The following is a 491,110-nucleotide window of genomic DNA, read 5'->3' as shown; positions in this document are numbered from 1 at the left end:
AAATCAGACCTCAAAGAAGTGCTGGACTTTGGGCTTGTCTCAAGGTTCCGCCTCCAGGCCCCCAGGGCATCCTTTCCTTTCCAAGTCAGAACCCCATGTCCTGCCCTCTCCTTCACTCCACTTCCCGTCTGGGGCAAAGAGTAAGGGAGCCAGGGGATAGATTTGAAGCTGGCAGAGAAGAGAATTTTTAGAGAAAGGACCCAAAAAAGGGCCAGTGGTGGTGGTTAAGTCACTAAGTCATGTCCGATCGTTGTGACACCGTGGACTCTAGCCTGCCAGGCTCCTCTGTCCATGGGATTCTCTCTTGCCTAGAGAGAGATGGGCAAGAGAGAATCCTCTCTAGGCAAGTTCCCATGGAGTGGGTTGCCATTTCCTTCTCCAGGGGATCTTCCTGATCCAGGAATCAAACCCAGGCCTTCTACATTGCAGGCAGATTCTTTACTGACTGAGCTACAAGGGAAACAAAACCGGGCAGGAAGAGGAGAATTTGGAAGGACAGGCAGAAGGACACATAAGACAAGTTAAGGACCTGGAGGCATAACTGCCATGCCTTAGGGAGGGGCCTTCAAGACTTTTGGCTTACGGGCTGGCTACCTGCAAGGTGGGTGGAAGACAGGCCTGATGGATGAGCCAACCTGGGTCCTGGTCCCACTTGGAGCTCAGACAGCAGGAAGGCCCAAGGTGTGGAGAGCTGAGTGCAAAGCAGCAGCAGCTGGGAGCCCCCGGCAGGTACCCTGGCCAAGGCTGACTGGCAGCCACATCCTGGGAGCCAAGTTCAGAGGAAACAGGAAAGAGCAGCTGGGACCACGTCTATGCAGGGACAAGGGCATTCCCATCACACGCCCTCCACATTGTGACTGAGGCCAGCTGGCTCAGCTCACTGGGCCCCAACCCATGTCCAACTCAACACTCATGCAACTGAGATGATGAACCCGCCTCCCAAAGGCCCTGGGCCCTAGAATACCCCGCCTGCGGACTTCCGGCCCACCCTGCTGTGCACCAGGCTGGGCTGGGCTCCGGGGCAAGATCAGGTCAGGCTCCACCCTGCTGTTGGGGGACAGGGCTGACCCCCAGAACTACTGAACTTGCTGGTCTTTGCCCTCTCCTTACTTAGCACCGGGCCAGTAGACGTGAGGCACTGAAAGGATTCCAGCCTCCTGCCAGCCAGAGTGGCTTGTGCATGGGGAGCAACTACCATGGAGCAGATGTGGGTGATGAGGGTGGGGTGGGACCCGGGAGGGAAGAAGTGCTGCCGTTTTCAGAGGAGGAAGATGCGAGATTCAGCAAACAGCTTCCTAGTAAATTTTACATCAACACTTGAGGCAAAATTATGTAGAAGAGAGTTTAAAGCTATGCCAAGGGTTTATGTAAAACACATCAAGCCACACTCCATCCTTTTAGGGGAATGACTATTGGGCAAAGAGAGCCGAGCTAAGTGTTTTTCATGGTGATGGACAAAATGGAGAGTGGTGGGCATTTATCCAAACCTGAATGGCCACACCCAAAGGGAACTAAGAAACAGGTATATGTCCTTCTGGAGAAGTGTCAGTGACTTATGGGCCCTTTTCAAAAATATTTGTTTATTTGGGGCTTCCCAGGTAGCTCAGTCTGGAGAAGGCACTGGTGACCCACTCTAGTACTCTTGCCTGGAAAATCCCATGGACGGAGGAACCTGGTAGGCTGCAGTCCATGGGGTCACTAAGAGTCAGACATGACTGAGCAACTTCACTTTCACTTTTCACTTTCATGCGTTGGAGAAGGAAATGGCAACCCACTCCAGTGTTCTTGCCTGGAGAATCCCAGGGACGGCAGAGCCTGCTGGGCTGCCGTCTACGGGGTTGCACAGAGTCAGACACGACTGACGCAGATTAGCAGCAGCAGCAGGTGGCTCAGTGGTGAAGAATCCACCAGCCAAGCAGGAGACTCGATTTTGATCCCTGGGTTAGGAAGATTCTCTGGAAAAGGAAATGGCAACCCACTCCAGTATTCTTGCCTGGGGTATATCCCATGGACAGAGGGGCTTGGCAGGCTACAGTCCATGGGGTCACAAAAGAACTGGACATGACTTAGCAACTAAACAAATTACTTATTTATCTGGCTACCTTGGGTCTTAGCTGCAGCAATGAAGATTGCCTCAGTTCAGTTCAGTTCAGTTCAGTTGTTCAGTCGTGTCCAAGTCTTTGTGACTCCGTGTGTTAGGGGAAGCACATTGATTGAAACTGCCCACCCTGGCCAAGCACCATAGTACCCATTTGCATGAGTTGTTTTATGATAGGAGGTCCTGCTAAGGAACACGGAACGAATAGGCCACCACCAACCGGAAGAGTTAGGGAAAGGTCAAAAGGAGACACCACATGTCCAACCACCTCCCAGAATCCTTCTCTCTGGCATCCATCTTGGCTGAACAAGGCGTGCACCACCAGGAAGGGCTCTGAGTCAGAATGATTGGCTAAAGACAACCCGGAAACTAATCCCATCACCATAAAACCCAAGACTGCAAGCCATGTGGCAGAGCTGTTCTCCTGGGTTCCCTTACCCTACTGCTCTCCATCCAGGTGCCCTTTCCCAATAAAATCTCTTGCTTTGTCAGCATATGTGTCTCTTTGGACAATTCATTTCCGAGTGTTAGACAAAACCCAGTTTTAGGCCCTGCAACACACGGACTGAAGCACTCCAGGTGTCCCTGTCCATCGCCAACTTCCGGGGTTTACTGAAACTCATGTCCATTGAGTCAGTGATGACATCAACCATCTCATCCTCTGTTGTCCCCTTCTCCTCCTGCCCTCAATCTTTCCCAGCATTAGGGTCTTTTCAAGTGAGTCAGTTCTTCGCATCAGGTAGCCAAAGTATAGGAGTTTCAGCTTCAGCATCAGTTCTTCCAATGAATATTCAGGACTGATTGCCTTTAGGATGGACTGGTTGGATCTCCTTGCAGTGCAAGGGACTCTGAAGAGTCTTCTACAATACCATAGTTCAAAAGCATCAATTCTTCAGCACTCAGCTTTCTTTATGGCCTAACTCTCACATCCATACATGACTATTGGAAAAACCATAGCCTTGACTAGATGGACCTTCATTGCCTCATGTGGGGTCTTTCCCTGCAGCACACGGACTCTCTAGTAGTGCTTGGGTCACTAATCACGGCCACCCTGCCGATGTGAGTTAAGTCAGGGAGGAAAGCAGGATGGGGGAGGGGTCCAGACTGAGGCGGGGAGGGAGGAGGGTGGGAGGGGGGCAGGCCATGATGGAGACGGGCGAAGTGTTAAGCCTCCTTCCTGGCTCTGACTGAGAGGCCAGACCGGGGGACTAGACCCCGCCTTAGCTCTGATCTAGGCGTTTCCATTCACAGATCCAGGCCGGCCAAGAGCCAGGGGGATTGCCAGAGTCCCAGTGAATGCCTTCAGGGAGTCTGGGGGGATGTGCAGGCTTGTCGGGCGGATTTTAGGGCTGAGGAAAGCCCCCAGCCCCAGTCCCCCAGCCCACATCTGGGAGACCCTCCAACTCTCACCGCAGTGCCTTGTCAGATCTCCCCATCAGGAAGCAAGTGTGTGTCCACAGGAGCGGGCTTGTTGCTCCTACTCCCAAGGCGGGCGATGCATCTGAGAGACAGGGCCAGAGGCGGGGTGAGAGGGGGTGGGCGGTTGTTGGAGGGTTTGGGGGGATGGGCGTGAGCCCCTCCCCAGCCCAGTTGCAGGCAGTTAGCATTCTCTTCGGGGAGGGGATGGAGAGGCACTCCCCTCCCATGGCCTGGGGTCCAGGGGGGTTTAGAGCTCCCTCCAGCCCCACTCTCAACACATCCCAGCATCCCAAACGGGCCCAAGGAGCAGCTGCGTTCCGCTGCCCAACCCCCGACCTCACCGGCCCACCACTCTGGGCCTCAGGAGGAGCCAGAGTTAAGAGGTTAAGCACCCACCCAAAGTGGACCTGTCTTGGACAGGGGACAGGGTTTCAGTTCCTGGTCAGGGAGGATTCCACATGCTGCAGAGCACGGACTCTGGAGCCCATGGGCCGCAACTACTGGAGCCCATTCGGCAAGGAGAAACCACCGCAAAGGTTAGCCCACACCCCGCAGCCATGCGCAGCGCCCGCGCGTCTCAACTGGAGAAAGTCACCACGCAGCACCGAGGACCCAGCACAGTCCAAAAAAAAAGCCAAGGTGGTCCTGTCTCTGCCCAATCGACTGTGGGGGCACCAGGTTCTTCAAATCTGGCCTCATGGGTCTTGGTTCTCGGGTATTCCTTGTATCCTGCGGGTCCTCTCAGCTTCGTATTAAGCCCATCAGCTGGTCTGTGCTCATTCCTCAGGGACGGGACGAGATATGACAACGAGCAGGAGAAAAAGAAAGAAAGCAAAGTCTCAGCCTGGCTTCTGAGTTTCAAAAGCAGCCGTTGGTCTGGACACGACATGCAGGTAGGAGCAAAGCTTCCCAGTACCACCCCTCGACACCTCCAGAGGAAGAGGAGCAGATAGTTGGTGGGGACCGGAGGGGACTGGGCTGAAGGAGCCCCCCTGTCCGATCCTCACCCAGGAGCTCCTGGAGCCCAGTCTGCCCCTCCGACCTCCGGGCTCCTCCCTGGGGGGACCGAGGGCCTACCCTCCCCCACTCCACCCCCTGCCTGCGGCAACCCCCCATCAGCCGCAGCCACACACCCCCGTGGACAGACAGCCAGGGTGGCTGCCCCCTGTGCCCTGGGCTTTCCTCAAGGTCAGATCTTCTTGCCCCAGGGGACAGCCCTCCTTCCAGCACCCAGGACACCCGCCAGAGGGCGTGCCATTAGAGGGTGGGATCCGGGTGTTGGTGGTGGGAGAGTAGGGTGGTATGCCCCTAACTGTGGTTGAGGGGGCTGGGAGCAAGGACCCCACAGCCCGAGTCAGGTGGGTGCTCAGTAGAACCTGCCTTGGGATGTGGGCGCTGCTCTCAGCATCCCTGAGTTCTCTGAGGGTCTGGGAGCCCCCCCTGCAAGGCAGCGAGAGAGAGGGAGCAGCGCCCATCCCCGGAAGATGGGCAGACTCGGGGTTTGTCCACAGGAGGGTCTCCAGGGGCAGCAGGATGCACGAAGGGACGCAGTTTATGAATGGTCTGGGGCACCACTCTGGGTTTCTCCTTCCCCATGCTCGGTGGGGCTCCTGGGGTCCTCGCCAGCTCTGCTACCCTGAGATGCTGTGTCCCCCCACTGGGGCTTGAGGTCCTCAGACGAAGCTCAGCCTCAGGACTCGGGAGCCCCCTCTCTGGCTGAAGCGCAGTTGACGGATGCTTTCATTTCCACTTGGCGCGGGGGGTCCTGAGCCCCCTCGGCAGGGTCCCCACTTTCCCGTCAGACTATTCCCTACGAGCCTTTGTACAAAGAATTCGGCTGGGATCCAGGGAACTTTGGGAAAGTATGTATGGCCTAAGCCAAGCTGTACTAACCTGTCTTCCTCCCAAGCTGAAAGGGGCCAGGTTGTTCCCAGACAAATGCAGAGGTGGGGGTGGGGGCAGCGGGGTAGGAAGGAGGCTTGTACACACACCACATACTGCAGAGGAGAAGCAAGAGTGGGGTACAGGTGCGGAGGCGTGGCCAGGGGCAGCGGACGTGGGGGGCCTCTCCCAGGTGTCTGGTGTACACACACACACAGGAAACACAAACAGGCACACCCAAAAGAGCCTGGGTACCAACTCAGTTACGCAACAACGTGGGCATGCAAACACGGACAGGTGTGTGTTGTGTATACACAAATTGGCACAGGCACATATACAGAGGCTGCAGAGACGTGCTCAAACGTGTTCACACACACACATGGACCCGCACAAACACGCACGCACATGCATCCACACACAAGGGATTCAGATTCAGTTGTGCCAGGCCAAACCCAGGAGGCAGAGAGAGGGTCTGACCACCCAGAGGACCCAGCTCCCTAAGACTCAGCACATGTGCGTGCGTGAGCGCGTATACACTCACACACTCACACACACGCTCTGGGAGGGAAGCACTTCCTTCATAGGAGCTTTCGGATTCAGGGGACACGCAATCAAGACCTCTTGCTGGGAAAGAAAGCGCCTTTGTGTGCTGGGATGGGGGGGCGGGGATGCGAGAGCAGCTGCAGTTCCTCCAGGATAAGGGCCAGGCCCGTTCTGTTCCTCCCCTGCCCTGGGGGAGGAAGGTCAGGCAGGGCCAGGGATGCAGGCGGGAGTGGGGGCGCCCGCCGGCCCTGCACCAACTCTGGGGCGCTGTCTCTGGCAGGCTGCCCAGAACCCAGAAAGCCACACTGACCCCCGGGCCTGGTCTGGCCCCGGCCCCGGCCCCAGAACGTCCCCATGGCCCTGTCTCCAGGTTTGCTTCAACCCTGACCCAGATGGAAACCTGGCTCTGGACTAGGGCACCATGCCTGGCTTGTGCCTACGGCCTTGCCTTTTTTTTTTAAACAAAGTGATAAAAAGTCAGCCTCTTGAATTAAAAAGATGTGAGCTTGACCCCCAGCTCTGTCGCCTGTCAACAGGGTGACTTCAAGACGAGCCTAATTTTTTTTTTGAGCCCATATTTGAGTTCATTACAGTGCTCAGAAAGTGAAAGTGTTAGTCACTCAGTCGTGTCCGACTCTTTGTGACCCCATGAACTACATGTAGCCCACCAGACTCCTCTGTCCATGGAATTCTCCAGGCAAGAATACTAGAGTGGGTAGCCATATCCTTCTCCAGGGGATCTTCCTGACCCAGGAATCGAACCAGGGTCTCCCACATTGCAGGCAGAGTCTTTACAAACTGAGCCGCCAGGGAAGACCCAGTGCTCAGAGCCAGGAGGCAAATCGTCTTATTGACCCCTCAGAGCTCGGCACCTTCTTGGTGTGTTTTATCACCAGGTTCGTCTGGGAGCATCCTGCTCACTCCCGTTGCCTCTAAGCTCCCTCCTCCCTTCACCCTCCTACCCTCGTGATCATTGCCTGCACCTGCAGTTCCCCTGGGGAGTCCTCTCTGAGCCTTCTCTGCAGGCTCAGCCTCCAGCAAAAAGAGCCCCGTGTTCTAACTCAAGAGGACTCAGCTGAGGGACGCCCACCAGAGATGACCTCAGCAACCCCTCCAGTCGCTCAGTCAACAAGTACTTATCGAAGGTCTTCCCTGCGCCAGATGCTGTTTCAGATGCTGGACATTCAGCAGTGAACAAACAGACAAAAACCTCTGCCCTTGTGGGCTCGCATCCCAGTACTGTTACCATAGTAACAGGCCTTGAGCACCACTCGGTCCCCCCACATCTGTCCCGAGAGTTGGAAACATCCTGATGGCACAGACAGCACTTCCCTCCGGGGTCTCCACGAAGCTGGGGTGTCACTGGCACAGCTCTTTCTCTCCCCTTGACCCGGCTCCCCCGAGGCCACGGGTATCACGGGGCAAGGGTGCGCCTGGCACAGCGCTGGTATGAGGCCGTGATTGTCAGACTCAGCAGTGGCTTTGGCAGTTCAAGCGCCTTCAGCTACCATTGCCGTTTGGTGTGTTTCTGTTTTGCTCTAACTGAAACTTAGTGCTTCTCTTTCAATGTATTTTCAATCTGTTATGTAATTGCATATCATTACATAATAGTAAAAAAAAAAAAAATTTGTGTCCCTATTGTTCATAAAATTGTCCTGTTTTAGGAAATAACTTACCTGGAAGCTTGACTCACCTAGAGTGGGGCACGTCAGGTCAAGCGCTCTGCGGTACCATTCATCTGTTCAGGTAGCATTAGTTGAACATCTGCCCCCACAGCAGATGCCGAGAGTGGGAGTGGGAGCCCAGGGAGACCCCTGTTTAGAGAGGCCTGTTTTCTAGCAGGGGGGACCAGGACAGGTAAGCAGAAAAGTGCAGTTCGGAGAATGGAATGATGGGCTGGTGCTGAGGGAGTCTGGGTGGATCAAAATGACTTTTTTAGAACCCGGGACATTGAGCTGAGCCCTCATGAAATAGTTGGGTGTATTTTTCTGGTAGAGATGAGAGAGGGGTGAGCCAGACAGAGGGACCATTTGCAAAAGTCATATACCGGAAAAGCGTCTGATGTGTGTGAGGCAATGGGGAAATGTTAATGTGCGGGTGGGGCGGGTGTGTATCAGACTGGGCTGGAGAAGAAGCTGGCACCAGACAGGACTGTGGATGCCAGGGAGAGCGGGGAACCCCTGCCACATGGAGGGCGCCCAACCTGGCCCTGGAGTTGCCCCAGAGCGCTCTCCCCGCTCCTATTGGAACTCTGGCTCAGCTTCGCGGTCCCCACCTCCAACCTGCCCTAGGAAACTCTAGTTTCACTGTGGTCAGGCTCCCTCTATACTTGGCTTAGATTTAAAAAAAAAATAAATCATGGGCAGGAATTTTGTAAAAGCTCTTTATATATATTGACATTCTTGATTCTTTGTTACATAGCTATCTTGTCTATTTTTTTTTTTTTTTTCAATTTGACCTTTATTTGATTCTGTTTTGGTGGAAAGAAACCTTACATATTTTTGTTGTCCAGTTCATTAATCTGTTCATTTGAGGTTGTCTTAGAAAATTATTGCCTGTCCTAAAATTGTATACGGATTAGGATTTTTTCATGGTTTACCTTCCAACATTTAAATCTTTAAGCCATCTGAGGTTTATTTTGGTGTAAGGTAGGAATCTAACTTTGTTTTTTTCCAAATGGTGAGCCAGTTGTCCAGTCCCGTTTTGTGAGTAATCCATCATTTCTGCAGTGGTTTGTTTATTTTGTTCAAAATTCATTTCCCCTCTTCTCAATTTTTAAAGTCATACTTATGATCTAAAAGTTGGAAGTTTTGTTTTTGTTTTGTTTTGTTTTTTTTCAGTTTTAAAACAAGAGGAGGAAGAGGAGGCCGAGGAGTCCAAATGTCATAGGAACATATGACGTAGAAGATGAGAGCCTTCCCCTGGGCTCAACAGCTTGCTATATATCATTTTATTATTAGTTTTATAACACTTATTAGATTTCCTTTTAGTACAAAGGATAAAACCCAAGAGGAATCAAAATCTCTAGATAACATATATTGACATAAAATTATGTTGACATTTAAAAAAAAAGAGGGACTTGCCTGGTGGCCCAGTGGTTGTGTCTCTGTGCTTCCACTGCAAGGGGTGTGGGTTCAATCCTTGGTCGGGAAATTAGAATCCTGCATGCTGAGTGGTACAGCCAAAAAAAAAAAATTAAGTTAATAAATTAAATAAGAAAAATACATATTAATGTAGAAGGTTGGAAAAGTCAAGCAATTCTGAAAGATACAAAATGAAAAATTAGGGAATTCCCTGATGATCCAGGGGTTAGGCCTCCGAGCTCTCACTGCCAAGGGCCCGGGTTCTATGTCTGGTCTGGGATCTAAGATCTGCAAGCCTCACAGCACAGCCAAGAAAAGAAAAATCAGTACTTCTCTCACTCACTACCCACCCACATTAAGTCCCTCACCCCAAAGGTAAGCAGCTGCGTTTCCTCTTTGCTTTAGTTTAAAATGTGCTTCTTTTCCACACTCCAGTTCATCTGTGGATGAGTCTACTTCTGGACTTTCAGTTTTCCCTGCTGTTTATCTTTTTGCTCTTCTGGGGCTGGTACCACACCATTTAGGACTTCCCAGGTGGCTCAGTGGGTAAAGAATCTACCCTTAATGCAGGAGACACAAGAGATGTGGGTTCCACCCCTGGATCAGGAAGATCCCCTGGAAGAGAGCATGGTGACCCACTCCAGTATACTTGCCTGGAGAATCCCATGGACAGAGGAGCCTGGTGGGCTACTGTCCATAGGGTAGCAAAGAGTTGGACACAACTGGAGCAGCCTAGCATACAGGCATGCACCGTAATGTTTAAGGTATTAGAGTTTTACCATATGTTTTAACAGCAAGGTGGGTAAGGCCTCCCTTATTGATCTCCACATGCAGGAATGTCATAATTGGCTTGTCCGTTGGGGCTGCTCTAACAAAGTACCACAGATAGGACAGCTTAGACAGCAGACATTTATCTCTCATGCGTCTGGAGGCTGGAAGTCTGAGATCAGGGTGGTAGCAAGACGGGGTTCTAATGAGGACCCTCTTCCCGGGAGGCTGGAAGTCTGAGATCAGGGTGGTAGCAAGACGGGGTTCTAATGAGGACCCTCTTCCCGGCGGCAGTCTGCCAACTCCTCGCTGTGTCCTCACAATGCAGGAAAGGGGAAAGGGGGCTTGTGAGGGCGCTAATCCCATTCACGAGGGCTCTGACCTCCGTTCCAATCACCTCCCAAAGTCCCCGCCACCTCCTACCGTTACACTGGGGGTAGGACTTCAACACATGAATTTTAGGATGAGGGGGACGCAAGCATTAAATCCATAGCTATGCTACACTCATTTTCCATGCCAACTTTGTATTGTAAGCCCCCATTTGATTAAACATTTGTTGGCCTTGCATTATTTTTATGGGTTAATTTGAGGCTGGCTATCTTCTCTGCGGGACTGAATGTTCCCGTCGTGTGTGAGGGCATGACCGTCTCCCTGGACTGCATTGAGGTTCTCTGCTTTTTCTTGTTCAGCTCTTGAACATCCCTCCTCAGGGCACCTTACTCTCCATCCTTGGGTTGCTATAACTGCCGGCCCCGGAGAATAAGAGGATGGGGGTGAGGGTGGGAGCTGGGTCCCTGTCCTCCCTGACCTGAGGGCCCTGAAGTAGAAGAGGGAGTGGACGTGCTCAACGGGGCTCCAGGGACGGTCCTCAGACCTCTGGGGGTCATGCAGAGGCCGCCTGTGGTTCCACAGAGGGAAGAATGTTCTGTCTGTTGGAGCGGCAGGGCCACGGAACAAGGAACAAGCCGCCAGGGGAGGTGGGGAGTGCTCCACGGATGGCGCCTTTCCAGTGTTCCAGGGAGAAGGTCGCCTGCACTGCCCGAGGGCTTCCTGGCTTGGTGGGGCGAGTCGGGGGGCGCTGGTCAGTGCCCAGCCCTTGCACTCTGAGCAAGCGGGAGGGTCAAGGCTTCCCAGCACCCACTCTGCGCCTCTCACCTTGCTTCCCTCTCCACAAGGACACCTCGTAATGGGATGGTGCTAATCCACTTAACTTCTGAGGACAGTGAGGCTCAGCAAGGCTGGGAGACCTACCCAAGGTCACCCAGCAGCCCTGGTGCAACTCGGGTTCCCAAACACGTGATTCCCCCGGCCGCCTTTCTGGGACTGTCCCCTGGGGGTCCCTGCTCCGTGTCAGCACGGACCAGTAGAAAGCCAGTCACCCTCCCCACCCACCCCCGGCCAGGGCACAGCTGCCAGGCAGGTGAGTGGCCCAGTGGGCAGCAGGAGGCGCTGCCAGCTCCTCTCCCGGGCCTGGTCCCGCACGTACGTCTGCCTGTCTCCCCCGGGCAGCCCTCGACTTGGCTCACGGTGTCCTCCGGGGGCCAATGGGCTTCTTGATTCCAGGCTGCACATCTGGAAGTTGATGCTGTTAAAACAAACCCCATTATATAACAAACGGACATCTGGAACCCGTTAACGCCGAGTTTTTAGAAAAAGAAATTGTTTTGGATGTGCTTGCTCCTAAGAATGTGGCAAGGAGCCCTCAGCCTGGCTCTCCAGGAACCTCGAAGCCTGGCAGCCCCTCCCAGGCCCAGTTCTCAGGGTATCTCAGGCCAGGCCAGAGGTGGGCCCCGGGCAGTGGCGGGGACAGACGCCCCCACCAGACAGGCAGCTTTGCCATCTCCTGAGGGTCTCGGGAGGCCCCTTTCCAATTTTATTCAAATATTTATTCAGCATTGTGTGCCTACTATGTGCTGCTAACTCCGTATCATTCACACACCCACTCCAACATGCCCCACCGAGCCTGATTTCTCCTTCATGGCTCACAAAAACAGATCACTGGGTCTCACTGGTGGTCTAGCGGTTAAGAATCTGCCTGCCAATACAGGGGACATGGGTTCGAGCCCTGGTCTGGGAAGATCCCACATGCCTAGGGGCAACTAAGCCTGTGCTCCACAATTACTGAGCCTGAATGATCGAGCCCATGAGCCCTAGAGCCTGTGCTGGGCAACGAGAGAAGCCAGGGCAATGGGAAACCTGTGCACCGCAAGTGAAGAGTAACCTCTGCTCGCTGCAACTAGAGAGACCCGTGTGCAACAATGAAGACCCAGCACAGCTAAAAATAAATAATAAAAATTTTCAAAATAATAATAAGAAGAAAGAAAACAGATCGTGGACTGCCCTGGGTGTTATAGAGCCATACTTACAACTCTGTACCTCAGTTTCCTTGGACAAGGAACCTGAACACCTAAGCTGGTCCCCAGAACTCCCTAGCATCCTCAAGCCGCTCCCTGAATTGTCTTCCTCTCCTTTCTCCCTGGACCAGGCAGAAAAGTGAAAGTGAAAGTTGCTCAGTCGTGTTGTCTGACTCTTTGTGATCCCATGGACTATACAGTCCATGGAACTCTCCAGGCCAGAATACTGGAGTGGATAGCCTTTTCCTTCTCCAGGGGAGCTTCCCAACCCAGGGATGGAACCCAGGTCTCCTGCATTGCAGGCGGATTCCTTACCAGCTGAGCCACAAGGGAAGCCCAAGAATACTGGAATGGGTAGCCTATCCCTTCTCAAGGGGATCTTCCCGACCCAGGAATCAATTCAGGGTCTCCTGCATTGCAGGCAGATTCTTTACCAACTGAGCTATCAGGGAAGCCCCTGGACCAGGCAGACTGGGGCTAAAACCCTGTGGCTCTCACCCACAAATGATTGGCATAGAGTTGTGCTAGTTGCCTCTGTGAGTGGACCTTGACCTACCCAATGAGGACACTTTATGAGCAATGTCTGGCTAACATTTTCAAGTGGAAATTTTAAATCTTCCCGCCCCCTAGCCTTTTGTGATGAAAAATTTCCAATGTACAGAAAAGTTGAAAGAATTGTACAAGGAACACCCACATGAAACCACCACCGAGATTCTGCAGTTGTTAACAACAGACTGGTATATCTTTCCAGCTCTCCACTCAGTCAGTTCACAAGCTATCTGCAGGTACCACCACACTTCCCTAAACACTATGCTTGCGTATCATTAACCAGAGATCAATATCTGTTTTTTTAATTTTCTTTTCTTTTTTATTTTTTTTTAATTTTACTTTTACTTTCATTGACATACAATGAAACGAACAAGTCTTAAGTGTAAGATCCCAGTAGGTTTGACAAACACAAATACCTGTGTAACCCAAACCCCTCTAACCGTGTACAAGTCATCATCAACCCCAGAATATTCACCATGGCCCTTCCCAGTCAACCCCCACCAGCCACCCTTCCCTGAGACAACTGCTATTTAGATTATTTTCACCACAGATTAGATGTTATGGGCTGAACTGTGCTCTCCCCAAATTCACATGTTGAAGTCCTGGCCCCAGGACCTTGGAATGTGACTGTATTTGGAGGTAGGACCTTTAAAGAGGTGACAAAGGGGAAATGAGGTCATATGGGTGGGCCCTGATCCAGTAAAACTGGTGTCCTTATAAGAAGGGGTTAGGACACAGATATGCAGGAGGAAAGGCCATCTGAGGACATAGCCGTCTCCAAGCCAAGGAGAAAAGCCTCAGAAGAAACCAACCTTGCCTACACCTTGATCCTGTACTCCTAGTCTCCAGAACTGCAAGAAAATAAATAGCAATCCTAGCAAGCTATTACACCAGATTTACCTCTTCTAGAGTTTTATAGACTAAGTATGTGTTTGTGATCTTCCTCATTTTACCCAGCATTAGGCCTCTGGGATTTGTCTATGTTGCTACATGAGTCAGTACTGGCTTTCCTTTTTCATAGCTGAATAGTATTCCATCACACATTCTACAGTTTGTCTAGCTAGGGCAATTTATTATTTCATGCAGAGGGATCATTTCATAACATTTCATTCTAATGTATGTTCTGTTTGCCATCTCAGCAACAGAGAAAACATTCCACAGCTATCCTGCCTCAGCAGGGAGCTTTGGAACTGTATGCAGACATCTAATCGTCCTGAAATGTATAAAAGCATTATACGTCCTGAAGTGAAAAGTTCTTCGAGATTAAAGAAGAAGTACATCATTTTTATCTCAGTGAATGTAGACAAATCCGTTCAGAATGCAGTTCACCTGTTTGGTTAATAACACAACTTTTGGTGTCAGGGTCTTTGGGTTTGAGTCCGACTTGCTGTGTGACTTTGGGCAAATCACTGAACCTCTCTGAGCCTTGCTTTATTCACCCAAGAAATGCGGCTAATGATCCGTCCCTAAGTGTTGCTTGAAGACTGAACAAACTAACGAGCTCAGGGTGTTCCCAGTGGCTAGAAGGCTTAAGGACTCAGGAAGTGTTCCTTCTTTGTCCCATCCAGCTGCCATCAGAGCCAGAACTCTCCCATGGTAGCGCAGCAGAAGTAGATTTCTAGGTCACAAAGGGTAGAAAATGAGCTTCCTGCAGTGCCATATATGATAGCTGAGACCCAGGAGCAGGGTGGTGAAGACCATGTCAAATCAGCAAGCTGCCAGGATCGATTCAGCTGATGCAATCACTCCAGGAGTGATGCTTTCGGAGTTTCATAAAACACACTCTCAATTATGGAATCCAAAGTGCTTCCAGTCCACACAAGTCTTACACATGTTTGGCCATTTCTATTTTTTATTTTGTTCCCTCTGAATGGAGCAGTTCAAAAATATGTTTCACTTGGTTACGATTCTTTCTAGGAAAGTGTAAATTTAAATCTGATAATCTAGAAACCCATCGTTTATAACAGATTTTAATTGAATATTTTCCTTCTGACCCAGCAGGAGACATGCATAATCCAAAAGGCCGTCATTTTCCTTCATTTCAGAAGTTCTTTTTCCTCCTGAAAAAAATTATTTTTCAACTTTAAAATCCTCAGGAATTATTTTTTGGCATAATTTATCCACTCTGTCCCAAGTGGTTTTGAAATGTTCATAATTCCTCTCAGATGATGATCTTTTTTTGGCTTTTAAAGACAAAGAAAACATCTATGGTTTCACTTTGAAGCTCTTGAGAAAAAGTTCCTGGGACGCTTACCATGTGGTAAAGAAATTGTAAATAAGAAAGATAAATTCAGATTTGGAAACAGGGCTATCAGTTCAACCCACCAATCACCTGCAGGACGAAAAGGATCATTTACTATAACTTCCCGTGGCTTAACGGTATCTCAGTGTTGTCTATTACCCAGCATCTGCAGGTGTGTTAAAGAAACCCTGATCCTCATGCATGTTTCATTGGTACCCTGCTCCCAAAGATTTGGAAAACTTTTTTGGTAGACGCATGCTTTTGGGCCAAAAACAGGACTGGGAACCTGTTAGCCTTTCCTTTCCTCACAAAACTTCACTATCACCAGACCCCACCCCCCTAAATATACAGAACAACCAAACCTCTTTCCATGTCACTCAATATCTACAGTCAGACGTGCTCTCATAGACCTCATAGTGCATTTTATTCAAGTCAGTTCCACTCAGTTGCCTTTTTTTTTTTTCTGATATATTTTTATAACCCTGCACAAGATGATTGATCCCAGTCATCTCTTCAACAGCCTTGAAACCCGAGAACCTCTCTTTAATTAAACCTCCTGGATTATAACCTTCCTTCCCAACACCAAATGTGCTACTACGGCAGAGCTCAAGGTCAGCCGGCAGCCAGGCCTGGCCTGTTGGGCAGGGCCACTGCCCTAAGAGGGCTGGCTCCCTCCAGGTTGGATGGTAGGACGCACAGCAGAGAGAGCCTGGGGTGAGAGTCAGGTCTGCTGGGTTCCAGGAGAGGGCTTGGCTCAGGGATCCATCAGAGAGCCGGGGCCAGCAGCCTTGGGTGGTCCTGCAGAATCCCTCCCTGTCCCTGGCGGCACAGATCCCCCCCTCCTGGGGCAACCACAAAGCACAGTCCGGCTATCTGTTGGATCCCAGCCCCAGGGGTGATTAGATTGTTGGCAAGGGGATAAACTTCCTTCCTGGTACAGCTTTAGCAACATCCCGTCCGTTTTGGTATGTTGTGTTTTCATTTTTGTTAGTCTCAAGATATTTTTTAAAATTCCCTTTTGATTTCCTATTTGACCCAACAGTTGTTCAAGAATGTGTTGTTTAGTTTCCGCTTATTAGTGAGTTTTTGTTTTCTTACTGTTACTAAATTCTAGTTTCATTTCATTGTGGTCGGAAAAGACACTTAGGATTATTTCAGATGAATGGATAAAGAAAATATGGTCTGCTCATACCATGGAATATCATGCAGTCTTTAAAAAGAGAAGGAAATGTTGCAATTTGAGACTTGGCTGAACCTGGTGACACAAGCCAGACAGAGAAAGACAAATACAGTATGATCTCACTTATATGTGGAAAAGTTGAACTTAGAAAAGCAGAGAATAGGATTGTGGTTGCCATGGGCTTTGGGAAGATCCGCTGGAGAAGGGATAGGCTACCTGCTCCAGTATTCTTGGGCTTCCCTTGTGGCTCAGCTGGTAAAGAATCTGCCTGCCATGTGGGAGACCTGGGTTAGTTCCCCGGGTCCGGAAGATCCCCTGGAGAAGGGAAAGGCTACCGGCTCCAGCACTCTGGCCCAGAGAATTCCATGGACTGTATAGTCCATGGGGTCACAAAGAGTCGGACACAACTGAGCGACTTTCACTTTCACTGCCATGGGCTGGAGGGCAAAGGGAAGATGTTGGCGGAGGGGTGCACAGTTTCAGTTATGCGGAACAACTGAATAAGTTCTGGAGACCAAATGACAGAAATATTAATATAATGAATAATACTTCATTATGTACTTGAAATACACTGAGTTGCTCTTTTTTTAATAGTGTTATTTCTTTCGTTTATTTTTGGCTGTGCTGGGTCTTCGCTGCTGTGCAGGCTTTTCTCTAGTCTCGGTGCGTGGGCTTCTTATTGGGCTAGCTTCTCCTGCAGCAGAGCACAGGCTCAACAGTTGCAGGTGTGGGCTTTGTTGCTCCGAGGCACATGGGATCTTCCCTGATCAGGGATCCTGTATTGGCAGGCGGATTCTTTACCACTGAGCCACCAGGGAAGCCCAGAGAGTCATTCTTAAGTGTTCTCACCACCACCGCCATCAAAAAACTATGTGAGCTGATGAATGTGTTAATTAGCTTGATTGTGATCATTGTTTCACAAGGAATTTATATATCAAAACATCACGCTGTACACCTTAACTATACGTAGTTTTTATCTGTCGATTATATCTCAATAAAGCTGGGGAAGATGTGGAACTTAATAAAATGTATATTGAAGTTCGGGGTTGAGGGGAGACAAATGGAAAACAGTAAGCACGCAAAGGAAACCAACAGCCAGGAGTAAGAGCCTGCAATTCACTCAGAACCACGGGAGGGTCAAGCCACAACTGAACAGCAACAGGAAGAAAAAAAAACAATGCAAGCATTAAAAAAAAAATCAAATGTGAAAGAAAATACTTTCCTGAAGTAAGAAACATGATTTTAAATTTCAAATGAATTGGAGGAGAGGATGGAGACCTGGGAAATCGAATGGAAGAGAGAATGCAAAACGCAAAGCAAAAATAGCATCAGAAAGCATGCAAGGAAAACCCAAGCCCTTGGCGGAGGAAGACCCAGGAGACATCATATGGGAATAATACAAAGCCTAGAAGGAAAAAAGCAACACATGGAGGAGAAGCCATAATTTTAAAACGAGAAAGAAATTTTTCCGTGGTTTGAAGAAAGACTTGGGTTTGAAAGGGCTCATGGAGTTCCAGGCAAGAATGATGGAAAAAATCAGACATCTAGGCATTGCCTGGGAAGATTCCTGAATTCCATGATTAAAGGGAAAACTCTTACAAGCTTCCTAAATGAGAGACCGAGTTAAGCGAGTCGGCCTGAAACCACACATATGTCAAGTTAGAGAAGAGAAAAGCATCCTCTGCCAGTCGAGGTGCCCTTCACATACCCGAAATAGAAGTTCAAAAGCCCAGAGACTCTCTCTGGGCCCTGTGGAAAATGCCCAAGAAAGGAATCTAATCAGGTAATAAAGGACTCAGTTTGGAGACAAGGGAAATGAAGAAAAGAGGCAGCCATCCACGGTAGCCAAGAACCCACAGTTTCTGTACAGTTAGCTCCAATGGGTCATGATAGATAAGACGGTATTTGTAACATAAGCACTAAATAATTAAAAAAATAATAACAGAAGAGAGATGTGATAAGACCTAATGCTAGTGTGCAAGTAAAACTACTAAATTATCTTGGCATAAAGTAGGAGTTGAGGAGAGGGGAAAGGGCCAGCAAAAGCATTTCAAATATTTCCTATTGGGTGGAGGAGAAGGAAAGGAAAAAGAGACCCTGGGTGGGAGGAATTGATTGATAGTTCGTTGACACATCATAGAAAGTGGTTTTGTTTGTTTGTTTTTTATGAAAACCAGAAAAGGAAAAGTCAGCTCCATGGAAGGTAACATATAGTAAAGCTTCCAAAATGAGAAGGCAAAAGAGGAAAGACCAGCATCTCTTGTCAATTGTTCCATCCTTTCCTTTTTTTTTAAATTAAAAAAAATTTTTTTATTATGGAAACTTCTAAACACACACTACAAGAGACAGAATAAGACACGGACTCTCTGTGGACCTACTCCCGGGTTCAATCCTCTTTTTTTTAAGCTGGGGAAATACTGATTGTCACAGACCCTGCAACATTTCATTTCTCAATTTTCCCAGCAATTGACTTAGAATTTGCACACTCTTGTAGAAACTGGTGCTCCTCTTTACTGACCAAAAGATTTTTTTTCTCCTTCAATTCTTATTCTGATCTCCAACGATTCCAAAAATACACCATCTGAACAAGACAAGGCACAGTCTTTTCTGGTAAACATTTTAGCTTCTCCAAGATCGACTTTTTTGTGGCTAACAACTGGCAAATACAAAATGCTTAATCTTTCTGATTACCAAGACTCTTGAAAATCCTGCAGTTTGCACAAAACTTATGGATTTTTTTTTGGACAGGCTCTATCAAGCAGTGTTTACCTTCATGAACTAAATAAGTGTCACTGGGCTTCGAATGGTATTAATACCCTGATTTTGATGCCAGGTGTTAATGATTCTGGAAAATTCCGTATCATCACTCAGCTCCCTGGATAACCTCTAGATCCTTGGTGGAAAATGACAACAGAGTGTTCACGGATGTGTGTGCTTAGTCGATCAGTCGTGTCCAACTCTTGCGACCCCGTGGACTATAGCCCACCAGGCACCTCTGTCCATGGGGATTCTCCAGGCAAGAATACTGGACATAAATAATCACAATTACTAAGAAAGAAGGGGCTTCCCAGGTGGTGCTAGTGGTAAAGAATCTGCTTGCTAATGCAGGAGAGGCAGGAGACCCGGGTTCGATCCCTGGGTTGGGAAGATTCCCTGCAGGAGGCCATGGCAACCCACTCCACTATTCTTGCCTGGAGAATCCCATGGACAGAGGAGACTGGCAGGCCACAGTCCATGGGGTCTCAGAGTCAGACGTGACGGAAGTGACTTAGCACATGCACACGAAGACAGAAACCACAGCCAACTTTGGTCAAGATGTTGAAAACTTAAGAAGAAAAAAACGTTTGCAAGTGAAGAGATAGACGTCAGGCAGGTGGACAGGCTGGGGACACCAGTCAGGTAGGGACCTGAATTCCATGATTCCTGAATTCCATGATTAAATGGACCACTGAAAGGCCTGCACCAGTTGGGTTGTTCCAAAATGTTCATATTTTCCTTGTTTTTTTTCTTTTCTTTTGCATTGAAAACGTGTGATTTTTTTTTCTTTTTACATTGCCACAAAACAAATAGCAGAGCTGTGTTAATAATTTTCACGTCTGGTTTCAGATCGTTTTTGACACTGCCATCATGCTTCTGCTGATCGTACAGTCGCTTTCCCTGGGAGACTGGCTGAGGGAGTGCCCAGTCCTGATGCCCTCGGGTCCCCTCCCCCGCCCTGCCCCCAGATCATCACAAACAGCCTGGGATGACCCCAGTAAGCTACAGTTTGACCCCTGCCCTCCAGCCCTCCTGGTAAAGAATCCACCTGCAATGCAGGAGGCTCGAGTTTGATCTCTGGGTCGGGAAGATCCCCTGGAGAAAGGAATGGCAACCCTCTCCAGTCTTCTTGCCTGGAGAATCCCAGGGACAGAGGAGCCTGGCAGGCTACAGTCCATGGGGTCTCCAGAGGAGGATGTGGCTGCGTGACTAACACTGTTACTGCTGCTTCGACCCTCCATGGAGGGCTTGGTCAGTGGAGAGTCACGGGGGCCTGGCAGCCCCTGCACACCCTCTGCACTTCTCCTTGGCCCTCTCTGAACATCCCTCCGTCCTCACCCCAAATCCCAGCAGACAAATCCCCAATGGCAACCTCCCTTGCCATTTAGCACAAGCCCCTGCTTGGCTCCCCTTCCATTGTACCTGTAGATGCCTTGCTTCTTACGTCTTCCCACCCATGTGGAAGGATGGAACATTTTTCTCTCCCATCCTCCTCCCTTCGACCTGGGTCCTGTGCCTTCAGGGGTCTTGCTTTCCTCTCTCCACACCTCCAAACTCTCCCTCTTCCTGGCTCCTTCCTTTCGCCTGGTAGCATGCCCAGTTCTTCCTGCTCAGAACCCCCAGCCTTCTCAGGACCTTCTCTGGACCGAATTCCTCCGCTTATTTATTTATTTGCCTGCCTCAGGTCTTAGCTGCCTCTTGCGGGATCTTTTGTTGTGGCTCATGGGCTCAGTTGTCCTGAGGCATGTGGGATCTTAGTTCCCCAGGGATCAAACCCATGTCCCTTACATTATAAGGCTGATTATTAACCACTGGACCACCAGGAATGTCCCTGAATTCATTTGCTTTTCTGTGCCCCTCATTCTCCTTCTGCTTCCCAAGTGACTCAGTGGTACAGAATCCGCCTGCCAAGGCAGGGGCCTCAGGAGATGCAGGTTCAACCCCTGGGTCAGGAAGATCCCCTGGAGGAGGAAATGGCAACCCACTCCAGTATTCTTACTGATAATCCCATGGACAGAGGAGCCTGGTGGGCTACAGTCCACGGGGTTGCTAAGAGTCAGACACAACTGAGCGACTGAGCACTTAGGCACACACACCCTCCTTCCACCAAGTCACCCCTTCACCCTGTTTCAGCCCAACTCGGTCCAGGCCAAGGGCCCCACCTGCTCCCTCACTTGGTCAGGAAATCCAGCTCATCACTTGGACTTCTCTGAGTCTCCTTCTGGGAGGTGCCAGGCTTGTGGAACAAGGGGAAGCTGAGGGCCTCAGCCAGCTGCCTGGGTAGAACCCTCTACAACCTCAGACCTGGTGCCCCCTCCCACATGTCTGGGAGGAATGAGGTCCCCAGGACCACAGATTGGCCATTTCTTGGTGGGTCCCACAGGAATCCTAGACACCAGTGGACTGGTGTGGGGGGTGGGCCTCTGACCTTACCCTAGAGGCCCACACCAAGAACTCAACCCCCACCATAGCGGGGAAGGGGCAGTGCACAAATGGGACACCAATCTCCTCCAGGGCAGCTGCAGGCACCCCTGATTCAATGTGAATACCCTCCACACTCGCGTTTCCTCTCTTTCCTTGTCACAGCACAAAGGACCCCGGAGCTGGAAACCTGGGGTCATCCTGGAGCCCCTTAAAAGTCACCGAGGCTCCCCAGTTCCTCTTCTCATCTTCCAAGACGCTTTCCACTCCCATCTGCTGTTCCGGCCGCACCCTTGGCACCAACCCAGCCCGCTGCCCTGGCCCCTCTCATCACCCACGGGCAGGAAGGGGACAGGGAGGACTCCATGGCCGGTAGCTGAGGGGACAGAGGGCGGCAGGGGAGGAGGAGGAGGTGCAAGGGAAGGGGCCTACCATTGCAGAGGCGCTCAGTGATGGTTGGATAACGCAGGCAGTGATGACACGCAGCAGGTGGGGGAAGGGTGCCCTAATCCCAGCACAGCCCCCTGGGGCCGGGGAGGGGACAGAGGGATAAAGTCCCACCGTGGGAGCCTCCTGCCCGGCCTTTCCCAAAGGAACTGGGGCTGCCGGCCAACACCAGTGCAGCCAGGAATGTGGGAACCCCTGTCTGCAGAGGCTTGACCTGGGAAAGGCCCCCCTGGTCCCATGGTGGGTGGCAAGAGCAGGTGGGTGGGCCACGCTGTCTGGGGGTCAGAGAGGTCAGACCCTGGCTGGAAGCCCTTTGAATAGATGCCAGATGCACTGTCTAGCTCTGAGTGTTAAATGGACAGGAAGACAGAGCTTGGGACCCCGCCAGGGTGCAGACCCATGACTCTGACCTTGACCCTGACCCATCTCTCCAGCCAGCTCTTGGAAGCCCGGCAACTCTCCCTTCAAACGCCTGTCCTCTCTCGTCCTCAGCATCTCTTGCCTGGGCCACCAGCTTCCCCAGGGCACCCTCCTCTTGGCTACAGCGGGACCCGTGGTTCATCCATTCAGCACACCCAGGCAGGAGGTGGCCCCTTGCATCAAGGACTGTCTCCCAGGAGGGGAGCTCGATGCAGACAGACAATGACCGTGGAAGTGGCTGGGGGGAGCGGACCCACAGCGTGAAGACTGCGTGACCCCCCGCACCGCCCCAAAGTCCTCAGCCTGGCCCTGGCCCTCCTCATTCCAGAAACATCCCCCTGCCCCGAGGGCTCCACTCTCACTGGAGCACATCCCCTACCAGGCTTCTCTTGCCCTCCTCTCCTTCCCCAAGTCCCTTTCCCGATCCCTTCTGGGGCTTCTCCCAGTTCCCAGCCACCTCTGCCTCCCAGTCTGGGTGCCCTGAGCACAGAGTTTGGGGCCCACCTGTCTGCTTCCAGCAGGAAGTGGATGCGCAGCAGATGGCCCGGAGAATTAAGGAATTAAGGCAGAGCGGGTCTGAGATCAGGGCAGTGTCTGGGTAGAGGTCAGGTTCTGCCTATCCAAGCGTGAGTTTCCCATGGCAACGACCACCCCTCCCATCCCCCTGCCTGGTGAGGGTAGCCCCCTCCTCCCTGGCCTGGCTCTGCACCCGTCCACCCACGCCTGCCTCCTCTGTCACCAGCGGTAATCCTGTGTGGTTTTTACTCTGGTGCCCCTGAAAAGAGGGGAGAGGAAAGGAGGCGAGTCCTTCCCAGGGCCTTGCACCCAGCCCTCCAGTGGGAGCAGCTCCCAGGCTGCCGGCTGGAACTGGGCTAGCTGGCCACCCACTCGCGTCAGCACCCACCTTCTCGGGGGCTCCTGCTCGGGCCGGGCCGGCTGTTGCTGCCCAGTGGCCAGCACGGGGAAGGCAGACCCTTGCCCAGGACAGCTCATTACATTCTCCACTCTCCCCACACTTGACCACACGTGGTCACCCAGCCCCGTCAGGATGCATTGGCTGACATTTTGTCTGCCTGGCACCTTCTAGAATCTTCCCCACACCCATAGTCTGCATAGCAGCTACCAAGACCTGTCAGCTCTCTGTCCTGAAGACCTCTGGGAGTCACCCCTGCCCCGACCCAACGCCCCTCCCTATCCTTGTTAACCTGCTGCTTGAATGTTGCAGGCACTGCCTCCCTGGCCCCCCGCCTACTCTGAGCAGTGGCAGCAAAGGCGTTTTTTTTTGGAGACAGGTCTGTATGTGTCGTTCCCCTGCTGTAAAGTCCAGACTCCTCAGGGACATCCAGGGCCCCTCTGTTCTGGCCCCTGCCAGTCTCTCTTGGGGCCCGCCCCCCCCGCTAGTTGGAGCTCTGCAGGGCTCCCCAAACCCACAGGCTGTCCCCACCCCTTGCACATGCTTCTCCCCACAGGTGAACTCTAGAGGCGCCTGCATGGGGAGACGTCTCTGAGCCTTTCTCCCAACTCCGGTCACCTCTTCCTCTGTGACCCCCCCACTGGCCTCCCCGTGATCCTTGATATAATGAGTGTCCTGTTCATTATCCCTCTCGGGTTGCAGGGCTCTCTCCCCATCTCGGATGAGGTTTCTCAGAAGCAGAGTTGGAAACAGGGATTTAGCAACATGCGATTGATGGAGAGACGGCTCTCAGGAGAAACACATACGAGAGGAGGAAAGCAGGAAGGGACAGAGCAAGAAGTGGTCTCAGAAGAGCCTGATGTGGCCTGCCTGGATAGGGGGTGGGCTCTGGGGTATAATAGCCACACTGCTGGGCTGTCCCCTTGGAGTGAGGAGGCCCGTGGCTGCATCCTCGTATCAGGCAGTCATTGGCTGTGGGATGGGAGGGGTTGACACTCCCCAGGGGACGCCCCTTTCATCAGAGAATAATCCACAAGGAGGGGCAGCTGTGGGCATTAGGCATTGGCAGCAGGGGTTGGGGGGTGGGCACTGGCTGGGTACCGGGGGTCTGGCAGGTACCACCAGCATCCACCACACCCCCTGTCAAGTGGGACCTTTGATAGACTCTGAATAAATGAGGAGTATGTGCATTCTTGATCCATCTGGCTCTGACCTTCTCCAAGCCCACAGCTGCGATGCTGTCCTTGAATGTCCCCACATTTCAGTGAGTGAAAGAAGCCCAGACGTCCACCACCCAGGGAAGGACTCTGAGCTCGGCCCCAGGTGTCTCTTATGCGTCTGGCTGTGCAGACAGAATCTTTGGTCAGTGTTCTCAATGAGTCCTTGCAGTCAACCATTTTACAGATGGGAAGACAGAGGCTCGGAGGGGTGAACTGACACCGTGAAGGTTATGGAACTTGTGCTTGGAGGTCTGATCGACGCTCTGTCTGGTTCCTTCCCCCAGGTGTGCGCAGGGCCATGGAGCTGAGTCCCTCCCGTCCACCACAAGAGACTAGCAAAGTCCTGGGTCACCTCTGAGCTCCACAGCCTGGCTCAGCTAAACTCAGGGTCCCCAAGGGCCACATCTGGCATTTGCAATGGTTGGGAGGCCCACGCATGTATTTTGCGTATGATTTACATAATATTTGCATCTGGTTTGCATGTGTCCCTGCTGAGGACCCATCAGCACTGCACAATTTTTAAGTTGCTTCTAGGTAATTCTCAGAAGTCCGTCACCTGGGCTTTACAGAGTCCGGTTTCCTTAATCTCTGGACTGTCTCTCAGACTCTCACCTTAGGGCTGCACGCCAACCCACCCCAGGTCTTGGAGAGGTCACACTTCTGCCCAGCCAGAAGGAGGCACTCCCAACCCTTGCCACTGAAACATGTATGCACTTGACAGCAACCCCTACTGATGGTGTGGGTGCCATCAAAGTGCCAACTGGGCTTGGAGTGCATTGATGTTTACATTGACAGGAGCTGGACCTAGGCAGAGCCTTGCTACAAAGGTACCCCATGTGCAGGGAAGCTGAGCTGTGTCAGGAGGCTGAAGGTCCGGGGGTGCACTTCTCCCAGGGGCAGGGGCTCATCTGTGATGGGAAGGGCTTGTGTCAGACAGCCAGCAAGTTTCAGTCCTATTTCTGTCTCTTTCAGGGGAGTTATGGGGTTAGCCAAAAACTCATTCGGGTTTTTGTGTAGCATCTTATGGAAAACCCCATACGAACCTTTTAGCCAACCCAACACATTCCAGAAAGCTTTATGAGGCTTTCAAGGAGCTTATTTGGTGGGGTCTCAATAAAAAAAAGTGGGGAGCATGTCCTGGGGCAGGTGGATGGAGCCCAAAAAGGGGAGAGGAACTGCCTCAGATTCTGAGATCTGCGTGGAGGCAGGCAAGGGATGCCAAGCACCCACAGAACTCTGTGTGAAGAGACGCTATCTGTCAGGCTGCAGCTTCAGAACGGCTGGGATCTGTTCTCTCGTTCTCTCGTCTTCTCTGCTCCCAGGAGCCCGTTCTTCCTTCTGCCCCAGGGAGCCCACGGAGGAAGGAGGGGAAACTGCGGGAGTCTGGTAGACGTGCCCACTCGTGATCGCCCCCTGGACCTTCAATGCAAGACTACACACGTTCCTCTCCAGGTTTATCTTGTCATCCTGATGGCATCCTCATTCTTCTGAAGAGATGACCCATCTGTCATCAGGGGCTAATGAAAGTTGGCAAAAATCTGCTTCCGTCCACATGTCTGGAGGTGGACTGGGGTAGACAGGGTGCATCAGGATGTGGCCGAGCACATCCCAGGCAACAGAAAGCCTGATTCTGTGTGGCGCCTCCGCCCGCCTGCACCCAGGTGTGGAAACTCCAGTCGGAGTGGGGGCGGACGAGACCAGACTGTCTGCCTTCCTCCCTGGCCTCTGGCCTCCCTAGGCTTCCTGTCTGGCAGATGTAAAGGGGCCCCCTCACATTCAGGGGAGACCCCAGCCTTGGCTGGGTACAGCCAAGACCCTGAACATCTCCCCACCCATGTCCTCCCGGCCTTTCAGAATGCAGCCCCAGTGCTGGCTCCGAAACCAGTCCAGTTCATTAGAGAGGAAGCGTGGTGTTTGATATCAGCCACCTGGGGAAGGGGGAAGCAGGGTTCCTTCTGTCCTTTCAGCCCTGTGTTATGAAGGCTTTTCTGAGTTCAGACAAGGTCTACCTCATCCCTCTGAGTTGTGGATCCCACATCTGGGCTGGGGGAGGGAGTGAGGAAGAGGGCGGGACCCCTTGGAAAAGGACCACAGCTTTGGAGCCAGGGAGGTAGGGAGTTTTTCCCAGAGCCAGATAGGCAGTGCTGCCAGGTGGTCAGAACCCAGACTAGAGTTCTGCTCATCTCCCACTCAGATGTCTTTCACTTTCTGTGAAGTGGACATTTGGTGGCTACAAGATCAAGATCGTATTATGGATCCCATGTATCTTGCCCAGCAGCATGGACATCTTTGCTAAAGGCTGGAGTACCTTCGTTGGATTTGTGGTGGAAGATGAAAGGCTGTCTCAGACAGGCATCATTTGCTAGGAGTGGGAACCCACTGAAGCGGGTTCAAGTTGAGGTGGGTTATTGGAAGCAGACGGGGAAGCCTGTCACAATAGCAGCTCACCTCATTTCTTCCTGAGTACGCAGCCGCTCCACTCCACCCCATTCTTCTGCAAACTCTCCACCTCAGCTTCCCCGTAACTCCTGCCCAGCTACGGCTACAGGATGCCCTGGGCTCTCACTCCCCCTCAGGGACTCCACAGTGGGATGAATGGCATTCCCCCCGACCCCGAAACTCATGTCCATTTAGAAGCTTAGAATGAGACCTTATTTGGAAATAGGATCTTTGCAGATGTAAGTATTTAAGAGGCCAGACTGGATGCGACTGGGCACTAAACTCAATGACAGGTGTCCTCATAAGAGAATAGCAGCTAGAGACACAGAGAGACAAAGGCCATGTGAAGAAGGCCATGCGGAGACACAGAGAGAAGGCCACAGGAAAGAGCAGATGCTGAGAGATGCAGCCACAAGCCAAAGGTGGCAAGGATGCCAGGAGCCATCAGAAGCTGCAGGAGGTAAGAAAGCACGCTTCCCTGTGGCCCTGCTGACGCCTTGACTTTGGACTTCTAGCCTCTAGGATGGTGGGAGAACAACTTTCTGTTCTTTGAAGACACTTAACCTCTGGTAATTCGTTACAGCAGCCCTGGGATACAAACAGAACCTCCACCTGGAAGCTGGATCGCCCTCAGCCTCTGTGTTTCATTCAATCTCAAAGCCCAGGAGAGAGAACAGTTGGCCTGCCTGGCTTGGGTATGTGCCGCCCCCCCCCCAAACCACCCCACCCCACCCCGGACCCACAAGCTGGTATGGCTGGAAGAGGGCAGAGGCGCACATGTGGGCTTCAGAGCTGCCCTAGTCCAGCATCCTTGATAGCATCGCTTTTCCCAAAGGCTGTGAATTCACATCTCAAAGGTGAATTCACCTCTCCAGGTGTGCCTCAGAGTTCTGCATCTTCTGCACACTCACCTTTACTTGGGAAAAGGCAGAGATGGTGAGGATCACCTGGGTGGATGAAACAAAGCCAAGAATGAGTGGCACTCTGTTGGAAGACAGAATCAGGACTCAAAAGGCTTCTTGCAGCTTAGCAAGCCAACAAGATGATGATGAATGAGGATGACTATCAAGGTCAACTCCTGAGTTCCAAGAGTCAATTTCACTAGGGAAATTTGGAGGAAGCCTAACAACAGCTCCTTGTGAGAAAGACCTAAAGGTTTTCTTTGAGTCCTCACTGGAAATGAGTCAGTGCTGCGGGCTAGAGGGCTAAGAGCACAAAGAGAAGCAGAGCATCTTTGGCTGGGCTGGAGGGGTGATGGGCATTTGGGACTTCCTGCAGCCAGAGACCTGAGAGATAAGAAAAGGAGCAGGACAGCCTGACCACCGGGCTGGGTTGCGGAGGCTTAGGGAGCAGAGAGGGTTTAAGATGCCCGGGGAGGGGTCAGCAGAGATATCAGATGTCCTGGGCACCTCGGGACAATGAGGCTTCAGGGAGGCAGAGCAAGCGAACAGGGCCGGTCTGGGGCCTATTCCAAGGAGGTGGCTACAGAGGTGTTGCTGGCGCGTCCCCAAACACGATCATCTCGTCTTTAGAGCCCTGGACCGAGGGCTTTGAAGGGTGCGCATGGGCTTTGAAGACGAGTGTGTTCCGCGGGTGGACGGCTTTTAGCCCCGTGCCCAGGCCGGTCCCAGGGGTCTGGCTCGACTTCTCACCGCCACCGGGTGCACGCGGACGACGACGGTGGCAGATGGGTGTGTTTGGGGGGGTTCCCCCGGGGCGTCGACTACCTGCGCCCCTGCCACCCCGGGGCTGCTCCCTGCTTAACCTCTCGCTCGCGGGCGTCAGCCGGGAGCTGGGGCGGGGGGCTGGCGGCGGAGAGGGGGCAGGCGGAGGAGAGCGACGCGGCCCCAAGTTTATGCTAATCCGCACAGAGCCCGCCTCCCGCCTCCCCTCGGCGGCCCCAGGCGCGAGCAGCGCCGGCCACTCGGCGGGACGCAGCCGCCTCGAAGCGCCAGGCGCCCGGGCCAGCGAGCTCCGGGGGCCGCGACCGGCGGCGGGACCCGGACGGGCGAGCGGCGGGGCGGCGGGCGGACACCCGGCGGGGGCCCCGCGCGGGGCCAGGTGGAGACCCCGGGGGCCGCGATGGGCCGCCGCCGCCTGCCGGTCTGGCTGTGCGCCGTGGCGGCGCTGCTCTCGGGGGCGCAGGCCAAGGGCACCCCGCTCCTCACGCGGCCCGCGCCTCCGGGTGCTTCCCGCTACAGCCTCTACACGACGGGATGGCGCCCGCGGCTGCGCCCGGGGCCGCACAAGTAAGCGCGGGCCGCGCCGCGGGCGGGAAGCGGGAGGGCTGGGCCCCGGGCGGCGCTCCCACCTGCCCCGGGCCGCGCGCGCGGGGGCGCCGGGCACCCCAGGGCGAGCCCCCGCCCGGCCAGGCGCCCCACGCTCCGGGGGGCTGCGGGGCTGGTGAAGGAAAATAAGCCGAGGGGGCCTGGCGCGGCGGCTGGGGTCCTGGCAGTGCCCGCGGAAACCTTTCCAGCGAAGTAACATTTTCCAGCTGCGCTGTGTGCAGACTCCGGGCGCAGCGGACCAGGTGGAGGGAGCGGAGGGAGGGCGGACGGTCCGAGCGCGCGGAGCACGCGGGGCCACCCCCATCCCGCGCCGGGGCATCTCCTCTCTCCCGCTGCCCCGCCAGGTAGGAGATGGAGCCGTGCGCCCTGCGGCTCGCCCCCTCCCGCGGTCAGCCTGGACCCGCGCAGCCCTTGAGGAGCCCCCATGTGGCTGGGCCGCAGAGCTGGTCAGGGGCCCCCTGGGTCCTGGGCCTGCGTTGTGGCTCCAGAGCCCTATGGGGTCCAGTCCGCAAGTAGTTGGCGCCTGCCAGGCAGCGGCCTCCCCTGCCACAGCGTCTGGTCTTGAGTAGTTTCAGGTGAGTTAGGAGCTAGCTGAATGTGAGCTCCCGCTGAGTTTGAGCGGTATTATAGGAGAAGCACAGCCAGCCAGCCCGTGACTGACACTCGGTAGGCCTGGACGCATCAGTGCTGGCTTCCTGGAGGAGGTGGTACGAAAAGTGATCTGAGAGCAGGGAACCAGGAGCTAAGATAGGAGCGGGAAAACTCCAAGGTGGGATGTATTTCCCCAGGAGTCAGTCAGGGGAGGAAAGGTGCGAAGTGTGGCCTCAAAGGCACCAAGTTGGGACCTCAGAAGCTTCAATGCCATGATAAGGAGCGAAGAGCCAGTGAAGGAATTGGAGAGGGGTGGGGAGTGTGGCATGGAAAACCCAGGGTGGGCCTCTTCCCCAGGCCAGAAGGGTGGCTGCACCAGGCGCCTGGTTCAATATTGTACTTACATAGCCCGTGACCAATCCGACGGGGAGGCTGGGATCCGAGAAATCAGCAGTGGGGCTGGACCCAAGACCAGGGCCCTGGATCCCAGAAATAAGGAGGGGCACAGAAGGGAATTCCCTGGTGGCCCAATGGTTAGCACTCAGTGCTCTCACTGCCCTGGCCCAGGTTTGATCAGTGGTCGGGGAACTACGATCCTCCAAGGTGGGACAAGAAAAAAAAGAGGCAGAGAGATGAGAGTCTGGTCTCTTGCTAAGGCCCGAAGTCGGGGAGGGGAGGAGGAGCAGCCTCAGGGGGCCTGGCACAGGCCAGGTATTCCAAGGATGCCCTTTTCCCCTGCAGGGCCCTCTGTGCGTACGTCGTGCACAGGAATGTGACCTGCGTCTTACAGGAGGGAGCGGAGAGCTACCTAAAGGCTGAATACCGGCAGTGCGGCTGGGGGCCCAAGTGCCCTGGGACAGTCACGTGAGTGCACCCCCAGTCCCACCCACTCAGGATCCCAGGGCACAAGCTCCAGGCCTGCCTTCAGCGGAGGGCAGCAGCCGGCTCCACCAGGGCTGCGACTCCTGGGATTCCAAAGGGCCTTCCCTTGTGCCCACACGGGCAGGGAACAGGGCAGGCTCAGGCTGGAGCCCACAGAGGGTCCCAGGGGAGCAGCAGCACAAGGCAGAGGAGGGTGGGGACAGAGGCGAGCAGAGAGTCACACTGGCAATGGCTGATTGCAGAGGGGGCCCGTGGGCAGACCCAGGGAAGGTGGCGCTGACCGTGGAGAAGGCAGGCCAGGGGTAAGATGCTGGGAGCCCAAGATCTGGGGCTTCAGCCAGATGGGTGGGCCGAGGATGTGCTGCACGCAGGTGTGACGCACAGGTCTGTACTTGGAGATGTTCAAATGTGTGTCTGAAGACAGACCTGTTTGCTCCCGTGTATCAGTGGGTAAACAGGAGGGAGTCCCCATGGGGAGCACTCCCCTGCATCCCTGGGCCTCTCTGCTGTGCTTAGCATCAAAGGTGCCCTTCCGCCAGCCTCCCGGGCCAGAGCTGAATTCTGGGAGCAGGCCAGGGGGGAGGGGAAGGAAGTAAGAGGCCCTCCAGATAGGGAGTGGCCCCTAGGCAGTGTGACGGGCTGTCTGCCTCAGCTTCTCTGCCCTGCCTCTCACCTACCCAGAGGGGAGAGGCTGGGTTTTGTCAGAAGTTTTCATGGTGCCGCCAAAGCCAGAGTTGGAATTTCCGATGGCAGAGTGAGCCAGAGCGGGTCCAAGTGGTCTGGGGAGTCTGGGGGCTAAATTCCCACTAGTCTTTGGCCCCAGCAAAACAGCGGGCGGGGCTTTGACCTGCCCCTTCCCTAAGGCATCTCGGAGCCTCTGGAAGGCCTGCTGCCACCCCTCTGCCTTGCTAGCACAGACAAGGGGGAGATCCTGGCGGGGCAGTGAAGCTGGGAGACGTCCAGCCTTTCTGCCAGAGTCTTGAGAGCGGCCCTGGGTCCCAGCAGGGGGCAGGGTCCCCTGCCCATGGACACAGAGCCCTGCCTTCTCCCGCCCCCGGCCCAGGTACCGCTCGGTGCTCAGACCCAGATACAAGGTGGGCTACAAGACGGTGACGGACCTTGCCTGGCGTTGTTGCCCTGGCCTCGCTGGAGAAGGCTGTCCCGAGCACCTCACGGACCACGGGGCCACACCACCTCAGCCGGAGCCTGAGACCCAGAGTCCCTCTGGGCAGGTGGGCCCGGGCCCCAGGCCCCTTCCTTCCAGCAGAGTGGCCCCAAGCCCCCATGGTGAGTCTGCCCACGGAGACCCCCACCAAGGTGATCAGGCTTCTGGGGACTGACCCAGGCTGGTGGAGCCCGAGCCGGGTGGGGGAGGGTGCATCTCACTCTGGGCATGAGGGCGAGCCCCCCAGAGCCCCCCTGCCACAGCTGTTGGCGGGGAGCCATGCCCAGCAAGGTCGGCTTAGAACAGAAAATCTCTCGGCATCTGGGCCATAGGACAAGCTGAGTGAGCCAGGCCAGTGATACTCCTGGGGTTCTCACCTCCTCTTTCCCAGGAAGGAAAGGCCCGGGGCTGTTTGGTGAACGGCTGGAACGCCTGGAGGGTGACGTCCAGCGCCTGGCACAAGCATATGGTACCCTCAGCGGCCTGGTGGCTAGGCGTGACGACCCCAGTAGGATGACTGGTGGACCCAGGGCTCCTGCCACCCCCGTGGGCTTTGGGGTCATCCCCGAGGGCTTCGTGAGCCCCCGAGACAGAGCTGGAAAACCGCTCAGCCCGCCCCTGGATGAGATCCTGAGCAAGGTGACCGAGGTGAGCAACACACTCCGGACCAAGGTGCAGCTGCTGGACAAAGTGCACGGGCTAGCCCTCGGCCACGAGGCTCACCTGCAGCGGCTGCGGGAGGCGCCCCCGTCCCCCCTCACCTCCCTGGCGCTGCTGGACGAGTACGTGGACCGACGGCTGCACCGGCTCTGGGGCAGCCTGCTGGACGGCTTCGAGCAGAAGCTGCAGGGCGTCCAGAGCGCGTGCGATCTGCATGTGCAGGAGGTGCGGCAGCAGTGTGAGGAGGGCCAAGCGGCCAGCCGGAGGCTGCACCAGAGCCTCGATGGCCGAGAGCTGGCCCTGCGCCGGGAGCTCTCACAGCTGGGTACCCGGCTGCAGGGCCTGAGTGTGGCTGGCGGGGGCAGCTGCTGCGGGCAGCTGGCCTTCATCAGGGCCCGCGTGGACAGCCTCGAGAGGAACCTGCAGGCTGTGATTGAGGCCCACCGGGGCCGCGGCGCCCCCGATGGGGATGACCTCACGCGGCTGTCTGCCGCCATGCTCGAGGGGGGCATGGATGGGCTGCTGGAGGGCGTGGAGACCGCCAACGGGACAGGGGGTGGAGCCGGGGGCTGCTGTCTGGGGATGGAGGAAGGGGGCTGGGGCTCGCGCGGCTTCCACACCACACTGGAAGAGCGTGTGCAGAGGCTGGAGGAACGCCTGGTGACGCTGGCCGGGGAGCTGAGCCACGACCGCGCCCCTCCAGGCAGGCCGGCTCGGCCCCTCGTGCAGACGGAGCTGGCCGTGCTGGAGCAGAGGCTGGTTTCACTGGAGACCTCGTGTACCCCCGGCACCACCTCTGCCGTCCTGGACAAGCTCGGGGCCGAGGTGAAGGCCTGGCAGAGCCGGAGTGAGGCCCTCCTGCGCCAGGTGGCCAGCCACGCGGTCCTGCTCCAGCAGCTCAATGGCACCGTGGCTGAGGTCCAGGGGCAGCTGGCGGAAGCGACGGGCAGCTCTCTCCAAGGCGAGATCACCCTGCTCAAGGTCAACCTGAACTCTGTGAGCAAGTCACTCACGGGCCTCAGCGACTCCGTCAGCCAGTATTCCGATGCCTTCTTGGCCGCCAACACGTCCCTGGATGAGCGGGAACGCAAGGTGGAGGCTGAGGTCCATGCCATCCAGGAGCAGGTCAGCAGCCAAGGCTCACGGCTTCGGGCCGATCACAGGCAGGTCCTGAGCCTGCGGGGGGAGCTGGAGCAGCTCAGGGCCAGCATGGCTGAGGTGGCTGGCGGGCTGAGTCGCTGCCAGGACACGGCCCAGGAGCTCCGGCACGCGGTGGGACACTTCGATCAGAGGGTGGCCCGAGTGGAAGGTGCCTGCAGGAGGCTGGGCCTGCTGGCTGCGGGCCTGGACAGCTTGCCAGCCGAGTCGCCGGGGCCCAGGGAGGGCCTGTGGGACCATGTGGACCAGCTGAATCGCACGCTGGGCCAGCACGCCAAGGACATCGCCCGCCTCCGGGATGATCTGCTGGACTGCCGTGCCCAGCTGGCTGATCGGGCGCGGCCAGGGCAGGCCAATTAGGTGGGCTGGCCAGGACCCAAACCCCCTCAGATCCTGCCAACCCTGGGAGCAGACCCTCCCCGCTGCCTCCGCCCCCACACACACCAGAGCCCAGCCTTGCCCAGCGGTGTCTCCCAGCCTCCCCTGGCCAGCGCGGATGCCATTTTGGTAAGGGTTTGAAGGAACAGTCTTGGTCCAGCTTCACCTGACTGTCCAGGCACCAAAACCCACCCTAGGTGTTGCACCAGCTGGACAATTCGGGATCACGGTCAAAGCTGGTACTTCATGCCTCAAGGCCAGGGTGGCCCTGAGACCTCAGCATCTAGTCTGCAAAGTGTTCTGCAGACGCCCTGGCCGGCACCTGCGCACAGACCTCCAGGTCTCTGCTCAGACCATGGTCTCTGCGGCTCCCTTGGCTCAGTGACGACAGCTCCAGGCCCGCGGAGGCTTCTGGCCACCCTGTCCCTTTGGCTTCTCTTCTCGGCCATCTGGCCTCAGTTTCTTCAGGAAGGCGGTGCCCGTTGGCACGGTCCTCCTACCTGGCAGCTTCATGGATACTGTTTCTGAACCGAGGACTAGAGGTTTCCACCGCCCACCCCCTGGCTCCTTCAGGACAGAATGGAAACACAAGGACTCGGCAAGAGGACTCTTTATTCCTTCTGATCCTCCCCCAAGGTGAGGGCTTAGGCAGCTGTGTTTTCCTGGCGGAAAGGATGTTTGGAGGCCCCTCCCACTGTAATTTATCCTTTTTTGCCTTCCCTTCCCCAAAGACATTTCTAGGGTACTCTGGTCCCCGCTTGGTCCCCTGCTTTCCATTTGGGGGAAAATCCGCCACCCACCCCAGGTTAGAGCCTCCCTCCGGAGGGCAGCCCTCATGTACGTCATGGCCCGAATGAGGCCAGACCCTGGGCAGGAGGCCACGGCTGGAGAGCAAGGGCTCCAGGCCTAGTTTCCGACATCCTTGGAAAACCCCAGCCCTGCGCGGATATTCACAACGGGGTGAGAAATTCAGGTATGACAGCATGAGAACACAAGCGTTTGTCTGGCTCACACACCCCGCTGAGGCTTCCGGCCTCGGTTCCCCCAGGGGGGCCTGGGTGCCCCCGGTTAGCTCGCAGCCCCGCCTTCTACCTTCCTGACATTTGGGGTTCTGCCCTCCACTTTGGTCCTGGGGGGGTGGTGGGGGGGGGTGGGTAGGGCAAGCCTGGATTAAAGCTTTTAGCCCGTCTAAAGGTCCTTTCTTCCCCAAAGGCGGTGGGAGGGATGGCGGCAGTGGGGTGTCGGCCCTGCTTCCCACAGCCCCTCAGACAGAAACTCATGTGGGTGGTGAAATGACCAGCAAGGGCTGGCGGGGGCGGGGGTGTGGGGAGCGGGCCAGGCAGGTCATCCCCTGCCTGCCCTGGCAGAGTCTAGGGCTGTGTCCTCCATGGAGGTGCGGGGAGGGGCCGGGTGTATGGCATCTCCCTCCCCAGAGGCTGGGGAGGGGGGTCCTAGTGCCTCTGGGGTCTGGATGGGCTGAGACGCCAGGGTACCAGCGGGGGACCGCAGTGACGTCTGGCTGGCTCTAGAGCTGTGGGAAGGGGCCGGGGCTACGGAGGATCTCGCTTCAGAGGGCACAGTGCAGGCTCCTCAGGAGGGCTGGAAGACAATTTATTCCCTGGATGGTTGGCCCCTCTCCTGGGCGTACAGGCCTCAAGCCTCAGAGGGGCCTCTCTCATCTCTGTCCTGTCAGGAGTTGAACCCGGGTCCCAGGTGAAGAGGGAAAGAGACATCAAGGGTGTAGAGAACCTCTGCAAGGACCCAATCATTTCCTGGCTACAGGGCAGGGCCACGCCGAGGCCTGGAGCAGCGGCCCCCTTGCCCCCTCACCGTAGCTCAGCTGGCCAAGACCCGGGGACAGGTGAGGCCACGGCCAGCTCGCAGCCCCCCTCCTCCCCTTCAGCAGGTTGGCCAAGTGGGCATCTGGCTTTACGACCCCCACGCCCTGGGACACACAGTCAGTTCTGGGCTGGGCCATGGTCGGCGGGCAGCCGGAGGCAGGCTCAGGCCAAGGCGTCGAGGTCCACGGGGGCCAGCGGCTCCCGCCAGTAGCAGAAGTTGCTGTATTCAGGGTGGGCCAGGTCTGTGCTGGGGCCGCGGGCCACAGGCGGGAAGAGGAGCTCCACCACCTCGCTGAGCCGCTCGTACCTGCGGGCAGAGGAGCAGGTCCCCATCACGGCAGGGGAGACCTTGCGTTCTGCCTGGGAGCCCTGGACCTGGCAGAGGTGCAGGTCTCCATCACCGCATGTGGACACCTTGCGTTCTGCCTGGGAGCCCTGGACCTGGGGCTGGGAGGGAAGGGGGGTGGTCCCCAGGGGCAGGTAGGTAGGTGGCACTGGGCCCTGGGGAGAGGGCTGGGGCATGGGGGCACGTGGCAGGCCCTCACGTGGACTTGTGGTTCTTTATCAGCTCCTGGCTGAGCTCTCCCCGGGGGTTGACTGTGAAGATGCGGCAGGCAGGCAGGCCGACCTGCCGGTAGGCAGTGACATCCTACGGGAGACGAGGAGGGGTCAGGGGGTCAGAAGGCCGGGAAGGGTAGAGCCGGTAGCTCAGCGTCCCCTGCTCCCCAAGGAGGGGACACTCACATTGGGCCTGTTCCCAAAGGCGGCATAGAAGGGCTGTTCCTGGGGCAGAAAGAGCTGCTGGACATCGCTCAGGCAGGCGATCTTGAACACCTCCGGCTTCCTCTCTATCACCTCCCTGCGGCAGCCGGGGCCGTGGGCAGGGAGGGGGTTAGCGCGCGACCGGATGAGCAGGGTCAGGGGACGGCTGCAGGGTCTGACCCAGCAGATGCCCAAGCGAGGCCTGACACTGGCCCAGCCGGGCCCAGGCTGGCGGTGGGCCTGCATACCTCCCCTCCCTGCCCTGCCCCGCCCCAGTGGTGGGCTTGCGTCCCGCGGGGCAGTTACCTGTGCAGGGCAGAGAAGAGGCTGCTGGGGGACAGCAAGATGGGGCCCTTAGGGAGGCCACAGCCCCTCTCGCTCACCCACTGCAGGTACCCCTTGGTGAGGTTGGCCATGCCGATGGCCCGTGCCGAGCAGTACAGGAACTTGTACCCGTTTCTGCGGGTGAGACGCGGAATCAAAAGACCGGCCCAACCCACCTCGTCTTCGTGGCTACGATCGGCTTAAGCGCAACTCTGGCGCCTCTGCCTGGAGGGGCTTAGGACAGCAGCTGAGCCAGGCCCGGGAGGGAGAAGGGACACGCACAGAGTCCCGAGGCCCAGGTGGACCCAGGCCCGAGGCGAGAACTCGGGCCAGTCTGTAGGCTTCATCTACGGCAGGAAGGCCAGCAGGTAGACTCAGGCCCTGGGCCCGGCCCCACGAGATGAGCCTTTCACAGAGCTGAGGGCCAACAGGTCTCCCCACTCCAGGGACCTGCCCCAGGCTCCTCCTTTGCCCTGGGTCCCCAAGCCTGGCTTCCAGAGGTGGAGGCCAGGGTGGCCTCAGACATCTTGTCACTCCCTCCCTGGGGCCCTGCCCAGCCCAGGCACTCACAGGTGGATTTTGTGGTAGAGACTGGTGATGCCCTGATGTGTCCAGTCTTTCCCCAGTTGGGGCAGAATGTGGCCCAGAGCGTCCGACCTAGACCCACAGAGTAAGTACCCAGTTACTCGGAGACAGTCCCACGTGACCCTCCAGCTCAGGGGGTGTGGCCCAGTGGACTCCCACCCCCACCCCCCAATAGCCCACTGGGAGGGTGGGCCCCTCTCTCTCTCACCCCGTCCCCTAGCACAGAGGGAGGCGAGTCCCCAGGCCCTCCCGGCCCACGGCTGACCCCGCCTCACTTGGTGATGGTGCCGTCAATATCGGAGATGACCACCTTGTCGTCCCACTTCCACAGGTAGATGGTGGCCCTGCAGCGGCAGGTGCCCTGGTACTGGGTGGTCACACTGAAGACCACGTCGTTGGCACCTTCTTGCAGGTTCAGGCGCCGCTGGAGTCGGACGGGGGAGGGGGGCCGTGGCTCAGCCGGACACTGTCCTTCCACCACCCACCCCCACATGTGGCCTTGCCCCTCCACAGGCCTCTTTCTCCTGCTCCTCCCAACTCAGGAACCTTCCTGAATGCATCAGAGGCAGCCATGTAGGCAGAAGGTGGCCACAAGGAGGACTCGAGGGGCTGCTGGTGGGGCCCGTACAGCGCCGGGCACGGGAGCTTTGAGATGAAGCTCATGGACCAAGCCTGGCCCGTGACCCCCGTCCAGGTTTCTCACGTCAGCCTCGGGGCCGACACTGCTCTGGGCGGAGACACCCCACTCCGTGGAGTGGGCACTGAGGGGATCTTCACCGGCAGTCCCCTGCCTGAGGCTAGGGTACCTGTGACATCTCCCCCCGAAGAGAGACCTAGCCCTGCCCTTGGTCCAAAGAGAAGAATCGGTCACAGCTTGTGACCTGGCTGATCCCCAAGCTGGGTGTGCGCCCCTGAGAACCACACAGATAGCAGCTACTCTGTACCAGGCTGGCCAGACCCTGCTGGGCACCTCCCTGGCCAGAGTCACACTTGGGAAAAAAACATTCTTGTTACAGGAGCCACAGTGACTCTAGGGTGTGACTTGGGGGCCTAGGGTTACCAGAGTCTTTGAGAGGCTGTCATCAGAGTTTGATTTCCTGTAGCTTCCAAAGGCAGACCCAGAGCCAGCCAACCCACTACAGGGACATTTTTTTTCTTTTTAATTGCTTTTGGCCATGCTGCAGGGTAGGTGGGATGTTAGTTCCGCTACCAGGGATCAAACCTGTGCCTCCTGCATTGAAAGTGCAAAGCCTTAACCCCTGGACCACCACCAGGGAAGTCCCTGCAGGTTATTTTAAGATTCTATACATAAGAGGGGGCTTTTCTAGCCAGAGTGTCCACCAAAGAATGGGCTTGTCTTCTCCCTGCCTTTGTCCAGGGGTGGGAAGCAGTCCTGGCTGAGATGCCCCTGCGAGGTGGCTGCCAGAGAACGGTGTTACTAACCCACCAGTTTCTTGTCCTTTTGGGGAGGTCAAGGTCAGACTTGGCTTGAAAAGGGACATTTCAAGACTTGGCTTGAAAAGGGACATTTTCAGAGTTTTCTGTCACTTGGGGTGTCTTTACCTCTCACATTTCTCTAATACTCAACTTAAAAAAAAAAAAAAAGGGCTGGCATGTGAAGAAGTGGCACAGACAGGCATCCCCAGGGGAGGATGGCAGATGCTGGGGGATGGATTCTGGGCTTCGGTGAACACAAGCTGTTTTACAGTCGTGCCCTAAGGGCCCTGGGAACACAGTTCTCGCAGCCCCGCCTCCCCCACACCTGCACACACTTACGATCTGACTGGAGGAGAGGCGGAGGGACTTCTTGTAGGCACGGGCGTGGGCTGGGGGCGATGGGGGCGGGGAGGGGGCCTCCAGGATGACGGGGCTGTCCAGGGTGTCGTCCTCGCTGCTCAGGGCTTCTGTCTTCTCCCTGCGGGTGGACCAGCTCTCAAGCCACTTCCCCCAGGCAAGGCTTTCCCTCCTGTATGCGCCCACCCCTCACCCAGGTCACAGGAAGCCTGCCACATGTCCCTGCACCTCTAGGGACCCCTCCCTCTAGGGGCCGCCCACTTAACGGGTGGTGGCAGGCACCAGTACGCAGGCCAGGGGGGTCTCCACCCAAAAGGGTGACTCCACAGAGCCGGAGAGGAGACGCAGGGCGCCCAGCCCCCAGGGTGCTCTCCATGGTCAGGATTCTGGTACCTGCTTCGGAGATGGTGAACTGAGAACTCTGTCCTGGCCAATCCCACCTGCCGCAGGAGCAGTCAGCCCATCCTTGATAACCGCCCCCCACCCCCCAACCCAGCCTTGGACACTGGGCCACTTCAGACATGAGAAAAGGAAGCAAGGTCAGCTGGCCCCTGCGGGAGACAGGATGCCCCACTCCTTCATAAGGTAGCCCCTTGTCTGGGGTGGTTTTCTGGGTACCCCTTCCAGCTCTGCCACTTCCTGGCTGTGAGACCTTTGGTGTATGTAGGTTTTCCCACCTGTGAAATGGGGACATGTCCCAGGAAGAGGAAGGGGTGTAGAAGTGATTGTGGAATGACAAAGACCCACGGCAGGGGAGGGGTGCTGGCTCTACCCGCCCCCCACGGCCATCCTCCCCAGCTCCTGCTCCAGCTGCAGAGCCCCAGCCACGAGATCCAACTTACCCCCGCTGCTCCCGCACTGCGGTTTTCTCCCTCTGGGCGCTGCACTGTGGGGGGAATATCCATCTAGTGAACTCCCGCCCACTGCCCACGCGGGCCCACCCTGGGACCATGATCACCCACCTCCTTGGCCGGGAAATCCCTGCGTCGCCAGGAAAACCACCACCGGCCTCCCTTCCGGGGCATCTTCTCCTTCTCCAGCTTGTCCACAGTGCTCTGTGGGCAGAGGAAGCCCACTGGCATTTTCTCCTGCCCCCACAAACCCACCTTACCTTGCCCGGGCGACCCCCATGACCCCAGAATCTGGGGCTGACCCTAGAGCAAGGTGCTATCTACATGTGGAGGCTAAAGAAGCCTACTCACCCCCATCTTGGGCAATGACTCTAGGAGATAAGCGTGGGAGAACAAAGGCCCCTTCTGCCTGCCTCCACCCCACCCCAGCTAGAGCTGATCCCCCAGCTCTAGCCCAGCCTTGGCCTGGCCTCCAGATCTCATGAATCAAGATCTACTACCATCAGCCCTACTCTAGTGGCCAAAGGCAGTGCTTTGGGAGTTTCTCAAGATCTGGTTCTCCCTGCATGATGCCACCAAGTGGCGGCAGGGACAGTCTCTAGTCAATACCACCCTCAACCTCCAAGACCAACGTGGGCAATTCCTAAGGTTAGTGATCTATCCCCTGAGCAGCCTCCTTCTCTGTACACGTGACCCATCATTGTCTGGTGGGGAAAGCACGACCCTGTGAAAATATCTGATTCTGTTTGTGCTAGGTAATCCTAGGGATAGCTCAGCCCAGGCCCACCTAGGAGACTCATCAGCTTCCTGCAAATACAGAATGGAGAACCCAAGTCAGGAGGACAAGTGCCAGGGTGTCCACCTGGGCAGGGAAGAGGCTGGGGCTTCCCAGGTGCCGCTAGTGGTAAAGAACCAGCCTGCCAATACAGGAGACGTAAGAGCTGCGGGTTCGATCTCTCCCTGGGTCGGGGAGATCTCCTGGAGGAGGGCATGACAATCCACTCTAGTATTCTTGCCTGGAGAATCCCATGACAGAGGAGCCTGGCGGGTTATAGTCAATGGGGTTGCGCAGAGTTGGGCACGACTTAAGGGACTTAGTGCCCACCACTTGGGCTGGTGGAGCTTCTCCTAAGTTTGTCCTCAGTTTGTCTGGGTTAAGGTGAGGAGAGCCAAGCGGGGGGGGGGGGGGGGGGGGGGGGGGGGGGGGGAGACCCTCTCCCTTCCCACAGGCTCTGGGGTCCCAGCTTAGACCTACAGCCAACCAGAGGGCAGAGCTGAGGGGCACCAATGGGAGGCACCCGCTGTCAACATCAGGTCATTCGGGCAAGCCTAACCAAGCTAATAAGGATGGGCCAGACAGGGTGGGGCCCTGGATGGCTCCTAAGGGGCAGAAGGGCTGGGTGCAGGTTAGCCCTGTGAGGAGTGGAAGTTCTGGGAGGGACTACAGAGACTGGATCTTCCACTTCTGAGCATCTGCACAGGCTGTTCCCCACCCTCGTTTACTCACCCTTCAGATGTCAGCAAAACCCCTGCTGGAGGCTCTCAAAGGACCCCAGACTGCTTCCCACTTCTCACAGTTGAACTGTATACTCATTTGACTGAGTTTCTGGTTCAGTATCTCCCTATGAGGGCGTGACTCTCCCTGGTGCAGGCCCAGCACATAGTAGGTACTCAACAACTGTGTGCTGATAAAGCAAAACCCCAAGCCCAGCCTGGAGAGGGTCTCCGGGGAAGGTGAGGTGTGGGACCTCCACCTCCCAAGACTGTCTCTCAGATCCAAAAAGCTCCTGCTGAAGACACGTCCCTGTTGCTTCTGGTTTGCCCTGAATTCCTCTGAAGTCGAAATCCATTCCAAATGGACTTAGCCATGGCAGGAAGCCAGGGAAAGGGGGGTGCTTCGGCTACACCGCCTGGGGCAAGGCTTCAGGGAGCCTGAGTCTCTCCTCCCCGAGTGGGTCCTGCCGTCCATCAGCCCCAGGCCCATCTCTGCCCACCCTCCCCTTCCTTGCCAAGGGGCCCCTCCCCCAAGGCTATGGCCACTTCCCCCAGGAGATCTGGGGGGAGCTCCAACCATTACCTTGGGCAGGTTTTTCTGAAAGGCTTGCAGGGACAGGATCATGGGGGCAGCTACAGCCCAGTTATAATGCCTGCAGAGATAGATGGGGTGTCAGGGCTGTGGAGGAAGGGGCGACCCAGCGGCCCAGTCCCAGTACCCACTGCTTGTTGATCTTCACCACCAGGTTCGGGTCGTCTAGGAGGCCGGGGTTTTGGGCGAGGTCCTCGTAGGAGACCAGGTGCTGGCTGAACTTCTCTGGGCGCAGAGGCAGAAAGTGAGAGGTGAGGCTGATGTCCCGTCTGACCCACTGTCCCCGCCCCTCCCGGCTGCCCCATCTCTGCCCCTGGGGCCTCCTGCAGCTTGACCAGAGCAGGGCTCCTGGCTCCCCAGGGCTCCGGCATCTGCTGGTCCCACCCCAGGCCATCCTGGAGTCACAGCTCCGTGTCACTTAACATTGGCCCCATGGGGTCTTGGGGACGCCCAGCACTTGCTGGCCGAGGGTGGGCTCCATGAAGCCTCACGCACACCTCCGCTGCCCACCCTCGAGGGTCTGCCCTCCCTTCTCCTGCCCCCTGGGCTCAGTCTTCGGGAGGGCAGGGGCCACCGCCGAGCATACCCACGGAGACGTCCCTGCTGTCGGCCAGGCCCCCGCAGAGGGACAGCGCCACTGCGTCTGCTGTGTCCGCAATGGGCTCTGGCTCCTGCTCGGGGTTGCAGTCCCCCAGGGGCTTCAGGCTGTCCGGTGCACTCCACTTCCCGGCCCCCAGCCCACTGTTGCTGGGGACGAAAGGACCAACAGGGACGTGAATAGGAGGCGGCAGCTGGGAGGAGGGCCTGGCCCCTGCTAGCCGACCCCTGTCCCCACGGGCCTCGATCCCAAGACACCCTGGAGTCCAGAACCCGGGCACCTCTGGGGGAAGTAAAGGGCTGCGTTCTCAGAGTCCAGGGAGGGCAGGTCATCCAGGTAGATGTCACTGGGGCCCAGGTGCTGGCTTCTTTTCAGGGAACCTGGCGGGAGAGGCGGGGGCATCTGTCGGCCTAACCCAGCGAGGTGGACTCTTGGGAGCACTCTGCGTCCCCTACCCCCGAGCACCACAAGGTGGCGCTGTCTGGCCCAGGGTTAACCCTCTGTAAGGCTGGAAAGGTCCCAGGCCTGCGCTGTGCACTACGGTAGCTCCTGACCACACGACGTTGTGGGGTATAAGTAAACACGGCCTGATGAAGAAATGGAATTTTAAGTCTTATTTAATTTTTTTTTTTTTGGCCGCGCCACAGGGCGTGTGGGATCTTAGTTCCCCAAACAGGGACTGAGTCCTTGCCCCTGCAGTGGAAGTGGGGAGTCTGTACCACTGGATCACCAGGGAAGGCCTCCAAGTGTTACTTCATTTCAATTAATTTTAATTTGGGGATTCCCTGGTGGCTCAGACGGTAAAGAATCGGCCTGCAGTGCAGGAGACCACGGTTCAATCCCTGGGTCAGGAAGATCCCCTGGAGAAGGGAATGGGTTTCCCACTCCAGTATTCTTGCCTGGAGAACTCCATGGACAGAGGAGCCTGGCGGGGTACAGTCTACGGGGTTGCAAAGAGTCGGACACGACTGAGCGACTGACACTTTTACTTTCACTTTCACTTTTAATTTAAATAGGCACTTGTAGCCAGTGACTACCCATGTGGACAGCTTAGGAGCCAATTTCCTCTCTTAACACTCTCCCTGGCCTCGCTTAAGAAACACCATCTGCCTCGGTTCCTAGACACGAAACCTCTCTCCCTCCTCATTGCCATGCTGTTGCCTCTGCCTAGAATTCTCTTCCCCTGGTCCTTACTTGGCTGGATCCTTATGGCCCATGTCTCAGCTCAGGCATCACCTGCTCAGACAGGCCTTCCCCAGTCCCATGATTTAAATAGCTCCCATCCCAACCAATGATTCTGTCTGGTATGTACCACGTTACACTCTCCCTGCTTTACGCCTGTGTCACCTGTCTGCGCCATGGGACTGTGAGTCCCACAAGGAGGGCTGGGCCAGACACAGTGCACACAGTAGGTGCTTAGATGTGCCTGAAGTCCCGGAGTCCACTCAGGGGATGATAACCTGAGGCCAGGGAAGCAGTGGGAGGGGTCCGGCCATCACTCACCTTTTCTCTGGGAGACCCCCTCCGGCTTCCGGGTGTGAGCGGGGTCTTCCAAAGCAGCCCAGCTCCAGGATTTGGATGGAGGACGGGGCCCCGCGTCCCCAGAACTCTGAGTTTTGGTTTCCTCCCTCTCAGGGGCAGAAAGAGGGGGACCCGCCAGAGCGGGCGCCTCCGTGTCAGGCTGAAGAAGGTCAGTGCCAGCCCCTCTCTGCAGGGTTGGGAGTCCCGGAGGGTCCACACCAATCACAGAGGTGGAGGGGGTGCTGGGCGCCCCCTGAGGCGGAGAGGCTGTCCTGGAGCTGGCATCAGCGACCACCGAGGACTCGGGCCACTCAGCTTTGCCCACCTTCAATCAAACAGACGGGGCACGATGGGGACAGGGAAGGGCCTGCTTCTCACACCCTGCAAGGCCTCAGGGAGGCAGGCCAAGTCTCAGTCACTCCAGTCCTGACCCGCAGGGGCCATGGAGCCTCTAAGAGGTAAGGCTGGGGGGCTGACACAGAGGGGACTCACCTTCGGCAGCCTCCCCCAGGCCCACTGCATGTGGGACTCCGCTCTCAGGGGACTGGGTTCGGGGGTCCGCAGTTCCAGCTCCGAGTCACTCTTGGGAGATGTTAGCTCACCTGGTGAGAGGCTGCAGGAAGCAAGAACTCAGGGGCCCCAAAGCCAGCCGGCCGCCCCCTGCCACCCTCTCCAGCCTGGGAACGTTTTTTTGTGTGTGTGTAACATGGATTTGTACCTGTGTTGGATCTAGAATATATAAAGAATATATAAATATATAAAGAACTCCTGTAAATCAACAATAAGAAGGCAATCCAGTTTAAAAAAAGAGAAAACAACAATGGGCAAAGCTGTGATTTCTTTTTCTTGGGCCGTGTGCCATGTGAGATCTTACTTCCCCAAGCAGGGATTCAACCCACACTCCCTGCGTTGGATGTATAGAGTCTTAACCACTGGGGCACCAGGCAAGTCCCAGGTTGTGACTTCTTAATGGGTTTAGGGGTTCCGTTAAGGGTGTGAAAAGGCTTTAGAACTCGAGGTGGGTGATGGTTCTACAATACCGTGAGTATACTAAATGCCACTGAACTGTGTCCCTTAAAATGGCTGACGATGAGTTAGTTGCTCAGTCGTGTCCGACCCCATGTACTTTAGTCTGCCAGGCTCTTCTGTCCATGGGATTCTCCAGGCAAGAATACTAGAGTGGGTAGCCATTCCCTTCTCCAGGGGATCTTCCTGACCCAGGGATAGAATCCAGGTCTCCTGCATTGCAGGCAGATTCTTTACCGCTTGAGCCACCAGGGAATTATTTAAAATGGTTAAAATGATAAATTCTCTATGTTTTTTCTTTTCAACTTTTTGGCTGTACCATGCAGCATGTGGGATCCTAGTTCCCCAATCAGGGATCAAACCCATGCCCCCAGCCTTGGAAGTGTGGAGTCTTAACTACTGCTGCTGCTGCAGCTAAGTCACTTCAGTCGTGTCTGACTCTGTGCGACCCCAGAGACGGCAGCCCATCAGGCTCCCCTGTCCCTGGGATTCTCCAGGCAAGAACACTGGAGTGGGTTGCCATTTCCTTCTCCAATGCATGAAAGTGAAAAGTGAAAGTGAAGCCGCTCAGTCATGTCCGACCCTCAGCGACCCCATGGACTGCAGCCTTCCAGGCTCCTCTGTCCATGGGAGTCTCCAGGCAAGAGCACTGGAGTGGGGTGCCATTGCCTTCTCCAGTTTAACTAGTAGTTAGTCTTAACTACTAGACCACCAGGGAAGTCCCATGTGTATTTTACTGCAATAAAAAAACAAATGGGCAAGACAGTTGAATATCAACACTTTACACAAAAGATATACAGGGTGGTAGATGCAATAAATATGTTCTGTATCATTACTCATCGGCAAAATGTACATGGAGACCCCTCTCAGGGGCCTTGGCTTTGAGTCTCTGCCTGTAGCCCTCCTGGACGCTCACCTGGCCTGGGGGTGCCACTCGCCGTCAGAGTAGGGGTAGATGTCTTTGGGCTCCGGAGGGGACTCCCCTTCTGGCTGGATGCTGCTGAGGGGGCCACGGGGGAATAAACGGTCACTGACAGGACAGGTACCCTGGGCAGGGCATGGAAGCCTGGACATCACCGAGGAAGTAAAGCAACGAAAGCCCAGAGAGGTCAAGGACCTGGCCCAGGGTCACACAGCATTGCCAGAGGAAACTGAGCTTGAAGCCCAGGTGGCGTGCCCACACCCTCAGCCCCGTACATACCCTGGGGGCTCCGGCCTTGGCTTTTCCAGCAGGGATGGCTCACTCTCAGCGCCCGCCTCCAGCTCCTCTGAACTAGAATCGGCTGCCACCGTGCCCTCCTTCCGCTTGGTTTTCCTCCTGCGCCGTTTCTTCTTCCGCCCACTGGAGGCCATGCCCGCGATGCTGGCGTCAGGCTCGCTGGTGGTGCCCAGCTGGGAGTCCGAAGGGAACCCCGCCAGGCCCCCCCAAGGGATGGGTGATGTGCATAGGCGGGGAGGCACGTCTTCCTGTGGAGCAAAGCAGGGGCAGGGCTAAGCGGGTGGGAAAACAGGCCTGGAGGCTGGACGGGGCGGCGGTCGCATGGCCCTGTGACTTGCTGGCTTCCGAGCTCCTCACGGAGGTAAGGCAGCCCCAAACCCCAGGCCCTGCCCACAGGGTCACCAGTGAAGATGCGCTCACTTCATCGCTCTCCAGCTCCTGGACAAAGAAGGCCTCCCCGCTGTCCCCCAGCTTCATGTGCAGGTCCACCGGCTCCCCGTTGATCTCGATGTCCACCTGTAACGGGGCGTGGTGGAGCGGGGGTCCCCGCTGTCGTCCTCCACTCCCACCTCTTGTCCACTGGCCTCCAGGCTGGTCCTGGGACACAGGCTGCCTGCTGTCCCAGCGCACTGCACTTTCTGGACCTCTCTCTTCCCTCCCCACCTTGGGGCCCCCGATCCCCACTCTGAGGGTATCTGCTCACCATCTCAATATTCTTGTTCATGCCTTGGTTTTTGTGTTCCTGTCTCTCCCACAGCCCACCAGCACAAGAACATGATTTTTTGGCCACCCCATGTGGCACGTGGGATCTTTGTTCCCTGACCAGGGATTAAACCCACATCCCTGCACTGGAAGGATGGAGTCTTAACCCCTGGACCACCAGGGAAGTCCCAGAACATGATCCATCTTGTCACTGGTGGGTCCCAACACCCAGGAGCACACCCGAACAGTTGTGCATGACATGAACAGTGTTAATAATGACCCTTTCCTGGGCACTCTCTAGAGTGTGTTATACAGACCATCTCATTTAACCTTCACAACCACCCCTGGCCATAGCTCCCATCATCATCCCCACTTTACAGATGAGGAAAATGAGGCTCAGAGGGGTTAAGTAATTTTCTGGGAAGTAGCCAAGTGAGGCTATGAACTCAGAAAGTCTGAGGCCACAACCCAAGCCCTTAACCAGTCAGCTACACCATCTCCCGAAAGGTTACACTCTCCTATTAGGATTTGGGAAAGTCACCCTATTGTGAAGGGGGTCTGGGCTCACCAGACCAGAACTCGGTGTAAATAAAAATCTGTCATGTTTGTCTGAGCCCCGTAAAGACGGAGCTGGTCTCCTAAGGGGAAGGAACTAACTTGTGAGTAACTCCGCCTACCTGTCCCCAGTGAGCTCCGAGTTCATCATCAGGGAGACGAGAATGTACCCACTCACACAGGTGCAGTGACTTACCAGGAGCACACAGGTAGGTCTCAGGAAGCTGAAGCCAGTCTAATGGCCCCACTACAGAAGCCTGCCCTGATATGCTGCTTGCAGGAGAAAGCAGGGACCCTACCGGACCAGAAGCCCCAATCCAACCCCAAGAAAATACAAAAGAAGGGAAGCCTGCCCAGAGGATGTACTGCCACCCCAGGGAGGTCTGGGTCCTGTCCTGGCTCCCAGAGCCCACCCCCCACCCCGGGGGGCCCCTCTCCTGGCCAACACTCACCACCTTCTCCCGCGAGCGCAGGACGCCCAGCTTGCCAAAGCGCACGTGGAAAGGCGAGCATCGGAAGGAGCCGTCCACCTGCCTCACCACCAGCACGTCGATGCCCCCGCTCAGCGTGGCCGGGTTCAGGCCCCGGTATAGGCCCTTCACCGTACCGAACACGGTCTCCGCCAGCTGCCCCATGTAGTTCATGGCTGTGCCGGGGAAAAAGTGGAGGTGCTGGGCCCACCCCCCTTTTGGGGAAGGCCCCGCAGCCTGACCCCCCGGGACCTACCTCAGGCTTCCGGCGTGTGGTCCTGGTGGTCCTCGGCGTGCCTCCGCAGACGCGCAGCCGTGATGGGCTGGGAGGCGCGCCTGTAGACGTGGGTTCTGATCCCAGCCGGCCGTGGGGCTGCTTCCCTTCTCCAAGTGCAATGCTCACTTCTGTCAAATCGGGGCACCGGGTAAGGCCATTCAGGGCGCCGCGAGCCTCTAAATGCCATGAGTAATCATGACCACAGTGCTCAGTGGCAGGGCTCCTGTCGTCTTTACGACAACCCGCCAGGCAGGCCGAGCAGGTCATTATCCCTGTTTACAGACAAGCCAGGCTCAGAGAGGCGGAGTGACTTGTCCATGATCTCACCACTCGTCAGGAGAGGAGCCAGGATTCGCTCCCAGGCCTGGGTGTTTGCAGAGCCCTTGGTGTGAACCTCTGGGATGGCCTGACTGTGGAGGCAGGGAGAGGGGAGGCACCCCAAGTTAGGGTACAGTGAGGGGCCAGCCTCATGGCAGATCAGGCCCAGGGCCCCCATGGGTCACACGGGACAGTCCCAGGCAGAGGGGGAGAAGGGGACCTCAGTTTTCCCATCTGAGAAATGGGTTGCTTGCTGCCTCCTGGTCCTAGGAGTAAAAGGGACCTTGCAGGGCCATTGTGGCTAATGTGTAGGGGGCCAAGGGTGGAGGTAACCCTGGTACCCAAGGCTTTGCTCAGTTCTCAGATGCTTACAGTAAGGCATCCCTCACAGCTGGGCCCAAACTACGAAATTTACAGCCCAAACTCCCAAATTCTTCCCAGTTTCCCTGGGACATGTGGGAAGCCCATTCATAGCCACAACCTGATCCCAGTGTCTGTAGTCATAGTTCTCAGCCCTGACCCCACTCCTCAGACCCACATTCAGGCCTTGGGCTGGCCCCTGGCCTATCACAGCTGTTCCTTCTTCTTCCAGCTAAACTGGTCCCTCCAGCTCTCACACCAGCCAGAGCTGGGTCAGCCAGAGGCAGGAGCCATAGCAGCTGCGGAGAAGAGCCAGGGCCATAATGAGAACCACCTCCACGCTGGCCCGGTGCCCGCCCCACCAGCTTCAGCTCATCACCCCTTCCCTGATGGCCAATGGCAGTGGGCTATACCCTTCTGGCTGCCGGGACCCAAACCATCCCACCTTCACAGGGCACTTCCTTCTGATCCTGCATCCTCTAGGCAGACCTGCCATGCAAGATCACCTGTCAAACAAGTCGAGTGACTTATCTGAACCCTATGAAGCTAGCAGGCTATAGATGGGGGGAGGGAGTGATGACTCATATCCTGGTTTCCTGATTCCATACCATGGTTCCTTCCCTTCCGTGGTCCCCAAACCACACCACAGTCATCTACAAAGAGGGCCGCCCTCTTTGCACAGCCCTGTAATGCCTCACTAAAATCCCAAATGTGCTGCTCCAGAGCCCAGCATCACCTGGGAGCTAGTTAGAAACAGAGAGCTTCACAAAGATAAAGTCCTATGAGAATTGCTAAAGTGAGAAATTGGGATAAAATGAAACTCTTTGGACTCCTCTAAAATGTCACTCAAATTGAACACATCTTTTACCTGCAAGGCACGCCTGCTGCGTGGTAGGTGAAAACTCCCACTTTGGTTTCTCCATCCTTAACACTACAGTACGAATATGGGAGACCCACTGACAAAGAGAGACATGTGGTGGGCAGGGCTTTAGATCACTGAGCCCAGGAAAACAGAGAAGACTCCAGAAGCTTCTAGGAATATTAAAGCAGCAAGCATTGGCTTCCTCAGCGGCAAAGAGTCCAGCAGTTAAGAATCCTGCATTGTCACCTGGCAATGCAGGGGATATAGGTTCGATCCCTGATCCGGGAAGATCTCACATGCTGTGGAGCAACTAAGCCCATGCATCACAATGACTGAGTCAGCGCTCTAGAGCCCAGGAGCTGCAACCACGTGAACCCGAGAGCCCGGGCACTGCAAAGAGAGAAGTCACCGCTATGAGAAGCCCACGCACCGCAATGAAAAGTAGAGCCCACTCGAAGCTAGAGAAAGCCTTCGCGGCAAGGAAGACCCAGCACAGCCAAAAATAAATAAGTATATACAATTTTTTTTTTTAAGGAGCAAAAGCAGGAGAGGGGCACCCCGGGAGTGGGGGCAACGTTCTGCCCTGCACAGAGCAGAAGAGTCGGTGGTGGGTGGGCGGGGAAGGGGCGGAGGAGATAGGCTCAGCTCCACCTGCTCCTGGGTTTCTCAACTTTACCACCACTGCTGTTTGGGGCTGGATAATTCTTTGTTGTGGGGTTGGCGGGCGGCTTGTAAGATGTTTAGCAGCATTCCTGGTCTACCCACTAGATGCCAAGTGGCACCCTCCCTCCTGACAACCAAACTGTCTCCAAACTTTGTCAAATGTCCCCTGGGGGGCAAAACTGCCCCCAGCTGAGAGCCGCTGGGATAGGAGAAAGCTCAGTGGCAGAGGGGGGAGCCGGGTCTTACTCTGATCCACTCATGGGATGTGGTCTGGCAAGTAACTTGCTGGCCTCAGTTTCCCCTTCTATGAAACTCGGCCTGGATTTCTCAGACCTTCTCAGCTCTAATGTCATGGGAGCCTAGAATTCATTCCTCTCCTTGCTCCCCCGCTCACAAGTGGATGTCCCACCTCTGTCTGCTCAGTATTTTGGAGGGGAGGGGGAGAGCCTTGTGAGTCAAGCCCTGGGCTCCCTTCCCTCTACCTGTACCCATTCCTGAAGACACCTCCTGTCTCCGGGACCAGCTCTGCCTCCTTGGTCTGCTCTGGATGGAGGAGAGCTCTGCTTGGCTCCCCTATACTCCCCTTTACCCTCAAACTCACAGGTCTAAAACCAAATATGTCCCCTTCCCCTGGGAACTTGGTTAGCTTAATTCCTCTAAGGACTCATGGCTACCCCTCCCTCCCAAGGCCTCTGAATCCTATTCCCCAATTTCCTGCTCATCTGGCCCCCTCTTTCCTGCTGTCCTAGATCAAGGCTTTGTGACCAATGCGCAGATCCTGGGGGGCAGCAGGCAGTGTGGTTTAAGGCACCAGACTGTCTCTCTGACCCTTACTAGCTGTGACCCTGGGCAAGTCACTTCATCTCTTTGAGCCTCAGCCGCAGCCTCCTAAATGGGAATAACACAGGGATGCCTGGGTAAGTCATGACATAATTGGTATAAAGCAGCGGCAGGCACTGAACGCCCAGCCACACCACCTGTCAGTTGCAGCACTGTTTTCGGAATCGTGACTGTCCTCACTCACTCAGGCTGGTGCTGAGGGCAGGACAGGTCAGACTCCAATGCATGGCCCCGGCCCTGAGTTGACAGTTCAGACTTAACTTGGCATTCAAGGCCCTGCAAATGGTGGCCTTGCTGACAACCAAACTGTCTCCAAACTTTGTCAAATGTCCCCTGGGGGACAAAACTGCCCCCAGCTGAGAGCTGCTGGGATAGGAGAAAGCTGAGTGGCAGGTTTCTGCAGGCCTCAGAAAGCTGAGGCCAGGGTGCCCAGGCCTCAGAGTCCACAAACATCTACATGCCACCCCACCCCACCAGGCCTGCACACAACCCCACCACAGGGAAGGCAGAACAAGCTGCCATGGGTGTCAGCCCTCAGCCTTTCTGGGCTCCCAGATTCAGGGATGGTGGCGTGTAGTGCTCTGTCTAGGACCAGAGGGTGTCGGAGGGTCAGCCCTGCTCCAGCTGTGCAAGAGAGACAATTCCACCCAGGATCCCTAGCTGCCTTCACAGCTGCTGCCTCTGACCTGCCCAGTCTCAGGGCCGGCGGGGCAAGGGTCAGACCTTGTCTTGCAACTGAGGACACTCAGTACCAGAGAGGGTGGGTGTCTTCCCTAGCGTCACAGTCTGCCTGAGGGGTGAAGCTGGGGGTGGTGGTGGTGGTGAAACTTTCCCCCAGAGAGGTTTTTATATCTCATTCTCTCCCGATCCCCCATTCTGGATGTCCCGGGACCCCGGAGGCGCTCCCTCCCCGGAGGGAGAGGGATGAAGTGAGGCCCGGCTCCACCACCCCGGAGTTCCCTTCGGATATCTGGAGAGGGAGTCGGGCCCGGATCGGGAAGGAATGAGGGTCAGATGGCAGGGCAGATGGGCGGGGCCGGGTGGGGCGGGGGACGGGGACCTCATCTCCGGCCCTGTTTGGGCCCTACCTGGGGAGCTGCCCACTGGACTCCGGGATCCCGGAGCGCCGCTTCTACCTGAGGGCACAGGGTCAGCAGGTAAAGTGTCTCCGGACCCGCACTCCCTAGCCACTTCCGGCTCCTCTAGGACTGGGCGAGATCCCGGTTCCGCCCCTTCCACGAGCTAAGGGCGGCCTCTGCAGGTCCCAATCCGTCTGGACTCCACCCACCAGGGAGGCCCGCCCTGCCCGATCCCCACGCCCAAGGGCGCCCTTTCACCTACAGTGTCCGGGGCGGGGCCGACTCCAGGCCCCGCCCCCGGATCCAGTCCGCCCCGCCCCCAAGCTCCAGCCCGCCCCGCTCCCCGAGCTCCAGGCCTGGCTCCTGGGCCCCAGTCCACCCCGCTCCCCCGGGCTCCAGTCCGCCCCGCCTCCGGGCTCCAGTCCGCCCCGCCCCCCGAGTTCCAGGCCCCGCCCCCGGGCTCCAGCCCGCCCTGCCCCGCCCCGCGCCCTAGTGCTCCCCGAGGGACCATCCCCGTGGCCCGCCACCACCCCAGCCCCGGGAACCGCGGAAAAGCCAGGACTTTGGAATCGAGCCGACTTAAGCCTGCCTGGCTTTGCTCCTAGCTCGCTGTGCGACTTTGGTAAATTCTTTCCCCCATCTGACCCCGCTTTCTGCTTTATGGGGATAGCGCCCCCGCCCTTGCAGGATTTTCGAGATGACCTGAAATGACTTTGTGAAGCATCAGGCGCTCGAAAGTCCCCTCTTAGGGGCAGCTTGGAGTTCCTAATCCCACCTCCAACATCCCCCCGACCCTCCTCCAAGGCTGGATCGGATCCTCGTATTATTCACTCACATGGCCCACAGCTATAATTTCATATTCGCTTGAATTTGATGTTATGGTCTGTATCTTGGAATTCCGTGAGAGCAGGTCGCGTTCATGCTTACACCCCAGCGTCCAGTTCAGTCCTGAAATACAGCAGGAACTCAATAAATGCCCGCTCTTCATTCCATCCCGCCTATGCAACCCTGGTGGAGCGGAAGTGGGGTCAATACCTCCATCGGCCAGCAGAGGGCAGGCGATGACCAGCTTTCTCGCCGAGCTGGAAGTCCAGGTGCGCGAAGATTTGAAGCATCCATGGACCCGCAAGCCGCGGGCCGGGGGCTTGGGCATCTGTGGTTCGTGACTTGTCCTGGACCAAAGACGTCTCCGACAACCTGTGAGGATGGACGGCCCATGAAGATGCTCTGAGAAAGGTCAGCAGGTGAAGGAGTTTGCTGTAAAGGCAGAGGAAACCCAGGAAAAGCTGGGAGGAATGGGACTCAATGGCAAAGAGTCAGGCTAAGAAAGTACTAGCCGGTGGGGATCGAGAGGTGGCCGCTGTTGTTCTGTGACTCGAGATGGCAGGACCTGGCTGGAAGGACCTCAGCTGTTCTAGGTTTAGCAAAAGTCATTTGGTGTCAGTCCTGAAACCGGGCTGTGTCTGCTGGTATCTCAGAAGAGCCCGGGTGGGAGCAGAGCTATTTCGGGTGGCCAGAGGGCAGAGTCATGCCACAAACATGTCTGTGGAAGCACTGTATATAAACTCTATATTCAGCAGGGAAACCCTGGAAACTTCAGAAATCCTTCAAGGGAGTCTGGGAGGGAAGAGAGGAGAGAGAACAGGGGTTGTGGCTACAGATAGCACAGTAATTCTACCTCTGGGAGCCTCAATTTCCTCATCTGCAAGATGGAGATAAAAATCTACCTTGTAGGATTGCATTGGATTAAACAGGATGAACTGAATCAGTGGTTCTCAACCTTGGTCGCACACTGAAATCTCTGTGCCCTTGGCAAATACTGATGCCTGGGGTGCGAGAATTAAAAAACAACAACTCTCCGGGTGATTGTAATGTGCTGCCAAGGCTGGGAACTACAGAGCGAAATAAAACACTGACCACAGAGCAGGGCACATACTAGGGGTTCAACAGTGTTTAGCACATTTTTTAAAAAATGGAGCACACATTGTTTTCATTGTTCTTTGTTAGAGAAATAAGTTGATACAAAGATTGTTGCAGAAATTGAATTTCCGACAAGCTTGTTTCCGGAGAGATGAATCATCTGGGATTTGATGCTTCTGGAGGTGGGGGAAGACAGAGGCAGCCTCGGGTAGTATGACTTGTCCTAACACCCAGCTGAGCTGAACAAGGCAGGGACCACCCTGTTCTAGCTTGCGGTTTGCATCACCCACCGTCTCTGAGGCATCCTTTGAGCACGCAAGCAGCGTGAATGCTTGTGTTTGCCCACTTCTGGGGTTAAGGATAGAGGCAGTTTTCTCCTCTCCCTCAGTGTCCTCAAGCGGTGGTGGTGGGTGGGGGTATGCCACTGTTTGTCTTTTGAGTAACCCGTCAGTGCAGGGGGGCACTTCCTTCTCTGTGGATCTTGGTAGCCGTATGCGCTTTGTCACAGACCCGGTGATTATTCACTGCACCCCACTGCTTTCTTGCTGGGTGAACCCAGCCTGAAGTGCCATGAGGACCCACTCACCCAGGCCTGCAGCTGTGACCCCTTGCCATGGGCAGCAAGACTGGCTGCAGGAGTGGGCTCCTCAACCACTCCTGGTGGTCTGGCCTCGCTGAAGGTGGAAAGGGAGGCAGAGAAACCCGCACTGACTCCCTCCAGATACGGACTTGTGAGTTGGGCGGCAGACGGTGTCTGGCCAGCGTGATCAGGTTTAGCAAATAAAAATACAGGATGACCAATTAAATTTGAGGGGCTTCCCTGATGGCTCAGATGCTAAAGAATCTGCCTGCAAGGTGGGAGAACTGGGTTCAATCCCTGGGTTGCGAAGATCCTCTGGAGAAGGGAATGGCTACCCACTCCAGTATTCTTGCTTGGAGAATTCCATGGACGGAGGAGTCTGGCAGGCTACAGTCGGGGTCCCAAAGAGTCGGACACGACTGAGCAACTGACACATTATACTCAACAGTTATTCATTGGCATCTGAAATTCAAATTTAATGGTATCTCCTTGATTTTTACTTGCTAAATCTGACTGGTCAAACAGCCAAGGAGTGCTCAGCACATGGAGCTTGCACTGGCCTCCTGCTCAGTGCTGCCACATGCAGCTTCCACCTGTCACTGCCCTGCTCCAGAACTGTGTGTGGCTCCCAACTGCTTCCAGAGACAAGCTTGGACTCCAGGGCTACTGTGCTGGGCCTGGCTTTCCTGCCAGGCCAGCTGCCCTGCTTGGGCTCTTTCCCATCTCTGCCCCTGCTCATGTTTTCCCTGCCTGGCATGTCTCCTGTCCATTCCCTGTAGCAGTTGCAAACACTTATTGAGCACCTACTAAATATAGGCAACATGCTGAGTTTTTCATTTGCATTATCTCAATTTGATTGTCACAAAACCTAGTAGAGACAGTAGCTCTCCTGTTTTACCAGTGAAGAAAGTGATGCTCTCAGATGTGATTCTTTTTTTTTTAAACTGAAGTATACCTGATTTACAATATTGTGTTTCAGGTGTACAGCAAAGTGATTTGGTTACATATATATCAGATCAGATCAGTCGCTCAGTCGTGTCCGACTCTTCTGCAATCACAACACGCCAGGCCTCCCTGTCCATCACCAACTCCCGGAGTTCACTCAGACTCACGTCCATCGAGTCAGTGATGCCATCCAGCCATCTCATCCTCTGTCGTCCCCTTCTCCTCCTGCCCCCAATCCCTCCCAGCATCAGAGTCTTTTCCAGTCAACTCTTCGCATGAGGTGGCCAAAGTACTGGAGTTTCAGCTTTAGCATCATTCCTTCCAAAGAAATCCCAGGGCTGATCTCCTTCAGAATGGACTGGTTGGATCTCCTTGCAGTGCAAGGGACTCTCAAGAGTCTTCTCCAACACACAGGTCAAAAGCATCAATTCTTTGGTGCTCAGCCTTCTTCACAGTCCAACTCTCACATCCATACATGACCACAGGAAAAACCATAGCCTTGACTAGACGGACCTTTGTTGGCAAAGTAATGTCTCTGCTTTTCAATATGCTATCTAGGTTGGTCATAACTTTCCTTCCAAGGAGTAAGCGTCTTTTAATTTCATGGCTGCAGTCACCATCTGCAGTGATTTTGGAGCCCAGAAAAATAAAGTCTGACACTTTTTCCACTGTTTCCCCATCTATTTCCCATGAAGTGATGGGACCGGATGCCATCATCTTCGTTTTCTGAATGTTGAGCTTTAAGCCAACTTTTTCACTCTCTACTTTCACCTTCATCAAGAGGCTTTTGAGTTCCTCTTCACTTTCTGCCCTAAGGGTGGTGTCATCTGCATATCTGAGGTTACTGATATTTCTCCTGGCAATCTTGATTCCAGCTCATGTTTCTTCCAGCCCAGTGTTTCTCATGATGTACTCTGCATAGAAGTTAAATAAGCAGGGTGACAATATACAGCCTTTATGTACTCCTTTTCCTATTTGGAACCAGTCTGTTGTTCCATGTCCAGTTCTAACTGTTGATTCCTGACCTGCATACAAATTTCTCAAGAGGCAGATCAGGTGATCTGGTATTCCCATCTCTTTCAGAATTTTCCACAGTTGATTGTGATCCACACAGTCAAAGGCTTTGGCATAGTCAACAAAGCAGATATAGATGTTTTTCTGGAACTCTCTTGCTTTTTCCATGATCCAGCAGATGTTGGCAATTTGACCTCTGGTTCCTCTGCCTTTTCTAAAACCAGCTTGAACATCAGGAAGTTCACGGTTCACATATTGCTGAAGCCTGGCTTGGAGAACTTTAAGCATTACTTTACTAGCGTGTGAGATGAGTGCAACTGTGCAGTAGTTTGAGCATTCTTTGGCATTGCCTTTCTTTGGGATTGGAATGAAAACTGACCTTTTCCAGTCCTGTGGCCACTGCTGAGTTTTCCAAATGTGCTGGCATATTGAGTGCAGCACTTTCACAGCATCATCTTTCAGGATTTGGAATAGCTCAACTGGAATTCCATCACCTCCAGTAGCTTTGTTCGTAGTGATGCTTTCTAAGGCCCACTTGACTTCACATTCCAGGATGTCTGGCTCTAGGTCAGCGATCACACCATCGTGATTATCTGGGTCATGAAGATCTTTTTTGTACAGTTCTTCTGTGTATTCTTGCCATCTCTTCTTAATATCTTCTGCTTCTGTTAGGTCCATACCATTTGTGTCCTTTATAGAGCCCATCTTTGCATGAAATTTTCCTTTGGTATCTCTGATTTACGAACAAAGCTAGTGGAGGTGATAGAATTCCAGTTGAGCTATTCCAAATCCTGAAAGATGATGCTGTGAAAGTGCTACACTCAATATGCCAGCAAATTTGGAAAACTCAGCAGGGGCCACAGGACTGGAAAACGTCAGTTTTCATTCCAATCCCAAAGAAAGGCAATGCCAAAGAATGCTCAAACTACTGCACAGTTGCACTCATCTCACACGCTAGTAAAGTAATGCTTAAAGTTCTCCAAGCCAGGCTTCAGCAATATGTGAACCGTGAACTTCCTGATGTTCAAGCTGGTTTTAGAAAAGGCAGAGGAACCAGAGGTCAAATTGCCAACATCTGCTGGATCATGGAAAAAGCAAGAGAGTTCCAGAAAAACATCTATATCTGCTTTGTTGACTATGCCAAAGCCTTTGACTGTGTGGATCACAATCAACTGTGGAAAATTCTGAAAGAGATGGGAATACCAGATCACCTGATCTGCCTCTTGAGAAATTTGTATGCAGGTCAGGAATCAACAGTTAGAACTGGACATGGAACAACAGACTGGTTCCAAATAGGAAAAGGAGTACATAAAGGCTGTATATTGTCACCCTGCTTATTTAACTTCTATGCAGAGTACATCATGAGAAACGCTGGGCTGGAGGAAACACGAGCTGGAATCAAGATTGCCAGGAGAAATATCAGTAACCTCAGATATGCAGATGACACCACCCTTAGGGCAGAAAGTGAAGAGGAACTCAAAAGCCTCTTGATGAAGGTGAAAGTAGAGAGTGAAAAAGTTGGCTTAAAGCTCAACATTCAGAAAACGAAGATGATGGCATCCGGTCCCATCACTTCATGGGAAATAGATGGGGAAACAGTGGAAAAAGTGTCAGACTTTATTTTTCTGGGCTCCAAAATCACTGCAGATGGTGACTGCAGCCATGAAATTAAAAGACGCTTACTCCTTGGAAGGAAAGTTATGACCAACCTAGATAGCATATTCAAAAGCAGAGACATTACTTTGCCAACAAAGGTTCATCTAGTCAAGGCTGTGGTTTTTCCTGTGGTCATGTATGGATGTGAGAGTTGGACTGTGAAGAAGGCTGAGCGCCAAAGAATTGATGCTTTTGAACTGTGGTGTTGGAGAAGACTCTTGAGAGTCCCTTGGATTGCAAGGAGATCCACCCAGTCCATTCTGAAGGAGATCAGCCCTGGGATTTCTTTGGAAGGAATGATGCTAAAGCTGAAACTCCAGTACTTTGGCCACCTCATGCGAAGAGTTGACTCATTGGAAAAGACTCTGATGCTGGGAGGGATTGGGGGCAGGAGGAGAAGGGGACGACAGAGGATGAGATGGCTGGATGGCATCACTGACTCGATGGACGTGAGTCTCAGTGAACTCTGGGAGTTGGTGATGGACAGGGAGGCCTGGTGTGCTGCGATTCATGGGGTCGCAAAGAGTCGGTCATGACTGAGCAACTGATCTGATCTGATCTGATCTGATAAGCTGTTTGTATATTTTGGAAATTAAACTGTGCATCATTTGCAGATATTTTCTCGCAGTCCGTAGATTGTCAGACATGATTCTTAAACTGTGGTCCCTGGGCCAGCAGCTGCAATACCACGCACATTCTCAGGCGCTACTCCAGAACTACTGAATCAGAAACTCTGAGGCTGGGGCCCAGCTATCTGTATTTTAATCAGCTCCCTTCAGCCACATCAGAGTGTTTCCGATGCTTGTTCTAGTTTGTGACTTGCTGCTCTAAGAGATGAAGTAACTGAAGGAAGCTTTCATTCAGGCAGAGGTTGAGAGGATGATAGAAGACCCCCAGGCAGGGCATTTATGATCATTCTGAGCATCGTGCGTGGACTAGGCTCTGGAGATGCTGTAGCGACCCAGCAGTCCTGGTTGGTGAGGGGGAGAGAAGAAGGGAAAGAAGCAGAACTGACAGGCAGTCAGGCAGTTATGATGGATGGCAGCAGGATGGGAGGGTCAAGGAAAGCTTTCCTCAAGCAGACATCTAAGTCTCAAAAATCAGTTGGAATTAGTTAGATATAAAGGGTGGGAGGGCTTCTCAGGTGGCTCAGTAGTAAAGAATCCGCCTCCCAGTGCAAGAGAGGAGGGTTCCATCCCTGTGTTGGGAAGATCTCCTGGAGAAGGAAATGGCAACCCACTCCATTAATCTTGCAGGGGAAGTCCCATGGACAGAGGAGCCTGGCAGGGCTATAGTCCATGGGGTCGCAAAGAGTGGGAAAGGACTTAGTGACTAAACAACAACAAAAGGGTGGGAATGCTATTCCAAGTGTACTGACTAGTTTGTAGCAAGGCCCTGCAGATGTATCTGGGGAGAGTTCAGTCTTGATGGAAGGTGAAACAGCTGAGTAGGGGGCAGGGGAGGAATCAGATTGGGGGGGGGGGCGGCGCGGGGGAGGGGAGGAAGTGGGAGGCAAGTCTCTGCCTTCAGAGCAAATGAAGGAGCTTTAGGGGCTTCCCTGATGGCTCAGATGGTAAAGCGTCTGCCCGCAATGCAGAAGACCGGGGTTCGATCCCTGGGTCGGCAAGATCCCCTGGAGAAGGAAATGGCAACCCACTCCAGTAGTCTTGCCTGGAAAATTCCATGGACGGAGGAGCGTGGTAGGCTAAAGTCCATGGGGTTGCAAAGAGTCGGACACGACTGAGCAACTTCACTTAATAGCAATTGAGAAAAAGCCCTCTGGCTTTCGTGTGGAGTGGCACTAGAGAAGATAGTTGGGGAGGGGGGGAGCAGAGACCCAGGAGTGTCAGGCCCTAGACCCAGCCCGCTTCTGACCTTCAAGGCAGCTGTAGAGATTCAGACCCCAATCACAGTTTTGGGCTGGTGGCGGTTCCAAGGCCGGTGTTGCCGCCTCCGAGGCCAAGGGGTGGGGCTGGAGAGAGAACTGCCCCCACCATCTTCCGCTACTGGCCCACCCCGATGGCCCCGCCCCTACAGCCGCCCCGCCCCCAGCCCCGCCTCTCCGCAGCTGCTGGCTGGAGAAAGTCAGGCTCTGGGCTGCAATCCTGGGTTGCTCTTCCCTTCCTTGTTGCCTTTCCCTGCCAATGTGGCTGAGGCTGCGGGGCTCCTGGGGCCTCTCCTCCCAGACTTTCAGGGACAGGCTCTGGATGTGGTCAGGGATCCCTAGGCTGGAGGGCAGGAGACTTCCGTTGCTGTCCCTTATTCCTGCCAACCAGGCTGTCGGTGGTAGCCGAGCACTGCCCCAGCCTGACCAGGTTGCCTGGCAGTGTGGGCTCTGGCTGGGCAGTTTCCGGCTCCAGCTGTCCTTACCAGAAAAACGTCAGTTTGACTGAACCCTTTGAAATCTGTTTGGGATTTCTAGTCGCGGGAAGAACACTGAAAGATCATTAACCACCTGTGAAGGGGAGCTTTCTGTGTGTTCTGAAACCTCCGCAGGACTTACCAGCTGTCTTATGCGCTGAACCTTCAGCAAGGGGACCTCTTATTCTTCCTCTTTTTACTTAGATGTACTTTCTGGCCCCGTTCTCCTCCATCTGGTATCCAGACTCATTTCTCACTATGCTTTGCAATGCAAAGAGGGTCTCAAAAGGATGGGCTTCCCCGGTGGCTCAGCAGTGGTTTGATCCCTTGGGTTGGGAAGATCCCTTAGAGGAGGGCATAGCAACCCACTCCAGTATTCTTGCCTGGAGAATCTCAAGGACAGAGGAGCCTGGTGGGCTATCGTTCATAGGGTCGCAAAGAGTTGGACATGACTGAAGTGACTGAGCATGCACACATGCTAGAATGGATGTTCAATATTTTTAAATTTTGTTCAGGAATAGAATAAGAGATGTTTAAAAAAATACCATTTAGGGCTCTCCTGGTGGCTCAATGGTAAAGAATCCATATCTCAATGCAGGGGACACAGGTTTGATCCCTGATCCGGGCAGATCCCACATGCAGAACAACTAAGCCCGTGTACCACAACTATGGAACCTGCACTCTAGTGCCTACAAGCCGCAGCTACTGATCCCACGCACCTCAAGCACTGAAGCCTGCACCCCAGATCCCTGTTCCACAACAAGAGAGGCCACAGCACCGCAGCTAGAGAGCAGCTCCTGCTCGCTGAAACTAGATAAAGTCAGGGCAGCAGTAAAGACCCAGCTCAGCCAAAAATAAGTAAGTAAACAATTTGTAAAAATATTGTTGAGAGATCAATTAATGACAGGCCTTGAATTATATAGGGATGGAGTATATACAAGAGGGTCAGGGACAGCGTAAGTGCGTTGAAGTGGTGAATGAAGCCATGAATAGTGGAGAAAGAGAGTGCTAGGAGGTGGCCCATCTGGCCTTGAATATGGGGTAAAACCATGGGCACTGAGGAGCCACTGATGGTTTTTGAGCAGGAGAGTGACACAATATTGCTAGTCACTGTACCAGTGTAAATGTTGTATGCCCCATAGGGTCCTGCTTGATTATATCAACAAATCATCGCCATTGGGCTTCCTAAAAGAAAAGTGGTATGTATTTCTGAGTTGAAAGCAATCGCTTTTGCCTTGTGCATAATTTTTTCTACCTGTTTATCATCTTTGGTGGGGCTTCCCAGGTAGTACGAGTAAAATCCACCTGCCAATGCAGGAGACACAAGAGATGCAGGTTCAATCCTTGGATTGGGAAGATCCCCTGGAGGAGGGCACAGCAACCCATTCCAGTATTCTTACCTGGAGAACCCATGGACAGAGGAGCCTGGCGGGCTACACTCCATACGGTTGCAAAGAGTGATGTGACTGAGCACACACACGCATGTCTCTGCCAAGCTCCCTGCTGGTGTGAAATACTGAACTCCAGATTTTAAAAATTTATTTAGGGGCAAGAGAATTAAAATGTAGGGCTTCCCTGGTGGCTTGGATGGTAAAGAATCTGCCTGCAGTGCAGGAGACCCAGGTTTGATCTCTGGGTCAGTAAGGTCCCTAGAGAAGGGAATGGCCACTCGCTCTAGTATTCTTGGAGAATTCCATGGACAGAGGAGCCTGGCTGGATGACAGTCCATGGGTTCGCAAAGAGTCAGATACAACTGAGTGACAAACACTTTCTAACACAAAAGAACTAAAGAGGAAGGAGCAAGGAGAAAAGAGATGATACAGGTAGCAATGGGACAGGGTGGAAGAGAGAAGACTATCATGGATTTTCCTGGGGTCACCACCCAGTCAGTTTTCCAAGCAGCTTGAGGAGCAGCCAGGAGTGAATGAGGGCTGCGTGCCACATATTCTGAGCTTGGTGCCACGTATTACGGACTGGGGGCCACATATTGTGGGCTGGGGGGCCACGTGGCAGAAACAGTCCCATTGAGTCATGGGACGCACAGCCTCATTGCTTTGTAAAGCTTGGTGTGAGGAGTATTTTTGTTTTTTACAGCCCAGCTGTCTGTGTAATGACTTCCTTCCCTCGGCCTTGTTCACTGAGGTGTCCCTGGGCGACCAGCTGAGTCACCACATTCCTTGCAGCTTAAAACACTGGCCCAAGCACAGGGGCCTGGCTCCTTCATGTAGGTGGGACCTTTGAAGTCTGCTGGAGGGTGCGGAAAGACAGGCTACAGAGCTCCCATCTCTCACCTGTACCTCTCCCCCAAAACATGGTTTAAAAAGCAAGTGAAAATAGAAAGTCCATCTGTTAAACACTACGCAATGGCCACAGCCTGAAAAAAAATTATTTATCAGCAAACATGAAGTCATATAGGACTTCCCCTATTGCCCAGCAGATAAAGAATCCACCTGCAACTCAGAAGACATAGGAGACATGGGGTCGACCACTGGGTCAGGAAGATCCCTTGAAGGAGTAAATGGCAACCCACTCCAGTACTCTTGCCTGGGAAATCCCATGGACAGAGGAGCCTGGTGGGCTGCAGTCCAAAGGTTTGCAAAGAGTCAGACATGACTGAGTGACTAAGCACACAGCAAATGAAGTAAATGTCAAATAGAATGCAGGGAAGTGGGGAGATGAGGGGTGACCAAGAACTGACACCCCTGCCCTCTGTCCTGTTGCAGCGTGAAGGGTCCGAAATCCAAGTGAAGAGACTGGGAACTCTCATGCCCAGCTGGAATGGGATGGAAACTTGCTCAGCTCTTCTCTAAAATAAACAATAAGCAGGCAGTTTTCAGTAAAAATAAGGATGTATTGGCAGAAAGTTCAGGAATCTTATTCCCTGAAATATGTTTTAAAGAAAGCTTGGTCAGGTATATAAGAAGACAAGGTGGAGATTATTTATGATAGTCTTGTTCATGGCATAGGTGAGCAGGAAGCAAAAATGAGTTAGTAAACTATGATGGAGGCTGACCTTGGAATTCTACACATCACTGAGAAACTATTTGTTAGGTGTACATACAACAGCATGGATGTAGTGTTAAGTGGGGGAAATCAGTAAAAGAGATTTAAGGCATAATATTTTCCCAGTCTTATTGAGATATGACTGATGTACAGTAAACCACATGTATTTAAAGAGTACGATTTGAGTTTTGACATGTGTAGATACCCATGAAACCATTGCCGCAATCAAGCTAATGAATATAGCCATCTCCTGGCAAAGTATGGAGTAGATCTATATGTATTAAAATGAACAGATGTTGAATACCGATTAAGATAGGAAAAAAGTTCAGCAGCGTGTGCAATATAATCCCATAGTTAAAACAAAAAATGTGTAGATACCCTGAAAAATCTGGAGTGATATAAACCAAAATAAACTGTATTTGTTATTGTTGTGTAGACACTTAGCCGTGTTCGACTTTTTGCGACCCCCATGGACTGTAGCCCACTATGTTCCTCTGTCTATGTAATTTTCCAGACAAGAATACTGGAGTGGGTTGCCATTTCCTTCTCCAGGAGATCTTCCAACCTAGGGATCGAACCTGGGTCTTCTGCACTGTCAATCAGTTCGGTTCAGTTCAGTCACTCAGTCGTGTCCGACTCTTTGCGACCCCATGAATCGCAGCACGCCAGGCCTCCCTGTCCATCACCATCTCCCGGAGTTCACTCAAACTCATATCCATTGAGTCGGTGATGCCATCCAACCATCTCATCCTCTGTCGTCCCCTTCTCCTCCTGCCCCCAATCCCTCCCAGCATCAGAGTCTTTTCCAAAGAGTCAGCTCTTCGCGTGAGGTGGCCAAAGTACTGGAGTTTCAGCTTCAGCATCATTCCTTCCAAAGAAATCCCAGGGCTGATTTCCTTTAGAATGGACTGGGTGGATCTCCTTGCAGTCCAGGGGACTCTTAAGAGTCTTCTCCAACATCACAGTTCAAAAGCATCAATTCTTCGGCGCTCAGCCTTCTTCACAGTCCAACTCTCACATCCATACATGACCACAGGAAAAACCATAGCCTTGACTAGACGGACCTTTGTTGGCAAAGTAATGTCTCTGCTTTTGAATATGCTATCTAGGTTGGTCATAACTTTCCTTCTAAGGAGTAAGCGTCTTTTCATTTCATGGCTGCGGTCACCATCTGCAGTGATTTTGGAGCCCCCAAAAAATAAAGTCTGACACTATTTCCACTGTTTCCCCATCTATTTCCCATGAAGTCATGGGACCAGATGCCATGATCTTCGTTTTCTGAATGTTGAGCTTTAAGCCAACTTTTTCACTTAGGCAGAGTCTTTACCGTCTGAGCCACCAGGGCAGCCCCTGGTGGTTAATATAGGTTTTATATAAAGGTCACCACTAAGTGTGTGTCCTTTGGTGTCTGGCTTCTTTCACTCCATGTGATTTATTAGAGTCTTCCATGTTGTGTGAAGCTGTAGTTCATTCACTTTTAGCGCAGCATATAGCAGCATTCCATTGGGTGAATATACCAAAATTTATTTACCCCTTCAACTACTAATTGACATTTGGGTCATTTCCAATTTAGAGCTACTACAAATAATGCTGCTGGGAGCATTTTGGTACATGTCTGCTGCTCTGCCTTAGCATGTATTACAGTACGGTTCCAAGTCATTTACATCTATAATCTTGTTATTTCTCTTCTATTTGGCCTACCTGGATTTTGCTCCTGTTTTCTTTTTTTTCTCCTTTTGGATCAGCCAAGTGTTTTCAATGATTGCATTTTATCTTCTGCATTAGATTTTTTAAAGTGTGTTAAAACATATATAATCCCAAGTTTACCATTATAAGTATGTTTAAATGTGCAGTTCACTGGTTTTAAGTACATTCACATCTTTGTGCAGCCAATCTCCAGAACCATTTTCATCTTGCAAAACTGATATGCTCTGTCCATTATGCAATGGTTGCCCATTCATTCCTTTGCTGCTTCCCTAGCAACCACCATTCTACTTCCTGTCACTGTGTATTTCACCATTCTAGGTATTTCATATAAACAGAGTCATGTAGTATTTGTCTTTTTGTGACTGACTTATTTTCTTTTTTTAAAAAAGTTATTTTTGACTGTGCTGGGTCTTTGTTGCTGCATGAGCTTTTCTCTGGCTCACTGCATCATTGACTCAATGGACATGAGTTTTGAGCAAACTCCGGGAGACAGTGAAGGACAGGGAAGCCTGGCATCCTGCAGTCCATGGTGTTGCAAAGAGTCAGACATGACTAAGCAACTGAACAACAAATCATGGAAGCCAAATAATAATTAAAATTATTTATTGTATCATTATGCACATTGATGGAAAGCATTATAGACAGAAGAGTTTCTTTCCCATCATAAGATTATTTACATCCATTTATTTAGCTAGGAACACTAGCTTGAAGAGGTACTGGTATATTCTATTTGAAATTATTTCTCTAGAGCAAACCATTGTCTTACAGTTGGAGCATGTTGAAGAAATTGTTTTCTCATAAGCTTTTTTTTATTCTTTTGAGTCTCAATCACTGAGTTCAAGGGACTTTGAGAGAATCCTGGTGTCCTGAATGTCCTGATGAATACGCTGAAGTCAAGCATTGTATTTGTATTCTGATAATATTCTTAGATCCATACAAGTGTTGGTTTGTGGAGCTCATATTTCTCCCACCAGTACTATGACATTTGAAGAACATTTGTTGTGAAAGTTTGACACCAATTTTCACACCGCTGTGCTTCCTGTCCCATTTTCTTCCTTGATTGTTCTTTTGCTCTTGTTCACCTCTCTGCTGTTGCCTGAGAACTTGTTTGGTTGACAGACTACATCTTCTTCTTGCCATGCATTGGTAGTTTCCTGCCAGGTATCTAAGTCACCTGATTCAGGAGACTGGTGAATAAAAGGCATATGGTGTGTAGCTGCTAATCTATTAGAGAAACCTGTGCTGCCCACTGGGATGCCAAAGTCTAATGGTTCTGTCTTCTTAATGATTTCCTGAGTTTTCCTTTTAGTCGATGTCATGTCCTTAAAATAGTCAGAGTCCAGTTGTTCTAAAGCTTTTTGCTGTGTTGTCACATTCTCATTTCCTCCTTCAGTCTTTACACACCTGTGGGTGCATCTTCATCCCAGAACCCTTCCACACCTGTCTGCTAAGGAGCTGATGAATAATCAACTCTAGTTGGCAAGTTATTTGATCTCCTCTTAATTTCTGTCCTCTGCCAGATCTGCATACTAATCTCTTTAGGAATGAGAATACTGTTGCTGGGTGGGTTTGTACTTTAAATAATCAAAACTGTGATGATGGCCCTGGTGGGGATCAAAACTGGACCCTTCCTCTCCCCATCTTCCCAGCAGAGGCTCCAGTCAAATTACTCTTTAATTAATATATTAAACCAATTTGATATGTCTTGGTTTTTTATGGTTTCATTGTGATGTGTCTAGATGGAGATTGATTTTTATTTATCCTGATTTGAACTTTTAAAAATTTATTTATTTTAATTTGAGGAGAATTGGCTTACATCTATTTCTGCTTTATTGACTATGCCAAAGCCTTTGACTGTGTGGATCACAATAAACTGTGGAAAATTCTGAAAGAGATGGGAATACCAGGCAACCTGATCTGCCTCTTGAGAAATTTGTATGCAGGTCAGGAAGCAACAGTTAGAACTGGACATGGAACAACAGACTGGTTCCAAATAGGAAAAGGAGTTCGTCAAGGCTGTATATTGTCACCCCGTTTATTTAACTTATATGCAGAATACATCATGAGAAACGCTGGACTGGAAGAAACACAAGCTGGAATCAAGATTGCTGGGAGAAATATCAGTAACCTCAGATATGCAGATGACACCACCCTTACGGCAGAAAGTGAAGAGGAACTCAAAAGCCTCTTGATGAAAGTGAAAGTGGAGAGTGAAAAAGTTGGCTTAAAGCTCAACATTCAGAAAACGAAGATGATGGCATCCGGTCCCATCACTTCATGGGAAATAGATGGGGAAACAGTGGAAAAAGTGTCAGACTTTATTTTTCTGGGCTCCAAAATCACTGCAGATGGTGACTGCAGCCATGAAATTAAAAGACGCTTACTCCTTGGAAGGAAAGTTATGACCAACCTAGATAGCATATTCAAAAGCAGAGACATTACTTTGCCAACAAAGGTTCATCTAGTCAAGGCTGTGGTTTTTCCTGTGGTCATGTATGGATGTGAGAGTTGGACTGTGAAGAAGGCTGAGCGCCAAAGAATTGATGCTTTTGAACTGTGGTGTTGGAGAAGACTCTTGAGAGTCCCTTGGATTGCAAGGAGATCCACCCAGTCCATTCTGAAGGAGATCAGCCCTGGGATTTCTTTGGAAGGAATGATGCTAAAGCTGAAACTCCAGTACTTTGGCCACCTCATGCGAAGAGTTGACTCATTGGAAAAGACTCTGATGCTGGGAGGGATTGGGGGCAGGAGGAGAAGGGGACGACAGAGGATGAGATGGCTGGATGGCATCACTGACTCGATGGACGTGAGTCTCAGTGAACTCTGGGAGTTGGTGATGGACAGGGAGGCCTGGTGTGCTGCGATTCATGGGGTCGCAAAGAGTCGGTCATGACTGAGCAACTGATCTGATCTGATCTGATCTGATAAGCTGTTTGTATATTTTGGAAATTAAACTGTGCATCATTTGCAGATATTTTCTCGCAGTCCGTAGATTGTCAGACATGATTCTTAAACTGTGGTCCCTGGGCCAGCAGCTGCAATACCACGCACATTCTCAGGCGCTACTCCAGAACTACTGAATCAGAAACTCTGAGGCTGGGGCCCAGCTATCTGTATTTTAATCAGCTCCCTTCAGCCACATCAGAGTGTTTCCGATGCTTGTTCTAGTTTGTGACTTGCTGCTCTAAGAGATGAAGTAACTGAAGGAAGCTTTCATTCAGGCAGAGGTTGAGAGGATGATAGAAGACCCCCAGGCAGGGCATTTATGATCATTCTGAGCATCGTGCGTGGACTAGGCTCTGGAGATGCTGTAGCGACCCAGCAGTCCTGGTTGGTGAGGGGGAGAGAAGAAGGGAAAGAAGCAGAACTGACAGGCAGTCAGGCAGTTATGATGGATGGCAGCAGGATGGGAGGGTCAAGGAAAGCTTTCCTCAAGCAGACATCTAAGTCTCAAAAATCAGTTGGAATTAGTTAGATATAAAGGGTGGGAGGGCTTCTCAGGTGGCTCAGTAGTAAAGAATCCGCCTCCCAGTGCAAGAGAGGAGGGTTCCATCCCTGTGTTGGGAAGATCTCCTGGAGAAGGAAATGGCAACCCACTCCATTAATCTTGCAGGGGAAGTCCCATGGACAGAGGAGCCTGGCAGGGCTATAGTCCATGGGGTCGCAAAGAGTGGGAAAGGACTTAGTGACTAAACAACAACAAAAGGGTGGGAATGCTATTCCAAGTGTACTGACTAGTTTGTAGCAAGGCCCTGCAGATGTATCTGGGGAGAGTTCAGTCTTGATGGAAGGTGAAACAGCTGAGTAGGGGGCAGGGGAGGAATCAGATTGGGGGGGGGGGCGGCGCGGGGGAGGGGAGGAAGTGGGAGGCAAGTCTCTGCCTTCAGAGCAAATGAAGGAGCTTTAGGGGCTTCCCTGATGGCTCAGATGGTAAAGCGTCTGCCCGCAATGCAGAAGACCGGGGTTCGATCCCTGGGTCGGCAAGATCCCCTGGAGAAGGAAATGGCAACCCACTCCAGTAGTCTTGCCTGGAAAATTCCATGGACGGAGGAGCGTGGTAGGCTAAAGTCCATGGGGTTGCAAAGAGTCGGACACGACTGAGCAACTTCACTTAATAGCAATTGAGAAAAAGCCCTCTGGCTTTCGTGTGGAGTGGCACTAGAGAAGATAGTTGGGGAGGGGGGGAGCAGAGACCCAGGAGTGTCAGGCCCTAGACCCAGCCCGCTTCTGACCTTCAAGGCAGCTGTAGAGATTCAGACCCCAATCACAGTTTTGGGCTGGTGGCGGTTCCAAGGCCGGTGTTGCCGCCTCCGAGGCCAAGGGGTGGGGCTGGAGAGAGAACTGCCCCCACCATCTTCCGCTACTGGCCCACCCCGATGGCCCCGCCCCTACAGCCGCCCCGCCCCCAGCCCCGCCTCTCCGCAGCTGCTGGCTGGAGAAAGTCAGGCTCTGGGCTGCAATCCTGGGTTGCTCTTCCCTTCCTTGTTGCCTTTCCCTGCCAATGTGGCTGAGGCTGCGGGGCTCCTGGGGCCTCTCCTCCCAGACTTTCAGGGACAGGCTCTGGATGTGGTCAGGGATCCCTAGGCTGGAGGGCAGGAGACTTCCGTTGCTGTCCCTTATTCCTGCCAACCAGGCTGTCGGTGGTAGCCGAGCACTGCCCCAGCCTGACCAGGTTGCCTGGCAGTGTGGGCTCTGGCTGGGCAGTTTCCGGCTCCAGCTGTCCTTACCAGAAAAACGTCAGTTTGACTGAACCCTTTGAAATCTGTTTGGGATTTCTAGTCGCGGGAAGAACACTGAAAGATCATTAACCACCTGTGAAGGGGAGCTTTCTGTGTGTTCTGAAACCTCCGCAGGACTTACCAGCTGTCTTATGCGCTGAACCTTCAGCAAGGGGACCTCTTATTCTTCCTCTTTTTACTTAGATGTACTTTCTGGCCCCGTTCTCCTCCATCTGGTATCCAGACTCATTTCTCACTATGCTTTGCAATGCAAAGAGGGTCTCAAAAGGATGGGCTTCCCCGGTGGCTCAGCAGTGGTTTGATCCCTTGGGTTGGGAAGATCCCTTAGAGGAGGGCATAGCAACCCACTCCAGTATTCTTGCCTGGAGAATCTCAAGGACAGAGGAGCCTGGTGGGCTATCGTTCATAGGGTCGCAAAGAGTTGGACATGACTGAAGTGACTGAGCATGCACACATGCTAGAATGGATGTTCAATATTTTTAAATTTTGTTCAGGAATAGAATAAGAGATGTTTAAAAAAATACCATTTAGGGCTCTCCTGGTGGCTCAATGGTAAAGAATCCATATCTCAATGCAGGGGACACAGGTTTGATCCCTGATCCGGGCAGATCCCACATGCAGAACAACTAAGCCCGTGTACCACAACTATGGAACCTGCACTCTAGTGCCTACAAGCCGCAGCTACTGATCCCACGCACCTCAAGCACTGAAGCCTGCACCCCAGATCCCTGTTCCACAACAAGAGAGGCCACAGCACCGCAGCTAGAGAGCAGCTCCTGCTCGCTGAAACTAGATAAAGTCAGGGCAGCAGTAAAGACCCAGCTCAGCCAAAAATAAGTAAGTAAACAATTTGTAAAAATATTGTTGAGAGATCAATTAATGACAGGCCTTGAATTATATAGGGATGGAGTATATACAAGAGGGTCAGGGACAGCGTAAGTGCGTTGAAGTGGTGAATGAAGCCATGAATAGTGGAGAAAGAGAGTGCTAGGAGGTGGCCCATCTGGCCTTGAATATGGGGTAAAACCATGGGCACTGAGGAGCCACTGATGGTTTTTGAGCAGGAGAGTGACACAATATTGCTAGTCACTGTACCAGTGTAAATGTTGTATGCCCCATAGGGTCCTGCTTGATTATATCAACAAATCATCGCCATTGGGCTTCCTAAAAGAAAAGTGGTATGTATTTCTGAGTTGAAAGCAATCGCTTTTGCCTTGTGCATAATTTTTTCTACCTGTTTATCATCTTTGGTGGGGCTTCCCAGGTAGTACGAGTAAAATCCACCTGCCAATGCAGGAGACACAAGAGATGCAGGTTCAATCCTTGGATTGGGAAGATCCCCTGGAGGAGGGCACAGCAACCCATTCCAGTATTCTTACCTGGAGAACCCATGGACAGAGGAGCCTGGCGGGCTACACTCCATACGGTTGCAAAGAGTGATGTGACTGAGCACACACACGCATGTCTCTGCCAAGCTCCCTGCTGGTGTGAAATACTGAACTCCAGATTTTAAAAATTTATTTAGGGGCAAGAGAATTAAAATGTAGGGCTTCCCTGGTGGCTTGGATGGTAAAGAATCTGCCTGCAGTGCAGGAGACCCAGGTTTGATCTCTGGGTCAGTAAGGTCCCTAGAGAAGGGAATGGCCACTCGCTCTAGTATTCTTGGAGAATTCCATGGACAGAGGAGCCTGGCTGGATGACAGTCCATGGGTTCGCAAAGAGTCAGATACAACTGAGTGACAAACACTTTCTAACACAAAAGAACTAAAGAGGAAGGAGCAAGGAGAAAAGAGATGATACAGGTAGCAATGGGACAGGGTGGAAGAGAGAAGACTATCATGGATTTTCCTGGGGTCACCACCCAGTCAGTTTTCCAAGCAGCTTGAGGAGCAGCCAGGAGTGAATGAGGGCTGCGTGCCACATATTCTGAGCTTGGTGCCACGTATTACGGACTGGGGGCCACATATTGTGGGCTGGGGGGCCACGTGGCAGAAACAGTCCCATTGAGTCATGGGACGCACAGCCTCATTGCTTTGTAAAGCTTGGTGTGAGGAGTATTTTTGTTTTTTACAGCCCAGCTGTCTGTGTAATGACTTCCTTCCCTCGGCCTTGTTCACTGAGGTGTCCCTGGGCGACCAGCTGAGTCACCACATTCCTTGCAGCTTAAAACACTGGCCCAAGCACAGGGGCCTGGCTCCTTCATGTAGGTGGGACCTTTGAAGTCTGCTGGAGGGTGCGGAAAGACAGGCTACAGAGCTCCCATCTCTCACCTGTACCTCTCCCCCAAAACATGGTTTAAAAAGCAAGTGAAAATAGAAAGTCCATCTGTTAAACACTACGCAATGGCCACAGCCTGAAAAAAAATTATTTATCAGCAAACATGAAGTCATATAGGACTTCCCCTATTGCCCAGCAGATAAAGAATCCACCTGCAACTCAGAAGACATAGGAGACATGGGGTCGACCACTGGGTCAGGAAGATCCCTTGAAGGAGTAAATGGCAACCCACTCCAGTACTCTTGCCTGGGAAATCCCATGGACAGAGGAGCCTGGTGGGCTGCAGTCCAAAGGTTTGCAAAGAGTCAGACATGACTGAGTGACTAAGCACACAGCAAATGAAGTAAATGTCAAATAGAATGCAGGGAAGTGGGGAGATGAGGGGTGACCAAGAACTGACACCCCTGCCCTCTGTCCTGTTGCAGCGTGAAGGGTCCGAAATCCAAGTGAAGAGACTGGGAACTCTCATGCCCAGCTGGAATGGGATGGAAACTTGCTCAGCTCTTCTCTAAAATAAACAATAAGCAGGCAGTTTTCAGTAAAAATAAGGATGTATTGGCAGAAAGTTCAGGAATCTTATTCCCTGAAATATGTTTTAAAGAAAGCTTGGTCAGGTATATAAGAAGACAAGGTGGAGATTATTTATGATAGTCTTGTTCATGGCATAGGTGAGCAGGAAGCAAAAATGAGTTAGTAAACTATGATGGAGGCTGACCTTGGAATTCTACACATCACTGAGAAACTATTTGTTAGGTGTACATACAACAGCATGGATGTAGTGTTAAGTGGGGGAAATCAGTAAAAGAGATTTAAGGCATAATATTTTCCCAGTCTTATTGAGATATGACTGATGTACAGTAAACCACATGTATTTAAAGAGTACGATTTGAGTTTTGACATGTGTAGATACCCATGAAACCATTGCCGCAATCAAGCTAATGAATATAGCCATCTCCTGGCAAAGTATGGAGTAGATCTATATGTATTAAAATGAACAGATGTTGAATACCGATTAAGATAGGAAAAAAGTTCAGCAGCGTGTGCAATATAATCCCATAGTTAAAACAAAAAATGTGTAGATACCCTGAAAAATCTGGAGTGATATAAACCAAAATAAACTGTATTTGTTATTGTTGTGTAGACACTTAGCCGTGTTCGACTTTTTGCGACCCCCATGGACTGTAGCCCACTATGTTCCTCTGTCTATGTAATTTTCCAGACAAGAATACTGGAGTGGGTTGCCATTTCCTTCTCCAGGAGATCTTCCAACCTAGGGATCGAACCTGGGTCTTCTGCACTGTCAATCAGTTCGGTTCAGTTCAGTCACTCAGTCGTGTCCGACTCTTTGCGACCCCATGAATCGCAGCACGCCAGGCCTCCCTGTCCATCACCATCTCCCGGAGTTCACTCAAACTCATATCCATTGAGTCGGTGATGCCATCCAACCATCTCATCCTCTGTCGTCCCCTTCTCCTCCTGCCCCCAATCCCTCCCAGCATCAGAGTCTTTTCCAAAGAGTCAGCTCTTCGCGTGAGGTGGCCAAAGTACTGGAGTTTCAGCTTCAGCATCATTCCTTCCAAAGAAATCCCAGGGCTGATTTCCTTTAGAATGGACTGGGTGGATCTCCTTGCAGTCCAGGGGACTCTTAAGAGTCTTCTCCAACATCACAGTTCAAAAGCATCAATTCTTCGGCGCTCAGCCTTCTTCACAGTCCAACTCTCACATCCATACATGACCACAGGAAAAACCATAGCCTTGACTAGACGGACCTTTGTTGGCAAAGTAATGTCTCTGCTTTTGAATATGCTATCTAGGTTGGTCATAACTTTCCTTCTAAGGAGTAAGCGTCTTTTCATTTCATGGCTGCGGTCACCATCTGCAGTGATTTTGGAGCCCCCAAAAAATAAAGTCTGACACTATTTCCACTGTTTCCCCATCTATTTCCCATGAAGTCATGGGACCAGATGCCATGATCTTCGTTTTCTGAATGTTGAGCTTTAAGCCAACTTTTTCACTTAGGCAGAGTCTTTACCGTCTGAGCCACCAGGGCAGCCCCTGGTGGTTAATATAGGTTTTATATAAAGGTCACCACTAAGTGTGTGTCCTTTGGTGTCTGGCTTCTTTCACTCCATGTGATTTATTAGAGTCTTCCATGTTGTGTGAAGCTGTAGTTCATTCACTTTTAGCGCAGCATATAGCAGCATTCCATTGGGTGAATATACCAAAATTTATTTACCCCTTCAACTACTAATTGACATTTGGGTCATTTCCAATTTAGAGCTACTACAAATAATGCTGCTGGGAGCATTTTGGTACATGTCTGCTGCTCTGCCTTAGCATGTATTACAGTACGGTTCCAAGTCATTTACATCTATAATCTTGTTATTTCTCTTCTATTTGGCCTACCTGGATTTTGCTCCTGTTTTCTTTTTTTTCTCCTTTTGGATCAGCCAAGTGTTTTCAATGATTGCATTTTATCTTCTGCATTAGATTTTTTAAAGTGTGTTAAAACATATATAATCCCAAGTTTACCATTATAAGTATGTTTAAATGTGCAGTTCACTGGTTTTAAGTACATTCACATCTTTGTGCAGCCAATCTCCAGAACCATTTTCATCTTGCAAAACTGATATGCTCTGTCCATTATGCAATGGTTGCCCATTCATTCCTTTGCTGCTTCCCTAGCAACCACCATTCTACTTCCTGTCACTGTGTATTTCACCATTCTAGGTATTTCATATAAACAGAGTCATGTAGTATTTGTCTTTTTGTGACTGACTTATTTTCTTTTTTTAAAAAAGTTATTTTTGACTGTGCTGGGTCTTTGTTGCTGCATGAGCTTTTCTCTGGCTCACTGCATCATTGACTCAATGGACATGAGTTTTGAGCAAACTCCGGGAGACAGTGAAGGACAGGGAAGCCTGGCATCCTGCAGTCCATGGTGTTGCAAAGAGTCAGACATGACTAAGCAACTGAACAACAAATCATGGAAGCCAAATAATAATTAAAATTATTTATTGTATCATTATGCACATTGATGGAAAGCATTATAGACAGAAGAGTTTCTTTCCCATCATAAGATTATTTACATCCATTTATTTAGCTAGGAACACTAGCTTGAAGAGGTACTGGTATATTCTATTTGAAATTATTTCTCTAGAGCAAACCATTGTCTTACAGTTGGAGCATGTTGAAGAAATTGTTTTCTCATAAGCTTTTTTTTATTCTTTTGAGTCTCAATCACTGAGTTCAAGGGACTTTGAGAGAATCCTGGTGTCCTGAATGTCCTGATGAATACGCTGAAGTCAAGCATTGTATTTGTATTCTGATAATATTCTTAGATCCATACAAGTGTTGGTTTGTGGAGCTCATATTTCTCCCACCAGTACTATGACATTTGAAGAACATTTGTTGTGAAAGTTTGACACCAATTTTCACACCGCTGTGCTTCCTGTCCCATTTTCTTCCTTGATTGTTCTTTTGCTCTTGTTCACCTCTCTGCTGTTGCCTGAGAACTTGTTTGGTTGACAGACTACATCTTCTTCTTGCCATGCATTGGTAGTTTCCTGCCAGGTATCTAAGTCACCTGATTCAGGAGACTGGTGAATAAAAGGCATATGGTGTGTAGCTGCTAATCTATTAGAGAAACCTGTGCTGCCCACTGGGATGCCAAAGTCTAATGGTTCTGTCTTCTTAATGATTTCCTGAGTTTTCCTTTTAGTCGATGTCATGTCCTTAAAATAGTCAGAGTCCAGTTGTTCTAAAGCTTTTTGCTGTGTTGTCACATTCTCATTTCCTCCTTCAGTCTTTACACACCTGTGGGTGCATCTTCATCCCAGAACCCTTCCACACCTGTCTGCTAAGGAGCTGATGAATAATCAACTCTAGTTGGCAAGTTATTTGATCTCCTCTTAATTTCTGTCCTCTGCCAGATCTGCATACTAATCTCTTTAGGAATGAGAATACTGTTGCTGGGTGGGTTTGTACTTTAAATAATCAAAACTGTGATGATGGCCCTGGTGGGGATCAAAACTGGACCCTTCCTCTCCCCATCTTCCCAGCAGAGGCTCCAGTCAAATTACTCTTTAATTAATATATTAAACCAATTTGATATGTCTTGGTTTTTTATGGTTTCATTGTGATGTGTCTAGATGGAGATTGATTTTTATTTATCCTGATTTGAACTTTTAAAAATTTATTTATTTTAATTTGAGGAGAATTGGCTTACATCTATTTCTGCTTTATTGACTATGCCAAAGCCTTTGACTGTGTGGATCACAATAAACTGTGGAAAATTCTGAAAGAGATGGGAATACCAGGCAACCTGATCTGCCTCTTGAGAAATTTGTATGCAGGTCAGGAAGCAACAGTTAGAACTGGACATGGAACAACAGACTGGTTCCAAATAGGAAAAGGAGTTCGTCAAGGCTGTATATTGTCACCCCGTTTATTTAACTTATATGCAGAATACATCATGAGAAACGCTGGACTGGAAGAAACACAAGCTGGAATCAAGATTGCTGGGAGAAATATCAGTAACCTCAGATATGCAGATGACACCACCCTTACGGCAGAAAGTGAAGAGGAACTCAAAAGCCTCTTGATGAAAGTGAAAGTGGAGAGTGAAAAAGTTGGCTTAAAGCTCAACGTTCAGAAAACGAAGATTATGGCATCCGGTCCCATCACTTCATGGGAAATAGATGGGGAAACAGTGGAAAAAATGTCAGACTTTATTTTTCTGGGCTCCAAAATCACTGCAGATGGTGACTGCAGCCATGAAATTAAAAGACGCTTACTCCTTGGAAGGAAAGTTATGACCAACCTAGATAGCATATTCAAAAGCAGAGACATTACTTTGCCAACAAAGGTTTGTCTAGTCAAGGCTATGGTTTTTCCTGTGGTCATGTATGGATGTGAGAGTTGGACTGTGAAGAAGGCTGAGCGCCAAAGAATTGATGCTTTTGAACTGTGGTGTTGGAGAAGACTCTTGAGAGTCCCTTGGACTGCAAGGAGATCCACCCAGTCCATTCTGAAGGAGATCAGCCCTGGGATTTCTTTGGAAGGAATGATACTGAAGCTGAAACTCCAGTACTTTGGCCACCTCATTGGAAGAGTTGACTTATTGGAAAAGACTCTGATGCTGGGAGGGATTGGGGGCAGGAGGAGAAGGGGACGACAGAGGATGAGATGGCTGGATGGCATCACCGACTCGATGGACGTGAGTCTGGGTGAACTCTGGGAGTTGGTGATGGACAGGGAGGCCTGGCGTGCTGCGATTCATGGGGTTGCAAAGAGTCGGACACGACTGAGTGACTGATCTGATCTGATGATATCAGATATCATATCTTATATCTTTCATAAGTTCTAGAGAATCCTCAGACACTATCTTTTCAAATATTGCTTTTATCTCATCCTTTCTCTTTTTCCTGTAGAAACAATCTTAAGGTTAGAACGATGTAAATTTTTTCCAAAGAGCTTAAAAAAATTTTTGTTTTTACTAACCCTTTGAAGTGCTAACAGTTCAGGATCCCTTTAATCTGTATTCAGAGTTTCACATTATGTAGACAACTCAGATGACTTGAAGCCAGGCTGCATCTGTGTAAGGAATGGATGACTTCCAGTTCACATCTTAAAGTTCTTCAGGATCCTAGGTTAAAGAGTTCTGTTGGCTGGGAACTTGCATATCACACTGAGGAGTCTAAGAAGGGGTGGGCAGTTGTGGATTTGTCAAGTCTGATTGATCAGAGGCAGCATTTTGTTACTATTTTTTAATTGAAGTATAGCTGATTTACAATGTGTTAATTTCTGCTGTAAAGTGATTCAGTTGTACATATACATATGTACATTCCTTTTAAAAAATATTGTCTTCCATTATGGTTTATCATAGGATATTGACTATCCTTTGATATACAGCAGGACCTTGCTGTTTATCCAGTCTATGTTTAAAAGCTTTCATCTGCTAACCCAGCCTCCCACTCCGTCCCTCTCCTAGGTCCTTCTCCTTGGCGACCACCAGTCTGCTCTCTCTGTCTGCTTTTCTATTTCTGTCTCATAGGTTCATTTGTTTCATATTTTAGATTCTACAGATAAGTGATATCATATATAGTATTTGTCTTTCTGACTTAACATCACTTAGTATCATCATCTCTAGTTGCATCCATGTTGCTGCAAATGGCATCATATCATTCTTTTTTATGGCCCAGTAGTATTCCATTGTACATATGCATCACATCTTCTTTATCCATTCCTCTCTTGATGGATATTCAGGTTGTTTCCATGTCAGACTATTGTGAATAGTGCTGCGATGAACATAGGGGTGCATGCATCTTTTCAAATAATAGTTTTGTCTGGAGGTATGCCCAGGAGCGGGATTGCTCGATCATATGGTAATTCTATTTTTAGTTTTCTGAGGAACTTCCATACTGTTCTCCACAGTGGCTGTACCAACTTACACTAATGTGCAGCTTGTTGAATTCTAGTGCTGTGGCCCATTGTGGGAAAAGGAGGAAGGCAGGCTGGGCTAGATTGCTGCTGCTGCTGCTGCTAAGTCGCTTCAGTCCTGTCCGACTCTGTGCAACCCCATAGACGGCAGCCCACCAGGCTTCCCATCCCTGGGATTCTCCAGGCAAGAACACTGGAGTGGGTTGCCATTTCCTTCTCCAATGCATGAAAGTGAAAAGTGAAAGTGAAGTCGCTCAGTCACATCCGACTCTTAGCGACCCCACGGACTGCAGCCTTACCAGGCTCCTCTGTCCATGGGATTTTCTAGGCAAAAGTACTGGAGTGGGGTGCCATTGCCTTCTCCGGGGCTAGACTAGGGCTAGGGAAACACAACCAGCCACAGAGATGGGTGGTCATGGCCAAGGTAGACTAATGCACAGGGTCTATCAGGTGAGGAGGGGAGGCGAGAAGCCAGGACTGTAGAGAAGATGCAGATGTGACTAGGGTGGCTCTGAATGCGAGGCCTCTGTTCACCGGGGCCAGAAGCAGAAGCAAGTTCTCTTCCGTGATTCTGGGCAGCTTGGCTGGCCAGTGTCTCCTCCAGGCCAACCAGCAGCTGGGCACTCTGGACAGCTTCATTATTGTTCTGTCTACATCCATTGTGAGCCTGCCATTCTGAACTGCACCCAGCAGGTTGTCCCTGCACCTGTATTGAAGGGTTCCTAGAATGCAGCTCAAATTATTACCAGCACCTTCAAGGCCCTGCATGATCTGGCTGGCCCCTGTCCACCTCTGCAGCCTGACCTCCCTCTATTCGCCTCACTATCCATGTGCCTTCTTCCTCTTTGTTTAAACCACCATGTACCCTGGATGGCTTCAGGGTCTATGCATGAGTCCTCTACAGGGAGCACCCCTCTCCCATATTTTCCTACTGTGATGGGCTAAATGTGTATGTACCTGCAAAATTCATACGTCTAAGCCCTGACTCCCAGTGTGGCAATACTGGGAGTAAGGAAATAATTAAAGTTGAATGAGATCATGAGAGTGGGATCCTGATCCAGGACAGTTAGTGTCCTTATAAGAAGAGATACCAGAAAGTTCATTCTCCTCTCTCCATGCTCATATATGAGGACACAGCAATAAAGAAGCCACATTCTAGTCAGGAAGAGAGTCCTCACCAGAAACTGCATGTGATGGAAACTTGATCTTGGAATTCCAGCCTCAAGAATTTGAAGAATATTACTTTCTGCTGTTTTAAGTCATCTGGTCAAAGGTATTTTGTTATGGCAGCCCAAGCACACCAATACATCCAGTTTAATTAGATCTCATATTTCCCTAAACATTTTCTTTTTTTTTGCCATATTGGGTCTTAGTTGCTGGGTGCAGGTTGCCCTGGGCATATGGGACCTTAGTTCTCCAAACAGAGATCAAAACCACATACACTGCATTGGCAGGGGGATTCTTAACCACTGGACCACCAGGGAACTCTCCCTCTAAGCATCTTTGATCCAAAGTCTCCTATTTCTGGGATCTTGTGGTACGAGGCACCATGTAAGACTTCTACTTTTGATTATTTGATCAATGTCTGCCTGACATACTAGACTTACTGTAAATTCCATGAAGGTTTCTGGTTTTATTCAAAGCTACACACCCAGAACCCAGTACACAGCCAGGTATGTAGTAGGTACACAATACATATTTACTGGGAAAGAGAATGGTGGGGGGAACAGACAGTGCCTCGGGCTGGGGCATTTTATGGACATTCAAGTTCATCTCTGGTCCTTCAGCACCCCTTTAGCCCTCTCTACCGACAAAGCCTAACATTGTGCCCCTGACAAGAGAGACATGTTAGCAGAATTCAGCTCCAGCATCACAAAGCATGGCAAGGAAGGATGGATTGCAAGGAAGGATGGATTTAGAGCAGAGAGACAACAAATTGGCAGAACTGGATTCAGAACTTTTACTTAAAATGATGGATGGGACTTTCTTTTTAACTTTTGAGTTCTCATCACACATCAGACACCATGTTAATAGCAACATGTGGATTATCTCATCCAATTCTCACAAAAACATTAGGGGGTTAAGTCAGTTACTCGAGCTCATACAGCAAGTTAAGTGGGGAAGACAGGATTCAAACTCAGGAGTTCTGGGTTTAAATCCTACTTACTTACACACTACACTAACTGCCTCTGGGGGATGGGAATGCCTCTGGGATGTTTAAATTCCAGACTTTTTAAAGGCAAGATAAGGATTAACCATGAAATGAGCTATGAGGCTTCCCTGGTGGTCCAGTGGTTAAGAATCCTCCTTGCAATGCAGGGGACACTGGTTCGATTCCTGGTCCAGGAAGATCCCACCTGCCACAGGGCAAATAAGCCCGTGCACCACAACTACTGAGCCTGTGCTCCACAGTAAGAGGAGCCACTGCAAAGAGAAGCTCGTGCACTGCAACGGGAGAGCAGCCCCTGCTCACACAGCTAAAGAAACCCCGCATGCAGCAATGAAGACCCAGGACTACTAAAGATAAAGAAATAGAATTTTTTTTTTTTAAAGAAATGAACCATGTATTGTTGATTAAACTAAAGGGGTCTCTCACTACCCTGGTTCCATAGAATTCTCTTCCTTCTAATCCTCAGTTCATGGCTAGTTACTGCCTTCTCTGTGCTCTGAGGCACTGTGATAACCTCATTCTTGACAAGGAGCCGGCATAGAAATCAAGGAGAATGTTTTACCTTCTCTTCCTGCAATTGTTTACAGCTCAGACTCCCGCTTGTGGTTCTATGGCACTGGCTCCTGCTCAGAGCTGTGCAGTGAATGTAGCATTCAAATAGCCATCGTTAGAATGCTTTTGGTTTCAACTAATTAAAAAAACATCCAGCTCAAGTTAGAATCAATAATAGAGGGAATGCATTGATTTATGTGACCTGATTGGTAAGTGGGATTCAGGTGAGCTTTGGTTGGCATTCCAACACTCTTTTCTCTTCAGTTCTTTCCACGTTTCCTGATTTCATGGGTTGGCTTCATCTTTAGCCTGGCTCTTCTCATTGTACCAGAATAGCTGAAATGGTTCTTTACTGACATCCAGGGAGGGAGTGAAGGCTTTTACCCAACTGTTGTGAAGAGGTAAATATTGAGTGCTGATAGATGTAATCCTGGATAAAAGGTCTGTCTTTGCAGCAGTCAGTACAAGGTATATTGTGCGATGGACTGTAGTCCGTCAGGCTCTTCTGTCCATGGGGATTTTCCAGGCAAGATTCCTGGAGTGGGTTGCCATTTCCTTCTCCAGGGAGTCTTCTCACCCCAGGGATTGAACACATGTCTCTTGAATACTCCTATATTGGCAGGCGGGTTTTTTACCACTACCACCACCTGGGAAGACCAAGTCAATTGATTTGAAGCTCTACACTTGCACGTGGGAGATGGGGGTCCAGCCCACCCGAACTGCCTCAGGGCTGTACCATGGGAAGTGGGGTATACTGGATGTTAGGAAGGTGCATCTGTCAGGATAGGCTAGGTTTTGCTTTGGTAACACACAAGCCCTGGCCTTGCTTTTCAAACAGCAAAGGTTTGTTTCTTGCTTATACTGTATGTCTGCTTGGGTCATTATGCTGTGTTTTCTCACTCCAGGACCCGGACTGATGGAGCTGTCACCTCCTCAAGCGTGGTCTATGGCTGTGGCTGAGGGAAAGAAAGCATAAAAAACTGCTTTCTAGCTCTTAAAGTTTGGGCTGAGAGCGATGTGCTTCTACTTGCAATGTAGGGACCAAAACAAGGCCCATGGCCACTCCTGACTCCAAGCTGTGATGAAGTATAACCCCATCACGTGCCTGGGAAACAAACCAGAATTATCTGGTGATGCAACATTAATGTCAACTAACACAAAGGGCTTACGGAGCCCACCCCAGCTTTTCCCTACTTTTTATTGGGAAAAAAAACTTTGATTGCTACATTTAAAAAAAAAAGAGACCTTCATACTGTGCAGAAATCAGGTGTTTTCCTGATTTCTGATCAAATGTCTCTCAGTTATTTTGCCATTAAGCAGAATCAATGGATCTGTGAGGGACTTCCCTTAAGATACCTCAACTCAAAATAATGCCCTTTTTGTGGTCTTGATCAACACAAGTGGATTCCTAGTGAAACTCATGACTTGTAAGCCGACGCCGATTGTTCTGGGGGAGGGGGACACCTTACTTAAACTAGGCCAGTTAGGGCCTCTTTTCTGGGATTTTGGAATTGGAATGATCAGGGATTTTTCATGTCTCTCATGTCTCTCTGGATCATTGGAAGTGGCTGGGAGATAGATTTCCCATTGGAAGCAGAGGAAACAAGTTTGCAAGGAGAGTCTTACTGGCAACTCTTGCTATGCTTCCATTTCATCCAAAAGCCCAGCTGGGTTCTTGCTGCTGGCCTAAGAATCCATTCCCACCTCCCCCTGTCCCCACTTCCAAAAGCTTTAAGATCAATTCCCCTCTTGTTTTTCTTAAACTGGGTTCATGGGTTACTGGTAACTTGTAGCCAGAAAACTCCTAATCGATACATGTTCTTTGCCTCTGGAACCAGACACAAAGAAGTCACAGGTGTAGCCCATTCCAGTAAAACAGAGGTCAGGTTGTAGTTCTATTGCATCAGCTGTATTTCTGGCAACTTTTCTGCTTGAGATAGTTCATCCGAATGTGAGTGCAGGTGACATTCTTATATGATCACCTGAAATTCACTTAAAACTTTTTTTTTTTTAAGGAAAATGATTTGTCTCCTTGGGTAAACATTATTTGCCACATACCTCCCAACACAGATATTAAGTGCACACTATTTCCTCTGCCTAAGGTCCTGTCCTCTTCAACTCTATAGACCCAGCCTCAGTGTCCCCTCCTCTGGGAAGCCTTTCCATGTTCTCCTATATAGAACAAATGATGTTCTTCTCTTTGCTTTCCAAAGCAGTTGACACATACATCTAGTGTTACATATTTTCTTCCAGAAGTATTTCTTTCCACATCTGGCTCCTCTGAAATATCAAGTTACTTGATGGTTGGGAGAGTGCCTTGTTTATCTGCAGCCCACAGTGTTGGGTTGGAATAGATGCTCAGAAAAGTTTGTTGACTAAATGGGAGTTTTAAATGAGAAGACCATACCCCACATACAGTCATCCCTCAGTATCTGTGGGGGGCTGGTTCCAGCATCTGTTGTGGATACCAATATCCGTGGATGCTCAAGCCCCATAGTTGGCCCTCCATACCTCTGGTTCTGCATCCTGGGATTCAACCAGCCATGGATCGTGTAATACGGTGGTTTGTCAGCTTTGTTTACTGAACACCAGGCACTGTGCAGAAAGCTGCCCATGTGCTGTCATTTAATCCTTTCAGTCATTTCTACTGGCTTGATTATTGATATTTTCATTGCTCTTTTATGGATGAGAGATTAAATAGCAAAGTCACTCAGCCAATTATTAATCTGCCATATATGGCAGATGTGAGATTCCAACTCTGGTATGTCATACTGAGTGTGCTCGCTGTTTATTGACCCCTAGATTCTAAAGGTGGGGACCACTTTCTGAGCATATTTGTTACAGACTTGGGACTCCGTAACAAAAAAGGTGCCTGGAACGCGTGAAAAAAACTCAGAAAAGGGGTCACCTTTATCCCAGGTGTCACAGGTTACACAACAGAAGCTGTGAAAAAAGAGCTTTACTATACCTGAGGGGGCTAACTGATGTGCTTGAAAGTTCTCAATTGAAGATTTAACGGAAAGCAGTCATCAGAAGTCGTCCTTCTTGTTAAGAAACAGAGGAGAGAAAAAAAACTGCGGTAAAGTTTTTGTGGGATAAAAGGAAAACTAACTCCCAGGCGATGCTTGTTGGGAAATACTGGACTGAGAAGAGAGCGGCGGGGCAAGGATCAGGGTTCCCAATCCAGCTAGCATCCTTTTGAAAGTGCAGCCTGGCGTGGCCTTTCTTTGGTGGTTCTCTAGAAAGCCCAGGACACGGAGTACAAAAGCCAGGAACCTCCGGTGATGGAGCATCCGCCCCCGGTCCCCCCTCCTTCCCTGCCGGGCTCAGCCTCCGCGCCGAGAAAAGCGGGAGCGACGCCCGCGCATGCGCCCAGGGTAAGGTCCTCTCTGCGACGTCAGGGGGCTTGCGCCCGCACGAAAGCCCCGCCCCTCCAGGCGCCAGAGGCGACCTGGGCGGGGGGCCTCGGGCCACGCCCCCAGCCGAGCCGAGAGGGGCCGAGCGGAGCCGAGCGCCTCCGAGTGCGGCCGGGCCGAGCCGAGCGGCCCGGAGTCGGTTGGTGCAGCTGCGTCCCCGCCGCCCAGCCGTCCGCGGCTCCGGCGTCGCCGCCGCCTCCGCCTCCGCGCGGTCTGCGCCGGCCGGCCAGCCGGTCGCTCGCCAGCCGGGAGGGAGGCCTGGAGCGCGCGGAGAGCGGCCCGGCCGCGGGCGCCGCCGCCGCCACCGCTGCCAGGTGAGCGCCAGCCTCGGCCCTCCGACCCCGTATGCCCCCGCGGCTGTCAGCCCCCGTGTGTGTGTGTCTCCCCGCCTGTCAGCGTCCCGTGTCTGCGCGCGCTCCTCCCGCCACGCCTGGCCCCCTGCCCGGCCCGCAGCGTCGCCACCCCCGCCCGCTGCCCCGGCTCTTTCTGTCAGCCGCCAGCACCCCCTGGCCGGGAGGCTCCGCCCCTTCCCCCCGAGGCCCCGCCCCCGCCCCATCTGTCATCACCCCTCCTCACCCCCCCAGCTCGCTCCCGGCTGGGTCGCCCTGCAGGCGTGAGGGTGCAGCTGCTCTCTGGGGGTCCGAGCAGCCCCCCGTGGCCACACGGCTGCAGCTGGAGGATCGCGGCAGGGCGTTGGGGGTGTCCGTAGATACCCGCCGGACCATGCGAGGGTGCGTGTCGGTGTGAGAGCCGGGTGTGAGCGCTGTGTGTGCGCCCTGTAGCCGGGAGGGGAGCGCGGCGGGGTGGGTGGGGGGCGGCCTGACCGACGTGGGGCGGGAGATGCCAGGCGACCGAGAGCCACTTGCCCCAGCGCCCGCGGGCCCGCTGCGTCCTGCGGGGACTGGACAACGCCGGGCCTCTGGTCCGCTCTGCCAGGGAGGCAGCTGGACCGGGACTCGAGCCACTTGGGGTTACAGTAGACTCCTCCCTCCTGGGACCACCCCCACCCCCCGACTTGCCCACGCGAAGGCAGCGGAGCTGGGCTCGGGCACCCCGGATGCCGCGAGGGGCACGTGAGCGGAGTTTGGGGGCTTGTGAAACCCTGCGGGTTTGGGATTTCCATTCAGAGACGCTTGTCGGAAGTGATTGAGGGGTGGGTGGGATGTGGAGCTTAGGTGGAAAGTGTTTTGAGAGCTTGAGTCATTTTGAGTTGCGTGGTTTGCATTTCTGAGCAGTGATTGCCCTGGGCTTGTGCCCTGTGAGAAACTGTTATGTGATGTAGGGGTTGGGGGGGGGGGTGCTCGTGTAGACGAGGAGGGAGGGCACACTTTTCTGTTTTTATCTGTGTCATGTGGACGTATAGTGTATTTATTCATGAGACCTTCGTACAGCCTCAGTTTTAAAAAGGGTTACAATAGTTTCCATTTACCGATTCTCTTGTATGCTGTTATTTTGATGTGCTTTATTTGCAGTAACTTCGAATTGCGATATTTCAAAACTAAGAGAAAACGCGTCCTAAAACAATTGGTATTTTGCCGGATAATTCTCAACCACGGGGAAAGAGCCAAGAGCGCACTTCATTAGCTGGAACAACTTATTCGGGCTTAATTTGTTTCTAAGAGACACACAGTGGAAAAATCCAGAAGCGGCATAGTAGTAGAAGAGTGTTAGGAAATTCATGAAAAGAACCCTTCTATTGCTGCCTTGGAAAGACGGTATCAAAGTTGCTGGAGAGTACAGTGCTTCTATGTAATGATAAACATATTAACCAAGTTGGTTTTGTGACCTTGCTATGTGGCGTGGGACTTGATTGGTGTAGTGCTTCGTAACAGGGAAACATTGCGTGGGAAGCAGGGTAATTTGGGGAGAGAATGGTCCTCTTTCTTGGGTCATATTTAAGTAAGATTTCAGACCAGGGCATTCTGCTGGTGGAGGTGAGTTTTAAAATTTTCTACGATGACATCAAAAATTACAAAAGTAACTCATGTTTAAGGCAGAAAACTAGAAGGAAAAAAAAATCCTAAGAAAAGGTTAAGAAAAAAGCCATCATCCCACAAACCATAGTAAACCACCCTTTCCTATTTATCCCTTTAGTCTTTTGTTCCCATATGTAAGTATGTTTTTTCTTATAGAAATGCTACTGTACTGTAAAATTGTGTTATGGTCTGCTTGTTAACACTTACAAATAGATTGTCAGCGGTATGTCTTGTTTTTGTAAGAACTTGTTCCTTTTCTGATGCTTTTAAAAAAGAGGTTAGAATCTTTGCTTAGAGTGTTCCAACAGCTTCCCACCTTAAAGTAAAATCTGAAGTCCCTGCCATGGCCTTTGAGGCTGCCTCCCTGTCCTCATTTCCAGCCTTGCCCGACAGATCTCTTTGCTGTTGCCTAAAAACTTCAAGCAAACACCAGCCTCAGTGCCTTTGCATTTGCTGTTGTGTCGGCTTGTAACCCTGTTCCCTGGATACCCTGGTTCTTGCCTCAGGTCTCTGCTCCAGTATAACCTTTTAGTGCCTTTCCCTGAACACTCTGTGGAAGACCCACCTCATCTCCCTGTTCTCCTTAATCAACCTTACTTTTTTTTCATGGTTCTTACCACTGCTTGGTAAATACCAATTTATTTGTTGGTTTACTGTCTCTTTCCCCCCATTAATCTGTAAGTGTGAGGTTTTTTTCACTGATGTATCTTCAGAGCCCAGAACCTGACACATAATGGGTGCTTAATCAGCATTTGCTGAATGAACGAATGAATGGATGCTCGTTATCCATCCATTCATGAGATCTTCCTGGAAGCCTCCTAGGCTCTTAGATAGCCATATCATGAAGTGGGATAACAATCCTTTAAAAGTTAGGATAGGCCTCTCCTTTCCCTGGGTCAGAAGATCCCCTAGAGAAGGAAATGGCAACCCACTCCAGTACTCTTGCCTGGAAAATCCCATGGACGGAGAAGCCTGGTTGGGCTACAGTCCATGGGGTCGCAAAGAGTTGGACACACTGAGCGACTTCACTCACTCACTTACATATCTGAGGTGAAGAATTTCATGGTGTGAGGCTATGGTCTTAAAAAGAACCACAGTCTTGATTTAACCTGCACAATTGAGGGAAGGAAGAGTTCTGGCCTCTGTTACTGACTTTTCTTCTTATGCGCTGGAAATCTTTGAAACATTTCAAGTATTCCAGTGGTGTTGACAGCTATGATTTTGGTTTGATGGTTCTTAGTGATAGTTTTAGCCTCAAGAGCATAATGAGTTTTTTGTATCAACAGATACCCAGAGATTATAGCTTTATTTCATTTTCACCTGAGGAGTAGCTGTTATATTTACTTATTTTCCTGGCAATTCTATCCTTTTCAACTCCCTGCTTATCAGTTTTTGGATGGTCTAGCAGGTAACTTAAGGTTTTTTTTTTTTTTTTTTAAACATTTTAAAATAAGTCCTTGATCTCTTGAGCCTTTTGCATTTTTCATTTGACTCTTGAACCGTTTGAAAGTACCAGTTTCATCTTTCAGGACAAAATGACATCTGCAGTAACACATACAGTTGCATTTGCATTATAAGGAAGGGGAAATTCGTATATTGAGGCAGAATTTTTACAGAGCGTCAGTGTAAGGTTTTTAAGGCCTTGAATTTCAAGCAGGCAATCTTTAATTTTAATGAGTTTTTGAAAAGAATCCTTGCTTTTCCTCTAAAGGAAAAGAATTCCTTTGAACACAATCCAAACCGTCAAAAAGGTTTTTTTCTGATGCTTCAGATATATTTGGGGGAAGAAATCGTAAATGAAAAATTTTGTTCTTTTAAAGGAAGGCCTGAAGGGAATGTGTTAAGAATTTATTTGTATTTGTTCCACAGGCGTTTATTAAGCACATCTTTGGGGCAGCCGTACAAGTACATTGTATGGGCTGCATTACCACGTTTAGTTTTAGATTACCTGCCTGATTTGTTATTATTTATTCCCTTCTTTCACTCGGCTACCTCCCTTCTCTCATCAGATTCTCTTCCTAAGTGATCTCATCCGTTCCCAGGACTTTATTACCCTCTGGATGCAGATGACTGCCTCAGTTACACCTCCCGCCCAGACCTTTCTTTGGTTCTAGATTTACAGTTTTAACTCCTGCCTCCCTTCTCTCTCTCTCCTTGCAGACTCACAATGATCTCAAACTTCACATGCCCACAATTGATCACTCAGTCTCTCCCTTTCAAGCTTCCAGATTTGTATTCCTCATTCTCGATCCCTGTGCCCTCTCTTCTCCTGCCTTCTCCTGCCCCCAACCTCCCTTTAGTCAGCACTGTCCATCCATTCACTGTTTAGCCCTCCGAGAGTCGACCTGGATTTTCCCCCATTCCTCAGCCGACGTCTAGTCTATCAGTGTGGGCCGTGGGCCTGCCCGCCCTCCCCTCCGTCCTCCTCGTCCGGCTACCGTCCTCTTTCATCTGGGTGACTGCCCCTGCCTGCCGCCTGGTCTCCCAGCTTCCACTCCTGCCTTCTCTAACCCATTCTCCCCCTGCAGCCAGCGAGCCTATCAGACCTTGTCCCCTCGAGCGTCCTCTGCCCATTTTGAGGCCTCTCACCGCCCTGAGATCCACGTCCACACTCGGGTGCCAGCCTCTGCCTCTTCTCCACCCTCCACTCCTCGCTAGCCATGCTCCTGTAAGGTGGAAGTACTGTCGGATCTGCTCAGAGCCAAGTTCTTCTCTTCCGTGTAGCACTTCCCTCTGCCTGGCACTGGTCCCCAGACTCTTCTAGGGGAAGGGCCTTCTCTGACATCTGGGCTCAGCGAAAATGTCCCTTCTCAGAGGAGTCCCTTCCCTGATCACCCTTTTACAGCAGCTGCCTCCTCATTGTCCCCCTCTCAGTACACATGCATTTCCTGCTTAGCATGTCACCAGAATTCCAGGTATTTAACCCAGATGTTTGTTTTCTTCTTTATGGTCCATTCCCCCAGTAGACTGCAAGACCAAGAGGGCAGGGACAGCCTTGGCTTATTTATGGTCCAGTCTTGGCCCCGTCTCTGTGTAGATTCCACTAGCTACAGGTCCCGGATACCTTTTGAACGATAAAATGATTGTAACAGCCAACCTTTTTTGAAATTATGTGTCAGGTCCATGGTTAAGTGTGTTCACACATTATCTCTCAACCTCTGGGAGAGGCTACTAAGGTAGTAATGGTTATGACCTATTTTTTATTGTTGTTTTGAAACAACTGAGCTTAGATAAGTAACTTTTGAAGTTACAAAGCTAAGAAAGTGTTGGAGCTAGAATTTGGATCTGTATGGTCTGACTGTAGAATCTTTTCTCTTACTCTTTGCTGCCCTCTGAGAAGAATGTAGGAATGAATAAATAAACATTCAACATTCTGTGAGATTAATATTGGGTGATTCTTCATTGGAGCATAAAAAACAGTGCTTGTGTTAGGGTTGTGCATTTCCTGGAAACTTAGTGTCAACAAGCCCTATGCTGAAACATATAGTTTGTGTTCAGGCTGTTTTTTTTTTTTTTTTAATAAAGATTTAAAATATATTTATTTATTTATTTGGCCATGCTGGGTCTTAGTTGCAGCATGCAGGATCTAATTCCCTGACCAGGGATCAGACCCAAGACCCCTGCACTGGGAGTGCAGAGTCTTAGCCACTAGACCACCAGGGAAGTCCCAGGCTCTGTATTTTAATTTTCCCTCTGCCACTTACTAGCTGCAAGCCCTTGGGCAAATTCCATAACAGCTTAAGTCTGTTTTTTTGTTTTTCAGCTGTAAATGAAGAAAAATAATATCTTATCTCACAGGGTCATTATAAGTAGCATAATTATACACAAAAAGCAATTAATGTTAGCAATTAATATTATATGGAGAAAAAAAGTTAGGAAAAGACTTTTAGCCTCATTAACAAACTAGATTTGGGTTGAGAGTGAGAGACAGACCATAATTAACAGTATTGTTTCACTGACTCTGGTTTTGAGTTTATAAAAATTATCAGGGAATTAACTCTTCGGCTTAGAATTTATAATCATTCTGTATGCAGCTTTTGTTTGTATTTAGTTAAATGCTTGTAGGTAAGAGGGTTTTGTTTTCTTCTTTTTCTTTTTAGACTCTTCCCAATCTTAAGATTCTCAGGGTAGAGGGATCCTTTGAGAGGGTGGATTTTTCCCCCCCATTCACGACTGTTACAGCTTACTTCAGTAATGATTATCACCAGGGAGCTTGCTTTAAATAACCAAGCAAACAGTAGGCCCCGCACAGGCACAGATGGGCTTGGCAGCCCTTATGATGGAATATCTGGACATAGCTGTATTTTCTGGTGGGACAGCTTATGAGCAAGTGCTAGTCTGATGACTTCCATCATTTCTGTGAAATAGAGTTTTGCTAAGAATAAGTGAGAAGAAGTCAGAGGAAAAGCAAGGAGACTTGACAAAGAGTCAAGGTCAGGAAGAGGAAGAGTGAACTTGGGCCGATGCCCGTGACCTCTCGGCAGTGTGCAGGGCTCTGTTGAGGTAGGAGGCTGTGGATTGATCAGGACACCAGTAGCACACAGCTGGCTGGTGTCAGGAGCAAACAAGACATCCATTTGGACTGGGCCAGGGTCGAGGCCGGCTGCAGTGAGCCGCGGTAGGACAGTGTAGCGGAGGAACTACACTGTCCTCCGAGCAGGGAGTGATCAGCATAAGCAGGAAAGGGGGTCCCAGCTGGACCTGGAGGAGAAAAGGGCCAGAGGTGTGGATAAAACCAAGCACTGGGTGTATTGGAGCCCTGGAGTGGAGAAGGACATGTGAGTGGAAGATTTCAGAGTTGGAGCAATTAATTACTGGACAGAACAGGCACCCGGGTTTTGCCACGGACATACATAGCCCAAGTGAAGTGAACTCAGTGAAGGAGGCCAAGTAACTGAGGCTTGAGAGTTGTTTGGGTCATCCCTGTGGTTATCCAAGCCATCAAAAGGATGGCAGGACGTTTGAGGTACAGAGAAGGAAGGCATGCCACGTCTTGGGTGAATGGCGTTCCAGCAAATGAGAAGAGGGTTGATGGCCACCCTGGAGGAGCCTCAGAAGACTGGGGTATTTTTCCTGAGAGCAGTGGCAGAGCAGTGACCTGAAAGCTTTGTTGGTTGTGGGTCTCTCTGGAAGCAGTCAGCCTTGGCTCAGGTTCACTGTGCTTCTGAAGGCATCCTGATTCCAAGTGAGCAGCATGGTGACATGTAGTATTGTATTTCTATACCTGGCGTGGAAATCATCTGAGGGTCTGCGTTAAAAATTCAGCTTCCAGGGCTCCACTCCAGGCCCACTGAATTAGAATTTCTAGGAGAGAGGACTGAGATTGTATATTTTAACACTCTACTCTCCACACACATACCTGGTAATTCTTTTTTTTTTAAATTTAATTGGATAATTGCTTGACAGTGTTGTGTTGGTTTCTGCCATACATTGGCGTGAATTAGCCATAAATATACATATGTCTCCTTCTTGAACCTGCCTCCCACTGCTCACCCCACCCCACCCCTCTAGGTCGTCACAGAGCACCTGCTTGAGCTCCCTGTGCTCTACACCAACTTCCCACTAGCTGTGTATGTCACATGTGGTAATGTGTATAGTTTAGTGCTACTCGCTCAATTTGCTCCACTGTCTCCTCTTATAATTCTTCATAATTAGGCAGGATTGGGAAAGGCGGCTGCAGTGGATAGAACACGGGAGGCCAACTGCTTGGGTCTGAAGGGAGGCAGGTGAGGGCGAGCCTTAGCCCATGACTCTTAATAGCTTGCCTTTCCAGGTTTAGCTGATGGCAGAGGCTCTGAATTAAGAGACCCTCCATTAAAGTCTGTCACCCTGGCTAAAGCAAGAAGAGACAGCTGGTGATGACAGAGACAAAACTCCCTCTATGAAGTCATCCAAAGCATAGCAGTTTGGGGACACTCTGAGAGGAAACAATCTTGTTTGCCTCCGTGGTCTCTGAATACATTAATCAATCATAATTGCTATCCTGTTCAGCAGGAATAGGTCAAATTATGGTTTGATTAGTTCAGAAAGGTTGAGAAGGAAGTAATGCAGTTTAATTTAGAAAGCTTCCATCCTAATCTTGCATGTTTTAGTACTTCAGTTACCAGTAATATTAACTCATGTGACACAGTTCTATCTCTGAGGACACTGGATTTAAAAACCCTTTACTCAACGAAAGGCCAAAGACAAGAGCAGTTATTATCCCCTAGGGGCTGCATACACAACTAGATAGTATCGTGATCCCAGAAGGCCTGCCACCCCATGCTGCCAGCTTTTATGAAGAAAATTCTGTTTTTTTCCATGATAAGGACAGGGAATCCTACAGGAGAATAGCTGCTAGAGAGGGAACTTGGGGTTCACCATTCAAGATAATATTTCTTACCTCACAGGGTCACTGTGAGTAGCATAATTGCACTCAAAAAACCAATGTTAGCTATTAATGTTATATAGAAAAAAAAGACGACCTTTAGCCCCGTCAACAAATTAGGGTTTGGTTAAGAATGAAAGACCATAACTAACAGTGCTTGTTTCACTGACTCCTGTTTTGTTTATAAAAATGATCAGGAAATTAACTCCTTGGCTTGGGATTTATAATCATTCTGTTGATTCTGACCATCCTGGGCTGACCGCTTAGAATCCCCTACTGCTGGTGAGGAGGGTGTGAGTTTGAGCTGCGTGTTTAGAATATTAAACTATACTTAGCGCCTGGTTCGTCATAGCCAAACACTAAAAGCTTCGGGAAAACAATGTTGTTGGCCCTGCCAGACAGAAGTAGTTGCTTTGGACCTTGAGCTTGAAACTTAGCTTGCCGGATGGTACGCTCTGTTTCTTATTTCCTCGTAGCACTGTCGGTACTGAGGGGCCTGGCTTTCAAACTTGATGAACTGGGCACCAAACGTGGTGCAGTGTCTCGGCTATATTCCCATCACTTTGCATGTCTTCCGCGTGCTGCTCCGTCTCCCTGCTGAGCTGCCGGCAGCCATCTGCATGCACATTTTGAGACCCAGAAAATGTGGCAATCGAGGCTTAACAATGCCAGCGCCGCCAGAATTTTCTGTTTGCAAGTTGAAATTTTTAAAAAGTAATTCCTTTTTAGGGAAAAAAAAGAAAAACCAAACAGGAATTTAGAATATTTTTTCCTTGTAGAAAAACATTGTCTTCTAAAGCTGAGAAATACTGAGCAGAGGCCAAAGAGGGTTAGTGATACTAAATGTGGTCTCTAATATCATACTTTTCCTGTCTTCCAGAGCTCAGGACCCCCAAAGGCTCTGCTGTGTTATGGTGCCCTTGACAGCATCTGAATCACTTTAAAGAGTATTTCAGTTTGTGAAGTGTTTGTATGCCTGTTGAACTAGGCACTTTGGGGTTAAAAAAAAAAGTCTCTGGTCTCCAGGAACTTTTTTTTTTAAGTTAGACAAGGTGCATTTAAGTCTCTAACCTAAAGTAGATCGAGCACTGTGCTGCAAAGGAGGTATAATCAAAATGTGGGTTCGCAGACAAAAGAGAGGTTATTTCTGGTGGTGGGTGGAGGTGGCAAGAGGGGGTTGCGGGATACTTTCAGGGAATATTTGTCATCAGACTAGATCTTGAAGGTTGGGGAGAATTTTGAACTCTTCTCGATATTCTGTGTTTACTAAGGCATTGTTTATTTTAGCAAGACTATAGAAATATTTTGGTGCTTAATGAATTAGCTTTCAGTTATCTAAATGACTCATCCAGCATGCCTCACGCCTTAATTACTTTGCATAACTTGTCTCCCTAAGTAACATATAAAGTATTAAGGAATGTGTGATGGCAAAAGGCTTTTATGGAAGCCCTTAAAGATAATCTTGGGATCATAGTGGATATCTCAAGTCCCTGAAGAAACGGAAACATTGTGCCGTGGTGGTGAGCAGGAAATCAGAAGGCATTGGAGGGCATGTGTTTGGGTGTGTCATTTAGGAACTGGGGGAAGCTGGCACTCTTGGGGACGTTGGTGAAGACCCGATAGGGAAGGCATGTCTGCTGGGTTAGGAGGCCTCTTTCTGTTTTAATGACTTTTTAAAGAGTCATTTATATTTTCATTTTTGTCCTCGCTGGGTCTCATTGCTGCGTGCGGGTTTTCTCTGGTGCAGAGAGCGGGGACTACTCTCCGTTGGGCGCTCAGGCTTCTCGCTGCGGTCGGTGGCTTCTCTTGTTGCAGAGCACAGGCTCTGGAGCGTGCGGGCTTCGGTAGTTGTGGCGCATGGGCTTAGTCACCCCGCAGCGTGTTAGATCTTCCCGCATCAGGGATTGAATATGTGTCCCTTGCATTGACAGGTGGACCCTTAACCACTGGACCACCAGGGAAGCCCTTGAGGCCTCTTGAATACCGTGATCAACTGAAGGTGGCCAGCTCCTTCTTCTCCCTTGCACTAGTGGGACTGAGCACATGGGGTTTTATAGAAAGGCTGTGAAGCCATGCCCAGAATTTCTCTTCCTGCCCTAAGCCTCTGTGTTCCTTGTTGCTTGTTCTGCCTCAGACCTGCATCTTCATGCTACAGATCAGATCAGATCAGTCGCTCAGTCGTGTCCGACTCTTTGCGACCCCATGAATCGCAGCACGCCAGGCTTCCCTGTCCATCACCAACTCCCGGAGTTCACTGAGACTCTCGTCCATCGAGTCAGTGATGCCATCCAGTCATCTCATCCTCTGTCGTATTGCTGTGCGTCCCTCTGAATAAATTGTTGCTTCTTTACTAAGCCCATTTTTTGCCATGGTAAGTTAGTGACAGCTGGATCATTGTACCAGACGTGCAAATGGTTCTACTATGCCAGAGACCTTGCAGTTTTTCCTTTCCCATGAGAAGGCTGTATTTTCAGTCTTCCACTTGCTCCATCAGACCAACACTTAATTTTCTAGGAAGCTGAAAAACATACTCCTTGCTACTTTATGTGCTGAAATGGGGCCCTGGCTCAGAATTCTGATCCCTTGGGAATAAACACATAGGGTTTTGAAAAGATACTATTTTCTTTTTCCTTTATTCCTCATGATGCCAATAGCATTTTAAAAGCCAAGAGATTTGGCAGTGCTCTATGCCCCATCCTACCATCAAGGTGACTAAAGCAACCTGAGAATGAATTCCGTTGTTCACCAATGATGTACTTTTTGTCTGCTGTGTGTCAGGTGCTGTGCTAGACCCCTTGGGGGAGCAAGTCAGACGTGGTCTCTCTGTGGCCTCACGCCACTGAGAGTCTGGAGGCTCCATGGCCAGGAAGCCAGAATAGGTTTGTGGAGTAATGATAGGTGGGGGCAGAGAGGCCTGGCTAGTCTCACTTTTGCCTTTTACCAGTTACGTGATCCTAGGCATTTGCCCCTCTTTCCTGTCAGATGGAATAAAACACATTTTAAAAACGTTTATAAAAGTCTTTTAAAACTTAAATGACAGTACATAAATAAGAATTTGAAAAGGTCAAGTTACATATATGCACATTTAGGTAGAGGAAATCAGCCTCTGTCTTGTTCAGTAGGAATAGCTAATAGAGAGTTTCCACAACTCCTTGGCTTCAGAAAATGACCAAATACAATATTTGGACTATATATTATTAATATTTCACTAATTCTAATGTTTATAAGACAACCAGCTATTTGTTGGTGCCTGAAGTTAACATGGACTACTTAGTCACCCCTACATGTATGAACACTTAGTCGTGTCTGACTCTTTGTGACCCCATGGACTGTAGCCCGCCAGGCTCCTCTGTCCATGGGATTATCCCGGTGAGAATACTGGAGTGAGTTGCCATTTCCCTGACTCCAGAGAGCCTGTTTGAGTCCAGGACTGCACATCCACTCAGGCTGCATTTCCAGCCTGCTGGTCTTCCCTGTAGATTTCAGACTTGCCAGTCCCTTACCATCATGTGAGCTGGTTCCTTAAAGTAAATCTCTTAATTTGTATGTGTGTGTACACACACACACACACACGTATTCTGTTGGTTCTGTTTCTCTGGAGAATCCAGATTGCTACAGTACTCAACAGATATTGTCATTATCGATGCAGAAAGAGTAGGAACAAGTGTGGTAAGCAAGGTGCTAAGTGTGATTTTAGCCATGTTGAATTTGAGGGGCCCATGGAATCCATAGGGAGATGTGCACACATGCGTGCTCAGTCATGTCCAGCTCTGCAGCCCTGGGGACTCTGGCCTGCCAGCCTTCTCAGTCCATGGAATTCTCCAGGCAAGAATATTGGAGTGGGTTGCCATTTCCTCCTCCAGGGGATCTTCCTGATCTAGGGATCAAACCTGAGTCTCTTGAGTCTCCTGCATTGTCAGGCAGGTTCTTTACCAACTGTGCCACCTGAGAAGCCTCCAGGGAGATACCAGCAGGGAAATGTAGCCAGGATGTGGAGAGCTCACATGAGAGATCTGGACTGCAGAGATGGAAGATTGGAAGATACTTCCCTACCAATTGGAAGTATGTAGCTGTCAGTTGAAGCTGTGTGTGGGGTGATTTCAGAGAGAGAGCGGAGTAAGGTAAGAGGAGGATCAAAATGGAGCCATAGGAAACAAGGACATTTAGGGTAGAGGCAGAGGAAAAGAAGCCAGAACCAAGGAGGAGCAGACAGAGACGAGGAAGGTGAAGAGAGTGTGGGTGTGGAAATCAAGGCAGAGAAATTTCAAGAGTGCAGCACTGGCAAGTGCCCTAAAAAGGTCAAAGGAAATGTTGCTGTCCGTACATTGAACCCAGCTCTTAGGAGGTATCACTAGAGGTGACTGTTGCAGTGTCATAATTCATTAGAGCCGGTGGAATAGAGCAGGGGTCCCCAACCTCCTGGATCCCATGCCTGGTGATCTGAGGTGGAGCTGATGTAATAATAACAGAAGTAAAGCGCACGATAAATGTAATGTCCTTGAAGCATCCCGAAACTCTTTCCCCTCCCAGCTGGTGGGAAGACTGCCTTCCACAAAATGGGTCCCTGGTGCCAAAAAGGTGGGGGACTGATGGATAGAGGACCAGGTGATGAAGTGGAGATTTGGGTCTGCCTCTTAAAGGAGATCAGTGATGAGGTATGAGGAGAAGAGGGGCTGTGGGCTTCCTGAGGAAGGGGTGATTGTAGGATGCGAGGGATTCTAGCATGTTCAGAGGCTGAAGAGACAGAGCTTGAAGAAAGGATGATTATTGTTCCCCCTTGTCTATTGTATGAAAGTTAAACTCCACAGCCTGATGTTTATAAAGTCCTCCACAGTCTGCCTTTAGCCAATTCTGCCAGACTCCCTCCCTCTCTTCCTTTGTTTTATTCCAACACCCTTGTGTACTTCAGTTGTAGCCCTGGCATGTGGCTCTGAGAGGCTGGATGCTGCAGGGGAGACGCCAGTGGACTGTGAGTCGGGAGTCCTGTGGTCCAATCCTGGCTCCTCCATTTACTAGCAATGGGACCTTGGACCCACCTTAACTGCTCTAAGTCTGTTTTTTTGTTTGCAAACTGTTAATTATAACAGCACTGATGATTCGTGATGATGATGTTGGTTGTGTCAGATGAGAAAACATGTTTCAAAGTAATCTGAAGAGAATTGTTGTTGTTCAGTCATTAAGTTGTGTCCGACTCTTTGTGACCCCATGAATCACAGCACGCCAGCTTCCCTGTCCTTCACCATCTCTTGGAGTTTCCTCAAACTCATGTCCATTGAGTCAGCAGTGCCATCCAACCATCTCATCCTCTGCTGCCCTCTTCTCCTCCTGCCCTCAGTCTTTCCCAGCATCAGGGTCTTTTCCAATGAGTCAGCTCTTCACATCAGGTGGTCAAGGTACTGGGGCTTCAGCTTCAGCATCAGTCTTTCCAATGAATATTTAGTGTTGATTTCCTTTAGGATTGACTGGTTTGATCTCTTTGCTGTTCAAGGGACTCTCAAGAGTCTTCTTGTCCAGCACCACAGCTCGAAAGCATCAATTCTTTGGTGTTCAGCCTTCTTTATGGTCCAGCTCTCATATCCATACATGACTACTGGAAAAACCATAGCTTTGATTATAGGGACCTTTGTCAGCAAATTGATGTCTCTGGTTTTTCATACGCTGTCTAAGTTTGTCTTAGCTTTTCTTCTGAGGAGCAAGCATCTTTTAATTTCATGGTCTGCAGTGATTTTGGAGCCCAAGGAGGATAAGAAGTATGTAAATGAAGCTGGTTTCATCAGATCATGAGTGATCCTAGATTCAGGCTTCTGTATAAATTTTCTTCATTACCACTAGAATCCTCCCGCTTGCTCTCCAACTATCTAAATTCAGCCTGTATTATCTAAAGAAATGCTAATTCCTGTAACAGATAAACCCTGCTGAAATCTCAGTGGCTTAAAACATTTTTGAAGCGACTTAGCATCGGTAGCAGCAGCATGTTCGTTTTAAATCCAGTCAACCATGGGGATGGGGGGACCCAGACTGATGCTCTGCCATCTTCAAACCATGGTTTCCATGGTTCCTGGGGTGCGTTGACATTCCCGCAGCAAGGTGGGGAAAGAGAAAGTTGATCTGGAGGCTTTGATGCTTCAATCCTCGCATGGCGGCTGGTGCCTAAGGCCAGAGGAGAGATAATTGAGAGGAGGCGTTTACTGGATGGGAGATGAACGTGGGGTGTGTGGGATTTAGCACGCACGGAAGGGTGGCGGGGCCTGAGACAGGGAGGCAGGACCAGTGGAGCCTGAGCCGGAACAGACGGGCCCCTCCTCCAGCCGCGAGGGACAGAGCCTGGGAAGGGGAAGGGCCCAGGGGCCCGGGACTGGTTCCCAGTGACAGGAGGTGCCAGGAAGGCAGCACAGAGGCCCCTGGGTCAGGGGAGATGGAGGCGAAAACCAGGGTGTGCACACAGCTTCTGAAACGAGCTTCCCAGAGCTGGGGAGGCAGACCCTGTTCATCTTTTTCAGGATGAGAAAACTGGTGAGGTGGTGACTTGACCAGAGACAATCAACACGCAGGAGAGAAATGAGCTAGGATTTGAGGGATTTGAGGTCCAAGCCCCTGGCGGTGAGAGCCAGGAAACATCCCACCCGGAGAACTGGAGAATTTGGACTCTGAAGATGGCTAGAGGTGTGAAGGTTGGGGGGCGGGGGCGGCGGGGAGGGCCTCTGCGGTGGCGGTTCCTTCACAGGTGATTCACCCTTTGCTGCTTGGGTTGGAGCAGGGAGGAAGAGAGGAGTGATGCAGGCGGAGTAAAGCTCCTGAGGCAGAGAAGTGCTTAGAGGGTTTAGGGGCTGAAAGGAGGCCGGCAGGAGGGCCCGGGCCACACAGTGTGGACAGGCCGTGGCAGGGAGGCGAGGGTTTCTTCTCAGGGCTTTGAGTGGCAAATCACAGTGGTCTGATTTATAGTTTAAAAAGACCACTCAGGCTGTTGTATGGAGAATGGGTGGAAGGGAGGTCGCAGTGTATGCTGGATGCGGTGGGTGAGGGAAAAGGAGGACTTTAGGACAGAAGTGAGTCTGGAGCTCAGGACAGAGGTTCAAGCTGGCAAAGAAAATTTGATGCTGTATTTCCTGTTGGCTCCCTCCCTATTCTCAGTCAGACTTCCTCTGAGTAGCTTTATCCATAGTCTCCACTTCCTTACCTCCTCAGCTCAACCCTCTGCACTCTGGCCTCTGTCCCTGCCACTTCCCTGAAATGTCTCGGGCAAAGGGCACTCAAGGCCCTTTATGATTAGCCAAGTCCAGGCCTTTGACCCTTGCCTGGCTTGACTTGCATCCAGTCACACTGTGAGCCATCCCTGCCTTTAATGGCTCCTTAGCCCCCTGTCTCTCTGGTCCCTCTGTTGTTCCCAAGTCCTTAGGCCAGTCCAGAAATGATAACATTACCCAGGCTTCTGACCTTAGTCTTCCTGGATTCCCTCTGTGTCTCTTAGAAAAGGAGGAGGCCTCCCCTCTTTCATCAAGACAGTGCATTGCCTTTCTGCTTCATTTCAGGTACCCCCTCCTCCAGGGAGCCTTCCCTGACCCCTCAGGGGTCAGGGGTCAGGGGTCCGCTTCTCCTCTGTTTCTCCTGGAGCTTATTGTGGGCATGGTGGCACTTAGCACCCTACGTATTTACCGGTCTCCTCAGCCTAACAGTGCTGGAAGGACAGGGTTATGACAAAGTACCCTGTGATCTAGGACAAAGATTGCTTTCTCCAGTTCAGGTGAAAGCCACGCTCCGTAATGAAGGTACTTCCCCCTGATTGTGAGTCTTTTAGTAGATCATTCATTTCTCACTGGGTCTAAGGGCTGTGAAGTCTGGTATAGTGTCTTCTGTGAACAGAAGGAATTCATATAACTGTAAAGAATTAGTAATTGTCTCCATCTTTTGAAAGGAAAAACATCTGAGAACTTAAGAATATGAATTGCTTCAGAAGAGCTTCTGAAGACCTGCATTGCCTGGTAACTTGGTTCTCCACTCCTTTGTCCCTAAACCTGTTCCCTGTGCCTCACATTTTGTGATTCCAGAATTCCGGGTTTGACATTACAACCACCTCATGATGAAGCGCAGCAACGTTCTCCTGGGCTCAGCTGTGTGTGCCCTTGGAGGCAGCAAATGGGCTGAATGGAAGACAAGCCTCTGCCTTTGCATCCCTTTCTCCTGCTGCTGTCATTTAGTCGCTTTGTCACGTACAACTCTTTTGTGACCCTATGGGCTGTAGTCTGCCAGGCTCCTCTGTCCACGGGATTTCCCATGGAACATCCTGGAGTGGACTGCCCTTTCCTTCTCCAGGGGATCTCCCAACCCAAGGACTGAACCCATGTCTCCTACGTTGCAGGCAAATTCTTTGCCACTGAGCCCTTTTTCCCACTGACCTGGAGTGAAAAAGAAGAGGTCGGCAGAGACAGCAAAGCATACACAGCTTGCTTCTAGAATTTCAGTAAGGTTTGGGCGGTTAATGTCACTAAACTCTCATGCTTCACTTTCTGATGTCTTTTTCTACCCTTTTGAATTCTTTCTTTTTGTCTTTTCTCTCAGTTCCAAATCCACTTTATCTTTTTTGGCAGGTGAAACAAAGACAAGAAAATGTTGAATCACTTTCTTCTCAGTGGCTTGATTTTTAGAATCTTTTTTGATTTTTTTCCCCCTGTGTTTAGTTTCCTGAGCTTAACAGAGCAAAAAGTAGAGGTGCCTTTGACTAAATGGAACTCTTAGCTTTGTTACTCAAAACAATGCTGCAGGTTTTACGTAGTCTTTTTGAATGTAGTATTGGGCTGATTATTTTCTAAAAGAAAAACGAACTATGAGACCGTTATTTATTTTTAATTTTAGATACCTCTCAGATGAATTAAGACTGCCTAAGTGTGTGTAATAGTGGACTGAGTCGTGGCCCCCGTATTACTCTCTCGAGACTTCGTTGTTATCAGGATGAGAAATGCTTTCACACATGAGCCCCACTCCATTGATTCCCACTTATGTTTATTTCTGGTGTCCAAAGAAGACAATAGGGTTACAGATACTCAGATGGGAAAGGACGCAGAGTTTTCCAGTGTGGCCACTAGTGAGATGCCAAGACCCCTTCTTTTCTTTTCTCTTTTGTATGATTTGATTTATGTATTTATGGCTGTGCTGGGTCTTTATTGCTCAGCAGACTTTCTCTGGTGGCGGCCAGCAGGATCTGCTCCTCACTGAGGTGCATGGGCTTCTCACTGCAGTGACTTCTCTGGCTGCACAGCACAGGCTCCAGGCGCACAGGCCAGCTCCCCCTCTTATGTGCGGGATCCTCTGTTAGCTTGAGGACATTCTTCCACACAGGAAGCTACAGTGTCTGACCCTCTGGATTTACTTAGTCTTTTTCCGCAACATACAGCATATTCAACCTTTTAAGTACTTGAAGACAGCTATCTTCCCTCTTATTGCCCAAGCTTTTCTCTGTAGACTGTGAATTCCTAGTTTCTTCAGATATAACCTCTTTCCTTATTCTCCGTATTGTGATCTTGATAGAGCATCCCAAGGTCTTATTAGCTTTTTCTGGTGGCTCCACCTCTTGTTGAGCTGAATCTTAGCTGAAACCCATCCTCGTGGAACCCACCTCTGAGTAAAGGTTCTAAAATGTCTATTTAACAGAATATTTTTTTATCTCAGTAGTCTTATGTAATAGTAAAGCTTTTTGTTACTCTTGATAATGTTGTAATATACTTTCCTTTAAAAGAAGACAAAGGCTTTTAAGTGCACCTAGAGTGCAGGTAAAATGCCAGCAGGGCCAGGGAATTTGATTTTTCGCCAGAGGAGGCTTTAGCTAGTTCAGTTGGTTCTGATGATAAAGGCTGGCATTGACTGTGCCCTCACAGCACGCCTGCTGCTGGGCCCGAGTTGTTACTCATATCATTTGGTTTAATACAACGACCCTAGTTAATAATGATATCATGACTAGCAGATGCTGTTGTTGGCCTTTTCTAATGATGACGCAGTGGAGTTTTAGAAAGGTAGGGACCTGCCACACGTTTCACATACTGTGTTTAGTCGCTCAGTCTTGTCGAAAGTGGGACCCGGACCTTGAGCTCTTCTGCTCTCTGCCACCTTTCTGCTGGGCGAGGCTTTGTGTACAATGCCCTTCTCATGTGCTGCATGCTTAGCTCTCTGATCTTCTTAATTAAAAGGTAAATTTTAAAAAGAAAGAATTGAATGGTTCTTTGCAACTCACCAGGGCATCTTGAAGAGTGCTCTGTGCATGGTGGGTGCTGACAGGTTAGTTCTGTGTCTCAAGGCCCAAGAGAAAGAGGCTAAACTCTATGAGGTCTTTAGTCTAGGGATGACTGGGACCACTTCAGTCCCCACAAGTCCATTTTGAACCAGGCCATCCTGGTGGGCAAGACCTGACTGAACCTTTGTGTGCCTTTGGGCAGCTGGCTAGCACAGGCCAGAGGGATGAGCGTGGCTGTCGTGGTTAAGGTTGGATCAGCAAGCGAGGACTGAGTACAGGGATCTGATGTTGGATCAGTCCTGGTTCTTCCTTGCACACTCGCCTTCTGTGAGCCTCAGGGCCCTCCTTTCCTAGGAATTGGGAGGGAGAGAAATGTATGAGTGGGGAGTTGGTTACTCCACGTTTTCCCCCTGCTCTTTTGGAGGTTAAAAGAGCCCTTTTGGTGTTGGAGCATCAGTTCTTAAGCCTTGTTTCCCAACTCCTCACTTGAAAGACTGACACAGTGGGAACTACGGGACTTCGGGAGGCTGCTGTTTCTCCTCTCCCAGTTCCTAAGGAATTGGTGAGTTGTACACCATTATAATAAACTTGGGGTAAAACCAGAACTCTTTAACTGAGCCTGGACTGAGGAATTAAAATACCGGTCTACCAGGCCCTGACCCCCCAGTTCACAGGACCCAAGAGTTTAGGAACTGATGTTAATTCCCCTGAGGTCTGAGGACAGTGGCTCAGTTGAAGGCCTGCTTTAGGCCTGTTGGGGGAGCACAGGCTAGGCTTTGCCAGTCTGGTTTCTTAGAATCATCAGGTCCTGCCTGCGTGTGCCTCTTGGCCTCAGATGAATTCTGGAACTGCCCACTGCCCCTGTGATTCAAGGTATAAATGCTGTAGATGGAATGCTTTCGATAGGACTTTATTGGTCAGAGTCCCAACAGGAAAAGCTGATTATTCTCAATTTAGAATCATTATAGATCCTAACTACATTCACTTAAAGTGGTGTGGATAGGACGTAGAGGAAATCTCCAGGGACAGAGCAGAATCTCAGATGGTGAAATTACCACCCCAGCTGCAATGGGAGAAGTGGATGGAGTAGTCTTCAGAAGCCAGAAGGGCTTGTCATTCAGAAGAGGCCACCTTGAGAAGAGCGGTGGCCTCTGGTTGAGGAGCACAGCTGGCAGAAGCAGGATATTCAAATTGCTGACCTCACCCTTTCCTCGCGCCCCCCACAACTCTGTTTCCTTCCCTGACGTCTCTCTGGGACTCTGCCTTGGACACACATGGGGGCCTGTGGATGGGATCCATAGACATCAGTCTGTAGGGTAGGAGCAAGGTAGGGATGGGTAGAGAGTGCACTTGGAGAGCAACAGGAGGATATTTGACAGAAGGACCTTGTGACTTCAGACAGAATGTGTGTGTTTAGTGGAAGGTGGGAAAAAAGGATAAGGTAAGCATTTCTTGAGCATCACATTCACTGGGGACTTTCTCCTGACCCAGTCACCGGGTAAGTAGGAGTATTTCCATGTTATAGAAATGGAAAACTTGAACCCAGGTCTCTGGGCCCTAAGTCAGCTCAGTCTGGTGACGCCTTTGGTGACAGATGGTAGCCAGGTGGCCCTCACGTCTGGCCTTCTCTGAGCCCATTCCAGAACACCGCCCTTCATGGCGTCACTGGAAGAACTGGGGGAAACTGTAAAAGAGCTGCTCTGTGTTTTTTCCCCTTCACTTCTATGAACTTGAAGAGAAGGGGAAAGAGGAGGGAAAAAACTTGACTTGGCATGAACGATGTTAACTGAGATCAAATAAGGTGAAAAGCAAAATAGAATCCAGAAATTTAGTTTTGCTTTTACCCGAAGTTTACGGGCGGCTGCTATACAAAGTCCTTCTTACTTTCCACAGATGTTAAGCACTTTTCATAACGTGAATCTTATTATATTTTACTTTTGGTGATTTATGAAAAATAGGTTTATAAAAGACAAAGAACCAATTGAGCATTAAGGTTCAACTATGTGTCACCTTTGTGTGATTTCATTTCTTGCTAACGTACAAATTATTACACTTATAAGTTAAAATTATTTTGGTTCCTGATACATTCATTGTAAAATTTTTTATTGAACAGTCAACAATAAAGTAGAAATTTTAAATTAAAAAAAGAGGAATCCTAACAGCCAAAAAAACAAACCTTAAACTTTTTTCCCCTAATTTTTATTATATGCATGCATAAATTTTACATGGCTAAAATTGTGCGGGTTTATATTGTTGTCATTATGCATGTGTTTACAGGTTGCTATATGACCTTCATGATTATTTAAATAGTTTATTAATGTTTATTAATAAACTATTAGTTTATTAATAGTTTATTAATGTTTACCTTAAACATTCTCCTACTTGTTGGATATCGTTTACCCTACTTCATGCCAAAAAAGACTGGCAGTTTTGTCGAGCATGTAAGTGGTTTACTTACTGTTAGTTTTCTTTATAAACATTATTCATCTGACTCCTCCTGCATTTAGCTTCCCCACCCTCTCCCTCTTTTGTTCTTTCTGGCAGAGGGAAAGGAATTGTTATTTTTTTCAGAATAATTTCTCAGAATGGGGTGAGCAACTCTGAAGGTATATCATGGAACATTAAATATAGTAGTTGTAAGGGTCTCTGAGAGAAGCAAGAATACAATTAAAATGAGTCATTACGCAGAGCTGTTGCTTAAAATGTTAATGTGGAGGATTTTTATTAAATCCTTGGCTTAAAAAACTACTGCTGAAAGAGAAGTCATACACCATTTACGTTTACATACAGAATTTAGCTGAAACCCTAAATTGTGATTAAGTTTTAAAACATTTGTTCTTGGCTAAATTGAATATAGTGTAGTTCTGAACAGACTTTTTAAATTTGATTAATGATATTGGCCCTGGTTATCCTGCAACTCTGGAATATAGCACTGGCGTGGGAGTCCCCTAGGCTGCTCCCTGGGAGGCATGCGTCCCCTCCCTAACCCATTCCGCTCAGCCTGGGGGGCCAGCCATTCCATCTGTGCACTTTTTACGAAGCTGGAGCCCCTCAGCCAGAGGGGCTTCCTTGTCTGGGGCCCTGGTCCTCCACTAGCCTTACATCGACCACAACTCCGCTTTCTGGGACAACAGACAAGTTTCTTCCACTTGTCAGGAAAATCAGACAATTAGCGATTCTGGTTTTCCCTCTGTCCTTAGTTCCTGGCATAGTGCCTGGCACATAGCAGATGCTCAGAAACACATTTGCAGAATGAAATATCTTGAGACAGCCCTTCAGATGTGTGAATACAACCACGATGTCCCCACTTAGTCGCCTTTTCTTTGGTCAGCCATCCCTCAGGAAAGACTGCGGGTCCCTTTCTCTCCACCGGGGTTCTTCCCACCGTCTGGCCGCAGTTTGTCGTCAGTCACTCTGCTAGAACGCGTGGCCGGGTCTGCAGCCTGTTCTCCGGGTCCCTTTCTCTCCACCCGGGCTCTTCCCACCGTCTGTGGCCGCAGTTTGTCGTCAGTCACTCTGCTAGAACGCGTGGCCGGGTCTGCAGCCTGTTCTCCGGGTCCCTTTCTCCCCACCCGGGTTCTTCCCGTCGTCTGGCCGCAGTTTGTCCCGTCAGTCACTCTGCTGGAACACGTGGCCGGGTCTGCAGCCTGTTCTCCAGAAGTGGTTCCGTGTGCAGACATACAGTCAAGCGTGCGTTACTTTTTTTTTCTCGTTAGCAAATCGCTGGTTGCTTACATCTCTGCACGTGATCTGCTCTCAGGCCTGGCCTCTTCCAAGAGGTGCTTGTGCAATTGAGTGTTTCCTTCTAGATGAGTGTCACTTGGGACTTGCGGAAGGCTCTTCAGTATCTTCATGTGAGTCATAAGTAAAAGTGAGAGACAGGGGAGGCCCATGCAGAGCTCTGTGGAAACCTCCCTCCACGTGGACAGGAATCCCCTAATCCTAGGCTTTTTTGAACTGTGGTGTGCATACAGATGACCTGGGGCTTGGGCTAAAATGCAGGTTCTGCTTCAGTAGTTCTGAGTGCAGCCTGAGATTCCATCTTTCTAACAGGTTGCCAGGTGATGCTGATGCTTGCGGGTTGGGTCAGGTCATACTTTGAATAGTGAGGCCCAGTTTTGGGTAAGAGTTGTTGATGAGAAAAAATCCTGCCATGTTTGGATAGCTGTCCTGTGTCCATCAGATCCCCCGGAAGATACTCTCTGCTTCAGATTCTTGATCCCTTATTCAGAGGTCCCTCTCCTACCTCACTAAGTAGATGAAGCAAACAACAGCGCTGCTGTTCCGCCCTCTTGCCAGTGGCATGTACCTTCTGTGTATGTCTGGTGGACTCTTTAGTCCAGCCCGACAGGCTGTTTGTTATCCAACATATTTGGTGTCTTTTCAAGTTTCTCATCTTCAGGACATTTAATAAAGTGCTCATGGAAACTGAGCACTTTAAAGTTTTTATTAATATGGTATAGCTTCATATACCAGAAAGTTACGCAAAGAGAAACTAACTGGATACTTAGTTTTTAAAACATTGGTTATAAGATAAAGTGTTCCTGATAAAAATCTTTTATAAGAAATATTATGGAGCATTCAAATTTTTTTTTTTTCACTCTACTGGAATTTGGAGAAAATGGATGCATTGTTGAAATCACATTCCTAAGCTGGAAGAGCCTCGTGTAGCTGGCGGCGTTTCAGTAACAGATTAGCGAGTGAGTCTGGAGAAGACCAGGCGGGGAGGTCATGAGCACCTGAGCCCCCTTTTCTCCAAGCTTTTATTCTCTTAGCTCATGGAACAGGTACATTTCTTTCAATCTTTGTTCCAAGCAGGTAAGACTGTGGCCAAGACTTTTTTGGTCATTTCAGGGGATGATTATTATGTCAGAATTTAGAGGAAAAAAAAACTATTTACACTTATTTTGTAGAGCTTACTGTGACCTGATCAATAAGGTGTGTCTTAGCAGCAGGGATTCTCTACCTCCTTGTAAGATGAACTGTTTCCTCAAAGCCAGAGGATTTGGCTAATGTTCTTGACAGAGATGTTTTGCTTTGAAACATTCTGCATCCCTAAAAGGGTGGACGCTTTTAGCTCAGAGTTTGTGCTTAGAACATGACTAGCTTTTTTCTTTGCTGAGCAGACCTCTAGGATGCAGTGTTCTTGATGTGGGAGCTTATCAGAGTCACTTCCAGAGTGCAGCCTGCCCAGTGCCTTCGTTGTGGGCAGTGTAGAGCCTGAGTGGTGCGGTTACTGCCGCACACACGCATGCACACACACGAGTCCTGCGGTCCCTTAAATTTTTCCTGTGTAGGCACCATTTCCTCCCCCCCCCCCCCAGTGGAACAGAAGGAGTTTTTTTTTTTTACTTGAAAAATAACTGATTTACAGTGTTTCAGGTATACAGCAAAGTGATTCACTTACATAAATGTATCTGCATGTGTGTGTGTATATGTATGTGTATAGCACAGAGAACTATATTCAATATCTAGTAGTAACCTATAATGAGAATCTGAATATATGTATATATATTCACACACACACACATATATTTCCCTGTGCTTTACAGTAAGTCCTTGTTGTTTATCTATTTTATATACAGCAGTGTGAATCTGTTAATCCCAGAGTCCCAATTTATCCCTCCTCCACGTTTCCTTCCTTTGAACACAGTAGGTATGTCCACCACTCTGGAAGGTGTGCATCCACCGGAAAACCAAAACCCCTCCCTCCCTAGGTTCTTAAAGCCCCTAAGCCCTGAGTTCATCACTTGAGCCAATGGAGGACAGACGTGGAGCGACGTGTTGCTACCGTAGTTCACCCATTAATCTCCTCCTTGTCCGTGCTGGTTTTCTGGGATGAGTCAGTTGTTGCCCTGTTCTTTCAGCAGCTCACATGCACGCACAGGTACAGCAATAACTGTGCTTTCCCTTTAACACTTTTGTTTTAATTACAGTAATTTTCTAATATGTATTACAAGCCTCCACTAACCCATCATGCAGCCTCCACAATGTCAGCAGCTTTCTAATCTTATTTCATTTCTTTCCCATCCCTCATTCATCCTCTTCCTTACCCACAACCATACATGGTCTTTCCCCTGGCCCCCGCCGTCTTCTGGTCTTTGAAAGCAAATTCCGGATGCCCTGTCATTTCATCTGTAATACTTCAAGTATGGAACATGACAGAGAAGACTTTTTAATTGAAGTCTAATATACATAAAGAAAAATGAACATAAGTGTAGAGGCTGGTGCATTTTCATAAACTGAATGGGCCTGTGTCACGAGCACCCAGGTCAAGCAGCAGAACATTACCATTACGGAGCTGTGGACTTTGGTCTTTTCTGGATAAATTCAGTGTTAATATCCAACTTATCCTTCACTAAATATTCTGAAACTATTTTAGTGCATAATTGAAGCTTTTATGGTATGTCTACAATTTAAGTAAATGTAAATTTTCTTTCCAATATATAAAATACAATTAGACTAATTCTGGCTTAAAGAAAAAAAGTATTATTAGTCTCAGTGAGTTGATTACTCCACCACTCTTGATGAATGTGTTTAGATAATTTTGACTCCTAAATACTAAAAACAGTGTCTTCCAAACATATCCTAAGAGTTAAATCCTTTAAGTAGACATTAAATTAGGAAATTCTAATCACAGGAGAAAGACAACAGTAACAAAATATAAGGCTTCGACATTGGTAATGATCAGGCTGCTTTATTTTCAGTGAAAAATAAGCAGTAATGCCCATATTCAGTCCAAGTTGAAAAGTAGTGACTTAAATGTTTAAAAACAATGATTGAAAAATAGTACTGTAAAAACCTATGACTATAGTGCCATTAACGTACCTAAAATTAGTAGTAAGTTCTTTAATACATTTAAATAGTATATTAAACTTTTCCTTAATGCTTAGAATGGTTCTTTTATATTCATGCTTTGGTTGATGGCCCATATAAAAATTACTATCGATTTGGAAGATATATCTCTTAGTCTGTCTTTTATCATTTTCATATAACCAGTGCTCGTAGAGTGCTTATGCTCTGTGCTTGCTAAGTTAATTACAAAGCCACATGTCATTTCTGTTATAATTATTGAATCTTTGATTAGAGGAGAAGATATTTTAAAAATCAATCCAGCCAACTTTTCCAAACCTAAACTCACTTGGTTTAGTGCAACAAGCAACTTACAGACATTGCTGTAGCCCTCCTTCTGCAAAGTCTTTTGTATTATTCTGGATTTGCCTCTTTCCTGGCAGAATTTCTCATCTTATTTCCATACATTCTCAAGTTTTATGTGAATTCTACTCTCCTTTCTTCTCGTTATCATGTAGACAGTTTACCTTGAGGTTATGTGATTCTCCTTCCACCACTGAAAGGAACCCTGCATGGTAGGGAGAAAAATGTCTGGGTTGAAATCTCAGTTCTCCCATATACTGTGTGACCAGAGGCTATGTGTTTAACCACCCCGATTATTTATAACATGTTTAATTCCTTTTCAGTGGCCTGCATCAAACAATACCACAAATTGTTTGAAATATCCAAAAGTTCTCCAAATTTGTAAGCAGGGAGGAAGGAAATTATTGGGTCACTGCTTGTCTTCCCAAATTACAACTTAGGGAGCCAGGGGGGGGGCCCCCAGATGCAGAGATTGGGAGAGGAGAACCAGGAAGGGAGATGGTGAACAGTATTTACTGAGTGCCTGGAATCGCTTTTCCATGCGCTCACTTGGACCTCGTGACTGCCCTGGTGATTTTATGACCAGTGTAACACTGCGTCTGCCAAGGTAGCCAAGTGGTTAAAAGCAATAGTCTGGGTTGAAATTCTTGCCTTGCCCCTCTGTGACCTAAGGCAGGTCCCTGGGCCTCTCTGTGTCTGATTCCTTGTCAATAGCAGGGAGGTAATGAGCATCTGTTTCATAGGGTGTTGGTGAGGGTTAGATGAAATTAGTGTGTAATGTGCCAAGCACAGTCCCTGTATGTAATCAGCGTTCAACAAAACAAAGTGGTGTTTATCCTTTACTTCTTTTTAGATTTAACTCTCTTTTTAAAGGAAGGCTGTGGAGTTTTTAATAGCTTAATGATTTTAAAATTGTGACCACAGATTTAGCAGATTTTTCAGCAATCACAACATAACTTTATCAAGTACTTTCCTTTCCTATAAGTACTTTCCTTTCAAACCTGTCATCTGTAAACCTTCTTACTCACTCCAGTGTTGACTGTGCCTCAGAATGTATTTGGACTTCTTAATAATTTTTAGTGTATAGGTGTCTTTTTCCTAAAACTACAACTAAGATCAAAGTGAATTCTTACATAATTAAATCTACTCAACAAACTTTTATTGACCACCTACTATGTGTCACCTACTGCTAGACACTAGGATAACAGCAGTGAACAAATAAGACAGGGTCATTTCCCTATGGCATCTGTCATCTAAGGAGCAACAAGCTTTCACCACCTTGGATTTTGTAAAAAAAAAAAAAAAAAAAATGAAAGCACTAAATGACATTGTTAAAACCACTGAAAGGAAAAATGCAAGTTTTGGAATATTTTATAGATACGCCCAGTGCTTTTTGGTACAAGGTCATATCCATGACATGTTACCCAAAGGATGACAGATGCCTTTTTTATGAATAAAATGAGATGTACTGAGGAAAATGCTGATCTGTATCCATGCAATGATGTAACCAGCCCTTTAAATTCAGATTTGAAGTAAAACAAGGAGTTCCTTTATTTCTTCTCCGTTTGTGACATTGGAGTCACTCGTTCATGAACTTGAAATCGGAAGCACAGTTTCGTTAAACAACACAATTGAAGCTAAATTATCATTCACCAGTGGCCTGGTGATGACTGAAAATAACTCTTGGTTATGCACTTGAGTATTGGCCCAGCTCTGGTCCAGACTGGAGCTGGAGAGTCCCAGGCCCTTGTCTCCTCAGAGGATACCTCTTGGCCCCACCACCCTAAGAACAGGGAGAAAGGAGACCAGCTAAGAACACAGAAGAGTGGAGGGAAAAGATGTTTTTTCCTCCCCTACAGTTTCTGGTGACCGTGAGGGGATGGCTGGGACACTCACTAGCTCCAGAAGCTGCAGAAGGGGTCTTGTGAAAACTGACAGAAGTCAATGAAAAATGAGAATTCCTGCCAAAGTCGGCTCTCCCAGATCTCTGTCTATAGTGCTTGGTCAGGAGAGGAAGCCAGTTGCGTTTTACCCCTCCTCCTTCCCTGAAAGTTTCACAATCAGCTACAAGCAAGCATGCTCCAGGATACCATCACTTGAACAACTACCAGGCCAGTGGACTGAAAGTGCCCCTTATTAACTGCTCCATTACTCACCTCACATAGAAACCTAACAAGGGGGCATTTACTCTACTGCCTCCTGAAATGAGACACAACTCTTTGAATGGGCAGACTGGTTTCCAGGGCTGAGCCTGATTCCGGTTAATGGAGAAGGAGCCTAATCCCTAAAGAATGGCATGTAAGTTTATAAAGAACCTGCCAAGAAAGGCTTCCCTGGTGGCTCAGTAGTCAAGAATCTGCCTGCCAGTGTAGGAGACACAGGTTCCATCCTTGGTCCAGGAAGATCCCACATGCTGTGGAGCAACTAAACCTGTGCACCACAGCTGTTGGGCCCGCGCTTTAGAGCCAGTGAGCTGCATGCCCTAGAGCCTCTGCACTGCAACAAGGGAAGCTACCGCAATGAGAAGCCCAGGTACTGCAACTAGAGAGTAGCCCCTGCGTGCTGCAGCTAGAGAGAGCTCGTGCATAGCAATGAAGACCCAGTACAGTCAAAAAATAAATTAATTAATTAAATTATGTTTTTTTAAAAAAAGAACCAGCCAGGCTTGTGGTGGTGGCACACGTGACTGATGGATCTTTTGGATTTAGGTGCCTGCAGTGGTTTCAGTATATGTTCAGTGTTACAGTTGTTCCTGGGTCCTTTGCTCCCCCCCCCAAAAAAACCAAAACAGAGCATCTGTTATGTTCCATTAGTTAGCATGTCTAAAAAGTGTGTTGATATCTTAAAACTTTCCAAATATTTGTGTTTATTCAGTTTTAACATCTTAATGTTAAATAATTGCAAATAAATACATTTTTTGTTGTTGTTCAGTTGCCACATCATGTCTGATTCTTTGCAACCTCATGGGCTGCAGCCTGCCAGGCTTCCCTGTCCTTCACTATCTCCCAGAGTTTGCTCAAACTCATGTTCATTGAGTTGATGATACCATCCAACTATCACATCCTCTGTCTCCCTGTTCCCTTCCTGCCCTCAGTCTTTCCCAGCATCAGGGTCTTTTCCAATGAGTTGGCTCTTTGCATCAGCTGACCAAAGTATTGGAGCTTCAGCATCAGTCTTTCCAATGAACATTTAGGGTTGATTTCCTTTAGGATTGACTGGCTTGATCTCCTTGCTGTCCAGGGGACTCTCAAGAGTCTTCTCCAGCACCACAGTTCAAAAGCATCAATTTGGTGTTCAGCCTTCTTTGTGGTCCAACTCTCACATCTGAATATGACTCTTGGAAAAACCATAGCTTTGACTAGATGGATGGGCCTTTGCCAGCTAAGTAATGTCTCTGGTTTTTCATACGCTGTTTGTCATAGCTTTTCTTCTAAGGAGCAGGCGTCTTTTAATTTCATGGCTGCAGTCACCATCCGCAGTAATTTTGGAGCCCAAGAAAATAAAATATGTCACTGTTTCCATTTTCCCCCCACTTATTTGCCACGAAGTGATGGGACCAGATGCCATGATCTTAGTTTTTCTGAATGCTGAGTTTTATGCCAGCTTTTTCACTCTCCTCTTTTACCTTCATCAAGAGGCTCTTTAGTTCCTCTTTGCTTTAAATAACATATATAAATAAACATAATTATAGAGCCCCGAGATTCAAAAGAGCTTTAAAAATAATTTAGGATTGTCACCCTTATAGTGCAAAAATACATTCGGCCTATGGCCAGCACCTCTGGTGATGCTGCTGCTGCTGCTAAGTCGCTTCAGTCGTGTCCGACTCTGTGCGACCCCATAGACGGCAGCCCGCCAGGCTTCCCCGTCCCTGGGATTCTCCAGGCAAGAACACTGGAGTGGGTTGCCATTTCCTTCTCCAATGCATGAAAGTGAAAAGTGAAAGTGAAGTCGCTCAGTCGTGTCCGACTCTAGTGACCCCATGGACTGCAGCCTACCAGGCTCCTCCATCCACGGGATTTTCCAGGCAAAAGTACTGGAGTGGGGTGCCATTGCCTTCTCTGACCTCTGGTGATAGAGAATGTTTAACTATAGGGTAGGGGCTATGGGCATATAACAGAAAGGTCAGAATTTGTTAAAAGACAGAAATGGTAGTTATCTGTAGGAAACTTTTAGGCCCTATCTGTAAGTAGTTATTTTTAATGTTATTTTCCCAAATAATATTCTGGCCACTTAAGACTTCTCTCCCACAGCCCAGTTCTGCCTGTGGACTTCCAGTTTGTAGCCCTTCCACTAAACTCTGACACTGGGCTTGAGAAACATCCCAGGCTCTTTTTAGTTTTCTTAATTTGTAACTACCATGGTAGTCCATCCTAAAGGAAATCAGTCCTGAATATTCATTGGAAGGACTGATGCTGAAGCTGAAACTCCAATACTTTGGCCACCTGATGTGAAGAACCAACTTACTGGAAAAGACCCTGATGCTGGGAAAGATTGAAGGCAGGAGGAGAAGGGGACGACAGAGGATGAGATGGTTGGATGGCATCACCAACTTAGTGGACATGAGGTTGAGTAAACTCTGGAAGTTGGTGATAGACAGGGAGGCCTGGTGTGCTGCAGTCCATGGGGTCGCAAAGAGAAGTACACGACTGAATGACTGAACTGAACTGATGGTAGTATATGGTTTTAACCATGTATTCAATTAGCTAATATTTTTTGTGACTATTTTGCACCCATCACTATTATAGGCAAAAGCTATGATGGCACCAAGCCAAAAGCAGCTGCCTCCATGGAGATGGAGAGTTTCTGAATGAGTAGCCCTAAAGTTGCCATGGAATGTTAAATAAAGGAGATGGATCAGTTCTGAGACAGATGATGATTCTGGCTTGGGACACAGTGAGCATGGCAGGCAGTGGACCACCTGATAGCAGATATCTGGTAGCAGCTAGCTCTGTAGTTGAGAGAAAGCTGGCCTTGGGGATTGTTGGCACAGAAGATGGGATTTGAAGCGATCAGAGGAGAGAAGATCAGCAGGGAAAGTGAGTGGTCTGAGAGAAAAGAGTCTGGGATGGCAGGCTGCTTGGGGCCTTGCAAAGTATTGATACAAAGTAGATGTTTATGAACTCATTTATTTGGTCAACAGTTGTGTTCCTTTTGAAGTAACAATGTAATCATTCATTTTTTGGTAATTGTCACATTATGAAGCATGTACTATTTTCTTGTCACTTTGGGGAAACGCTTCTATTACAAAGGTTGGAGAAATGGAGGTTTTTGTGTAATAATCTTTCTTTCTTTTCTCTATTAAGATTTGTGCAAATAATTCACAAACTTTTAGCAGCCAAAAATTACACAAGTACAGGGAATAATGTTTGTCCCTTTTATCTCTCTCCTCCCCTCTTCCCATCCAAGACTTTTCAGAGACTTTCCATGTACTGTTCCTGAGAGAAGTTGTGTTCTGAACAGTGTCTAGGTTGGAGATTGGAGAACACAAGTCCTTGTGTGTGTCTTTGACTCACACTGACTCTGTGTGTGTATGTGTGTGTGTTTTAGTTGCTCAGTTGTGTGTGACTCTTTGTGACCCCATGAAAGCCTGCCAGTCTCCTCTGTCCATGGGATTCTCTAGGCAAGAATACTGGAGTAGGTAGCCATTTCCTTCTCCAGGGGACCCTCCCAACTCAGGGATCAAACTTGGGTCTCTCGAATTACAGGCAGATTCTTTACCATCTGAGCCACCAGGGAAGACCCACAGTGACCGTAGATGAGTCACATTAATGTTCATTTGCTACCTCCCCAGGAGATGTGCTTGCCTTTGCCCTTGGTGGTGGGCGACCTCATTCAACTGCATAGTTAGTAGGTAGCTGGAGCTCCATATTGTAGGCCTTTAGAAGCTCTGCTACAGCTGGACAGATTCAGGTTAGGGAGAAAATCTCATTTCCAAGGTATAGAACATTCTTGGTGTGTGAACACATGCATATATGCACAAGTGCACACACTCATATACATACATGTACGTACCCAGATGGAATACTTGAAGAGCTATGACTTACCTTTGGTAATGGACTGAATCTTAGGTGTTATTACTTGTACCAGTCTCTAGCTGATCAAAATAATTATCTTTTGGGAATGTTAGTGAGAAGCAGTCACGAGACCCTGTACATTTGATTAGGTTCCTTATTTGCCCAGTTTCTCTGCATGTAATGGACCTAGGTTTCTAGAGTTGGTGTTTGACTGTCGTTAGAGGTGACTTTGTTAGAGGCAGTTAAGAGCCTAAGTGTGTCTAATGGACCTGTGCAGCATTATCTCCACAGTGTTACACATGCATAAAAACAGGTCCTTGAGGAAGACTGTTACTTGGTAGGGAGGATGAAAAGAGAAATTCTGTGATTGCCCTTAGTGTTTGCAGCATTATCACAGGATCTAATATTTAAATGAAAAATTAGTCTAGAGCAAAACCACTGAAAGGGTGCTGAGTAATTTTTTGACAACTCGCCGATCTCTGGTCTTCCTTGTTTTGGTGAAATAGTAACTTCGTGGATGTGGTTGGTAAAGTTAGAAACCTGGGAGAAACCCCCCAAATATCTTCATTGTGCCTTCCTGCTTAAATGATGGTTTTAGGGGGCTATGAAGGCTTCCCTGGTGGCTCAGAGGTTAAAGCGTCTGCCCGCAATGCGGGAGACATGGGTTTGATCCCTGGGTGGGGAAGATCCCCTGGAGAAGGCATTGGCAACCCACTCCAGTATTCTTGCCTGGAGAATCCCATGGACGGAGGAGCCTGGCGGGCTACAGTCCACGGGGTCGCAAAGAGTTGGACACAACTGAGCGACTTCACTTTCACTTCCACTTTCAGGGGGCTATAGGAGTCTAAGTTTAAAATGTTTTTTTTTTTTTTCCTGCAAAACTTGGTAGAAAATGTTTCATTTGTGTTTTAGCATTTGGTGTTACAGATATGAAGTCGGGTGCAAACCCACTTTTCCTTTTGTTATGGTTACACCCTGCCATCCTCTCCTAACTTAAATTGCCAGGGTCTCTTTCTTGAAATTAAAAAATCTTCACCAAGTTGTATTTCACTGTTTCTTTTTTCAGTGTTGATATCAACCATTGGCAGACCCTTTCAACCTAGTACTCAATTCCCTCTTCAGAACTTCAGAGACATTTGGTCGTTTTCTTTGACAGTTTTCCCCTCTCCATCCCTTCACCTTAAAAAAAAAATAGATGTATATTAAACATATGTTGGATCATCCGGATTTATCCCCTTACCCCATGTTTCTTATCGCTTGGTTTGGGAGAATTTATCTGTTCAGTCATCTAGATCACTACTTCTATCTTTGATCATGCTCCTTTTGCTATCCAGGCTTCCCTGATGGTTCAGTGATAATCTACCTGCAGTGCAGGAAATGCAGGAGATGGTTTGATCCCTGGGTAGGGAAGATCTGAGGAAATGGTAACTCACTCCAGTATTCTTTTGTAGAAAATCCCATGGACAGAGGAGCCTGACGGGCTACAGTCCGTGGGGCTGCAAAGAGTCAGACACGACTGAGCATCAGGGGCACAAGCACTTTTGCTATACAGAGATTTGCTGCGGAGGACTTTAAAAAATAATTTTTTTTTAGTTCCATTTCTTTATTCTCCAGTAGTAGCTTTTAGTGTTGCTTTTCTCCACCTTAGTATCCTTACAGATCTTTGAAATGGTATCTTCACAGATCTTTCAGAGAATGCAAAACTGATTTTATTTCCTTTGTTAATAACCTGGTTTCCTCTGGGCTTGGTTCCTCTATTCAATTTGGTGCCTGTTTTCAGGCATCTATTGTTTTTCTTACAGTTTTATTCTTAGTTGGTTTTCTGTTCATATTTCTAAATAAGGATCCAGGTCAGAGGTGCATTAAATTATCTGGAGAGAATTTAAAGCACTTTGGCAGTATGAGTCTTTAAAAAAGTTCATACTCTTTGACCCAGGGATTAAAATACTGACAGTTTATCCCAAGGAAATAATCATAGGTTAAGGCAATAATTTATGAACAGAAATGTTTATCTCTACTTTATAAAGTAAAAAAAGCTCAAATATACATACTCAAGTTTCTGACACTGAACAGTTTTTAAATTTTGTAACATCTCTGCAGCTAACAAAATTCTACAGGCAAGATGAAACTAACAAAATAAAAGTTTAGATAGACTTTAATAAGATAGGGAAAATGCTTATGTAGTTTTTAGTGATGCTGAGTGAAAAAAGACATACTCTGAAATGGACTTATCTAGAATATCAACTCTATAAGAAAAACATACATGCAAAGAAAAGTAAAATTAACAATCGTGATTGTTTTTTTGTTTGAATTATGTGAGTTTTCCCCCTTATAGTCTTATACTTTTCTGTATTTTCCACATTTCAGCAGTAACTATATTATAATCAGAAAAAGAATCAATATTATTTTTTAAATTGCCAAGCTGTCTCACAGAGAAATAAGAATGGCCAATAATCACACGAAACTATTTAATTTCAGTAGTAACAAAAAATGCAAAGAATGCTCAATGACATGGAAAATGTTTGTTACATAAATTTAAGTGAAAAAATAGTAACTATGCACATTACGATCTCAATTTGGTTAAAATTGTGTGTATGAAATGTTGACAAGTGCTTAGTTTTGGATAGGGAATATTTTTCAGAAGACTTTTAATTTTCTTCTTTATGCTTATGATCTTGGAGTATGTGAGTTTTCTTCCCCTATAGTCTTCTGTATTTTCCAGTTTTCCTATACCGAATGTGTATTGCTTTTACAATCAGGGGACGTTTTTTCACACATTTCTAATGTGTGTAATACCGAATTAGTCTTTCCATCCTCTACACTAGACTTTGTGCCCTGAAAACATTCTTAAAATATTTAACTTGGATGTTGAGTGAGAGAAATTTGAGGGAATTCTTTATCTAATTCAGTCTTAAGACTTAAATGCTCTGGCATAAATTTCACGCTACTTGGAAGGGGCTTATCTTTGTCTTGTCTTTAGGAGTATATCTGAGTACTTTGAACAAACATCCTGCCTCTTCCTCAGAATGGTAGCCACATAGGTGCAACACAACAGAAATCTCTTTGGCCATTTTTAATAAAGACTGTGGAATTCTGTTTCCTGAAAATTGAGATATAATTTACATACAGCAAAAATGTGCAGATCTTAACTGTATAGTTTAATAAGTTTTGGCAAATGTTTACACCCATATAAATACCTCCTCAACAATCTATAGGACACTTTTGTTGCCGCAGAGAAGTCCGCTCATGCCCCTTCTTGTCAGGCTTCACGTCCGAACATAAACTCCGTTACGATTTTTACCACCGTACGTTAATCATGTTTCTTCTAGGACTCCACATAAATAGAATCGTACAGTATATTTTCTTTTATGTGCAGCTTCTTTTGCTCAATGTGATTTTGAGAGTCTTCTGTATTGGAAACTCTTTTTGGCCACACCATGCAGCATGGAAGATCTTAATTCCCTGACCAGGGATCGAACCTGTGCTCCCTGCAGTGGAGTCACGGAGTCTTAACCACTGGATGGCCAGAGAAGCCCTTTTCAATCACCGAGTAGTATTCCATTGTGTCAATCCCGCCATTTGTCTGTCCATCCTCATGTTGACCGACATGTAGGCTGTGTCCCGCTTTGGGCCATTTTAAACCAGGGATGCTGAGTTTGTAGCTGTGTCCTCACCGCACCCCCTGACCCCTCCCCTGCTTTTCTTTTCCTGACTAGTAGTGCTTGCAAGTCAGGGCTGGTTTCCAGGAGCTTGTAACTAAGACTACCACAAAGAGATCAGAGAACGAACGTGAAGTGGGCCCGTCAAAGCCAAGGCAGATGCCGCTGGGGTTTAGCTCCTGGGCACAGAATGGCAGGCCTGCAATTAACTGAAAGCTCCTTTTATAGAAAGAAAAAAGAGAAAGAGCCAAGCAGTGAAAGAGCCCAGGGCACCCGGTTGGGGACCACGAGAGCCATTACCACATTAGATCCAAATCACAGCCCTTGTTTGAGGCGACATAGGACACTGAGTGTTAACTACACGAGTGTGGGGTGAGGGCCTCCTCACCCTAGCCGGCCCCACAGCAGGTGTTGCCCAAGTGCCCATCTGGGCTCCCTTCTGCCGGGGTTTCTGGGGTCAGGGGAGCATGGAAGCACTTGGTGTGTGGCCCCTGACTGCTCTGCCAAGAGAGCTACAGAAAAAGAAACCCCACAGCCTCTGGGGCACGTGATTTGATAATTGAGAAAAAACTCCCCCCAGGCCCAAGTGGCTGTCACGCATTCAGCTTTATTACCCAAGAGCAGCAATTATGAGTCTAGGCTTGAGAGGCCCAGGATGTCTGTCTCTGGGATGGAAAAGGACCCAGTACCCCCTTCCCCCATTGCATTCCTTGTAGAGTTCATTTCCATCTGCTGTACCTCCCATCAAGGAGAACACGGTCTTTACCCCATTTCATGGGGAGAACACGGTCTTTACCCCATTTCATGGGGCCCTGCCACTTTCTCCCGCCTTTCCCCTGCTTCTTGACCCAGAGTCAGATGAACAGCATGCAGACAGAGCTGAGGAAGTGTGGAGAGAGCAGTGCAGTTGCTCACTCAGAGTATGGAACCTGCTCTTAGAGGGTGGGAGATGGTGTGGGCCCTAAAGACGGGACCCCGTGAGGCAGTGGCAGGACCAGAGCAGAGGGTGCCCTCTCCACCGGCCCTGTGATAAGGGCTTTCCAGTTCCTGAAGAATTGGTGGCAAAACTCATGCCTTGAGCGTGAGCCTGCCGTGGATGTTATACTGACCAGCTTTGCTGCAACTGTGCTGAAAGGATCCTTTGATCTCTGCAGTGCGTGCAGCCAGCGAGCTGTCCACTCTGTGTCCCCCCGTGGCCAGCTGTCCCCTCCTTGTCTGTTACCTCACTGCCTCAGGTACTACCTGCTTATCTGGTCTGCATTTCTTGCCCAAGTCTACTTTTTTCCCCCTTGTCTCCTTATTTTTGCCCTTTTCAACTTAAACTTTCTGGTCAAAAACGAAAATAAACCAAACAAACATCAGACCTTCTAACTTTGCCTTAGCTAACATTCCCTGCCAAGGCACTGACCCTGAGCACCTGCCAGAAGATATTTTTATTGCCTTTGCTTTCATTATAGATGACAAAATACGTGGAATTGGATTTCTTTTTCCCAGGATTTGGTTGCTAGTTGTTTATCTCAAGACCAGATGGTATTTTCTGATTGAAGTTATTTATAAGCAGTTTGATTCTTAAAGCCTTTAAAATTTTTTTTATTTTATTTTTAGTTGGACGATAATTGCTTTACAGTGTCGTGTTGGTTTCTGCCACACATCGGCATGAATCAGCCACGGTATACATATGTCCCCTCCCTCTTGAACCTCCCTCCCACCCCCCTCCTATCCCACCGCTCTGGGTTGTCACAGAGCACCATCTTTGGGTTTCCTGACTCGTACAGCAAATTCTCATTAACTGTTCTACATATGATACTGTGTATGTTTCAATGCTACTCTCTCAGGTCATCTCACCCCCTCCTTTTTCCACTGTATCCAAAAATCTGTCCTATATATATCTGTGTCTCCTGTGCTGCTCTGAAAATAGGATCATCAGTACCATCTTTCTAGATTCCATACATATACATTAGCATACAATATTTGTCTTTCTCTTTCTGACTGACTTTACTCTGTATAATAGACTCTAGGTTGGTCCTCCTCATTAGAACTGATTCAGTTGCATTCCTTTTTATAGCTGAGTAATAGTCCACCTTGTACATGTACCACAACTTCTTTGTCCATTCTTCTTTTTTTAATTACCATTGTATTTTTTAAAATTTATTTTATTTTTTAATTTAAGGATAATTGCTTTACAGAATTTTGTTGTTTTCTGTCAAGCATCAACATGAATCAGCCATAGGTGTAGATATGTCCCCTCCCTCTTGAATCTCCCTCCCATCTCCCTCCCCATCGTACCCCTCTAGGTTGATTCAGAACCCTTGTTTGAGTTCCCTGAGACATACAGCAAATTCCCCTCGGCTATCCATTTTACATATGGTAATGTAAGTCTCTGTGTTACTCTCTCCATACATATCACCCTCTCCTCCCCTCTCCCTGTGTCCATAAGTCTGTTTTCTGTTTCTCCATTGCTGCCTTGCAAACATCAGTACCATCTTCCTAGGTTCCATGTATATGCATTAGTATATGATATTTATCTTTCTCTTTCTGACTTATTCCATTCTGTATAATAGGCTCTAGGTTCATCCACCTCATTAGAACTGACTCAAATAGATTCCTTTTTATGGCTGAGTAATATTCCATTATGTGTATGTACCACAGCTGCTTTATCCATTCATCTTTTGATGAACGACGAGGTTGCTTCCATGTTCTAGCTATTGTGAATAGTGCGGCAGTGAACATTAGGGTACATGTGTCTTTTTCAATTTTGGTTTCCTCAGGGTATATGCCCAGTAGTGGGATTGCTAGGTCATATGGTGGTTTTATTCCTAGTTTTTGAAGGAATCTGTAGTGTTCTCCATAGTGGTAAAGCCTTTTTTGATATTACTGGGCCACCTTGGACCTCGAGTCCCAGGTGACCCATATATTGAGATACACCAAAGCTTTGAAAAGTTGACACTGAACATGGGAACTGAAGCAATCACAGCCCCTCAGACTAATAATCTACTGGTTTTAAGATGACTTTTCTTTTGGGGAATCTATAAATTCCTTGAAATCACTACTCTCAGAAAGCCACAGTTATTTTTTCTGGGTTACTATATTGTCTTCAGTTCTAATTTTGACATGAGTGCAAAGAACAAATTGTGTCCAGCCCAAGTTATGTTTATAACTTCAAACAGTTATCCCCTCATAGTCTTTACCAAAACATTTTCAGTGAAAAGACTTTTAAAGGCTTCCTCCTCTCCCTCCTGATTATAGTTGATACTTTAAGCTGTAACTAACCAAGGCTGTTTTTTTTAAAAAATAAGATTTAATTCTTTTTTTTAAAAAGATAATTTTTTTTATTTTTTGGCTGTGCTGGGTCTTCATTGCTGTGTGGGCTTTTCTCTAGTTGCAGCAGGTGGTGGGGGCTGCTCTCTAGTTGTGGCGTGCAGGCGTCTCATTGTGCTGGCTTCTCGTTGCAGAGTGTGGGCTGTAGAGTGTCTGGGCTCAGTAGTTGTGGCGCTCAGGCTTAGTGCTCTGCAGCATGTGGGATCTTGCCAGATCAGGGGTTGAACCCGTGTCCCTTGCATTGGCAGGTGGATGCTTTACCACTAAGCCACCAGGGAAGCCCAACCCAGGATGTTTGAGCACACATTTGCACACAGTATTTGGCAAAGTAGCTAATTGATGATGATGTTTCATCATCAGTTTTTTAAAGTTTGAACTATATGGAAAGAGAGTTCTTGATTCCGTTCTGTGAAGCCTGTTAAACAACTTACTCTTATCAGGGAACATATAAGATTCATGCATATCAATTCCTCTACTGGGAGCTGACGATGAAAATTAAAACTAACTAAATCAAGGGAATGAAAATCCTTGAATTCTAACCTTCCCCATAAACAAAAGCAAATAGCCAGACCCTGAATAATATGCCTTCCTTCTCTGGAATATGAATACTGAGCTCCTCATGGTAAATAAACTTCATATTTGTGACTAACTTCAGGACATACTTAGTAGATTACCTAGAGATACAACTAAAGGAATTTACTTTATGACATTACCTTATCAAGGATATTTTAAGGTAACTTAAAATTAGTAATATGTTACAGAATGGAAAGATATCCCACGTCCATAGGTTGAAGACTCGATATAAAGGTGGCAGTGCTACCCGATGTGCTTTATAGATTCAGTGAAATCTCTACCAAAGTCCAGGCAGCCTTTTTTACAGAAATGGAAACGTTGATGTTAAAATTCATATGAAATTGCCAGAGACTCCAAATAGTCAAAACAATCTTGAAAGAGAAGGATGGACTCATGCTTCCCAATTAAAAAAAAAAAAACAAAAAACTACAATTGGCCTCTTGCTTTCTGAGATGGCCCACACTCTGTCTATGGAGTGTGTTACTCCCAGGGCTATTCTTACCTTTTTAGATAGACTACATTCTGTCTATGGAATGTATCTCTCTCTAAATCCACTTCTTAATTAAAAAAAAAAAAAGCTACAGTCATTAAAACAATGGGGTACTGGCATAAGGATGGACAAAATAGATCAATGGAATGGAATTTAAAAGTCCAGAGATAAACCCATGTATCTATAGTCAGTTGTTTTTGACCAAGGTACCAAGTCCATTCAGTGAGGGGAAGGACCATCTCTTCAACAAATGGTGCTGGGACAACTGGATATCCACGTGCAAAAGAATGCAGTTAGATTCCAACCTCATGCCATATACTAAAATGTACTGAAAATGAATCAGAGACCTAATTGGAAGAGCCAAAACACTCAGAAAAACCATAAGGGTGAATCTTCATGACCTTGAATTTGGTAATGGATTCTTAGAAATGACTCTTAATGGTGTGAGCAACAAAAGAAGAAAAAATGGATATGTTGGACTTCACCAAAATGTACAGCTTTTGTGCATCAAAGGACATTATTAAGAAAGTGGAAAGACAGTCTACAGAATGGGAGAAAATACACAAATCTGAGAAGGGCCTAGTAGCCATAATATGTTTTTAAATAAAAAACTCGTAACAGCTCAGCGACAAAAAGATAAACAACCTGATTAAAATATGGAAAAAAGACTTGGTTGAACATTTATCCAAAGATGGTATACAAATGGCCCGCAATCGTGTGAAAAGATGTTCAACATCATTGGTCATTAGGGAAATGCAAATTAAAACCGCCATGAGATACTACTTCACATCCACAAGGTTGGCTATAATTTAAAAACACACTGAACAGAAAACATGAAGTGTTGATGAGGATGTTGGAACCCTCGTGCTTTTCTGGTGAGAATGTGAAATGGTGTAGCCACCATGGAAAACAGTTTGGCAGTTCCTCAAAAAGTTAAATATAGACTTAACATATGACCCAGCAGTTCTAAGTATATGCCCTAAATGATTGAAGACAGGTGTTCAGACAAGTACTTGTACCCAGATGTTCACAGCGGCACCACAGTAGCCAAAAGACGGAAACAACCCAAATGTCCATCAGTGGATGAGTGGATGAGTGAAATGTGATATATGCATACAGTGGGATATTTTTCAGCCGTAAAAAGAAAGTACTGATGCATGCTACAGTGTGGAAGCACCTCAGACAGGATGTCAGGTGAGAGAAGGCAGATGCAAAAGGTCACATACTGTGTGACTGCATTTATATAAAAAATCCATAATAAATTAATCAAAGCAGAAAGGATATTAATGGTTGCCAGGCTGGAACAGGGATAATGGTAGCGACTACTTAATTTCTACAAGATTTCATTTGGGGATAGATAACTAAAATCTTTTGGAGCTAGATAAAGGTGATGGATGTACAACATAGTGAATATACTAGATGCCGTTGAACTGTACAGCGGTTAATTTTATGTTACGTGGGTTTTACCTCTAATTTAAAAAATTACATCATCTAGTTTTTGTGATCTCATAAGTAACTGTGGCTTTGCTGTCATAGTTACCTCGTGACTGTTGGAATCCATTTGTTTCGTGGCATTGGGATGTCGGGAAAGTTCTTCCCAGGCGTGGGCAAGAAAACTGGAAGACAGATGATCCCAAGTGGGTGTCTTCCTAGAATACAGATTAAGGAATAGAGTTGTGTTTTTTTTCTCTAACTTGTGGACGCTGGTAAAACTTCTACCTTAGGGGACCCTTGGTTGTTTTAAAGTGTGATCTGGACTGATCAGAACTGGTTTCTTCATTTATTAATTTGAAAAAGCATGTTTAAGGTAACTTCATACTATTTGGAGATGAAGCAGTTTTTGGTTTTATGAAAATTAGGAGTGATTTTTAAAGAAAGTAAGATAAACCTATGGGAGGGCAGTAAAATTTTTCTGATGGTTTGCTGTGTTGCACTGCTAGAGATTTTTGTGGCACTTTCAAAAAGCTTCACGAGTGCTTTTTTGATCATGGAATTGGTGTCAGAATAAGAAATTTCTGTTTTCAGATGGAGCACATGTTGTGAAAAAATTAAAAACCGTAGTTTCTTCTTATTTGATTCTTATACCTGTTTTGTTTTTTGAAGGAGGGACTTTAGGTTAGATTCTGGCAAAAGATCTGAGCTTGAGAAGAGCATCTGACCTAGAAAGGTAGAGGTGCTCTGCCATGATCATGAGGTTTTTCTTTGTGAGTCGAGTTGATGGTTCTGCCCGAGTCCTCCTGCCGCCCCTGTGTTGGACGTGGGCTTGTTTCTCTAGCAGATGGTATTTATGCTAGTGGTCTTGCACGCTCCCACCTGGTTCCTCTTATGACCCAAAATATGCCATCCAGGCTAAGGGTTTGCAGACGTGAGGCAAACAAAGCGAAGTGGTTTGTCGTGAATTGAACCCACAGCTTTTGGTATCATTACCTTCAGGTCCCAATCAATTCAACCCGACAGCAGAAGAATAAATGCCTTGTTTGAGTGAGGGATTTGAAATTTTAAAGTTAGAAGGGATCTGGTAAGCAGGGCAGAATATCTGAAATAAGTGTAACAAGCTGAAGTCATGGCTAAATGTTAAGTATTCGGCTGAAAATCCTGATTGCTTCTGCTTTCCACAAGACTAGGGAGAGTTCCTTTGTGTGATGTTCACTGGATAATTTCTTAAATTAAGAGGTCAGGTTTTTTCATTTGTGGAAACTTTAAAGTTTTTAATAAATTATTTTTTAGGATAGTTTTCCAGCAAGAGCTAGTTTAGCCATTGAGCTACTACGATACCATAAGAGCAGTGAAAGAAAGTGAAATGGGTGGAGGCGGCGACAGCTTCCTGTAGGATCATGTGTGTCCAGGAGCCACTGCCTGTGAAGGGCAGTAAAGAGTGTATTTCCTTGCATAGTTCTGTTAACCTTTCTGTGCCTTACTCTCCTCATCTGGGCAATTAGAATAATAGAATCCACCTCATTGGGTCATTATAAAAGATCGAATGAGTTAATGTAGGTAAAGCTCTTAGAACAGTGCCTGACAGAATAAATGCTTGACAGGAAGGATCACTGGAGCTCCTCTGGCTGGGGGTGCTTTCCTGAGGGGGTAAAATTGTTTCCATTCAGATACCCATGGTCCCAACCCTCTCTTGTGTACCCAGGCACCGTTCAAAGTTCTGAGACCCTCTGGTATACTCACTTTAGAGCCCTTTTACTGGGCATCTCACCCAAAGAGAACACTTTGGGATGAAAATAAAGAATTCAAAAGTAGTGGTTTTTCAGCTATTTCCCAAATAATCTTAAGATTATGTGAAGCCTCTCTGGTCGTTTGTTGAAAACGTAGTTACTGTCTCATTCATTCGCCAGGAATTACTGTGTGCACATCATTGCCACTGGGTAGAATGGGATGACCTAGGGATAAGGGTCAGAGACAAAGAGGACGGTCACAGAGCTCCTTAGCCTGGAACTCACAATCTAGACCGTTTATGCCTCTAGAATCCATGTTAGAAAAACCCAGGCTTTGACTTGAAAGGGCGTCAGAAAATAGCACATCCTTAATGGTATGCATCCTTGAAGCTGTGAGGCCACACCTCAGTGAATTTTATCATTTCTGCTAAGCCATCTCATACTTAGCTAGGAGAGAGAGCTGGAAACTCATTGGTGGAAAGAAATTTTAATGAATCATCTTGTTCTGATCTATTATCAGAGACAAGTTTGCCTTTTTTCCATGAATATTTTTCAGTCACTACTAGCATTTTAAATCATTTTAAATTGCTGGTTTGCACTTTAATGACCCCCTTTTGCTCTCCCCACCGCTTGGTGTTTCTGTTTGTGTACAGTTCTGGAGACTGATGGGATTGGGTCACTCAGTTTCCTAGAATCCACTTTATCTCTTTTCACGTGAAGTGAAGCTTTGCGACTTCTTTTGCAGGACTGGATTGCAGCTGCAGAGGCAACAACTGAACCTTTAAAGATGCATACAGGGCTGCACAAAGAGAAGAGAGAAACTGGAGAAACCAATGAAGTGAGGAGAAAGTATGTTTCCTGGGTAAATAGTATAATTCTCTGAATGTTAAGTTTCTTGCCATGTATCAGTTACCATCAATTTGTCACGCATAGCCATATTTATTGCTGCTAAACATTTTTTTCTCCTTCCTTGACTTTTATTGCTGAGCTCTTTGATCAAATGATTCTTTTTTTGATTAATCCAAAAGGTGTATATTGAATATATAGTTGAGGTGACTTCATAGGTCACTTGCCAGGAGCCTGTTCTATCTTGGGTTGACCATTGGGTATTATAAAAGTAGAGTTGTGTGCTGTGTCTCTTGTAACATACAGGTTTAGTTCAAGGTCAGCTTTTTGGTCTGAGTGCAAAACTTATACTTCTGCTTTATTAAATGACTGATTTGAAAAACTCTGGATACCAAGTTATCCAAGCCATGTTCTTGGCACTGCCCTCTACAATAGGAAACTTAATACTAAAGACAAAGCAGACTGGCAAATAATTAATGTAAATAGCCATAGCTTTCTCTTGATGAAATAGATGTGCCCTAGTAAAGTTATATGTGTGTGTGTATGTGTGTGAGAGAGAGAGAGTTGGGAACTCATTTTATTGTTACCATGCCTCTCACAAGCTTAGATATTAAGGGTTTTTGTTGTTGAAGTTTTTTTAAGTAAGGGAAATTTATTGCATTATTTATGATTATAAAGAACCTTTCTTCAGTTTGCTGATTAGAATGTTTTGGAAAGAACGCAGAAGAAATGGAGTCAGAGTTATTGCTGGTATGTAGTGGAGGCTCTGTGCGCAGGAGCCAGGCTTGGACAACCCATGAGAGCATCGCTGCGTCTCCACCAGCCTGGGCCGCCCAGCCCATGGGAATTTCCCCACAGTTGTTACTTGTGGAACTTCCTGCTTCATGGTGGATTGTGGCCAGGCTGCTGTTGGCTAGAAGATCCAGTCCTGTTTTCTCTTTCTTTAACTTTGAGTTGCAAGGTGGAGTAAAAACTGTTCAGTGGCCTTTGTGTATCAGTCCTCTAAGCTGAAAGTGGCATGAGGCAGGTTGGTTTGTTTGGCCAGACCACACAGCTGGTGGGAACGTAGTTCCCCAGCCAGGGATCGAACCCATGCCTATAGCAGTGAAAGCACTGTGTCCTAACAACTGGACTGCCAGGCCAGTCCCCAAGCCAAGTTTATCATGAGTGAACTCATGCACACATTTTCTAGTGCTCACCTTCACACCGACTCTGCGTCAGTTACGCTGATCTCCTTATGGTTCTCCAGTTGGTCTGGAATCTTCTCCTCCTGGACAGCCACGTGGCCCCTGCCCGCCTTCTCCTTCAGGTTTCTGCTGGCAGGGGGGATGGGGGGTGGGGGTGGGGGGTAAAGTGAATGCAAAGAGCAGAGCCAGATGGAACAACCAGGGATTTTCTGGGATGCCATTTCCGTACCTGCTCCCTGACCGCCCTGGGCCACCTCACCCAGCTCTAGCTTACCTCTTCTTTCTCTCACTCCACTGTCCTGGGAGTTGTGGTGTCTTGTTCATTCTATACACCATGCTTGTTCAAGTTCATCTTTAAGATCTTTTAAAGCTGATCTTTCACTTCTAAAGGCACATACCATTTGACTCAGCAATTGCATTTCTAGGAATTTATCTCACAGGTAACCTCACACAGATACGCAAGGAATCTTGTACCTCCTCAGTTCAGTTCAGTTCAGTCACTCAGTCGTGTCCGACTCTTTGCAACCCCATGAATTGCAGCATGCCAGGCCTCCCTGTGCATCACCAACTCCTGGAGTTCACCCAAACTCATGTGCATCGAGTCGGTGATGCCATCCAGCCATCTCATCCTCTGTCAGCCTCTGTTAAATCTTCATGCGTGCATCTTGATCTCAGTAGCATCTGGACTGAGACTAATTAGCTGCTGTTGCCACCATTCCGTGGGTCATGTCCCCCTCCACTCACTCGGGCAGCTGCCTGCCTCTTTGCCTGAACTGCAGTGGACTGGAAACACTGGCCCTGCAGCTGACTGTGTCCCCTTTCAGACTTCTTCTTTTGTACTCCTGTTGCATTACAGCAGTCTTTCCCTTCCCATTTGAGAATATCACAGATGGTTTTGCATTGCATTTCTTACATATTTAGGAAATTATATATAATGTAGTGGTATCTTGAGTTAGCTGTACATTAGAATCACCTTAGAAGCATTATAAATTACAAATGTCCAGTCCCACCCCCAGAGATGCTGAGGCAATTTATCTGGGGGGAGTTGTAGGCATTGGCGTTTTTAAAAGCTGCCTGGGGTGATTTTCACTATGGTCAAGTTTGAGGACCATAAATAGTATTGATTTTCTGTATCAATGATGACTTTGGTCACTTTTAAGCTCATTATAACCGTTTAAGTAATTCCTTTGGGTTTGTAAGTTACAGTGATGTTATTTATTTAAAAAATTTTGCCTTGGCCTTTATTGTATTTGTATTTCTTTTTTTTTTTTTTCATGTTGCTTTTTACTGGAAAGAACGTCTGAGCCTATATTAATTAGCAGCGATGATAAAATGCTACTTAGTTTGTGCCTGTTTTTACTGACTGCATGTCTCATTTCTTCCTTGAAGTATACTGTTATAGATACCTCAAAAAGGGTAAGAAAGTATACCTTTGTTATTAGTTTTAGGATTTTAAAATTAAGAATATCTGTTGGAATTTAACAAATTAATTTTTGGTATCAGATGACATGACACAATTTCAAGGTTTAACGTAGTCCTACTTACTGTTATTTTCTTTTAAATTTTTGAGCATAAATTTTAAGTCAGCTTCATCTAGTTTTCTCTTTTCATTTTTCTTTAACCAGTTTTAGAGTACAGTTCGTAGCATGAACTAGGTAATCTGTACCTTGACTTCTGTTAGGTGTGATTTCTGTAACGTGTTGTGTTTGTTTCTTGAGAGTTTTAAATGATCCACTAATAAGCCATCAGGGACTAGTTGCTTTAGGGGTGGGGGTGTAATTATTTTTAAAGATGTTGGCGGGGAGGGAGGAGGGAGGAGGGTTCAGGATGGGGAACACGTGTATACCTGTGGCGGATTCATGTTGATATATGGCAAAACCAATACAATATTGTAAAGTTAAAAAATAAATAAAATTAAATTAAAAAAGATTTTGGCCAAGCATTTTATAGGTATTTAGAATTTTACATTTTTAATGAAAAATCCACCTGTTCAGTGTTACCCAAATTTGTTAACACGTACCTAGTATTTCCCTACAATTTTATTGCTGCTCTTGTGTCCTGTGTTTCTAGTTTCATGCATTTCCTCTTTTTGTAATTAACTTTACTAGTAGTATCACTTTTAGTCTCTTCAGAGAAATTTTAGCTGACATATAAAACTTTATAGTTTTATATTTGAAGTACAAAATGCAGGAGTTCCATTGGCAGTCAAGGGGTGAGGACTCTTGAGATTTCACTGTGAGCCTGGATTCAATCCCTGGTCAGGGAACTAAGATCCCACAAGCTTCATGGTGTGGCCAATAAATAGATAAACAAACAAATAAATGCAAAATGAAATAGTGAAAAGTCAGTTTCCTCCTCACTCCAGATCTGCAAGCTTGAAGTTCCCTACTTATAGGTGGCATTTCTTACCAGTTTATTATGGGTCCTTCCAAAGTATTTTTTTTTTTTCCAAAGTATTTTTTTTTGCTTTCAAAATATCTAATTCTTTTTAAGAATCAGGCTTTTTTGGTTGGTTGTTTCTCAAGATTATTAGTTTCATTTTTAGTTTTTTCTTTTTTGACAATGCTTAAAGCAATACTTATCTTCAATTCTTCTTTTAATTTTTATTTTATTTTTTCTTTTTTAAAGTCTATAAATTTTTTTAATATAAATGTATTTATTTTAATTGGAGACTAATTACTTTACAATATTGTATTGGTTTTGCCATACATCAGCATGAATCCGCCATGGGTGTACACGTGTTCCCCATCCTGAACCCCCCTCCCACCTCCCTCCCCATCCCATCCCTCTGGGTCATCCCAGTGCACCAGCCCCGAGCATCCTGTATCCTGCATTGAACCTGGACTGGCGATTCGTTTCATGTGCAGTGGTTTTGTTGCATCTTCTAATTTCATTATTGTATTTCAGAGCTTTGTAAGTAGAATATTGTTGGATTTTGTCTTCTGTTCATCCAGTCTTAAAAATTCTATAACTTACGGATGAATTTAGCCTCTTTAATTTGTGGTTGCTTTTGCATTTGTTATGTTTTCTACATATAATGTGTTGTTTAATTTTTATATTGCTTAGTTGTCTCTTTGCTGTTACGCCTTCTGTTTTATGGAGTGTCCTTTTCTTCTTTTCAACTTTAAGACAAAATTTAAAGGTGAACAGTTCTTTTAGTGCTGAAAATAACATTTGTTCCTATATTTATTTACTATCATCAAAGCAAATGCTAGAGCTTTCCTTCCATATAAGGAAACTCAGCTTCTCCCTGTTTTGGCATCCTCTCTTCCTGCTCCTCATCTACTTCCATTATTTTTATCCTTCACATTTAACATTTATTCTATGAAGTGCACCAATTCTTCTGGGCTTCAGCCTGATACTTATAATATTTTCTTATTCTTGATTAAAAAGTACCAACCACCAAGGCCTCACTCCGAGCTGGCCAGACACTTAGCTTGGTGCAGGAGATATAAAGGGAAGGGTAGTTCCATCCTTGGCTTTAAGGTCCCTTTCTGGTCGAGGAGGTGGCAGTATACAAACAACCATGGCAAAAGATGTCATGTGTCAGGTGTCTGGGGACACAAGAGGGAGGGAATGGTGTCCTGGTGAGTCAGCGAGGACGTCTTGGGAGCTGGGTGTTACTGTGCCAGTAGGGCTCTTCAAGATAAAGGATAAAGCGAATGGGCAGAAGCCTGAAGGAACCCAGATGGCTGGAGACGAGACTGGACAAAGGGATGTTGGGGCCAGACTGAGAAGCCTAGCCAACAAGTTTTAGTTTGTATCCTGTGGCTGCACCAGAGAGATTTTAAAACAGAGGTGTACTCTGTTAAAGCTTGTTTTTAGGAAAATAGCTCTGGCTGTTGTATGAAGTATGGACTGCAGGGAGGAAGTTAGTGAAGTGACTGTGGCTGTCATCCAGATAAGAGATGATGAGAAGCTGAACAAGGCAGTGGCAGTGGTGATAGAGAAGATGACGTGTTTTGAGGTAGAATCTAAAAATACCTGTTCCTGACTCAGGTGAGATTGGGATTAGAGGATAATTTAGAGGGTTTTCTTTTTTTATGTATTTTAGGGAAGGTCATAATAGATGGTGGAAATACTTATGTCATGGGGTAAATTGTGGAGGGGGTCGCAGAGACTAATTTGGAAAAAGAGCATTTAAGGACTTTCTGAATTTTAAAAATCGTTGAGAGATCCAAGAAAACATATCTAAGAGCAATTGGAAATATGGGTTATAAACTCAGTTGAGATATAGGGGCCAGAGATAAAGGTATATTTGCTTCCAAGGAGGAGGTCCAAGCCATAAAACAGATGTAAAGTTCCCCCAGGCAGAGCCTGTGGATAGAAGAAAGGGCTTAGGTTGGTCTCTTGGCCAAGACCAGTCTTTATGTGCAGGAAATCAAAATGTGCTGAGCACTGTAATACATGTCCTGCATGGGGTGCCGAGAGCTTTTTCAGATGGCTTACTTTATCTTCTTAATAGCCCTGTGTATGGAAATTATTACCACCCTACTTTATGGGCCAGGAAACTAAGGCTCCAAGGCACTGTTACTAAGCTAGTTAGTGAGATTGCAAACCAGGCCTGAATGCCAAGCTGATGCTAGGGGAAGAGATAGAGGAGAAGCAGAAAAGAGTGGTGTGGAGGACATGATTTGCTATGGGAGCCGTGGCCATTCTCCCAGAGGTTCGGTAGGATAAGGAGACGCTTAGCCACTGGTTTTCTCAGTTAGAAAACAGAGAGCGACCCCGCCATGCTCAGTCCACAGAGTACGGAGGTCAGCTCACACTGGAGGAAGTGCAGGTAGCACTGTTGACTGCAGCTCTGAGAGACGGCTCGGTGGTGGAGGAATGACAAGAGCATGTGGCTAGGGGTTGGCATCACTGTGTTTATTTAGAGATGACAGCTCGAAGGATTCTGATTCACTCATCTCTTTTCCTTTGATGTTTTCTATCTTAGATTGCCTTGTCTCCGTGCTTCTGTTACTTTAAAAAAAGTAACTGCTGGATTCTCTTTTCACATAACCTGCTTGTTTAACTTGTCAGCTTGGAGTCCCTTCCTGCACATTGTTTTCGGATGTTTCCAGGCTGTTGTCTTAGTGACCTGCTTTGATTGCTGGTTATGTATGAGATCCCGAGAGCCCCTTCTTGTTTCTTCTCTCAGGTCTTTCCATCCTGGAAGAGATTTTCTTCTGTCATTTGAATGTTTTATTCAGTTCAGCTTCCTCCAGAATTCAAATTCATGGACGGCCTCTGTCTTCCAGATGAGAGTGTGTTCATGCCTTCTATGACAATAGGAGAATGTTGAGCTCAGAGCCTGCATTCAGGAACTAGGCTTGCCTGGGTTCACATTCTGGCTCTGCCAGCTACTAGCTGAGTGATCTTGAGCAAGTTGCTTTTTGTAACTTCTCTGTGCCTCATTTTCTTTATCTGTAAACTGTCATTGTTGTTGTTCAGTCACTAAGTCGTACCTGACTCTTTGTTACCCCATCGACTGTAGCCCACTGGGCTCCTCTGTCCATGGGGTCTCCAGGCAAGAATACTGGAATGGGTTGCCATTTCCTTCCCCAAGGGATCTTCCTAACCCAGGGATTGAACTAGAGTCACCAACATTGGCAGGTGGATTCTTTACCACTGAGCCACCAGGGATGCCCTTCTGTAAACTGTTCAGTCACTCAGTTGTGTCTGACTCTTTGCGACCCTATGGACTGCAGCGTGCCAGGCCTCCCTGTCCATCACCAACTCCCGGAGCTTGCTCAAACTCGTGTTCATTGAGTCGGTGATGGCATCCAACTATCTCATCCTCTGTTGTCCCCTTCTCCTCCTGCCTCCAATCTTTCCCAGCATCAGGGTCTTTTCCAATGAGTCACTTCTTTGCATCAGGTGGCCAAAATATTGGAGTTTCAGCTTCAGCATCAGTCCTTCCAATGAATATTCAGGACTGATTTCCTTTAGGATGGACTGTTTTGATCTCCTTGCAGTCCAGGGGACTCTCAAGAGTCTCCTCCAACACCACAGTTCAAAAGCATCATTTCTTTGGTGCTCAGCTTTCTTTATAGTCCAACTCTCACATCCATACATGAATACTGGAAAAACCATGGCTCTGACTAGATGGACCTTTGTCAGCAAAGTAATGTCTCTGCTTTTTAATATGCTGTCTAGGTTGGTCATAGCTTTTCTTCCAAAGAGTAAGCATCTTTTAATTTCATGGCTGCAGTCACCTCCTGCAGTGATTTTGGAGCCCAAGAAAATAAGGTCTCACTGTTTCCACTGTTTCCCCATCTGTTTGCCATGAAGTGATGGAATCAGATGCCATGATCTTAGTTTTCTGAATATTGAGTTTAAGCCAGCTTTTTCACTCTCCTGTTTCACTTTCGTCAAGAGGCTCTTTAGTTCCTCTTTGCTTTCTGCCATAAGGGTAGTATCATCTGTGTATCTGAGGTTATTGATATTTCTTCCAGCAATTTTGATTCCAGCTTGTGCTTCATTCAGCCCAGCATTTCTCATGATGTACTCTGCATATAAGTTAAATAAGCAGGGTGACAATATACAGCCTTGGTGTACTGCTTTCCCAATTTGTAACTGTAAACTGTAAGCACTAATAATACCTCCTAGCAAGGGCTGTGATGAGAGTTAAGTGAACTAGTGCTTGGAACATACTTAGAAGGCACAGGGTCCAGTGCAAGTGTGTGTTCCACCATTGTTAGCTCTTGTTGTTGTTCTGGGGGAAAATAGTGGGAGAGGTAATAATCTTTTCCCAATTGTCTTTTGGGCCACACATTTATCACTTATTTGATAAATTTACACACTGTTGGAGCCTCACTTGATAAACTGCTGCTGCTGCTAAGTTGCTTCAGTCGTGTCCGACTCGGTGCAACCCCATCCCTGGGATTCTCCAGGCAAGAACACTGGAGTGGGTTGCCATTTCCTTCTCCAATGCAGGAAAGTGAAAAGTGAAAGTGAAGTCGCTCAGTTGTGTCCAACCCTCAGCGACCCCATGGACTGCAGCCTACCAGGCTCCTCCGCCCATGGGATTTTCCAGGCAAGAGTACTGGAGTGCGGTGCCATCACCTTAGTAGACAAATCCTGGAGACCAGATAGCATTCCCTCCAGTTGCTAAGGAGTTCTGCAGTGAGCACTTTGGATGATGGTCCAGATGTGGCATCTGTAGTTGCAGGTGTTCACTGTGTGACCTCTCCTGCCCCACGGCCGTGTTCAGTTGGTTTCCTTTAAATACAGGCCATAAAATGTTTACTTCTACCTTACTGAATAGTTCTTCCAAGAATGTTATTTAATTTTGCTCATCCCATCAACAAATAACAGATGCTGGCCAAATCGGCGTACAGAATTAAGTAACTTTCATAAAGTCCATGGTGGGACTGGGACTTAATAAGCCTATAGTATCTGACTCTAGTGGTGGTAAAAGAGGAAAAAGGGTTCACTGGAATGAACACACACACACACACACACACACACACGTGTTGTGCATATACATATACATGCACAATACAATTAACTAAACCAAAGATCTTATTCAAATAGATATGTGTATATATATGTATATGTGTGTGTAGCTCAAACTCTCTAGAGTGCTGTCTTAGTTAGGCTACTGTAACAAAATAGGGGTGGCTTATAAACAGCAATTTGTTTCTCACTGTCCTGGTGGCTGGGTGCCAGCATGGTTGGGTTCTGGTGAGGGCCCTTTTCCAGGTTGCGGACAACCTTTTTCTTGCTGTATTCTCGATGGTGGAGGGGATGAGAGAGCTCCATAGGGTCCCTTTTATAAGGGCGCTGATGCCATTCATGCATTTCTGCTGTGATGACCTACCTACCTACTGAAAGCCCCATGTTCTAATACCATCACATCAGGGCTTAGAATTTCAACATGAATTTGTGTGTGTGGCAGGAGGGACACAAATGTTTAGTTCACAACAGGTACCAATCTCTAAACGTGTGGTTATAAACACATATTTTTTTGACAATGAAGATGTGCTCTTTTTACAAGTAGAAGAAGTAAATCTCGGGACTTCCCTGGTGGTCCAGTGGCTAAGATTCCACGCTCCCAATGCAAGAGGCCTGGGTTCGATCCCTGGTCAGGGTGCTAGATCCTACATGCCACAAGTAAAGAGCCTGTATGCTGTAAATAAGACCCAGTGCAGCCAAATAAATAAATATATTAAAAAAATAAATACATTGAATAAACAAACAAAAAACCAAAGTGCTTGCAGGGCAGGCATAATAAAGGGAAATACTATCAACTAACCTCTTGGAGCTTTTAAGAAAAGCAAGCGGGTTTGTGAATGAGGGACCCAGTAATCCACTAAGAAACCTTTCCCAGAAGTTGCATAGTCTCATATCAACTCTTTCAACATATTTATTAACTATAAAGGAAAGAAAAGATAGTAACTTTACAGTGGAGAAGACACCTTAGCCAAGAGGTCAAGGTCAGCATCACCAGTAATCAGACAAGCGACATCATGAACCCCATGATACGATGCAGTACGGACAACACGACATCGTTTCTGTGGCTTTTTGGCCAGAAATCCGTAACTGCAGCACAATCATGAGAAAACCTCAGGCAAATCCAAATCAAGGACGTTCAACAAAATAACTGATTAATACTTTTGAAAAGTGTCAAGGGCATAAATAACAAGACTGAGGAGCTATCACAGACTAGAGGAGCCTAAGGAAATAATGACAAAATGCAGTGGGGATCTTGGATAGATCCTGGGACAGAAAAAGGACATAAATAGAAAAAAACTGGTGCAATTTGAACAAGGTCTTTGGTTTAGTTAACAGTATTGAGCCAGTGGTGACGCCCTGGCTCTGGTCAGTCCCTGCGGTTATATAAGACTTGAGGACACTGTTGTTGTTCAGGTGCTAAATCATGTCTGACTCTTTTCAGCCCCATGGACTGCAGCACGCCAGGCTTCCCTGTCCTTCACTGTCTCCTGGAGTTTGCTTAGATTCATGTCCCTTGAGTCGGTGATGCCACCTAACCATCTCATCCTCTCCTGCCCCTTTCTCCTCCTGCCCTCAATCTTTCCCAACATCAGGGTCTTTTCCAGTGTGTCAGGGACACTGGGTCAGGGATATAAGGAAACTCTGTACTATTTTTTGCAACTTTTCTGTAAGTCTAATATTAGCTCAGAATTTAAAACTTTTTTTTTTTTCCTCTCTTATTTTTCTTTTAAGTAAAAAGCCATCATGGGATAAACTGTCTGGTCCTGGGTAGAAACTGGCTTCAGAAGAGAAAAGAAAGCTTAGATTAAAGGCCTCTTCTCCAAGTGGGTGAATGTTAATGATGACCTTTCACTGTGTTGCCTCTAGGCTCATTCCAGATCTGTTGAATCTCCTAGACCTTTCTAAAGGGTATGGTAGTAAAAAGCTATGCTGATGGGAGATTTTCCTGAAAATTTTATGAGGCCAAGTGGATAGAAAATTAGACAATACAAGATACTGCACTTAAGGGGGAAAAAAATCAAAGTAATCTTAAACAGAGCCATGGGTGGGTATCACTGGCTACTCTAGGGTTCTCTGAAGATACTGTCCAGCATTTGCTGCTGAGGCCAAAATGGCCTGAAAAATTGGTGCACATCCGTGCAGAGATGACCAGACCGAGTGATCCTCTGGAGGCATATGGAGATGAAAGTCCCTCTTTGGTCATTAGAGGTCAAATTAAAGCCCCATAAACAGAAAAATCTTAAAAGCAAGGAGTTTATGGCTGTTCAAGTAAAGAATGCTGCAAAAGGACACCAGATTGGGAGTCTGCATGGAGGCTGGGAAGGATCCGGAGGGTTGGATTTCATCAGAATACATTTCCCTTTGTCCACGAGAGTGAGATGCCACAGTGGCCTGGAGCGAGCGTTCTGCTTGCCGCAAAGCTGATCTCGCTACGTATGGAGGTGGAAAACCTTAGAAGGTCTAACTTTGTTCCTCAAGTGGCCACCTGATTGGGACTTCTGTTTCTCAGGTGCTCTCATGTTAGGAACAGACATGCATGCATGCTCAGTCGCTCAGTTGTGTCCGGCTCTTTGTGACCCCGTGGACTGTAGCCCATCAGGCTCCTCTGTCCGTGGGATTTTCCAGCCAAGAATACTGGAGTGGGTTGCCATTTCCTCCTCCAGAGGATCTTCCTGACCCAGGGATCAAACCCACGTCTCTTGTGACTCCTGCTTTGGCAGGTGGATTCTTTACACTGAGCCACCTAGAAACAGACAATTCTGGGTAAATTTCAGAAATAGTGGGGCTCCTGGAAAGCTGTTGTTGTTGTTGTTTAGTTACTAAATTGTGTGTGACTCTTTGTGACCCCAGAGTCTGTAGCCTGTTAGACTCTTCTGTCCATGGGATTTCCCAGGCAAGAATATTGGAACAGGTGCCATTTCCTTCTGCAGGGATTCTTCCCAACCTAGGATCAAACTTGTGTCTCCTGCATTGACAGGTGGGTTCTTTACCACTGAGCCCCCAGGAAGGCCCCCTGGAAAGCTATACCCCCTCTAAAATGGGGGGTGGATCTAATGTATCTCTATTGAGTTAAGTTGGGATTAAACCAGTTGTACCCCACTCAATTAAGAATTTAATAATGCCAGTGAATTTACAAAGCTGGGGACTAGATCATGTACTTACTCAGTTAACAGATATTTTGTGAGCACCCACTATGGGCCAGGCATGGCATTATGCTCAGAGAACACAGCAGTGAGCCAGACAGCGATGCTCCACTCTGAGCCTACAGACCAGGAGTCTGTTCCTCTGAGCCTGAACCAACCAGCCCACCCACACACTCAAAGGTGCCTCCACTAAAACGGCTTGGTTTACACCAAGATAGAAGTTTCCCCAGCAGAAAAAGAAATAAAAGGAATCCAAATTGGAAAAGAAGTAAAACTCTCACTATTTGCAGATGACATGATCCTCTACATAGAAAACCCTAAAGACTCCACCAGAAAATTACTAGAACTAATCAATGATTATAGTAAAGTTGCAGGATATAAAATCAACACACAGAAATCCCTTGCATTCCTATACACTAATAATGAGAAAACAGAAAGAGAAATTAAGGAAACAATTCCATTCACCATTGCAACGGAAAGAATAAAATACTTAGGAATATATCTACCTAAAGAAACTAAAGACCTATATATAGAAAACTATAAAACACTGGTGAAAGAAATCAAAGAGGACACTAATAGATGGAGAAATATACCATGTTCATGGATTGGAAGAATCAATATAGTGAAAATGAGTATACTACCCAAAACAATTTATAGATTCAGTGCAATCCCTATCAAGCTACCAACGGTATTCTTCACAGAGTTAGAACAAATAATTTCACAATTTGTATGGAAATACAAAAAACCTCGAATAGCCAAAGCTATCTTGAGAAAGAAGAATGGAACTGGAGGAATCAACCTATCTGACTTCAGGCTCTACTACAAAGCCACAGTCATCAAGACAGTATGGTACTGGCACAAAGACAGAAATATAGATCAATGGAACAAAATAGAAAGCCCAGAGATAAATCCACACACATATGGACACCTTATCTTTGACAAAGGAGGCAAGAATATACAATAGATTAAAGACAATCTCTTTAACAAGTGGTGCTGGGAAAACTGGTCAACCACTTGTAAAAGAATGAAACTAGAGCACTTTCTAACACCATACACAAAAATAAACTCAAAATGGATTAAAGATCTAAATGTAAGACCAGAAACTATAAAACTCCTAGAGGAGAACATAGGCAAAACACTCTCCGACATACATCACAGCAGGATCCTCTTTGACCCACCTCCCAGAATATTGGAAATAAAAGCAAAAATAAACAAATGGAACCTAATTAAACTTAAAAGCTTCTGCACAACAAAGGAAACTATTAGCAAGGTGAAAAGGCAGCCTTCAGAATGGGAGAAAATAATAGCAAATGAAGCAACTGACAAACAACTAATCTCAAAAATATACAAGCAACTCCTACAGCTCAATTCCAGAAAAATAAATGACCCAATCAAAAAATGGGCCAAAGAACTAAACAGACATTTCTCCAAAGAAGACATACAGATGGCTAACAAACACATGATAAGATGCTCAACATCACTCATTATCAGAGAAATGCAAATCAAAACCACTGTGAGGTACCATTCCACGCCAGTCAGAATGGCTGCGATCCAAAAGTCTGCAAGCAATAAATGCTGGAGAGGGTGTGGAGAAAAGGGAACCCTCTTACACTGTTGGTGGGAATGCAAACTAGTACAGCCTCTATGGAGAACAGTGTGGAGATTCCTTAAAAAACTGGGAATAGAACTGCCTTATGATCCAGCAATCCCACTGCTGGGCATACACACTGAGGAAACCAGAAGGGAAAGAGACACGTGTACCCCAATGTTCATCGCAGCACTGTTTATAATAGCCAGGACATGGAAGCAACCTAGATGTCCATCAGCAGATGAATGGATAAGAAAGCTGTGGTTCATATACACAATGGAGCATTACTCAGCCATTAAAAAGAATACATTTGAACCAGTTCTAATGAGGTGGATGAAACTGGAGGCTATTATACAGAGTGAAGTAAGCCAGAAAGAAAAACACCAATACAGTATACTAATACATATATATGGAATTTAGAAAGATGGTAATAACAATAACCCTGTATACGAGACAGCAAAAGAGACACTGATGTATAGAACAGTCTTATGGACTCTGTGGGAGAGGGAGAGAGTGGGAAGATTTGGGAGAATGACATTGAAACATGTATAATATCATGTATGAAACGAATCGCCAGTCCAGGTTCGATGCACGATACTCTGGATGCTTGGGGCTGGTGCACTGGGACGACCCAGAGGGATGGTATGGGGAGGGAGGAGGGTTCAGGATGGGGAACACATGTATACCTGTGGCGGATTCATTTCAATATTTGGCAAAACCAATACAATATTGTAAAGTTTAAAAATAAAATTAAAAAAATAAAAAATAAAAAAACAAAAACAAACAAAAAAAGAAGTTTCCCTATATACAGTCCCCTAACTTTTAAACTTTTTATGTTAGTTTAATTTCCTTCCAGTAGCGCTTGAAAGGAAAGATGTTTTCATGTGTAGTTCATATATTTAATTTACATAATTTGGAAGCAGCATTTACTGCCTTTATTTGTAAAAGCTTTCCCATCTGTGGGCCGCTCCCCTCAGGGCTCTGATGTTGAAGACGCTTTGAGCTTCATGGGTTTGCTCCGTGCCTACAGCCATCAGAAATGTGTTTACCGAGGCCAAGCGAGCTCTGAGAGGCACAGCACAGCCAGCTGGCAGCATCCAAAGGGAGCCAGCCCTTCTCTTCTGCTGCCTGGAACTTTCTCCCTTCCCGAATTTAATCTCGGCTCAGATTCCAAACTAAACCTGAAAGCAGTGAACCAATGGGTGGTGCTGACTAACTTGATTCCACAGCACTGTTATTAAGATCTTCCCTGCCCCTCCTTCTGGAATCTCTGGGCCTTCTTACTGAGTAGAGATGCCTTGAATTGGTAAAATAGTAATTGTAATGAATTTTTAGTTATTCTATATAAAGAGCGCAGTGGATAAATATTTCTTATTTATCAGAAAAATTAAGGCTTTTTTTTTTCTTAAATTAAGGTTTTATTTTGAAGACCTACGTCTTCTACGTTCCATATATGCAATATATGATGGATGGTCATTTTTTTCAAAACACTTTTGCAGAACAAGTCCACATTCATAAAGAAAGCTGCCATCGGCTCCCAGTCTCTTTCCAGCCTCACATCTTCTTTTTTTTTTTCAGCCTCACATCTTCTAAGCTGCCCCCGCCTGTCTTTTATTAAGCGCTGGTAGGCTCTCTGTACCATGTGCTTTCATATTGCCAGCCCTGTTCTTCCCTTTCTCTGCTTTCAAGTCCCAGATCACCCAGAGCCGCTCACTCGAGGCCTCCTTAGTCTTCCTCAGTCATTGTCATCAGTCCATTTTCTGGTACCCCAAACCCAGAGGAGTACATCTCCCCTATGGCACACATCACAGGCCACTTTGTGTTGCTTCTGTTGACATGGCTTTCCCCTCTCCTGGATAACCAACTCCTTGAGGTGTCAGGGACTTGCCCATTCCATTCTTCTTCATATTCTCTAGATACCCAGCATAGTGAGTTTGCTAATATCGACGAGTGTTTATACTGCTCCAGCCACTGTCTAAGCACTTAGTATGTAATATCATGTTGAATTGTCACCATAACCCCATAATAACCCCCGGTTACCACTTTTTTTCCCAGAATAGGAAATTGAAGCACAGAAAGGTTAAGGGTTTTGCCCAGAGCTACAAAGTGGTAGAGTTGAGATTTGAACCCTGGCAGTCAGTTAGGGGTCAGGGCTTCTATCCACTGCTTGGTACTGAATACCCATGATACTATACTGCCCATGCCCTTTATATAATAGTAGCTAACATTTATCGAGCACCAGCTCCATGTCAAGTACTGAACTTATATGTTTATCATCTCAATCCACACAAAACCCCCATGAGGCACATGTAATTATTATTCCATAGAGGAGGGGACAGGTGCCGAGCACTTAAGCAGTTTGCACTAGGCGATACTGCAGTGTGTGCCTAGGAAGTGTCTGCAGGCAAATGGATGAATGAAAGCAGGGAGGAGGTTCAGGAAGAGAACTGATGTGCACTGAATGCCTTCCATTCTTTTCCACTGAGTCTGTTTTTCCCAACACTTTACTATGAAAAATTTCAAACATAATGCAAAACTGGGAGGCTTTTACACTGAGCAGCCATACACCCACCACCAGGTTTGAACATCAGCATTTTGTTCTGTGTTTCCTATTCCTCTGTCCGTCGTCTGTCCATCCTGTTTTTTATGCATTCCCCCTCAGTGCTTCGGCATGCATATCACTAAGGAAGAGGTCATTATTTATTGATAGTTTTTTTTCTTCTGAGGTAAGATTGGTACATTTCATTATAGTTAAATTTTAACAGTACATTTGCTGAGTTTTGACACATGCATACACCTGTGTAACCCAAACTCCTACAAAGATATCATTACCCAGAAAGTTGCCTCATATCCCTTCCCAGTCAGTGCCCACCCCTACTTCCCAGCAGAGTATCTACTATTTTTATGTCATATTTTTATATGCTTTTTTTTTGTTCCAAAAGAATTTCAGGTGACTCATTTAGTTCCATAAAAACATAAAGCATAAATCATACATGAGAAGTAGTTGGAAAAAAGAAACTAAAGGAGGAATGTTAAATGGATCCAAAAGAGCACCTCTGATACTCCGGGCACTTTTATAAGTAATATATTACTTAATCCTCACAAGAGGTATGTGTACTTATTTCCATTTTATAGATGAAGAACCAGCAGAGTTATGTGGCTAATAAGTAATAGGGACCCTCTTTAACTCCAGTGTTCATGCTTTTTCCACTCTAGCCCCAAAAGCAAGAGAACAGTAAAGGACAAGTTTATTTTAAAAGTTAACAAGGCCTCCAATACATGCTCATGTATTTTGAAAATTGTGTTACCTCATCACGTATGTCAAAGTTTAGCTCCAGGAGATGGCAGGGCTAGGGGCATTAAGTAGTCCTGCAGTATTTGCAAAAGTGCTGTAAAGTCAAGGTTGGCTTTGAGTTATCCTGTGGCCCTAGAGATGGGATTCCATGTCCTCAGTAAGAGAAAAAAACAACTTTTCCAGAATTGATCATAAGAGTGGGAAGTCTCAAAATGGTCTCATTGACTGTTAAATCAAGCCCTATATCAACAGGGAAGCATCTTATACATGAAGGAGCCTTGGTCAGAGATTTCAGCTTTGACTTCAAGAGGGTCATTTATTCATTGTGTTAAGAAAGGGTAAAGGTGGGACTGCCCTGGCAGTCCAGTGGTTAAGACTCTGAGCTTCCAATGTAGGGGGTGTAGGTTCGATTCCTGGTCAGGGGATTAATATCCCCCGTGACACATGGTGTGGCTAAATAACTATCAGAGCTCGATAAAAAAATTAAAAAAAAAAAAAGGGTAAAGGTAATCTTTGGTAAAAGAATAACAGATTTCTGATAGGGAATCTTAGAAACCATTGTGTCTTCTACCTCCTGCATTTTGTGTTGAATCTTCCTTATGATAATAGATTGGATATACACATTAAGGGTAAGGAAGAATTGAAGATTACTCTGAGTTTTTTTACTTGAAATGCCAGAAAAAGAGTTGGGTCTGTTACAGTAGGAAGCTTATCATTGGGATCCTGGATAAAGTTAGAGATTTTGAGAAAGAAAGGAAGACAAGGTGTTAAAATGATACGGGCTTGGTTGGCAGTATGGAATAGAAGACTTTCCCTTCTGTAACTGTGGCCCCCAGCGTGGCGGGAGGACCCTCGTGTTAGCTCTGTGGGGCTGTGAGAACCAAGACGTGTTCGCGTGGCCTTGGGTGATGGAGTGAAGATTCATGGTTCCCAGCTCAGTGGTCAGGCCTGTGGAGGCCTGGAGCAGTGACTCTGGAGACCACTGGGAATGAGGCAGGGTTCCAGCAGACCAGCTCTGCTGCCCCCATCCGTCAGCTCCCTCCTCTCCCTACCTCTGTCTCCTGGATCTCATGCATGAGGCTTGCAGAGAGACTTTCTGAGTCTTTCAGGCCTTCTGCCTTGTACCTCTGGTCCTCTGGGGAGCAGGAAAGGGAGAGACAGCCAAAGTGCTACATTAATGAAAGTAGAAAGAGCCACATTAATGGTGGCTACTGAAAATAAATATTAGGTCTTACGTCCTGGGCAGCAGCAGTTATCTTTAATAGACTACTTGAATTGAAGAGAATTTAAAAATAATGTTGTTTTCCAATTATAAAAGCCATTCATTCTTATGGTGGAAATCTGAAAAATATAAGAAAGCATTATGAAGATAGTTGAGATTCTTGCTAGTGGTGATACCTTAACATGAATTCTTTTTAGCCATTTATAAATTGTTTACATACAGTGTGAAGTCATGCTGTATATACATTTGGTATCTTATTTTCAAAATATTTGCTGATTTAATCTAAGCATTCTCCCATATCATTAAAAATTATTCATAAGCACGGTTTAAAGGAGCTATTGATATTCTGTCTATTGTATTTTCAGCCTACTTCAGTTCACTTCAGTCGCTCAGTTGTGTCCAACTCTCTGTGACCTCATGGACTGCAGCACACCAGGCCTCCCTGTCCATCACCACCTCCCAGAGTTTGCTTAAACTCTTATCCATCGAGTTGGTGATGCCATCCAACCATCTCATCCTCTGTCGTCCCCTTCTCCTCCCACCTTCAACCTTTCCCAGCATCAGGATCTTTTCCAATGAGTCACTTCTTTGCATCAGGTGGCCAAAGTATTGGAGTTTCAGCTTCAGCATCAGTCCTTTCAAATAAATATTTAGGACTGATTTCCTTTAGGATGATCTCCTTGCAGTCCAGGGGACTCTGAAGAGTTTCCTCCAACACCACAGTTCAAAAGCATCATTTCTTCAGTGCTCAGCTTTCTTTATAGTCCAACTCTCACATCCATACATAAATACTGGAAAAACCATAGCTTTGACTAGACGGACCTTTGTCAGCAAAGTAATGTCTCTGCTTTTTTAATATGCTGTCTAGGTTGGTCAGAACTTTTCTTTCGAGGAGCAAACGTCTTTAAATTTCATGGCTGCAGTCACCATCTGCAGTGATTTTGGAGCCCCCCCAAAATAAAGTCTCTCACTGTTTCCATTGTTTCCCCATCTATTTGCCATGAAGTAATGGAACCGGATGCCATGATCTTTGTTTTCTGAATGTTGAGTTTTAAGCCAACTTTTTCGCTCTCCTTTTTCACTTTCATCAAGAGGCTCATCAGCCTACTTATCTCATTGAATTTTGAAGTGAGTTTCATGTGAACAGCATATAGTTGGGTTGTGGTTTTAATCCATTCTGAAAACTTCTGCTTTTTAATTGGTGTGTCCAGACCATGTACATTTAAGGTAATTATTTATACATTAGGGCTTCCCTGGTGGCTCAGCAGTAAAGAATCTGCCTGCAGTGCAGGAGATGCATGCAGGAGACAGAGGTTTGATTCCTGGGTTGGGAAGATCCCCTAGAGAAGGAAATGGTAACTCAGTCCAATATTCTTGCCTGGATCCCATGGACAAAGGAGCCTGGTGGGCTATACAGTCCCTGGGGTCACAAAAGAGATAGACAACAAGAGCAAAAAATTTATACATTAGAATTTTAATCTGCCATTTTATTATTTGTTTTCCCTCCAGTTTCTCTTTTCTTGCCTTTCTTGGGTTACTTGAACATTTTAAAGGATTTTATAGTATTTGTAGTGTTTTTGAGTATATCTCCCTGTAACATTTTCTTTGTGGCTGCTTTGAGTATTATAGTATACATATTTGGATTATAACAGTCTACTGGTATCAACAATTCACCACTTTGAAATGTGAAAACCTTACTTCCATCCAGGTCTCTTTAATCCTGCCTTTTATATATAATCATATTGAGCATCAGATGGTATTATAATGTTTGTTTCAGTCACTAAATATGATATAGAATTCACAAGGAGAAGGATAGTCTATTATATGTACTCATTTCCTTTTTCTGTTCTTTATTCCTAACCAGTCTCCAAGAAGATTTTTTCTTTTATCATTTCCTTTCTCTTTGAATAACTTCCTTTAGCCATTTTTTAAGGGTAGGTCTTCCAGCTACACATTCTTTTAGTTTCCTTAGTCTGAGAATGTCTTTACCCCTCCGATCTTGAGGTGAAGTTTCCCCAGATACAGAATTCATGGTTGACAGTTCTTTTCTTTCAACATAGAAAATATTGTGCTGCTTCCTTTTGGCCTCCATGGTTTCAGAAGAGAAGTCTGTTGAATTGGTTTTCCCTTATAGACGATGTGTTGTTTTTCTCAGTTTTCAAGGGTTTTTCTTTGTCTTTGATTGTCAGAAACTTAACCATGTGTCTTGTCATACATTTCTTTGAATTTATTTATTGGAGGCTTGCCCAGCTTCTTGAATCTGTAGATTTGTGTCTTTCACCACGTTTGGGGAATTCTCAGCCATTATCTTTTTGAATACTCTTTCAGCCCATCTCTTTATTCTCCTGGGACCCTGGGGATATGAACATCGGATCTTTTGTTTTTGTCTCACAAGTTCCTGAGGCTCTGTTCATTTGTTTTCTGTTCATTTGTTTTCAGTCTGGCTTTTTTGTTCATAATGGGTAAATTCTATTGGCCTATCTTCAAGTTCATTTATTTTATCCTCTGTCGTCTCCATTATTAAACCCATCTAGAAAGTTTTTACTTCTATTATTAAGTCTTTCGGGGATATGATTTTTATTTGGTCCTTTTTATAACTTCTGTTTCTTTGATGAGATTTTCTATGTTTTCATTTATTTCAAGAGAATTTGCAGTTGCTTATTGCAGCATTTTTGTGAGGGCTGCTTTAATATCCTTTGTAAGCTGATTCCAACATCAGATTTATTTTGGTATTGGTGTCAGTTGATTGTCTTTTCTCATTCAAGTGTGGTTTTCCTGGTTCTTGGTAAGGAGGTTTCCCATTCTGTTCTGGACATTTTGTCTATTATGTTAGGAAACCCTGGGTCCTTTTTAAACCTTATATTTTACCAGGAAGTCACTGTCTTTAGCACACAAATTGGGATCTACTTTTATGGGCTGTGGTTCCATTGACAATTTACTCTTCAGAGCCTTTGCTGTTACAGTTTTGGTCTGCTCGATTTATCTGGTGCAGCTGGGGCTCCCACTGGACCCTGCTGGTGCTAGCTGATGGAAGGAAGACGTTTTCCCAGGCCACACTGCCTGGTGCCTGCACGTAGGTGACAAGAGCCTCCATCCCGCTGGGATAAAGGGTATTTCCTGGGGGCCCTACAGGGAGGGAGAGTGTTTTCCCAGATTGTTTTCATATCAGTGGGCTCCTGACCTATCCTCCTTATTGGTGCTCCCGGCTGGCCTGGTGTCAGCAGAACTCCCATTCCATCACAGGAAGGATGTGCTTTCCTGGGTTGCTGTCTGTCGCTAGTCTGGTGGGGCTTGGGAAATATTTGACCTGCGTCCCTTCTGCAGTTGGATTGGGGGTCACTAGCTGCCCTGCTGCTGCTGCATTGTTCCTTTGGTCCTGGGGTCCCTAACCTGTTCACCTTCCTTTCCCAACCTTTCAGACTTCTCCTTTGGTTGCCTCTTGTGTTATTTACAGGATTTATAGTTGTGCTTAGCAAAGAGGCTGGGACAGAAATGGTTTACAGCATCTTGTCCAGGACCATGATGGTGTTCTGTTTTAACTGTTCACCTTCCTCTCCAGTATTCTTCCTGGAAAATCCCATGGACAGAGGAGCCTGGTGGACTACAGTCCATGGGGTTACAAGAGAGATGGATACAACTTAGCACCTGAACAACAACGACAACAACGGTTTTGGATGATTGTTGTTGTTGTTCGGTTGCTCAGTCATGTCCAACTCTTTGCGACCCTATGGACTGCAGCCTGCCAGGCTTCCCCATCCTTCACCATCTCCCGGAGCTTACTAAAACTCATGTCCATTGAGTCGGTGATGTCTTCCAACCATCTTATCCTCTGTCCTCCCCTTTTCCTGCTGCCCTCAATCTTTCCTGGCATCAGGGTCTTTTCTAATGAGTCAGCTCTTCACATCAGGTGGCCAAAGTTTTGGAGTTTCAGCTTCAACATCAGTCCTTCCCATGAGTATTCAGGGTTGATTTCCTTTGGGTTGACTGGTTGGATCTCCTTGCAGTCCAAGGGACTCTCAAGAGTCTTCTTCTCCAATACCACAGTTGGAAAGCATCAGTTCTTCGGTGCTCAGCCTTCTTTATGGTACAACTCTCACATCCATAAATGAACACTGGAAAAACCGTAGCTTTGACTAGATGGACCTTTGTCAACACAGTAATGCCTCTGCTTTTCAATATTCTGTCTAGGTTGGTCTTAACTTTTCTTCCTAGGAGCAAGCGTCTTTTAATTTCATGGCAGCAGTGGTTTTGGATGTTTAGATTGTTTTAAATGTGACTGCTGTAGACGTCACGATGGTGGAGTTGGGGTGGAAAGTTCCAACAGCCTTGAAATCTGAAAGGCTTCCTTACTCCCCAGACCCATGGGCCTGGGCCTGGTTGGCCGCCCGGTACAGGCTGTTACTCATCTGTCTTCCGTTTGCTTGCCTCTGATGTCAGCTCTTCATGTCTGCTTTAAAGGCAGGCATTTCTTGTTGTTCTTATGCTCGTTGAATAATGCAGTAGTTTGTCACACTTCTAGCACGATTAAAACCAATAAACTGTGGCTTTTGTAGCGCCTTTTTCTCCGCCTTGTCTTTTGATTAATTTTGTTTTTCTTTTGGCAAAGATTTTGTATTAAATTCAGCCATGGAAATTGTATTTGTGATTTAACTGGGAAACTTTTAATTTTTTTATGTGATTATTTCTCTGTTTCAGGGCTGCAAAACAATGACCAAGTTTTTTCAAAATTAGTGTGAAAAAGTTTTTGACATTTTTCCACTTGAAAATGAAGAATTGGAGGTCATCACAGTAAATGTGTCTTTAAAAAAAAAATCAGAGTGGGAAATCCTTTGTATTGGAAGCCATGGGTCCCTTTGTATAGTTTACAATAATAGTTTTGCACAAATAATTTCAGGTTAGAATTGCATACTATTTATTCCCACCCATTTCCTTTATTGGCTGTGACACACAGGAATTACGCCCATTGCTTGACTAACCTTTTTGACCTTTTGTTACTTGGCTATAAATTGACTTGGGTCTTTTGCAAAAACACTGTCAGGGGGGAAAAATCTTTTTGTTAGAACCCAGCCAATTCCTGCTTCAGTGCGGAACAGTTTGTTCTCCTGAAGAAATGAGCCAGTTCAGTGAACAGAAAAACATAGCTATGAACTGGCATCGTCAAAAACTGCAAACATAATTGCCCGCGATCATTCCTCAGAGCAGGGAACTTTATAAGATAATGAGGCTGGGGAGAAACTACAATTTGGAGTTCCACGGGCTTTAGGTAAATGTAATTGACATGTTAGAGTTGTAACCACATAAAAAGGGTTTCTTTTTCTGAACTCTGGCAGTCACCACCATTTTCCCATTTTCAATGGGAATACTGTCGAATTCCCCCGCTGCCTGCTCTCCCAGTGGCTCGCAGCCCCTGCTTTTCAGTGGCTCTTCCCACCAGCTTCTTTGGTTCAACACCGTGAACATTTCCTGAGTAACCACTCGGTGTAAGAGTGAGTCCTGGGTTCCCCTCCCAGAGAAGACATTTGCAGCGGTCGAGTGAGTCACGAGAAACACGAGAAATAGTGACAGCACGGCACTTGCAGTAACAAAGGTACGAGACACAGGCACTACCTGACACACTGTCACACAAGTGGGGCCTTTTGAGTGAATTTTGAAGACTGTCTAGGACTTTGCCAAATCAAAGAGAGGAGGAGAGTATTTTAGGCAGAGGAGTGTGTATAAAGTTGAGGAGTGATGAGGTAGCATCAGAGTTCCGGTACCGTATGTAGAATTGCTTGGCTGTAGAGTGTGAGGACGGAAAGGAGTGGTGGCTGGCGAACTGGCGATGGCTGGGAACCGGATGACTGGACTCAGATGCCACGTGAAACAGTTTGGAGTTCAGAATGTAGGCCGTCGGGGCTGTGTAAGGGCTTTGAAGCAGGGGGATGGCCTGGGTAGAGTTAGAATGGGAAGACTTGGGTTTGCAAGGAGCTCAGAAGGGGCAGGGTTGGGCCTCACTAAGGACGGACATGATGCCAGGCACTGACCATGGTGATTTGTGTGTCTGATGGCTAATGGGGGCAGGGGGCATGTGTGTGTACAGGCAGCAAAGGTCGCTGAAGTCCCCACAGCTGGCTGCAGACAAGAGGAGAGGGTGAGTGCCCAGAAACCAGGGGCCATCTTGGTGATAGGGGAGTTCAGGGACAGAGGGCAGAGGCAGGAAGCCTGAGACTTCTGCTTGACTGCCCACATGCCTGTCAGGGGTGCTTGCCCACAGACCAGTGGTCACAACCTTTCTGGCATGGAGGATGGGTTTTGTGGAAGACAGTTTTTCCACAGACCGTGGGTTATTGCGGTGTGGGGCAGGGGATGGTTTCTAGTGCATTACAATTGTGTGCTTTTATTTCTGTTATTATTATTATCAGCTCCACCTCATAGCATCAAGCACTAGATCTTGGGGACTCCTGCCATAAACTTACTTTGTTTGGTTTTTGTAGTGAAACTTACCCTGTATGCACTGATTCCATTCCCATTTTATAAAAGACAGCTGAGGTTTGGGAGGTTAAATACATCACCCAAGACCCAGGTGACCTGCCCTAGGAAGTTGCGGAGTCAGGGTTGGGACTCGGGTTTATCTGACTCCCACCACAGTGGCAGGCCGCCTTGGAACTGAACCTCCTAGGACTGAGCTGCCCAGTGTCAACGAGTCTCAAAGCGTCTGCATGCTGTCTGTGAGAGCTATGCCTATAGATAATAGCTCCGATACTTAGATTGCAGTGTTAGTGTTTGTACAATTAATATTTTTAAAACCTGGTTTTCTTCTTGACCTGTCATCTCATGAAAACATCAGGTTCTTGATGTTATTTCTTAAAAGCTCACCATCTGGGAAGAACTGATCTTGAGGAAGACCCAACCAAATTGGTAAAAAGTTAAAGGACTGAGTATACTTAAAGAAATGTAATGTTTTAATACTCAAGTGAGTATGTGTTATAACAACTTGTATTAGAGTAACTAACTATGGCTTTCAGTAATTATAGAACCTTTTAGGACTAACAGGAAGTTAATATGGTGAATTTTTGTAAATCTATACTTTTAAAGATCTCAGAAAATATTTTTCAGATGTGTACTACAGCTGAAGAAGTGGTTTACTAAGCAAAACTTATCTTCAGTGAAGTCCCAGGACAAATGAATGATTCAGTGATATTCATTCTATAGTCATGAGGTCATAGATTCCAGGATAAGGGGTTAGGAGGCAGAAGAGAAAGAATAAAAAGCAAACCTGGCCTACCTTGTATCAAAAACATATTCTTTGACTTCCCTGGAGGTCCAGTGGTTAGGACTCCACTCCCACTGCAGAAAGAACATGGTCATTCCCTGATCGGGGAACTAAGATCAGTCACACAGCCAAAAAAAAAAAAAGTGAAATTGCTTCAGTTGTGTCTGACTCTTTGCAACCCCAAGGACTGTAGCCTGCCAGGCTCCTCCATCCATGGGATTTTCCAGGCAAGAGTACTGGAGTGGGGTGCCATTTCCTTCTCCAGGGAATCTTTCCGACCCAGGGATCGAACCTGATTCTCCCATATTGCAGGCCAACTCTGTACCATCTGAGCTACCAGGTAATTGCTAAAAAAATTGCCCCTCCTCCCCCAAAAAAGGAGAGGGGTATATTCTTGGTTAATGGATCCGCCCCTGTTGAGTTAGTAAATGGCAACCCTGTCCCATCTGGGATTGGAGCCTTGAGATCCCAGCATCAAAGGCTGTAATTATGGAATGTTTTGAGCTGTCTCTTCGCCATCTCATTTTCACCCTTCCTCTTCTTCTTGAAGTGGAACCAGAAATAAAGACGGTTTTTGAGAGAGAAAAATGCTTGGAAATGCGGGGAAAGCATCTAAATCTTACGCCATAGTCTGTAGTATTATTCCGTGGCATCATTAGTAAAAGCAAATTTGCTGAATTCTTAAGGGGGGGGACAAAAAAGCAAGTATCTCTTGTGACCGAGCTGTGGAACTGTAGCGGACTCCTCTGCCAAAGTGGAGATTATACAGAGCACAGGGGAGGCGAGCGCCCCGCTTCGCTCCAGGGCCCGAGCAGAGCCAGAGCAGCACTTACGTAAGTGGCGGGCGCAGGGCCTCTGCCCTCGGCTCACAGCTGGGCTGCGGCGGCCCTCTGCCTGCCTCCCATTAACTCTTGCTTCTTCCCCCGTGGACGTCAGGAGATGCTGGACACATAGAGCCCAGAACACAGCCCCTGATGGTCTCAGGAGGCCATGGGCCCTGGAGCCCAGGGAAGGTGCAGCGCCAGGGACTCCTCAACCATGCCCGGGGCCTCTGGTCATCCGGGGAGGTTCCTCCGACCGGGAACCAAGAGAAATTCCTTGCCTCCCAGTACCTTCCTCTCCTCTGCTAGAAAAAAATGGTAACGCTGGCACCTTCACAGGTGTTGTATGAGGTATGAGACTTGCGCGCAGCCCCTTACGTGGTGGGCCTCACCCAGAACTGGCCCCGGTGGGCCTTGTGCTTCTTGTGTTTCCGTTCTCTGCCTCGCTCCTTTCCTCGCGCCCCCTAGACCCATTCTACTTTGTTGTCACTTGGCTGGGAAACATTGTCTCCTTTGTGAACTCTGTAGGTGCGTCTTTCTTGAACTTCAGAATTCTTTCATCTTCACCCCCCATCTCCTTTTCCCTTCTGCTCCCAGGATAAGTATCCGAGTCCCTTTCTGCTTTTCCCAGGTGACCGTGGTCCTGGGGTGAGAGGTGTGGGGTTGGCAGGTGGCCTGGAAGGGCAGGACGACGTTGCTTTCCCAGGTGAATCGCGGCTCACTCCTCCTCCTGCTCCAGGTTCCCTCGTGGCTCCCAGACAGGCTTGGGAATTCCAGGCTCCCGTAGCTTCCCCGTGTCTTCCTCTCTTGCTGCAGTTCTCTAAGAGGAGAAAAGAGAGCATAGGAGTAAGGGTGCCCTTTGCCCGTTGCCTGGCCTAGAGTTCTTTTTCTCCTCCCACAAGCATTCTTCTCCCAACCAGGATCCTGCTGGGCATCCTTCAGAGGGACCTCCTCTTGGGGTCACGTTTGACTCTGTTTATCGTCCCTGCAGGGGCCGATGAGAGGATGCATGGGGCACGCACCTGTTCCTTCTCCTGTCTGGTTTGTGGCTGCCCCTTCTTTCTCTGCTCCTCCCGACTCCTAGCCAGCCAGGCCCCAGTTGCTGGCACATCACCGTCTAAGTAGGCAGTACTTCCCAGCAGGGGCTGTTTGGCCATGTCGGGAGACTTTTTGGTTTTTTGATTGTCACAAGGGGGCAGGGGGGGAAGTGCCACTGGCACCTAGTGGATAAAGGTCAGGGATGTGGTTAAACGTCACGCAGTGCGGCCCCCAGAACAGAGAGTTACCTGGTCTACACGGTCAGTTCCCAGGTGGAGAGACCCTGCTGGCAGAGGGTTCCTGCACAGGTCCCTTTCTCTGAGCTTGCCTCTCCACGTCTGTGCCTGTAGGGGCTTTTGTTAGCCCCCGAAGGCCCTCCCCAGAGGGTGGTCTCACCCGTGTGAGGTCTTCCCATCCCTCCTTCAGTCCGAGCTGATCTCCCCCCTGGGTTTCCACACGACTTTGTGCATTCCCTGCAACACTCACTGCCCTTGGCCTTCATACAGCCCCCTTCACATGATTTATTCTCCCACTTTAGAAAGTAGAGTGAGAGCTTGAGGTCATAATGAGGATGACCATCCAAACCCCAGTTTATATAATAATATTCCAAGGCCCTAAACCTTGCACAACATGGAATGAACGCTGGACTTGGCCTCAGGAGATTGGGTCTGGTTCCTACTCTGACATTCCAGATCTGTGACCATAGACCTGACTCGCCTGAGCCCTGGCGTCCACACAAGTAAGTAGGGATAAAAAGTCCATTTCCCAGGACTGTCTGTGGCTATGAACAGATGTTAGCTCAGAACCTGGTGCAGAGGGATCAGTCAAATGTAGGTTGAAACTGAAAGTGATTCCAGGTCCCAGACGTGACCCTGAAGTCAGAATTGTTTCCCATCGCCCTGATAGCATCAGTCTTAATTCGAGATCATACCTCACCATTGCTCCTTACAAGGGAACCAGGAGCCGCCCTGTCAGCACATCCTGTTCACTGCAAAGGACTAGAGGATTGATACTCCCTGCCCGCCCACCCCCCCCCCCGATTTTATGAATGCAGAGGAGTCCCATAGGCTTCTGACTCCCTGCTGTATTAGGAGATGTTGCTCTGTTGCTTGGAACACCGGGGCCCTTGAAACAAGGGTACTTACCCTGGAGGATGGGAGGTCCACCCTGCCCTGAGGTAACCAGAGTCGGCTGCCTCGTAAAGGGGCTGCTGAGGCGTGAGAGGGACACTGCCTCCATCCACTCTCGTCACTTTCTGGTACACGGAGACCAGCACAGAGGAAGTAGTATTACATTTTGTTCAGACCTGATGTTACATTTACTTTGTCACAGTGCTAAGAAGTTAGTGACAGTTGATCTCATGGGTTTTAAAGGTGGTTTTCACATATATCCTTCTGTACTTTGGATTCTTGTATCCTGTGTATTTGTTGCCCTATCCAGAGAAAAAAATAAAACCAAAAAAAAATTTTTAAAGACCATTTTCACATACTCCTTGGGGCTGGAGTTATAAAAATCATGTGAATATTCAGCAGTGGAAATGGCATCTAGTATTTGCCCAAAGAGTTTGAGACTTAATTCTTCAATGTGCTTGGTCTCTCAGTCGTGTCTGACTCTTTGCGATGCCATGGACTGTAGCCCGCCAAGCTCCTCTGTCCATGAAATTCTCCAGGCAAGAATACTGGCGTAGGTTGTCATGCCCTCCTCCAGGGGATCTTCCTAACCCAGAGATCGAACCCACGTCTCCCACATTGCAGGCAGATTCTTTACCGTCTGAGCCACCCAGGAAGCCCTGATTCCTTCAATGTATGGTCTTATCTCTGGAACAGAGAGGAAGTCTTTGCACAGCAAGACAGAACTCATTCCATCCTTGGAGAGAGCTGTGAAACATTGTAAGGCCTGCACAAATGTCACTGGCCTTCCACTTTTATCAGTGACTGGCAGTGAAGAGTCATTCCAGGAGCTGGCCGTGGGTCCGAGGGCAGGGGACAGATGGTATATTAGCAGTTGGGCATCAGCTCGCACAACTGATGGCAGCACATGATGGCTCATCCCGACACCACATGCCTTCTTTGACTTCTTCAGAATCCTGGGGACTCAGCTCTCCATCCCAGGACTGAGCTCTTCACTCTAGTGCACCGTCTTGTACTGTCCATGCTTCCAGGATGTTTGTGCTGTGGGTTAAGAGTGCAGTTGTGGAATCAGGAAGCCCTAGGTGTGAATCCCAGCTGTGCCTGCTGCTTGTGTGACCTGAATCAAGTTACTTACCCATTTAACTTTGGTTTTCCAATTTGGAAAATGCGTTGATGATACTTAGCTCCTGCGATTATTATAAGGATTAAATTAAATAAGGAAATAAATGTAAAGCAGTTGGCACAGTGCCTGACAAATACTCAGCCAGTGGTGGGAGTGGTGGTTGTACTCCTTGGGGGCAGAGATGTGGCCTTGAATCCTTTCATTTCCGCCCTGTCTCTTAGCACAGAACTGAGCACCTAGCAGCACTCAGATGTTTTATTCCGAACGGGTTACAGGTACACGCAGGTGCGTGCACACATACTCTGAGAGGGTGATCTGATAATGACACTCACTCGAGAAACTCTAGAGATCATATTTTTAAAGAGACTTGGCTGATTTTTAGAAATGTATTATATAAGAAAGAGTCCAAGACTAGCCAGTCTCTGTTCTTTGGGTAAGTTAGGTCATTTGAAGAGAAGCATCTGGACCGTTTGACCGCAGCCCTCTGCTGAAACAACCTCACTTGGTTTCGATTTACTTCTGCCTTCTCTGGGGTCAGTGTAATAACGGCCTATTTGATGGGGTTTCACTGTGTCTTCCTAAACTTAGACTGCTCTCTCACCTTTGTCTGTTTTCCCTTACATGGAATTTGGAGACATGTTTCTTCTTGAGTTTACCTCCAAGGGAATTAGTCTCTGTTTAGGAAGAAGTGTTCATTTTTATAAAGTATCACCCAGAACGCACTTTCCTGTTTGCCCTTGACACTGGGTGTCTGAGTCAAATCCAGCACTGGGTGAGGTGTGGAGGACTTTGTAATTGTCCCCGTTCCTCCTCACCTCTTGTACCTCCCCACTTCATAGCAAACCACGTTGGGTTTTGTCCTCTGGTGGAGAGGGATTGGCCCCCCTCAGCCCAGGGATGGCCCTTGAGTGTTTAAGCTCAATCAGCCAACCCCTCGCAGGTCACCACAGTGATTAACCCAGTGGCAGTGCCTGGGGCAGCTGAGGGGGGTGGTTGGTCCGGTGCTAGGCTTGGGACCCAGGTCAGGAGGCCTTCCGAACGTTTGCTGAGGACTTTGGGAAGAAGGCTCTCCTCAGTGTACTGAGAGGTCTTCCCACAGCCAGCCCTCTCTCTGTTCTTTTGGGTGGTGTGGAGACTCGAAGCCTGGGACTGTGGTAGCCGTCTTGCCATGACCAGGGAAGCTGCCCCGAGGATGCGGCTGACGCGTGCTCATTAGAGAGCAGGCCCTGGCTTCCATCCCAGGGCCACTGACTCAAACCCCCTCCAGACTGTCCACTTCGGAGTGCCAGTGAGCCCCCCTTATTATGAGAGCCATTGTGAATCTGAGTCTTATTGCTTGTGCTGTAGAATCCAAATAGTACTTGGTAGATAAATTTCCTTCTATTCTGCATGTATTAGTGATTCTAATCTGTGAACCAAGACTCTACCTTGGAGGAGGGGGGCCAGGTTTAGAGGGCTCAATTTGGGTAAAGTGTGAGTTGCTTATATATTTCTGCAAATTAAAGAAGTTCCTTGCCTCTATATTAGTATTTTTCAAATTCATCAGAAGGTTTTGATGAATGAAATACAAATTTAGATAGAGCTATTGAATTTCTAGGTTTTTGTGACATGTTTTCGCATGAATAGATATTAAATGATCATGTAAATTTCTGTGGAAATGTTTTCTGGTAGAGAAGCCATTGCTTAGGTGTTTTCCTCCTTCCTTCTCTCCCTTTTCCTCTTTTCCTTCTCTTTCCCTGCCTCTTTACCCTTCCCCCCATCACTCCTTCTCTCTCAGTTCTTTCTCTAAATCCTTTATCACTCAGTTTTCCTTCTGTTCAGTCTTGCTAGTTATCTCAGTGTCTGTTGGAAACAGTTGAGATGTACATTTGAATTAATGTTATTTAGATGTCAGCATTAAGATTTAGCTTGACTTTTCAGGCCCTGCAGCTATGAGTTCTCCACAGATCCAAGCGATGACTGGGTATTGAGTCCTTTAGTATCAAGGGACCCAAACTGAGGTTCGATCCCAGGCAACAAGTTGGGTATCAAATGGGTATCGACTGTAACTTGTAATTACAGTCCCCCATTTCTTGCTGGTAAAGCAGGACCCTGTAGGTGGACTCTCCTCCAACAGGCGTGTTTAATAGATGCCCACTGTGTGCACATCACCATTCTGAAGCTGAGTGGTCTACCGCCGAGCCCTTACCTCAGAGACCTTGCGTTCTTTAGCGAGAAAAGTCATGTACACCAGGTACTCTCTGAGCTAGGGCTGTTTTTATATAGAAACTCTTTTTTGCAATTATTCTACCAAAAGAGTCCTCTGAACAGCCATGTTTAATAAATGTCAATCACTGATATTTTGAAATATGCTGTTTGCTAATAAAATGTACTGCTTACATGTCCTTCTCCTTCTTTCTGTGTTCTTTCTTGGGGAGGGGGGTGGAGCTGTGTAGCTGGCAGGATCTCAGTTCCCTGGCCAGCGACTAAACCCAGCCCACAGCACTGAAAGCGTTGCATCCTAACCACCAGGCACCAGGGAACTCCCATCTTCTCTGTTCTTCCTTTGATTCTTGATCAGTAATTCTCAGCCTTTTGTTAAAAGTACTCCATAGCAGTTTTTGTGTGTGTGTGTGTGTGTTTTTTTGGCATAGAACCAAAATGTTGACACCCCTCCCAGTCATGTACACCCAGAGAATTTGCTGCAAATAAAGCATTATAATAATTCAAAATTGTGACTCTCTCATGGAAAAGAGGCTGCTGCTGGCTCCATATCGACATAAGCAAGCTAACCGAGTGCCCCCTCTTTTTTCCCATTGAATGAAATATGACCAAATACAGGGGAAAGAGACTTATCCTAAGGACAACCTTGAATTGTCTCCTAGTTTGTTCGGAACACAACTTACCGTCTCTGGCTGTTCCACGTCAGCAGCGCCAGAGGCTTGCTGAGCTGCCCACAGTTCTAGAATGCCAGTGGGCAGGCCAGGCCGAGGCGGCCAGCTGGCCCTGGAGCCCTCGTTCTGAGACGCTGCCGCCGCTTTCCTGTGACACTAGAGTCAGAGGCAGAAGGGGCCCGGCTGCCAGTAACCCACAGGGCTGTATTCAGGCAGTGACCTATTTTTACACTGTAATCGGGTTGGGTTTCTCTGTTTCCCTCGTGAGCAGGTAAGCTCACATTCTTCTGAGTGCGGGGAAGCCACTTCCCTTTCACGCCTGTGGCTTGGTGGCTTTTCCATGTGACATAGGTTGCTCTTCAGTGGGGCACACATATGTGCGCCTTTTCCTCAGCCAGAGGCTCAGGGTTGATTTGTGAGGATAAAATGAAAGAACAGGAGAGCCTGAACCAGGCCAGGATGGAGAACCTAGGAGGAGGAACAATGTGAGGTGAACCGTGTTGGGGAGGCGTTGGAATGGCGGGTTCACGGCTCTGCGCTTTTAACTCTTGTCGTGCACACCAGCTGATGACCTCGTTTATTAGCCAGTTTGTTCCAGCTCCAGATGTGCTGAGTGGTGGAGGCGTGGTGGCAATACAATGGCCGCTCTTGCCTCGGCCCAGTCTCGGGAGGCTTGTATCCACAGTCACAGTGTTGTCACCGTGCTGTCAGGGAGGGTCCTGGAGCAAGGCTGGGGCTCGCTGGGACAGAGTGGTGGCCAAGGAGGCTGTCTGGAATTCCTGTGGGAACTTCCCAGCCAGACGCCATGACTCCTAGTGCGCTCCGCTCCAGCCTGTTCACGCCTCCATCAGACCAGTGCTTGGTCTGCATCACTCCTGTTTGTTGCCACATAGGTGCACACCTTGAGTAACGCACAGAGGTCGGTTGTTCAGGCATAACCTTGAGGTTCTCCATCCTCATGGAGACCCCGGGACAGGAGGAGAAGTGTGTCACGTGGCTCGGTTCTCCCGGTGGCGACAGGCCCGGGGACTGCGAGATCCTTACACCTAGACTGACACTTGCTCCTGCCTCCCCTGTGGTGGACAACACCTCTCGCCCTTCAGGACCTTCTCCCCACAGGATGTCAGTTCTTCGCTCCTGCCCTGAGGAGCACCCAGATCGTACTTCTCTGGTGTTTCCATTGCTTGTTTTCTTTGCTCCATCAGCACTTACAGCTTTGAGCTTCAGCGACTGACGCCTATATTGATCCATCTTCCCACACTGGGCTGTGGCTTTTGGATACAGGGCCTGTGTTGTATCCCTCTAGGACATACCATCGTGAGTCACGGGAATGAAGTATACATGTCATGTAATGAGGTTCCACCGAGCACAAGATAACTAGAGACATGGGGAGGACCTTAAAACATTCCTGCCTGATTCTCAGACTTTCTGAGCTTGTAGAATGCCTTTCGTACTTAACAATAAAAGGAAGGGATATGGAGACAGTTCTGGAGCCTATAGCCTAGGAAGAGGTAAAAAGTGGCCTGTTGGCATTCAGGAGACAAAGAGAGATTGGAAAGGAAGGGCCGTGTACACCGTGGCAGAACAGGGGGACATATCAGAAGAGCACCCCATTTGGGTGATTCCTAACTTTCGTGTTTAATATATTCCTGGATGTAGGGCAGAACTCAAATGACGTGGTAGACAGAATCGTCATGCCTCAGCATAAGATGTTCATGTGGCAGTTGATGTCTCAGAGTCTGAGTTTGGCATTGAAGCGTGATTGGGATACAGCCGTGTTTGTCGTTCACAGAAGCGAGTTTGCCTGTGTGATAGCCTTCCTGGTATGGAAGGGGGAGGTGCAGAGAAGCGGCTGATGCGGCTGGACGTCGCGGTTCAAAGAGCACTAGGACCAGCCTGGGAGAAGTTTCTCTGGACTCTTGCGTGGTCTGGACCCTACATTTTGAGAAATACTGACATACGTCAAGAATCTACCTTGATTGGAGGACAGTGTGTACACCAGAGGGTGCTGTGTTTCAATTTTCGCATCTTTCTTTTCTCTTCATGTGGTTGTGCATGACGTGATTCGTTTGATGATCAGCCAGTTGAGAATTTGCCCTCAACAAAGGATTGTTGAAGGCCTGAACAAACCCTGCCCACGTGCTGCTTTCTTAGCATAAAAAAGACAATAGCATGCACTCGCCGGTCTGCTTCACTGCGTGCCAGTTCTTAGCCATTAAATTTTCTTTAAGACTAGACAACTTCTCATGCTTCAGCTTAAGTCCATTTCAGTATCCTTTTCTTTGGTGGAAACGGAGACCATCTGGTCACCATCGTCTGTGTAGTAACAATGATTGAAGATGCTTATTAAGTCACCCTTCGGCCTTTTCTCTTGTCTGGGCAAAATTGTCTCTGTTCCTGTGGCCATTCCCCATAAATCTCATTTTCCAACCCTTTAATCATCTTGGTGGCTTTCTTTGGAAGCTACATCAAAGGCTCAGTTTCAGGGCCTCTATTCTGGTGGGGTCTGGGCTCTCAGCTAATGGATATGGAATGTGGTTTTAACCATTCAGTTTCCATAGCTGGTCCCCTTCTTCCAGGCCAGTCAGAATCTGCTAACCATTCGGGACTGGTTTACCGTCTCTTAATTGTGATGCACTGTATAAATATTACGGTGTTGATTTGACTTTTTAAAAAAAACAAATTTTAGTTTGTAAATAATTTTAGCTGTTGGTTGATACACTTTTGCAGCCTGGTTTGTTGCATTTAAGTTACTTTTCTGAGCTGAATGATGTTTAAGTGGATATGTTGTCCCTTAACTGGAGAATAATCTGAATTTTGTTGTGTTTCCTTCTCTCATGTATTCACTCAGCATCTGTGAGTGCCTATTGAATGTCAGTTTCTATGCTAGGGATCAATAACCCAAAGGTGAACAAAATATGGTTCCTAGCTTCAGGGAGCTCAAATCTAAAAGAGAAGTCAGGCACATTAAAATTCATAATATAAAGGACAAAATGCTGTAAACGGTGACGTCAGGTCCAGTGGAAATTTAGGAAGGCTTCACTGAACGTGTCTTGTTTGAACTGGGTCTGCACATGAATTAGTCTTCAGGGAACAGGAAGGTAAAGAGAGTTTAGCATGTAAAGGTAAGGAGGCTGACGTGTCACGGGGTAGGGAACAAGTGTTTACCAGGCTTGAACCTGAGTGGCTTGAGAAGCAGGGAGGTGCCAGACTCTGAAAACTGCCCATTCTAAGCCAACAAGTATCCAACAGAAATATCATGTGAGCTGCAAATATCATTTTAAAATTATAGGAGCAGCATTCAAAAAAATAAACAAGACATGAGCCATCAAGCCTTGAAAAGGCATGGGGAACCTTGTTAATGCTTCTTACTAGGTGAAGGAAGCTCATCTAAAAAGGCTGCACAGTACATGATTCTAACTTATGACATGACTGCTGCTGCTAAGTTGCTTCAGTCATGTCCGACTCTGCGTGACCCCACAGACGGCAGCCCACCAGGCTCCGCCGTCCATGGGATTCTCCAGGTAAGAACACTGGAGTGGGTTGCCATTTCCTTCTCCAGTGCATGAAAGTGAAGTCACTCAGTCGTGTCCAACTCTTTGCGACCCCGTGGACTGCAGCCTACCAGGCTTCTCCGTCCATGGGATTCTCCAGGCAAGAGTACTGGAGTGGGGTGCCATTGCCTTCTCCATATGACATTCTAGAAAAGGCAAAACCGTGGAGATAGTGAAATGATCAGTGGTTGCCGGGGCCTGGGGGAAGTAGGAGAAACAGGTAGAGCATAGAGGATTTTTAGGGCAGCAGAACTTTTCTGTAGATTCCTCTAATGGTAGATACATGTTGTATAAAATTGTTCAAACCCATAGAATGTACAACATCAAGAGTGAACTGCAGTGTAGACTGTGGACTTTAGGTGATAATGATATGTCCTCGTACGTTAATTAATTGTAACAAAGGTACCATCTGGGGAGGGTGTTGACAATGGGCTAGCGGGAATGGGGGGATGCAGAAATTTCTATACCTTCCACTCAGTTTTTCTGTGAACCTGAAACTGCTCTTAAAAACAATTAGAAATTAATGAACCTACAACTTGAATTCATTTTAATAATATATTTTACTTAATCCACTCTATTCAAAAATATTAATATTTCAACATGTAATTCATATAAAGGTCATTACTGAGATACTTTATGTCACTTTTTTTTGGTACCAAGTCTCTGAAATCTAGTCTGAATGGTGTATTTCTGGTGCCTCTCCATTTGCACCAAGCCACGTTTCAAGTACTCAGTGGGCAAACGTGGCTAGTGGCTGTTGTATTGGCAGAGCAGGTACTGAAGATTGAGACCTGTGTCCCTGATTCAGAAAGCTGACTTCTCAACCACACTACTGTCCTGCTCCCTAAGCACAAATGATAAACACGAAAGGAGGGGAGCACACAGACTGCCTCTGAATCCCAGTGTCAGCTGTTGCCTGAGTTCAGAGCACCCAGAGCTGCGCTAAGAGAAAACGTAATGCAGGCCACACATGTGATGTAAAATGTTTGAGGAACTACAGTGAAGAAGTAAGAAGCAGCAGATAAAATTGATTTCAAGACTGTATTTAACCCAATATATCAAAAATATTATTTCAACATTATTTCAAATATGTATTATTTCAAATGTGTATTTAATATTAAACATTATTAACAAAGACATAGAGACCAATGGTAGAGAATAGAAAGCCCAGAAATAAACCCTCACACATGTGGTCAAATGATTCTGACAAGAGTGCTAAGACCAAATATTCAATGGGAAAGGGCAGACTTCCCAGCATATGATGTGGGAAAAATTGGATGTTCACATGTAAAAAAGAGATGCTGGACCCTTGCTTTTTTTACCATATAGAAAAATTAATTAATGCACTGAAGACCTAATTTTAAGACCTGAAACTATGGAACTCTTAGGTAAAACATAGAGGAAAAGCTCCATGACATTGGATTTAGCAGAGATTTACTGAAGATAACACCAAAAGCATAGGCAGCAAAATAAAAATAAATTGTGCTACATCACAATTAAAAATTTTTGTGCTTCAAAGGACACATTCAGTAGGGTGGGAGGCCAGCCTATGGAATAAAAGCAAATATTTGCAAGTCATATATTTAATGAGGGGTTAATATCCAGAATATATAAAGAACTCCTGCAACTCAACAACAAAACGCAATCTGATTTTTTTTAAATGGGCAGAGGATCATCCTCTTAATTTTTGAGAGTTTGATATTGAAATTCCAACTAAAAATCTTAATTTAGCCACTTAAAAAATAATTGTAATATATAGTGCAAGTATACGTAACCTCATTCTGTATTTTCCAAGTCTCCTGTAAATGTGTTATCATACCGCCACAATTTAAGAATAAAAACTTTTTTTAATAAAATGGGCAGAGGCCTTGAATAGACATTTCTCCAAAGAAGTTATACAAATGGCTAATAAGCACCTGAAAGGTGTTCAACATCACTAATAATTAGGGAAACGCAAATCAAAACTACAGTAAGACCCTCTCACACTTTCAGGACAGCCACGATCAAAAACCCAGAAAATAACAAATGTTGGCATTGTTGTTGTTGGCATGGATCTAGAATGATTAGAACTCTTGTCCCTGTTGGTAGGAATGTAAAATGGAGCAGGTACTATGGAAAACAATACGAAAGTTACTCAAATAGCTGAATGTCTAATTACCATAAGATTTAGTGATTCTACTTCTGGGTATATACTCTCAAATGTTGAAAACAAGGACCCAAAGAGATATTTGTACTCTCAAGTTCATAGCAGCATTATTTACAGTAGCCAAAAGTTGGAAGCATCTCAAGTGTTCATTGAAGGCTGAATGGATAAATGAAATGTGTTGTATACATACAAGGGTCTATTATTCACTCTTACAAAGGAAGGAAGTTCTGACATCTCCTCCAACCGTGGATGAACCTGAAAACATGATGCTAAATGAAATAAGCCAGTCACAAAAGGACAAACACTGTGTGGGTGAACTTCTATGACGTACCTGGAAAAGTCAGATTCGTAGAGACATAAAGTAGAATGGTGGTTTCTAGGGACTAAGGGGAGAGGAAACTAAGAATTACTGTTTAGTGGGCACAGAATTTCCGTTTTGCAAAGTGAAAAGAGTCCTGAAGATGGATGGTGGTGATTGTTACATAACAGTGTGAATGTACTTGTTCAGCACTCAGTCATGTCCGGCTTTTCGCAACCCCACGGACCACAGCATGCCAGGCTTCCCTGTCCTTCGCTGTCTCCTGGAGCTTGCTCAGACTCACGTCTATTGAGTTGGTGATGCCATCCAACCACTCAGCCTCTGGCACCCGCCTCCTCCTCCTGCCCTCAACCTTTCTCAGCATCAGGCTCTTTTCCAGTGAGTCGGCTCTTTGCATTAGGTGGCCTAAGCATCAGTCTTTCCAATGAATATTCGGGATTGATTTCCTTTAGGATGGACTGGTTTGATCTTTTTGCTATCCAAGGGACTCTTAAGAGTTCAGCACCACAATTTGAAAGCATCAGTTCTTTGGCACTCAGCCTTCTTTATGGTCCAACTCTCACATCCGTATGTGATGTACTTAATGATGTACTTAAAGCCCCTGAATGGTATACTTAAAATGGTTAAGATTGTAAATTTTATATGTAAACACATACTTTACTGTAATATTAAAATCCTTCTTATAAAAAAGATGTAATTACTTCTGAGACCATAGACATTATAGATGGGAAAAGAGAACAAAAAAGGAGATATAAGTCAAGAGACTAAGGCAAATAAGAAACCAAAAAATGTAAGCATGTTGATATAAAAAGGTAGTTTAAATGTGATTTAAAAGATATTACAGCAGCATTTATTCCATCTCTGCTTCAAATAAAGAACTCTGTTTTATTAAAGAAAATTATTAATGAGTTATTTTACATTCGTTTTTTACCAAAATCTTCAAATCTAGCGTGTGTTTTACCGTAACAATGCATCTCAATTTGAACGCACCACAGATGAAGTGGCAGATAGCCCCGTGTGACTGGTAGCTAAAGTGTCAAATGGCCTACGTGGAGAATCTTCTCATTGGAAGTAAGAAGCCCACAGATATTTTCTAAACCAAGGAGTGACATGAACAGATTTGTGAGTTTTGATGATGAGCCTGGTGGCTGTGTTAGATGCAGACTGAAGGGGGAAAGAGCTAAGGTGGCTGCGGGACTCCAGGCCAGAGCAGATGGGGGCATCAGCAGGGTAAAAGACACGAGGGTGATGCCAGCAGCCATCGTTTGTGGGGCACCTGCTAGGTGTCACACATGGTGCTGCACCCCTTCCCCCCACGCCTTCATTCTGTAACAACTCTGAAAGGTGGAGACTGCTCTGTCCACTTGCAGAGGAGTAAGGGAGAGAAGGTGCCAGCATCTTGCACAGAGACCCTGAGCTCACAGGAGGCAGCATCAGGACATGACCAGGCCTGTCCCGCTCCAGAGTTCATGCACTTGACCCCTGGGCTGTGTCTCACAAGGGTGGTGACAGAGGTCAGCTTTGGAACATTCTTCCAATTATAAGACTTGATGGCAGCTGGATAAGGGGAGGATGGGAGAGGGCTGAGTGAAGGACACAAGAGTGACTTGGAGATCAGATCTATTGCTTGGAAGTCTGGGTAGATGATGAGACACGAGATGAAGATCAAGGCAGTAGCACACGGTGGCTGAATTTTTTGTTTTGCTTGTTTGGTTTTGAGGGATGAATGCCAAGGTAAGGGAAGGTAGACACTGTGTAGTTTTACAGAACCTTCGAGGACCTGTGGTCTTGGATGCGAGAGATTTGGAGCTTGCCCAGTAGTTTACGGGCTGGCAGGAGCAATCTGGAAGTCTCCTGGGGGCAGGAGATTGCAGAGTGCTAGATAGGGCTGAGTTTTTCCCTCGTGGGGCGCTTGAGGAGGTGTGGTTTTAACCTCCTTGAGGTCCTGAATGACTTTGAGGCTCCCTGTGGGGGAGTCAGAAAGAACCTTTTGACTGGTGACTTGCAGTTCGAGCAGAATAGGAGGGAGCAGGCCTGCAGTGGGCCGGGTGCGCGCGACAGTGGGAACTGGCTGTGGGGTGGGGGTGGGAGAGGGCCCGTTAGGGGGCGGTCGCTGTTCTTAGGAGAGCTACATGGTGTTGTAAGTCAAGTCAGATGAACTTCTGTTGTGCAAGATTATCATAGACATACCACCAGTGGTAATGTATGTTATGTTTTAACATGTAATGTTAAAGCAGCCTTTTGTTTAAAAACAGATAAACAAATACAACTTCTACCAGATTTATGATGGCAGGCGCATCACATCATTTCTCATGTACACCATCAAGAGAAGTTCTCAGAAACTTTTGATTTAGGCTCCTGAAATCTCATGGAAGGAAAATAAATGTTTACTAACTCGCAACAGAGATTACACCTCCCAGACACTCCCCCGAGTGTACCAGTAGTGAAGTGTGTGTATGTGTCCACACTCGGGGGTCATAGGAAGAAGACTGAGATGGAGATAGGGAGGCGTGTATTTTATTCCTGGCTTGACAGTGGTTGTGAATAAAAAGTTGTAGTTTTATGCTTTTCACTGTCACAGCATCTGACTTCCATGACTGCTTTATAGACTAGAGAAGGCGCAGGTGCCGAGGCCTTTCGCTCCTCCTCACCCTGGGTGACCTTGGTACTCTAAGGTTCCTCAAAACAGAGCCATGTGCCCCTAGAAGGCCCTTCCATCTGGCTCACACCACCTCTGTTCTGCTGCCCCTCAGGACAGAATTGTGAAAGTGACCTGAAGAGTATGACAAAGCGTGGAACTTTGTTGAGCACACCCAGTTGGTTTCTTTGATTAGACATCATAAGATTGGAAATGGGTTTGCATAGGAAAATCCCATGGACGGAGGAGCCTGGTAGGCTGCAGTCCATGGGGTCGCTGAGAGTCAGACACGACTGAGCAACTTCCCTTTCACTTTTCACTTTCATGCATTGGAGAAGGAAATGGCAACCCACTCCAGTGTTCTTGCCTGGAGAATCCTAGGGACGGGGGAGCCTGGTGGGCTGCCGTCTATGGGGTCGCATAGAGTCGGATACGACTGAAGCAACTTAGCAGCAGCAGCAGCAGAACTACCCCAGCTCTGAGTCACAAGGCTGTTAAACCCAATGAATGCTATTTAATCTTACCTGTCAAGGGAAATGAAAAGCTTCCTGATGAGATAGTAACAGCATTCAAAACATCACTTATAGGGAATTCTTCGACAGTCCAGTGGTTAGGACTAGGCACTTTCTTTGCAGGGCTGAGTTCTGTCCCTGGTCAGGAAACTAAGATCCTGCATGCAGTGCAGCAGAAAAACAAACAAAACCCTTTTTAATCATAAAGTGGAGCAACTGAGGCTCCACTACAGCCCTGCCCTGGCCCTGGGATCCTGAGGCTGAGTCCTGCCAGGTCTGGGGTAGGACCTATCTCCAGAGAGGGATCTGAAGATTTCCCAACAGAGGGGAGAAGGAAAAGCTTAATAGCTTCCTTGTCTTCTTGACAAAGATATAAATTCAAATTTTGACCTCCTGAATTCGCTTGAAAGTAGAGGAGCCTGGAGGATATTAGAAAGGCCTAGGGAGCAGTCTTGGGACGGAGGTGATTTGGTGGCAAGAGCTGAAACTCGAAGGCTGATACGACCACTCTGGTGTTGCTCCACTGGCATGATTGGATTGTGGAGAGCTTGGGTGTTTGCTTTTTTTTTTTTAAAGCAGTCTCTCTCCAGAAGAATTAAAAACAAGGTGCCACAGAGAGATCTGCACATCCATGTTCATATGAAGCAGGATTTTCACAGTATTAGAAGGTGGAAGCAGTGTGAATGTCTGCCAACAGATAAATGGATGAAGATTGGTCTCCACACACAGTGGAGTATTATTCAGCCTTACAAAAGCAAGGGCCTCCCGTCACATGGTACAACCTGGGTGAACCTTGAGAACACAGTGCTAAGTGAAGTAAGCCAGTGCCAGAAACACAGATACTGCGTAGGTCCACATCTAAAACAGTCAGACTCAGAAAACAAGGGTGGTTGCCAGGGACTGGGGAGGCAGAGAGGGGACTTGCTGATGTTCAGTGGCTATAGAGTTTCAGTTTTGCAAGATGAAAAGAGGGCTGGAGATGTGATGTACAGCCATGCGCATCTAGTTAATCCTCCTGTATACTTAAAAGTATTAAGCTGGTTTATTTTGTATTATGTGCTTTTTTTTTTTTTAACCACAACTCTTTTTTTAAAAAAAGCAAGCAGGGTAAAGCAGCGGAGATACCTTTTGCTGTTTCAGTGGTCGGCCTCCAGGGGAAGGAAGGCGGTGGAATGAGGGCAGCCACATTGCTACAGTTACTGAGGCTCACTGTGAACGCGGCGGTGCGCTAAGTCGTCCTGTGCACTCCTTACCAGTTCCCCAAACGTCGTGTTGGCTCTGTGAGGCAGGCAGGATTGTCTCTCTTTTGCCAGTGAGGAATCCAGTCATTTGCCCAGGAATACACAATACACGGTCCACGGTGGCAGGCTGTGGGACGCAAACCCAGCTCTGTTTGAATTAGAGTTGTTAACTCCATTCTCAGCGACCGGGTTTGCCGAGAACTTTGCAGTGAATCGATTCGTCCATTCATTCACGGGAAGTCATGACTGCACCAGGCACTGCGCTGGGTGCTGAGGACACTGGGGCTTAGGCGCTGACGTTGTCGAGCTTACTGCCACTGAGATGAGAGACAGTGAGCAAGAAGAGATACAAGTGAGGAGCCGATGACAAATTTTGATAAGTGATACAACAGGAGCCAATGAGAGTACTGTGATAGAGGACTGATCGTGGGGGAGGCTGGGGGATGACTTAGTCGTTTAAAAACGGTGTTCAGAGACGATCTCACCAGGACTGTGATCCTGGGTAAGGAGATGTTAGCAGCTGGGGGGCCCCAGGTGCCGTCCCCACCCAGGCTCTCTGGAGCCTACAGGAGCCTCACAGGGCTGTGATCCACGTGGCATGGCTGTAATAAAGGACGAGAAACCCAAGCATTCCCTCCTTAAGGGCGGGTGGGGGTGTGAGGGGAGGGGAGCCAGGATTAAGGCGGTCAAAAGGGACAAGCTTCTAGTTACGAGAGAAGTAAGGACTAGGGCGCAGTGTATAGCAGGATGGATATAACGAGTACTGCTCTGTGTAATGTATGAAAGTTAAGAGAAAAAACCCTGAGTTCTCATCACAAGGAAAAAAAAATTTTTTTTCTTTAATGTTGCATCTGTTGTATGAGATGGTGAATGTTCGGTAAACTCCTGTGGTCATCATTTCATGCTGTAAGGACTTCAGATCATTAGACTGTACACCTTACAGTTACTCAGTGCCGTATATCAATGATATCAGTAAAACTGGAAGAAAAACAAACGGCAAGAAGGTGGAAGTCAAAGGGGAAGAAAGCCAAGAACTGTTCCATCAGAACTGTAAAATATGTCCCCAGATGGCCTCATGATGAAAGAATCCCAGGCCTGCCAAATTCCAGCAGTGTTCCCTGTGCCCCGGCTCACCTCACCTCTGCGCCTCAAATTTCTCATCTGTGCGGGCAGAAAAAGAAACCAGAACTTCTTCCTGGGTCGACTTCTGGTAGTTTTAGCAGTGGCGGTAACATGGTTAAAACGCTGCCTGGCTTGCTTCTCCTCTGGTTGGGCTGAATCCTGATGCTCATTTGGTTCTCATAGCCCCATTTTGAGAGAGACGTGGAGAGTATTCAAAGAACAGGTCACTAGAGAGAGAGAGGGTTGAATTCAGGATGCTTACTTTACACTGCGGAGGTGAATAACCAAGTATGAAATGCCGACCTCCAGCCGTGTGAAAGGCTGATGTGTAGAGGGAGTTGACGGATCACATAGTGACGAGTGCCGACTTGTTCTGCGTCCATTCAAAAGATAGATCTAAAACCCGGGAACCAGGTCCAACTGAGAAAAGAGCTTTTTAATAAATTATTGTAAGTGATAATAAGCTCCCGGGTCATGGAGGTACTCAAATGAGAGTGGATAACAGGTTGTTGTAGGGTTTTTGATTGAGAAAGAGTGCTCTGCACGTACTGACCCATCACTCCATCCTGAATGTTTTGAAGTTACTTTAGGACCATGGCTTTAGGCTGGAAGCAGATGGAATATGTTCAGGAGTAGGTATTATATTTAGTTGTGGATGACGTGTCCTTATGCACCACTGCAGAACTGAAACCAAAAGACCATCTGTATTTATTAAAAGTTTGAAGTATAAAGGAGCTCTGTGTGATGTTTGACCCTGGTCACATATTCCTGTTCTTTTTTTGGCTGGTCTGGGTCTTTGTTGTGGCACATGGGCTACTCTGTAATTACTGTTGTGAACTTTCTAGTTGCACGTGCAGGCTTTGTGGCCCTGTGGCGTGTAGAATCTTAAGTTTCCCGACCAGGGATCGAACCTGCACCCCCTGCGTTGGCAGGTAGGTTCTTAACCACTGGACTTCCAGGGAAGTCCCCCAGTCACATAATCTTCAAAGCTCTCTGGCCCAACTCCACCAGCCACTCACTGGGTCACCTGCTGCTCTTTGTAACAACTCTCAGCGATTAGGAAATGGGCTACATTTTCCATTCATATACTTCTTGCTGTTGCTGTTGTTCAATCGCTACATTGTGTCTGACCCTTTGCAACCCCGTGAACTGCAGCACTCCAGGTTTCCTGTTCTTCACTATCTCCCAGAGTTTGCTCAAACTCGGTCCACTGACTTGGGACCACTGAAGTCAGTCTGCAGTGTAGACTGAGCCTGGGAGTGGGGTGAGGAAAAGCGCCCCTCCCAGGGGAGAGCCGGAGAGTTCAGTTTAGAGGAGTGTTCAGTCCTGAGAGGCTCAGACATGCCCACTAGCCTGCAGGCTGTTTAGCCTGCAGAGTCTCTGTCCCACACTGGAAAAATTCAATTAAAACAAAGCCAGTGTAATTCTGAAATAAAACCACATCCAGGGCAAACCATTTACTATTTTGCTTTTTTGAATTTTTACTTTTAAATTTAATAAAGTAATTTACTTTTTGAACTTGAAACGTGGGCTTCCAGTGCGTTTTCATGTAACGTGATGGACTTGGGACGGTGCAGGTTCTGACGAGTCGCCTTCACGGTAGCCTCTGTTGGTCCCCACCCTCCCTCTCTCCCCACCTCCTCATCCCCTGGGCCCCCATCCCGCCTTCCGTAGTTTCTCTGTGAGTTCGAGCAGGTTTGGGCAGAAAGCAGAGTCTTTTCACTGGGACACTGGCCTTGCACAGCCTCCCTGAAATGCTGATGACCAAGCCAGCTCAGTCTAGTCTCTCACCTAGAAAGGGACCTTCCAGTCTCAGCACACATTGGCTTTGGCTTTTGATAGGAAGCTTCCAGGTTCAAACCTATCTTGGTTGATGGCGACACCACCCTTCCAGTAGCTTAGGTCAAACACCCTGGAGTCAGCCTTGATTCCTGTGGATGAGATTCCTCCACATGCTCCATCTAGTCCCTTAGGGAACCTTGTCAGCTCTACTGTCAGAAGGTCCCAGACTCCAGACACTGCTCTTCACCTCCATCTCTAAATCCTGGTCCAGGCCGTTGTCGTCTCCTGCCTGGATCACTGCCATCCCCTCTTGACAGGTTTCCTGCTTCTCCTCTTGTTTTTCCTGCAGTCTGTTCTCGACACAGCCAGCAGCTGCGTCCTGTGGGACACACATCAGACCTCGTCAGCCCTCTGCTCCTAGCCCCCGCCACCCCGGGGGCTGCCCAGCTCAGAGAAACTGGGGTCGTGACCGTGGCCCGCACCGTCTGCTGCTCACCTCTTGGGCCCCGTCCTCTCCTGCTCCGACTCCCGACTGCTCCCGCTCAGCTGTCCTGAACAAACCAGGCACGTTGCCACCTCCAGGTCCTTGCAGCAGCTCATGCCTCTGTTTGGGACGCTCTTCAACTGCAGGATGGCTCACTGCCTCACCTCTGAGTCCCTGCTCCAGGGTCACGTTCTTAGGAAAGCCATTCCAGCCACCATGGTTAAAACTGTGACCTTGCATCACCTCCCCACCCACCACGCTCCTTGTTCCCCTTCCTTGCTTTATTTTTCTCCATTGCACTTACTGCTCTCTCTCACTCTTTCTCTCTCAGCACTGTAGACATGCCATCCCACTGCCTTCTGTCATCCATTAGGTTTTTCTTTTTTGCTTTTTTTGGCCGTGTCGGGCCTTCGTTGGGCGTGCAGGTTTTGTCTAGTTCTGGTGAGCTGGAGGCTTCTCTTGTTGCGGAGCGCGGGCTCTAGAGCAGGCTCAGGAGCTCTCATGCGGCTCTCTAGCTGCCATGTGGCATTAGTGTCCCTGTGGCATGTGGGGTCTTAGTTCCCAGACCAGGGATTGAACTCACATCCCCCTACATGGGAAGGCAAATTCTTAACCACTGGACCACTGGGGAAGTCCTGCTCTTACTATTCTTTAACACACAGTTTCACTTATTTATTTGGTTTTTTGTCTCTCCCCTAAACGAGAATGTGAACTCCAGGGTGGCAGAGAATTTTGTATCTCTTTTTTGTCTTTTGTTCTATTCTAGCATATTCTGGCATCTAGGACAGTGCCTGGCACAGGGTGTAGGCACTTAGTAAACATTTCTTAAATGAATTAACTTTCTTTTTTGTATCAAACTTGTTCCTCTAAGTCTCCCAGACCTAAAGGGGAAAAGTCCAGTGTTGTATTTTGATACTGGTACTGGGTGTGAATTAAATCCAAGAGCACTTCTCCATATTGTCTGGGGAATCTCACAGTGTAAACAATCTGGCATCACTGGGTCACAGCTTTTATGGAAGGATAAAGTATGATGCATGAAACTCCAGTAAGAAAAGTGATAAATACATCATGAATCCATCTGGAGAAGTAGGGTTAGATTCAGGTGCCACCCTTAAGAGAGCTCTAGACAAATAGGAGCACTTTCAGAGAAGAGCAGTTGAGATGATGCCAGACGTTCCAGCCGTGACCCCACGCGCAGGAATGAGAGTGCTTGGCTTGGGTGGGAAAAGATTCTTGGGGAACCGGATTCCTTCTTTTAAATATGGGAGAAGGTGTCATGCAGACGATTAATAAGGTTTCAGGTCATCTCCTGCTCCCCTCCACCCCCTCAAAAGCAGACGAGCTTTGGTGGAACCTGAACATTAGGAGGGAGGGTCTCCTGAGGAGGGGAAAAGTATCAAAAATATAAGCACGGTGGTGGTGCTCAGTTGTGTCCGACTCGTGGCAACCCCACGGACTGTAGCCCGCCAGGCTCCTCTCTCCATGGGATTCTCCAGGAAAGAAGACTGGGTTGGGCTGCCATTTCCTCCTCCAGGGGATCTTCCCAACTCAGGGATTGAACTTGCATCTCTCTGTGTCTCCTGCATTGGCAGGCAGATTCTTTACCACTATCACCACCTGGGAAGCCCAATATAAGCATACATTTACGAAAATGCAGATACATTCCTCAGAGGGAGCCCATCAAGGGAGGGTCCTGCAAACTTCATCTTCTTCAGCCTTGTGGGACATACACCACGTTCAGTCTTCTACCCCAGCAAAACCAAGCTCCTTGGTCTCTCTCCAGACCACGTCCTCTCTTCCCTCCATGGCTTTTCATTAAGTGTTCTGTCTAGAACCCCCTTTTCTTAACATGTCTGCTTGGCAGTATCCACTCATCCTCCAGCCTCTGTTTAAAAGGCTGCCCCTTCTTCGAGGCCTTACCCACATCCTCTGGAAAGCTTAGGTGGTGGTAAACCTCCTCCTGCACCCTCACCGAGTCCCGTGCATGCCTCCACTGCGACACTTGGCTTATTGTTGATTTGTGTTGATTTGTTTGTCTGGTTTCCCTTACACTGTGTATCCGTCAGGATGGGTTGGATTATGCTGTGGTAACAAGCAACTCCAAAAATCTCAGTGACTTAAAACCACAAAAGTTATTTCTTGCTCATGTTACATGTACATTACAGATCAACTTTTGTTCTCCCTTTAGGACCCAGGCTAACAGAGTAGCTACGATCTGAAACATTTCCAAGTTGCCAGGGCCAGCCAGAGGGTAAATAGTGAAGCAAAGCATGTACTTTCTCTCAATGCTTTCCCCTGGAGATGGCACATTTGCTTACATTTCACTGTTTACACCCAACTGCAGGTGGGCAAGGGAAGCCAGTGTGTGCAGAAGGAAAGCACGCCCCAGATGGCTGCTGAAGAGCCTAAAGACTCCAGTAACTGATTAGCTTCTGCAGTACAGCAATGACGTCTTTTCAAAAATCCTTTTATACCCAGTACCGAGCACATAGTACTGAGCACATAGGAAGTCTTCAACTATTTTTGAGTGAAAAATTAAACCTAGTGAGTAAAACCCCTAGGAAGGTAATTTTGTGGGTGCTTGCTATAAGGAATCATTTCTAACATCTTTTCAAACCCAGTGGATGCTGAGCTCCCCATCTCTGGAGACAGTCGAACCTGGGCCAGCCTAACCACCTTGTAGAACTGGGTGGTTAGTCATCCTGACCACAGAAGTGACACTTTCAAGGTGATTCATGTAAAGTCGAACGATTGAAATACGTGGTCTCTCGAGTCCAGTATTCTTGCCTGGTGAATCCCATGAATAGAGGAGCCTGGCAGGCTACAGTCCTTAGAGTTGCAAAGAGTCGGACACGATTGTGCAACTGAGCACACAGCACAGGGTCCCTTTAATTCTGAGGCTGCTGTATTTTTATCCTCATCACTCTTCTGAGCTTGAGAAAGAGTGAATTACTGTTCACTATAGAGGTGACAACATCTGACTGGAGCAGGCTATTTCTGTTGATGACTTGACAGAAACAAGAACTGTTTGAAGGGGAAAAATAAGTAAAGAGTGCTGGCCCCACGCCCTCCGCTGGGTGGTGATTCCTAAGTGTAGAAAGTATTGTGACCCACAGGTATCCAGAGAGGTCAGCCCTGGGCTTGACATGGCTTTGACACTTGAGGCCTTGGCTCAGAGACAGACTCCAGTTCTTTGTAACTCTTCTTTGTTTCAGCAGAAATCTGACAATTCCAGCCAGCAGGTCTGCTGGGCTGCCAGGGTCCTGCCCACACACATTCCTGAGGCTGGACCGTCTCCCTTATGTTCTTTTTGTTGTTGATTCCTGCTCACTAACCTCAGTCTAATCACTTAGCCCCACTGTAGCAGAGTTCTCTAGTCATGCTCTGGAGGAAACAATCCCTCCCCTCTTCTCACACTCTAAAAATGTTATACATGTGAAGGCTCACAAATGCCTCGTCAAGTCATTTATCTCGAAAAATAACACCATCCAACAAATTCCGCTTGTAAAAATCTTTGAGCCCTCTGTAAGAAGGCTCAAAATTATTTAATTAATAATGTGGATAATGTAAAACTAATGAAAGGTAATGAGTTTATCATTCAGTTAGTATTCAGAGTGAACGTGGCCTAAAAAAGAACAGAGAGTCAGAACATCGGGCTCGTATATGAATCTGTCCCCTCCCATTTCTTGCCCAATAGCTCTCCGGTGCTCTGGGTGCAGGAATGATAATAACCGACTCCGGAGGCCACTGGGATGGACTGAGAGCGATGAACGCACTTTGCAGGCCACAGAGCTCTTGGCGATAGAGAAGTGACTTCCTTTCTAGCATAGCAGTAGTGCCATCTGTGCAAATTGATCTGCTTGTGTGCGGCATTATCTTACACTTCAGAAGTCTCTGGCAATGGAAGCCATTGATTTAATCCAGAGTTTATGGCAGTGGTTCACAGGTTCACAGTTCCAGCCACTGCTGCTACAGGGATCACCTGATTCGTGCCACAGCGACTCTGAAAGGTCTGTCATTTACAGCCCAGACTGACTTCACAATGAGAACCTGCTGGGTGTTTGGTTTCACTTTGCTTGCACATCTGGCCCCCATACAACTTTCTGACACTTCTGGCACGTGGTGTTCACTCAGTTTTTCAGCTATTCTGTGGGACTTCACACAAGTAGGTAATCTTTAGGATGCTTGTGATTAGGGTTCATTTCAAGGGTAAAAACTCTACACTTCCAAGGACTCTGCCTCAATTAAATTGTGCCCTAATGGATTGCAGTGTCAGGGGTCCGAAAAAATGATCACAGTCATTGACGACTGGAAACAGATATTTGAAAACAAGGAGTGGTCAGATTCCCTCCATCTCTCTGACACAGGTAAATCCATGGCAGATGTAATTTATTGTTCCAGTTGAATGACTTCAGCAGAACAAGTTTGCCTCGTAAATGATAAGAGTGACGCAAATCAGGGGCTCCATTTTGACACGGCCTTGGGATCTGCGGGGCATCAGGACCCCCTCCCCCAGCCCCTGTCTTGTACCTCTTGTGCACGGGACGGTCATGTGACAGTGAACCCTCCCGGCTGTACGTGAGCAGCTCACCCCCGTTCTGTGTGCTGGCCGCCCTATCTGCAGAGTTTGCTGCTCACTGGCACCATTCATTTTATTTATTTTCATCCTTACTACTACTTTTAAAATTAAAAGCAACACATGACTGTACAAATTCAAACAATACAGAGGGCATAAAGTTTAAAAAAAGTAAATTCTCTTCTCCTTCCTGATAAAGTCATTATTGTTTAATGGACCAATATTTATCCTTTCTCCTGAATTCTTTTCATATTCAAGCAAATACAAGTCTAAATAGATTATTATATGATGAAATCATATATTTTATTATGCAGTATATTACATATTTTATTATTTAAATATCTTAAGAGATATATTTACATCAGTACATATAGGTCTTAATCTAATAGCAGAAGTAAAACTGAAAAATTCACAAATATGAAGAAATTACACAACACATTCTTGAACAACCAGTGGGTCAAGGGAGAAATTGCAAGGGAAACTATAAAATACCTTGAAGCAAGTGAAAACAAAAACACAGCATAACAAAACTTTGATATACAGCAAAAGCAGTACAATGAGGGACATTTATAGTGATAAATACTTTCATTAGAAAAAAGAAGAAAGGGGATTCCCTGGTGGTCCAGTGGTTAGGGTTTTGTGGTCCATTGCGGGGGAATGGGTTCAATCCCTGGTTGGGGAACTAAGATCCTCAAGTCGCATGGTGTGGCCAAAAAAAAAAAAAAGAGAGATCTCAAATCAACAGCTTAACTTTATACCTCAAGGAACTAGAAAAAGAACAAACTTAACCCAACCGCCTTGAAACCAGGTTCGGTGCAACCCCTATCAAAATCCCAATGACATTTTCTTGCAGAAATGGAAAAAAAATCTAATACCCATCTGGAATCTCAAAGGACCCTGAATAGCCATAATAATCTCGAGAAAGAAAAACAGCTAGAGACCTTGCACATCCTGATCTCAAACATGTTACAAAGCGACAGTGACCAAAGCAGCGTGGTACTGGCATGGAGATAGACAAAGACCTACGGAAAAGAGTACAGAGCCCAGAAATAAACTGTCATACTGGTCAGATGACCTTCAGCAAGGATGCTGACGGGGCATCTGCCGCATGGCACCGCGTGGGTGAACCTTGAGGACTGTAAGTGAAAGAAGCCAGTCTCAGAAACACGAATTCCGCATAGACCCTCTTACACGGAGCATCTGCAGTTGCCAAACTCGTAGAAGCAGAAAGGAGAACGATGGTTTTCAGGGGCTGAGGAGGGGTGGGGGACCACTGTTGTCCAGTGAGTCTAGAGCTGCAGTTCTGCAGGGTGGAGAGGGCTGGAGGCCTGCCGAGCAACAGCGAGGGTGTGTGAGTGACACTCTATGCTTCAAAGTAGTCAAGATGGGAAATTTTATGTCATGTGTTTATTTTACCACAAGAAGAAATTAGAGTATAACCCTATTAAGATGCTATTTTGGTTTCTCCAATTTAGCAATGATGTTAATTATTTTTAGAAATTTCCTAGTATTAAAACATCCTTGCAATCTTGGTATAAACCACAGCTTCCTCTGTGATAGATGATGAAGAGCCAATTTCCTTAATATGTAGAGAACTCTTAAAATCTACAGAAAAAAACAGGCAAAAGTAATTTATCATAAGTACCAACAACATGTGAAAAGATTTTCAGCCCTCGCTGTACAGAAATGCAAGTTAAAACAGTAGTGACCAGTTTTTCACGTACGTGTGAGCAGAGGCGAGAAGCAGTGATGCCATGTGGTGACGCTGAGGCCATGTCACTCTCTGCTGATGGGAGTGAGAGTCAGCACCACCTATCTGGAGGACACTGAGGCCACGTCACTCTCCGCTGATGGGAGTGAGAGTCAGCACCACCTATCTGGAGGGCACTGAGGCCACGTCACTCTCAGCTGATGGGAGTGAGAGTCAGCACCACCTATCTGGAGGGCACTGCTGTACTTCACTGACAATATTGTAAATGCCGCAGCAGGGCTTCCCAGGTAGCCCACTGGTTAAGAATCTGCCTGACGACGCAGGGGACACACATTCAGTCCCTGCTTTAGCAGGATCCCACATGCCCCCTGAGCTAGAGCTAGAGCCTGTTCTTCACAGCAGGAGAAGCCACAGCAGTGAGAAGCTCGCACACCGAAACTCGAGAGTAGCCCCCACTCGCCGCAGCCAGAGAGAGCCTGTGCACAGCGACAGACTCAGCGTGGCCGAAAAAAAAGAAGTAATACATGCCACAGCAGTGCTACTTAAAAGAACTTGAGAATTTCAGATACTTTCAAATGCACACAAGTATTCTCAGGGATATCCATTGAGCCGTTATTTGTAAGAATATAAAAAATTGGAGAAATGCAAAAGTCTGTTAAGAGCTAGATTGGTTAAGTAAATTTTGGTGGATGCATAAATTAGAACATTGTTTAAAAGAGTGAGATAAACGGTAGGTTCTGACATTAAAAGATGTTGAAACTACATCATTGTGGGAAGAAAAGAGAGAATCAGAACAAAATACAACTCCATTTTCAGTTTTTAAAAACACTGGTTATAGTAACTTATGCCTCTAAAAGATGTCTGAAATAATGGACACTAGATTGTTAACAGTGGCTCTGTCTGGGGAAAACAGGGAGGATTTTCACTTTTCTTCATTATTTCTGAGAGAAACTTTGTCTCATAAATGTTCTTAAAATATGAAGGGGATGACTGTAGAATATTCAAGACTACCTGTGCCTTCCACATCCTCATTGTGGAAGTCTTATCCTTCTCATCCTTTCTTGTTGTCTACTCGAGCTTTCAGAACCATGAAGAGTATATTAACATCACTGAGTGTGTTTCTGCAGCTCTGTCAGCTTCTCCCGTCACTCCGGTTTCTATCGGTAAATTGTGTGTCGCGTGTCAAGGAGGGCCGAAGCCTGGCCCCCGTAACACTTGGAAAGCGTCTGCTGACAGTCGCCTTTTCAACATTCGAAATCTTTCGTTGAACTCCTGTTGTCCTTCCAGTTCCTTCCTCAGAATTAAAACAACAATGGAAAGTTCCTGACTTATCTATAAAGCTAAACACTTTAAGAATTTGACCTGCAAACATTTTTTTTTCCAGCCCCACAAATGTGATTATTTGTAGTGTTGAAGTGCAGTGACTTAGCTACAGCTTTGTTACTTTAGGGAACTGAGCAATTCCTGGTTTCCAAAGACAGATTTTGGGGGGAAAGTTATGTACTTTCAGTCTTATTTCCTCATTAAAGAAAAACAATGCATTTACAAGACAAACTTTCAAGACAGGGTGGAGAAAGGATTGTACAAAGAATGATGATGAACCTGGGATCGTCCTCTGGTCCTGTCTGCAAATCTCTTTGGCAGCACAGAACCTCCTGCTTTTCTCAGCACACCTCACTCAGGGCTTGGCTTGGCTGACAAGCTGTTTGCTCAAGGTGATTGTTGCCCCGCGCATCCAGCAGGGTCCATGGGCCGCTTCTGGATGGGGTTTCTAGACAGGGCCTTACTCTTACTACTTTTATTGGATACCCTTGAAAAAAACGTATGACAAATAGACTCAGCCCCTCTTAGCTAAATGGGTGGAATTACTGAAAACAGCTGGATGATGTCACCCAGGTGGTAAGTATGTGGGAATTCACTGGAAAATTCTTTCAACTTTTTGTATGTTTGGCATTTTTCCTGATAAACACTGGGGGGAAGTACAGCTCGGGAAAGTCCTCCAGGCCTCCTTCCAGCAGTGTTGTGCTTGCTCGGAGAGCTCGGTGCGTGCACTGGTGGAGGGCAGACTCTGGAGCCTGCCTGCCAGCCGCCTCTGCCTGCCAGCTGTGTGCCCTGTAGGCGGTTACTGCACCCCCTGAGCCCGGGAGTGATAATAGCTCCTCCTCCAGGGTTTGCTGTGGGAGTGAAATGAGAGTGCAGATTACAGCACTGCCTACCCATAGTCCACTCTCAGGGACCTTTGGCAATTGCTGCCCCCTCACCCCACCCCGCTCCTGCTGTTTAATCAGCTTCCTTCGTAACAGGTGACCGAGCCACTCAGAACAGTTGGCAGTGGTGCTCTCCTGGATCGTTGATTTGGAAGACAGTTGGGGGGCTACCTTGAGACTGAATTGTTAATTCAGACATTAGGACCATCTCCTAAAATCAATTCCATTTCGTGTTGCCCCCTCCTGAGCCTTAGTAAATAAACACAGGGGACATACTGTAACTCTGCTTTGCTGGAGCCCAGTCGCCATCACAAAGGTCAGTGCGGCCTGAGTGTCGGGGACTGGGCTGGGCAGGCGGGCCTCCGGGTGACCATGCTTGCTTCCTGAGCCGCCAGGTCTGCGGTTCTCGTCCCTTTCTCGCCTTGACTGGTGTTCATAGCCACTGTTTTCACCTTCCCCAGGGCAATCATGAGGAAGAGGAAGGCAGGTCAGGAAGTACCATAAATCAGTGAGGCCACCTCTACTGGATCCTGAGATGGGACAGTGATGGCCCTCTTCTACAGAACTGAGGGCTGTAACTTGCCATCCTCCACTTACTTGGGTTTTTGAAGTTCTTTCAGTGGTTTTTAGCATGTTCACAGTTTTGTTTTTTTTTTTAATTTTTATTTTATTTTTAAACTTTACATAATTGTATTAGTTTTGCCAAATATCAAAATGAATCCATCACAGGTATACATGTGCATCACCCCAAACAGAAACCTCATCCCCGTTAGTGGTCAGTCAGTCCCTATTTTCCCTCCCCTCCCTGCTGTTGGCAAACACTAATCTACCTTCTGTCACTATGGAGATGCCTATTCTGAGTGTTTCACACAGATGCAGCCACGTGGTACGTGGCATTGTGTGTCTGCCTTCATGATGTTTGTAACTGTGCTGTAGCCCACGTCAGTACTTCATGCCTTTTTATGGCTGAACAGTAGCGCGTCACATGGACAAAGCCTGTTGTGTCTATTCATTCACCTGTTGATGGCCATTGAGGTTGTTTCTACTTCAGGGCTATCATTATGAATATTTGCATGGACATACTTTCATTTCTATTTGGTATACACCTAGGAGTGGAATTATTGGGCCTTACAGCACTCTTGCCTGGGAAATCCCACGGACGGGGGAGCCTGGTGGGCTGCAGTCCATGGGGTCGCAAAGAGTCGGACGCGACTGAGCGACTTCACTGTCACGCATTGGAGAAGGAAATGGCGACCCACTCCAGTGCTCTTGCCTGGAGAATCCCAGGGGCGGGGGAGCTTGGTGGGCTGCCGCCTTTGGGGTCACACAGAGTCGGACACGACTGAAGCGACTTAGTAGCAGCAGCATGGTAATTCTATATTTAACTTTCTGAGAAACTGCCCAGCTGTTTTCCCAAGTGCAGCAAAGGCTGCCCCATTCTGCCTTCCAGCCACTGATGCTGGAGGATCCTGGTCTCCGCACTTCCTCACCTGTAGTGTCATCATCTGTCATCGTGATCACAGTCATCCTGGTGGGGGTAAACTGGCGTCTCACTGTGGTTTTGATTTGTATTTCCCTAATGACTAATGGTGTTGAGCACTTTTTTAAAAAAATGTATTCATTTTTGGCTGTGTTGGGTTTTCGTTGCTCCAGGGGCTTTCTCTAGTTGCAGCAAGTGGGGGACTGCTCTCCAGTTGTGGTGCATGGGCTTCTCATTGAGGTGGCTTCTCTTGTTGCAGAGCATGGGCTCCAGGGTGTGGGCTTCAGTAGGTGCCACACGTGGGTGCAGCGGTTTCGGCTTCCGGGCTGTAGAGCATGGGATCAGTAGTTGTGGTGCGTGGGCTTTGCTGCCCCTCGGCATGTGGGGTCTTCCCAGAGCAGGGATCAAAACCGTGTCTCCTGCATCAGCAGGTGGATTCTTTACCACTGAGCCACCAGGGAAGCCCAAGTACTTTTTAAATATGCTTATTCGTCATTTATAGGCCTGCTTTGGAGAAATGTCTATTCAAATTCTTTCAGTTCAGTTCAGTTGCTCAGTCATGTCTGACTCTCTGCAACCCCATGAATCACAGCACACCAGGCCTCCCTGTCCATCACCATCTCCCGGAGTTCACTCAAACTCATGTCCATCGAGTCGGTGATGCCATCCAGCCATCTCATCCTCCACTGTCCCCTTCTCCTCCTGCCCCCAATCCCTCCCAGTATCAGAATCTTTTCCAATGAGTCAACTCTTTGCATGAGGTGGCCAAAGTACTGGAGTTTCAGCTTTAGCATCATTCCTTCCAAAGAAACTTCTTTACCTATTTCTTAATTGGATTTTTGTCTTTTTATTATTCAGTTATAAGCCCTTTTATCTGATATGATTTGCAAATATTTTCTCCTGTTCCATGGCTTGTCTTTTTCACTTTGTTGATGGCAGCCTTTAAGGCACAGAAAGTTATTTTAATTTTGATGAAGTCAGTTTTTTCTTACGTCACTTGCTCATTCGTATATTCTTTTTGATGTCTTCAGTGACTTATCTGAAAATCTGATTTGCCTGCTGAAAACATAACTGTATTATCCTTAGTTTTCCTGATTTGGAATTTAATCAGGTGGTAAAGCACTTAATTTAAAATGTTTGCTGGTACTATATAGAGGAGCTTAGAAATATTGATACTGGTAAATTACCTATTGATCTGGTAAATTACCCATTTCTGTGTGCTCAGCCTCAGGAAATAATTTGATAGAAGAAATACATTCTATATATCCAGAGGTCATTTCATTGTCACCCATGAGAGGGGGACACTGAGGCCTGTGTGTAGCAGAGGAGGCTGAACTCTGTAGGGGTACATTATTAGGCGCTATTGAATATTGTAATTATGAAGCTTATTTAATGACACTGTTTATGATGAAATGTTTAATGGAAAAAAAAACGTGTGTGCCCATTAATGATTAAAAATGGGTACAAAATATTTGCAGTATATGGAAAACTATAGGTGGTTTTCTTAAATTTTACTTAATATTGCTATTTTATTTTTACTATTAAAAATTAAGTTTAAAAAATGCATAACATTTCAGTGGAGGAAATGGTGACAGGTGGGTGCACTGGGCATATGTTTATCCTTATCTCACGCCAACTGTTTTTTACTAGCAACTATTTTTTATCGTCATGATCACCAGGTCTTAAAGGGAGAAAAAATAGCTTGCTGTGTTTATTTATTAAGAACTTACATGGAGGTATTTTACCTTTTTTTTACACTTTTATATCAAATCTAAACACTGATGATAATACGATTCTGGTATTAGAATAACTGTTATTTTAGTCATTATCAGCATTGCAATTTGCTAAAAGAAAGGTAATGATGATTGCGGTTGTATATTAATATCAACAATAGACATCACAGAAAGTTTTCTCCTGGCATCTCATGAAAGAATTAGGAGTACTTTACATGTAAATAAATCATCTCAGCTTTTGAAATAAATTTCAAATGGATCAAAGCTTTCAGGGTTGGGTGTTTTTTTTTTAAAGAAACAATAAAGGCACCAGAAGAAATAAAAAGCAAGCCCAACACAAGGTCACGGTCACACGCACACCCAGGGTGAAGCCACTCAAGGGGCTGCTGCCCCAGGGAGAGAGGTGCAGTCATGGGGCCACAAACTGTGTCTGTGCACCCTCTGACCCTCCGACCTTGGGCTTTACCTGAGCACCAGGAGTCCGGGGTACAGGCAGTAACTAAGGGGTCCCTCTCCAGCAGCCTGGAGCCGGGGGTGACAGGGCAGGGCAGGCGGTCCCCAGAGCTCGGCCCTGGGCAGCAGTGCCCTCTCCCCGGGACACACTGCCACGACGTGGCCTCTGGCCTTGGCGCCGGAGAGGCAGGGGCGGCGGCCTGCGCTCCCGTGTGGGAAGGCTATGAAAAGAAAGCCCTCACTGGCCCAAACATTTAAACAAGAATTACACTAGGGTCTTTTGTTCTCGCTCTGACATGGCCAGAATTCATTTGAAGGTCCAGAGGAGGATTATTTTTATTGTTGTCATTTTTGAATCCGAGTTATTTTATGCAAGCAAACAGAGGGAAACAAAACAGAAACACGTGGCTGAAGTCCGTCCCGTGGTGTCGGGATGAACCGCTCACTCTTTGGGGCCCTGTTCTGTGCTTGAGGGGCTCCCGACTGGAATGTTCCATCCACGGTGCTGCTGCCTTCCTTGGGAGAAGGCCCGGGTGATCGGAGGCAAGCAGCAGAGTGTGTCTGGGAATCGGGGACACACACAGCTCGGGAGAGCCTCACCTCTCTCTCTCTCCTCCCCAGGTTTAACAGGGAAAACCTGCTTTCTGCCAACAACTGAAGAAGCCCTCGGAAGCTGCTCCTTTGGGCCTCACGGAGCAGCTGGAAGCCGTGCTGTGAGACCCCCAGCGGGAGGAGCTGTCGCCCGCTGATCACCCAGCACGACGGTCGTCATGGCCAGCAAGAGGAAGTCCACCACCCCGTGCATGATCCCCGTGAAGACCGTGGTGCTGCCCGGCTCCAGCGCTGAGGCCCCACCCGCAGAGCCCGGGCCCGAGGGGCCCCCCCAGGAGCCGCCCCCGGAAGCGCCTGCCACCAGCACCGAGGCCACCCAGGGCGCCAGTGGTCCCGATGTCCCCTCGCTGGCTAATGGGCACCGGGGCACCTTGGATGGCTACGCATATGCCTGTAAATACTGTGACTTCAGATCCCAGGACATAACCCAGTTTGTGGGACATCTGAGCTCAGAGCACACAGACTTTAACAAAGACCCAAGCTTTGTATGCACTGAATGCAGCTTTCTGGCAAAAACTCCCGAGGGGCTTTCTCTGCACAACGCCAAGTGTCACTCAGGGGAAGCCAACTTTGTGTGGAATGTGACCAAGCCAGACAATCACGTGGTTGTGGAACAGAGTGTCCCCGAGGGTGGCAGCCCTCCTGACCTGTCAGGGGAGCCAAACGTGGAGGGGATGGATGGACAGGCGGAAATCATCATCACCAAGACTCCAATCATGAAGATAATGAAAGGCAAAGCTGAAGCCAAAAAGATTCACACGCTCAAGGAGAATGTGCCCAACCAGCCCACTGGAGATGCCTTACCAAACCCTCCAGCTGGGGACACGGAAGTGAAAGAGGGGGACCATGCCTCTGTCAATGGGGCGGCCCCCTCCAGCCAGGCCTCAACCAACCCTGCAAAGCCCCCCCACTCGGCCAATGGCCCCCTGCTGGGGACGGTGCCGGTGCTGCCCGCGGGCATCGCCCAGCTCCTCTCCCTGCAGCAGCCACCCCCGCAGGCCCAGCAGCCCCTCCCCACCGCCAGGTCCCTCCCCAAAGTGATGATCCCGCTGAGCAGCATTCCCACGTACAACGCGGCCATGGACTCCAACAGCTTTCTGAAGAACTCCTTCCACAAGTTCCCCTACCCGACCAAAGCCGAGCTCTGCTATTTGACTGTGGTCACCAAGTACCCGGAGGAACAGCTCAAGATCTGGTTCACCGCCCAGAGGCTGAAGCAGGGCATCAGCTGGTCCCCGGAGGAGATTGAGGATGCCCGGAAAAAGATGTTCAACACCGTCATCCAGTCGGTGCCCCAGCCCACCATCACGGTCCTCAACACCCCCCTGGTTGCCAGCAGCGGCAACGTCCAGCACCTCATCCAGGCCGCTCTGCCCGGGCACGTGGTGGGGCAGCCGGAGGGCACGGCGGGGGGACTTCTGGTCACTCAGCCTCTGATGGCCAACGGGCTGCAGGCCCCCAGCTCCGCTCTCCCCCTGGCAGTCACCTCTGTCCCCAAGCCGCCCGCTGTGGCGCCCATTAACACCGTGTGTTCAAATACGACGTCAGCCGTGAAGGTGGTGAACGCCGCCCAGTCCCTTCTCACAGCCTGCCCCAGCATCACCTCCCAAGCCTTCCTTGATGCCAGCATCTACAAAAACAAGAAGTCTCACGAACAGCTGTCAGCTCTGAAAGGGAGCTTCTGCCGGAACCAGTTCCCAGGGCAGAGTGAAGTGGAGCACCTGACCAAAGTGACGGGCCTCAGCGCCCGGGAGGTGCGCAAGTGGTTCAGCGACCGCAGGTACCACTGCCGGAACCTCAAGGGTGCCAGGGCTGCACTCTCCGGGGAGCACGGCAGCCTGCTCGTCGACCCTGTGCCCGAGGCGCCCTTCTCCCCGCCGTGCAAGGCCCCCGAGGTGACCTGCCTCCCCACGGCGGCCACCCTGGCCACCCCCCCTTCTGCCAAGCGACAGTCCTGGCACCAGACCCCCGACTTCACACCAACCAAATACAAGGAGCGGGCCCCTGAGCAGCTCAGAGCCCTGGAGAGCAGTTTTGCACAAAACCCGCTTCCCCTGGACGAGGAACTGGACCGCCTGAGGACCGAGACCAAAATGACCCGCAGGGAGATTGATGGCTGGTTTTCAGAGAGACGGAAAAAAGTGAGTGCCGAGGAGGCCAAGAAGGCCGAGGAGGGGGCTTCTCCAGGGGAGGAGGAGGCCGCGGAGACCGAGGGGGAGGAGGGCTTAGCCGGGGAAAACGGCTCCCCAGAAGTGCCCGGTGGCCACACGCTGGCTGAACGCAAAGTCAGCCCCATCAAAATCAACCTCAAGAACCTGCGGGTGACAGAGGCCAATGGCAGGGGCGAGCTCGTGGGGCTGGGCATCTGCGAGCCTGAGGACGAGGCGCCTGGCAAGCTGGCGGAGCAGCCACCGGGCAAGGCGGGCTGCAAGAAGACGGCTCAGCAGCGGCACCTGCTGCGGCAGCTCTTCGTGCAGACACAGTGGCCCAGCACCCAGGACTACGGCTCCATCGTGGCCCAGACAGGCCTGCCGCGGCCCGAGGTGGTGCGCTGGTTTGGGGACAGCCGGTACGCCCTGAAGAACGGCCAGCTCAAGTGGTACGAAGACTACAAGAGGGGCAACTTCCCTCCCGGGCTGCTAGTCATCGCGCCCAGCAACCGGGAGCTGCTGCAGGACTATTACGTGACTCACAAGATGCTGTACGAGCAGGACCTGCAGAGCCTCTGCGACAAGACCCAGATGAGCGCCCAGCAGGTCAAGCAGTGGTTTGCTGAGAAGTTGGGCGAGGAGACCCGGGCTGTGGCCGACACGGGCAGTGAGGGCCAGGGCCCCTGCGCTGGCGACCCTGCAGCCCTTCACAAAGGGCTGGGTGACGCCTATGTGGAGGTGTCTGAAAACAGCGAGTCGTGGGAGCCCAGCGCCCCTGAGGCCAGCGCAGAGCCCTTTGACACGCAGAGTCCCCAGGCTGGACCTCAGCTGGGTAAGGAGCCCCCCAGGACTGTGCCGTCCTCTGAGGATGCCGGGGCACTGGGTGGCGGGGAGCTGAGTCTAGGGCCGGGGTAGCTGCTATGTCTCAGGCCGTCTGGCAGCAGGACCACCTTGTCTGGCTGCTTCCGGGGGCACCAGGCAGCAGAACCCATTCAAGCATGTGATGAAAGGCTGATTGTTGGGTCTGTTTCATTTTGTGTTTGTTAAACGTGCGCAGGGAAAGGAAGGAGCACAGTTAATCCACCAGTGAATCCACACTTCTCTAATCATTTCTTAGCCAAAGGAGAGTAAGTCAGAACACCACCTGAGCCAGACAAGCCACCAGGCAGGAGATAGAATAGGCCTGTCTATTCCTGATGAGGAAATTCAACCCAAATTGGGGAACAAAAGCAGAGGGAGCCAAAAAGGGTGAAAATCCTGTACCTTGCATTTCTGTATTTCTTCCTGATGTAGAGGACATGGAGACTCCTCTTCCGTCTTAGATACACAGAATTCAAAGCTTGAATTTGTCTCTCAGCTTCTCTGGATCAGGACACTAGTACTTGAAAGAAAGCTTTAGAAGGTTATTTATTGAAGACAGTTTGACGCCTCAGACACGTTGTCTGGTATTGGTTTTCTCAGGTGTTGCCCTGAGTTCCTGGCCTCTCCCTCTTCTCCCCCCTCTCCCCACCCTCCGCATGGGTGGCCTTGTCACAGGCTGGCCAGGAGCAAGGTGGTATTCAGTCTTTCAGCCGTGTCCAACTCTTTGTGACCCCATGGACTGTAGCACCCCAGGCTTCCCTGTCCTTCACCATCTCCCAGAGTTTGCTCAAACTTGTGTCCACTGAGTCAGTGATGCCATCCAGCCATCTCATGCTTTGTGGTCCCCTTCTCCTCCTGCCTTCAGTCTTTTCCAGAGTTGGCTTTTTGCATCAGGTGGCCAAAGTATTGGAGCTTTAGCCCTTCCAGTGAATATTCAGGGTTGACTTCCTTTGGGATTGACTGGTTTGATCTCCTTGCTGTCCAAGGGACTCTCAAGAGTCTTCTCCAGCACAATTGAAAAGCATCAGTTCTTCAGTGCTCAGCCTTCTTTATGGTCCAGCTCTCACATCCCTTTATGGGAGGCTGTGGAAACCAAGGAAGTATCTGAATTCTCAGCTTCTGTAATTTGTGGGCTTTCAGAAGTTGGTTCCAGGCCTGGGTTTTTCTGGATGTGACCTTGTTTTCTGCAGGCCCCCATGAGTCAATGGGGTCCCCACGGGGGGTGTCATGGGCACCAGGGAACAGGTGTGGGCCCACAGGCCTGGTTGTCTCAGGCACCTTCTCCAGCATCAGGCCTGCCCACACCTGGCTTTGGCTCTGCCAACAAAATAGCAGACTGCTGGGATGAGAACCCACTAATTTATTTTTTTTTTAATTGCAGTTCCTCTGAATGATATTCTTATAGCTGGAAATAGCATGGTAGTTGTTGCACAACAGTTATGAAATGTGCTCAGTGCCACCTAACTGTATACTTAAAAATGGTTAAAACAGTAGATTTTATGGTATGTGTATTTGACCACAATTAAAAATGCTAACCTGGATTTGGGATAAATGGGTTTGAATCACCAACCCTGGTTCCCCTCAGTGGGTAACTCCAACTGTGAGTGAAGAGCTGGTGTCCTGGGTGGGACAGAGCAGGGGTGGCCAGGCTGGCCGTGCCTTCATAGCATTGTCCTCTTCTGGCCGAGACAGGTATCCAGGGGGACAGGGAGGGCTGGCCTCTGGAGCTGGTTCCTCTGAGCCAGCCTCAACACCGCCCCCTCCACCCCCCGCAAGCATCCTGGATGAGGGTCTCTCTCAACAGCCACCCCCTCCCCCACAACAGATGAAGGCATCAGTGGGACACACGTCAGGAAGCAGACCTGCCGAACGAGCACCGTGTGTTCTGAGGAGCTGGAAGGGGAGGCGGTGTGTGGCAAGGGTTTATCGCCCAGAAGTCAGGCTCCCAGCCCGGCCTCAGGCCTAGGTTTGCTGAGGGGAGGCTCCAGGCCCTGCTAGGTGCGGCCAGCATCCCGTCCTCTGCCCCCACGGCCTGCCCCACCTTCCTTCGGGCTGGAGGGCAGGGAGGCTGGTGGGAAGGCCGAGCTTCTGGATGAAGTCCCTGACGTGGGAGGGTGGGCCATCCTGGTGATGCGCATGGAGGTGACGGGCCTGTGTTTCCTCCTCAGAAACAGACTGAATGGGAACTGATGGCTATGAAGGACCGGCCAGCCTTGGGAGGCCGCTGCCGCTTGGAAGGGCCCAGCCCCTCTCTGCTGCCACAGGCCGAGGCCGCACCAGCCCCCGGCCCGCACAGGCCTCCACGCGGCCAAGCCCGCCGCCATCCAACCTGCCACCGCTCGCGAGCGGGGAGACGCGTCTGCCAGTTCTCCTGCCCATAATGTAGGACCTCTCCTTTGCCTTCCAGTGAATAAATAGTTCAGATTTCATATTCATAGACACAGAATCAAGTTTTTAACATATAAACTTGCCTATACACGTTTAGTAAAATGTCAGATTGCAGACACTTTTATTACATAGAAACTCTGGTTAGCAGTCCATGGTCTCTTACATCATCTCTGGAAACGCCCTGTGTCTGTTCTCTGAAGATCGCTGGGCCGCGCCTGCCTACACCTTCCACGGTCAGGCTGGGGTCACCACACCTGCAACCGCGGGCCTCCTTTGCAGTCCTCGAGGAAGGCAGCGCCTTTGAAGAGACCTGGGCCCTTTCAGCGGTGACCGGCAAACTGCACAGTGGGCTCGCCTCGCCTCGCCTCCTGGGATGATCACTGCGGAGCCCGTGTTCCCGGCGGTTTAAAAAACAGAGCCGGTATGTGGTTAGTGTCTGATGCTCTCAATCTCGTAAGCTGTTACAGCAGCTCTGCTTTTTCACAGAGTCTGACTCATGGACAGAACTCTTCAGTGATCAGATAGACTAAAGAGACACCTGTCAAGCCCAATGTCCTGACCTGTGTGCCGCTTTTTTTTTTCAGTCTAGACATGTTTAGAGAGGAAAATTGACAAGAGAAACAGGGATGGGCGATGGGAGTGAAGGCCACAGCCGCTGGGGGGCTTCCACAGCCCTCTGTTGACACTCACTCCACAGCTGCCTCTGGTTTGGGAAGGAAGACCCAGGCTCAACCTGTCAGAGCAAGAACTGAGTGGCTCGGGGACCTCTTGGAACCATCAGAGCCAGGGTGGTCCTCAGCACAGAGACCTGCGTGTGGGGTTCCCGATAAAGTTCGAGTCCTGGCCCCACGCCTGGGGCCTGGCTGGTGTGCTGGACTTTGCTGGACAGGTCCTTGTGAGGTTTTAAAGTTCTGTATTTATATCCCCGAACTTGAAAACACGATCTTTATGTTAGCTGAACTGTCATATATCTGCTTTTTTAATTGAGAAAAGCCACAGGAAGAGGTGCCTTTGTAACACTGAGAAACTTGCCTACAAAGCTGTGCTCAGCGGTAAATCACTGTATCCCCAAGACCAGCCACTCTGCAAGCAGCAGGTAAAGAGTGAAGCTCCCAGAAACCCCCTGCTGCCCAGAGCACCAAGGCCTGGGTGCTCCTCCTGGGCCGAGGCCGGTGGGCAGCTTCAGGAGACCCCAGAGGGAGGGCAGGGGCTGTAGTGAGAAATACTAGGGAGTGGGGTAGCCACGGCCCTCCTCCCCACCCGCCCCCAGAACCAGACCAGGCAGGCACCGCACGGGCTTGGCTCCCAGCATGGAGGTGGTGGTCGCCCCTTCTGCCTCCAGGAGAGACTTTTCTGTGGAAACCAAAAGCCCCAGAGCCACTGTTCCTCCCAAGTGTCTCTTCCCGCTTGCCCGTCCCATGAGGGACCACCTCTCCTTTGATAAACAGGTGGCATGTGAGGACTCGGCGTGCTCTGCAGCCTGTTTTTGTGTCATTTCCATGTTGGGTGTGAAGCTACTTAGCCCCAAAGCCTCTGTGGAGAATTGCCAAGAATGGCGATTGGGGTTGCCTTCTATCAGAGAACAGACGCCTGGAACTTTTCCTGTAGTGTTTATGTACGTGCAGATTAACTTATATATATCCATATGCAGTAGATACTCAGTTGACACTTTACTGGTGACGTGTACGCCTCACGTGTACACGAGACCGTGGTGGCACGTGGATGCTGCGGGTGGGCGGGGCCGCCGCGTGAAGCCAACTCCAGTGGCTGTGTCCCAGAGTCCTGTGTGCCCCAGCCAAGGGCTGTCTCTTCTGAGAGGATTTTCTTTTCTTTTGTATTCACATGTCATTAACAACCCAAACAGCAAAGCAGAGAAAATAAATTACATGGTGGACAAGTTCATGGAAGACACAGTGACCCCGCCTCAGCACCAGCTGGTCCTTAAAAGGTGGGAAACTCACAGCGCGGCCTGCGGGCAGGTCTTCTCACAGACGGGGGCCCTGCCTGACAGCCAGGGTGCGCCGCCCCCCACCACCCCCCAAGCAGTGAGACCACCCAAGCTGGCCAGACTCTCTTTCCTCTGCTCTTGGATCTGAGTGACTTAGGTGGGGGCTTGGGCCGCATGCTTGAAGGAGACAGAGATGGCTGGGTCATCAAACGGGTGTCTAAAGATACCTGGGGCCCTGGAGGCGAAAGCAGGAACACTGCCCACTGGGCAGAGACGCAGCCAGAGCCGGGGTGCGGCAGGGTGCAGTGGGAGGGCCCCATGGCCAGGCGGGTCCCCGCGGGCTTGCACCCCAGCAGAGGGTAGACTGTGATGTTGCCTCTGGTAGGAGGCAGTCTGTGGGCTGCAAAGTTGAGGGAAGTAGGCTGGCGCTAGTCTCTCCTGAAGAAAAGCCTGTTTCTGTAAGGTGACTAATCTCTCCCTTCTTCTCTGTCTGCACTTGGACTCGTCAGAGATGGTGAACCATGTCAGTGTTTCTTGTTGCCTGTCTTGTACATGTTTGGTTTATTGTATTTTTTACATGGGGTTGTAGATCCAGTTTGAACAGGTGAGACCAGATCACCATTCTGATACAGGAAACCTGGATTTGTGCTACGTATACTTTCATACTTTGATTACATATTTTAATTCTTGACTGTTGAGGAGCTTTTTGATTTGGAAAGTGGGCTCTCTTTGTCAGGAGCCCTTAGGTCCTGAAGTGGAAAGCCAGGCTGGGGGACTCGCAGCACCTGGGGAGGGTGGCCCTGTGTGACTCAAGCTCCTTTCAAGGCTGACTGCCCACCCTGCTGTGGGGAGCACAGGTGGGAGGTGGGCGAGGGTAGGTGGCACCTGTAGGCACTCACAGGCCTGGGAGGCCTTACTACCTGAAGTCTCGCGTGTTCTCCAAGTCGAGACACAGATGCTGTGGGCTCTGTCCGCCTCAGTCTGTGGTCTCTTGACAGGTCCTGTGTCCCCTCCCTGGGTGCCAGGCTGCCTTCCACAGAGGCACAGCATCAGCTGTTCTGTGTACATCTTTGCTGAGAGCTCCCTGCTTCTGCTGCCCTGTCCTGGGCCCTGCTGCCTCTTGTCTTCCTGTCCTCTTCTCGGACCAAATTCCTCCAGCTGGAGCAGCTTTTGTCCATTCAAAGACTGCAGCCCATGTGGATAAAGGCACTTTGCAGGAGAGAAGAGCCAGCCAAGGAAAAAATCATAAAACCTGGAGTATGGGCTCCTCCTAAAGCTCCTTCCCCCCTTTTCTATTCTTAGACTCTCCCTGGGGTGGGGTGCCGGTCTGACTCACCTTTTGTGTGACGACTAAACTGTCCAAGGCTCAGCTGTGTGCTGGAGAAAAGGCCTCTGGATGCGGGCAGCCCTTGCAGGCCGAAGCCAGCAGCTGCCCTGGTCAGGAGAGTCGTGGGCTGTGTCTTCTCAGCCACTGGTCCCCCCTCCTGTGCCCCCGCACCCACTGCCTTTGCTCCCTTTCCCGGGAGCATAGACCCTCCCCACCTGCCTGCCCAGGCCTGGGGGCTAGAGGGCATCTGCGTGCACAGAAGCGCCAACACCGGAAAACGTGGGGCGAGTGGGGCCCCCTCTCTCTACAGTCCCCTCCCCAAGCAGGGTTTCAGTCTGGCATCCCCGCCCTGTGCTGTGTCCTGGCTCCATTCATAACAGCTGGGCTGGGTGACGTGGGCTGGGGTGGCTACAGGCGCCCTCGCGACAGACAGAACGGATGCAGAGTGGAAGGTGAAGTGGTGATTGTGTAGCATGGAGCTTGCTGCCCGGCTCTGGGTCTAGGTGAACCCATGGGCCTCGTGTGCAATTCGTTTCTGCTGGAATCTGTGTCCCCAGCTCTGGTCACACTTGGGGGCAGGGAGGTGAGGGCGGATGCAGCTCCCCGTCAGGGCTGACCCGGCATCTGGGTGGGAGGAGGAGCAGGCGGAGCGCTGGCCTGGAGAGGACAGGCTGCCTGCTCTTTGGTTCTTCAATCGAAGAACCTGTGACCGGCGTGCAAACCTGGCTTCCTCTGCACAGAGGCTCTGGCCAGCACCAGACAAGCCCGACAGTGGGAGCCCGCGCAGGATGGAGACCAGAGCGGGTGGGTGCCAGGCGCTGCCGGCTCTGCGGGTGAGGGTAGGGCCGGCTCCCGCTCCTCCAGGTGCTGAAGTCCTACCTGGGTTTGCAGGACACGGGGCATCAGTGCTGCTCCATCCCTGCTGTCCTCAGCCCGGCCAAGCCCCTCTGCCTGTGTCTCCTGCTGTCCTCTCAGAGCAGGCGGGCTCTTACGGGGAGTCTGGGCGTTTACCTGGAGCGTGCGTCTTCCTCCAGGAGTCCGCTCTGCTCCCTGGGGGGAGAGGTGAGGAGCGTCTCTCAGCTGAGGCTAATTTATGACGTCCATCCCTCCCCTTGGTGAGGGGACGGTCTGAAGGCCCCCGTGTGACTGGAGTGGGAGGTGGACCATCTAGGAGTTACGGAGGACAGGAAGGTGCAGGCCCATGGTCTGGTCCTTCACAGCCAGGAGCCTCTCAGGGCACCTGCTCGTCCTGCGATTCGTGTTTGGGGACGCTGTCACTCGCCCTGGGTCCTGCACCGCCAGCTATCCCGTCCGGTTCGCTGCCCCTGTGGCCTGGAGAGCCAGCGCCCCCCTGGGTGGATGTGGCCTGGTCGCAGGCCGTGGGGTGATGCTGAGGGGAGGGGGGTCGCCCCTGAGCAGTGGGTTCCCGCCCACTCCCCAGCACCGCTTCGTTCAGTGTGTCCAGGGGGCCAGGCTGTGCCATCGTTGTTGGAGAGAGACACCCTCACCCCTGTCCGCGCAGCTGACTGAAAGTGCACTGAGCGCAGCCTCTGTGCCAGGCTGGAGGTTGCCAGAGGCGGCAGGGTCCATCTGCCTCCCTGGTAGCTGGTTTTCTGCTGCCCACTCACGGGCTGGTCTTCAGCACAGACCTTTTGTTCCCCGACGAGGGCAGGCAAGGGCGGCTGCAGGAGGAAGGCCGGGAAGGCAGGGGCAGCTGGCTGGAGGTGCGCTTCCTGCCCCGGAGCCGCCGAAGCAGCCATCATCTTGGTGGTAAGAGGCCACTGCCCTGTTTTGTCTGTCCGGGGCCCTCCTCCTCTGGCGAGGGAGGCGCAGGCGCATGCGGGCCGTCACCAGGCCTGGCGGAAGCAGAGTCCTCACCCCAGGAAGGGGTTTTTAACAGAAAGTTGGGACTTGCCTTTGGACGGCGGCTGTGCCGGGCCAGGAGGAGGGGGCTGCCCTCTGGGCTGAGTCTCCAGGCCTCACAAGGTCCCCTGTGGGGATGCTGCTATTTCTAAGATGCAAATTGCACATTTCCTAGATTTTGTATCTGTGGATTTGGATAAGGGAGGGGAACAGGGCCAAACTGCTTGTACAATTTGAAATGGGCCGAAATGGTACTTTAAATCTTTTGATTGCTCCTAAATAAAAATGTAAATACATTTCTCACCTGCGGACTGTTTTGTGGGGGAATCAGAAAAAAAGCTGAGAACACTGACATCTCCAGACTTACTCTGCAGGCAAGACCAGCAACTCGGAGGGATGAGCGGGGCAGTTTCCCTCGGGCGCTCCGGGTAAGTTCCAGCTCGCCACGTCAAGCCGGCTGGGTCACTAAATAAAGGACTGCAGCACCATGGACTGATGCCAAACAGAGGGAAACTGAGTCAGACGTAGAGCTGTCAGGCATCCAGCGAGAGGACACTTTTCCTGGGAGGAAAATACTGAGAAGCTTGTCATTTGCTAAGGAGAGCTTGGCAAATAAGCCTAAGGCCCTGGGGCCTTGAAGGAATAGGATTAAAGCCCAGCTTCTAATGTTCACAGTGATGAGTCCCCCCTCATGGGGGGGATCCTAAGGGCCTGTGCCAAAAGGAAAAAGGGACCCTTGAAAAAGCCCCAGGGGCAGAGATAATAAGGAGGGATCCCAGGTGGACCCCAGGTCCTGGTCCTGACCTGGCCCTTCCGGAGGCGGCCTAAGTCTTAGGGAAGGAACTTTGTGTGGAATCTAAAAGAAGTCTTCGGGAGGAAGACCAGCAGAGTGTAGAACCCTGAAGCCAGTCAGCTGACCCACAGTGGCTGCAGGCTTGGCCGCTCATATGGACGGAGTGGACAGCAGGGGTGGCCGGGGTCACTGTGGGTGTTTTGGGGCAGCTGCAGAGGCCTCCAGCAGGGAACAGAACCCCAGACCAACCCCGGAAGAGCCACTGAGGGCCCTCGGGCTGAGACCAGACTTGATCAGTTTAACTGATGTGACCTTGTTTTGTTCCACGAGCTCCTTTGGTGTGGTGACTTAATGCCACTTAAGAGTTGTTTTTCCCCCAAAAACTGAAATGGTGGGAGGGGATGAGCTCAAGCTGAAAGGCCAGTGAGTGTCCAGCCCCAGGCCCAGCCTTGGGCAATGATGTTCAGGATGTGGCTGGTCAGGAGGGAGGCCCTACCCTCAGCACCAAGACCACAGATCCTTGTCAAGGGCGGTGTCCCTGGCCGAGGTCAGAAACCACTCAGGCCTCCTCCTGGCAGGAAAGGTGGGGGTCGGGGGGCAGGGGTTGGGGGTTGCTCCGGATGCAGAAAGCCCCTGCTCTCGCAGTCAGTGCTGTGTGTGAGCAGGTGGAGAAGCAAGCTACTCCCCACCACAGGCCAGGACACTTCCACCCGAAGTGAGGGTCTCCCCAACAGCCCCCCACCCCCATGCTGGGCCTCCTGGTCGTTCAACCATTGTTAGGTCTGGAGGAACTCGGGTTAAACTCAATCTGTGAATCTGCTCGAATCTGCTGCCACGTTTTCTGCTAGGAAGAAGGATCAAGAAACTTACAGGGAAGGGCAAAGGCAGTCACAGAACCCAGAGGAGGTGTGTCTCCTCCAGTCAGTGGGGCTGCCCGACAGCAGAGCCAGTGAAGAAGCAGACCTGCTGGTTAAAATCAAAGTGGGCAGTCGCATGACAGCACGCCTGGGTCCCAACCCTAAGGCCCCCGCCACACACCCCCTCTCCCATCACTGGTTAGCAAAGCGCTCTCCTGCCCGTGAGAATCTGGGAACACACGGGTCAGGAAGAGACTGTTAATCCCCGCCTACCACCTTCTTGTCCAAGAGGGAAGACATCCTCCTCTGAGTCAGACCACGAAGCACCCAGAAGAAAGCCAAGGCAACAGTGAGAACCTAAGCAGGGTGTTTGGCTACATCTAGTTCAGGGATGACAGGAAGGATCTCAAACTGGGATCCCAGTTCTCCAAGTGGGTGGTGCTCAGAGGGGCCTGCAATAGACCAGGACTGGCCCCAAATCTGAGAACTTGGGAAATGTATGTCTTTGTCTGACTTGTCATACAGGAAAGGGATGCTCTGAACTGATTTCTGTAAAAAACCTGCCTTGAGCTTGTTTGGGTCTCTTCGAAGCCAGGGACCATACTTGCATACCTACATTGTCACACCAGGGCCGTATGTCACGATGACCATTTTAAGAACCAACTGATTACACTTACCGACGTCTCTTCAATGATCACCCTCAGGCTTCCTGGGTTGGCATATTATGCCCATCCCCACCCATGCATCCAACAGGCAGGCGGCTCTCTCCTCTGTACCGCAGCATTTTTGATCCACACCAGCACAGACCGCTACAAAAACAGCCACAGGAAGGGAAGGGCAGGGCCCTTTAAACCATATTCTAGGCACAGAGATTTCGGCCCCAAGCTCTAGAGGCCGAGTATAACCCAGAAACCTACGCTTGAATGCTACATGGGCCTTGTTTTTAAAGGAGCGGTTTCTGCGGAACTGGGAAGGGACTCTGGCTGCTTGCAGGTGGGCAGCACTCTACGCTGCCTCACCCTCGGCACATGGGCTGGGGGAGAGGGTGGCCTCACACCGCCTCGCAGCCCAGAGGGAAGGTCTGCTGGACCTGGGAAGTAAACCTCCTCCTCACCTGGTTCTATTGCAGAATAACCACCAGGCAAGCGGCCCCAGTTAACATGTCTCCGGAGAGGAGCCAGGTGTTCCTGCGCCTCAGTAAGAACTCACAAGGGATAAAAGACGTGAGAATAACGTTATGTGCGTTAGATCTTAAGAGGGCAGCAGAGCTAGCGAACGACCAGTCTCAAGCCTGAGTTCCGGCAGCACGTTGGCGCGAGCTCAGGGCTGGCTGTTCTGAGGCAGCTTCGTGCCCACAGGCTGGGACTCTGGCCCCTGTCCTTAGAAATGGGGCTGCGCCCCTCCAGCCTTCCACACCTGCCTTGAATCTTTCCACCAGCCGGGCACAACCTGCCACAGGTACAGCAGGGTCCGTCAACGACCAGTGGCCTGTGCCCTGCAAGGCCAGCAGCTCCTTCATCCCTCCTTCCTTCCTGAGGGAAAGCATCCCGCGTCATCTTTGCCTTTAAAGAAACCTGCGTCATCGGCTGGCTTTGCTCCACGTCCTCTCCTTCTGCCCCTTGCCCACTGAGGCTGAGCAGCAGGAAGAGCAGAACGTCATTATGGTGCCATTGAGAAGTAATTCCACTTTTTACAGTCCTTTTCAGAAGGAAAGCTTTTTCAATAAAATTTAAAATTTTTATTAACATTTAAATTATAAACCAAACGTTGGCAACCATATATAGACATGTTTGCTATGGACAGCTGATTGGGAGGTGGTACTTTGAAATACCATTTCAGAATTAGTTTAAATAAATCAATATGGTTTCTGAGAAACCACGTGATTTCCTTCGGTTTACAGTCCATGATATGGAAAGTTTAATATAATGTTAAATAATTTATTGTCTATCCTAAAAGCCATAGAAAATGGAATCACTATTGGGATCGGATAATAACAAGGCTTGAACGGCTCAGTGGTTCTTCTGAAGAGTATATAGAAATCTTAAAAAGGTAACACTGTTAACTGAGCTGTAAAATCCGTAAAAATAACAGGTCTGCCACAGTGCACAGATAAGTTCGTTCATTTTGCTTCCCCAGTCCCATCCCCCCACCAAGCAGCTTTCAGGTCAGAAGTGGAAGACATAGAAAATCATACATCCTACGTGAAGGAATGAAGGTCGTGAGAAACAGAGTGTGCAAAAATAAACTTTACAAGTCCATACTCCAACAACATGTCCGTCTATTGTCAGGATCTGATTGATTTCACAAACGCTCGAGATCACCCAGACAGCGTCCTCTTGCAGGGTCGTCTGGCAGACTCCAATCCAAGGTGTTTTGCTGTGACAGGGAAAATGGTCTCCTCTGATTTGGGACTCACGGCTGGCCTGCTGAGCTGCTGTGGGAGGACATGTTCCTTGTGTGAGGGCGTTTCCTGAATGCGTGGCGGCCAGTGCCCAGCTGGACCTCTGCCGTGGGGAACTGGCCTTTCCACTCCGGGCCCACAGGTGCCCATCAGTCTTGACCCAGCTGGCGTCTTGCTCTGGCTCTTGGGGGGCTGTGACACAAACACAGGCCCATCCTCACTGACGATGTGGGAGGAGCCACCTACTGCCCAGTGCCCACAGACATGTGCCCCCTGGTGAGTGGGTCCTTCAGGCTTGTGCCCAGGCTGCAGGCAGGGGGCACTGCGGCCCAGCGGGTGCCCCGGGGCCGCTGTCCTCCCACTGCCCTGAGGCGCTGCAGCTGTGGCCCTGCAACTTGCTGTCGCTCTCCCTGTTCTGGGTGGCACCCTGGGCCACCTCGGCCTCCTCCACGGGCCCCTCACGGCCTGGCTGCCCAATACTGCTACCCTGCACACGAGGCTCTGTGTCGGTCAGGTGGGTGGTGCTCCTGGTCGTGGGCAGCGTGCCCTTGTGCTGTGCCCTCCTCTCCAGGCAGGCCCTGTGCTCCTCCGCCTGGGCTCCAGGACACCTCCTCTCCCTCCCTGCCCGGCTGGGGTTTAAAGCTGCAGGACTGTGTAAACGTTGACTCCCGAGCCCAGCAAGGCTACTGCTGTTCCGCCCCTCTCAGGAATGTCCCCGGCTCCTCGGAGCCTCCTGTGCCCCCAGCTGAGGCAGCCTCTCTCTCCGAGAGGCAGTGCCGCAGTGGTCCCAAGGTGGAAGGCTCCATCTCCAGAGGGCAGGGCCAGGCGTGTGTGCTTAAAGGCTAGACAGTACAGTTTTTTGCCTTCACCCAGAGCTGGGGCGTGGAGGCCCAAAACAGGAATACATCTCATTAATGGCGTGCTTTTCGTCTAGTGTCCACGGCTGGAATCTGGGCTCTAGGCGGCGAGGCCAGAAGGGCGGCCCCATAGGCCACTTCCCGGAGCCCAGCCCACGGCCCCCCTCCGTGCGTGGCACGGCGCCTGCTGCTCTCCGCGAGGCTGTGGCACGGCTACAGGCGGTTGTCTCCGTTGACCCGAGTCCTGCGTGGGGTCCTGGGCGGGAGGGAAGAGCATCCTGACGGGCGGTGGGGTGAAGCCTGGGGGGACGGGCGAGGGGAACCGAGGGCGGCCGGCCAACCCCCAGCCTCTCAGGACCACTCCTCCAGGCCACCTTGCCCCCACCCCTCACCTGCGATCCCGACCGTCAAAATGGTCTGCGAGATGCTCCTGGGAGATGCGGAAGTCCTCAAAGGGCTGCTGGTAGCGAGCTTCAAAGGAGCCCTCCCGGGCCCGGCCGTGGAACAGCGGGCCCGAGGCGTCACAGCTCCGCTCCCGCAGGGACGCACCCCCGAAGGGGCTGAGGTCGCCGTTCTCCTGCTTTGGCAGGGACACAGGGCTCAGTGGCTGCCCGGCCCCGGCGCCGCCCGCTGCCCGCCCGCCCACGGGTACCTTGGCAGGGAACACGTCAATCTTGACGAGCAGGGAGGCCAGCTCCAGGCCCTCACTGTAGTTGTTCTTCAGAGGCACCGCTCTGTAGCCTGGGGGAGGAGGCTTGGCCCTTAGCCCAGGGGAACGCCGGCGAGCCGCCCCACCCCCGAGCCGGATCGCAGCGGGCATGGTGTGGAGAAGGGCCCTCACCTGTCTTCAGACCCTTCACTGGGAAGGTAGCCTGAGCTAGGAAGTTCTGGTCACTAAACATGTCCTCCTCATAGACCACGAAGCGCAGGAAGGCGAACTCGGGGTTACTAATCTGGAAGTGGAAGGGCTTGGCTGGCCACACGGGGTTCAGTCCATTGTCCACTGTGAAAGCAAGGGCAAAAGGCCTCAGGCCGCTGCCAGGATGATGGAGTCACAGGTGCAGAGGGGCTGACATGCCTGGGGGCGTGGGGAGGGCAGACGTACCCACAAACTCTGTCTTCTGCTTGATGCTGTCATACTCGGCTCCGGCCACCTCGATCTCCACAAAAGGACACACGATGCCTCGGCCGTTCTTCGGCAGGTGCCGGGCCCCCAGCACCTGTAAGGCAGGCGAGGATGGACCTGGGCTGGTCCCCACTGAGCGGTGGAGGCAGTGCGCCCTCTGCTGGGCCCTCAGGACACTGCCCAGAAGTCCCATGTGAGTTTTTGCAATCTAACCTACCTTAAATTCATGTGCATTTTAACACAAAAATGTTTAAATTACTTCCCCCCCAGGACAAAAAAGTAGAAATCTCTGGAAAGAAGACACGGTCACCCCCACTCTGTCCTTCCTTCTCCTTTAAGACCTGCTTGGGCCCACAGCCCCCGCACCCCACAGCACCAAGCCGCCCGCATCGCAGCTGCTCCCCTGGGGTCTCGAGAGGGCGGCATGGGGGCTCAGTGCTGCTCAAGCCCCCGTCCTAACAAGTGCCATCGAGCTGATTCCTGAGGCAGGGGCACCAGCTCCCTGCCCGTCTCTGCCCACTCCTGCCAGGCAGTGGCTACCCACAGTTTGGTCTTACTGGACCGCCTGACTCCTGAGTGCCAAGAACTGGCCACACTGAGCCCAGTCCCCCAGTGCAGGCCTGAAGCCCACGCCCACCTCAGAAGACGGCTTCCTCTCCCTTGAGCCCCAGGACTGTCCAGCACCCTTCCATGTTGTGTTAGCCAGCCCCCAGGCCCTGGTGCCTGGAAACAGCCCAGCAGAGCGCCCTCTTCCCACCTCGATGCAGATGGCGCACGGCTCCAGCCCGCGGAGGCTGCTCTTGTCAAAGGGATCGAAGGCCTCATCGCGCATGACGCTGGGCTGCAGCACATAGCCACAGTGCCCGCCGGCCAGGAACAGGGCCTGGTTCATCTGCATGGGTTTGTCTGCAAGAGCAGGTTACAGTGGGCTCCAGCCCCAGTGCCTGGCGGGACCCCACCCCTGGTCGCTGCCTCACCTGGGGTCTGGAAGTTGAGGGCCACAAGCTGGCTGCCGCAGATCCACATGGGCAGGGGGTCGTAATTGGAGGAGTCCAGCCGCTGGCCCTTAGGGTAGATGCGGGAGAGCTGCAGGCGGTTGTACTGGAGGAACTTCTTGCCTTTGGCCTTGTTCACGTACTTCTCGGCCTTGGTCTCCGGGAAGGACGACATGTCGCGGTAGCAGGCCCGTTCGGTGCCAATCTCTGGGCCCAACAGGGAGCGCGCTCAGAGTCTGCCCACCCAGGTGCCGCTGGGGAAAGCCCCCTCCCGCCCCAGGCTGGACCCTTACTCTCTTCGTCGAAAGGGACAGGCCGGCAGTAGACGACGAGCTCTGAGAGCTCTAGGGCGATCTTCTTCCTCCGCTCCATCATCTTGCCCTCGGTGAGCTGGGGACACATGGGCCTTGAGCCTGGGCGGGAGCCCCCAGGGAGAGGAGCCCCCGGCCACCTTGGGCATGTCCACCCGCACCTTCCAGAGCCGGCTGTCCTCAGTCTCGCCCCAGAAACCGTCCTGAGAACACACCCCTTCTCGGCTTCAGAGGCCGGGACCCTCACACCACCTGCACCCCAGAGACACTCGAGGCGCTGGGCTGGCTGCACCCCAGGGCCGCTCGGTCCTCACTCAGCTCCGGGCCCACTGCGGGCACTGACTACACTGGGAACGTGGGCGCAGTCCTCTGGGTCCTCCGGACCATCCTTCCAGCCCCGGCCCAGAAGCCTCACCCCTGATCCCGCAGTTCTCCTTTCTCAACACAACTACCTACCCGCCACAGCCAGACTTCAGCCCCAGCACATCCCTCCCTAGCGCCCCATGCAGCCCTCGGACTCGTGGAGGCCCACTTCCTTCCAGAAGCAGCTCCTGTTCTTGAGCTTTTCCTTCCCTCTGTATACCAGACCCCGGGATCCATCCCTTCAACCACCAGATCCTTCCAGGCCCTGCTCGGCTCTAAGCGCTCCGCACTCAGCCCTCTTGGCTTGGCCTGCGGGCGTCCTTTCTCCAAGGCAGCCACGGTGCGTCCCACAGCCCCTCCACCCCACCACAGGATTCCCGCACCCCGGCCAGCACGGGGCCTCCTCTCGGCTCCAGAAGCTGGTCCTTCCACCGCTCTGTCCTGCACAGGCGGCGCCCTTGCCTTCCACCCACCGAGGCCCACTGCCATCCCACCCAGCCGCAACTGCCCGCAGCTACGGCCGTCTCTGACCAGCACTTTGAGCTTCTGGCCCTGCCGTCTGCTTTGCGGCCCGCTTCACGTCAGACATCCCGCCTCGCTGACCTGCTCGTCCCGGCCTCTCTTTCTCAACACCTGCGTCCTCGGAGGTCACACCCTGCTCCCAACCTGTACCACCTCGCCCTAAACCCTGGCACCTACTCCTGCTTCCAGCCCAAGACCCAGCCTCTCGCCTCTGCCCCTGATACCAACTGGTCACTACGCAGAGCCACTCAGAAACATCTTGGGTGTACCTCAAACTCAGCACACCCTCGACGTGCCACACCGTGGAGCACGTGTGTCCCTCCGGCCCCTGCCAAGCGGCGGGGGCTGCCCTGTGGCTGGAGAACCAGCACAGGCTCTTACCCTGGCATCCGCTGTCTGCGCCACCTCCCGGATCTTCTTCACCCAGTCCTGCAGCTCTTCCTGCGAGTCGGCAGCCACATCCAGGGACCAGTGTGCCACCGAGGCCATGCTGATGGAGAAGACGAACAGCCGGTTGTTCTTGCCCTCGGGACGGACGGCTGGAGAGAGGGAGGAGAGGAGAGCTGGGGATACAGGGCTGAACCCCCACCCCACCCCAGGCATGGGCAGAGCTCATTCCCCTCCTCTTCAGGGTGGAGGACAGGCAGCCTGGAGACAAGGCCCTGCCCCCACCTCTAAGCCTGTCTCAGCCAAGGACCAGCCCTCCAGGACCGTGGACTTCAGCTCGCCAGCAGCATCATCCCCAGTGTCTGCACGGGGGGAGCATGCAGGCTTCAGAGCTGGGGGATGGGGGGCCAGAGGGTGCCGAGCTGTCCAGGAGCGGAGAGAGCTCAGAACGAGGGCAGCCTGTGGGGTCCAACCCTCAGCTTCCTCTCTCTGGGCATGGAGAGAGCCACCAGGGACAGCCTGATCCTGAGTGGCAGAGAAAGGGCTGGGGCTCACCTATCTGACAAGCTGGCACATCCAGGACCCCCCGGAGCAAGTCCCCGAGTGGGCTGTTCTCGTCCAAGTGCTGTGGGAGGCAAAGCCCAAAGTCAGCAAGTCTGTTGTGTGCACATGAGGGGGCGTCTGAGTGCACGTGAGAAATACACCCTACAGACGAACACGAAACCACACGCGTGCGGCCCATGTTCATCGGACTGCGGCCTGCACGTGGTGATGGGAGCACACACGGGAGTGCTGTGCACACGCAGGCACGTGGACGCCGTGTGGGCGGTGGACACGGGAATCCCCTCCCACCAATATGGCCCTGGTCTCACCTCCCTCTCGGGCTCCAGGGCCGCCGGGCTGACCATTTCCTCCACGTAGTTTGAAGGGAACCACAGCTGCTTCTTCCCGCCGTAGTCACCCCGCCACCTGCGGAAGCCACAGTGTGCTGACCCCCAGGGACGACCCCAAACTCCTGAGAGGAAGCAGCTCTGCGGGTCCATTGGGGCCGACACGGGCCCTTGCTTCCCAAGCCCCTCTTGCGTGTGCACGGCCAGCGCCCAGGACGCCTGGCCTGCACCAGGGGCTCTCAGGGGCTCACCAGCCTCCCTCCTGCTTCTCCACGTTCTGGATGATGGCACTCTTGGTGAATGTCAGCTCGTCCTCCCGCTGCGCTTTGTAGTCGAAGAGAGCTTTGACGGCGCACTGTGGGAGAGAAGCCCCGGTCCAGCAGACAGGCTGCCCGCTCCTCCTCTCCCACCCACAGCTGCATGTGCACCAACCTTCATGACCGCTCTCCCCAGGGCAAAGGGGACGGGTGAGCCAGGGCTTCTGGAAGGAAGCTCCTCTGGGTTCGAGGGGACCTCCCAAGCCCCAACCCTGGGCCCCAGGAGTCAGACTGGGAAGCTGGGATGGGAGGTGCTGAGCGCCTCCTCTAAGACCGGGATGGCTCGGGGTGTGGCTGGCACCCCATCATTCCGCATCTCCGAAGTAGGAGAAGGAATCTGGTCCCTACTGCTGAGGAAAAATAAGGAAAAGGGCCCAGATCCTCACCCCTTAGAAACAAAGGCCCAAAGAGGAAGATCCGCCTGTCTGACGAAGCTCAGGAGTAGCCAGTGTGCCCCACCCCCTACCTGCTGCCACCAGGGAGGAAACCGGGGTTGCCCCGGGGAGGAGTCTGGAAGGGTCAGTGCTGACCCCTGGGACAGTGGCTGGGGCCAGCCCCGAGAGAGCTGTGGTCATACACCAACCACACACTTCGCAACACCTCTTAGGCCTCGGAAAACCACAAATACCACTTCTGCACAAAGACCGCAGGCCGCCCTGCACCCCACAGCTGGGGGACCCTCCCCAGCTTCCTGCGCCCAGAGCCCGAAGCTGTACCTTGAACGTGGGCATGGGGTTCGCCTCCACATAGAAGCCAGGGTTGCGGCCCTCGTACAGCGCGCCGTAGTCAGGCTCCTGGAAACGGGATAGGACAAGCCATGTTAATGCCCAGAGGTGAGAGCAGCTGCTGGCTTCCGTGTCCCCTCCTCACCAGGCCGCTCGTCCGCCCCTTTCACACACCTGGTCTGCCAGGGTCCCCAACCTCAGGGGCCTAGAACATCCCTCCTCTCTCCTCACTCTTATCTTGGCCACCTTGTCCATGACTGGAGATCATGCCACTCCAGAAGCCGCCTCCACCCATACCTCCTCTCAGACCCCAGCCCCAGCGGGCGGCTCTCGCCCTGGCCACGTGGGCCCACTGAGGACAAGAGTCTCAAGTGGACGTTCTGCCGGGGCCCCACTGTCCTCGCTGCGGCTGTGATCCTGGCCCCTGCACCACAGCCTGCCTTCATGCTGGCTTCCCCGTGGCTCTGCCCTCCTCAAACACATCTCTATAGCCTACGAGCCCCTGCTGTGCTCCCACCCCCGAGGTGGATCCCCTACAGGGTGAACTCTGGGACCTCCCCACCCCACCCCCCAGCCCATAGGGACAGTTCTGCTGAAACCCGTTCCCCACCTCCTCACCCACACAACTGTCCCGGACTCAAAGACACACAGACAGGCCCTCCCTCTGGGACGCCTCCCTGGGTCTCCGCTGGGCTGGCTGGCCCCCCAGCAGCATGCGGGCCGCTCTGTCCTTCGCATCCACCCCGGGACTGCTGGCTGCTGGCCTGCCCTGTGGTGAGCCTGGCAGTTCCAAGAGGGCCAGTGGGTCTCCTGAGCCCTGCCCCCAGCCCCCAGGCGCTCACAGCTGTGCCGATCTTCTCCAGAGCCTCCTCGTTGATGGGGTAGCGCAGCTTCATCTTGCGGTACAGTGGGTGCTTCTCGTAGTAGCTGATGAGGTCGACAAGGCTGTCAAACTCTGAGTTGCCCAGCATCACGGTCTGGCCCTCCTGCTGGACGCGGCAGTGCTTGATCTTGCCCTCAGCCCTTGACAGACAGAGGAGCCACACGAGGTCAGTGGGCCGGGACCAGGGGTGCCCTGCATGGCCTCCAGCCCCACAGGGCTACCCCCTCACCGGAAGGAGATGGCGTAGGAGTTGGGCTCGTTCCGTTTCCGCACCAGGAAGGCCCCGTCCCTGGGTACACGCATCAGCATGTGCTCGGCCTGCGCTCTGGTCAGGCTGGCGTGGTACCACCTGCGGACAGACAATCCGAGTCAGCCCCGCCCCGCGCCGCAGCCCCAGGTCCACGCCCCCACCCCGCCGCAGGGCCGCTTCTGGGTCCGGCCCCAGGCCCGCGTGCCCCGCCCCGCCCCGGGCCCCACCCCCGGGCCGCCCCCTCACTCTTTGCTCTCGTGCGCGTTGGTCTGCGGGACCGGCTCTGAGAGGCGCATCTCAAATTCGTTGCAGCGCAGGGGCACCTGCTGGTAGTGCGTGATGAGGTCATAGAGGGAGTCGAAGACGAGGTTGTCCGTCAGGAAGAACTTGGGGGTGCCTGCGTCCTGCCGGGAGTGGATCCGGCAGTGCTGCACTTTGCCATTCCGCCTGAGAGGACGGGGAGGCTGTGAGCAGCAGGCGGGGCGGCAGCCCACACGCCACCCATAGGAGGGCACCAGGTCTCAAGGAGGAGGCACTCTAAAGATGGCTCGGGTGGGGGCGGCCCTCCAGGGGCTCCACACCGACCGCTGTGTCTGCGTGTGTGCCCGGAACCCACGGCGCCCCTGGTGGTGCCAGACCCGCGTGTGCACATGCCGGGAGGCTTACCAGAAGGACAGAGTGTAGTCGCCCACAAAGGTCTCGCTCTCGCGCACAAGGAAGGAGCCGTCGGGGGCCCCGGTCTCAATGCAGTACTCCGTGAGCAGGCGCTCGGCGATGTGCCGCCCATCCCGGCCCGCCCCAAGCTTCCCGTGGAACCACTTCTCGTTGGAGTGCAGCTCTGTGCTGCCACTGGCCTGCAAAGCGGAGGGGACAGCAAAGACGCTAGATGACCCGCACCCCAGCCTGGACCCCAGCCCTGGGCCCGCCCCTCACCTCCTTGGGCTCCTCCTCATCCTCGTTGCCCTGGTCGCTGCTGGTCTCCTCCGAGTAGTAGATCTTGCTGCTGGTCAGGACGAAGTAGTGGGGGTACCACTCCTGGAAGAGACGAGCGGGGGGCCTGTGACAGAGTCCTCTGTGTGGCTGCCCCGCCGGCTCCGCCCGGCCCAGCGCTCACATGGTTCACAGGGTCTTCCAGGTAGAGGATGCCATTCTTGATGGAGTTGCTGATGTCGTTCTCAGAGTACATCACCGATGTTGGCACCTCCTCGTAGGCACTGCCCTCAGCCAACTTCTTGTGCTGTGGGCGATACGTCGGGACTGGCATCCCAGGCCCCCACCTCCTCCCCCAGGCCTGAACCCACCACTGAAGCAAAGGCGTCCCCCATCCAGACCTACCTTGATAAGGATCTTCCTCTTGAGCTGGTTGGGGGAGGGGAGCCCGTCGGCTGCAATATCCACGGGCTTGGTGAGGAGTGTGTCCCCAAGCACCTTTTTGAAATACTGGGCCATGTTCCTCTGCTGGGCAATGCTGCAGTGGTCCTCGATGGACAGGATGACCGGGTACCTGCAGCAGGGGAACAGCATGTAACACAGGAGACCCAGTGATTCCCAGGGGTCATGGCTCAGACCCTCCCAGACTGAGGTGTCAGGGGCCTAAAGCCCGAGGTCCTCCCTAGAGGGGAGCTACCCCAGAGAAGAGGTGGAACTTATGGGTGCAGCAGAAACCCAGGCCAACTGGGACTGCCACAGACAGGCATCCCCAGACTTGGTCCCTTCGTGGAGCTGCCCCAGCAGCGAGGAGGGACATCCTACACCAAATTTAGCTACTGGGGGCCCCTGGTGATCCCCTCAATGAGGTGGGAGAGGGTAGTGACCACAGTTTGGGGAAACAATAGGAACTGCAAAGTGAAACACGCGGAGGACAGACGATTCTCTGGGTTGTGACAGTAAAGGAGCTGGCAGGACAACCACCTCACAGGCCCAGGGCTACAGGACTGATCTCTGAAGATGAAGAGCTTGAGTGTGTTCCACAGGCTGAGGAGCAGGGCCCAAGGAGCAGGCAGGTGGGCCAAGGGTGCAGGAAGTAAGCAGCTCGGGCAGCAAGGGCTCCAGCAGCTGGCAGGAGGTGGAAGGCAGGGCCGGGACCTGGGGGGCTTTCACAGGGACCCAGGAGAGGTGGAGCCGAGCCCCGGCCGCTCACTCTGAGGCCACAAAGGCGTGCTCCTTGATGGTGTGCAGGACGTCTGAGAACTTGATCTTGGTGGTCAGAGTGTGTCCATGGTAAATGACCGGCATCCCATCCGGGCCGTCCCAGCAGTCCACTGGGGAGCAAGGCGACAACAGTCAAGCGGGCAGGCTCCATCCCCCATCTCCCCACCCATCCTGCCCCGGGCCCCCCGCCCCCGGCCCCCACGCACACTCAATGCAACGGCAGCCCATCCGCAGGCAGCGAGCGTAGGCTTCCAGGGAGGACTCGCTGGAGAATTGGTCCCCGGTCAGGTACCTAGACAGGGAGGCAGGTGGCGGGGCATCAGGCAAGCCCCACCTCCTGGGGTCAGGCCAGGGGCCGAGGGCGCCACTCACGTGTTGTGCGAGGAGGAGATCCAGTAGTGGGACAGGGGGTTGTTCATGGTGTCGGGGCACACCTCGTCTAGCTGCGAGTTCCATATGCTGTTCTCCTTGGAGAACAGGAAGGTGACGAACTATCCGGGAACAAATGTGGAGAGGATAGAAGATGAGCCCCTGCCTTGCACCACGGCACTGGCTGGTACAGGAAGGGGGTCAGTCCAGGCAGGCGGGGGGGGGGGTGGCGCACGGCGGACCTCGTCCAGGAAGAAGTAAGGCTCCTCAATCTCTCGCAAGGGGTCTCGGAGGAAGCTGAGCATGAACTCCTGCACCTGGAGCCGGTCCACCGCCCACAGCTCCTGACGGGGTGGGAGAGAGGAGCGTGAGAGAGGCCTCCAGCTGCTGGGGAGCCCAGACCCCCTGCCAGCACCCCGGCCCAGGCCCAGCCCAGTCCTACCCCTTGGTACTCGAGGAGGAACTGCTGGAACTCAGGAAGGGACACCCGGCACAGCTCCGGCCGCTCCCCCGCCCTGCAGGACAGAAGGGAAGTGCCTGGTGGCCGGATGGCTAGCGTGGACCATGGACAATGGGGGCCCCTCAGAAGGCGGTGCCCAGGATGGTCCAGGAGGGCTCCCCACCCCCACCAACCACGATCTCCCTCCGGCCCAGGGAATCAACCAGGGGAGGGACGGGGGTGCCTGGGCAGAAGCCCACCTCCCCACTTCAGACCAAACCTCAGGGCGCTGGCTTCCAGGAAAGGAAGGTCCATCTGCAGGAGACAGAACCGGGTCAGCGCAAGAACCCAGGGAGGCCCCATGGGCAAGGGGCTCTCGGGAAGAAAGGCTGGGACAACACAAAGGGAGTGGAGTGGGGCGGGGCAGGGGGCAGGCGGGGCGGGGCGGGGGCTCAGGCACCGTCTTCTGGGCGCTGTACATGAGGCTGCGGTACAGCTGTGCAAACTGCCCGTAGGTGATGTCACTGGTGCGCTGCTCCAGGTCCTAGAGACAGAGCAGGGCCGCTGGTCAGGGCCCACCGGGGCTGGGGGCGGCTGAGCTCCCCGCCCGCCTGCAGACAGCCCGCAGGCCCTCACCGTCAGCCGCTCCCGGAGGAAGCGCATGTTGGGGACCCGGTAGTTGACCTGGGACAGCATGTTCTTCAGGTCCTTGGCCGATATCCTGAGGAGACAGAGACACCGCCAGCGGCTTCAGCCCCACCTCTCATGACCTCTGACCTGTGGGCCGTGTCCACCTGCGGCTGGGCAGGTAAACACCACCACTCTGGGCCCTGCAGCCCTGACGGCGAGCCTGGCTCAGAGCCAGAGGTGACCAAGGGAAGGTCCTTCCTCTCCCAGGCCTCCAGGCACAGAGGGAGGCAGCCCCTGCACGGCTCCCCAGAGCCCCTTCAGCCTCGCTCTCAAAGCCCGGTGCCGCCATGGGCAGGCAGCTCGCAGGACTCCCAGCCCACGGCCCGGGGACTTGGGGCCTCCTCAGGGAGGAAAGCAAGGACCCGTCTCAGCCAAGCACCAGCGCTGGCGACAAGCACGGTCCCAGGGTCTCACAGAAGTTCGCTGCCTTCCGAGGCAGCCTGCCTAAGGGTGGGGCAGAGGACCATGCTCGGCCAGGCAACAGGAAGAAAAAGATGGGGACAGGGAGGCCTTCTCTCCTGGGAGTGGGCAACACGGAGGGGAAAGCAGGCACGTCTCCTCCCACCCTGGCGGTCCTGCTCTCCTCCAGCCAGTGGTCGCCTGGCCTCCGTCACGCAGGAGGGGCTGGTAGGGCCCCCTGGATGGGTTAGGAAACCTGCCCCACCCAGCCTTCCTCCTGTGGGCTCCTTGCCACCAGCATCACACGCAGGTTGAAACCACTCCCCCGCAAAACACCCGTCTGCCCTGCTTCCTCCCCAGCGGCTGCCCCTTCTCTGCCCCTCCTCACGGCAGTGCTTTGAAGGAGCCATCCAGGCTCCTCTCACTCCCAGGACCCCACGTCTACTCCTCCACCGTCAGCTTCGAGGTCACCTTCGAGGTCACCGACAGCTCTCGGTCATCCCCACGTGACAAGGCGTGGCACAGCTGACCAGCCCCTCCTCTCTGGGCTTCCAAGGCTCTGCCTCCTCCGGTTTTCCTCGGCTCCTAACTGCCCCAGGCCCCGGTGGACAAGCCGCCCAGGCTGGGATCGGCCACCAGTGCTCTCCTCTTTCCTTGCTGTGTTTGCCTGTGGGCGCCTCCAGCCTCCCAAACCCCCTGCGTGCTGTGCTCCTCAGGTCCCATCTCTGGCCCACTTTGTCCCCGAGCTCGTTCTACCCACCTGCCTGCTCAACACCTCTACCTGACCATCGACGGGCATCACGGGACTCACCCCCTCAAATGAGACCCTCTCATTGCTACTGCTGCTGCTAAGTCGCTTCAGTCGTGTCCGACTCTGTGTGGCCCCATAAACGCCAGCCCACCAGGCTCCCCCATCCCTGGGACTCTCCAGGCAAGAACACTGGAGTGGGTTGCCATTTCCTTCTCCAGTGCATGAAAGTGAAAAGGGAAAGTGAAGTCGCTCAGTCGTCTAACTCTTAGCGACCCCATGGACTGCAGCCCACCAGGCTCCTCCATCCATGGGATTTTCCAGGCAAGAGTACTGGAGTGGGGTGCCATTGCCTTCTCCGGCGTCCCTCTCATAGCCTTCCCTATTTCAGTCAATGGCAACCCCACCTTTCTAGATGCTCAGACCAAAACCCTTAATATAATCCTCACTCTCCTTCACGCTCCAGAACTGATGTGTTAGCAAATTCCATTGAGCTCTATATTCAAAATATAGCCCCACCGAAATCCAACCCCTTCCTAACGCCCCTACCCTGACCTAGCCATCATCTTCACTGGGAGCATCGGAGTCGCTTCCTAATAAGCGAGCTCTCCACCCACCCGCCGCCCTGTGGAACTGACCCCAGGTCACATCACACTTCTCTTCAAAACCTTCCGTGGTGCCTGCCTCTCCCCCGTCAGCGGTCCTCCTCATCCATGGCCTGGCCTTTGTCCCACACCTCTGTAGCCCCTCTGGCTGTCACACCGTGGCCTCAAAGTCATGAGCTCCAAAAGGAAAAGGAAAGTGAAGTCACTCAGTCGTATCTGACTCTTTGTGACCCCATGGACTGTAGCCTACCAGACTCCTCTGTCCATGGGATTTTCCAGGCAAGATACTGGAGTGGGTTGCCATCTCTTTCTCCAGGAGATCTTCCCAGGAGATTGAACCCAGATCTCCTGCACTGCAGGCGGATGCTTTACTGTCTGAGCCACCAGAGAAGTCCTAAGTGAGCTCCAAGGCACCCCCAAACACACTACAGCACACCCAGAGCTGGTTCTGTGCAGCAGAACGGTTCCCACAGCAGCGGTGCACTTGGCTTATCGTCGCTGGCCTCCCCACCAGCTGGCACAGGCCCTCGGACAGCTGACTGCAGGAAGTGCCTGTACCAGAGGCCTGCCCAGCCCTGGCTGTGCATGAGGCAGATCCTCCAGTTCTCGAAGTGGGGCCACTGTTCTGGTCGCCCCAACCCACCCTGCCGGGATAGGGCCCCAGCTCAGCACCCACCGGTCCTCACGGTTCCGGTCCACTGAGTAGAACTGCTTCCGCAGCCACCTGGTGGGAGAGAAGGAGCCTGAAGTGAGGCCAGGCCTGGGGAGGAGACCGGCAGGCAGGCTCAGGTGCAGAGGCCCAGGAGTCCCTGCCCTGCTCCCGAGGGCCCAGCGCCCTGACCTCACCGGTCAGGAGCGGGTTCTCACCTCTCAATCTGCAGGGGTGTGGCTGCCTGCAACGTGTCCTCCATCAGCCAAGTCAGGCCCTTGATCCACATGTTCACTTCGTCCTCAGACGTGGCTGTGAGCAGGGGGTAAAGAGCTGAGCCTGGAGCTGGGCTGCGTCCCCCAACCTCCCACCTCCTCCAGCCCCTCAGTTCCACCTTGGAGGCTCAGGGTCTTCAGGCGGAATTCCATTCCATACAGGATGACGAAGCAGTGGGACTGGTCCGGTCGAAAAGCAGGATCCTCTTGGTAGCGATCGAAGTCCCGTGAGGTCTTCCCTGGGCGGATCTCCTTGATTTCACGAATGTCAACTGGGAGGGCAGGGGAGAGGCCAAGGTCAGGCTCAGGCCTCCCAAGGTGAGCAGGGCTGCCTGGGCTCCCTGCTCATTCCCACACTCTCTTCAGAGAAGACCACTGAAAGAGACGGCCCCTCGGGGGCACTCAAGACCACTCAGGCCCACTGTGGGAGGGAAAAGAGCTGCGCTGAGTCTACAGGCAGAGTTCTGCTAAAAGCTGGGGGTCTGGGGGAACAGGGAGCTCTGTGCTGTGCACGCTGCCTCCCTGACAACACAGGTGGGTCACTCTGACTTGGAGAAAGCCGGACTCGAGAACAAGAAATGGGGACCCACGGCTGCAAGTCTGTGAGGACCATTTTCTGACACAAAAGCGCACCAACTGAATCATGAAGCCCCAAGGTTCGGGCTGGGGAGAGGCAGGCCCAAATGGGTCTCAGAGTCCAAGGCGGGGAGCAGGCACTGGGCCAACAGACCTGGTGCAACCCCAACGAGCCCCCTCCCAGACATCCCCGAGCAAGTCCCAGCAAGAGCAGGGCTGCCCACAGACGGCTCCCACCCTGGCCACCCAGCTCAGACCAGGGAAGCACCAGGTCGGAGCAGCAGACAAACCGCCTCAGCTACTAACTCAGACCACGCCGAGTGACTCATTTAACTTCTCTCCATCTGGGTTTTACCATCTCTAGAGCAAAGAGCTTGACTGAATTCCTCCAGAAGGCAGGGTGGTAGAAGAAACCTGCGTGGACTCGGGGGTGGGCCTGCCAGGACTAGACTCCCAGCTCCAGCTCACCTTAGCTGTGTGACCTCAGCAGAGGGACAACCACTCTGACCCTTCTGTGTCCCCGTGAAGGCAGGTGACGGATGGCAGCACTGGGAGGGGTTGCTGAGCTCCCAAGTCCAACAGCCTGGAGCGCCCAGCCCTGTAGGCGGCACGTGGTGGGCGCTGACTCAAGCCTCCCTCCAGCTCCCTGATGGGTCTTGGGGGTCTGCAGTTGGAGCAGGCACACAGGCGGTGACCCCAGGCCTGGAGAGGGCACAGCTGCACAGTCCCCAGGCTGGGACCCTACACAGAGGACAGACTTTCCAGGCCAGATGAAGACACAGATTCAGGGAGGTCAAAAGAGGGAAGTCTGGCATAGCCGCCAGAAATGACTGCGTGCTCCCTTGGCTCCGGAGCCTCTTCAGATGCTCTCGACCCAGACTGGCCCGGAACACCTGGAGCCAGGAGCGTTGCCAGTACGTGGCCGGGCCCACCTCCCCCACGAGCCCTCCTGGCCCAAGCACACACCACCCTGGCTGGAAAGTTCTGAGAGGCCCGGTCCCTCTAGCCACAGCCGTGCCCCATCTATCCCCTCACCTCAGACAGCGCCCTCACTCTGGCCCATGCCCAGCACCCCCCAAAGCACTGCTGGTCCGACCCCTACTCCATGCCCTCAGCAGCCCCAGGGCCTGGTCCTCCAGCTGGAAGCCCCTGCTTTCCTGCCGGCCCTCAAGTTCTCACCACCCAGCCGTCCTCCCCGAGCCCCTGAATTTGTGTAAGACATTGTTCTGATCCTCCAAAGGTGACTCACGAGGGAGAACCCACTCCTTCTTCGGCCTTCAGGGACTTCGTGATGGGGCTCAGTGCCCTACCGCTCGCCCATCTTCCCTGCTCCATCCCATCCCAGCTGGACTGAGGCCAAGAACAGTCCTGTTTCCCGTCTATCACTTCACCTTGGTCCCCAGCCAGGGACGGTCTACCTCCCAGACTCCGTTCTCTGCCACCAGAGATCTAATCTGGAAACACCCCCTGCAGTAACCGCTAAGGGCGCTTATGTGTGTTCTTCATCTTTCCCAGGGCCGGCAAGGCCATCCAGAGCTTGAACGACTGAATAAACAAGGGAAAAGCAGGCACCCCAACAGGGGGAGGGGTGGAGTCCTTAAAGAGTTATGCTCAGGTGAAAACAGGGGGCAGGGAGGGAGACTGAGTCAGAGACCCAGCCTGAGGAGACAGGGTTCCCAGGATGGGAGGAGGAGCTGAACACGGGAAATGCACAGATCAGAAGCTACAGAACCACCACAAACCCTGCCCTTTGAAACAGAAACCAGCGTGCCTTTCCGGTGCAGGGCTGCTGTCATGCCCCCCACACCTCACACAGGCACACAGCCTCACACACAGGCACACAGGCCCACAAAGCCTCGCGGGCCACAGTCTGGGCCCTCTGCGCAGCTGCCCACCAGTCACTAGAGGCAGTCAGCCTACGACGTAGTAGGTTAGCTAGCAGCAGCCAGCCCAGCGAGCAACCACAGAGCCTGCGGCTGGGTGGCTGCCACGGTGCCCCACACGACACACTGCCAGCGGGTCCTGGGTGACCCTGTGGCCTGCCCCATGCTCCAGGATACATCCACTGTGACAGACTGACAGCAGAGGAGGCTCCCACCCGAGACGGGACCAGGCAGGCAGAGCGCAGCCCCAGGCCAGGTGCCTGCGTCTCCCAGGCTCCCGCTGCCCACACCCTGCACTCGCCGTCACTGGAGCTGTCGGCCTGGGCCCGATGCCCTTCAAGGCCATCGAGCCAACTGCAGGCTGGAAGGACGAGACACGGGGGAGAGGCTCTACCAGGTTCTTAAAAGCTGCATCCTGTGCGACCTCTGGCCTCACCCTCCACCCCCACCCCCACCCTCTGCCTCACCCCTGCCCTCTGCCTCCCAGAATAAATACAGCAGGGTCCTCTTCCTGAGAGCCAGGGATGGCCACCAAGCCCGGGGGTGGGGGGTGGGTGGTGGGTGGTGTGACTCCCTGGGACATGCATGGCCTCTGCCCTAGTTTCAGGAAGGGGATAGGAGCCCCCCTGACACAGTCTGGGTAAGACGTGAAGCGGGACAGGACGGCAGGAAGAGAGACCCTCCCAGGACTTGGGAGCTGGGGGCAGGGAGGGCAGGTTGGGGGGCAGGAGACCCAGGACCCAGCACTCATCCCCTCACACAACCTCAGAAAACAACATTCAAGGGACGTGGGGAGAAGAGAGGCTGGCCGCACTGGGAGGTCCTGGCCAGGCTGGAGATGGGGACTCTCTGAGGACAAGGGCAGGCTCCCACACCCAGGGCCTGAAGCCAGGCTGGGCTGGCGTCCGGTAGGAGAGAGCGCGGCTTTCGTTTGTGACGAAGGCCCACCCCCAGGCTCGTCCACCCCCGAGAGGGGCCTGGAGCTGCACCGGCACAACCCAGCCACCTCAGCTGGTCAGAAGCCACGACAGCGAGCTCGCTCCTCTGGGGACCAGGTGTCCGAGGCCCACGCAGAGGCTCCCAGGCTTCAGGAACAGCGTGGGCCTCGCCATTCCAAGCAAGGCCGTGGTAGACAGTGACAAGATTAGCTGCCTGGGCAGGGACGGGGGCTCGGTCCCTGGCATTTAACCGCCCACAAACTCTCATAAAGAAATAAGAGCAGCCCTCCTCAAGAGGCTCTGGCCTAATGGGGGACCGCCCAGGCCTAGGACTGGCCTCACATGCCAGGCCACCTCCGTCGACTCCTTCAGCAAGCCTGCTCTGACCACCCTCTCTGAAGGCTGCCTGGGCCCAGCAGAGGAGAATCACACAGGGCTTGCACTCGAGCTGTGTGGCCCCGGGCAGTCTGACGCTCTTCTGGCCTCAGTTGCCTCATCGGTAAACTGGGGATTCCTCCCACCTCACAAGGTTGCACAAGGGCCCTGCCAGGAGTCACCAGTCCTGGAAAGTCTGACGGCCCCTCCTGTGCGCCTAGAGTCACCGACATGGGGCCCACGTGAGTCAGCGGCAGGGGAGACAATGGCGGCCACCGCCAGCACTTTCCTGGGGGCGAACCCAGGGTGAAGTTGGCCCACCACTGCCTGGGTCCAAGGAACAGACTCCAACAGCCATTTCCCCAGCCCCGAATGTGGTCTCACAGGGATGGGGCACCATGAGGGAAGACGGGGACTCGTGGAGCCTCCGAGTTCACATCTGGGCACATGTTCTAAGCCAGAGAACGCTTACCCGGCCCGGTGCAGCCACAGCCCCACACCACCCCCACCGTGCCTATAGTGAGGGACCAGAACAGGACACTAACAGGTCTGAAATCACAAAGGCCAAGTTTCAAATCCTGTTTCCAAGCATACAGCTCGGGCCTCGAGCAAGTCTGTCTCCTCTTGGGTGGCTTGGGGATAAACTGAAGGCCTCAGTGAGGGGTGGGCCTGCTGTAAACCTTTCACATGCAGACAGAGAACTACACAAACAGGAAGACGAGTTTGCTAGAAAGGGACATGAGGACATGCTGAAAACTAAACCCCAAATGATGAAGATCTGGTCAAGAAAACCACCACCACAAAACAAAAACGGAAATTTCTGGACATGAAAGATGCATTTGCTGAAATATTTCTCTTAAGAGCATTTTCCCTTTGAAAAGTACATAAGTAAATTGGTAGAAACTGCAAAAGAAACTAACTGCATAAAAAATGCATGTAGGACTGCCCTGGTGGTCAAGTGGTTAAGAAGCCACCTGCCAACCCAGGGGACACCGGTTCAACTGCTGGGCTGGGAAGATACGGCATGGAGCAGCGAGCCCGCGCTCTGCACCTGGAGAAACCGCTGCTCATCACAACTAGAGAAAGCCCGAGCGGCAGTGAAGACCCCGCACGGCCAAAGAGTAAATAACACCAATTTTCAAAACTGCATGCGAATACATTTTACAGCTTAAAGTAACAAAGTCATGATAAACATGAAAGATTTTTTTTTAATCTAGAAAACTTGACAGAGGTGAGCATTACCAGGACAGGTCCCTCCCCCTGGGACTGGCACTGCCCCTGCCTGTGGGATGTGGATGCTCAGCCCCACAGGCACCTGAGGAAGGTGTGCAAGGCCCAGCAGCACCCCTCAACAGGGCCCGAGTCAGGTCAAGGTCACGAGACCCAGAGCCCCCATCCCACCTAAGCTCCAAGCACGCCTCTGACCTCTGAGCCCCTGCACATGCCAGGCCCACCTTGTCACCTAAGTCTCCGTCGTGCCTGGTCCAGCGGCATATTTGGTGCTCCCTATTCTGGTCACACTGGTGCCTCCTTGGTGTCAAGGTCATTGATCTGTGAGTTCCACAAGGCAAAAACCACACTTGCCTATTCCCAGGTCCCTGAGGAGGCCTCAACATGCTGACCGAGTGCTTAGAAGTGGGAATGAACACGAGAGTTAGACACCAGAACTAATTATCTAAGAGGCCACAGATGCTCAAAGATGGTATCAGGGATGACTTCCTGGAAGAGGTGGTGCAGGAGGGTAATAAAGGCTGAGGTGCTACAACAAATATGCAAGCGCAGTGGTCAGTGAGGTGACTATGCAGACAGGAGAAAGAACAGCCACAGTGGGGTAGGACACTGCCCCTGGGGGCCAGAGCAATCTGCAAACACTGGGAGGTTCCTGTACAAAGGTTCCTGCGGTGGGAACCCTGGGAAGCTAATGGTGCTCTGGGGAAAACAAAAGAGAACAGGCAGGGCTCCCTCAGCACCATGCCCTGCTTGGCTCTATGCCAAGGTCACCAGGAGATTGAAAAGAGCGGGTCCCAGGCGCCAGGAGAGTTGCACAGATCTTCCCAGAAATGACCTGTCATCGCTCACGCCTTCTCCACATACACGGCCGGGTTGTTCCCAGCCCCTACCCCCCAAGTCAGCGGCCTCCTGCACCCCCTCTCCAAAGAACAACACACCGGGGCCCTGGGGGCACAAATGGAGTTGAGCTCTGCTCGCCAGAGGACGAAAGGGAAGCGCCCTGCCAGCCAGCTGATTTCCAGCCGGCACCTCTGCTGCCCACCCCAGGGAGCCAGTGACAGAGGGACTCTGCACCCCAGGGCGCCTGGACCAGCCAGCCGTGTACAGCTCTGACAGAGCTTCATGGCTCAGGAGGAGGACTGAGGTGGCCCAACAGAAGACAAGACAACCAGGGCACAGGCGGGACAGGAATCTGCTGGGCCTGAGACAGCCAGCAATTTCCACATCAGCTGCCTGCTGCCCGAGGACCAGGAGTGAGGGTCCTCACCCTGCCCCTGACCCCACCCCTGCTTTTCCAGCAGAAGTCAGGAGCAGGGAGAAAGGCGAGAGCTGAGGGGTGGGTAGCTCTCAGCCTCTATTTCACAGACGACGAGGATCCAGACTCGGAGACCCAGGGTCACAGGTCAGGCAGCAAAGGGAAGGTGTGGCTGGGCTTTATCCGCTTTCCTTTCTGGTACAGCAGCACCTTCAGACCAGACAGCAAGGGAGAGAGGACTAGACCCCTCTCAGGACACAACAGGGAAGCCCCAGTGGAACCCTGGTGTGCAAGGCCCACCCCGGGCAGGGCTCGGCCTCTGCTCCTAGCAGGGTTTTGTCCATTACCCTCCCCCAGACACCTGACAGAGAAGAGCAGGAAAAGACCATTCAGGCAGCTGGATGGGGGTCTGCGGACCCTCCTACATGGGACCCTGCCCTCCCCCATGCAACTGCTTCAGTCACGGCTGTAAAGAATCCTTGCCAGTTTGTGAAATGCCTGTAGTCTAGATTCTAGGTGAATCTCCTCTTTGGAGCAATGAGGAAACGTGAGGCTCCCAGGGGTCTTGTCACAGTCACGTGGTAGTTCACAGCAGAATGGGGACCCTCTACCCAGCAGCAGCCACCCCGACACTGGGATTGCAGAGGAGAAGCAGGGCAGCCCCAGCAAGCCCTCACACTATCCAGGCAGACAGCCCTCTTCCCTAGGATGCGAGATGAATCCCACTCATCTTAAGAGGTGGGAACAGCACGCCTGGGCCCCAAAGGAAGGAAGGGCAAGGGGCCCCACCCAGGGAACTCAAAGCCAGGAGAGAGATGAGCAGCTATCTACTGGGCTTATTCTCTCACTCCATCACCCAGATCAAACATGCACCAAACCTCCACCAACTCCAGGTCAGGCCCCAGGGTGGGTCCTGGGTAAACAGAGATCAATAAAGCACTGGAGTTCCTGGCCCTGAGAAAGTCAGAAAGCCCCTGCCCAGTGGAGGAAACAGATGGGGAAGCAGATAACTAGGAGGGCCTACAAAGGGTGGAACAGGGAGGTGTCGATGGCGCCGGGAGCCAGAGAAAGTGAGCAGCTGGACTCAGGAGTCTCAGACCACTCTGTCCACAGAAGGCAGGTTGGGAGGATTGGCCCGACCAGGTTCTCCAGCACAGGATCACGAAAGCCAAGGCATCGAATATTTGGGGAAAAGGACATTCAGAGTTTGGTGGATGAGAGGGGAGGGAAGGTTGGCCGGCAATGTCACAGCAGGGCAAGTGCAGCAGGGGCTTGCCTCAACTTTTCTGCCCAGGCCCACAGGACTCCCCAGGCAGCCCTATGCACGCTGACTTGTGTCTCCTCTACAGGCTGATACTGCCCAAGTTCTTTCTAGATGGCCTGTGTCTGCCAGGCTCCCAACTACAGGAGAGAAGCTGAGGGCCCAGCAGAGCCAGGTATAGAATGTGTCCAGGATCTCAGGAGACCCAATGAAATGCTTCTCACTGTCTATTCAGACCACCTGGAGAAACAGGGTATTGTCCTGGGTGTAAGTCACTTGCCCAGTCTCCCCTTTCCTGACCCTCAATCAACACAGCTGACCACACCCTCTCTCCTGCTGAACTTCTGCTCTTGACTTCTGATTTCCTGCTTCTTGGGCTCCATGACTATACCCAGGACACACTGGCCTTCATCAAGGCCCAGGCCAAGGGCATTTCCTCTCCCGAAGCTCCACCTGCTCCCCAGTCAGCGTCACGCAGGCCCATGGCTTTCACTACCAATGACAGACAACTCACAGAAACAGCCCTACTCTAGTCCGGCTGTAAGCTTTCAGATCCTTCAAGCCAACTGCCTACTTGCCTTCTCTGCCTGTTCACCTCAAAGTCACAGGTGTGTGTATTCAGTCACTCTGCCGTGTCCGACTCTGTGACCCCATGGGCTATCTGTCCATGGGATTCTTCAGGCAAGAATACTGGAGTGGATTGCCATTTCCTTTTCCAGGAGATCTTCCTGACCCAGGGATCGAACCCACATCTCCTGTGTCTCCTGCTCTGCAGGTGGACTCTTTACCACTAGCACCACCTGGGAAGAACGTACCTGAAAGTCAAGCCCTCACCAAAACCAGGCCTACTGCCACTCCTCTTGCCAGTTAACAGCTTCACCTCCAAAGAAGTGCCTAAACTGGACTCTGTACACTCTCACCACTCTCCAATCTAATCCTTGAACAAGCCCTACTGGCTTTATTTATATTAACGATCACGTTTACCAAGGACCTAGATGAGTGGGAACCACGTGTATTTTAAGGCTCTTTGACTACCTTCTCCATTGGAGCATAAGGTCCTTGACGCTGTGAACCAAATGCCCCAGTGCCTAGCAGGGAATGGACTGTGTTAGGAGAAGAAAGAAAAAATCTGGGGCCTGTCCCCCACCCCCAAAAGGAAGCAACAGGGGCCTCTGGCTGGGGGCTAAAAAGGGGCTACGGTGGGGGTGGGGAATGGCGGAGGCCTTTCCCCCTGGAGCTCACTGACCCGTGCTGCTTCCCCGCCTTTCTGGTTTCTGTATTACTGCCAGCACGGGCCCTTCTCTCCATGGGGTGGGGGGGTGGGGGGTGGGGGGTGGGCGGGGATGTGGGGCCAGCCCTTAAATCCCCAACAAGGTCAACCTTGAATGTCTCGGTTGGAGAGACACTCTGCACAATGGAAAGGGTCATTACGTCACAGGCCTGCTCCCTCGGACGCCCTCCTCTGCCCACTGGCCCGCTCTCCTGGTTCAGACCCGCTGGCCTGGCCTCGCCTCAGGATCGGGCCGCTCCCTCTGGGCCACAGCAGCCCAAGCCCTGCCACTCGCCTGTCCTCCCTTTGCTTCCGGGGGAACCAAGGCCCCATAAGGTCACACCACACAGGACACTGCCCACTCCAAGGTGAGCGGGAAGCCCCGCTCAGATTATTTGAAATCAACCCCCCTGCTGAGAGGGGTGGCTACCCTGGGACTTCCCCTTCCTGGTTTTAATTCCTTACTTCCACCCTCTTAAGACAGCTCCCGCCTCACCTCCTCAAGCACAGATAGCTGCCTCCCAGCCTCCCGCCCCGGGCTGTAGAGCCTCACCCTTCCAGCAGGGGCCAGTCCTCAGGCCGGGGACCCAGACGCCATCAGGAACAAGCCTGGCATCAGGGGTTCCCACTGGAGGGACCCTCCCTCTATTTCACCGCTGGCCTCAACAAGCCCTAGTGACCCCTGAGAGAGCGACCTATGCGATCTGTTCTAACCTCCATCATGGACATGCTCAGAGCTCCTAAGAAGGGCCACAGTCCCAGCTGGGAGCTGACGAGCGAACACAGGCGTGTTACCCTCTTACTGTGTTAGGGTTGGCACGGGAGAGCTACCACCTAACAGCTGGATGACAAATGGGGGCACGTGGTCTGCACAGCCCCAAAGAGGGTCTCGAAAGCCCCTGCCGCTCCCCAACCTCCCAACTGATCTCCTGCCCTGGAGTAGGCGGAGAAGAAGCCTTTGGGACCTGTGCCCAGCCCCTCCCCTCCTTCCTAGGGTTAGTCACTCAGGAACCCAGGCCCACACTCTCCAGGCCTGAGGCTGAAGTCACTCATCCCACGGCGTTAGAATTCACCCACCACACCCCCACAGCCAGAGGTCCAGGATGGTCAATGCCCTTCTCCCCCCACGGGCAAGGCCATACCAAGGACATGGTGAACTGGGCAGGCGGGGTGGGGTGGGGGGGCGGCGCAGCCACCTCTTAAAGCACCACTTCCCTTAGGACATTTCAGCTCAGCCATATCCCCAGGTGTCCAGGAAAACAGGAAGCCAACCTCAACATGCACAGCCCGCCCCTGCTGAGTTAGAATTAGATCTCACACAAACAAGTGGTCAAACGTTCCCAGGCCCAAGCCTTCACCAGTCTGGTCGGTTGTCCGCCACCAGGGCCTGGAGCTTTGGTCAGACCGCCGCTCCTCACTGAGCCCACGCCTTGACCCTCCAGCCAACGCCAGCCTGCCAGCCAGCAGGGGAAGCGACCCACAAGGGCAGGCTGATGCTGTCTGGAGCCCCAGGCTCAGCCGACAGCACTCGGCACAACCGTCTCCTGCTGGCCCGGGGCTCTCATGGTTTTCCGCACGTTCCAGACTGCAAGCTTCCCAGGATCAGGGACTGGGTCACCTCCTTTCCTTGCCTCCTAACCTCAGGCTGCTCGGTGCCAGGCCTGGCTCGGCAAGGGAGATGCCAGTCCTGCAGGAGAAAGCTTTGCCCCATTCACTCTGCATCCTGAGTCTTGCTGAAGCCAGGGCCACCGGCCAACACCAGGAAGGGCCCGGAAGGAAGCGCAGAGCCTATATACAAAGCCTACATGTGGGCTATTAAAAGGAGCCCTCCCTGCTTCCCCCAGGACAGCCAAGTTCCTATGGGGTGACGAGGTGCGGTGGGGAGAGCTAGGACTTGTGCTGGGCACTCAGCCACTGCAGCCTCTCAAAGGCGAGCCAAGCGCCGCCTCAAAAGGCACTGGTCGCACGAGGAGAGGGAAACCATCTACAGTGGAGGCAGGAATGCAAGCGGGGACTCTTGAGCCACACCCCCGAGGCCTCGGCCTCCCCCAGAGCGACCACCTGCAGCATCAGCATGGCCTGGTCCCCTCCCACGTCCTTCCTCCCCTCCGGGGCCAAGGGCACGGTCTCTAGGCAGCCTCAGGCCCACTCCCTCTGGAGACCCAGCACATTCAGCCGTGAAGGGCGGCCCTAAAACCCTGGGCCGACGGCAGGAAGCTGTGGCGGCGGGAGCAGGGGCACGTGTGTTGGGGTGAAGGAGGAGATACAATCAGGCGAGGGCACAGCTGCAACGCCTCGGAGCCGGAACACCAAGTTCCCTGTTTCCGAGACCCCAGCGCCGGCCGCCTCTTGACCCCCACGGGCTGCAATCTACCTGCCACAACCGTGGGGCCACCCTTCCTGTACCCCGTGCCCAGGTGTCAGGAGTTAACTCCCCCCGGCCTCCTTCTCCAAAACCCCTCGGGCCTCATGTGCCCGGGGTGTTCCGGCTTTGCATCCGGGGGCCAACCCGGCGCCACTGAGAACCCTCTGCACAAACAGTGGCACACATGACCTACACGGGGGAGAGCCAGGCCCCGGCCGCTGTCAGCCACGGGGATGAACACGGCACACCCCGCCCCTGCAGACCCACGGAGCTGCCCCGGCCTGTGTCTCTCTCAGTGCCCAGACCTTGTCGTCATTTTTCCTTTCTGCCCGTGAGAGCCTCATCCCCTACGTTTACCGTCAGCCTCCACGGCACCTGGCACATCAGTGAACACCAGCGTCCAGTCAGGGGGGCACAAGCGGCGTCTCACCTGTTCATGTGCCGCAGGGGCCCAAGAAAGCTGTTTTCGGACCTTTTTTTTTTTAAAGGAAAGAGTAGCTATGGTGACACGGAAAGCACACAACGCTGGAGATACGACCTCAGTGAACAGGTCAGAGGTGGGAGCGACCACGTCCGGCTCGGTGTACTCCCAACGTGGGAACGAAGACCACGCTCAATGTGGGATGAACACAGGAACTCGCGGATGAGGGCACACGCTTCAGCTTGTCGTTGGGTCCCGCAAAGGCCCTTCTCGGAGCACCTTGAGCACGAAGCCCCAGGCTCCCGCTTACCCAGCAGGGGCTCAGGGAGGCTGTCATCATAACCCAGGGAGAGCAAGTCAGAGCACGGGTCTCCGGTTACCCAACACACACACAGCAGAGGGGACCGCGTCTCGATGGGGGGACTGCAGAGGGAGCCCGAGTCTCTCAAGGGAACCACTGACTCCAGCGTGTGCAGACCGAAGCCCAGGCTGGCCAAACAGGGCATGTGGCCAGGGGGCGGAGGAGAGATCAGACAGCCCTGTCCAGGTAAATACAAACCCTGTTCTTCTACAACACCCACCTGTCACCTGCCCCAGAGTGGAGGGATCAACTGAACACTGCAAAGGGAATCGGGAATTCCAGCCCTGGTCTCAGCACCACCGTGAACTCGCTGAGTGACCTTCACCTTGGGGCCTCGGTTTCCTCCTCTGTAAGGGGGAGCCTGGCATCCCTGCCTCTCTTCGAGAGCTGTGGTGGAGTTCTAACACCCCATGGATGAGAAAATGCTCCATGAACCAATGCACTACTCAAATACCCAATTTTTCTCCTGCCTGTGACCTCTGTGAACAGACTCAGGGAAGGAACAAAGAAGTAAGAAACAGACTTCCAGCCCCTGGCTGTCGGAGAAGCCTCGAGGCCAGCATGGTGGTGGGAAGAACTGGAGCTCTGTGGTTAGCTACGGCGAAGGCAAGGGAAACCAAGAGCTGCTAAGTACCCACGAGGGCCCCATGCTGTACTGAGCACGCTCAGGTGCCACCTCTCACTCTCAGACGGACCCCACCTGACCACTGTCGACAGGCTGCTCTGTAAGGGGGAAATGACTTTGACAGCTGAAGATCAGTTTCAGGTGCCTGGTATCCAAAGGCACAGAAGGGCTGAGACTCTCACCCAAATCTGACTGATTCTGGCCCCAGCTGCTGGGGACCACTCCTCACCCTGGACTCGGCCTGGAGTCTTCTCACCTGTTATCAGGCTGCTTTCAAAGGTTTCCCCCTGGGGAAGCTTGAGCACTCTCTGCCCCACTTGTCCTGGGACTCCCCTCAAAGTCCCCACTGGCTTCTGCAGTTCTCAGAGCAGGCTGGCAGTGGGGGGAGTCTCCTGTCCTCTAGTATCGGGCCTTTGCTACAGCAGGCCTCACCTTGTCCCTCCAGCCCTAGCTCTCACTGACCTCTCTGAAGCCACATCAGAGAAAAGGGCAGAGCAGAAAGAAACACCATGAGTTAATAGAGACCAACACAGATAGTGAAAGGAGAGGCAAAAACAGGCCCTAGCACAATGAGGTGCTGCCGTTAAAGCCTTTCCTGGAAGTCAGGGGTCTCCCCAAAATGGACTCACATACCATTTATCAGGGCGAAGTTCTTAGAAACAGACTAATCTGATATGTTCATGTGATACCGAAGCAGCTGCTCCTAGTCAGCTGCCCTGACACCCTGCAAAAGTCAGGGGCGGGAAAGAGCCCTGATGACAATAAATGGGGGCTAAGTGGCCTCCTGGTCCCCACATCGAAGTACGTGGCAGCCAGCCCCCTCGATACCACATGTACATTTGTTCCCTTCCACTAACAGGTCCTTCTGGGCCACTTAATCTTCCCCTTCCTCCTCATCAGGGTTCCCACGTGTGAAGCACTTACATGCTACACTCGATGCCAAGCACCTTACACATTCTCACGGAATCCTGACAAAACCCTTACGAGAAAAATGTGTTTGTTACTATCCCTCTTTTAGAGATGAGGGAGAAAGTCACATGCTTAAGGTCACAGAGCAAGTGAGCTGCACAGCAGGATTTTAACCCAGGCAGTGTGAGCGCTCAGAGCCCTGGTGCTCAGCCACTACGGCTCCTCTGCCTCCTGCCTCCAGACACCACCCCACGCCTCCATCACCGCTCATCCGCCTGCCTGCTAGGAGACAAGGCATGCCGTACTCATTGGCTCTCTCCCGCAGTGGCTCCCAGGTCCCCCTCCTCAACCTCTCCCAGACATCCCACTTCAGCCTCTGGTGACAGCTCTGCTACAGGACAGAGCACGACCCACAAGGCTTGGCACGCCATGGCCCTCCCTATGCTGCCCCCTAACCCACCCAGTGCAGTGGTCCTTGGGGCCTCACCCAGGGCACAGGCAAGGTCCTTAACCACTCAGGCCTGTGCACCAGCCACCTCCCCTCCTGGCTCTCTCCTCTAGACCCCCAGCTTGCTGGGCAGAGCTCATTCCTCTGCACACAGGAAGCTCTGGGCATGGACCTTTATTATGGCATGGAACACGCGGGGTTCTAATTACACGTCCCCACACCTGCCTCTTCCAAGAGTTGTTCCTCAACAGCCCAGTCCAGGTCTTGTCCATCTTCTGAACTCTCAGTGCCTAGTACTGGGCAAACAGGAGGTGTTCACACAGTATCTACTGAGCAAGCAAATGCCCCTCATTCCAAGGGGTGACCCAAAGCAAGCCAGAGGCCAAGCTCTCTAATTGATGACTCCAGTCTGTGTGTTTGTGTACGTATGTGCGGGCCCCGGCGCACACACAGGGGAGAAGCTGGAGGTGCTGGGGGCCCCCGGCGTGGTGTGTTCAGCTCTCCCAGGCACAGCAAACTCTGTCCCTAAGTTCACAGGGAAGACAAAGCCCCAGCTGCACAGGGGGCCTGGCCGGGCTGGCCTGGAAACCCACACATCAGGGCAAGCCTGGGGGCGCTGAGGAAACACTGAGAGCTCTGACTTCCCCTGGAAAAATTATAGTCAGACAGGAAACACACAGGCGAGGATGGTGAGCTGTGGATCCGGACACGTGCTCTTACCCTTCTCCCACGGGGACTGACCCGGCAGCAGAGGAAAATCCCCGACGACACAGGCCCGCCCTTCCCGGGCTCAGCCTTCAGAGCTGACCCTGAGGTCTGTCTCCTCCAGGGTCTGACAGCCACAGGGGTCAGGCCTCAGACTGCAGGTCCCTATGTCACCTCCCCCACGAGCCTGACTGCCTTATCCGGGGAGTTTGCTTTCTTCTGCCACCCTGCAACCCCCGGCATCAAAGGGAGCAGGAACTACGGCTGCCGTTGTCCGCTTCAGTCTCCCTGAAGGCAAGGGCCTGTTTTGATTCACCACCTAAGGAGGCCTGGCGTCTAAAAGGGTATCGACTGCAGAAACAAAGACGAAAACCTGGGGCTGCAATTCCTGACGTGCTGGCCCCCCATGGAGTCACCATCCGAGCCACTGTGCCCACAGTGACCCCTGACTGAACATGTCAACCCAGAAGGCACCAGAAGTGTGGAGCCACAGCTGAGAAAGGCCGGGGCTGTCCGTCAGGTACAGTCTGAACAGGAAGGTTTCTCTTCAGAGGAGCGATGCGGACCCCAGGATTGGGGCCTGAGGCCACTCAGAGCACAACCCCAGGGCGTAGAGTGCCCTTGGGATTGGCCGGCCAGCACCTGCCGGGAGGGCTGGGTCCCACTGAGGCTGTCACGTGGCAGCACAGTTCACTCCCTGCATTTCCATTTCCTCGTCTGTAAAGTGGGGTGGCACTCCAGACCACCCCCTGGGGCCCTTGAGCGGATCTGCCAAGAAAACATGATGACACGTCTCTGTAGCACTCAGCAGGAAGTCTGTAATTGCTTTGTACTCATTTATGTCAGTATCTGTAACACAAAAAGCCAAACACCGACCTGGTTCCTGTCACACCACTGTGACAACCAGTACCAACCCCACCCCTTTTAAACCAAACTCCCACCCGCGATGCGACGTGAGCACCTGCCGGTCGCATTTCACAAAAGGAGGATAAAGAGAGAGGGCACAGAGTCAGGCCAGAACGAGGTCCTCGACGTGAGCACCGTGAACTTTCACTGAACCCCATCTCGTTGCAGGGCCACGGATACCCTGAGAGTCCCACAAGCGTCTCTCTCTTTGGCCAGGTTACAGACACTGCGTGGTACCCTGGCAGGGTCAGCAGGAAAAGGCCAGGCATCTGAGGCACCTGGGCAACAGGCCAGGTGGCAAGGGGCCCTGCTGGCACTCCAAACTTCCTCAGAACCTACAGAGGCGGCTGCAGGGATCAGAACCCAGCAATGAGGTGCACCCACAAGCAGGTGGCTCTGGGGCAGCTCCAGTGGAAGGCTCCAGCAGCAAGGCCTGACTGAACTGCACACCAGGGTCCACCAGGCTTCTCACCCAGACTCCTTCAATCCCGGGACCCAATTTATCAATGGGCCATGGCCCCTTCTACCTCCTCTGCCCAGGCTCCAGGCAGGCCTCTTAAATCCCAGCTGAGGTTACTGAATTTGCACCCCTCTGACGGACCCACCTGCAGGGGCTGGGGTTATCAGGTACCTGGCACTCCTGCCTCCAGCCCCTGAGACCTGAGACCTGCTGGACTAGCCCCTTGCCTCTCCACACCCCTTCCTTCTGTACAGGCCCCAACTTACAAACAAGAGAGTCACCTACCCAGGAGATAGATGTGCAAGTCTCCTCAAGACAACTCCATACCCTGCTCTAAGTGGTAGGGGGGTGAGTAGTTGGGTCGGGGCAAAACAAAACCATTTCCTCCCTTTTCCGGGTAGTGATCTCAGTGAAATGAGCTGGGTCCCCGAGCTCCTCCCTTCCTGCTCCCTCACCCTTTTGTGCAGCCATACAGTCCCAGTCCAAGAGGGGCAGTCATAGTCTATCACCATTGTCATGAATAACAGCTTACATTTACTAAACATTTAGAACGTATCCAACAGCACAGCTGTTGAAGGCAAGGTTGGATCTGAAGCCCCCGTATGTTGTTTTACATTAATCCTCTCCTTTATCCCCCTAGAATAACCCCATTCGGTGGAGATATCATTATTCCCACTTCACAGATGGTGACACTAAGGCTCAGAGAAGTAGCTGGCTGGGGGCAATACACAACTATTACATACGGGCTTCAAACCCAACCTTGCCTTCCACCACTGGGCTGCACTTCAACTGCCTGCTGGTCCCGTGCATGGTGTGAAACGCAGCCTCTTAGCCAGAAGTCTACCTGGGAACCTCAGCAAGCCGCTACCAATTCAGGAGAGCCCGGGGAATCCACAGACACACGGAAGGGCCATGACTGGAGTCTGATGCCAGGGTGATGCCCCTCCAGTCCTCTGCAGGATCTGTCCTTCCTCTACTCTGAAATCCAGCCTCTCAAATCATCTAACATTTTCTCCCGCCGGCTGCCAGGGCCCGAGGAGGGTCACAGAGGAAGGCGGCTGTCTTGTGGAAGTTCAGCAGCTGTGTGAGATCTGGAGTGTGCGGCTGAGGACGGCTGTCTCACCACAAGACCTTCCTTCCTCCCCGTCTCCTCAGTCATCTACACGCAGGTACACCATACCCAAGGTCTGGAAGACCTTCTCTTGGGGGGTATCACTTCCTGAACCCTCTTCCTCTACACAGTCCTAATTCTGAGCTTGGCTCTAATTCCAGTCTCGGGGGTGGGGGGTAGAGGGGGTTCTTGTAGGAAGCAACCCACAGCCTGGGGTTGCAAACACATCATCTCACACTTGGAGGCGGGAGAATGGAGGGCAGAGCTGGGGGGCCCATCGGGCCACAGCACAGGCGCGTGCTCAGTGGAATCTCTCTCTGAAGGATCTGGGGTTTTTCAAAATCCCCCAACTCTCTCTTTCGCAGAAGCAGCCAAGGTCAGGTCTGGGACAGCAAAGAGGCAGGAAATAGTAGCCGCTCCTGGCTCCCTCCAGCCACAGGACGCAGGACACTAAGGGCTGGACCCCAATTTGGCTGCGTCCTCTTGAAGAGTACCTGACACGCAGCAGCGAGGCTGGCCTTTCTGGGGCCAAGCTCTGGAGAATGTGCTTCCAAAGGACAAGGGGAAGCCTGGCCTCTTTCCCTGCCCTGGCTTTGGGAGTCTGCCCACGCACACAGACCTCCAAAATTCAGCTTCAGGACAAAAGAAGCGGCGGGAAAAACATCCACTGCCTCCTCTCGGGCTTTTCCAAACCAAACAAGACCACCTTCCTCCTTGGCCCCAAGAGAGAGATGAGTAGGCCCGGCTCTGCTCCAAAACCAGCCCTACGCCAACATCTGCCTAAGTTCTACTTGGGGAACCCAAAGGTTCCTTTGTAAGTAGGAGCCCGGCCGGGAGGCCCAGAGGTGCACCAGATTGATCTTTTTGGAAAAACGGTGCATCTGGTCTGGCCTCCGGTTCCGCGGCTGCCGGGGGGAGGACACTGCCTCGGCCGACACCGCTCCCGGGGTAGGGGGGGGACCCGACGCCGGCCCCACTGATCTCCAACTCGCTAGGATTTTTAGGCCTCTGGGCAAAGCGCCTGGAACACTCCCCCCCTTACTGGGGGAGGGGGTGTCCTGTCAGGTGACTGAGGACCCGGATGCCCCCCGCCCCCGGTGACCACCCTGGCCGAGGCGGGGGCGGGGACCCAAAGTTTGCCGGAGTCTCTCCAGCGGTGGCCCCAGGGCGCGCGCGAGCCGGGGCGCAGACCCCGCGCCGCCCCAGCGCGCGCGCCCGCGCGGCAGGCCCGGGGAGCCGGGGGTGTGCAGCAATGGGGAGCGCACTTACTGGCCCCCTCTATCTTGTCGGCGCCTCGGCTCCACGTGATCTGCCGCGTCTCCAGCTTGACCTGGAAGGTCTTCCGCTCGGGCCGCTGCGACTTCTTGGAGTAGAACAAAGTCATGACGGTGCCCACCTCGAGGCTGCGGCAGAGGTGCACCACCTCGGCGTCCGAGGGCGCACTGGGCCCGCAGCCGTTGGCGCAGGGGGACGCGGCGCCCGCCATGGCTCGGGTGCCGGGGGCGGCGGCGGCGCAGGCCCGGCGGGAGCGAGCTGGCGGCGGCGGCGGCGCAGGCGGCGGGCGAGCGGACCCCGGCGGCGGCGGCTCCTGCGGGCGGAGACGGGGCGGGGCCTGAGCGGGGGCGGGGCGGCCCTGCAGGCCCCGCCCCGGCCCGCGCGCCGGGAACAAAGGCGCCCGCGCGCCCGTGGGGAGGACCCCCGCCCGCTGCGCCTGCGCCCCGCGACCCCCCGGGCAGGCCCCGCGTCGGGGCGCGCGCGCGCGCCGCCCGCTGTCCGCCAGCCGGGCCCACGGCCCCGCGGGGCCTCTTCGCGCCGCCCCGGACACAGCCCGGCTGCCACGGCCGGTCCCGTCACGCGCGGCAGCCTCGCGCCGGCCCGGCCGTCTGTCGCGCGCGCACAGGCGGCTGCCCAGCCCACCGTCCCGCACAGGCCCGGCCGCGGCGGCTCCTTCCGAAGCCCGCTCGTGGGGCGCCGCCCGCGCGGCCACCGGGAAAAGAAGTGTAGGCCCGGGGCGCCTCCCGAGGCCCGCCGGCCAAACCCGGTACCTGGGAGGGCTGCCTGGCTGAGGGAACCAGGCCAAGCCGGGCCGCCTCACACCGGCGGCGGCGGCGGCGGTGGCGGCGGCGGCGGTGGAGGAGGCGAGTCCTCCGCGCGCCCTCTCCGGGGCGGGGCGGGGGCGGGAACACCCGGTGATTGGTCGGCAGGCTCTGACGGACAGCCTGCCTGTCCCGCCTCTCCCCCCTCCCTTCCCCGGGGCAGCCGGGGGCGACCCCGCCGGCAGTGCCTTTGACCGTCGGACCCACTATCTTCCCGGCCCTGCGGCCGAAGTGGCCTCGCGGGTGTGTGTGTGTGTGTGGCGGGGGGGGGGAGTCCCGTTATTCGGAGTAGCCCACAGGCCTGAGCATCCCCTGCGAGCCCACCAGTGGTCTTGGCCTGGCCATACCCTTCGAACCCCCACGCCGCAAGTCTCCACGCAAGGACGGGGTCTCAGGCCCTATGGCTCAGCACCATTCCTGCAGATGCTCTCCCGAGCTTTCGTTTTCCCTGGCTGACTCTATCCCTGTTTTCCTCCTCGGTCTCTGGCCGCTGCCTTTCGACACCTCAGCAGCTTCTCTTCCTCCGGGGTGGGTCCTGGGTCAGTTCCCAAGGCGGCCTGACCCCTCTGTCGGCGTCACTGCCCCCCGCCCCCTGCCAAATTCAGGCACCCGAGCGCCGAAGCTGTATCCCCCCCTTGCATCCCGTTACCTGTTCCACGACCCGACGTAGCACAGACATCTCACATCCCTCCTCAAATTGCCTCTCCCGTGGTCTTCAGTTTCTCAGAACATGCCTCTGGTTAGTTGCTCGGGCTAAAACCGTTGGAGACAGCCTTGGTTCCTCTCTCTCCCTCAACCCCACAGCACTCCATCAAGTCCCATTCCCTGTGCCTTCCCATGTCTCTGCTCTGCCCACAACCTCAAGGCCCATCTTCTCTCTTCCAGACTGTTTACCCTCCTTGGTTTTGCCTGCATGTATTCCCTATGCTCTAGTTTGTTTGTATTTTTTAAATTTGGCTGTACCGGGTCCTAGTTGCAGCATTCAGAATCTTTTAGTTGGGGGTTGTGGGATCTAGTTCCCTGACCAGGGATCGAACCCAGGCCCCCTGTGTTGGGAGTGCAGTCTTAGCCATTGGACCACTAGGGAAGCCCCTATGCTCTGGTCTTCAAAATGAAATTAAATCCTGACTCCCTACCTCCAGGCTCAAATCATCCAGAACTTCCCATGGCACACAAAATCCCCTACCTGGCCCAGCAGGTCCGGCATGGTCTGACCCCTTTCTTTTCCCACTTCATCTCTCACCACCTCCCTTTCATTCCATTCTCCAGGCACAAGTTCTTTTGGTGGTTATTCGATTAATCTGTACTCTTTGTGTTGCTGCAGCCACTCCCTAGACGCACCCCGGGCAGTCTAATTGCCCCGTCACAGAACACCGCCCAAACTAAAGACACCTTCAGTCACAGTAGAGCCTGTCTGACGGATGTTGAGCCAGACAAAGCAGGACAGCGTACTGCATTGTAGAGGTAAGAGGCCCAGCAGGGCACCCAGCTGATGCTAGAGAAAGATCCAAGGACTTCCCTGGTTAAGTGACTTCAGTGGTTACGACACCATGCTTCCAATGCAGGAGGCACAGATTTGATCCCTGGTTCGGGGAACTAAGATCTCACATACCACGTGCTGTTGTTGTTTAATCACTTAAGTCGTATCCAATTCTTTGCGACCTCCAAAAAATGATAAAGAAAAAAATTAGGGAAAGATCCAGGCATCCAGGAATGTGTGAGTACGTATATAAGAGTATGTGCTCAGGCAGGCCACCCAGCTGGCTGATGACTAATGTCTGGGGACTGCCTTTGACTTGTCTTGCTGTAGTGGTAGCATGTGTATGTGTGTTGATCACCTCAAGTGCAGCCCCCAAGGACCTGAGGATTGAGCCTGAGGTTGAGGCAGCTGTTTGTGCTTGGTTGGCTGTGGTCACCCAAGGGGAGGTGGCGTGGCTGAGATGGACTGCCACCTAGTGGCAGGCCTTTGAAATAAGAGGGAGGGAATGAAAGTTGACCCAATGCCCGGCCCAGCATTACAAGGGTTGCAACATGTGGTCACACCTGATCCTTATAATTACTCTAATCAGGGATTATTGTTCCCAGTTTACTGATGAGAAACAGATTCAGAGAAGTTCTGCGGCTTGCCTTAAGGCCACATAATTAACCAGTGAGGATTTGAACCCCAATCTATCTGACCATGCATTTTCTTCCTCACAGGGGAGCCTCTAGCTTCATTAGGTGCCGGTGGACAGTGGGCACATAGGCTAGCTGGCTACTCAGCAAGGGTGAGGGGAGGCCCTTGGCATGGCTGGCCCTGGGCACAGGAAGCGTGAGTGCAGAGCTTGAGCGCTCATAGTGTGTGGCTTGGGCTTGCTGGGGCTTGCTGTGGTGCTTGTCCCTGTCTACAGCCTTGAGCTTCCCTATGCTCAGTGTTAGTGCCATGAGTTGGAAGAACAAGAGAAACTCAGCACTGGGCCCCAAGGAATTCACAGATTTAAGACAGGTAAGCACTCTGTTTTGTAGGAACAATTGTGATGGAGGAAAAAAACAGAGGGCTATGAGCTAACACATTAGGGAGACCTGCTTCAGATCTAGTAGACAAGGAAGACCTCTGTGGGACTCAGCAGAGGCTGGAAGGATGTGAGGAGATGGCTGGCTGTATTATTAGGGGTGGGTTGGAGGAAAGTCCTTTCTAAACAAGGTAACAGCATATACAAAGGCCCTGAGGCCAGAAAGAGCTTAGTTAAGTTTAGGAATGGAAAGAAGGCTAGAATTTACTAAGAGGGAGCACGGAGAGGGGAGGTGGAGTGGAGGGGTTGGTGAGGCCAGGAAGACAGGAGGGGAGCTAGCTGGGCCCCTCCCTGCTCATCGGACCTTATCCATTTTCCCAGGAGGCCTCCTAAGTGCTGTCGCCTTTACAGCTTGGTGGGCGGTGATGCTTTTTAGAAATCTCCATTTCTCCATTTTCTGAGAGCTTCCCGACATGTAGCCCGGGCTTCCTGGCTTCTGCTTTTGCCTCTGGGGCCGGGCCTCCAGGGGCTCCAGCAATCCCTGCCAACAGGAGCTCATGTTTTCAGCCTGCTGTCAGGCCCTCGATCAGGAAACAGGGCCCCATTTCCTCCTGGGACTTCTGAGCCGGCATCCCAGGCCTCAGGTGCCTGCCTCCACCCAAGGAGACTCAGGAAAAGCAGGGCGAGCCGAGGGTGTGACCGGTATGGGCTTCCCCCAGCTCGGCATATATATATGGGGACGTGGGTGTTACTGGCAGTGCCTGCAGCTGCGCTGGCTGGGAGGCGCAGCCCAGCACCCACACCAGGCACACGCCCATGACATCACCCAGGCTCGCCTCACTCAAGCCTATTTCTGTCAACACTCATGCTTCAGCATGCTCCGGCGACACCAGTACCTGTGCCTGAAGTTGTGGGGGGAGGTGGAGTCCCAGCCCAGCTGCCCCTCTGGCTCTGTGAGCCTGACCCCATGGGTGTTTACTTACCAAACACTTAGAGCATCACTTGACATAGTAAGCCCCATAGAACTGCTTTACCCCTGGTGACTCATTTACTTTTCATGACAGCCCTGAGATAAGTACTTTTTTTTTTTTTTTTTTGAACAACTTATTTATGGCCGGGCTGGGTGTTCATTGTTGCATGTGAACTTTCTCTACTTACGGAGAGCAGAGGCTACTCTCTGGCTGCGGTGCACGGACTTCTCATCCTGCTGGCTTCTCTCGTTGTCCTGCACAGGGCTCTAGCACTTACACTCAGTAGGTGCAGCATACAGGCCTAGTTGCCCTGCAGCATGTGGAATCTTCCTGGACCAGGGACAGAACCCGCGTTCCCTGCATTGGCAGGCGGGTTCTTAACCACTAGACCACTGGGGAAGTCTGAGTATAAGTACTCTATTATCCTCATTTTACAGAAGGAAAAACTGAGGCCCAGAGAGATTAAGCTAAGAGGCAGCAGAGATGGGATTTAGGCCCATCCAGAGTCCACATGACGTTGCCTTCCACCTAGGTATGAACATTTCACTATTTTCTTACCCTTTCCGTAATACCCTTACCTGATGTGTTTTCTATTTTTAGTTGTTTGGTTACATCTTGTTCCAGGTTGGGTTCTTTGGGAAGCCTCTGTGACAGAGGTTAGTGTGTAGGGTGTTTTTTCAGGACACGTCCTTGGGATCAGCACTGTGGAAGGGAGGGAAGGAAACGCGAGGGGGCACTGGGAGAAGTTGAGCTGTGATACAGGTCTGGTGGCAGCCTCAGCCTGCCCCCAGGGAGCTCTGTTGCAGTCCCTCCACCAGCCACTGAACGTGGCCTGTCCTGGGCTGAGCGCGGCTTCAGATGTCTGCAACCACGGTGGTCTTAGGGGGCTGATAGTCTCCTAGCAACAAGCGCTCCCTCAAAGGGGAATCTGAGCGGCACATCCCTGTGTCTGCCACAGATGTCTTCTCATTCTTAAGTACTCCGAGCATTTCTTAAGAAATCAAAAATATGGTACCATAAAAATGGGATATGCTATTATCTGAAGGAGGAATGTAATTTGGTGAATACGGGTTAGCACGGCTGCGGTGATTGAAAATCAAATGTGATTGAAAATCAAATTGAGCTTCCTGGTATCCAAAGCAGAAACTTCGTATTCTGATAACTGATTCCTTGGGGGATAAAGATTTTCCTGGGGTTAAATGATAAGGGTAGTTTCTTAAGGGGACACTTACTTGATTGAAATAGTAGAGAATGTTCTCCGCAGATTAACAGCAAATCCCCACCCAGTTTTCATTCTCCCTGTAATGGCCTTGAGTGACTATAGAAGGTATGAAAATAAAGCACAGCTTCTACCACAGTTGAAGATAGGCAAATTTATATACTTGCAGCATCTAATTTAATCCACGTATGAAACTTTATCCCTCTTCTTTAAACTTTCACTTAGTAGTATCTTATGTTAGGCGGCTGACCAGCCCTTCTCAGTCAGCCTGCACCTAGGCCTGCACCTGGTGCTTAGTGAGTACTCCCCTTGGTGCACCTTGAACTCCATCCCTCAACCTGTCATCTTGGCTGTTAAGCGTTGGTCCCCAGTATCCATCCATGGCTCCACCTTGGTCAGTGGGCCTCACACTTTTTAGATCTCATCCTCCTGCACACCCATGATATACTCTCAGCCCAAGAGCCTCGTGTTTTCTATCACTCGAGGGGAAACCAGGCCAGGACTCTGTGCTCCCTGCAGACCCTGCTTCCCCTCTGCTGATGGCCCCTCTCTTGGGACCCAGATGTCGAGGCAGGAGAGCTGGACTCCAGAGACACTGTAATTGCCTCTCTGCAGGCAGAGAAGGGGGCCCTAGCTAGCCACTGTGGCCCTGGCCAGGTCGGACCTGCTATTTTTCCACCTTTTCTGTCCTTCCAGCACACATTCCTACATCCCTGTAGCAGTGAGACAGCAGAAGGGATCAGACCAAGTTCCCGCTCCAGGAGAGCAGAGAGAAATGCCAACAGACGTTTGTCAGCAGAAGACATTTCAGTGTGATAAGGGCCCTTGGAGCACTAGGGAGGGACAGCTGACCTTATTAGACCTGCTGGTGGCTGTGGGCAGAGCCAAGTGAGAGGTATTCTGCTCCAGATACAAGACTGTCAATCACTTGTTTTCAAAATAAGGTCACCACACGTGTTTTGTGGCCATTTTTGCAACTATAACAGAAAACTTAAAATTATCTGTTTATATATTGTTTTTAGCTGCACTGGTTCTTCTTTGCTGCATCAGGCTTTCTCTTGTTGCGGAGAGTGGGGGCTGCTCTTTGTTGTGGTATGTGGGCCTCTCATGACAGCATAAATAGTTTTAGGGATACATGATTCAGATGTCCACAGATAGCAGTTTATTTAGTTACATATTTCCCACATTTAAAGTCACACATTATTTAAAATGATATATTAATTTATGAGGGTTTTTTTCCCACTCTGGCCTTTTCAATAATTATGTTCAAACTTTTTTAGTTAATTAATTACGGCTACACTGGGTCTTCATTTCTGCCTGTGGGCTTTCTCTACTTGGCGATGAACAGGAGCTACACTCTAGTTGCGGTGCGAAAGCTTCTCATTGCGGCGGCTTCTCTTGTTGCGGAGCACAGATTCCAGGGCACGTGGGCTCAGTAGTTGTGGCCCACTGGATCACCAGGGAATTCGCCGTTACAAATCAGCTTTATTGAGGAATACCCTACAGAAAATGCACCCATTTTAAGTGTAAAGTTTGGAAAGCTTTGACAAATGTATACCCACCTGTAACCCCACTCAGTTAAGACATAGGACGTTTCCATCACCCTAAACAGTGTTCTGGGTGCCCTTTAAGAGTCCGTCTCATGGTCAGCTCAGCAACACATACAGGAAAACTGGAGCAATACAAAGATTAGCATGGCCCCCGCACAAGGATGACATGCAAATTCATGAAGCGTTCCATATTAAAAAAAAAAGTTGATCTCCCCTGCCCCCAGTGGGCAACCACAAAGTCTACTTTCTGTCACTAAAGGTTAGTTTTACCTGGTCTAAAATTTCATGTAAGTAGAATCACAGAGTATGTACCCTTGGGTCTGTGTTCAGTATAATGTTTTTGAGATTCATCCCTGTTGCTGCAGAGGAAATACTTTTTGAATCAGTATGTGATGCTGTCAACTGGAAATTTTAACCTAAGCATAATTAATTTTCTGTATAACATTAAATAGCTTTCTTTTTATTTCTTCTGTAGATACATATCAATGATTGACATAATCCCCACTTAGACTGTATTGCTTTAAAAATATTACAGAAATTTTAAATATATATAGAGACAGGATAGCACGGTGAAATGTACTCATCAGCCAGTTTAATTAGGAACTCTTGGCCACTCTTGTTTCGTGTCAAACTTGACCCACTAACCCATTCCATATAATTTTGACACTAATCTTAGCTCTATAATGTTATCTGTAAATATTTCAGCGTTTTTCTAAAAGACTCTTTAAAAACATATATCAACACCGTATTGCTATTTAAAGTGATCTTGAAGAAACCTGTTCAAGTGCAGTGCTTCGGATTGTGAGAAATAATTGCCCAGTCTGTGGTAAATTTCTTTGCTTCCTTGTTTACTGATTTTGTCAGGGGACTACTTACAATCGTCCAAAACTAGTTTGACTGAGGTCATTTCAGGATAATGTGTTTTCTCCAAAAAGTGCTTTTTGGTTCAAAACAAGTTGAGAGAACAACCCATTATATGAGGGATTTTGTAAAGACTGAAATGTAAGTAAAACTCCTTTTCTCAGAAAGAAAAAATTTTTTTAAGTTTTCTATGGAGGAAATACTGTATTTGATGTATGTGGTATTTAGAAGGTGATATCAGAATTGGTGATTTACCAGATATGAGAAAGGTGTGAAGGATGATGACTGCCCTCAGTTCCAGTTGGGAGACAGAGTGGATGGTGGTGCCTTTCCCTGAGATGCTAAACCAAGCCCAGTGGGCTGGTGGTGGTAGGTTCCGAACATGGTTTTAGAGGCCGTGGACATCCCCGCCAAGGTGTGGCAGTGTGTGTCTGGATCTCAGGAGAGGGTCTAGGCTGGAGGTAGAGATGTGGGGCTCGTCACGTTCAAGCGTGAATGAAATCAGCTGGGCTGAGAAGAGAACCGCAGCAGCTAAGGACCTGATAAAGGAGGTAACAGAAGCCACAGCCTGAGACGGAGGGATAAAATCAGGAGAGGGTGGCACCATGGAAACCAGAGGAGCGCTTTAAGGGAATGATCCTGTTTATGTGAGATGTCCAGGAAAAGATAGACCTATATAGAGAGGGTAGATTCGTGGAGGCTGGAGGTAGGAATGGGGATTAACTGTCCCTGGCATGAGGGATCTTATGGAGGGGACGAAGTTCTAAAACTGACGTACGCTGATGGCTGTACCACTCAGTAGTTACTAGAAGTCACCGTACATTGGAAATGGGTGGATTTTATGACATGTGAAGTATCACTAGCGATTTTTGAAAAGTGTCTGGTGCCACAGCGAGTTTGAGATGCAGGAGTAGCAGAGCCTGGTTAGTGGTTTGGTCGCTCATTCCTGGGTGACTGGTCAGAGTTGAAGAGGGTACTGGAAGCAAGATGGGGCAGAAGCTAGTTGCAGTTGGTGGGGGAGTGACCGGGTGGTAGAGGTGACTCATTCCAGGTGCTTGTTTGTGAAAGAGAGAGAGGGAGGGGGTGGTGGCTGAAAAGGGCTGGGAGTTGTGGTTTCTTTTTTTTATTAAAAAAAAAAAAAAAAAAAAAAAAACGTGGCAGAGGCCCGAGGTAGACTTGACAGGGAGAACAGACAGGACCTGCTGACAGGATATGGGGGGTGGCGGTGAGGGAGGAAGGGGCCAAGCCAGCACTAGCTTTCTGGCTGGGGTGGCACATGGAAGCGGTTTCCCTCTGCCCACAGCTGGACCCCAGCATCACGGAAGGGCCAGACAGGAGAGGGTGGGGCAGACCCTGCGCTCCGACCTAAGGGCTGGAAGTGGGAGGAGGGAACCTGCCTGCCAGATGACTAGGAAGCAGGGCGTGGTCCTCCTGACTTCATGCTCAAGCATCCTTTGAGGCCCTGCATACATACCTGGCCCTCACCTCTGTCTGGCCTCTTCCTTTGTCGCAGTGGTCGTCAGGTCAGCTTCTCCCATTCTCTGGCTTGCTTTCCCAGGCCTGCTGCAACCACCCAGGATGTCCTACAGCCGTTCTTGACCAGCATCTAGTTGCTCTGCACCTGCCCTCAGAAGAATGGTCTTTGCCAGGAAAGGTAGGCACAGGTTTCTGCTCACCAGTAACATGTGCCTGCAGGGCCTCCTGTCCTGTTTCCAGTGGTGACCCAAGGTTGTCCCCTGGTTGTGACAGGTCCTGCTCAAGTGCATTGATAGGGCTCGTGGACAAGCCTCTCTATTGCTATTCCTTATGTTCCATGGTATAGCTTCCCCAGAACTAATGAACTCAAAATACTTGGCTTTGGTCTCTTGCTCCAAGGCAATAGTGGCTCCGTACCTTCCTTTATTCCCTGGGGTGAATGCTGCCTCCTTCACTGGCTGATGAAATAAAGGCTGCCAAGGACCCTTCAGGATTCTCTGCAGTCGGCCCATCCCCAGCCCAGAAGTTCAGAGACCATCAGGGAGATGGCTGTCCTCCCAGAATACACTCCTAGCTGGCAGGCTAGAGGACTTAAGGCTAGCTAAATGACCGGTTCTGACCACTCTGGCCTTCCTGTCGCCTGCTCCTTTTGACCAGGAGACTTAATCTTTCAACTTCATCGCAGACTTAGCTGTAACCTAGGATGAAAGGAGGAACAACTTTTGTAGGGATCCTGACTGACTCGGGTACTAGAGCACCGAGAAGTGGTTCCAGACCACTCCCTCTCTATCAGCAGGATCTCTTGTCTGTCTGGAGAGAGCTTCTGGGATTCAGTGTTTTAACTGGCTTAGGACTTAATTCCCGCCATCCTGACGGTATCTTAGCCACATAAGTAGGCCCAAAGAAGCTCCCTACTGTTTCTCACCAGCACACACAGAAGTGTTCTAAAATCTGCTTCCCGAATACACTTGTTCCACTTTGCTCAATAAACCTACCCTAGGCTCCAAATATAGTCCTTGCACCGCACCTGTTCTAGTTTTTCTGTACCCGCCCTCACTTCCTGGGCCTGCCTTCTTCTAAGGATGTGGACTTTGGCTCCCTCCCCTTCAGCCCACACCCACGGTGGCAAGACAGATGCAGCCCCAGCTCCTGGGAAGGGAGGCACCCTTGCAGCCGGGAGCAGGCAGACCACATCTCACACCAAGGCCCAGCCCTGGAGCCCTACTCTGGCCCGGGGCCCTGGGCTAACACAGAGGCAGACACCAAGTTTCCGTTAAGTTGTAGGAATTTATTTTAAATAACCTACAGTTGATTAAAAGGGAATTCATGATAAAAATAGAAGATACTTGAGGAAAGATGTGGGAAATGGACTCTGCACACACGCTAAACTAACAATGCCTCTAAAACTAATGATTATAGCAAAAAATGTCTTCACATTAAAATTCTGCTTTTTATGTGTTTTTTTTCCATTTTTTACACAATTACAAAAGAAAAAATAAAAGCCCTAAAATCTTGATTATTTTTCCTTTTTTTTTTTTTTTTTTGACCAAATACTCATTTTCCTCTAAATTTTTTACCTGTGGAACTTTTATACAATAAAATCTTTCAAGTGAAAGACTGGGGTTTTAAATGAAAAAGATGGGTATCTGAAAGGGCATAGAGAATGCTCAGAACAAAGAATGATGGGAAAATGGTTTCAGTCACTGATTATTTATTATCCTTAGACTCGCTCACCCCTCATCCCTCCCCAGCCCCAATCTACACGATCTTTAAGATCAAGAAAAAGGTTTAAATATTTTAAAATAATTAAAAAGAAATAAAAATTCACATTTAAAAAGGAACACTCAAGTCAGGAAATATTTTCCCATCATGCTTTTCTGTGAACAGGTGTCTGAACCAAAACACTGCCGATGTCACGACTGCTTCAAGTTTAATGAAAATTGATTCCCATGACAATAGATAGTGACAACTCTAACAGGTGCGTTGGGTTTTTGTTCTACTTAATTTTAAATTCCTGAAATGGGGGAGAGGGGAGTTTAGGAATTCATTTCTATTAAAATATAGAAGTTATTGCAAAACCCTAACTGTAAAAACGCACCAATATAATCGGACTTCGTATACAGTAGCTAAGAGAATCCAAATGTTTCAGTGAAACAGTGAATTTGCCTGGCAGAACTCTGACAAATTCCCATCCACTTGACCCCTTGAAAATAAAAACAAAATTCAAAACAAATCATACAGCTAGAATTTTGATATCTGAAATATTTTTAAATAAGTTGTCCATAGGACAACTGGCTCAGCTCTCCCTTATAATATCTTTTCTCAAAGATGTTAGTTAAGACTTGCTGCCTCTTTCCCTCGGGTGTGAGGGCAAGCGAGGCTCACAGTTTATCCATCTTTCCCAAACCACACTGTTCCTTTTCACAGAACTCTTGCCCCTCAAGACTGGCTAGAACTCGTAGTCCTCGTCAGCCATGTCAATGGCCCAGGCAAACTTCTCCCGCTGGGTTTTGTTGTAAATTTTCTCAATGGGGACCCCCCACTTCTTGCACCTGCAAATAAGGGAGAGAGAAGGGGGGTTAGTGTGTCTCAGGAGACGTGGGCCAGACCCGAGTTGGGGCCTGGATGTGCTGCCTTCTCCTGTTCCATCTGGTGAGGAGGAGAATTAATAAGGTACCAGATGTGTTCTTAGGGCTTCATGTGCTTGACTCACTGAATCCTGACATTCTAAAGTAGGTACGATTGCAGGTGTACAAATGAAAAAGGTACAGAAGAAAAACTGAGAAGTTAGGTGATTTGGTTTCATTCTCATGTAGCTAGTGAGCATGGAGCTGAAAAGTGAATCCAAGCACGCTGGCTCCAGAATCCACGCTCTTCACCATTATACTCTATTGCCTCTCAAAGCCAACCAAACCTCCAGCACCAGACAGGACATAAAGGGGATAAGAGCTGGCTGGAACTCCTGGCCCACAGGGAATGGCTGCTCCTCTTAAGCCCAGAAACTAATAATTCAAGTTAACTAATAAGCATCTTCCAAAAAAAGTCATTTATTTTGGATATTATTTTATTGGGGAGGGTAGTTTACAGGGAAACAAGCAAACAATGATGCAAACTCTTTGCACAGGTTGCTCAGATCTGTATTCTTTTTTTTTTTTTTTATTTTCTCCTTATTTGTACCTTCTTTCCTTCACTTAAAAAAAAAAAAACATTTTTTTTTTAAATTGAGAAGTTAAAAGTTTAGGTAGATGGGCTCATTTTATTTTTCCTTCAATAAGGACTAAGAGTCTCCATTTTTGTCCTAAAGTTCCACTAGGGGTGGGGACCATACCTGCCTTAGCAGACATAATACTCCCAAGTGGTGTAACAGTATTGACCATTTCAGACCACCCAGGATGTCCCAATGCATTTGCAGTGCGCACAGCAGAAGACAGAGGACACTCTTAAGTGTGCAATGTAGGAACTGCATGTGAGAGCTGACAATGCTCTTGGAGCCCCATCACCCTTCCCAAGCCAGCAGGTAGCCTTCAAGAAGGGCGTGGTGCTTACCAAGCCACGGTGATCCTTGGGTCCAAATAATTGAGTTTAGAGGTTCCCAAAGCAATCTGTTTATTCTCCTCTCGGTCTGTGGCCTGAACTTCGAGCTTCATCAGCTGTTCCTCCAGCCTCTGGACAGCCTTCTTCTTTGACTCTACAACCCTGGAAGAAAGGAAGTCATCAGGAACTGGGCCTGGCCTCTGGACAGGAGCACCATATCCCCACACTGCCACCCAGGGGCAGTAAAAACAGAAAAGCCACAGGCCCAGACATTTCTAGAATGTTACTCAGAAACCCTAGGAAAGCTAGGACCTCTGGTTGATGCTGTGACACTTTTCCTCTCATCCAACTCCCAGCTTTGCATCACACCAGGCACGTACTTCTTGGTCTTTGCATCCTTCAGGACTTTAGCATCAGCCTTAGCACTTTTCAGGTCTCTCCGGGCATCTGCTAGCTGTTCCTTCTTCGCATCAATCTGGGTAGGGAAGAACAACAGTAAATTCAGGAATAAAATAAATCCAAAGAGAAAACAGGATTCCTTAAGAGAAGATGTCTTCACCAAGTAGGCTGTTCTTGTTAAAACGCCCAGGGGTGGCTTCATGACGGCACAGAGTGGATATGCAGCGGGTGTTGAATTCCAGTGCTACTTGACCGTTTATATTCTTCAGTCACCCTTGAAGAAATGAAGGTTTTATGGCAATGACTCTGGGACCCATTAATCCAGAAACTCAGGGAAAGAACCCACTGGCACTGGGAGTGTGGGTGCTAATCTTTCAATCAGGAAACACTTTGGTTTTAGATACTGCGAAGAGGATGACAGGTGAAAGCTATTTATCAAATGGATCCTGTGCCAGGTTGTCACCTCCATCCCAAGAATCCTGCAGGAGATACTGTTTATGAAGCTGAGACAAGAGTCGCTACATCTACTGAGCTCAGCTCATTCCTCAGATTCTACCAGCACTCTGAGAAGAGCTGCTAATTCCTCCAGAAAAAAAAAAAAAAAGATGCACTGAAGAGAATACCCAAGGGACTAGAAAATGGCAATTAAAAGGTACCCAGGAAGCCAAACCACTTAGCCTCATCTGTTCCAAGCCAATACGTGGCATGGCCTGGCTCTGGCATTCCATTTTTTAAAAGGCGAGAAAGCTGAGACAGAAAGGAAATTCAAATAGTTATCATTCAAAGCAGATTTGAAAACTTTTTAGCTATGGAGCTCTTTCTCCAAATGAAATCTCCTGGGGCCCCAGTCTTTAGAGGAAGGGAAAATGACAGTCGCAGCCTCTCTTGCTTGAGAGCGCCAGTTCTGCGTTCTCAGTTCCCACTTGAGGACAGCAGCAGGCAACACCGTGGGGCTGGGGCCCTAGAGTGGTGAGCTCACAGCTGGGGCAGGCAAACCCTGACCTGCTATCACCGTGCTAACCCTAAGATCAGGGGAACCTCTGCAGAATAAATGCACGCCCGACTCATATACACTGGGCTGTTGCTCTCAGCCTGGCATTGTCTGTTAGATTTATACACACAGCCCAAGACTGGAAACAGAGGCCATCATTGTGAGAGAATCATTAAATGCATTTTACTACGAATGGCTTACTTCCAACATCTATGTTGTCCAAAGTCAAACTGAAGGAACTGACTCTCCACAAAAGCGTCACAGACACCACTAGCCAGATTCTTCTTAGGCTAGAAATGCAACAAACCACAATCTTTTAACCATTTCTGTGAATACTAAATTGGCAGGCTATGTTGAATTCTCTCAAAGCATTAAAGACCCCATTGATTCACTTGGCAAAGAGCGGTGTGTGTTTGTGTTTGCTTTGTGGGCACACAGGAGAGGGTTCCTGGGCTTAGAGGGCTCGTCTGGCAGGCAGCCTGGACTGCCCAAACAGTGGTTCCAGAGTGAGACCAACAAAAGGTCTCCTCATGCTCCAGGGATGGGTCTCCTGAATTAGGTAAACACCACCTGAATAGTCATGCTTTTATTTCTGGCTTGAAATGATAGCCTGAGGAGAGTAAATGGTACCACATGACCACTGTTAACAGAGGTGCAAGGATGGACAGCCTGGACGGGCTCTCTGCCTGCCAGTCACAGTCCACGGATCTGAGACGTCTGTGGACACATTCTTATGTACTGTGGATGTGTGCACTCCTTCAGCAAAGCCAGGTGGCATGTGAAGCATGAACTGCAGGTTGTATGTGTCTTTTGACCCATAAGTACTACACCTGGGTACGTATCTGGAAGAAATTTCAAGAGAAGGAAAACACTCTGGGCCTGGAAACATGTATGCAGCCTCACTCTACAGCATAGTTTTTGAACTCCAGCTGTCCAGATATAGTATTTCGTGAATACAGATGAAAAAGAAGCAATCTGTAGTTTAATTAAGCCCTAGCTGAAACTCGGAGAAGGCAATGGCACCCCACTCCAGTACTCTTGCCTGGAAAATCCCATGGATGGAGGAGCCTGGTGGGCTGCAGTTCATGGGGTCGCTAAGAGTCGAACACGACTGAGCAACTTCACTTTCATGCACTGGAGAAGGAAATGGCAACCCACTCCAGTGTTCTTGCCTGGAGAATCTCAGGGATGGGGGAGCCTGGTGGGCTGCCGCCTATGGGGCTGCACAGAGTCGGACATGACTGAAGCGATTTAGCAGCAGCAGCAGCAGCTGAAACTCATCATTTCTTCTTCAGTTATGGATGTGGGCAACTAAACATAGTATTATCAGTAATACTTATGACTTCATCACCAAGAGACAGTATGTATATTTTCATATTGTAATTGTTGCAGAAATCAAAGTATCATTTATATTCATTACTACCTTGACATTTACAATTATTAGACACACCTATTAGTAAAACCATGTCTATTACTATATCAGACTTTTGGGTAAATATATTTTAAGATGATTGGTTTACTTTGTAACCCATGTATCTACTTTGTAGTGAAATAGCTACAAATTCTCATGGTGGGTTAATATATTAGAATGGATTAGTTATGTAGGTAACATAGAAATGATCATCATCAAATGCTGAGTGCCTTGCAGCCTAAAAGCTCAGTACCAGGCAGAGTTGGAGGAAGGAGAGAGGAACAGCATCTCGTTGTTTGCATGTCAGTCTCTCCCTCTAGGGCAGCAGCTCTGGCACACAGCCAGTATTCAACAGATGTTTGACGATGAGCTATATAAAAATATGATTCATGTGGAATGTGTAAAAATAAAAATAGTTGTGCTAGGATTAGGGGAAATTAAATATCATTGTTTCATCATCCTTTCAATTTAAAACAATCTAATTTGGAAACAGTTGTATTTCTGGGCTGTGGAAAGGAATTGTGAAGACTATCTTTGTATCCATTATCCTCATGTAGAAGGACAATAATTAGCAGTATTTCAAACAGGCTACATTAAATTTAGCTTTTAAGTCAGAATACTCACTGGACAATGAATACCCAATATTGAGTGTCTCGATCAGGAGTAATTACAATCATATTTCCATATATCTTTAGTATGAACCTTTCTTCCAGAACAGACCCAAGACTGGCCACCTGCCAGCCCAGCCCAGAAAGTGGAGTGTAAATCGCCACAGCAGACATGGTTCTTTTGATTTTGCTACCCCCCACCATCCAGATCCAAAATACCTTAGACTGCAAGTTCATCATGGACTTCTCAAAGGTTTTTGGTGGAGCCCTCTGATGGTTACAAAGAATTGCAACAGCTCGGTTGGCACGGTTATAAGACAGTATCTTTGCTGGGATGTTCTCGTCAGCTGGAAAGAAAAATGGTGATGAAGAGTCAGTTTGTGTAACAAGAGAGAACACACAACGCGCCTTCCCCAGCGCTCCATCCTCAGGGTTTACTGGGCCTCATCTCATTCAGATGATCAATTCAGGTTCCCCCAAGGCACAAGGTCAAAATCTGAAAGTCAACAGCATCACCTGCTTTCCCCAGTGCTCACCTCCCCCATCTAACCACCCAAAACAGCTTGGAACTGGGACAAATAGCCTAGAGAGGAGGGTAAAATGAAGGGTCCGTAAGTTTTACACTTTAAAACCACAAGGTACTGCATCTTCCAGAAAGGAAAATATAAAGTGTCACCTGAGAAATGTTTTCACTTGTGTCATGTAGCATTCTTTACCACACCCTAAAATACTGACCCTCAACACACCCACATTTGACTTTTGAACACCATTTTCTAATACCATTTGACATATTTCTAGAGGACAATGCAAATTCATTAGAATTAGACTCCAGAGGAAAAAAGTTTGTGGATCTTGGTGATACTTTCAGCAGCCAGTTTTTAGGAGATTATTATCTACTCTCAAAGGGTGACAAAAAGAAACCTCAGGGAAAAGATCTGCTCCTATGCTGTTTTAGTAACCATGACAACCTTACTCTCTCCCATTTAATAGAACATCATAATACTTCATTCGGTGAGCTCTTAAATAACATAGATACAATACACAAAATACAGGCACTTTCAGAGCAGATAGAAAGCCCCTGTCAGCATTCCTTAAAGCTTATCTAGAAGAACAGGAATGGGGGAGACAGAACTGATCTGTTTAGCCATCTAAATAAGCCTTAGCCCTCTATTTGAGGTGTGGAGGGGAAAAGTCTCCAGTCACAATGTTAAGAAGGAAAGTGGAACAGATCTAGGACTCAGCCGACTAAGGATAGTGGACATCAGCAGTAAGGCTGTGGTCTCTGTCTGGCCAGGCAGTACTTACGAGCTGTGAGTTCCTTTAGCTGCTGCTGTAGCGTGATGGAGGCGTTGTATGTACGGAACACCTTGGCTGTCAAGCCCTCCATGAGATCCTGAAGATGTTTATTTAGAATACCAGTCTGGAGGAGACAAAGCAACAAAAAGGATGGGATTTAGGTAAAAGCCATACCATCTAGGCTCTCCTGGCAAGCTCTAGGACATTATGCAATTACAAGTTAATTGTCCTGCCAGTGGGATAGGAAAAGGGAGAAGAATTCCAGAATACAGAGATGCATGTACCTCCCTAAGAAGCACTTTGATCTTAAGCAGACCAGTAAAGCATATGTATCCTTCCCTATTAAGATCTTCCCCAGTAAGATTTCAGGGACAGGTGTTGGGTCTCTAGCAGTGGTGACTGAGCTTCCAGCCAAGGCTATGCAGAAGCCAGACGAGGACAGAAGGCAGGGTTCATCCACCCCATCTCAGGGCTTTGGCCATGGATCTGTGTGTGCCTGAGGAAGGGAGGGCATGCAGGGTGCCCCGGGATAGGCTAAGGGCAAAGCCCCAGCCACTCCCAGGCAACCCTCTCCTTCAGGGGCTTGAGAGCCTCTGGCTGGGCCCCTCTTCAACCCAGTGGGCTTTGTCCACTCACATTGAGTCTATCAAAAAGATCATCCTCAGGCTGTTTGTTTTCCATAAATAGTTGTAAGTTCTTAAAAACCTAAAAGAAATAAGCAGAGCCTAATTATTATCTTTGCTTTGAAAATAATTACAACATAAAGCTTGCAAAAAAAGAAAAACCCCACAAAGCAAAAAACAACAACAAAACCAAATCCATATCCTTTACCGAAATCCACCTACCATTAGTATTTTACCTCATTTCCTATTTGTGCAGTGTACATGTACACTCATTTCGTTTCTACATCTATATGTGTATATGCACAATTATTTGTTCAGAGCCATTTCTGGGTACTTACACAATTATGCCCTTTACCCTTGAGTATTTCAGTGTACTTCCTAAGAACAGAGATATTTTCTTATATACACACAGAACTCCTCAGCTTTGTCAACTAGACAGACACATTTTTATCTAATCTTGTTCATATTCCTATTTTGCCAGTTGACCCACTGATGTTCCTCACCTCCCCAGGGTGGAATCCAACCTAAACTCAGGTATTACATTAATTGTCAGATCTCTTTAGCTTCATTTAATCTGGAACATTTCTGCAGCCAGCAAAACCCAGTTACTGATGAAATATCAGACTGCTGAAGGGCTGGACTGCCAGGGTACTGCACTCTGTAGGGTTAAGCACAGTCCTTCTGGGGGCCATGGCACTGCAGTACCCGATTCAGCTCTGGGCTGAGAGATCCAGAGACTCAAGGGCTACCTTTTTGCTGAATCAGGAGCTGGGGGAAAGTTGAGCAAAGCTACAAGTGACAAATTTGCAACACAACCAAGGGATACTAAAGAGTGCTTATATCATTAAAACAACACAATGGGATAATGTGCAAGTTGAGGTGAGGACCAACTCTTTACAGCATGCTCAGTAGCACAGGTGAGGGGTAAAGGGCAGGGGCTAAAAGGAGGCATACAGGACACCAAAGAGTACCTCTTCACTCTTTCAAGCCATTTTTCCTAGTGTTCAGCAGAACACAGAGCACAGGAAAAGCACTAAACAAGTAATAAGCAGAAGCAGGCCAGGGAGCTCAGGCCACATTAACTTACTCGTTTCTCAACAGGGACTTTGTTATAGTATCTGATTGAGTCCTTTCCCAGGAAGTCAAACTCCACCACATATTCCTGACCATCCAACTCTGGGTGCAGATTGATGTGCTCCACACGAAGCGAGCAGCAACCTACAGTGTCCGCTGTTTCTCCTTCCTCCTTCTCATTGCCTGCTCGCAGAGCAAGCTGTCCAGGGAGGAGATTGTGGGAGGGTCGGGGTGCGGGGAGAAGATAAGCACAAATGAAGAACTTCAATATCATACACTGTCTAGGAAACCCAAATCAGAAACATCCCAAGTCTCTATGGGGCCAGGGCATTAGTCTGCAAGGTTCAGGAATTCTGGATCTGCACTGTTGCTTCTTCCCTTATCAAATACAGTGTGGAGAGCAAATCAAGGGCTATTAACCTTCCCCAAAAAACATCTCTCTACTCTGTCCTCTCAAATGGGGATGGAGGAAAGAAGATATTTAAAACTGTGGGCAATCAGACTCAAAAAGCTAGTCTCTGAATTTTTCTTAACTTTTAATTCAGAACTTGTGTTAAACCATGCTAAAACCAAGGGAAAACACGAAACCTTTTTTTCCTGAAAGAGTGTGAGAAACTGATCTCGAAAGCACTGTCTTCCAAACTGTAACTGTGATACATTGGCGATCATTTAATTTTCATAAATTTGTGTGTCATCCTTACATAGGGGCCACGCTAATCTTCTCTGTGTCATTCCAATTTTACTCTGTGTGCTCCCGAAGCAAGCACTATTTAACCAGTTTTAAGGATTATAACCATCCTTTTTAAAAATAAGACACTGAGGAAAACCTATCAGAATTTGCTGCTTACACAGAAAGACTGAGCATTGTTTTGTGTGACATTTGTTTCACTTATACACAAACACAAATATACTTTATATGTTGGGTTGTGATATAAAATATTTTGGAGGGTGGCACATGGTCAACGAGTTTGAAAATGTCAGTCTTTCTGGCACATTCAGACTCATGAATGTCCTTCTATTAGACAGACTAGAGACAGCAGCAGACCGACAGCAGCAGTCGGTCTGACACTGAACACCTGTCTCTCCACGTCTACCTTCCTTACTAGGCTAGAGACTGGGTGAGCAGGACGACAGATCACTGGCCTGTCACTGCCTCACCAGCAGTACTTAAAACACAGGGCCTGGAGGAATACTTGCTTCCTCCATCTTCATCAAGATGAACATGGTAGGCAGTGTGACAGGAAGATGCCCTCACCTTATCGATGAAGTACAGGGCTACAGCTCTCTGCCGGACTTTCATCTCTTTGGACTTCCAGTCTTCCCGATACTGGTTCCGGATCTTATCCACACACTTCTTCAGCCTCCGAGCAGTCTCATATTTCTGCCAGTCTTTCTCACCCTGCAAAGACACAGACCCAAGGGGGGATTGCTTAAGGATAGTGGAATAAAGACAGACACTGAACATCCAACTTCAGAGCTCTGAACCAAAGAGAAGGAACTTGAGCTTCAGTGAAGCAATGCATTTACCCAGTGACAAAGTATGCTGTCCCATTCCCTGACAGGCACAACTGGTTCCTGTCTGATTGCTAAAAAAGCCTCTTTCATTTTGTGAAATGTTTTATGTTCTTAAGAAGGCCCACATGATATGTCCCCCAAATTAACTTCTGTCAATACAAAGGGTATATATAAACATCCCTAACCCCACATCAGCATCACAGTCTTGCTGCTGAATCTGTGACCCAAGAGCAGTTTTCTGCTAGGACTGAACTTCATTAAATTCAAGACAATCCTTCACAGTTTGATGGAACTGTCAAGGAAGCAGAACCAAAGATTACAGCTTATAATTACTAAGGAACACAATGACTTCCAGGAACAGCTACAATTATTCACCATTTTCTAACTTCTGCATTTAAAAGTATTCTTGATGAGACTGAGGGAAACTGTTATTGTGAAGACGGTTTTTTTAACATTAGAGCTTTTGGTGGCAGGTTTGAAAATTGATTCTAAAGCCAATGTAAGGTTTTTAAAAGCGTGTGAAAAGACAATCTAATCAACAGCGAGGGAAGATTTCTGTGACCTCGTTAAATGGAAAAAGTCACAAGCAAGGACTGATGATAATAGCAAGTGAGAAAGGAAAGGGGAAAAAAAAGAAAAGAAAATTGGAGAAATCCAAAACGGCCAGGGATTATTACAAGGCCAGAAAAAGACTGTATGACATGGACACAGGGATAGAATTTAAGAACTCAAGAATCTCTGCTCTTAATTCCCCCAGCCCACAACCGAGGAGAGCTACAGTGATTTCTACCTATGACACAGACATGTGGTCTCTGAGGCCTAAGAACTGTGGTCAAGGCATCTGGCCGCCTGAGCATGCAGAAATGTGGGACACACGAAGCAAGAAATGTCTGCTACTTCTAGTTCCAAACATTCACAAATGAAAGCTAACCCAGCTACACTAATGAGTCATCAGCACTCTCCCCCAGCTGTGTGTGGTATAGTGCTGTGTGCTTGTTTGGCTACAAAACAAGCGATTCCTTAACTACCTGTTGATGTGGGTGGGTGATTGAATGATTGAGTGATACAGGAGAAATCTGGAGAAGGCAATGGCAACCCACTCCAGTACTCTTGCCTGGAGAATCCCATGGATGGAGGAGCATGGTAGGCTGCAGTCCATGGGGTCGCTAAGAGTCGGACACGACTGAGCGACTTCACTTTCATTTTTCACTTTCATGCATTGGAGAAGGAAATGGCAACCCACTCTAGTATTCTTGCCTGGAGAATCCCAGGAACAGAGGAGCCTGTTGGGTACCATCTATGGGGTCACAGAGTCGGACACGACTGACGTGATTTAGCAGCAGCAGCAGCATCCAAGTTCTATATGCTAACAATGGGAAGCTGAAAATTTCTCTCTGGTTCTTCTAAGTGTATTTTGACACTGAAGAGGGCAACTAAGAAAAAGGTGTGACAGAAGCTTTCCTCTTGTAAGTAATAAATCTCAAGACAGTAATGAATCTCCCTCACAACCCTTCTTACACACACGAAAGGCTCATCTGCAACAGCACAGTCTCCAGTTGAGAAGCAGGCTCTTTCCCATCATCCTGATGCACACAGGCCTACCAAAACCTGAGTCTGTGTCTTCATTTGCCCATTCCTTAATCACACCACTGAAGCAAAGTTTACAAACCTAACAAGTCAGTCATTCACAGGCCATAACCACCAGACCAACTTTTCTTCACAGGTTGGCTAGGCTCCTAGGACAGGGATCCAGGATTCTCTCAAATAAGGACACAGAGATGGGAATGACGGGAGAAGCCACCCGACTGAGCTGAACTGAACTGAACTAAGTCTAACAGGACAGGGCTGGCTTCTAGGAAGTATGCTTATCCCCGCAGTGTTCAGCTTCCCTGAATAGAATTCGGAGAGTGAATGGCAATCTGAACCCCAAACACACGTAATTTAAACAAAAGACAATAAACTGGCCCTAGGTATTTATACCATGTTTAAAAATAAAATCTAACCAGCTTTCCGTACAATGTCCATTCTTAAATATGTTGGTCTTATTGATTTACAGAGTTCTTTATAGATTCACATCCTTTTGAGATATAGGTAGTATTTTTTCTTGTAATACTTCCTTTCAATCTTTCACTCTAAATCTTCTAAAAAGAGTTTATGTTACACATTTTTAAGTATACAGTTAGATCAGTTTTGACAATCCATAATACATGTAACCCACACCCTATCAAGTTAAGAGAATATTTCTGTCAATCCAGAAAAGTTCCCTCATACGTATATATATGGTATATTCTATGATGACCCCTAATGTGTCTGACTACACTGTACTGTTATTCTGATGGACTCCTGGGATGTTTCCAGTTTTAGACTCACATAAATACAGCATTATGAACACTGCTGTGCAGTCTTTGTGGACATATGTTTTCATTTTATTTGCAGCAGAAATACCTAGAACTGGAAATAGCAGCTTATTGCGGCTTTACTTTGCATTCCACTTATAGTGATGGTGAGTAGTGCTTTCATGTGCTTTTATATTGGCCGTTCCTCTGTCTTCTAAAGCATCCCATTTTTGCTCTTTTATTATGAGGATGTTTATCTTTTTTATTATTGAGTGATATGAATTCTCTGTATATACGGGATACAAGCCTTTGTCAACTATACATGTTGCAAATGTTTTCTCCCTGTTACCTGTATATTTCTTAGTAGTGTCCTTTGTTGAACAAAAGTTTTTAAATGAAGTTCACTGTTTCAACTGTTTATTGTTTATTCTGTGTCCAAGAAATCTACTCCAAGGTCATGAAGATGTTCTACCATGACATCATTTAGAAGCTTTAATGGTCTAGCTTCTAGCTCTTTTACGCTTTAAAATTTAGAACTGTATACTAAAAAGTCAGGTCCAGAATGTAATTTTTTAAAATAAGCATGTCTTATTTTCTCCTTCTAATACAACTCACCAAAATCAGAGCTTCCCAAGACTATAGTTTTATAAAGGCATTTTTCTTCAATCCAGCCTGTAATCCCCAGATGGTTACATTTAAAAGGTTGTAGACACATACATCTTTGAAACCCCAGAATTATAGGTTCTAAAGAGAAAAAGCAGAGATGTATATTTGGCACTGAGAATATTTTAGTATGACTGAATGCAATGTGATAGCAACAGTGATCCTGAAGGTTGCTATACTTCATTTACAAGGAAAATTATGAATTTTATTTGTAAAGTTAAAACTGGTTTGAGGAGCCTTAATTTTACTAAGGCTGAACCTCAGGTTATAAGACCAGATAATGCTTGGCAGAGGTTGGACTTAGTGGTTGAATACCTACTATAAGCAATCCTTTTGTAGCCTCTATATCCATGGTTTATCTGGGATCAGAGAGTTTTGTTGAAAACACAGGTTCCAGAGAGCTATCATTTCCCCTGCCATTTCAGATTCTATGGGTACCAAGTACAGAGTGGAAGAAGAAAGGAATGGAAACACTTCCAAGAAGATGCCTGTTTAATGGAAATCCTGGGAGAAAAGGCAGAACAAACCAAGATGAGCACACACAGATGTGAATGAGCTCAGGACAATCTTATCAGTAGCTGGACCATGTGTTACTGTGACTCTCAAAAGTCTTGATCCTTTCAATGACCTGTGAGACTGTAAGTACTGTAACCCTGGTTATGACCACAAGTAGACCAATCCAAGTTTCCAGAAAGCAGCAAAGACAGGATACATCAGAAGGACACATTTCAGCTGTGCTTTTTACCCTTCACAAACCAAAAGTTTTCAATTATCAAAAATCCATAAGTCTCATCATACTTGAGTTAAATTCCTTGATGGAGCAGAGATGAAGTAGAAAGGTCTAGCAATATTACAAGGGAGAAATTAATGAACAAAATATAGATACAAAAACAAGCAAACAATCTTAGGAGAAATCTCAGGAGGCTGAGCAGAAAGGTGTGCCCTATGATGGTAGCCTTCTATAAACTGGACCCAAAGTCTTCCATGAAGTAAAACCACCAATTACCACCCTTCACCCTCTTTGACAAAAATGTACTCTTTATAGACCTCTGGGTCAGAGCAGGTCAATGAATTCATGCTTTAATCATCACTTTCCTCCAAACACACAGCAATGGAAGTGCTTCATGCAAAAAGGGGCCTTATCGTTTTTTACGCAACCTGAAGCCAGGGGCTGTGTCAACTTGGGCTGAGCTGGGCTAGACTCCCTCTAAGACAGGAGGAGTGAGCAGAAAAGTGCAGAGCAAAGAGAAAGAAAAGGGAATGATACAGAAACAAAAACTACTTCCCAGTCAAAAGGGCCTACAAACTAATTCCAAAATATATGAGGAAATGGGTTAGAAGAACTGTCAACAAAAATAATTAGTACATGATTCACTTCAGGTAACATTTTTAAAAAACAAAGATTTTCAGGAGAGAAAAAAAAAAATCTACTAAAAAGGACTCCAAAAGTGATAAAATAAGCACATGCCTTAAATGAAATGAAATCAAGTAAATTTGAAATAAAAATAATTAGAAATCCTGAAAAAATATAATGAAGCAAATTACAGGAGGGGTAAAATTTAGATTAAATATAATCAAATAGAGAATTAGCAGAAGTAAGTCCTTGGGAACTCTCCCCAAATGAAGATCAGACCTAAACAGACAAAGAAATAAAATGCAAAGGAATGGTCTAGGAACTGAGGAAGAAATGATAGTTGAGAGTTTTCTAAAATAAATAAAGCCCCAGGATTGACAGTCTAGACTGAGTATCTTTAAAAAAATATCTGTACTTAAAAAAAAAAAAAATATATATATATATATACATATAGGAAATGAAGAGTAAAAATTTCTGTCTCTATTTATAGGTCACTTAACTGTCTATATAGAAACTCCAAAAGACATAGACACTTTTAGAATAAGAGTTCAGCAAAGTTGCTAGATAGAAGATTGATATTAAAAAATCAACAGCATTACTACTCCAGTAATAACAAACAAAAATGTAGTACAACAACAAATACTTGAAATTCAATAGCACAAGAAACTATAAGGCCTCTTAGAAAAGATTTTAAACATATGTAAAACCTCTATGGAAAAAATTAAGACACAATATTAAAGGATATATTTGAAGACATGAATTAATAGAGAGGCATGTAACAGGTTCATGGATGGGAAGATTCAATAAAATAATCTCAATATTTACCCCCTGTTAATCTATAATTTCAGGACTTCCCTGGTGGTCCACTGGCGAAGACTGTGCTCAGAAAGCAGGGGGTCCTGGATTCGATCCTTGGTGAGGGAACGAGATCCCGCATGTTGCACCTAAGAGTTCACATGCCTCAACAAAAGACTCAGCATGCTGCAACTAAGACCCGGTGCAGCCAAATAAACAAAGTACATATTTTTTAAAAATCTATAATTTCAATGCAATCCTATAAAAAAATCTCAATAGCCTTCATTAGAACTTGACAAATTTATCTCAAAATTAATGTGAAAAAGCTGAAAGCCAAGACAATTTTGAAGAGTGAGACAAAGAAAACTTGTCCTACTCAACAGTAAGACTTCATAAAGCTACAGGAGGTCAGACAGTGTGCTACTGATGAAAAAACAGGCAGACAGGACAGGGAGCCCAGAAACAATATGACATCCATGTAGAAACGTGATGTACAAGAGAGGGGTGAACACAACTCACTTGTTCTGGGACAACTGTTATGCATTTGGAGAAAATATATTGTATCTCAACCTCAAACCATCTACAAAAATACATTCTAACGGATCATAGATCCAAACATGTTTTAAAGAGCAAAATTTTAGAAACGATGGCAGAGATATGGAAAAAACAGAAACTTGAGCACAATGTTGGGAGGATGGTGGTGAGGTAAACTGGTTCCAGTACTTCAGAGAACAATTTGGAAATATCTAATAAAGAATCTTTAAAGAAAATTTTCATCTATATACACAAGGAAAATGTGTTTATTCCAGCACTATTTATATTAGGAAATGACTGTAAACTCTAATTAAATGTTTGTTGACAAGAGAACAGATGACTTTTTATATAACAGAATACTATGTAGCAAATAAAAATGGGTAAATTATAAATATGTATCAAGATAATAAACTCTCAAAACCAAAGGGTGGTGAAATAAGTTGCAAAATGATCTCAATAAATATCCAACTTTAAATCAAACCTTGTAAAACAATACTACTTGGTATTCATGGACACATAAGGTACTAAAAATACACACAAGAATGAAAACATTAAATTCATTTTAGTATTTTCCAGGGAAAGAGATAAATGTTACCTAGTGAGCTTCAGCTATGTTTATCACAATACTTTTTATGAAATGAAGCAGTTGAAAAAATACGACATGATGTTAAGATTTGACACGGGCAGATGGAGGGCACTATATGAATGATTGTTATATCTATTTTTGTATATTGGAAATAAATCATTGAAAATAAAATCTTTACTGCTTGTATCTTTCCACTTTTATCTAAAAAGAGACTCTTATCTCCTGCTGGCAATGCACTTAAAAAAAACTATTTAACACACTGTCAAAATCTCAACCTCTGAAGATCTATTCTGAGTTGGAGATAACTGAGGACAGGCAGAAAGCTTAAGAAATCACATTTATTTCCCCCTCAACAGTACCTCTCTCCAAGCCTTTAACAATTTTTCATGACTCAGGATCACAACCCAGCTGCTGGAGCGAGCCACTCTGCACTGGATATAAGGTACCAGGCAGGGCCTACATCTATGTGACTTTCTAGGTTTACTACCGTAACAATTACTCAAAAACCTGCTTAAAGTCCTTACAATGCATAGGAGGTGTCTGGATACTGTCTGAATGAATTGGCTGGCTCTCCTCAGATACGCAGATGATACCACCCTTATGGCAGAAAGTGAAGAGGAACTAAAGAGCCTCTTGATGAAAGTGAAAGAGGAGAGTGAAAAAGCTAGCTTAAAGCTCAACATTCAGAAAACTAAGATCATGGCATCTGGTCCCACCACTTCACGGGAAATAGATGGGGAAACAGTGGAAACAGTGTCAGACTTTATTTTTTGGGGCTCCAAAATCACTGCAGATGGTGACTGCAGCCATGAAATTAAAAGATGCTTACTCCTTGGAAGAAAAGTTATGACCAACCTAGATAGCATATTAAAAAGCAGAGACATTACTTTGCCAACAAAGGTCCGTCTGGTCAAGGCTATGGTTTTTTCAGTGGTCATGTATGGATGTGAGAGTTGGACTGTGAAGAAAGCTGAGCGCCAAAGAATTGATGCTTTTGAACTACGGTGTTGGAGAAGACTTGAGTCCCTTGGACTGCAAGGAGATCCAACCAGTCCATTCTGAAGGAGATCAGTCCTGGATGTTCTTTGGAAGGACTGATGCTAAAGCTGAAACTCCAATACTTTGGCCACCTCATGCAGAGAGTCAATTCATTGGAAAAGACTCTGATGCTGGGAGGGATTGGGGGCAGGAGGAGAAGGGGACGACAGAGGATGAGATGGCTGGATGGCATCACCGACTCGATGCACATGAGTCTGGGTGAACTCCGGGAGTTGGTGATGGACAGGGAGGTCTGGTGTGCTGCAATTCATGGGGTCGCAAGAGTCGGACACGACTGAGCGACTGAACTGAACTGAACTGCCCTTAGGGAATTCCACTCAGCTTATCTAACAAGGCTCTCAACCCCAGAGACTCCTACAATCAGTGTGAATCCCGCCTACGAGAGTGCACAGTCCTTGTGTATTTGGCATCTGTTCGTGTCTCCTGACCCCTGCTGCCATCATCCTAAGTCATTGCCACTTATTGGCTGGAGTACTGCAACAACCTCCTCTTGGTCTCCCTACTTCCTGGGTCCAATCCAGTCTCCACAGAGCAGCAGTCGGAATGATCAATTATATCACAGGTTTCTAAAACACACATCTGGCATCATTCCCCTTTAAAACCCAGTGGCTTCTTACTGGATTTAGATAATATAAAAAAAACTGAAGGAAGCGTTTTAAGATCTGGCCTGCATCCCTGTCTCCAGTCCCCTCCTCATCGTATCTCTCTTGACCATTTTACTCAAACTACAGTCCTTGAGACCACCCAATTCTTTCTTTCTTCAGGGATTTCAAAAGGCTACTTTGTTTGTCTGAAATGCCCATTCCCCTATCCTTTCCATGGATAAATCCTGGAAAAAAGTGCCTGATTCTTTGCGACCCCATGGATAGTAACCTGCATCAAGCTCCTCTGTCCGTGGGATTTTCAAGGCAAGAGTACTGGAGTGGGTTGCCATTTCCTTCTCCAGGGAATTTTCCCAACCCAGGGATCGAACCCAGGTCTCTCACATTGTAGACAGACAATTTACTGTCTGAGCCACCATGGAAGTCCATGGATAAATCCTACTCACTCTGTAAGTCTCATTTTAAACGTTACTTCCTCAAAAAGGCATTTCCTAGGCCCTGGAAGCCAGATCAGGTGCTCTGGTATACTCTCAAATGGCACCCTGTGTCCCCTGCAGCACTGACAACAGTTTACATTCACTAATGTGATGGTCCGTTATGCCTGCATAGCGGATCAAGACACTCCTCTGTTCCAAGCCAATGGTTCTCCATCAAATACAGAACATGGTCTAGTCACTTTAGTGTGGCATTTAAGGTTGGCCACAATCTGGCCTCTCGGAGACTAAATTTATCTGTAAAATGGTGGCACGAGTACATGTCTGGTATGGTTATTAAAAGAATCAAATGTCAACTTACATGAAAATACTAACAGTGATCCAGTATCCTTCATTTTGATAATTTTTTTTTTACTGTGTGAATAATATAAAATTCACACCAACAGTAGCGACGTTTAGCATATTTACAATGTTACCTGACCTCACTTGATAATCCTTTTGTTACTCCTTTTCATATCCCTCCTCTCTGTCCATATGACACACTGCTCTTTGAAATACCTCTCTTTTGAGACCTAACTGCAACCAAATTTCCTTTAAAAAGTTTATGTAAAGTTTAAAAATAAAATAAAATTGGAAGAAAAAAATAAATAAATAAATAAATAAATAAAAAGTTGTTCTTATTCTCTAACTGCTGGGAATAACTGCTCCCTTTATCTAAAGCATTTAACATTTATCTTTCTAATACAACTGAATTCTTACCCAATTTGCCCAGCAGGCAGTAAGTTCAGGGCTAAACCACTTTTCATCTACCTTGGTCACCCTATAGCTCTGTGGTATTTCAGAACAGGAATATAACATGTTTCTTAAAGTGATTTTGACTTTTACTTGCTATGGGGGTTCTCTTTCTGAGTCTATGCTCACTTTAAGAACAGTTGTCATTTTCCAATTATACTAAGAACATATACACAGGGGCATTTTTCATTAGGACACAGGACTATAAGCTATAAAATGTGCAGTCTGGTCTTGAAAAGACATATGGCCTTTTGAGCTGCAGCTTTCAAATCTTAACAAGTGTTTAATAAACTATAAACCAAGATTAAGAGGGGCTTTACTCTCAGTGCCCTGCATGTAAACAGTCAGTCTATGCTGCTGCTAAGTCGCTTCTGTCGTGTCCGACTCTGTGCGGCCCCAGAGACGGCAGCCCACCAGGCTCTGCCGTCCCTGGGATTCTCCAGGCAAGAACACTGGAGTGGGTTGCCATTTCCTTCTCCAATGCATGAAAGTGAAAAGTGAAAGGGAAGTCACTCAGTCGTGTCTGACTCTTAGTGACCCCATGGACTACAGCCCACCAGACTTCTCCAACCATGGGATTTTCCAGGCAAGAGTTCTGGAGTGGGGTGCCATTGCCTTCTCCGTGTCAGTCCATACAGAACTAATTCTCTGGTGTTTTTTTTTTTTTTTGTGGAACTCGTCTTAAGTTGACATTCGTATTTCCACAGTATATCTGAAGGACTCATTTTATGCCTAGCAGGCTAATAAGAACTAATAGTCCTTCCAAGAGTTTTCTCTTTTCAATAACAGTATCAATAAACAGTACCACATGTGTACACAACAGCTTAAGATATGCTTTCCCAAACACTACCCCTTTAAGTCCTGGTGGAATCTACTCAGATGAAGCCTTAGGAAGACAAAGTATGTAAGACTCTAGATTTTACAGCTCTTTCTGGATTCAGAGTAATTATATTCCTTTCTTCAGAGCCCAGAAAGGTGAGGAAGAGAACTAGCTGTAGAAACCAATATACACTTACCACATTTTTCATCAGTCTGACCAGTAAGCAATGTAAAAGCAAGGACTATGTGTCTGTCTTGTTTACCAATGTCATTCCTAGCACCATGCCTACACTGTGCCAGGCTCATACAGGGATTTCAATTAGTATCTGCAAATTAATAAATAAGATTATAATGTGATGTAGAAAATGGAAACATCTTAGGGAGGTCACCAGATAATGCTAACTATGAAAAGTACCCTTTTTTTGTGGGTGGGGATGGTTTTCAATTTGTCAAAGTGATTCTAGAGGCTGAGGACATTAGATTTCAAACAAAATGACAAGAGATTTTCAGCCCCACTAACTGGTGCAGCTCTTGGTTACCACTTACCTTGATTCGTGAGCTGGGGTTCAGCATGATGTATTTAATAGAACCTTGGATGTTCTCTGTCCAGGAGACTAGCCAAGTAACCTTGTTATCGTGTCGGACTTCTTTCCACTTATGACCTGGAGGAGGAGAAGGAACCTTGGCATCTCTGTGGAAATAAAGCAGTAGAGCAGTGAGGTGGGAAGTAGTGACCAATTTCACTTTTCATCACTGGAAGTGGATGAATCTCTGAGCGCATATTCCAAGCTTCCTCCTCACCAGTCAATACATGATAAGCACCTGAAGATCTATACATAGAAATACCATGCTGCTCCCAAACAGTCTTGTGTAATGTGGGGAGAAAATCCAAACTACTGAGAACAAAGGAAGCCACCCAATTCATTTCTGGCCAAAGGACGAACTGTGCTCACTTGCTACAGTTGATGATTATATCCTCAGGCATGATTCGTCTCTTCAGCATGCCCATCTTGGGGTGGTTGCCGCGGCCACGGAAAAGCCCAGGAGGTTCTATCTTGAAGTTGGCGATCCTCTCTCTGTGGTTGTCCATAACACAAAAGCCATATTCTTTCAGTAATTTTTCATTCTCCTCTTTGATTTTCTGGAAGACAGACAAAAAGTACTCAAAGGGGATTCAATCACTAAGAAACAAATTCAGATAAAGGAAAACCTATGAAATTCTTCTTTTCTTTTTCACTGCATGGTTTGTGGGATCTTATCGTTCCCTGACTAGGGATCGAACCCAGGCACCCTGCAGTAGAAGCTCAGAGTCCTAACCACTGGACCACCAAGGAATTTCTGGAAAACCAGAGTTTTTTAAAAGCTTAAATATAATAAAATCCCCATATGAACAGTATTTCACACGGGGTTTCCAGCACAAAGAAACCTGCTATTGATTCTTTACTAGTACATGGGTACATATGTTTCACACTGCGATCCTTTCTCCAAAAAACAGAAAGATTTGGAGCCTCCTCACTCTGTGCTAGCCCTTCCCTCATGTTGATGTCACACTCGGCAATTAGATTTAAACTGAGTCCTGCTGCCTTGTGCATAGATAAAGATTCACAACTCGCTGGTGACAGGTATCCTTGGCAGGACTCTGACATGGTGATACTTATAAAACCTCCTGACATGGATTTTAGTTTGAAAAACACCCCTGAAGTGAAAAACAAAATAAATTTCACTAATTTGGAATACTGAGATGACTAAACTGAGACTGAAAAGCATGATGCAGGTATCATTCTTACCATCTCTGGCGTAACTTAATTTTTTAAACTAAAGGTCAAATAGGTACTCTCAAACAGAAAGTTATACAGAGACAATGGCCTAAATTATATAAACATGCAAGCCTAAACTACTGAAATTTAAGACTTCGAGGTGCCAAGAATTCCTTAAAATACTTAACTTCCAGGTATATAAAATACTTAACTTCCAGACCTCTGCTAACCTGTTTTTTTGACCCCAGCCTTGAGCCAAAAAAGTCAAACTCCAGCCTTGAGCCTCTATATTGGGGAATGGCAAGCTTTTTCTAGATAGAAAATGTTTTAGGCTTGAGGGCCATACGGTCTCTGTTGTAATTACTCAACTTTGCCACTGCTGAAAGCGACCATAGATAATAGGTAAACAAGTTAGATGTGGCATGTTTCAATAAAACTTTTGTACAAAAACGAGCAGCCTATCTATAGTCTGCCTACCAATATTCTAGAGGAAAGTGACATCCTAGAAAGTGACATCCATTTTCAGATACTAGAAAGATCCTTCAGAAATGAGGCTGGCCACAGCTAGAAGATGAAGTTGGATGAGTGTGGCTAAAAACAGATCAAAGAAAGAGAATGTGTGTGTGTGTGTACACATATGGCCAATATGATTTTATCTGTCTTAAGTCCCTAACATCTAGGAGCCACTGTAGGTCAGACCTACTCTTTCTTAAACACTGTATTACTGGAGGCTACTGGCTGGTTTTTAGGTTAACAGAACACCAGCTTACCTTGAGCCATTTAAACATAATGCCTATTCACAATTTTTAGTCTACGTGAAACCCTTAAGAAAATCGAGACTTCACTAGGCCAAGAATCTTAAATCTTTAGCGCAGAAATCATTAAAGTCAAAACTGTTTTTTAAGAACCAAGAAGAAAATTAAACTAATCACTATTTCAAAATTCTCCAGAGGTTTAAGAAATTCTGCAGTACCAGTTTCTCTTCCTTGCTCATCTGTTTCCGAGCTTCTGTCTGGGCTTTGAAATACTGGCTCATCTGGGTAAAATCACATTTGCTGAGGTTGGTGATAATATTCTTCTCTTCATTGGTCATTTCCTAGTTAAAAAGGGAGACAGAAAAAGACAGTAAATAAAATAAATAAGCCCTCAAGTTTCTCCACAATTACAGCAAAGTATCATGTTCTCAGTCCAAGAGTATCTAATGAGACAGTCAATCTAAATTTGAGAATTTGGGGGGAAAAAAGAAACAATTTTATTTCCTTGTTCTATAATAAAATATGCATGTGGTAGAAAAATATTTAGGATAACAACATTGAAAAGGGTAACTCTCATGTCATTTCTTAGATTAGCACATTGCCACAATCTCCTAAGCATAAATACCAAGGCAGGAGAAACACAAATATATACATCATTTAGTGATGAAAGAAACATTTCGATGCTCCTTCTCTCTTAGAAACATCCTTGCTCTATTCACTTATTAAATCTTATTTTTACAGCTATTCAGAAAGTGAACCTCAGCTCAGCCTCTGTTCACATTCTCCAAATTAAGAATAAAGAAACTGTTTAAAATCACCTAGGAAATGGCAACCCACTCCAGTATTCTTGCCTGGAGAATCCCAGGGACAGAGGAGCCTAGTGGGCAGCCGTCTATGGGGTCGCACAGAGTCGGACATGACTGAAGTGACTTAGCAGCAGCAGCAGGCAGACAAAGGATATGTGGTGTTAAGAGCAGAAAGTACCTAAAGCCGAAGAGCATGAATCAAAAGGGAACAGGACAATGCTAAACCATGTCTCTTTGCAATAGCAGACAGAGGGCAGTCCCAAGAGACAAACTTTCCTTTGCTCAACTGGAGCTGAGGTTTCTGTTTGACCTAATCTGATCAAACTTTCCCGGCTACAGCCGTAGGAGAGCCAAGAGGAAAAGAAACACAGTTATTCTTATTGGATAGAAAACCTATATAACACAGTAAATGAACAGGGGGGAGAAAAAACCCCAACTTTCAATACAATAAAATTCATGAAACTCAAATTGTACATCAGGGAATTCTTTTGGTAAAATTATCATGTATTTCTTAGTAGAGATCAGTGTTTTTGTTAAGGGGCTAGGATATTAACACATGGGCTACAATACCTTTCTCCAGTCTTTAAAGAAATTTTTCCTAAATATTTCCTTAGTAGTATATTCATGGTCGAGCATTTTTGCAAAGAACGTAGCTACTTCTTCCGCTTTGGGGCTCAGCTTCATGACTTTACCTAGAGACAAAAGTGGTTCCAAAAAATGAGGTGCTGTGTTCATGTTCTGAGGTTAAACACTGAGGTTCTGGAGACATCTTCTTTCATAATGGTTTATTTACCTTCTGAAGGTATATATATAAAGGTCTGGTGACGCATGGTAACAATAACAACAAAAACAGTATTATCGATTAACATCTACTTGTATGAATTTTCCTTCTCTTTAGCAGATATTTACCTGGGTCATTCTCTGGAGACTATGCCAGTAAATTGTTCCCAGGAGCCTGCTCAGGACAGGGATGACCTGGGGGAGGCCCAGTCACTCTTCCTTTTCCTTTCAGCAAGCAGGGTCCTTTACACCTCTTCAATGGTTTTTAAAAATCAAATCCTCAGAGGGACTCCTGCCACTGCTAAGCTAAACAGCTTCTGTTCAAGAAGGGGAGGAAGGGATAGGACAGGGAGTGGAAGAAAGGAATTGTGGGGAAAAGAAATAGGCATCTTTCTTCTTCAAAGTTAGGTGGGTGGAATATGAATTAAAAAAAAATATATATTCATAGCAGGCAAGCCCAGATATCCCATATGAAAAAATCTAAGTAAGACCTTCCTCTAGAACTTTGCTTCTCAATGTATGATCATGGACCAGCAGTACTGACATCACATGAGTTTGGCAGAAATGCAGAATCTCAGGCCCCACCCCAGACAGACTGAACCAAGAACATACATTCTAATGAGACCCCCAGGTGGCTAGTGTACACACCAGAGTTTGAAATGCCCTGGAACACAGGCATTATTATGAAGTTGCCTCTTTCAGAGAAACAGGACTCATCCAGAACACAGGGATGACCGGGGTTCTTGGCATTATACACATTTTTCCACTGCCTTACCTGTTACATAGGTACTAGTAATTCACCAAGGATTTTCACATTTATTACAGAAAACTAAAACTTAACCCAAATTCCATTTATTTCAAAACTCAGAAGACATCTCATCTCATGATAGGTAAGACAGTTTCATCCCTGACTGCAAGGATGGTACAGGGAACTGCAGCTCTAAACTGAAACTTTCAGGGTAGACAGAAAGAACCTGCTTGAAACCTATAACTTTAAAAGGCCAACAGGTGGCGCCACTTCCCCTCTAAACCTTCTAGCTCTTTCCAAAGACGACACAGCTTGGGAAGGACAGGCTGGCTTTTCAAGAGGTTCCTGCACTTCAGAATTCACTCAAATCTGAACCAGTGTTGCCAGTTAAGATGTAACATGCTTCTGATAAAAAGGAAACCAGTAAGTCACTAAGAATAACAAATGAAATAAAAGGCAAGAAAGAATGTAAGCTATTCTTGCATACATTTGGTATACTCTGGGAAATTCTGCTGAATTCTGTCCCAATAGAGAAAGAAATTTTGACACCTCCTGTTTTAGATGAGCTGCCAAAAGATGAAATGACAGCTCCCAGCAGTAGAAGGGTAGGAGGATGACTTAGAGGTTCCTGGCAAGAGTAGTGCTTTGTAGGAAAGGCTGAGCTCCAGGAATAAGAAACTGCTGAGTCAGAGCTGAAAACTGCAGGTTCTCAGAGGTCATTCATCGCTTTGGCCAGCCCGTGCCCCTCCTCCCTGGCAGGCACTAAAGGAGTCTGAGAATTCTCTTCCCTAGAGAGTAGGCAGGACTGATGGGATCAACTTGGTAGTAAGTCAAATACAACTGTTTGACTTACTGCAGTGTGGGAGTTTACCTAATCAAAGGGAAGAAATTCAAAGACCAAATGAGAAAATGTGAGAGCCCTGGAGCTGGAGGTCCGATAGGGCAAGAATGTAGAAGGGACCAGGGTGACCTGTGATGATTAGTTCAAGCCTTGGCTTCCCATCTCTGAAAGTAAGGGAAACCCAAAGGCTAAAGAAAGGAACCCAGCTTTCCTTCAAATCACTTTGGACCTCAAAGTTAGGCTTCACCAATTGAATCTCCTAAAGTTCAACTCTAAAGGTAAACCTATACTAGGGCTATAGAATATCTGCACTTTTATGATTAGCTAAGGCTCTTTCTCATCACTGGAGTTTTGGCTTTGAGTCACACTGCAGAGTCTCCAGAATGACCACTATGAGGGCTAATGGTAGAATTCTGTCCCATGCTCTCCAGTCAACACAGGTCAGAATGAGGCTATAAAATCCTGCAAGATCACACATTCCATGAGATCAGAGATTGTTCAGTACTGTCCACTGCTGGGTCTTGGTGTCTGAACACAGCACATTGAACAAATACAGTTTAAAACAACGAATTCCAGTTTTACAAGTCTGCCATGTTCTTCATTTGCAAGACCCAGCCTTTCAGTATAAACTACTACCCCTTGACCTTTAAGCATCCATGGCCCGAGACCACTGCTGGTGGACAGAGACGTGCTTTTCAGCAGTCCTCCTGGCTTAGTTTCTCAAAGTTTGGTCAGCAGACCACTTGGTTCAGAAGCACCCATGATCACTCAACATCAATTAAATGAGCCCAGATCCACCTGGTAAATCTAAAGTACATGAGTGTTTGAGGAATAAAGCTCTGGTCATTTCTGGAGAAAACTCTTGGAATGAGGGAAATCCGTTGAATATTTCTGGAGAAAACCCTTGGAATGAGGGAAATCAGTTGAGTATTACCATCTGCATACTGCTATATGCCAATAAGGGAGCATCAAGAACTACTCTCAAAATTTTCAACCCAAGGACAGAGGTCTAAGAGTGTTCTAAAAGAACTAGGCAGGATATTCCCTCAGATTAGCTCATCAGACTTGACTTCACAAAGGACAACAGCATGGCGTTGTACCATACAGAGTGAGTGACAGACACCTGTCAGCCCCACCTAGAGGCTGATGGCAGGCTTAGTCCCCAACCAAGCACTAATTCTATTTCTAGCAGTGAGTAGCCTGTGAGCTTGCATCATATCACTAAAATAAAATACTACCATTCAAGTAAGACTTTTCTAAGAACTCTTACAAAGAGTAGCTCCTTAGAAACGTCACTCAAATAAAAACATTTAGCTTGCTGACCAAGCACTGGCTGCGACCTATGTAGCTGGACCTTTTTGAGACCACGACTCAAAGGGGGAAACAAGGGAGATAAGACAGCTCCTTTCTCATGGAACTTTTCCTGTACCAAATGAGCTTTTAAGAGTTAATGCCCGATGGTCCTTTCCCCAAACCATACAATGACATGAGAACAAAATGAAATAAAAAGAATAATACAGAACAAGATGCTTCCCCACTTTCTATTCCTAAATAGAAGCACATTCTTTCCTTGGCCAAGAACTGGACAACCTAGGAACAACTCACCATCATAGTAAAACTTGACATTCTCTGGAAGAGGTTCATATGGTGGAGCGAATACAGGACCTTTATGTTCTAGGAATTTCCATTTGATGCCTTCAGGATAGCGTTCTTCTTCCCACCTTTAAAAGACAAAGTACAACCTCATTTAGTGATCACTTTACCTGCTATTGAGATTATCACTGATTAAATACCAAAATAATTATCTGCTCAACTGATTGGTGCTCTGGAATGACTCTGGTTCCCACATTCAAGATCTAGGTCAAAAAATCTAGCATCCTTCACTTTGAAAAAGCCAACGCTTACAACGAAGATGATGGATTACTCAGGTGAATGGAGGAAAACACATTTCAGCAGTTTATTTCAAAGAAGTTGAGTATATGAGCTCATTATTTAGCAATGATCACAGCTGTTTTATCACAATGGTGTAAAAGTAAGCCACAATCTGTACATGATGGAGTCACTATTTTATACACTGATACAAAGGAAAAGGCCTCCTGGGAATGGAGATATTGGGTGAAGGTACAGGGAAAACCATCCTTTGAGAAAGTGGCGGTGGTGGTGCTTTAGTCACTAAGTCATGTCTGACCCAATGTGACCCCAAGAACTATAACCCACCAGGTTCCTCTGTCCATGAGATGTCCCAGGCAGTGAAAGTTCGGAGTCCTAACTACTGGACTGCCAGGGAATTCCCAACTTCAGTGTTTTAAAATTAAGATTCCAACTTTTTATAATTCCTCCTAATTCCATCATGTTCATCCTAAGGGCTCATGATAACTTAAGCATTTAAGCAAATTAAGAGAGTCACTCAACACTAAACCTCAGTTTAAAGAGAAAGAACATATCCTATGACACACGCTGATATCACTGGATCAACAAATACTAGTATAGAAATAAAAATAACAGTGTTGGCCTTTTAGGCCCCCATCAACAGTTCATCAAAAAAGTTAGGAAAAACATGTACTTAATCACACTTAACCCCATCAACAAACTCTCCAGTTTCCAGATCTTATCATGAAGAATCATCTGTTAAATATGGGACTAATGTTCCAACGGCTCAACCCTGACATGAAAGTATACTCAATTCAAAGCAGAGTTGAAACCCTCTAAAGCTATGATGGGTAACAGTTAAAAATGGGGTCATATTTCTCATTTTTTAAGGAATCTCTATACTGCCCTCCATAGTGGATACAGGAATACGGAATGCATATCTATTTGCATTCCCACCAACAGTGCAAGATGGTTCCCTTTTCTCCACATCCTCTCCCGCATTTATTGTTTGTAGATTTTTTGATGATGGCCATTCTGACCAGTATGAGGTGATGCCTCATTATAGTTTTGATTTGCATTTTTCTAATAATGAGCGACACTGCACATCATTTCATGTCTGTTGGCCATTTGTAAGTCTTCTTTAGAAAAATGTCTGTTTAGATCTTCTGCCCATTTTCTGATTGGGTTGTTTATTTTTCTGGTATTGCGCTGCATGAGTTGCTTCTATATTCTGGAGGTTAATCCTTTGTCGGTTGTTTCATTTGTAATTATTTTCTCCCATTCTGAGGGATGTCATTTCATCTTGTTTATTGTTTCCTTTGCTGTGCAAAAGCTTTTAAGTATTACTCAGCCATAGAAAGGAAGTCATCGGAACGTGGAAGCAACCTAGATATCCATTGACACATGAATGGAAAAAGAAGTTGTGGTACGTACACACAATGGAATATTACTCAGCCATAAAAAGGAAACATATTTGAGTCAGTTCTAATGAGGTAGATGAACCTAGAGATTATTATACAGAATGAAGTAAGTCAGAAAGAGAAAGATAAATATATACTAACATATATATGTAATCTAGAAAGATGGTACTGAAAAATTTATTTGCAGGGCAGCAACGGAGAAACAGACGCAGAGAACAGGCTTATGGCCATGGGGAGAAGGGAGGAGAGGGTGAGATGCGTGGAAAGAGTAACATGGAAACTTGCATTACTATATGTAAAATAGACAGACAACAGGAATTCACTGTATGTCTCAGGGAACTCAACAGGGGCTCTGTATCAACCTAGAGGGGTGGGATGGGGAGGGAGATGGGAGGGAGGGAATATATGTATACAAGGTCTTGTGCTGTAAAGAGCAATATCGCATAGGAACCTGGACTGTTAGGTCCATGAATCAAGGCAAATTGGAAGTGGTCAAACAGGAGATGGCAAGAGTGAACGTCGACATTCTAGGAATCAGCGAACTAAAACGGACTGGAATGGGTGAATTAAACTCAGATGACCATTATATCTACTACCGTGGGCAGGAATCCCTTAGAAGAAATGGGAGTAGCCATCATGGTCAACAAGAGTCCGAAATGCAGTACTTGGATGCAATCTCAAAAACGACAGAATGATCTCCATTCGTTTCCAAGGCAAACCATTCAATACAACAGTGATCCAAACCTATGCCCCAACCAGTAATGCTGAAGAAGCTGAAGTTGAGCAGCTCTATGAAGACCTACAAGACCTTTTAGAACTAACATCCAAAAAAGATGTCCTTTTCATTATAGGGGACTGGAATGCAAAAGTAGGAAGTCAAGAAACACCTGTGGTAACAGGCAAATTTGGCTTTGGAATACAGAATGAAGCAGGGCAAAGGCTAATAGAGTTTTGCCAAGAGAACGCACTGGTCATAGCAAACACCCTCTTCCAACAACACAAGAGAAGACTCTACACATGGACATCACCAGATGGTCAACACCAAAATCAGACTGACTATATTCTTTGCAGCCAAAGATGGAGAAGCTCTATACAGTCAGTAAAAACAAGACTGGGAGCTGATTGTGGCTCAGATCATGAACTCCTTATTGCCAAATTCAGACTTCAATTGAAGAAAGCAGGGAAAACCAATAGACCATTCAGGTTTGACCTAAATCAAATCCCTTATGATTATACACTGGAAGTGAGAAATAGATTTAAGGGACTAAATATGATAGATAGAGTACCTGATGAACTATAGATGGAGGTTCGTGATATTGTACAGGAGACAGGGATCAAGACCATCCCCATGGAAAAGAAATGCAAAAAAGCAAAATGGCTGTCTGAGGAGGCCTTACAAATAGCTGTGAAAAGAAGAGAAGCAAAAAGCAAAGGAAAAAAGCAAAGATATTCCCATTTGAATGCAGAATTCCAAAGAATTGCAGGGAGAGATAAGAAAGCCTTCCTCAGCTATCAGTGCAAAGAAATAGAGGAAAACAACAGAATGGGAAAGACTAGAGATCTCTTCAAGAAAATTAAGAGATACCAAGGGAACATTTCATGCAAAGATGGGCTCAATAAAGGACAGAAGTGGTACTGACCTAACAGAAGCAGAAGATATTAAGAAGAGGTGGCAAGAATACACAGAAGAACTGTACAAAAAAGATCTCCATGATAATCACGATGGTGTGATCACTCACCTAGAGCCAGACATCCTGGAATGTGAAGTCAAGTGGCCTTAGGAAGCATCACTACGAACAAAGCTAGTGGAGGTGATGGAATTCCAGTTGAACTATTTCAAATCCTGAAAGATGATGCTGTCAAAGTGCTGCACTCAATATGCCAGCAAATTTGGAAAACTCAGCAGTGGCCACAGGACTGGAAAAGGTCAGTTTTCATTCCAATCCCAAAGAAAGGCAATGCCAAAGAACGCTCAAACTACTGCATAATTGCACTCATCTCACACGCTAGTAAAGTAATGCTCAAAATTCTCCAAGCCAGGCTTCAGCAATACGTGAACTGGGAACTTCCAGATGTTCAAGCCAGTTTTAGAAAAGGAACCAGAGACCAAATTGCCAACATGCGCTGATCATCGAAAAAGCAAAAGAGTTCCAGAAAAACATCTATTTCTGCTTTATTGACTATGCCAAAGCCTTTGACTGTGTGGATCACAATCAACTGTGGAAAATTCTTCAAGAGATGGGAATACCAGACCACCTGACCTGCCTCTTGAGAAAGCTATATGCAGGTCAGGAAGCAACAGTTAGAACTGGACATGGAACAACAGACTGGTTCCAAATAGGAAAAGGAGCACGTCAAGGCTGTATATTGTCACCCTGCTTATTTAACTTCTATGCAGAGTACATCATGAGAAACGCTTGGCTGGAAGAAGCACAAGCTGGCATCAAGATTGCCGGGAGAAATATCAATAACCTCAGATATACAGATGACACCACCCTTATGGCGGAAAGTGAAGAGGAACTAAAAGGCCTCTTGATGAAAGTGAAAGAGGAGTGAAAAAGTTGGCTTAAAGCTCAACATTCAGAAAACAAAGATCATGGCATCTGGTCCCATCACTTTCATGGGAAATAGATGGGGAAACAGCGGAAATAGTGTCAGACTTTATTTTTCTGGGCTCCAAAATCACTGCAGATAGTGATTGCAGCCATGAAATTAAAAGATGCTTACTCCTTGGAATGGAAGTTATGACCAACCTAGATAGCATATTAAAAAGTAAAGATATTACTTTGCCAACAAAGGTCCATCTAGTCAAGGCTATGATTTTTCCAGTGGTCATGTATGGATGTGAGAGTTGGACTGTGAAGAAAGCTGAGTGCTAAAGAATTGATGCTTTTGAACTGTGGTGCTGGAGAAGACTCTTGAGAGTCCCTTGGACTGCAAGGAGATTCAACCAGTCCATCCTAATGGAGACCAGTCCTGGGTGTTCATTGGAAGGACTGATGCTGAAGCTGAAACTCTAATACTTTGGCCACCTCATGCGAAGAGCTGACTCATTGGAAAAGACCTTGATGTGGAGAGGGATTGGGGGCAGGAGCAGAAGGGGACGGCAGAAGATGTGATGGCTGGATGGCATCACCGACTCGATGCACATGAGTTTGGGTGAACTCCAGGAGTTGGTGATGGACAGGGAGGCCTGGTGTGCTGCGATTCATGGGGTGGCAGAGTTGAACATGACTGAGCAACTGAACTGAGCTGAACTGAACTGATGGCTGATTCATGTTTGACAGAAAACAACAAAATTCTATAAAGCAATTATCCTTCAATTAAAAAATGAATTAAAAAAAAAAAAAGGAACTCATTTTACTGTGTTCGAATAAGGTGGATGAACCTAGAGCCTATTATGCAGAGTGAAGTAAGTCAGAAAGAGATAGACAAATATAATTTACCAACACATATGTATGGAATCTAGAAAGATGGTGTTGCTAAACTTATCTGCAGGGCAACAACTGATACACAGACGTAGAGAAGAGACTTCTGGACACAGCAGGGTAAGGAGAGGGTGGAACGAATTGAGAGAGTAGCATTGAAACATATACACTGCCATATATAAAATGAGATAGCCAGTGGAAATTTGCTGTATGACACAGGGAGCTCAAATATGGTGCTGGAGGGGGAGGGAGGTCCCAGGAAGGAGGGGATGTGTGCGTACCCATGGCTGATTCATGTTGATATATGGCAGAAGGCAACACAATACTGTAAAGCAATTATCCTCCAATTAAAAATAAATTCTGAAAAAAAAATGGGGGGCTGGGTTTAAGAAGTTTTTATGATTGAGCCTCAGCATACTGCCACCACCTGTACCGCTGTTTCTAGAGAAGAAACATGACGCAGTGAAGAAACCCACAGGGATCCTGACCATTTCCCCAATCCCACATCACCTAGGAGAGGGGGGAAAAGGCTCACAGTTGGCTTGTGTGTGGCAGGATGAACAAGTCTTCTTTGCCCTGAAGCAAAAGATCTGTACATTTGCCAAACTGGTAAACAGTGTAACTGTTTTAGTGAGACAGCAAAAGGAATAGTAAAAATGAGAGCATCTGCCATTTAAGCTCCCTGACTAGGCTGTCGGGACAGTCACTGAGGACTGGACCACTGACTTCAGAGCCTAAGAAGCAAGCCTACAGTGGCAGCAAGAAAGCACAAGCAATCAGTAAGAGGCCAGTTATTCCTGTTCTCCACCTTTAAAACTTATAGTGGTACATTCAAGCACTGTGCCTAAGAATGTGCACAATTTTACAACCAAACTTGAGAAACATGCACTGGAGATTGTAGCAAAGACTGCTCAGCCCCAGACCTACCGTCTTCAGTGATTCCACTTAAACCAAAACAAGAATAAAAACCATAGGTCACAGTCTCTCAGAATTAACATGTGTTAACAGTGATAAGAAATTCAACCACAGAGCCAAAATTAGGCTATTAGATCCTTCAAGGATACTTATTTTCACACACACAAGGCTGGACCAGAACAAAAGTATATCTGCCTCCAGGCCCAAAAAGAGCCAGGGCTCCAAAGGGGGAGAGAGCACGTGATGACAAAGAAATGAAATCGTTCACTCAACAAACTTACCGAGCACCCAACCACAGAACCCAGAAAGATATAACAGATGACGAATTACTAATTCACCACTCCCAGTAACAGCTCCTGACTTATATAATCACTTCATCTCATCTTAAAAACAGTTTTTTTATTAGAGGTCATAAAAACCTTTTAATATCCTATCACTAAAAACTTTTGACTAGTTTCAAAGGAAAAAGAAATAAAAATGAGAAAAATGAAAACACACGTTCTTTAGTTTTCTGACCCCAGGGAAGCCCAAATTGCCTTTGCTCTGTATTTTTCCTTTTCTGCACTTCATTTCACCATGTATGTCCACACCAACAATGCTGATCATACAGCTGTGCTGAAGCTTTCTGTCACTGCGGCTCTGCTCCTCTCAGCCACCTCCCTGGTCATGGATGTTTCCTCATTCCTCAGAGGTACTGGCAAGATCACTGCTCTCTATTACAAAAGCCACAGAGTAAGTGCATACCAGTGGGTCTGGAACTCTACATACCAAACTACAAACAGTGGTTCCCTCAAAGCTAGAAAAGAAAAATGGGACTGGGAGAAAGAAGGAAAGGGAACTGTCATTTTTTCTTAACTCGTATACCTCTGAATCATTGGAATTTTTTCAGCATAAATACAAATCATGTATAATATAGATGCGGTAGCTAAAATTTTAAGAAAAGCCAGTATTAAAAATACAAATTTATTTCAAAAATCTAAACACCTAGAAGTAATCTGTTACTGCTAAACTGTCCTCGATTGAAGACAGTCTTCACTGTCTGAATCATTTCCCATACCGAAGAATGTCTGTTTTCACATATTTTGATACTTGTTAATTGTTCCTAATCTGAGAGATGTTAAAGATAAGGATGTATTATTTATTATTTTTCTTTGCATCTTTCTTTGCTACTTGTGAGGCTGATCATATTTTAAGATGCTTGCTAATCATGTATATTCTTTAATGAATTGCCTTTTCCTTATTTTTCTATCAGACTGTTCCTTTCACTACTTGTTTTAAAAGACAGAGTAAACTATAGAAACCCTATGTGTGTATGGAAACATGCATATGAATAAAGCTGCATTTAAAATGAGAGGAAAAAGATGGATTATTCTATAAACCACATTGGGGAAATTGCCTAATTTGTTAAAAAAAAAAAACACCTCCACAAGAAAAGCCGGGTGGATATTTTTATAATTGTAGAATAATAAAGACCTTTTGAAACAAGACATAAGGAAACAGAGCCATAAGGAAAATATTTGTAAATCTGATAAATCAAAATTCAAATCTTCTATATGGCAAATACACTCATATCATTAAAAAAAAAAAAGAAGAAGAAGAAAGAAAAGAAAACAACCCTAAGGGAAAATGTTTGCAATACAATGGGCTAGGGTTCCTAACACGAAAAAATAGCTCTTCTACAGCTCACTCTGTTCAATAGAGTGGGACCCAGTTTTGAGATCCAATAGGGAAAGAGCTCGTTAATGGTCTCACCAGGACTTGCAAGACTTATTTCAGAATGTTAGCCCACAGAGATTCGTTCAAGTACTTCCCTCCTCCCCAAAATATCAGGCTATTAACTTTACTAACTCAACATTCTTATTTCATTAGGTTGTAGAATCAAAGAGCTACCATTTTAACCAGGGCTGAGATATTACCATTTCCATTTCTGCTCCTCTTCCTTCTTCGGCTTCTTTTTCTTGCTATCTGGCTCAGGAACTTTTTTATCTTTATCTTTATCCTTATTCTTGGGTTTTTTCAATTTACCATCCTACAAAGAAACATGGTGAGAAAGCACTTAACTAAGGACCAATCACACTTCTCAAAGTAGTTCTGGGGGTCCATTAGGAAGAAAAACTGGAATCATGGAATATTAAAACTGGAGAGGTTCTTAAGTCTAATACTTAATGAGGTAAATGAATAAAATTTTACTGGTACTTTTTTCTAAAGCAGTATTTCCTAAAACTTCCAGACATGTGATTATCTGAGGAAGCAGTTAAAAACACTCATTCTGCAAGGGAAGAGCCTGGGAAACTGTTGTTGTTGTTTTTGCCTCATTGGAGTTTGGAACAGCACTGCTACAGGGAGAATAAGCCCAGTGTACTATCCTCACTTAATTTTAAAAGCTACGCATCTTTAAACCTCTTGTAATACCATCAAATAATGGGCAAGGCGAGTTTTTATGTATTAAATACACAATTTGGAAGGAAATTTCTGACCAAGTCTGGGGCGGGGGGAGTACTTTATTAATGCCTCTTGCAAACACAAAATCGGGAAGTAGTAAGCAAGTACTTGGGAAGTACTACAACAATGACCGATTCCTACCATACTACTTCTTTGAACTGTAACCTGAGATGAGCTGTTACAGTGGCACAGAAAAAGAACAAACATGCACCAATATAAAAATGTCAACACACACACAGACCAAAATGAGCTATTTACCAGGTGAGGGGGTCCTGCTTACAGAATCTGAACTCTGCTGAAGAATATTTTCCTTTGTCCTAACTATTCAATATAATTTAAGCTTTTATTCAGCAAGATTTATATAGTTTTGAAAGGTGGTTTGAGTCATCTTAAAATCAGTTACAGAATGGCAGAACCTGAAAGAACTTTGTAGACAGTTTGGTTTGACCTCTTCCAGTTATAGTCAAGGAAACTCTGAGACAGAGGTTTTGTCACTTGGTCATGGTCAAAAAGCTGCTATTGACCATGATGAGAGCCCAAGTTTACCAGAAAAATAACAGAATGTGACTCATGGGAATGACTGAAATATATAAACATTCTAGGAATATGTGGTAGGATGGCAATCAAGATAAATTCAGGGAAAGAAAATGACCTTTGGTGTAGAAAGAAGGGGAAAGACTACAGTACTACACATATTTTAAAACAGAATTAGAGAATATAAATGTGTAAGTATGTCTGGGAGGAGAAAATACTAGAGGATCGCATGAATTCAGATAATGTTTGGTGTTTAGGCTGAAACACCCCACAGGAAAAGGGTAATGCTTTTCAGTTAAGACATTCTCTCAACAGCTTCTGAACAGGCATTCAGGTGGTTCCATCAGGAAACTACTGGCTCCGTCGTATGTTCTCAAGCCTCAAAATGAGATTATCAGTCACTAAGAGACTACAGAACAATTCCCAGAAATGAAAAATTCCATGGCCAGCAGAGAGGCTTAATGACTTCTCTTGCCATCTGTGGTCCCTACCACAGTAAGACTGGGTCTTGATTCAGTCTTTCAGCCTGCTTTTTTTCCTGCCCCTATAGGGAGATGTTTGCTAAGACAATTAAATAAATGAAGTCAACCATTCTTTTTCCAGATGGTTTTAACAGTTATTACCAATCTCTTCAAAATGCAGAGAAAGGTATTATTATATAAACGTAACCTAAGCATACAGGCAATAGAGAACACATAGAAAGCTGAAGTTTTAGTGAATTTCTCATTGACTAGTCTGTACTGACAGTCTACATGAGAGTGGAGTGACTACTATACTCACTACTCAACATTTCATGCTCAGTTCCTTGAGGTGTCTCTCATAAACCTGAACTTGTGCCAAGAGCAGGTTAGTTGTCAGAAAAACTACAATTGCCTAAATCCAGGCCCTGATCTCTCACCTACTCATTCCTGTTTCATATGATTTCATTAGACACTCCTCCTCTCTCCTTGTGAAATTAAAGGGTCAGCAAAGTCCCACAGGAAAGAAGACTTGGCATCTTGCGTGTGGGCTTTAGAATCAACCCATGTGGGATCAAATTCCAGTTTTACCACTTAGTACCTGTGTGGGCTCAGGCAAAAGATTTCACCTCGCCATACCTCAGTTTCTGCATGTGTAAAATGGAAATAATAATAACAATACTTCCTCTAAGGGCTGTTGTAAGGATTAAATGAAATGACAGCTATAAAGCATGAAGAACAGTGCCTGGCACAATGTAGGCACATTTAATTTGATTGGCAGGGGGTGGGGTGTGTGCACTGCTCACAGAATCTCAGTTCTCTGATCAGGGATTGAACCCAGGTCATGGCAGTGAAAGTTCAGAATCCTAACCACGAGGCCACCAGGGAAATCCCCTAATCTGAATTATCAATCCTGCTACTACTACAATATAGCTTACACTCTTAAGACTCACTGTCCCTTACGGTCACTATCTTTACTGACGATACTTCCATGTGGACTTTACATTTGTGAATCCATTTTGCCCAAGACAATGGCTAACCTCAAATAAAGGATGAAAGCTGAGAACTCACTCAACCACTTCTTCCCTTAGGAGTGCAAGATGAAGTCCCCTGTGAATTTCTGACATCTTTTTCTGAATTACTTGCCCACACTCTTCAGTACAAGTTATCGAAAGTGTCAAAAGAAGTAACCATATTACTATATGTTAAATCTACCATAAGCATCATATAAAATGCTTAGAAAAGTACTTGAAACTGAGATTTTAAGGAAGGCTATAAGGTAGGAAACAAAGAAAAGAGGAACACAGCACGTGTTACATAAAGCCCTGAAAATGGAAGAATCTAGTGTGAAAAAGAAACAAAGGAGGTCTGTGAGGCTGGAACAAGGTAAATTAAAGAGGCACAAGACCCAGGGAGCAGCTGTGGTCAAGACCTGGGATTTCAAGCTATGTCCAAGCAATACCCATTAAAAGACTAAATAGAGAGAGTTACCCAAAATGAGTGACGGGCAAGCTTTGCTAGATTTAAAAAAAAAAAAAAAAAGCTAAAAAACATTCCTAGGGAAAACTCTTTCTGGTTTTAAGCCAAAATATGATTTCTTGCTAGTATTTCTTTCTGTATGTATGAGGATGGTATAGTTTCTCTAAGAACATGTCAGGTGGCAGCACAGCTGTGAGTGGACACCCAGAAAGCTAATACCTTAAAACTAACAGTGCCAGAGCCACTGTAGCGCACATACATTTCCCCAGTGTTTCCTCTACAACAGAGCAGGAAACTCCTAAAAGCTATTTGCCTTTGAAAGTTATTTTATCAAAAAATTTCCTATTCCAAATTCAAGTCCCAATGGGCCTAAGTCTCTTTACTAACCTCTTCTTCCTCTAGTTTTCGTTTCTTCTCTTTCTTGATATCTTCTGTTTTAATTTTCTTAGGTTTATAATCAGCACTAGAAAGGGGAACATGAATATGCAGTTAACACAACTGTGACTCAGTACTTCTCACCAGTAGGATTAGGACCTCCAAACTCTTCTTGGCGGCCTCCAAGGCAGGCGTGGTTGCTATTATTCTTGGCTGGGCATTCTACAGTTAAGAACAGGAATGGAGAAAGTAAAGAAGGCCAGACGAAGGACCAATAGTTATAACCCTACGCAGAACAAAACAAATAGCTTCATAGTGCATGCAGGCCTGGAAGGGAGGTGGAGCAGAGGTGTAAGTACAGAAACAGACAGTGCTAGAAGGTGGGGATCTGGGAGGCAAACACACAGCGCGACAATGGCCACCACAATGCAATAACTGGGCAGGGAAGGGGAAGAAAGAAATTCTTTATGGATTCTAAACACATACAAATGAGCTCAGTATTTCCCTCCTCCCCTTCCAACTACTTTCTACCATAAATCCTTTGTAGATTCCCAAAACATAATAAATTTCACAAGGCTGAAAATAATGAATAGGATTTAACCTCACTGACTGAACCTAAGAGGCACATATAAGCCTCAAAATACGTGTTTTAAGTAAGAGCAATTTTATTACTTCTATACATGGAAACTTCACTAAGAAGGTATTAACGGGCACAGATTCTAGGAAAAATTGCTTTAACAATGAAAACTTCTCTGTGGGAGATGATGACACACTTAAAATAACTTAATAATTTAAATATTCTTCATGAATTCTGGATTATTTTAAATTCCAACAATAAACATGCATTACCTTATTAATAAGAAAAAATGTAAATGTAAGAAAAGTATAAATACACATTCAAAGAGAAATCAGTCACCCAGCCTATTAATCATAAATTCCTAAAGAGTAAAACTCAACGCAGAAGGTTCTGTGTACTATTCTCTTAACAACTCCTTTTTGTTTTCAAAACTCAAAAGTAGTAAGAAATACTCACTCATCCTCATCCCGAGGTCTCTTTAATGGCTTTATATCCTCTTTAGGAGGAGCAAAATAGCCATCATCTTCAGGTTCATCTTTAATCCGTGGTGGACTGAAGAGAAAAAAAAACCGTTAGCCAGTGAGTGTTGGAAAATCCACATTACAAAAGTAATGCAAAGTTGGGAGAAGCAGCTTAACAGAAGGATAATGACATACATGTGTACATATTAAAAGGTTCTCCATGAGCACTTTTTTCTCATTTAATTCTAACCGAAACAGTGTCCTCATTTTACAGATGAAGAGGTGAGATCAAGGTCAGGAATCAGAGCCCCTCATTCTCAGTCAGTATTCTTTCCATGGCCTCTTGGTTGTCTTTGCCAACACAATCCACATCTCAGTAGGAACAAACCTAAGCTGTTTCTTCCCCTTATTCGAGGGATCTACTGTGTATCTGACCCCACAAGCGATCTAAGTTGATTATTTTAGTGCTCCAAAGCTAAAAAATAGCTTTCGCCAAAAAAGGAATAAAAATATATTCCTCAAACTTGAGGCTAGTCATTCTAAGCCAAATCTATTCACTATTCAACTTCCTCCTTCGGTTTACTTTATACACAGAAGAGTACCTTGTCCTATTTTTGTTAGCATTTTGCCTTCTCAATATAAAAAGATGATTCTGTTAGATGACTATGTTGAACCAAAAAAGAGGAGAGAACAAGTTAAAAAACCAAAGGGGCCAGCCACCACCACGGCCACCACCACATATTGTCAGAACCTCACTGCTCACAGCCAGAAGCATCCACAAGGCTAACTCACTCAGCACAAGAAATGGCCTCCAGACACAAAGAAAGTCACCCCATCTCTAAGGGGGCCAAAGGATAAGCATCCAGATTTAGTTGCCAAATAAAGTCAGCATATTCACAGGGTTTCAATGTTGTCCCTGCCCCTCCCTTCCCCACAAGCATACTGGATGCCCTTGCTTGCAAATGAACTTGAGTATTTAAAGAGATTAACTTTCCCTCCTTATTTATGCACACTCCCCAAAGGCCAACCTCTATAGCTGTTTCTCCCCTCCACAGAAACCACTGATACTGACCCAAGGGTTCAAAATCTCAAAAAGCTTTGCACCAGAAAGAAAGCAACGCTGCCATTTACCCAACTAGTTAAGTAAATGCTAGATCCTAGTACTATCATAAGTGAGGTTAAAAGCACATGGGAAGGCTTACTAGGACTGAAGAAAAAAATTTAAAAACCCTAGAAAACTGTTCCAATTCAGTGAGGCATGTGGATTCTCTACCAAGACAAAGATGCAAGGTGGCGAGCAGACCAGCAAAGCGAACACAGCAACCATGGCCTCAAAGGGTGTGCTTCTGATCATCTAACCCAGAAAGTCTGAAATCAAACCCAGGACTCCACACCAAGTCCAGAGAGTCTAATCATATCTTAGTTTAATAAAAGTCCAAGGCCATCTCCTGGCAGAAAATAGTTGCCCTGTGTTCAGTCACTGTTATCTAAGGAATCAGAATGCCTAGCTTACAGCTCTAATGCTTCTTGAATTTTATTATTCTGCATTCCTGGAACAGTTACAGAACATGCCTGGAGAGGGCACTTGCTTCTCCTAGGGTAAGGAACCCAGAGTACATGGCATAAATTTCAAAATTGTTCTCAAATGAAACTGAAAGTTCAAAATTTCAAGAAAGCAAAACTCTCAAAACATTTTGCCCTGGATAATAAGGCAAACACTCCCAACAACTCCTGGTAAATCCATTCTGCCATTCAGTGGAGCAGATTAGAATATGTTAGTTATTTTTTTTGAAACTAGAGGAAACATTTGGACTTATTTTAGGGTGCTGCAGTTGATGAGGAAAACAGAATCTAAACGGCCCCACAAAGGAAAGGAAAAGTGACCTCTGCATTGTGGTGACCTCTCTGAAAAAGTGACCCCTCCTTCTGGAAAAGAGATTAAATACTTCTGCTCCTGTAAAATCTACAACTGTCCCTAAAATGCAGGTCAAATCAGTTTCTATATATGAGCTACCAAGGAATACTATCAAGGAATTCACAGTAGGGTTTTTTTAGGAAACTCCAAAATTACTATTGACTAAGAACAGACTTTCTTTTAGGGGTGATGAACATGTTTTGAAATTAGATAGAGGGTAGTGGGGGAGGCTATATAACCTTGTGAAAAACTAAAAGCCAATAAACTGTACACTTTAAAGGGGTGTATTTTATGGAAGTGTAAATTATATCTCAATTAAAAAAAAAAAAATTTCTTCCTGCCAACCTTCTCCACTCAAAATAGCCTTCTATAAAATGTGCTGGTCGGTCTTACTAAATGGCACTCTAGAAATGCTCTCATTGGCTAAGACCAAGTCCTTTCACTGCCAACTTCCTTGAAAACCTGGAGATGGCCAGGTCAGTGCATTTTAGGTGAGCTCAAACAACACTGCAACATGGGCAGCTGGCCTGCTGAACACACACGGAGAAAGAGAAGCCAAGACAGCAGAGTCTTACCTAGAAAAGCCATTTTCCTTCTCCTTTTTTATTTTTGCATCCCCAGAAGCTTTAATCTGAAAGGTAAAACAGCAGTAACTGATTAGTACCTTAAAAGGACTAAAGCTGAAGAAGTCTCTACCTTACTTGAGATGATTTGGCCTCTACTCTAGGAAATCTTGATCCCAGACTGACTCTTATTAGCAAAATTGAACAGGTGAACCAAAGGTCTTGATACTTTTCTAAGACTCCTTTTTTACAGTTCTTTACTGGGAAGTGTTTCCCTTCAAAATGATGGCTTTTTACCTTTAAATAAGGGTAGGTCCCCTCCCTCAATAAATACACTCCACTTCTCAAAGATTTGCCCTTGGCAGTGCAGACAGGAAATAAAAAAACAAACCCAAACGAAAAAGAATACTTTATTTCCCATCTTCACTGACTTAGGCAAAGTATATTCATGTTTGCCCTCCTTCAACTTTTCAGACAAAAATATACACATAGACACACGCATAGGGAACCTATGGAAGAATACCAAAAAAAAAGTACAGTGGCTGCCTCCACAAAGGGAAAGACGGAGGACAGTGAGTTGAGGGTTAAAGGGAGATTATTTTTCACTACTGTTCCCTATTCTATATTGTGTGAATTTACCAAGTCCATCCAGCATTACTTTCTGAGAAACGAATAAACTTTTTTAAAAAGGCCAGGCACAGTACTACTACTCGTTCACGGCCAGATGAGCTTATTTTGAGAAGGCTTGTGCTGGTTATACTGGAACCAAAAGCCACAAAGAGCACCAGTGTCACTAAATTGTCACTCAGGAAGAAGTTTCATTCAAGAGAAGACCAATGTGGTATTAAGCCTTCTCTCAAAAACAAAACTAATTTTCCCCATGAAAGAAAACTGACTTTTGCAGAAATCCTACATCCCTTAATTTACCATACAAAGTAAGGTAATGACATGGGTAGATTTGGTACATGAAATACAGTGGTAAAGTTTGGTTTTCATCATTTAAAAAAAAAGGTTAGAGGATCTTACTACTCAATGAAGGTACTTTCATTACTTGCTTTCAAAGGTAAACAAAATGAAAAACACACCCCACACCTCTTCCTTCTCCACTAGCATGTTCTGTACCTTCTCTTCCTTTCGTTTTTCCTTGTCTCTGTCTTTGTGTTTGTCTTTATGCTTCTCTGAACTTCCATCTTTGTGTTTGGTCTTCTCCTTCTCTTTGTGTTTCTTTTCAGAATCTTTATGTTCACTGTGAAAATAAGACACAAACAGTAAGCCCAGAGTAGGGACCACAGGATTCATTTCACAAGATTAACTCACAAGATACCCTGAGATAACATGAACCATGGAAACTCACAATGCTTTAAATAACCAGTCCTGACAGAAAGTTCAAGTAGAAGCTCTTCACTACATCAGACTTTATCTTGCTTAATGTCTTTAGTTTTTCAAAGAGCAAAGGAATCAAAGGGAGAAACACAGTTATTCTAAACGTATCAGGACATTTTTTTTTTTAAGTGTTGATGATACAGCAAATCCATAGTATTTCTACAACATTCTACCAGCAAAAAACTGTATTGAAAGCTCCAACTTGAGCACTCACATCTGATATAAGGAGGTAAGAACAGCTCACCAAAAATCATTTAGTGGCTCAGTGCCAGATTGGAGACATACCACAAATGTAGCCATGCCTGGGCAGCCTAACACACTCCATGTTTCCTGCCAGCTGAGGAAAAGCTAGTTACTTCTACAAGGGGCTTATAAATCCTGCTTGGTCCTTTCCTCACAATAAGAAAAGCCCTATCTCAAAGCAAGGGGATGCTTTGAGGGCCTGCTTTTCAAAGCCTTGCTTTTAAAGGCGTTCGACCCAGATAATCGCGATGGTATAATCACTCACCTAGAGCCAGACATCCTGGAATGTGAAGTCAAGTGGCCTTAGAAAGCATCACTACAAACAAAGCTAGTGAAGGTGATGGAATTCCAGTTGAACTATTTCAAATCCTGAAAGATGATGCTGTCAAAGTGCTGCACTCAATATGCCAGCAAATTTGGAAAACTCAGCAGTGGCCACAGGACTGGAAAAGGTCAGTTTTCATTCCAATCCCAAAGAAAGGCAATGCCAAAGAACGCTCAAACTACTGCACAATTGCACTCATCTCACACGCTAGTAAAGTAATGCTCAAAATTCTCCAAGCCAGGCTTCAGCAATACGTGAACTGGGAACTTCCAGATGTTCAAGCTGGTTTTAGAAAAGGAACCAGAGACCAAATTGCCAACATCCGCTGGATCATGGAAAAAGCAAGAGAGTTCCAGAAAAACATCTATTTCTGCTTTATTGACTATGCCAAAGCCTTTGACTGTGTGGATCACAATCAACTGTGGAAAATTCTTCAAGAGATGGGAATACCAGACCACCTGACCTGCCTCTTGAGAAAGCTATATGCAGGTCAGGAAGCAACAGTTAGAACTGGACATGGAACAACAGACTGGTTCCAAATAGGAAAAGGAGCACGTCAAGGCTGTATATTGTCACCCTGCTTATTTAACATATATGCAGAGTGCATCATGAGAAACGCTGGGCTGGAAGAAGCACAAGCTGGAATCAAGATTGCCAGGAGAAATATCAATAACCTCAGATATGCCGATGACACCACCCTTATGGCAGAAAGTGAAGAGGAACTAAAGAGCCTCTTGATGAAAGTGAAAGTGGAGTGAAAAAGTTGGCTTAAAGCTCAACATTTAGAAAACGAAGATCATGGCATCTGGTCCCATCACTTCATGGGAAATAGATGGGGAAACAGTGGAAACAGTGTCAGACTTTATTTTTTTGGGCTCCAAAATCACTACAGATGGTGACTGCAGCCATGAAATTAAAAGACGCTTACTCCTGGAAGGAAAGTTATGACCAACCTAGATAGCATATTGAAAAGCAGAGACACTACTTTGCCAACAAAGGTCCATCTAGTCAAGGCTATGGTTTTTCCTGTGGTCATGTATGGATGCGAGAGTTGGACTGTGAAGAAAGCTGAGTGCCGAAGAATTGATGCTTTTGAACTGTGGTGTTGGAGAAGACTCTTGAGAGTCCCTTGGACTGCAAGGAGATCCAACCAGTCCATTCTGAAGGAGATCAGCCCTGGGATTTCTTTGGAAGGACTGATGCTGAAGCTGAAACTCCAGTACTTTGGCCACCTCATGCGAAGAGTTGACTCATTGGAAAAGACTCTGATGCTGGGAGGGATTCAGGGCAGGAGGAAAACGGGACAACAGAGGATGAGATGGCTGGATGGCAACACCGACTTGATGGACATGAGTTTGAGTGAACTCCGGGAGATGGTAATAGACAGGGAGGCCTAGCGTGCTGCGATTCATGGGGTCGCAAAGAGTTGGGACACGACTGAGCGACTGAACTGAACTGTGTAGACATTGGTAATACTATTTAAAAAAAAGAAAAAAGTGCCACTCCTCAGGAAAACAAAATATGACATTATAAAACAAGAATCATTAAAATATTCATACCCTGGGTTCTAGCTCCTGGAGATTTCTCTGGGAAAAGCATTACAGAAAGATGTTCACTTTGATGCTTCTCATGATGAACAAACAAACAAGAACAAACAAACAAATAAAAAACCACCAAGAAACCAGATAGAGCCTTGGTAAATAATCAGAGGGGGAAACTGTGATATACCAAAGCTATACATCACAGTTATCATTATGTAGCCGTTATGCTATCATTTGTGAGTCCGTAAATATACATGATAAATTTAAGACAAGCAAAAAAAAAAAAAAGGAATATATAAAATAACTGCAGTTACATAGAAACATGAAAGTGAACAAAAACTAAAGAGCAAAATTCAGGAGCTGTATTTTAAGGTGGCAGGACACTGGATGACTATTTTCTTTAGTGCACTGGGCAGGAAGCGTAGGTCCCTGTTTACTGCAGCAGCCAATATATTCCACAAGTTACCAAAAGAGAATGTGAATTCAAGGGCTATAAATTGAGGGTCATTCCTAGAAACAGGACAGCTGACAACCACCCCAGCTGACAGACAGCCAATCCCACAGGCAGCATAGGCTCTTGCCTTTCCTACCATAGACTGTATTTCCCAGCTGTCACATCTACCACATTCAGCCCAGGAAAAAAACAAACAAACAAACAGATTTTATCAGCAATGAGGTCATTAGGTTACAACCGTTCCATGAAGTTTGTCCTAAAGAGATCTGGCTAGCATTTTCAGCTACACCCAAGGCCAGAAAGGGAGAAACAGATGACGGTACCACTCAAGTGAGAGCCCCAGAACCTGGATCAGGACAGCAAGTGGTATCCACCACATCTCTGGAGACAAAAGGAGCCCCAACTAATGATGGGGGTTTGGATAATTAATCAGCAAAAACTATAAAATCCAGGCAGGAGGGCAGGGGGATGAGTATAAACAGGACTACAGGTTTAGGGAAGACCCAGAACTATCAACAGAGGGAAAATACAGCAATGTCCACTTTCCTTGGTTTATATGTTCCTCCCTCTGTATTGTTTTCATTAGGTTGTTATTTAGATGTGCCACACACTGGAAAATAACAGATTTCTATGTAAGTACAGTTTAAAAAAAAAAAAATCCTAGTGTGCTAGCACATGATGATCAATTTTTCCCACCATGCTTTTTATTCTTAGCATTATTACGAAGTCACTCTCTACTCAATGTGCTCTCATAATCTGTTTTCACCACAGCACAGTGTTTTAGAAACAACTTATTCTTTATTTTGTACAAAATGGCTTCCAATTACAATAATGCTCTTACTTTCAGTTCTCCTGAATTCAGCTTTAGAATGGTGAAAAAATAGCTGTCAAGATTGCAACTGATTCTTCAGGAGTTTACATATATGAAATCACAGGCCCATGGTTTTGATACTACCAGCAAAATGTATGAGCTTACTATTTTATATACAAATACTTAAGTTTCAGCTTTTGTTTTTTTTGAACATTAACTCTAAGAGGAATTAATGGTCATCTAAAGAAGTTCCTGCCTAAAAGCAAAAAATCTGGAACAATGACATCCATAATACTAATGGTTAGATATACTTTCCCCCCAGAATAAGAAAAAAGGACAAATTTAAGCAGCAATATGTTCAGTGCTTTCATGTACATTATTTCACTCAGTTCTCACAACACCCCTGTGAAGGAGTCTTTATTATTCCCCTGCTGATTCAGAAACAGAGGAGCCAGTGGTTCAAAGTCTTATTCCAAGTTACAGTGTTAGAAAGAAGGGCAGCTGGGATTTAAACTCAGCATTTCCATCTCTAAGTTCAGAGCACTTTCCACTAGATCAGTATCATTACATTTCCATGAAGCTGACAGCCACCACTTAAGGGAAGCCTAGTGTTAAGAGACAAAAGGCATGGGCATTCTAAGACTTGATGTATAAAGTTAAAAGATTTTCCTCTACCATCAAGTGAAAACTTTCTAGACAAGGCTTAGGACATCAGAAATGATAAAACTCTGGGATAGCTACCTCTTAGATTGTCTTCCCATGAAACTAAATGGCTGATTCAGGAATCTGAGTTTAGGAATGCTCTATGGTCCTTATTCCTTTACGTTCCACCTCCTTGCCTCCACCGCCCCTACTTGTTTTGTTCTCTTTCTCAACGAAAGCGATTCTTAGAACATGATTCTGTTATACTAGAAAACTGGCTTTCTGGTCTCTTGGCAATCACAGCATGGGCACCATGAGTATACACACAGACCTCCAGTTTACAGCTTTGCTATTCATTGTCACGCCACACAGAGATCAGGGAAAAGAAGTCAACAAATGACATGGCAGTGGCACTGATACTCAGGCCAACCCCAGGAAAGTGAAAGAAGTCAGTACTTCCTCTGCCTGCTAACCAGAGGGAAATCTATTCAGGAAATTCAAAGTTTCTGTTAGTGTAGTAATCCCTTTGTAGGTACAATTAATCACAAAGCCCAAAAGAGATGGAACTACCAACTTTACTTTTCAAAGGCATCTCATTCTCCTCTATTCCCAATTGTTTAGACAGGAGAGAACAAGTTTGCATTTTTATACAGAGTTCAGAAGATTCAGAGTTAAGGAACATCTTGTGGTAACAAGGCATTCCATTGGGGACTGTTAGAAATGTGGGTTTATGAAGCTGTATTAAGTCTCTGAACACAATGCTAACATCTTGTCTACTTGTCGTGTGCTGTTCCTGTCCCTGCCTCCAGAAACAGAGAACAGAGTACTGGGAGTCCTACCCCCTCGTCCACAACCTGACACCAACAGGAAGGCTGCCAAAGAGCAAACCCCAGGGTCAGTCTTTCCTAGGCATCTATCGGAAGTGAGTAGCAGATGCTTTTGGAGATCGAAGTCTTGTGACACAGAAGCACGTTGAAGGCCGTGCCATCCAAGTCAGAAGCAGGATTTGCCCAGTGGTAGAAGTGCAGCCAATCTGGGATCAGTGAGGCTGACTCATCATCATTCAGGATTTCCTAACATGTACCTCTTTTTCCAAAAGACTTAAAACTGGCTTGACTTTCACAGCGGCTTAAAGGGCATTACCTTTTCATTGATGATAGTGAGGTGATGGAAATTCTGACCACTGCAGAAGAGGAGTTCATATGTTGACTATCTGTTTTAAGAGATGTTACCCATGTCTATGTACTGATCCCACTACTTTTCCATACACAATACACACAATATGTAAAAATCACAAAATGGGTTGTAAATATAACTGAGGGCTAGAATACTGGCCAGTTTGGGGCAGCAGTGCAGGTGACTCCAATACTGAAGAAACTTCAGTGTGGCTAAATAAGAAAAATAAACTAGAAAAGCTTAATAATGATCATAGTAAGGAAACCCAGAGATGTGAAGAACAAATACACTTTAAGAATGAGTTTGGTCTGGGGTACGGTGAACACTAAAATACAGACAGTAGCTGGCATTCCTAGAATATCTGAAATGGTCACACTTTCGGATAAAATATAAATTTCATCATCAGGAACTCAGAAAGCATCCAATTATTGGGTATACACAGAAGCCAACTCCTTGGCTCAGGGCTCATATCTGTTTGGAGATAAAATCTACCAAACATCAGAGTCTGGACAAGCAAAACTCAATGCCAAAGAGAATAAATGGGAAGACTCAGCACAGCAAAAACAAAAAATTCAGGGAGAGAGACAGAAGTTAAATTATTTGTCCAACTGGCAACTAGTGGGGCCAGAGTTTGAACCCAGGCCATCTGAAGCCCATGCTCTAACCCCTCCACTATACTGCCCTTCTGGCTGCTTCTAAAAGAGATCCAGCTGATATTTCACTGTATCCATCACACCTCTTGTGCGACTCTTGGTGGACCTGCACAGACAAAACAGAGAGTTGACCCAGGCTCCCCTAGGCACTTACGAAGAAGGATGAGAGAGACAGTAGAAGTAGGCGGGTGGCAGCAGGAAGCCCAAGACAGAAAAATATTCTTCTGCCTCTAGAAGGCATTTGCTGCCTCTTTAGGAAAAAAACCCGGCTTGATCCTCTGGGAAGATAGGATGTTGGCTATGGGAAACCATTTAAATCTGCTAAAGAAAACTAAAACAATGGTCTGTCCTCTATCACTAATAAAAATATTTAGCAGACACTTAAACCAGTACAAAGTCCAAGGCACTCTTCTAAGCAATTTAATCCCCATAACAAAACTCTGAGATAAGTATCTTCATTTTACACATATGGAAACTGAGCCACAGGAAGGTTCAGTAACTCACCCAAGAAAATACATCTAATGAGCAGTAACTAGGATTTAAAATCAGGAAGTTATGCCTTTGACCACTCTGGTGCCTTACTCCCCAAATAAGGCAAAAAGGAAACCCTGCTAGGAAGAGTAGGGGGAGCCTCTTTATCTTCTGAGAACAAACTCATTCCAGTGACCTGGCCATTTCCTCAAGGCAACAGCCCCCTGCAGGCTGCAGTCAATGGAGTCAGAGGGGATTCCTCTGGGAGAACCTAGAAAGATACTAAGCTGTGAAAGGAAGAAATCCATGGCCCTTCAAAGGAAGGCAGATAATTGAAGCTTAAGTAATGTTTGTTAAATCAAAAATTTTACTTTAGGTAAATTCTAAAGTTGCCTCTGAAAAAAAACACAGAAACTTGTTTTTGAAAGGCTTTAAGAAGTAAAGATTTCTTTATTCACTTTTTTTGGGCATATGGGATCTTAGTCCCCCACCAGGGATCAAACCCAGGTCCCCTGCATTGGAAGCGCAGACTTGTAATCACTGGACCACCAAGGAAGTTCCCAGATTTCTTTATGCTCATCCACCATTATAGGTTACTAGGCCAAATCCCAATAATTATTAAAACTTGGGAGTTGAGTGGAATCTTACAGAACTCCCATTTCTCCTCTTAAGTTTTTTTATCTCTATTAACAGGGTAAATAGTCACCCAGTTACTCAAGCTAGGTATCCTTTTTTCTTAGACAACCCCCTTCATGTCACTTATGGCTGTCTCATATTTCCCGTTCTCAACTATTTTCAGTGGCTTCTTGCTCCCTTCAGAATCAAATCTCAGCTTCTTGAAATAGTATTTAATAGTTCTGCATCAAGCAACTTTTTGGAGGCCCCACTTTCTAATCCATCCTATTAACCCAGGCAACCACCTAATTGGAGCAAAGTACATGATAGCCCTTCCATATTTTGTTTATCTTTTCTCACTGTCTGGAAAGTCACTCTTTCTAGCCATCACCTTCCCTTGTCAAGATCTTAACCATCTTTCCATGGCTAGCTCAAATACCCTTTCCACCATGAAATCGCTAAAAAAAAAAAAAAAGACTACAGGTCATTATAACAGGGCTAGGTATCATTGAAAACTAGAGTACCGAATCTGCTATTACCAATAAGTAACTATTAAATTAGATTCAACTACCAAAATCAACAGCTTCAATTTATTAGAATGGCAATTCTATCAGGCTCATCATAATCTCAATTACTGAGTATGTTAGTTTCCAAACAGCTTTTATATGCATACTTACATTGAATTCTCCCCTATACACTTGAAAGCTTGACCAGGCTGCTGCTGCTGCTAAGTCACTTCAGTTGTGTCCGACTCTGTGCGACCCCATAGACGGCAGCCCACTAGGCTCCTCTGTCCCTGACCAGGCTAGTGTTGCTATTAACATTCAACCAAAGTGGAAAAAGTCTCAGAAGTTAAGCGCCTTGGATAACAACACACAGCTAGTAAGTGATAGGACCGGGCCCCACCACTTCTAATTCAGTGTGCTTTTCACCACATCACATGGACTCCCATGTGAATGGCAGTGATACTCAGTCTTATTTCTTAACTACCCAACCTCTTCCACTTACCTATGTTAACTGTCCATTTCCCTGAGACAGGCTGCTATGAGAACGTGTAGGTAAATGGAGGGCTTCAGCAATAGCTGCCCCCAACCCCCTCCAAAAAAAGAGGTAAACACATCTTTTTTAAATGTGATTACTTTCAGAAAAATTTCCCAAATCTGAGAACCAGGTTGCTTAATTCCAGTGCATTTCCCTAAAAATCTATGTTCTTTCAACTTTAATTCAGGTAAGATCTGGAACTGAAGTGAAGGCAGAAATCAAAAGCATCCTTATTCTCACACTGACTGTATAAATTAGTACTACCAACAGGGCTGAAAAAGCACTTCCCTTACTATATTTCACAGCACTGCTTTTCTATCTCCCCTGGATTTCCACAAATTTTTCACTCCACTCTGAGGGTCAGGTTTAAAAACGACAAGAGATACACAAGGTCAAAAGTTGGCAGGAGAAATTTTATGTTTCACATGTGATAGTCCTTTATTTTCTAAAATAACCCCCCCCCCCACTGCTTTTAATGATGTATATATGACAGGTCTAGTATTAAAGATAGTTTATGCTAAGAATGCAACCTTTCAAGAGAAGTATCTGGCTGAAATCCTACAAGCTCAGTGATTCTTTAGCTCTAGTCAGAGCATTCCTTTTGTTTCTTTAGAGAGGATTTATATATTGCTTTAAAGGACTGGAAGTGCTAAATATCAATGCTAACAGAAAAAAGCAGTATCAGAGACAAATAATAGAAGAAATTATTTTTATTTGACTTTGGTATAAATTTCCTATAAGTCAGATACTCAGAGATGGGGTTTTCACAGAGTCAGAATTTAATGATGTTAATACTTCTAGTGCCAAAACGTTTAGGGATTTGGGGCCAAAAAGAAATAGGCAGCATCTGAAATGATCTGGCATTGTAAAACCCAAGTTGCTTACCATATGCATGAGAAAGAGGTGCTTGTATTTAAACACAGACAGTTTAGCTACACAACTAACGTTCCTTAGGGAGAGAGATTTGCTTCTTACATCAGGTCCTTTAAAGTCTCACTAGGACTCAGAAGCCCTGGTCTCTCAGCCTCACTCTGTGACCACACTGCTGTGTGACCTGGGGCCTGTCGCCTCAGACTCATGTCCACACACAAAAGACATGAGATAGAATGACCTTTAACACCCCACTTCCCCATGGAGCGAGCACCTCCATGAGAACTGAGAATAATAAAAGGAGAAAGTACATGAATAAGAAGGGATCTCCTGAGAAGTAGGTCTAAATCCCATCTGTCTCAGAAAGGCTTGTTTCCAATTCTCTGACACTCCAAGAATGCAGTACAATATTACTATGCAGGAGAAAGAGGCCTCCTGGACTTGGGTCCTAAGTGTAACCTAATGAAAAATCACTGATGCTAGGATCTAGCAGAGAAGGAAGAAATATAGAAACACATTACTGTAGAACTTGTTTCTTCATAATAGATGGCCACAAAAGTAGGCAGGGTTGATGAGCAAAGTTTTAAAATAAAGCATTTTGGAACAGAACATGCTAAATCTTAATTATTCTGGGCTTCAGAGGTGATTAAACAATCCTCAAGGATTCCTTAATGTGCTGAAGAAGAAAAAGAAACCCAAAACTACCAGAAAGATCAGAAAGTCATTTAAAAAGGAACACGGTGTACAGGATTTTACTGGACCATAACCAATACACTTGTTTTGTTGCAAAGCGGCAGTGTGTCAACAGAGGTCAAAACAGGAAGTACTTAAAAGTCTGCTTACAACACATCATCTGGTTAAACTGTCTGAAATTTACTCACAGGTGAATTAGAGACCCAGGGCTAGATTTAGTCATGTGTAAACAAAACCTAGGGGCAGGTTCTTTCAATGCCTTTTGGCAAACAAGCTATTATTTTTCAAGTATTCTGATTAGAAAATAAAGAAAATATTAAAAGGCACAAAACTGCACAGAATAAAACTCCTGAATTTGCCTATCCTATAATCTTGGAAAAGTATGCTTTTAAAGGAAGACAAGAAAGTTCAGTTGAGGAAGGTTAAGTAAACTAGTCAACATCACAAGACACTTAGGTGGAGAGACCAGAACCAGGAGACTTTCTTCTAGATAGACATAAGAAAGCCATTGTGGACTTCAAGAAAAATGATGTCAAAATTACACCCGTGGGTTTCCCTGGTGTCTCAGTGGTACAGAATCTGCCTGCCAAAGCAGGAAACACAGGTTCAATCCCTGATCCGGGAAGATCCCACATGCCACGGAGCAACTAAGCCTGTGCGTCCCTCAACTACAGAAGCCCGCTCACCTAAAGCCTGTGCTCCGCAACGACAAGCCACTGCAATGAGAAGCCTGCATACCACAAACAGAGAAAAAAGCCCACGCAGCAAAGAAGACCCAGTACCAACATAAATAAAAACTTAAAAAAAATAAGATGAATAAAGCTTTTAAAAACAATTACATCCTAAAAATTTTATAAAAAGATTTTGGTAAAACAGGACAGGGATCAAACTTCTGTCCCAAAGCCTTTTATGCCACCTCTACCTAATTCTCTTCTTCCATCACAAATGGCAAATTATGGTTGGTGAAGTAAGATGTGTCAGAGAATAAGACATCCATTTTTAAAAGCTTATGGTTTAAATATGAACTTTTATCTTTTTAAAGTCTGTTTTTGGACAGATTTCAGGTAACATAAAAATTACTTTTTTTTGATCTGATCCATGTGTAAGCATTTTCCTTAAATGATAAAGTTCTTCATAGTCAAGACTATCTCATATATTTTTGGGCCTTCACATCAACTAGCACATCATAAATATAGGAAGAAAGATAAAAATTCTTGTTTGACGTGATCAGCAATTCTACTGCTAAGTATATACCCAAAAGAATTGAAAGCAGGGACTCAGGCAGACACTTGTGCACCCAGGTGCACGGTAGCATTATTCACAATAGACAAAAGGTGGAACAATCCAAGTATCCATCAACAGATCAAAGACTTTTTTTAAATGTGGTAGGCATGCAATCAAATATTATTCAACTATAAATAAGAATGGAATTCTGATATTCAATAAAATGGATGAACCTTGAAAACATTATGCTAAGGAAAATAAGCCAGACATAAAAAGGACAAATACTTTATGACTCCACTTACCTGAGGTAGCTAGAATGGAAAAATTCAGAGAGACTGAAAATAGATGCTGCTAAAGGGTAGGAGGAAGGGGAAATAAGGAGGTATTATTTAAGAAGTACAGAGATTATCTGGAATGATGAAGTTCTAAAGATGGATACTAGGGATGGTTGTACAATATAGTGAATGCCACTTCCCCCAAATGACAAACTTTATGTCATACGTATTTGAGACAGAAACACACACAAAAAACGGTGTTTGAAATGTGGGATGGCCAAAGGGAACTCTGCTACAGAATATTGAGAATATGTGAAAAGGAGAGAGACGATGGTAACTGGTGTAACCATAGGTCAACCACTCACTGATTCAATAAATATATACTACTAAGTATCACCTGTCCACCAGGTACTGTATTAAGCCTTGAGGACATACATGAACACAACAGAACCCAATGTTGTTCCCAGGGACCATCAAGAGTCCAATAGGTCACAGAGAAAAGCAGAGAGACAATTACAACACCACCAGAATTTGGTAATGGCTGTGAGAGGGATATACTCAAGGTGCCAGAGAAGACATAAAAAATGGTACTTTAATATGGGGGTTGGGGGGTGGGGGGAACAGGCAGAAAAGATACCTGAAAAAAGAACTCTAAGCTGCAACTAAAAGAATGTTATTAGGAGGGCTAAACAGAGTCTTCCAGAACCAGTAACAGCATATTTGAAAACCTAGAGGTATTCAGAAGACACTCTGTGTTTGAGAACAGAAAAGCAGTTAAGGGAGAGTAGAAATGGAAGGTGAGAGAAGGGTGCATCTCAAGAGATGCAGCAAAGAAAGACAGCCAGACTTAGAGAAGCATTCTGCAAACTGCAATGAGAAGATGAAAAAGGTAGCCAGCAAGTGGAAAGCCAGGGGAAGCTGGTTTCAAAAAGGCCTCAGCCCAGAATATGGAGCATCTTGGCAAATGCTCCACGTGTATTTTACTGCTGAGTGTAATATTCTATAAATATCAATTAAATCAGGTTCATTGATGATGTTTAAAGTCTTCCATATCCTTAATGATTCTCCCATCGATTGAGAAAGAGGTAGTAAAATCTAAGTATAAATATTATTTCTCTTTGCAATTCTAACAGTTTTCACTTCATCTATTTTGAGACTCTGTTATCAGTTGTAACTGATTATATTAACATTTGTAACTGTTCATACTCTTTGCTCCTGTTCAGTGGTGACCAACTCTTTGCGAACCCATGGACTTTAGTCCGCCAGGCTCCTCTGTTCATGGAATTTTCCAGACAATAATAATGGAGTGGGTTGCCATTTCCTACTCCAAAGGATCTTCCTGACTCAAGGACTGAACCTGCCTCTCTTGCACTGGCAGGAAGATTCTTTACCACTGAGCCACCAGGGAAGCTTTGAAACTGTTATGCCCTCTTGATTAATTAGTCCCCTTTTTTATCATTATGAAATGAACGTCTTTATTCTCGGCAATAATCTTTGCTCTCAAATCTACATAGATATTAATATTTAAGGTAGGTGACTACAAACTGAAGAAAACATGCATGTGAACTGAATTCAACTATTAGTACCTAAGACTAAATTTACTGGACTAATGGAAACTAGATAATTAAGTGGTAAGAAATGCGAAAATTGTGGGGAAAGACCACAGGAGTGGTAGATGATTCCTGAAGAAACAGCCTCACTACAGAAAATTAATCTGTTTATTTTAATGATTCATAAAGACGTCCTCCCTTAAAATTTTCATTTAAAAATTTTTAATGATTACAAAAAGACAGAATTCACTTTATCGTGCCTTTTCCATAAGCCCCATTTTTAATAATTTTTAAAAATAAAAGTAGCATATATACAGAATGCAGAGTTCAAAGACTTATCACAAAATAAGGCTACAATGTGATTACCACGAAAAGTCAAGAAAAATACCACTGATACCACACCAGAAGTTCCCCTCACATCATTTTACAACTGCTACCTTTCGCTCCTTACCAAAGATCACCATGATCCTGGATTCTAAAGGTCTTGATTAATTTTTGTTTCTGAATTTCAAACAAATTGAAGCATACATTATGTATCTTTTTGACTAGTTTCCTTCAAGCAACACAGGTTTGTGGAATCCACCTATGTGTACTCCTTTCATATTTATTTATATATAGTACCCGAATACACCACACTTTATCCATTTTACTACTCTCGGGCATTTGGGAGATTTTTACTTTGGGGTTATTAAAAACAATGCAGCTCTAAATAGCTTTTTACCTGCCCTTTGATACCCATATACACACATTTCTGTTGCGAATATACTTGGGGATGGAATTCTTAAGTTACAGGATATACATAAGGTAATTTTAGAAGACATAGCTAAGTAGTTTTCCCGAAATGATTCAACAGTTTATAGTCCCATCAGAAATGGGATTGCTCCACATCATTTGAAGGTCTTGGTATTAGCATTATTTTAATAATTAGTTATTACTACAATGTGTAGGTATTAAATTGAGGTTGTATTTTCCTGGTGAATTTTTTTTTCATTTTGATACATTGGTACATTTTATTCTATCTTAAATTCTTAAACTGGTCTTGTGTTTTTACAACAGCATGTATTCTTGTGAACCTATTTTGAAATTTTAGTAGAAATGCTATCAGTTAATATTTGGGTTGATACGGCATAAAAATATGGAACGCTTCACAAATTTGCGTGTCAACCTTGTACGGGGGCCATGCTAATCTTCTCTGTATCATTCCAATTTTAGTGTATGTGCTGCCAAAGCGAGTACTCCCCGATGAGTACTGTTGAGCACCTAGTGTTTTCACTGGCCATTTGGATATCTTCTTTTGTGAAGAGCTTGCTCCATCCTCTTATGAATTTTTCTGCTGAATTATCTGTCTCATTTTTATTTACTTGTAGATTTTTGTACACACTGGACAAAAACTTTTGAGTATATATTTATGTTAAAAATATCTTGTCTATAGACAATAAGCCAACCTAATGAAGTAGTTCTAAGAGACTCTAGGTTGAAGGCACTTGCGTTTTAAGTTCCCTCCCACAAAATTTAGGCCATTATGGGAATATCATATGGCTTTCCCTCAACAACTGCCTTTAACTCAAAATGGAAGTTTAAGTCTTCATTTTCAATAAGTAGTCTTATACCCAAAGATGCCCTGTCTTTGGGCTTAACCACCTGCCACCTACACCAAAAAAAGGAGGCAAAACAAACAAGAAAACATCTTTCTGATCCCTCTTGGATCCCAGAGGGCAACACCTCTGAGTTTCATTTACACTGGTGGTCACTGGCTTTTGTGAGAACTGAACCACTCTGGTAAACTGATGAAAGCTAGGAATGTTCTCTTCAGGAATATCTCATATACCAAACCTTTTGTATATGATTTAAGGGACTAATAGACCATGGAAGCCTAAGTTAAGAATTTTTAAACTTAAACCCTTTAAAGTACAGAAAGGAGAAAAATGTCAATCTATATCTATCAGGTTTCCAATCCAGTCACCTTTTATCAAGGCAAGTTCTCTGGACACTTGATGAAATGCCATTCTGTGGTAACAATTTACCATACTTGCTTTGGACATTCTAATCTGAATGAACAATGGCATCCCCAGTAAAGCCTGAATTATCAAGGCCATCCTCTTAACAACTCTGGAATCAAAGTCTGATGAATTTGCTATCCATGTATTTACCTGTGGTTCAAATTAAGGCCTATTCCAAGTAAGCCAAGCCTACCTGAATGATGAGGGACCTGACGGTTCAACCCTTACCTGTTGCTGTGCTTGGACTTTTCTCGGTCTTTCTCCTTGTCCTTCTTGTGCTCTTTGTGCCGGTGTTCTCGATCTTTATGCTTATCTTTGTGTTTATGAGAATCTGCAACCATAAGAGATGAGTCAGTTAAGAGAAGTCATGAGCTATCTCCTGCCCATCTACCTTGATGAGCTGGTCAAGAAGCACAATGACAGGACTTAAATGGCATGGTAGCTATCTGTAATAGCATATTCCACTGGAGAAAAAGACTTGACAAACCAGCCCAGACAAGGCATCCCATCACCCTACCTCTAAAACCAAGATATGTTACAAATAAGCAGGAAGAGAAGAGGGAGCCAATTCTGCTGTAAAAGAAGGTAACAGTTTGGCGTTCTTCTCCTTAGACCTGGTACCAGGAAGACTAAGCCATAAATGATTCAAAGGATAAATCCTGAACACCACCTCTCAAGATCAGATGGTTATCTATGTACCTTGTGGAAAATGCAAACCGTAAGAGATACGCGTTTTTAAATCAACTTTAATGAAGTATGATTTCTACATAGTAAGATACATTTCAAAGATAGAGTAGTAAGTCCAGCAGACATATGCACAGACATAATCCCTACCACAATCAAAATTTAGAACATTTCCATCATCCCTGGAAGTCTCCCTTGTGCCCATTCCTAGCGCAATCTGAATTTTTACCTCCAGCCTGAAGCAACCACTGATCCGCTAGCACAATTGATTAGATTTGTCTATATTTCTAGTTTCACATAAATGGAACTATAGGATATTCTCTTTTGGGTCTGATTTCTTTCCCTTAACATATTTTTGTCATTCAACCATGTTGGATATATCAGTAGTTGGTTAGATTTTACTGGAATGGTAATCCATTGTTGGGATACACTGCAATTTATTTATCCATTCATCTGCTGATGGACATTTGAGCTATTTTCAGGCACTGGCTTTTTTATGAATAAATCTGCTATGAACTTTCATATAAAAGTCCTTGTGTAGACATGTTTTAATTTCTCTTGGGTATATACTTAATGATAAAGTTACAGGGTCACCTGTAAGTGTATGTTTTACTTTACAGGAAACTGCCAAACTGTACTGCAAAGTGATTATACCATTATACAGCCCCACCAACAATGGATTAGAGTTCCAACTGCTACAAATTCTCACCAACATCTAATAAAATCAGTCTACTTTTAGCTATTCTAGCAGGTATGTAGTGGTATCTCACTGTGGTTTTAATCCAGTTTACTGATTAAAATGATGGGCATCTTTTCATATGCAGATTGGCCACTCGTATCTTCTTTGGTAAAGTATCTCTTTAAGTCTTTCCTCCACTTAAAAAAACTTGTTTGCCTTATTACTGTGTTCTTTATTTGAATCCCTGGTGGCTCAGCGGTAAAGAATCCCCCTGCAATGCAAGAGATGAGGGTTTCATCCCTGGGTCAGGAAAATCCCCTGGAAAAGGAAATGGCAATCCACTCCAGTTCTTGCCTGGGAAATACCATGGACAGAAGTGCCTGGTGGGCTACAGTCCGTGGGGTTGCAAAAGAGTTGGACACAATTTATCAACTACACGACCACCACCACAAGTTCTTTATATATCATGCATTACAATTTTTTGGTTAGACATGAGTATTGTGAATATTCTTTCTTCTAGGAGCTTTATACAGAGGTAAGAGGCAGGGAACATTTTAAAAATCTATAATATGTACAGCACCATTTTTTTTGTTGTTGTTTTCTTTTAAAGACTGCCTTTTTCATTCTTTTACAAGTGTTCTAGTTTCATTCTAGAACACTTTCTAACACCATACACAAAAATAAACTCAAAATGGATTAAAGATCTCAACGTAAGACCAGAAACTATAAAACTCCTAGAGGAGAACATAGGCAAAACACTCTCCGACATACATCACAGCAGGATCCTCTATGACCCACCTCCCAGAATATTGGAAATAAAAGCAAAAATAAACAAATGGGACCTAATTAAACTGAAAAGCTTCTGCACCACAAAGGAAACTATTAGCAAGGTGAAAAGGCAGCCTTCAGAATGGGAGAAAATAATAGCAAATGAAGCAACTGACAAACAACTAATCTCAAAAATATACAAGCAACTCCTACAGCTCAATTCCAGAAAAATAAATGACCCAATCAAAAAATGGGCCAAAGAACTAAATAGACATTTCTCCAAAGAAGACGTACAGATGGCTAACAAACACATGAAAAGATGCTCAACATCACTCATTATCAGAGAAATGCAAATCAAAACCACTATGAGGTACCATTTCACGCCAGTCAGAATGGCTGCGATCCAAAAGTCTACAAGAAATAAATGCTGGAGAGGGTGTGGAGAAAAGGGAACCCTCTTACACTGTTGGTGGGAATGCAAACTAGTACAGCCACTATGGAGAACAGTGTGGAGATTCCTTAAAAAACTGGAAATAGAACTGCCTTATGATCCAGTAATCCCACTGTTGGGCATACACACTGAGGAAACCAGAAGGGAAAGAGACACGTGTACCCCAATGTTCATTGCAGCACTGTTTATAATAGCCAGGACATGGAAGCAACCTAGATACCCATCAGCACATGAATGGATAAGAAAGCTGTGGTACATATATACAATGGAGTATTACTCAGCCATTAAAAAGAATACATTTGAATCAGTTCTAATGAGATGGATGAAACTGGAGCCTACTATACAGAGTGAAGTAAGCCAGAAAGAAAAACACCAATACAGTATACTAACTCATATATATGGAATTTAGAAAGATGGTAACAATAACCCTGTGTATGAGACAGAAATAGAGACACTGATGTATAGATCAGTCTTATGGACTCTGTGGGAGAGGGAGAGGGTGGGGAGATTTGGGAGAATGGCATTGAAACATGTATAATATCATGTATGAAATGAGTCGCCAGTCCAGGTTTGATGCACGATACTGGATGCTTGGGGCTGGTACACTGGGAAGACCCAGAGGGAGGGTATGGGGAGGGAGGAGGGAGGAGGGTTCATGATGGGGAGCACGGGTATACCTGTGGCGGATTCATTTCGATGTTTGGCAAAACTAATACAATATTGTAAAGTTTAAAAATAAAATAAAATTAAAAAAATAATAATAAAGACTGCCTTTTCCCCACTGAACTGCCTTGGGCCTCTTCACTGGAAATGAAGTGTCCACAAAATTGTAGATCTGTTACTAGACCCCAACACAGAGTATATTAACTCCTAAAGCTTCAGAGTAGAGCTTTTTTTCAATAGTAATTTTGAGATCAGCTAATTTAAGTACTTTAACTTTGTACCTTTTCAAAATTGTTTTGGCTATTCTATCTTCTGTATTTCCATATAAATTTTAGATTTAGTTGTTTGATTTCCTAAAGAAAAAAAATAAAAGCTATCTGGGAGTTTGTGTCCATAGGACAATTTGCAGAGATGTGACATCAAAACATTGTGTCCTTTGATCCATGAACATGGTATCTCTTTCTACTTTTTGAGGTTAGTAACTCTCAAATTTTAGCGTATCAGAATTAACCCAAGGGCATATTAAAAATGCAGCTCACTGGAGTCAGGTCACCTTAACATTGACTGTGAATCAATTGGAAGTTTATGTATTCAATGCATGTGGTAGTTTTAAAATATGTCCAACAGATTCTTTGATACTCCTCCTTTCAAGTTGTGGCCTAATTTCCTTCTCCTTAAGTATGGGCTAGATGTAGTGACTCAGCCCTAAAAACAGGACAAAGTGGAAATGTCAGTGGGCAGGCCATCAAAGGCATTGGATCTTTCTCCTTGCCCTGGGCGAAGACAGTTGCCACACTGTTAGGACACTCGAGCAGCCCTATGGAGAGGCCTATCTGGTGAGAAAGTGAAACTTCCTGCTACTAGTTATGTGAATGAACCACCTTGGAAGTGGGTCCTCTAGTCTCAGTTAAGCCTTCAGATGACTGCCAACTCAGACTCAGAGCTAAAACCACCCAGCTAAGCTCTTCCTGGATTCCTGGTTCACACAAACTGTGTGAGAAAACAAATGTTTGTTATTTAAGGTGCTAAATTTTGAGATAACATGTTTAATAACAACAGACAACTAACAATAATGTACAGACAATGCGTGTGTTCCACACTACTCCTTGCTCAAAGCAAAAATAAATCACATTTGGCATAACCCATTAAGTATCTATTCTGTGCCAGGCCCTAGAGAAACAGAATTTGCATGACCATTCCCCTAGCTATAAGAAATTCTCATCTCACCGAGATGGGAAAATAAAATCATGTGGTATCAGAACCCAATCTTTCACATAGCATAGAGAACCCGTCAACTTCTGAAAATCTCAAGTCCAAAATTTTAAAATGCTGTCAATCTGATACAAAGCTGTTAGCCCCTGTTTACCTGATAATAATTAATACCCTGATTTCTTCTGCCCTCAACAAGTACTTACAGTTAAAATCATAATAACTGACAAACCATGCCACTAGCACTACAACCCTCTGTTTACAGGCCAGATTTAACAAACAAACAGAACATGAGCATCTGCTATTACGGCCCAAGGCTATGGCAGCAACATAATTAAAAAAAATTTTATTCTGTGTATACAAACACATAAACATGTCTGAAAAAGACTAGAAGACACCAACTGTTAAAAGTAGTCTGGGTGATAAATTTATGAGTAACTTGAGTTTTTGTGTGTATGCTTTGCCTTTGTTTTCCAATTTTTTCCCCAAGATGAGTCACTTTCATAATAAAAAATAGAAGTTAAAAAAATTACCAGGCTTTAAAACTATTTTGACAAATACTGGTGTACACAAGGAAAAAGGAGTATTATTAACTCACTAAAAAGCTTTAAAGAAAAAGAAAACTAAGTAAAAGACAAATTGAAAATAATTCCAGGTAGGTTTTAGATAACCAGTCTGCAAAAAACATTATTGTTTTAAGTGTGCAGAACTTCAAAGTTGATTTTTAAAGCCAAATCCCCAATTCTTTCAAAGCTATTGCTAATCTAAAAACATAAAACCAAAATGTCTGGTAAGAAACTTAAAAGTTGTAGCTGAAAATTCCACCAGTGCAAGTAAGACCTAGGTCAAAGATCTGAACCCCAAGTGTCCCTATTTAAAAGTCATCACATGTCTACTGTATGTTCAAACTGTGCTGTGTGTGCTGTGACGGGTACCAAAATACATGTCAATGACTTTACATATCCTAATAGCTGTAGTATAGTTCTACGGGGGAGGCTGGACCTTCTGAGGAGAAATGACAGGGGGGCAGAATGGAATGAGTTGATCTCCTGAACAACAAAAGTGTGTAAACAAGCTAAATAACCAACAGAAAGGGACTCCATCACAGAGCAGATCTGCACGAGGTAAACTGACGGATAGCTTTCATAGATGCATACGGACGTACTTCCAGGTGAATGACGTCTGCAATTAGCTTTAAAATATTGTCACCCCACTCCCCGCAAAATGGGGAGATATGGGGATAGATAAAACAAGACTGGCAAGAGCTTGATATTAATAGTTATTGAAGAGGCAGATAAGACACATGGGAGTTCATTATTATTACTCTACTTAAATAGATTTGAAACTTCAGAATAAAAAGTTAAACACTTATTTGTAAGCTTTGTCCCTTCCAATCCCCTATTTTTTTCTTATTATATAAGGGTACGGCAAGAAGACTAGCCTAGTCCAAGAGAGGATTTGTGTTAAGGAGCAGTAAGAGATAAAGCTTGATAAAATTTACCCAAGAGTCAGGGTGTCCTACTCTCAGGATGACAAGGAGCCACTTCAAGCAGAAAAGGAACTAAATGAAAGCCATACTTAAGGAAGATTAATTGAAGGGCAGTGTGGGTAGAAGGTAAAAGTAAGAGCAAAATAACTAGCTAGTGTTTTTGAAGCAATCTAGAAAAAAAAGTGATAGCAAAGAGACTGAGAAAAAAATGTAAAAGCATGTTGAAAAAATGGAAGTAGAATCCAGTTCTAGGAACTCATGGGATGTGTGATCAATAAATGCAGAAGGGTTGAAGAAGATTCAAAGACTCTAAGTCAAGGTGGCTAGAACAAGGTGCCTTAGAAGACGACACAGGAAATCTGCGCACAACAAAAATGAGGAAAACAAAAAGACTGAAGAAATGATGAAACTAACTCAAGTCCTATTGTATTTAAGGTTAACAGTGGGATATTTAAAAATGATGGACAGTAGAGAAGCCAGTAAGTAAAAACTGAAGCCAATAAGAGCACAATGATGTACGTCCCCCATGGCGAAAATATTTGTAGACAGCATACTAATGGATTTAAAGATTCCTTTTAGTACATACTCTTTCCCTTAACTGGAGTTCATCTAAGAACAGATATTATTGAAAATGTTTTGTAGAAAGGATTTTGCCACTTTATGCACCTGCTAAACGGCAACAAGACTTGTCTTGATTTTGACTAACAGAATAGAAATGAAAGGCACAAGCCATTGCATATTAAATCATCAGAAAACCTCATTCACCCTCCTGATAACAAATGTTTCAAATCCTAGAATTCAAAATATTTAAGATGAAGACACAGGAGGAAGACCACCGAAATCCTTGAGAATAAGAAAACATTAACAACTAATTCCTTTCACTCTAACTTAAAGGATAGATATGTAAATGAACAGAGCGAGAGAACAGGAATCAACATCTTTTGTTACAGTTATCTAAGGCATTCCTAAGGTCAACAATGTTCTGAGGTAAAGAGACTTCCAAATGACAAAAGAGGTTAAGTATCTGTGTCTTCCCCAGTTGCAAGAACAGTTGCTAGGTATCACTACAAACTTCCAGATGTGTAAGATGGATTCAGAAAAGGCAGAGGAACCAGAGATCAAATTCCCAACATCCATTGGATCATTGAAAAAGCAAGAGTGTTCCAGAAAAAATCATTTTGATATTTGGCAAAACTAATACAATTACGTAATTATGTAAAGTTTAAAAATAAAATAAAATTTAAAAAAAAAACATCTGCTTTATTGACTATGCCAAAGCCTTTGACAGTGTGGATCACAACAAACTGTGGAAAATTCTTAAACAGATGGGAATACCAGACCACCTGACCTGCCTCCTGAGAAATCTGTATGCAGGTCAAGAAGCAACAGGTAGAACTGGACATGGAACAACAGACTCCTTCCAAATCGAGAAAGGAGTATGTCAAGGCTGTATATTGTCACCCTGCTTATTTAACTTATATGCAGAGTACATCATGCAAAATACTGGGCTGGATGAAGCACAAATGGAATCAAGATTGCTGGGAGAAATATCAATAACCTCAGATATGCAGATGACACCACACTTATGGCAGACAGTGAAGAAGAACTAAAGAGCCTCTTGATGAAAGTGAAAGAGGAGAGTGAAAAAGTTGGCTTAAAACTCAATATTCAGAAAACTAAGACCATGGCATCTGGTCCCATCACTTCATGGCAAATAGATGGGGAAACAATGGAAACAGTGATAGACTTTTTTGGGGGGGGCTCCAAAATGACTGCAGATGGTGACTGCAGCCATGAAATTAAAAGTTGCTTACTCCTTGGAAGGAAAGTTATGACCAACCTAGAGAGCATATTAAAAAGCAAACCCAATACAATATTGTAAAGTAAAAAAAAAAAGAAATATAAAAAAAAAGAAAAATAAGTAAATGAAAAAGCAGAGACATCGCTTTGCCAACAAAGGTCCGTCTAGTCAAAGCTATGGTTCTTCCAGTAGTCATGTATGGATGTGAGAGCTGGACTATAAAGAAAGCTGAGCACCAAAGAATTGATGCTTTTGAACTGTGGTGTTGGAGGAGACTCTTGAGAGTCCCTTGGACAGCAAGGAGATCCAACCAATCCATCCTACAGGAAATCAGTCCTCAATATTCACTGGAAGGATTGATGCTGAAGCTGAAACTCCGATACTTTGGCCACCTGATGTGAAGAACTGACTCACTGGAAAAGACCCTGATGCTGGGAAAGACTGAAGGTGGGAGGAGAAGGGGATGACAGAGGATGAGATGGTTGGATGGCATCACCGACTCAATGGACATGAGTTTTAGTCATCTCCGGGAGTTGGTGATGGACAGGGAAGCCTGGCGTGCTGCAGTACATGGGGTTGCAAAGAGTCAGACACGACTGAGCGACTGAATTGAACTGAACTGATCTCTACAAAATGACTTGATGGATAAGTGCAAAATCAAACAGCAAAAAACCAACAACCTTCTACTACTAGATTCAGAATTAGACTCTGAGCGTTAATTCAGTTTACAACCATTTTAAATGTATTCTTAAATCCAAAGCATCCTCCTCTAGACTCATCAAGACACTCTGCCCTCAAGGGGTTTACAATCCAGGAAGATAATCCAGATAGGAACCCAACACAGCCAAAAGCAGACAAGAGAACAGGGGCACTACTACCTGCTAGAGTTCTCAAACTGTCTCGTTTGATTTTCTCACTACTCTTATAATAAGAAAAATTCCCACTTCACACAAGACCAATAGTTATCTCTTTCTAAGGGTGCACTGTGCACAAGGTAGTACGTTTATGTATTATCTCCACTTTTCGCAACTCTGAGCAGTACTGATTTTACCAAATCTAATACACATTTTTGCTTCTTAACATCTCTGAAAAAGTGCATATGGTTCATATAACCCCCATAGAGGGGGAATCTGGAAACACTCAGCAGAACTAACTTATTAATACATACTAACTTTTGACCCTGGGCTTCCCAGGTGGTGCCAGTGGTAAAGAAGCCGCCTCCCAGTGCAGGAGACATAAGAGGCGTGGGTTCAATCCCTGGGTGGGAAAGATCCTCTGGAGGAAGACGGCAACCCACTCCAGTATTCTTGCCTGGAGAATCCCATGGACAGAGGAGCCTGGCAGGCTACAGTCCTGTATAGGATCACAAAGAGTCAGACATGCCTGAAGTGACTTCGCATGCACGCATACATCTTTTGACCCAGCAAGCCATATCTAGGAATGTAGCCTGAAGATACACTTTGAACGATGGTGTGATCACTCACCTAGAGCCAAACATCCTGGAATGTGAAGTCAAGTGGGCCTTAGAAAGCATCACTACAAACAAAGCTAGTGGAGGTGATAGAATTCCAGTTGAGCTATTCCAAATCCTGAAAGATGATGCTGTTAAAGTGCTGCACTCAATATGCCAGCAAATTTGGAAAACTCAGCAGTGGCCACAGGACTGGAAAAGGTCAGTTTTCATTCCAATCCCAAAGAAAGGCAACGCCAAAGAATGCTCAAACTACCGCACAATTGCACTCATCTCACACGCTAGTAAAGTAATGCTCAAAATTCTCCAAGCCAGGCTTCAGCAATATGTGAACCGTGAACTTCCTGATGTTCAAGCTGGTTTTAGAAAAGGCAGAGGAACCAGAGATCAAATTGTCAACATCCGCTGGATCACTGAAAAGGCAAGAGAGTTCCAGAAAAACGTCTATTTCTGCTTTATTGACTATGCCAAAGCCTTTGACTGTGTGGATCACAATCAACTGTGGAAAATTCTTCAAGAGATGGGAATACCAGACCACCTGACCTGCCTCTTGAGAAATTTGTATGCAGGTCAGGAAGCAACAGTTAGAACTGGACATGGAACAACAGACTGGTTCCAAATAGGAAAAGGAGTTCGTCAAGGCTGTATATTGTCACCCTGTTGATTTAATTTATATGCAGAGTACTCATGAGAAACGCTAGACTGGAAGAAGCACAAGCTGGAATCAAGATTGCCGGGAGAAATATCAATAACCTCAGATATGCAGATGACACCACCCTTATGGCAGAAAGTGAAGAGGAACTCAAAAGCCTCTTGATGAAAGTGAAAGTGGAGAGTGAAAAAGTTGGCTTAAAGCTCAACATTCAGAAAACGAAGATCATGGCATCCGGTCCCACCACTTCATGGGAAATAGATGGGGAAACAGTGGAAACAGTGTCAGACTTTATTTTTCTGGGCTCCAAAATCACTATAGATGGTGACTGCAGCCATGAAATTAAAAAACGCTTACTCCTTGGAAGGAAAGTTATGACCAACCTAGACAGCATATTCAAAAGCAGAGACATTACTTTGCCAACAAAGGTTTGTCTAGTCAAGGCTATGGTTTTTCCTGTGGTCATGTATGGATGTGAGAGTTGGACTGTGAAGAAGGCTGAGCACTGAAGAATTGATGCTTTTGAACTGTGGTGTTGGAGAAGACTCTTGAGAGTCCCTTGGACTGCAAGGAGATCCAACCAGTCCATTCTGAAGGAGATCAGCCCTGGGATTTCTTTGGAAGGAATGATGCGAAAGCTGAAACTCCAGTACTTTGGCCACCTCATGCGAAGAGTTGACTTATTGGAAAAGACTCTGATGCTGGGAGGGATTGGGGGCAGGAGGAGAAGGGGACGACAGAGGATGAGATGGCTGGATGGCATCACTGACTCGATGGACGTGAGTGTGAGTGAACTCCGGGAGTTGGTGATGGACAGGGAGGCCTGGCGTGCTGCGATTCATGGGGTCGCAAAGAGTCGGACACGACTGAGCGACTGATCTGATCTCTGATGTATACATGAAGGCAGAGCAAATTAGGTCAGTAGAGAAGAAATTTTTAATTTTAGACTTGCTGGAATGGATTAAAATTCCTTTCCTTCATCCCCAAATCTCAAATGTCAAATGACCTTAAAGCAACAGTGTTTATATTGCATCATGATGTTCCTACATTTAAAAAGGCAATAGACATTTTCCTAAATGTCTGTACATGAGACATGTGCCATTACCTCTGGCTCTTACATGACGGCAGAATTTTCAACTTTTCTGCCCTGCTGTTATTTCTCAGAAAGAGTAGTATGGCAATAAGATTATGGGCATTTTGAAAAATAGTATTAAGAGTAAAAATAATGAATCTGGGGTACCTGCCTCCTTTGTTTCCAAGTGAAAAGTTATATACTGAGGAGAAATGATTCCACTAGATAAGAGAAATAAAAAGCTTAGGACCCAAGAGGGCAGAGAGGTATTTAACATAGACTTTCTGGAGGAGGAAGAACTTCCCAGGTTGCTCAGTGGTAAAGACCTGCCTGCTGAAGCAGGAGGTGCAGGTTCAACCCCTGGGTTGGGAAGATCCCCTGGGGAAGGAAATAGCAACCCACTCCAGCATTCTTGCCTAGAAAATTCCACGGACAAAGAAACCTGGTGGGTACACTCCATGGGGTGGCAATCAGTTGAATGCAACTAAGCAACTAAGCACACACAGAGGAGGCAGTGTTTGAGCTAAGTCTTACTAAAGGCTAAGAGGGAGTTAGCATGGTTGAGAACAGACAAAGGGCATTCTTTGCAGATGAGCCATGAAAGTAGACAACCTATTATTGTCATTATTATTGTTATTGAAAAACTGATCTCATGTTTGAGCAAAACTAAGTGAGATAAACTAAGTGAGATATACTTCCTGCCAGCTAGGAAATGCTAGAGTTGATTCTTATCCATATATATAAGAATTAAAATCCCAGAGTTATATTTAATTTGCCTAAAGCCATGTATCCCAAAAGCAGTTTCTTAAAAAAGATACAGAAACACTCCTACTGCTTGTAGCTTTACAGTCCTAATCCTCTGCTTAGAAGAGAAACAAAACACATAGGAATAAGAAACTTCAGTATCAAATAAATTCAGCAAAATTTGATACAACTGTTATAAAGTACCTGAAAGGTGGCCTAATCCTAGGATAACAACGAAACTGCAGGTTCGGGAACCAGGTACAGAACCAGCCCCAAGTAGCTAGAACAGCATCAAATGAGGTATAAGATGAAGAGTTCACTCCTCACAGGGAAACCAGACACATATACAATTACATGAAAAAGGAAGCCAAGCCTATAAAACACTTTGTTAAATATGTTCAAGAATGGGAATTCCCCAGCAGTCCAGTGGTTAGGACTTCACACTTCCCCTGCCAAGGACCTGGGTTTGATCCCTGGTTGGGAAACTAAGATCTCACAAGTCGCTCAGCACGGCCAAAAAAAAAGAAAAAAAAAGTTCAAGAATGATGCTGTTAAAACAAAAGATCACGCTTAAACCCTAACGACAATCAGAGACATCACAGACAAGCACAGCATGTTGGAAACAATCCCTGAAGGAGGCAGACTGGTTCAATAGAGTGGAGAAGATCTGATTCAAATCCTTGTTCTACTGGTGACTGTATAACCTTGGGGGAAAGTCACTTAACTACGGAGTCTGTAAGAATGCAGCATAAGTCAATGAGTAAGAGCTTCAAATATGTTCACTGACTTAAGACCTGTGATCTTGGTAAACTTACCTCTTTTATAGATGAATAAACTGAGATGTAGAAAATTTAAGTGACCTTAAATAATTTTATTTCAAATTAAATCAAATTCTTTATGTATGGTTGTGACTTCCCTGGATGTCCAATGGTTAAGAACCTGTGCTTTCACTGCAGGGGTGCAGGTTCAATCCCTGGTCAGGGAACTAAGATTCCGCATGCTGCATATAAATTAATTAATTAATTTTTAAAATTCTTTGTGTGTGGTTGTATCAGAATTCTTGGCTAATCTCCAAAAAATTCCAAGCACACTGACAACTGTCAATAAGGTACAATTATTACTGAATCTTCTGCATGATCAATTTATATAAAACTGAAATGAGCCTACCCAATTGGTCCAAATAACTTAAGGTTCAGATTTTATACATGCATTTAAGGCAGCAACCCAGGCCCATTCACTTTGTCTGACCAGCCAATGATGACTAAAAGGCTATCTGCATCCAGGAAAGAGAAGCACTTAAGAAACACCAGTTAACACCCCCAGGCAGAAATATTTGCAAGAGTTTACAATGGCATCCCACTCCAGTACTCTTGCCTGGAAATCCCATGGACGGAGGAGCCTAGTGGGCTGCAGTCCAAGGGGTCGCTAAGAGTCGGACACGACTGAGCGACTTCACTTTCACTTTTCACTTTCATGCATTGGAGAAGGAAATGGCAACCCACTCCAGTGTTCTTGCCTGAAGAAACCCAGGGACGGGGGAGCCTGGTGGGCTGCCGTCTATGGGGTCGCACAGAGTCGGACACGACTGAAGCGACTTAGCAGCAGTAGCAGCAGCAGCAGCAATACAATGGCACCCCACTCCAGTACTCTTGCCTGGAAAATCCCATGGACAGAGGAGCCTGGTAGGCTGCAGTCCATGGGGTCGCTAAGAGTCGGGCATGACTGAGCAACTTCCCTTTCACTTTTCACTTTCATGCATTGGAGAAGGAAATGGCAACCCACTCCAGTGTTCTTGCCTGGAGAATCCCAGGGACAAAGGAGCCTAGTGGGCTGTTGTCTATGGGGTCACACAGAGTCGGACACGACTGAAGCGACTTAGCAGCAGCAGCAGCGGCAATCAGCAGGTAGCTAACAGTGTTGCCAAGTTTTTCCACCCAGGTTCTCTAATGCAACTACAATCCAACCCAAGCACTAACATTTACTTTGTTAAGAGAGAAAAAACACTAAGAAATTGGCAAAATTTCTGACCCTTTTAACAAATATTCCATGATCATGGGCTTCCCTGGTGGCTTAGACAGTAAACAATCTGCCTGTAATACAGGACACCAGGGTTCAATCCCTGGGTTGGGAAGATTCCTTAGAGAAGGGAATAGCTACCCACTCCAGTATGCTTGCCTGGGGAATTCAACGGACAGAGGAGTCTGGAGGGCTACAGTCCATGGGGTTGCAAAGAGTCAGACGCAACTAACACCAACATCGTGATTTTAAGGATTTCACTTCTCCATCATTCTTCTAAATGATTAGGGTAATCAGATCAGGGCAGGAGAGAGACTCCTTTACTTCCTTATAAACAAAAGCAGAGGTTTCTCTGGTACAGAGAAGGGTTCTTTGCCATGTTTTGAGGCAGACCTCTTTAGATGGACTTTTGACAAAGGGTTTGAGACTTAAAGCAGTAACTGTATAATATGATGGGTTCTTCCTTCAAATATAGTCCAATGTGGAGAGAGAGTGGGGAATGCTTTTCAACCAAAAGATGTCTTCCCCAAAGAGGCCCTGAAACAACACTGTCAACCTTTGCTCAACTCTAACACAAAAATATACTCAGTGCATTAAGAAAATAGACAGTGGAACGATTTGGGTGAAAATACTTGGTGAAAAAATTAATTTTCTAAAGGAGATATTTATCATATGCTCACTTATTAAGCCACTTCTATTGGGATAAATCTTTGCACCTTCTTCCTCCTTGACCTTCAAATCCGTGGATACCACATCCTCAGAAGCTGGAGTTCAAACAAAATCTCTATTCTACACACACTCTACATCTAGTACATTCTAACATTTTAAGACTGTTTTTGCCTAGGACAGATAACAAGCTGGTTTCAATGATAAAGACTGACATCCGGAGTGTGGTCAGTATCAGGGGTGTGTGAGAAACTCCTCAGGAACTTAATGCAAAACTAAAAGGAGTCAGGAAGGCTGAAAGTCTGTCACTGAAGAGGGGATGGGTTGAGGGGTAAAAGAATTCTACCCTTCCCTCTCCCCCACACAGCTGTCTAAATTCAGACTTGACCAATGCTGATGCAGCTTCAGTCCAGGAAACCCAGTCTGTGATCCACCTTAATGGGTGGCTGACTTCAATTTGTAGTCCATGGAGGAGTCTTTATTACTGTTTTTTGAAAACTTTTAATTTTATATTGGATGTAGCTGATTAACAATGCTGTGATAATTTCAAGTGGACAGCAAAGGGATTCAGCCATACAAATACATGTATTTTACAGTGACTCTCACTGAGAACATTTCCAAAACTCCAGTGCAGAGTTAATAGCCTTTCGAAGTATTCAGGACGGAGGCTGTTCTGGCTAAAAGTTCAAAGAGCTCCAGATTTAAGAGAAAAATGTCAGGAGGATTCAGCTCTAAAGAAAATCTAAAGAAAATCCTTCAAAACTCAAGAATGAGAGAAGGGACTAGTAACATTTTCAACTTTTAAAGTCCAAATTATCAACTGTTCTCCCCGGATGTATACTGTATATAACAAGACCTCGTACTCTTAAGCTAATAACACACAAAAAAACAACAGCTGAGAAGAGCAGATGGAAGAAGTTTTTCTTCTTCTCTCCTTTATGAAACTGGAGTTAACAATATTCATCCAATCAAATATTTACTGAGTACCAACTTTGTGTCAGGCGTTGTTTTAGGTGTGGCAGTACAGCAGGAAATAGTACCAAGTCTCTGGTCTCATGAAATTCCATAATAAGCATCATAACCACCCCAACCCTTCCCAACAGCAGCAGCAGCTGTTAAATAAGTAACTTTGAAAAAGGGAAGTTGGAGGGGGAAGGTCTCCACAGTTGCCCAAGTTTTCCTTGGATGCAGCCCCATGAAGTTCCACAATCAGACTTTAATTTTGCAACTGGAAAAGACCTTCATAAGAAGTTATGAAGGGAACTGCCCCCGTGGTCCAGGCTCCCAATTCAGGGGGCCTAAGTTTGATTCCTGGTTAGGAACTAGATGCCACACGCTGCAACTAAAAAGGTTCTGCATGCCACAACTAAGACCTGAGGCAAACAAACTACTGTTGTCATCCAACTCTTTGCGAACCCAAGGACTGCACCACACCAGGCTTCCCTGTCCTTCACTATCTCCCGGAGTTAGCTCAAACTTATGTCCATTGAGTTGGTAATGCCACCCATCCAACAAATTACAAAAAACAAAAGTTATGGACGCCAAGTCAAAGAAAGGGTCAGACAATCAGATGAAGTTGCCAAGTATTTTGCAAAGTGCTTAAGTTTTTGTCCTCAATATTCAATACTTCACAAAAGTCCATCACCAGAAACTTAGCCGTCCACTGCATTAAAAGACTGAGTCTTTTAATTTTAGCATTTCCCATTTGTTTTTATCAGCTCTACAACACAATTTCAAATTCTAAAACGGATCATTTTCTCAAATGTCTACATAATCTAGAAGAAATGCCAGAAACTAACTTAAAAACACTTAAGTGAACCTACTTGGTTCTGGAACATCAGCAACCCTTAAGATTAGTGTTCAGCTGTTGTTTCTCGTCCTTGCCACAGAAAAGACACAACATGAAGCAGCCAACTGGTTTGCTTTAGGCCTCAATCTCATACAAAAAGAAGGGTTAAGGTCACAGGATGTTTTTCCTTCCAGTCCACTTCCGCATTTAAAGTGGACTCCTTTTATGCTTTTACAACACTACAATTACCTTAATCTGTCTTTTCAGCCCCTTCCTGTCTCTGTACCCTATTTTAACTTGTTTTATAACCTCCTCTCCCACCCTACTCCTTCTATTATGCTCCTTCAAGTTCATCTTCCTCTCTTCCTCTGGCTCCCATTCCCAGGGACCAATTAATTGAGTACATTAAAAATAAAACATGAGTACCATCTTTCTAGATTCCATATGCACGCATTAATATACAATACCTGTCTTTTTCTTTCTGACTTACTTCACTCTGTGTAACAGGCTCCAGGTTCATCCACCTCATTAAGACTGACTCAAATGCGGTTTTTTTAATAGCTGAGTAATACTCCATTGTATATACGGACTGTATACAGAATTTCTGTATCTGTTCATCTACCGATGAACATGGTTCCTCCATGTCCTAGCTATTGTGAAACAGTGCTACAAGGTGAACACTGGGGTACATGCGTCTCTCGATTATGGTTTTCTCAGGGTGTATGACCAGCACTGGGACTGCTGGGTCACACGGTTGTTCTAGCTTTTTAAGCAATCTCCACACTGCTCTCCGTAGCGGCAGGGCAGCAATGGAGATGCAGACAGAGAGAACAGACTTGTGGACACAGCGGGGAAGGAGTGGGTGGGGCGGATAGAGAGAACAGCGTGGAAACATATACACTACCATATAAGAGACAGCAGGGGGGATTTGCTGTGTGACACGGGGAGCTACCTAGATGGGTGGGAGTAGGGAGGGAGCGGGAAGGGGGTTCAGGAGGGAGGGGACACGTGTATACCTGAGGCTGATTCATGTTGATATATGGCAGAAACCAACACACTACTGTAAAGGAATTATCTTCCAACTTAAAAAAAAAACATGCAATGTCAAGATGGGGTCCTAGGTAACACTTATTTCTCTGCTCTGGTCTCAAAGTTTCTAATCTGTAAAATAACCTCTACTGATCTCTTACACTTCCAGTCCCAATAATTTTATGACCTTTAAAATTTGTTTTGGTTTAAAGAGATTAGGATATTAAAAAAAAAAAATCTAAATGCTTGAGAGCAGTAGTTCTCAAACTTTCTTAACTAGTTTCTTAACTAGTTTGCTGCTTAAGAAGCAGAATTAGCAGTGGGCTAAGTCTTGGCCTCCTCTTCAAGAGTTTTCCTTTTTGTGACTAACTTTGTCTCGGTTTGCAAGAGCAAGTCGATTTTAACCACTTTTAAATCAAGTTGCATAATAGCCATTCATGGGCTGTTTGAAAGGAGAAAAGAAGTGGGAGCCAGGCTGAGCATGGATATCATTTAGGAAAAAGCCTTAGGTAAAGCTTGGAGGATTCTATTCACTTACACACAGAACTTCAGAACAACAGCACTGTCTCTGTGTATGAGACCTGGGAATAAGATCACCCTCAGATATGTCTATTTTAACACAAGGTCTCTAGGTAACTATAATCTAGAAATGTATTTTGAAAAACCCTGCGCTGTCGTTTCTTGGTCCTTTCAACAATGATTCATACCAAATACCAGCCACCTACAATAATGGACAGGCTACTGATTTTATTTTCAGTTTCTATGTTAATTAGATCTCTCTGTTCCTTTAAAGGGCAGGCACAGGGTGCTGAGTCAGTTGCTGGGGATTTTTTTTAAATTTACAGCTGAGACTATTGAGTCTCTACAATTGAGGAAGAGAGAGATTTTCACCTGCTACCTTCCTAGCCCCTACCTGAGAGGAAGAAGGAAGAGCTACATAAGGAATGACACAGCTACTGCAACTTAGATAAGGAGTAGGGTAGCAAGGCTCTTTAGAATAGAAATTTTGTTGTTTGAACATCAGGGCAGAGTCATGCTTACAAATAGGTAACTCAAGTCCTGCCACTGGGACTCAGTTGTGAAGATGAATGACTACAAAAAAGATGACTTAAAGCAGCCACAGATCATATGTAAATGAGTGAGCATGACTACATTCCAATAAAATGTTATTTATGGACATTGGAATTTGCATTTCATGTAATTTTTCTGTGTCATGAAATAGTAAATAATATTTTTTTTCTAAACTGAAGTATAACTGATGTAACATTATATTAGCTTTAAGTGTATGTAATAAATTTTCCCCAACTAGTTAAGACAAATATAAAAGCTATTCATAGTTCATGGGTCATACAACAGAAGGCACAGTTTGCAGAACTCTGCAGCTACTTAACAGGGACTAGTAACTATCCCCAATGCCCAGGTAGAGACAGTGCTGTTGTTCTGAAGTTCTGTGTGTAAGTGAATAGAATCCTCCAAGCTTTACCTAAGGCTTTTTCCTAAATGATATCCACGCTCAGCCTGGCTCCCACTTCTTTTCTCCTTTCAAACAGCCCATGAATGGCTATTATTCAACTTGATTTAAAAGTGGTTAAAATCGACTTGCTCTTGCAAACCTAGACAAAGTTAGTCACAAAAAGGAAAACTCTTGAAGAGGAGGCCAAGACTTAGCCCACTGCTAATTCTGCTTAAGCAGCAAACTAGTTAAATTTATTTATTTCCCTTGAAGTGAGAACAACATCACACTTGTTTACACACTCCTAATTGCACTCATCTCACATGCTAGTAAAGTAATGCTCAAAATTCTCCAAGCCAGGCTTCAGCAATATGTGAACCGTGAACTTCCTGATGTTCAAGCTGGTTTTAGAAAAGGCAGAGGAACCAGAGATCAAATTGTCAACATCCGCTGGATCATTGAAAAGGCAAGAGAGTTCCAGAAAAACGTCTATTTCTGCTTTATTGACTATGCCAAAGCCTTTGACTGTGTGGATCACAATCAACTGTGGAAAATTCTGAAAGAGATGGGAATACCAGACCACCTGACCTGCCTCTTGAGAAATTTGTATGCAGGTCAGGAAGCAACAGTTAGAACTGGACATGGAACAACAGACTGGTTCCAAATAGGAAAAGGAGTTCGTCAAGGCTGTATATTGTCACCCTGTTGATTTAACTTATATGCAGAGTACATCATGAGAAACGCTGGACTGGAAGAAACACAAGCTGGAATCAAGATTGCCGGGAGAAATCTCAATAACCTCAGACATGCAGATGACACCACCCTTATGGGAGAAAGTGAAGAGGAACTCAAAAGCCTCTTGATGACAGTGAAAGTGGAGAGTGAAAAAGTTGGCTTAAAGCTCAACATTCAGAAAACGAAGATCATGGCATCCGGTCCCACCACTTCATGGGAAATAGATGGGGAAACAGTGGAAACAGTGTCAGACTTTATTTTTCTGGGCTCCAAAATCACTGCAGATGGAGACTGCAGCCATGAAATTAAAAGACGCTTACTCCTTGGAAGGAAAGTTATGACCAATCTAGATAGCATGTTCAAAAGCAGAGACATTACTTTGCCAACAAAGGTTCGTCTAGTCAAGGCTATGGTTTTTCCTGTGGTCGTGTATGGATGTGAGAGTTGGACTGTGAAGAAGGCTGAGCGCTGGAAGAATTGATGCTTTTGAACTGTGGTGTTGGAGAAGACTCTTGAGAGTCCCTTGGACTGCAAGGAGATCCAACCAGTCCATTCTGAAGGAGATCAGCCCTGGGATTTCTTTGGAAGGAATGATGCAAAAGCTGAAACTCCAGTACTTTGGCCACCTCATGCGAAGACTTGACTCATTGGAAAAGACTCTGATGCTGGGAGGGATTGCGGGCAGGAGGAGAAGAGGATGACAGAGGATGAGATGGCTGTATGGCATCACTGACTCGATGGACGTGAGTGTGAGTGAACTCCGGGAGTTGGTGATGGACAGGGAGGCCTGGCGTGCTGTGATTCATGGGGTCGCAAAGAGTCGGACACGACTCTGAGTGACTGATCTGATCTGAACCACCTCCAATGAAATTCCTTAGTAAATAGGCAGACTTCAGAGAGCGTTCTTAAAATACGGGGCTGGTAAATCCCTAGTTAACAAAAAGATCCTTTTCCTTGAGTACTTGGAATAAACAGAGGTTTTACTGACTTCTGGGAGTAACTGGTTCCAAGCAGAAGGTGAACTCCTGAAAAATAAATTATCCAGGGGTCTTTGCTGCACAAGTAGGCAAGCTTTCTTTAATAGGAAAAGGATTATACATTAAAGTGCAACAGAGCCTTCTAGTCAATAAAACTAGCCTGGTAAGGCTCCACTGTAAATGAAGGTAAGTGCTCTAAAAAATGCATTTCCTTGGCCTGGTACCATATGGGTCACTCCACTACAACCCAGAATTCCCAGGAGGCAACTGAGTCACCCAGGCTCCCCTTTACCTTGTTTTGTGTTACATTTAAGAACTTAAGCAGTGGCATCAGACAGGTTTTGATGAGCCTCCCAATTGAGTCGCTTACTAACTATACAGCCTTGAGCCTCAGTTTCTTCAAAAGTAAAGTGTTCAAAACTCAACTATTTATTTTATACCAACTCCATTTCATCATCCTATACCAAAAATAACATCATAATTTGAAGCTAAAGGTGAAGGAAACTGGATCTGTCCCTGGTCTTTAAGCAATTTACTCAAGTTATTTCCTAAGACCTCACATGTTCACTATATGGCAGTAGTCAAGGCTACAAAATCCCACTTTGTTCCATCAGGCTAAGGCTGTTTGGCTAACGATGGGCCTACTTATAAGTAAGTCAACACTCACTTGCTATGTTCACTGTGAGCATGCAAATAACAGGAAGACTCTAAGTGGGGTGTAGAAGTTGCTCTGATCTGCTTTTACTATAAGCAACATGTGGGGTAAGTTAACATCTTGGGTACTATTTGCTTGCCTGGACAATCTTAGATTCTTTACCACTTATAGTCAGATATTTACTTATTACTGACTACAACTGAACAAATATGAATTAACTTCTTGGTATTCAATTCAGTTCAGTTCAGTTGCTCAGTCATGTCTGACTCTTTGTGACCCCATGAACCGCAGCATGCCAGGCCTCCCTGTCCATCACCAACTCCCAGACTCCACCCAAACCCATGTCCATCACGTCGATGATTCCATCCAACCATCTCCTCCTCTGTCATCCCCTTCTCCTGCCCTCAATCTTTCCCAGCATCAGGGTCTTTTCCAATGAGTCAGCTCTTCCCATCAGGTGGCCAAAGTACTGGAATTTCAGCTTCACCATCTTGGTATTGCAACATGCTAAAAACTTGCAATTTCAAATGACACTGTAGGCTGAAACTAACCATTTTAAAGTACAGTGATCCATAAAGATATATGTAAACGTAAGTTGGGCTTATACTTTGGGCAACACTTTGGCCACCTCATGTGAAGAACTGACTCATTTGGAAAAGACCCTGATGCTGGGAAAGACTGAAGGCAGGAGGAGAAGGGCACGACAGAGGATGAGATGGTTGGACAGCATCACTGACTTGATGGACATGGGTTTGAGCACACGCTGGGAGCTGATGGTGGACGGGGAGGCCTGGCGCATTGCAGATCATGGGGTCGCAGAACCGGACACGGCTGAGACTGAACTGAAGCTGGGCTTCCCTGATGGCTCAGCAGGTAAAGACCCACCTGCAATTCAGGACATGCAGGAGACTTGCGTTCGATATGGATCGAGAAGATCTCTTACAGAACGAAATGGCAACCCACTCCAGTATTCTTGCCTGGAAAAATCCCATGGACAGCAGAGCCTGGCAGGCCATAGTCCATGGGGCTGCAAAGAGTTGAAGATGACTGCGCACACATGCGAATGAAGTTAATCTGTTTTGTCAACTACAAAACAGACATGACTTATCTCACAGGGTTGCTGAGATAAAATGAAAATTTATTCAGTCCAAAGCACCTTAAATGTTCATCTTTGTGTATCACTAAAGGGGTCAAGTAAAATGGAAAGCTGTCTGACCTTTGCCACTGCTCTGGTAAACTCTACTTACCAGTCATAAATCCCATTAGCATGTCACCCAGGATAAGGCAATGCAGACATACAGAAGGAAGTTCTTTATTCAAACTCATAACACAAATGCATACCTGTTTTGGATTTTAAAGTTTCAAGAGCCCCAACCTCCCATATTCCAAGCAAAATTTAAATTCAGATCTCTTTGCTCTTACCTAAATTTTACCTAGAATTGTGCTGTCCTGCATGAAGCCACTAGTCACATGTAGCTACATTTAAATACAATTTGAAAATTAAGTTCTTCAGCCACATGAGCCACATTTCAAAGGCTCAACAGGTTCATATGGCCAGCAGCTACCATGTGGAAGAGCACAGATTGAGAACAATTTCCATCATGAGAGAAAATTCTACTAGACAGTGCTAACTGAAAATCCTGAATCCAGGTCAACACCTTCCTTTCACTAGTAAAGAGCATGAGGTACCACGCTGTGTGATTTGCTCATCACAGCTGACAAAACCAGGATTGAGACTTCCTTTGTACTGACTCCTTACCTAGCATTCTCCTCTCCACCAGAGACTCCTCTTCTGGAGTCCTGTGGGGGGCCTTTGCCCTACATAGCAAGACACTATGCTACGTAGTTCCTTAAGGTCAGCTGAAGTTTACCTGGCTAAACTGCCACCTCAAAAGCAGGCCACTTCTGTAGAGCTCCTGGAGAATCAGAATCTCAGTGAGGGTCACCAAAGGACGTTTCAATTGAGGTATTTGTCCAATAAGGCATCAGTCAAATCAGATAAAGCAGTGATTTTAAGTTTCAGGAGAATGGCAAGGAAGTCCCATTTTACTAACTTGTCTTTGTTCTCTAAATACAAGACAAAGTGGTAATTTTTATCTTTGCCTCTAAAGGTAATTCAGAGAAGACAATGGCACCCCACTCCAGTACTCTTGCCTGGTAAATCCCATGGATGGAGGAGCCTGGTGGGCTGCAGTCCATGGGGTCGCTAAGAGTCGGACACGACTGAGCGACTTCACTTTCACTTTTCACTTTCATGCACTGGAGAAGGAAACGGCAACCCACTCCAGTGTTCTTGCCTGGAGAAACCCAGGGACGGGGGAGCCTGGTGGGCTGCCGTCTATGGGGTCGCACAGAGTCGGACATGACTGAAGCGACTTAGCAGCACCAGTAGCTAAAGGTAATTAACCAGTACAAGGTCCTCAGGATGGTGATTCCCACTTCACATACTCTTCAGTAGTGAGTAACATTTTCACAAGGGCATCTCTGTAGTGAAAATGCTTCTCCTTTCCCAGGGGGCAGAACTTAAAAAGAAAAAAGGACTTGTCTAACCTGAAAATGTACCTTCTCGGGCCAGCTCAATTAGGACAGGCCCATTCCTGCAGCTTGTCCTCCTTTGCTTCTAGTAAGTAGGCCCTGAACGCCTGGGAAGTAGTGAAAATGACTCCAAACCTCCTGACTATGCTACACTGGAACCCACCAGGCTCAGCCTAAGCTGCCATTGTTTCCAAAGGGTGTGGGCCTCTAATGGCCCCAAGTCCACACCTTGCCTGACCACAAAGGTATCAAGTGGTCACGCATCCTATTACTAATTCAAACGAGGGGCCTTTTTGTCTAGAATATCACTACTGACTGTGCTTGAAATGCATTGTCAAAGTGTAAGCCTGAATATATATATGCTCTTTAGAAGCCTTCCTGGTGCTATGTAATTGGCTCCTTTTTTTGTCCCATTATGAATTACTCCAAATTCCTATGTATATGAAAGCACAAAAATTGAGCAAGTGTTAAGGTTCAGCTATAGGCGTTATGAAAAAACAATGAACACTGTTTAAGAGGCTGAATTACTACAAAACTAATTATAGGCTTCATATGAATCAGAGTCGTCATTTGCTCAAGGTCACCCAACTATTGACAGTTGAAACCAAGTTTATCTAACTCAAAAGTCTGTTTCGTCAACTGTCTTTCATTCCTTCTTAAAATGTGAGGCACAATGGGAGATAGTGAACTTCAAATCTTACTCTATTCCATCGATTCTAAAACCTCAGTGTGTATCACCTGGCTGACTTGTAAAACCTAGATGGCTGAGCCCTAGCTCCCAGGGTTTGAGGCAGTAAGTCTGGATGAGGTCCAAGAATTTACATTTCCAACAAATTCCCAGACAATGCCGCTGCTGCTGATCAAGAAACTGCACTTTAAGAACCACTGCTCTATTCAAATCTTGCTACTTCAATCAGTGCCATCAGTAACTAAAGACCCCTAGTTTAATCCGAAAATAGTGAACTCCACAGGTTACATCCCCAGCATCCCACTGAACTATTCTCCACTTAACCTTCTAAAGCCTGCCTTAACCATCCTAGGGATGTTAGTCTGAAAACCACCTCTCCCTCTTTGTGCGCCCCCTTAGTCACCCAATCTTAAAAGATGACATCAGGATCAAATAGTGGCTAGTTAAACATGGAAGCAGGAGGATCAGAAGTTTGATGAGACACATAGTTAAACAGCTGCAAAGTCAGTTAACTATCTCTGCTATTTATTTAAATACTCGTTGAAAGGTAGAAGATATTTAGAGTGGGGATAAGTAACAAGCTTTTATAAACAGATTTGAACATACTATTCTGGTCCCTTTTAAAATATTCTGTAAATTTAATAGCTGGACCAATGGAGTAGTACCTTAATCAAATGAAACAAAGGAGACCTTAGCTAAATAAAACAGATCAATTTCTCCAAAGGTGATTTATGGGTTACCTGTATTAAAATCATTTCTAAATGTTAAAGGTATATTAAACATGCAGGTTTGTCAGTAGCACCACAACAGAATCAATTTCAAGGCAAAGGACCAGGATTCTGTAGTTTTACTAGGCACTCCAGGTGATTCTTATGCAAATTAGCTTGAGAACAATGAAAACAGTGTAAAGCTCTCAGTGTTCCTCAGGTGATCATCTACTAGTTGGTGAGCTAGGAGAGAGGGAGGATCCCATTTCACAACTAAACATTTGTCAGAAGCATCTGTATCGACCATATAAAATGAGATAATGCTCTTGCCCACTTCCTAGTAAGTAATGGGCAAACCATGTAAATTTCTCCAGCCTATGTCTATTCCTCCAGAATGAAAAACTGGAAGAGAACAATAAAGGGCTCAGTGAAAGCCAGAGACAAGTAGTTACTTCTGGCTTGGGTTTAAGTGTTGACTGCAGGCAGATTTCACTGGAAAGGAAACTGAGTATTAAGGCTATGCCTTCAACACTGAAACAGGCTCTGAGATGTTTCTAACCCCCAAGGAGTTTACAATACTTAATGCTTTCCTAAAAACAGGTAGGAAAATGGAGATGGAATACCAAATTCTGGCTTTCCCAGGTGGCACAGTAGTAAAGAATCCACCTGCCAATGCAGGAGATGGATCCCCTGGAGGAAGAAATGACAACCCACTCCAATATTCCTGCCTGGAAATTCCATGAACAGAGGAGCCTGGTGGGCCACAGTCCGTGGGGTAGTGACTGAGCATGCACACACACCAAATTCTAAAGGCTAAAGAGGTATTCCTGGGTAAAAAGGAACATTTTAACAGAACAAAACATGATTATGGACTTGTGGGAGAAGAACACACACACACTGAACTTTTTTCTGGGAAATATGGTTGCTGCAGAAGGCCTTTAAGAAAAGAAATCAAGTTTTCAATAAATACACTGAGCAAAAATTTTTTTAAACTTTACCATTTATTTCATGTCTTAGGTCAGGCAGTGTGCAGCATGCATTCCCAGCCAGGGATCGAACCAGAGCCCCCTGCACTAGATGTGCAGAGTCTTAACCCACTGGACCACCAGGGAAGTCCATGAGCAAAATTATCTTTGTTTTTGTACAACAACACCTACAGGCGTGCATAGTTACACATGTGCAATCAGTATGCATTCTGCTTGATAGTCCTCTAGTCTTTTTTATGCACTCACTGTTTTCAATCACTTCTAAAAATATTTCATCATATTGTACTTTAAACTATTCCCCTAAAAACTTGAGCTCAACACAAACTACTTGACATCTAAATTCCAGGAGTTAGCTCCAGTCCTAAATAAGCTCTTTAGCATTTTCCAGACTATCCAAGGAAAATTTTTAGCCTCTTGTTCACCCAACCAAAATCTCTTTCCTCACAGAGAAAACAAGCACATTTCTGCTAATAGACAACTTCCCTGACATTCTGAGATTAGGAGGATGCTAACATCTGTAAAAGATTATAGTTCTGTGGAAGTGCAGATTTTTATATCACACTGTACTTAAGGGAAGAAGGTGATTTGATTTTTAGGTGGAAAGAGTAATTAATTACGGTCAAACCATCACCTGCAAGGAGATCAAACCAGTCAATCCTAAAGGAAATCAGTCCTAAATATTCATTGGAAGGACTGATGCTGAAGCTCCAATACTTTGGCCACCTGATGCAAAGAACTGACTCCCTGATGCTGGGAAAGACTGAAGGCAGGAGGAGAAGGGGACAACAGAGGATGAGATGGTTGGATGGCATCACCGACCTGATGGACATGAGTTTGAGCAAGCTCTGGGAGATGGACAGGGAAGCCTGGCGTGCTGCAGTCCATGGGTCGCCAAGAGTCATACATGACTGAGCGACTCAACTGACACCATCACCAGCTGAATCTCTGATGAGGCCACCCCATCTGTCCTGGACTTCTGTACACTAAGGGAGTTAACTGGGAGACTTTTCAGAGTTGGGGTGTGTGGCCTTAGAGAGCTTTCAGTTTGAAAGTCAAGTGTAACAATCCGGCAGTTAAAGACTAGCCAATTTGGGCTTTTCCCTTTTTTTTGTTTTCTTTCCTGGTTAACTAAAACTGAAAATTTTGATGTTAAATAGCAAGAACTACTGTTGCTGCATCTATTCCTGCAAAAACACACTGATTTTAAGAATAAGGCAAAGTAAATCTAACCTTTAGTCTCAATCATTTTTCTAGTGTTCAAATCACCATACATAATACTACTATGTGCTCTGAACCTTTCTCTAAGGAGTTTAATAGCTTTTGTGTATTGCCCATGACACTTCATGGACTAACAAGGAGTAACAATAATAATGTCGCAGAGGTAAAGAATCCACCTGCCAATGCAGGTAGACGCAAGAGAAGTGGATTTGATCCTTGGGTCAGGATTCATTCCAGTTTCCCAGGACTTTAAGTACCAAGTCTAACCTCTAAGATTTCAGTTCTGCAAATTTAAGAAGATGGTGATTTCACAGCCTTTATTTCAGGCAATGCGGCTCAAGGATTTAAACTATTTCAAGCAAATATATGATTAGCCATAGTCATATGAATCTCCTGCATGGAATGTGAGTGTTTCCTGTCACTGTGGCAAATCTACCTGTTCAGGTAAACCTGAAAACTAATCTTCTAAAATTTATGCAGAACATGTGTCTGATACAAAAATATAACGGAAAATTCACAAACCTTAAAACTAGTTTATTCTTCTATTCCAAGTGAGAAAGGTATAATGAGTTTATAGGTATCCTAAAATTCTTTTCTCTAGAACAGTTACGAGTTTGGACACGTTTGGAAATCTAAGGTCCTAATTTCCCTTTTTTTTTTTAGGGAGAGGGAAAAAAAATCTCCTAGGATTGGAAATAAATGGAGACATCACTCTTTTTCATTGATAGTGAAGCATTAGTTGCCAGAAAGCACCTTCCATGCCCACTTACCCTGGTACAACAGGAGCCTTTGTACTGAGGCCCAATGAAAAATATGGAATCCCAACAGACGAAGTAAGTATACAGGCATACAATTTACTAACTTCAAAGTATTTCTTCTGAGAACTCTATGGGCTTGTCTAGTTCATCTGTATTTAGTCACTACAGGTATATACTTTCTAAATGTTTGAATAAATGAATATGGAAAATTAAAATTTCTATTTGTAATTAAATACAAAACTTTTAGTTTCCTGGATAGATCTCTAAATACTGCCCCATCCCAAGAGCAAAGAGGTGAAAGTTATTCGCTGCTGAAGATTCTTAAACTGTACTTTATGAGAAACAAAGTGGTTTGCAGTCATGAAGCCAAGGCAAGTCAGTACACTCCTGAGTCCTACCCATCTCAGATTCACAGCAACACTATCATATTCAAGGTGCCCAAGTGACTCTTCCCTTGGGTAAAACCTCACAAACCCAAATTTAAAGAAAGTGAAGATGTTCCCTTTGTTCGGAAGACTACTCAAGCAATCTGTGAAAAGGTGCTTCGGTGTTTTTTGTTTTTGTTTTTAAGGACTGTCAAGGAACTCAAAATTCTGTTCTAAGTTTTTACGTTTCCGAAAGTGAACCTCACATACTATTTAATAGACTCAGTTTACAAGAAAAGGACTAAGACTCAGAGATTAACTTGTTCAAAGGCCACACTATTGAGCAGAAGTGCAAGAGCTCAAACTAAAATGTCCTTTCCACTATATTACGGCTACTTGATTTGGCCAGGGTTGGGGGGACCCTCCTGATCCAAGACTATTCAAATTCTCAATCAGAGAAAAATGATATAAAAGAAAGAGGTGAAAGCTCTGAAGACTTTTAAACCCAATCCTATCTTTGACGTGTTGACATACTGAGGGCAACAGAGCCATGCAGTATTATATTCACTTTCTCACGTTTTTTTTTTTTTTTTTTCTTTTTTCCTATGTACTTTAAGAACCACACATTCCTGAGACGTTTATCTTTGCAAGACTTTATCTCTGAGACTCTTTAGACACTATGCTATAATTTTGATCCTACAAAATTATTTTCTCTGGCCTATCTTTAACTGAACATTAATTTTGAAATCTGCTCCTGTTGTGACAGTTCCCTGACAATCTTTTTGACCCATGGTGTAAGATCTCTTAGCCTAAACCTAGATATGGATACACCAACTTTTATTTTACAGTGATTGCTTAATAGTCAGAAGAGAGTCGCATACACCATGCAGTTTGGTTAGGTAAACACTCTATCTACCAACTCTAGTCATGTGCTACTTACTGTTCACTGTGCAAATGTCAGAAGATTTAAAATGTTAACAGAGAATATCAGTGAAAGAAGTAAAGAGCCACCAACTCACTACTTCAAACCTAACATTCAAAATAAATCTCCATCTCAGAGCAGATGATGTTTGATCAAAGTTTAAACTTTAAAATATGGGCACAGAGACACCATCATATACTCATTTAAATCTCAGAAGTCTGTGAAGTATAGAAATACCATCCTTGTTTATAGATGAGAACACAGGGGACAGTGGGGCAAGTTTCCTAGTAAGAACAAGGACTTGTCTAGACGAAAATCAGAAAATGATTTCTATTCCAACTTTCTATTTTACCACAGCTGTTCAAGGGCATAGTATTTCCCCACAGGCTCCCTCTTCATCAACTACACCCCTACTTCAGTAGCAATCTGATTCCAGTCTTAATACCATAGCATCTCTTGAAGATGTAAGGGTCTAAGCTATCTCTACCAGCATATAATTAAGGGCAGGCTATGATACCTCATTAGAAGCTTACCAACTACCACCTGACTGGGATTTCTGGAATCTGGGCCAACACAGTATGCTACCAAAAAGGGGAGATGAGAAGGTATAAAAAGAAGAAGAAAATTTCCTTTTTTGGTCTCTGGTTCTCCCACAAACAAGTACTATTTTCACTAAATTCAGATTTAATGAATACAAAAAACAATGTCTACCAAACTCTCAAAATTAGTTTCCTTCCTAGCACTTACCTTCTGCTGCCCTCAGCTGACTGCAAAGAAATAACAGGGCTACCTTGCAGGAGCTGGGTAAAGCAAGGGGTCTTAGTCAATGAGATTCCCTAATCCACTGATCTTGAAATCTGCTAGATCAGTTTTCTGCCCAACCAGCATTTTGCCTACAGAGCTTTATAAATCTGAGCATTCACATCTGGTAGCAAGCTTAAAATCTGACTTTTCAGGTCAGTTCAGTCGCTCAGTCGTGTCTGACTCTTTGCGACCCATGAATCGCAGCACGCCAGGCCTCCCTGTCCATCACCAACTCCCGGAGTTCACTCACACTCACGTCCATTGAGTCAGTGATGCCATCCAGCCATCTCATCCTCTGTCGTCCCCTTCTCCTCCTGCCCCCAATCCCTCCCAGCATCAGAGTCTTTTCCAATGAGTCCACTGTTCGCATCAGGTGGCCAAAGTACTAGAGTTTCAGCTTTAGCATCATTCCTTCCAAAGAAATCCCAGGGCTGATCTCCTTCAGAATGGACTGGTTGGATCTCCTTGCAGTCCTAACTGGCAAAAAGGTATATTTCAGTGTACTCTAATGTAGGAATAACTTTAAACTTAAAAACTTTTTTTGTTTGTTTGTTTTGGTAAACTCCAAATAGCCAAGGATATCTCCTCCAAAGAAGGTTCCGGGCCTCTATCTTTCCTAGGCAGTGCTGAGAAAAATACAAGAAAATATCATCATGCCCAGGGATCTATTAAACTTGTTCTCAACAGCAAAGACAAATCCTCAATTATGCTGATTGCTTAAACACCTTTCGTTGAAGCTTATCTAGTGTCTCAGGAATGCTAATGAACTGAGTTCTTTGGTTCCTTAAATCCACAGAAATGTTAATTTCAAAGGATCAGAGAGGAATTTTAACAGACTGGTAGAGATGCACCTCTACTCAAATCTGTTGGGGAGGGCACAAGGGAGTTGTAAATAAAAATATTTACTATACATTTCAGAAAAATTCACAAGAACATACAGAAAGGTAAAGTTGGCAGGGAGATACTGAGTGGATCTAAAAATATGACAACAAATTCAAAACGAGTATCTACCAAAAAGAAATTTAAAACTTACGTTACCAATATCCCTTAACTAAAACTTAGAACATAAATGACAGATAAAGACACAATCCAAAAGTTGATAAAAGGTGGTCTTGCTTGATGATATTACAATCTATGTACCCTAGATATACACTTGAGTCACTTCTCTCCCAGTGTGAAAAATATTTGGAATTTTTCTTGAACATACAAAATAATTATCATTTTAAATAAAACCTGCTGCTGCTGCTGCTGCTAAGTCGCTTCAGTCATGTCCGACTCTGTGCGACCCCATAGACAGCAGCCCACCAGGCTCCCCCCACCCCCCGCCCGTCCCTGGGATTCTCCAGGCAAATAATAATAAAAAATATCTACATGCTACTAAATCATTACAGCAAACTATAAGTCATTTCCCACAACACTACCAAAATACCATTAATATTTAACAGATACTCCACTATACGCTTCTTCCCACCTAATAAAACCCAGGCTACACCCACTGTCACCATACCACTCCCTCATCTTTATCCCCCTGCTCGGTACCCAGGCCCTACGCTATCAATACAGAGCACACTGCCTTCACCTAGATAGGCAGGTTGTAGGGGGAGGGCAAAGGTTGGCAAAAAGTTCTTCCATAACGATGGCCTCTATTTTAGATTTCCTACTTTAGCTACTGGCCTGAAGCCATGGGGATGGAAAGCTGCTTCACAAACTTCAATTTACAAGGCATGGAAATATTAAAGACTTCTTTCAACTATTACTACTCAAGGTTTAAACACGACGTTAAGAGCTTCTTTTAAACACAATATCTCATTCACTTCTAAAGGACCAGATTAGGAAGTTCTTTCATCCCAAACTTTTTACCTTAAGAAGCCAAATTCTCAACTTCTTGCCCAAATGCCCTCATTTTGCAAAGTTAATGATTTCAGAAGTAATTAAGGGGCAGTCAGATCATCGTAACTATGAGATACAAAAATGTTAGTGAACTGACTCTCTTCCCTCTTCAAACGCAATGAATGGACCATATTCTACCTTTCTTTCGAAGACAGTTTTTTACTTCAGGAACCCACATCAAACACTCTTTCAAGCATTTCCATTGCCTCATTCGAAAGTAAATAATTACAGTCGAATCTATTTCTCCAAGTGAACCAAAAACTTTATTGGAGTTCAACATAGTTTCATATGGAAAAGATGCAATCCCTCACAAAACACCTCTGAAGAAATAACTTAGGATTTGAAGAAAATCAGTATTCGGCACTGAGTATGGCAAAAGTTGCTAAAGATCTGTAACAGAACATATGCACTCACAGCCAACTACTAACAGGCACAACTGCAGTATGTCTGAAAGAAATACATCCAGAAAGCACAACAGAAGCATTTCCCATATGATCAGCAACAAAAGATAACTGCTACTATCATTAACATACAACACAAACATATTTAGACTCAAAAGTCAGACTTTTTTTGCTCCACTCCTCCACACACATGTGGAAAACAAAAAACCCCAAAGGCCTAATTTTAAAATACAAGCTTTAAGACATGTTAAGGATCTCTGGCATTTGTATAAATGATTACTAACTCACTGAGATCCAGAATAAACTAATGGATTTCTCTTCAAATTCTCACAATTTCCCATTTTTACGCTGATGTTAAAGGAAAAGACCCAGATTTGATTCTTGTTTTGCTACTATTGGTTAAAATGAGATTCTGGAACAGATCCTGAATTCCTATTTTCCATTTTACTTATCCACTGGTGGCTCAGTTGGTAAAGAATCTGCCTGCAACGCAGGAGAACCTGATTCGATCTCTGGGTCTGGAAGAGCCCCTGGAAAGGGAATGGTAACCCACTCCAGTATTCCTGCCTGGAGAATTAACGGACAAGAGGAGTCTGGTGGGCTACAGCCCATGGGGTCACAAAGAGTCGGACACGACTGAGCAACTAACACACACACACACTTACCAAAAACAAGTATGGGTTGATTACAGTAAGCAATATCATCTAGTTTTTACTTTTCAAACCATGAGCTATTTCCGATTTAGTAACTCCTGGATATTGTCATTTTACCGGTAACTTTGGAATTTAAAATGTTTCTGAGTTCTGACATGTTGGTAATCTAAAAAGCACAGTGTTGACAAGCAATTTTGTTTCATCTATAAAGATTCTACAGCAGCTCACTAATTCTGAAAAGGTGTCCCCAAGGAATCTGGCTGCAGTGGCAGGAAAGACAATGTTTTGCTTAAGTGTTTCTGGATAGAGTAGGAAGATGTGCCAGATTTCAGTTGATGGTGCCATCAGTTTGGTTTTAAAAATGTGATGGGAATTTTCAGATAGCCCCATCATTAGCCTTTCCACCTGCCACCCCAACCAGTGCCCAACAGCACAGAAGTGTAACTATTAGCATCAAAAACAATTTATATTTAATTCCACCATCCAGTTTGAATCCACTAAACTAATTAGAATCAACACAAGATAATGTCAAACAATGATCCCATATGACATTTCTGAGAATAATCGCTGATGTCTGATGAAACCGAGCATTATACTCTACTCATGCCAAAGAGGGAAGAACCCTACAACTCCAGAGTAGATGGGCAAAAACTTCAAGCCCTTGAAATGGCAAAAGGACCACTGACTCCCAACCTGATGTTACCATATCAACTCTAAAGACACTTTAGCAGTCTGCTCAGTACTGTAGTAATGACTCAGCTCCACTTGAACTAGTGTTACCAACACTTAGAAAGGAAGTCATTTCTCTTAGACAAAAAGTAGTCTTGTCTTTCATGATTTCTGCTCCCTGAACTCACAGCAATACTTTAAACATAATTCTAAGTATGTTTCAATAACAGACTTATTCCCAGCAGTTGAGTATAGGCCAGAATGTTCTAAATTCTACACAACAGCAACAGTTTCAACTATTGTAAAGAATGAACTCTAAAGGCAAAAAATCCTTTAAATCTTAAGAGGATGAGTGAGGGCAGGCAAATGAGGGATTTTTGTTTCAACATATGAAATTGGCACAGTCAATCTGTAAGATGGGTTAGGTCCACTTAAAATCATGCTTAAGCAAACTCTTAATACAAAAATCAATAACAACTTCTCTGAGCATAATTAAACATTGATTTTTAAAAACTGTCTTCCATATTTACATAAATCAATCACTAGTTACCAGTGTATTACTTAACAAGCACACAGCTACTAATACCACATCTTCCAGATAATATTTACAAAGATAATACTCTGTCAGACTCTCAGTGCAGTGGGGAAGCAGTTACAGTGCTTCTTCTCATGAAGGAGCAGGCTGAGATAAAAAGCAAGCAAACTATCAACTTTTTCCCTCTCGCATTTTTCAGCTCTGTAATAGAGATGTGCAGCTTTTAATTTTTTCATGTTAGAATCATATACAGCATGGCAGCTAAGCTTGTGAGCTCTGTAGTGCCCAACTCACTTCCTTGGGAAAGTCAATAAATACATCTAAGTCTCAGTTTCTTCTTCTGTGGAAAGAGAGATAATAGTACCTAATTCGTAAGGGTTCTTCCAAGGAAGAAATTAAACTAGATGATCCAACGGAAAGAACTGATGAGATTCATGCCTGCCTGGCAGACAGTAAACATTCAATAAATATTTAGCAATTATTGCTGTTACAAGTGAAAAAACACATTCTAAAAGTTTGATCTCTACAAAAATGGCAAAAATCTACCCAGCCTACAATCATTCACATATTCAATAGTTCCCTGGTTCCTCAGTGAGGTTAAATACACTACACTTTACTACTGGATACTACTGGATAGATTACTCATCCCAGTCTGAGAATCAAAAAGAACACGTCTTATGTATTAAGATCCTACCTTCCTCCAAGAGAGGTCAAAAGGACTTCTTCCATCCTCACCTGCCACATCCTTTCTCTGCTCCTACATCCGAAAGAAACCTATCTCACACTGTGGCTTTCTGAACTGCAGGGGCCTCACCTCCCTCTTTTAAAACTCAAATAAGGTTGGCTAAACACAGTTAAGAAATACTCCAAGCCCTGACACTCAGCACCTACTCTTGCACAACACCAAGCTCAGAAGCTCCCTCCTCTGAGAAATCTCCCCACCCCCAAAGTTAAATTCTCTAGTCACTCACACAGCATTTGGGGTACAGGTTTGCCCCAGCACCTACCTTATGATTAACTAATTGTGTCTCCCCAAACAGACTGAAGGCAGGAGCAGCACTGTGGGAGCCAAGGGGCTCAGCTCCAGCACTAAACACAGTGCTTTAGCACATACTAGGTGCTCAAGAAATGCTACGCTTTACCCAGATTCTCTCCTTGCAGACTACATCTCTTGCTGGATGCCCCACTTGGAAATCTGAACATAAGGCTGCTCTCTGTAGAGTAGGCTAACACCATGGACTGCTGATTACAACATCAGAAAAGCTAGTCATCAGCTTCTCCCATTGGAGAGGTTCCCGGAACCCAAATTCAACTGAGCAGGATTATGTACCATTACAATCAGTGGGAATTCCCAGCACAGAAGTTACCTTCTCCTTCAGCAGGACTGCTGAAAAGCTCGCAGAGTGAGCTTTTTAGTGGGGTAAGATTCACAGGGTAACTGAAGTGGAAATACTCAAAGAATAAATGCCTCGATTTGGCTGAAAGGGGTTCAAAAACATAAAGATCTGGCAAAAGCCAGTTAGCTCTCAATTCCTGAAAAACAGTCACTTCTGAAAAAGAATGAACAGGAAGCAGGGGTGGGTACTGGCCACTCTTTGTTTCAATAAATAAAATCTTTTTTTTTTCCTGCCCCACAGCCCACAAGAAATGGCTAACACACTAGGCCAGATGAGATGTTCAACAACCTCTCCTCTTGACAACTACACTAAACTACATTTCTAAAAAAACACTGCCTTAGGAACCTCAGCCCCACTGAAAAGTTCTGGTCAGTAATACTTTAATTAAAAAAAAAAAAGGAAATCAATATGCCTGAGCCCAACATTGACAATGGATGGCCCATAGAGGACTTGCAAACTTTCTGAAGGGAGGTACCACTACCTTTGCAAAGAACACAACTTGGGGAAAGCAACCTCAAAATACGAAGCACTCCACAAGGAGGGCTTTAGTTTTAGAGCCCTATTTCCTACCATAAACATCTTACCCGGGAAGGGGGAAAGAAAAAAAAAAAGCAAAAAAACCAACAGTTGCCGAAGGGCAGCTTTCATTCTGGAAGCAGAAAAGGAAACAAACAAGAGAAGCAGTAAGCAGGACAACCCCTCAAATAAAGTTCTCTTTGGGCAAAAATAGTAACAATTCAGGCTCCCACCCTTCCCTCTGGTGAAGTCTGTGATTTATACGGCTTTGCTCCGCAGAAAGCTCTTTCTGGGCAGCTCAAGGAAGGAGCCGAGGGAGGGAGAGAAAGACACACAGGCACAGAAAGGAGAGGAGAGAGAAAAAGAAAATGGCGCAGAGACTAAGTCCCGACTGTCGACAAGGCGACTTTCCCGGGAGGAATCCGGGCCCGGAAAGACTGCCCGAGGCCCGGCGGCGGGCGACGCGGGGTCTCTGTAGCCCCCTCTTGGGATGGCCGCGATCTGGGGGGTCTGGGGTCCCCGGAAAAGGGGTCCAGAGGCGGCCCGAGGGGAACAATGGGGCCGGTGAGCGAGGAGCCGGGACTTAGTCTCTGGGACGCCATGTCTGTCCTCTACCCGGCTCGGGCCGGGCGCGGGGCCGGCGGCCGCGGAGTCGGGGGTCGGGAAGGGGGGGCGCACTCACCATTCAGTCGGAAATCCGCCTCGATCTGGGGAGAGAAAAGGAGGGACCATGAAACAACAGGCACATTCACCCCGCCGGCGGCGGGCAAGCGCGCGCGGCCGGGAGCCGGGCCCACCCTGCGCCCCCCGGGAAGAGGGGGGCCCCCGGGAACGGCCTGAAGGGACAGCCAGCACCCCCAAACTGTAAGTTGGCGGCTTCCGCCCAGGTCCTGGGGAGCCGACGTCCGCCGGCTGGCCGCCCCTGGCCAGGGGCTCTGGCCTGTCAAAGCAGCCGGGCCGAGGCCGGGGCCTCTGAGGCGGGGGTCGTGGAGGGCCGAGGCACGACAGGGGACCCGGGCGGGCCTGGCAGGGCCGTACCTGGGAATCGTTGTGGAGATGGTCCCCACTCATGTCGGCCGGAGCGGCGAGGGGCGCCGAGAAGACGCAGACGGTCGCGGCCGGCCTGTGCGGGCGGACAGGAGACACCCGGAGGCTCCGGGAGGCGCGGGGAAAAGGTGGTGGGGCGGGCTTAAGACTACCGGAACCGCTGAGGCGGCGACAGCGGCAGCGAGGCTGACTGACTGCCGGGCGGGCGGCGAGAGCAGACCCCAGCAGTTGTGTAACAGCCTAAGTTCGCATTTCGGCTCACTGCGCCTGCGCGGCCGCTTTTAAAAGCGACGTCGCTGACGTCAGAGACTCGCGGAAGGAGGCCGACGGTGGCGGGGCCCGCCCCCTCGCGCTTCCTCAGGGGGTACCCGGCTTTGCATCGCAAGCCCCGCCCCTTTGGCCCTCGCGCGCCTCTGCGATTTGCATAAGGAACTGACTCCTCCCACGGCCGCCCACCCGGAGCAACCTTCTCTTCCTCTCCCAGCTCCTTTTCTCGGAACCCAGATCCCTCCCCTGGGCAGTGCGCAGGCGCAGCCCGGACACCGCCTCCTGGCCTGGGCCAGCAGCTCGGCCACGTGGTGGGCCTTTAAAGGCCGCCGCGGGACAGCGTCAGACCTCGGCCGAGCTGGTATCCCAGACGCTTTTGCATCTTCCCGGAGCTGTAAATACCTTGGCAGCCGGGGTCCCCAAGTTTTCACCAGCTATTCTTCGCTCGCTAACCAGAACCCGAGGCTGCTTGGAGGGAGCCTTTGTCCAGGCCTTCCAACTTACGGATGATAGCGCGCCCACTCCTTAAAATGTATTTAAATAGTTCAACTCGCCAAAGGTCTGGTTTAGCCCCAGTTTTCTGCCCCTACGTGTAGTCCCGAGTAACAAGAGGCCTGATTTCGTTTGTGCGTTCTTCAATTATCCCTGAGCCAGGAATTGTGCTAAGAAAAGGAGTGGGGTAGGAGCCGAATGGAACCGAATCACGGGGTAAACACGACCTGACTGTGTACCCCGCTGTGTCCTTAGCGCGCTGCGAAGCATAGCGGGGAGAAATTGGAGAAAGAACCGCGGCTTATTGCGTATCTACTGTGCTCTCCGCTCTTATTTCTCGCAATAGCTCTGTGAGGTTGTCTATTTTGCTAAAGTTAGACTGTGTCAGAAAGTATGTGTTAGTCGATCCGTCCTGTCCGACTCTTTGCAACCGCATGGACTGTAGCCCGCCAGGTTCCTCTCTCCATGAAATTCTCCAGGCAAGAATACTAGAGCGGATAGCCTTTCTCTTCTCCAGGGGATCTCCTGACCCAGGGATCTAGCTTGGGTCTCCTGCATTGCAGGCAGATTCATTACCATCTGAGCCACCAGGGAAGTCCAAGTGTCAGAGATAAGTAACCTACTAACCTTCCTGACATCAAGGCTTATCTTGTCTTCTTCCTCCACCATGCCTGCTAGCTGAATCGCTAAGTCCTGTCCCACTCTTTGTGACCCCATGGACTGCAGCCTGCCTGGTGTTCAAGCAAGAATATTCGAGTGAATTGTCATTTCCTCCCCCAAGGGATCTTCCCCACCCAGGGAGCTAACCTGTATCTCCTCCATTTGGCAGGTGGATTCTTTACTTCTGAGCCACCTGATAAGCCCCCCAGCTAGAAAAGCTCCACCCTGAACACCTTCCTCTACATTTCTCAGAAGTCCAGCTGATTGCATTGCTTCAAGCCTTTCTCTCTCACCCACACACCTGTGAAGTGTGCATTATCTCTTGCTTGAATTCTTACAATACATTCCTAACAGGAATCCCTACTTCCCTTCTGGCCCTCTCACAGCTACTCTGCAGCAGTAGACAAAGTGCTCTTTCAACACTGTGTCTAACCATTATCCTTTCCCACAACTTCTCTCATCTTAGGACAAAGTTCAAAGTTCTTAAAATATCTGCCAAGATCCTGAATAACTGGCTTAATTCAAGCGTGACCCTTGTGGATTTTTCTAAATCTATTACTGCTTCCTTTATTATTATTGCTACATATGAACCTTCAAGTTGTGAACTTTCAAAGAGGCAAAGGTGCCCCTGTATGCCAGCTGTTGTACTGTATTACTGTACCTTTCAAGGTGCTATACTGTAAGATAAAAAAAGAACAACATTGTCTTGGATATTTCTGTACCCTGGTGGTGCAGTGGATGGGAATCCGCCTGCCAGTGCAGGAGACACAGGTTCATTCCCTAGTCCGGGAAGATCCCACATACTGTGGAGTCACGGGGCCTTTGTGCCATGACTACTGAAGCCACGACTACTGAAGCCTGGAGCCTGTGCTGCGCAATAAGAGAAACCACCACAATGAGAATACCACTTCTGGAGAGTAGCCCCCACTCTCTGCATCTAGAGAAAGCCTGCAGGCAGCAACAGAGACCCAGTGCAATAAAAAATAACAAAATAAATAATTTGTTTTAATGTTATATTTTTTGTGTTTGTTTGTTATATGTTACTGTGTGAAAAGTATTATAAACCTGTTACAGGACAGTGCTACATAGCCAATGATGTTAGTTGGATACCTAGGCTAAGTTTGTTGGACTCACAAATGTGCTCTCAGAATGGAAGTCGTGCGAATGTAGGGGAATTACTGTACTTAATGTTTTAATTCATCCCTCTTCTTTCTTTAGTTTCATCCTAAGTAATAATATCTATGAAATAATAATGTTTATGAAATCATTTACAAATAAACTATGAAAAGTGTTCATTCATGGACCGTTGAAATCATATCTAGTGGCAAACACTTTAATTCTAATTCATTGAAAAAAATTAATGCTGTGAATGCTTCAAAGCTCAGTCTTAATATTATTTTCTCCCTTCCATGCTCTCTGACTCCTCCTTCCTGACCAAGATCAAGTGCCCCACTCACTGAGTGTCTTTTTCCTTTGTGACACTTGACACTAACTTATTAAGTTAGTAATGGTGGTAACTGGTGATTTTAGGTCTCTCTGCCCTACAGAATGCCAGGTCTGTGAGGGCTGGGACCTTGTCTGTCTTGCTTAGCACTTGATCCCCAGCACCCAGCCAGAGATCCTACAGAATGAGGGAATGAAAGCAGGGTAGTACAGTGGTTAGGACCACACACCGAAGTCAAACCAATCTAGTTTTGAATTCTGCTCTATAATATTGGAGAAGGAAATGGCAATCCACTCCAGCACTCTTGCCTGAAAAATCCCATGGATGGAGGAGCCTGATAGGCTATACAGTACATGGGGTCACAAAGAGTCGGACACGACTGAGCAACTTCACTTTCACTTTCCTATAATATTGACATGTTTATAAACATATAGTTATATATTATTATATGTTTATATATAGCTTCAGAAGGAGGAATCTCTTGAGAGAATTTAGCAGAGATCCCATTATATATATATTTATACACACACACACACACACACACACACACACACATATATATACTCCCTGTTTATTAACTCTTTGACATCAGGCAAGTTGCTTAACTCCTCTGAGTCCCAGTTTCCTCATCTGGACAATGATAATAAGGGTGGAATTTTTTAAATTATTGACTGTTGGTTGTGCTGGGTCTTCGTTGCTGCGCATGGGCTTTCTCTAGTTGTGGCAAGCAGGGGCTACTCTTCATGGTGGTGCAAGGGCTTCTCATTGTGGTGGCTTCTCTTTTTGAGGAGTAGAAGCTCCAGGGCTCATGAGAGCCCTTTGTTGGACTCAGGAATGTGCTCTCAGAATGGAAGTCATGCGCATGTAGGGGAATTACTGTATTTAATGTTTTAATTCATCCCTCTTCTAGTTGTGGTGCATGGGCTCGGTGGTTGTGGCTGTCAGGCCCTAGATCACATGGGCTTAGTTGCTTCATGGCATGTGGAATCTTCCTGGAGCAAGGATGGAACCCATGTTCCCTGCATTGGCTGGTGGATTCTTATCCACTGTATCACTAGGGAAGAACCTCAAGTGTAGAATTTTAAGAGATTTTTTTTTAAGCTGTTGGAGAACACAACTAGTAAGTGGTGAGTTTTGGATTGACACTTGGGTCCTCTTACCTCCAAAGCTATGTTCTTTCTTTTAAGCAAGTTGCCAGAACCAGTTTCACCTTGCTTTTGGATTCTTTCATCGTAGTCTTTCCACCTTGGGATCAATCGCAGGCAACGAGGTGAGGTATGTGACTCCTACTTGTTAGCTGCCAAAGTAATTTGAGGAGTGCTTTAAGGCAGACAGTGCCTCCTAACACTTCTCCACCACCACCCTCCAAAGCCAGGGAGAATCTGCACTTATTTCCCAGGTACCTCCAAGGAAGATCGGAGTAGCCATGAAAACACAACACACGTGCCAAAAGGGCACACAAAGCACAGTTCCCATGCACAAACATGCAGGTATCTGGGCACCTTCTTATAGACTGAACTTCCCTGCCAGAATGCGTGATCACAGTGCTTTGAGGCTGGCTGTCTTACTCAAGGCCACCTGGCCCCTCTGATTCCTGATACTTCGAACAGGTGTCCCCACGATATGGTCCACCACCCCTAGTACTTGAGAAGACTATAGATAATGCCTGTATAGACATCTTAATTTTAATGATTATGTATATATTTCCATGTGTATGAGAAAAAAATTTTAACCATCACATCAAATCCTGGTTTTAAGAATATCTTTGTTTGGAATGGGGCTTTTTAAAAAGTTGATTGATTTAAATAAAAATGTGAGGGAATGGCACAGAGGAAACATATAAGACAAACTCCAGAAAGGTTAGAGGCAAATAAATGAGGCTTGGGAAACATTACTTTTTAAATCAAGACTGCTCACTCATGGGCCATCCCAGCCCCTGTAAAAATAACTAGCAGATGACAGCTGATGCTGTAGGCCTGTTTCCAATGTGAAAGGTGGATGATTTATCAATATTCCACTAAAAGAAGGGCTCCATATACAAAACATACATTGTTATGATTTAAAGTTAAACAGGTCTTTTCCCACGAGACTTCCCAGAGTCGTCCATATGCTGATACACATGGCAGGAAGCATCTCCAAAATGTTTATAAGCCCAGAAATCTTTTTTTTCCTTCCCAGAGTGCTTCTTAAGACTGGGCTCTCTGGAATGACCAGCCCTCAGGCTTCTTATTCTAGATGGCCACCCAAGATACAGCCCATAGTCATTTGCTTCTGACTTGCATGGGATTGTTCTTATTGCCTTAACCCAAGTCTTGGCTCCCAGAACTGAACATGTCTAGGGTTGTCTGAACAACTTTTGCTTTTCAGGGAACCTGTGCTTCTGCACAGTGTACACAAATGTACAAATATGATGTTGTCCCTCTGGCTACAGTTGTGTGACCCAAGCTGAGCCACTCAGATCAACTTCCTTGAGACTTTGGAACCAGGAAAGAGAAAGTGGTTTGGTCTTTCTTCCTGCAGATGGATCTGTAGTATGTAAATCAGGAAGCTGCCCTGCTGGTATTTTCTGCCAAAAGGGCCAGAGAGAGCTGGGAGCAAGGAGGAAAGAAGGAAGAGAAGAGAAGGCCCCGATGGAGTTCAGTGTCCTCAGTTCCTAGTATCTCTTGAGGCTTTATTTCCCCGGATCTTGTGCCTTTAAATAAATTCTCCTTTTTGCTGCATGGAGGTCTGATGGGTCACTAAAGACCAAGAACTCTACGTTATACCAAGTCCTAATCTACACTCGACTCCTACGCACTCTCAAGGCCTCTGTTTTCTTTTGGTCCTGGACCCGGGCCCCTCTTGTTATGGCACCTGGATGCCCCCTAGAGTTTTGATCTTGGATGTTGGCACAGCCTCGACTGGCAATTCTTGGGCAGCAGCATCTTCTAGTTCTCCTTTCCTATGTGTGCCTTGCCTAAGGACCTGCTGCCCTTTCAAGACTTAGATGATGCTCAGAATAGAACCTGCTTGATACCTCAGAAAGGAGATCCAGGCTGGCCATCACAGTAACAACTAGACACACCCTTTGCCTGTTGGTAATGGCCCAGCAAAGGTCAAATTTTGTGGAATAAAAAAGGAGAGGAAAAACAGAAAAGCTGGCAGCCCTGGAGTCATGGAATGAGAAGTGAAAGTCACTTCGTTGTGTCCAGCTGTTTGTGACCCCATGGACTTCTCCAGGCCAGAACACTGGAGTGGGCAGCCTTTCCCTTCTCCAGGGGATCTTCCCAACCCAGGGATCAAACCCAGGTCTCCCGCATTGCCCAACCCAGGGATCGAACCCAGGTGTCCAACACTGCAGACGGATTCTTTACCAGATGAGCCACGAGAGGACAGATGATAAAGATGTAGGTCACGTGGGGAGTCTATTTTCACATTCTTACTTTGTCTTCCTGCCAGAAGAAATCTTTTCTGTGGTGAGGACATGTATTGATTCCACCACTATTCTCCAAGAAATGAAGGAGTATATTGGTTATATGGGGGGGCTTCCCAGGTGGCTCAGTGGTAAAGAATCCACCTGCCAATACGGGAGATACAGGAGACGCAGATTCAGTCTCTGGGTTGGGAAGATCCCCTGGAGGAGAAAATGGCAACCCACTCCAATATTCTTGCCTGGAGAATCCTGTGAATAGAGGAGCCTAACAGTCTATATCGTCCATGGGGTTGCACAGAGTCAGACACAACTGACTGACTGAGGACACACACACACACACACACACACACACACACACACACACAGGCTATATGATAGGTAGGTACTATGCTACGCCCTGGAGACACAGATATTAATAAGACCAAATCCTTTTGTTGGAGAAGTTCCTAGTCTGATAACAAGATAAACATATTCCCCAACTGTTACCATAAGGTATGAAGAATAACATGGCAGAGGTGGCCAGCTACCAGTTGCTATGGGAACACTGGGAAGGAGGTGTTCAACTCACCAGTGGTGGCAGAGCGGGCAATATGAGAGACTTCTGGTCGGATGCCATTCTCTAAAGATGTGAAGGCTGCCTGTGGAAGAAAAAGGAAGGTATTGCAGGAAGAAGAGCCACCTGGGCCAAGGCAGAGCATCCTGGGCAGGGACAGCTTTGGTCAGGACGGAGCAGAGGGTACCTGTGAAGATAAACCAGAGAAGGAGGCCGGGCAGGTGGGGATGCCTCCCTTGGTGACAGTGGAGCTCCCGCAGGACGAGCCATAATGGGGTTTTGAGGAGGTGTGAGACAAACCATGGGCAGCACAGTAGGGGACAGTTTGGCAGAGCTGATGCTGGAGATGAGCAAGTTATCCAGGAGGCCCATGGAGACCACTGCAAGTGTCTCAGAAGCATCAATAAGTGTGGGGTTGGGAAGTCGTTTGGAATAACTGTGAAGAGGCAGCCCTTGAAGGGGACAGCAGGGTACTGACCTGTGACCAGGGTCCTGCCCCAGAAGAACTTAGGACAGCAGCTCTCCCTGAATCTCCCTCTCACCAGATATGCTGCTGGGACATCCTGCTGCCCCTCGGGTCCAGCCACCTCCACATGGAGCACCAGCAGGCTGGGGGCGGCAAAGAGGCAGGAACTGGGGCTCCAGGAAATCCTGGATAATTCTGGGAGTGAGTGCAACCCCAAGCTGACTCAGCATGACTCTCCCAAGAAAATGGAACAGAGATGACAGCCCCGCTCAATAACCAGCAGGGGTTATTGACACAAAGAAAAAGAAACGGACTTCCCTGGTGGTCCAGTGGTTAAGACTCTGAGCTCCCAGTGCAGGGGGCATGGGTTTCATCCCTGGTGGGAGAAGTAAGATCCCACATGCTACACAATGTGGACAAAATATTTAAAATAATAATAATAAAATAACCAGCAGGGAACAGCTTTGCCGAGATCAGGTTCAGAAGAGATATACCTGCCCATGCCCCCAACAAGCTTTTTGACTCCTACATCCCGTCTCTTCCACCTCCAGCATCTTTTCTCCCTTCTGCCTGGCAACTTCTCCACTTATTCCCCCCTCTCAGCTTTCTCTCTTGACCTTGTTAAAAATAATCTCTCACATTAATCAATTACTTACCACGTGCTCTCCCCTGGACTAACTGCTTCCCATACATTATCTTACTTAGTCCTCACAATAACCTTTATCAAGTCGGTACCACTAGTATCATCATTTTGCAAACCAGGAAACTGAGGCTTAGGAAGATTAAGTTAACTTAGTCACACAGTTGTTAAGTCGTGGGGCAACGATTTGAACCCAAGCGGTGTTACTATAGAGCCCATAGTCTCTTAATTCCTGTGCTGCCTCTGAAGGTCCTTAGGTCACTGTTTCTCTTGGCATGCTTGAAATATTCGGAAAGGATAATCCATGCTTGCTGCCTTTTCTGCCTTATAATCCAACCCCTTAAATGGTGTTGATCTGACTTCCATTCTAATCAGAGACTTCCTAGTTTGCAAATAGATTAGCCTTATTCTCCTCCACCTTCCTGCAGTACTCAGTGATGCTGGGCATATTCTTTGGGTCCCTTCCATTTGGCTCCAGTGACCATGAATTCTCTTGGTTTCCCTCCTGCCTCTGCAAATGCCATTATTTCTGCCTCCTCCTCTTCTCCCAGCACAATGTCAGCATGCCCAAAACTTCTGTCCTCAATCTTCTTTTCTCTGCATCCACCCTCCTCCTGGAAGCTTTACGGACTCTATGCCGACTCCTACAGAGAGCCTCTCAAATGGGTATCTCGAGGCTTGACTTCTTTTTGGAGCTCCAGAAACATTTACCCATCTGCCCTTCGGGTGGCTCAGAGGGTAAAGAATCTGCCCACAAAGCAGGAGACCCAGGTTGGACTCCTGGGTTGGGAAGATCCCCTGGTGAAGGGTATGGCGACCCACTTTAGTAATCTTGCCTGGAGAATCCCATGGACAGAGGAGCCTGGCCGGCGACAGTCCATGGGGGTTGCAAAGAGTTAGACACAACTGAGTGACTAACACACACAAACTACTGCTTGTGTCCCTGTGATGGTCCCCTCAGTCTTCTGCTCCTGGGTTCAACATTTCCCCTGGATCTACCCTTCCCTTCTGTGGTCTCTGCTTGGTGATTAGGTCTATCCACCTGCTTCCTAGTCAAGCAGCTCAAATCCTTGGAGCCTCTTGAATTGATCCCTTCTGTCCCATCCCATTAGTGGCTATCTCTGTGGGGTCTGCCAAGACCTACTTCTGTGATTATCTGTCCCTCTTCCCCCCAGGTACGCGTGGCACCTGCCCCTTCCCTGGCTTTTCTGCATAACACACACATACACGTAAATATCACAACACCTATGAACCAGGTGCCTGGTGCCAAGGATTCAGCCACAAATTAGACAGACACGGTCCTTTCCCTCAAGGAACTCAGGCCTGGTAGGTGGGACAGACAAGAGAACAAGTCGTTGCCACTTCCTCTGTTAAATGCTTTGGGGATAATGCACAGCATGTTTGCTACAGGAGCCCTTTAGGGGTGCTGTCATGCTGGAATTGAGGAGTCAGACAAAGGCTTCTGTAAATGACGTTTAAACCTGAGGCCTGCCTTACAAGTGGGAGCAGAAGCTAGTCAGTGAAAGTTAGGGAAGACAGAGAACACAAGTGAGGGAGATGACCACTAGAGGCCCGGAGAACAGATGAAATAAAGACTTGGGAATTCCAGAGTGGGGTTTGTAAGACCCCTGAATTACGCTAGTGTGGCTGAGGGGTAGACTGAGAGAAAGGGTAGTGAGAGGTGAGGCTGAAGCGGTAAGCAAGGCCCAACTCATGCAGGATGTTTTTTGTTGGTTAAGAAGTTTACAATTTAACCTGAGAGCAATGGGGAGCCACTGATGAGTTGTAAGCAATGGGAGAACATAATCATACGCATTAAAAAAAATTTTTTTTTAATTTTTTTGTACCTGTGCCATGTAGCCTCTTGGATTTTAGTTCCCTGACCAGGGACTCAACCCGAGCCCCCTACAGTGGACGCACGGAATCTTAACTAGAGGACCACCAGGGGTCCAGTCATATCTATTTTAGTAAATGCTACTTACAATATAGAAAATGGATTTGAAAGTGTCAAGAGGAGAGGCTTGTTAGGCCACAGTTAAGAAGGCTGATGCCATCATCTAGGGAAAAAATGACAGTGATGCTGGCCCTAATCAGCAGAAGAGCCATGAGGGTGGAAAGGAGTGGATTTGTATTTGCAGGATATTCATGACAGAGGGTTGATGTATCAGGTGTCAAAGAAAGGGAGAGGGGAGGAATCGAGGCTATGGATGGGCGTGCCATTCACAAAGGCTCGGGAACACTGCAGAATGACCTAGTTTGAGGGAAAGATGATGAATTCCCATCCTGTACATTCAAATTTGAAGTGCCTGTGGGGTAGCCTGGTCAAGATATCCGGTAGACAGTTGGGTACATGGGTTTGGAGCTCAGAAGAGGAACTGGAAGTGGTACCTGAAGTGACTAAATTAGATGAGATCATTTGGGAGGGTCTGGAAGGAACGTCTTATTTTAGGGATGGGCCTGAGAGAGGAAGTAAAGGATAACAAGTTCAGGCAAGTTGTTGAAGAGGTTTAGTTACACACAAGAGGAGGAACACAGTACAGGAACCAGAGTAACCTGGGGTTAAGAGGGTTTGTGTGTGTGTGTTTGTTTGTCTGTCTGTTTTATGATGGAGAAGACACACTTATAACTAGTTTAGAAGAGGATCATTCTTCTAGAATGGATTTGGATCATTCCATTCCTTGGACAAAGTGATGGCACAATTGAGTTGATATACCAGGAATTGTGGCTCAAATGGTAAAGAATCTGCCTGTAGTGCAGGAGACCCGGGTTTGATCCCTGGGTTGGGAAGATCCCGTGGAGAAGGGAATGGCCACCCACTCCAGCATCCTTGCCTAGAGAATTCCATGGACAGAAGAGCCTGACGGGTTACATTCCGTGGGGTGACAAAGAGCCCAACACGACTGAGTGGCTAACACTTTCACCAGGAATTCTGAATCAGGTAAAGAAGCAGGTCCCTTTGGAGCAGAGACCCCTCTTTGCTTCTCAGATACCACGGGCTGCTTCGACCTCCCCTCCAGGGCTCTGGGGACTTTCCCACCACAACTCGCAGAAGGATTGACTCAGAGAACTTGTTTTTCAGGATGGCTTATCCAGGCCCCCAGGGAATAGTCTCTTCCCACAGGGTCAAGTCCAGCCCTGCAGGATCTATCGCTACCTTTCCAGGACTCAGCTGCAGGTGTCAGAGCAGGGGTTTGACAGAACGGACTCCGACTGGGGTGAAAGACACCCAGAGCCTGGGAGCTGGATTATCCTCCTTGGTTTCTGCCACGTGGCTAGGGTCCACTAACATTTCCTGATGCATGTTTAGTGACAGGTTCTGGTAGTAGTCTTGGGATGAATGAGACAGGGCCTTCACCTGGAGGACCCCACAGTCCAGAAGGGGAGCTAGACAAGTAAACTCTCAGTTACAAGACAACAGTTTAGGAACCTCATGGGAGAGCCCACAGGGCTAGGAAGCCAGGCAGACTCTTTCTTAGAAGCCCGACTTGAAGGGTTTGATGGCAGAAAGCTAAAGATTCCAATGACGATGGATAGCATCACCGACTCAATGGACATGAGTTTGAGCAAAAACTCAGGGAGATGGTGAAGGACGGGAAAGTCTGGCATGCTGCTGTCCATGGGGTCGCAAAGAGCCAGACATGACTTAGCAATGAGCAACAACAAAGACTCCAAATTTCCCACCAGACCCAGAGCTTGGCTCTTCTGTTATTTGGGGGAAAATGGCAACTCAATCTATTTTAAATTGACTTTTTGTTCCTCTGGGGGAATGTCCCCCTTCCTGTTGTGTGTGAGTATTAAGAACTGGGAAACAGAAAATATTTGCACAAAACTTTACAGAATATCCAAGTTGAGCCTTGGAAACCCCAGATGAAAAGCAGGCAAGGCTGTCATTGCTGGGTGTTAGAGAATTCCTGGACTCTGTCCTCAGACCTCCTTTCTTCCTATCTCATCCAACTTGTGGCTAAATACCAGTTACAGACTGACAAGTCCTGAGTTCATATCGGTAGTCAGGGCCTTGGCCAACACACACCACCGCCCTGGCCTCACATTTATATATCTAGCTGCCTACCCACTATCCCTGATTAGGGATCGAATCCATACCCTTGTCAGTGAGAGCGCAGAGTCCTAAGCACTGGACTACTAGGGAATTCCTTCCAATGGGCTTCTTAAACACACCTCTAACCAAGTTTCTTTCTCCCCCAACCTCGAACCCACCGCTCCCTTGGTCTTCCTCATCACAGTCAATGGCTCAGGTCAAACCTCTGAGTCAATCTTGGCTCTTGGCTTTCTACCTTTTTTTTTTTTCTTTTGGCTGCTCTGGGTCCTCATTGCAGCCTGCTGGTTTTTGTAGCCGTGGCCCCTTGGATTTAGCTGCCCTGCAGCATGCAGGATGTTATTTCCCTGATCAGGGATCAAACCCAAGTACTTTGTATTGAAAGACAAATTCTTAATCACTGTTCCACTAGGGAAGTCCATGTCCTTGGCTCTTTCTCTTGTTCACCTACCTCCCCCACACCACCGATATCCAACCTGTCAGCAAATCCCATGGACACGGCCTTAAATATCCAGAGGCTAAACTTCTCTCCCCATTCCCTTGGCTTCCATTTTAGCCCAAGACTCCATTGTCTCCACCTGGCTTAGCCTCCATCATCTCCCTGCTTCTGTGTTTGTCTTCCTATAGGACATCCTCAGAACAAGGGATCTTTTAAAATCGTGATCCTTTGAAAAATGTGAAATTCTGTCACTTCTGTGCTCAAACCCCTCCAGTGGCTCCCATCTCACTCAGGATAAGAGTCAAAGTCCTTACCATGGCCCCCAAGGTCTTCCCCTGCCTGCTCCCACCCCCTGCCTGGTCCCTTGACTTCATCTGCTGGTGCTCCTCACCTTCATCATCCCGCCCCAGCCTCACTGATCTCTCTACCACTCACCCTCCAGCCTTAGCACTCGTAAACTTGAAGATCTTTCTGCCTGGGACATCCTTCCCCCAAATATCTCCATGGCCTACTTTCTCACTTCTTTCAGATCCTTACTAAAATATCTCCTTTTCAGTGAGAATTTTCTTGACCACTCTATTTATCTGTTTAGTTTAATGCCAAATTTCTAGCATCTACAGCAGTGCCTGGCACCTATGGATGCTCAATTAATATTTGTTGAATAAATTAATTAGTCATGGGCTGCAGTGAGCTCCAATGTGTATCAAGTGGGGGCCTGGGATGTGCCAGAAAACTCCCTGGAGTGGTGACACAATTCCCATTTTGCAGATAAGGAGACTAAAGCTTGGAGAAGCATGAGCACCTTTCCTGTCTCTTCTCATAGCAACATGTCCCCAGCACCTATGATTTGTCATTGTCTATTTCCCCAACCAAATGTAAGAATTTTGAGCCCAAGGGTCATCTCTTACTCCTTGTTGCTTAAAAGCACCTGGTAGAAAGTTGGGCATGTACAGAATGCTCAAGAGATATGTTATGTGTGAATGAATGAATGAAATGGCCAAATCAGGATACAACCCCCCAGCTGTCGGATAGCAAAGTCGGATAGCTCACCCCACTCTACGGGGGTGGGGGGGTCCCTAAAACAGCCATGGAGCCAATAGTTAAGAGTCCCTCCCCTTGGCAGAGTACTCTTCTTGAGAGCCAGAAGTATTTCGGATGGAGAACAGTGTCCACTGGCTGACAGTTTTTTCCCATCACAAACCAGGCAAACGGAAAGAATTTCTCCACTCAGTCCTTTCACAGTTCCCAGGCACACAGTCAAGGTTAATCTTCAGACCTCTCCTCTGTGTTCTCCAGACTCACTGTCTCATCTACTCTTGTGGCTTTAAACACCAATTACATACTGAGAAGATCTAAGTTCATATCTGTGATCAGGATCTTGCCCCCATCTGCATTCTGCCCCACTAATTTTCCCAATCTTCGGCTGCTGGGTTGGGCGGCTTGCCCATCACCCACTCACTCAGCCTTCAGCCAGCAGTCTCTGCTGCCTTCCCTGGGCCACACTGAAAACTGAGTTTCCCCTCCCTGCCTTTCCATCCCCACTGTGAGTTGGCTTTTTCCTCTGAGTCTTCATTTGGACAAACTCACTCTCCTTTGCCTCTTCTTTTTATTTCATTTATTTATTTTAAAATTATTGTTAGTCCTTAATGTTAACACGCGTGATCAGGAAAAGTGGCTTGTATAATCATTACTTCTTTTTGGCTGTGTTTTCTGGCATGCAGAACTTCCCCAACCAGGGATCAAACCCATGCCCTCCAGCAGTGGAAGCTTGAGTCTTAACCACCAAAGAACCACTGGGGAAATCCTGTCTCTTCTTTTTAGACTCTCCTCCATCCCCTAAACCCCTGTCTTAGGTCATGGAGATGGCTTACTCCATTCATGGATGATGGTGGCCCACTTATCTCACATGCTTCTCTCTCCTGAGCCTTCAGTTCTCTAGATCAGTAATCCTTAAACTACAGGGAGAGGGCCTACACCCCTTTGAGAATGTGGTCTATGGGCCCTCTCCCTCCAAAAAAACCCACATATACTCTTTTTTTTTTTTAACTTTTTATATTTTTTAAATTAAACTATAGTTGATTTATAATGTTCTAATTTCTGCTGTATAGAGAATAACTCAGTTATACACATGTATACATTCTTTTTAAATATTCTTTTCTATTATGGTTTATCCCAGGAGATTGGCTATAATTCCCCATGCTATCCCTTAGGACCTGGTTGTTTATCCATTCTAAATATAATAGTTCACATATGCTCTTTTTTTTAAACAGTGTTTTATTTTTTATCTAAAATTTCTTCAAAACGTATAATTGCTATACAATATTAAGTTACAAGTTTACAATATAGTAATTCAGAATTTTTAAAGGCTATGCTCCATTTATAAGCATCAAATAACATATGAAGGATTCACAGATGCTCTTGAATACAGCATTTTGCATAGAAGTTCAAATTCATCCCAGTTAAGAGCCCCTCTGTAAGAGGGTCTCTCTGCTTCTCCCCTCCCCTCTAGGTTTCCGATTGTTGTTGGCTCTCCAGTCAATCAGAAGTGTCCTTAGAATCAGAAGTGTCTCCCTACCATATTATCACTAATACCCTTATTGTCATGAACAGCAGCCACAAGATTTGCACAACCCCTCTTCACGCATCAACTGATTTTGTGCTCTTAACAACCCCCAAGAGGAAGGAACTATTATTGTCCCATTTTCACAGCTGAGAGAACTCCATGGTTGTATGTTTCGCCAACACCACTTTTAAGTCCAGGCTGTTTTTCCTCTGTATCGCATTGTGTTGCTCACTATAAATTGCTGTTTCCTTTGACCCTTTTATCTCCATCACCTGAAACCTACCTCTGCCCCCTACCCACACCCCATGGTGTGTTGCCTGTTATTCTCAACTGCTGCTTTTTTTTTTAACCTCCTCTCTCCCTGTCACCTGAAAGGCACATCACCTCCCCCACTTCTCTGAAGCTCCCTCCTTCTCCCCCATCCATGCCTTCAACTGACCACAGGTGGCTTCTTTGCAGTTGCTTGAGCACATGTGAGCCATGCAAGGGTTGGTTTCATTTCCCCTTCCACTCAGCCCAGCTGTGCCTGCCTCTGGGATCCTTGCTGGCACTCCAACCCCTTCTGGCAGAAGGCTTTGGCACTTCTAGGGTTGTCATACCTGAAATCCAGGTAAGAGGAAGGAAAGGGACACGCTGTTGAGGACCTACTTTGGCTCAGGCCTCATGCATGGCCTGGGGGCCCAGATTCCAACCTTTAAAGCCTCCAACTTCCAGGTTCTTCCAGGTAGCCTACTGATGGGCACCTGGAGGCTCTAAGATGATTGGTCTGAATCCATCTGCTGCCTGTCTGCCAATGGCTAAGGGCTCCTCTGGCTTGGCTAACCTTTAACTGCCCCCTGAGCCAGCAAAACTACTGCTCGCTGCCTCCATGAGAAACACCTGGCTGTTGGTTAACCTCTTCCTCTTCAGCTCAAATCTCAGACCGGCCTGATCATTTTAGTTAGGTTAATCACAATCACACTTTTGCTCCTAGTGTGATAAAATAGTCGGTCATTACAAAAGCAGTTTATAAAACTGCTTACCAAAGTGTAACATAAACATAGAAAAGTATGCATATCAAAAGTAGGCAACTTGATGAGTCTTAACCCATCTGTATAACTGGCACTCAGTCAAGAAACAGAGTTGGTCAGCACCCTGAAACACCACTGGCCTGTGTGCTTTCTTCCTCTCCTTGCCCTCAGCATAACCACTATCCTGATGACCTTTAACAGCGCAGATTGGTCCTGCTTGGTTTTGTCCCACAAAAACAATTTTAAGAGAACTAGATCATTCTCTTATCCATACCCCTAGACACATATTTTAATTGATTGATTCAATTCATCATTGACCAGATGTTGACTGTGTATAAAATGGATAAAAAATCTGAATTAAAACAAAAAATTCTGGGACTTCCTTGGCGGTCCAGTGGTTAAGACTCCACACTTCCAAGGCAGAGGTTGCAGGTTCCATCCCTGGTCAGGAAACTAAGATCCAACATGCTGTGGGGCATGGCCGAAACCCCCCAAAAAGCAAAAACCAAGAACCTGTGGCCTCAAAGGGTCTTTGGCTGTAAACTGACCCTTCACTGAGCCTGCAGAATCCCAAAGTGTATCCTTCATAAAGTGCCCAGAACATGCAAGCCCATCTGATCACTTCCTCTAAAGGTCAAGTGCTTATCTCACTGGGTTTTTTATTTTTTTGCTTTCTTTCCTCTTGATTTTATTTTATTCGTTTAGTTCTGAAGGAGGGAAATTAGAGATGCTAGGGGGGATTCCGCCTCCCCCACCTCCCCACAACTCTAGCTTTGATCACTCCTAGATGGAGAAATCATCTTATAAGGCTACCTACTGCATTTTCCAAAAAGATGTGACAAGTTAGCTTTAAACTGTTAAACACACATAAACACACACTCAAAACCCCAAAAGCTGTCCTGTTTGTGCTCAGATATGCTGCAGCTTTTGCTCACTAATTCTAGCCCTGCCCGCTGCAATCTCCCTGAATTAATTAGTCAATTCAATATTCAGGTTTTGGGTGTTTTCCTGAGTGCCAGGCTCAGAGGCACATGAGGTGGGGCTTTCTGAACTCTGAATTCTTCTCATGGAGACCCTGGGGTTGACTGATTCAGGGATGTGGCTAAACCAACATTTACTACAGAACATTGCATTGGACACTAATCCCCTGAAATGCTTTGTGAAAATAGGGCTTGGAGCTCAAAGGAGTTGAGCAAATGCTCCACACTCTCTGGTCTCTTTCTCATATCACATCTTATACTAGCACAGATAAGACTCTGGGAGATCCGGAAGCATAAAAACTGACTCACTTTGTCAGTGTTTTGAAGACTTACATGACTTAGAATTCCTTTTCCTATAGAAGGCCTGTGAGTACTTCTTAGAATTAGTGTCCTCAGGGCAGGATACAGATCAAGTAACTTTAAGCATCCTCCCAAACTGCACTAGCCCATGGTGATACTGAGCCCTTGAAATGCGGCCGCTCCAAACTGAGATGTGCTGTGTGTAAAGGGATTTCCGAGGTGTCGCAGTTGGTAAAGAACCTGCCTGCCAAAGCAGGAGATGCAAGAGACGTGGGTTCAAACCCTGAGTCGGGAAGATCCCCTAGTGAAGGAAATGACAACCCATTCCAGTATTCTTGCCTGAGAAATCCATGGGCCATGGTCAGAGGAGACTGGCGGGCTACAGTGCCTGGGGTGGCAAAGAGTCGGACACGACTGAGCACAGAGACACTGCGCTGTGAGTGTAAGTCACACACCAGATTTCAAAATCTTAGAAGAAAATCAAAGGTTAAAAGTCTTTATCTGGCTTATGTGTTGAAATAAGACAATTTTTGAAATACTGGGTTAAAACGTGCTGTTAAAATTAACTTCATCAGGGACTTCCCTGGTGACCCAGTGGTAAAAGCTTCACCTTCCAAAGCAGCCAATGCCGGTTCGATCCCCTGATCAGGGAGCTAAGATTCCCACACGCCTCGTGGCCAGAGACACAAAACATAAAACAGAAAGAGTATGGTAGCAAATTCAATAAAGATTTAAAAAATGATCCTCATCAAGAAAAAAAATTCTTTAAAAAATTAATTTCATCTTTTTCTATTTTGCTTTTTAAAATGTGACTACTAGAAAATACAGAGTTATGCATGTGGCATGCGTTGTGTTTCCATTGAGGCTGCTACTTCAACATCCTGCCATGCTGTGCAGGCTCTGTGGGCTGGAAGAGGGGCATGGGACAGGGAGAGGGTTTACAGCCCAGTGGAGGAAGTACAGGGGCACCCTGGGAATTCACTGAAGGGGCAGCTCACAAAGCTCCAAGACAGGCTGGTCAGGAAGTGGTGACTAAACTGAGACGTGAAAGATGAAAAGGAGTTAGACAGGGGAAGGCAGAGAAAACAGCATGAGCCCAGCCCTGGAAGAGAAAGGCAAACTGTGAGTATTCCAGAATGTCTGATGTGGCGGGTGGGGAACAGAGGGTAGGTACTGACCCAACATGAGACCAGAGAGGGCAGCCAGGGTCGAGATTTTTGGGGGCCTGGTAAGCCCTGGGTCAGGAAGATCCCCTGGAGAAGGAGAAGGACATGGTAACCTCCTCCAATAGTCTTGCCTGGAGAATCCCACGGGCAGAGGAGCCTGGTGGACTACAGTCCATGGAGTCGCAAAGAGTTGGACAGAACTGAAGTGACTGAGCATGCATGCATGTAAGCCCTGGTAAGGAGTTTCTCCTAAGGGCAGTGAGACACCACTGAAGGGTTTTCAGCTAGGTGAGATTAGGAAGAACTGAATTTTTAGAAAGAATAGATATTTGGATGGGGCATAGATGAGTGTAGAGAGAAAATACAGGGAGGATGTCTACTCAGAAACTGTTGGAGTCATCGAGGAGTGAGAAGTCTGGAAACTATTCTACAAACCCCAGAATTAAGGAAATCCAGCATCTGGCAAAAGGGTCAGAGATGGGACCGCTGGCTGGGACTCCTACTTGGAGGTGGGACCAGGCGAGAGAGTAGTTGTTATTGTTGCTGTTTAGTTGCTAAGTCACGTTTGACTCTTTCGCAACCCCGTGGACTGTAGCCCGCCAAGCACCTTCTGTCTATGGGGTTCTCCAGGCAAGAATAGTGGAGGGGGTTGCCATTTCCTCCTCCAGGGAATATTCCTGACCCAGGAATCGAACCCGGGTTTCCTGCATTGGCAGGCGGCTTCTTTACCACTGAGCCACCAGGGAAGCCCAGAGAGGGTGGAGCCAGGGTTGATAGCCCATGTTATTTTAAATTTTATTTATTTATTTCTTTGACCGTGCCTCAAGGCATTCGGGATGTTAGTTCCATTACCCGGGACGGAACTCATGTGTCCTGCAATGGAAGTATGGAGTCTTAACCACTGGACCATTAGGGAAGTCCCCTGGTTTTGAATGGTGAGGCTGTGATGGGAAAACAGAAGTCCTTGGGAGGGGAAGATGATGAACTTAGGGTCGTTCAAGTGGAGGGTGGAATGAAGTGTGGTGCATACAGTGGGGATGCCCAAGACGAAGTGGACAGCTGGGTGTGGTTCTCAGAAGAGAGCTATGGGGTGGAGGTAGAGTCTACAGGAAACATCTCCCCACTGAGCCTCAGTTGCCTCATCTGCACTATGAGGCCGTGATCTACTTCCCAGTGTTACTGTGAGGATTAGATGATGTATCGAGTTGAATGTGCCAGGCCTTGCACAGGCTCACAGTAGGTGCTTAGGGAGATTTGGTTCTTTGTTTCAGAAGGTCCATCAGTTCCATTTCCTACATGGTCAAATGTACCAAGTGCTTTGCAGATACCACTTCCTCCTCCAGTACCCATGGAACCCACATCTTTGTTCTCAAAGTCCCCAGTGCGCTGATGGGGAGATGTTGCTGGGAAAAGCTGTGGGGAGAGGGAGTGTAGGCAGCTTCCCCCTGCCTGGGTTATCCTCGAGCGGGAAGGGAAGGGAGAGGGCAGTCAGTGCTCTGCAGTGGAGGAGATGCTGTCCTGGGCAACCGGGGCCGGGGCCACCTGCCCAAACCTGCCATCAGCAAATCAAGAGACCTTGCCCTGTTCTAAGCCTCAATTTCTCCACTGGCTCAAGGAGGAAGCTTCCCTGGTTCAGTCCCTGCCTTCTCCTGGCTCCCAGAAAGCCTCTTCCTTTTTCTTGACCCACAGAAGACATCACTTCCCTGAAGACTTGGCTCGCTGTGGGCCTCCTGGCGTCTCCTTGCTGGGGCAGAGGGCCAATATCTTGACAAGATTAAGAAGAGGTTTTGGGACTGAGCCAGCTGGGAAAACAGGAAAGATGACGAACCAGACTCCCCCCCTCTCCTCCTGGGGGTTGTTTATTCCAGTTTTCCCTCAGCCGAGTTTTCCGGATCCATCGTAACGCTTGACATTTCAGCTGGTGCCTGGCCTCTGGCCCCAGGGCACCTAACGCACCTCTCCATCACAGAGCTCACGGAATAGACTCGCTCCCGTGCCCACTTGGCCAACTGCGCCCAACTCCTGGAAAGCAGCAAGTACACAGATATATCTAAGCTGAGAGCCTCCCACAGTCCAGGGGAGGACTTGTCCTCTCCCACAAGCCTCTCCAGCTCCCGTAATCTTGTCATTTTCAGCCATGGGAAATGAGGTTCAGGGAAGCCACCCACGTCACCCAGCGTGCTGGCGGTGGCTCCAGAAACGGGGAGGGTTGGAAAGGAGAGGGATACCTTATCAACGAGAGGCACGTTTTTCTGGAGGCTGCTGCTGAACCTTGCTTGGTTTCAATTCTGACTCTACAATTTCCTGCCTGTGGAGTTCAGGCAGGTTCCTATGGGGAGGCAGCGTGGGGTGTAGCCGGTTAAGAGCACAGACTCTGGAATTGAAAGTCAGCCCTGCCATCTGCTCATTCTGTGACCTTGGGCAAGTTCCTTCGCCTCTCTGTACTGCAGTTTCCACAGCTGTAAAACACGATAATAATAGCTCTGACCACATAGACTTGTCGTGCGGATTAAATGTGATAATCCATGTGGAACACTTCGCACAGTGTCTGGCCCAGGGGCTGATTCCACTCGTGTCAGCTGCATCTGGATTTGGACCTCGTGGACTCCCGCCCCACCTGCTCCCCAGCCTGTCACCCGTCATCCTGCTGGCTCATTCAGCCCTTGGCGTGTGGTAGGTACTCACTGGCGTGCTGACTGCAGGAGTGGTTGGGGATTGACTCAGTGTTTCTGAAAACGAGTTTCTGATAATGTGTGGGAGGAGGATCCTGAAGGAAGATTTTCGGGAGTTTCCCAACCATCCTGCGAGGGATTGCTTTTTGCACGCGAGTATGAACTTGAAAATATTTCCAGACGCCTTTTGCCTCCCTGATGGCAGAAGCCACTCGTATGTTCACTGTGAACTGTTCAAACGTTACACACAGATATCAGGCTAAAGTCCTGAGTAATCCTGCTTTGAAAGAAGTGTTCACTGTTTATCTAAGACACGCACCGTTTATCTGAGGAATGTCCTTCCAGATTTTCCCTGTGCCTGGTATTCGAGCTCTGCTGTGTGTCCCACTCCGTGGTGTAAATCTAGATGACTAACTATACCTTAGGGTGGGCATTGTTGGGCTAGGATGCAGAATTTCATGGAACACTTTATCAGCAGTTAAAGCCACCGATGACTCACACCCCTGGCATACAATTAGCCTTCAGGACTCTGAGACCCGGAAATGATGAATCAAGTTCCCACCTGGCTTCAGAGTGAGTCCTCAGATTAAATTTCAGCAAGGAGATCCTCCAGTGTACTTGACCTCGATTATGTGCAAGTCAACCAAGCCTTCGTGAGGGGGCATAATGGGAGCTGTGGCCCCACTGCCACAAGCCCAACCCCCCCACCCCCCCATCCCCGTCACTCACTTACTGTGTGTAGGGAACTGAGCTGAAGGAGCCAGCCAGGCTGGGCTGGACATGGGTGGTTTCTGTGACCTCAAGCAAGTTGCTTCTCTTTCCTCAGGTTTCTCATCTGAAGAATGAGGAGAATCTTCCTGCCTTGAAAGGCACATTCCCCCATCCATCCATCCATTCATCCATTTACACTTCCATCCTTCTAGCCATCCATCCTTAGAAGATGGTATTTCATAAGCATGTGGGAGGATTACTCAATACACATAGCTATCTAGAGAAAAAAAAAGTTGAGTCCAGTGGTAGATTGTATTATTGTTCAGCAAATATTTACTTCCCCCAGCCCTCCTCACTATGGGAGGAATACACTTCCTCACTGTGTTGACATTGGAATTAGCCATGTGACTTGCATTGGGCAAAAGAATGTGTGTGGAAGTGATGCTGTCTCCATTTCCCCTTCTTGAGCAGCTGTCACTCGTCATGAGAACCATGAGTCCCAGACAGTGGGGGCTGCTTCAGCCTGGATTCAGAATAAGATACATGGGGCACACACCCCACGGCCTGGAGCCCAGCCTAGGAGAGCTGCGATGAACCCCAAACTGACTTGCAGACCCCTGGGTGAGAAATGAATGCTTCCTTTTTGGTAAGCACTCAGTTTGTGGAAGCTGCTAGTTTTCTTCTTCTTCCAGCTTTATTGAGATATAATTGACAGACAGCACCGTGTAAGTTTGGGCTTGAAGGCGGTGCTAGTGGTGAAGAACTCGCCTGCAATGCAGGAGAAACAGGAGACTGTGGGTTCCGTCTCTGGGTTGGGAAGGGCTCCTGGAGGAATACTGGCAACCCACTCCAGTATTCTTGCATGGAGAATTTCATGGACAGAGGAGCTTGGCGGGCTACAGTCCATAGCGTCGCACAGAGTCAGACATGACCGAAGGGACTTCGCACGCACGCACTGGATAGGTTTAAGATAAACAGCATAATGATTTGACCTACATACTTCCATGAAATGATGACCACTGCAAGTTTAGTGAATATCCATCATCTCATACAGATGCAAAATTAAAGAAATAGAAAAAAATTTTTCTTTATGATGAGAACACTTAGGATTTATTCCCTTAACAACTTTCATACATAACATCCAGCTGTGTTAATTATATTTATCATGTTGTACATCACATCCGTAGTACTTACTTATCTTATAACTGGAAGTTTGTACCTTTTGACCACCTCTGTCCAATTCCTTCACCCCCTTCCTCTGGTAACCACAAATCTGGTATCTTTTTCTAAGAGTTTGTTTCTGAAGTATAATTGACCTAGAACACTATGTCAGCTCCTGTTACAGAACATACTGATTGGATATTTCTATACATTTCAAAATCATCACCATGGCAAGGAAGTTGTTTTTTTTTTTTTAATGCAGCATCGTTGTAGCAAAATCTGGTCCACGTGGATCTCTAACTCACTCCTTCTGGCTGACTTAACTTGGGTTTAAGGCAGGATTGTTTGATTAGATGGTATTTGACCTGAGATCTGAGTGTTCAGAAGGACCTAGCTATATGGCCATCTCAGGGGAGATGTTCTGGGCAAAGGGAACCGCAATGCCATGGTCCTGAGGATGGAGGAAATGTGGCCTGTTTAGGAACAGAATTAAGGTCAGTGGGATGGATTGTTTTATAAGAATGGGGAAAGGGATCTGAGGTGCATGTATTCAATGGGTCACTTCACATTTCCACTTGGACATCTCTCAGACACTTCAGAATATCAAATCCAAAGCTGAATTTGTGATCTTCTCCTAAATCCATCCTTCCTTTTTCATTTCCTCATCTCAGTCAGTGGCACCACCACCTACTTCCCCAGTCCCCCAAGCTACGAGGCTGGATTTCATCCCTAACTCTTCCCTCTCCCGGAAACCCCACATCCAATCTATCTTCAAATCCTGACAATTCCACCCTCTCGTGATCTCATATTAGTATTTGTCCACTTCTTTCCACCTCCGCTGAGACCACCCCAGTAGAAGCCACTATCCTCTCTTGCTTGGACCACAGCATTAGCCTCCTCCCCAGCTTCCCTGCCTGCATTCTTGGTGCTTCTCCAATCAGTCCTCTACATGGAAGCCAGTGGTCTTATTTAAAAACAAATCATCTCTCTTCAAGTGAGTGGATAAACAAACCCTGATTCATCTGTACAGTGGAATATTATTGAGTAATAAAGAATGAGCTAAGCTTTGGGTTGAATGGTTGCACGACAATGTGAAAAGACTTCTGCAGAACTGCATACTTAGAAATGTTTAAAATGGTAAATTTTATGTTATGTATATTTTACCCCTCCCCCCATAGAAAAGAATGAGCTATCAAGCCATGAAAAAACATGGAAAACTGTAAATGCATATTGCTAACCGAAATAAGCCAATCTGAATAGGCTACATATTATATGAGCCCACCTTCTGGAAAAGGCAAAACTATAGGGACAGTAAAAAGATCAATTGAGGTCAGGGAGGAACTGGAGAGAAAAGAAAAGTCAAGCACAGGGTATTTTTAGAGCAGTGAAACTTTCTGTATGGTACTGTAGTGGTGAACTCTTGTCCTCAGACATTTGTCAAAACTCCGAAGTATTAATATACAGCACAAAGAGTGAGCCCTGATGTAAACTGTGGACATCAGTTAATGAAAAAAAAAAAACTCACAAAATCAAACAAGTCAAGTTTCATGACCCCTCTGTTTAAGACTTCCAATGTCTACCCTCGACCTGGCTAGGAAGATCTGTCTGTCCTTCCTCCGCTGGTTCTTTCATCCCTAGTCATTCTGTAGGGCTCAGTTTATTTACATTTTAAATATTTTATTGGCTACGGCACACAGCTTGTGGGATCTTAGTTCCCTGACCAGGAACTGAACCCAGGCCCTCAGTAGTGGAAGCGCAGAGTCCTAACCACCGGACAGCCAGGGAATTCCCCAGGGCTCAGTTAAAATGTCACCTCTTCAGAGAAGCCCTCCCTCATCCACCAGATCAGATCCTCACAGCCCACTCCTTCGTTTTACCTTCCCTGTAGATTCAGTTCTTCAATTCTGCAGCATTTGCACATTTGTAATTAGAGAGTTAATTGTATTTATTTGCACAATGGTCTCATGCCCCTTGAAGGTTGGGGTCGTATATCCATCTTCATCATCTTATCTCTCGAGCTGAGCTGGTGCCTGGTACACAACAGAGGTCAGTACACATGTGGTTGAACACAGTTTGGAATGAAACTGTTCTCTGATTCCATGTATATGAAATATCCCGAACAGGTGAATCCATAGAGACTGAAATCAGACAGGTGGTTGCCAGGAGAGGGCCGGGCAGGGCCGGGGGGGGCGGGCGGGGATCATTTTGGGGGAGTGGAAATGTTTTGGGACTTGACAGAGATGATGGGTGTTCAGCATGATGAAAGTACTGAGTGCCAGTGAACTTACACTTTTAAAGTAGCTCATGTAATGTCATGTAAACTTAAAAAAAAATAGACTGAAGCATTAATCAGTGTATTTCTTTCCTTCTTCTCCTCCTCTCCTCTCCCCCTCCTTCCCTTCTTCCTCCCCCTCCTCCTTCTTCACAGCCTTATAACCCATTATCTTCCCAGGTTCAGACAAGTAACTTTGGCCTCAGAGGTGGTTTTTGTAGCAGAAATGCAGAAACACTACAAAACAATTAGTGTTAGCTTTTCCCTTAAGATTTTTTATTATAGAAATTTAAAAATATATATTTATTGATTAATTTGGCTGTGCCGGGTCTTAGTTGGAGGATCTTCGTTGTGGCATGCAAGCTCTTTAGTTGTGGCTTGTGGGATCTAGTTCCCCTACCAGGGATCGAACCCAGGCCCCCTGGCATTGGAAGAGTGGAGTCTTAACCACTGGACCACCAGGGAAGTCCCTATTATAGAAAATTTTAAGTGTATACAAAAACAGAATAATGTAATGAACCTCCACATACCCATCACCCAGCTTCAACAGTTATCAACTCATGGGTGAACTTCCTATACGCCCACCTCTCCCCCTCCTCCGTTGTATGAGTTTATGTAAATATCACACAGTGTATATATCATTTCATCTATAAACATTTCCTTGTGTCTCTTTTAAAGATAAGACCTTTCAGCATGTAACTGAAATACCATTATTACACCTACAAAATCAACAACACATTCTTAACACTGTCAAATATCCCTTCAGGGTTCAAATATGCCCAATTGCTGTGTTATTTGAAAACAGATGATGTATTTGTTTGAATCAAGATCCAAACAAGGTCTATAGATTGCACTGAATGATATGTCGCTTAAGACTCTTTCAATGTACGGGCTCTTCCAGTGTCTCTCTATTTTTGTGTAAGAATGGGAAGTAAAACAGAGAGGACTTGGAGAGATAACCCCTTTTTCTTCAATTTATTTATTGAAGAAATGAGATGTTTGTCTTGTAGAGTTTTCTACAGTGTGGATTTTGCAGATCACATCCCTGTGGTGTCATTTAATGTATCCCTTTATATGATGTGACTAGTATCTTAACACCGGAGAAGGCAATGGCACCCCACTCCAGTACTCTTGCCTGGAAAATCCCATGGATGGAAGAGCCTGGAGGCTGAGGTCCATGGGGTCGCTAAGAGTCGGACACGACTGAGCGACTTCACTTTCACTTTTCACTTTGATGCATTGGAGAAGGAAATGGCAACCCACTCCAGTGTTCTTGCCTGGAGAATCCCAGGGACGGGGAAGCCTGGTGGGCTGCCGTCTATGGGGTCGCACAGAGTCGGACACAACTGAAGTGACTTAGCAGTAGCAGTATCTTAACACGGAGAAGGCAATGGCACCCCACTCCAGTACTCTTGCCTGGAAAATCCCATGGATGGAGGAGCCTGGGAGGCTGCGGTCCATGGGGTCGCTAAGAGTTGGACATGACTGAGCGACTTCACTTTCACTTTTCACTTTGATGCATTGGAGAAGGAAATGGCAACCCACTCCAGTGTTCTTGCCTGGAGAATCCCAGGGACGGGGGACCCTGGTGGGCTGCCATCTATGGGGTCACACAGAGTCGGACACAACTAAAGTGACTTAGAAGCAGTATCTTAACAGAGTCAGGTTAGATGGTGTTTTAGCAGGAATACCTCACAGGTGACGCTGCACATCTCCACCAGGAAGCATACCATGAATATGTATTTATCTCTCCTTCAGTGACATTCCGAGCCATTGATGATCATGGCCTCAACCTATTGTTTTGTTGAAGGCTGCAAAACCCCAAATGCAAAATTCTAATTAAAAAATTTTTATTTTGGTTATAGCATGTGGCATGCGGGATCTTAGTTCCCCAACCACGGATTGAACCCACGCACCCTGAAGTGGAAACACAGAGTCAATCACTGGAACACCAGGGAAGTCCAAAACTCTAATTCTTAATTTTTTTCACCTATTAGCAGAAATATGCCTATCAATAGAAACTTCCTCTAATGAATTAGTTAATTACAGTGAGATTCAGTTTGTATAGGAAAAGTAGAAAAAAAAAATACTGATTCTTTCTTTTTATTTACCAACTTTCAAAATGTTGACTTGCTTCCCTAACATGTTCAAAGAGAATCCAATGAGATTTTCTTTTCTTTTTTTTTTTTTTTTGAGTATCATTATGAACTTAAGGACTTTAAATGTGTTGATTTTAAACCTTATTCATACTCAAATTATCTCATCTTAGGCAGATAGAATCTCTTCACATTGATTTCTGAGTCCTTTTGACATGACCTTCTAGCTTATTTGCTTTCTGGAATAGCAAAATGTTCTGGGATCATTTTGTACCTTTTTTTTTTTTTTGCACCAGACCTGGAATTGGCCATTTCTCCAAAGAGCCTTTATTCTTGGGAAATGATATTTAGATCCTTCACAATCTTTCCTCTAGGCATGCTCATAGCTACTCCATTGGTAATTGTTTCCAGGTCTTTTCAGTGGATAGAGATAAAAAAAATTTAAGAGGTCTTGAGTTCACACTGATGAATTCAAATTTAATTTAGATTACAGAGTCTTTGCTTAACTTTTTCAGTTTTATATTTATATTTCTTTTCCCTTATACTGAGAGTCTGGGTTTCTAATGGCAATAACACTAAATTTATGTATAATCCAAGAATGTATAGCCAGATTAACATATCAAAATTATTTGAAATGATTCTTCTGTGAGTGATTCCACTATCAATTTAATTCCTAGTTTGATACATCTGTTTCATTTTGATTTCAAGTTTTAGGGGTTACTTTATTTGAAATTCAGTTTTGCTTTAATAATTATGTAGAACAGTGATATAGTTCTATAGCCAAATCTTCAAAATAAAGTATACTCAGGTAAGTCTAGATTCTATACCTATTCCCTCCACTCCGATCTTTCCCTCTGTCATAGGTAGTCATTTAAAAAAAGTTTTATTTTTGTATTTTCTTCAATTCTAAAGAGTGTAAGTGTATACGTGTACATATATCCCCTCTTTCTTACATAACTGGTAGCATACCATATGTATTTCTTTTGAGAGGTAATTGTTTGTTAAAGTGGGGTTTTTTTTTGTTTTCTTCTTTAATTTTTAACTAATTAATTTTTGACTGCACCATGAGCCTTGTGGGATCTTAGTTCTCTGATCAAGGACTAAAACTGGACCAGCAGCAGTGTAAGCATGGAGTCCTTACCACTTGACTGCCAGGAGATTCCCTCTTCTTTAATTTTAAGAAATATAAGCATATAGGTGTATATATATTTATATCCCCTCTTGCTTGCATAACTGGTAGCATACTACATACACTTCTTTCTGTAAATATGTTCTGAAGTTCTCAGCCTGTCTTTAACAATATGTCTCTATGTCTTTAATGATATATTCTGAAACTCACCCGATTATAATGTGTAGAGACAACTCATTCCCTTTTCATAGCTGCATAGTACTGCATCAGGTAAATGTACCACGATTTATTTACTTAACCCCCTGTTGAGGAATGTTTGGGTAGTTTCCAGCCGTCTGCTATTACAAAGAGTATAATAACAAAAAGTCTTGTGCGTAATTACTCTCAGGCTTTTGGCAGCATATTTTTGGGATGAATTCCTAGAAGTAGGATTGCTGGGGGATGCAATCCTATGTAGTACTGATTTTTGAAGTTCTAGTCCAAGAATTCCTTCTGTGTGAGCTTTTTCAGAGTTTCTCATCTGCAAAAATGAGAATATTAACAGCATTTCCCTCAGAGAGTTTTTGGGAAGACTAAACAGGCTAAAGGTTTAAAGTGCTTAGAATATGCCTGGCCCACAGGAGGTGTTCAGTAAATGTTAATAAGGGGTGGGAAGGGCAGGAGTATGTGGGCAGGGAGGATGGTATGTAACACTAGATGCTGGAATGAGTCTTTGAGAAGAGAGTCTATGCCTGCTTCACTTGCCCCTGAAGGAGAGGTAAGGATAGTAGAATCCAGAGATGAAGTTTGGAGCTCAAAGAAGAGATTCAATAAAGGATATGGACTTGCATGTATTCCGAGGCAAAAGAAGGAAATCGTCACTTGACTGCATGTATTTGTTTTTGGCTGCTCTGGGTCTTTGTTGCTGCACATGGGCTTCCTCTAGTTGCTGCGCGGAGGCTACCCTTCATTGCGGCAGCTTCTCCTGTTGTGGAGTGCTGCCTCTAGGCGCACAGGTTTCACTAGTCGCGGTGCTCGGGCTTAGTTGCTCCCAGGCATGTGGGATCTTCCCTGACCAGAGATTGAACCCGTGTCTCCTGCGTTGGCAAGTGAACTCTTATTAATCACAAGACCACCAGGGAAGTCCCCACTTGACTGCATTTAACCTGAATTTATCGACACTAAATCTCTACCTGAGGGTGGGTACTTGAGACAGATGTTCCACTCGACGACAGAAAAATCAATTATTTTGCGTGTTTGTTTTGTATGAGTTTACGGCCTGTGAAATTTGTACCTGTTATAACGTAATTTTGACCGATTAACTTGAGGCATAAGAAAAGTAGGATTCGAGAGAATGGGAACGATGGGGAGGGGTAAAAAGGAATAGTGGGAAGTGGCTTTGTTCACCTTACACAGGAGCCTGGAACTGTGCTATCCAATATGGTAGCTACTGGCCTGTGTGATTAGTGGCCGCCATATTGGAAAACCTAGCTATAAAACAACTAATTCATTGCAGAAAGTTCTGTTGAACAGTACTGATCTACTCTACACTCCAGTGGAACAGCATATGTGGAGACTTTATTTGGATGGCCCTGGGGCAGTAGACCCTGGCGCTGAAGGTCTCATCCTAGGACCCCCATTTCTGATGCCCCCTGAAATGGGCAAAACTGGCTTTCTGAAGGTCCAGGCTAGCCGCCCAGAACCACATGGCTATCCAAATCCATGTCTCAAGCTCCCCCACCCTCCTCCCTCCTCCAGAGAGCACCTGCTTGCAGCTCCTGCTCTTCATCCCTTTCCCTCCAGCCTGTCTCCCCAAAGTTATGCCCTGTCTCATCCCTCAAGTCCCTTTCACAGGGTCCTAGTAGGCCCAGACTCAGCTAATGTATTTGCCCTTCATCCTGTGCCAAGGCTGGATGGAGGTGGCTGGGAGACTGCCTGCAGGTGGAGGCAGGCAGGGCAACCCCCCAGCTGGTTCCTACTTAATCTCTGCTGGCTCATATTTCCTGTTCCTGTCACCAGGTCCCGGGCCTATCAAAGGGTGCTGTGGAAGCTGGCCCCTTCCTTCCTCCACCGTGTTTGCTTTTGAAAAAGGGGAAGTGGAACCGCCCCAGGGGCTGTGAACTGGGCTGACAGCACCGCTCTGGTTCTCTGTTCCCCTGCAACCCTCCCGGCCCTAAAACCTCCAGCTCTCAGTCCTACTCACGTGATCACGCCCACCCCACAAAAAGCCTCATTAGAGGCTTCGTGCAAAATTGCGAGGTCTAGGAGCCTGGAGCCCCAGACTCAGAGGAAGCCCCCTGCTTTGCTTGCTCCTGCGGGGATGATGTGACCACCTCATTGCTATCCCACTTCCATTCAACAGACAGCGATTGGTCATCTACTCTGGGCCAGGCCTGGAGAACACCGGGGTCGAGAAGACAAATGAGGCCCCTGCCCTTTGAATGTCCATCTGGTGGGGAAGACAGACAACGAACAAGAAGGGCGAGGGGTCCTATCTGAGGACCCAGTTGGATTGTTGTTGTTCAGTCGCTCAGTCGTGTCCGACTCTTTGCACTCCCATGAACTACAGCACGCCAGCCTTCCCTGTCCTTCACCATCTCCTAGAGTTTGTTCAAATTCATGTCCATTGAGTCGATGATGCCACCCAACCATCTCATCCTCTGTCATCTTTTTCCTCCTGCCTTCGATCTTTTCCAGCATGAGGGTCTTTTCCAGTGAGTGGCTTTTCCCATCACGTAGCCAAAGTATTGGAGCTTCAGCTTCAGCATCAGGCCTTCCAATGAATATTCAGGGTTGATTTCCTTTAGGATTGATTGGTTTGCTCTCCTTGCTGTTTCGTAGTGGATTCTAATATGGGTGGTTCTTCTGGGCTTAGAAGGAGCCTTGGATGCTAGGCAGGGAGAGAGGAGGTGCGAGGTTGATGTGAGTTCTATGAAGACAGGGCCTGTGGCCATCTGCCCACAGGGCCTTTGGATCCTCAGTGTCTGGTTCAGGAGTTCATTAAACACTGTATGAATGAATGAAATAATTCTGACTTGAGATCGGGGACAAAGCTGGGGGCTTCTGAGCTGGCGTTGCTTCCGTGGTCCCCTCTACTGCCCACTGTTCTGCAGGGCTTGGACCCCAGCCCCAAGTGGGCCAGCTCTATTCCACTCAGATTCATCCTCTGACATTTCCTGTTAGTCATTACCAACCTAATTCCAGCTCAGGGATGTTATGGGTCTAGATGTCTCTGTTCTGCTGCTACTCACTTAGCAATTTGTTGAGTGGAGACATCAAGTGGTCAGACCCTGGAATGGCAGTGGTCATGCTGAAGATGGATTCTTGATCAACCTGAAGACTTGGGTCTTGACCCTATGTCCACGCTGATGCTTATCCTGCTTTCTAGTCCTGGAATGAGCTCTAACCCTTGTCACAACCTAAAGCCCTGTCCTCCAAAACAGTTCAGTTCAGTTGCTCAGTCGTGTTTGACTCTTTGCAAAGCACGCCAGGCCTCCCTGTCCATCAGCAACTCCCAAACAGTACCCCTAATTTGAATTTTGTACTATAATGACTTGATACCACTTAAAAAAACTTTTTACTGAAGTGTAACATACATTGAAAAAGGTGCCCATAGCATAAGGATTTTCACAGATGAAACACATCCAGGTAATCAACACCCTGCCAGCGTCTCTCACACCCTACCAGCCACAACCTCCCAAGGTTTACCACCATCCTGACTCCTGGCAGCTTGTATCAGTTTTATCTGTATTTATACTTCTATATACAGTTGGCCCTTGAACAACACAGGTCTGAACTGCTCGGTCCACATATGTGGATTTTTTTTCAATAAATATAGCACCTGTATTTCTATTTACAAGATCTTTAAATTAACAAAGAGTGGGGAAGAATTTGTACACGATTAGCGATCACAATCACAATAAAGATGCTGCATGCCTGCAACTATAGATCCCGCATGGTCCAACTAAAAAACAAAGAATCCTGAGTGCTGCAACTAAGTCCCAGGGCAGTCAAATAAAGAAACAAAAGCAAAAAAGAAAAGCCCCCAAACCAAACAAAAAACTAAGACCTGAGTTCTGATTCTATCCAAACTCTTTCAACTTCCTGCCCTTGGGTGAATTCTTTATCAATTCCTTTGTCTCTGAAGCAGACACAGCTGTACAGGGACTTTTGACTGTCTGGGAGTTGACACCCACTAATCCTTGCATTTTTCAAGGGTCTCCTGTGTTTGAAATCATACAGTGCGTATATTTTGGTGTCTAGTTTCTTTTGCTCAATGTCATGTTGATGAAATCATCCATATTTCTGTGTGTATTTGTTGATAGTTCATACTTATCAGCATGGAGAAGGAAATGGCAACCTAGTCCAGTATTCTTTCCTGGGAAAATCCCATGGACAGAGGAGCCTGGTGGGCTACCGTCCATGGGGTCACAAAGAGTTGGACGCGATAGCTGCTTCCATGTGTGGTCAGATGGTAGACTGCGGGTGGTTCGATCCTGGGTTGGGAAGATCTCCTGGAGAAGGAAACGGCAACCCACTCCAGTATTCTTGAAATTTATTTACTTAACCCCCTGTTGAGGAATGTTTGGTAGTTTCCAGCCGTCTGCTATTACAAAGAGTATAATAACAAAAAGTCTTGTGCGTAATTACTCTCAGGCTTTTGGCAGCATATTTTTGGGATGAATTCCTAGAAGTAGGATGCTGGGGGATGCAATCCTATGTAGTACTGATTTTTGAAGTTCTAGTCCAAGAATTCCTTCTGTGTGAGCTTTTTCAGAGTTTCTCATCTGCAAAAAATGAGAATATTAACAGCATTTCCCTCAGAGAGTTTTTGGGAAGACTAAACAGGCTAAAGGTTTAAAGTGCTTAGAATATGCCTGGCCCACAGGAGGTGTTCAGTAAATGTTAATAAGGGGTGGGAAGGGCAGGAGTATGTGGGCAGGGAGGATGGTATGTAACACTAGATGCTGGAATGAGTCTTTGAGAAGAGAGTCTATGCCTGCTTCACTTGCCCCTGAAGGAGAGGTAAGGATAGTAGAATCCAGAGATGAAGTTTGGAGCTCAAAGAAGAGATTCAATAAAGGATATGGACTTGCATGTATTCCGAGGCAAAAGAAGGAAATCGTCACTTGACTGCATGTATTTGTTTTTGGCTGCTCTGGGTCTTTGTTGCTGCACATGGGGCTTCCTCTAGTTGCTGCGCGGAGGCTACCCTTCATTGCGGCAGCTTCTCCTGTTGTGGGAGTGCTGCCTCTAGGCGCACAGGTTTCACTAGTCGCGGTGCTCGGGCTTAGTTGCTCCCAGGCATGTGGGATCTTCCCTGACCAGAGATTGAACCCGTGTCTCCTGCGTTGGCAAGTGAACTCTTATTAATCACAAGACCACCAGGGAAGTCCCCACTTGACTGCATTTAACCTGAATTTATCGACACTAAATCTCTACCTGAGGGTGGGTACTTGAGACAGATGTTCCACTCGACGACAGAAAAATCAATTATTTTGCGTGTTTGTTTTGTATGAGTTTACGGCCTGTGAAATTTGTACCTGTTATAACGTAATTTTGACCGATTAACTTGAGGCATAAGAAAAGTAGGATTCGAGAGAATGGGAACGATGGGGAGGGGTAAAAAGGAATAGTGGGAAGTGGCTTTGTTCACCTTACACAGGAGCCTGGAACTGTGCTATCCAATATGGTAGCTACTGGCCTGTGTGATTAGTGGCCGCCATATTGGAAAACCTAGCTATAAAACAACTAATTCATTGCAGAAAGTTCTGTTGAACAGTACTGATCTACTCTACACTCCAGTGGAACAGCATATGTGGAGACTTTATTTGGATGGCCCTGGGGCAGTAGACCCTGGCGCTGAAGGTCTCATCCTAGGACCCCCATTTCTGATGCCCCCTGAAATGGGCAAAACTGGCTTTCTGAAGGTCCAGGCTAGCCGCCCAGAACCACATGGCTATCCAAATCCATGTCTCAAGCTCCCCCACCCTCCTCCCTCCTCCAGAGAGCACCTGCTTGCAGCTCCTGCTCTTCATCCCTTTCCCTCCAGCCTGTCTCCCCAAAGTTATGCCCTGTCTCATCCCTCAAGTCCCTTTCACAGGGTCCTAGTAGGCCCAGACTCAGCTAATGTATTTGCCCTTCATCCTGTGCCAAGGCTGGATGGAGGTGGCTGGGAGACTGCCTGCAGGTGGAGGCAGGCAGGGCAACCCCCCAGCTGGTTCCTACTTAATCTCTGCTGGCTCATATTTCCTGTTCCTGTCACCAGGTCCCGGGCCTATCAAAGGGTGCTGTGGAAGCTGGCCCCTTCCTTCCTCCACCGTGTTTGCTTTTGAAAAAGGGGAAGTGGAACCGCCCCAGGGCTGTGAACTGGGCTGACAGCACCGCTCTGGTTCTCTGTTCCCCTGCAACCCTCCCGGCCCTAAAACCTCCAGCTCTCAGTCCTACTCACGTGATCACGCCCACCCCACAAAAAGCCTCATTAGAGGCTTCGTGCAAAATTGCGAGGTCTAGGAGCCTGGAGCCCCAGACTCAGAGGAAGCCCCCTGCTTTGCTTGCTCCTGCGGGGATGATGTGACCACCTCATTGCTATCCCACTTCCATTCAACAGACAGCGATTGGTCATCTACTCTGGGCCAGGCCTGGAGAACACCGGGGTCGAGAAGACAAATGAGGCCCCTGCCCTTTGAATGTCCATCTGGTGGGGAAGACAGACAACGAACAAGAAGGGCGAGGGGTCCTATCTGAGGACCCAGTTGGATTGTTGTTGTTCAGTCGCTCAGTCGTGTCCGACTCTTTGCACTCCCATGAACTACAGCACGCCAGCCTTCCCTGTCCTTCACCATCTCCTAGAGTTTGTTCAAATTCATGTCCATTGAGTCGATGATGCCACCCAACCATCTCATCCTCTGTCATCTTTTTCCTCCTGCCTTCGATCTTTTCCAGCATGAGGGTCTTTTCCAGTGAGTGGCTTTTCCCATCACGTAGCCAAAGTATTGGAGCTTCAGCTTCAGCATCAGGCCTTCCAATGAATATTCAGGGTTGATTTCCTTTAGGATTGATTGGTTTGCTCTCCTTGCTGTTTCGTAGTGGATTCTAATATGGGTGGTTCTTCTGGGCTTAGAAGGAGCCTTGGATGCTAGGCAGGGAGAGAGGAGGTGCGAGGTTGATGTGAGTTCTATGAAGACAGGGCCTGTGGGCCATCTGCCCACAGGGCCTTTGGATCCTCAGTGTCTGGTTCAGGAGTTCATTAAACACTGTATGAATGAATGAAATAATTCTGACTTGAGATCGGGGACAAAGCTGGGGGCTTCTGAGCTGGCGTTGCTTCCGTGGTCCCCTCTACTGCCCACTGTTCTGCAGGGCTTGGACCCCAGCCCCAAGTGGGCCAGCTCTATTCCACTCAGATTCATCCTCTGACATTTCCTGTTAGTCATTACCAACCTAATTCCAGCTCAGGGATGTTATGGGTCTAGATGTCTCTGTTCTGCCTGCTACTCACTTAGCAATTTGTTGAGTGGAGACATCAAGTGGTCAGACCCTGGAATGGCAGTGGTCATGCTGAAGATGGATTCTTGATCAACCTGAAGACTTGGGTCTTGACCCTATGTCCACGCTGATGCTTATCCTGCTTTCTAGTCCTGGAATGAGCTCTAACCCTTGTCACAACCTAAAGCCCTGTCCTCCAAAACAGTTCAGTTCAGTTGCTCAGTCGTGTTTGACTCTTTGCAAAGCACGCCAGGCCTCCCTGTCCATCAGCAACTCCCAAACAGTACCCCTAATTTGAATTTTGTACTATAATGACTTGATACCACTTAAAAAAACTTTTTACTGAAGTGTAACATACATTGAAAAAGGTGCCCATAGCATAAGGATTTTCACAGATGAAACACATCCAGGTAATCAACACCCTGCCAGCGTCTCTCACACCCTACCAGCCACAACCTCCCAAGGTTTACCACCATCCTGACTCCTGGCAGCTTGTATCAGTTTTATCTGTATTTATACTTCTATATACAGTTGGCCCTTGAACAACACAGGTCTGAACTGCTCGGGTCCACATATGTGGATTTTTTTTCAATAAATATAGCACCTGTATTTCTATTTACAGATCTTTAAATTAACAAAGAGTGGGGAAGAATTTGTACACGATTAGCGATCACAATCACAATAAAGATGCTGCATGCTGCAACTATAGATCCCGCATGGTCCAACTAAAAAAACAAAGAATCCTGAGTGCTGCAACTAAGTCCCAGGGCAGTCAAATAAAGAAACAAAAGCAAAAAAAGAAAAGCCCCCAAACCAAACAAAAAACTAAGACCTGAGTTCTGATTCTATCCAAACTCTTTCAACTTCCTGCCCTTGGGTGAATTCTTTATCAATTCCTTTGTCTCTGAAGCAGACACAGCTGTACAGGGACTTTTGACTGTCTGGGAGTTGACACCCACTAATCCTTGCATTTTTCAAGGGTCTCCTGTGTTTGAAATCATACAGTGCGTATATTTTGGTGTCTAGTTTCTTTTGCTCAATGTCATGTTGATGAAATCATCCATATTTCTGTGTGTATTTGTTGATAGTTCATACTTATCAGCATGGAGAAGGAAATGGCAACCTAGTCCAGTATTCTTTCCTGGGAAAATCCCATGGACAGAGGAGCCTGGTGGGCTACCGTCCATGGGGTCACAAAGAGTTGGACGCGACTGAGCACATACACGCATACTCATCAGTGTTTTGTGTTTCACAAATCCATCGAGAATTGAGGCAAAGGGATTGAATTCAAATCTGATCGAACCTCTGGATCCAGCTGTCAACTTGCAGGAAGCACAGAGGTAAAAATTTGCTCATCTCCCAATCGCACACTTTCATTATGGACCACTTCCGCCACGTACCTGCTAATTCTTTGTAATTGCTATCTGAGCAGGTATTTTGTAGCACTTAACCTTGAGGATTCCCCAGGGATTCACTGCTTTTACTAACCAGCTTTCAGCCCTATGGAGACCTCCTTGGTGGTCCAGGGACTAAGAGTCTGCGCTCCCAATGCAGACGGCCTACGTTTCCATCCCTGCTCAGGGAACGACATCCCACAAGATGCAGCTAAGAGTTCATAAGCTGCAACTAAAAATCCTGCATACTGGTGAAGATCCAAGATCCCGTGTGCTGCAATTAAGACCTGGTACAGCCAAATACATTAATAAATAAATTTTTTTGTTGTTTTTTAAAGAAGAGTTATAAGACACAGCCTTAGGAAACCAGTTGCTGGATTTACTGTCTTCCTGAGGACAGGGTTCATTCATTCTGTCCACAGTGGCCTCTCCATGGGAACTCCAGAATAAGTTTCTTCCACATCATTGTACTAGAAATAAGCATTTTCCTTGGAAGGGGAAGGGAATGGTTTTGCTTTTTAGCCGACACAGGCCTTATGAGTCACGTGATGGATCTTGTTTCCCTCTTCACCATGGCTGCTAAGAAGCTGAATCATATCTGCGGGCCATGATTTCCAGTGCCCTGGACTCTGAGCTGAGCTGTCTGCGCTAACCTCACCCCTGGTTGCTCTCAAGCTTCCCTTCTCTCACTTCTCTTCTGATTCTATTTCTTTACCTTCTTATTTTTTTTGTTTTAAACCTTTTTTACTCCTGAATTGTCTGTCAGTTCTTGGGGGATACAGGGAGATGGCCATTTCAGGAACACAGACATGAGAGTAACAGGTTGCCTTTGAGAATTGCTGGGACCAGCCAAGTCGGTTTGGAGCAGAAACATGCAAAGGCTACAGGTGGGGACAGGACAGCTCCTGGGCACGATACTTGGTGATGCTCTGGGTTTGTGAGATCCCAGCGGAGTCTCCAGTCCCCAGCATGACCTCCTCTCCACAGTCCTGCCGGGGGATTAACAGACCAGATTCTGATCTTGGCATTTGACTGACTTCCCCCTTGTGACTGTGAAGGTTGACCACTTCCTATGTGTGTGTCTCCCAAAAGCAAAGGCAACAATCAAGCTGTCACTAAAACAAGAGGAAATTTATGACTTCCAGCTAAAAGAGTCATTTTTACAGGAGGCATGCTTGATGGGTCCCAGCTGTGGCGGTTTGCACAGACTGGGGGCTAGAAGGCCTTCTGCCCTCCGCTGCCTCCTCCTTCCTGCACCGTCTCTGCGACTCGGAATCTAGACCCAGAGCCAGCAAGTCCAAGAAAGTGTGGGGTGGGGGACAGGGGAGACATGAATCTGGGACCCTGGACATTCAGGGCTTTTTTGTTTGGATCTGGTTCATACTTCCTACAGAGCTGGAAGACAGCTTTCAAAAAGATCCCTGGGCCATTGCTTCTTTGGGCCACTTTATTTGGAGAAGAAATAATTGTTTTAATCGTAAGTGAGCACAGAAGGGAGGTATTTCCTGGCCTGGATTTCCCCAGCAGGAGAAGCTTAATGCTGGCCACTGTCCCTTACCCTTGACTGTCCCCTTGGCTGGTATCACAAGGGTATGTCGGAACCCCAGGGAGATGAGCATAATTTCTTGTCCAAACTCTAGAAGGATCCCAAAGGCTGCTTCGCTATTTTTGTCTTCTTCTTCTTTTAAGTATTTATTTATCTATTTGGCTGTGTCGGGTCTTGGTTGTGGCACATGGGATCTTTATTGTGGCAGGCGGGCTTCTTTCCAGTTGTGTCTTGCATGCAACTTCATTGCCCTGTGGCATGTGGGAACTTAGTTCCTTGACCAGGGCTCCAACCCACTGCTTTGGAAGGATTCTTAACCACTGGACCACCAGGCAAGTCCACTTTTCTTTGTCTTCTGATGGGACATTTTCCCAAGATTTCTTTGGACTGAGAAGAGGGCTGTTTCCTTGGTTCCAAATTCCCCCCACCCCAGTGGGTAGAGCCGAGAGCAGGGGAGTCAGCGTCCTAGGATTACAACACTAGGTCCCTGGGTGAGGCAGAATAATGCCCTCTGAGCCCCAACAAGATGGTGCTGTCCTAAACTCTGGAAACTGTGAATCTGTTATCTCACATGCAAAAGAGATTTTGCTGGTGTGATTAAGAATCTTGAGATTGGGAGATTATCCGGGATTATCCAGGTGAGCTCAGTGAAATCACAAGGTTCTGATAAGAGGAGGGCAGGGTCAAAGAGACGATGTGAGAACAGGAAGCGAAACCCTGTGACATAATTGCTGGCTTAAAGACAGACAGGGCCGTCTGGAATGCAGGCACCTACCAGAGGCTGGAAGAAGCAAGACTGGAAGAGTTTCTACCCAAGAGCCTCCAGGAGGGACAGAGGTCTGCCAACACCTTGGTTTCAGTCCAGCTCTGACTTGCAGGACTATGATGCTATTGTCCCAGTGGTTAAGTTATTATAGTAGCAACAGAAAACTAATACAGCCCCAAAATACACGGGCGTGCACACCCACGCGCAGCATTTGAAATATGCCCTGTAGACTTTTCCTCCTCTGGCCAAATGTATTCAACAACATAAAGAAAAGAGGTGGAGCTTTCCTGGTGGTCCAGTGATGACGAATCTGCCTGGCAAGGGAGGAGACACGGGTTCGATTCTTAGTCCGGGAACTAAGGATCCCACATACTTCTGGGCAACTAAGCTCGTGTGCTACAACTTCTGAAACCCACGTGACCTGGAGCCTGAGAGCTGCACCTGCTGAGCCCATGCATCTAGAATCCGTGCAACAAGAGAAGCCCAAGCACCGAAACAAGACAGAAGAAACTGCTTCGCAACTAGAGAAACCCCACGGGCAGCGATCAAGACCCTGGGCGACCAAAAATAGATATCGGCCAATCCAACATTTATTAACTGGTTCAATCTCTCAATGACCCTAGGGGTAGGCATTATCATAACCCCCATTTTAGAGTGAAAGAGCACATAAACACATATATATATTTAATTGAAGTATAGTTGACTTACAATGTTGGGATAATTTCAGGTGTACAGAAAAATGATTCAGTCATGTGTACATTACACACACACACACACACACACACACACACACACTCACTCAGATTTTTTTTCCCTTACAGGCTACTTCAAAACATTGAGTATAGTTCCCTCTGCTATACAGTAGGTCCTTATTGGCTATCTATTTTATACATAGTAGTGTGCTTATATGTCAGTCCCAAATGCCTGATCTATCCCTCCCTCTCTCTCCAGGAACCATAGAGTTTGTCCTCTATGTTTGCGGGTCTATGGATGGTATATATATATATTTAAGGTTTCAAGTATACTTTATTTCTTCAAACTGGATGGTATATTTTAAAAGTGTTGATTGAGCCTTGGACTCTGTGAAATAGATAAAAAATGACACAGAAATTCCATTCATGTAGTCATTCAACAAACATAATGTGCTCCTGCTTTCCATAAGGGTGTGTATGTGTGAGTCGCTCAGTCCTGCACGACTCTTTGCAACCCCATGGATTGTAGTCCATCTGGCTTCTCTGTCCATGGAGTTCCCCAGGTGAGAATACTGGAGTGGGTAGCCATTCCCTTCTCCAGGGGATCTTCCTGATGCAGAGATTGAACCTGGGTCTCCTGCATTGCTGGCAGATTCTTTGCTGCCTGAGTCACCAGGGAAGCCCTGCTCTGTATGAGAATTGTCAGATGCTGGAGTGATAGGTCCCAAGGCAGATAAGCGAGGGGCTCTAGCCTGCAGAGCTGATGGCACCGGTTCATCATCACCCCATTTGCCCCAAACTCTTGGTGCCTCCCCTAGGAGGGTTGCGAGCTGACCTCTTAGTTTCAGGCCAGGACCCTTTCCCACATCCTCTCTCCTCTCCAGGGGACAGAACACCCTGGGAAGATGATGAAAAACAGAAGCGAAACTTTATCAGGTGGTCAGGTGAGGTCATTTCCACGTCCAGAGTCTGGGCTGAGAAAAGCTGTGTGGGCAGTTTCTGAGAGCACCACGTGGGTCCCGCAGAGGGGAGGGGCCCTGGGGGGGGGAGCTGTGGCCACACCCAGCTGGGTACCGAGACTGAGGTGTGTCCCTTACACCTGCCTCCCACATCCCTCCCGTGCAGGACAGGAGGATCTGAAGCCAGACTGTTTTAACTCAGCTCTTTGCCCAACAACCAGCTCAGCAGGTGTTAGCAACTGTGTTGAAAGAACAGATGAGTCTCACATGGGTTTCTAGCCCAGCTGGACGGCTTAGCAGCTGCATGACTTTAGGCAAAGTTCGTCCCTCTCTTGAGTTGTGCCTCTGTCATCCGTCAAAAGAGAACAGTGAGACCTCCTAGGGTGGTTCATTCAATCATTTATTTCAGTCTCAAAAAAAAAACCTTTATTATGAAATGAACTCAGGTACAGAAAACCACACACAATAAATGTATGGCTTGATGAGTCATCTTATGGCAAATATCTTTGTAACTACATCTCAAGTTAATAAAGAGAACTTTGCAAGCGCTCCTCTCCCCTCAACTCTCTCCAGGTTTTCCTCTCCAATCTAAGCTCTCTCATTCCCCTGAAATGAACATGCAGCCTGACTTTTATAGTCATCATTTTCTTTCTTTTTTCAAAAATTTATTTGTTTTTGACCGTGCTGGATCTTCACTGAGGCTCAGGCTTTTCTCTAGTCGCAGCGAGCGGGGGCTACCCTCGAGTTGTGGTGTGCACACTTCCCATTGCGGTTCCTTCTCTTGTGGAACACACGCTCTGGGGCACACAGGCTTCAGTAGCTGTGGTCCCCAGGCTCTAGAGCGCAGGCTCAGTAGTAGCCACTGGCTCACAGGGAAGTCCCAAGAGCTCTTTCTTGATGTGATTGATACCCTCCCTGCTTTTATTTTAAAGAGAAAGGGAGATCTTCTCTCCTCCAACTTTTTTTTTTTTTTTGGTAATTTTATTTATTTTTGGCTGTGCTGGGTCTTGGTCACTGCTTGGGCTTGTCTCTAGTTGCGGCAAGTGGGGGCTCCTATCTCTAGTCACGGTGTGTGGGCTTTATTTCGTGGCCTCTCTTGGTTCGGACCATGGGCTCTAGAGCACAGGCTCGGTAGTTGTGAGACACAGATTTCGTTGTTCTTCACCCTGTGAGATCCTCCTGGATCAGGGATTGAACCCCCGTTTTCTGCATTGGCAGACAAATGCTTTACTACTGAGCCACCAGGGAAGCCTCAGTAATCATCTACTTGCAATACTTTATCACGTAAGTGTGTATCCCTAGATATGATTGTTTAGACTTGTCTGTTAAAAAATAAAAGATGCAAAAATAAAATAAAATAAAATAAAAGATGCATCTTTAAAGTTTCCTTTAATCTAGAGGTGTGCCTGGACCCTTTCTTTTCCTTACACACTATTTGGGAAGGAACATCATTTCCCTCATAGAGCTTCCCACAGGATGGACTTGGCTGACTTCATCTGCAAAACACCATTCAGAGTGCTCCTCTGTCCTCTGTGCTTCCTGGAAGTCGGGAGCTGGATCCAGAGGCTTGACCAGGTCTGGGTTCGATCCCCTGGGCCAGCTCCTCGGGGAGCCTGTGTGCTTGGTGACACAGGGTTGGATGCTCTTTTTCTGTTTTAGTAGCAGTGGATGGTCTTGCCAGGTGCCACGAGCGGTAGAGGACCCGCCTGCCAATGCAGGAGATGTAAGAGGTGGGTTTGATCCCTGGGTCCAGAAGGTCCCCTGGAGGAGCGCATGGCAACCCACTCCAGTGTTCTTGCCTGTTGGGCTAAAATCCATGGAGTCCCAGAGTCGGACACGACTGAAGTGACGAAGCACACATGGTCTTATCACAGTCCACTGGAATGTGGCAACATTCCAGTCCTAGTCTTTCTTTACCATTTATCAACTGGCAAGAGACTTTTATTTATTTTTAATTGGAGGATAATGGCTTTACAATATTGTGTTGGTTTCTGCCATACATCAACATGAATCAGCCATAGGTATACATATATCCCCTTCCTCTTGAACCTCCCTCCCACCCCATCCCACCCCTCTAGGTCATCACAGAGTACCGGGCTCGAGGGAAAGAGACTTTTAGAAAGGGCTACGTCCCCTCATTTACTCTCTGATGCTCAGGGATACAGGTCATCTAGGAGACGCAGGACACAGGTTTACTTCTTTCCCTTTGTTCACCAGTTTACAGGGAAATGAATTGGTTCTTTATTATTCTCCAGAGGAGAGGATCAATTAACTCCTTTTCAATGTCATTGTGAACTCTAAGATTCTAACATATCTGATGGGTTACAATCATTTACAAGCATTTTAAAAAAAATTCTAAAAAATGTCTTCATTGAATCTGTTACTGTTTTGCTTTATGTTTTTTTTTTTTTGGCCATGAGGCATTCAGGATCTTAGCTCCCCAATCAGAGATGGAACTTGTACCTTCTGCACTGGAAGGATCCTTAAGGAGTTATCATTTCTTGAGGTTAAGGAGTGATTCTTAACCACTGGACCAATTAGGGAAGTCCCCAGCATTATTCTTGAAAAACCTGGTAATAACTGAATATTTTTTCTTTATAAGTCAACTCTATTATTACCTAAGCTGAGCGCTGAAGAACTGATGCCTTTGAACTGTGGTGTTGGAGAAGACTCTTGAGAGTCCGTTAGACTGCAAGGAGATCCAACCAGTCAATCCTAAAGAAATCAGTCCTGAATATTCATTGGAAGGACTGATGCTGAAGCTGAAGCTCCGATACTTTGGCCACCTGATGTGAAGTACTGACTCACTGGAAAAGACCCTGATGCTGGGAAAGATTGAAGGCCGGAGGAGAAGGGGACGACAGAGAATGAGATGGTTGGATGGCATCACCGACTCGATGGACATGAGTTTGAGCAAGCTCTGGAAGCTGGTAATGGACAGGGAAGCCTGGCATGTTGCAGTCCATGGGGTCGCAAAGAGTTGCACTCGAGTGAGCGACTGAACTGAACTGAGAAGCCTGAAGGACTTTTTTCTCTTTCCTTGAAGTCCAGTCATTTTATTAGAATGTCTTTAATATGTCTGATTATTCTGGGTTGATATTTTCAGATATTCGGTATGCTCCTTCAATATGTAATTTCAATTAAAAAAGTTTCAGTAGGTGTTCTCGATTAATTGTTCTTAATATTTGTTCCTTGCTTTGGTTTTCTTCTTCAGGAACTTTTATTACTTGTATGGTGGAACTTCTTGGCCTAATTTTAATATTTGTCATTTTCTCTAGAATATTTAAAAAACCTCTGTCTTCATTTCTGGTTGATTTGTAATATTCTTTCCTTTTCACATTTTTCTATTCTGGCATTATCTCAAGGTTGGGTTAATTTGCTCTTGTGTTTCTTCTATTTTAGCTTTCATTTCTAAAATAAGTTCTTTCCTTTGTATGTCTAATTTGTTCCGGAGTTCTGTTTTCTAATGAAAACTCTCTAATGCTAGTTTATGTTGTTCTTTCTTGGATATTTAAAGATGCTTTTAAGGTCATTTTGAACTAGAAGGTTATGGTTTTGATCAGTCCTGAAGAAATGTGTCACTGTTATGCTTTATCCTATTTTTAGGAGTGCTATTGGCTCCTGATTATTCTTTTGCCTAAGTTAATTTTGTATGAGATCTGACCTCCAGATTCTCTATTGCTCATTTTTATGTGAAATTACGTTTTCCTAAGGGCTTCTCGGGTGGTTCAGTGATAAAGAATCCATCTGCCAATGCAGGAGACTCAGGTTCGCTCCTTGAGCGGGGACGATCCTCTTGCCTGGGAAATCCCAGGGACAGAGGAGCCTGGCGGGCTACACTCCATGGGATTGCAAAGAGTTGGACATGACTTAGTGACTAGACAACGACATAGCAAGTTTTCCTGAACTTGGAGCTGATGTTCAGGATGCATCTCTGACCTCAAGGTCACCCCCTCCTCCTGTCTGCATGTAGTGTACAGGTATGGTGGCCTGCTTTCTGAGGTCTCCTAGCTCTGTCTCCTCCCATTACTGAGATCTGAATATCCTTCCTTTCTCTTGATTGTCTTAGTCAATCTGCCTGTTTTGATCCCGCTCCAAGGCATTTCCTCTGCAGTGAGGAACCTTGTCCGGGAAGGGAACCAAGCGGTTTCGAGAGTTCGCAGTCCTTCCTGAGGGCTTTCACCCTCACTAGGGGGTGGGCCAGGCCCCTCCCAGACTCAGTTGCTCTTCTCGAAATATCCCTCCACGCTCTCCACTGAATATACGTGGTGGCTCTTTGGGGCTTCCTCTTGTCAGGTCCCTCAGACACCCCCTTGCTTCCCTCTGCTGGCAACAGGTGGGATGCTAAAGGCCAGAGGCTGAGCTAGAACAGCCTGGGCTGTGTTGGGCGGGGACCTCAGGACACCTGATAACATGCAGGTAGCTACTGGGGGTTGTGCTCCCCTACTTAAATTCTTTCAGTGTTTTCGGGAGATACCTTTGGCATCTAATTCTGAAGTGACTGATGTCGGTGGGTTTTGTTTTTGCTAATTTGCCTTGCTTATTTTTGTTGGAATTTGGAGAGATTCAAAAATGATGCAGGCATGGCTACTATCTCCCCAGCGAGTCACTATGTTGTTGGTTTTGGCCACACATGCTGTGCAGCTTGCAAGATCTTAGTTCCTCCAGGACCAGGGATTGAACCTGCCCCAGGAAGTGAAAGCACCAAGTCCTAATCACTGGACCCTCAGGGAATTCCCAGCAAGTCACTAATTTAATGCTTATTCCCCTAAAGGGCAGTAGGAAAGATGAGATAAAATAACACATGTGCATAAAAGTATGTAAGAGACCATCTTAAGGTTCCGGTAAACCAGCTGCTCCTTCCTTCTGCTATCTTGCAGCCAGGACTGACCCTCTCATTCAAGGCGTGCAGGTTTGAGATCGGAGCCTGCAACTTCTTCAGAGGATGGGGCGCACAGGCCCCCAAGCTGGCTGCCTTGAAGCTGAGTGAGTCCCTGAGCTTTGTGCTCTTGCCTTGCCCTGCTGGGACCGCTCTGGGCATCTTCTCCTAGAACAAGTTTTGGAGAAGACAAGGAAGGACCTCTTTCACACCTCCCACCCCTGCAACCCCAGGAAAGGGATGATCCCGCGGTGAGAAGCCGGCTGTGAGCCCCGCACGCCATCTGCTGGCCATTTGTTTAATTGCAGAGATCAGATCAGTCGCTCAGTCGTGTCCGACTCTTTGCGACCCCATGAATCGCAGCAGGCCAGGCCTCCCTGTCCATCACCAACTCCCGGAGTTCACTCAGACTCACGTCCATCGAGTCAGTGATGCCATCCAGCCATCTCATCCTCTGTCGTCCCCTTCTCCTCCTGCCCCCAATCCCTCCCAGCATCAGAGTCTTTTCCAATGAGTCAACTCTTCGCATCAGGTGGCCAAAGTACTGGAGTTTCAGCTTCAGCATCATTCCCTCCAAAGAAATCCTAGGGCTGATCTCCTTCAGAATGGACTGGTTGGATCTCCTTGCAGTCCAAAGGACTCTCAAGAGTCTTCTCCAACACCACAGTTCAAAAGCATCAGTTCTGCGGCGCTTAGCCTTCTTCACAGTCCAACTCTCACATCCATACATGACCACAGGAAAAACCATGGACTTGACTAGACGAACCTTTGTTGGCAAAGTAATGTCTCTGCTTTTGAATATGCTATCTAGGTTTGTCATAACTTTCCTTCCAAGGAGTAAGCGTCTTTTAATTTCATGGCTGCAGTCACCATCTGCAGTGATTTTGGAGCCCAGAAGAATAAAGTCTGACACTGTTTCCACTGTTTCCCCATCTATTTCCCATGAAGTGGTGGGACCGGGTGCCATGATCTTCGTTTTCTGAATGTTGAACTTTAAGCCAACTTTTTCACTCTCCACTTTCACTTTCATCAAGAGGCTTTTGAGTTCCTCTTCACTTTCTGCCATAAGGGTGGTGTCATCTGCATATCTGAGGTTATTGATATTTCTCCCGGCAATCTTGATTCCAGTTTGTGTTTCTTCCAGTCCGGTGTTTCTCATGATGTACTCTGCATATAAGTTAAGTAAACAGGGTGACAATATACAGCCTTGACGAACTCCTTTTCCTATTTGGAACCAGTCTGTTGTTCCATGTCCAGTTCTAACTGTTGCTTCCTGACCTGCATACACATTTCTCAAGAGGCAGATCAGGTGGTCTGGTATTCCCATCTCTTTCAGAATTTTCCACAGTTTATTGTGATCCACACAGTCAAAGGCTTTGGCATTGTCAATAAAGATAAACTCCATTAAAATGGAAGCATCAGGCCCACTCCCCTAGTTCCCGCCAGTACCATGGGTTAATACTGTCTGCCTCTGGTTGAAAATGATGCCCAGTTGACCCTTGAAAAACACGGGTTTGAACTGCGCAAGTCCACTCACACGCAGATTTTTTTCACTAAATACACACCACATGCGTCTTAATTGGTTGAATCCCCGGATGTGGAACTGCGACTGGAGGATGAAAGTCAGGTGAAGATTTTCAGCTCTACTGGACCTACTTTGTTCAAGGAGCAACTGTATTTATGTTAAAACAATGACAATAAAGGGAAATAGACAATTTTCCCACGTGCTCCTACTGTCTAGACAAGCACTATATCTATATCTATATATATTTTTAAATAAAGTGTGTGTTAAAGTGTTAGATGCTCAGTCGTGTCCAACTCTTTTTGGCTCCATGGACTGTAGCCCGCCAGGTTCCTCTATCCATGGGGTTTTCCCAGGCAAGAATACTGGAGTGGGTAGCCATTCCCTTCTCCAGGGGATCTTCCCGACGGAGGGACTTGAAGCTGGGTCTCCTGCATTGCAGGCAGATTCTTTATTTACTCTTAAAGGGGGCTGGGCTGGTATGTCCTACATTTCTGGCTCCTAAAAAGTCATCTGGAGACCCTGGGTATTTGCATTGGCAACAAAGGGCGAGAGAGCTCAGATTCTGCAGCCCCAAAGACTTGGTTTTGAATCCACTTCATTTGTTAAAAGCTGGGAGTGGTAGGTAGGTTAATTCACCTCTGATTTTGAATCTGTGTGTGCTAGGCTGGAAAAAACCTCTCCCTTCCACCTCCAAGATATTCAGGTTCTAATCCTTGGCATCTGTGAATATGTTATCTTGCACTGGAAAAAGGACTTTGCAGGTGTGATTAAGATTACAGACCTTGAGATAGGAGATTATTCTGGATTATCCTGGTGATCTCAGTGTAATCACAGGAGTCCTTAAAGGATGAGAACCTTTTCTGGCTTCAGTCAGAGTAATGGGACATTGTCCACTTTGAAGATGGAGGCCGTGGATCATGAACCAGAGAATGCGGGCAGCTTCTAAACTCTGGACAAGGCAAGGAAATGGGATTCTCCTCAGAGCCTCCAGAAGGGGTGCAGCGCAGCAGACACCTTGATTCTAGTGCTTGGGACCTGCATATGACTTCAGATCTGCAGAACAGTGGGAGTGTAAAGCTGTGTTGTTTCAGCCACAAAGTTCAGAGTAATTTGTTACTGGAGTGTTAGGAAAGGAATACACTGCAATGTGGGGTAATAATAGTACCTACTCTGGCTGGTGGGGAGAATGAAACGTGTGTGCATGATCAGTTGCTCAGTCATGTTCGACTCTCTATGGCCCCATGGACGGTAGCCCACCGGGCTCCTCTGTCCATGGGATTTTCCAGGCAAGAATACTAGAGTGGGTTTCCATTTCCTTCTCCAGGGATCTTCCCTACCCAGGGATTGAACCCGCCTCTCTTGCATCTCCTGGATTGGCAGGCAGATTCTTGACCACTATGCCACCTGGGAAGCCCTGAGAATGAGATGAGATCACTGTAAGACATGCCTTGACAGTTGTAAACCCATTTACAGGTGCTTTGCGTTCTCTTCTGGGAAGATACCCATTTATCCTTTTGCTTCCTCTACAGTTCTTTGCTGGGCACCTATTGTGTGCCAGGGGCTGTGCTCAGTATAGGGGTTACAGGGTGAACTTGGCCCCTTTTATGGGGCTTATAGGTTAGGAGGGTAGCCGAATAGTAAGAGGTCACACAAACATACATGCCATGGAATTGCAATCACCATGTGGGCAAGGAATAAACTATCTGGGAAGCTGTGAGCGTGGAGCTAGGAACTTGCCAGACTCCAGGTTTCAGACCTCAGGCTTTGGGCCAGGTCTCCAGGATATGGCTTGTCCTTGCTCACCTTCCCATATGGGCTGGTCTGTCCTGACCAGGGATCAGGGTACCAAGGGCCAGTATCCAGACCAGAGACAGCAACTTGGGTGCCGTCAGATGGATCCATGCTGGTCCAGAGATCTGGGACCCTGCATGGCGGCCCCTATTTGCTGAGGCAGTGTGTAGGTGGCTCAGGCCCGTGAACTCAGCTGCCAGAATGGTGGGCAGAGAAGGCAGGGCTTGGCACGTGGCCACAGACCACTGATCCTTGGTTCAGGATCTTATGGGCACTAGGTGAAGGAAGAGGCAGAAGCTGGGACAGGGACTCAGTTCAGTTCAGTTGCTCAGTCGTGTCTGACTCTTTGCAATCCCATGGACTGCAGCACGCCAGGCCTCCCTGTCCATCACCAACTCCCGGAATTTGATAAAACTCATGTCCATCAAGTTGGTGATGCCATCCAACCATCTCAACCTCTGTCGTCCCCGTTTCCTCCCGCCTTCAATCTTTCCCAGCATTAGGGTCTTTTCTAATGACTCAGTTCTTCACATCAGGTGGCCAAAGTATTGGAGCTTCAGCTTCAGCATCAGTCCTTCCAATGAATATTCAGGACTGATTTCATCTAGGACAGGAACTCGGGCTACTTTATTTGGTTCTGGAAGCCCTGTCTCTGCTGCACACAGGTTCGAGCCTCCTCCTGCCCCCTCTAGGTTTTCCGGGGCTGTCTGGTAACCCTACTCTGTCTCCAGTGTGATGGGATGAGCAGACTCTCAGGGGCACAGGATTCCTTGTGCCTCAGTACATTGCAGTATCTTAGCCAGCTTAGGGGGTTTCCTAATGGGTACGGGGCACTCAGAGGGAGTCACACAGCTGAGACAGGCAGAGGAACCGCAAGACAGGGTCTGGACACAGATCTGAGGTTCCTGGTGGACCCCCAAACTATTGAGAGACCAGGGCCAGAGCCGGGGCTGTGCTGCCACCTCGTGGCGGAGTTTGGAATTGCCGCTGGGTCCGATATCCGTTTCCAGGGACGCGACTTTCCGTTCAGCTCGATTCATCTGCTTATCTCCTGACGGAATGGACGGAAGGGAGTGTCTGGTGAGTGAATCCGGTAGAGAAGGTGGTGTGTCCTGGCCTTAGAGTCCCTTTCACCCTTCACTAGCCATAGTTCTGAGAATCAGAGGCAATTCTAGAAAAGGGGTTGATGAGAACTAGGCAGGCACCCCTGGTGCCCCACCCCCACCATGAGCCTCAAGGTCTGTGTCACACCTGATGCTCTAAAACTTCTCCCGTGGAGTTTACACGTACACCTGGAACCAGGTGAAGGGGCCATAACACAGAAGGAGATCAGCGGGAAGCGGGTGCTGGTTAACTCAGGTTTTCCCAAGAAGCTCCTCACAGACTGGGCAGGGTACACCCTGGTCCAATGTGCAGAAGCTTGAAGAGAAACATGAGCCCCTCCTCCAAGGGACCACCTACCTCTAGGTAATGTACATCTTCAGGTGACCCGCTGTAACTATAGGGATGCCACTTGCCTGAGACCTGCCAGCCTGAAGGCGACAGAGTACTCAGCTGAAACCTTGAAATCAGGCTTGCAAAAGGTAGTCCCATTTATGAAATGAGTGAGTTAAAAAAAAAAAAACAACACACCACATCAGGGGCTTCCCTGGTGGTCCAGTGATGAAGAATCTGCCTGCCAATGCATGGGACATGGGTTTGATCCCTGCTCCGGGAAGACCCCACATGCCGAGGAACAACTAAGCCCGTGCGCCATAACTATTGAGCCCGTGTGCTGGAAGCTGGGAGCCACAGCTACTGAGCCCACACCCTAGAGGCTGTGCTCCGCAGCAAGAGAAGCCACTGCAGAGGGGAGACCGTGCACCTCAACTAGAGAGTAGCCTCCACACACTGCAACTAGAGAGAGCCCCTGTGCAGCAGTGAAGACCCAGTGCAGCAAACTTATATAAACAAAATAAGTCTTAAGCCTCCCCCCTAAAAAATCCCCACATCATTTAAAGCCCTTTGAGTATGTTTTCTAAAAGTTTTCCAACTTGGAAAAATTATACAAAAGAAGGGGACAAAGAACAAAGTCTACAGAAATATGACCTTAAGGTGGCTTCAGCTAAGGTACAGGAACTAGTAAATGCATTTGTTTTTGTATGAATTTTTAGATTTTTGAATTTATTTTCTTCAGAGTGCTCCGAGGCATTTTATTTGCGCGTATGTCAAAGCTATGGTTTTTCCAGTAGTCATGTACAGATATGAGAGCTGGACAGTAAGAAAGGCTGAACGCTGAAGAATTGATGCTCTTGAACTGTGGTGTTGGAGAAGACTCTTGAGAGTCCCTTGGACTGCAAGGACATCCAACCAGTCCATCAAAAGGAAATCAATCCTGTATATTTATTGGAAGGACTGATGCTGAAGCTGAAACTCCAGTACTTTGGCCACCTGATGTGAAGAACTGACTCATTGGAAAAGACCCTGATGCTGGGAAAGATTGAAGGCGGGAGGAGAAGGGGATGACAGTGGATGAGATGGTTGGATGGCATCACCGATTCGATGGACATGAGTTTTAGCAAACTCTGGGAGATGGTGAAAGACAGGGAAGCCTGGAATGCTGCAGTCCACGGGGTCACAACTAGTCAGACACAACTGAGCGATTGAACAAAAACATTACATCCCTAGAAGAAGAATCCAAGGGTTTTCCCTCCTGTGTGATTTAGACTTGTTTCTTTGGGGTTCATAATGCCTGCTGAGGTTGACAATACAATGAAACCAAACTAATGGGATGGGAGCAGGTTTTTCTGCCATTTTTCTAGATCTTGAATCTGGGGCTGATCACTCTATGCTTATTTAGCTTGCCTGTGAGGTTCCCAACAATTGCCCAGCCCTGTGGTCATCGATGATTTCAAATCCTCCAATGTAACTGTGCTTCATCATCACAGTTAGAAACCTGATGATGACTTTGGAGCACGGCCTGATAAGAACCTGGCGTTTGCCTCTCTTTTCCACATTGTTGATCTTCTTAAAAGCATCAGCCAGGTCATTCACATGTACTATTGTGGCAGCACAGGAGGATGGCAGAAAGATACATTCTTTATTAATACAATGGAAATGTATTTTCTCCCCATTTCAGCCAAAATGGTGTTGAAAAGTATTTAAAAGCATACAGGTCCCTACCTCAGGGGAACTCTAACACACGTGCACTTTCTGCTCAGTTGCTCAGTCACGTCTGACTCTGTGCAACCCCATGGACTGTAGCCACCAGGCTCCTCTGCCTATGGAATTTTCCAAGCAAGAATCCTGGAGTGGGTGCCGTTTCCTACTCCAAGGAGTCTTCCCGACCCAGGGATTGAATCTGAGTCTCTTGCGTCTTTTGCATTGGCAATCGGATTCTTTACCACTGAGCCACCCGGAAAGCCTCTTTTTGAGATTCACTTTGAGATGCACCCATTGGGAGGTTATTGGCCGTAGCACTGTCTGTAGGCAAGAAAATTTGGAAACAACCAAAATGAAATCAGCAGGGTCGTGGATGGACAAATCTCAGTGCATGTGGCAGGTGTCAATGGCATGAAGGCCTCCTTGGTTGAAGTGAATGGTTCTGTGTGTTGACATCTGTGTGTGAAGATCTGAAGAACAATGTGGAGTAAAAAAGCAAGTTGCAAAAGCAAATATTCTGTGTATTATTTCTGGACTTTTTTTTGTTGTCGTTCACACCATGCAGCTTGTGAGACCTTTGTTTCCTGACCAGGGATCGAACGTGGGCCATGGCAGTGAGAGCACTGAGTCCCAACCACTGACCACCAGGAAATCCCTCTATTTCTGGATTTAACTGGAATCTATTATACAGAGTGAAGTAAGCCAGAAAGAAAAACACCAATACAGTATACTAACGCATATATATGGAATTTAGAAAGATGGTAACAATAACCCTGTGTATGAGACTGCAAAAGAGACACCGATGTATAGATCAGTCTTATGGACTCTGTGGGAGAGGGAGAGGGTGGGGAGATTTGGGAGAATAGCATTGAAACATGTATAATATCATGTATGAAATGAGTCGCCAGTCCAGGTTCGATGCGCGGTACTGGATGCTTGGGGCTGGTGCACTGGGACGACCCAGAGGGAGGGTAGGGGAGGGAGGAGGGAGGAGGGTTCAGGATGGGGAACGCGGGTATACCTGTGGCGGATTCATTTCGATATTTGGCAAAACTAATACAATATTGTAAAGTTTAAAAATAAAATAAAATTAAAATACAAAAAAAAAAAATGAAAACAAGGCTGACTGCCACATTGCCTTCATGTGCTAATGAATAAATGAATGCCTCTTTGCCTAGTTAAGTCCCACTCATCTTCCAGATCTCAGCTCAGGGCATCACTTTTTAAGCAAAGATTTCCCTGCTTCCTGCCCCCTACCCACCACCCCGCTCCCACCCTGCCCCCGTCTGCCACCACCCCAGGGCAAGTAGGCACTCTGAAATCCAGTCTCAGGACCTATACCTTTCCTTCAGGTCTGTTTTTGCTCTTGTATATTTATGGCAGAAAGCAAAGAGGAATTAAAGAGCCTCTTAATTAAGGTGAAAGAGAAGAGTGAAAAAGCTGGCTTAAAACTCAACATTCAAAAAATGAAGATCATGGCATCCAGTCCCAACACTTCATGGCAAATAGATGGGGAAACAATGGAAACAGTGACAGACTTTATTTTCTTGGGCTCCAAGATCACTGCAGATGGTGACTGCAGCCATGAAATTAAAAGATGCTTGCTCCTTGGAAGAAAAACTATGACAAACCTAGACAGTGTATTAAAAAACAGAGACATTACTTAGCCTACAAAGGTTCGTATAGTCAAAGCTATGGTTTTTCCAGTAGTCGTTTATGGATCTGAGTGCTGGATAATAAAAAAGACTGAGTGCTGAAGAATTGATGCCTTCGAACTGTGGTGCTGGAGAAGGCCCTTGGACAGCAAGGAGATCAAACCAGGCAATCCTAAAGGAAATCAACTTGCCTGGAGAATCCCAGGGATGGGGGAGCCTGGTGGGCTGCCGTCTATGCGGTCGCACAGAGTCGGACACGACTGAAGCGACTTAGCAGCAGCAGCAGCATTCATTGGAAGGACTGATGCTGAAGTTGAAGCTCCAATACTTTGGGCACCTGATGCAAAGAGCTGACTCATTAGAAAAGACCCTCATGCTGGGAAAGACTGAGAGCAGGAGGAGAAGGGGATGACAGAGGATGAGATGGTTGGATGGCATCACTGACTCAATGGACATGAGTGTGAGCAAGCTCTGGGAGATAGTGAAGGACAGGGAAGCCTGGCTTGCTGCAGTTCATGGGGTTGCAAAGAGACAGACGTGACTGAGTGACTGAATGACAATAATATTTATTTGTGTGATTGTTTGATTAATGTCCATCTTCCCTACAAGCTTGATTTGGGCAGGGACCCTGGCCACTTTCTTCATCCTCAGCACCTAATGCCCTGTATAGACTGTAGCCCATGAGGCTCCTCTGCCCATGGGATTTTGCAAGCAAGAATACTGGAGTGGGTAGCTATTTCCTTCTCCAGGGGATCCTCCCGACTCAGGGATCAAACCTGGGTCTCCTGTCCTGTAGGCAGATTCTTTACCATCTGAGACACTAGGGAAGTCCCACCTAATGTAGAGTGGACACTTGATAAATGAATTTGTTATTTCCGTACCCCAACTAGGCTGTAAGCTCTGTGAGACCAGGGGAAGTATCTATTTTCTTTTTCACTGATTCCTCTGAGGCTTAGGGAAGGTTTTGGTGTCAGAAAGTCTGAGCTACAGTCCAGGCTCTGCCACTTGCTGGCTGTGTTTTCTTGGGCAATTCAGTTTGAGTCTCCGAGGCTCAGTGTCCTCACGTGTAAAAAGGGTAACAATACCTTCCTTAGAGTGTTGTTAGAATTCAATGATGTATTGTACGAAAACAATTCATCAACAAGGCTTGGTATCAGAAGGGGACAACAGAGGATGAGATGGTTGGATGGCATCGCCGACTCGATGGACATGAGTTTGAGTAAACTGCGGGAGTTGGTGATGGACAGGGAGGTCTGGCTGCTGCAGTCCATGGGGTCGCAAAGAGTCGGACACGACTGAGCTGAACTGAGCTGAACTGAAACGTCTAAATGCCCTCATTGTGAAGGATGCTGCTGCTGCTGCTAAGTCGCTTCAGTCATGTCCGACTCTGTGCGACCCCATAGACAGCAGCCTACCAGGCTCCCCTGTCCCTGGGATTCTCCAGGCAAGAACACTGGAGTGGGTTGCCGTTTCCTTCTCCAATGCATGAAAGTGAAAAGTGAAAGTGAAGTCGCTCAGTCGTGTCCGACTCTAGCAACCCCATGGACTGCAGCCCACCAGGCTCCTCAGTCCATGAGATTTTCCAGGCAAAAGTACTGGAGTGGTGTGCCATTGCCTTCTCCCATTGTGAAAGATGGCGGGGGTGGGGGAGGGGGGGCCGGGGGGCGCACCATCTCCCACATTACCACCAGGTGGCGCTGTGATCATTCACACCGGCGATGCTCACTCCATGAGCTCGCTCCAAGCTTCGAAATCGCTTCCAGCTTCCTTGTATCCTTGTATCGCTTCCAGTTATCCTGTCCCGTAGGCTCCAAGTGGCCATTTGGCCTTTGCTCTAATCTCTCTGTGACGGGGAGATTACTGTCACCAGGCTGGAGACCCTTGCAGGACTGGTCTGAGAGCCCCTGTCCTCTGGGTGGAGGAAACAGAGGACCCCAGGAGAAGGGGGGGAGACCAGACGGAAACTAGTGGGCAGACAGACGAGAGTTGGGACTAGGGTGAGGCAGTCAGGCGCCCAGGGTGCCAAAATGAAGGACGCGGTCTTTCTCGGACTTGCGCATGCGTGGAGTCTGACCGCCCTGGGTGGCCTCATAAGAATACCCTGGGGCTGGGCTGACAGCTGGTCCAAAGCTTCAGTGCTGCCTGCCGTCCACTCATCCACAGTAGGACAGAGCTCTCAGCAGGTGCCAGGCTGTGGAGGAACCCCCTTGTTGCTCTAAAGAATCCTTGTTGATAAGAACTATTATTATTTTAAACATGCATTTATTTCTGGCTGTGCTGGGTCTCCGTGGCTGCAAGAGGGGATTTCTCTAGTTGTGGTGAGCGGCCTTCTCATTGCAGAGCTTTCTCCTTTTGCGGAGCACGGGCTTGAGGACACTCAGGCTTCTGCAGTCGCGGCTCCCGGCTCCAGAGCGCAGGCTTAGTAGTTGCGGTGCATGGGCTTAGTTGCTCCGAGGCATGTGGGATTTTCCCGGAACAGAGATCGAACCGGCGTCCCCTGTATCGCAAGGCAGATTCTTAACCATTAGACCACCAGGGAAGCCCCAAGAGCTATTATTATAGTCGTCTTTCAGATAATGGACGCGGAGACAACTTAAGAAGCTTGCAGTTATAAAGTGGCAGAGCTGGGATCTGAACCCAGGCTGTTTTGGCTCTGGACGGGCCCTCCTGACCATCACCCTGTGCTAATCTGTTGTCCTCTCTTGCGACTAATCCCTCCTTCTGTCCAATGTTTATTACGGACCAGCCGGTCTGTTCCAAGCACGGTGCCAGCGGGCCCAGTGGGAGGCAAGGCTGGACCCTGCCCGTCCAGCGGAGTCCTGACCCTGCCATGTCCTTATCCCGTGACCTTGGGCGAGTCATTGAACGTCACTCTGCCTCCGTGTCTTCATTCTGAAATGGGAGGAGAGTCCTGGCCTCACAGAATTGTGGGGAGGAGGGAGTGACTCAGATCTGCAAGAGCTGTGGCCTGGTCCCCTGGCCCTTGGGAAGTGTCAGCTGTAATTACCACTTGTGTCATCACCCACCTCCTGGCCGCCAAGTGGGAAAGGGGAGGGGAGAGTCAGAATCCAGTGCTCCTGGCTCCCCCACTTTTAAACAAAAATTAGTTTAATTGGAGGATAATTACAATATTGTGATGGCTTTTGCCATACAGCCACATGAATTGGCCACAGTGTCCGCCCCCCACATCTTGAACCCCCCACCCACCTCCCACCCCACCCCGTCCCTCTGGGTTTGCATCTTGGCTTTGGCACTGTGACTGTCCCAGACATGGCATCTTGTACAGGCTGAGTTTTTCCCTCTGTAAAACAGGAATGACTAATTCCGACCTTGTGGTGGTCGTTGGATGAAGTTACAAGGTTGAGCACTTGGCACATAACAGGGGCCTTTGAAACATTGCATTTCCTGTCCTCAAGAGGCATCTGGCGGCCACCTCAACCCCGGGCTCAGCACTTTTGGAGTTTTGGCACCTCCCCTTCTCCCAAGGAAGGGCGGGATGTGATAGACTGCAGGATTCTGTTTTCTTCTTCTTTTGTGGGGCGGGGATCCGTGACCAGGGATTGAACCCACGCCCCCTGCATGGGGACCATGGAGTCTTAGCCAATGGACCTCCAGGAAGTCCCTTCTTTTGCTTCTTTTCTTTGTTCCTGTTTGAATTCTGTTCCTTGAGAGGCAAGTGGGTGTGTTTTGCAGCCTCCCCCCGCCACTCCTCCCCCAGCCCGGGTGTGTGTGGGACTCCAGGTTGTCCCCAGCAGAGGGTGGCCGCATCTTGGACTCTTGTCACCTGCGCAGTGGAGGGTCAGTGGGGTGTGGAGCGTGGCAGCCTTGGGCCTCCTCTCTGTACCTGAGACTCACGAGAAACCAGAGAGCAGGTCGGGGGGCTGAGGTCCAGCCTCCTCCAAGGTCTCGGGGCTGTGGCTGCCCCCTCTCCCCTGCCACACTGCTCCTGATGCTCTGCCCCGGGGGTGCTGGGACTTCGCGGTGGTAGGGGTCGGGGGGTTGGGTCGTGTGTGACCCAGGAACTGGAATGAGCCCAGCTGGGCAGTGAGAGGCACTCTCAGAGGTCTGGCCTGGCAGAGAGCATCCCTCTCCCCTTCCACTAACTTCCCCAGGGTCCCGGTGCTGGGGGCCTTATCTTAGGGTCCCCCAAGACGTATTCCCCTCAGCTGGGAGTTCCACGCATGTTATCATTGACCTGGTAGTCACAGCGACCCCTCCATTTCAGAGATGGTGAAACTGAGCCTCGTGTCCTTGGAACTGAGGCCGAGGAGTGACTGACTCAAGGTCTTGCGGCAGGGGGGTGTCAGAGTCCCGGGGGGTACTGATGCCCAGCTCTGCTGCCCATCCCCCGCCCTCCTCCCCCCTCCCCTCCCCACCCTCGTTCCTCCAGCACTTAATTTTAATGGCCCTTTGATTGCTAGCCTCTTCTTGAGGAAGAGACTAATCATTATTAATGAATTTGGGCTGCTCCGGCATAAATGAGCCAAAGGGGCTGGCTGGTGGGAAGCTGGACCAGCAGACAGCCGGCTTTGCGCATCTCGCTTTGGGCCACGGAGAGTCCCGTTAAACCAGATGCTTGTCTGGAAGGGCTGCTGGAATCTTCCTGTCCATCCAGCCCCCTGTGGCCCTTATCCTGAGCCCATAGAACAGCTGGGCTCCCCGGCCACTGCTCGGCCTGGGTGGATGGGATGAGGACAGCTGCAGTGGGGGGATTTGAGGGTCCCCTGTGTGTGGGGTGAGGGTCCCACCTCTCACCCCACACACTGGCCTATTCTCTTGGCAGCAGCTGATCTTGGGAAGGTTCACGGGGCTGGTTTTAGATTTGTTTTCCAAAATGGAAAGATGACAAATAATCCTCATGGGGAAGCAAAAACAACAAGCGAAACCCAGGACCTCTCTGAGGATCTTTCAGTCCTGAACCCTGGCATCGGCCCCTTGGGTAGTCAGAGCTGGAATCTCCCCTCATCCCAGGATCTTGAACTAGCCCCAGCAGTGGCTCTGAGCCTCGGGGTCCTCAGCCGTGGAACAGAGCTCACACTGTGCAGCCGGGGGTTGGGAGGGGATGGAGTGAGTTGGGATGCATTTTGCAAATGAGGCCTTATGCGGGTAATTTTCTCACTGGCAGGAGACAGACACCCTCACACGCCCCCAAATCGCTAATGGGGCCTCCTCGGAAGGGACTCCTTATTTCTGGAGCCGACGTGATTACTCAGTGGGTTCTGTGTAATTATTTAATCAAGCCTCCCTCCACCAAGTCCTCAGCGTGGAGCTGGGAGGCTGACCAGACCCTGTCCCCCACTCTCCCCTAGGAGGCTAATCAGTTCGAGCTGCTGGGAGGGGGAGAGCGTGGCCCCAAGCCCCCCTTCTCTCTGTGTGGCACAGCTGTGCTGCATGGGGGGGCTGGCCGGAGGCAGGGCTGGGTCACCTTGGGGCTTGCCCGGGCTGAGCGCAGCACTGGAGGGACTGGTGGGTGCAGCCCTCTTATTTTGCTTTGAGGTCAGGGCAGCATGGAGGTCCCACGGCACCTCTGCCCAGAACTGGCTTCTGGGGTCCCTCCCCCTTCCTCTCCCCTCCACCTTCCCTCCACTTTCCCTTCTTCCCTTCTTTCCCTCCTTCCTTTTCCTCCTCTCCCCTCTTTTCCCTCTCTATTATACAAGTAAAAGACAAACGTCCACATTCTTTTTTTTAAGCTTTTTATTTTGTATTGGGGTACAGCCCCGTCTCATTGGAGGATGAGATGGTTGGCTGCCACTGGTGCAATGAACACAGTGAGTGAAGTCGCTCAGTCGTGTGTGACTCTTTGCGACCCCATGGACTGTAGCCCACCAGGCTCCTCCATCCATGGAATTTTCCAGGCAAGAGTACTTGAGTGGGTTGCCATTTCCTTTTCCAGGGGATCTTCCCGACCCAGGGATCAAACCCAGTTCTCCCACACTGCAGGCTGATGCTTTACCTTCTGAGCCACCAGGGAAGCAATGAGCATGAACTTGGGCAGACTCTGGGAGGTGGTGAGGGACAGGGAAGCCTGGCGTGCTGCAATCCATGGGGTCGTGGGGAGTCAGACGCGACTTGGCGACTGAACAATAGCCGATTAACAATGCTGTGATAGTTTCAGGTAAACAGCGAGGGGACTCAGTCATACATATACATGTATCCATTCTTCCCTAAACTCCCCTCCCATCCAGGCTGCACCATAGCACTGAGGGGAGTTCCAAGTGTTATCCGGTAGGTCCTTGTTGGTTATCCATTTTAAATATAGCAGTGTGTACCTGTCCAACCCAAACTCCCTAACTACCCCTTCCCTCCATCCAATCCTGCTGCCCCCTGCGCCGCACCGGGAAGCCGTAAGTTGTTCTCTAGGACTGTGAGCCTCTATCGAATGTGGACATTCTCATTGACAGGCGTGTGGATGACACAGTGAGGTGCCAGCCTCCCGTGACCCTCCTTTTTTCTCCCATTCATACCCCCACCCCCACCCCAGAGGTGACCCCAGCTCTCATCCAGAAACTTGCCTTCCGGACTTTCTCTGTGCGCTCACAAACCTACCCAAGTCCCAGAGGGAAGGTTGATTCTGGTGTTTGCTTTTGCCCCCGTAAACATTCCTGATGACGCATAGACCACTGGTTCCCCCGGGGATGTGTGTCACTTTACTTCCTGGAGACATTTGGAAATCTCTGGAGACGTATTTGATCATCACGGGGTCAGTGCTGCTGGCATCCAGTGGGCAGAGGTCAAGAAGCTGCTAAACACCCTTCAGGGCACAAGGCAGCCCCATAACGAAGAATTCTTGGGCCCAAGACGTCCGTAGTGCTGACATCAAGAAACCCTGGTCTAGAATGTTCTTCGACTCACTCTCTTCTAAAAGCAGCATTTCTTGGAAGTCTTGACAGGTTGTTGTTGTTTAATTGCTCAGTCGTGTCCAACTCTTTGTGACCCCATGGACTGTAGCCCTCCAGGATCCTCTATCCATGGAATTCTCCAGGCAAGAATACTGGAGTGGGTTGCCCTTCCCTTCTCCAGGGGCTCTTCTTGGACCAGGGATTGAACCCACGTCTCTTGCATTGGCAGGAGGATTCTTTACCACTGAACCACCAGGGAAGCCCCTTGACGGGTTAGTGAAGATCTTCCTCCTTCCTTTTACTTCAGCATAATTTGCCTGCCTCGCCATCCACTTATCTTTTTATAGATTGCAGGCATCTTCTAATCTTTTTGGGGGTTAACGGGAATGGCTCTTTGGTGGAAGCCCTCGTTCCTACAGCATGTGCTGGAGTCTAGTGTTTCCCTCCTTTGGACGCCTGGGAGCTCGATGGCTCACCCATTTTGTCTCCGCAGATGCCTCACTGTGTGTGCACTAAGTCACTTCAGTCGTGTTCGACTCTTTGTGACCCCGTGGACTGTAGCCCGCCAGGCTCCTCTGTCCATGGGATTCTCCAGGCAAGAATACTGGAGTGGGTTGCGGTGCCCTCCTCCAGGGGATCCTCCCCAAGGATCGAACCTGTGGCTCCTGCGTTGCAGGCAGATTTGGATACTGCGCTGTTCTCTCCCACAAAGGTTGTGCCAGCTTACCTTCTGACTTTTCCTTCTACAAATCCCAGCTTTCAGGAATGATGATTTTAAAAGAAAGTTTGGAGTGATAGAGTCTTTGCCCACCAGCTCCTACAAGTCACACCCACCTGTTGGATCCAGAGGGCACCAGAAGGTGGATAGCAGGTGGGCAGAGTGGGGCTGGCCGTGGCTTTGGACTCTGGGAGTTCTGACAGATCCAGTTCTGCTGAACACTCTCCCAGGTCCCTCACGACCTTGCTAGATTTTACAGGACATCCACACAATATTTGGGACATTCTTGCCCTAAAAGTGGTTCATTGTTTATCCGTGATTCAGACTTAACTGGGGGTCTTGTGTTTCACCTGGGGCAGCAAGGAAGTAGGAAGGGGGCCCTCTGGCAGGTTTCTAGTAGCCTAGAATTTCCTTCTGGGGCTGTTGGCTTTTCATCTTTTCCCTTCCCCAACTATCTATACCCTCCAGATCTTGTCTGAAGACCCCCTTTCCCTCCAGAGACCCGGGAGGAAGCTGGGGGAGCCAAGTTGCTGGCTCCAGGGACAAGGATGCAAGGAAGGAAGGAAGGAACAGCTGGGACAGGACAGCCCCTCCATTTCTCCCCTCTCCCCTGTCTTCTCAGAGCCTCGATACCCATCTTGGAGAATTCATTCTTGCTTGGGTGTGAGGGGCTGGAAGAGAAGGGCGGTCAGGTGGGCGTGTCCTGGGCAGTACTGATGGCCACACAGACCCCACCTCACCTCCATGATCCATCCTCAGAGCCCACGTCCGCTGCAACTGTAATTAGTCCATAAATCACTCCGAGTGATAAATAGAATGATAGATGCAGGTTTCACTTGATCACTTTTTTATTAAGGTGAAATAAATCAGCACCACATTGTTGCTATAAACCTTTCAAACTGGTCAGATCCTGGCTGGTAGAAGCTGATTAACATGGCCACATGGAGGGACCATTTGTAGCTGATCACTGAGATCAATCAAACTGTGTCATTTTCCCTCCTTGGAGGAGGTGGCAGAACAGGTGCTGGTCCTTCATCCACTGTACCCCTGGCATCTTGCTGCTTGGGTGCGGGGGCCGGGGGTAAATTCTGTGAGCTGTGGTGCCAGACAGCCCGGATTCGAATCCTGGCTGTGCCATCAGCCTGCTGTGTGAGCCTGGGGAGCGGTCATCCTGTCCTGTCTCCAAGCCTCAGAGTCCTCTGCCCTGCCTGGAGGTGGACAGCGTTGCTTACAGTCAGTGTGGTTAGGATAGAGTTGTTCCGCACATCCCATAGAGCAGTGGGTACCGAACTTCTCCATCTTAGGGCCCCTTTGTTGTTGTCTGATGGTTGTTTAACCCAGCTCTTTATTTATTTAAAAAAGGGTCCGCTTTCAAGGTCTGTATTCGTACTGAAAATCAAGATCAAGCGAGCTCTTGCCCTTCTGCTCCACGGGAGGTTTCTGTCTCCCCCGAGCTCGCCTTAGAATACCTGCGTTACCTTTGACAGGTGTACTGTCCCAGTCAGACTCCCCACGCGGCACTGTCCCCAGAGTGAGTTGCGCCCAGGTGGTACAAGGATCTTTCTTTCTTTCTTTCTTTTTTTTTTTTAAAAAAAGACCCTTTTTTAAAGAAAATATCCTGCAACTAAGGATCCCGCATGGCACAATGAAGATGGAAGTTCCCACAAGCTGCAATTCAGACCTGGTGCAGCCAAAAAAACCCCCAAACCAAAACCAACCAAATAAAAAAACTCCCCCCAAACATATCTGCTCCTCCAATCAGCGTGTGAACCCTGGGAAGCCAGGGGCCACATTCATTCACTCACTGTCTTGCAGCCTTGGGGTCTAGCACTGTCTCTGGCTCAGGGCTCAAGACACAGTTGTGGAATGAATGATCTGGAGACATGCACGCATGCTGATCACTTTAGTTGTGACCCCATGGACTGTAGCCCACCAGGCTCCTCTGTCCATGGGATTCTCCAGGCAAGAATACTGGAGTGGGTTGCCATGCCCTCCTCCAGGTGATTTTCCCGACCCAGGAATTGAACCTGTGTATCTTAAGTCTCCTGCATTGGCGGGCGGGAGTTGCTTAGAGCCAGGGATGATAGGAAAATCTGTAGCACCATTGAGTTGCAGAATTGTGATGTTCTCTGCATCCTGATTCCTCCCTTGAGGGGACCTTTCCATGCCCTGGGGACCCTCCCACAGCCCACAGCCTTCACTTCACTGAAGCCCCGAGCCCCAGGAATCTCCTTTTCCGTCTGTGTCTCTGGCAGCTGCTTCCTTGGCAGGGTCCTGAGGACATTTTGACGATGCCCATGCCATCGTCATGCCTGCCCGTGTTCCAGCCACCCCTGAGTGAGTGACCCTGCTAGGAGTGCAGTTTTCTCTCCCTCTCGCCCTCCTTTGATTTGATCAGGCCAAATCTGAAATGATGTGTGAAAGTAATGATATTTTGTAATTAAATCTCTGGTGACGGCCACCGCAATTTGCGCTACATGCATTGTTCATAAGGAAAAAATGCATCAATTCATTTTCTGACCGGCGACTCCAGGGACTGGCAATTAGGAGAAGCTCATCTCTCGTTGCTTCGCATATTAAAGAGCTACTGAAACGCAGAGAGAATTTGGGAGAGTTTTTTTTTTTCCTAATAATGTTAGCTTAATTAGGGACGCTCGGTGATAAAGGGAAAGTTTTGGATGATGAGCATATTGTGGTGGAGGGAAAATAAAGAGCAAAGAAAGGGAAATGAAGGTGTCAGGACGAGACGGGGAGGGCTAGAGGATTAAGGACATTCCCTCCTAAGAGGTTTGACTTTGCTGAACCAGGGCTGGTGAAGGCTAAGGACAGGAGCCCAGGGCAGCTGGGCCGGTGGATCTAAGTGCTAGTCCCTTTGTGTCCTGGCTGGACCCTTGTTAAATTTATTTTTATTTATTTATTTGGCTCTGCTGGATCTTTAGTTGTAGCATGTGGGATCTAGTTCTTTGACCAGGCATCAAACCCAGGCCCCTGCCCTGGGAGCACCAGCTCTTAGCCACTGCACCACCAGAGAAGTCCCTGAAGGCATCTTTTTAAAAAAAAAATTTTATGTTTAATTGAAGGATAATTATAATATTGTGTAGGTTTCTGCCATACATCAACATGTTCACCCTGAAGCCATCTTTTTTTCAGAATCACCGCTCAGAGCCCAGGAAAGCCATTCTCCCTAATACTACTCACCCTGCCACATGTCTGAGCCTTTGGTTCTGAGTGTGCACTTGCCAGGGATTGCTTGAAGGGGCAGAGAGGAAGGCGTGAGAGAGACAGAGGCCACGGAGGATGAACTGGGGAGAGAGGGCGACCTAAGGAGGGCCCAAAGATCTAAGAGGAAGAAATGCAGAAATAGTGGCCGAAGTAGATTTGGTCAACATTATTTGTGCTTTTAGTGTCTGCCAGACAAGGTGCTGGTCTAGGTGGTTTCACATAGAACTTTTTTTATTTCGAACTTTTAATTTTGTGTGGGGGTATAGCTGATTAACAGTGATTAATAGTTTCAGATGAACAGCGAAGGGACTCGGCCTCACATAGAACTTTTAAATTGGCCCTTGGACTGATGCTGCTGCCTGAGGTGAGGTGGTTAGTACAGCCCATTTTACAGGAGAAGAACCTGAGGCTTGGGAAGTTTAGGTGCCCTGCCCAAATCTCAGCGAGCAGGGGCAAAGCCAGGTCTGAACCCAGGTGAGTCTGACTCTGGGCCAGAGCCGAACTTATGTGATGATGGGAATGGTCTGTATCTGTGATGTCCAGTACAGTTGTGTCTTAGTCTGTTCAGGCTGCATGGTTTGTAAACATAGGAATGTAATTCTCACAGTCCTTGGGCTGGAAGTCCAAGATTAAGGTGCTGTCAGATTTGGTGTCTACTGAGAATCTGCTTCTTGAGTCATGGATGGATGTGTTTTTGCTGTGTCCTCACAGGGCAGAAGGGCCAAAGGAGTTCCCTGAGGTCTCTTTTATAAGGGCTGTAATCCTATTATGACTTAATAACGTCCCAAAGATCTCTTTTCTAACACGATCGCATTAGGGATTAGATTCAACATGTGAATTTGGAGATTGTTTGGGGGACACCAACACATAGCCTAGAGCAGGTAACCAGTAGCCATGGAGGCTACTGAGCTTTTGAAGTGCAACCGAGGAACTGAACTTTAATTGTATCTAATTTAATTTAAATTTAAAAAGCCACATACCATTAGCGGCTTCCATAATGGACAGCACAGCTCCAGACCCTAGGAGATCTAGACGGACCCCGGCTGCCCCCAGCCCATCATTTCCCCAGCACTGTGAGTGTCAACATCACGACTGAGCTGACGTCTTAACATCTTGCCTCCCTGGAAGACAAGGAAGCGTAAGGAACACAAGGAAGCTCCTTTGCTTACCCTGCTGTCACTCAACAAGTCCTCTCCCAACACTTGTTGACTAGGTACCTGCTGGTGCCAAGTGCTTCACCTGCAGGATATAAATGAGTCTTCTCCACAGTGCTGTGTAGTGGATCGCATTAATAGTCCCCCTTCATCATGAAGGAAATAGAGACTCAACAAGGCTGACCAACTTTTAAGTCACACAGCTGGTATGCATTTGGGCCAGGTATGGAGCCCAAGTATCTCTGCTCCAAACGTCCATACTCTCTTCTGCAGTGTGCTCAGAGGCCAGTTTAGGATGGATCTCCATGGCAACTGCTGACCTGATGACTCCAAAGGTGTTTTTCTTACCCTCTGTCTTAGTAGACATGGATTCAAATGCTAACTTGTTTATTTGGGACTTGGAAACAATACAGGCAGCCAATAAAAGGTGTGTGATTCTACTGATCATATCTAGTTCCCACAGTGTGACAGGCTTAATTCTGCTGGGAAACTGTGAGACCATGCATGGAACACCACGGGATTATTCCACCCCAGAGGCGAGGGAGCTGGGGTATTTATCCACAAACTCTCATGGGTCTTTGGTTGAGAGCCATGGGGGCGTGGGTGGCACTTCTGACCTGCCATGATGGTGGAAATAGTAGACTCTGTGCCCAGAGAACGTCATCAGGCAAAGAAGCGGCTGCTGCTGCTACTGCTGCTGCTAAGTCGATTCAGTTGTGTCTGACTCTGTGCGACCCCATAGACAGCAGCCCATCAGGCTCCACTGTCCCTGGGATTCTCCAGGCAAGAACACTGGAGTGGGTTGCCATTTCCTTCTCCAATGCATGAAAGTGAAAAGTGAAAGTGAAGTCGTTCAGTCATGTCCGACTCTTAGCGACCCCATGGACTGCAGCCTACCAGGCTCCTCCATCCATGGGATTTTCCAGGCAAGAGTACTGGAGTGGGGTGCCATTGCCTTCTCCAAAAGAAGCAGCAGTTGGCAGCAAAGCCAGAATGTTGTTGAAGGTTGCCCACCCTTGCAAAGATCCTGGGTCCATCGTAAGCCCTGTTTCATCAGAAGGTAGAGGCTGAGCTTTTCTTCTCTTGGTTCCAAGGTTCTGTGTCACCCTTTGAGATCCTGGGGTTGCCTCTTAAGGGGTTTAACCATTAACAGAGCAGATGGGTGCTTTGCTGATCATCTTTGAAAATTGGAATCTATTTGCAGTTCAGAAAGGAAAGCTGGGAATCTTTGCATATGTATAAAGAAGGTGTTTTCTAAGAATCCTAATGGTGTGAATAAGGTTTAGGAGCATGTTTAAACCTACTTTGCAAGCTTTCCCAAGGTCTTTAGAAATGCTTATGTTGTTAGTTGCTCAGTTGTCCAACTCTTTTCAACGCTATGGACAGGAGCCCACCAGGATCCTCTGCCATGAAATTCTCCAGGCAAGAATACTGGAGTGGTTTGCCATGCTCTTCTCCAGGGGATCTTCCCAATGCAGGGATCAAACCCAGGTCTCCTGCACTGCAGACAGATTCTTTACCATTTGAGCTACCCAGGAAGCCCTTTAGAAATGCTTGTCAGCATACAAACAACTCATGGATTACAAATTATCGTTCTGTTTCGTTAAAGCATGCCTCCTAACCACTGATCACAGGCAACCCTTGGCTTAGTTTAAATAACTATAAGCCCTTGAACGGAGAAGGCAATGGCACCCCACTCCAGTACTCTTGCCTGGAAAATCCCATGGATGGAGGAGCCTGGTAGGCTGCAGTCCATGGGGTCGCTAAGAGTCGGACATGACTGAACGACTTCACTTCCACTTTTCACTTTCATGCATTGGAGAAGGAAATGGCAACCCACTCCAGTGTTCTTGCCTGGAGAATCCCAGGGACGGGGAAGCCTGATGGGCTGCCGTCTCTGGGGTCACACAGAGTTGGACATGACTGAAGTGACTCAGCAGCAGCAGCAGCAAGCCCTTGAAAAGAGTGTGGGTTTTGTGTATATTCAGTAATATAGGTTTGACTCTAAAGCCAGCATGACCTCCTCGTTCTGAATTCAAGTTGGAACTTAACTCCTTTTGGCCAGATCATCTTCACTGTTAAATCATTGATATTTAGTTTTCTTCTTAGGTTATAACGGAGTCAGAAGCTATAGTGAAGGCTCACTAAACGTTTCATCTTCTTACTTCTTGCTGTTCTCTATTTGGAAGTGAACATTTATTTAGCCTCTGTTAAGTGTTTGACTCTGGATTAGCCCATTTCATCCTTGCTGCAACCCTGCAAGGGAGTATTCACACTGTCATTTTGCCTTGAGGTCAAACTCCTTTCCTTTCTAGGGAAATGGGTGGGAAGTGAGACACAGAATGACCAGTATCATGTGATACTGCTTATATGTGGAATCTAAAAAAGGGTACTGACGAACTTACCTACAAAACAGAAACAGTTACACGTGTAGAAAACAAACTTACAGTTAGCAGGGGATAAGGGGTGGAGGAGGGATGAACTGGGAGATTGGGGTTGACATATACACACTGCTGCTGCTGCTGCTAAGTCACTTTGATTGTGTCCGACTCTGTGCGACCCCAGAGACGGCAGCCCTCCAGGCTCCCCCGTCCCTGGGATTCTCCAGGCAAGAACACTGGAGTGGGTTGCCTTTTCCTTCTCCAATGCATGAAAGTGAAAAGTGAAAGTGAAGTCGCTCAGTCGTGTCTGACGCTTCACGACCCCATGGACTACAGCCCACCAGGCTCCTCCGTCCATGGGATTTTCCAGGCAAAAGTACTGGAGTGGGGTGCCATCGCCTTCTCCAACATATACACACTGCTATATATAAAATAGATAACTAATAAGAAGCTACTGTGGGCTTCTCTGGTGGCTCAGATGGTGAAGAATCTGCCTGTAATGCGGGAGACTTGGTTTTGATCCCTGGGTCGGGTAGGTCCTCTGGAGGGAATGGCTACCCACTCCAGGATTCTTGCCTGGAGATTCCATGGACGGAGGAGCCTGGCAGGCTACAGTCTGTGGGGTCGCAAAGAGTTGAACACAACTAAGTGACTAACAAGGAAGGAAGAGCCTACTGTGTAGACAGGGAGCTCTGCTCCGTACTTTGTAAGGCCTCTATGGGAAAAGAATCCCCAAAAGTGTGGGTGTTTATATGTGTATAACTGATTCACCTTGTCGTACATCTGAAACTGACACAACATTGTAAATCAACTGTACTCCAATAAAAATTAAAATAAATTATTTATGTAAAAAAAAAAAAAGAAAAAAAGATTTCAGGGAATGTCCACTGGGTGAAGCGTGCCTGGTAACTGGGAGTTAGACCAGTGATTCTCAACTCTGAGTCACCTGGGCAGGTTTTGAGAAATACTTATGTCCAGGCTGTACCCAGATCGATGAAGTTGGCGTGTCTGGGAGTGGATCCTGGCTTTCCAAAGCTCCCCAGGTGGAGACTCAGCTGACAACCACGGCATGAGCAAGCACAAGGCCACTCTCCCAAAGCTGAGTCCTGACATCCTGTGTACTGGGAACACCAGAGCATGAGGACCTCAGTTTGAAGCTTGGCTCTGCTCCATATGAGCTGTGATTTTGGACAAGATATCACTGGGAATCCCTGTTTTGAACTGATGATGATAATATTCATCACAATAATTTAAAAGACTTGTAGGGTTATTCTGAGGATTTAAAAAATGTTTATTTATTTGATTGCATTGGGTCTTAGTCATGGCATGCAGGATCTTTCGCTGGGGCATGTGGGATGTAGTTCCCCAGCCGGGGATTCAGCTGGGCCCCCTGCATTGGGAGTGGAGTCTAAGCCACTGGGCCAACAGCTGTTGTTCTGTCACTCAGTTGTGTCAGACCCTTTGTGACCCCGTGAACTGCAGCATGCCAGGCTTCTCTGTTCTTCACTATCTCCCAGAGTTTGCTCAAACTCATGTCCACTGAGTCAGTGATGCCATCTGACCATCTCATCCTGTGTCGCCCCCTTCCCCTATTGCCCTCAATCTTTCCCAGCACCAGGGTCTTTTCCAATGTCTGTCACCTGTTTGGCATCAGGTGGCCAAAGTATTGGAGCGTCAGCTTCAGCATCAGTCCTTCCAATGAATATTCAGGACTGATTTCCTTTAGGATTGACTGGTTTGACCTCCTTGCTGTCCAAGGGACTCTCAGGAGTCTTCTTCAGCACCACAATTCTTCAGCACTCAGCCTTCTGTATGGTCCAGCTCTCACATCCGTACACGACTGCTGGAAAAACCAAAGCTTTGACTATATGGGCTTTTGTCGGCAAAGTGCTATCTCTGCTTTGTAATGGCTCTGTCTAGGTTTGTCGTAGCTTTTCTTCCAAGGAGCAAGCACCTTTTAATCTCATGGCTGCAGTTACCATCCTCAGTGATTTTGGAGACCAAGAGAATAAAGTCTGCCACTGTTTCTTTTTCTTCCCCCATCTATTTGCCATGAAGTGATGGGACCGGATGAAGAAGTCCCTATTCTGAGGATTTAATGGGATACTCAGACACTCATGATGCCTAAGAAGGAGCAACAATGTCTCCAACTCTTCCAGCCTTGCCCACAGTGACCGGGTCCTCACCCCGCCTGGAAGCCTGTGTCTGACCCCGAGTTCCAGTGCTGGCCACTTCTCTGGAGGCCGCCCCCTTGACCGATGCCCTCGACGTGCTCAGCCGTGCCCATCTTCTCCTGAGGAGGATGGTATCGACATTTCAAAACAGTTTAATTATTCTGCGGCTGCCTGGCTATTAGCTGCGACAAGAGAGCTCAGGGCTATTTTTCAGCATTAATTTTCCATTTGAAATGAATTCCTTTTGGTTACACTTTTTAAATGTTTCTTTTAATTAGACGCAATTACTTCAGAAGAATTGCTTTTATTCCTCAGCCTGAGATCCCAGTGATAAAGTCGCTATCTGGCCCCACCGAACGGCCGGGATGGCTCATTTAGCTGCTGCACTAAAGTATATTGAACTAGGAAATTATACAGCGAATCAACTATTAATTCCTTTTATGATCGCTCCCTCTAACATCTTGAATGAGATCTTCAGGGGGAAATTTAGTCACAATAAGGATCATTGTTCTCCACCTCCAGCCGCAGGCCCAGGCTTTGGGGGGGTGGGGGGGCGGTTGGCAGCTGGGGGCTGCCCTGGTGCTGGGTCTGACACAGGGGGGAGGTTGGCACAGGGACTCCTGGCTGTCCTGGGCTTGCGGGGCTGGGAATGGTGCAGCCAAACACCTTGGCCAGGCTGGAGGGTAGGCCCTTAAGCTCTGGGAAAGAGGTGGGGGGCTGCGGCTTTGCAAAGGGAGAATGCAGGCAATTGACTCGAGTTGAAGGTTGCCAATTTCGGCAATTTCTTTGGTGGTTCGGTGAACTGGGCGTCAGTAGGTGGCGCTCTTGCCTCTGTGTTGGTCATTTCTGCCTGGACTAAAGGGAGGCCCTGGAAGAGCTTCCGCAGCCAGACTCCGAAGTAGCCTTTCTTTAGAGGCTTCAGTCCCATCCACTCTTAGCAGATGAGGACACTGAGGCACAGAATGCTGCCCAGCCACAGACAGAGGCTGAACCTGATCACTTGAGCTTGCCCAGGTCTTTGAACAGGGCCCCTGGGATTTTCTTGGCTTGGAAAGCCACCCTTCCAATACAGCTGGCTGATGGCTTCTCCTCGAGGGGTTTTGTAGGTGAAGTTCATAGTTCTACTTAACGAGGGCTGCGTTGCCATCGTGCACCAGAGATGCTGGATTCCAAGAGCACAGGATGGGGAAGGGGTGGGCAGGAGCTGGGGACGTTCCTCAGCATTGGAAACCGCGGGGCTCCAGGAGAGGGGCAGTGACCTCAGGAGTGTCATCACCACCTCTACAAACCCTGTTGGGCCAGCGGCTCTAAACCAGACGTTGGAGGGATGTGACCAAGGAAACGTGGCCCTGACCTCTTGGAAACATTTACTCAAAATCACATCACGGGACTTCCCCTGGTGGTCCAGTGGTAAAGAATCCTCCTGGCAATGCAGGGGACACAGGTTGGATCCCTGGTCTGGGAAGATTCTGCATGCCTTGGGGCAACCAAGCTCATGCACCCTAGAGCCTGTGCTCTGCAATAAGAGAAGCCACAGTGATGAGAACCCCGTGCACCGCAGTGAAGAGTAGTCCCTGCTCGCCGAAGCTAGGGAAAGCCTGCACACAGCAATAAAGACCCAGCCCAGCCTAAATCACAGCATGATGAAAGTATGGAATTTCTGTTAGAGGAGCTGGGCTTTGAAGGATAGCTAGGAGTTTGCAGAGGAAAGGCATTCTGGGTAGAGGGCGCTGGCGTGGAGGGGCAAGAGCAGGAAGGTGAGGGGAACGGCAGGAGGTCTACATGCAGCTGCCCACCTAGGCCTTGTGTGCCATGCCTGAGCACGTGGACTTTTTCCTGAGGGCAATGGGGAGCCATGGAAGGTTCTTAGCAGAGAGGAGAGACCTAGTCAGATTTGTGATTTTTGACAGGTTGTGTGGGCTGCTCTGTGGATTATTCGAGACAATAAGCTGCGAAATCTTCTGGGAGCCTCACTCCACCATCCAGGGGAGAGGCAAATACGGCCTGAATAAAGACAGGGTCAGATGGTCAAAAAGGCAGGCACAGGTGGGGCTTTGAGCAAGGCTGCCTCATAACTTCCATGGACCCTGGACATTTCTGGCTTTTTGGTCTCCTCCTAACAGAATAGATTTTTGGGTGGGTTCCTAAAAATTTCATTTGTTTCTGATGAGAGAAAAAGGTGGCTCAGACAGTAAAGCGTATGCCTGCAATGCGGGAGACCCGGGTTCGATTCCTGAGTCGGGAAGATTCCCTGGAGAAGGAAATGGCAATCCACTCCAGCACTCTTGCCTGGAAAATCCCGTGGGTGGAGGAGCCTGATAGGCTACTGACCATGGGGTCGCAGAGAGTCAGACACGACTGAGCAACTTCACTTTCACTTTTCACTTTCCTAAAAATTTCACTTGTTTCTGATGAGAGAAAAAAGTAAAACATTTTGGTCTACTCTCTCTTTTTTTTAACTTTGTATTTTGTACTGGGGTATAGCTGATTAACAATGTGAACAACAAAGGGACTTAGTCATACATATACATACATGTATCCATTCTCCTCCCGGCCCTGCTCCCATTCAGGCTGAATTTTGATCTACTCTTTTTTTTGTGCTGTGTGGCCTGCAGGATCTTAGTTCCCCGACCAGGGATCGAACCCATGCCCTCCACACTGGAAGTGCAGAGTCTCAACCACTGGACCTTCAGGGAAGTCCCTAGTCTCTTAAAGTTAATTTTCTTTTCTGATTTTAAAAAGAAATGTAAACTATTGTATATACATACAATGGATACTAGAGAGAAGGAAATTCTGCAATATGCAACAAGGTGGAAAAACTTTGGGGTCATTTTGCCCAGTGAAATAAACCAGTGACAGGAAGACATGTAGTAAATGATTCCTCTTATAGGAGGTAACTAAAATGATCAAATTCGTGGAATCAGTGGTTGCCAGGGACTGGGGGCAAGGGGGAAATGAGGAGTTACTCATCAATAGGCATAAGGTTTCAGGTGAGCACATTGTAAATTTACACAATGTTGTATGTCCAATGTAATTCAATAAAAAATGTTTCAGTTAAGGAAGATGAATAAGGTCTAGAGATGTGTTGTATGATGTTATACTGATAGTGGACAGTAATGTATTGTACACCCAAAAACGTGCAGAGGCTAAATCAACTGATGGTGTTGGGTGTTCTTACTACAGCAAGAGAAGATGAAAAGATATTAAAATATTGTTGGGTGTAAAATATCGTTGGCTTCAGGCATGTGCTTCTGAGCATGATGGCGAGGTCAGTACTGGTTTTGAGGGAGAGCAGATAGAATTGGGAACTTGGGTCTCCTGCTCTGTGTTTAAGGGAGACTATGGGACCCTTCCCCTCCGCTAACTCCTCCAGCTCGCCGCACTCCCCACCCCCACCACCTCGGTACCCTGGAGGATGAAAGTGATGACAATGATGAACATTTACTGAGCACTTACTATGTCCAAAGCATTTTATGGGCTGTTTCATTTACTGCTCCCTAAGACCCCCTGGAATCTTGGGAGAGAGAATGGCTACCTACTCCAGTATTCTTGCCTGGAGAATTCCATGGACTGAGGATCCCTGTGGGCTCTAATCCACGGGGATGCAAAGAGTTGGACACGACTGAATGACTAATACACACGTACACACACACACACACACACACACACACACACATGATTCTTTGAAGGGCTTCCCAGGTTGCGCCAGTGGTAAAAAACCTGTCTGCCAATTTAGGAGACATAAGAGATGTGGGTTTGCCCCCTGGGTAGGGAACATCCTCTGGAGGAGGGCATGACAACCCATTTCAGTATTCTTGCCTGGAGAATCCTCTGGACAGAGGAGCATGGCAGGCTGCAGCCCATGGGGTCGCAGAGTCAGACATGACTGAAGTGACTCAGCACACACGCGAGGGTTGTCCTGAAGTTTAAACAAGATCATTAATGTGAACTGTAGTTCTTGGCACATAGCAAGGTCTGATGATTTAGAAGCTAATTATTTTTATTTTTAGGAAAAAAAAAAAGAGTGAGCAGGAACCTGAGGAATCCTTTGTTCCCCAAGATGTGCCACATTTACACATGGAAAGCAGAGTAGCTAATATAAATTCATCTCGTTGAAACAAAGAATTGTAGCAGCACAGTTAGCTGGTCATACTCTGAAAAACCTCTGGGGCAAGAAACCCTGGGTAGCAGCATTTCAGATAAGGTCTCAGTGCTGCCTACACAGTCATATCACCTGAAGGAATTAAAAAGAAATTACTGATGTTTGGGCCCTGAGCATAGAGATTCTATTTTAATGTGTCTGGAGTGGGGCCTGGGCATTGTACCTAAAAGCTCCCCTGCTGATTCTAATGGGCTGAGAACCACTGCCCTGTGTAGTCATAGATCTGTTTAATGTCTGTCTGTCCCAAAGGGCTGGAGGCTTCCCCACAGCAGGGACTGTAAATATTTGTTGAATCGGAAATGGATGAATGAAGGAGGCTGTTGTAGGCAAGCCTTCTCGGAGGCACTGGGAAGGAACAACTACCTGGCCTGCCTTAGACCCTGACTGATGCGAGCTGGCCTCCCTGGTGGAGGAGCACGCATGGTTATCTGGGAGAAAATCAGTCAGCCCAGGCTATAAACATGGGTCGAGGGCACAGTGCTGGAGAGGGGCCTTGAATGCCGGGTGAGGAGTCTGCACTTCATCCGCTGGTTACCTCTCCTGGAATCAGTACTTGGTTCCTGCCTCTCCTCTCACAGTGCTCAGCTTCAGGGTGGAGAAGTCTCAGGGGCAAATTCTCCTACTGATGCCTGCCCTGTAGTCCATGGGAGCCAGAGCCCCAGAGGAAATTCCTGTGCTCCACCCAGATGCCCAAGAACATATGGGCCTTGGAAATCATCATCAGAGGAAGCCATCTTCTTCATTAATTGATTAATGTAATTAAAGAAAGATAAGTACGTCGATACCGACCACATTAGAGTTAATTTGTACAGGCAATTAGCTGTGCTCCCTCCTTCATGCTAACTGCCTTAGACGTGTGCTTGTGCCCTGGGGGGCATTAGTGGGTGCTGGGTTTAAACCTGGCCCCTGTGGGCTTTCTCCTGGGCACCTCAGCGTCTGAAAGGAGCACTTGAGCCCCCAGATGTGGGTTAGACACAAACTCGGTGACCTTGGGAGATGGGTATCCTCTCTTCTGTGGCCCTCAGTTCTCTTGTCTGTCTAATGGGGATAATTACACTGATCTCAACGTGGAAATGTATGTGCCAGGTCCGGGGGAGAGTGGAATGCTCTCTTCCTTCCTGCATCCTTCCAAAGACACCCCGCTTTTTCAGGCCTGGGGGCCAGCCCTGGGCATAGCTCTGCTCTGGATCCTAAGCTTAAGATGCTCCTGTAAGGTCTCTGGGGAGTCTGTGGGTCTGGTTCTCAGCCCACTTTCCCCCTTTCCGACCCTGTCTCCATCCTCACTCGCCCTGGGGGCTGCCTCTCAGGTTTTCTGCTTCTCTCTCCCTCTGGGCTAAGGCACACATCCCCAGGGAAACCTTCTGTTTCTCTCTCCAGCCCCCTGTCACTCTCTCTATCTCTATCTCTCTCGAGTATTCCCACATCAGGATATGGCACCTCCATCCCTCAGGGGATCAAGCTGGGAACTTGGGGCGGGGGTCACACCTGATGTTTCTTTCTCCCTCCCCTGCGCCACTCCCCCACCAATCCATTCACAAGTCCTGTTAATGGTTTTTTTTTTACAGTTTTGTTGAGGTTTACTTGATATGCAATTAACTGCTCATGTTTAAAGTATATAATTTGAAAAGATTTCACATACATGTACATCTGGAGAACTAACATTACACTCAAGATAATGAACATATCTGTGACTCCCCAAAGTTTCCTCATGTCCCTTGTCAATCCTCCTTCCTGGCTTCCTAAATCTCTCCTCCCTGCCATCCCCAGAAAGCAATCGCCGATCTGCTTTCTGTCCCTGCAGATTCCTTTGCTTTTCTAGAATTTTATACAAATGAAATCATACCGTATGCATTTTTTTTCTGACTTCTTTCACTCGGCATAGCTTTTTTGAAATTCACCCCTGTTGTTGCATGTGTTAATAGTTCATTTCTTTTTATCATTTATCAGTGGACTAGTATTCCACTGCATACCATGAATGTGCCACGAATTTCTACCTGTTGATGGACACTTGGTTGATTTCCGGTTTTTGGCTATTAGTGCTAATGCTGTTACCTACATTCCTGTGCATGTGTTTGCATGGGCATATGCTTCTGTTTCTCTTGGATAAACACCTAGGAGTGAAATATCTGGATCACATGTTGGTATATGTTTAACTTTTTAAGAAACTGCTAAAATGTTTCCAGCATAGCAGTGCCATTTCACACCAGCATCCTGTGAGAGTTCCAGTTGCTCCAAATTCTCGCCCTTATAAGTGAAATCATATCTTGGTTTTAATTTGCATTCCCCTCGTGAATAATGATTTTGGCCATTTTTCTTTTCATGTTTTTATTTGCCATCCATAAATCTTCTTTGGTCAAGTGTTTGGTCACAGTATTTACCATTTAGAAAAATTAGGTTGGACTTCCCTGGTGGTCTCGAGGTTAAGAATCTGCCTGCCAATGCGGGAGACATGGATTGGATCCCTGGTCCAGGAAGATTCTACATGCCTTGGAGCAACTAAGCCCGTGAGCCATGGCTATTGAGCCTGCTCTCTAGAGCCTGTGAGATGTAACTACTGAAGCCCAAGCACCCTAGAGCCTGTGCTCTGCAACAAGAGAAGCCACTGCAATGAGAAGCCTGCTCACTGCAGCTAGAGAGTCGCCCCCACTTTCTGCAATTAGAGAAAGCCTGAAGGCAGCAGCCAAGACCCAACGCAGCCCCTCAAACATTTTAAATAAATACAAAGAACTTAAAAAAAGTCACTGATTTTCTTATTATTGAATTTTGGTAGTTTTATATACTGGAAATACAAATCCTTTACGCAGAAATGTTATTTGCAAATAATTTCCTGAGTCTGTGGTTTGTCTTTTCTTCCTCTTAACACTATCTTTCAAAGACCGTCTTTCATGCTTTTTGTGGTGTGTATAAGGAATCTTTGACTTACTTGAAGTTACACAGATTTCCTTTTGCTATGGTTTTCTGAAGTTTTATAGTTTTAGGTTTTATATTTAGTTCTCTGAACTTTTCTTTGGTTAATAGCATGATGGACATAAAATTCATGCACCCTACAATTCACCCATTTCAGGTATATGATTTGGTCTTTTTTAGTATTTAGTTTTTAGAGTTGTACAGTCATCACCACTCTCTAATTCCAGAACATTCTCATCATCCCCCAAAGGTACCTCACATACATTAACAGTCACTTCCTATTCCTCTCATCCCCTAAGCCTAGAAACCGTTACTATCATCTCCTTTCTGTCTCCATGGATTTGCCCCTTCCAGATATTTCATAGCAATGGACTGGCTTCTTTCACTTAGCGTAATGTTTGCAAGGATATTCATGTTGTAGCATGTATCAATACGTCATTCTTTTTTATTGCTGAGTTATATTCCATTGCATATATTGAAATGGATTGTATACATGATGTATAATAGTCCATGGAAATATTTTGTTTATCCACTTATCAGTTGGTAGACATTTGTGTTGCTTCCAAGTTTTAGCCATTAAGGATGGTACCAGTATAAACATTTGCATACAAGTTGTTATGAGAACTTATCGCTGGGTCACATATTAACTCTATGTTTAACTTTTTGAGGAACTCCCACACTGTTTTTCGAAGACGCTTCACCAGCAATGTATGCCATGCTCAGGGCCTGTGATGGGACACATTTTCTACCAGGAATCGAACCCGGTCCCCCTGCACTGGGAGTGCAGAGTCTTAGCCGCTGGACCACCAGGGAAGTCCCTAGCATAATTATGTACTGAAGTGAAATGTGGGGGGTGCTACAAACTTTTTCTTCTTTTGGCTGTGCCGCCTGCCATGTGGGATCCTTGTTTCTCCACGAAGGATTGAACCTGCGCCCTCCACAGTGGAAGTGCAGAGTCTTAACCACTGGACCACCAGGAAGTCCTCACAAACCAAGCTGTAAACAAGGTACAAGAGAGTAATAAGCCTCCTTTCCAATGTGTTCCCGGCTCCAGAGCCCCTTTTTTCTCTATGGAACCAAACATTGCAAAAATTGTCATCCTCTTGGAAGGATCCTCTGCGTATATCGGCGAGGATGTGTATGTGTCTATATCCTTAAAAAACCCTCATGGAGAGCAGCATTCTAATCACACTGTTCAGCACTTTGTTTTTTTTTCACTTAACAATATATCTTGGAGATTGTTTCATATCCATCCATAAAGAGCTGCCTCATTCTTTTTTAACAGCCATAAAGATTTCCATTGTATGGATGTACGGCAATTTGTTTAAGCAGTCCCTTGTTGATGGACATTCAGGCTGTCTCCAATCTTCTGTTATTATAAGCCGTGCTGCAGTGAATAGCCTTGTACATCCAACTTTGCATACATATATCCAAGTATGTCTGTGGAATATATTCTAGAGCAGTAGGATTTATGGGTCAATGGGTACGTGCCTCAAACAGCTTGATACAATGTTGAATTGCCACCCACGGAGACTGTGCCAGATTATACTCTCACCAGCCTTTGAGAGCAATGGCTTCTCCACACTCTGGCCAGTTCAGTGTGTGATCAGACATTTTGATCTTTGTCCATCTGCTAGGTAAAACTATGGTATCTCTTTGCGATTTTCATTTGAATTTCCTTTAAAAAATTTAAATCATGAAAGTATGATAACACATTTACAGGGGGCTTGGAAAATGCAGAATAAAGTGACATATAGTTCCAGTGTAGGTTGCACTTATTTTTTAAGTGGATAAATTAAGATTCTTAGTTGGAGTTTCAATATCAAACTCTCAAACATTAATTGAATGAATAGACAGAAAAATAGAACCTGAAAAGCACTGTGAACCAGTTCAACACAGTTAAGATTTATGCAATTTTCACACAACAGCAGGATACAAATTCTATTCAAGTTCCCATAGACTGTAAACCAGGAGACACTGGAACATATCCAGGGTATATACCTTTTTTTATTAAGACTAATGTTGAACATCTTTTTGTATGCTCAACATGGGGATCGAACTCATGCCGCCTACAATGGAAGCTTGGGCTCTTATTCACTGGACCGCTAGAGAAGTCCCTCTCTTTGTATGTTTTGAGGCCGAGTTTCCTAATTGGAAAACTGCTTGTTCATATCCTTTGCCCATTTTTTATTGGATCGTTGGCCTTCTTTCTTATTGAATTGTTAGGATATTAGTATAATGGTGTAACTTTTGCCTGTTGGTCAATTTCCTCCAGCCTCTGACCCATCACAATGGTTGCAGTGTGTGCATACAGATGTACTCCTTGGCTGACTGGAGGTGGTGGAGGCTTGGAGAACGGAGATTCTTCTTTTGTGAGGACATGACTGATGGAATGCAGCAGTTCTACTCCTCTATGAAGGTGAAGTCGCTCAGTTGTGTCCGACTCTTTGCGACCCCATGGACTGTAGCCTACCAGGCTTCTCCGTCCATGGGATTCTCCAGGCAAGAATACTGGAGTGGGTTACCATTTCCTTCTCCAGGGGATCTTCCTGACCCAGGGATTGAACCCAGGTCTCCCGCATTGCAGGCAGACGCTTTAAACTCTGGGCCACCAGGGAAGCCCTCTACTCCTCTATAGCAGAGGAGCAAATGCCTCTGACTATGGCAGAGACCCTCTCTCTGCTCCTCTGCAGTTCTCTCTTCTTTTCTCCCTGGTTCAATACCGCGCTTCCCCCGCCCCCCACGCCCCAGGAGTTCTCCTTGCTCAGCTTCCCCTTTCCTAATATTAGCACAGGCACAGCCCGGCCCCCCTGTCACAGGCAGTGATTATATAGCAAATTAACCACAAGCTGTTCGGTCCTCGTCCGGTGGCAGTTGGGGAGATGCTACTCTGAGTAATGACTTGTGTAGTCGATGCTCTCATCTGTAATTTGCGTGTGCAATAAACGCAGAAATAAAAACCCGATCCATATGAAAAAGGGACCAAGTAGAAGGAGCAGGGATGGGGGAAGAAATCATGAATTTTGTGGACTGCATCTTACAGGCTGGCTTCAATTTCCTCTTGAGTAATGCAGTCATTGCCGACATGTGATTGATGGCTGTGTTTGCCTAAAAGATGGAGACGGGCAGAGGGAGAATCAGGGAGCAGGGCTTGACTCCTGATGCCTCAAAGTGTGTCTTTGAGAGCAGGACAGTTATTCTCTAAGCCTCAGTCTCCTCATCTATAAAATGGGGACAATCATAATGATAATAGTGATCTCCAATCAGGTATTAAAGAGCCTGGATTTCAGAACATGGTAAATCCATGCTGCTGCTGCTGCTAAGTCGCTTCAGTTGTGTCTGACTCTGTGCAACCCCATAGATGGCAGCCTACCAGGTTCCCCTGTCCCTGGGATTCTCCAGGCAAGAACACTGGAGTGGGCTGCCATTTCCTTCTCCAATGCATGCATGTGTGCTAAGTTGCTTCAGTCGTGTCTGACTCTGTGCGACCCTGTGGTAAATCCATAGTTAGTATTAATTTTACTCCCTCCCTTCCTTTCTTCCTTCCATCATAGTAAGTTCAGTTCAGTTCAGTTCAGTTCAGTCGCTCAGTCGTGTCCGACTCTTTGCAACCCCATGAATCGCAGCACGCCAGGCCTCCCTGTCCATCACCAACTCCCGGAGTTCACTCAGACTCATGTCCATCGAGTCAGTGATACTATCCAGCCATCTCATCCTCTGTCATCCCCTTCTCCTCCTGCCCCCATCCCTCCCAGCATCAGGGTCTTTTCCAATGAGTCAACTCTTTGCATGAGGTAGCCAAAGTACTGGAGTTTCAGCTTTAGCATCATTCCTTCCAAAGAAATCCCAGGGCTGATCTCCTTCAGAATGGACTGGTTGGATCTCCTTGCAGTCCAAGGGACTCTCAAGTAGGGGCTTTAAAATGAAGGCTTCCCTGGTGGCTCAGAGGTTAAAGCGTCTGCCCGCAATTCGGGAGACCTGGGTTTGATCCCTGGGCGGGGAAGATCCCCTGGAGAAGGCAATGGCAACCCACTCCAGTATTCTTGCCTGGAGAATCCCAGGGATGGAGGAGCCTGGCAGGCTGCAGTCCACGGGGTCGCAAAGGGTCAGACACGACTAAGCAACTTCACTTTCACTATAAAATGAAGCTTTAAATTTTGAAATAATTGTTGATTCATATGCAGTTGTAAGAAGTAGTAGATTCTGCACACCCTTCACCCGTAACCCTACAGTGATAACATCTTGTAAAACAATAGTGCAGTGTCACAACCAGGATATTGACACTGATACAAATCACAGATCTTACTACTATTTCCCCATTTGTACTTGTGTGTGTGTAATCAGTTCTGTGCAGTTTATCACATGTATGTGAAAGTGAAAGTGAAAAAAAGTCGCTCAGTTGTGTCCGACTCTTTGCAACCCCATGGACTGTAGCCCGCCAGGTTCTTCCGTCCATGGGATTTTCCAGGCAAGAATACTGGAGTGGGTTACCATTTCCTTCTCCAGGAGATCTTCCCAATCCAGGGATTGAACCCGGGTCTCCTGCATTGTAGGCAGACACTTTACCATCTGAGCCACCAAGGAAGTCCCATCACATGTATAGGTTTGTGAATTCATCATGACATCAAGATAGGTAACACTTTTATTACCATAAAGACCCTTCCTGTTGCCCTTGAATAACCACACCCACTTCTTTCCATCCCTCAGCCCCAGTCTCCAACTTCTGGCAATGAACAATCTGTTTATTTCTAAGCTTTGTCTTTTCAAAAGTTTTATATAAATGGAATCATATAGCATATAATTTTCTGGGATTGGCTTTTTTTTTTTAATACTCAGCATAATTCCTTGGAGATTCACAGAGCTTCTGTGTGTATAATTCATTCCTTTTTATTGCTAAGTAGTATTCCATGATATGAATGTATCAGAGTTTAACAATTCATCCACTGAAGGATGTCTGGGTTGTTCCTAGTTTTTGGCTATTACTAATAAAACTGCTTTGAACGTTCATGTACAAGTTTACATACAGTTGCACTTATATTTGAACAAAAATTTTCATTTCTCTGGGACAAATAGCCAAGAGTACAATTGTTAGTCATATAGTAATTGTGGGCCTGGACACAACTGAAGTGACTTAGCAGCAGCAGCAGCAGGTGGCTCAGTGGTAAAGAATCTGCCTGACAATGCAGGACACATGGGTTCAATTCCTGGGTCGGGAAGATCCCCTGGAGGAGGAAATGGCAACTCACTCCAGTATTCTTGCCTGAAAATTTTCATGGACAAAGGATCCGGGCAGGCTCATAGGGTCACAAAGAGTTGGACACGACTGAGCAACTGATCACCATCACCACCACCACTTAGTAATTGTATGTTTAGTTTTTGTAACCAATTGCTGAATTGTTTTCCAGTACAACTGCTGAATGAACTATTTTACATTCCCACGGGCAATGTGTATGTGATTTCAGTTTCTCTGCCAGCATTTGGTGTTGTTGCTACTTTTTATTTTAGTCCTTCTTGGAGGTGATATCCCATTGTGACAATATCCTAAATGTTTGTGTGAATATGTTTTTACCTCTCTTGTGTATTTATGTAGGGATGGAATTTCTGGGTCTTATGGTCACTCTGGTTTGAGGATATGCTAAACTGCTTTCCAGAATGGCTGCATCATTTTTTATTCCCACTAACAGTATGAGATCTCCAGTTTCTCCACATCCGCACTAACACGTGTAACTCCATTTTTTTGGTCATAGCCATCCTAGTGGGCATGAAGTGGTATCTCTTTGTAACTTTGATCTCTGTTTCCCTAATAACTAATGATGTTGAGCATTTTTTCATGTGCTTCTTGGTCATTTGTATATATTACTTGGAGAAATATCTGTCCAAAATCTTTGCCCATTTAAAAATTGGGTTGTTTACCTTTTTTGTTGTTATTACCTTGTAAGAGTTCTTTATGTGGCTTAGATATAAGCTCCTCATCAGATATATGATTTGCAAATATTTCTCCCATTCTATGGGTTGTCTTTTTACTTTCTTGACAATGCCCTCGATTGCACAAAAGTTTTTAATTTTAATGAAGTTCAGTTTATTTTTTATTTTGTTGTTTGTGCTTTCGGTGTTGTATCTAAGAAACGATTGCTTAATCCAAAGACATGGAGATGTACTCCTATGTTTTCTTCTAAAACTTTTATGGATTTAGCCCTAACTTTTAGTCTTTAATCAATTTTGAGTTATTTTCCATATAGTGTGAGGTAGGGGCCCAATTTCATTCTTTTGCCTGTGGCTATCTAGCTGTCCAAGTGCAACTTTTTGAAAATACTTTTTTTTTCTTTATTGAATTGTCTCAGCACTCTTCTTGAAAATAAATTGACCGTATATGGGAAGGTTTATTTTCAGATTTTTGAATTCTGCTTGATCTATATTTTTATTTTTATGCCAGTACCACAATGACTTGATGACTATAGCTGTATAAGTTTTGAAACTGGGAAGTGTATATTCTTCAGTTTTGTTCTTCTTTTCCAGGATAATTTAGTCTATTCTGTCTATTGTTTTTGTCTATTTTTGCATTTCCATATATATCTATAAAATTATCCGATAATGTAGAATAATTTTGTCCATTTCTGCAAGAAAGGCAACTGAGATTTTTGGTAGGTCTGTGCTAAGTTGCTTCAGTTGTGTCTGAGTCCGTATGATGCTATGGACAGTAGCCCGCCAAGCTCCTCTGTCCATGGGATTCTCCAGGCAAGAATACTGGAGTGGGTTGCCATTTCCTTCTCCAGGGGATTTTCCCGACCCAGGGATCAAACCCACGTCTCTTATGTCTCCTACATTGGCAGGCAGGTTCTTTATCACCAGTGTCACCTGGGAAGAAGTAGGGATACTGTAGGTCAATTTGAGGAATACTGCCATGTTAATCGGAGAAGGCAATGGCACCCCACTCCAGTTACTCTTGCCTGGAAAATTCCATGGGCAGAGGAGCCTGGTAGGCTGCAGTCCATGGGGTCGCTGAGGGTTGGACGTGACTAAGCGATTTCACTTTCTCTTTTCACTTTCATGCATTGGAGAAGGAAATGGCAATCCACTCCAGCGTTTTGCCTGGAGAATCCCAGGGACGGGGGAGCCTGGTGGGCTGCCGTCTATGGGGTCGCACAGAGTTGGACATGACTGAAGCGACTTAGCAGCAGCAGCAGCCATATTAATAATAGTAAAAGTCTTAAAATATATGAACAACAGATATCTTTCCATTTGTTTAGGTCTTTAACTCTTTTTCAATGATATCTTGCAGTTTTCAGCATATGAGTCTTGTATCTCTTTTGTTAAATTTATTTCCAAGTATTTTACTCTTTTTGGTGTTACTGTAAATGGAATTGTTTTCTTAATTTTATTTTTGGATTGTTCATTGCAAGTGTATAGAAATACAGTTTATTTTTGTGTATTGATCTTGTATCCTGCAAGATTGCTGAACTCTATTTTTCCATAATAAGTTCTAGTAGACACCTTAGGATTGTCTATACAGAAGATAATATTTATGAATACAGATAATTTTACTTCTTGTTCTCCAACCTGGAAAGCCTTTCTTCTATTTTTGTTTGCCTTTCATTTCTTTTTCCTGTTTAATTTCCCAATGATGAAGCCTCTATACACTCTATGGTTGAGCAAACTGGTGCACAGAAAGACCCGATTACTCATTCAGAGTCTTATAGACTATAATACAGGCTCCAGGACTTAAACTTAGCTCAGTGATTTCAAAGACCATCATCTCCACTGTTATGGAATGCTGAACTCTTTCATGGTGTGTTTCTCAGAATGAGAGACCTTTTCCACTGGGCTGTCCCTGCCAAGTGTTTACTTCTGACCACAGCAAGTCAACATTGCCTTGACAAACACTCAGCCCTCACTGTGTGCAGCATCTCAGGCTGCCATTCAAGATATCACGTGACCCCAGCTAAGTCAACCATCCTAGGACGCTGAGCCTCCGACACATGATGCGAGGACAGAAATGGCAGGGGACCATTTTTTGGCAGACCTGATCCAACTGGTCGTTGATTCCTGATAACTGGGAAAAAACAGTCCCTCAGTAGAGCCCAGACTTTGCATTTAATAAAGCCAGACCCCAAGCTCCACAGAGAGTCTAGGGCAGTGGTCCCCAACCTTTTTGGCACCAGGGACCAGTTTCGTGGAAGACTATTTTTCCAAAGACTGGGCGGGGGGTTGTGGTTTTGGGATGATTCAAGTGCATTACATTTATTGTGTACTTTATTTCTATTATTACTGCATCAGTTCCAGCTCAGATCAACAGACATTAGATCCCGTAGGCTGGGAACACCTGGTCTAGGGAACTTAGTATCCGTCTTAGTGGGAGTTTATTTCTTTGTCATTTAACATTAGTTGGCCAATAGGAATTTTCTCTTTCTTCATACAAAATTTAATGTTTTTTATTATAAAATTAGTACATCTTGATAGGAAATGTGGAATATATAGAAATTAACTGAAAATCCGTAATCCAGAAAACATTTGGGAAATATTCTTTCTCTCTCATAAGCATTTCTCTGCATGTGTGTATGTGTTTGGAAAAATCAGGATCACACTGCACGTATTATTTTGTATCTTTTTTCACTTACTATCATATGACCATTTTCTCATGTCCTAAGTCATAATTTATTAATGTGATTTTTAATGGCTATAAAATAGTCTGCTGTATGGATATACTGCAATTCATTTAAATCCACTTTTTTAAAAATAGTAACAACTAATTTTTTAAAAAATTTATTTATTTTTAATTGAAGTATAATTGCTTTACCATATTTTATTGGTTTCTGCTATACATCAGCAGGAATCAGCCAAAGGTGTACATATGTCCCCTCCCTCCTGAACCTTCCTCCCACCTCTCACCCCATTAAGCCAGTCTTTCGTTATTGGATGTTGAAGTTGTTTCTGATTTTTCATTATTATAAACCATATTACAATAAATATTTTGGAACATAAATTTTAGCACCTGTTTCTCCGGGCATTTTTTATTAACAATTTTTTAAAGTGTTTCATTTTGAAAATTTAATGCATACACATGATGAGAAATATCAAAACAGTTCAAAAGAGTGTTCATTTAAAAAGGAAGTCTTGTTTTCATCTTTCATACCAGGTCCCTATATTCACTCCCCAGAAAAATTCAATATAACCAGTTTCTTGTGCATAGCTCCAGAAGAATACAGACATGGATATAAAGGTATATTTGTACATATATCTCCGTTTTCTTTTTTTTTTGCATTTCCTTTTTCTTGTCATCCACTAAACATCTTTGGCACCTTCTTTTTATCACTTAACAATATATCTTGGAGATCATTCCTTATCACTACATGTTCTACAGCCATCTCATATTTTAAAATTGTGTTTCTTTTCATAGATGTATATATCATAATTCATTTAAGAAGTTTGCAGTTAGTGGGCATTTAGTTTATTCACAAACTTTTGTTATAAAAGAATGCTTTAATATATTATCTTGTACATACATCTTTGCACTCATATATGAGAATATTTGTGGCATAAATACCTAAATGGACTTATACATTTAAAATATGAATATATACTACCAAAATGCCTTCCAAGGGTGAGCACCAATGCATATATTCCCAAGAACACTGTCTTTGTCTGTTTCCTCATACTTTTACTGACAGCATGTAATTAAACATTTTATCTTTGCCCATTTGATAGATAAAAAGAGGTTTAAAATTATGCTTTTAATGTATATCTGAGAGAGGTTGACCACTCTTTCATATGTTTAAAAGCCATTTATATTTCTTTTTCTCGGAGCTCTCATTTTTTTCAAGCCTAGTTTTCTATTTTCCCTCTATTGATTTCTGAAAGCTTCTTCTTTTTTTTGGAACGCTTCTTTATGTAATGGAAAGATTAGTTCTCTATTTTATGTTGCTTATATTTTCCCCTTGAGTTTGTAACTTCTTTTTTCTGTTTACCATACAGTGAGTTAAAATTGTTTTAATGTAGTTAAATTTCTCAATCTTCTTTTTTATTCACTGGCTCCTGAATCTTATGTACAGAAGGCAACACAAAGGATTTTTCTTTCTCTGAAATTCCAAAAATTATCCCATACTTTTTCCTAGTACTATTCTGATTTCATTTCCATGTTTAAGATTTTTGATACATCTGGAATTTATTTTGGAATGAAGAGAGAGGAAGACATTCAAATTGCTATTTTTCTAAATGCCTTATCAGTTTTTACAACTGAGTAATCCAAAAATGGATTATTTCTAAAGATGGCTTGAGTCTATTTGATAATCCCAGTGGTCACAGGAAGTCAACATGGGGTCGTTCAGGGTCAGCAGGTAAACTCACCTGTCTGCCTTTTTGCAAAGGGATTCTAAGCAGGTAGGCAAAGAGCAGGTTGTAGTGAAGTATCTCTAGGTTTTAACTTTACATCAAGCAGAAAATGGTGAGGAAGGATGATATTATATAGATCTCTGAAGAATTACTTTTTGAAAATTTTATTATAGTTATCTTCTTGAATCCTTGCATGGATGCTACAAGAAACAGCCTTCTGGAACCCTGTGACACTCTTACCTGAAGGGCTATTTTGTGGGCATTGACACAGTGGTTATCAATCAGAGGTTTATTTTTTTTTTTTTTGGGGGGGGGTGAATAAATGTGTGTAACTTATTTGCAAGATATTTCACAATGGATTTTCACAGGTAAAAAAGATATGAAGCAGAAGATAAACTGCTAGTTACAGGGACTTCCCTGACGGTCCAGTGGGGGACTGTCAGGAGCCAATGCAGGGGACACAGGTTGATCCTTGATCCTAGAAGATTCCACTTGCCACAGAGCAACTAAGCCCGTGCTCCACAACTACCAGAGCATGGGCTGTCTCGCCCATGCTCTGTAACAAGAGAAGACAACACAGTGAGAAGTCCTCGCACTGGAATGAAGAGTTAGTACTTGCTCACGGCAACTAAAGAAAGCCTGTGCACAGCAACGAAGACGCAGTGCAGTCAAAAAATAAATAAGTAAATATTAAAAACAACCCTGCTCATTACATGTAAATAAATAGAAGCAGTGGAAAAAATCCCCACATTTTCACTATTCAGTTAGTTCAGTTGCTCAGTCATGTCTGATTCTTTGCGATCCCATGGACTGCAGCACGCCAGGCTTCCCTGTTAATCACCAACTCCCAGAGTTTACTCAAACTCATGTCCATTGAGTTGATGATGCCATCCAACCATCTCATCCTCTGTGGTCCCCTTCTCCTCCTGCCTTCAATCTTTCCCAGCATCAGAGTCTTTTCTGATGAGTCAGTTCTTCACATCAGGTGGCCAAAGTATTGGAGTTTCAGCTTCAGCATCAGTCCTTCCAATGAATATTCAGGACTGATTTCCTTTAGGATGGACTGGTTGGATCTCCTTGCAGTCCAAGGGACACTCAAGAGTCTTCTCCAACACCACAGTTCAAAAGCATCAATTTTCACTACTATACCACTAAAAAAAATCTAGTGTAGGGAACAGGCATCTTGCAGTGTACCATGTCAGGAAGTTTCCTGAGGATCTTCTTCCCACTGAATGCTGTTGCTCATCAGGGGATTATTTGATGAAACACAGGATTCTCAGTTATATTTGAATTTCAGATAAAAATGAATAATTCTTTAAGTATGTTCCAAATATTGTATGGGACAGACTTACACTTAAATATTATTTGTTGTTTATCAGAAGTTCAGATTTTAGTAGGCATCATGAATTTCTATTTTACTAAATCTGGGTACTCTACCCCGGGGACATTTGACAACGTCTGGAGACATTTTGGTGGTCTCAACTGGGAGGAGGTGCTACAGGCATCTAGTGGGTAGAGGCCACCACCCTATAATGTACAGGACAGACACCCGCCCCCCACCTCAATAACAAAAATGATCCATGTCAAAACATTAACAGTGTCAGGCTGAGGAACATTTTAACTGGCTTAACACTGTTCTCACAATCTCTAATTAAGAGCTCTCTAATATGAAATTTCCTTTTGAATCACAGCTGAAGAAACCCAAAGAGTCCCTTGAGGAACTGACTTGTTTTCATCTTTTCATTAATGACAGTAAGACCTAAGTAACTGGTTTTGTTTCCTTTTTTCTCTTTGATTATACAGAAATTTAGGCCAAATTAAATGTCCAAGCATAAAGACTGGGATCATTTATTTATTTGGCTGCCCTGGGTCTTAGCTGTGGCATGGAAGACCTAGTTCCCTGACCAGGGATTGAACCTGGGTTCCCTGCATTGGGAGCGTGGAGTCTTAGGCACTGGACCACCTGGGAAGTCTCAAGATTGTGAGCTCTTACTTGATATATATAAGTCACTTCATTCATCCTTATGGATGAACCTTATGATCCGTAGCCCACTAGGCTCCTCTGTCCATGGGATTATCCAGGCAAGAACACTGGAGTGGGTTGCTGGGCCCTCCTCCCTCGGATCCTCCCAACCCAGGGATCAAACCCACATCTCTTACTTCTACCTGCGTTGGCAGGCGGGTTCTTTAGCTGGGAAGCCCATACACACACACACACACACACAGACACACACGTGTATCAGTTCAGTTCAGTTGCTCAGTTGTGTCCGATTCTTTGTGACCCTATATACACACACACACACACACACACACACACACACACACACTTGATATATATATCAAATGTATATATCAAAAATATGTATATATATTTGATATATATCAAATATATATATTATTTTTTCCTTCCACTTTTATTGAAATACAGTCAACAAACAGCACGGCATAAGTTTAAGGTATACAGCATAATGATTTGACTTACATACATCATAAAGTGATGATCACAATAAGTTTAGCATACATTTACCATCACATATAGTTACCAAATTAAAAAAAATATATACATTGCTGCATACATATTTTGTTTTTTCCTATTAGTCTTAACATTTTGGCTGATTTGCATTTCCCTGGTCCTAATTCTTATTCTTTATTTGTTTTCCACCAGGTCCTGTACATCACTCAAATCTCTTGTGGGATAAGCTGTGATACCCACACACACACACACATACACACACACACACAGACACACACAGACACATACCCTAAATGTTTAAATATGGAGTTTACCAGACACTTGTACACAGGCCTTGTATTGTGCCCACAGGACCAGGGAGACAAATGGGGCCTGCCCTTTCCTTCCTCAATACCCTGCGTGTCTCAGGAAACACCTCTGCTCTCGGGTTTCCTCTTTACCTTCAGGCCTCGGCCTCAGAACACCCGTGAGGTTTGCCCTGGAGAGGCAGAGCTGCCATGCCAGCCCCAAGTGAGTGGCCACTGGCTTCCTCCAACTTGATCTTGGGAGGCCACGGAGGTCCTTTCTGTTGCCCAGCAAAGGAGAGGCTCCTCGGCAGATACCAGGCTGACAGGGCCGTTTGAGGCCCTGTGAACGGTCCACGTAGACACACACTGGGAACAAGATTGCATCTTCCCCCGGACCAGCGAGATGCTATAAACATAATCAAAATGTAATAGAAACTTTTTGGAAATGCTGTTATGAGGAGAAAGCATCAATCTTGATGGAACTCCGCTCAACAGGCTTTGCGGAGCTAATCAATCATGGTCAGGACTCGGCCTCCCCATCTGTCTGCGCCGGGGACCGCGCCGAGCTTGCTGACTCCCAGGCTGGGGCTGCGTCCCCTCACCAGGCAATCCATCATGCTGCAGGGGGATGGCAGGAGGGGAATAATAGCACGCTAATAAACTAGGAGCTTTTTTCATTCCCAACTAATTTTTAGTAAATGAGCCCAATCCAGACAGAGCAGGAAAAAGAGCCCGAGGAGATGGTGCTTCCGAGATGCGCCTCGCTGGCTGGGGACAATGGCTCATGGGCCCGAAGGGAAGCAAAGAGTCAGCCCATCTCAAGATAACTCTCAGTGTTCATTTAAGGCACGAACTGGTCTGCAGAAGCGCAGGGGAGAGTGAGGCCGGAACTACTTCCGGACTGGTGGTGTGGACTTCCGGACTGGTGGTGTGGACTTCCGGACTGGTGGTGTGGACTTTCGGGGGTGGGCTTGTGGTACTGATTCTGAGGTCATGGCTGTAATACCTGGATCTGGTTTGAGGGTTGAATTTACGAGGGAAGCCAGAAGTCAGAGTTAGAAGTCCAAGCAGTGGGCCAGATGACAAGAAATGGTACCAGGGGCCAGAAGCCAGGGAGTAGAATGAAGAACAGAGTGGAAGACAGGTTTAGACAGAGGCTGTGAAGAATCAAAGCTGCATGGAACCCACTTTAACCTGACTGTAGCTACTTTGGGGGTGACTTTCCAGCTTGGGGGGTGCTCTGTAACTTTCCAGGATACAGAGCAGGACTGGACCAGAATGGGATAGTCTCAGAGAGGCCTGTAGTTTGGGAGATTAGGTCTGTTTTCACTCATCCTTTTGTCTCTAGCGTTTTGCTAAGTGCTTGACACCTGGTGGGTACTCAAAAATATTGGTTAAATGAATACATGAATGAGAATTGTCCCTGTGATAGCAGCTTTTGAAGATCTGGTCTGATAACTTCCTGAGTTCTATAAGCTCCTAGTCTGAAACACATCACAGTTTCAGTCCTAGACTTGCTCCCACCAGAACCCAGGCTTGGACAGGACAGTTTAGAGAGGGTGTATATGTTCTTAATTATTGCTGTATAACAAATTACCCCCAAACTAAGTGACTTTAAACGATAATAAACATATATTATCTCTCACTGTGGATCAGGGATTCAGGAGCTGTTTTTTTTTTTTTTCTTGGACGGTTCCCAGTCTTGGTCTTTCTGGAGGTGTGATGATGAGTTCTACACAAGGATTTCAGGATATTTGTGAGTTTTTTGACATGACCCTCATCAAGAGATGGAGTCTATTTCTTCTCTTGAATCTGGGCTGGCTTGTGATTATTTCGATCAACAGATGTTATGCCAATTCTGGGTCTAGTTTTTAAAAGGACTGGCAGCTTCCACCTTGGTCTCCAGGAGCCTGAGCTGCCATCTAAGAAATCTGACTACACTCAGGGCATACTTTATGGCCAGGCCCTGAGTCTACTTGAAGAAAGAGAGGCACCCAGCAGAGCCCAGCCCTCTAATCCTTGCCAAGGTCTGGACATGTGAGAGATGCCATTTTGGGCCCTCCAGATCAACCCAGCTGAATGAATACCACCAAGTGACTATGGCCGATGCCACGAAGAGCAGAAAAAGAGCCCGGATGAACCTTGCCATAAAATCATGAGACATAATAAAATGATTGTCATTTTAGGGCACTAACTTTTGAGGTCGTTTTGCATCAAGAGATAATTGGAACACCCAGAGGTCAAAGGAAGGTCAAGGATCATTGATTGTAGATGATCCAACTGTGCATTTTGTATTTGAATAATTTCTTCAGTTGTTTTCCCCTAGACATCATCCAGTCTTTTGTTTAATTGCCTAGAGGGGCAGGACAATTATATCTGGAGTTAGCCCCTTGTATTTTAACTATAGCTCTCATCCCTTCTTCCTTCTCTCCCTTTAACTTCCCTTCCCTCCCTCTGCCTCTCTCTTTCCTTTCTTTCCTCCCAAATATTTAGTGGGGAGAGAATAAAGAAATGGCCCCCAGAGGATGCATATTAATCAGAATGTTAATTAATCTGTTTCTCCAGAGAAACAGAACCAACAGGATATATTTATATAGGTATATATAACAGGAGATTTATCATAGGAGTTGGCTCACATGGCTATGGAGGCTGAGAAATCCCGCAGTCTGCTATTTGCAAACTGGAGAATCAGGAAAACCAGTGGTGTAAATCAGATTGAGGCCTAAGGCCTGAACTGAAGGGTTGCTGGTGTAAATCCTGGAGTCCAAAGACCTAAGACCCAGAAGCTCTGGTGTCTAGGAGATGTCCAGAAGATGGACATCCCAGTTCCAAAAGAGAGAGAGAATTCACTCTTCTGAATGAAACTTTTTGTTTCATTCAGGTCCTCTAGTGGTTTAGCTGGGGTTTGCCCAAGGGGGTGAGGGCGGATCTATTTACTTAATCTACTAAATCAAATGCTAATGTCTCCCAGTTACACCCTTCCAGACACACCCAGAAGTGATGTTTTATCAGTTGTCTGTATCCCTTAACCCAGTCAAGTAGACACATAGGACTAACCATGGGCTGGTTCTGGACTGGAGTGTAGGAGTTGAGCAGGCATATGGAAAGGAGCTCCTTCTAGGCAGGACTGGTGTTGAGAGTGCATAATATTGGGAGGTGTTAATGGTGGGTCATGAAGTGAGCAAAGGGATAGATATGGCTGCATCACAGTAGACCAACACTGCTTAGGAGTTTAGACTTTATGGCCCAGGTTGAGCGGAAAGATGTTTCTCTTTCAGAAAAGCCACCCTCTGGTTGCCGTGTAGGTGGTCACTGTGGCAGCAGGGTGATGCAATTAAGAGGCTGACTGGGTGAAAGATGGAGTGTGTAGGTGGTGGAGTTACAGGGAAGTGAGTGATTTGAAAAGTATAATATGTATTTACTGTGTTACTTGAGAGTATGTAATTCTTCTGTAAAGGACAGGAAAAACAAATAAGATGGGTGAACTTCCTCAGTAATTTCCTGGCAGTTCAGTGGGTAGGACTCTGTGCTTCCACTGCAGGGGGCATGGGTTTGAAACCTTGCTCGAGGATTTAAGATCCTGCATGCTGTGCTATGTGGCCAAAAAAAGAAAAAGGATGAATGTCCTAAGAAGTATTTGCCATAGATAGTACATAAACTAGAAGCTTATGCAACAGGGATAAAACTTGGAGGATATGAGTATATACCATGAATGAGCTTGTGAGACGGAGAAAAAATTTATAAGATGTATTAAATACAGGTAGTAAGAATGTTAGTAACATGTTAGTCATGAATTAAATGACTTACGTGGTCAAATAAACGAGAGTACCATAAATAGAAATGGGTAGAAAGACCAAGTCATGATTCTGCCACTTCTAGTCTGACAGCTGGGTCATCGCTAAATTAGCCATCCACTGGTGTTACCAATCCTGATCTCATTCTGCCCCCACACATGGTTTGTCCAAGAAATGCAGCTAAAACCCATGGCTGTTGAGAGGTGAGCAGTCAAGCTGCAGTAGTGCCGAGGCACGTGTGCTTGGCTTTGTGTCTTCAATAGATCCTGTGTGTGATTGACCCCAGGCACCTTCTGCTTGTTGGACTCCTTTTGCTCAGACCTCAGCTCTGGTCCTTTGAACCACACGTCAGCAGGGCAGGCTGATGTGACAGACAGCATTGTTCCAGGGTCATTTGGTCCTTCCACCCACTGTACCCCATCTTAAAAATATGCCAACCAATCTGGCTGGTGCTCTTGTGATAGAAGAAGCCACACATGTGGCAGGGACAAGATGGGTTATCAAGAACTCTCTCTCTTTTTAAAAAAAATTAATTAATTTATTTTAATTGGAGCCTAATTAGTTTACAATATTGTGGTGATTTTTGCCATACATTGAAATGAATCAGTCACGGGTGCACATGTGTTCCCCATCCTGAACTGCTCCCCACCTTCCTCCCCACCCCATCCCTCTGGGTTGTCCCAGAGCACCAGCTTTGAGTGCCCTGCTTCATGCATTGAACTTGCACTGGTCATCTGTTTTACTTATGGTAATATACATGTTTCAATGCTGTTCTCTCAAACCATCCCACCCTTGCCTTCTCCCACATAGTGCAAAAGTCTACTCTTTACATCTGTGTCTCTTTTGCTGTCTTGCATATAGGGTTGTTGTTACCATCTTTCTAAATTCCATGTATATGCATTAATATACAGTATTGGTGTTTCTCTTTTTGACTTACTTCACTCTGTATAATAGGCTCCAGTTTAATCCACCTCATTAGAACTGACTCAAATGAGCTCTCTTAAACTAAGAGACTCCATCTCTATTCCAGAAGTACACATTTAATGCACCCAGGGAGGGAGGTCTTTGGACAGGGGTGGAGTTTCAGGGGAGTAATCGTCAGGGGCCTCTGCCTCAGCTCTGTGGGTCTGTAACATCCTGAAACAAGTCAAAGATGAATTGCATACTAACCAGACCCTCCCTAGTTTGTGCCTCCTCCACATTTACTTAGATCATTGTCCCAGCTTCCTCCTCATTTTGCTGCCCATAGCCTGGCCTCTTCAGCCCACCCTCCACCCACAAGGGTTAGTCTGAAACACAGATCTGGGCTATGATGTGAAGTCCATGTGCCTGGAGATAGGGAGGGCTTAGAGTATGAATAGCATGAGGCAGGAATAGGGAATAACATGCTTTGCATCAGTTAGTTTTTGCTGCATAACAAATAATCCCAAACTTTTTGTTTTTTTGGTTACAGGTCACCTGACTTTTAGTTAGCCTTGACTGGGTTTGACTGGGCAGTTCAAGTCTGCTGTGTCTTCATTTCAGGATTCAAGGTGAAGAGCAAGCAGACTTCACATGGCATTTCAGGGTGTGATGGGAAGGATGGGAGGCAGGGATAGTCAGGGAGTTTGGGATGGACATGTACACACTGCTATATTTACAATGGATAACCAAGAAGGACCTATTGTCTAACACATGGAACTCTGCTCAGTGTTATGTCCAGTTATGCCAATGTTATAGCAGCCTGGATGGGAGAAGGGGGTGGGTCAGGGGAGAATGGATACATGTATATGTATGGCTGAGTTGCTTTGCTGTCCACCTGAAATCGGCCATACCCCGATACAAAATAAAAAGTTTAAAAAACAAAAGACCTCAGTGGCTGAAGGCAGCAACCATGTATTATTGCTCCTGGAAGTTACTGTGAAAGTATTTTACCAGGAGACTGCACTCAGGAGAAGGGAAGTTAAAGAAACATGATAAAGCAGATGAAGAAAGTTAAGCCTTAGTGTGGTGTTAGCTGGAGATAAACTTCAACCTGGTTCAATGCAGAGGCAAAGAGAACAGCCCTTGGTTGGTCCCATCTTCAGGCCCTTTGATAGATCCCTCCCTTGTCAGTCACTGGCCACAAGCTGACAGATCCAGTTTAGGCAACAGCAATTCTCCAGAGAAGGGTGGCAGTGAGAGTTATTAGCAGCCAATATTGGTAGCAGCTCAGAGAGGGAAAAGGGGATAAATTGTATATGTTGTTTGTTGTTTTAGTCGCTAAGTCATGTCCAATTCTTTTTGCAACCCCATGAACTGTAAATCCTCTGTCCATGGGATTTCCCAGGCAAGAACACTGGAGTGAATTACCATTTCCTTCTCCAGGGGATCTTCCCCACCCAGGGATAGAACCCTCATCTTCTGCATTGGCAGGCAGACTTTTTACTGCTGAGCCAAAGCAAATTTTGTGTGTATTTTACCACAATTAAAAATACTTAACACAATCAGTGGCACGGGGAGGTACACTTCATCCACAGTGGGAGGCACTGCAAAGTTACAAGGCAAAAGGTGTGGATGGCTAATCTGGAAAAAGTGGAGTAAGAATTGGGACCAGTAATCCAACCCACCGTATGCTCAGATTTTCATGACGTGGTGGAGGATGGACTGACCCTTAGCAAAGGTGAGAGAGGGAGAGCCTTGAACCAGGCCAGGGGCAGCACGAGTGGAGATGGAGTAAAGAATGTAATAAGAGCCCTGCTTGTTGAGGACTTAGTGTATTTGAAATACTCTGCCCATGGCTTTGCATCTTTCATCTCTTTTAAGCTTCCAGCAACCTGATGATAGTTCTTATATGAATCCCATGGAGTAGTTGGGAGGGAAGTGCTTTGCTTTAGGTTGCACAACTAGTAGGAATTCAAACTGGCCTTGAAACCCCCGTCTGTCTACCTTCAGGACCTAAGTCTTTAATCCGCATGCCCTACCATCCTGGGTGAGGGAGAGAGGCATCTCATTTGACCTTCAAGTTTGAGTGACAAGTGTTTGGTGAGCCCATCAACCATGGCCAGGCACCACAATGTTGAGATCAAACGGGGACGGTGAAGTGGGAGAACAAAGTGGTGAGAGACTGATTTTACTGACTCTGAAATAGCAGTGCTAGACTTCTCTGGTGGTCCAGTTTTAAGAATCTACCTGCCAATGCAAGGGACATGGGTCTGATCCCTAGTCCGGGGAGATCTCCCATGCCACGCAGCAACTAAGCCCATGCACCACAACTGTTGAAGCCCGCACACCCTGGAGCCTGTGCTCTGCAATAAGAGAAGTCACTGCAATGAGAAGTCCTCGCACTGCAACTAGAGCAGCCCCCTCTCGCCACAACTAGAGAAAAGCCTGCTTGCAGCAATCAAGAGCCAGCAAACCTGCCCCCCACCCCAAGAAAAAAATAGCAGCGTTTTCCTCCAGCCTTGTTTCCCTCCACTTGTTTTCCTGTAACTTCTTCCAACTCCGACTGCTGGGGACAGAGAGGAGGGGAGGACGGGAATCCTCCAGGGGCCCACGCTGCTGTTCGGCTTGCAATGTAGCCTGACAAATCAAGTGGGTAAAACCCATTAATTAGCAGTTTTGGAAACAGTTGCAAAGTTAATTATTCCGTTTTTTGATGAAAGAAAGCTAATTTTTGGCATTTACACCGACAGTGACACGAACTAACATTTTTCGAGTTGACATCCCTCAAGATAAATGATGCCGTGAGGCGTTTGTGCAAACATCCTGACCCACAGCTCACTGACGAAGACGGTCTGCGGTGGGTGACTTCGCTGCCGTCTTTACCTGGCAAGTTTGGGACATGGGAGAGCCAAGAAAAGATTTTTTTTTTTTTCCTGGAGGTGGGGAGAGGAGAGAGCCAGTGACCTGCAAAGAAGACCCAGAGATGAACATTTGCATATTCAGAAGGTTTTGCTGTAACTGAGAGAGCAGGGAAGTGTATTGACATTTCTGTCCATCTGTCTGTCTGTCTGCGGTGAGGTTCGTACCCAGAGGAGGGACCTAGTCTTTCCAAGTGGTTGCTTCCAAACTTAGATCTCCTCCCCAGACCTTGCTTCTGAGTAGCAGACCTGGGCATCCAACTGTTGGCTTGACATCGCCATTTGGCATCTTACAAGCATCTCAAACTCACTCTGTCCCAAAGGAACATGCACCTCCCCGCCCCTACCCGAAACATTTTCCCTCCATTAAGTCATCCCCATTCGAGGCAATGACACCATCATCCATCCAAGTGCTCAAGCCAGAACCAACACTATCATCTCCGATATTCCCCTTCCTCTCACTCATCCCCGACATCCAATTTATCAGCAAAGTCGCCAGGGCTCCCTCCAAAACACTTCTCAGCTGTTTCCTTTTCCCCTTAGCACCACTACCCCAGTCTCAAGAACCACCAGCCCTTCTCACTCAGTGCTTACCTGGAGAAACCTAGAGAGAGTCACACAGGTAAGCTGACCTTTTCTTTCTTCTTCTTCTTAGTTCTGTTTAGACCTGTTGTTTTTTTGTATTTTATTTTTCAAATTTATTTTCAATTGGAGTATAATTGCTTTACAATGTTGTGTTAGTTTCTGCTGTACAACAGTGTGAATCAGCCATGTGTATACGGCTCTCCTACCTCTTGAGCCTCCCTCCCACCCCACTCCCCCCATCCCACCCCGCTGGGTCATCACAGAGCACCGAGCTGAGCTCCCTGTGCTAGACAGCAGCTTCCCACTAGCTATCTGTTTCACACAAGGCTGTGTATATATGTAAATCCTACTCTTTCGATTCATCCCCCTCCCTTTTCTCCGCTGAGTCCACAAGTCTGTTCTGTATGTCTGAATCTCTATGCCTGCCCTGAAAATAGATTCATCAGTACCATTTTTTCTAGATTCCATACATATGTGTTAGTTAATATATACTTGTTTTTCTCTTTCTGACTTACTTTACTCTTTTGTATTTTAAAGTTGAATTTAACTATTAGTAAATCAATCTTACAGGCACACTACCAATGTGACAGGTAATTAAATTTCGCCTAAGTAACCAAATTTGTCTGCCCCTGAATGTGCCTTTTATATTTAAAATGAGATAGAGTTTAGTTCTTTATCTTATCAGAATTGCTACTTGGTTGAGTTTACCGTTTCTGCTGGCCGCATTTTAAAAAAGTGAACAGAAACAGGAGAATTTAATTTTTTAAATGAATGAAACTTAGGTTTCAGAGCAGTTTGAGGTTCACTGTGAAACTGAGTGCAAAGTACAGAGACTTCCCGTACCCCCGTCTCTCCCCCACCCATGGTACCTTGGTTGCAATCGGTGGACCTACATGGACATATCACCACCCGAAGTCTGTAGTTTCCACTGGGGTTCACTCCTGGTGGTGTACATTCTGCAGTTTTTGACAAATGTGTAATGATTTGTACCTGCCATTATAGCATCCTGCAGAAGAGTTTCACCACCCCGAAAAAGTCCTCTGTGCTCCATCTCTTCATCCCATCCACCTCCCTAACCCATGGTACCTCTGATCTTTTTACTGTCTCCATAGTTCCCCCTTTTCCAGTGCAATTTGATGGGATGTCTCCTCCTGTGTTTGCCTCGGTCCAACCCATCCCCACTGAGAAACCAGAGGCATCTATCAAAGAGGCAAATTGAACCATATCATTTCCCACCAGACCTAGAATAAAAATAAGACTCCTTCTTTCAGCCTACAAGTCTTGGCATGATCTGGTCCCTGCTGATTTGTCCTCACGCTACTCTCCTCTGCTTAGTATGTCCAGCGACCTTGGCTTTGTTTTGCTTCTTCAAATGCGTCATGCTTGGTGTTGCTGGCATCTAAGTTGCGAAGGGGGAGTGGAGTAGGTCCCCAGGCACCTTGCAGGCCAGGTGGTCCTGAAGGTCCATGGGAACCCCACTTCAGGACAGCAGAGGTGAGTGCGTGGACCGGGCTCTGCACTACCCTTCCTGGTTGCTTCCCTCTGCCTCGCCAGAACCGAGCCTGCATCATATGCTCTGGGCAGCATCCCTCTCAACATAGGCAGATTAATTGGAAACAGATGTCAAGTGGTGGGAGTTAAATACAGACATCTCACCAAATGTCAGCCCTTCCCCTGGGCCACGATGGAGTCCTCGCTTCTCATCCTCACCAGGGAATTGGGAAAACGCCTCTTAGATGGGCTGGTGGCAAGTTTGACCTCGAGAGTCTTTCTCAAAAGCTTAAGGCCAAGTTCCAGCTCTGAAAATCAGAACCTGATCAATGAAGTTATTTGTATCAGATGCGTACAAACAAAAGCTCCTCTCAGAACAGCTGACTCTGCAAATAACCACACAACCCTCAGGCTGTAAGAACTGGAGGGGATAGTCTCACCTCCCTACTTCAAAAGCCAAGAACATGGAAGGGACTTGTCACTCAGGAGGGTAGCGTCAAAGCTGGGGGCGGACCACAGCCAGAGACTGTTTTCGAAAGTGCCTGTCTGATGCTGTCTGCCTCCATGCTTCCCTGTTACCTGGAGAATAAACCCAAAGTCCTTGACAGGGCCCTTCCCTTTCACCTCAGCCTCATCTACCCAGCTCTGCCAGGGCAGGGACCTTCCTGTATTGCTAAAGGTGTCACTCTGTAGCCTTTGTCCATGATGTTTCCTCTCCCTCCTCACCTATTTAGTAAACTCCTATTCATCCTTCACAACCCAACTCAAATATGCCCTTCTCCCATAAATCCCCTCAACTCTCTAGGTAGAGTTACTCAGCCCCTCTTCTGGGATCCCGTAGCACTGAACACATGTTGTTGTGATTGTTTGTGTATTGTCATTGTTTATTTCACCCCTCTATTTTATTTTTTCTTTGCTTCCCTGGGGCTTGGCATGAAGCCTGGCACACAGGAGGCACTTGGTGAATACTTGTGACATTGACATTGCCAAAGCCAAGGGATTCCTTTTTTGCTTCCTTTCTCAGCTTTTCTGTAGCATCTGATGACAGTGATTCTTCTTGAGATGCTTGCTGCCTTAGTACCTACGGTTCCCTCTTGCCTGGTTTTTCCTCTCTTCTCTCTGACTGCTCTGCTTTGATCTCCTTTTTGAGTGTTCCCTCCTCTCTCCATCTTGTCTAGGCTGTGGGTGTTAGAGGATTTGGCCTGACCTTCTCCTGTCCTCCTCCGGAAAAGCCTTCTCTGCCTGGGTCAAGTGTCATGGGATTCCGGACCTTTGACTATGTTGTTTTCTCCCCCTGAGACATTCTTCCCATCATTTCTGGAGTGGTCAGCTTCTTCTCAACCTTCAGGTTCCAGCCCAAATGTCAGCCCCAAAGCAGAGACTAAGCATTTAGTGGAATCTTTTCTTTTTTTCCCATAATTTTATTTATTTTTGGCTGTGCTGGGTCTTCACTGCTGCACGGGCTTTTCTCTAGTTGCAGCAAGCAGGACTGCTCTCTAGTTGCGGTGCGTGGGCTTCTAATTGCGGTGGCTTCTCTTCTCGAGGAGCACAGGCTTGTAGGCTTCAGCAGTTGCAGCTCTTGGGCTCTAGAGCACAGGCTCAAAAGTTGTGCACGAGCTTAGTTGCTCTGTGCTGTGTGGGATCTTCCTGGACCAGGGATCGAACCCGCGTCTCATGCATTGGCAGGCATCCGGATTCTTTACCAGTGAGCCACCAGGAAAACCCTCAGTGGAGTCTTTTAGGGCAGTTGTTTGACAAACTACGCCACCTTAAGCTCAGTCTGGGGTTGGGTGCTGAGCAGCCGGTAGGACCGCTGAATGAAAGGGAAGGATGGAGGAGTAGGCAGGACCAGGGCAGAGCAGAGCCCAGGGAGGTGGAGGGGCAGGCATCTCTGGCACCAGTGCGAACAGTCTCCCAAATCACTGGCTGGGCAGTCCACCACTCTTCAATTCGGAGCCAGGCCGGCCCCAGCATTTTTGGGTTATTAACTCCCCTCAGTAAACTTCCAGCAAGTGTGATAAAGCACTCAGCAGAATGTGGCAAGAGCTCATAAAAGCAGGATTTAGTGCCATTTTATAGATGTCAGGGCTGACTTCCACACTCCAGCTAGTGTATATTTAAAATTCATGCCCGGCTCACTGCCTGCAGGGAGTAGGCCCAAGGCCTGGGGGAGCTGACACGGTTCTGCCTGCCCCTCGCAGGCCTCAGGAGCATCCTCCCACCTAGGATCAGGCCAACGCAGATGGGGCCTCTTGTGAGCCCCTTTCTAATGAACCGTGAGAACAAGCTTTGGAGCCAGGCAGACCTGTGCTGGGGTTCTGGCTCAGTGACCAGCTCAGCCTGTTTGTCTAGGGCAGAGGTGTTTTCTGGGTTGTGGGACTTTCAATGCTAAAACCAGGGAAATTCCGGCAAACCAGGGTGAGTTGGTCATCCCAGACCTGATTCTGCTATTTCTTTGCTTTATAACCTTGGAATGCTCACATCCTTCTCTGAACCTTATTTTTCCCGGCAATCAAAAGGAACAATTATCCAAGGCCAGTGGTTTGGAGCAAGCCACAGTGTTGTGTGTATGCAATGGCTGTTGTCTGGTTCAGGGATAATACATGGTTGCATCCATACTTAGTGAGCTGCCATTGAATCATCAGTTCAGTTCAGTCGCTCAGTCGTGTCTGACTCTTTGCGACCCCATGAACTGCAGCACGCCAGGCCTCCCTGTCCATCACCAACTCCTGGAGTCCACCCAAACCCATATCCATTGAGTCAGTGATGCCATCCAACCATCTCATCCTCTGTCGTCCCCTTCTCCTCCTGCCCTCAATCTTTCCCAGAATCAAGGTCTTTTCAAATGAGTCAGCTCTTCGCATCAGGTGGCCAAAGTATTGGAGTTTCAGCTTCAACATCACCCAGGACTGATCTCCTTTCCTCCAAAAGAGGGCAGAGCCAGTAACCTGTGCTAGAAAGGGCTAGACAATTCATCAGATGCTACAAAAAGGAGCAATTAACTCTACTTTGTTAGTCAGGTGAATTAATGCAAGAGGCTATAACAGACAATTCCCAAATCTCTGTGGCTTAACACAGTATGTGTTATTTCTTGCTTTCATCATGGTACAACTCAAGTTAGCTGGATTTAAATCCCTTCATAGCAGTGACTTGGAGCCAGGCACTTCCGGGTTGTGGCTTTGTCATCTCTTAAGACCACCTTCTCTGCTAGATCCTCTGTATTAAGCCAGCAGAGACTGAGGTTTTAGTGGGATATTTAAGGGCGTGCATGTGTGCTAAGTCACTTCAGTTGTGTCTAACTCTTTAACCCTGTGGACTGTAGCCCTCTAGGCTCCTCTGTCCATGGGATTCTCCAGACAAGAATACTGGAGTGTGTTGCCATGCCTTCCTCCAGGGGATCTTCCTGACCCAGGGATCGAACCTGGTCTCTTAAGTTTTCTGCCTTGGCAGGCAGGTTCTTTACCCCTAGCACCACCTAGGAAGCCCCATCTTTTAGGGGAGTTGTTGGCAAACTACACCCATAAGGTGATTTAGTCCCTGGTCATTTTTTGTCAATAAAGTTTTATCGGAACAGGCATACTCATGTTTTTGCTTTTGGTTGCCTTTGCTCTTTGGGCTTCCCTGGTGGCTCAGATGGTAAAGAATCCATCTGTGATGCGGGAGACCTGGGTTCAATTTCTGGGTTGGAAAGATCCGCTGGAGAAAGGAACACTTCAGATCCCCTGAAGTGGCTACCCACTTCAGTGGATAGCCTGGAGAATCCCATAAACAGAGGAGACCGACAGGCCACAGTCCATGGGGTTGCAAAGAGTCAGACATGACTGAATGACTTTCACTTTGCTCTACAGTGGCGGAGTTGAGTAATTGTGACCAAGACTATATGGTCTGCAAAAGGTAGCATATTTGCTACCTGGCCCTTTACAGAAAGCATTTACTGACCTTGGTTTTAGGAGGTAGGCTTGGAAGTGGTATCTGTCATTTTACCTACAGTCCACTGGCTAAAATTCCATCTAATTATCCCAAACTAGCTGCAAGGGAGGCTGGGAAATGGAGAAGAATATTAACATGAATGAATATTAGCAGGCATTCATGGTCCTTGCTACACAAATCGCTCAGGGGCATTATGAAGATGCAATAAAACCATGCCTGAAAAGTATTTCTGGAGGCTCTTGCACATGATAACTCTTCCATAATGCCACCCAGGCCTCCCCAGGTCTCAGGGATGTACCAAGTGGCTGGATGCAGGACTGTATGGAAGAGCCCTTCTGTAAAGAATAACTGGTTGTTCAGATTTTGGTAACTAGGATGTCAGCTGATACCTGGTTCCATTTGATTTGAATTTGGTGCTCTGGCTATTTCCATGTGGCTGACTGAGGCAGATATCAGAAAGAACTCAGGAATGTTTATTTGAGCCCTAAACCTAACACCTCCCAGGGAGGTGTCTTTTCTGCTGGAGCAGCAGGGTTACTGCCGTGTGTTCACCAGCCCTCAGGACGTTGTTCAGTCTCGGTGTGACCCGGCTGGATATTCAGCCCAGACTGACACAGCGATCCTAGCCTTGGCTTTGGGGGTAAAACTCCTTGGCTTAGGGCTCCATGACTCTGCCCTCTTCTCATTTGCTTTTTGGGGTCCCTGTTTGGTGTTGCCTTCCTCCCCTTGAGGAGTACAATTTGCAATGCCAGTGTCTGAGAAAGGGTGAGACGCAGGGATGAGACCCAGGGTGAAGAGACATCGGGATGGCGAGTTTCTGCATCTGTGACCCAGCGTCCTGGGGGAGACAACATGGATGGGAGAGCGAGAGTGTGAGCTTCCCTGGCCCAGCGCCTGGGATGGGACACATTAAGGCAGGAGGAGGTGGGCTGTGAGGAAGATGAGGAAAGAAAGCAAAGAGATGCAGAGGGGAGAGGTGAGCATTTGGGGAGGGGGAGAAGGGAAGAAGGAGAGCATGGAGGAGGGGAGGAAAAAGACCACAGAGGAAGGGGGAGGGGCAGGGCAGGTGGGAGGTGAGGGGCAGAGGGAGCAAGGGTCCCTGACTCGGGGGCATTCAGGACAGGGTGACACGTGAGTGACGCCCGGTGACTTAAGAGAGAAGAAGTTGGCGACCTGAAAGGGAGGGAGACAGAAAGCAGGGCTTTTCAATATGAGCATTCATGTCATGGTGACAGCAGTCATTTATCACGCCCTGAATGGGAGTGCGAGCCCAGCGCTGCCGTCAAAGGACTCTGGTTAAAGTTTTACCTGAGTGTGAAAGGGGTCAGGCTGGCTCTAACAGCAGCTCTTGATGCTTCCGGGGGCTGCGGGGGTGGCCCCCGGGGGGCCTGTCTGTTTGGAGCAGAAAGATTCTGGCACCAGAAGACGGGCCACGGGACAGGATGTATCCGGGTAGGGGACCCCTCCAGGCATCCCGGCCATTGCGGGGAGGAATCCCCTGTTCCAGGCACTGAATGAGGCCCCTGTCCCAAATCAATCTCCTGAGCCTGCCAGGGGGTGTGGGAGAGGGCAAGTGTGTATGCGAGGGCACTTTTGGGCAAGCCATGTCACTGGTGCCCACCTCAAGATTTCAGAAAAGGTATTATTTAGTATTTACCATGTGTAGGTCATATATATTATTTATTTATTTTTAGGAAAATATTTTATTTATTATTTACTTATTTGGCTGCCCTGAGTCTTATTTGTGGCAGGCAGAATCTTTAGTTATGGCATGTGGGATCTCATTCCCTGACCAGAGATTGAACCCGGACCCCCTGCATTGGGAGCGTGGAGTCTTAGCCACTGGACCACCAGGGAAGTCTCTAGTTTTGAATTAGTATAACATCCCTGTTTGCTGTCTGGAACTCAGCAGTTTCCTGGGACGTGGACTTCCAGTGTTAAATTTGGGATGTGTGGCTGTGCTTAGTCCCTCAGTCATATCTGACTCTTTTCAACCTCATGGTCTATAGCCCACCAGGCTTCTTTGTCCATGGGGATTCTCCAGGCAAGAATACTGGAGCAGGTTGCCATGCCCTTCTTCAGGGGATCTTCCCAGCCCAGGGATCGAACCTAGGTCTCCCACACTGCAGGCAGATTCTTTATTGTCTGGGCCACCAGGGAAGCCCCCAAATTTGGGATAGCCCTGGGCAAACAGGACAGTAGGTCACCCTCATATTAATTTGTTTGATTTCACAGTAGCACTTGGAAAGAAGCACCGAATTCATCTCCATTCACAAATCAGGAATCAGGCAAGGAGAGGAAAATGATGTTCCTGAGGCCACAAAGTCAGGGATTGAGTGAGCCTGGGTCTGGAGTGAAGTAGTCAGGTGTCCACACGTGAGCTCCCAGCCCATCCACTTTGCTGCCTGGAGCCTGGAGCCTGGAGGTGACGCCAGGGTGATGACCATGTTTTCCAAATGGAGAATAGGATCATGGGGGCTGAAGGGTTCTCTGGTCTTTAGGACAAAATGCTTGAGATGGGCTTGTCCCTCCCTGACTTTTTCATCTGGTCCACGGAGGTCAGCAGTGACAGAGCCCAACTGTCCTCAAGGTGTGCAGTGCTTTGAGGGTCTGGGGCCCTGCTGCTTGTCTAGAAACATTGGTAACAACCCTTGAGGTCTTTGCCAAAACTCTCAGGCCTTCAAGGACCAGAGGAGGAAGTCATGGAGGAGACACATGTTGGGACTTGCAGCCCAGAATGGCAGATGAGCGAGGCCAGGGGAGGAAACAGTATTCCTGGGTAGGGACCACTTTGGCCTGTTTTCCATCCTGGGATGTGGGACAGCTCTGTCGTCCCTGTGCCAGGCTCCTTCCAGAGCAAGGATGCTAATCAGCTCTGTGACTCACACCCGCTGCTGAGAAGCCATTTGGGAGCAAAGTAAAATTTCCCCTCATTCTCCCACTTGAAACCTCTCTCGAGTGGATGGTGGTGATGGAGGCTTTCCATGCAACTACTTTCTGGGTATCTTGTTCATTCCTAGCATTGTGGGCCGAGGTCTCAGTCCTGGGAAAACAAAAGGAAGGTGTATGTATGGCGGCAGAGGGTGAGGGGCTGGAGCAGCTCTTACTTCTGCTGAGAGAGCAGCCCAGCCAGGAGCCTGGAACCTCTAGCAGTTTCTCCCAAAGCCCAGCCACCAAGGCCTGGCTGTCTCCAGCTTCCACCCCAAGCTGTGAGTATTGTCTCCCATGATCGCCTCCCAGCTCCTGCCAGAAGACCTGGCTCCTTGGTCCCTTCCAGGCCTGGGCCAGATCCCTCACATCTCCGCAGGATGCTGGGACCTCACTGGGTTTGGTAATGACATTTGGAGAGTCAAAAAGCCACATTGTTCACATCCCAGAGCTGAACCATGAGTACGGGTGATGGGAACACAGAGGTCTTGGGTGGCAGAGAGAAAGACCACCAGAAAGAAGTGTAAACTGCTTTGATGACCAGGAGGTGGAAGATTCAGAGAAACTTGACGGAGGAGGCTGGAAGGGGAGGCCTCAATCAGGAACCCAAGGCCAGTGACGCTCCCCCCTTCTTTCTCTGCTATAGCATCATCCACTCAATACGTGCAAAGCATGTTCACTGGCATCTATCGTGGGCTTGTTCTGTTGGACTCAGTGTATCCAGAAGAAAATAAGACACGGTACCTGCCCCATGGAGCTTATATTTCCTGGCAGAAGACAGACATGAATCAAGCAAGTTATATATTGTGGTTAGTATTAATGAAGTAGATAAATGGGAGGCTGAGATAGTGAATGACAGGGGTGGTCTGGGAAGGCCTCTCGGAGGAGGTGACATGTAAGTGGAGCCTGCCAGTGAGGCGTGGGGGCAGGGTCCAGGCAGAGGAAACAGTCTGTGCCAAAGCCCAGAGCTCACAGTGTTTGAAGAACTAAAAGATGGCTTGAGAGGGTAGAGCCCAGGGAATGGCATGTGGCCTGAGATGGAAGGGCAGATGGAGACCGGATCCTTTGGGGTCTCAAGGGCCGGGCTGAGCAGATGGATGTTGCGTTGGATGGATTACTTTCCCAAGGCAAGGGTTGTGAGTTTATGGCTAGGTCTGTGTTGGGATAAAACAGTAGGTGCTCAATAAGTGTGTTAGGGAAGAAGTGAAGGCAGAACTGAGGGAGGAAGTGGTGCGAGCATGGCCGTGTTGGTGGGTGGGGGCAGAGGCAGCGCTGGCACCAGCTCACTCCCCCGGGGGCAGCCTCTGCCCTTCCGCTCCCCCAACTCCATTCTCGTCCTGCTTGTCTTCATTGTCACGGAGGAACTGAACAGGGAGCCTGGGAGCGGTTTGCGCTTGCGCCTTGCACGGGGGACATTAAGCGAACGGAGTCCCTCTCAGTTTTTCATGTCATTAATTGGTGATCTTCAGACTCTGAAATAGCATTTTCCCTTGCCCATCCCTTATTTCATTATCCTCAGCTCAATACACTTCAGTGCCGCACAAGGCAGCCTGCTTGGATATATTAGGAATTATTTAAATGAGATGGGGATGTATGGGTAGTTAAAAGCGCAGTCTTCTATTCTGCCCTAATTATGTATCAAATTATGTTACAATTATTCCCAAATATAAACTTGCTGAGGACCTCAAAAGGGGGAGGTTCTGGGAGCATCAGGAGAGATGTGAAGTAGGGCCCCGTGGGGGTGACGGCCCTGTGCCCCAGATGGGTTCTGTGTGTGACTTTGTGTCTGTCTGTTTCTCTGTGTCTCTGTATTTGCAACTTCTCTGCCATGCTGTGTCCATTACCTCTTATTGGCTCAGGCTTGGCAGCCACGAGACACCAGAAAGAAGTCTTGTCCAGCCTCTAGGCTCAGTGATCTGCTAAGACTCTGCCATTCCCCAGCCGTGTGATGTAGGACAGATCTTGTAACTTCTTGGAGCCTCAGTTTCCTCCCCTGGAAAGTGGAGGTGATGTTAGTAGTTATACCCTACAGGCCCCGGGATCTAGGAAGCTCTTGGCAAATGGGATGACTTACCGCTGTTAGCTCACCCAGTGGGTCATCAACTTCTCTAAGGGGTGGGAACCTCTGAGGCCACCCTGCCCTCTGGCTCTCCCTCCCTGTGTCTATCTGGTCAGGTTGAGCTAAGCCTGGGGAGTCCATGACTCAGGCCTCAAGCTCCAGCCTACCCTGTTAGACCGGACAGCACTGAGCACCTATTCTGCATGGTCCTTTGCAGATGCCTTTACACTTTTCTCACTCGATCTGGGAAGGAAGGCATGGACTTGCTCAAGTTGTCTCAATCAAAATGTGGCAGAGAGGAATTCAGACCTGGGTCTGTCTCAGGCTCCTGGAGGTGATGGGGAGCCACTTGGTCTCCAGGCTAGCAGGTGGATTTCCTCTGAGTTGTTTTCATTCATTTACTTTATGCAAGAAGAAAGCCTCCCCTGAAGCTCTTAGGGCCAGGATTCATCTTTATTAATAACTTATTAGTAATTATTAAGCATCACGAGGCTACTGATGTTGCAGGGCTCCGAGCTGGGCTGTTTCCATTCCTCTTCTCCTGAGACAGTCACCTACAGCTACTCCTATTTCCATTGGGGGACCTATTCTTCTCCATCTCTGGATATTAGGTGGGTGACGTGGTCCAGGTCTGCCCAGGCATTTTTCAGCTAAGACTTCCAAGCCTGCTGAGACCTTGTAATGGGTTGGATTGTAATCTCCCCAAAAGATGCTGGAGTCCTAATTTCCAGGACCTGGGAATGTGATCCTACTTGGAAATAGGATCTTTGTAGATCATCAAGTTAAAAAGAGGTCATTGGGGGTTGACCCTCATCCAGTATGATGTTGCCTTTTTATAAGGGGGAATTTGGACACTGAGACAGACATACACAGAAGGAGGGTAAGAAATAGGAAGGCCAAGTGCAGCGGAAGGCAGAGGTGGAGGTGATGCGTCTCCAATTCAAGGAACACCAGAGATTGTCAGCAGCCCAGCAAACGCAGGGGAGAAGCATCAAACAGATACTGCCTCCAGCCCTTGGAAGGGACAGGCCCCACCTAGACCTTGGTTGTTTAGTTGCTCAGTCGTGTCCGACTCTTTGCAACCCCATGGACTGTAGCTCACCAGGCACCTCTGTCCATGGGATTTCCTAGGCAAGAATATTGGAATGGGTTTCCATTTCCTTCTCCAGGGGATATTCCTGACCCAGGGATTGAACCTGTGGATTGGCACGCAGATTCTTTACCATGGAGCCACCAGGGACCCATACCTTGATTATGGAATTTAAAACCATGGAATTTCTGCTGTTTAAGCCACTCAGTTTGTGGCAGACTTAGGTTATGAACCCAGGACTCACTAGTGGGTTGCAGGCAAGACAGAGGGGTTGGAGAGCTGCTGGGGGTAGCCACCAGGAGCCTCCCCCTGACAAACGTCCAAAGGATACTGGTGGCCAGGCAGGGGTTGGGGCGGGAGAGAGGGGGCAGGTCTGGCCCATCTCTGTGAATGGGTGAATGCAGTCATATGGCAGCTGGTCCCAAAATAGAAATGAGATGCTTACCTGGCAAACAGCCAGCTGAGGAGTTCTCTTTGAGTCTGGATCAGAAATTCAGCCCTTGGTTGAGGGGAAAGAGAGCAGACTCCAGTCTCTGGGGGAGGGGGCTTGTAGGACCTTCATCTTATGGTGGGCTTTGGAGCAGAGATGCCTGGGACTCACTGGCATCTATTTCTTCTGCTTGTCAAGAGCTTAGCAATGGTCTCTGGGAACGAGGTCTGACTCTATGCCCTCCGCCCCTTGGTTCTGACTAGTTCTTGCCACTGAGATGTAAGGACAAGTGACGGGAACCACCTGTGGGCCAAGGTAGTTAAGAGGCAGTGTGCCCTCTTACATGTCCTCTCCTGTCTGCTGCCTGAAGGAGGGGACTCTGAGGATAGAACCTGGACATAAAAGCCACCAGGGTCTTGGAATCCTTGCTTGGAGGATGGCTGTGCTGGAGAAGATTCTGGAGTGGACTGCATCAGCCATGCAGAAAGGTCTAGATGATACATGAGTCTCGGCATAAGGGACATGCCTGGTTACTCTTTATGTTTATTTTCCTTCTAGGGTTCATCTCCTCAACACGAGAGGTAAGATCACCTCTCTTTCCCAAAAAAGAAACCTTGTCCCATTGAGATCTCTCTTCCAAGTTTTCCTGAATCCCTCAAGAAAAGCCAGGGACCTCAAGCCTCACCTTGAGATCTCTTTGATTTGCAAGATTGCCTATTTTCATTTTAATAGAAGTGTTTCTAATTAAGGTAACCCAAACCTATGAGCTGTTTTTAGATGCAACTTTTTTTTTTTTTTGGGGGGGAGGGGAGGGTAAGGCAATTTGTGCTAATTAGATGTAAAAATCATTCCTGGGAAAATTATATAATTCACATGCAATTTGCAAAATAAACCTTTGCTGTTATTTGTGCTGCTGCTTTGCTGTGAAATAAGTAAGAAGCATAAACACGGGACTGGGGAGAAGGTGCTTCAAGGGAAGGAGGCCCAGTGGTTCCAGATCATGGGTGTGGCCTTCCAGGTTGCGGAGGCCCATTCTCCCCAGAAGCAGCCCAGGTAGGACCAGCTGACTCCAGCCAGGCCCCACTTGGGCTGGATTTCAGTTTCAGGGTGATTCGAACATAGTTTTCTACCCGTCTCAGCTACAATGTGATTCGTGAGTACTCGGGTTTGAGGAAAGTCTCTTGGGAGATGCTTCACTGCTACCCAGAGGCCTCTGTCCTGGGTGCTGGCTTTCTTTTTTGTGGCGGTGCTGGGTTCTCGTTGCTGCCCGGGGGCTTTTCTTTAGTTGCAGCGAGCATGGGCTTCTCTTTAGTTGTGGTGCGAGGGCTTCTCACTGCGGTGGCTTCTCCTGTTGCTGAGCACAGGCTCTAGGTGCACACTTCAGGAGCTGCAGCACGTGGGCTCAGCAGTTGCGGTTCCCGGGCTCCAGGGCAGAAGTTCACCAGTTGTGGTGGACGGGCTTAGCTGCTCCTCAGCATGTGGGATCTTCCCAGACCAGGGGTCGAACCCATGTCTCCTACATTGGTAGGTGGATTCTTTACCACTGAGCCACCAGGGAAGCCCCCGGGTGGTGTTTTGATTAGTGATTTGAATGAGGGCTCTCGATTGGTTGATCACCCTGGTAGATGGCATGAAACTGGGAGAGATAGTGAATGGGTTGGAAGACAGGATTTGACAGTCTCTAGGCAGATAGGAGCTGTGTTCAAATCTAACAGGAGGAGATGTAATAGTTGTATCTAGAAAACCTACACAGTGGGGGAAAATAAGATTTAGCAGAAGTCTACCTGTTGGTGTCCCATCAGGAGACAGAAACCACACAATGTATTTTAACAGGAAGTATTTTGTATAAAAAAGAAAACTGAAAGGGTGGTACTTCCCTGGTGGTCTAGTGGCTAAGACTCCATGCTCCCTAGGGAGGGGGCCTGGGGTTTGATCCCTGGTCGGGGAACTAGATCCCTCATGCCACAACTAAGAGTTTGCATGCCACAAGTAAATGACCTTGCAAGCGGCAACTAAGATCCGGTGCAGCCAAATAAATAAGTAAAAATAAATGATAAAAACCAAGCAAACAAAACATGGGGAGGAGATTCAGAACCAAAGCCATATGAGGAACACAAGATTGGAGGAACTAGAGCCCATAGAGGGATAAATGCTACCTTCATCCCTCATTCTGCAAGTGGCGAACAGAGCCAACTTGGTTTCGATGGTTCCAGGTGGGTAACAATAAGCTCCAGAAAGGCAGGTTCCAGCTTGGCATAAAGAAGACTGCTTTCCTTAGAAAAGAAAAATAAAACACTTTTTTTCTTCTGATCGTAGAAGCAATGGCTGCACGTTATGGAGGACTTAGAACATGCAGGTTACGGAGAGGTCAGTTAGGGTGCAGGGAGAGAGACATCATTGAGAGTCTGGGTTGAAATGAGCTGACCCCTTCATTCCATAAAGGGAGGGTATCCCAAGTACTTGCTGAAAGTTCTGTGCTTTCCCACTATGCATCTCTAGTCTCCAAGCCTCCCCTGATTCTTAAATTTTGGACCACACTGCCCCCAGACTCAGTTTCTCCCTTGGGTCAGGCCCTCCAAGCTTCAGCCTCTAGCCCTTGTCCTTTCAAGGCATTCCTCCAAAGCCAGATTCTTTCCTCAGAGGAATTTTGGCACCATCTCTTAAGATAATCATATTTTTCCACCTTGCTGCATACAGAAGCATTTAAAGAAGCAAATAAAAATCATTTGTAATTATACCTCCCAAAAAGGACCACTATTCACATTTTGGCCTTTTTCCCCCTGTGCAAATATATTCATATTTTAAGAAAACTGGGGATTAGTAAATATATAATTTTATATCCTGCTTCTCCTTAACCCCCTCACTTAACACATGAGTATTTCCCAAAAGACCAGTATGTGTTTTTAAAAAAATCTTTTTACCATAGTGACCTAATATTCAGTTTGTTGTCTGTATCATAATTTATTATGGGCTATTTCACTTATAACTGATTTTTTTTTCTCTCATGACCAGTTTTCTTGTTGATATCTCTGTTCATAAATCTTTGTGCACATCTTTGGTCATTTCCTCAGGATAGAAGCGCATAGAAGGATTGGCTCAAGTGATATATTAAACCATCTTTTATTATGGAAAAATTTCAAATTACTCAAGAGAGAATATATAGCTTCAACCATTACCAGCATTCTGATAATCTTGTTTTATCTATCCCTTCCCATTTTTTTTGGTGGCTGGAATATTTTAAAACAAGTCCCAGATGTTATATCATTTCCCCTGTAAAAGTTGTTTTACTTCTCAAATAGGTCAAATAACTTCTTAAAGCATAAACCAGAATGCCTTTTGCACACCCAAAATTATGAACAAAAATTCCTAAGTAGCAACTAATATCTGGCAAGGTCCAAATTTCTCCATTGATCTCAAAAATGTCTCTCACAGTCAAATTGCTTGAATCAGGATTCAAACAAAAGTCCACATTTTATATTTGGTTGATGCATCTTGTAAATTTCTCTGAATCGACACCACCTCTTCCTCCTTCTGAAATTCTGCTCTTTGTTTACTTAAAGAATCTGCTATAAAGAATTTCACGGTTCTTGATACATAATAGAGACCGATTTCCTGGAGGGCCGTAATGACTTACACCTCCGCCAGGGAAGAGAGACGTGAGAAAGAACATTTCCCATTCTCAGCATTGAATATCATTAAAATTTTTAAAAATCGATTTGATAGGTGAAAGATGGCACCTTATGGCTGCTTTAACTTGCATTTCTATGATGATGAGCTTGATTGAACATTTTTCCATATGCATATTAGCTGTTTATATTTCTTCTTTTGTGAATTATCTCTTTTGACCTTTGCCCCTTTTAAAAAGGGGTATTGATCATCAAGCTTGAGTATATAGCATAGAGAAATTTAAGATTTTTATGTAGTCACATTCATTATCTTATCCTTTGTGAATTCTTTAATTGTTTTAAAGCTTGGAAAATCCTTTCTCTACCCCCAAATTCCATTTGCTTACATATTTTTCCCCCTAGTGTTCTTATTTGATTTTTTACTGAGTTTTAAAATCCATCTGAGATCTCATATATAGACCGTTGATCTAGTACCATAATCCTTCACTTAGTTTGTGATATGCTTTTATGATGCTCTAGTTTCATTTACGGGCTTCCCTGGTGGCTCAGTGGTAAAGAATTTGCCTGCTAATGCAGAAGATGTGGGTTTGATTCTTGGGTGGGGAAGATCCCCTGGAGAAAGAAATGACAACCCACCCCAGTATTATTGCCTGGAGAATCCCATGGACAGAGGAACCTGGCAGGCTATAAGTCCGTGGGGTTGCAGAGTCAGACATGACTTGGTGACTGAACACTACCGCCACCCGCAACAACAACAAAATTTCATTCGTGCACACACACACGCACACACATTTGTCTGTTCAAGAACTTGTGCAGTCAGCAGTTTTCTGGCCCCTGAGTGGTAGTGAGTGCCCCATTGTGGGAGGTATTCAAGCAGGGAATCTGTCAAACATAAGACCAGGCTGAGATCTTCTGTGCCTGGCATTCTGAAGGTTCTGGTTTTCCTCTCCTGGGAGGACCAGTGTGCCCTCACTCAGCTCTGGGAGGCAATGATGATTCCCTTCCTCCTCTTCTTTTTCCTGTTCTTCCTGCCTACAGGGTGGACCTTCAGACTCTGTTTCTGTTCATGCTCGTGGCTGGGGTGTGGAGCCCGGACCTCACCAGAGAGGCCTGGCCTGAAGGGCCTGAGGGTCCCTCAGCTGGATTATGCGCTGGTCACTCTGGGGACCCACAGGGTGACTGGGATCTGGGCTCAGCTCTGAGAAGAATCAAGATTTGTCCGCTTTCTCAGATGTACTTTGTCCTCATAGCATTTCCTCCAATTTAACAATTACAGCCAATTGTATTGTTTGCCTCTTCACTAGCAAGTAAGCCCCAAGGACAGACGTCTTGTATTTCCGTGTCTGGCACATGGCAGGCACCTAGGAGTTGAAGGGAAGAATGAATGAATGGTCCTTTGGAACCTGTGGGTCAGGGCTACAGTGCCTTCATAAGCTAAGCCCAAACCGGAGACAGTCATCTGAGCAGAACAAATACTCTTTTGGGGACAAAGGGACAGAACAGCTGAAATGGAGATCCATCCTGGAAAATCCAGTGCAGCTGGTTGTCACAGGGAGGGCTGGGTCTCCTGAGTCTCAGGTCCATGTGGAGCCGTGAAAGTCCCCCGTTTTGACCCTGGGCTGACACCTGACCTCTAGAGCTGATTATTTCTCCTCTCCACCAGCAACATTCCCGACAAAATGGGGTCGGGAGACATTTGCATCCAAACCACCAGGCTCTTTAAATGCTGGGGCCCGGAGGCCCGATGGGTTTATTAGATTATCATTGCGGAAGTTAATAAAGAATTAATTTCTCTTCATGTGACATCCAAAGGCAGTTATTTCAGGAGCCTGTCCATTTACACAAAGCCAAGTATTTGTCAAGTGTCAGAGGCAATTCCCAGGTCCCAGCCCCCCCTCAATAATTCTGGATTAGGGACAGCCTGAAATGACATTACACAAATTTTCTTTCGAGATGCATTGAGCTCTGGGGACCACTCAGGAATTTCAGGTTCCTGAAGGTTATACTGTCAGCAAAAGGGCGGGGGTTGGGGGAAGAGCGGGAGTCGCTGCAGTTTTGCAGCTGGGCCATCTCCGGAATGGGGAGGGGAGGAGAGGGAGGGAGGCCATTAGTCTGTGGGGGCTCATCTGCCTCCCGAAAACAACTTACTTACGGCCATTTGTAGCGCGAACCTCACGCCCAGCTTGATGGTTTTTCCTTGTTCTTTGACTCAGGCCCAGGGAGGGGCCGCAGCCTGGTGGGGATGGCGGGGCTGGATCGCGTCCCCCTGGTAATATATTAAGGAAGGTCAGGGCACCATCAATCCCTGTCTGGGGGTTAAGTGCTGGGAAGTGGGGAGCACTGCAGGAAAGGACTCACTCCTAGACCCTAAAAGCAAGTCGTGGAACCGTCACTTCAGGGTGGTTGGAGCACAGGTCTGGGGGGCTGGGCTGGTGGGAAGGTGTCCTGAGCTGGGGCCAGGCTGGGCCCCCCGGAGCGGCAAGAGGAGGCCCGTGTGGAATAGCTCAGCCCTCGCACTGGAACTCCAGACGTGGGCATTTGGCTGCGTCCTGGACACCATCCCACACGTGTCCCAGACTGAACCTCGCACCTCCAGCCCGTCTCCCCTCACATACCTGACACTCCACCGGGTGGGGCTTCTTCCTCGTTCTTCAAGGGAACCAGCCCCTTTCAGACGTCCTTGCTGTCCTCTCTTTCCTCGGCGTGTCTGCCCCTTCTGGCCATATTTGTCGTTTAAGGTCCAGCCCGGATGTCGCTTCCTCTGTGAAGCCCTTCCTGACTGCTTCGGGAAGAGTCAGCCTCCTGCCACGGTCACAGTTGCCTATACAGAACCTTTGTGCAAATAAAGGACCTCCGCTCACCATGCCCCATCTGTGCTCATGTCTTTTGTTCAGTGAAAAGTGTCTGTATGTGAAATAGAAAAAGGTGCCCTTCCCCTGTCCCCACCCCTCACCATAGCCATAGTCCTCACAAGGGCCTAGAGCTTGGTCAGAGGAATGTGGGCTGAATTTCGACCCCAAGATCTCCTTAGCTGCCTATTTTTGGGTAGGATACAACCTGGACAACGGCACATGGCAGACCTTCTCCAGCTGAGGTCCTACAACCCTCTGTGCAGAACTGTGTGACATGCCTATTTGTTTCCTATTGCAGCTGAAACAAATGACCAAACTGAGTAGCTTAAAATAGCACATGTCTATTATCTTACAATCCTGAAGGTCTGAAGTTTGAAATAGGTTTTACTGGGCTAAAAATCAAGGTGTTGGCAAGGATGTATTCCTTCTGGAGGATGTAGGAGAAAAATTGGGTTTCTGGCTTTTTTCCAGCTTCTGGAATCCACTTGCATTCTTCAGCTCATGGTCCTCCATCTTCAAAGCCAGCAGCAAAGCATCTTCATCTCTCTCTCTGATTCTGCGCTCTGCTTCCATCATTACATCTTTTTTTTGGATTCTGACTCCTCTCTCCCTCTTTGGCCCACTTGGATGATCAGGGGTAATATCCTCATCTTAACAGCCTCCATTTAATCTCATTTGCAAAGCCCCTTTTGCCATGTCAGGTAATGTAGCCTCTGGTTCCAGGGCTTACAGCACGGACATCTTTGGGGGCCATTATCTGCCTATGATACCACGCAATCTCCTTATATCAAAATAATTTCTGCCTCTAACTGTCAAGTCTCTGAGAGGAGAATCACAGTTGTGTTCACTGCTCTTTTTAGCACCCAGTACAAGCTTAGCACAGAATAAGTGTTCAAAGAATGTTTGTTGATCAAATGCATAAGGGTGTGGACACACAGGCCCTCCTCCAGGAGACAGAGGCAATAGATAGGTGACACTTATTGTCTCAGATTGTCCACAGATTGTCTCAGATTGTCCACAGATTGTCTCAGAAGGTTGCTTGTAGCCCTGCATGGTTTACTTCCCTGGGGCAGTTTTGCCTCCAGAGGATACTTCACAATATCTGAAGACATTGTTGTTTCCCAGAGATGCTGTTAAACATCCTTCAATGCACAAGGGCATTAACAACTCATCCGGCCCCAGTGTCTACAGGGCTGAGTTTGGGCTGTCCCAGGTACACCAGGAGTGCATGACTGGAAAGCCCAGAAGGCTGGGGCTTGTGGTAGATGTGTCAACGTGCCACGTACCTTATTCCTCAAAGGGCTGGGTTTATCTGACTCCAATCAGAAGATGAGAAAGTAGATCACTGTAGGCCACTTGCTCAGGCTTTACAGCTCATCCCTGATGGGGTCAGGTTTTGAAATCAGGTCCCCCTGACCCAGGCAGTGGGCAGATGGGAAAAACGACGTGGGCCAAGGTGGTGGCCCCTCCACACACACTGGCCTGCCTGGCTGTCCTGCTCCCTCTCTGATCACTCCTTCTCTGCTTCCCTGATCATGCTGCCTCTACGAAACCCCTCTGCATTGTACCATGTATCCCCAGATCCCACATGATCCCACCTCTACCTTTTCTGCTCTACCTTGGTGACCTCATTTACCTTCTCTGTGGGACAGCTCTTAAAACTTTGTGTTAGCAGAATCCTCTTACCTGGGTGCTGGGCCCTCCCTTTGGGCCTGTCTTGTGGACCTACCAGCTCTTGCTATCAGCACAGCCCCACTCTGATCCTACCACCAGTCAAACACCTTTAGTGGTACCTACGAGCATCACCAAGTCCAGCATTCAGGCCCTGCTCTGGCCAAGCTGAAAAGCTCAGTTTCCCAAGCCCACCTTGCACTTTCTCACTCTCTTGCTTTTGCCCAAACTCTGTCCCCCAACCCCAAACACCCCTCTTGTTCCTTATCTTCATTCTGGTGTCCTCCGGAGTGGAATAGATTTGCATCAGATCTGAGGGTCATCTTGTCATTTGGGAGAAGTAGGAGGTTGACTTAATAACTAATTATTTTGTTTATTTACTCTGCCCACGTTCATAGACCACTACTAGGTCACAGACACAGGGCTGGATTTGGGGAATGTGGAAGTTGATGAGAAAATTGTGTTAGTTGTCATAAAGCTTGCAGCCTCCAGGGCAGACAGACATGGAACAGCTCATTTTATAATCCGTTAAATAGTGTCAGTTGTGGTTGGGGTACTGAGAAGACTTTCAGGAGGAGGGGGTGCCAGGTCAGCAAAGTTGCCTCGAGGAGGTGACATTTGGGTCCAGGATCTGCTGGTCATTGTCTAGACTGAGCAGCGACTTGAGTCGCCAGAGCCTAGACTGCTAAAGGAGCACTCGCGTTGCTGTGGAGGGTGATGTGGCTGGGGTAGGTATAAATCAAACAGACCTCTGCCAGGCCCCCTGGGCTCTGTGGAAAGGTTACCCTGAGCTGTGGTTCCTGGCCGGGCTTGCTCAGATGCCATTAATCCAGTTTCCAGGAAAGGCATCAGGCTGGGTGGGGGCTGGGGGATGTGAAGGTGGGGGTTGACCAGATGGATGAAGAGCCCAGCGACACCACGATGCCCAATATTGCCGTGCCTGTGTGACTTCTTACCAGCAGAATCACCTGGCAACACGGGTTTCTGATTGCTCATGCTTCAAAGCACCCACTACCATTTGTAACTGAACATTTGCTTGTGTGATGCACTAATGCTTGCCCTCCCCCGCCACTTGTGAACTCATAGGGCTGACTCCAGAAGTTCCCTGGACCCCTGAACCTTTGTGCTGAGCCTGGTGCGTGCTCCATACACACCTGCCAAGTGAATCCACATCATTGGGTTTGCCTCTCTTCTCAACCCAAAGGAGACTGTTACGGGCTGAATTATGTGTCCCCTGAACTTTGTTTGTTGACGTTCTAATTTCAGTAGATCAGAGGTGATTAAGTTAAATAAAGGCTTCTCTGGTGGCTCAGTGGTAAAGAATCTGCCTGCCAATGTAGGGGATGAGGGTTTGATCCCTGGGTTGGGAAGATCCCCTAGAGAAGGAAACGGCAACTCATTCTAGTTTTCTTGCCTGGGAAATCCCATGGACAGAGGAGCCTGGCGGGCTACAGTCCTTGGAGTCGCAAAGAGTTGGACGCGACTGAGCACACACACACACTCCCCAGCCTTCTTCGCACCAGGTACCAGTCTCGTAGAAGGATTTTCCCATGGACTCAGGGGGTAGGAGTGTGGTTCTGGGATGATCCAAGCACATTGCATTCATTATGCCCTGCATTTCTATTCTTATTGCATCAACTCCACCTCAGATCATCAGGTATGAGATCCTAGAGGTTGGGGACCCCTGGTTTACGACACTTCGTTTGCAGTGCTTCATGAGGGCAGCCCTGGCAAACTCATTCCGTTCCCCCTCTGGGAATCCCATGTCCAGGGCTGGGCCTCTGCCTGGAGCAGGATAGGGGGCCATCTGGGCGATGGAGGTCTTATTCCTTCTGCCAAGCTTACCCCTGGCCTGAGGCCCGGTGGCCCAGGCCAAGTAGAGAAAGGCAGGGCCACAGTTCTCGCCCACTCCTGGAGTCTTGATTTGCACATCAAAGGGCTTATTCCTGGCAGGTCCTTCACAGGGGGCCTAAGTGAAGATTCATTGTCCAGGCCCCTGTAGGCCTTGCTTGACTGGATTTCGGGAGTCAGTGAGGTAGCCGGAAGGGAAGTTCAGTTAACAGACAGGAGCCAGGTGCATCTGAAAGGGGCTCCTTTACTCCCTGCATGGTGGCTGCAGCCCCCACAGACAGACATCCTGGACCAGATTAACCTTTAACCAGGCAGCTCCAGGCCTCAGCTGCTGGGCCTGGGGCTCCTGCTGACCGGTGAGCAGGCCAGCTTTTCTGCTCTTGTCTCCGGGCGAACCGGAGTCCCTGATGAATGGTCCGCACACCCCCCCGCCCCTGGCCCTGCCACCATGTTGAGTGCTGGTGTCCCCAGCCAAGATGAATGGGCCCCACTAATGAGCTGGAGGCGGCGGCTTGGTGACCCCTGACCCCACGCACTCGGAGCCAGCGGCCTGGGGAATGGCTGCCCCCAGCCTGCTTAATGTGTCGGGCTGGCCTCTGAAAGGAAAACACATTTATTGCTACTTAGAGAAAATTGATCTAATTGGGCTGGAAGCATTCTGCTGATGGAACATGGAATTTTTATTAGGAGGGTGACTCAAGTTCAGCCAAGGTATCCTAGTTGTGAGGGGAGGCAAGACAGTGTTTCTAGGGATTTCACCCCCAAATCTCTTTCCAGCTGATGTCCCATGTCTAGGGAGGTCTGGGTTTGAATTCAGACTGTGCTGTTTACAGCCTACATCCTAGAAAACTTTGGCAGCTTCTCCTAGGCCTGATGCCTTAATTGTAAAATGGAAAAAAAAAAAAAATCATAGCATTCTTGCAGTCTTGTTGTGAGAGGGAAATGAGATTATGCATGCATCAGGGCCACGGGACTGCCCTTAGCAGGAGCCTGGATCCAACGGGGCCTGTGTGAGCCAAGACTACATGTGGTTTCAGTCCCTTTGGCCAAATCCCTTGCAATTCAGTAATAAACCAGCCAAATCCTTGTTGGCTGCGATTGAGGTGACTCATTTGGGAGCTATTTTTAGATTGAGCTCTGGTCCCTGAAATGTGGGGGACACACTCGCTGATAGCCTCAGAACCACTCTCTAGCTTCTCCACCAGCTCTTACTGCAGTCGAGTCTGTTTAATATCTCCTAAATACCCTTAAACTTCCCTTGACCCATTACTGCTTTCCTGGCCTCAATGCAGGATGTCAAGACCACTGATTGCACTGACCAAAGGACTATCTCTATCTCCTCCCTGGCCCCTCAGCCCGTTCCACCGTGGTCCACACTCACTCTCCAAACCAGCCCACCCTCCACATGAGCTCACCATGGACACTGGTAGCTTCTCTGTAGATGGATCTTTCTAGAATGCATTTTGATCTGTTCACTCCCCAGCTTAAAACCCTTCTGTGGCTCCCCATTACTTAGAGTCAAGTCCAAATGCCTTATGTAGCCTGCACTCTGGGTTCATCCACAGGGTAACCTTATCTAACTTAACACCATCTAAATCCAGGCAGTTTTATCCAGGGCAAATAGTAAATTTTATGGGGTACCTGGTACACAGGCATAAATCCAAACTGTCCTGGACAAACTGGGATGTATGGTCACTCTGTCTATCATGCTCTGGCCCCCACTGCATCTCTAACTACTTACTGTGGGGCCTCCTGTGCTTCCAGCAAAGCCCCCAATACCTATACCTTAGCACACTGTGCTCCATCCATCAGGAATGTATGCCCTCTCTCCCCATTTCGGCCTGTGTTCTTAAAGCCCTGGCTTTGACATAATTTCTACAGTTCTTCCTGACTCTCATTGACACTGAAAGCTGTTTCTTTGTGTATTTGTCATATACTGCTGAGTAACAAATACCCCCAATCAGTCATAGGAGTTTAAAACAACAAATACGTTATGTGACAGTTTTTGTAGATCTGGAATTTGGGAGCACCTTAACTGGATTGTTGAGGCTTAGGATCCCTCAAGAGGTTGTGTCAAGATGTTGGAAAGGACTGGGGTGGTGGTGGTCTGCTTTCAAGATGATTTCCTCACATGATTGTGCTGACTCTGGAGCTCTGGATCACACCCTCACCCTAGAAGTTTCCCAGCAATTCAGTTCCTCCTCTGCTGCTGCTGCTGCTGCTGCTGCTGCTAAGTCGCTTCAGTTGTGTCGGACTCTGTGCGACCCCAGAGACGGCAGCCCACCAGGCTTCCCCGTCCCTGGGATTCTCCAGGCAAGAACACTGGAGTGGGTTGCCATTTCCTTCTCCAATGCATGAAAGTGAAAAGTGAAAGTGAAGTTGCTCAGTCGTATCCGACTCTAGCGACCCCATGGACTGTAGCCTACCAGGCTCCTCCGTCCACGGGATTTTCCAGGCAAGAGTACTGGAGTGGGATGCCATTGCCTTCTCCTCCTCGTCTGCTAGACCCTTGGAAATACTGATCTGATCAAGCTAGAGGTGGGGATAGGGGAGGAAAAAAAAATTCCTGATTTTAATAAATCAATCTGATTTCATTTCCCAGCTTTGTGATTTCTAATGAATTTTATGGGTGCCCTTCAGGGACTCCATATCAGAAGGCAGGCACCTCATTAGCAATTCCTCTGGAATAGATCCACTTTTAGCCACCAGGAGTCTAGACTTGGCTCTAAGGGAAGGCCTAAAGCTTGGTATGTGATGGCTGTGGCCACAGGTCCAGAAAGAAACCTTGCTTGGGGTCTTGGGTCCCTGAGAAGCTTGAGCTTATTTTCTTAGGATCCTCATCCTGATCCGTGATGCCGTGTTAATGGCTGTAAAGGATGAGAGAGTTGACTTCATCTGATTTGCTAGTGGCCACTACTCTTGGGTGGTCAGGCTCCCTTTGGGCTTCCCAGGTGGCGCAGTGATAAAAATTTGCCTGCCAATCTAGGAGATGCAGGTTCAGTCTCTGGGTTGGAAAGATCCTCTGGAGTAGGAAACGGCCACACACTCCAGAATTCTTTGCCTGGAAAATTCTGTGGAGAGAGGAGCCTGGTGGCCTACAGTCCATGGGATTTCAAAGAGTTGGATATGACTGAGCTTGAACACAGGACTTCCTTTATTCTCAATTATTGACCTAATATATAGTTGGAGGATAGAGTTAGTACTTGTCTTTGATTCCTAGATGTGAACCATTCCTCCATTCTTCCTCCCTTCTCCTCTTCCCTTTATCCATTTGTACTATCCATATCCATCCATCCATTGACCCACGTATGCATCCATATCTGTCCATCCACCATCCATCCATCCATCCATCCGTATCAATCCACCCATCTGTCCATATCAATCCATCTATCCATATCCAATGAGTTCTTTTTCAATTTTCCAGATTGTACTCTTCCATACCAATGCTCAATCTCCCTCACCCTGCCCTGCTTCTCCCCAAACATAATACTTTATTCCCTCCTAATATCCCATTTACTTATTTATTATGCTCCTTGTTGAGTGTAGAATATAAGCTCTGTAAAGAGAGGTCCCTTTATTTTGTTCACCTAGAGAAGTTCCAGTACAGCATAGACATTTGTTAAATCTTTGTCAATAGGCGAACATTTATTTAGCACCTACTGTATCCTAGACACCATAGGCATTGGACTAGGCACCAGGAATATAGTAGAGAATAAGCAGGAGAGGCCTCTGCCTTCGTAGGGCTCCCTATGAGTCTAATGAGTGAGATGGGAATGAACTTAACACAGAAATAAAGATAATTGTTGATCATAATTACTAGTATAAAGGAGGAAAAAAGGAAGATGTATGATGGTCAAAAGAGGGGAGACCTATCTTAGTCAGGGGTGCATCAATTTCCTGGAGCTGTTATAACAAAGTGCCACAAACTATGTGACTAAAAACAACAGAGATTTATTCACGGTCCTAGAAGCTAGAAGTCTGAAGGCAAGGGTCCACATGCTCTCTCTTCTAGCTTTTGGTGGCCTTGGGCCTCTTTGCCTTGTGGCCATGTAATGCCATCATCCTTGCCTGGGATTCTCCTTTCTGGGGCCAGATATTCCTCTTCTAATTATAAGAAGTCATTGGTGGAGGGCCCACCCTAATCCAGTGTGATCCCTCCTAATGTGATTACATCTTCAAAGACCCTATTTCCAAATAAGGTCACATTTACAGATCCCGGAGCTTAAAACTTGAACTTATCTTTTGCAGGGGGACATAATTCAACTCACAATAGGGGGTCAGAGGAGCTCTCTGACGTTTCAGCTGATATTGGAACTGGAGAGTGGCTGGCCAAGGAAAAAGGGATTACGACTGGAGGAAGAGGTCAGATTTATGTTACCAGAGGCGGCAGGTGAGGGATGGGGGATTGGATGAAAATAGTTAAAAGGTATAAACTTGCAGCTCTGAGATAAATAAGTACCAGGGATAGAATGCACAATGTGATAAATACATTTAACATTGCTGTGTGCTATGTAAAGTTGGTAAGAGGATAAATCCTGAGTTCTCATGAGAAAGAAAAAAATTCTATTTCTTTAATTTTGTATCCATATGAGATGATGGATATTCACTAACTTATTGTGGTTATCATTTTATGATGCATGTAAGGCATCATTAGGCTTTACACCTTAAGCTTACCCAGTTTGTATGTGCTCAGTTGCTCACTTGTGTCCAACTTTTGGGTTCCTCTGTTCATGGAATTTTCCAGACAGGAGTGCTGGAGTAGGTTGCCATTTCCTACTCCAAGGGATTTTCCTGACCCAGGGATCAAACCCGCATCTCTTGAGTCTCCTGCATTGGCAGGTGGGTTCTTAACCACGGAGTCACTTTTCTTTCTAAACTTATCCAGTGTCGTATGTCAATTATGTCTCAATAAACCTGAAAGAGAAAAAAGAGCAAAGGAGGAGTGTTCAGGTGGGAGTTCTTACCGAAGCCCAGCCCAGGAGTGGGAGGAGTGGAGCACTGCTGAGCTTCCCAGCAGAGAACTCAGCCTCTCAACCCAGACCCTAGCCTGACCAGGGAAGTGGTAAGGGGTAGACGGGTCTAAATAGACCCCCAGCCTGGCACAGTACTGGCAGCAGCAATGGGCTGAATCATCACGATGGATTCAAATGCATCTCTGCTCTTGTTCCTCCCCTGCTTCCTACTCCTCTATGGCTCCCCACTTCCTTCAGGACAAAACCCAAAGTGATCTCTTTTCTTCTTCCTCAGCCTGTAGAGGTGGGAAGAAGGAGTGCAAAGGGTCCCCACATCACAAGTAGCTTTGGGCAAGCTACCTTATCCCTTGGTGACTCAGTTTCCTCATCTGTAAAGTGGGAAGGAACAGCTTCTGCTCTAGGTTGTTGTGAGAATTGAAGGAGATCCTGGAGGTAAAGTGCTGAGCCTGGCTGACCTTTAGTGCACTCCCCTTCCCTTTCCCCACCAGGTCCTGAGACTCCTGCGCTCAGCCTCCCTTGGGTTGGCATTGCAACCCAAAGCAGAAGGCCTAACACCCAGGAGCATGTCTTTGGTCAATATTCTGGGGATGGAAAATCTAGGTGTCTGTCCCCTCCTGCCCCCATCATGCCTTGATGCTTGGAAAATGCCTTTCATTTCTTTCAGGGCCCCTCCTCACATGGGGATCACAGACACCCAAGTATAACACAGGTAATCAGAAATCACCAGGAAAAAAAACAGAGGAAGAAGGAATGCTGGGAAATCAGCACGAATGATTGACAAGCTATCATCCAGGGGTTGGACCCTGGTGGTCAGGATGCACCATGGTGAGGAGCTCGATGTTTCCATGAAGGGGAGACCTGAGATGAGCACCACTTTCTTTTTGGGGTGGCATCACTTGGGCTGGCTTGCTAGGCTGGAGGTGATGAGAGTGAGAGCTGAGTACCTTGTGCATTTAGTGTCTCGGCACTGTGCTCCCAACCAGCCTGGAGCTCCTGGGGGTGCAGGAGTCAGATTTTTGGGGTCCTCACTGCATCCCCAGCCCCCAGCATGGGGCCTAGCCCTGAGCAGGTGGGTGCTCCCTGAATGAATACCCACATGCCTGAGACTTGCACCCCACACTCTCTGACTAGACCCCACATGGCCAAGGCATTGCAGTAGTCCAAGTCCCTATAGAAGCAGCCCTCGAAATGAAGATGTGAGGTCAGGCAGTCTGTTTGCGCGGTGATCCCAGATGTGCTTGTCGAAGACCGAGGATGTGAGAACAGAGAGGAGAAGGAAATGCGTGTCTTCCTGGGCAGGTTACCTCTGTGGGCAGCGGGAGCCCAGTCCTGCTGGGGACTTTGGGAGACAGCGCAGAACATGCACCTCGGCATAGCCCACCCAAGGAGCGAGACAGCTGGGGCTTTTGTGCGCCTACTCACGCAGTTCCCATTCAAGGTCTGTTTCAAAGGTGTTATGTTTATTCCTCCAGCAGAGGGGCTGGTGGTTCGGGGAGTGGCTACAGGTGGTCAAGGAATCAAGAGTACACGTGGAGAGATGAGCAGGGGACTGGGAAGGATCATAGGCTCCAGGGGCCCCGACTCACTTACAAGTCTTTGGAATGCTGGGCACTGAGTTTTGACTGACCACGTCCCGACCCCCATCAGCCACTGATGAGGGAGAACCTCCTGGGGTCCACCTGGATCTCAGTTCCCAGAGTCCTGGCTCGGGTCCTCATCAGGATCCCATCCTATCTTGCGTCTGGCCCCCCCACCCTGGCCGGAGGGGCAGGGGCAAGGAGGCGCAAGAGCACCCAGGTGCCAGGCTGGTGGACTTCGACTCTCCCCGGACCAGAGCTGACTCGAGTGCTGACATGGGGATGAAAAACGAGCAACCTTGCTTGCATTAAATATTTAATATTCTCTCCCTGGGAGGTGTCAGGAAAAGGACCCTATAATAAATACCATGTGGGACAATCCCATCACTGAGCTCTCAGTTAATGGCCTCGTTTGCTCTGACAGAAGCATTAATGATGTCGGGTCTATGGCCCGTTTCGGGTGTGTGTCTCCCTACAGCTTCAGACCACGGAGGGCAGGGGACTGGCTGGAGAAGAGGGTCCTCCAGGTTGCCAGTTTTTATGCTAATACTTGCAGAATTAGTGGAATTATGGTTGGGCAGGAGAGAGGTTCGTGTAACAAACACACAATGCTTGGTATCAATCAGGCCCTGTTTTAAGTGTTTGGTTTAGTTCAGTTCAGTTGCTCAGTGGTGTCTGGCTCTTTGTGACACCTTGGACTGTAGCGTACTGGGCTTCCCTGTCCGTCACCAACTCCCGGGGCTTGCTTAAACTCATGTCCATCGAGTTGGTGATGCCATGCAACCGTCTCATCTTCTGTCATCCCATTCTCTTCCCGCCTTCAGTCTTTCTCAGCATCAGGGTCTTTAAATGTTCCATGGACATCAGTTATTTAGACTTCGCTACTACTGCACTGGGGCTTCCCAGGCGGTGCTTCAGTTTAGTTCAGTTGCTCAGTCGTGTCCGACTATTTCCGACCCCATGGACTGCAGCACCCCAGGCCTCCCTGTCCATCACCAACTCCCAGACCTTACTCAGACTCATGTCCATCGAGTTGGTAATGCCATCCAACCATCTCATTCTCTCTTGTCCCCTTCCCCTCCTGCCTTCAATCTTTCCCAGCATCAGGGTCTTTTCAAATGAGTCAGTTCTTTGTATCAGGTGGCCAAAGTATTGGAGTTTCAACTTCAGCATTAGTCCTTCCAGTGAATATTTAGGACTGATTTCCTTTAGGATGGACTGGTTAGACTCTCAAGAGTCTTCTCCAGCACAGCAGTTCAAAAGCATCAATTCTTCGGTGCTGAGCTGTCTTTATAGTCCAATTCTCACAACCATACATGACTATTGGAAAAATCATAGCTTTGACTAGATGGACTTTTGTTGGTGAAGTAATGTCTCTGCTTTTTAATATGCTGTATAGGTTGACCATAACTTTTCTTCCAAGGAGCAAGCGTCTTTTAATTTCATGGCTGCAATCACCATCTGCATTGATTTTGGAGCCCCTCAAAATAATCTCTCATTGTTTCCACTGTTTCCCCATCTATTTGCCAAGAAGTGATGGGACCAGATGCCATGATCTTAGTTTTCTGAATGTTGAGTTTTAAGCCAAGTTTTTCAGTCTCCTCTTTCACTTTTATCAGAGTCTCTTTAGTTCTTCTTCACTTTCTGCCATAAGGGTGGTGTCATCTGCATATCTGAGGTTATCGATATTTCTCCTGGTAATCTTGATTCCAGTTTGTCCTTCATCCAGCTTGGCATTACTCGTGATGTACTCTGCATATAAGTTGAATAAACAGGGTGACAATATACAACCTTGATGTCCTCCTTTCTCAATTTGGAAGCAGTTTGTTGTTCCATGTCCAGTTCTACCTGTTGCTTCTTGACCTGCATACAGATTTCTCAAGAGGCAGGTCAGGTGGTCTGATATTCCCATCTCTTTAAGAATTTTCCACAGTTTGTTGTGATCCACACAGTCAAACACTTTGGCATAGTCAGGAAAGCAGAAGTAGAGTTTTTTCTGGAACTCTCTTGCTTTTTTGATGATCCACCGGATGTTGGCAATTTGATCTCTGGTTCCTCTGCCTTTTTAAAATCCAGCTTGAATATCTGGAAGTTCATGGTTCATGTACTACTGAAGCCTGGCTTGGAGAATTTTGAGCACTGCTTTGCTAGTGTGTGAGATGAGTGCAATTGTGCAGTAGTTTGAGCATTCTTTGGCATTGCCTTTCTTTGGGATTGGAATGAAAACTGACTTTTTCCACTTCACTACCACTGTGTTGGGGCTTCCCTGGTGGTGCTAGTGGTAAAGAATCTGCCTGCCAATGCAGGAGTCATAAGAGATGTGGGTTCAATCCCTGGGTTGAGAAGATGCCCTGGAGGAGGGCATGGCAACCCAATCCAGTCTTGTCGCCTGGAGAATCCCATGAACAGAGGTGCCTGGTGGGCTTCAGTCCATAGGGTTGTACAGAGTTGGACACAACTTAGCAACGGACAACGCACACACGCACTACTGTATTATGTTAATGATTTCCATTTTCAAGGTTGGGAAATTGAGACCCAGAGAGTCTGCTGAACAATTCATTCAAAGTCACATGGCTAGTCGATTCCTCTACCCATGTGACTTTGAATGAACTGTGGTCCAGAGGTTGAGAGTCTGCCTGCCAATGCAAGGGATGTGGGTCCAATCCCTGGTCCAGGAAGATTCCACATGCTGAGGAGCAAGTAAGCTCATGTGCTGCAACTACTGGAGCCTCCGCAACAAGAGAAGCCAGCACAACAGGAAGCCTAAGCACCACAACGAAGAGAAGCCCCTCTTGCTGCAACCAGAGAAAGCCCGTGGGCAGCAACAAAGACCCAGTGTAGCCAAAAAAAAAAAAAAAAAAAGTCACAAGGCTAGTAAATGGAAAAGGTGGGATTTGAAATGGAAAAGACAAGCCTGTCTCCTGCCAGTGTCTGGGCTATGTTGCCGGGGCTCTGGAGGCAGACAGCTGTGGGTTGGGATCACAGCTCATCGTTTTTGCTAGCTGCGTGACGGTGAGGAATCTGGCTCCCCGCTCTGAGCTTCACTTGCTATGTACACAAAACTGGGGCAATCCTGTCCTGTCTCATGGAAGCTGGGAGAATGGTATGAGGAATCGCATGTAATACTTTAATCACCACACTGATAAAAGTTCATTCTTACCACTGCTTGAAACGCAGTTTTGCCATTTCCTGGCGGTGTGACCTCCTGGCATGTGATTTAACTTCTCCCAGAGTCAGTTTTCATATCAGTAAATGGAGGTAAAAATTCCTATCTCCCAGGGATACTGGGAGTGCCCTTCAACCTCTAAGCCTTGGACTGAGCAGCCTGCATTCTGCTTCATTCTGGGAATGGCTCTGAGTGGTCCTGAGGGTCAGACCTGAGCCAGATGGTCCCAATGTGCCTCAGTGGGTCAAGCCTGTATCAGGAGACCCAGGTCACCTGTAGGTTCTCATCCCTGTGCCCCTGGCTGGTGCCAAGCTGTCCTGTGTTACCCAGTGGATGGTTTGCAGCCCTGAATTATAGCTGAATTGTTGAGGATGAGAAAGGGGTGGCCTGATCTGAGCTCCTTGCAGGGAGAGAATTCACAGCCCCACGTGTTCACACAAGCAAGCCGAAGCCCTGGGCAACCCACGGTCCCAAAGCTCTGGGTGGCCCAGGATTGTGAGGCTCTGGCACCAGGCCTCTTTCTGCTTGTGACCTTGACTCACCCATGTGGCTGCTGAGTTCAGGGCACTCCCCGCTCCTAAGGCCGGAGTGGTTCTCTGGATGGCGGCAATGTTCCAAAGGTCGCAGGCTCTGGTCGGGGGAGGGGGGGGGGCGCCCCTGGCCCCAAGGGTGCCATCGCCAGCCAACCAGCATATTTTGTACCTCTGGGGCCTGGAGCTGGGGGTGGGGGCGGGAGTGGGGAGGGCTGGCGAAAGCAGGGAGGAGTGCTCAGTCAGCAGCGCTTTATGGATGGCTGCTTGCATGTGAGGGGAAAGGGACTCCTGGGCTGTTCCCTGGGAGCCCCAGGCTCTGCCTGACCGGGAGCAGCAGAGATGTGCTTGACTAATTTATATTAATTCAAGACCATTAATGATGAGCTATCACTTCTCTTTCCTCTCTCCTCTCTCCTCTCCCTCTCCTAGCGGGAAGACAGTGCTCAGATTTAAGTGCTGAGCTTTGAGGGCTCCCGACTCCTGCAGTAATGAGTTCAGACTAGGAGTTCAAATCAGGCGGCTCCAGCTCCTGACGCCCACCCAACCCCTCCCCTCTACCAAAGAAACGAGCTCCCAGGGTTCTTTTCTGCCCCAAGGTCAACCAACTAGTCTCCTAATGAAGAAGAGAGCCCCAGATCTGTTGTGAAAAGTCTGGGGGTGATGTGGGAGCAGGGCCTCCGAGGGCCTCAGGTGAATGTGCAACAACCACACAGTACAGCCTTCAAAACAACTTCCTCCCTTTTGCCTGTTTGTGCCTGAAACTGCTGGAGGAGCAAGAGGGCCTTAGATTGCCCTGTTTTGTGGACTCCCTGCATCTTTTCCTCCTGCAGTGGCGTAGTTGCTTCGGTTGTGTCTGACTCTCTGTGACCCCTGGACTGCAGCCCGCCAGGCTCCTCTGTCCGTGGGACTCTCCAGGCAACAATACTGCACTGAGTTGCCATTCTGACCCAAGTGGAATTTCCCAGTGGGCCTGTGAAGCAGAGACAGGGCGGATGGAACTAACCTTAACTAGGAAGGAACTGAGCATTTCCCCCAAACACCAAGCTGAGCCCAGGACCCAGGCCTCCTGAAGGCATGAGCAGAGATTTCCAACTAATTATCTGGACATAATTGTTCATTTCCCAATTATGTTCCTTGTCCCCTGGGACTGGGGACAAGACCAGGCCACAGAGATGCCTGTTCCCAGGACCGGGTATGATAGGAGTCCCATTTTATGGTGTCTCCAGAAGTAGGAGTAGAGAGATTAAACAGCTGCCCAGGTGCAGTCCTCGGGGAGCAGTGCAGTCCTCAGGAGTGCACAGAAGCTACGGGAGAAGGCCTGTGGGAAGGGCCCAGCCAGAATCCAGTGGAGGCCCTGGGGTGATGTCTTTCTCCTTTTGAACCTCAGTCTTCCCGTCTGGATGTCGACTTAATGCACGAAGTGAGAGTTGTGAGCTCAGTTTTACTGAGGGCAAAGTGAGGACTGCAGCCTGGAGACAGCAGCTCTGAGAAACTGCTCCAAAAAGGTGGGCAGGCGGAGGGGCAGGTCGGTATATATGAGATTTTGGTGAAGGGGGAATACATGCAATTGAGCCTATTTTTCCAGAAGGTTTCTACTGGTCTCATGAAGCTTTGCTAGTTACGAGGAACGGTGGTCACCATGAAGGATTTTAGAGCTTTTCTAGATATGGGGAGATATAAGAATTGGGCTCATAAAATCAGCTCTAGAGAATATCTAACTATCTGAAGACCTGTCCTGTCCCTTCCGCCCCCAGCCCCCCACCCCAGCTGAGAGTGCCTCATTTCTGCTTTCTGCCCCGAACTCTTTCAGAGGGTATTGAAGGTTAGCAGCTGCAGCAGCACATGATTTAATCCTTGTGCAGGTAGATGGCAGGTGCCCATGGCAAGCACCCATTTGTAGTTGACATGGACAGTGGGACTGTCTGGGGGGCCCTCCGTGAGCATGATCAGCCTGCAGATGCCTCAGTGGAGGCTTGAGGGAAGGAAGGCCCTTTAGGTACTGAGACCATGAGATTCCACTGGGGAGGGGGTACCAGTTGTCTGAGCCTCGGACCCTGGGCTCGGCTGGTGGCAGAGTCCCAGGGCAAGGCAGAGGCCCTCTCCAGCTCCCTCAGGCCTCCCCTGAACAGCAGTGACTCAATTCCCCTGCTTTTTCTCCTGGTTGACGATGGTAAAACTTGGGGCATCTGAAACACTCCCGCATAAACCCACACAAATGATTTCTCTCAGCATTTACATATTTCCTTTTGAAACCCTGCGAGTCTTTTCTCCAAAGTAATGGATTTTCCTCCCCCCTAGCCCCTTGTCTGGGCCAAATGTATTCAAATCTGGTCAGAAGATTCCTATCAGCTCAGCAGGGCTTCCCTCCTGTTTCCTGGCAAATCAGCATCCTTTTTATTCTCCCCCTCAGATCTCTGCGTAAAAAGGAGCCTTTCTATGAGAAAGTTTTACTGGGACAGACAGACGGACTCCATGTTGCCGAGGGGTCTTTGATAGCCCAGAACACAAGCTCTGACTTCAGGGGGCTCAGAAAACTTCATCAGGCGAGGAGGGGGATGAGGAAAACAGGATCCTGCTGAAACAGCCCTTTGAAATCCCCCCAAATGATGTTTGATGTGCCGGCGCCTTTCAGCCTAAGCCATACCTTTGGCATCAAAAGCACCTTTTGAAAAAAAAAATTAGCTATTTTTTAAGGCACAGAAGAAGTAAATTTAATATTAAGTCCTAATGGCACAAGTCTTTGAAAAAGCATTTCTGGACTTCATTTAATACTCTCCCCCCTGATCTAGCAGCACAAGCTTTCTCCCCCCTTTTCTCCCCCTGCTCTTTAATTCTTAATCCTCCTCTTTCCAAATCCTGGGCCTCTGATGGCAGGTCAGGGCCTGGCACCCACAGGGCTGCAATGACATCCAGCAAATGGAGCTAGAGTTTCATTCCCTTTGGCCACCCAGACCCCCTGGCTTTTAAAGCAGTGGCCAACCTCTGGGGTTTTCTTCTGTTTTTTGGCCTGAAAGGGAGCGTCTGAAGGCATTGCTAGCACTGAGAGCTGGAGCCACAGCCTGGTTCCCCGTGGTGAGAGCACTGACCACCCAGGGTGGCCTCCAGCCTACAGGGACTGGAGTAGGAGTCCAGCTCTGAGGGGTTGTGGACCACTTCAGGGCCCAGAGGCTCACCCAGCTCAGACTGGTCTAGCTCACCAGTGAGTCACCTGCCAAGTCCTGATCCTGGAGGGGAACTCCCCTGACATCACAGAAGGGTTTCTCACCTGCCTTGGGGAGTCTTTCCCTTCTTCCCTGGACCAAGGCAGCCAGGACCACGGACAGCTCTGGGTGTGTCCAGGTCTGGTTGCTGGGCTCACGGTACATCCTGGCCTCCCTCTGAGAGTGGTGAGGACCCCTTGTTGGATTAAAGTGAGCTTACCTTTTGGGGATGGGCTATCCTGTTCTTCTACACACAGAAGCCAGTGTTCAAGTAGGAGGTTTCTGAGGGATCCTAGGAAGTGTGAGGGATGGAAGAGGAAAGTGTGTGGAAGGAATGCTAGATTTCTTGCCTTGGGAATGGGGTTGCTCTCTGGGACCAGGGAGGTTGGGGTGGGTGTGCTCACTTGGGGACAGGAGAGTTGGGGGATTCCTGGAGAAATGGGGTTGTGTGATGAGCACATGGATCTCACCTAAATCCAGACTGTCCCATCCCCACCAACCCATCCCTCTCACAGAAGGAACTTTCCTGAGTGCGATTGTTGTCCTTACCTCCATCCCTGGCTTAAGACCTTCTTTGGCTCCCTATTACTCTTACAATATAGGACCAGCTCCTCAGCCTGGCAAATGAGACCTTTGAGGATCTGGCTTAGTCAACCCATCCCGTTCCATTCCCTGGTTCTGTTTCAGCTATGCTGGGCATTTCACGCGTGCCCTGCACGTCTCTGCCCTGCAGTCCTCTCAGCCCAGACTCTCTCCCTTCTCTTCTCCATCTGGCAGATGCTCAAGGGTCACCACCTTGGTGAAACCCTCTCTGACCTCAGGCAGTATTTCCCACACTGGGTTTGGACACGTCTGTCAGCGTTAGCTTCTTGCACTGTGGGTGTTTGTACCTATCTCTCCCAATGCCTCTGAGCTCTTTTTTTTTTTTAATTAATTTATTTGGCTGTTCTGGATCTTAGTAGAGGTCTGCAGATCTTCAATCTTTAGTTGCAGCACACAAACTCTTAGTTGCTGCATGTGTGATCTAGTTCTCTGGCCAGGGATCGAACCCAGCTACCTGCATTGGGAGCATGGAGTCTTAGCCCCTGGGCCAATAGGAAAGTCCCTGAACTCTTCAAAGATAAAGGCTGGGTCTTATCACTCTTTGCATCCTCATCACCTACAAATCCAACTCAATCTCCTTTCCCTGAGCATCAATACATTCTATCATCCTTGTTTTACAGATGAAGAAACTAAAGCTCAGAGACCTTAAGTAACTTGCTTAAGGTCACACAGTGAATAAGTTAAACATCCCCCTTGGCTCAAGAGATGAGATGTAGTAGAAAAGGAGCCTTTATGCAGCTCAAAGACCATTGTTGAAGCCAGAGTTTACGGAGATGGTCAGGTAGAGCCTTCCAAGCAGAGTCTGCTTCCCTTGGAAATTGTTTCCAGTAGTATGGGTGGCCTCACATGCCCTGATTGTGATGGTCTGGATCTATGCTGTCCCAGGTGTCTGGCTGGTGAAGTTGGACACCCGAGACTATGGAAGGGAGAGGAAACTGCAGACAGAGCAGAAATGGGGAAGTGCATTTGGTATTTTCTGAGTCCTGGAAACACTGCTCTTCCTGGTTCTGTGGAAGCTCCGGGCCATGGCTCCCACTGATTCTTGCTCCCCGCTCCCCCCCCACAAGGCATTAGCCTTTTATGACTTCATATTAATCTACAGGCACTTATTGCTCTGCAAGGCTGTTTTGACAAAAGTTCATTATCAAGACTGCTAAATGCTTTTAAAGCATTGATTGGGCAAATTATTACATCACTGGGGTAGACACTGGGTTTGAAGATGGATGGTGTTGCTCAGACCATCTGAAATTTCCCTTCTTTTAATTGGATCGATCCCCAGAATAAACGAAGTTTAATTGAATTTTGAGGAAAATTGAGCAGTTGTTTGTGAGTCTCTGTCGATAGGCATTATTTCAATTACACGGTGATAAGTGAGCAGGGGTGGGTGGTGGTGGTGGGATGGGGTGGGCAGGATAGAGCTTGCTGTACCTAGGGCTGGAGGCAAATTTCCCTGAAGTGCATCTCTCTCCTTCAGTAAATGTTTACTGATCATCAGCTTTGTGCCCCCGCCCACACTGGGCCAGTTCCCTCCTGAGGGCCTGCGACACCAGTCTCTCAATACTGATGATGTTGTTTAGTCGCTAAGTCCTGTCTCACTCTTTTGCGACCCCATGGACTGTAGCCCTGCCCTGACAGGTTTTTCTGTCCATGGGATTTCCCAGGCAGGCACGAATACGGGAGTGGGTGGCCATTTCCTTTTCCAGGGGATCTTCCCGACGCAGGGATTGAGCCCCTGTCTCCTGCATGGCAGGCGGGTTTTTCACCACTGAGCCACCTGGGAATCCCCACTAGTGATGTAGCTCCTGGCAAGTTACACACGTTTGCTGAGCCTCAGGGTCCCAGCTGGTGAAAAAAGCATATGATGGCTGCAGTCACTTGGGGTTGATAGAAACCAGAAGTGTGATGACGTAGGTGCTGGTCCCTCAGTTAGTGCTGGAAGGTTGTGCAAGTCTAGACCCGTGCCGGGGGTGGGGGGCGGGGAAGCAGTTGTGGACACACAGATGGCAGAAGGTGAGGAAAAGCTACTGCGATCGAGGCTTCGCCCTTTATTTACTGCGGCATTCTTTCTTTTCCTCTCTCCATGTCCCCGTGTTTCTCTGTGTCTTTTTCATGCTCTCTCAGGCTTACTTCTTTTTCTTTTTCTCCACCTGCCTCAGCGCCGCCCCTCCACATATTTATCTAACCACGACTAGCTCAGGCTGATGTGCCGTGTACACCATGGAGCCTAAGGGCCCAGAGAGTCAGGGAAACAATCTGTGGGGAAGCAGCCTTTAACCTGAGACCTGGAGAAAGAGAATGTGGGTGAGCAGGCTGTGTATGTTTATGGGCGTGTGTATGTATTTATGAGTATGTATGTGTTTCTGGGTGTGTGTGTGTGTCTTTATAGGCATGTGTGCATATATTGGTTTGTGTGTATATGTATGTTTATGGGTCTGGAGGAGGGCGTGGCAACCCACTCCAGTATTCTTGCCTGGAGAATCCCATGGACAGAGGAGTTTGGCAGGCTACAGTGCATAGGGTTGCAAAGAGTCAGACATGACTGAAGTGGCTTAGCACACATGCATGTGTTTATGGCTATGTGTGTGTATGTGTGTGTCTTTATGGGCATGTGTGTATATATGGGGGTGTGTGTGTGTGTGTCTAGGGGTATGTGTATGTGTGGTATATGTAGATAGTGCAGAGGTAGCAGCCAGTGCAAAGGCCCTGAGGTTGAGTGTGAAGATGTTTGCCAGCAGACCAAAGGGGCTTGAGCACAGTAAGGAAGGGAGGATCCAGGTCCCTGAAGGACCGACCATGCATGATCAAGTGAGAAGCCTGGGCTTAAACCCAGCTCCATAGAATTCTAAATCAACACTCACCCCATAGCCCCATGACAGCTGATCAGTTCTTCTTCAGTCTTTTCTGAAGCCTTAGGTAGAGCAAATCTAAGGGGCTCTGTGAGCAAAGCTAAGGAACCTCCCTGAGGTCCATCACAGGAGGGCAGTGGTGGTTAACTGAGGATTAACCACCAGAGGTTAACCCCCAGGGGTTAACTGCAAATCTTTAGATTCTTCAGAATGGAGCTTTTTAAGCCATTAAACCTTTCTCTCATAAGTCCTGGACCCCCTTTTTCAAAAATAACCAAGACTCAGAACTCGTCATCAATGTCTAGGTGAGGGGGTATCTCAACTGGGGGCAATTTGTCCCCATGGGAACACTTGGCAAATTCTGGAGACATTCTGAAGGGGGTGTTACTGGCCTCTAGTGGGTAGGGAGCCGGGATGCAGATAAGCATTTTTCAGTACTATACTGTGCATGATCCAACACAAAGAATTATCCAATTCCTACTGTCAGTGGCTTTGAGGTTGAAAAACTTCCCCAGGCAATTCTGGACGGCAGCCTCTGGGCTTTTTACCTTCCCCCCTCACACCTAGTGAGTGGACAAGTCAGAGGCCTCTCTTCTGTGGCCACAGGGCATTTCTTCCCAAAGCTTTCTGCTCAGCAGCTGTGCTGGGCTCCCTAGACCCCCAGCTTGTCCTGTCCTTGGAGAGACATTTCCTTCTCTGGTTTCCTCCTCATCCCAGAAGTCAGCTATACTTCTTGCTTTTATTTTTAAAAATTTACTTAATTTTTGATTGTGTTGGGTCTTTGTTGCTGTGTGTGGGCTTTCTCTAGTTGCAGGAAGCAGGGGCTACGCTCTGGTTGTAGTGTGAGGGCTTCTCCTTGTGGTGGCTTCTCTCGCTGTGGAGCTCAGGCTCTAGGTGTGTGGGCTTCTGTCGTTGTGGCACGTGGGCCCAGCTGCCCTGCGCCATGTGGGATCTTCTGGGACCAGGGATCGAACCTGTGTCCCCTGCACCAGCAGGCAGATTCTTAACCGTGGGACAACCAGGGAAGTCCCCGTACTTCTTGGCTTTAAATAGAACCTCTACTTTGTTAAGGGCTTGAGGACACCACGTCTTTTCAGCCCCTTTTCTGGGAGCTCAAGTTCTTCATGCCGGCATTCTTCAACCACCATTCTCTCATCAGAGCTAAGTACTCGGTTAACATACCCTCTGTGTGATGTGGCGGGATTTGAATATTTTCCTCCCTTGTCACTAATTGCAAACAATAAAATAAAACATCAGATTGCCACCAAGACTGCATTGCCATTGAAATCAGGTCCATTTCCATTTAAACAAGTTTGTGAAACACACTCATTGGAAACAAATGTGTTCCTTGCACATGAATTCAGATGACAAATGGCTCTTTTTATTTTCCAAAGTACGTCTTTCTCCATTCTTGGGAACTGTGCACTTCTTGCAAGTGCCTTTGTAACCTCTGGAGTCAGCTTGACGCCTGATTCCATTTCCCCTGCTTACACTTTTGGGGACAGAGTCCAGGAGGGGGCGGCTTGGTTCAGGGGCTGCGGCCATCCTGGCAAGAGGGTTGAGTGGATGTGACCCCATCGACATGTCACTCCCACGCTCAAAATCACAGTTGTCTGTTGACCACAGGATAAAGGCTGAGCTTCTAATGACATTTGAGGTCATTGATTTTTACCATATGGTTCTTGTCTTCCCAATGAGTTTTTGGCTGCTTCTTCACCCTACTAGGGCTTCCCTGGTGGCTCAGATGGTAAAGAATCTTCCTTCAATGCAGGAGACCCAGGTTCCAGCCCTGGGTCAGGAAGACCCCCTGGAGAAGGGGATGGCTACCCACTGCAGTATTCTTGCCTGGAGAATTCCAGGGACAGAGGAGCCTGGCAGGCTACAGTCCATGGGGTCACAAAGAGTTGGACACGACTGAGTGACTAACACTTTCACTTTCTTCATCCCACTAGACTTTTCACTTTTTCCTAAACACCCTATATCTTTGCAGTTATTTCCACAACCAGGAATGCGCTTGCAATTCATGCCTGTAAGGTGAACATATCCTTCTGGATCCAACTCAAGCATTACTCCTCTGGGAAGCCTGGCTTCCTTTTCTGGAATGCTCCCTTCTCCATATTCTTTTTTCAAATTTTTAAAAAAATTATTTTACATTGGAATATTATTGCTTTCTGAAGCGCCAACCAATACTTTGGCCACCTGATGCCAAGAGCCAACTCATTGGAAAAGACTTGGATGCTGGTAAAGATTGAAGGCAATAGGAGAAGAGGGCGGCAGGGGATGAGATGGCTCGGTAGCATCACCAATTCAATGGACATGAATTTGAGTAAACTCTGGGAGATGGTGAAGGACAAGGAAGCCTGGCTTACTGTAGTCCAAGGAATTGCAAAGAACTGGACATGACTTAGCGACTGAACAACAAAACAAGAGTTGCTTTACAATGCTGTGTTAATTTCTACTGTACAGGAAAATGAATCAGCTATATATACACATGTATCCCCTCTTTTTCGGATTTCCTTTCCATTTAAGTCATCGCAGAGCATTAAGTAGAGTTCCCTGTGCTACATAGTATGTTCTCATCAGTTGTCTATTTTATACACAGTATCAATAGCGTATATGTGTCAATCTCAGTCTCTCAATTCCTCCCACTCCCTTCCCCCTTGATATCCATACATTTATTCTCTACATCTATGTCTCTATTTTTGCTTTGCAAATATCTATATTCTTAAAGTGCTGTATCCACACCTCTATTGGAACTTGCTCCACAGGGTATACGAAATGCATATTTACTCATAGAACCCAAATAAAAGCAAGGCCCCACGTAGCCCAGTCTTAGCATGGAATTGCATTTAAAGAATCACATAAAGCAGTTGAAGGAATCTAAGGCAATTTAAATCTTTTATTGGTATCTCTCAGTGTCAGAGAAGATCCAAATCCTAATTCACAACAACACTTAAAATTCTCTTTCCTCATTCCTCTGACTTTCAACTGCTCTCTCCTTTTGTAGCTGTCCTCATAATTAACTCCTCACTAAAACTCTCTAATCATGGCTCTTGACTTCCTTGTTACTTCTCTTTCTCTCTCAAGTACTTTCCTCCTCCTAAGTGGGTTTTCCTTACATTTTCCTGAATGGGAGTTAAAAAAATAAGAATCCAAGGGAAATTACTGGCAGACTCAGAATCTCCCTGAGATGGCAGCGGAGAAAGAGGGTCAGAACAGCTAAAGATAAGCTTCTCTTTAGTAGTCTGGGAGGTGGGGAGTTGGCAAACCCTTACAATTTAATGTCAGTTTACATGTCTTTCCCCTGGTGCTTGTTTGTCTCTACTGCTGGACTTCAGGATTGGGTCTGCATTCCATTCATCTGTATCTGAGCCCCATGCCTAGGGCTTTTCACTAAATGTTCACTCGAGGTTTATTCCCATAATTCCTCTCATACTGAAAAATTCAAGCATCTGATTGGGTGGATTGAAATTGTGCAGGTTCAGCTCAGACCGTCTGTGTTCCATACTGGGGGATGTGGGGCATGTGTGTGCTAGGACCCTTATTCCAGTCACCATCCACTGGGGTTGCATTCTGATGGAGCTGGCTTTCTTCTATTCCCACCCCTCCCTATTGCTCACACTTATTTGTTTTTGTTTTTCATCTGTGAATGCCTAAATTATTTTTACATGTTCCCTGAATTTTGAAACAGATTTTTAATTATACATTTTCAACTGTTTTAATGTGAACATATGAGCAGCTACCAAAAGTGCAGATAAAAGCACCACATTTCCAATTGTTTGTCACAATATTTGCTCTTTGTGAAACATTCCGGGGATGTGGTCTCCCACATCCACATTTGTAGGCTGTTTTGGAATTACTGCCAACAGCATGGCCAGTGTTGTGAAAGCTGAGAAAGAGAGGGTCTGGAGCTTGTACAGTTATTGTTTGGGTGGGTGGATTCTGGAGCATATCCCTGGCCAAGCTGTGTATACAGCAGGAGTGGCGGTGGGATTGAGCCTAAGTACAAGGCATCCAACAGACCAGTGAACAGTGTTCAAAGCATGGGCTTGGGATTGATCGATTGATCTATTCATTCATTAATCCATTCAATAAATTATTCTTGCATATCTACTATGTGCGTGGGATCCCATCCAGCTCAGGCCTGGGATTTTGTGTGGTGACTGTCTAAACCTGGAAACAAGTACTGACCAGAGGCTTTGGGACATGGCCAACTTGAGTCATCTAGGGACTCGGATGGTGCAGAGAGGCAGCGTATACACAGAAAGTAGTCTGAGGCCCAGACTCTTGTGCATGGAATGAAGGGTAGTACATGAGAGGACTGTTCCAGTATCCCCAGAGTTTTAGAGTAGGTGATGGGTTTTATGGTGGTCAGGCAAATATTTTCTCCTTTCTCTCTTTCTACTTCCCTCCCATGTCCATGGGAAAAGTATACTTATCTGCTCTATTAAGTTGGATTTTGTCAAATGCCTTGCTTCAGACTCTTTATGAGAATTCACTTCTTTATTCCTTGACTTTGGGCTTGACTTTTTTGTCTTTCTTGGTCAATGGAATGTTAGCAGAATCTAATCTCTGGTCTCAAAGCCAGCCCAATCTAGAGCAGCCCAGTCTAGAATAGCCAGATCTAAGAGGATCTGAAGACCCATGAGTGAAACATAAGTGGTTATCATTATATGCATCTGAGACTTTTGAGGTGGTTGTCACACAGCAGTAGCTGACTGATACAAGGATCCGACAGATCAAAGGCTATACTGAAAGGTTGCACATGGTTTTATACCCATGTCTCCTTCAATAAAAGTACAAATCTCCTATGCTCCTCACCCCAGATCAGAGATTATGACACATCCTTGAGGGACTAAGTCCTCTTCTTCCTTGTTGAGCATTACTGTCTTCTAGACATCTTCACTAACCAGGGCATTTGATCAGGTTTACTTGTTCTAGTTTATGCTGTGAAAGGAGTAGATGGGATTTTAAATTTCCAAGAGGACAAATCATATTAGGATACTGAGGATACTTTCAATAGCTAGGCAAGTCCCTTGACATGACCTCAGCTGAGCTGAGAGATGGGCTGGGGAGTGGCTCTACCTCAAGATGATTATGGCAGGCCTGGATGTTTGTGGTCCAGGCTAGGGCCTTGACCACAAACAGGGTTAGGGGCTAGGGACAAAATCTGATATGTAGAGTCCAATAGGGTCTAGCATGATAGAGATGCTGGGAAATATAGAAGGCAGGAGGAGAAGGGGGCGACAGAGGATGAGATAGTTGGATGGCATCACCATCTCAATGGACATGAATTTGAGCAAGCTCTGGGAGATGGTGAAGGACAGGGAAGCCTGGTGTGCTGCAGTCCATGGGGTTGCAAAGAGTCGGACATGACTGAAGCTACTTAGCACGCACAGGGGCCTTATTGTTCTGCTGACCACAGACTCTGTTCTGCTGCCTTTATTTTGGATTCTTCTTTGAGTGTGTGTGTGTACTCAGTTGCTCATTCATATCTGACTCTTTGCAATCCTATGGACTGTAGCCTTCCAGGCTCCTTTTGTCCCTGGGATTCTCCAGGCAAGAATATTGGAGGGGTTTGCCATGCCCTCCTCCAGGGGATCTTCCTGATTCAGGGATTGAACACATACCTCCTGCATCTCCTGCATTGCAGGGGGATTCTTTACCCACTGAGCCACCTGGGAAGCCATCTTCCTTGAGGGTCACATGCAAATCCCAAAGGGCCCTCCCATCTCTGAATCTCAGAAAGGAAGTCCTCAAACCTGCTGATAGGATGGGTTAGAGGTCACAGGGCAGTCCTCACCCTTTCCCTGGGAGTAGGGAGGTGGCCAGTGAGAACCAAAAGGCTGTGAACCTCTCCCTTCAATGTCAACATAGCTCCGAGGTCCCAGCCCTGGGACCACAGGATCCTCTCTAGGCCAAGCTGGTCTTCAAGGTAATGTTTGATATTTGCTAGCTGGCCCTGCCAGGCTGTAAGTGTAATTTAGGATAATTAAAATGAAATGTTAGCAAGTAGTGTATCTCTCCAGGATGATGAGACTCTAGTGTTGGATATAGCCGAGCAGCTGGGTCCCTTGATCCATCAGAGGGGGATGATGCCAGCCTCTAAGCTCCTGGTCGATCTCCCACGTGGAAGGAATTAACACGGCAGACATAATTTCCCCGGGGTCAACATGCTTCACCCTGCAGATCTGTCTCCTCTCAAGCTTGGGGAAGTCTGACGGCAGCCACCTGCTTGCCTGGCCTTGGAGACCTTGTCTGGGCCTGCTGACCACCCCTCTGCACTCCCGGGTTTTGCTTCTAGCTGAAACCTCCCTCCCCCTTCCAGTCTAATCACCAGGGGGAGGGGAACACAATCAACTTGGGTGTAAAATTCTAAAGTCCTTTGGAAAATGCAATTGGAACATAATCCCGCCTGTGAACATTTCCCAGTTAATTATCATCGGCTATATTTTTGGCATCAGGGCTGAGCGGGTGGGAGGGGGTGAGGGGGATGGGGGTGGCATCTTCATCACAATACCAGTTTTAGGAGTCGTTTATCTTGTCTTTTAGACTAATTATCCCAAACTCACCACTAGGCTGTCACACTTACATGCTCCAATAAATGTAGTTTTAAATCAGCCGCTGACTTGGCGGCAGGGTTACTAGCAGCGTCCCTGGCTCGTGTCTAACTAGGGCCATCCATCTGTAATCATGGTGCTGAGGGGAGGTGGCACTGGTCGGGCCTCCATGAATGATCATGCTTATTTATATGCAAATACGTCTGACAAATCAATAATGTATGATTTAGCTGTCCATGGGCTAGCAATCCCAGGTGGGGGCTCTACTGAAGGTCTGTGTTGGCTCCTGCCCTGTCCCACCAAGACTTTGCTTGCAGCTGCCCTTCCCCGCTGCAACCAACTTCTAAGGTTTCCAAGTTCAAGATGTCTTTGCTGAGATCAAGGAATGTACCCTTGTGAGGGTCTTCATCCCTATCTCAGGCTCTGCTCTAATTAGGACTTTGTCCCTTTCTTAAACTCAGGACATTATTAATTCATTAAATATTTATTGAGCATCTACTATTTATCTATCTCCATCTTTATCTCTACCTATAGAAACAAATCCTTGTATAGCACTTACCATATTCCACTTACTTCTGCTCTTCCATATAGCACTTACTGTTCTTCAGCTGTCTACATATGCTATCATTTAATCCTCCTAACAAGATAGGAGGATACTGGTGGCTTAGATGGTAAAGAATCCGCCTGCAATGTGGGAGACCTGGGTTCGATCCCTGGGTTGGGAAGATCCCCTGGAGAAGGGCATGGCTCCCCACTCCAGTATTCTTGCCTGGAGAATCCCATGGACAAGAGGACCCTTGCAGTCTACATTCCATGGGGATGAAAAGAGTCAGACACAACTGAGCGACTAACCACATTATTGGCCCTACTTTGCAGAGGGAAAAACTGTGTCACTCTGTTGCCCAAAGCCATTCAGCCAGAGAGTATTGGTTCTGGAATTCAAGCCCAGGCAGTCTGGCCCAGACTCTCCACTGTGATCTGCTGGGCTTTGTTGTCGAGTGCTGCACCAGCACTGGGGCTACAGCAGTGAACAAGGCAGACAGCTGCCTGACCTCATGGAGCTTTCATTCTTATGGGTAGATAAAGAGCAAAAGCAAAATGTAAAACAATGCAAAATGACAACAAAGCTCATACAAGCTAATAACTAGTAATTCACAAATTGTGCGGACTTCCCAGGAGGCACTAGTGGTAAAGAACCTGTCTGCAAATGCAGGAGATGTAAAAGATGCAGTTGTGATCCCTGCATTGGGAAGATCCCCTGGAGGAGGGCATGGTGACCCACTCTAGTATTCTTGTCTGGAGAATCCCATGGTCAGAGGAGCTTGGCAGGCTACAGTCTGTAGGGTCTCACAGAGTTGGACATGACTGAAGCGACTTAGCACACGTGCACGCACAAATTGTGTTAATTTCTCAGAAAGAATCTGGCAGAATGAAGAGCATAAGGAAGTCAGGAAACTCCCCTAATTGAGCACAGCACCTTTGGCACGTGGTCAGTCCAAAAGTAGGGCATTAGTCTGGCTTTGCCAACTCCTGGGGACTTCTAATCTAGTGGAGGGGGCTGGCAGCAAGATTCTTAGGTGCAAAATATTAGGTCATGTTTAAGCGCTTAGGAGGAGGTTGGTGGTAAGGAGAGATGAAGAGGGGGTAGTCTAGGTCCTGGAGAGAAGAGCTTTAACTTGCAACAGGGAAGAACAAATCTGATCTCATATTAGATCTGTTTCTTTTACGTTAACATTTGTATTTCACTGCTTTTGCTTAGAGTTAAGAACCTTGCCTACAGCCCCAAATACAAGATAGCCCATTCTCAAGGCTCTGACCTTTAAGAGTACCACTTTTTCATTCATATATAGATAAAACATTGCAGAACAGAGAATAACATTTGTCTTGTTGAGGGTTTACAAGAACATCATACCTGACCTACACAGTATAGGTAAAGGATTCCTATACCAAGAAGTTTGTGATAATGAACCAAGACCCTCCCTCACTTTGCCTTCTACCTTGCAATGCAGGGGACCCAGGCCTGATCCCTGGTTGCGGAACTAAGATCCCATATGCTGCATAGGACCTTAGCCCATGAGATGCATCTGCTGGGCCCACATGCCACCACCAGAGAGTCCATGTGTGGCAATGAAAAGATTACACGGTGCAGTGAAGATCCAACACAACCAAATAAATAAATAAACAAGCATTGTTTAAAACAAAAACAGACAAAACTTAAAGAGGGTATGACTGCCTCCTTTAAAAAAAATGCTTTGCTGAAATCTTTCAGGGAGTTTGGAGTTTTTTGGAAGGCACGAACTACTCATTTTCCTTGCACGCTCCTGCAATAAACCTTTGTCTGCTCCAGACTCTGATGTTTTGGTTTTGTTTGGCTTCACTGTGCATTGGGCACAGGAACACATGTGTGTTTGGGGACAGACACACATAAAGGCCTAATTTGTTGTTGTTGTTCAGTCACCAAGTCGTGGCCAGCTCTTTGCGACCCCATGGACTGCAGCATGCCAGGCTTCCTTGTCCTTCACTATCTCCCAGAGTTTGCTCAAACTCATATCCATTGAGTTGGTGATGCTATCTAACCATCTCATCCTCTAATTCACTCCTTAAAATTTTACTGAGTGGATACTATGTGCCAGATGTCTTATCTCAATCAACATCCGCAACAAACGTATGAAGTTAGAGATGGGAAAATTGAGGCCCAGGATCATGTAGCTGGCAAGTGAATGGTGGGTGGGAGGCTGGCATTTGAAGCAGAATATGTGTCCAGTTCTCCAGTTCTAACCCTAATTCTAAGTTAACTCTAATCCTAAACTGGATCCTCTAGAACAAGCTATATCTCAGGGCTGACTCAGAGCTTTGTCTCCATGTTTCCAGAGCATCTTTTGAAACCCACCCAGACTCACCATCCTTCATGGCTGTATCCTCAGTGCTTAATGAGGAGCCTAGCACATGGTGGAGAATCATAAGGTAATTGGTAAAGGAACGATTGCCAGGATGGGGGTTCCCAGAAGCATTTCAGGGGGAGAAGAGGCTGGGCAGGGTTTCCTGATTTATCTTTCTGTGTATTCTTAGAAAGGATGGGGGCCTTCCTGGGTGTGTGTTACTGAGCAGGAGCCTATGGGGCCTTCCCTGGACAGGTCTTCCCCCATATCCTCTGCCTTAGCTCCTCTCTGAAGTACTTAGATATATTAATAGTATTTGATGCAAATTCCCTGAGTTGTTTGCATATGTGAAACCCCTCCCCCCACCAAATGGAAGATGTTAACTACTCGATGACTGTGAGCACATAGCCCCAGGCTTCCTGGAGCTCAAGGACTGATAAAGCTAACCCCTGTGACACCACCTTGTCCCCTCATCATTAGCCAATCAGAGAATTGTGCAGGAGCTGATCATGTGACCCCCATCCCCACAGGCTCTTTAAAAATGTCAAGATCTTTCAGCGAGCTTGAGACTTTTTAGGGCGTAGGCCATTTCATCTCCTTGCATGGCCTTGCAATAAACCTTTGTCTGCTCCAAACGCCTATGTTTCAGATTGTTTGGCCTCATTGTGCATCAGGCACATGAAGTTGCGCTAACAGGTGGACCATGCCATTTCCCACCCTCTCCAGACTTCTGTTCCATCCACGTGGCTTGGGAAGTCAGTCTGTGACAGCTTGAACAAGCTCCCTTCTCTATAGAAGTTTCCAGGAACCAGAAGGTAGAGGCAAAAAGCAGATATTCTGCTTGAAAAAGCAGGAAAAAAAAAAAAGCAGGCAGCGGCGGGCTGTGCCCAGATAGGAGGGCTCATCAATTTCAGTTAGCAGCTCTCCTCCCGCCTGGAGAGATTGTTCCTGCCTCATCTCCTGGACTGTTAATGCCAGCGCTCCCTGGCACACACAGCCAGGCCCAGCCCTGGGCTGGGGACCTTCACTTCCAGCTAGGCTCAGAGCCATGAAATATTCAGTGCCAGTGACTTTCTCTCTCATATTTCTTCATATTTGGAGTGGCCACTCAATTGATATGTAAATAAAGTGCACCAGCACCAAGCCTGTCCTGCACTGCATTATTTAAGCTGCAAAACGATGCATCATCCGTCATGGGGCCCATTGGCGGGACCCCGCTGGGCGCCGGGCAATAAAGCCCGCAAGAGCCTCATCAGAAGCAGCGGGTGGCCTAGTGGAAGTTCATTTATGCATGAAATATTCAGCCAGCAACAGTGCCAGCCTTAAACATCAGTAATTGGGGGGGTTTCTATTGCTCCTAACTAGCGCCTCTAAATTATTGCAAAAGACTGGCCAATTTTCAAATTACATATATTTGTCATGCTCTTGTACCTTTCCTGAACTAACTGCACTGGCCCCGTGTTGTGGCTGTGTGCACACTCACCGTGATGAGCTGTGCCCAGTGGAGCCGGGCGCCTCTGCAGAGGAGAAAACAGCAGAGGCTGCATCGGTCCAGCAAGCCCTGTGCTCCCCCTCCGTCTCACTCTCCTGATTTTTGGCAGTACCGCTCACTCTGGTTTCCTTAGTGGGGTCGTTTTCATGCCTACATCAGGTGTCTGAGACCCTGGGGTGGGAAGGCAAAGATTCCCCAGGGTTCCCCTGAGAAGGATCGAGTCCAATATCTGCCCTTGTGTGGACTTGCCTAGTTCTGCGAGGACACGGTTCATTGATGGTGCATCCTTTCTGTCCCAGACCCTCCCTAGGTGAGATGTTGGGGATACAGCAATGAATTAAAAGGCAGGTTGCCCCAGTCTTTAAGGAGCTCACAAGGCTGGTAGCTCACAGTCCCATTTAGATTTACTAAATCATCTTTGGGTAAAGTGTTATTGTCTTGCCCTCCCCTTGAGGCAGATTCTAAGACAAGAATGTGAATGCAGACTGTTTATTTGGGAGGTGATCCAGCAAACCTTGGTGGCAGTGGGGAGGTGAGACAGGGAAGTGAAGGGAAAGAGGTTCATATAGAAAGTGTTCGTGAGCTAGGTGGGGTTCCATCCCACTGGGCTGAGTTAGCATAGAATACATCTCAGACTTTCTCTACACATAGGGTGAGGGAGCTAAAGTATTTGTCCAATGGCCCCTGTCCATCCCTTGAAGGCACATTTCAGAGAGGTGCCCCTACTTGTGGCGTGGGAGGGACAAGGATTAAGGCAGTATGCTTGGCATCCTCCCAATGTCACCCCTGGGAACTGGCAGCATCAGACAATCGTCTGTATGGGAGTTCCCCACTTTTCTGTCTGAATTCTGGCACAGGTCCTGCATGTATAGGGAGAGAGTGGGGAGAAGTTCCCTGCAAAGGGCTCAGCCCGACCTGCCCAGGGGGCTTGCTGACCTTTTGCACAAAGAGTTCTTTGCCCCTCGGTTGAATAACTGCCTGCGTTAGGTGAGGGTGGAAGGAAGGAGAAAGGAGGAAGGAAGGGGTGCTAAAATCATCTCACGATCAATTCCAGATGATTGCTAATCATCTCAAGAATGCCTTTTCACCTGGCTGCTACTTCTCAGCCTTCAAGTCTTTAAGTGTCACCTCCTAGGAGAAGCCTTCCCTGAACAAGTGGATGGTCATCCCTTTATTCTTTCTCACAGTCTGTTTCATCCACAGCATTTTTCGTAATCTGTAAGGCTATCACTAACTTATCTGCTGTCTTGCTGTCAGTCACCTCCCACTGGGTAGTAAATTCCAGGAGGAAGTGATTGTGTCTGCTCTCTTCGCTTTTCTGTTCCTAGGGTCTGACCTGGTGTCTGACTCACAGGGGGTCCTCAATAAATGCTGTTGAGCGAGTGAAACAGTCAAGACAGCTGTGAGCGAGGTAGCATGATCCCTCCTGTCACAGATGGGGAAAATGAGCCTGAGA

The 491,110-nt window shown here is 47.4% G+C and overlaps 5 protein-coding genes, 2 long non-coding RNA genes, 3 other non-coding genes and 3 pseudogenes across 24 annotated transcripts; 5 read left to right on the top strand and 8 right to left on the bottom strand.

Annotated features, from left to right (window-relative positions):
- The first annotated feature begins 28,782 nt into the window (after nt 1-28,782).
- On the top strand, nt 28,783-34,042 carry EMILIN3 (elastin microfibril interfacer 3). Its single transcript, XM_025001251.2, has 4 exons — nt 28,783-28,983; nt 30,355-30,477; nt 31,559-31,782; nt 32,052-34,042. The coding sequence occupies exons 1-4, from the start codon at nt 28,817-28,819 to the stop codon at nt 33,836-33,838; spliced, it is 2,301 nt and encodes a 766-aa protein (XP_024857019.1). The 5' UTR covers nt 28,783-28,816; the 3' UTR covers nt 33,839-34,042.
- Nucleotides 34,043-34,451: 409 nt separating this feature from the next.
- On the bottom strand, nt 34,452-53,512 carry LPIN3 (lipin 3). Of its 6 annotated transcripts, none has more exons than XM_025000612.2 (21): nt 53,425-53,512; nt 48,447-48,595; nt 48,173-48,366; nt 46,884-46,979; nt 46,446-46,711; nt 46,161-46,244; nt 44,711-44,831; nt 44,201-44,543; nt 42,978-43,077; nt 42,686-42,846; nt 42,231-42,324; nt 42,091-42,160; nt 40,125-40,217; nt 40,005-40,048; nt 39,145-39,283; nt 37,644-37,792; nt 37,354-37,440; nt 36,766-36,918; nt 36,442-36,556; nt 36,243-36,346; nt 34,452-36,004 (listed from the first exon to the last, which is right to left on the bottom strand). In XM_025000612.2, exons 3-21 carry the CDS (start codon nt 48,362-48,364, stop codon nt 35,860-35,862), a joined length of 2,556 nt encoding a protein of 851 aa, XP_024856380.1. In that variant the 5' UTR covers nt 48,365-48,366; nt 48,447-48,595; nt 53,425-53,512; the 3' UTR covers nt 34,452-35,859. The 6 variants fall into 6 exon arrangements, with proteins under 6 accessions (XP_024856380.1, XP_005214774.1, XP_015329639.1 ...); XM_005214717.5 differs by lacking the exon at nt 53,425-53,512 and adding an exon at nt 52,599-52,780; XM_015474153.3 differs by lacking the exon at nt 53,425-53,512 and adding an exon at nt 52,647-52,729.
- A 12,849-nt stretch (nt 53,513-66,361) lies between these two features.
- On the bottom strand, nt 66,362-73,713 carry LOC112449238 (receptor-binding cancer antigen expressed on SiSo cells-like; annotated as a pseudogene).
- A 2,076-nt stretch (nt 73,714-75,789) lies between these two features.
- Nucleotides 75,790-79,892, bottom strand: LOC101907049 (receptor-binding cancer antigen expressed on SiSo cells-like; annotated as a pseudogene).
- A 5,581-nt stretch (nt 79,893-85,473) lies between these two features.
- ZHX3 (zinc fingers and homeoboxes 3) lies at nt 85,474-198,679 on the top strand. Of its 9 annotated transcripts, none has more exons than XM_059893051.1 (5): nt 85,474-85,684; nt 129,054-129,157; nt 187,849-190,821; nt 192,676-192,758; nt 193,019-198,679. In XM_059893051.1, the coding sequence occupies exons 3-5, from the start codon at nt 187,998-188,000 to the stop codon at nt 193,229-193,231; spliced, it is 3,120 nt and encodes a 1,039-aa protein (XP_059749034.1). In that variant the 5' UTR covers nt 85,474-85,684; nt 129,054-129,157; nt 187,849-187,997; the 3' UTR covers nt 193,232-198,679. The 9 variants fall into 9 exon arrangements, with proteins under 9 accessions (XP_059749034.1, XP_059749032.1, XP_059749038.1 ...); XM_059893049.1 differs by lacking the exon at nt 85,474-85,684 and adding an exon at nt 85,958-86,101; XM_059893055.1 differs by lacking the exon at nt 85,474-85,684 and adding an exon at nt 85,958-86,101 and having other exon boundaries at nt 129,054-129,170.
- Nucleotides 198,680-203,080: 4,401 nt separating this feature from the next.
- Nucleotides 203,081-234,991, bottom strand: PLCG1 (phospholipase C gamma 1; the record flags this gene model as incomplete). Its single annotated transcript, NM_174425.3, is given in 32 exon segments — nt 203,081-203,540; nt 203,677-203,864; nt 203,937-204,025; nt 204,126-204,287; nt 204,390-204,504; nt 205,168-205,316; nt 205,388-205,612; nt 205,699-205,795; nt 206,983-207,140; nt 207,544-207,613; nt 207,861-207,957; nt 208,130-208,233; nt 208,912-208,989; nt 209,763-209,943; nt 210,033-210,152; nt 210,300-210,500; nt 210,720-210,907; nt 210,987-211,088; nt 211,168-211,290; nt 211,389-211,557; nt 212,194-212,314; nt 212,411-212,496; nt 212,577-212,695; nt 212,816-212,917; nt 213,016-213,088; nt 213,293-213,327; nt 213,473-213,556; nt 213,649-213,733; nt 216,131-216,178; nt 216,322-216,415; nt 216,498-216,650; nt 234,747-234,991. Coding segments are annotated over 32 exon segments (3,876 nt in total). The 5' UTR covers nt 234,964-234,991.
- A 650-nt stretch (nt 234,992-235,641) lies between these two features.
- Nucleotides 235,642-249,466, top strand: LOC132346963 (uncharacterized). Of its 2 annotated transcripts, XR_009496999.1 has the most exons (5): nt 235,642-235,816; nt 236,898-237,037; nt 239,474-239,568; nt 244,225-244,320; nt 247,525-249,466. It is a non-coding gene; the product is annotated as an uncharacterized lncRNA (long non-coding RNA). The 2 variants fall into 2 exon arrangements; XR_009497000.1 differs by lacking the exon at nt 239,474-239,568.
- LOC112449434 (U6 spliceosomal RNA) lies at nt 241,898-242,001 on the top strand. Its single transcript, XR_003038003.1, has one exon. It is a non-coding gene; the product is annotated as a U6 spliceosomal RNA (small nuclear RNA).
- TOP1 (DNA topoisomerase I) lies at nt 245,410-341,007 on the bottom strand. The gene is made up of 21 exons (NM_001206487.2): nt 340,744-341,007; nt 340,388-340,412; nt 303,887-303,989; nt 288,814-288,937; nt 287,704-287,759; nt 285,209-285,304; nt 284,188-284,263; nt 280,804-280,916; nt 272,860-272,975; nt 269,456-269,577; nt 268,298-268,420; nt 266,521-266,708; nt 266,114-266,258; nt 255,334-255,477; nt 254,092-254,277; nt 253,018-253,086; nt 252,391-252,505; nt 251,305-251,432; nt 248,057-248,151; nt 247,689-247,838; nt 245,410-246,694 (listed from the first exon to the last, which is right to left on the bottom strand). Exons 1-21 carry the CDS (start codon nt 340,774-340,776, stop codon nt 246,592-246,594), a joined length of 2,310 nt encoding a protein of 769 aa, NP_001193416.1. The 5' UTR covers nt 340,777-341,007; the 3' UTR covers nt 245,410-246,591.
- Nucleotides 254,739-254,845, bottom strand: LOC112449431 (U6 spliceosomal RNA). The gene has a single exon (XR_003038000.1). It is a non-coding gene; the product is annotated as a U6 spliceosomal RNA (small nuclear RNA).
- LOC101907320 (uncharacterized) lies at nt 257,954-262,032 on the top strand. Its single transcript, XR_003037891.2, has 3 exons — nt 257,954-258,096; nt 259,018-259,230; nt 260,795-262,032. It is a non-coding gene; the product is annotated as an uncharacterized lncRNA (long non-coding RNA).
- Nucleotides 302,788-302,894, bottom strand: LOC112449423 (U6 spliceosomal RNA). The gene has a single exon (XR_003037992.1). It is a non-coding gene; the product is annotated as a U6 spliceosomal RNA (small nuclear RNA).
- A 51,914-nt stretch (nt 341,008-392,921) lies between the features above and the next one.
- Nucleotides 392,922-393,372, bottom strand: LOC107133058 (small ribosomal subunit protein uS8-like; annotated as a pseudogene).
- Between the last annotated feature and the right edge of the window lie 97,738 nt (nt 393,373-491,110).

This window comes from Bos taurus, chromosome 13 (genome assembly GCF_002263795.3).
Source record: "Bos taurus isolate L1 Dominette 01449 registration number 42190680 breed Hereford chromosome 13, ARS-UCD2.0, whole genome shotgun sequence".
NCBI lineage: Eukaryota > Metazoa > Chordata > Mammalia > Artiodactyla > Bovidae > Bos > Bos taurus.
The sequence above is the reverse complement of the archived record's forward strand: the minus strand, read 5'-3'. Positions and strand labels throughout refer to the sequence as shown.

Bases quoted from the DNA above. Each gene is read 5' to 3' on its own strand.
- LPIN3 (XM_025000612.2), bottom strand. From the start codon at position 48,364: ATGAACTACATGGGGCAGCTGGCGGAGACCGTGTTCGGTACGGTGAAG. The intron at 46,245-46,445 runs GTATGTACGGGG...TGGCCCCCTCAG, and splicing joins CCAAGGCCGGAGCCCCCAGG to CAGCATCCAGCCAGAAGGGG. The intron at 44,832-46,160 runs GTGAGCGTCCAG...TGCTTCCTGCAG, and splicing joins GAGTGGCACCCCCAGGCCAG to CCTCTCACCAGGTGAGCTAA.
- ZHX3 (XM_059893051.1), top strand. From the start codon at position 187,998: ATGGCCAGCAAGAGGAAGTCCACCACCCCGTGCATGATCCCCGTGAAG. The intron at 190,822-192,675 runs GTAAGGAGCCCC...CCCCCACAACAG, and splicing joins CCAGGCTGGACCTCAGCTGG to ATGAAGGCATCAGTGGGACA. The intron at 192,759-193,018 runs GTGTGTGGCAAG...TTTCCTCCTCAG, and splicing joins AGGAGCTGGAAGGGGAGGCG to AAACAGACTGAATGGGAACT.
- TOP1 (NM_001206487.2), bottom strand. From the start codon at position 340,776: ATGAGTGGGGACCATCTCCACAACGATTCCCAG. The intron at 266,709-268,297 runs GTACTGCAGAAT...TCTGTCTTCCAG, and splicing joins TGAGCAAGGAAGAGAAACTG to AAAATCAAAGAGGAGAATGA. The intron at 252,506-253,017 runs GTGAGTGGACAA...TGTCTCCTCCAG, and splicing joins ATCTTTTTGATAGACTCAAT to ACTGGTATTCTAAATAAACA.
- EMILIN3 (XM_025001251.2), top strand. From the start codon at position 28,817: ATGGGCCGCCGCCGCCTGCCGGTCTGGCTGTGCGCCGTGGCGGCGCTG. The intron at 28,984-30,354 runs GTAAGCGCGGGC...TTTCCCCTGCAG, and splicing joins CTGCGCCCGGGGCCGCACAA to GGCCCTCTGTGCGTACGTCG. The intron at 31,783-32,051 runs GTGAGTCTGCCC...CCTCTTTCCCAG, and splicing joins AGTGGCCCCAAGCCCCCATG to GAAGGAAAGGCCCGGGGCTG.